Below are 567,398 nucleotides of genomic sequence, written 5' to 3'. Positions count from 1 at the left end.
AAATAAAGTAGGAGAGAAACTGTTTTGAGTAGGACAAAGAAGCAAGTGCAACAGTTAAGATGCAAGCAAGAAGCAACTCCACTGACTCCCTTAGACATCTTTTAAAGGCAGAATTTAACCCAATACCTGCATTTCAAGAAATACTTGCTAAAAGTGACATGTCTAGAGACAAAACTGTGCAGTCCTTATACACTTTGGTGGCTCCAAAGAAATCAGGAGTTTTACTCTAGCAGGTAACTCCTCTCCAGGGTTGGCAAGAATTGAATAATCTAGCCTAGTGGTTCTCAACCATTTTAGACTCACGGCATCCCTCATTAGGCTCAAGGCACCATTTGGAAAATGCCAAATCTTAGTTTTCATTCATTTTTTTCACTACAGAAAAATATTACAGAAATTCTTCTGTTGTGAAGAACTCAGAAAGACCACTAGAGGTCAAAAGGTGTTCAGCACTATGAGTTCCTATTTAAAATCTCTGGCTGCTTACAGATGAAAAAATAAAGAAAAACGAAAACAAGGCTTTACTTTAAACTCCATACACCCCTGCACCAAGCCCAGCACATGCCCAAAAGAGGCATGGTGTCAGTTGGACCCAGATCACCCAACTTCTGTATAGGTTGGATGCTTTGGTGGGGCTTTTTTGGCACTTTTATCTAATAGTTGATTGAATCAGCTATTGGATAAAAGAGCCAAAAAGCCCCACTGCAGCACCTGACCTATACAGATGTTGTGGAGCCAGGTTGAACTAATGCACTGCAGCTTCTGATAAGGTGTGTTTTGTTTTTCTTTTTTTCCACAGATGTCAGCAGCCTCTAGGTTTATTTTATGAATCATGTTTGTGCACCTCACAGTGATAACATTGTGTGGCACCCTGAGGCACTCTTGAAAGGATCTCAAGGCACCCCAGGGTGCCACAGCACCCTGGTTGATAACCACTGATTTAGCCCTTAGACCAGTGATTCCCAGCCTGGGTGCCATAGCACTCTGGGTGGGGTGTCATGAAATCCTTTTAAGGGTGCTGTGCAGTGCCATGCAATATTGGCACCACTAGGCATGCAAACACTTACAGAAGATTCACAAGATAAAACCGGATATTTGAAATAGGAATCCATAGTTTCAAAACCATTCTGACCTGCTATGGTCTTTCTGGGTCCTTCGTAATAGAAGAATTGCTCTTTTGCTTTTCCATAGTCAAAATACAAGTGAACACTAGCTGGGATTTGGCAGGGGAGGGGGTTGACTTTTAAAAGGTTGAGAACCACTGCCCTTAGAGTGTAGAATTGTCCCAGAAAAGACTTAATTGAAGGTTTTTTGCTCAAATTGTTTAAGACTAGACAGAGTCCTAGAATATTTGCTGCACTCAGGAGCTTCTCTGCATTCACAGGGAAATGGACTACCTGACCTAGAGGGTTTTTTCCATCTCTAATTTCTGTGATTGTGTGATTCATCCCTCTTATGTGAAAGAGTTTCATACATGAAACATCTAGTAGGAGGAAAAGATGATTCTAAATAATCTTTTCTCATTTCCTCCCTTCTTTGTCAGAGATTATAAGAGGTGAGGGATATTTTGGTTGTGACATTAGCTAGTCTGGGGAACAGAAAGGCAACCCAGGATTCAGCTTAACAGTAGAGTGAGAAGAGGCTATTTGCATTAGGTGGGATAGCACCTGGCAGGCTGGTGACACTTTCAGAGCATTCAGCAGTACGTTCTCTTCTGAGTCCCGGAGAAGGTGTTTACATGCCAAGATGGTAAACATCTCATAAATAGCATGCATGGAGGTAAACAAGTAAGCGGAGAGGGAGAAGGAGGGGCCATGGCTGAGGTTTATCAGCTAACTATTATGGACTCCTTCTTCATTCCACTGATTTAAACTGCTCTGATACAGAAGAGGGGATGAATGGTCTTGTGTGTAAAGTCTGAGCAGTCAAGGCAAGAGCCTAGTCCTGCTCTGTCATGTAACTTTATGCAAATGTTTTCATCTCTCCGTGCCTCAGTGCCTGATAACATTCCCTTGTCCATTGAGATTGTATTGGTACAGAAATTGTCTTGAGTTGTTTGTAGGTACTACACCCAGTGCAGTGGGGCCTTGATCTTGGCTGAAGCTTCTGGGTGCCATTGTCACATAACCCTGTGTAAGCAGGTTTATGCTCAGTTAAGCATATCCAGCTTAGATTGCACGTTCCAGGAAAAATAAATGGGCTTGGACGATAAGACAGCTGGGGATTGGGCAGCACTTTTTTTTTAAGTGCTTCCGTTTCCTTTGCCTTTCAGTATTTTGCTTTTATGTCATTATAAACAATAATATTTGAGCTTCAATAGTTTTGAGGCCACACCTGGAGTATTGTGTCCAGTTTTGGGCCCCCCACTGCAGAAAAGATGTGGACAGTCCAGCAGAGGGCAACAAAATGGCTAGGGGTCTAGGGCATGTGTCTTCTGAAGAGAGGCTGAGGGAACTGGGCTGATTTAGTCTGCAGAGGAGACAACTGAGGGGGGATCTGGTAGAAGTCTTCAACTCCCTGAGGGGGGATTCCAAAAAGGATGGAGCTGGACTTTTCTCAGTGATGACAGATGACAGAACAAGGAGCAATGGTCTCAAGGTGTAGCAAGGGCAGTTTAGGTTGGATATTAGGAAAAACTGTCTTACTAGGAGGGTAGTAAAGCACTGGAACAAGTTTCTGAGAGAGGTAACAGAATCTCCATCCTTGAAGGCTTAAAAGGCACGGCTCAACAAAACCCTAAATGGAATAATCTAGTTGGAGATGGTTCTGCAGGGGATTGAACTAGATGACCTCCTGAGGTCCCTTCCAACCCTAATTTTCTATGACTCTATGATTCATCTCCATGCCTCCTTCTTTTTCATGTCCTTGTGACAAAGTATTAAGCAGAATTTACAGATTAATTGGAATCTGGCACAAGCACTTCTGCTATGACCTCAAACTTGCAACCTCTGGGCTGTCACCTGTGTGTGTATTAGTGCCCACACCACCCAATCCCCCACTGCTGGGCAGTGAATTTAATAGCAGAGAATCTGTAACCATCAGCTATTCTGTGGCTCACTCCAGCTCATGTCCTGTGGCCTTTTACTGTTGGCTTCAATAGGAGCAAAGTCAGGCCCAAGATTTTGAGGACAGCCAGCATCCCTAGTGGACTAACTCCCGCTCATCTTATTTTCCTCTGATTCTTTCACCATCACTAGGTATAAACGTACTACAAATAGCTGGTGATTTTGTTGGTGAAGGCAAGAGCAGCCTTTTCTATCTGCATGTCACAGAATCAGACACACTTCCACTCATCTTTCATCACTCCGTTGGTTCTCTAGTGTTAATAGAAGTAAAAACCAGGCTCCTGACACTACTCATGGCAAATAAGAATTCTGTTGCCTGCAGACCTTTCTTCTCTTTGCAAACCAACCCTGATTTTGCCAGTAATTAATTTCCCATGAGCATTCACCAAATAGGTGGTTTCAGTATCCAACATTAGCAAACAATTCATTTCAACAGCACTCTGTTCAGTGATGTGATGTGATTGGTCACATCTAAGTCATGTGAAATTGTTCCTGTTCCCTGATTGGTTGACTTATTAGACAGGGCAGTGAACAAGTAATAAATGGCAGTTCACAAAGAATGTGCTTCCTGGGGTATATTTTCAGATGAATTAAGGTGATCATTTGAATGAAAATTGTGGATATTTTGGGGGATCCTGGGCAATTTCATAAATTCTCAGTAACCTCCAGATAATATGAACCTTGTGATACAGTGAAACTCACTCATTGCTCTTATCCATGTATTGCTTTTTTAAAGCAGTTCCACTAAGATCTTATTTTCATCAGTATAATGAATGGCTCTGCAGTTATGGCACATGTTGTTCAGTTCCTCACTCTGCCACTGACTATCCGTGTGACCCTAAACAAGTTACTTATTCCCTCTCTGTCACTAGCCCTATGCTGTGTTGTGAGGACAGTGGTACTCATCTGGCTTAAAGAAGTAAAGAAGCCAAAATGAGATAGATAGACTCAGAGATATACGGGGAGTAGATACGTTGAGTAAGAAGGTGCTGTTTTTTACACAGAGCTTAATCCTGTCGTAAATCCACACTTAAATGTCCCATTGATTTCACCATGAATTGTGGATCAGGCATTGTGATCTTTCTGACTAAGCTGGTGGTTTTCCATGCTACTTCTGCTTGTTAAAAGTATCTAGTCACTTGAGGGATATTTCTGGATAAACGTATTCTATAAGGACAGGAGGGGAAAAAAGAGAGACAAACTTTTTGTCTTTTCTGAAAGCAAAACAGAATGAACAACAAAAAGATGCCTCTATCTGAGGGAAAATGCTGGGCCTGATCCTGGACTTATCAGGAATGTTGTCAGTGACTTCAGGATTGGACATGATCCATATTGTACTTATCCTCAGTGATTGTTGAATGTAGACATCTGTTTGCTTTTAAAAGCTTTTATGCAATTCATTAGATTTTTTTTCTCTTTAATTTCATTGCCTGAAAATGTTGTGTATTTTGTCATGGGATGGAAGGAAGGAAGAAAAGCTACATAAACCAACTTTCTTTTATAGAAAGTCTTGCCATCTAGCTAAAAATGTTGTTACATGTTTTCTGAAACAAGCATCTCAGCTGTACTCTAAAGTTATTGTCAATGATACTCAATATATTGATGAGCTCCATATATTTGTTTCCAGCATTATAATTTACAAATAATTTTATTTACCTTCTAGATGGAACACTGTTTGGATTCTCTGATTCCAAAATAGAGTTTCCTTCCTTTTGTTCAACATAATGATTAAAACATTCTTGGAGAAAATACTGCTCTTTAATCTAAAAGGAAAGAAAGAGGCATAACAGCATACAATGCCTGGAAAAAATCAGACAAATTCAGACTAGAAGTAAAGTCTGGGGTTTTTTTAATCATGAGCAATTGACTATTGGAACAACTTTACCTAGGGACCTGGTGAATTTTCCATCAGTTGAAACCTTTAAATAGAGACTGGATATATTTCACAAAGAGATACTGTAGCTTAATCAGAAATTATGGACTTGATGTTGCAATTATTGGGTGATATTCTGTGGTTTGTATTATGCAGGAGATAAGACTACATGATCATAATGGCACCTTCTGGCCTTAAAAATCTATGCATCTACAAATCTACTGATTATCTGAGGTTTAAAAAGCAGCAGCTGCTTCTATGCAACCCCCAGTTCTCATAAGCATTCAGTATAATGGATCCATATTGTGCCAATGCATACTAATGTTAATATATATTTGTAGCACACAATGTAATGGCTTTGGAGACACCCGGGTGTCAGATTGAATCAAGTCACTCACACCATACCAGGACTTCTGTGCTGGCCATACTGGTTTCTGAGGAAGGCAAGCTATCATTCCGTTCAAATAATTATTTTTATCCCTTAGGGTTCTGAAAAACTAAATTGTGATGCATTGTAATGCATCCCTGTTTTAGAATCATACAGCCATAGAATTACAGGGATAGGAGGGACCTCACCGGTCTAATCCAGTCCCCCTCATAAATGCAGGATGTATTATTCCTATACTATCCTACACAAACACCTATCTACCCTACCCTTGAACACCTCCAAGAGATTTTCCTGAGTCCTCCTACAGACAGACAGAAACCATTAGATAAATCCCAATGTCCTGAGATGTACAGTTGGAATAACTAATGGCATAGCTTTATTTTAAGAGGTTGAAAAGATAGGGACTGAAGAATTTCAGTCCATTGTTACTTAATCAGCTGTGGGACAGTGTCCTGAAAAAACTGACCAGAGGACATATCTTATTGCACTAAGCACAGGCAGCCTCTACTAACATCAAAAGAAGTTTCATGAAAGTACCAATATGTAGGTGGGTTTAGTAGCAAAGATCCCATTGACTTGAAAAGGGCAGAGTTAAGCCCAGAATTTTCAAAGGTATATAGAGGCTTCTTTTTCCCTCCCATTCCAGTTTGCTTGTGGAAAAGCTTGTCTCACACTTACTTGTAATGTAGACCCCTCTACTCATATATGTGTGCAAACAAACTAGTGTGAGTCTGCAACTGCATGAGTATGTGCATAAAGTTTGTGGGATTGTGTGTGTGTGTGTGTGTGTGTGTGTGTATAAACTTAGTATGTGTCCATGTGAGTATGCAGGCTCTGTATATGTATGTAAACTTATATGTGCATATTCAAACTTCGAATGTATAAACTTTGTAAATTCTGTGTATGCACATCTGTGGGTATGCACAGCTTGTATATGTGTATGTGCAATTAAACTTTGTGTTGGTTTCTGGTCCTTTGATGCTAAGGAAGGTTCAGAGGCTGCGCCTACATTTTCCTGGTAAATATATTCATCAGGCTTATACAGGTTCACACAGAAAGTAGTACAAAGTGTCCCATGTTAACAGTAATATAATAATACAGGATTTGATCCTACAGGCCTTTATCTGAGTGGCCTTCATTCCTTCAGCTCCTGCCATTGAATGCAGTCCTGAGAAAAGGTGATAACCAGGCTTTGTCATTAAATAACCCATTTACTCTGGAGGTTGGGAGGTATGGGTTTGAAGGTTCAAATCTACAATCCTATTTCAGGACTGAAGGAGACCATTCCACTTTTTAACTTTTAACATAATATAGACATTTAAGCCCACATGAAGGGTGTGGATGTGTACATGTGTGGGTGTTCACATGTGTGTGTGAAAATGCCATATTCAATAACATTCCACCAAAATACACTGTAAGGTCCCGGCCCTGCAATCTCACACAAATTATCTTACTTGGGCGAATAGCTCTATAGCTAACTTTGTTTCATCTTTTAATCCTACAAGCCCATTTTACACCATTTGTTCTTCCTTGTGCAAGTAGAGCTAAAATGGACTTGTAGGATTGGTCCCAAACTTGCTGCAAGGCATGATCCCAAACCTACCTGAGTCAAAGACAATCTTTCTGTTGACTTCAATGGGCTTTGGAGCAGGCCCATGGTGTATTTGACACAAACAGGCTGCAAGCAGACACTGCATTTATCTCAGGATAAACCATTTTTTATGGAGGCAAAGTGCAATCATATGGGTGCCCATGTCTGTTGTCCCAGGATAAATCCTAAAAAAATCTTACTAGACAAGAAGTAGTAACAGTTTATCCCAGGATATTGAAAATACATCTACACAGTTATCCCAGGATTGCATTATGGAATCAGTGACGGAAAAGCAGTAGTGCTACTCACTAAATCGTGATTAGAAGCTTGATGGATATACATACCAATACCAAGATATTTTTATTTCTGAACAAATGCAGGCACAACTTATCCAGGACGAAATGCAACATCTGCTTCTAGCCACAGTGAGCCAAATCCACCTCTGGCCATAGTAAGTTCACCACTCTCATAATCAGGGGTATTGCGGTCTCTTATACACTTCCAGCTTTCTCTCTCCTCTCCAAAATTTGGGAATTCCTCTAGTGGGAGAATAACAAGAAAGTGTAGAAATGATTTGAAAGGATAAAGTCCCACCTTGCTTCCTCCAGCATCTTACCCTTTTATTCTTAGTCTTGATATTCTAACAGGGAGAAAATGTTGCTAAAGCCTCCCCTGAAGTGAGGAAGGCAAAGCGATCTTTGCAAACATTTACTCACCAGATGTCGGCTGAATGAGTGCACTAGAGAGGCACAGACGCCCCTAAGGAATCGCGAGGGCCACACTCCAGCGCTCAGAAGGAGCAGCTAGAGGATATCCCCTTAAATATAGGTGCTGGGGGAGCGGAGCTGGGAACCGCCGAGGCAGGTTTGCCAGGCGCGTTTGAATTGGATTGCCTCCGGCAATGTTGCAGGTTGCTAACGGGGACTTGTAGGCTGAGATTCAGAGCAGAAGGGATCACAGCAGAGTATCCTTCCTGAAGGAAGGAAGGAAGGATAAGAAGAATCAGATGGATGGATGGATGGAGACGGAGAGAGGGAGGGAGGGAGGGAGGAATGGGCACCCTTGGATGGGTGGGTGAGTGTTCATCCCTGCTCGTGCAAAGGGGGCTGGGGCACACGCGGGAAATCTGTGTGCCCTCGGTCGGACAGGCGCCTTCCCCCTGCCACGCGGCTAATTCACACGGGGAGGGGAGGGGAGGGGTGGGGGGCAGCCTCTGCTGCCGGGTCCCCGCGCGGGCGTGGCTGCCCCCTCCCAAGCTGGCCCCGGTTCTGGCCCGAAGTGACTTCCTTGGGCGGCTGGGGAGGGGTCCTGGGCTGGCCTGAGCGGAGCGGGGCTCCCCAGCGCTGCGGGGCCGGGGGCGCGGCGTGCGGGGCGGGATTCCACGCGTGGGGGGTGCCAGGGTGCGCAGGCGCGGTTGAGAGTCGAGGATGTGTGAAAGGGCGGGCTGCTGGGAGCATGGGCAGGGGTCCCGCGTGGGTGCGCGGCGTGCGCGAGTGAAGGGCTGCGGGTGTAGAAGCGTGCGGCGGACAGCGGGCCCTGAGCGGGGGGGGGGGGCAGGCGAGGGGAGTGAGAGCTGCTTCCACGCAGGGTGCGGCGCGGCACGTGGGAGCCGGGGCTCGCGTGGGAGCGAGGCGGGCGGGGGCAGGCAGGTGGGCACTGGGACTGGCCTCTACCCAGGCGCTCCCTCGCCCACGCGCGAGACTAGTCCCGCTAGATCGCCCGGATTCTGCCCCCCACGCCGGGCCAAAGCTTCCAGGGGACCCGGGGGATGCAGGCATGGCAGGAGTCCGGCGGAGCAGAGGGCCCATTCGCCCCGCCAGGCCTGCGTCGGACGGCAGCAATCACAGCAGCTGCCTCGGCCTGGGCCGCACCCTCAGGTCAGCCCTGTGCTCCAGCTCCCAGGTGGCTGGCAGTTCCCGGTAGGTCTGTCTGGAGGGCTGAGGCTTATACGTGCTTGTTACAGCGGCTCAGACCCAGATTCTGAGGCCGGGGGATCGTCAGTCGCTGGGAGGATGCAGTGGAGCCCAAAGAGAGAGACAGTTTAGCCACGAGGGTCAGGCACTCGCTGGCTGCCATGGGAAGACGATGCGGAGTGTTTCTTTATCCTGGAGATGGGGGTGATCTAGGGATTGGGGGCTATCAGGGCGCGCTGTTGGGCATCTTGGAGGCCTGGAAAATACGCCCAGGGCGGTGTGACTGTGGGGGACATGACTGACAAGCCCCTCCACAGGGGGAGGCTCCACGTCCAGGGGGCAGATAAGGTTACACTGAGCATGGGGGGGGGGGGAGGATTGTGGATGTGTGACAGTTACGTGGCTGCGTTTTTTGCCTGGATCTGATATGTTAAAAGTTTCTTTGGGTGGGTTTTGTTCTTCCCGCCCACCCCTGAATGGGAGGGTTGTGATTCACCCGCGATTTCGGTTTGCCTGCGGATCGAGCTGCTCCGCGACAGGTGAATCCAGCAGAGGGGCTCGTGCCACCCCGGTCCCCCCTTCCCCCCCCCACCTCAGGGGCCACAGGCTTCAGTGTGTGCTTTAATGTCAGCGCACATGGATGATGAGTGAGATAGCAGAGTTTGGGAAGGATGGAAGGGTAGGTAAGTGGGTAGGTGGGTGATTCTGCGCCTGTGGTCGTCTCCCGGGAAGCCGTACATGAGAACCAATGTACTGGTCCCCCTCCAGGCACGCCGCTCCCCCATCACACGAGACTCCGGACCATCTCCAGGAAGAGTTAAAGCACTCGGGCTCCTTTGTGTGAGCGCGGCAGCACGTGGCTGGGTCGGGAGCGGTCCGCCCACTGAGGAGGCGCTGCTCGGATCTCGGAGGGCTCAGACTCGAGCTCCCATTCCTGGGAGGGGGGAGGAGGCTGGGGGTGTGGAGGAAAGATGTCTGATGTCTTGTGTCGCGGAAAGTCATATTTCGTGCTCATTAGAACCCCCCTGAAAAACAACCCGTGGAAATTGATACATGGTGCTTAGCGGCTCGAGCTGCATTGCTGGGAGTTTGTTTTATGATTTTTAATCACAGCTGTTAAGCTGGTAAGAATAATAACAGAGCGATAAAATAATGTCTGTGTTTACCCCAAGAAAGGGAGCCGGTGCCTGCAACGGGCAATTTGCGGCGGGAGCGCCCGCTGCTTCCAGCCTCTCCGCAATGAATGAGTTAATGCTTATACCGCCGTTCGACGCCTTATATCGGTGCATTCGCATGGCAGCGTCCTGTTTGGGGGGGCTCCCCCTTTTTTTATTGCACATTTAACTTGATGCGAGATGGGGGCGTGATGGATGGAAAGACAGGCAGACGCGTTGGGAGGGAAGTAGCCGAGCGAGCCGGCGCTCGGGGGCGGCGGGCCCGCGACGCCCGGTTTCAGCACCCTGGACAGCTCCGGCCCGGCGCCGCCGCGCTCTCCATTGTGCGCGGGCGCGGAGCGAGCGCGGGCGGCCGCGGCCGGGGAAGCTGCGGGGCTCCCGCGCCTTTGGGAAGGGGTAGGAGGGTGGGAGGGTGGAAACACGGTTATTTATTTCCCGTAGCGCGCACACACTCACTATCCGGAGCGCACGTATTTATACATGTAGCGCCTGCACCAGGCTGGGCCCTGATGAAAGGAGTAATTATTAGATCTAGTTCAGATTACGATTCCATGACAAACTAGTGGTTTAAAATATAGACCCGTTGGGCCTGGGTCTGTGCATTGCTGGATGGTTTTGCTGGTATTCCTGTCTTCCCCGACCCTCTCCATAACCTTCCCTAAATGGAGAAGAAAAGTGTGAAATAAACAGGACATTGGTAGTAGCAGTAGTAGCATTATTAGTATTATTATTATTGGCAGCAGCAGCATTATTATTACTAGTGTGAACACACAGTATTATTACTGCTGTTACTATTACTATTATCCTTTGATTGCATCTCAGCTCCACGCGTTTTTAACTTTGTTTTCCAAATGAAGAACAGGCTCTGGGAGATTTGTCCATTTATTTTATAGAAATCAGAACCAACAAAGTTGCAGATCGGACTCTTTTTTTTTCCCCAAAGAAAGAACTTGGCATTTTTGACGTTAAGAAGCTGGACGAGTTCCCAAAAAAAATAAAATAAAATAAAATAAAAGAGTGGTCAATTTCTTTCCATGAAAAAAAGGATGGAGCAGTGAGATGAATTTGCGGGGGCGGGGGCTTTAAATAGTTCACATGGAAATGAGTATGATCGCTGGCTTTTCTGTTAGTCTCTCTTTTCTCCTTTTGGATCTATCTGGAGGGGAGGAGGCTTTTTTTCAAGGTGAACATACATTTAAATCAACCGTATTTTTCCTTCTCAGTCCTTCATGTTTGTCCAAAATGGGCTGGCTTCTCCCTCCCCCCCCCCCCCCCCCATACACCTCGATCCCCAGCCCGGGATGTGAACCCTCCTAGACAGACAAACCCCGTCTCTCTAAACTTTGGCAACAAAAATGAACTGTTTGTGGAGGCCTCCCTAGTGTAACCTACCGCTGCAGGCGTGTGTGCGCGTGTGAGAGAGACTATAATTCACACAACCCGCCCGCTCCTTGTCTTCACAGGTTCCCGCCGGAGTGCCAGCTCTGAGCCGGAGCTAAGAGCAACATCTCTACTCCCCAACCCTCCCCCCACGTCGAAACGGTCTTTGTTTACAAGGTAGATCATTTCTCGTCGAAAACCGAGCGCCTCGGATCCGGATCGCGGCTGTCCCCTTGTCTGGAAGACCCATAGGCGTACTCCGTCTCCGGTCCGAAGAGCCGGGCCGATCCGAGATGGGTCAGCACCTTGCTGTAAAATGGGGACTTAGATAAAGTTTCCCTTTCACACACACACCAGGGGCTCAGTTCGAGTTGAACGCATCTCACTAGAGTTAATAATGATGATAATGACGGTGCTGCTAATGATAATAATAGTAACAACAAAAATAGTAATAGTAACTGCAGCAACGACGATGACCCTCCCTTCCCTTCGGATCCGATCCTTTTTGCTTGGAGGGGCGAATGCCCAGCCCGGCTACATCAGTCTCCCCCCACTTGTGTTGAGCTGTGGATGCTAGGAGCTTTCTAATGCAGATTTCCCTTTTAACACCTTCTAAACAAAGGCAAATGAGGGCATCACATCGCTATATCAACAGACAATCATTAGCGGCAAATACAGAGAGAGAGAGAGAATTCTCCCTAGCAAAGTACAAGTCATTCAAAAGGGCAGTTCAACTAAGAGAAGAGGGTTGCAACGAAAATTTGGACCAGCACCGGTCTACAAACCCTTCCCCCGGGTAACAAAAGCAAAACAATAATGCTTTGGATTGTTTCCCTCCTCCTGCTAAAGTTTTCCAGTGCTGGCACCATTATTCTTCCTTCTTTCCTAGCCATGGGTTGTTCTGGTTTGGTTTGGTTTTGCTTTGTTTTTTTACGATCCTTTATTTTATTTGAACGCCAAAGCTAAGAAAATCCGACAGGGCGAGTGTTCAGCTGACTTCATTGGATTTGTTTCAAGAAATCACACAGCCCGGCGCACACACAAACCCAAGATCAAACCGCTGCTCAAGATCAAACCCCATGATCGACACAAGATCAGGTCGATGATTGGCTCTCGCACTCAAATAAATAGCAATCCGGTGGCTTCCCCTTAGGAAGCAGAGCGCGGCAGCTTTGTCCTCTGTGCTAGGAGGGACTTAAGATAGGGGGAGAAAAACGACTTGGGCGCCGGAGGCGAATGGTTAATCAAGGTGTGTTGAGGATTCAGCTGGAGAATGAAGCGAGGGACTGAGGAAAGGAGCAGTGAAGTCCTAGCCCCGAAAAGTCAACAGGGGGAAATGACCTCAGAGACTGGCTGAGGCAGGGGTGCCCGGGCAGTTTCTCAATGCAAGGCCTCTGCTGGCTGCTCGCCGGCCCGAGCCGAAGCCCGCTGAAATCAAGGCATAGCTAGCTTCCCATTAAGCAGCCTTTGGATCAGGGCGTCTGCACTGCCCAGAGCCACCCCGCTCCCTGCTGGCGGCCGAGCAGGGCCGCGGCGCGCATGGCCCGGGAGAAAATGTCTCGTGGCGGGTGGGTGCCATGGGCGAGACCCCCTGATCCTGGAGGCTGGGCTTGCACAGGAGCCCCTGCTCCACACAGGGGACCTGCAGGCTTCCCGCGTGCAAAGCGCTTGTCCTTTTAGGAGAAACGAGTTTGTCGCGGCCTCGGGAAAGGGGGCGCTTGCTGCCTGAGGCAAGGACGGGGGGTGCCAACCGGGTAGGACTGAGTAGGGGTGCGTGGGCCCTGTAGGCACATCCTCCTACCCACAGCACGCAGCTGCTACCCCAGTTATGCGGGTATCTGATGTGCGGGTCTCAAGCGCGATCTTCCATGTCCCCGGCAAGCCCTAATGCAGCGATCTCCGGAGAAGGGAGATCCATGCACATTGCGGGCGGAGATACACTGCTACACACGTAACCGCTGCCTGGTGTGTTGGCTTGTAGATAGATCAATGTAGGGAAGGCAGGCGGGAAGCAAGGGATAGGATGCTGTGGAGGTAGATGACTATGTTGCGGGAGGATCGGGCCCACATACATGTATTTTTCCAGGGCTCCAGGAGTGAAGGACCGGACCCGCGGAAAAGGCAGGCGTGTGTGTGAGTCCGCCACATAAGTCCCGGGAAGCCGAGCCGAGGCTGCCCGCGCCCCTTCCCACCACCTTCCCGGGGCCACGGCCCCCCCCCCCGTCCCCCCGCCCGCTTCCTCCCCGCCCCGGCGCCTCCTACGCGCGGGGACCGGGCCGGCGAGCGACGAGTAGCCTCTCTCAGTGATCAATGAGTGATCTTTATTTTTTTAACAAAAAAAATAGAGCCCACCGCTAATGTGCATCCGATTTGTACACCAGTGATAAAACACAGTAACAAGCCGAGAGCGGCGAGGGGCAAACGGTGGGGTTTGGGTTTTTTTCCCCTTTAAACTGTATTGATTTGATTTAATTTTTTCGTCTTTTTTCTCCCTCCTCTCCACACGCTAATAATTCATCCCCGCACGTTCCCGGCTCTCGTTTGGGCTTGAGATGGTTACTTTATTTTTCCAGATCTTCCTCCGATCCGTAGAGCAAGGGAGATCCTTCCTTGCCTCTCAGAGGGAAAAGGTGGGGGGAGGAAAACACCAAGTCTCCAGCCTTTTTTTTTCTCTTTTTTTTTTTTGCAATGGCTTCTTCATTCCCTGGGCTAAAGAAAAGCCCAGTTAATGAGATAATTAATTAACAGGGTCTAATATACTGGATTGGATACCCTTTTTCTGGCACGAGTGAGATTTAACCCGAAAAAAAAAATAAAAACAGAAGAGGAGATGCCAAGAAATCGGATTTGAATTCAAAGGGGGCAGAAGAAAAGGAGCGAGCTGCCCAGCTCCGGCTGGTTCTCGGACCCAGCCTTAGCCCCGCTGCACCGCATTTGCATTTAGCCCGCGGAGGAGCCCAGAGGAGCCGCGCTCCCGTAGGCATGCCCTGGGGTTAGCAGAGAGACGATGGTACAAAGCATCCCTTCTTTCTGTTTTCTTTTCATCCCGGAGCATTTCTGCAGGCAAAGGGAGCAGATCGCAGCGCGATTGTGTGTAAGATCTCCCTGCTAGATAAATACACATTGTGTCTGTAGTAGCGGGAAGCGGGGTGGTGTGCGTGATACACAGGCGCGCGCACACTCAAGGAGAGAAGAGTCACTTTGCGCCGCCGTTTAATGCAAATTCATGTGTCCTAAACGCATTTGCTGTGGGTAACCTTAACCCCGCTTTACAACTGCACATTTCCAAACGCATGAACACAGCCCTGTGGAAAAGCACGTGTCTGTGTGCGGCGTGGCCCCTAACTCACTCCGTGTGCGTGTGAGTGTATGCCTGGTTTGCAGGCGTGGCAGGGTTTTGTTTCAGCTGTCAGTGCGTGCAAAAGGGGGTGTGGGCAGCATACCTGCTTGGTTGTGCGCGTGTCACGATGATCCTGTGGGCTCAGGGTAATCATTGTATCGTTCACGTGTGTACAGGTGTGTGCGCGCTTTTCCGATTGTGTGTGTCAGCCTCTAAGTGCACGTGGGTGGTTTTGTTCAGGGCATATGCGTGTTTGGTGCAGTTATTTTTTCTGTGTGGAAGCCTGCCTGCCTACTAGCCTCGTTTTTGCACTGCGTAAATAAATGAGAAGGATAATAACTTTCTTATATCTGGTTGTGCTGGTGAGCGCGCTCCGTAATAATTCCAGGCTTGTTTGCCTGCGTGCTATTTATTTGTGTACAATGCTATTATGTGTATTACGTGTGTGCATGGCTAGCTGGAGGGCTGTGTGAGCAGCGTTGTGCGTGTGTATTCTCCATTATTTGGGGGCTGTGTATACACACACACACACACACACACACACACACACACACACACATATATGAGAGTTCTTAAAATACCGAAGTTCCAAACTCCCCGACTGCTTTCCCTTTAACCTTGGTATTAATTTAGGACAGATCTCTTCAAATGTCCCTGTAATGCATTCAGACGCTGTTGGAGGTTTATCTTTTTTGTACCGTGGGTTATATTTACACCCAAAACAAAATAATTACACTTTTGTTGGAGAGAGAAAGCTGGTGATTAGACTCCGGCTCTGTGCAGCAAACCCCTTTCTCAGTGGTACACCAGTACAATTTTTCACGGCTGGCTGAAATCAAACGCAGGAGGTAATGAATCCTGTGAGCAATTTAAATTTACAATTTGTAACGCAGCCACTCAGAAAGAGCCTATAGCCCAGCCAAGAGATTCTTGCTGGGTTTGTTTAATGTTAAAAACTGCACCTTCCCTTTACCAGGGGAAAGGAGGAGATTTTAATGATGAAAATCATGCAAAAATGTGTTGCATCTCTTGTGACGGAAAAATGTGGAGGGGGGGAGCGAAGAGTGCCACAACATTACCAATGGTTTCAAATCGCCTTCCCACCTCCCTCTTGCAAAGCTATTATTCCAGCGCCTGAACCAAAGCCACTTTTGCAAGAAGGAGCAAATTATTCCCATTCAAAATGGGGGAACCCATCTCTCGTGTTTTATATACATTTGATTTGAAACCATCCAGTTTAGGGTGGGCTTTTTTTCGTCCCAGGGAGCTGGCTACAGACAAACATTTCCCCCACCTCCACGACACAATTCACACGCATATTGGTTTAAAGTAACACTGTTCAGATCTACCATTGCTGAAGAACCCCTCCCCCCCACCAAAAATAGTTTGAAATATCAACAAAGTCGTCTGCGGAGCATCCTAACAGATAGATAATTAATTACAAAACACAAGGGGGAATATGCAAACTGCATATTACAAATTCTACAGGGCTTAACTGATTGGAAACAGATTATTATCTTGTTTGTCTTTTGTCTGTTTTACTTATCCCTCTGCCGTCTGTTGTGTTGTAATGTTGATACACTTTACTCTTGAAAGGGGATTTTTTTTATATAGTAAATTCCATCAACATCTTGTATAAGTGACACTGCTTCTCCATGCATTACCCTGTTAAGACACAATAGGTTTATTAGTTACATATAGGAGGATATTATGTTGCCTGAATTACCATCTGTTACCACTGTTAGGATAGGGTAATGTGCCTAATAGTTTTTTTTTCCCGTTTTTTTAATGTAGTATGACTTGGGAGATTTAGGGAAGAGAAAGCTGCCCCCTCCCCCCCCAAAGCTAATGGGGAAAAAGGGGTTGCTGAGGAAAGCACTTGAGCGGAGAGGGGGGGACGGATGGCAAAGCCACAGAAGCAAGTGGAGGTTGTTATCTGCTAGTTGCAGATGTTGATTGCCCAGTCTAGAGTGACTGCATATTTATTCTCCACATTACCAGTCAAAATAAATACCAGGTGACATCTAAGCAATGGACCCCGGGACCTGTAGAGGACACGTTTACTGCGCTGGGAGGATAACTTTCACCTGATAGGAGACGAAAGACACTCTCGTGTGTGTGTGTAAAGACTGTGCGAGACATGGACTGAGTGAAGTGTGTGTGCGCGGCTGTAAAGATTGCAGGTGTTGTGCTCTTCGTCGGACTTTAATCCACGTTTTATACGGGTTAATGTTTCTATAGGGCGCGATCTATGCAGGAATCCTCCCCCCTTCTCCCGTTCTCCGGCTTTTAGACCCACAATCCTGTTACCTGATCCTTTCTCACAGAGACAGGAGAGCACCAAAGGTCCCCAACAGCGGGCATATCCCTGGAGTGGCTGTGTAGACACCCTGGGTGTATATTCCTACCCACTCGATGCGCTGTAACCCGGAGCACGGGGTGGACCGTCTGGCATAGACCACGGGTACAGCCAGCTCTAAACGCGTGTCTGCGTGGATCTGTCTTGGTTGATTTGATTTATTTTGGTGTGTGTGGGGGGGGGAGGTCTTTCTCCTTGGAGGGGTGGGGGTTGTTTCTGCTCAGGACTGAGACTTGGTGTGGAAAGGACGAACTTTGATCCGCCAACAATGTCAGCTCTGTCCTGGCGGAGTCCAGGGAAGGGGGTGGGGACCGCCTGGATTCCCCCCGCCTTGCCCCGGCTCTTGCTGGGTCTCTCCCGCAAGGCGCCCCCTTTCCCCGTGCGGCTGCACCAGCCACGCACAGCCCCTCGCGGGCGAGTGGGAGCCTAGTGCCTTTCTGCCCGCTCTTAACGAGCAATAGAAACCAAGCCGGCTCCTTCCATTGTTCGCACAGTCCCTGGGTTTGTCCACCGGGATGACAAACCCGGGCTCGGGGGCACCGGCTTTGGGCTGCGAGGCTGCGGCACATCAAAGCCCGCAATTAAGATCCGTCCCCCCGTGGGCTCCGGGAGAGGTCTGGAGCCGAGGGGGGTCACTGGGAAGTGCTACCCAGTTCCCGGGCCCGCAGCGCCCAGCTGGCCCATAAAGGCAGCTAGCAGAGCTTCCCCCGGGGCTGCTGCGGCCACGTGTGGCCGCGAGATACTCCGGATTAACACGGGCGTACGTGGGGATGGCCGCTATGTGCGGGGGGCAGCTACAGAGCGAGGGGGTCTGGCGGTGCGACCTCGCAGAGCTGCTCGCACCAGGGTAGAGAATAGTGTATGTCCCCGAACTCCTCATCCGGCACCCAAGCATGTCTACCCATCGGTTATTTATCGCATGCTATACATTCAATACATCGCATGCTTTATTACATATGCGTGTCTGACATGTTAGAGCATCAGTGTTCATATAGTACGCATAAAGGAGTGCATAAACTATATAATACACAGTAGTCAATATATAATGCTCTTAAAATGTATGCAGATGACTGTCTTAAATACAATGCACTGCTTTATTACTCTAATACATAGATACTGTATTATATATAATACTGTATAATAGATAATGTACTGCATTATTACTCCAATGTACATAATACCGGATTCTATATAATGCCGCATAATATATGTGTTGTATTATAGTTAATGTGCCGCATTATATATATTTCGTTATAATATATATACACGCATATATATATATACACACGCATACTTCCACATACATATATGTAGATGTGTGTGTGTGTTTATAGACGTGTGTATGCGAAAAGCAAGATGCACATAGTTCCATTATAGGTCATAGTATATACAATTTATCATACATATATGCCTCGGTGTACGCGCGCGTTATATTTTATTGTTACACATATTTTACCTTGTGGTCACATATTCGGTTTGTCCCTGGAAGAACTATCCCAATTCCAGAGCCACAACGAGTCATTTCTTGCCGTCCCCCGAATTAAATATTTCTGCCTAACCAATGTGAAACACTTTCCCCAGATTTTTTCCCCGTATTCCCATCCAAGCCCCCCCCGTAATTTCAGGCGCTGCTGTTTGCTCTGGTGGAATGATCAGTTTGTGTATTGAACCAGGTTCATTAATGAGTATCGACTTGTATTTATCCTACCAGGAGCGCCTCTCCTCCACGCTAGGGAATTTCCCTATTGACATATTAACTCCTGCCGGGGTTTGAGCAAAAGCGTGTTTAAAGGGCCCGAAAAGGTGCCAAAATATTCGTAGTGCTCCGACCTGAAATATATAAATAAATAAATAAAAGAAGCGGGGGGGACAAAAACAAAGCAAAACTTGTGCTGATAAAATAATGTGCAGGAGTCTGTCACGACTAAAGATGGGGGGGAAAAACAATGAAGCCTAATATTATTATTTATAATTATCATCGTTGTTTTACTTTCTCTCTCAGCTCATTGTGGGAAGACAGCCTTAAAATCCAAACGATCTAATTTTCCTCATTTTTTTTTTCTTGCTTAGGTTTTTTTGTTTCTTGGTATTATGAGGTTTTTGTTTCGTTTTGTGCGTGTTTTGTTTCCTGCGGCTGTTTTATTGTTGCTGGGTTGAGTTTTTTTTTCTTTTACTATTAAAGAATATTAAATATTCTTTAATATTTAATTAAAGTGCCGGGGGCGGGGATTCTTGAGTTACTGCTCTCTCTACCTGAGCAAACGGATGCTCGTTCTGCATGCAGCTATAGCAAAATGCAAGACTCCAGCCTTTGGCATCGAGACTCCCAGGGTATATTTTTTTATGCATACCTCGCTTATTTAGGGCTTTTTAAAGCTCTACCACCCATCCTCGCCTCCCCCACCACCGCTGCCGAAAGAAAGAGTTCCTCTACAAAACAGTGCCTAAGTGTTCTCTTCATTGGCAGCCTTAATGCAATGACTAACTAAACATTTGGATACTTTTCCATTAACAATTACTTTGTGAGACACTTGTCAAGCCCTCCCATTCCGGAGAGGGGGGTTAGGGGTGGGGAGGACGAGGCGAACCTTATAACTTAATCTAGGCTGCCAGCATTGTCATGGCATCCTGCATTTCAAAACCAGGAGGGAGCCGGTCGCTCCCCCAGCACCTCGGCTACGGCGAAAATCAACTCTGCAAATCCACCGGCTCCTCCGTGCTTAACCAGCCTCGCTCTGCGGAGAGCCTGATGGCAAGACCTGCCTCGGAACTGCGCGGGGGAAATGTTTAAGTGCCCTCTTAATGCAACATTTGCAAATATTGCGCTAATTAGGTTAAACAACGGATGGCACGTGAAATGCACTGATCCACCTAGCGCTGCAAGCTCACCTGACTCTCTGCCATCCTAGCTATTGCTGCCCCTTCCTTTCTATCTATCTATCTATCTATCTATCCGCCACCACGCCTTCGAGTCTCTCCATCTCTGGCTGGATGTTCCCTAGCTGCTGCCATGCCTTCTCTCTACCTAGCGCAGCAGTTCAAAGTAAGAACAACTTTTTTTTAGCGTCCGTCTGTTCTTCTCTACCGTATTTATTTTAAACCGATTAATCCAGTCAAGCCATCACCTGGCGCACAAAAGTGCCTCGGTAATGCACAAGTCCGGGGGACCTGAAATCAAAGAGAAAAAGAATATACAACTGCACCGCAGCAGCACCAGCAGCTACAGCCAGGCTCTGGCTTTGGCAAGGGGGGCCCGAGCTGCCATCCCGCCTTCTTCTCGCGTTGACTCTGGTTTTAGAGACACCGGGAGGGAGTTGCTTAAAGTAAAGCTTTAAAAAGAGAAAAACACGTTTGAATTCCTCCCCCACCCCCCAACTTCCCCGAAAAGTCCGGAGAACAAAGGGGCAGGCTGCGCGCTGGGGGGTCGGGCACCTTCCTAGCCAGGAAGGACCAAGCCGGCTAAGTTTTCATCCCCACGCAGTGGCTGAACCAGCTCTTCCTGATGGGACCCTACCCCCCAGCAAGGCAGTGGCCTAAGCACCCCCCCGGTCTGGTCCCATTGGCATTTCTCCATTTATTTACTGCACTGGTGTAGTTCACTTGACTAACGGAGCAAGGATATTAACTGCTGATGCCAGGAGGCCGGTCGCTGCTTGTATTGGCTTTCTGTTGACACACTAAAGCTAACCAGAGCTTGTTTTCCAGGGGCACTGACCTCCCCGAGGTCTCACTGCCCCCAGATCCCCCTCCCCAAGCAAGAGAGAAATAAAATAGGAAGCCCCCCACCCCCCAAAATATAGATATAGATATAGGAAATCTCCACGCCGCCGCCCTGCAAACAACGTAAAGATAAATACTTACTTAGCCCCAGCACCAGGTAAAACCTACTACTCAACAATAGTGATGCCTTGTTTTTTTCCCTCTGTGCCAAGCACAAGGCTGGAGCCAATTTAGATATGCTATAAATTAAGAGGTTGCCATGGCCACCGCCTTCTCATTGGGCCCGGGCCGCCCTACGTTCTGCGAGACGTCACCAAATCTGAATAAGGATGCGCGAATTACTAAGCCGGGAGACAAAGCTGAAGATGGGAACAGCATGAAAGTGAAGAAAAGTCCCAGGCAGCCGGCGGCACGGAGGAACCGGGGGCTTCGCGATTTTTTCACGCAACCCTTCCGAGGCTGGCTGCTTCCACCGAGGCGCCGCTGATGCAGCTGCAGGCGCCGCGCAAGTCCCCAGCCGCCCGCCCAGGATATCTTTGCAACTTTGCTTGGCTTCCCCCCTTGAACCTGGTGGGAGAGGTGTGGGGGGGTGGGGGCACAGAGGCATCTGCCTGAGCGCCGGGGTCTGGAAAGTGCCTGCCACGCTTGTGCCCTGCGACCAAGACGCCAAGGAGAAGAGGAAAGAAGTTGCCAGTGCCGCTCTCCACTGGGGGGGGATTTTTGGTCCCTCTCGCGATCGTTTTAGGCGGGCCGTGCAGCGGGGTGGGGGTTGCATTCTGTTATTACCTTTTTTTGTCTCTCCTTCCTCGGGTGAGGTCATGATGGTGCATTGTGCAGGCTGTGAGAGGCCCATTTTGGACAGGTTCCTGCTGAACGTGTTGGACAGAGCATGGCACATTAAATGTGTCCAGTGCTGCGAATGCAAGTGCAACCTGACTGAGAAATGCTTCTCCCGGGAAGGCAAGCTTTACTGCAAAAATGACTTTTTCAGGTAAGTTCCTCGGGCCGGAGGCGAAGCCCTTTAATGCCGGGGAGGGAAAGGGGGGAGGGGGGAGCCCAGAGATGCAAGGCGTCATGTACATCCCGTGTGCCCCGTGCCTCTCCTAACTTAGCAAGGCGAGGGATGGAGGATCGGGTGCGGTGCGGTGCGGTGCCTGCCGACCGGTGGCGACTGCTCCTGCCCGCGCCGTAGCGCTCAGTGCCGGGAGCAGGCGGCTGTCGCCGGGCGAGGCTGTCCCCGAGCCGGCGCCGCGGCCGTGCCCGGGTCCCCGCGCTCCGCTGGCCGCCGCCGCCTCCCCCGCAGACCGGCTGCGCGGCGCGGCCGCGTCCGGAGCTGCCGGCACTGACCGTGCACACAGCCCGTGGCCAGCCGCGCGAGGGGACCGGCTCTTCGACATTTTGAGATGCGACCTGGCGTGGGGAAGGAGCAAACTTTTCTCAGCAGAACATGAATCCAGTGGCTTGGGAACAAACCAGCCCGGTTCTCCCTCGGCACCGATCCCCTCTCCAGGTGGCCTCTGTCCCCCAAAACAGCCTCCCCTCCCCGGCCTGCGGCCCGCCGGGCTGGCCGTGGCCGTAAAACGGAGCCAAGTCCCCTGCCAGGGCGAGGAACGAGGCTTTGGGCGCTAATTAGCCGCGAGTGCGCGGGGCAAACTTTTTCGCCTCTTTCTTCTTCTAAATCAACAAAGGGGCTCATTGAGAATGGAAAATGGCCCTAAATCTCGCCCGGCCTTTTGTTTTCTGGCTGTAAATGAGGTAAATGTGGCTATTTGTTTAGCTAAAGGCTGGAAAGCTCCGGGGATGATTAATATGGAAGGGGTGGGGGTGGGGGGAGGTGAGGGGCACTTTGCCTACTGCTGCAGGCCTTAATGAAGGTGAATTTGAATAGGTTAAGTGTCACAGTCGCCTTTACACATGTAAACTACTTTTAATGGCCCCCGCGCATTCAGGACCTCTCAGGCTGCAATTCCTTAAATGCCTTTAATGATTTTTGATAAGGTGCAGATGAGGCAATTATGCTCCGGGATAAGACGAAAAAATGACTTATGACTTCTAATGCTTTCACTACATCAACGTCAGGGAAAGGGAAGCTCTTGGAAGTTGGGGGCTAGGCAGGGAAAAAGGGGGAAACCAGCTTCCTCTCCCCATTAGACACCTTGTGCCCGCTGCCACCCTCCGGAGCCCACATCAGAGCCCCCCGCATCGAAATCACAGCCCCCCCCCTCCTATTTTGATCTTAATAACTGATCCTGAATCGCGGTCATTCCCTTCCTGCCGTGCAAAAAGTGCTCGTGTTTGCAACGGAGCCGGCAGAAAGACCGAGCCTAGAATCGCTTGAGGCAGCTGCTGTGATAATCCTTTCCCCGGGCAAAGGGGGATACTTTAACGTGTTAACGAGGTTCCCAGTCTCACTTTTTTAATGAAAAAATAACACCCTGGTTTTCCTCTGGAGCCTCTCCCGAGCCTCGGAAGCAAGGAGCAAAAGCTCCTGGTTAGCTCGAGACTCGCGGGGGGAGGCATGTGCGCTCGCCGTCGCGGGGGGAAGCGGGGCTGGGCGCTCAGCCTGCTCCCGGCTGTGCAGGGCATTCACACCCCGTCGTGCAGCCTTCTCGGGGGTCCAGCATCAAGAGGGGTCTTTCTTTTTTACGCTGAATTGGAGCAGGTCCTCCCGGCCTCGCGCGGATATTGGCTCACACACCTTTGCAGTAAGCGCAGCCAGCGCGGCAGCCGGCTCAGCCGCCGCGGCTCTCGCGGAGGAGCCGGCGCCTGGCTCCCTCCCCGCCGGCTCCTGAGCTTTACTGCACCGGCGACCCGGCCAAGAAAAACAGCCCCCCTCCCCGCTGCTGTTTCAAAGAGTTGAACAATCAGCTCCTCACCTGCCCTGAAATCCTGTAGGTGGTGGGGGGTGAGGATTGCCCTTACAAAATTTGCCCTTACAAAAAGAAAATGCCAAGTCCATTAGTAGTTGGACTAGTACCCGACTGCTGGAGTGCGGGCGGGGGGGTCATTTCTATGGAGTCAGATAAGGGCATGCAGCGCTGGCAGAGCATTTCCATGTCTATGCGACTCCTCTTTTAGGCTCCTGGAAACCTATGGCGGGCCCGGAGGAATGATTTTGCGCACCCACGTCCCTGGCATCCAAATCCAGGCTCTTTTGATTGTCCAAAGCCAGGCGATTGTTTGATTTGCTTCAATTCTTCCCCCTACCCCCCCCCCCCCACACACACACGCGCGCGCGCGCGCGCGCGCACACACGCATGCCTGCAGTAGCTGTGGCACGGAGGGGTCCTTAGCAGGGGCGGGGGTGGTCTCTCCCTCCGGTTTAGTCCCCATTCCTCTCTTAACCTTCTGTTTTTCTTCTCCCAGGAGGTTTGGTACCAAATGCGCCGGCTGCTCCCAAGGCATCTCCCCCAGCGACCTCGTAAGGAAAGCCCGAAACAAAGTCTTTCACCTGAACTGTTTTACGTGCATGGTTTGCAACAAACAGCTCTCGACCGGAGAGGAACTGTATATCATAGACGAAAACAAATTTGTTTGCAAAGAGGACTATTTGAACTCGCCCAGTTTAAAGGAAGGCAGCCTCAACTCAGGTATGGAGCCGGGTCAGCCGGGGAGCCGGGTCCAAACCGGCCTCCCACCCCCGAGCTGGCACACGACACCTCTGCTACCCCGCGGCAGGGGCACGAGCGCGCCGGGGAGGCGGAACCGTGCTTCTACCGCACTGGGACGATTCAGACTAGGCAAGGGGAACCGGGGGCCTGCCGCAGCTGGGCCGGGGTTGTGTTCTGCAGTGTTATGAAACTTGTGTCAGAGAGGAGCTGATGCCACGGTGCTAGGAAGGAAGGGAGGAAGGAAGGAAACCTCCAATATAGCTAGATCCTGCACACTGTGCTGCAGGGTCCCAGAAAATCCCAGTGCAAAGATTATCTGGTGAGCGAGGGCTGGAGGCCCTGATACAGCGCCGAAGGAAGTCGGGGAAATGCCCCAGGCCCGGGTGGCTGCAGCCGGCGGAGTTTGGGGGAAGGTTGCCCAAATCTAACAGGAAAAGTGGGAAACATCTGTGCCCCCCCCACACACACACACACACCCCGCCGGGGTGGTCACATGGCCGCAGCTGGCCGGCGAGCGTAACTGAGGAGGGTCGCCCCAGCAGCCCGCGGGGGCCCTGGGTATTTTAATGGACATCGCTTTTTCTCCCCGACTCTCCTAGCCTGTCTCCTGCCTCCTGGCCGCCGCCTCCCCAAAAGCATTTAGCAAACGGGAAGCGAGGGAGGAAAGAAAAGCAAGCACGCCTCTTCTCTGTGTCGATCTAGTTGTATTCTTCTTGGGGAGGGGGGGGCCGAGATCGGAAGCGAAGCATTTTCCCTTCCCGCCCCACCGTGCCAAACCAGCGCTGCGAGAGTCCCGGGATTCCCGGGGAATCCCGATCCCGTTGGATTCCCGGGGAAGAACCGCCGGGCCTCTCGGGTTTTGCGGAAGGGTGCGTGTGTGTGCGTGCATGCGTGTGCGTGCGCGTGTTATCTCGTTTCTAAGACAGAGAGCAAAGTCACAACAGATGCTTACAGCTCAATGCCTGTGCATGTATGCAAAGGGTGTGCGTACCTGTATGTGGCTCTACACTATACTATACTATACTATACTATACTATACTATACCCACTGTTGGCCTGATCCTCGCCTCCTTTTACCCAGAGGCAAACCTCCCATTTGACTTCCTTGGAAGCTGCCTCTGCGTCAGGACAGCAGGATCAGGCCCACTCTTACTGAGCCAGCCATGCCACCAGCCGCCTGTGCTCATCCCCTCCCGTGGGATCTCTCTCCGTTCAGCACCTGGGGCCGGATCCGGGCACGCGAGTCAGTTGGGCCGCTGCAGTGAGCGAGGCGAGTAGTCTGCCCTGTGGTTTCTGCACCAGGGGCCCGTGTTCGGGGTTGGGGATCACTGTGGGGCTGAGCCACGGCCTAGGCCTCCCTGACGGTGGCAACGAGTGGTTTATGGCGGCGGAGTCCTGCTCCCCGGCTCAGGCTGGGCTCGTGTCCGACAGGCAGATGCGGAGCTGGCGTGAAAGGAAGGGACGGCTTTACAGCAGGTTGGGCAGGCTGCGAATCTCCTGGCAGAACCAGGGCTGGATGCTGCTCTCGGCCCCTCCGGAGTGAATCCGGAGTCACTCCGCAGAAGCCACGGGCTTGCTTGACTGCCCGAGAGCAGAGGCCGGCTCCTCGCGGACTCGGGCGGCAGCTCCGGCGAGGCTGCCGCCGGCCCCCGGGGCGGCTGGCCCTGCTCTGCGGGGCGCGAATGAGCGGTGGTGCCGCGAGGCTCGGCCCAGAGCAGGGCCCTGGCGTCGGGCGGACCCGGCCGGCGGAGCAGCGCCTCTCTCCAGCCGCAGGAGGCAGCCAGGGCAGCGGGGGGTGGGCTCTCACCTCCCCCGGAGTCATCCCTCTCCTTCTGGGTCTCCCTTGCAGTGTCCTCCTGTACAGACAGAAGTTTGTCCCCGGATATCCAGGACCCCATGCAGGACGATCCCAAGGAAACAGACAACTCCACTTCCTCGGACAAAGAGACCACCAACAACGAGAACGAGGAGCAGAACTCGGGCACGAAAAGGAGGGGCCCGCGGACTACCATTAAAGCCAAGCAGCTGGAGACCCTCAAGGCTGCGTTTGCTGCTACCCCCAAACCTACCAGGCACATCCGGGAACAGCTGGCACAGGAGACGGGGCTCAACATGAGAGTTATCCAGGTACAGGAAGCCTCAGCTACAGCCCCCCTCCCCCTCCCTTCTCCCTCGCCAGCATCCTCCTCTGCTTGTAGGAGGGAATGGGCTCCCGGGGGTCAAAGCTAAGGCCACTTACAACCATTCCCTCCTCCTTCCCGCTCTTGTGTATCTCGCATCCATTGGCTTTTAGGTCTCAGCTCACAGCCAGCAACTTTTCCGCGGTGACGTCACAGCCGTGTGTTTGTTGCGTCACAGCTTGTCAGAGGTTGTGACGTTCGTCTGTGATTTCAGCCGGAGCAGTGGGCTCTGCGGAGGAGGGGGATATCTTGTCATTTAGAAATATCTATCTGTCTATCTATCCAGACCTGCCTGCCTGTCTCGCTTTATAGTTGTATAAAGAAAAGATCAGCAGCCCCTTTTACTCATTGCGCGCTGTCCCTCCCTAAGGCTTTACTAAAAAAGTCAGCAACCTTCTTAGGTGCAGCTTAGGCAAGGGGAAAGTGAGGCACGAGGGGGCGAAGGGACCTGCCGGAGATCAGGGAAGGCGGAGCGCAGACCTTGTGAGATTTAGGCCAGGTCTCCTCGCGGGGCCAAACACCACGTGCTGCCACCTGAGCCGGGAAGACAATTTCCTCTTGTTTTCATTGTAACAATAATAATCGGCCACTGTTGTTATTAATGACGGCGGCGCTGGGGGATTTCGGGCTGAAAGCTCTCTAGCCATAATTGTTTTCTTCAGCTGGAGAGTCCTCAGGAGAAAGCCCCGCTCCGTGCAGATGCTTTTAGTACCACATCAAAAGCCGGCTGGTTTCAGTGGAAGGACTTGCTTTCAGGTCCTCGGCCCCGGCTCCTGGTCAAACAAGCCGTGATGGGAGCCCAGAGAAGGGGGTGGGAGGTTAATCTTTCTCTTGGCAGTTTGATCCCATCTCCTTGGGCAGCGCCCCAGGGAAGCCCAAGGAAAACCTCCCACCGAGATCCCTGGGCCAGGGCAGGAGCCTGCAGCACTGCCCCGCGCTCAGGGACGCACCTGCAACGGGCTCCCGCCGCCTCCCCGAGCCCGGGGCCTGAGCGAGGCGGGGCCCGCAGCCCAGCGCGGGCGTCGGGGCAGTGTGCGGGGTGCAGGAGGCCGTGGGTTTGGACGGTAACCCCCCCCCCCTCCCGGTCCTTACAGCCTCTGCAGCCTCCTCCCTCCCCTGCTGGCAGCTCCACTCCCTGGACGCAGGGTCAGCTGTTCTCCGAGGTCCGCTCGGTGCAGCCCTGGAGCGTGCAGGCTGAGCCAGCTGTGGGGTGGGGAGTAGCCAGGCTGTTGCCTGAAAGCATTTCTTGGAGCGCTTCATAAATGATACCTTTAAGAAATCCCTGAGAGCAAAGGGGAGATAGAGAAAATGCTAGCCTCAACCCCTACAAGCTCCAAGCCTCGGGCCCTACAAGTCAAGCTAGGAGTGCCCCTCTCCTGAAGGATGGCCACAAGACAGTTAAGAAAGCCCATATCTTCCCTCTTCCTGGAAGCACAAACCAAGTCCTCCTTTGGGCGGAGACGAGACAGAAATGTCTGTTTCCCCGCAAGCGGGTCGAGGTCTCTGGCCATCCCCTTGCCGCGGGGGGGGCGGGATGGTGGCCTGCCACAGGGGCTCTGGCGCGGGAGGCAACGATGCTTTCGGCAGACGATCGTCCTGCCTGCCACCCCTGCGACCTGCCCCGGGAGGTGTCGGGATCTGCCTGGCTTCCCAGCCCCCTTTTTTCCCTAGGTATCTACCTGTTTTTCTGCCGCTGTCATATTCATCTAGCTGTCTGATCTGCCTGCCTGTGTCTGCCTGCCTATCTATAGCAATAGATTTAACAGTGTATAAGGAGGCTTTAGACTGCTAAACCTTGCTATTAAAACGGAGGGGGGGTGGTATATAGAGACACAGACAGCAAGGCAGGTTCCAGCCCCGTAACCGCTTTCAGCTGGAAAACCCCTTTCATGGGCCTTTATGAAGTCGTCTCCCAGGCTCTGAAGGGAGCAGGGAGGACATTTCATTATGATGAACCTCCCCAAGGGCTTGCAAAATCCTTCACTCTTGGCTGGGAGCTCACTCGCAACTTCTCTTTCTCTTTTCTTGCACACCCTTCCCCCCCCCCCAAAAAAAAAAAGAAAAAAAAAGCGGAGCTGCAGTGTTTTGTCTCCTGGGGCAAAGTTTTTTTCTTGTGCTTCTTTGGGGACTCTTCACTAACAGTGTCTTGTAAAAATAAAAGGTTGGTCCGAAAAGAAAGCAGCTCGCCTTGTCAGGGACAGGACACTGGGTCTCCGGGCAGCTGATCAGGGGAGCTGGGGCTGGAGGAGGGGAGCGCTGCTGCTTTCTCTTGCCCATCCCACGGGAAAAGTTTGATCCTCCCTGTGCCCCGATGTGAAGAGAGCTGGTCTCGGAGAGGGCAGCTGTAAGCCAGGCATTAAGGAGCCCACTGCCTGGTCTGTATAATGTCCATCCATCCATCCATCCCCTCCGTTTGTCTGTCCCTCGGCCCATCCAGCTAAAGCAAGTTCCTGCCTACCCCGCCCCCCCATACCATTGCTAGTGGGAGCAGCCGAGGCCTTCACGGACAGAGCGGGAGGCAGGGGCGGGCGGCGAGGAGAGGGACCGGCGGGGCAGGGGAGAGGGGAGCCCGGGAGCCCCCGGGAGCGCGCCGCCCCGCTGTCACGCCGCGCTGCCGCCCGCAGGTCTGGTTCCAGAACCGGCGCTCCAAGGAGCGGCGCATGAAGCAGCTGAGCGCGCTGGGGGCCCGGCGGCATGCCTTCTTCAGGAGTCCGCGGCGCATGCGCCCGCTGGGCGGCAGGCTGGACGAGTCGGAGATGCTGGGCTCTACCCCCTACACGTATTACGGAGGTAATGAGCGTTTTCTGGATCACTTCCCCACTCGGGGTAGCCAGACACTGGGACAAACGGAACAAACACCGGGCCCGCCGCCTTCCCGGCCCTCGTCCTGCCTGTCTCCCTTCCCCTCTTCCCTCCTGCTTCCTTCTCTTCCCCCCATAGACCTTGTCTTATCCCTTCCCTGGGTCTTTCCTTCCTTCTTCCTTCGTTCCCTGGCTCGCCCATGCGTGGCTCCTGCCCCGCGCCCCTTCCCACCCGCGCCGAGGGGGCCCTTGGGTGGCCGGGCAGGGCGTGGGGCCGGTGACAGCCCTGGCCCGCCGGCGGGCGGATCGGTTGCGGATCCGCTGACGCCCGGGCCCGGCCGGCAAGCCCCGGCGCCCGCGGCCTCCCGCCGCCCCGGAGCTCTCGGACATAGGACGAGGCGCCGGGGAGGGGTATCGCACCAGGCGTCTCGCCTTAACGACGCCTTTTCCTGCGTGTTGCGACCGCGGCGGTATGTAAGCGGGGCGCAGCCTGCCCCGGGCGCTGCCCGCCCGCGTGTCCCGCCAGCGGCGCCGCACCCCGGCCGGCCCCGCTCCGGCTGCGCGCGGGGCGGCCACGGGGGCCCGGGCCGGGGTCGGCTCGGGGCCGGCGCGAGCGGGCAAGGGGGAAGCCGGAGCTGCGGAGCCGGGCTCGGGACCCGCGGCGCAGGGCAAGGCGGCGGCGGCGGCGGCGGCGCAGGTGCAGCTGGGGCTTTGCTTCCCCCCTTCCCGGCGGCCTCTTCCTTCCCCGTCCCGTCTCCCTTCCCCCGTCGTCCGCCCCCGCGGCCGCCCGACCTCCCTCCCCCGCCCCCGTGCTCAGGCTCCCGCGCCCCGCCGCTCCGGCCAAGGTGCCGCTCGGTTGCCATGACTTTCCCACCCTTCCTGTGGCATCTGTTTGAAGGTCCCCGCCCCCCGGCCCTGAATGCCGCTCGGCTCCTCCAGATCCCTCCTAATCCGCCCTGCTAGAGATTCCGCCCGGGCCCGGCCAAGTTTGCACCCCTGCAGCAAGCAAGAAAGAGACATTGTGATGAAGCTGTCTGCTGGAACAGAAGCCGCGGCCCCATTCAAACCTCCGCTCCCCTCTTGTTCCTCGCAGGAACAAAGCCCCAGCTGCACTCTTTTGTACCTCTTTCAGACGGCATTTGTTCCAATTACCTCCAAACTCCTGGAGCATATGGAAGGTCACTGTCACACAGGCCGGGCCCCCGTGTGTTTGCTATTTGTTTTCTCTGCCTTAGACCCCCCCTCTCCGGCGGGGCCATGTGGCCCCTGGAAATCCGGCCCTTAATGACATGCAAACAAGGATGCAGACCGGCTGGGGGGGGGGGGTTGTCCCGCTCTGGGGGCAGCTGCCTGGAAGGGGGCTGGAGGCCGGAGGCTGGGGCTGGGTGTCTCCGGGCTGCTCGGCCGCCCTGCGACCTGGGAGCTTAAGGGCGCTGGGGGGAACCAGCTTTCCCTGCAAACCTCCCTACTGCCGCGGGGGGAGGGCAGGGCACCGGCGCTTGCTTGCTCCCGGTGGCGGCCCGGGGACAGCTTCCCTCCGGGGGTTGTTTGCAGTGACTCAAAACCAAGGGGGAACCGGAGTCTGCAGGTCGCCTGCAACGTCTCCTAGTGGGGGGATGGTTTGGGGGCGCAGCCCTGGCCCGCTTGTTCATCCCCGCCGCGCCCCCTTCCCCGGCCCAGATTTCCGCCCGGGCGCTATGGACCGGGTCGGGCCGGGTGCAGGTCTTCTCCGCGCCCCGAGGACTCGTCTCTTCCCGGGGTCTCTGCTGCGCTGCCCGGGGCTGGCTCCCCCCAGAATAAACTCGCTGCCCCTCGGCCAGCGGATCCGGATCTCTGCGGCCCCGGAGCTAAACTCCCGCCGGCTTCTGCCGCCTCCTCCGGACACCTCTGCGCGCTGCGGGACGCGGCGGGCTCGAGCCACCGGGCACGTCCGGGCACAGGGAGGGGCGCGCGCAAGCGTGCGTGCGAAGGGTGTTGCGCGTGCATACGTGTGCGCGGGGTCGGGTCGGATTCCCCCTTTTGCGCGTGCATTTAATGCCCGCCAGCGCTGGGCCCGCCGGTGCGCATCTGTGGCAGGTGTCTGGCTGTTTGCTGGCATTTGCGCGTTGCTGTGCGCTGCACGCACGGGCCCGCGGGGATTTGCGCGGCGCAGCTGGGCGCGCATGTGTTGGGCTGCGGTTGTGCGTGCGCTGCGCCCTTGGGTGCCGGCTCTCCCCGAAATGCTTGTGCAAGACGCGTGCGTGTTGCGTATAGATGTGTGCTCGCATGTGTACTCGTGTTGTGCACCTGTACGAGGGCCTGTGTGGGTGCTCGTGTGTGGTGGTGTACGCCCGGGTGCGTGTTGTGGTACACGTCTGTGAGTTCGCATGTGTTGTGGTGTACATCCCTGTGGGTGCTGTGGCATACGCCTGTGCGTTGTGGTATACACCCGTGTGGGTGTGTTGTGGTCCACGCGTGTGTGTGTGCTGGGCCACGTGTCTGCATGGGTGTGCACATGTGTGTGTTGTGGTGCTACGCTCCTGTATGCTCTGTGCGTGCGTGTGTTGTGGTACACGCCTGTATGGGGGTGTGTGGTGGTGCATGCCTGTGTTTTGTGTGTATGCGTGTTGTGGTACACGCCGGTGTTGTGTGCGTGATACACGGCTGCGCGGGGGGCGGTGTTTTGTCACATGCCTGTGTTTTGTGTGTATGCGTGTTGTGGTACACGCCGGTGTTGTGTGCGTGATTCACGCCTGCGCGGGGGAGGGGTGTTTTGTCACACGCCTGTGTTTCGTGTGTATGCGTGCTGTGCGCGGGGGGGGGGTGTTACGGTACACGCCTGTGTTGTGTGCGTTGCGGTTACACGGCTGCGCGGGGGGGGGTTGTGGTACACGCCTGTGCTGTGTCACGCGCCTGTGTTGCATGCGTTGCGGTTACGCGGCCGCGCAGCGGGGGGGTCGTGTCACACGCCTGTGTTGTGTGTGCTGCAGCACACGCCGTGCGGGGGGCGCGGGGGGCGCGCGAGTGTGGCGGGCGGCCCGGCTCACGCCTCTGCTCCTCCGCCCGCAGATTACCAGGGCGATTACTACGGGCCGGGCGGCAACTACGACTTCTTCCCGCACGGGCCGCCCTCGCAGGCGCAGTCCCCGGCGGACTCCAGCTACCTTCCCAACTCAGGACCCGGCTCCACGCCCCTGGGCCCCCTGGAGCCCCCTCTCCCCGGACACCACTCCTCAGAAAACCAAAGGTACACGGATATGATCTCGCACCCCGACACTCCGAGCCCCGAGCCGGGCATGACGGGCTCGCTGCACCCCATCCCCGGGGAGGTCTTCAGCGGCGGCCCCAGCCCGCCCTTCTCCATGTCCAGCAACAGCGGCTACAGCGGGCCCCTCTCGCACCCCACCCAGGAGCTGAGCGAGGCGGCGGTGTGGTAGAGCCCTGCGTGTCCGCGGGGGCACGGCCCCGGCCCCGGCCTCCCCCCTCCGGATACAGGCGCCAGGGAGCAGCTCCGCCCCCGCCCAGCCACACTGATACCAAAATCCGCCCTCCTCCTGAGTTTCTGATCATCTCCTCTCTAGCCTTCCCCGCGCCTGTAGGACCGCGGACCGTGGGGTCCGCCCTGGGCCTCGGATGTGACCCGTGTGGTACCTTTCTTCCTAGCCACGTCCAAGCAGGCCCTGGCTCCCCCACCGGGCCGGGCTTGACGGACCTCTCCAAGTCTCTGAAACAGCATCTCGTGGACCAAAGCTGAACTCGCCTGGGTCACAGGTTTCAACCGAACCCTCTAGATGGACTGAACTTCATTCTTCCCTTTGTTTTGGGGGGTGGGGGGGATTCTCTTTGTTTTCTCCCTTTTTTACAACTTTTGTAATGGATCGTCCAGAATCGCACCTCGGTTTTCTTTCATCTGAAACATCTCAAAAGGAAAAAAAAAACCGACTCTTTTTTTCTTTACTTAGAAGGTTTCTGTTGACTATGTTTTGTGGTGATGGTGGTGGGCCTGGGGAACTGGAAGAGGACAACTTCCACTGGTGACAAGGCGCGCCCTAGTGGTAAGTTCCGGCTCCGCTCTCAAGGACTGCGGGACTTGTCATGGTCAGAGGGGCTTAACTGGGGGTTGTTTTGTTTTTCATGCGGCGAAAAGATAACTAACACTACCAATAAAAAATCCAAGTCTGAATGTGTCTAGCAAACACCAAGTCAAATCCAAAAGTTTATTGGAGGCTACATGAATTTAAGGATGTATTATAGTTTTTGCTTCTAGTTTCTTTATTTTGTATAAAGAAAAACAAATAAAGTATGTTTTTGTGTTTACTGATTATTTATTGTACTTTAGTCATCTGAGGCTCCAACATTTTTATATTTTTAAGAGGGGGAGGGAAGGGGTATGGGAGGGAGGGGAACAGGAATCAGTTTGCCTAAAAAAATAATAAAAAAATAAAAATAAAAAAAGAAGTTGTTTTCCAAAAGCGTTGTGGATTTACTTTCACCACTGCCTCTTGCAGAAGGTGTTAGTGTGAATGGCTTTTGTTGTTCAATGTGAATAAAAAATCTTTTAGTTAACTAATGCTCATTCACCTTGTTCCTTTTTTTTTTTTTTTTTTGGAAAGAAAAACAGAATTAGCAACTCTGAATTAAAATTGCTATTACAGCTTTCTTTCTGGAATTGCTCTTTTGCATTGTTAGAAAAAACCCTCAGACACAAGACTTTTTGACTAAAGTATAGTGTGTATTTTTAAACTAGTATCATTATCATTAGCATTGTCATCATATATTTGAGATGCACTGCCTGTTCAACCATAATAACAATAACAAAAATGACATCAACATATTATATTATATTATATTATATTATATTATTCTAAAGTTCTAACTGTTTTTCCTTCTCTTGTTGAAATCAATGAGACTTTTGATTATCATCATCTCTGTTATTATTATTACTATCATTGTCATCATCATCATCATCATCATCATCATCAGCCCAGGCATTTTGCAAGAAATGCATGTTGTATTGGGGAATTAATCCTGCAGTCCTGATTTACCTGTAAATGAGTTCTTAATCACAAAATATTCCAGATCCTGTATTTCCCTTCAATCCATCAGTACAAATAAGACCTCCTCAAATAAGCCAGGGTTGCAGGAAAAGTTTGGTAGGCTTTGTTTGAACTCCCTGGGTTGTGGACATGATCCAAAACTCACTGAAGCTAATGGAAGGCCTTCACAGCAGGCTTTGGATCAGGCACTCTGAGATTCAAGGAGGGTCTGCTTCCCATTTGTTTTTGCCTCTTGAGGTTCATATTAACTTGAGGTCAGTGAGTATACAGCACAGGCAAAGAGTGATAATAGATGTTTTGATTATCTTTTCATCTTCTCTGGGGGGGAAAAAAAAACAACCCTACCCAGAAACCAGAGCTCTATAGGAATGATTTGCCAAATGAGCATGGCACTTGTCACAATAGCCCAAGAAAAGAGACGGAGTGAGACAATTTTAATTAGGCAGCCACATTTCTCTCCTAACACGGCAGCAACAGCACTAGAGTAAAAGAAAGCCAGTTCTGAGAGGGCTCTAATATATCCAGTAATGATGGAACTACAGGAATGGAGTTATATAGCTGCCTGGCATTGTGCTGGATAGAGAATCATTTGGGGTTTTTTAATAAAATTGTCTACAAGCTACAATGCTTAGTCTAAATGCATGTGTATATACAGACCCAGTCTCAGTTCCTCAGTCTGAATAGTTAAAGAATGTAGTTTAATTCTTTTTAATTGCTCTCTCATTATACACACAAACACACTCATCCTTACAAAATGACACACACCCCATTGCATAGGTGCGCTTATGTGATAAATATGTCCATACATAGACAAATATGTATGTGACATCCACAAATACAGACCACATAGACAAATACTGAAGTTTAGTCACTCATAATTTGGATACATCACTGAGCTGAGTTTGGTTGTTAGCATCAGTGCGGGCCACTTTCTGCTACCAAAGCAGTGTTCCAACTGTGTAGCCACATGTGATACTCATTGGAACAGTGGACAGTGGATGGATATACATTTCTAACTATCTTCCTTCATGTGTTATATGCGAGTGTCAGTGAAAAGGCACTTTCCTGGGGTTAGAGAGGCTGGTCCTGTCTTCAAGGGGCTTGAATGAGAAGATGTTCTGAACTGCTCACCCCAGGACATTTGAGAGGCTGGGATCGCCTGGAAAATGCCCCAGCAGTAGCACCAGAGTTGTTTTCACTGGTTCCTTCTTTCTGTTGTTAGCTTGGTATTTGTAACATGCACCCTCCCCACCCCCCTCAATGATTCTGTCCCACGGAGAGAGGGCAGGATGCACCATGCAGAGACTGAGGGCATTTTTATGTGGTTTCTGGACCTCTTCTGGCTTGGAGCAGAGAGTTTGTGCTGTTGGCCAGCTCCTCCCATAGGAAGCCCAGGAGGTGCTGAATAGCTAGAAGATGGCTAGGTCCTGGTGAATAAAAAGAGTGACTGAAAGAACGGATGAAGGGGCAGCTGTTGAGCAATGAGTAGCTGTAAACTGGTATGTCCAACATCCCTGGAATTGCTGGAGAAAGCAAGGTGCTATAGCTATTGGTAATAAATTCTGCAGATTTTGGGTGGAAAGGGGACAATGGGGTCTTGTGCAGGTATGTAACTAATTTGCATCTAATAGGAAATGTCTGTAAGTGCAAGCTCTTTCCTTCTACATGCAGACTTAAAGGCTCCAGTGTATGTCCTTTGTGTAGACCTGATGTTGCGAAGGCTTCTTCTCCTTACATTAGTGCAGATATCCCTCTCTCTGGAACAATACTGCTGCCATGAGATGATGACAGGGCTGGATAGTGAATGGCAACATTAAACTGTTTAAAGGCACCTCTCCCTTCTCTGTCCTGGGGACTAAGCATTCTTTTCTTCTCATATCAACCCAAAGTAATCATTTGTTATGGGCTCTGATCAATGCCCAGTGGAGTCACAGAAGGGTCTTCCACTTAGCGTAGTGGACTTTAGGCCATGGCTCTAAGGTGGACTTCGCACAACCACATTCCCTAAGGCCCAGAGGACTTTCCAGATTCCCCACCCTATAAGGTATTTCTTTTTCTGCTCCAGGAAGCACAGGACTTCTGCCCCACAGCTCACAGAGGGGAGAGGATATCATGGCTGCAGTACACAAAGCCAGAGTCAGCAGCTCCCAAACACACCAGCCTGAGGCTGAAGCACAAGGACAGGAGTCAGTTCTGCAACTGTAGTTGTTGCTTTAGTCTGTAGCTTTGGTTACTTCAATGGTTCTCAAGCCTTTTTGGGTCATGTGACCCTCTCTGAGTTTGGCTGTGAGAACCATGGTGTACCCCTATGATTTCATGTTCTGGAGAATCATAGACATTTGATATCACTTCAGCAGAACTGTAACCTCCTTAACAACCAGCTAAATATTTTGGGTTTTTTCCTTCCTTTTCCCTATTTACATGTTCCTTTGTTTGTCTTCTGTTTTCCCATTATCCCTTCTACATTCACCCTAGAAATTCACCACATACCAGAAGAATGTGAGTATCCCAATTTGAGAAATACTGACCTATTTAATCTGTTAAAACCACTTAATCTATTTTGGGTGACAATACACATAGAACTGATACAGATTTCACCTAGGAAGGAGAAGAAGAGGGAAGAAAAAAGTAGAGCAGCAGTTCTCAACCTTTTTAGATGCAAGGCACCCCTTAGAAAATGCTAGCTCTCAGCCGTCACTGTTATGGGGAAGAAATAGAGCAATTCTTCTGTTGTAAAAAACTCAGAGCACAACCAGTCAGAATGTTTTTGACACCATGGGCTCCTATTTGAAATCTCTGATTTTATCTTGTGATTCTATGTAGGTGTTCACACAACTATGCTCAAATTGTGCAGGACCCTTCCAAGGATCTCATGGCACCTCTGGGTGCTATGGTACCCCAGTTGAGAATCACTGAATTGGAGTAATGGAGATGAAAAAAATGTATTTTCAACCTTTTTACATATGACACCCCTTGATAGATTCAAATTACCCCTTGAAAAATGCCAGCTTTTAGCTTGTACTTCCTTTTTGACCATAGAAAAACAATAAAGCAATCCTTGCATTGCAAAGAACTTGGAAAGACCATAATAAGTCAGAATATTTTTGACACTATGGATTCCTATTTGAAATCTCAGGTTTTATTGTGTGAATCATGTGTAGGTATTTGCACACCTTGGAATGCTAATATTGTGCATCTTCCCCTGGCACCCTGAAAAAGATACCACAATATCCATCCCAGGTTGCTGTGGCACCTTAGTTGAGAATCATTGGTTTAGAGAAATTATATGGCCTTTTTCACCAGCATTATCTTAGTATGTAGCCCAAAATATGGATCAATCTGTCTGTCATATATTTTGTTTCTTTCTTATACTGTACAGGACAGTTCCTCCTATTTCTTCTCTCTTTCATCATCCTCTCTTTGCTCACTTCTCCTGCATCCATCTGATTGTCCATGCCTACATACCCCCTCCATTTACCTCTGTTTTCATGCTCCCCGCTTTTCATTCTAATCTGTAAGATGATTTCCAAGTTCTACAAGGCAGGAGCTGCTCCTTTTAACAAAACAAGGACATTCCTAAGACGGCTCACCCAGTCACAATTCTTTAAATGCCCTGAATCTGTGCATCTTATTTATCCTTCCTTGCACAGAGCTGTAATTCTTAATAAGACGTGGCAGTTAAACTATATTGATTCCAGCCAGTATCACTCACAGAGCCCTGCTGCCAAACAAGTGACGCTTCCCCCTTTCTCTCTTTTTTCTTTTTCCAGAGATATAAATAAATAAAGTCTGAGGCAAGCTGCAGCTCTGAACTAATATTTAAAATGCAAAATCATTGTGGAGTTTTTTTTCCTTGTCTTGCAGTAAAAAGATATAAACAGAATAAATTACCTTCCCTTGGTGGATTATGAGAGTACCTATCTCCTGACCTGAATTTTAAGTCCTAACTCAATTGTACCACCATGCACTAGTGATTTATGAAAACCCAGCCACTTCTCCGCATATTTTCTCTGTTCACCCAAGTGATGGAATTTATCCTTCCTATACCATTAAAGATATTAACAACTGGGTTACCTATCATTGCAAATGAGCCATACTAATGATGAACTTAAGCCTAAGGGATTCCCGTGGAATGAGATCGTGTTCTCTCACACAGTCTGCCTAACGCTTTGTTCTAAAATAGCACTTGTTGTTCTCAGGGGGCAGAGGTGGGCACCATTATCCCCATTTTACAGGTGCAAAAAGTGAGGCATGAGGCAGCAAAGAATGTTGGTTGGGACCGGAAGAGAATGGGCAGTAGAACTAGTGGACTGGTTGCCACTGTGTTACACTGGTGTAAGTATTGAAACCAATGGTCTAGTAGTGGTATAACAGTGGATGAAAGCCCTAGGTTCTACACCAGCAGTACAGCCATGGATGCTGGTATTTGACATCCACAACAGCAGGTAGTGCCAAGGAGACAAGCCACCATCTGTAATGGGCTAAACAGCATAGGGCTGGAGCCTCAGCACGGGTGAATCTGCACCAATGCTTTGATTTCAATGGAGAACCTTGTTAGACTTCAGTGATGCTGAATCAGGGTTAAATTAGGTCTATTCCTTTTTTTTTTTTTAAGGTCTCTTGTATTACTCAGATAATAGGATTTTTTTTATAAGGGGAATGAAGCAAGCTTAAGGAGTTGTTAAATAGCTTTTTTTTAGAGCCTTATTATGATGATTATACAACTGTGATGCAAAGGACATAGTAGGGTTATTAGGTGCTGTCAGAACTTGGTTGTTTTTAATAAAGGGAAACAAAGAAAGCACCACCCTGTCTAGCGCTTCTGGGTCAAAGTGGCAGCAGCTTCACTGCAGCTACTGGCTATGCCATTTGGCTCCTTCTTTCCATTTCTAGTTCACACTCCCCACCTGTAGCATTACATTTTTCCCGTGCCTATCCAGGATTCAGCAGGGCACCGATTCAGGGAAGCATTTCAGCAAATAGTTTTACTTTAAGCATGCATTTCAGGCCCATTGACTTCACTGGCTGAGAGCTAACCATGGGGCTAAACAACTTCTGAATAGGGATGCTTTCTTGAATTTCAAGCCTTAAGCGTTGATTTTTTTCCCACTGAGAACAGCCGAAGTTGTCTGACTTCACTGATGAACAATCAAGACCTAAGAGAAGCTGCACAATGCAGACCCAGGGACCTGGCTCCTCCTCTTGCTCCACTTCTGCCCAGAAGCCAAGCACTGAGGCCTGCCGCAATGGATCACTGAGAAGCCTTCCCATGAATGGTCTGCTACACAGCAGAACCAAGGCTTGTGCATTAATAAAGTTTCACTTTGGATCTATTCTGAGTGGTTCCCAGGCCAAAGCAGAGGGGTGAACCACACACAGTTCCTTCAGCTTTACAGCAACACTGATTTCAATAGATTTACTCCTAATGTAGTCTGTTGCCTGTCAGATGGCAATAAGCCTAGAGAAGTGTTCAGTCCCACAAAACAGTCCATACTCAAGGACACTGTGGTTCTGTTAACCCCAGTGCTAACCCCACTTGTGTGGGAGTTGGCAGGAAGAGAGAAAGAAATGGGAGGGAAGACAGAGAGAGAAAGAAAGAGAGAAAATAAGGCAGAAAGACAGGCAGCCACAGATGGTGATAGATAGATACATAGATACATAGAAGGAAGCAAGCAAGCAAGGAAGGGGGAATATTTTATTTTTTCTGGGCTTATCCTACAGGTGACACATTTAATTAGAGCTGCACAGTTATAATACTCACAAGAAAATAGGGTATCTCAGATTTCAGTCTTTTAAAATTTAATAGCTATATCTGCAGTGTAATGTATTAAAAAACAAATTTGTTGTCCCACTCAGAGAATCTCTAGCCAGAGGTAAGAAACCTACAACTCACAGGGTGGCTGTAGCCTAGGCAAAATATTTATGTGGTCCATACTCCTACCCACTGACTCTGGAGGCACCAGAGACCCTTCCTGCTCTCAGAATTTGCTCCTGCTTCTTTTTGGCAAGGGCATATTTTTCCCATTGCTGGCAATTCTCATTAAGAGCCCTTAGGTTCTGCTCGGTATTATCCCTCCGTCTTTTCCCTGGATAGCCTCCCAAGAGGCACTCAGATAACTTGTCTTCCATCACTCTCACATGCACTGCCCACTGAAACCACTGGGTTTGTACTACATCCATTACACTTAGTTCTTCATAGATCTCCCACTGTTCCTTGTAATAACTCCATATCCACTTATATGTCTCCTTCAACAGTTTCAAAATTTGCCACAATCCTTTATTTTTCAGCGGTATTCATTTGCCTTTCTTCCTCCTTACTAGGTGTCCAGGTCTCATACCTATGTAAAACAATAGGCATATATAATGATCTTTTAATACTGGTCTTCCTCAGTAGCTGCCTGGAGCTAAAAATTCTCTGTAGATAAAATTAAGACATTCCCTCTCTGTACCTATGCTTTATTTTCTTCCTTCCTCAAATTAATGGCAATTCATGTTTCTAAAATGCAGTCCACATAGTGCATTCAGATCCTCCAGGATCTCAGCTTCCTTTTTTTTTTTTAACCTGCCTTTTACCCCATGGTTACCAAGAAAACCTTCCAGCTGTGAGATGAGTGCAAACCCACAAAGCAACAGCTGCCTGAATCTGAAGAGTGCCTCATCCAACAGCTCTGAGGGAAGGAAACTTTTCCCTTCCCCATTCATTGCTTTGATATATCAGCTCCAAAGGCCACTGATGAAACCTCAGCTTATGCCACTGCTGGACTTTCTAGCAGGTTGAGTGGGAGTGAGAGTGCAGGTGACTGGGTTGTAGGAATCATCATAGCAGGGAAGGAAATACAAAGGATAGCCTAGAGGGGACTACATCATGGGAACACAAATAAATGAGGAAAGACTGAAGAACTGGGTGTCAAGACTTCATTTGTGCCAGGGCCTATTTCACTGTTATATGCCTAAGTCACACTTAACATAGCTGCCTAAGTCACACTTACATAGCTGCATAAGTGCAATTTTTGGCACGTAAGCAGAGTTTAGGTTATATTTCTATTTGTGTAGTTCAGCTCTGCAATTCCCTTCTGCACATGCTCAGAAGGCTGCACTCTGGCCATGCAGAAACAGGTTACCGAGAGAAGCAGGTATTATTTCTGTTGTGCAAGGCATTGGTAGGACCCCATTTAGGATACTGGGTACAGCTGTAGTCATGGATGTTAAAAACAGATTAACTAAAACTGATATATGTTCAAAGAAGGACCACTAAGAGAGCTAAGGGAATGGAGACTTTACCTCACGACAACAGATTAAAGGAGCTTGGTTTGAGCAAAAGGGAGATGGAGACAGAATAGGTTTACTTTCCACAAATGCATTCACTAAGTAAGTTTTAGGGGAGCAGAAGAGGTTTGCAGGGCTAAATAACAAGATCAGCACAAAACCAAATGGTTACAAACTGGCTATGGCCAAATTTCCTATCTCAATTTTGTAAATTAGAAGAAGATTTCTGCCTGTCAGAGCATGACTGTTTGGAATGATCTTCCAAGCAAAGTAGCAGAGACAGAGAACTTGGAAGTGCTTCAAGCCTGAACTGGATACAGTGATGGCAGAGATAATAAGCTAAGTGGCCAGCCCCATGTTAGGGTATAGAGATAATTCTTTTGCAGTGTGGCAGATGCCACAGGCTTCAGGGCTTTTGCTGAATGACCATCTTTAGGGGCCAGGAAAGATTTTTTTCCCCTCATGAAAGTTGTATTGGCTTCTGCAGGGTGAGGTTCTGCTTTCCTCTGAACCAAGGACATCAGCCATGGCTAGAGGTGAGCATTTTGTGCTGATGAGCTGATGCTCCTGCTGATACTTAACAACTTCACAAGTTCCTGCCTGGAGGATCTCATTCTTTCGCCCAGGGTCAGACCAATCCACAACCCAGGGTCAGGAAGGAATCTTTCCCTGTAAGTCAAACTGACAAGGACTGAAGGGATTTTTGCCTTTCTCTGTAGTGTAGAGGACAGACCTCTTCCTAGGAACATCTGAGCATGAATTAACCAATTATCTCTCTCCCATTGCAGGAGCAGGGATTGGCAATGTCCCCGTTGCTCCTGCTTTTATCAGTGTTGGATTGTAAGGTGTCCTTGACATTTCTGGTTTTGTGCCTTGTAGTTGTGATATGTGAAGGTTTGACATGTGTGAGTTTTAGGCAGGTTTGGACAAAGGGTTGCCTGCAAATACAGAGGACTAAACTTGATGGACCTACAGTCTGCTTCTAGCCTAACATTACTATATCCCATGCCTTTAAATCTCCCTGTCCTTAAAACAGTTTATAATCTGAATAACTAAAGACAGGAAGCAAAAAAAAGAGAGACGTGAGAATCAGACCAATAGGACTAGAATGCAGGTCTTCTAGCTATCAAACCCATATGCCAGCCTCTAGTCCACACTGCCTTTTGAATGCAATCCGCTTTGAAGAACTCAAATGAACAGAATTTTGATTAAGGTACTTGCTTTCCCATGAAACAGGAACAGCATGTAAGATCCTAACCCATGTGGATCTCCACTCAACTCTCTTTTCAGGAGCCTAGATGAGAGTTAGCAATTTTTGTTTTTGAAAGAAACTTTAATTTTTTTTCTTAAAACTTTGATGTTATTTTCTTTTCCCCCCCTTTTTTTTTGGAAAGGGAAGGACTGTGGAAGGTGGAAAGTAATCAGTTTTCAGACTTAAGATAAAAAATTGCTGGCGTAGGTTGTGTTGACTTCTTATAATTAATGGCGTGCCTTGTAATAGGATTCTCCAGCCTTCAGCGCTCCCTGGAAACACCTTTTTACATAAGATATTGCCCACAATGGAGCAGCAGAGTTTTGATTTATGGGGTTCCATCCTCCAGAAAACATCTCCTGGGGTTGCCCAGCCAGTAAAATTTATCAGGAAAAGAAAAAAGGGAGAGAAGAAAGGAAAGATCCTTCAGTGGGACTTGCAAACTATGTCCTCGAAGAAGGCAGCAGCACTCAGAAAGAGAGATCAGGGGAAGTATCTCCTCTTGTCATTCATCTGTTAAAAGACTGCTCTGGATAATCTCTGACCCTTTAACTCTAGGTAAAACCAGTGGAGAAATGGCAATGTTGTAAAAGATGAGATGCTAATACGAAATACACACTTGTTGGCTGAAAATAGGACTCCACTGTGCTAATCTTTGCAAGAGATTCACAGATTTTAAAGCCAAAAGTGTTGGTTAGGACCATGCAGTCTAGCTTCTGCAGAACACAGACCAGAGGACTTTTCTATATTGGGTCCTTAGTTATTGAATGGGCTGTAGCATCTCATTTAGAAAGACCTCCATTCTTAAAGGCTAGGCATGAGGGAGACTCCACCAAGACACCCAAAAAGAGACAGTTACTGCCCTGGATATCTACAACCTAACTGGATAAAGCAGACAACACAAAACATTATTATCCCCATTTTAGAGATGGGGACATTAACACAGAGATTGAGTAGCATAGCCAAGGGCACACAGCAAGTCTCTGGCAGAGCCACGGACAGAATCCTGGTATCCAGACCTAGTCCAGGGCCTTAAACACAAAGACATTTTTCCTCTTCCAGCACCAATGCAAAGGCACTGTGATCTAAGCAATTGCCATGGTCATTTAGATTCTCTCTCTTGGTTTCTAATTTAGGTTTTCCTACCATGGTGGACATGTGGGTGTTCTGTGCTATCTAATCACTTAACCAGTTAATTCCTGTCCTTCTGAATGATCCTAAGACCCCTTCATATACATGCAGCATGCAAAAATGCAACCACTTCTAAGATGAAGCACGGCACCATGGTCAATATCCAGAACAGCAGCAAGATCCATGTTCCAAGGGTCTGTGAGATGGGTGGGTGGAAGAAATGGAGAAACTATAACAAGGCTTAGAGGCAGCGGCAGACCAATGCAGGGCTGGGAGGGGGTCCCCGGGCACTGGCCGGGGGTTGGGCACCAGCCGGGCCCTTCTGAGTTCTTATCGCGCAACATGACTTTAAGTATTGCTATGAGAAGGGGGGGGGGGCACAAATGTAAGCATTGGCCCCCAAGTGCTGGTCACCCATGGTACATCACTGCTTGGAGGTATCACTTTATGATTTGAAGCTTAGGAGCAGGGTCTCAACTGTTGTGATTTGGTGTGGCTCCACTAGATCAATGACCCCACTAAATGAGTGACTGATTTGGGGGTTGGGGTGGTGCAGGTGCTAATGTGTGCAGCTGGCAACCCAGAAGTCATAACAGAAGCACTTATGGTGTGGATATGTCAGATTCCAATGAATCCTTGAATTCTGCTAAATATCTTGTCACCAGAACAAGAGCATGAGAAGGAAGTGACTTTATTGGACTGACCCAAATTCATACCAACTAATGATCTGGACCTATGTCTCTTATCAGAAAGAGTAATGAGAAAACAGAACAAGGGTAAGATAGGGAGGAAGGTGAGGAAAAATATGGATGAAAACTAATGAGAGAGAAAAACTGATAAAAATAAAGTAGAGAAGGGATATGTCCAAAAAGGCCGTCAAGATGAAGGGGGGTTATGATGGCATATGGCTTCTGGATCTCTTATTACAGAGGTGGTGAATGGTCTAACTGTAGTTGTAAGGGCAAGAGTCAAAACTGGAGCACAGTGTATTTGAAATGTTGTGTGTGCTACAGGGGTAGAAAATGTGTGCGAGTGTTTGTCAACAGGGAGGGAAGAGTTATAGACTAACTCATTCAGAAACAAAGAATTTGTCTCATTGTGTGTGAGCATATGTGCGTGTAGAGGGGTATGTTTAGAATAGTCCTGTGTATGCATGTCTGGAGTGCTTGTGTACATGATGTGTGTGATCTCTTTCTGTGTATACACACAGTCTACAGACATACTTCTCTCATCTACAGTGTACCTGTGTGTATTTGCAGGTATGGGAATGGTGTATGTGTAACCAGAGGAGGTGTACATGCATAGTAATTGCACATCCCTCTCTCTGTATATATGCTTAGTTCACTGAGTGTGTCAGTCTGTATCTACATGTATGCGGTGGTTAGCAGATGCATGTGTTTTTGGGCCTGCATGCGTAGACAAAAGAGAGTTGTGTGTGTGTGTATATGATTACAAAGGGCATTGTTCAAGGGTATGTACACGAGAGTGTGTGTGCATACTCTGTGTGTGTGTGTGTGTGTGTGTGTGTGTGTGTGTGGATGCACACACCAGGGCAGGAGGAGTGAGCCTATATTAAATACTGCTCATAAACACAACCAATAAATCACTGTAACAAGCAGATCTATATACGTTGTTCTCTCCTGATAGGAGACAGCACAGCAGGAATGCGAGAAGATTGTAATAATTAATAATAATTATAATAATAATGCATAAAGACAGTAGCAAAGTAATTAGTCTGAGAAGGAGTGCTCGCTAATTAATGCACGGAGCCATAGTCAAAACAATCTGACTAAGGATAAATATTAACAGTAATAAACAATCATATTCAGGCAAGCTGCACCTAGGGTGACATCAGTGGTAAAGCGAGTGTGATGCTAGGCTGGGAGTTGTGCCAAGCCTGGCAGGTATCTGGGGACAGAAATAAATTTAGAGGGAATAAACAGGCCTCTGAGCACCTGCCCTGGCTCAGGGTCAGGTGTGCTGTAGGACCCTTCCAAAGCCCTTCTCTGCCAGGTTAGGCCACAAAGATGTTCGCCTGGAACCAGACAAGGGCTGGAGGCCTGACAGCTCAAAAAATTATTTTGGTGCATCTCCCCGTTGGAGATCAGACTCAATGGAAGAAGCCTAGTTGGTCCAGAGGAAGCTTTGACTATTCCTGTCATACTAGGTCAGAAAAGCAATGATTCTGTGGGAGAGGCCCATGCCCAAGAGATCAAAGTCCCTTGCTGTTTGGGCCTCTTTTAACTTTTGGGTCTCAGTTTTCCACATCCTCAATAAGAGTAAGGATACTTGCTTTGTTGCTGGAATGAATGTCCTGTTTAATTCACCAATAGCTCTGTGCTGTGAATTCTACAGGTCCCTCCCAGAGGTGCTTGCTTTGCAGCGGTAGGTGCAGTGATCATTTCAAAGATCTTGACTACCTAACTCATACAAACAGGCCCACATAATAACTAGCTAGTGAGATATGTAGACTGTAAATAAAAATTATTATGTATGTGATGGCAGCTTTTAGAGGCCAGCTGAGAGCAGGGATTTGTGGTGTTCAGTGCTGTAGAAATCCGTAGAGGTAGTCACTGCCTCAAAGAGTTTGCAATCTAAACAGACGAGATAAGTAAAGTGTGGGAGGGGAAACCGAGGCAAAGAGAGGGGCTTAGAGAAGCTAGGAAGAGCATTCAGGCTTCCTGTCCTACCCGCTAAACTGAAATGCAATTCACAAGTTCCACGTGGCACCAAAGTTGTAGAGGATTCAGGCCACATCTGACTGAAAGTTCCCACTCCAGCTAAATTATTACTAATGCAGCCAACAACGTGCCAGGTAATCAACAAATTGGTTGAAGCCAGTGGAGCAATGCCAATTCACTGGAGCCGAGGATGCAGCCCTGGCTATCTTACAGTGCCAAATTGCTTAACAAAACAGGCTTGGGAATCATCCATGATCTTAACAGCAGAGGAGTAAATGGAGGTAACAGGTCAAGCTACTGAAAGTGACTGAGGAGAAGAAAATGGCCGGCTAGTTATTCATTTATCTCGTTGGGAACTTTAAGGCAGAGGCACAGCAGCAATCTGAAAATCTCTCTTCTCTGCTGGCAGCAGGCTCGTTTTCAGATAATATCCCATGCCGCTCACTATTTATGCAGTGCTGCTTCCCTGATGATTACCTGCCATGAGGGGAAAGTATTAATAGAAAAGGCCGGTTTAAAATATGAGCAAGGTGATGAAAAGAGCAAAACCGATAGGCCCATTTCTTTAGGGAAATGCAAAGGATCATGTGATGGCTAAGCAGCCTCCCAAGACTGAAGCATCAGCCCATGCAAGACCCTTGCTTGGGGCTTGCTTTGGAAAAGTGTTATCTAGAGCGCTGCTGGCTCACTCCTTCTTCAGTCCCCGGGGCTGGAATGGAAGGGTGGTTCTGACCACCTGTCCGCCTGCCTCCCCACCTCCTCCTACGTCTTGGTGCGACACGACGCTCCTCTGCTTTTCTGGGGCGTGTGAAGCCAGCATCTGCTGTCTCAGGTGGATGGGTGAAGCAATAAAGGAGGAGCCTCCCCCAGCTCCTACATGCAGGCTTCACAAACAGGAGGCTGCCAATAACAGCTGCAGCAGGACCCACGGTTTCACACACTGAACAATGGGGAAGCAGAGGCCTCACAAACAGGTGAAAGAAGCCGTGGAGCGAATGACTCATCCAGGGAAGACAAAGATCCGGGAGACAAAAACTCGCCCAGGAGAGGCAGGTTATTTTTATACCTTGGAAGGAGCCATCCTGGCAACAGCCATTCACTGCTAGGTGCTTGTAATGACCTACTCTTCCTCTCCCTGTGCCAGCTACGGTGTAAAATGGTTGCTGGTTGCTGCCCTGTTCCAATTAAAATTATAGACAGCTTTAAAGGCAGTTCTGGAGGGGACCCCAGTCAGATGACTCTGTAATGGGATAGGAGGCCTTTCATTGCTGCCTTAATCTCAGTTAGCGCTGGGCTTATCTCAGGTGCTGGTTGCTGAGTTTTAGAAGCCCGGTCTGGTCACAGAATCGTTTCGTGCTGGTGAAAAAGGAGTGCCCCAGCCAAGAACCGCACGGACGCCGCTCAGGTGAGGGAGGAACCATGGAGCCCAGAGATCAGCCAAGAAGAGGGGCAGAAATGAATGAACAGGAACATAGATGCCAGTCTCAGAGGGAAAAAACAAGGCAACCAAATGGAGGGAATTTAAGTGAACAGGGCAAATCAGGGGGGGGAGGGATGTGTGTGTAAGGAATTTAACAATGAAATAGGGTTTTTTTCATTGGAATAAACCAATTTGTCAAAACTGCAGCATTCCTGGGGAAGGAGCAGGTTCAGCTCGTCATGTTATTTCAAAAATCATTTGGGAAAACATGTTTTGACATCGGTAACGTGTTTCAATGGGCATTTGAAAAAGAAATGATCCAGTTTTCTGGTTCAGAACAATGTCGCATTTCAAAGCTTAAGCTGATTATAATACAAGATGTTTCAACAATCCAGAAGACAAGCTTTCACATGACCAAACCAATGTGCTTCCGGTCACCCCAAGCAGGAGAGTTTTTAGCTTTTTTGGTTCCCCCGCAGTTTCAAGAATTCAGCTTCTCATTCTGATTCAAGACAGGGCATTGCTTTAACAGCTAAGACATTGCTGTGAAATAGGAAACCATTTCCCTCCCAGCCCTAGCATTGGGTCCAGAGCTTCTGTCAACAGACCTGAAGGCTAAAGTCCTCTATCAGCTGTCTTTCAAGGAAAACAGCTGTCAGACTTCCTCACCAATTTGCTTTAATTGGGACCTAGAAAGACAACTTCTGAGGCCTTGTCTGCACCTCTGTCTGTTTGAGGAACTTGTCTGCCCCTAGCCATACCAGAGTGTTTGAGTACTTCACTGTTTTCACAGTACTTATCCTCATCACACCCTTGTGAGGCAAAGCAAGGCTACCATACCGAGGGAAATGGAGGCACTGAGATACAAGGGTCCAGTTCCACAGAGGAATATATATGTCCCTAATCCCAGTTCAGTTGCCTACCTCCTGTGGATTGGAATCAGTGAGATACTAGGCACCAAAATAGCAGTTAGACACACAAATACCTTTGCAGATCAGCCCCCCACAAAGTGAGCCAAGCCTGGCAGTGCCCATCATCACCAGGCCTAACTTTTAGGTGTCTTGCTGTGGGGGCAGAATTCATCAACCTGAGTACACAGGTGCTATCAGATCAGGATTCACAATGGCCAGCACGCTGAACATGGGACATTTAATTCAGTCAATGGAAAACACTGAGAAAAAAGAACATCTAAAAGACAGCGTCACCCCTGAATTAGGTGCTTATGGAAAGATGGATTCACAGCCTGAAATTGCATCCTGGACTCACCCCCTTGAGTATTGATGACTGTCTCACATAGGAAGGGGTAATGAGTGCCAGCCCATCAGAACATTTAACTAGAAAGTGAGAGATTTTGGTTCAAATCCACCTCTCTCAGGAGACTGCCTTAACCAGAAGCCTACAGCAAAGGCTGGGGTGGTGCATTTGGTTCATCCCTGCAGTTGATGGACCACTTTACCGGCAGGAATGCAAAAATCCTGGGATGAGGGGCAGGGAGGTGACAAAGAGACAGCATGGATCAGCAATCCAGCAATAAGGGATCCCTGGGTCTGATCCTTGTATTTTGTATTCAAGAGTTATTGGATAAAATGCATAAATGGTGTGAAGTTGGGGAGCCCCACTCATTCCTGGGGTTCTAAGCTAGGCTCCTGTTGGCCCCATGAGTTTTGCCCTCCTTTCTGCACAGAGGTCCACAAAGGGGATGGAGCACATCCTATTCCCCCCTTTTGCAACAGGGAGCATAAAATTTGCTTACTTATGAATGACTGAGAGACTGAATATGTACCCAAGAACTTCATATCCAAGCAAGTGCTGGGCAAAGTATTATTGTTCTTTACATAGGGATTAAAGCTAAAATAATGTCTAATTATTTCCTTGGAAAACCTAAAAGCTGGAGCTGAACTGCCACTGTCCACACATCCCCAAATTGCAGCTCTTCATTCTCCTACTTTACTTTTCCATACTGGGTAAATTTCTACCCTTGGATCTGTGCGAGGAGCTCAGCTCTGTTGCAATACATGGGACTTCCAGGAGGGAGAGCAGGAGGGGCTCTGCTGCCCCCTTGTGGACTAATGATTGAACTCATATTTTCTCCAGCAGACCCTTGCTCATGTAGGACTCCAAAAGAGTGTAGAAGGCAGGCTATATAGCTATTTGGGATGTGTGAGCCTAGTAGGGCCTCATGTAAGCTGATTGGGACTAATGTAGCAGTGAATCAGCAACCAAACTCCATGGGCCTCCTTTCCAGAGGTGCTGGACACCCACTCCAGTTAAAAGTCAATGGGACCAGCTGATGCCAAGAACTACTGGAGTTCAAGCCCTATGGCCCAGATCATCACAGGTATCCAGACAACTAACCCTCAGTGATTCCAGTGGGAGCTAGGTACCCAGTGCTGTAGCAAGGGGGCAGGGGGCAAACGGGGCAACTGCCCCGGGCACTGAAGGGAGAGGGGCTGAGTCATGAGCAGCTCATTTGGGGGTGGAGGGCACTGGCGCAAAAGAAGGGCAGCTCCCACCATTGCGTGCCTGCCCGGGCAAGCATGGGGGGGCATGTGCCTCTGGACCTCTGCGCAGGGTGAGGGTGGGCTGCCATTGCGGGCTTTGCCCCAGGCACCAAACTTGGTTGGTACAGCACTGTAGGTATCTAATTACTTCTGAGAATTGGGACCCAAGTGTCTTATGAGGAGGGCTGAGGAAACAGAAGCCCAGGGTGGATGATCCAGGAACATATTCAGGGTTACAGAAGCAGTGCAGTTGGGAGAGAAGGGTGCAGATGGAGAATGCACTTACGAGCGCTGGGAAAAAATCAAGGTGTCCAGGGCATTCCTTGAGAGCTGATGGGTCCCCATTCAATTCATAACACATTACTGAGGGATTTTTTCCACTGGTCTCTCTTTGAGCTTGTATCAGGCCTGAAGGTTTGAGTCTGTTTGGGTTTTTTTGTTTTAAAAGGATTTTTTCCCCCTTCTCTTTAGCCACAATTGTGAGCTGCACTGAAAAACACCCTACAAAGTTAGCTTAAACTCATAACTTGCAGGTTTTGTAATTTTTTTTCCTCTGCTTGATCCTGTAAAGAAATATGTTTTCCAACTTTTCCACAGCACTCATGACAGAAGTCCATTGTCTGAAAGTTAAAGCTACAATTGTCATGTCACCACCTCAGTCCAGGAGCTGGGGCTTTAAGGAAAGGACTATTGTGAGCCTCCCAATCAAACTGTGAGAGAAGGCAGCACGATCTATAGACACTTCCCGAAGGGTCTCAGAGACATGCATTGCCAGGTCTCAGGTCAAAACTGAAGAGGCAGGAGTGCTGAATCTTTAGCAGAAATACCTTTTCTCCCAAGTGCTCCTAATCATGAAAATGATCCCCAAACCAGGAAGGTTTCACTGGTATTATCACAAATAGCTGGTTATCTAAGACTTCAGCCTGAGATGATATTAAGAAGAATACACTATCTTTAACCTTTATTTATTTACTAGTTACACAAAGTGTGGCCATCCAATCAGGGAGCAGAAATGCGATCAGATGACTCAAATGATCAGTCACAGATCGCAGCTAACAATTGAAGTGAATACTGTGTAACTACACATCGGTTGTAAATTATCCAGCAAATACATTGCAGCAAATAACAGAAATCAGAGGTGACCGCAAACAGTTCAGAAAGAGAAAAGGGGTTAAAAACAGAGTGATGACAAGTCATAATCAATCACTAGTCTGGCTCCAGCAAGCCCCCTAATGTACTTTCCCAGACAGCTTTGGCTGCCACAATTCATAGAAAAGAAATGTTCCTCTACTAATTCCTCCTTCATTTTTACCCAGGAAGTGGGATTTCCATGACAAGCAGCCACTCCCAGCATTATTAAAGTATTTGTTCAGAGGCAGGGGGAGCTCAGCATTTGGATTCAAGAACCACAAGCCTGGTCCTTATTAGATAAACGTCTCTGAATTCTGTTAAGAGTTGCTACAGAGAGACCAGTAACACATTTTAGTAGTAGCTATATTGGATCTACTCCCCCACTTTCTCAAAGGAGCAGGGTCAGCATCTGCTGACCAAGGAGGTCATTTCAAACCCAGCTGGGTTTTCAGGGCCTGAAGCCCAGCCATGTGGATACCACTTCCCCCACACACAATGATGACAATGGAGTCCAGGTCCATGGTCAAGTGCCCTTCCTGCTGCAGCTGCTGAAGGTGACCACTGTAGAGTAAGGCCAGCGAGGCCGCACAGGCTGGATCCACCAGCATCCGCTCATCATCTAGGAAATACCAGCAGGAAGGAAGAAAGGAAGGAAGAAATCTGTCATCACCAAATGCACAATTTTTTTTTTTACACATGAGCTACAGAAGGATCTTATTTAGCTACATGCCAGTACTAGGTTGTTATCTTCTCAAGCAAATCCCGGGACGTCATTCTCCCCTTGTACTTGGCCCTGGTGAGGCCACAGCTGGAGTACTGCGTCCAGTTTTGGGCTCCACAATTCAAAAAAGATGTGGAGAAGCTTGAGAGAGTCCAGAGAAGAGCTACACGCATGATCAGAGGTCAGGAAAGCAGACCTTATGATGACAGGCTGAGCGCCATGGGGCTCTTTAGCCTGGAAAAGCATAGGCTCAGGGGCGATCTGATGACCACCTATAAGTTTATCGGGGTGACCACCTGGATCTGGGGGAACGTCTGTTCACCAGAATGCCCCAAGGGATGACGAGGTCGAACGGTCACAAACTCCTGCAAGACCGTTTCAGGCTGGACATAAGGAAGAATTTCTTTACTTTCCGAACCCCCAATGTCTGGAACAGCCTGCCATCGGAGGTGGATCAAGCACCTACAGTGAACGCCTTCAAGAGCAAATTGGATGCTTATCTTGCTGGGATCCTATGACCCCAGCTGACTTCCTGCCCTTTGGGCAGGGGGCTGGACTCGATGACCTCCCGAGGTCCCTGCCAGCCCTAATGTCTATGAAGTCTATGAAATCTATGAAATCTGGCTACTCACAGGAATAAAAAAAACCCCCAAAATAGCAATTTACTTTAAACTCCATACTGAGACCAGCACATGCCCAGCACATGCCCAGTCAATTAGTTAGACTCAGCTCTCCCAATGTCTATATAGATCAGACGCTTCAGTGGGGCTTTTATGGTGCTTTTATCTAATAGCTGATTGAATCAGCTATTAGATGAAAGCGCCAAAAAGGCCCACTGAAGCACCTGATTTATACAGATGCTGCAGGGCCAGGTCAAACTAACACGCTGCTTCTTCTGGTCAAGCACGTTTTTTCTTCTGTTTTTCAGCCCCGTGATGAGGCACTAGAGGGCAACATGATCACATGCGCAAAGTTATGCCTGTCTTACACTGACAAAACAGATCTGCTCCACCCCTAAACGTTCCACTAATATTGCCATTCATTGCCATTAAGTTTTGCTCCACTTTACTGTGGAAATCCTGTTGTTCCCTACTTCAGCCACAGTTGGCCCTGTTGACATAGGCAAAACAGATTCTGTGGTTAAAATACAACTGTGTTGAGCGGGGCTGACACAGTGTGTTGGGTTTGCTAGTCCATGTAATCACTGAATTAGATTTCTCCTTTCCCAGACCTATGGGAGAGAAAAATGTCAAATTCACCTACACCCCCATTCTGAGGAGCACCAGGAGAATCAAGAGACAACTTCTTTGTTCAAAAAAATGCACAGAGTAAATTGGGATGGGCAAAATGCAGCCCAGGGGCCACATGCAGCCCACCCAGCCATTCTATCTGGCCTGTGGGGCCCCTAAAAAAATTTAGAAAATTAATATTTATCTGCTATGTGCTAAATATTTATCTGCTATGCGCTGCCTGCTATGTGGCGCTCGATAGCTTTCCAAAACTCAGTAAGTGGCCCTCTACTCGAAATAATTCCCCACCCCTGGAGCAGTTGCTAGAGTAGAAGCTACTGAGATAGCAGTGAGCGTGAGGAACCCCCCTTTAGCCACTAGAGGGCAATATTAGCCTGCAGTAGTCAACCAGAGAAGCCCAACTGTGTATAGGGGCCTTCCTGGAAAGCCCTGCTCACCCAAGAACTGCTCTATAGCTTGCACTGCTTCTGCATCCTCCACCACCTGGGAGATGACCTGGCATTCGCTGGCACACTGCAGTGCACGTGATGACACCGTCTTGGCTCCCAAACACTTTGCCACGCTGAGGAGGAAAGAAAGGAAAGAGCACCCTATTAGTAGTGCCTAGAGCTGAACTGGTGTACTGCTGGTAGGCCTGTGCAGAGTGGCTAGTAGGGCTGTGCAAAGTTTTGGGTGGTGATTTGATCTGGAGGAGATTTGGCCCGATTCAGTGGCTGAATCCGTGAATCTGAATTGAATCAGGGGACCATTTAAAAGGTCCAAATCAATTTGGAAAAGACTTGGAGAGCTTTGGTGATTTGGGCAGTCCTCGCCTGCTGAGGCAAGGAGCTGCAGCCGGACTCCATGCTGGTAAGTAGGGAGCAGAGGAGGAGGGGCTGGAGGAGGTGGGAGGAGCCCATGGGGGGACCCCTGCCAGGCCCCATTCCCTGCCAGCTCCACCAGCCCTGCCAGCCCCCGCCTGCTCCCCCAGCCCCCTCCACATGGCTGCCCCGCCTGCCCCAGCTCCTGGTGCTTTAAAAAAATCCCCCACTCACCAGGTGCTGCCAGGCGGGGGGGCAATCCCCACTGCCCCCCACTGCCCCATGCTGCATGGGGGGGCTCTGCCTTCCGAGCCCCCAAAGTCTGGAACAGTCTGCCAGCGGAGGTGGTTCAAGCACCTACATTGAACACCTTCAAGAATAAATTGGATGCTTATCTTGCTGGGATCCTATGACCCCAGCTGACTTCCTGCCCTTTGGGTAGGGGGCTGGACTCGATGATCTCCCGAGGTCCCTTCCAGCCCTAATGTCTATGAAATCTATGAAATCTATGATCCCCCCTCCACCCATCCCCATACTCTCCCAGTCTCCCCCCATGGCTGCCCCGCCTGCCCCAGCTCTGGCCCTTTAAGGAAAAAAAAAAAGCAAAAACCCTGCACTCACCAGCTCCTGCAGCAGCCTCAGGTCTTCTGGGGGCTCATGATAGAGCCCCACACACTGCAGGGCAGTTGGTGGGCAGCAGGCATCACCCCACACCGGGCAACACCTGGTGAGTCCAGAGTTTTTTTTTAAAGGGCCAGGAGCTGGGGTGGGCAGGATAGCCATGGAGGGGCTGGGAAAGTGGGTGGGGGTCAGGGATTTGGGTGAAGGGTCATTGTGGGGGCTAAGGTTCCAGTTCATCCATGGGAAGTAACCAGGAAACCATGGTTTCATCTGCACATACATTTTGTTGGTCCTTTCCAAGGCCAGATATTCTTTATTGTTGTTGATCCTTTCTCAAAGTGATTGGAAATTTTTTCTGTTGCATCAGTAACTTCACATACTGTAATACGTGTTTTAGGGAAACTGTTCTCACCTCACGGTCTTCCAGATACCATTGTGTCTGACAATACTGCACAATTCACTTCTGAAGAATTTAAGAAGTTTACAGAGAGGAATCTTATCTGTCACACCACATCCGCACCTTTCCAGCTGTCATCAAATGGGCATGCCAAGCAGATGGTCCAGACTACTAAAAGTGCATTTAAGCAAATTGTTGATGGTGATCAGAACCAAGAATTAGTGAATTTCTTACCACATCAACATGTAACTCCATGCACTGCTACATGTCACAGTCCGGCAGACCTGCTAGTGAACCATCAGCGAAAAACTTGTTTGGATCGGCTTTACCCAGATCTGGTAGCCAAATACCAGACAAGGCAAGAAATCCAGTTCTCCTAGAAACCAGATCTTTCACATATAAAAACCCTTTGAACCAGATGAACCTGTGTACATCCAAAACTATGCGACTGGGATGCAGTGGATGCCTGCACCTGTCCTTGGTGCTACCAGGTCAGCATCATATGAGATCCGGACTCCAGGTGGAGAAACACTTCCCAGGCATATTGACCAAATGCGAGATTGAGTCTCAGACAATGTGAGTTCTGCAATACCAGAAGGTGCTGCGCTGCCAGTGAAACCAGTTCTGACAAGTCCATCATCTACTGTTTTAGACTCATCAACACTTCCAGTTGTTGAAACTACTCTAGAACAGCTGAAGGAGCCTATTGTTGTTGCCAGTAAAATGTCTGTTACCCCTGAAGTGGGCCGCACAAGACGGGTCACTGTCCAGCCCAAATACTTATGGAACTACATACCTAAGGGGGAGGGATGTAATGTATTGAGTGCCTGTTTTTTTGTTCTGTGCTCCATCAGCAGAAGGTGCTGCCCAAATTGAATGAGCTCCCTCACCTATTTGAGGAGTAAACAGAAGAATCCAGCCTCCAGAGCTGTCAAACCTCATGACAGGAGAGAGTGAGGTGTAGAGGGTCTTCCTCTAGACTCTGCCCCATTCAGAACCCCTTCTCTTGCCTTCCCCATTCAGGGCCCACCAGTTGTACATAACAGTCCCATTCCAACCCAGCTCACCTACCTGGTGATATCCGGCAGGGTGACCAGCTGCCCAGCCCGGACTGCTGCATTGAAGCTGTCAGCTCCTCTGGTTTCCACTGCAATGATGGGCACGTCCAGCCAGCCCACATCCTGCAGGCCGGCCACCACTCCAGCTAGCAGCCCTCCACCTCCTACCGACAGGACGATGGCCCCTGGCTTGGTGTCTAGAGAGTCCTTCAGCTCCCTAACAAGGCTAGCATGTCCCTTCCTGTGGGAACAGGATGACACCTAAGCAACCATGAGAAACCAACTCATGGACAGCCTCCAAACCAAGCCTCCCCACTTTGCTGGCTGAGGGCCAGAATCTGAAGATGTGTCCATGGAGGGATTGAGACTCCCTGTCTCAAGCTATTTTAGCTTCATTTGCAAAGGGAAGGTGGTCAAGGCACATGCTGCTGATCAGGTCACTCAGTAGCATGAGCCAAGCAAAGTCAGCAGAGGGCTGGGAACATGGATGTGTGGATGGAAGGATGGAGACAGAGACAAGCAGGGGGTGGAGGACAAGGGACAAGAATTCTATTTTCTGAAAACTGTCAAGTTTTTAGCATTTGTTTTTGTTCCAAAATAAACTGAAAATGAAACTGGTCACATCTCTCCCCATCTCTCCTGTCAGAGCTGTTTCACTTTCACACTGTATAAAAACTCAATATGAACTGGATACAAGACAGGCTATATCTATATTCTAGCAACTGAAGCTTTTGCCAGATGTGCTGGAGATCCAGGACTGAGCATTTACTCTGCTTGAGTCAGAGCAGGCACTAGCACCCAGGGCTCCCATATCCCCTAGCAGCAAACCAACCCTTGGGCTATCAGGTGTTCTGGCAGAGGCTTCTCTCACTCCTCAATTCAAGTGTCTTCAGAAAGCACATGTGTCCACAACAGGGTTGATTTTGATTAATAGGCATTTTCTGACAAGAAGAAAATAACTGAAAAACTCCAGCTAAGATCCAGCAACGGGGAGCACACTCTCCCAGTTTCCTGCTTAGGGCCATCCCTTGGAGGCAGCTGCAGGGTTTCTTGGCTTGTCTACACTTTATCTACCAATTTTCACATGTCACTGAGCTATTTCTGCCCACCTCTGCCCTGCTAGTCCTGCCATCTTTTTTGTGGATGGCATCCTTCTCCCAGCATCAGTGTTAGGAAATGACCTACCCAGTGTCCCCAGAGAAAGCAAGATGGAAGAAACCCCAGCCTCTGACTTCATGTTGCCATCCTACAGGAGGGTGGCGAAGCCATGTGAGAAGAGACCATGCAGGACCACAGGAGAGGATGTAAGTTGTGACTGGAAGGAAGCAACAGGCCCAGTGTCTCATTCCTGGATGAACTTCTGCCTCACCTATGGCTAGAGGAGGCTTCATCATCCCAAGGCAAGAGATGGGTGTTTGAAATAACCCCCAAGACAGCAGAGCCCTGCACACACACACATTTCGTTCCAATGAGTCCCTTCCCCCTCATGGCATACACTAAGCCAAAGAAACGCTCAGGCTCATACTTGGACATCTGCTTAAATGTCTTTCTGAACTGGGCCCTACAGGTTTCCCCACAGCTCAGGTTCTGATACAGCGAGGCAGAGACACGACCAGCCGTGGCTGCTGAGCACAAGGCAGAGACCAGCATGTCAGCCGCCTAGAGACCCCCATTCTTTGGGATCCATACCAACCCCCGCTCGCTCTACACCTGCTGTCTACAGTGCAGATAGCTGAGATCTGGTTATGATGAGGAGCTCCCCACTCTGGAATTGGGCTGCTGATGTGCAGCTGCTGGGGTAGGCAAACCCAGGCCTGGATGCACCCACTGCCCCAGAGTGCCTGGCACTGAGCCAGGCCTGCAGGCAGACACTGGGACTTTGTGAACCCAGGAACATCTCAGTATTTTCTGCCTCACCTTGCCAGTCCCTCCTTTGTGCTAGAGGCTGGCTTAATCCTGATCTCACACAGGGGTCAATCAGGAACAAGGCCCTATTTTGGTCCCATGGCTTCAAGGGAGCCACTGATGAAATAACTATGAGCAAGCCAGCGCAAGTCATGGGAATTACAGCCAATGCTCGAAAGGAAGAGAAGGGGAAACCTGCAAGGGAAACAGGGAACCGGGATGACCAGAACAGAGTGATTCCTCAGACATGGCCCCAGGGAGCAGGGAGGGCAGTGAGACCCCAGGGGTGAAGGGACATATGCCTGACCTCTCTCACCAGATCAAAGGATGGTCAAAGGGGTGGATGTTGCTCCAGCCTTCTGTCTCTGCTAGTGCCAAAGCTCTGTTGTTGGCATCGTCCCAGACCTGCCGATACAATGAAGCAGGGAAGACTTTATGAATATGCTGTCTTCACCAGCCGTTGCTCGCTCACCCAGGGAAGCCTAGCAGCCACACTGGGAACTCTACTGGGCCAGGTCTATCTTTCTGTGATGCCTACAACCAGCATCTAGCATGGCTGGGCCCTGATCATTGGAGACAGCTAGGCATGGGCACCCTGTCTTGCTTCCTGCAGAAACCAGCCAGGGATGATTCCATTATAACAAAAGGGCCAGATTCCCTGTGATGCTGAAGCAGCTCTGATTTGGGTAGTCTATAAGATGCAAACCTACACTGCCTTCATGCTGAAGTCAGTCAGGAGTCATACTGGTTCACCACATTATGCCGACAGAAAACCAGGGAAGGAGGAGAATCAGGTTCCAAGATGTTTTGAGCATGTGTGAAATCACAGGGACCAGAACTAATACATCAGGCCAGATCCTGCTCCTCTTTCCATCCCTGAAGACACATTATTCTTCTGATTTGCATTAGGTTGCCAGGGACAAACAAGGATGGGATTTGGCCCATCATGTTGCATTACTATATGCAATGTTGTCTCTGTACCACTTTAGAGTAAGTCCAATGCTGGGAAAAGTAGAAACATAGGGTGAGACAGGCCCCTAGGATGGTCCATTTCCAGAGGGCAATATCCAAGAATTGCACAGGTGCACAGCCCCAGCCTTCTTCAGCTGTTATTGTACCCACTACCATTCTGCTGGGGCTTGCTAAGCATGGTTTTTAACCCATGTTCCCAAGTACCTTGCCAAAAACTTCCACCTCTGCCCCATGCTCTTTCAGCTTCTGCGACACAGCCTCTGAGGTGCTACTGGGAACCACAATGGTGGCAGGGATCCCCAGCTTCTTGGCAGCATAGGCAGTGGCAAGCCCAGCATTCCCCCCTGCAGAAACAGGGAGGCAAGGGTTGGCGAACACCAGGGGAGGAGATAAAGGGACCACCAAGGGCCACAGGAGCGGCTAAAGATCAGATCCATGGACCTATAGGTCTTGGTCACATTCCCTGGAATGGACATTGTCCCAGGTCTCAGCATGCACATGCCTAGATGGGGGATATTTGGATCTGGGACGCAGGCCTGTCTCTACCATGAAGCAGGCTGTAGAGCACAGGTTGATGACCGTGGGGCATTGTGACCCCTTGGTACAGACCTCACAGCATCCATCTTGGCTTTTCCCCATGTGGGGATGGAAATGATCATGAGGAGACAGTCCCCGCAGCCAGAGGCATCAGGGAGCTGTGAGTGGCACCAGGGCACTAGATTGAGCCTCAAACAGAACTGGGATTGGACTGTTCAAATAAGGCAATGTTAATGTGCCAGCCTGGAAACGCGACTCCTATTCCTCTTCAGTGCATGCACCGCACAGACATGACCAGACACCCTTTCTCCCCAGGAGGTGGGGGAGAAGGGACATGGAGGGGGCAAGGCCTGAAGTCAATGGGGTGCTAGAGCCATGGGATCTGTAAGTTGACACACTACATATAATTACCCTTTGCTGTCTAGGGAGCTTTTCCTCATGGGGATTTATTTTCTCTCTAGTCTCTGGATGTTGTAATGACCCAGGTAACACTAAGGAGAGTATGGTAAGAACACACCAATCCAACCCAATCCCTCTGAACCACCAGAATAGCCTATGCTGAGTAACAGTGCAGCTAATAGGGATGTGAGTGTGAACTTCCTGCTTTCCATGCCACCGTATCTCTCATTTAGGCATGATCCCTCCTTCTTGATCCGGGACCTATATCTCATATTCCCAAACCTGCTGTTTTCTCTGTTTATTACTAGGGCCAGAAATGCTAAGTCACGGATCTAAGATGAGATACAAGGTGCTCCATATAGCTAGGAAGCCCGGCATCATCACACAGAGCTTCCCTGTGCCTGGGTGACTTTCTGAGGGCCAGATGTGAGTGTCTTCCGTCCTGCACTGGGATGCCCATATGCAGGCCATGGAAGGGTGGGCACTGAGGTACTTTTCTCCCTCTATTTTGAACAAATCTCCATCTGTGAGCAAGGAGCTCTGGGGCCATCTCCCCCAGGAGTCAGGTGACAGATGAGAAGGACCATGCCTTGCTGCACATCCCAAGAAAGAAGAATATCTTAAGTTGCATTTACCTGATGAACAAACAAAATGTTTGCAGCCCTTCTTGGCAGCCTGAAATTAGAGAGAGGGGAGTTTAGCATTCACATTACTCATCTCTCACATTTCAGCTATGTTCCAAACACAGGTCAGAAGGAAGTTGCACAGATTGTATTACACAGACAGTTCCTCACTTCCTCCAACTCCACAGTCACACTTTTATGCCACCTACACATGGGCTCTGCACCCCCAGACATACCCAAGAGCATCTTGTTCCACCTCACACATGCATGCACAAACACACAACTGCACTTTCCAGGGCTATGCAAACACTAATGCACTCAACTCCATTTTGCAAACACATACAAATCTATGCTGCACCCCACGCACATGTTATAGTATTTTTCCAACCAGACATATAGGTCCAAATTAATTTTGCATCACCTGCAGATGCAGTCTATGCTATTTCACAAGCAAACAAAAGCTCATTCAACACTCACTGTGTGTGCATGAACTCACCTCCCCCCCACCATACACTTTACTCCCCCAACTTAGCACACACAAATACACACGTATACTTCTGCTCTACATACTCATGGCATGCTACTTATGCCACCAAAGACTGCCAGAAAGCAGATGTCACTACAGGGATATTGGAACTTACTCTTCCCTATGTGATGCTCACCTCCTGACAGAAGTAGCCAATGCCTCGTATCTTGAAGGAGCCTGATGGTTGAACGTTCTCCATCTTCATGAACACCTTGGTGCCTGCAGCCTTTGACAGAGCCAGGCTCTGCAGCACAGGAGTAACCACATGGAACTTTCTCCCATCTCTCTCCACTGGTATTGCCATCAGTGCCACAGCAGACACCTACAGATGGACAAGATATATGCCAAGGCAATGAGAGAAGGCAGGAAAGACTAGAGGTCCTATGTTACTCTAGGTTACACCAGCATAGATCTCCCCTGACTGGAAGTTAATAGAGCTATCTTGAATTTGCACTGGCATTGGTGAAGGGATCCAGCCTACAGCTTTCACTGAACCAAACTCATAGAAGGGCACAGGGAAACCTAGCAGGCCCAAATTTGCTCTTTCGGCTTGGCCATGAAGTCAAACTGAGAGCAAGAGCAAAGTCTGGCTTAAAATCTCTCTACATGTCCAAAGCTTATTGCTAGCACCTTAGAGATAATGACTAAATTGCTGTGCTGTTCTGCTCTAGGTTACTCCATGCTGGGATGGTTCAAAATCCCCTTGAGAAAATTTCATCCCTGAATAAAAGAAGGGGTTTCTTCTGTGTCCAGCTGTGCTGGGGCTTTTGACATTGCCTTATTCTCAGAGTAGTTCAGTGCAGGTTCCTTCTGCTTTTCAGTTTCACTAAAAGGCAACTCTAATCTGCCTTTCCTTCAGTGCAAGTTCCAGCAGGCAGGGCCTCACCAAGGGCCAAGAGATTGTTGGGATATGGCTGCTGGTTGGGTTTGGGAGAGGAGCTCATGCTATGAAGTGCTGCTTATAGAGATCAAGCAAGCTTATGTCGTTAATGGAGGGGTGCATCTGGGCCCTTTTATACAGAGATCAAAAACATACTAACGGGAAACTGGATGGAAGGAGAAAATAATGGTGATCATTACAATGAACAAGAAGCTTCACAAGTCATGGCATCATACTGGTTGCTCTGCCTGTAAACTCAAGAGGAAATACCACCACCACCGATGGAAGACTATTTCTAACACTGGCTTCCGAATCAGTCCACCCACCCAGGGATCTCTTCCTCTCCAGGGGAAAGTCCGACAAACAGGTGGACCTGAAGGCTCTTCAGATTCAGACACTAGCAAACTCAGGAAGGAAATGAGTCCCACATCCAGGCTTCTCTTCCAGAAAGTATGCCTAGCTGCCAGGCCCCTCCATGTATTGCAGGTGGGGGTAATAGCTGGAGCATTTCCACTAGGCTAAAGTGTCTCAGCATCCTAAAGGGAAGCCTCTCTAGCACTGGGGTCTCAACTACTTTAGGCTTTCATGATTAAACCCAAATCCTTAGGCTTCTCCCAGACATCTTCATCCCAGACTCAGCTGAAAATGAAGTTCACAAAGCATGGGCCTGTTGCAGGGCTACTGTACAGTGCACTAGCTGTTCCAGAGGTCTGAATGTGCTGTCTCACAGACACCCCATGGCAGTAATATAAATAGGGGATGTGAAAGGCACAATGAACAAGACCCAGCCCCTTATAACTGCAGGAAAGGACTCAGCTTCTGTGATCAGTGCAGGCGATAAGGAATACACTTGGCAGGTACTGTCACCTGGGAATCCTAAAGCAGCCATGGATGCAGAGCAAACCTTGGAGACAGGTGATGGACTTATTGTATCCATACTAGGCACGGACACAGCCTCTGCAATGCCTCCTGGCATATCTTGCAGCACCTCTTGCCACAGCTCTGCCCAGCTTACTCCATGTTAGACACTGGCAGCCTGATTTTCATTTACTCTGCTCCTCTGCTGGGAATGGAAATGATGCAAGGAGAACAGCCTAAGCTACCTTTGTACTCCATATACTCAAGGGCTCCTGGTGTAAGTTAGAGCAAACTTTGAGCTGCTCTAACATACAGCACTTTCCAGGGCCTCAGTGGAAGCAAGCAGTAATACAGTACATTTCAGCCATATCCCCTACTTGCCCCTAATGTGCTTCCTATCCCATGGCCTGGAAATAGGGTTACTGTAAAGCCCTCATGCCAGTTCCATGCCAACTATTGCCATGCCTGCCTCTTAAGACATTTGTATGCTACCAGAGGAGCAGAAAGGGAATTGGCAAACTGGGATTTGACCCTTTGGCAAACCCCTACAGTGTTCCTGAAGAACTGGAAGTCCATCTGCCTGCCTGTCAGATCAAAGCTCTCACCAGAGCATCAAGGTGGTTTTAAATAAATCAGAATGTCATTTTTACTGGAAAACAGGGCCCCAGCTCCCACCTCCGCCTCTGGGACTTCCTTTCTACCCAAACCAAGGATTCTTTTTCCTGAGCTGCTCTCCATATTCTCCAGAAGGCAGATCTGAGAACACAGCATCACCCAGCAATAGAAAGAGGCTACAACCCATGCAGTCTCTAGATATTCAGAGTTCCCCAAATCAGAAGCTTTAACCAGGCGTCAAAGACTTGGCCACCTGAGGGCTGCAGAAACAGAGTAAAGATCACTCATTTCTCATTTACTGCCTCCAAGACTCCTGCCCCCACTTTCTACTGTGTTCCTCCACTCTCCGAAGCAAAGCTTTCTCTTATATCTCTCTCCAACTCCAGCTGCTAGGGAAACAGGACAGTCTCTTTCATGTGCAGGAGAGACCATCTTGGTTCAGGGAGGGTTGAAAATATTAGTCCCTGAAAGAACCAGGCTGCAGCAAAACAAGTGGCCTGGAGACACCCCCGGAAGCAAGCACGGGATTGGCTCCTGGACTTCAAGCACTCCAAGCCCTCTTTAGCTATGTCCCCAGCTGTCAGCAGGGTTACATAGTAGCAGTGACTGTCCCTGGGTTTTTATTCTGCCTGCAAGCTTCCTAGCAGGAATATTTACCTTGATTCACGCTGAGCTTTCTCCAGACCCCGAGGAGACAACTTCCCTGCACACAGAGATGGAAAGGAGTCGGTGATCCGGACCAGTGCACAACAGAACAAAGTTGAAGAATGGGAGGGCAGAAAGCAGAGTTAATGAGAAAATGAGAGCGATGTTAAAGAGACATTGTCAGATTAATGAGGCCACTGCTGCGCACAGAGTGATCCACCCACTGCAAACAGCACCCCAAATAACCAGGACTGGATGAGACTACAAGAAAATCTGTAACCTCGTAATATTGTAATATCTGTAAAATCTGTAATTTTGGGAGGATCTAGTTGGGGATGGTCCTGCTTGGAGCAGGGGGCTGGACTAGATGATCTCCTGAGGTCCTTTCTAACCCTCATTTTCTAAGACTCTGTGATTACAAAATATTTCCCTCTTCTCCCTGCACTCTCTTATTCCACCCCTTAGGCATCTAAGATTAGATGCATCTAGATTAGGCATCTAATCTAAGTGGATTTAGACATCTAAGTGAGATCCTATTCCACTCTGCTCAATGCCTGAAAAACTCTTAATGTAAAAGGTTGTGGAGTCCCTCTCCTCCCTCCTGCTTTGCATGTCTCAGTCTGAAGAGTCAAATGATGGGAAATTACAAAAACAGATGCATTCATGGATTTTCAGGGACTCAAGCAAGGTGGAATAGGATTGCATTTAGTCACCAAAATCCATTTAGATGCTGAATAGGTGGAATAGCATCTGGCCCCAGATCCTCCTAGGTTTTTAGGCACCTCATTCCCACAGGACCTAGCCCTCTTTGAAAGCAATGGGCATTAGGCACCTAAAGACTCTAGAGCAGTGGGGGCCAAACTTTTTGGCAGGAGTACCACAAATTAGCCACAACCCCTTCCTGAATACCACTCTACTCTGTTTCCCTTACCCTGTCAAATCAGGCGGGCTGCAGCTCTGCTTTCTGCCCTATACTCCCTGCCTGATTTGATGGGCTGCTTTCTGTTCCCTGCCCTATCTGCCACTGTGCTACCGGTCCCCCACCCCAGTCTGCCATGTGCCACACAAGAGGCTGTCTATGCCACATGAGCCACAGTTTGACCACCCTGCTTTAGAGGACCTGGTCACTTTTGAAACAAGACTTTGGCTTCTAAGTCACTTGGGTGCTTTCATAAATGTTTATGTTACCCTCACTATGGCTATAGTAGCTCACGTAGAGGCAGCCTAGAGAGCTCTACACTGGCAGGTTTGAATTCTGCTAGCAGTGTAGCTGTGACAGCACTGGGCTCAGGTACAAAACCATCCAAGAAGCTGGGTGAATAGGCATTATGCCTAAGCTGAGTACATGCTGTTGCTGCTACATGGCTAGCAGGACTCAAGCTGGCTAGTTTAAACTTGATGAAGTAGGTCTGGGCAGACTACAGCCCCTGCAGTGCAGATGTGCCTTAGCTTAGGTCTTTCATGTAGCAATGAGGAAAACCATCAGAAAATAGTATTTTAAACAAAGACAATTGCCCTGCAGCGTGGTCTGAGGTAAAGCTTGGAGCTTATTTTGTGAAACTGGCTGGACTTCAACTTGAAGGTTCCCCTGAGTGTCATGTGTAATTCATGTAAGCATCCATAATCCTTCCAAGGGATACCCTTGGTTTTCACAGATGTACTGCGATTCCTGCAAACTGAGATTTGTGAGAAAGTGAGCAAGTCCTTGGGCTTAGCTTGACTCTTGCAAGGCCATATTGTGACTCAACCTCTCAGCATCAGGAGATAAAATGTTCTGTGAGAACACAGACAGCCTGGCTTTGGACTACAGACAGAGCACTGCAACAGACAGAGGATTGCTCAGGGTGATACCTGGCCCTTCAGTGCCAGGGAGGCAGGAGATCTCCCTCCTCACCCACCCCTGAATCTCCTGCTGCTTTCCAGACATGCATAAAATACCCTATCTGCCTCAAGGTCTAATAACTTTAATTTCTTCTTTGCTGGGTCTCTCTCACTGCTTCTGTCCAGTTGTTGTTCTATTGCCATACCATGGGAGCATTTGGAAAGAAGGATGCACTTCCCAACATGTGCAGAAGCTCAGTGGGAGCCTCCCACTCAGACATCCCTGGAATGTTTGGCAGCAAGCCACGACAGAAAGATTTTACATCCAGATGTACTTAACCTTAAAACCAGTGTTGCGTGTGGCATGCATATGGACAAAACCCATTGGTATATGCCTGGCTGAAGAACTGCATGTACAAAATGGGCATGGGTACCCTGACACAAACTAGGGTGGTGTTGATGTATAGACATGGACATGTAAAAACGTATGTGCAGTTGCCACATGCATACGTTGCTAACAGAGAGCTGCCTGATGATATGCATGTCTCCATGAACAGATAACCTTTTAGCAAGTACATCATCAGCAAGTGCAATTTAAGCACTGAGTTTTAGAAATTTCACTCTATCCAAACACAGGGTCCAAAATCCACTAGCTGAACCCCAACAGCCTCTTTCCTGCCCCTAATAATGAGAGTCAAATTGAAGGGAGCAGCTCAATGGCTGCTGATACATGCCTCCCGCCAAGACCTGGGCACAGAGTTAGCTGACCAGAACTGTGGCAGACACCCCAAGCTGTATTGTCTGGGCACTGACTTTACAGGGGGATGTAAAGACCACTCTTCCAGCTACTAGCAAGGCAGCCCCATGTTGACTGATTATATGTCCCTAGTACTTTACCTCTTTGGTCTTGGGTCAAAACAGCTTCTAAGACAGGAAGTTTAAGCACCAAAGAGTTAATTTATTACCCTAAAATCAAAGCCAATGACCATGGGCTTTGCAAGCAGACCTGTGTTGCTCTGCTGCAGTCTACAGATCCTCATACTCCCTAGAGCTGAAGAACACACTTGGTACTGTAGTCTGTGCCACATCCATATATGTTACCTAAAACAGTGTTAGCGGCTAACACAGTTGTTGCCTTGAGAATTTCTAAGTGATCCACTTATGGCCCTTTTCCCCAGCAGGAGAATGCTTTCTTTCTCCATCTCCACTAATATGAGACCTAATAAGGTGATGTCCCACAAATCCTTCCCTTGCCCCAATAACCCTACCCAGCATGGGATCAGTGAAATACAGGATACAGTAAAGATAATGCAAAGGTGACCTTCGTGTCATGCCTTTACCACAAAGTTAGCCAACCTACAGGCCTTTAGAGAAATCTGTTTGCACGTGCTTGATGGAGACTTCTTAGAGTGTAGCATGGTGGTTCCTAGACTTTTTGCAGGGCAATGCCACTTCCAGACACCCAGCCCCACTTGTAGACTCTGTGCCTGGCCTCCTCTAGTGAACTTTTGAGGGGATCTGAGCCAGCTTATTGAAAGCTACTCACCACTGCCATCTGCCACTAAAAGTGCTATTCTGAATAGCTTTTAGTGCTGGCCTAATCCTGCCTCCACTGAAATCAATGGCAGCTTTACCACTGACTTCAATGGGATTTCAGTCAGGCCAGTGCTGAGAGCTTCAGAATAAGTAATCTCACCTTTAGTGGCTTGGCTGAGGTCTCTTAAGAAAGTGAACTCAGTTCAGACCTTAACCCTCCACTTCTTCTCTGGAGTCAAGTGGCATGGGTAGACTCAGAAAAAGAAAATTGTAAGAAGAATGTTTGCAGCTGCCTCCCACAGGATCCTAGCATTTTCTATAAAGGCAGCTCGCCCATAGCACTCTGGCACTCAGACAAATCAAAAAACTTCGAGCACAGAAATGAAAAGTGTGTGGTGGTCCAGCCTTTAGAAGACCCAAGGGCCTGACCTGCTCCCACTGAAGTCAGTTGTGACACCTCTGGACCAGCACAGGATCAGGGGCAAATATTGATTCAGACTCTTCAGCGCTGCATCCTTTAAATGATTATACAGTTTATCTGCTGAGTGCTGGCCCATACTTGTGTTTCCCTGCAGGAGGGGAAGTCCTGTTCTCTATCCAAGCTCCAGGGAGGTTTCCTGTCAAGATGTGTTCCTTTTCCCGCCAGGCACCAAGGGAGAGCAAGGGCTGGCACAGATAAATGCAAGAGCCCCTGAATCCCCTTCCCCCTCCAGAAAGCAGATCCAACACTGACTCACTCCTGCCTAGCATGAAACTGTCCTGCCATGCTGCCTGGGAATGGAGGTGTCCAGAAGTAAGCATCAGGGGACAGCTGACCACTGAAGAAGAAGCTAAGGAGACTGGCTATAAGAGGGAGGAGACCCCCAGTTCCCCAGGAGACCCTCCAGTCAGCACTAAGCAGCTCCCACACTGCACAAGAATTATCCCACTCACATGGCAGGTAAGAGCTACTGATCTCCCCCCGATAATGTGTTTGGCTAGCTCTATGAGCCAGCCCTTCCTGGGGTGAATTAAGAAACAGAAATTAGACAGCAGATCCGCCACCTTTGCCTTCTTTCTCCTCCTGAGCCCAGACAGCCCCACATATTCCAGCCTCTGCCTTGGCACATGGGATAGCTCCAAACCAGGGAACCCCTCTCACTGCTTTCACCCCTCCTCATGTCCTGCTTCTTGGAGACCAGGCTCTCCAAGAGTCAGGTGAAAGGACAAGGCCAAAGAGTGCTAGATCCCCATGGTTACAAACCCAGGCCCACTCCATGCACAGCAGTCACAGGCATATGCCTTCCATTTGATGAGCACTGTAGCTCTTAAGTTCCAGCTTCCCTAGTTTAGGGCTAGAGTGCATGTTGTTAAAGCTAAACATAGCTTAACAAAGCTAAACTCTGCTGGCTGGAAGAGTACGTCCAGGTGGCTGGCTTGCTATCCAGCCATGTCCTGGGTATCCAACTCAGGGGCATAATGAAGACTTGGAGGGTCTTAGTGCATGAGCATTTCAGTTCTGGAGAGCTGTACTCTAACTCCACTTTTTGTTCATGGCCAAACGGCTTCCTCCAAGCCTCTGAGGGACAACTAGAGAGAGCAAGGCAAGCTGACAGCATTCAGAGGATCCTGGAAATAGAGCAGCAGGAGGCACAGAGTCATGTTTCATAGTTACATAGTTTGTAGGGTCAGAAGGGACCTGAGCAGATCATCAAGTCCGACCCCCTGCCATGGCAGGAAAGAGTAGGGGGGACATGGGGAAAGAGTTCCAAGGGACATGGCCAGAATTTCTGTGTGTTGGGGACCCAGGATGGGAATAGCAAAGGGAGATGAAGCTCAGCACTGAGATGCATCAGCAGTTACTCTGTGTTGGGCAATAGCAGACACAGCTTCTGCATAGTAAAAGAGGAAGCCTGGATTTATGGTAAAAGCAGAACCTTGAGCTCTGGGTAGTCCAAGAAGTTCTTGGTCTTCATGTGTCCATATGTTTCCTGTGACCTTGTGCAAGTGATTCCATTTCCTTGGGCCACTGCTGTCCCAACCCACATACCCACTCTTTCCCTGAAGAAAAACAAAACTTTCCTATTGCCTATCTTTCCAGACCCTCTCTGTCACTGAAAACCACTGACTACAGCATATTATTGTTTGGCACCAAAGGGCTGTAAGGTGAACAGATATTCCTCATTCATCCCCTGCATAATCCTCAACCAGGGAGGCCCAATCCTGTCTCCAATGCTACCCATCATCAACGTGAAGCTGTTGGAGAAGCTAGGGAGATGCTCTCAGCTGCAGTTCTGGCCAGAAACAATATTCAATACTCATGCCATTCACAGCACCATCTCCTAGCTTGCCCAATGCCCAGCCAAATTCAGCACATAGCTAACATTAAACCCAGATAAGATAGGCACAATGCCAGGAGGAAGAGAGAGGCTCTGTGACAAATTTGTCTCCTGTGTCACATCCCTGCACCTGTGACTGGCCTGATGATTATAACCCAACCTTCTAGACAGAGATCCATATGCAGACCTTCAGATTAAGTGGGGCATAATCTTCACAAAAGGACTGAGTTCAATGTGTGGGGGGGCATAATCTTGATAAAGCTATTGAGTCAATGAGGACCATCTTGGTGAGTGGGGTGACACCATGGTATTCTTTCATTCCCATATTTGGCTTAGGTTTTTAATCAGATAATTTGTAAGATGTTATTCTGTAGGGAGATGAACAGTAAGTCAGAGATCAAGGGTGGATTCCTCTTTCACCCTGTGCTGAGGTTCCCATCTGCAGGTTTTATGGATCCTTTGACTCTTAGAACTTTGTCTCTGTTTTGGGAAAGATACAAAGTCTGTGTGGACTTTTAGGATTTTGGGGGGAGGGAGTGTTAAATGGCACTCAGTTTTACATAAGACTGCTTGTGTCTGTTAAGTATAATTAAGACAGAGTCTATCTAACTATAATTCATGGAATGTGTTATCTGCATTTTGTTCTCATATATAGTCTAGCTATATTTCTTTTTGCAGAAGTTTAATTCAGTGTGCTGTGTGATAAATTCATGGGAACTGTGTAGTTGCTGCTCTCTGCACTGGTTCCAGCTGAATGCAGAGTCCGGGGTACAGATTTGCTTCTGATACTCAGTACTTCACATGCTATTTGAGATGCCATCACCGTAACCACCCCTATTCTCAATGTACACTGAGCAATGATAATGATAGAGGGAACTGGGGTCCTGGACTGGGAGCCAGGACTGCCTCACTCTGTACTTCAGAGGTAACAGCATTTACTTCATTCACAGGACCCTGGGAGGTACTGGCTCTCATCATCAGAGCAACTGAGGACCCTAGGAGATGAAGGGAATGTTTGAAACTGGCCACTTATTTATTTTTATTGCCTTTTTCTTGATGCCTGATCTAAGACACACAAGGGGCCACCTCCCTCTAAGTTCTCTGTCCATCCTCAGCCTGATTTTTACCTAGTGGATGCCAGCGATGGGATGAGCTGCTCAAAGGGATTCAGTGCCAAATAGATCCATGGGGAAACTACGCACCAGCACATTATCAGTAATAATAAATAGGATTCCTGAAGCAAGTTTGCTTTGCACACTTCCATTCCCTGCTGCATCTGTGGAGCCTTTCCTGTTCTTTGTCACCTTCAGCCCCTAAGGTTAGGGACAGACATTCAAAAAGCCTGATCCTAAGTTGATTCAATCTTTGCAGGTTAGTCTAACCTGGCTAGGCTAAATCAGTTTTGTAACCAGACAGACATCCCAGAAATGCAGGCACAGGCCTGCAGTGGCTCAGGCTACGAGCTGGGAGGTGCTAAAGCCGCCGTCCCTTTGCTTCCACAGCGCTGGGCTGAAGGGGGCATGGCCAGGCCCCAGCAGGATTTCCCCCCTCTCTCCAGCAGCCCAGCAGGGAATATTTATCACCCCTAACTCAGTGTTAATCAACCCATTAAGAAAACAAAGCCTCTCTCCATTAACTAATGGAGCTCTTCTTAAACAGCTCTTCCAAGGAAGGACATTACACTACCCGCTGATTAGCTCCAAAAAGCCTGTCTGCCTCTGTCCTCTCCCAAAGCATGGACCACCAGCATGTGGTCTGCTAGTTAATGCTGAGGTGTGTGTGTAAGGCGGCGGGGAGGGGAGAATAATCCCTGCTTAGCAGGGAGAAGCCAGGCAGACTGCAAGTCTGTGCTGATCTGCAGCCAGGAAGCAGAGGGGAGGGGCCAACCCTGCTGTGCAGCAAAGAGCTCCACCCAACCCAGAGAGCATGCTGGGATGCTGGCAGTGTCTGATTTATGTTAAACCAGGAAGTGGTCTGGGACAGACGTAGCATAAACTGGTTTGAGCCAAATCAGTGAAGTCTGGTACTATATTCAACCAGGTTTATCTCAAACTGGTTTCGGCCATTTTCAAACAGGTGTATGTGCACTGAACATCTGTTCTGTTACAGGTTTAAACCAGTTTCTGATCACTTAAACCAGTTTATGTGTAACGTTTGTCCCTGGCCTGTCTTGAAATCTCTGCCATTTCTCTTCCCACTACAAGGGCTCACATAGCAGCCAATAGTCATCATGATGGCCAATGGAGTTGCTGTGATGCAATTGTACTGTTTCTTCCTTTCTTCCCCGCACAAAAACCTAGCCATAGCCCTCACCTCCTGCAAGAGGATGAGAGCACAACCTTGGTTACACTTCCAAGCCACTTGTCATCTTACAGAATGGAGGATGGGGGCTGTGAAACTGTAATAGGGGATCCCTGACCCCATTAGGTGGAATAAATGAAGAAAGGGGGGACTGGCACCTTTTAAGGGCAGGGCTCCTTCAGCTGAAAGGGGTGGAGCCTGGCACTATAAAAGCTCAGTTCCAGGGACAAGCTGGCAGTCAGGCCCTGGCACAGCTGAGGGAAGAAACTCCTTGCCAAGACCTGAAGAAGCTGAACTACGAACCGTGAGTAGGCTTAGGAGGGCTAGACCTGGGATAAATCCCAGTGGGAGTGAATAAAAGCCTGAGGAGGGCCTGGGGAAAGGGACCCCAGTGGGAACTGATTTGTTTGTATTTTTTTATGGTTTTGCAAAATAAATGCCTGGCCATGAGGCATGGGGTGGCTGGATGGGGTATTAGGAGACCACTGAGGACACATGTGGAGTGCAGTCAACTTTTTTTATTTATAGCTATTTTGATAACTTCTGGATAACTGATAAGGAGGCCACGTGGCCAGTAGGACTGATAAGGCAGGGCTGGTTGGGAATTGACTGATAAGGAGGGCCCAGGCACAGTGGGACTGGCTAATATGGTGAGACTGACTGATAAAGGGGGATTGCACCCCGATGGGACTGACTGATAAGAGGCGGGACTGACTGATAAGAGGGAGGGGAGCACACACCCAGTGAAACTGAGAGCTTAATCCATATTAATCATAAACATCAAGACATGGCAGGAAGGAATCACTAGGTCATCAAGAAATTGGGAGAGCAAGTAGGTAAGGACTGACTGCCAGGAGCAACAAAGCACTGCAGGACACCCCTTTGCCCTGCTACATGTGGTGCATTGGTCAGGAACAGTTGTATAGGTGAGAACTTAAGGGCCACAGGGATGAAGGAGCAATTCAGTAAGACCTTAAAAAAACATGTTGAAGATATGTATAGGACAGGCCCCAAACACTGGGATCAGATGTTGGCCCCACTAATGTTTGCTGTGATGGAAGATCCGCAGGCCTCAACAGGCTATTCCCTTTCTGAACTGGCTGCCACAGAGAATTGTAGACATCATTAAAGAAAACTAGGAAGAACAGAAAAACCTGACCCAGAATCCCATGCATAACATGCGTTGCAAAGAAGAGGGTTAACTGAGACTTGAGTTTGCAACACTACTACTTCACAACAGAGCAAAGACCAGAAAAGAAGCACATAAATGAGGACTTCTTTTCCAGGAAGAGTTAAAACAAGAAGTATCCAATGAACAGGCCCCAGCCCCAAGACAAGGATGAAGGAAGGGGAGCATGTAAGGGACCCTGGGCTGCATTAGGTGTTGTGAGTGAGGAAAAGGCACCTTCTAAGGCCTGGGGCTGCATAAGCTCAGTTCTGGGAATAACTGACAGGCAGGCCCTGGCACAGCTGAGTGAAAGAGCTTTTTGCCAAGACCTGAAGAATCTGGGCTACAGACTGTGACTAGGCTTAGGAGGGCTGGAGCTGGGATGAACCCCAGTGGAAGTTAATAGATGCCAGGGGAAAGGCATCCCAACAGGAACTGAGTTTTTTTGATGTTTTTTTATTGTTTTGCAAAGTGGTCACCTGGCCACAAGGATGTAGGTACGTGGGGGAGCTGGATGGGAAGGTGGAAGGCTAGTGAGGGCACCTATAGCAAGTGCAGTGAATGTTTGTTATTTAGACATATTTCATAGAATCAGAGAAAATTAGGGTTTGAAGGGAGAGCAACTCCTGCAAAACTGATAAGGGGCCCCTGCGGGCCTGGTGGGACTGACTGATAAGGAGGCTGCAGCCTAACTTGCGAAAATTAGAGAAACTGGCATAGAGTGTTGAGCCCAAGGAGCTGATTGGGCTGAAAACCAGTAGGACTGATAGTGGACAGAAGAGGGGTCACATTGCAGGGGACTAAGCAGAGGTGGCCCTATGATGTGATCACTGAAAGAGAGCACCTAAGGTTGCCCCTGGCTGAACCATGAGCCTACTCAATCATAAAGGCATGGCAGATGGGAACTTCAGGAGGGCAAGCTGACCACCAGAGGACACCCACGAGCCTGCAACAGGATCTAACTGAGAGTATCTACTTGCATATTTCTCCTGGCAAGTGATTTCCCCAGCTGGGCCAGTTCTAAAGGGAGTGAAGCTGAGTAAGGACCCAAAGAACTTGGACACCCCACAAAGGGGACATCACTCGCTTAGCAACAGTGTCTTTTTAAAGTGTGTGTGTGTCTTAAGGAGCCAGAATTAATCCCCCAGGAAATGCAATTCATGAGAGAGGTGCAGTGCACACAGGGTTCAGGGGAGGCACTTGCCCCTCCTTTCCCAGAACAGGTCATAGCCCAGGCTGAAAGTAAGAGTGAGACAGGAGGTCTCTGGGGCAAGCTGGTGGGAGCTGCTACTGGGCCTTGCTGCACTGCACTGCACTGCATCATGCTGGCCAGCTGGACTCTGTGCCCTGCAGTGAACCACTCCTTTCCTCCCTTCCCCTCCCCCACCCCCAAGGCTGCCCTTTCACTTTTACTTTCCTCCCCACCCTCCCTCTCCCTTTCCTTTTTAGGCAATGTGATGAAAGAGCAGCTTCTGCTAAGGTGGGAAACTTGTACATTTGATGTTTTTGTACAAAGCCCTCATTCAACAAATCTCTTTTGCATTGAAAGGCATCTAATGTCTAGACCTCACCCTTAAAGCCCTGAGCGGCATAAGAGGTCTTCAGAGTGAGAAGGAATATGACCCTTAGTCTCAGTGCCTCAAAATTGCTCCAGGGATAAGTACATTACAGACCAAGGGTGTTCAGACCCCATGGTGATGGAAGCTATAAAAGCATCTTTCTAAAGCAGTGGTTCTCAACCCAGGCAGCACTAGGCTCAAGCATCACATTTATTATGGTTATTCATGTTTATTTTTTCTAGTTCGTTTAAAACATATGTTTCCAGTCTCTTTTTTTGTGATGGTTTCTTGGGCCCTTCATAGCACATTCCTGGCATTGCTACTCCTAGATTATCCATGACCAAAGCTTATCCAACCTCCTCTTGAAAGCCTCCCGTGAAGGAGATTCCACAGCTTCCCTAGGCACTCTGTTCCACCGCCTCGCTGTTCTACTGCTGACACAGAGTGTCCTGATATCCAGTCTAAAACAGTCTCATATTCCCACAATATTCCCACCCTTTGGAGTGTGAAAAACGGGGGGGGAGGAAATACAATAGTCTTAGTTTATTTTGGACTTTCCTAGCATTTTGCAGAAAAAACAATTAGAACAACAGGGGTTTTTGTCCAATTGTAAGTTCATATCTGTTGAGGTACCTTTTCTCTGCGTGCTAAGGATGTCACAGACAATAGTAACTCAGATACAGTAGTCACTCTAACCTCCTCAAAGAGTTTACTTTCCAGATGGATGGACAAACAAGCAGACAGGAGGAGAAATGTTTAAGTAGGTCATGACAACCATGTACAACGTGCCAGCAAAGCATGCTATGGCCACCTTCTAGTGGCTGGTCTATATCAAGGATATAAAGCCCTGATGGCTGTTTGCTACTGGAAGTCCCCCCACAAGCCTGGGGGGATCTTTTGGTACTGGAGGTCTAACCAGTTTTTCTGCTGATAACTTCTGATAACATTCACAGGCATCTGGATATCTTTGGGATGCTACTTCTTACTCCTCTGAGGGGAAGTTTGGGCTTCTAGTCATAAGCGGTGGGGGGAAATATTATTGGGGGGGGGACCCCCTGCCCCTCCCTCCGCATAGGGCTGATGTGCACTGGTGCTCTATGCAGTGGCAGAGGAGTGGCTGCCTGCCAAGTGGTGCTGGGCACTGCAGGATGGTGGTGCTGTAGTGCTGCTGCTATTGCCAGCCGCCACAAAAAGGTTCAGCCCCAGCCTTCTGCTGCGTATGCTTCCAGTTCCCCCAGGGTGGTGGGTTTTGAGAGAGATGGAGAGTCAACAGGGACATGGCAAACTGGATTCATACACACCAACCACATGGTACTGAAAACAAGGACAGAAGAATGCAAAGAGATGATAGGACTTGAATACAATCCACTGACTGACTTGGAGTCAAACGGGAGTTTGACTCCATTTACATCAGGTACATTCAGACCCCGTTTACGTCAGCTTTGAGTTTGGTCCCTCGGGTTCCATTCTTCCAGTGCAGGTAACATGCTGATGCGATCCAGACTTAAGGTAGCAGCCTGTTTTCCAGCTCAGAGAAGAATCCTGCCCCATCCAAGACTCTTCCTAGCTACAACACATCAATTAGACCAACTTTACTTACCCAGGTCTGCCACTCCCTGAAACACTTCCCCTTTAGTCCCCCTGTTCCAGGCTGTCCTGCCCCATCCCTCTAGGGCTGCTTTCTCAGGTGATAGAAAACACCTGGCCCCTTCCCAGCCGGGTCTGATCATTGTTCAGATCTAACTCAACCTTTACGAGGCTTCAGAGCTAGCAGGGCACTGGATGGGGCAGCTCAGTCCCCTGCAATTCAAGGCAGATGCAGGCTATCATCATATCAATTCAAAGCTTTTCTCCACAGCCAGGAAGGGTAGAAACAATGTTTTTTTAAAAAGGAGCTGTGGCCTGCAGTACAAATCCCTGGCAAAGGCAGACTGTCACAGGCTCACACAAGACTCAGAGGCACTTACATGTCTTGTTTTCTTTCCTTAGTCCTCAGAATGATTTTTGAGAGGAACCTGCATGTAGCCACACCACTAAGGGAAAGCACTGCCCTCTCCAAAGTGGCTAACACCAAAGTCTACCTCAAGCTGGACAGTGCTCAGCCCTCTGGCTCATTTAAGATCCGGGGCATTGGCCACTTCTGTAAAACGGTATGGAGCCTGGGAACTGGAGGCCTGGGAAAAGGAGCATAGTCATGGAATAGCGGGGAAGGAGGAATGCATAGTACAACCAAGATGTGCTGTTGCTAGGTGGTGGCTGGATCCATTTGTAGCAGGCACAGAAAGGCATTCATATGTTGTAGGCAGTGTTGGCTCAGAAAGCCAGCTTCTAACCTGGGATGACTGAGGAAAACCTGCCCTGGATTTCTGTGCCCATCTAGGATGGAGTATGGAGATGGCCCCTGGGAGGAGAGAACTGGAAAGAACAAGAACAGAGTTGGCAGGGATACTCACTATGCTCACTGCCTCTTAGCAATGAGCAGAACTGGATGGAGTTTACCAGATGGTGGGATGGCAGCACACATCAGTCCCAAAACAGACACACAAGTCTACCCACCCAGCCACCTACCCCCAGAGGAAACTGGGGGTGGGGAATTGATGGGCCAGGACTGAGTGAGAGTCATGGAAATGGATATAGGAGGTGGCACGAATGCATGGGAGGTGGCATGGTGGCTCTGACAGCACTGTGGACCATAGTGAAGGTACCAAAAAGCAGAGAGGGCCTAGAGTATAATGCAGGGCACAATGACCTGGAATAAACAGCTCAAATGTAGAACCAGGAGAGGGGCCACTCTCACAGGGTCATCGGGGTCATTACCAGCTCCCACTCATTCCTCTTCCTTTATCTCCACAGAAGGCGAAGAGCGGCTGTACGCAGTTTGTATGCGCTTCAGGTGACATATGCCAATCTGGGACACTAGCTCTCTCAGGGTGGAGCAGTAGGTAGCTGATGTATCACACCAGAACCTCCTGGACTTGGCTTCTCCCCTTGTGCATATGTGTAAATAAGAGTCACAGGGGGCATCTACACATGTGTTTAGCTGTCTACACACTCAGCAGTAGTTTACATGTGTCTACACGCTCAGCAGTAAAGTGTCACCATCTACACATGTGGCACTTTTAGGCCAGGATAGATTAACTCCACCATATGATAGTATTGCCCAATACAAGTATTATCCTATGGTGGAGTTATTAGTGCACCACAATGCACATGTAGATGGTGACTGGGGCTGGCCGGGGCACAAGAGTGCTACAGCATGGGGGCTGCCTCCTGGCTGGCCTCGCACTGTATCATCCTCAGTTTCCTCATACCTGAGCCAGCCCCTCTGCAGCATGTTGAGCTGGGGCAGAGCAGCTCCAGACTGACAGGCTGACCCCTTGGACTCCCTGCCAGCTGGGGCTGCACCACTCTGCCTCAAGGTGCTGTACTCCCAGGCACACATATACACATTCCTGGCAGTGATTAAATTCTGATGCAAATTGCACCAGAATTTATTCAGTCATGCTACATGTAGGTGTACCCATAGAGATGTGCAGAAAGCCCTAAGTGTGTGACAAGCTGTGTCCTGCTGGCTGGTACTTGTAGTGGCATGATGATTGCAAAGAGCCACGTGGTGTGGATATATAGGCTGGGGGGAATATAGGCTGGAGAGTTTTATGCAGCTTTGGCCATGTGGGAGCTCAGCACTTAATTTCCTACTCTGTTCTGAACCCCCCCACCCATGTCCTTGCATGCAGGATTTGCCCTTCTGCTGGCAGAGTGCAGGATTCTCAGCCCAGCATAACTGGGAATGGAAATTTGGACAGGACTAGACTCACGGTGGCTGGGCCATACTGTCTGGTGTGACTTCACAGCAAATCATCTATTGCAAGTGATTTAGAAAAACTATGTAATTCCCTGTGAGCTCCTGGCTTCAGGGTGCTCAGTTCCAAAAAAGCCTGCTACTAACTTGACTGAAAGTTGACATTCACACAGGCTCTGATGGGAGAGGGCATGGCTACTGACTGGATTAATCATGACCTCCCCAGGGCACACCCATTACTATGCCCCTGCTAGGCAGACCCCAGGACAGGCTAGGGAAACTATGGGAGAGATGATCCCCAGGATAAGGGAGGGAGTGCTACAGATTCTGCTGAATAGGGAGGAGTTGTGACACTTGATGCTGCTGTTTTTAGGTGGTAATGCTGGCATGGCAGCTGCCTACTCAGCCAGGAATCTGGGTATCCCTGCTACCATCCTTGTTCCCAGATCCACCCCAGATTTCACCATCCAGCAGCTGAAGGATGAGGGAGCCACTGTTGAAATCGTGGGAGAGGTAGGTGTGTTTCTAGCAGAGGGAGTGTACAAGAAACCTGTCTGTCTGTGCTGGGAGGTTCCATATTTCTCAGTCTACCCAGAACCAGCGCACAGCTAGATCTGGAGCGCAGATCACGTTGTGGACTGTGAGGTACATTGCTCTGTACACGTGCCCCCATGAGTGGTCCCTGCTGAGGTCTCTGCTGTAGAGCAAAGAGACTAAGGGAGGGGGAGTTATGCCCACATCCATGCCAGTTGTTCACATCAAGTTGTGTAACTATCACCCACAGCCTTCAGGAATCCATGGGGAGAGACCCATTACTTCTCCAGTCCCCATCCTCCTAAATGGTAAAAGACAAACTGCGCTGATGTTTCTGCATGGACTGGTGTCAAATAAAATATCTGTCTGCTCTGTAGGCAGTGGATGAAACCACTGAAGAAGCCAAGGAGCTGGTGAAGAACAACCCTAAATGGGTCTATGTTCCCCCTTTTGATGACCCCCTCATCTGGTAAGTGACCTGTGGCACAAGAGGGGTGGCTGGTGGGAGCTGGAAGTACCACACCTTTAAGTCCCTGTTGGTTAATAACCTGCCTGGTGCCCTGGCTAGCTAGGGGCAGTAGAGCTAAATCTATCAGCCTGTTGCCCCAAAGGGGCCACTATGTGCCCATGATGGGGTGGAGTCTCTAACGAGATGATGCCAAGGCAAAAATGTGCCCTTTGTTGAAGCTGCATTAGCATGGTCACCATCGGTGTGCTAGGATGAAGCTCACAAGGAGGATTGCATGCATCTATTCACCACCCACTACTGAGGATGCAGGTTCCTCATAGTGCATCTTCAAATCAATGAGTCCACAGCAGACAGTGCTGCTAGCCTGGCTGGGGTACTTGCGTATTGGCCCCAAGCTGAGCTACAGAACATATCACTTGAGCTAAGAGTGGGAATTGAGATCCATGTCAGGGTTTGCTTAGCCCAGGGCTGTCCAGCTTCTCAGCAGCTGGGGGGCCATGTACCCCACAGACCGCAGCAGCATGGGCTACATCATCATTGGCTACAGCCACCCTGGGCCACTTGTTGCACATGTGCCCTTTCCCCACCCCCAACCTACTGCACTGCCTCACCCTCAGCACCCTGGCTGCAGGCTCCCTTGCTACATAGCACCATGTGGGCACTCCAGGCTGCTGGATCCCCCAGCCTCATGGACTGCCCTGCCCTGCCCTGGCCTGGCCCCTGTGCCCGGGGCAGAAAGTGGAAGTCAGAGGAGGGAAGGGGAGCCCAGAGTTCCCCAGTGCTGCTGCTACCAGAGTAATGGGGGGAGCGGCAGCTGGGTGAGAGCCTGAGGGGCAAAAATTAACCCCTTGTGGGCCACATGCAGCGTAGGAAACACCAGTTGGACAGCTCTGGTTTAGCCCATCATCTGACTGACATCAGCTAGGGGCCTGCCCTCAGCTTTCAGCTAATGACAGGCCACCAAGAACAGTGTGGCTCTCCAGTGCAGCCTGAGGCTAATATACCAGACTGGGCCAGAGCCTGCTTCTCCAGCTCTGCTGATAAGCGGAAGTTTCATCTAAGTCAGTGAGAAGATGCTGGGACAACTGCAGACTCAGGACCCACATTGTCTGAGGCCCCATGCACAGCTCAGTCTGGGCTGTTCATCCTGGTTCATCTCTACTCCTGACCTTTCTTTCCCCACAACACTGACTGCTCCTACTGTCTCCTTGCAGGGAGGGACACACATCCATGGTGAGGGAGATGAAGAAAAGCATGGACTCCAAGCCCGGGGCAGTGGCCCTATCTGTGGGAGGAGGGGGTATGCTGTGCGGAGTGATCCAGGGCCTCCGGGAGGTGGGCTGGAAGGATGTGCCCGTTATTGCCATGGAGACTAAAGGGGCACACAGCCTGAATGCAACCATGGCTGCTGGGAAGCTGGTGACACTGCCAGAAATCACCAGGTGAGTGGGCGCAGAGGGGAGGAATGTCGGTGGGGAAAGGGGAGCATTGTTCTGGGCCGGCAGCTTGTGACCCAGTATTTAAGAAGAGGGGCCATGGCAGCAGGACAGAAAAATCATCCAAGCCACAATGGGGAGATGCTCCTGGTCTGACGGAGTTTCTCCTCCACGTTCTCTATGCTGCAGCCCAGCTGCCTTGGATTCTATATGCGCTTTGTCTTTGATCATTCCCCATCGCACTGCACTCCCATGCCAGGGCATCTCTACCCAGGCATACATGCTCTCAAATGGCATAGTGATCCTATGGGGCCAAGAAGAGATGGGAGACAGTTCTCCATGCTGCTCTCCCCTCACTAAAGACAACTACTTTGTGATCTAGGAGGAAGCAGGAAACAGCTTATGCTGGTGGTGGGTATCTCATGCCAGCTGTCTGCTGCCCTTGCCATGGAGCAAAAGGGAGAAGGGGGAACCTGAGGAGAGAGAGAGACAAAAGGAAGTTGTTCTGATATGGGATTGTTCACTGCTGCCCCCTCACCATGTGACCATAGCACTGGAGACTGGACTTAGCACTGCCCTGAGGGTGCAGCATCAGCCAAGTCCCCAGCTCTGCCTAGAAGGTTGCTGGAGGCAGCAGGGACTTACTCCCCAGCTGGCTCTAAACCAGCTTCTTGCACACTTGCCCCATGATCCTTAAAAGGAGCTGGTAACAGATGTAACAGGGGCACTTCCTGGGGACTCTACTATCACTAAGAACTCTTTCTTCCTCCTCTCCCCTCCTGGCTGCAGTGTCGCTATGACCCTCGGGGTAAAGAGAGTGGCAGCTGAGGCACTGAGGCTGGCCCAAGAGCACCCTGTCTTCTCAGAAGTCATCACAGACCAAGAGGCCATTGTAGCTATTGAAAAGTTTGTGGGTATGTAACAGGCCTGTATGTGTGGGCATACACATATGCATGCACTCACACACACACAATGGGAGGTCTTTGCTGCTCATCAGCAATGTACACAGTGGCTAGCAGCGAGGCCAGTCATCGGAGGGTGTGCCCCCCAGTTATCTGCCTTGATGTGTACTAGCATTAGCCACCTTCTGTCCCATCCTGAAGCCAGCCTCACTGCACACACAGTGGCTGACTGCTTCAATACCTAGCCACCCCCATTAAATCTCCCTCCAGTGGATGATCTGGGGTAAAGGGCTCCTCCTCCCTCCTCTTCTTACCTACAATGCTACTGGTGTCGTAGTGCCAGGCCAAGCCAGTAGTGGTTCTTTCAGATCCTTTCAAGGGTGCTGTGGGGTGCCACATAGTGTTGGTACTGTTAGGTGTGCAGACATGATTCACAGAATAAACCCAGAGATTACTGCAAACAGGAATCCATAGTGTTCAAAATGTTCTGACTTGCTGTGAAATTTCTGGGTGTCCCCCTACAAGCACACACATGCAGGGGCATGAGTTTCCCTTGAGACAAATAGCAGCATCCCATATTTGTGCCACTACTATTTGGCCCTGGGCACGCCCTGCATGTGCAGTCCGGTGTGTGGCAAAGGAACCCAGATAGGGGAGAGGAAGTTGGGGCAGCACCTGTGGTGGCCCCAGCACCATTACCTGGGGCTCTGGGCATCTCTTGGGGCAGCAGCAGCACCAAACCAGCTGCATAGATCCTGGCCAGCAGCCAGAGCGTGGTTTTGGCTGGCCAGACTCTGGTTTTTGGAGGCTCATTCTGCTACCACATGTGCCGCACCACTTTTTTTACCAGAGGTTTGGGGTTTTTTTGGTACTAGGATCTCGTGGTGTCAAAAAAACACTGCTACACTGCAAATTAGCAGTACAGCGCATGGGTGCACATGTGCTGCATGAAGTTTGCAGCACCTCAAATGTGCCCTCTGAGTTCTTTGCAACAGAAGAATTGCTGTAATATTTTTTGATAGGCAAAAAACAAGTTAAAACTAAGAGCTGGCATTTTCCAAAGGATGCTTTGAGTTCAATTATGGGTGTCTTGAATCTAAAAAGGTTGAGAAACAGTGCCAGTGCCAGTGAGAACCTGCCTGACACTCAAGACTCGAGGGTGAAAGGAACAAGAGTGTCCCCTGCTAGTCATTATCCAGCAGCTGCCTACATGGTTTTGATGCTACTAAAAACCAGCAAGATCTGTGGCACCTTTGACAATGATCAAACAAGTCATTTTCTCCAGGTCTCACACCCAGGAAGAGTTCTCATGAACTCTTCACAGTCACACTAATGCTATTTGGGCCCATTCTGTCCATATGCCCATTCTCAGAAAGCTGCCTCAAGAGGGTGTGGTCTTACTTTGATCCAGACCAGAGTTTAAGCCTAAAACCTACTCTTTGAAGATGACAAGTGCAAGAAATCCAAGAACCAGCAACTTCTCCCCTTCCATGATAGGGGGTTCATCATGGGTCCTACCCAGGGGTTGGCCCAGCAGCTGGATCTGTGTCCCTCCCAACCTGGCATAGATATGGGGAAGAGCAGCAGGAGAAGGAACTTCCCCTACCTGCATTTGATGGGCAGCCACCCCTTGTGGAAGGCACCACCCCCACCACATGGACACCCCTGCAGGAGGACAAGCGTGTCAGAAGATTGTGCCCCGCTTCTGTGAACGTCTGTCTAGACTCTTGCCTCCAACCCCTTGCTCTGCGCAGATATAGGAACGGGGAGGGAGGGGAGCACCCAAGCTGCCCCTCAGGGTGGTAGATAACCTTTCCCGGTCTCTTTTCCCCCTGCTGCAGATGATGAGAAGATCCTGGTGGAGCCAGCCTGTGGGGCAACACTGAGTGCTGTCTACAGCAATGTGGTGCAGAAGCTACAGGCCAAAGGGAAGCTGGATGCCATGCTGAGCTCCCTTGTGATCATTGTGTGTGGTGGCAACAACATCAGCCTGACTGAGCTTCAGCACCTCAAAAAGAAGCTGAGCATCTAGAAGTTCAGTGTAGGCAGGGCTGTGGGTGCTTGGGGCAGAGCTTGGTGGTGCTGAAGTTTTATATGGGCCCTATTTTTAAGCATAATGATACTTTTGGCAGTCACTGCACTGGCAATGCTATAGGGCTCTAACTCATCACAACACCCTTCCCCCTGTGTCAGACAGCCTGAGGGCTCCAGATCTAGTACTTCAGGGCCTGGCTTCATGACTAGCTCAGAGGTCAGGAAGAAATGGCTCCCCCCTTCCCACCACCCACTGACATAGGTCTGTGGTGCATTATGAGTGGTGGTGCATTCCTGTCAATGGATGCCAGGGTAGCCCTGTTGTCCCAGGTGCCATGCAGACACATGGTGAAAGGTCATCTCTGTTTGCAAACTACACAGACAAAGATGAAAGACAATAAAGAAGCACAGAGAGGGGGGAGCATTTTGCTCAGTCACACAGCAGGATCAGGAATAGAGCCCAGCTCTCCCGAGTCCTACCCAGTGTTGTGACCTCTAGGCCATGCAGTCTGATTGACATACCTTCTGCAGCACTGGATGTCCTCTGCTGTTAGAGACATGTTCCTGGGGCCTGATGGCTCTAGCCCATAGCTGATACACCAGAACAATGTGATACCAATATAGATCAGGTAGTATGCTAGGGTTATTTGTGGTGTCTCTGGGCAATATGCCTTGGAGTTGTGCAGTATTGATTGTGTAGTTTTAAGAATAAGTTAGATAAGGACTTTTATGGGATGGTATAGATGGAAATGATCCTGCCTCAAGCAGGGGGTTGGACTAGATGACCACTGGAGGTCCCTTCCAACCTTACTTTTCTATGATTGATCAACCACTGGTGTATATTGAAGAGTGATAACAGGCACCTCCCTGCTTATTCTAGTGGGGTGACACCTGCCCTGATGAAAGCATATGATGGCATAAGATGCCATTAGTCTTTATGCCCTATTGATGGCACAGCCCATGTGTTTTGAAGAGGTGCCTGGTGCTGTCAGACTGTAACCCTTCTAGTGAGCACTAGACAGCAGTGGCAAGGGACAGGTTCAGAATTAGGGTTTTTACACAAATTTTTATCTTAGCTTGAGCCCACACCTAGAAATCTGGAAAAATAAGTGATCATGCTTCCCCACTCACAAGCAATGCTGAACTACAACAGGGGTTACTGAAGGGGGAAAATGGATAACCAGCTAACATTAAGAGCACACGCTGACCAACTATTGACAGTTTGTCACAGTCAGCACTATCAGAGCTCTCTCCCATTTCCACTCAGGGTAAACTCGGTAGCTAGTGCGGGTAGGAAAGCTGCTGGCCCCCAGGTATCCAGTGCCCTCTCAGGATGGCATAGTTACCTCCTGCAGCAAAGAACTCTTTTGCACTGCTGCAAAACAAGTCTAAAGGAGCTGTACTACCTAACCCAGCCAATGGGGGTTGCCACAGCTGTCTGGACACTTCTTTCATGGGTTTAGCATCATACAGTCTTGCCAGCCTGGTCTCTTAGCCAAGGGCACAGGCAACAAGCTGGTCAATCTGTCTGCATCTACCTTTTTCACTTATCACCCTAGTGCACACTGGGCAGGGAGGGGTTGGTGTGCTGGTGGTTTGAAGAGTGCCTCTGATAGCTTGTACCCAGGGCTTAGCTCTCTGTAACACATCCACTTTTTGAATATCTATAATAATAATAAAAGGCTTATTCTGTCTGTCCAGAGCACTCTGATGTTGTTTGATGGCAGCCAATCACAATGCTTACAGAAACAACCAATCAGAGTGCTCTGGACAGACACAATAAGCTTGTTTTTATTATAGATCGGAGACATTTCAAACAGATATGCAGGCAAGTCAGAGCTAGAAGGAAGCACCAGGACCCTCCACCACAGGCTTGGCTGGTATTGCCAAAGGGAAAAAAAACCCCAAAATGCTGAGGGGCCCAATCCTTATTGTTTTTCCCCTGGAGCCTGCCTGCCTCTCCTGCGGCCAGGGAGTGAGCTGCCAGCGGGCCATGAGCTGTAGGGAGTCAGGTGCTTCTCTCCACGGTGGTGGCAGCCCCCAACACCACCCAGGCAAGGTGCCAATGGGTGGGTGCTGTCCACGGGATACCAGCACCACAGAGGGAAGCACCAGGATCCCCTGCAGCTCAGGGGCTGTGCAACCCACTGGCAGCTCTCTCCCCAGCCACAGGAGATGCAGGCAGGCTCTGGGAGGAAAAAAAAAGATCAGGCCTCTCACCACTTTCTTTTTTCCCTCGGCAGAGCCTGCCCACACAAGCTACCGCTAGGTCACACAACCCAGGAGCTGCAGGGGAGCCCGGTGCTTCCCTCCATGACAGTGCTGTCCCCCAGGGCCACCTGGGCAGGGTGCTAGCTGCATGGGTGCAGCCCCAGCTCGCAGGCAGCACCTGCCAGATGCAACACCGCACGGGGATCTGAAAGCCTGGATGTGCTCAGGGAAGCTCGGGTTTGGCAGGCTTCCAGCACCCCATAAACTGTTCCCACTGCCTTCCTGCCTCCTGGGACCACCCAGGAATGAGCTGGCTGCCCCAGAAAGGTGGCAGAAGGGTAGCTGGGTGTGCTGGCACCTGGAGAAGGTGGTGGGGATGGTGCATAGGGCACTGGAAGCCCACCAAGCCCAAGCTTCCCCAAGCATGCCAGGCTTCCAGTGCCCCAGGCACCATCCCCACCACCTTCTCCAGATAGGGCCCTTGTACACCTAAGGAATACTGCTGTAATTTGTTCCATAGCAAACTAAAATAAATGGAAAGTGGTTTAGTTTGCTATGTAAAAAAGTCATTTACATTTAAATAAGTCACAAGGTCAGACTTTTGACAAAATATGTATTTATATTCCTTAGCCTGTGTCTCCAAATGTGCTATTTCTATTGTTTGAAAGTGAAATTTGTTCATATTCAGTTTAAGGCTGTTACGTCTTGCAATTTCCAGTACTCTCCTCCACCACTCCTGATGTTCATTTGGCCCTATTGCCCATAGGCAGAGGGAGAAAATATTATTTGTAGGGGCTGAGGACATACACACACATGCCTAGCAGGTAAGTCCGTAGAGGGGAAGGGATGGGGGGAGAGGGACAGGACATGGGGTCGCAGATCAAGGCCCCCACAGTGAGGGAGGGAGCAGGGCAGGGGCGGGGGTGAATGGGGCCCTGAGGCCAGGGCAGATCGTGAGATGGATGGAGCCCAGACAGCTCATCTAGGGGCATGGTGGGGGCTCCCAGGGGAGACATGTGCCTCTCCCCAAATTTGCAAGAAGAGCAGAGGCCGGATGCCTGCTGCGCACTGAGCTCTGTGTCCTGCTGCTGCTACCTCAGGAGCCGCACGTGATGACATGTGCCTGCCGCCACCGGGTAGGCAGGGGACATGGCACAGCCCAGTGGTGGTAGGCACATGGCATCACATGGCTATTGCTGAACCGTCTATCTCTAGTCCACTGACCAGACTGATTTTTAGGGTTCCCAGCTTCTTGTGTGACTTCCAAGGCCTTATTTCTTCCCTTTCATGGGCTGCTGAGCCTCCCTAGGCTCTCTGGAATCACTCCTCTGGGTGTGCAGGGTGCACCCCTCAAGGCACTGAAGGATTGCCCCTCTTGGGCAGCATAAGAATTATGTGACCCCCCTGCAGGTGCTATGGGATTGCTGCACCCCCCTACAGGAATTTTGGGACCACCCAAACCACCCCTCACAATGGCTGATGCCCTAAACCACTTGGATCGTCACTCAGTATCTGGTCCACCCCTGGGCACCAGACCGTCGTGGTTCCCCCCAGGCACCAGACCAGACTGAAACCACTGTGGCAGGCCAGTAGCGAGTGCTCCTGCACTGAGCCACCCACCTCACTGCACCTGACCACCTTCCAGGCTCTGAGTGCCTCCCTGGGGGCACCTCATGTCTGGCCAACCCCTCTCCTGGAGCACACCCGCTAGCTTGGGGGTAGAGCTGCCACCACCCAGGAATGAGCTTGATTCTGGCTCTGTGCCCCCTGGGAAACACAGTCCTAGTAGCCCTCACTTGATTCACTTGAAGAACTTGGGATACTTCCCTCAGTCGGAAGGACAAGTAGTGGTCTCCCTTAGTCAGCCGAACCAAGGGGACCCCACAGCATAATCTAGACCCACTCCCAATAAGTCTCCCACATTAGGTACAAAGGAGAACTTTATTGGTTACACGGAGTAGGGTTGAAATAGAGTACAGAGTTGAGTAGTATCAGAGAAATCCCATAGAGCAAACAGGGTGGCTGGAGTAGCCTTTGATCACGTATCTGAGTTACTGCAAGCTATATCTCTAGTTAGATCTCAGGGAGTTTACTCACAAGTATCATCCAGAGGCAGGCGGAGATTCCCTCTGGAGGCAGGCAGCTCCTTGATCATGAGTTCTGAGAGAGAGAGCAAGTTTCAGATGGTCCAGCTCCTCTCTCTCTCTGAGTTTTCCTCATGGCTGCTGCCCCCTCCTCCTGGGCAGTCCTTAACTTATATAGCCCATATGACCTCATTTACCTGGTCCGATGGAGACCAGCACCTGTTGGCTGTCAGCCAACCAATCTGAACTGCATCACTGGTTGCTAGGCAGACTTGCAGTCTCTAGCCCACCAGGGTGCCCAAGCCCCTCACTCAGGTATGTGATGCCAGTCATGTAGGCAGAGGGAGCAGGTTTCCCCCGTCCCTCGGGAATGTATCCAGCTCAGGTTACCTAAAGAGATAGGGTAAGGTGTGTATCCTCTGCTGGGCCCATCGTAATCAAATTCTCATGGAGCAGAGTTTTTGGGGAGAAACAGAGGTGGCCTTCTGCCACAACCACAACATCAAACACAAGCCCCTCTGTCTATAACAAAACTACTACCTCAGCCTGCGTCAAAATGAGCTGCTAGCCATTAGCTTTCCTACCTGTCTTCAGGCCTAGCACACTCCATTTAATTCTCAGTTACAGGCACCTCTGGAGAGCTCTTCCCTTTTCAGCCTCCATGGGCACAGTGCCTGCCCTGCCTCTGGAGCTACCTTCTCTCTCTCCCAGAGCCCTGTGCCCTTCTGGTCAGGTGACTTCTCTGGGATGCTGGCAAGTGCCTTCTAATTCATCTCATCAACTACTTTCTACGGCAGTGGTTTCCAAACTGTGGGTTGGGACCCCAAATGGGGTTACAGAAACAGCAGATGGGGTTGCAAGAAATAAAATCACTTTAATCCAGGGGTGGACAAAATATGGCCCATGGGCTGATTCATAGATCATTAGGGGCTGGAAGGGACCTTGTAGATCATCAGGTCCAGGCTCCCTGCGCTAGGCAGGAAAAGAGAGCTGGGGTTAAGTGACCCCAGCAAGGTGACTGTCTAGTCTCCTTTTGAAGATTTCCAGGGTAGGTGATTGCACCACCACTGGAGGGAGTTTATTCCACAGGCTGGATACGCTGACTATGAAGGAGTTTTTCCTGGAATGGAGCCTGAAGCATCCTTCCTGGAGTTTGTATCCATTGCTCCTGGTCTTCCCCAGGGGAGCCCTGGTGAACAGCTGTTCATCAAGTTTTTTATGTAATCCCCTGATGTAGCAATAAGCCACTACCAAGTCCCCTTTCAGTCTTCTCTTTCATAGGCTAAAGAAGCCCAAGTCTCTCAGCCTTTCCTCATATAGCTTGTCCTGCAAGTCCCTGATCATACAGGTGGCTTTTCTCTGGACCCTCTCAAGTCTTTGCACGTCCTTGTTGAAGTGCAGCACCCAGAACTGGATGCAGTACTTCAGCTGCGGTCTCACCATTGCAGAGTACAGTAGAAGTATCACTTCCTTAGTTTTGCATGGGATGCAACAGTAATTGCACACCAGCATGTTGTTTGCCCTGCTGGCCACCACATCGTATTGCTGGCTCACGTTCATGCGATGGTCGATCACTGCCCTGAGGTCCCTTTCAGCTGTGGTGCAAGTCAAATTGTCGCCACCAAGCCTGTATGTATGTTGGGGATTTTTTGTCCCCAGATGGAGCATCTTATACTTCTGAGTGTTGCACTTAATCTGGTTTTGGTCCTCCCAACTCTCCAGCCTGTCCAGGTCCACCTGTATCTGCAACCTATCTTCTGGCATGACCATGATCCCCCATAACTTGGTGCCATCTGCAAACTTGGCCCGTGAGTTTTTCACCCCCACATCCAAATCATTGATAAAGATGTTGAAAAGCGCCGGTCCAAACACGGACCCCTGAGGGACACCACTGGCCACTTCTTGCCAGGGTGACACAAATCCATTCATGAGAACTCTCTGGATCCTACCATATAGCCAGTTTTCCATCCACTGAACTGCTGAGCAATTAAGCCCACAATATTCCAAATTTTCCACAAGGCTTTTGTGGGATACTAGATCAAAAGCCTTTTGGAAGTCTACGTGTATAACGCTGACCTTCTCTCCCATGTCCAGGTGGTGAGAGACCTGCTCATAGAAGGAGATAAGATTGTTAAGACAAGACCTACCCACGATGAAGTCATGCTGGCTGTCGTTCAGAATCTTACCCTCAAGGAGCGTATCGCACATAGAGGGTAAGATTCTGAAATATTCTGATCCAGCTCGCCAGGCAATTTCATCAGGCTCAAGAGCACCCACCAACTGATTGTACCCTGCCCAGCCCGCTCACCTCACTCCCACCCTCGTGCCTGGAAGGGGCTGACCCAGCCAGTAAGCAAGCTTCCCAGCAGAGTGGCTGCTCCCACTGTGGTAGCTGCCAGGGGACCTGCTCGGCTTCCCTGGCCTCCAGCTCACTTAGGGCAGCAGGTAGCGAAACTGGGGGGCCGCGGTGGCAGGGGGAAGGGGGAGCTGCAGCTGGGCTAGGGCAGGGAGCATGAGGTGGGGCTGGCAGCAGCACAGAGCTTGTACCCAGGGGGGAATGTGGAGATCAGATGGGCAGGGTGTGGGTGTGAGGGAAGGTGCAGAGGGCTTTGGGGACCCCTCACACTCCCCCCATGGTGCACAGTCCCTGGCTGCCAGTTAAATAATTTTCATTATTCGATGGGATCAGCCAATTCCTGAGTTTGGCTTTTGCCATCTCTGACAATAGTTTACTTCTTGGAACAAGTGAAAGACATCTCTTAAGTTTCTATTCACCCCCTGGGAGTCTACACCCAACTATAATCCCCGACTCATTTCTCTGTGACTACTAAGGAGTGAATCTGATCTATAGTTTCTTTTATTCTCTAAATTATCTGTCCTTTGCAGTTCTTTTAGCCTCTTCCCTAAGGTGTGCGGCACTTATCACTACATCTTCTCTTAATCACATCTTGTGTTATGGGAAAGCACCCATTTCCCACCTTGTGATATTAATGCTTCAAATCAGGTTCCTTGTTGTCCTTCACCTTCTTTGTGTTCCTCTTCCGCTTACCAAGACCCATGCACCTGACAGCTGCAGAGGCCCAACACTAGCAGCACCATGAGTTCGTGTTCTGTCCTTTATCTTCCATATCAATGTGTCGGCATGCACTCTATTCATGCTGGGATGGTCCCTCAATTATACTCTTTTGCAGACACTTTCAATTCTTTTATGTGTTCCTTACAATAACACATTTCAGCTTCTAGTATTACATTTACCAGAATAGACATTGTACCCCATGTTTATTATGTAGGTCACAGAACTGCTATTCACATGCATTTTAATTAACCTATCTTGTGTTTTGGCCCCCTACTGAATTTAATTGTGCTTAACAGCTCCTCGTCTTCACTGAACCAATGGTATGCCCTTGTTGGCTATCCCTGCACACTTCAGCATCGTGGTTGAGTTGGCATATTCAGTTTCTGCATATTCATGGATGAATGCCAGGCACTTCCTACTCTCACATTGGTTGCCACATTGTTGGCGTTGCTTCCTGTCTCCATCCCTGCCCAATTTGCTTCCTGCCAACTTCCTTTTCCTTGCTGGGTTAGTAATAGCGCTTGGTTATATTTTATATGCCTTTTCCTAGGTCTTTAATTGGTATGTCTGTTTGTTCTGCAATGTCACATAACCATATTGACCTTCCTTGTATGAAATCCCTCTCTGTCGGTAACTGCTCAGAAACTCTTATTGTTACATCACAGGACAATCTCCTCTTTAATGAGAGAATTTGTGTGCACCATATTTACAGTGCTGCTTATTTTTTTTAAGTTTCAGGCCTGTAACAAACTTGTTTACTATGTCTTCTGTGTGCTTTTCTTCTGCATTCTCTTCCTGAACACAAACCTCCCATAGGTGGTATTTTTCCTTGCAATGCAAGGATCCTCAAACATCTCCATTACTCTTGTAAGACCAGGGGAGGGCAATTATTTTGGGCGAAGGGCTGCTTACTGAGTTTTGGCAAGCCATCAAGGGCAGCATGACAGACAGCCAGGGGCAGATAAATATTAATTTTCTAAATGTTTTAGGGGCCCTGCGGGCCAGATAGAATGACCTAGTGGGCCGCATCTGGCTTGTGAGCTGTATTTTGCCCACCCCTGTGTAAGACATTCCTCTTTCCCACTTTTCCCCATCTGAATGGAAGGCATTATATATTTCCAGTGTTTTGCTGCTTGCAGTTGTTAAGAGCAGAGCCATCTTCTGGCCTTCTTCTAATTAATTTCTCCAGTGGCTTTGATGTGCCATTTAAATTGCTGGCTGGACCTCTCTCAGGCATATTCAACATCCACTTAATGCTCAAGGCTTACAAGGTTCCCGTGCAGCCTCACAAACTCCACAGAAGTTATTTTGGTGTGACCACTGTCACTGGGGGTCATCCAGCATACTGTGCCTTCCATTTATAATATGCCTTTAAGGTGAGCCGTGAAGTAAAGGTAACGTAGCTGTGCACAGGAGCTCTGTGTGAAGAAAATTTGCACAGACTGGGAAAGTGGACAGATCATAATAGGATGCAATTCAACAAGGATAAATGCAAGGTGTTGCATTTATCCCTATTGAACTGCATCCTATTCTGGGGAGAATAGAATCTCCTGTGGCAAGAAACCCTTTTGTCTGGCCCCCACCTCAAACGTGAAGCTCCTCCATATGGCACAAGCCCCTTTTGCAGTATTTGCCCCCTTTTGGGGATGCTTTCTCTTTTCTACCTTTTCTTCCTTCCTCTCTTTATTATATTATTATTATTTTATATAATGTGTACTCATTGTGGGGGGCCAGCAGGGAATAGGGGACACACTGTTTACCAGGGCGCTCCTCGGGGTTACCAGAAATAATGGCCACAAACTGAAGGAGAATAGATTTAGATTGGACATATGGAGGAAATTCTTTATGGTGAGGGCTGCCAAAATATGGAATGGGCTTCCAAGGGAGGTGGTGCTTTCCCCTACCCTGGAGATGTTCAAGAGGAGATTAGACAGGCATCTGGCTGGGGTTACCTAACCCCGGCACTCTTTCCTGCCTGGAGCAGGGGGTCAGACCCCAATGATCTACCAGGTCCCTTCCGACTCTAGAAATCTATGAAATCTATGAAATCATACTATATTAAGTGAACTGTTTTACAAATGTCTAAGTCTACTGCATTTATCAGGTGGTTACCTTCATTGGCCAAGCTGACAGCCACAGAGATTGACATTGGATTGCTTTGAGAAGACCAAGCTCCAAGGAGCTATTTGCAGTTCAGAGCTTATGATACAGAGCAAATTCCAAGCCTATTATCCAGTCTGCTCTGGCAGAATGGCAGTATTAAACCAAATACAGTACTGTTGTGGTCTCTAGGTCTAGAAACTTTCAAGGATTTCATGGACATTAGGGCTGGAAGGGACCGCAGGAGGTCATCGAGTCCAGCCCCCTGCCCAAAGGGCAGGAAGTCAGCTGGGGTCATAGGATCCCAGCAAGATAAGCATCCAATTTACTCTTGAAGGTGTTCAATGTAGGTGCTTGAACCACCTCCGCTGGCAGACTGTTCCAGACATTGGGGGCTCGGACAGTAAAGAAATTCTTCCTTATGTCCAGCCTGAAACGGTCTTGCAGGAGTTTGTGACCATTCGACCTCGTCATCCCTTGGGGCGCTCTGGTGAACAGACGTTCCCCCAGATCCTGGTGGTCACCCCTGATAAACTTATAGGTGGCCATCAGATCACCCCTGAGCCTGCGCTTTTCCAGGCTAAAGAGTCCCATGGCTCTCAGCCTGTCATCGTAAGATCTGTTTTCCTGACCTCTGATCATGAAGGAAGTATTATGAAAGGGTTCGCCTGAGAGCAATTTATGGGATGGGAATTCTTTGGTAGGTCAGGAGGTACAGAGAGGCTTTGACTGAGCCCTACAGGATTTTTAATAGCAACCTTTAGCCCTTCCAACTTTCACTGTGTCCTGATCTGAGAACAGAGGGAGATAATTAAGTCAAAGGACAGAGAGTTTGACTGTTCAGAAAGCAAGTCTCTCTCACCCATGCAGCTGTGAGAACTTAGCCCTTATTGAGAACTTTGTACCTTAAAGCACTTTACACTACCTCCATTGAGTAATTAATCTCACACTAATGATCCAATTATTCCCAACAGCTAATTCTCTGCCTAGGACACACTTGAGCGGTACCAGTTCTACCTAGCAAAGGGAACACTGTACAGTCTGGTCACCAGAAGCATCAAACTTGTTTGGCTTGGCAGGCTGGGTCTGGACTGCAGGACTTCTTCCTGGCCAGACAACCCATCTTCAGCAACGGGACAGGTGGCCACAGCAGCATTAACTCCCATGTGATACCACGGCTCAGGCATTAACCCCCACAGCTGCCTTAGCTGGTCTGTCAATGTGAGGCCACCACACCCTGCCACCAGGGCAAGATGTCCCCAACATGGATCACAACAGAAATTTGGCAACAGGGTGATCAGGATCCGCAGGCTTAATGCAACCACTTAGCATGGACATTCTCGGGCACAATGAGTAGTGGCCACATTAACCACCCGGGCTGGTCTCACGCACAGAATTTCCAGGTCTGTGGGGCAGATGCAGAAGTGCATCTTCTGCATGGCGAGATGGGACCCATGGGTCATATGCTTGACACCCCCATCCCCTGCCCCAACTCCACCTATGTAACCAAGTCTAGAAAGTTAATGGCAATGATGTCGAAGGACTCCTAGGAAAGGCCCATTGGGCAGGGATTTGCTGGTGGGACTGGAGTTCAGAGGGGCTTTTCCCAAGCACCACAGGGCTCAGCGTACGGGAAGGCCTGATGAAAACCTGGCAGTCCATTTTATACCACTGCACCCTAATCTGAGAACAAGGGAGGGCTAATTAGACCAAAGGGCAGACAGTTTAACCTCTCTGAAGGGAATCCCTCTCTCAGGCAGCCATGCTGCTCCATACAGCCACGACTTAGCCCCAAGTGAGAACTTTATTCCTTTAAAGCACTTTACACACATTAACTAATTAATCCCAAACTAATTATCTCATTACTCCCAACCACCAGCTTGAGGGTCCTGGCTAAGAGGATTTTCTGGAGGGCACAATCGCTTTAGGACCATTAGAAACATTGGTTGTGGCTCAAGTTTGACTGTGCTATGTGGTGTGGTGGGCAGAAGATATGAAATAGCTGACTCCACACAATTCACGAACAGCACGTGGGTCCCATCACGCGTAGGACCTGCTTCTGGGATGTTCTCAGGCAGCTGTCAGCTTTCAAGAATCTCCATCTGCTACCACCTAATGAAGCCTGCAAAATGGGTTGGCCACTCTTCCAAAGTCCCAGGTTTCTCTGTGCGCAGCTATCCCAAAATGCATTGCAAACCAGCTCTCTTTCCCAGGCTGGGCCCAGAGGCTCTGGAGCAGACAGAGCTGGGGATGCTACTTTCACACATGTGCCAAAGTGTGAAAGCTGTAACAGCAGAATTTAGCAGAGGTTGAGCCTAATTAAGCTCACAGTAAGGAGCATCTTCAAGGCTTTTGCTTCTCAGGATATAACTGACAGGAGGTCCTGCACACCCCATCAGGGAGCCTGGGATACTTGCAGAGAGATCCAAGAGGACATCTTCCAAGACCTAGTTCCCCATGATGTCCTCATGGTTAAGCTGGGGAACTGTGGCCTTGATCATCATATGGTCCAATGGCTAGGCAACTGGCTAGGGGTCGGACCCAAAGAGTACTAATTGAAGAGAGCAAATCAACGTGCCACAGTGTGACCAGTGGAGTCCTTCAGGGCTCAGTACTTGGGCCGGTACTCTTTAATATCTTCATTAATGATCTGGATTCAGGAATCAGATGTGAACTCGCCAAGTTCACAGAAAATACCAAATTATGAGGGAGGGTGGTCACACTGCGAGACAGGCTGGGGATACAGGCTGACTTGGACACGCTGTCAAGGTGGGCTGATCAAACCCTGATGGTCTTCAATGCCGAGAAGTGTAAAGTGCTGCACCTCAGTGGGGAGAACCCTCAGCATACTTACAGGCTTGGCTGTGCTATGCTCGCTAACGCCACACCTGAAAGGGACTTAGGGGTCTTGATTGACCACAAGATGAATATGAGCCACCAATGTGATGCTGTGGCTGGCAAAGCTAACCAAACTCTGATGTGCATCTTCTGATGCATCTGAAGCAAAACCAGGGAAGTCATCCTCCCGCTTTACTTGGCCCTGGTGAGACCACAGCTGGAGTACTGCGTCCAGTATTGGGCCCCCACTTCAGGAAGGACGTGGAGGAGCTTGAGAGTCCAGAGGAGAGCCACTCATATGATCCAAGGCCTGGAGGGAAGGCCATACGAGGAGAGACTGAGGGACTTGAGACTCTTCAGTCTGAGAAAAGAAGGCTCAGAGGGGACTTGGTGGCAACCTACAATTACATAAGGGGGTACATCAGGCCCTGGAAGAACTGTTCACCAGAGCTCCACAAGGGATAACAAGATCTAACAGCCATAAACTTCAGGAAGGCTGATTTAGACTGGATATAAGAAAAAATGTTTTTTATGGTGCTTGTGTCCAGGGTCTGGAACAAACTCCCCCCGGAGATGGTGCAAGCACCCACTCTGGACTCCTTCAAAAAACAGGTGGATATATTGCTTCCTGAGGTCATTTTATCCCAGTTGACTTCCCACCTATGGCAGGGGGGCCGGACCTGATGATCTCTTGAGGTCCCTTCCAGCTCCTAATGTCTATGAAATCTATGAAATCTGAGACATGCACTTGCTCAACCTCAGTGATGGGCCTGAAACAAGTCACTGGATGAAACCACTACCTCAATTTGGGGCCAGATCCTAACAGTCCCTTGCAGCTTCCAAATCTCCAGGTCCCCATGGAGGGCATGAAGCAAACCCCCTTCTCTAAGAGCAGAGACAAGAAAGAGACAAGTCAAGTCTATTTTTATTAACCAAACATTCAGCTCCTTTGATTCCTGATCTCACAAGACAGGAACGCCTTTCCTTGCATTGATTACACACAGCCTGGCCTTGCAGTCAGTCGCAGAAATACATTCACCAGGCTAATCTGGAGCAAGCCACAGCTCATCCAAAGAGGCAAGCGATCCTCCAGGACCGGCCCCTGCCAGTGCCCGAGTCCTACTCCAGTGAGGGGCTTGCTCAATGGACCTCCCCCTTTTTAAAGAGGAACACTTTTGACCCAGCTGGCCTGGGGAACAGTCATGCCCCGTTTCCCTTGAACATGTGAAGTCACCTGCCCCAGGTATGTTCTCCCCACACAACTGGAATCCAATCCCAGGGAAATAAGAGCTGCAAGCAGAGCAAGGGCAGGAAGAAATCTCAGGGTCTGGGGACTCCTCAGTGGAACCCCTCTACATTATCCTACTGGATTGCCCTACACCCCAATCCCCTTAAGGCCTCACCTTTTGGACCAGTGGAGGATGCAACAAGGACAGCAGCAGCCTAGGGGATGTGGCCCCAGGCATGTCAGACAACAGCCAAAACAAAACAAGAGTAATCAGACTCCTTTCCGACACAGCCCACTTGTTTCTCAAGACAGTTTCCAAGCCCACTGCAAATGGAGTGAAGGGAAGAGATGTGACATGCCACGCACAATTCCACCCAGGAAGGGCAATCTGCCTTGGCACCCCAGAGACATGGTTAGGCTGGTGCAACCCAAAACCCCATCGTGGAAGACTAAGGGCTGCAGATCTCCAGTTGCCCCCACCAGTTGCTTTGAAGTTTACATTCAAGAGGGGGCAAATTACAAAGGGTGCCTGTAATGGGTCCAAAGAATGGACATACTCCTTCCTATGGGTCACTCCAAGAGTTTATGCCCCAGACCTGTCACTTCCTGGCACCAATAGAAGTGCAGAAGCCCCCGAGAGCACAGCTCCACCACAGCATGCAGCTCTTCCTGGGGCTGCCAGCCTCCTTCTGGGATTTGGTGTCAGCTCTGGACTTTGGGCACCAGCTTCCAAAGCAGGGGTATTAAGGAAGCAGCACTGACAGAACACCTTCAAGGCAGGGGAGGGAGGGTACAATGGGAAGCTGGACCTGCCTGGAAAACAGCAGTGCCACATTTCTGGAGGGAAGGAGAACCTGGTTTGCAAGGTAAAATAACGCTGCAGAAGAAAACCGAGGTACGCACCTCGGGACAGTCCAAGCCACAGCTTCAGTAAGAAGCAAAAGCATTGGTTACACCGGGCATGCCCACATGAGATGCTTACTGCGCAGTAGCCTAATAACACTGTACAGCAGTGTGCTAGTCAAAAACCATGCTAATATGCTACTGTGCAGTGTTATTAGGCTACTGCACAGTAAGCATCACAAAAAAAACCATGTGCTGGCACTACTGTGCAGTAGCGCAAGTTACTGTGCATTTACTTAGTACTTAAGTACTAAATTAAATTCACAGTAACTACTGCATATTAATGAACATGTAGATGCACCCAATGAGAACTACATCCACTTAAGCCAAGACTCAGTTTGATCCAGTAAGTGCACTGTACTCAACAGCATCCTGCTACCCTCCTACTCCCCCCATATCATCTTCCTCCCCCTGCAGAGTCAGACAGACAGATGGGACATGCTTCCCTTCTTCCTCCAGGGGAAGGAGCTGGAGATGGAGCGCACCCACTTTCCAAAGCACAGTGGCAAGGCCAAAGTTTGGCATACAAGACAGATGGGAAGATGGTGGGGTGTCAACCCCCATCCCCAAGCCACATAGCTGTGACCCTCGGGGGATCGGCCTCTGCTTCAGTCCCACCGAACCTTGATGGGTGGGAACTTCCAGAGGTCAGGGTGTCCCATGTGAAGCAGATTGCTATAGGGGGAGGTACTCCACTGGAAAGGAGGAACATCATCCCAGGTGGGTCCACTGGCAGCCATCAGGCTATAGTCCTTGGCCATCCTGTAAGAAGTGATCTAAGGAGAGAACACAGGAAGACAATAGCTTCATCTCTATAGTCAGGACAAGCACCACAAGGTAGACATCCTGCCAGCAGGACAGACACACCCAAGCCAGAACAATGCCTTGGAACACAAGGAGGCACACACACATGGTATGATTTATATTATACACACACAAACAGTATCAGATCCCCTGGGGAAGCATCAAACATCAGGAACTGAACCTATGACCTCACAATCAAAGCTCTCCTACCTGAAATCCAAGTCGTTCTAGCCAAGACTGCAACAAGTCCTTTGTAAGCACATCAGCACTGTCACTGAGCACATCCCACCCACCTGCTCCCACGCAGTCCACACCAAAGCCTGAGGACACGCAATGCGACTGGGTTAGCCTGACCCTGAACCCTTTTAGCCACCTGCAGATGCTCCATCTCAAACCTGCCTCCTGGCACACGCTCAGGGCTGGGCTAACCTGGTCCCACTACCTGACTGTCAGGCTTTGATGCATGTTGAGCAGTCATTGGGAATGTGCTCCATGTGGCCCAATCTCCACTGTAGCAAGACAGGGCAATATGGAACTATATGCAAGCTCTACCATGCCCAACAGCCTGGAGATCCATGACCAAGATGCCTTTCACAGCAGGAGCATGCAACGACTAAACCCAGAGCAGCACCTTAAAACATCCCCTTCCAGCACAGAGGAACCCAACTTGATCTCCCGCTGCTCTGGATCTGCAGCAGTGCCAAGCACCACGGGGACCACATGCTTGTCCTCACCTTCATGTCAGTGCCCCCGTGTGACCTCTGGCGCAGTGCAGCAAAGGGGTAGGTCCCATTGGCCGGGTTCAGGTCTGACCTGGCAGCAATGGAGTTCTCAGCATTCTGAGGGGGGTCACAGCCCCGGCAGCGGGACAGCGGGTCCTTCAGGAAGTTATTGAACCTGGGGCAGAGGAGACACAAAGATGCTGATCCTGGGTAGTGAAGGGGAGCTGTGTCCTACAGCAGCAGACACATTCTCCCAACAACAGGCTAGGCAGGTGGCTCACTGGCTCACAGGGCAGGGGAACAAGAAGCCACTGGGACAGGACGGAGTTGGAGTTACTGGGCTGATCTGAAGTCAACAGACAGACTCATTACCTTAAGGGAGTTGTTGAACTGGGTCTCATCGCCCTGGGCAGGCAGCTCTATAAATAAGGGGTCTAACATGCATCCTCACTCACTAGGAGATCAGGCAGGATGGTTAACTTAATGCAGGAAGCAGGAGGCCCTACAGGTAGAACTGCAGCTGGGACTTAGGTGAGTGGAATCAGCCTTGGGGTGATGAACAAAGAACCTGCCCTTGTACACACTGGAAATAAGCTACCAGCATCTGAACATCCCTGACCATAAAGGTGCTTACTGCTTGGGATAAAGAGCCAAATCCTGCTCATGGAACCCAGTTCTCACATAACATTTTTCTTTCTGGACATTACTTACAACACACAGGGAAGGGCTCCCCCTGCCTGCTTTAAAGGAACAGAGTATTGGGATTTTGCAACACTGCATTATCCCTGAATATCAAGACAAGATTATCACTATGACATCACAACACATCACCACTTCATAAAAGCCTCCCAGCTCCAAGAATCTCAAAATATTTTTAGTTTCATATATTTCATAGACATTAGGGCTGGAAGGGACCTTGTGAGATTGGATCCAGTCCCCTGCCCAAGGGGCAGAAAATCAGCTGGGGTTAGATGACGCCAGCAAGATAATCATCCAAATGCAACTTGAACATGTCCAGAGTAGGTGCTTGCACCACTTCTGGGGGGAGTCTGTTCCAGACTCTGCAGACTTAGACAGTAAAGAAGTTTTTCTTTATGTCCAGTCTAAAATAGTCTTTCAGCAGTGTGTGACCAGTGGACCTAGTATTCCCTAAAGGAGCCCTGGTGAACAGACATGCTCCCGGGTCCTGATGTACACTCCTGATGTACTTATAGGCTGCCACCAAGTCTCCTCTGAGCCTATGGATAAATTTCATAGACAACGCAGAGTTACAAAGGGCCAGCATGTGATGAGGCCTCATTAGCCAACCTCAACATTTGCGACTACCATATAGCAGAACACTAAGCACCTTCATTTTTCCCCCACTGCTTAGTTTGCCCTAAACTTACCCATCCTCCCTGGCTGCCTAGTCCAAAGGGGGAGGAGTGTGTGTGTACTGAGGTCCGTTCTTCCTATAGGTAGTGTGCCCTCCACAGATGAAATGCCGTTGCCCCACAGGGGAGCCCTCACCTCATGAGCCGGATCATGGAGTCCATGTCCTGGACAAGTGTCTGGTTTCGCCGGAAGATCTGGGCCCGGGGATTCTTGTCATAGGTGAACCAGTCACCGTATTTCTTCACCAGTTCCAGGTTGCCACTTACATTGAAGACCTCCTCAAAGTACCTGATGGAAGAGAGCAGGACACTGCCAACATCAGTGCCCACAGCAGGGGCTCTTCCTGACCTGCACACACCTTAAGGAACCCCAGCTCAGGATCAGAGCCAAGAGGCAGATCCTCCCTGACATGGAGGAGGACAGTAAAGCCTGTTTCCAGCCTCTCAGGACAACCCACATCCTCACAGGCCCCCTCCATGTTCACAGACAATGACAGTTGAGGGGAAGAGAGGTCCAATTTAAGAGATGAGCTGGGCTATGGCTGCTCCCAGCTGGAACTAGTCAGAGACACACAACAGGCCATTTTTGCAGCCATAGGAATGCCAGCCCCTGCTGGCATGGGGCAAGGATGAGAGAGGGCAAGGTGAATCCTATTCTTAAGCCCCATAATCCTATTAACATCAATGGCTTTAGACCAGTCAGAGCAGTGCCCAACTAAGGGCACCAGGGGTAAGGGCAGCAGGGACAAGGGGGCCTATTCACTCTGCTGACTCCTGTAGCCCAGGCTCCCTAAGCCAGGGAGGGTGGGATAAATGGAGGGAGAAGCATGTTCTTACGGCACATTGTAGCTGGCCCAGTATCCCTGCTGGTACAGCAATTCTGTCTTGTCAGCTGCAATCACCAGACCCCTGAGATGGAGAGAAGAAGGCTTGGCATGAGACAGGCCAGAACACACTGGGAAGTGGCTGTCATGCAGGGAAAGCAGGAGTGCCCCTTCCCCTCTCAAGATACTCAAAAATCCTGAATAAAAAAGGATCCTGTCAGTCTAACTGGGGGAGTCCAGAGTCTGCTCCAGGTATAAAGCTGCCACAGTTAAAAACAGCCACCAGCCATCCCCAGCAGCCTGCTGTCCTCTCAGCTCTCCTAGGTCTGATCAGGGCAGGGCCATCCTTTGGTGGGGTGGGGAGGAGGGAATTGGGGCGACTGCCCCAGGCCCTGTGCTTTGGGAGCCCCATAGAGCCAGGCAGGATGACCACGGCCCTGCCCCTCACACTGTTAAAGGGGCCTCACATAGGCTGATTTGCCCCAGCCCCCACACCCTGCTACGGTCATCTCTGGGTCAGGGCCAAGAATGGCCAAATGGAGCCAACACCCAGCTGGACAGGAAGAACAGGCTGTCTTTTGGGAAGTCAGCCAGTCAGCCAGAGCAGCCACTTCTCCTTAATCAGGAGCCCCTGTCTTCTCCGCATCTCAGCAACATCTCTGGCATGGGAGATGGGAAATTAAGCCTTGTCTTGGAACAACAGTGAAAGTCTCAGACACTTAAGGCTGGGCTGAACACAGAAGGGAGAACCTCCACACAGGGGCAGGAGCTGTAACAGCCCAGGCACTACTTCATTAATGCCCAGGGTCAGGCAGGGATGGGAGTGATTTTGTAGCGTCCTGCCCACAGCTTGCTACAGCTAGATGAGGGGTTTGAAAAAGAAAAATCACTTACGGGATCTGCTCCAGCACCATCAGCACCCCCTGCTGGATGCTGGCCTTGCCTGGGAGGAAAGCGTTATAGTCCACAATCATCCACTGGTTATTGTACCTGGGCAAAGGAGCAGAGAGGTCGCACCCCAAGATCAGTGTCCTTCAACCACAGCATTTGTTAGCAACAGTCCTTCTACATGGCTACTCAGGGCAACTAGCTTCTCTGCAGTGCAGACTGCAGGCATACCATGAAGAATAGCAATGTGGTTTGGAGGATCTCATCTGAGCTGCAACAGACAACTCTCAGGCTGCTGCCACAGACTGAGAGACACTGTAACCAGGAACCAGCTAAGCTCCACTGAAGTGTCACAAGGATTCCCTCCCCTGCTCTCGTTTCCGCCCCTCCCACCTGTTTCTTCCCCACCACTTCATCAACTTGATGCATCACTGGCCACTGGTTTTACAGCTGCAGAGAAATCAGAAACTGCAGGCTGCTCTGAGAGCAAGGCTGACTGCTCTGTGGCAAACAGAATGAATGCTGTTCTAGTGGCACACCCATAGCTACATAGGACCTCCCAAGTGTCTCTATACCTTACTGCACCACAGATCTCAGAGCTGCATGGCAATGACGGGGACTAAATTCAGATCCTTCCACTCCAAAACACAAGCCCTGATCATCTCCAGGAGAGGACAGTCTCCCTCAGCAACAGACATAACTAGTCTACACCTTTCCCCTACCCATTGCCTTGGCTATTCAGAGTATCACGGGGTGGAAGGAACCTGTGTTTAGCTAATGCAATCACTAGCACAAGTGCAGGTGTTATTCCTAAACCATCCCATGCTTATCCAGCCTCTTCTTGAAAACCTCCACAGCCGGCAGCTTGTTGCACTGATATTACTGCCCTTATGGTCAGGGAGTTTTTCCTGAAATTTGAGCTGAATCTCTTTGGCTTTAGCTGAAATCCACTGCCTCACATCCTGCCTTCTCTGGCAAGAGGGAACAATTTTTTTCTCCTCCTTCATGGCAGTTTTCAATATCATGCTGTAATATGCATAACAGTATTAGTAATACGCCCTTCCAGCAGTGGGCAATGGTGCAAGCAACCTAGCTGCTGGTTCACACCTGTTAAGTTTACTTTTCAATTACAGCAACACAGACATCATGTCGAGATGGCACCACAGTTCCTTAGCAACCTACAGTGCTACTATAGCTGTGTCATACCACGTGGCCATGGAGTGAGTTTTCAGGAAAGCTAGCACAAGACAGCTCATTCTAATCTAGCTAACAGCAGTGAAGCCACGTCAGCATGGACCAACACTGGCTAACTGTCTGAGTAAGATGCCAAGGTCTGTGGCAGGCTGGTACAGTGCATTGTCACTGCTGTGGGTACCCATATTGGCTACGTTATACAAGCCTGGGAATGCCCATGGGTTGTAGGCACACCTCTGACTGCTGTATAGATGTGCTCTGCGATGACCCATGACATTCTGCCATCACCATAGAGTGCCTACTACAAAATCCTGATATCAAAGCCAGCTTAAATCTCCCTGCTCAGCCGAAATAGAACACAGCATCTTAAACATCCCATGTAGAAGTAAAGATTTTGAAGGAGTGAGCCTGAGCCTAAGCCAGCTTACGTGCCACTGTTGAACTCCTGGAAGATGGCCGACCACTCAGCCCCTGTCCTGGCCAGTCGATTGGCCACTATATTTCGTAGCCACTCCAGGACGCTGTCTTTCGGATTGATGTACTTCCACAAGGCAGCATTGTTGTTCCCAATGGTGGTTTCTAGAGTCACCTACAGGAACCACAGTAATGAGGCCCTGATCAAAGCCAGCAAAGAGGGGAAGTGACCAGAGTCCAGGCCTGGGCTCTCAGTAACAGAGCAGGAATTTGGGGGTGGAATAGGCCAAGCTGGATCCACCCTGTCCCACTTCCCATGTAAAGACTGGGGGTGCATGGGAGTTAATATGGCAGGGAGACACCTAAGTACAACCCTGCACTGACAGGACCCTGGACTAGACACCAAGGCAGAGGCAGAGCCCTTGGTTCACTACCCTGGTGCTGAATATGCCTGTGCGAAATTTCACCAACTGTTTCGTTTCAGCACTGTTTCGACTCATTTCAAGCTTGAAACAGTGAAATAAAAAAAAAAGAGCTTTGAAACAGCCTTGAAACAAAACGAGACTAGTTGAAACATTTCAAAACGTTTTGAGTTTCGAAGCAGCCGACAGCCGAGTGGTGGGAGACAGGAGAACCAGGGCTGTGCTCCCAGGGGCTCTGCAGCCCCATGTGGCTCAGCCAAGCAGGGACTGCAACCTGGCTCTCCCAGCCTCCTGCCACCAGGCTGCGGGAAGCCATTCACAGCACAGGGGAAGGGAACTGAGCCCGGGTTCAGTTCCCCTCCCCAGCACTACGATCAGGCTGGGGAGGGGAACTCAGCCCAGCTGGGCTGAGTTGCCTTCCCCAGCATGATCACGATCCCCAACAGCCCTCCTGGGATTGCGGGCCCCCAATCTGCCTGCCGGAGGGGAGAGGCTGTTTCGAGCTTCCCCATTATAGCCTATGGGCAAAACGTAGAAACAGCGTCACTGTTCTGACTAAACAAAACAGAACAGTGGTTTCAAATGTAAATGAAATTTGAAATGAAACGCTGTTCTGTCGGACCTCAAAACGCAAGTCGAAATGGAACGGTGCTGTTTCACACAGCCCTAGTGCTGAACCCTGAAGCAGCAAGATGGGGGAAGGCAATGCACAGCCAGCAGGAGTCAGGGACAACGGGGCTGTGTCAAGAGAGGTACCACAGCTACTCACCAAGCCACTGCTCAAAATGTAGAAGTCATCTCCTGAGAAGATGGTGCCAGGATAGGATGAGAAAACCTGGACGTTCCCCGGAATCACAAAGTTGCCTGATGGACCAGATCACAGGAAGCCATCAGGGGCATGGGATCAGTAGCCCGACAGCCCCTCCCCCAGTGACAGACACTGTCAGAGGACTCCAGTTGCATACAGCAAACTCCACTCAGAGGTGACAGAATCCAGAGGGGCAGCAGGAGCTGAAATCTCCCCTCTTCCTGGGTCAGCCCAGTGGAACCCAACAGCAAGAGCTCTTCTCTCATTATGCATAAGCAGGAGAGAAATATGCTAGAAACGTGGGAAGCTTCCATGCTCGCACTACGCCAGCTGGCTCCTTCCCCTCTTGCCCTCCCCATATATATCCCATACGCACTCTGGGCCGAGGTGTGGAAGGGCAGCGTGTATCTCTTGATGATGCGCAGCATGGACTGGTAGGAATTCCAGGTGTCGTGGGACACAAAGAGATCTTTGTTTCCTGGCAACAGCTTGATGAGGGCAGAGCAAGATCCAGAGCCGAGGACACGTGCACTGGTGGTTTTGTTCAAGGCAGATTCAAGGTCTTCCAGATCACCCCCCAACTGGAACAAGCTGAGGATCCAGGGAGAAAAACAGACACCCAATATCACCAATGCCCAGGATGACTGGCTGCATGTTTAGGTTCCCTAGCTCAGTGGGAAGCCTGCCCTGGTTATCCCAGGCAGGCCCAGCCCTTAGAGGAACACAGGAACTCCTGCCACATGCACAGGGCTGGAAGGGGATCAACTTAACCGCCCCCCAGACTCACTCCCTGCTGTCACAGCTCAGCCCTCTTATCTAAGCACAGATAAAGTGCAAGCCCTATTGACAGGCTTAAAACTGCCTCCTCAGGCAAAGGCTGACATAGGGCACCAGGTAAGGAATGCCTGACTTTTGCCTCCATTGACTCGGGCCTTCTTCAACCCCATGAGCTAAACTAATCACATGAGGAAAACAGTGGGCAGCAATACCAGACCCAGCCACTGGAGAGTAACACACAGGGACACAAAGTGACACAGCTCAGTGGCACCATCCAAGGCTCAATTCTGAGACTCTAGGGGCCTTACAGGGAGAAATGCACTGTGTGTCCAAAGGGTTTAGAGAGTCTGAATGCAGTACTGAAGTATTTGAACAGCAACTGGAAGATCCCCACCCCCTCAACACAGCACTTCCCATCACTGAGGCACCACACAAATGCTACCTCAGCAGTTCTCAGGGGAGACCTCCTCCTCCTTTTGTTAGACATGTGGGGAAACTGGGGCACAGAGAGGCAGTGTGTCTAGGAAGGGTTCTGCAATCCAAAACCAGCCAGCAGCATAGGAAGCTCTGCTTCTGGCCTAATGGGAGCCAAGGCACACTGGCTGGTCAGCAATCTCTCTTGGGAGGACTCCACAGGTACATGGGATGGAGCAACAAGGCACCATTTCCAAGCATGACCCCTATGTCAAGCTGCGTGGTTGGGGAATATCTCGTGCACCCAGCATGAGTCCTGGAGTCTCAGCTCCTGGGGTCTACCCCCAGTGCCGTCACTGACTTCCTTGCTGAGCAAGACGCATCACCAATTCATGCCTCAGTTTCCCTCACAATGGGGATTATAATACATGCCTGAAGCTTATGGCCTTCCCTTCCTGCATGTGTACAGGACACAGCCTCAAGGCCCATATGGCAGCCAGGACAGCCACAGCTATTTGGCTCAGGCTGGCCAGACACCCATGTCCCCTTGCCACCACCAGGCAGAACTCCCCCTTGACTTCAGCTCATCTCTGTTCCTGACACAATTCAGAGCTGAAGGGGTTAAGAGGATTCATCCTTCTCCCATCGAACTTACAGGAAGCCAAAAGGGGTGATGGAGAATTGTTCACTGGGGAAGGCCACTCGTCCATAGTAACCATCCTCAAGGCCCTTGAGTTGCAGCAAAGCCAGGCGCACCTACCGAGGGAAGGAACAGGTCACATAAAACTCCTTCATGGGGTGGGACGGACCATGGGGAGGGCACAGGGCCAGGATCTCACAACAGGCAGTACAGGTCAGATCAAGAGAGTCCAGAATGGAAAAGGGAAGGACAACCTACTCTGACAAGTGGCTCTTGAAGGACATGATGATGCTCTTGGCAATTGTGTCTGAGGGTATGAACATATGTAACAGTTATACTAGTAGTAAATTACATGGGTATAAGATGTTCTATTGTTAATGTTAGACCTTCTACTAAAAGCAGCAGTAAGGGGAAGTAACACTCTCGTAACCTTAACCTCATTTCATTCAAGAATGAATTTGCAGCTCACTTAGTGCTATAGGAGCAGATGACAGATGTAACAGTTAAATCAGAATAGTTTATGTACATACCCGCCAGCAGCAAATCCCCCTCCCTTTTCCAAGAGGTTCAGTTACACCTGTGCCCAGCCTCAGTGACTGGAGATCACATGTGCTAGGGGCCTCCCCCTGAACACCAGCCAGAAAAGCCTGCTGAGCTCTGCAATCAGGCTAAGATCTTTCCTCTTTCTGAATCATCATGACCAGCAGGCCACATGCCAACAAAACAGAGCAAGCTGCTGAGCTTCAATGCCAAGTCAGGATGGCTCTAGTTTCCCTTCCAGCCCTGAAATTCAACCTTGTTTGTGTGTGAAACTGCCCAGTCAGCCCTCAGCATGTGAAGGTTTCTAGGAAGGGAAATAAAGGATTAACTTCTCCTGTAAGAGAAAAGAAACACAAAGGCCAGATCTGATCACCCCAGCTGCAATTAGCCAAGACACTTATTCACTTATTTGCTTGAAATCCCAGGTAAACCTGTAAGGGCCACAAGTAGTTGGGAGCTATGCTTGACAATCCATGGCCTTTCAGGACCAGATGGGAGAGTGAACGAATTTAGTATTTAGAAATCAGTTCCCTGATTTTCCCATGTCTGGGGCCTCCTGGATGAGGAATGATGTCTGAGACTCATGCCCTTCTCACAGGAAACCCTACCATTTTGTACAGTGCTCAGCATCCCTTGTTGATACATGCAGATTGAAAATACTGGGTCTCCTACCTGGTACCAATACTCAGAATCCTTTCCCTTCTCCATCTGCTCTTCCATCCAAGCCAGGTTGGCCTCTATGTAGCTCTTCAGCTTCTCACAGTAGTCGGTCTGATATTTAAAGGGGCCACAATAGCCCATCATGGTGTTAATCCAGTGCATATAGATGAGCTAGAGGGAGACAAAATGACAAGATGAGGGGTGGGGAGGGCAGGCTAGCCTCAAATCTGGTGTAAAGTGCTGATTCTCTATTGCCCCTCAATAATGCCAGAGCATTTGGCACTGGCTACGGACAGAGAGCTGGCTGCAGATCCAGAGATGGTGACTGGGGGCAGGAGGTAGCTGAGGGGGCAAAAACGCAACTCCGAACTGAGCTCAGATGTAAGCAAAACAAGTTTGGGAGCGTAGGTCTTTGGACATGTGTGTCTGTAACAGCCCAAACAAGAGGCCCGATCAGAGAATCTGCTGGGTGCAAGTCAGGACTGACACAGACCTGGAGCATTGGTGGAAGAGATGGGGGTGGGGGGAAAACGGTAGGCACACAACATTGTTGTATACAAAAAGAGCAGACACAAAACGCCCTGCCCTGCTCTGCAGTAAATCACTTGGCCCCAGGGTAAAATGACCCTTCATATAACATGCCATAACTTTATGGCATGAAAAGGTACTACCTGGAAGGCACTGTGTGTCCACTCAATTTCATACCTGGGTAGCTGTCTGCTCAATTCAAATCCCCTCTGTCGCAGTGCATTAGTATACCAGCCAGGTACAATAATAGAGTTTGCTGGGGGTTGCTAACATGAAGAGCTGGTGGTGTCTACTCCTCAGTAAGGAATAACTTTACTGCACAGTAAGGGCCAAGATAAATTTATCCATAGCAGGGCGGTCACAGAGATGACCCACAGACCTGCTTCATCTGGCCTGCAGATCTCCAGAAGGGTTGCGAATTCAGGGTTGGGGCCCACCATCAAATTCCTAGCTATGGAGCTGTACTGGGGATGCATGACAGCAATGGGGAGAAGTGGTAAGCAATAGCTATGTTAACCCCTGGACCACTACCACCACTGCTGTGTCCAGTTCTGGCCCATGAGGCTCCTTGTGGTCTTGATCTGGCCCAGAAGACAGAGATGTCACACCTGTCCTCCTGTAAGACCTAGGCTCAGCTGGGGGCTGCATATTAGAACTGCTGTGCAGCAGCAGAGCTAGAGGATGCCAGGCCTGGATAACCCTGGAGCAGAACAAACACCAGCGCAGCCAGGTCTTCCCTATCCCCACCCCCACCTTGGATTATCCTTTACCTGCTTGGACACAGCTGCTTCAGCCAACCCCGCAGCGTAGGCCTGCAGACTGTCATTGTACTTCTCATTGGTGGCCAGCTCCAGGAAGGACCACCTGCCCAAGAAAAGTGGGGATGCAATGATTGTGATGAAGACACAGCTCAAATTAGTGCAATGGAAAAACCTCGCAGATAGAAGACAATGCACTGCCTGGCCATGCGCCTGGAGAGCAGTCAGGAATCCAGCCGAGCTGTGTGTATTCTACTATCTTAAATGCCCTTCAGATAAGAGCTCAGACTCGGGACAAAGCAAACCTGCTCCCTTGGCCATGGTGAACACTTTGTGCTCACCTGCTGGACCTGGTCCCAGGAACTTTCCAGTGCAGTCACCCAGTGCAAGTTGGGGCCAGAACCAGGCTGGAGCCCTGGGCAGTGACTACTGGGATTTTTCCCCAAACGACCACAACCAGAGGAGGACAGGCAGAAGGACTGCATCCATTATAGGATCATTGTCTTTTCTCTGCACTGGCATTTCTCTGGCACTCAGTACTGTAGCCCCATGTAGAGGGCTCTGCTTTTGGACATACCTCAGCCAGCTGCCCTTGGGACTCCCTCCGGGAGGGCAGGCTGCAGACAGAGAAGCAGACCTTGACTCTGCACCATGGGGGCCAAGGCAGACACAGACAATAGATCTACTGACAAGGGCCCTGAACCAGACTCCTTGACACTGGTTTGCAATGTATTTCCAATGCCCAGCCAGGCTGCCTGTGGAAGTTGGCAGACAGGGGACACTCTGAAATTGGAGTTGCTCCAGGCCTTGAGAGAGCAGACAGCATGGCTCCAACCCAGGCCATCCTCCATGATAGAACAGCCACATTGTTTGCGGCCTCCCTGGGACCCCCTCTGCCTCTGGCTCCACATTACACCACAGAGACAGGAGATTATTCATGCTTGTCCACAGCAAAGATGCAGGGCAGCAGTCAAGGGCACCAGCTCCTCCAGGTGGCTAAACCTGAGCAGTCAAGATAGCTGAGTGTCCTGCTGCAGCTGCCTAACAGGCTCTCCTGCACAGGCAGGGGAAGAAGGGGTATTTATTTTTGTAAGGATCTGCAGGCCAGTGCCAGTCAGATCACTCTGGGATCAGAGTTACCCACAGGACAAGTACAGTAGAGAGGACCTGACAACCCAAGCTTCCTCACACACCCTGTCTTGTTAAGGTGACTTGCTTTTCTCCTGCAGAAAGCCCCTCCAGAGGTGATGCAAGAGGCTACAACTCTTTAGGATCAGTGGTCTTCTGCAGAGTCCACAATCGAGCACTTGAAACTGCTAAACACATACAACAACCTGAGAAGGTAAGTGAAACATGGCAAGTCTGTCATAAACACTATCTCCTTTCTTCCCACCAACCTAGATGCATCACCCTATATGTGCAAGGGATCTCCTGAACCTCAGCCTTGTCAGCACTGTCTAGGACATGCCAGCCCCATGACAAGGATGCTGAAATGAAATGCAGCTGCCCTTTTCCTTAATTTCACCTTGTGCCTACTGCCTGTTGAAACAGCAATGCCAGTGTCCTCCTATTTTGCATGGCTAGATGTTACAGAGGAGATGACATGCCATGACTCTCTACGAGAATTGCTGACTTACTTTAAAACGGGCTTTAAACTAGGCATATCTTGGGGTGAGAGATTTCACTGCTGTACACATCCTCTGGCCAAGATGACCGAAGGGAGGACTTTCAAGTAGGGGATATACAGATAAGTACCAATGGCCTGAGGCACTTGAAGTGGGACAGGAAACCTGACACGACTAGGGGTAAACTCAGGTGTCTTTATCAGAATGCCAGAAGCAGAGGCAACAAACAGGACAAACTGGCACTTCTTCTGGCAAACGAGGAATTCGACCTCACTGGGCTGACAGAGACCTGGTGGGACAATACATATGACTGGGCAGTGGACATTGAAGGCTAAAGGCTCTACAGGAAGGATCAGGTTGGGAAGAAGGGAGGAGGTGTGGCTTTCTATGTGAAAGAGCAGTACCCCTCTCTGCAAGTCATGTTTGACTGAAGGGTGAGGTCCCTTGAGACCCTCTGGGTCAAGATACAATGGGGCTCAGAAGAGGAGGACCTGATAGTAGGAATATACTATAGACCTCCCTACCAAGAAGACAACAGTGATCAAGTATTCTCCAGGGAAGTGACAGAGGCAGCCAGCACCAAAGACCTGATTGTCTTGGATGACTTCAACTACCTTGACATCTGCTGGGAAGACCACTCAGCCAGTTCCAGCACGTCAACCAACTTCCTGGCAGCTATTGATGACCTGCTCTTGACAGGCTGTGGAAGGACCAACTAGGGGTAAAGTCACCCTGGACTTAGTGCTGACCAAAGGGGAAGACATGGTAGGTGACCTGAAGATTGGAGGTGCTCTGGGTAATGGTGACTCAGCCAGTACAACAGAAGTCCTCGACTGCAGAAGGACAGACTTTGGTAAGTTCAGGAGTCTAGTTAGAAAGACCCTCCATGACCATCAACTGGATGACTTAGTTGTTCAGAATCGATGGAGCTTCCTTAAGGGGACAATTCTCACTGCCCAAAAAGAGGTCATCAAAAAGTGGGAAAGGGGCCAAGAGACCTGCTCAGCTTATCAGGGAACTCTTGACAAAGAAAAATGAAGCACAAGCAATGGAAAAATGGTTCAGCATCCAAAGAAGTACAATCACATGGTCAGGGTCTGCAGGTATAAGATGCAGAAAGCCCAGGCAGGCATGGAGATCAAGTTGGCATCCAAAATAAAGGACAACAAAAAACCTTTCTATAGGTACATAGGGAGCAAGAAAAAAAATCAAGTTCCATGTGGGACCCCTACTGAATTTGGGCGGGACAGACGGACAGCCCACAGTCGACCCCCACGAAAAGGCAGAGCTCATAAATGTTTACTTCACATCGGTATTCCTGAAATCAGATGGGAGCTGTTTCCCTGTCCAGAGGCCCAGGGAATATGGGGAAGACAACAGCCCACATGAAATCAGTCCCGACCAGATGAGGGTACTCTTAGAACATCTGGACGTGTTCAACTCTTCTGGGCGAGATGACCTGCATCCAAGAGTCCTTAAAGAACTGGCTGAGCTCACAGCAGGGCATCTGGCAAAGCTGTTCAAAGAGTCGTGGACCTTGGGAGTAGTCCTGACCGACTGGAAGAGAGCTAATATAGTACCCATCCTTAAGAAAGGAAAAAGGGATAAACCTGTAAACTACAGACTGGTCAGTCTAACCTTGGTCCTGGGAACAATCTTTGAAAACATTGTCAAGGAGGCCATCAACCACAAGCTTGGAACTGGTGAGGTATTAAGCAGCAACCAGCACAGCTCTGCCAAGGGCAGGTCATGCCTAACAAACCTGGTGCCCTTTTATGATCTGGTAACTAATCAGCTGGACAAGGGGCATGAGGTTGACATAATTTACCTAGACTTCAGCAAGGCCTTTGATACCATTTCCCATGAGATCCTTTCAATTAAGCTGGAGAGTACTGGCCTACACCTGTCTACAGTGAGGTGGGTTGGCTACCAGCTCAGAGACCAATCCCAGAGGGTTGTAATCGATGGGATGGCCTCATCCTGCAGGGCCATCACCAGTGGTGTCCCCCAGGGATCAGGACTTGGGCCTGTCCTCTTAAAATCTTTATCAATGACTTGGATGAAGAGGTGGAAAGTGCAATGATTAAGTTTGTGGATGACACCAAGCTGTGGAGAAATGCGGACACATCTGAGGATAGGGTAAGGATCCAAGACAACCTCAAAAGACTGGTTCTATGGGCTGAACACAATCAGATGAGGTTCAACAGGGACAAGTGCTGGGTCCTTCATCTAGGTAGGAAGAACCTTCACCATATCTATATGATCGGTGGTGGTCCACTGTCTGGGACTGTATCTAAGAGGGACCTGGGGTTGACAATCGACCAGAAGATGAATATGAGCCAACAGTGCGATGAAGCTGCCAGCAGGGCAAATAGGACTCTGGTGTGTATCAGCAGATATGCTGTGAACAGATCCAGAAAGGTGCTCCTCCCCCTCTATTCGGCATTGGTGAGGCCACAGCTGGAGGACTGTGTCCAGTTCTGGGCACTGCACTTCAGGACGGCTGTGGATAAACTTAAAACGGTGCAGAGAAGGGCCACCCAAATGATCAGGGGCCTGGAGGATAGGCCCTATGAGAGACTCTGGGAACTGGGTTTGTTTAGTCTGAGCAACAGAAGACCAAGAGGTGACTTGATAGCCGCCTACAAGTATGCCAAGGGTAAACACCGAGATCTAGGGGAGAAACTCTTCAGTAAGGTACCTCCAGGGAGGATGAGGATCAACAGGCACAAGTTAATTGAGGAAAGATTTAGGTTGGACATTAGGAAAAACTTATTTTTCGTAAGGGTAACTAAAATAAGGAACACATTTCGAGCAGGGATGGTGCAGTCTCCATCCTTGGAGGTGCTCAAGAGGAGGCTGGACAAGCATTTCATTGAGCTCACTTAAGCCCAGTAATCTCCTGCCCATGGCAGGGGACTGGACTTAATGATCTTACAGGTCCCTTCCAGTCCTTCAATTCTATGATTCTATGCCTCAAAATGCATAGTGCTTTCACTGAAGCAGCAGGTCCTAGAGCCATGTGATCTTGCAGGAATCTCAGAACACTACTTAAAGAGTTCCCAGACTTTCTGATAGGGAGAAAAGCATGACTACTTTGAAGCTCTGACACCAGAAGGCAACTTAAAAAGAACCAGAGAGTTATTCTAAGGTATCTCCTGATTTGTAAGCTGAACATGTGACTTCTGGCCCAGCTCTGCCACAAAAAGGAACTATACTTATGGGGGGTTTTTTCTTTAGATCTAAAATAAGGCATTTATCATTAAAAAAAAAAAAGGGAGACTGTTTTGCATACAAGTGTGAGGAGATGCATGACTGCCAACATCTTTGGCCAAACATAACCTTGTAGCTTTCCCAGGTTTTTGTTGCTCTGGACAAACTTCTGATTGCCCACCCCATTCGAGCTGAAAAAACCTGCAGTATTTGCTCCCTCTCCATCTAGAATGACAGCAAAGAGCAAAAGAACCTGATACTCAAGCCCTTCCCAACCTGCATCTTTGCTAAGCCTTCCCCACAGGTGGATGGTACCTCAGACTAAGTCAGATGAGTCCGTGTGGCTGGTTAGAGGATCCACATCCAGAAGCCCAAAGCAGGTATATGATTTCATTGGTGAACAAGTCACTTAACAGTCCTGGCCTGCTACCAACATCGTTTTCCTTTGGGATAATGGCACACACAATGACAAAAGGTTCCTGCAGAACAAAGGTTCGGAGTACCAACCTACAGGTTTGCCGCCATCCAAACCAGCCTATTGTCTTCAGGAAAAAAATTTATTTCAAGCTGCAGATAATAAGCAACCAGGTGATCGAGGTCTCAGCCTACCCAGGGCTTAATAACAGGCACTTGAGGGCAGCGTTCCCTCTAAGCTGTGCAGCGTGCACAGCCACACAGGTGTGTCTGGCAGTGCAGCATGAGAGCGCCTGAGCAGCCACACATACCACACGGCTTAGAGCAAAAGCTGCTTAAGGGTGCTCTGGATTCAAGCAAAATAAATGACTCTCCCAGCTAGGCTGGCTGTAAAGGAAACCACCACACACCACTAGAATGACCACTCCTTCACAGCCTGGTCTGCAGGACACCACAGCACTGAGCCCACAGCCACGTGCTGTGACAGAACACTGTGCAAAGAGCCCAGTGTACTTCTAGAGGGATCTGATTTGCCTTAGAGTTATATGGGAAATTTTTGCCAAAATAAAGGCCAGGGCAACATTCCCCAGCTGTGGGTCTGTATCTATCCATAGAGATCGAAGTGCCAAGAACAGGGCATTGGTTGGGTCTGTGTCCTTCCCCGTGACACAGCGGAGTCAGGATGTCAAATAAGCAGAACCAGAGTCCTATGAGCAACGCTCACACTCGGAGGGCAGCTGACTCCTGCCTGCAGCCAATTAGTTCAGATTTAAGTGAAGGGAAGAGAATAAGCAGCTGAAGTTTTAAAATAAGAAAAAATCTTGACAGCAGCAAAAATCCAGGTTTCAGTCCCTTTGGGCCAGTCTTGTTCCACAGTGCAATAATGCCTTCAGAGTAGGACCAATCTGTTATCATGCCCAAAATGCAAAGTGTTTGGGTGATAGCAGTGGGCTGGCTACAAGGTTTAGGCCACCACCCAACTGAGGCTCTCTGTACCCTTGCAAGGTAAATCACAGGGGTACGAAACCCCAGGAGGACAAACCACTTCGGAGTGTCCTTTATATGAGCTCAGCTTGCTTCTCGGCCTCTTCAAGGCTCAGATCAAGTGTAATGGCTTCTTAACCTGGCAGGGGAAATACCATGCATCTGTGTGTCCAAGAAGGCAGTTTTCCTGAACTGCCTTACAGGAGAACTGCTCCTGTGGCATGGTTCAGGACCCGCCGAGGTGCAGCGGCTTGAAGCCCGGTTTATGGAAATAGGAGTCTCCTCCCTAGCTTGCTCCAAGGGCCTCGTGGCTGATGGCAAGCAAAACTGGGGGGCATCTAAACCCCGTGCCTCCAGGCTTGGACCTGCAAGTAGGATGCCTGCCAAAGGTTTTGGAAACATCTGAAGCCGCAGGTGCGGGTGGAGGATGTTTGCTGGTAGTAGGACCACTTACAGCTCTGGACTCTTGGATTTGGAATTAGTTTTGGCTAATTTGGCCTCGGATACAAATTATACATTAAAAAAAATAAATAAATCCGAGCTCAGCCAAGAGGCAGAGTCAGGTGGCCGGCAGGCAGACCCGTGCCTGGGAGCTACACACTGAAACGAGCGCTCTGCATGTTGCAAGATCCCACCTTGCGAGCCCAGGAGCATTTATTCATGCCCAAGAGCGGCAGGTTTTGTTCTTCCCCTGATCCTACAGTCAGAGGAATGCACAGGCCTGTTGTTGAGAGGAGGGAGCCTGGGGACACAAGGCACAAGGGGCGGAAAATGGCTGGGGAAACGTGACTAGAAGCCGAGGGCAGGCGGGACCTGGCTGCCGGACAGGAGGCAAAGGGCAGGGGCAGGCCTGCAGCTAGAGCCCGTCCCCCCGGGGCTCGCACAGCTGTCAGCCCACCCCTGGCCAGGGCCGGGAGGGAGCCAGCCCCCCGGAGGCCGCCCGCGCCTACCCGACGTGCTGGATGTGGTCCGTGAGGTTGGCCCAAGCCACGGCCGCCGGCTCCCAGCCCTGCACGACCCGCAGCTCCCCGGCGGCGGCGTCCAGCAGCACGGAGCTAGTGCGGGGCCCCGGCTCCGCCCGGCACGGGCCGCCCGCCACCAGCGCCAGCGCCAGCGCCCGCAGCAGCGCCGCAGCCATGGCCCCAGCCCGGCCTGGCCCGCAGCCGTCACGTGACGGGCGGGGGAGGGGCGGGTTCCTGCTCTGGCGGGTTTCGTGTCGCGGAGCTGCGGGCCCCTGGGGGCGGCTGGCTGCAAACATCGGCCCGGCAACTGTCGGAAAGGCAAACACAACGTCGGGGGCTGTTAAGAAAGGAATCGTAACAACCGGCTCCAGACACGTGTAGCAGCAGGAGCGGGGTCGCGGGGGACGGCGGGCAGCCTGGAGGGGCCGGGTGAGGGGAGACGAAGTGAAGCGCGGTCCGCCCGGTTTAGAAAAGAGATCCTCGAGAGGGGAGGCGATTAGCATTTACAAAACACGAAATGCTGAAGAGGAAGTAAAGAGGGACTTGTCATTTAGTCTCTTTCACAATAGAGGAACTAGGGGTCACAAAATGAAACTGGTAGGCAGTAAGTTTAAAACTAACAAAAGGAAGTTCTTTTGCTCAGGCCCAACGCAGTAAATGCCAAGTCTTAGGTTCGTATATAGATCGTAGGCCCATCTGGCCCAGCCTCCTGTGTCACACGCTGGCAGGGAGCGGATGCTGAAAGGGGAGTGAACTAGACACCAAAATGGACGCGAGCCACCAATGTGATGCCATAACTGGCAGAGCTAACCAAACAGTTGTGTGCATCCACTGAGGCATCTCGAGTAAGGCAAAGGATGTCATCCTCCCGCTTTACTCGGCCCTGGTGAGCCCACCACTGGAGGACTGCATCCAGTTCTGGGCGCCACACTTCAAGAAGGACATGGAGAAGCGTGGGAGAGTCCAGAGGACGGCCACAAGAATGATTAGAGGCCTGGAGACCAAGACGTGTGAGGAGAGGCTGAGGGACTTGGGATTGTTCCCACATGCTGGGGGGCTGGACCCAATGATCTGTAAGGTCCCTTCCAGCCCCTAACAACTGTGAAACTAAACTATAACAACTAGGTATGGCCAGGGTTTTTTCCTCTGTTCCTGTCTCATTCGCAGCCTCCAGCATTTAAGGCCTAGGAGGTTCTGATTCAGAGGCAGGAGCCCTGACTCCTGTTCTCAATAGTTATGGATGCCCCTCTCCTCCAAGACTTTGTTCAGTCTCTTTTTTGAATCTGGGTAAACTGCCAGTTTCTACAGCATCTGGTGGCAGTGAGTTCCACACTTGAATGACATGCTGTGTGAAAAAACACTTCCTTTGAAGCTTACTACCTCCTCGTCTTATTCTGTGGCCTCTAGTTCTTGTATTTTTCCATCCCTTCTAAAATAGTGGTGTGGAGTGTGGAACCAGGCAGTCTGGCTCTGCGTCGGGAGCTTTATGAGCCCTGATAACATGGTGATACGATAAGCCCTGTGTAGCAGGCAAGCGAGTGTGCTGTGTGTCCCATGGTCCACTACTGTTTAGAATCAGAACTTTTTAGCTGTGTGTCCTAAGCCCTATAGTGCTTGTGGTGATTCTCCCTTTACTCAAACAGATGAGGCCTGATCATTTGGAGCAGAAAGATATACTATTATGTCCCAAGTGAGGCCCAGAAGTTCATGAAAGCTGTAGTATGAATGTGGTCAGTTACTTTCACTTGCAGGCAATAGATGAATGACAGCAGTATTAAAAGCTATCAGACTTTTGATGAGACTTATGATCTTATTAATTCTGTCTGTTGTGCTATTATTAATGGAAATAGATTTGAGAAAGAAATGGCTTGTCTACACATGGGCTCCCTGTGCAGATCCTTTTGCTCCACACAGACAACACTTGGTAAAGTTTAACATGATCCCCTGCCAAAGTATATTAAGCTAAATCCAGTTAATGCCCTCTAGTTCTGAACAAAAGCATTTTCAGAGGGCTTTCATGCAGTGTAGCAAATCCTGATGAAAGGTTTGTTTGGATTTATTCTCCCAGGTGTTCCCATGCAGAAAAGTGCAAAGAAAGAAAATAAATTCAGACCACCGCAGAGCAACACTGAAGTAGCATGGACAATTTCACTTGATTTGCAAGCCTCCAAATACAAAGGATCCTCAAACATTGCAGGATTGAACAGACGCCTTAAAATAAATGAAGAGCAAGTGGGAGGCAGCAAAGGAAAAGAGCCAAATTATCCCTGAGAAAGGGAATGAGTAAAATCCAGAGCATGGCAGCTGCAAAGCAGGAGACCCTTACATCACCAGGGGATTAAAAATGTATCATCAGATCCCTAGAATCATAGAAAGTTAGAAGGAACTTCAGAAGGTTATCTAATCCAACATCCTGCTCAAAGTAGGACCATCCCCACCTAGATCATCACAGCCAAAGCTTTGTCTAGCCTAGCCAGGTCTTAAAAACCTCCAAAGTTGGAGACTCCACGACCTCCTTGGGTAACCTGTTCCAGTGCTTTACTACCCTCCTGGTGAGAAAGTTTCTCCTAATATCTAACCTCAACTTCCCTTGCTGCAGTTTGAGATTGTTGGTCCTTGTTCTGCTACTGAGAGCAGTCCAGCTCCATCCTGTTTGGAACCCCCGTCAGGTAGTTAAAGGCTGCTGTTAAATTTCCCCTCCGTCTTCTCTTCTGCAGACTAAATAAGCCCAGTTCCCCCAGCTTTTCCTCATAAGCCATGTTCCCCAGCCACCCCCTAACTATTTTCATTGTCCTCCACTAGACTGTTTCCAATTCGTCTGCATCCTTTTTGTAATGGGGCATCCAAAACTGGACACAGTACTCCAGATGTGGCCTCACCACTACCGAATAGAGGGGAAGAATCACTTCCCCCAATCTGCTGGCAATGTTCCTACTAATGCAGCCGAGTATGCCATTAACCTTCTTTGCACACTGTTGGCTCATATTCAGTTTATTGTCCACTGTAACCCCCAGGTCCTTTTCTCCAGAACTGCTGCTCAGCCAGTCAGCCCCCAGCTTGTTCTGGTGCATGGGATTGTTCCATCCTAAGTCCAGAACTTTGCACTTGTCCTTATTGAACCTTATGAGATTTCTTTTAGTCCAGTCCTCCAATTTGTTAAATTCTCTCTGAATCCTAATCGTAGCCTCCAGCATATCTACTACTCCCTGCAGATTGGTGTAATTTACAAACTTGCTGAGGGTGTAGTCCACCCCATCTTCCAGATCATCAGTGAAGACATTGAACAAAACCGGCTCCAGGATTGACCCCGGTGCACTCCAGTTGATACCAGCTGCCAACTAGACATTGACCCATTGATTACCACCCTTTGAGCCTGATGGGTCAGCCAATTTTCTATCCACCTTATACTCCATTCATCCAACCTGTACTTCCTTAGCTTGCTTGCAAGAATGTTATGGGAGAATATATCAAAAACCTTGCTAAAGTCAAGGTATATCAGGTCCAGTGTTCTCCCGCATCCACCAAGCCAGTCATCTTGTCATAGAAGGCAAGCAAGTTGGTCAAGAATGACTTGCCCTTGGTAAATCCATGCTGACTCTTCCTAATCACCTTCTTCTCTTCCGAGTGCTTAGAAATGGATTCCTTGAGGACCTGGTTCATGATCTTTCTAGGGACTCAAGTGAGGCTGACCAGTCTGTAGTTCCCCAGATCATCATTCTTCCCTTTCTTAAGAATGGAGCTAGACTGTTCTCAGTGGTGACAGATGACAGAACAAGGAGCAAAGGTCTTAATCCATTTATTAAAGATGGACACTATATTTTCACTTATCCAATTGTTTGGGACCCCCCCCATTCATCACAGTTTTTCAAAGATAGTGGCCAGCAGCTCTGCAATCACATCAATGAACTCCCTTGGGCACATCATATCCAGCCCCATGGACTTGTACACACCCAGCTTTTCTAAATAGTCCCTAACTTGTCCTTTTGACATTATTACCTGTTCATCTCCCCAAATTGTACTGCCAGGTGCAGAATTCTGTGAGCTGACCTTACCTGTGAAGGCTGAGGTGAAAAAGACATTGAGTACTTCAGCGCTTTCTTCATCATCTGTCACTAGGTTGCCTCCCCCATTTATTAAAGGACCCACAATTTCCCCGATCATCCTCTTGTTGCTGACATAATTGTAGAAACCTTTCTTGTTACCCTTCATGTCCCATGCTAGCTGCAACCCGTATTGCACTTTGGCCTTCCTGATTTCATTCCTGCATACCTGAGCAATACTCTTATACTCTTCCCAAGTTGTTTGTCCAAGTTTCCACTTCTTGTAAGCTTCATTTTTGTGTTTTAGCTCATTGAAGAGTTCCCTGCTAAGCCAAGCTAGTTGCCTGCCATACTTGCTAGTCTTCCTGTGAATTGGGATGGTTCATTCCTGCGCCCTAAGTAAGGTTTTTTTAAAACACAACCCACTCTCCTGGACTCCCTTCCCTTTCAGACTAGGCAGAAACATGGACATGGAGTCATCTTCAGGAAAATCACCTAGCCATAACCTGGGTAAGTCATGCTCTGAGAAGCATCCACCTAGCAAATGAAGGGGGCTTGAAGTGGATTATCTCATGCCATGTGTGAGAAGCTTCTTGGGAAGTCCTAGCCCTCTGCTGGCAGAGCCTGACTGACTGAATCTCCATGGTACTTAGGGAGGGAAATCACACCTTCTTCCCCAGCATTTTTCAGGGGAACAAAGCAATGGGGAAAGTGCCCAAGTGAACTGTGGGAGAAGAAGGGCATAGTGGGAACCCAGCCAGGAAGCAGCTGCTTTGAAGAGTGAAAGAGTGGTATGACTACTCTCGTCTACCTTGGTAAAGGGTGCTTATGACACAGATCCAAGAGGAGGAAAAGCCACATTGCAAAGGAGGAAGGAGCCAGCCCTCCCACAAATGTCCTGGGACCTGCTAATGTGGCCTTGCTTGGAGACCAGCAGATTCCACATGCTTTAAGGACCTGGCCCCCTTATGGGAATCCCCAAGCCCCTAAAGCAAGCAAAACCAGGGAAGAGAAGTCAGTCCTAAGCAGAACTTTTGAATAAATAGGGTGGGCAGGGTGAATTGTGAATGTGATTGACTGGAAGAGATCCCAGCTGGACAGGTACCCAGTGTAACCACATGGATCAGGGCCAGTTCAGATGAAGCTGACAAACCAACAGCCACAAGATGCCCCATAGGCAGTGGAAATCAGACAGTGGTTACCTATACTCCTATGTGCCTGGAGTCCAAAGTGCTTCATTCTGATGGGACCTAGGGAGTTGTTATCTAGAAAACCAGTGGAAGGGAAAAGGGAGATGTCCTGAGTGTTCCCAGCAGCCCTGCAGAGTCGTTTGGGTGGAGGAAGGTAGCACATGGCTCACTGGGTGAGATCCTAACTCTGTTGAAATCAGTGGAAATTTTGCCTTTGACTTTGGTGGGGTCAAGACTTCACCCCAGGCTGGATCTTGGAGCTGAAGGACAGGTGGATGGTTTCAAAGTGTGCCTGATACTGCCTAAGCCAGTTCTGTCAGCTCTAATAAAAGCATAAAGCAGAGTGAGAAAGTTATCCGTGTTAGTCTGAAATCAGGCAGAAGCCAAGCTAGAGGTACACCTCATATGCTAACTGAATCAGAGATGCATAAGCTTTCATGAGCCACATCTCACTTCAGCAAATGCATAATGGGAAGGCTGTATCCCTTCTGGAGTGGAAGAGGCCATAGACCAGTGATTCCCAACAGTATGCCAGGACACACTAGTATACCACGAGCACAAGAAAAATGTGCCTCAAGTTCCCCCTGTGTGAGGAGGTAAATGCCCTCCTCCCCTGTCCAGCACCCTGTGCTTGCCCCAGCTACTCCAGCAGTGCCTGTAGCTGTTCCTCTAGGGAATTACACTGTTGCTGCTGCCTTCCCCTACTTCTAGGGATCCCCTGTGTCAATCCCCTCATACTCCCAGCATTGCGCTCTGCTGTGAGCAGGTATGGGTGGGGATGCAGAGATAGAGCCACATTTTCCAGCCTGACTTGACCCCTCCATTTCTCCCATCATCCAAGACCCAGCAGAAGTGGCCATGGGGGTGGTCACCAGCATTTGAGACCCCACGGGAACAGCCTCACCAGCAGCGGTAGCCCCTGCCCCCTGAGGTACAGACAAGGGATTGGGAGGGGAAGAGTCTAGAAAGAGCAGGGCATAGCAGGGTGAGGTCCTGTCCCTGTAGCCTTTCAGTGGCACCAGCTAGATCAGCAATTTCCAGCTTTTTTAGCCTCAAGGCCCCCCTCCATTTCTTTTCTGAATTTAGATGCATCTCAGTGATTTTCAACTGAGGTGCTGCAAAATTCAGAAAAGTTATGGAGAGGGACCTTGAGGCTAAAAAAGCTGGAAATTACTTTTCCAGGAATAGGAAGGTAGAAAACTGCTGGCAAAGAGACCAATCCTTTGTTTAAAGAAAGATCAAAAGTTTGGCAACACTGCCCTAGCCACTTTAGTCCAGCTGAGGGCACACGATGTACACCCTTTTGAGATGTCCTCCACGTAACTCCAAGGCCCCCTGCTGGATGAAGTCAGTATAAGGTTGGCCCCCAGATAAGTGAGGGAGGCCAGGACTCAGCTCCTGCAGGATCTGCACTGACTTCCAGCTGGTTAACCAGGGGAGGTTTCACAGTTTGGTTTTAAAGCCTATGGTGCCCTGTGTTCAGGTTGTCTAATTCCAGCTGTATAGCTGCAGTTCCTATAGACACTCAAGCTGTGCCACAATACAATGTGAGCAGCCCAAGGCAGGTACGTTGACATGAGTTGCCCATCACAATAAGCTGTGCAGTTCTTCATAATAGGTCTGATCCAAAGCTACTTATAGTTGGTAGAGAAACTCCCACTGGTTTCACTGAACTCCAGCTCAGGTCCAATGTGACCACTCTTATTCTTTTGTATTCGTGTGAATCATTGACAAAACAGTTAATCATATTGACCTTACAGTTGTTGTCCTTTTGATCCAGAGTTAACACCAAGTGGGCGCTTGTACACATGCAATTAATTTTCAGCAATAAACTCTGGTGCAGTTAATGCTGGAGTTTATTGCTCCTGGGCACCACGTTTGAATGTACACCTGGGACTGCAGCAAGTTGAGCTGGGTCAGAGCAGCCCCAGCTAGTTGGGGCATGGGAGGTCAGCCTGCCAGCCTGGTGCTGCTCCAACCCAACTCAATGTGCTGCAGAGGTGCTGGCTGGGGCATTAGGGTGCCTTAGTGCAGGGCTAGCCAGGAGGCAGCCCCCGCACTGTAGCACCCTCAAGCCCCAGCCAGCTGGGTCAACATCTGCATTTGTGTTGCTGCTCCCTAGAATACTCTGCAGTAGAATAGTACTTGTATTTACAAGTACTAACCTGTGCTGAAGTTCATTAGTTTATTGCAGCCTAATACGGCCACTTGTGTAGATGTTGAGACATTTACTATGCAGCTAATTAGGCAGCTCCGCAGTAGACATCTCGTGTAGATGTGCCCAGTAATATGAATAGAGGTGTTCCGGTCTAGAGTTAATATGTTAGGCTGTCTGTAGACTTGGAAAGGTTAATACTTCAAATGTCATCTTTGGCACCACAAGGTTTAGAACTATATTTTTAAATTTATAATTAGGGTTCAATTCTGGAGCACAAGATGCTGTCATCAGCCCTTAGCTCACTTGTTTGCTGTGAGCCTTGATAGACAGACCCACACAGCCATCAAGCCACACATCGTGCTTTCTCGTGGAAACTTCTATTGCATTGCATCCATTGTTTTTCTGTGGCTCTAAGATAAAGGCTGTGCTGACAGAAAGCATCCCTCTGCACTTTGAGCCCAGGGAGGACCCCTGAAAGAATGCTAGAGTTTATCCAGTTCATAGATTCATAAGCAGTGAGGCCAGCAAAGCCCCTTACACATGAATACACTTGTCAGAAGATTTCACTGTAATTCCTGCTCTGTTTGCAGCTTATGAAACAGACAGACTTGTTTTGTTTGCTCTCGTCACTCAGCTCCTTCAACCGTTCTTAGTCCATAGCACTGGGCAAAGTCCTAAGTGAGAAATTGGCACTGATCTTGTGCCTGCCTGGGCAGAGTGGGTTGGCAAAGGGTACTGCTAAAGCTCTCTTCCTCAGATGACCTTATTGTCACAACTGTCTCCTTTTAACAGCCCTCACATACAGGACTTGTCATGATGACCTGCATCCCTTGACTATGAAGGGCTGTCCATGGCCATGTAGCAGCGCCCCTGGCCACAAATGTGTGTCTCTAGCCATAAAAGCAGGCCCCAAGATCAAGTTAGGCAATGTGGCTTTTAAACTGCCATTGGCAACTGAAAAAGTGAAACTAGGAATAGCCTCAGCGGACATGTCCAGAGGAGCAGAAACTAGGGTGACCACCTTTTTAAAATGTAAAGGTGGGACACATGTCTAAGTCCTTCCCCAACCCGCCTACGGCAGCATGGCCAGAGCAGAGCTGAGTGAGGCAGGGGCAGATGCAGGCTTCCCTCCCTGCTCTCCTTGCCCCAGGAGCCCCTGCCAGCCGCATGCCCCCTGCCCACCTGGCAGCAGCGGGGGGCACAACTCCATGCTGGAAAGCTGCCAGCCTGCAAGGGGAAAACAAGATCCCTGCATGGTGCTGCAAATCTGGGACAAATGCTGTCCCAAAGTCATGACGCCTGGGACTGGAACTTGATGATCCCATTTTGGGACTATCCCACCCAATAAGGTATGGGTGGTCACCTAGCAGGAACGTGGGTTTCTCCAGGGACAAGTAGCAGTGGAACACCCATGCCACATGCACTCTGGCATGCAGCAGGTTGCCTGAGGTGGGGTAGGGGGGCTGGGGCCAGCAACTGTGCTGGCCCCAGAAGCCTGTCCTGGGGGCCTCTAGGAGCTGCAGCTGCAGCACTCCTGCAGCAGGAAGCCTGGCCAGCAGCTGAAGTGGACTCTGGCTGGCCAAGCTCCAGTTTTGGGCAGTGCACACTGCCGCTAGGTGTGCCGCCCTGCTTTTTTTTGGCATGGATCTTTTTGGATCTCCTGGGGTCAAAACCTCCCCCCATGCTGCAAAGTAGAATGCCTGCATGTTGTACGGTGTGTGGCACCGCAGACAGGTTTGCAGTACCACATACCACATGTTTGTGCTCGTCTGGACACACCCTGTGGGAACATTTTCTGACAAGTCATTGTGTAGACATAAGCTACAATGACTGGAGAATTTGTGACACAGTAACAAGATAACATGGCAGAAGGGTAAAAGATGAGAAACTGCCAAGGAAAGGAGTTTTTATCCAGACTCTCTGTTTTTACTAACCATTTAACTCTGACATACAATGAATACTTGGGGGAAAGGATATATTTGTTAAAATCACATCATTAGGCTGGTGTAATTAAGGAATCAATTAAGAAAAACCAAGGGGAAGCCATTTGATATCCCTGCTATTACTAAAGCTAACAAGCAAGCAGAAAATAAAAATTTTATTTTTCCCAAGAAGACAATACAAAAGACCAAACTTGTCTTAAAGAAGCGGGGGAGGGGGGGATAGTTTGCATTAGCTCTACTATTATTTTAACCATTAACAACAACTACAACAACAATAATAACACTAATACCAACAAGGGTGATGATGGTGGTGATTAAGCTCTTAGCACAGCTCCTTTGAAAATAGACTCCACCTTGTACAAGAATATAGCAAAAAAAAGTTCCCCTCCCAAAAAGACAGGACAGGCAAATAGTGGAAGGGGAACCAGAGGCACATTTAGGGAAATCAATTGCCCCATTCCTTAGCAGATCAGTGAGAAAGCCAGAATTCGAAACCCAGATTTCCCAGCCAGTGAACCAAGCACAAAAAAGATGTACATAAAGATGGGAGAAAAAGTGTTAGTTCCACAGGGGGCAGGGGTTACAAAAGATTTCTGGCACATATAAGTATATTTTGATGCCTGACGCATGGAGCAAACAGTGTTGCTTTGAAATCGTACCAGTGATGATGTCTGCTTGGACATCTCAGCTGGGCACTGGTACCCACATTTACAGCTCTGAGCCCTCAAGGATATTATGCACTGAAAAGATGCATTTTTCGTAGACACAACAGCACTGTGACCCTGACCCCATTGCTCTGGGGTGGCTGGGTTCACTGCTGTGCAGTAATAAACAAGTTTATTTTTTCTTAAAGGCATGTGATTTTAGTGGGCAATTTAACAGGGTGGGAAATTGACCCTTTAATCTTGTAAGGCTCTTATGTCGCTAACAGTTATGCTTCTGTTTTCTCATTATCAGCTCCCTCAGCTGAACTGAGCTGTCTCTTATCCGATCAGACCACTGTTCCATGAGCACTCTGGTAGGGTATGGGGTGGGAGAGAGGCAACATTAAAATCACAGCCAAGTGCAATGACTTTGCATCATGTTGAAAATATAAAAGAATCAATTCTGGAGGATGGTTTTCTTCCCAGCCTTGTAATGTGGCAGACTAGGGGGTGGAAGATGTTTTAGGTTTGGTTGCCAAGGGAGAAGGAATAGGGATGGCTGCAGTGTCTCCTGCTAGTGTATCCAGGAATGGATGCCTTTGTTGGAAGACCTTCCTCCTTCTCATGGGGAAGGAAAGGAAGAAGGTGATATTTGGGGTCTGTCAGCTTGAAAGTACCTCCTACTCCTCCCCACCTTATCCACTGAACAGGGGTAAAAAGCTGGCCAATTCTTGCTGCAGACCATTCTAAAGCAAAAGTATCCATATGACATGGGCAGACGAGGTTCTTTGGGTAAATCTGGTATCTTTTATTAAACCAACTAAAATAGGTGGAAAAATTCTTCTTTGCAAGTTTTGGGTACAAACACCCTTCTTCAAGCAGAAGGGGTGTCTGCAGTTGTTTTTCGCTCTTCCTGGAGGGGACAGAAGCCAGGAGCTAGCATGCAGGAATGCAGGTCAGTGAAAATGCAAATGTGGCAGTGAGAGTCAGAGGGGGTGAGAGATAATGGGTGAAAAACAGGTGGTGGAGTGGGGGAGGGAAATGGTGACTTACAGATAAAAGGTAGCTGGTAAATGGTAGAGAGGTTACCTGGAGTATCAGATGGTATGCAGATTATCATGTCCATTGGGCATGAGCACTCACACATACTCAGACCCAATGCTAAGAGCTGAGATTGAGAACTGGATCAAACAGCCAGGGTCAAGAAGCTTGGAGAAGCTTGTCCAAGAAGACAGTAGCTAGCACTTAAATAATATCTCTTGGACAACCTGCTTACTACTGCCCCAGGCAAGTGTAAGTGGGGGCCCTGCTGTCCTCAGCCATTTGGGAGGCATATAGGAGTGACCAGCCTGATGCAGCACAGCTGTAATCAGCCCAAGTCATGCTGTCTGTTATACCTTCTGATAGCCTCCTCTCATTGCGCCCCAACCCCACTTATTGTAAATGGTCCACTGGATAATGCCAGGGCAGACAACCTGCCACATGCCTGATGCCAGCATGATGAATGCAGCACAGAACCAGAATGGAACAGCACCAAAGAAACCACTGGAGATGTACACTAGTGCCTCTGGGGACAAGATCTTAGTTACTTAGTGGCTACTGGATAGACACCCGGGGGGTAGCATTATGTGTCTCACTAGCAGGTCTTGGAACAGATGTTTCTAAATCCACCTCAGACTGGGTGTGCATATGAATTGCCTTTGTGCAGCACCGAAGACAATAGCAGCAATGGTCTCTTATCAATGCCAAGTCCCTAAACTTGGTTCTAACTCTGTTGCTTTCCAGAGATAGTTTGAAACCCAGCTGCCCTGCCTGCCTGTCCCCCACACTCATTACAGGGGCTGTTTTCTTCTTACTTTGGCTTCTCGTTCAGTTCTGATTAATTAAAGCTTCAGAGACAAGCCTGGGATTGCACTGAACGGTCCTGCAAGGACCTGGCAGAGGCCTAACACCTTGTCCTCCAGGAACAGCACACTGGGGGCAAAGTGTGGGAGTGGGCACTGGAATGGGAAACCAGTTAGTGAAGACTCCCCAGCTGGTGACTGTGTTAGATGCACAAGTATCCTGTACATCACCATCACCAAGGTGACAGTCAAATCCTCAGGGCTGGGTGAGAGGAGCCACACTCAATAAGCTGGAAGAACTGAATGTGGCAGGGCTGTGTTGCTAACCTGGATGAGCTGGAAGTCAGAGCTTAGCCTGATGCCTGCGTGTTATCCAAAGGGGGCACTGGCTCTCTAAGTCAGGTTTGTTTATACGATCAGCCTGGAGGCACTTTAGGTCTATCTATGTGAAAGATTTATCTCTGTGACAGCCACTGGAATGTAGCTGAGCTGATACAAGCCCTTCACCAAGACAGGCGAAGCCCCTGTAAAATTGTGATTTATGCCCATAATTACCCTGCTTGAACCCAAACTGTCTAGCTATTGCCTAACTGCAGAAGACAGTGATATCATGTAATAGCAGGGACACTCCCTCCCAAGCCAGATTTCCAAGGGTAGGTATGGAGCTGCAGAAGCACAAGGTATGTGCAACAACTTGTCTTATTTACACATTAAATTGCTGTAGCCGAGCACGTAAAAGATCAGAAATGGCCCTTTGCAGTGCAGTGACCCAGTTGCACAATCCCATCACAGTAACTATGATGGCAAAAGGGCACATGCAGTAATCGACAGTTTGTGCCTAGCTTAACTATTTCAGGCAGGAAGATGAGGAGCTGATCTATGATCCCCAGGGCTGTGCCTATAGAAGCCCCTCACGTAGACACAGTTATGCTGGCAACACTGTGCTTTGGCCAGTAGAAATTGTTTGATCTGGAAGGGAGAGGCGGCTGAGGAACACAGGGGCGAGGGCAGGCACACAGAGGGCTCTGTAGGTTCCTATGTCAGTAATATTTTTGGCACCAGAAAGCTGTGTGCGCACTGGCAGCCACTACTAAGCCTTCCATGGCTCCCTCCACCCTCTTAAAGGAAACACCCTCCCTTTGGCTAACCCTCGTTTGGGGTGACCATCCATGCATGCAGTCTCTCAAGCACCTCTTGAGTATATTCCAATGAGACAAGGATTTCTTAGGGTGAACATTGGACCAACAATGTAGCTGGAATAAAATTAGAAAGGTTTTGAATGTTCATCCTGTGGAAGAATGTCTTACATGAAAAAGCTTGTCTAACTTTATCCCAAAGACATAGTTGGTCCGATCTGCTGCTCTGCTTTCTGCTCCCTATCCTATCTGCCTGGCCCCTCCCTGGTTTGCTGCATGCCCCGCACAGAGGCGGCCCCGGGCTCGTGCTCTGAGCCCGTTGCTTACAGAGGGGGCTCCCCTCTGCTCCCGCAGTCCCGCTTGAACGGCTCTGGCCCGGAGGTCTGCCCTCCCCTGCAAGAACACGAGTCAGCTCTGGCAAGATCAGCACCCGGAGACCTCCCCGTGCCTCAGTTTCCCAGTGAGAAGGGGACTAAAGCCTGCGGAAATCATTCACTAGACAAGGCGGCTGCAGCTTCTCCGCCCGGCCCCGTCTCCAGCCCACACCAGCCCGATCCTTAGTCCTTTGGCACCCTGCAGCCAAAGGGACGCGGTGCCTTTAAGAGGAAAGGCGCGCGGGCCCTTTAAGAAGAAGGGGGCGGTCGCCTGGACACTGAGCTCGGGACGAGCCGCGGCGGCGATCGCGGAGCCCCGCGCCGGTCCCCGCCTTCGGCCTCCGCGCCCGGCCCCGGGGCGCCGCTTCTCCCTCGCCGCCGCCGGCCGGAGCCTGCGACCGACGGAGCTGGCTCGGGGCAGCGGAGGTCAAGGGAGCCCGGGCGAAGGCGCCGACATGCCCTAATCCCGGGGATCGCAGCCCAGCGGCAGCGGCATGGGCGGGCGGCCCGGGCGCGCGGGGGCGCTGGGCGTGCTGGGCGCCCTGGGGGTGCTGCGCGGGGGCGCCCGGGCCTCGGGAGCCGCCGTGGGACCGTGGGGGGCCGCGAGCCTGGCGCCGCTCCCGCTGGGCATCCGGGCCGAGACTGTGGATGTAAGTAGCCGGGGTGGCCGGGTACAGAAACGGCGCCATGGACAGCGCCCCGCGGAGGGTCGCCCGTAGCACCTGAAGGAGCTCAGGCTGGGCTGAGTGGGTGTCGTGCCATAGGGTCCGCTGAGGAGACTCTCCAGGGCGTGTGTAGCAGGTACCCTTTGCTGTGGTGTTTGATCGCTCTCCTCCGTGGAGGCAGAATCAGCCCCTTGCTGGTACTGTTGGGTGCTCCCACCAGTAAGACTCGCGCTGGTTTTTAAAGCACAGCGGGGTCTGGAGCTGGAAAGGACAGCCGAGACTACACAGAACAGGGGAGAGATTTCACAGCCCCAAGACCCATCCAGCAGGTTGTATTTTGCCTGCCCCTCCCAGGGGTTGCAGTGGGAACGCCCATGGAGGCACTGGCTGCAGGTTATGTGTGTGACCTCCGTGTTAGCACAGGAAGTGAGCCCAGGACCTGGACCCACGGCAAGCACAAGAGCTTTGTCCCTCCTTTTACTTCCAAGTGGCTGGGGCCGTGGGGGGAGGTCTACCTGCTTGCCATGCTCCCCACACCCCAGAGAGAGGCCTGGACCAAAGGAGTAGCTTTTTCTGGGTTCTTGAGCCACACCCATCCTGCTGGACCCACTCTCCTCCAGCCTGAATGGCACCAGCCCCTCCCTGCTGATTCACCTGGCTGATTTCATAAGGCTGGCAGACGGACGGAGCCGCTGCCAGGAATCCCATCCGCTGGTTGAGAGTGCTGTAATAACAATGCGGCTGAATGGTGCATTGAGTGGCAATGTCCTGAAACGGGCTGCTGGGAGCAAGGCCACAGCTTCCCCACAGCAGGCTGTGGCTGGGCCATTAACAGTACAAGGGACCTCTGCGCCAGGGCTTGCAGATTCCCAGGTGGGTCTGGGAGGACGGGCCCTGCGCCTGGAGTCCCTCCCTCGGCCTAATTTTTTTTTCTCCTCAGTTGCTAACCCTAGGGGAAAAGTTTCCTGATACCACAGGGTTTTTTTCTTCTTGCTCAACAGACTTGTTTGCCACTGTCTTTTCTGTGTGATTTGCTGTTTTGCTGGGCAGGAAGTTGCTTTGAAACTGCTGGTACTGGAGGTGAAGCGTCTTCCTTGCAGCGAGGCAGTGGTTAAAGCTAAGCAGAGCTTTCTGTTTAGAGGTTGTCAGAGAGCTCTGAAAGCCACCTGTTTACTTGGACGGGCTTGAAATGTGCTGTCCTGAATTGAGACCCAGGGGAGGAGTAGAAGATCCAGTTTGAAGTATTTGGAGAGGAGGGTTCCCCAGATACAGCTCGCTAATATAACCACATGATACAAGAGCCACATTAGTAGTAACTTCTCATGCATGCATCCTGCTGAAAGCAGCTGTGACCTGCTGGGATGGACAATGCTGGTGGAGCACAAGGCGCTGGGTGTGGCGCCCAGCCCACTAGTTTACCTTGCCTGCGTAACGCTGGTGATTCTTCCCCCACCTGTGCGGGTATAATGAGTGTCTCTGGGGACACTCAGTGGGGACCACAAGGTCTGGTTTAAACATTACAGCTGATTTTCAGTTACATACTTAAAGTTGAGGTTCCACGTTGGGAGGGAGCAGAGCACGTGGTTTCGGTGGCAACCACTGTAGTAACTTTTGAGAGAGTTGAAGTGGCGGGAAGGAAGTCGGATTGCGATCAAGCTGAGGCGATGAGTTCCTTCTCATCCAGGTTAGCACTGAATGCTTTATGTGCCACTGAAAAGCCCACAGCCTGTTCTAGCTGCACCCCGCCCCCCCCGCCCTCACCCTGGGTTAGTGAGATGGTATCTTTCTATGCTGAACTGTGGCAGAAGACGTGCTCTGAACTTGCGCAGTCCAGGAAATCATCCATCACTTCACTCCAGCCGGCTTTTCATGAACCGCAGCCGAAACTTGGTGCACTGAGCAGTGAGTGCTTCCTTCTGGCCTTATGTAGGAGAAGGGAATTGGAAGTGATGCCAGGATCCAACAATACATAGGAGTTTCCTTGGGGAGTCTGAGGACTTTTTTTTCCTTGCAATTCCCTTACTAGGCTACCCAGTGGGTTCAACTTCTAACCGTCAATTTTCCAGCACTGGTCAGGGCTGATTACACAAAGCTGCTGCTCTGCTATGATATCTCAGTACAACTCCTTGTGATTTGTGATGTTGTATGGCTTAAAGGTCAAACCTTCAAGTTGAAGCCTGAGAGCCACAGATTCAAATCCCATATAGCCTAGCTACAGGATGGACTCATAGGTAGAATGGGACTTAGGCGACCTGTATTCTTTTTCCCGGCTTTGCCTGCTAGGGAACCTCGACAAATCATTTTGCCTCTTTATGTCTTGACTTCTCCCTGTGTATGATAGGAACATTGATTAACCTGGTTGAAAATCCTTTGATTCAGTTTGCCACTGAAAACCATTAATTTGTCAAAATTGAAAGTGTTCACAACACTGAACCTCATGACATGAAAACTTTGGTGGGAGAAAGGGATACATATTTTGGAGTTGTCAAAAAAAATCTGGTTCTTAAAGCTTGAATTTCTCCTCTTCCCCCAGACAAAAGCATTCTTCATTTAGAAATGTTTGTTGAGGTGGACTAAAGGATTTTGAAAAAGAAAAAATGGGTAAAATCCAAGGGGAGCCTCTAAAAATTACCCAAGCAAAATATTTTGATTTGATCCAAATCTGATGGTTATTTTATTTATTTTTTTAATTGTTGGTATCTAGAAGCTTTTCTGGTTCTTGGCCCTTTGGCTTGAACCCACTGCTATTTTGATACCTGTAATCGGGACAAGTTAATCACTTCCTGCCCAGTTCTTAGATACCCATTCCTCCTTCGAAAAAGCACTTTGAGTTTTGCTGATAAAGAGAGCAGGCTAACAGCTTCTGGTATTGTATTTGTCATTCTGAACTCTATGCTGCTCACTACCATTTCCCAGTGGAGACAAGGTCATCATGTGGACCCTGTTCTGGAAACCTTGTTTTCAGTACACTGATTTCAAGGAATCTTTATTTCAGCTATGACTCTTCAGGACAGAAGCAAGCCTCTAAAATACTGGATCAAACAAAAAGACAGACAAAAAAACTAGAACTCTTGGTTCCAAAATGATACCTTTTTATTAGACAAAAAAGGTGTCACTTTTTGGAACCAAGAGTTCTAGTTTTTTGTCTCTCTTTCTGTCTCAGACCAGCACAGCTATCAAGTACACCCCTGGATCAAACAAAACACGCATGATAGGCTGGCTAGTGATATGCAGAGACAACATTGTACAACAACCTGTCAGAAGCACAGCAACTTGGGAAGTGTTGGGTGTGCCCAGCTCAGTGGACCATTGATTGCATCTCCTGAGCAATTCTGAAATGGTATCAGCACCGAGGTGTTTAAGTTTACTGAAATGGGGAATAACTGGGCTGCAAGGTGAATGCCTTGTCATGTATACAGCCCTTATCTCTGCTATTGTGTCTAGCTGCCAGACTGCTGTAGGGCAGCTGTGCTTTGATTACACTGAATAAGTGCTGTGTCCATACTAACTGAGAGAGCCTGGGGCTTCTCTGCATGGCGGGGTTAATTAACAGAATAGTTATTTTGGAGGCGCTCCATCCTGGAATAATTAACATGCTTCAAAGCGGAGGAAGTGTTTTTTGAATTAAATCATTAGTCCAGAATAGTTTTTGCTTTCATGGAGAATATGGATGAATATTCCAAGGACATCAGGTACTGCCTCTAGCACAGCAGCTTTGCTGGAGGATTACTGGCCCACATTTGGCCATTGCAACTGGCATCCCATTTTAAGGTCCTCAAATGACTATACTTGCTGCCACCACTGTAAAGGTCAGATGCCATGGTGATGAGCACAACCCAAATACACAGCATTGCCTCCTCACCTTATGTCATCAGGAAGCTGACAAAGAGGTTGGGCAAGATTGCAAGGCCCATCCGAGGTATGGGGGAAGGAGGAATGTATGTTGATACCCTGGAGAGCAGCTTGAGGTGGGAATATGTTGGGTCCATTAAACTTTGCCCTGGTAGGGCTTTGGTCAGTATGCCCTGCCAGGCTGCGGCATTCATGCCTCTGTAGTTATGGCTCGTGGCTGGTTCAGAAGTCTGGATGGGAGGTGGAGGAGCCTTGCTGGGAACCTCCAGGTGTGGACAAGGGATACTGCAGGGGGAACTGCCAGAGTCCTAGCTGACAATAGCACCCTGAGGTCCAACTCCAGCCCCTGAGCCTGTGCTGCCTGAGGGAATAAGACCCCTCAGGCATGCTACAAAGGATCAGACACTGGATGATGGACCGTCATTCCCCTCTCTGCTTTCCCCTTGTCTGTTTAGGTTATAAGGTCTTTGAGGCAGGGCTGATTCTCTTCTCTTCTTTGGTGCTGTGGCTGGCATAGTAGGGCTCCACTTTGGGTTGGGCCCTGTAGTTGCTGTTGTAATACGAACAATACCTAGCTCTTGTGTATCACATGTTGGGTCACTGTCATTATCCCCATGTTACAGGTAGAAAAACTGAGGCACAGGGCAGTGAAGCGACTTGCTCAAAGCTGCTCAGCAGGTCCATGGTGAAGTTGAGAAGAGAAGTCTCTGTCTAGTGCTTTGCTCACTAAGCCCCACTGCCTTCTAATGATAACTCTGAGACTGGGCAACCCTTGGCTCAGCATGTGCCACTCAGCAGTGGGTCTCCTTTAGCTATTTGATTTCCCATTCGGATTGCCAAAGAGTGATCATGCCTGCCTGTTGGGGCAGTACTCTGACTCCTGGCCTTTCTTGTATTGGTGCCTAGAGCCGGCTTTCTCTAACCCATTGCCTGTCACTTAGTGCTGGGAGGTGCGGAAGCAGAACAGCTCGCAGTGGTGCTCCTTCATCCGCACCAACCCTGACTGCCAAATTGATGGTGGCTTCCTTGACTACCTGGATGGGGTCTTCTGTGTCTTCCCCTCAACGCTTCTACCGCTGGCCGTGACGCTCTATGTGAGGACTGGAGGGATGGGATTTTCACCCTGTGGGATGTTCTTGATGGGCGGTCAAATAGGGAAAGCCCAAGGGAGTGGGAGTGATGAATAGCTTGTTCAGGGAGATCTGGAGGGAGAAAGCTACTTGGAAGGGAGCAGGAAAGTGAGGACAAGTCATGATGCATTACACGGAGCCCCAGGAGAAGGACACTGCCAAGGATGGAGTGAGCAGAGTAACTTGGGTTGGGCTGAGGTCATACAGATGTGGTAGAGGGTGATTTGGGGGAGCAGGGTAAAGAGACTGGGGGCACAGGGCTCTTCATCCATCCCAGACCACTTGATTTGATTTCTAGTTTGGTAGGAAACTCTTTCCATAGTGGCTTCTTGGCTCTCAGTAATGACCATCCCCCTTCCCCTGCCCTGGTTTTGGGGAGATTGCCTAGAAGCCCTTGGGATCTCTTCTTAGCTCTTAGCACCCACTGCTAATTCACTGTTGGGTTATTACAGGCAATATGGCTGCTGTATCTCTTCATCATCCTCGGAGTGACGGCTGAGAAGTTGTGAGTATCTGTTCAGAGTGACCAGGAGCAAAGGGCATCAAAAAGACCCAGAGTCTTGACCTCTGTATTCATGGCCATTTCGGTTTCCCATGGTCTGGCCTGTGCCGCAAGGTTTTGGTGATGGGAGTAGTCTCTGTCATCACCTATGTGTTGGCATCCACATGTACATTAATGGATGTTGGTGGAGCTGAGCCTTTTACAGTCAAAGCACCTCCGCAAATATTGCAGGCTCCCAGTTGACACACAGCTGCCAGCAAAATGCCAGCCTGGATGCAGCCCAGCAGTTGAGTTGGCAACTGTGTGACTTGGGCACCTCTCCATGCCTTCTGCTGAGTCACCCCCTTGCATGATGAGAGCACTGATGAAAACAGCCGAGTGTGTCCCTGCTCTGCTGATATTAGCCATGGTGGCAACTGCATGCCAGGAAACATTGCAGGAGAGGACTGGGCTGTACAGTCAAACTGCCTGACCCTACATTGTGGGGCTGCTGCCAACCACTGCTTTGCCAGAGCTGGAAACACAGTGCATGGCAGCAGAAGGGGCTTTTCCTTCTGGTTTAGTTCCTATCCAAAGGATGGGAACTAAGCTGTGTCTAGATGAAGGCATTCTGCGAGCAGAGAGAGGTCAGTGAGGGGGCATGATCAATTTTACAATATATATCAGACCTCACAGAGGTGTCGGCTTTGGGAGAGGCCACAAATGAAATTATTTTGCTGGCCTAAGTCCAAGATTGGGTATTTAGGGACCAGGCTTCCACTCTTTGATCAGTGGCTGTTGGTTTACATTACAAAGCCAGTGCACAACTAGGAGGATGAAGGAGGGGGTGCAGGTCAGGGAAGAGGGGCACTGGCAAAGCTGTGTATGTTGGGAGGCTGAGACTGGAATAGCGGAGGACTGTGGGTCAGGATTGAAGCCCATTATGAAGAGAAGAGGAAACAGTTTGTCCACTGATCCCTGTTCTATACAATACACTCACTTCTGCCCATTCCTTGGCTCTGGGAATGGGGGATTATTACCTACTTGATTTTTTTTCCTTGTCCCCTCTCTCTCTCCAGCTTTTGCCCCAATCTGTCAGCCATCTCCACCAACTTGAGGCTGTCCCACAATGTAGCAGTATCCTTTCAGTGGATCCCTCTGCAAGGAGGCAGGGCTGGGAGAATGGGCAGTGCAGAAGGAACAGGAAGCTTCATCTGCACAAAGAGTGATGGGGGCAGGGAGTTGCATACCCGGAGCAGCACTGAAGCTGCAGGGGAGGCTGTGGGGGAAATGAAGGCAGCTTGATGTACTGGGATTGTTCTGAGGCTCCACATGGGCTGTTGTCATGGCCTGTGGATGCCCCAGGTGCCTAGCTGCCCTGTGATATTAAGAAGAGGGGAGGTATTCACTGTCTGTGGTGGGAACATGTGCAATGCTGCATCTAGTATGCTTCCACATGCTGTACCTTGCATGCTTCCACATGCTGTTTCACTGTTTCTAGTATGCTTCTGCAATGCTGCATCTTGTATGCTTCCACATCCTGTTTCACTTACTGTCATTGGAACTGAAACATTTGCTATCAGAGCCTGAAAAACATATCCCCTAGCCCAGGACTGAACCTACAAGTTAGGAGCTGGCATGAGAGACTGAGAGCAGGGAGGGGGCAGGGGCTGGATGGACTATGCCAATAGGTGGACAGACTGTTGCTGTTCCCCAGCTTTGGGAAGCTACAGCTAACAAGTGCCACAAAGGAGCTACTGGTAACTGTTGCTTAGAGGGAGCTTTCAAGAGCTTGTGGGGCTGGTCTGACTCTGCTCCCATCACCGTCAGAGGAGCTTTGCCATTGACTTGAGTGAGAGAGAAGCCAGGCTGGTGCTTTCAAAAACCTTGTCTGCTGTTGTAGATGCTGCTCTGAGCAGGGGATGGAGCCCCCTGGCTCTGTCTTGCTACAGCAGCATCACTCTCCAATCACTTCTCGACATACTTGTCATGCACTGGGACGCTTCTGAAGGATGGCAGCAGACTCATGACCATTTTGCAGTTGGGAAAACTCAGTCATGGGGAAGTGGGATGTCTCAAAGGTCACCTAGCAGGCCAGCAACAGCAGGGAAGGGAACCCCTGGCTCCTGATTACTGCACTAGACCAAAGTCCTGCCCACTAGTTCCCACAAGCTAGGCTGTCCCCATGAGGCTTGCTCATCAAGGTGGCAGGAGCAGGCGGTGTCCCTGTAGATGTGTGCCCAGGAGCCTCTGGGAGAGAGGTCAGGCCAACCTGGGCAACCGTTCCTTAACCTTTGTCTCCATGGCGTCACTTTCCTGGCCTTCGGGAACGGCGCTCCAGACGTCTTCAGTGCAGTGGTGGCCTTTTCTGACCCCAGGACTGCGGGGCTGGCAATTGGGGCCCTCTTTGGTATGAAATATTTCCAGACATACAGCACTGTCCCTCCTCTCCCAAGAAACCTCATGTGCTTGCTGGCCCCACTCTGTCTGTAAGGGGGTGGCTAGGCATGTCAGTACTTCTCCCCTGCTTATGGCTTTGTCCCCGCTGCGTTTCCCCTACGTCCATGTTGGGATGAGGGGTTCAGAATACCACTCATGTGCCAGGCTTTGAAGTGCAGCCTCCCCATCACTCCTGGCAGGTCTCTGTAGCTGCCTGCAATGGGATGTGTGCCCTGGCTTTTCTCTCCCCAGTGTCCCTTACTGCTAGAGAGGATGGCCTCCTTCAACCTCACTGTTGGGGCTGCTGTGTGCCTTGGCCAGCGGGTAGTGCTCTGTGACCAGGATGTCTTGCTAGGTCTTGCCAGAGTGCTGTGATATGGCTGGTCACCCCCTCCCCATCCCACCTCAGCCCACCCAGATTCACAGCACTCGCCCTCTGCTCTGTCTCAGGCCTGCCTCAGGGCTCCAGGTTCTCCTTCCTCCAACCTGTCCATGTGTGTCCAGGGGGGTGGGGAGCAGGGATGCCATCAGCTGAGGTCCAGGGTGTCAGATGAGGGAGCCACCTGCAAACCAACCACCAGCCCTGCCTGAGGGTGTCTGTCCACAGGTGCTGGTATCTTTGTGACCACCGTACTGGCTGGTGGGATTGCCCTGGTGAAGCCCTTCACAGCAGCCTCCCGGCCGTTCCTCAGGGATGCCATCTTCTACATGGTGGCTGTCTTTGTGACCTTCTTAGCACTTTACTTTGGGAGCATTTCCCTGCCTTGGGCTCTTGGTAAGTCACGTCAGCCAGCTGTGGAGGAGGAGCAGCAGGGACATGAGAGAGCCACTGGGAATAGCTTACCCTGGTGGGAGTGCTTGGAAAGGACTTCTGTAGGGGTAAATAATGGGGTTGTGGAAAGGCAACTGGGGGGGTACAGGGAAAGCTTGCAGGCAGAGCAGATGGATGGGAAAGCCAGAGAAGTCCCTTCCCCCTCTGTGTTGCTCCATGGTAGGCTACCTTGGGCTGTACATCTTCTACGTCTGCACCGTGGTGATCTGCACCTGGATCCACCGGAGACAGCGAAGGGAAGGGTCATCCACTTCCAGCTCCAGAGAACCAGGTAAGAGAGCTGCCGGGGGAGAGCTCCAGCCTCATGGGACTGGCCTGACACTGTTTACCCTCGCAGGTGACCTGTCCCCTTGTGATCTTTCTGTGGCCCCATTGCCCTTTTCTCTCTCCCTGTAGAGCTTGCGACAGAGTCTGAAAATGCAGGTTCCACCTCAAGCATGAATGGTGCGGATTTTGGTAGGTCTTGTCTTGCACATCAGGCTTAGGATGTGCACAGCTTCCTCACTGCATGGCATGAGGCAGGGTCTAGTGGGTGGAGAGCACAGCTGGGATTCTAGTTGTTCACTTGACTGCCATGGTCACAAATTTTGTTGGGAATCTGGAGGCACAATGGACATGGAGAACGAATTTTCCTTCTGTTTTGGAAGGACTTGGCACTGGGCTCCATTGATGGAGCCAGGTGAGGGACAGACACTTACCTGCATAGCCATTGGCTTGGAGAAGCAGACTCCCAGGACACTTTGTCTAGCCAGTCAGGAACGGTTCCCTGACTACACCAAGAACAGGGCACGGGCTAGGGAATGGCAGCTGAGAATGGCACTGGGGGACCTTAGGGGCCTCTGTAGACTGTGGACCCATGAAGCTAAAAAAAAACCACAGCAGCCGTATGCCCAACCCAATCTTTGCTCATCTCAAACAGGTGAAGAATATCGACCCCTGCTCCCACATGAGGAGAAAACACTCCACATCCTGACCAAATCCCTGAATACCCTGGATTACAGAAAGTGGAGGAGGAAGCCCTGTTACTGGAGACTCTTTGAAGTTTTTAAGGTAGCTTGGTTGCAGCCTTTTGCCATTCCTTTTTTTGTGATATGGGTAGCTGGGCTGTGTTCCTGGCTGCAAACTGAGGCAGGCAAGTAACATGGGAGACCAAGGGAGCAGAACAACCTGGTTGTGTCTTAAAAAGAATAGGCCCATCTAGATGGGGATGGGAAAAGTTCCTTCCTCTCTACCTACCAACCCTTTCCTGATACCAGGTGGAGAAATACCCGTGATCACAGTCCAAGGGCTCTCTGCATAACTGAGCAGGACCTGGCTCCAAGGCCAGCATCTCAAAAGGCAGGGAGATCCTAGAGCACAGAAGCTGAAGACCTTGCTGTGATGACAGGAGCAGGTCAAGGTGCATCAGACATCTCTGGAGTATTGTGGCATGGGAATGCTGCTAGAACAGGCTAGGAACACATGACTGTGAAGCTACTGGACCTGTAGGCAGGTCTTTTGGACCTGACCTTTGGTGTCACCAGCTCACAGCTAAGTGAGAGGCACCAGCTCACCACCTGCCTGGTCCTGCCTCGCCCTCTAGGGAGAAAATTTAGCTCTCCACATTCTCTAGCATCCAGACCAGGTCCAGGGCTGCCAGGAGTGGTTCAAACTGCTCGCCCCTCAAAGAACATGCCAAGCAGGAACAGGCCAGGACATAAACAGTGGCCAGACCTGTGAGATTGGACTACTGAAAGCACCCAGTGTCTATGGTGCAACACCTGAATAAATGGCCTGGCATGTTCAGAGATGGTTTGTGAGCACTCTGCCCCGTTTTGAGAACAGGCCGTTCCTGAGCTATTGGTGTAAGACACTGGCCGGGGTTTTGTGGGGATCATGTGTCTGACAACCTGGAGCAAAGTTGCAGAGTGTCATTGGTGAGCATGTGGCATTGGAAGGTGAGGGATCTGTAACTAGGAGGGAGGGTACATAATGTGTCTGTACAAGAGGGGGGAGTTGTAGGGGTGGCCGTTGTTGCAAGCCCGACCTCTACAGCCATCTGTTCCCAGATGCCGATCGAGTTTGTGCTGCTGCTCACTGTTCCTATCGTGGACCCTGACACGGAGGACCGGAACTGGAAGAGACCGCTCAACTGCCTGCATCTGATCACCAGTCCCCTGGTCTGCATCCTCACGCTGAAATCCGGTGCCTGTAAGAACCTGGTGTTCACCCGGTGCCCCCCTCTGGCTCCTACCTGTGCCCAGGCATCCTGCACCTGCAGAGCACAGCTTACTGGCTTTGCAGTGGGAGCTGCACTACACTGCTCCACCGGCCTCACAGGTGCCTGAGGTTCAGGTCATTACAGTTGCCGTTCCTAGGAGTGCAGCCATTTCAGGACAGATCCTCAGCCCCTGTACATACTTCCTCCTCACCAAAGCATGGGGGGGAAGAAGCTGGATAAGAGCAGCTCTGTAATGTCTGTGCCAAGGTCCTACTGAGCCTTCTGCTGCCATGGGTAAGAGGAACTGAGCACTGTGCAGGCTCCACCTGGGTGTGCTGGGAAAGCGGTGGCCCTATCTGCTTAGCAAACAGCAAGAAGAGTGTTTCTCCCTTGTCTTTTGTGGGCATGTAGCACTGCTGGCCACTGGCTGCTGCTCTCTCCCCTCCCCTTCAAGGGGGGCTGCATTTAATTCTGGGTGAAGTCCTTAGCTGGTGTCCCAACCCTCACCAGGGGAGAGGAAAGAAGGCATGCACTTCAGCATGTGCTCTGCTTTGGCTGTCCTCGCCAGCAGAGCTACCCCAGGGAGCCAGCGCAAGCTACATTAACTTGTACCAAGGCCTGTTAGGATCCTGCCTAGCTCCAAATTGGAGACCTTGAGCCCCCTCCGCATACCTTAGATAAAAAGCAAGCCCCACGATTGATCCCTGAGGCTTGCTGAGGGCTGTTGGTTTGTACCATGCCAGGCTTGACCTGACCTGAGGCTCTCTGTACTGACCATTCTCCCTTCTCAATCTCTCCCTCCTGCAGATGGACTGTACAAGATCCAGGGTGTCTTCCCCATCTGGGGTGTGGTGATCTTGATTGGGACTTTCCTGGCCCTTGTCGTCTTCTTCACAACAAAGAACAGGGAACCACCCAAGTACCACTGTGTAAAGACCTACTGTGACAAGTCCCCTCCCCTTCCCACCTAGTCCAGCCCTATGTGACCCTTCCCTACTCACCTCTCCCATCTGTCCGGTGCTGTCCCCTTCCCATCTGGTCCAGCTCTGGGAAGAGCTAGAGGCTAGTGATGATCAGATAGTTCTCATCAGCTGGGGTCCTGAGGCTGTACTGATGCCTCCAGCTGCCTTTGGGAAGAGGCTGGAGTCTGATTCCTAGCTTGGCCAACATTGAAGCATTGGGGAGGGTGGGTGGCCTTGCCAGGGCCCCTATTTTCCCCGGCTGTGGAGTTAGGGAGCTGGATCTCTCAGGTGCCCCAGACACATGATTACACTACGGTGCCCCTGCTCTCTCCCTGACAGCTCTTTGCCTTCCTGGGTTTCTTGGCCAGTGCCATGTGGATTAAAGCTGCTGCCACCGAGGTAGTCAACATCCTACGGACCCTGGGTGTGATCTTTCAGTTGAGCAACACTGTGCTGGGCCTGACACTGCTGGCCTGGGGGAACAGCATCGGTGGTGAGGGGATGTGTGTGTGTGTGCGCGCGCAGTCCAGATGTGGTAGAGCCCAAGTGCTTAGAAGGTGATACTGAGGAAGAGGACATTGTGGATCCTCCCTGGAGAACAGGGAACAGCTTGGCCCACCACTGGCAGTACCTTTTGTGACCCTTATTGCCACCAGTGGCCAAAGATTCAGACATCCTCACCACTGTCAGCTAGAGAACCTGCAGCTCTGTGCTGCCTGGCTCATGGCTCTGGTGCAGCGTGGGGAGGGCTCACTTCCTTAGGTAGGAACACTATCCACTTCGGTTCTCTCAATACCACTGCCCCTCCTTTCCTCATCTGGAAACAGCATGCAAGGCTGATTTCCAGTCATGTGCTGGGCCGCAGGTTAGAGAAATTGCACATTGCTGTAGGATACTGCTCTTGCTATGCTGCCCCTTTAACAATCAGTCTTATATGGCAACATGTTGAGCTGGAGGCTAGGACAAGCAAGCTACTTCCAGTGTCTTGCTGAGGATCTCCTGGGGGCTGCCACTATGATAGGGTTTGCCATCACAGTTGGCCAACGCACACTGCATCCAACCCGAGGAGATTCCTGTAGGATCCTGTTAGGCATGTAGATGTCCCCCTGTGAAACTGGCAGCTGAAAGGACTGTAGAGTCTCTCAGGAGCCCAGTTCCCAACCACAAAACCTTTCATTTTCCACAGCTGAGCCAGTTTTACCACCTGAGCTTTCCTGGGGCAAAAAGTCATGAGGTGGGAGGGAGTTACGTGTCCAGAGGGGCCACTCTAACATGTTCTTTGTCCTTTGCAGACACATTCTCAGACCTCACCATGGCACGGCAAGGATATCCCCGCATGGCTTTCTCTGCCTGCTTTGGGGGCATCATCTTCAGTATCCTTTTAAGCTTGATCTGCATTGGACAACCTCTTCATCTGAGGCAGAGCAGCCTTATAGATAGACTGGGTGGGGCTACAGGAATCTTGGTTTCTATGCCCAGCCCTGTCACAGACCTGAATGACTTTACCCAATTCATTTGCCCCTTGTCTCTTGCCTCTCTCTCCATACCATTTCTCCTGCTTTGAGATCCCTGGATGAAAGGTGGTAGAGAAGAGCTAAATGGTGTTATTAAACTTGAAGCTGAGGAATCTGTTGCTGATTCATTCTGTACCAAGCCCCAAGCCCCCCTGTAGACGTAGATCTTCACATCTCCCCGCTGAGGGCATATCAGCAGGGTCTGTTCAGGACTTTGTGTATAGAGGGTGCTTTTGTAGGGAGGATTGCAGGAGGTATTAGCCCTTTGTTTCCAGAACAAAGGCCAGATCAGAGAAGAGGATTCTGGATGGGATTAAGTTGTCTTGGCAGAATGGTGAGGAAAAACTTTAGTAGCCATGATTGTGACTTGGCCTTCATCACTGGGTGCATCTACACATGTGCTTTACTGCAGTTGACTGATTCACTCCACAATAAAGTATCATAATCTACACATGCTCATTTTAGGATGCAGCAAACTAATCAACTCTGGTGTAGGACAGTACTTATGTCAGGCAGTACTGCCTTACAGCAGAGTGCTTGCATGCATTCAAATGCACATGTAGACTAATCAGGGCTGGCTGGGGCATGAGGGTGCTACAGTGTGGGAGCTGCCTGTCCTCATGCCCCAGTCATCCCCTCTACTGCATGCCACCACCTGAAACCCAGGGCTGACCCCAGCCGCCCACACCAGGCCCCCTGCTTTGGGTCAGCTGCTCCCAGGCGTCTCTTCAAGTTTCTTCATGAAGACATGCCTTCAACCCAGGACCACCCCAGCTCAAATTGCTGCAGTCCTGGGCACACATGAAAATGTTATGGCTGGGAGCAGCTGACTCTGGCACAAATTGCACCAGAGTTTATTCAGGTGCATTAATATCATGTGTTAATGCACCCACCATATTGAAAGTTAGCCTTAGGGTCTGGCTTAGAACCTAGATCAGGGCAATTGGTGCCTATGCTGCATGCACTATCCTATACTGTTTCCATGGACATTTAGCAAAAGGATCATGTTCACCCTATGCTCTGACTTGCAACTCTAAGTAAGGCAGGAACACAGGAACATTACATTCAGGGACTTGAGCTACAATGCTACAACTGTAGGATCAGGAAAGCCCTCTTGTCCCAGGTAACCTGATAGGTGCTCAGATACCACATCAGAGCTGCCAGTTACTGCTGCCCAGAGAAAAGGAATGATCACCGTCCTCAGTAGCTGTAGGTCTGCTGTCATGATAATGAATGAGCAACATGTTCCTGGTTAGTAGCCTTGTCTCTGAGCCAGCAACTAGCTCTGCCACATCTAGGCCTTCCAGCAGTAGGACCAGTGTGACCAGCATCTTTCTCTTGCTCTTTAAACAGCTTGTATGAGGTAATCCCATTTTTTAGCTGTGAAAAGCCAGTTGTGCTTTGCCCCAGTTGCTCACCTTCATGGCTAGTTCTGTGTCCTGCAAGGTTTATTGTTCCTGAACTTGGCTGCAGATATTCTGGTTGGAGTGGGGTTGGGCTGCTTACTGCAGATGACAAGCAGCCAGTCTGTGGTAAAGGTAAGGCTGTCTGGAAGACTTCAATTGCATCGGTCTGTGGGGAAGAGGGAGACTTGTCTGGATTGTACTTTCCTCCTCTAAGCAGTATTAGATAGCATGGGGAGATGCGTCTCTGTTAAAGCTTCCACCATGACAGAGGGGGGGCAGTGAAAGGCTGTTTTCCCTCAGGGTGTGAAGTCAACATAAGTCTGTTTAACAAAAGCAGATGAAGTCACAGCTGAAATGGGAAGGGGAGGCTATTTCTTCAAGTTAAGCAGTGCCTGACATTTGATAGAGCCATCATAGTGGCCAGTGTGCAGAATCCCTTTTCATGGAGCCTGGCACAGCATCTGTTTCTGGCAGTTGGATGTGGCGTGGAAACATAGATCAGTGGTATAGTTTGTATTGTCAGCCTTTCACTAGATGGTACCACTTGCTTCTGGCCAACAGAATGGACAGGGACAGGGACAGGGACAGTGCTGTTTTTAATAAGCGATAAGAACTCACTAACTCTTGTCTTCCTTCTCAGCTGGAGCCAGATGGCCTTTTAATGTGGATCCTGGCTGGGGCACTGGGGCTTAGCTTAGTATTTTCCTTTGTGTCAGTGCCAGCACAGTGCTTCCACCTGGGCAAAGCATATGGCATCTGCCTCCTCCTCTACTACCTGGCTTTCCTCACCGTGGCTTTGCTGACAGAATTCAAGGTGATTGAGCTTACCACCCTCTGAAAGCAGTGCTGCGAGAGGATGTCCAGCCACTTGATACCACCTATGGTGAGGAGCTTGGGATGGGTTTCAGAGCTCGCAGGTCTCAGACCGAGTTGCTGGTCATGAAGGAGCAAGATCTGGAGGTGGGAAAGTCCAGTCCTCGTGCTGTCATTGCGGGATGCTCAACTGGCAGGTGACTTTCGATGTTCCCTGGCTGGACCCATTCAGTTCCTTCTCCAAATCACTGAAGGACACCCCACCCAAGGGGGACCCAGACCAAGTAACCCATCTTCCTTGTGAACACACCACCAAAACTAGCATTCATTTTTCTATCCTGAAGGCATTATGACAATCTGAATTTACTGCTAAGATGTAGCACACTTTGGATGTTAAGCTGGAAATGACCCTTCCACCCCAGGGAACTAGAAGCTGATTCAGCAGGGGAAAAACAATGCTGCTCAATCCACACATCCTCCAGCTCAGGGGCTGCCCAATCAAATGAGAACTGGGAGCCACATGTCAAGCCATCCCGCTGGCACTCCACGGTCAGTAGTAATTGTTCCCATTCATTTTTTATGGAAAGGGATTGGTCAGAATAGGAACCATTTTTAAAGAGACTGTTTTAAAAGGAAGGTTTTGAACAGGGATCATTTTAAGTGACTGCGGTCCTCAGAGGAATTTTGCAGCTGCACAGAAAGGACTTTTACACACAAGAAAATTCTGTTTTTATAGTTTTTTATTCCTTCCACTGATTTTATTTCCTCCCTTCCCTTTAATACCTCACCCCAGCTTCCCCTGTGGAGAATAAAGCAATCAGCATTCACTTCACAATCATGCGAACTTGTGAAATAACGGTCTCAGTGCAACTTTGAGCATCTTTGCACTACACAAAGGGTATGTTCTTAACTTGGGTTAAAACAGCAGCAAAGAAAGTAATGTGGAATTAGCCACTTGAGTTCCCATTCAGGATCCCCGGTATGTCACTGTGAATATTTTCTCTACGGGGAAATACTTGGTACTCTATTGGTTTACACACACAACCTTTTTGCCTTTGGAATCCCAGGCTCAGATGCTGTACGAAAAAGTCAGATAAACACAGGTCAGTGATTTTTACCTGGTGTCTAGTGCTAATACAACACAGAGCACAATGGATTCTTGGTCCATGAGAGAGGGGCCTTCTAGCAGTCACCGCAGTACAAATAATACTGAGTAAACATTGTTCATCCATTGTTGTTGTCTGGATTTGACTTAAACAGTCTACAGCAGTATTAAAATACACGAGAGCAGAGCATGCAACAGGGTGGTGCCAGAAACAGGGCAAAAGTCACACCACACAGCACTAATTACACTGAAACTGGCTTTAGTGCCAATGGGAAGAGAGCACTCCTCTTTTGATTAGTAAGAGATTCCTAAAATAGCAGCCATGTATGGAGAAGTCTGTCATTAAAAACAGCCCCCTCCCCTGCTTAGTGAAAATTGTACTGTCACAGGTTTTTTGCATCGGCACACAACTGCATACGCTAGTAATCTTGTGTAACAGCTGTGGCCGGAAGCCTGGCAAAATCAACCAGTCCAACCACAGGCAGCGCGAGCTGGAGAACAGAGGAAGCAGGGAGAAAATGTCTGAGCCCAGACAGAAGCACTTTTCCTAGGGGGAGAAGTCACAGCTGCTTCCACTGCTTGAAAATTAACTGCACAGTTAGAAACTGTCAGATCCCAAACGCTCAAAAAACCAGAAATTTTAAGAGTGATATTTCAGGACATTTTTTGAAGCCTCTGACTAGAGAGCCTAGAACCCATTTTAAAAAATGACTGAGGTGCTTGGTTTTCTCTCAGTCAACAGGATTCAGGGTTAGCAGTCATTTTTATAGATGTGACTTAACTGTGTTTGAAAACTATGTTAGTTGTCAAGGGACAGACTGAGGTCACAGTGGCAGAAAGAGATCTTGGAGTCGTCACTGATTCTAAAATGAACATGGGCCGCCAACGTGAGGACGCAGTCAGCAAAGCTAACCATACCTTGTCATGCATCCACAGGTGCATCACTAGCAGGTCCTAGCAGGTGATCCTCCCCCTCTATGCGGCACTGGTCAGGCCGCAGCTGGAGTACTGCGTCCGGTTCTGGGTGCCGCACTTCAAGAGGGATGTGGACAGCATGGAGAGGGTCCAGAGGAGGGCCACTCGCATGATCAGGGGGCAGCAGGGCAGGCCCTACGAGGAGAGGCTACAGGACCTGAACCTGTTCAGCCTCCACAAGAGAAGGCTGAGGCGGGGATCTGGTAGCCATCTATAAACTTACCGGGGGGACTAGAGGGGAATGGATGAGACCCTGTTCCCCCAAGTGCCTCCCAAAGTAACAAGGAATAATGGCCACAAGTTGACGGAGAGTAGGTTCAGGCTAGGCATCAGGAGGCGCTACTTCAGTCAGGGCAGCCAGGATCTGGAACCAGCTTCCAAGGGAAGTGGTGCTGGCTGCGATCTTAGGGGTCTTTAAAAGGAGGCTAGTTTTCATAGACATTAGGGGCTGGAAGGGACCTTGCAAGATCAAGTCCAGCACCCTTGCCATAGGCAAGAAGTCTGATGGGGTCCCAGCAAGATAAGCATCCAAAAGCTTTTTGAAAGAGTCCAGAGTAGGTGCTTGCACCACCTCTGGGTGGGGAGTCTGTTCCAGACACTGGACACTCAGGACCATTATAGAAGTTTTTCCTTATGTCTAGTCTAAATCTGCTTTCCGGAAGTTTGTGGCCGTTAGACCTTTTTATCCCTTGGGGAGCCCTTGTGAACAACTGTTCTCCCAGATCCTGGTGTACCACCCTTATGCAATTATAGGCTGCCACCAAGTGCCCCCTGAGCCTTCTCTTCTCCAGGCTGAAGAGTCCCAAGTCCCTCAGCTTCTCCTCATAAGGCTTACTCTCTTGACCCTTGATCACATGAATGGCTCTCCTTTGGACTCTCTCAAGCTTATCCACATCCCTCCTGAAGTGGGGGTCTGGGGTCATGAGAGCTTAAACTTACCAGGGGTCATATAAGCCCAGTATTCATTTCTGCCCAGGGCAGGGGCTTGAACTTAATGATCTGCTCAGGTCCCTTCCGACCCTACCAACTATGAACCTATGAGGTTGGGGGAGAAATCTTGGCAAGGGAGTACACAGGATGTAAGATTACAGGGCAAACTAAGGATTTTGAATGCTTCAGTAGTTAAAATTACTACAGCTTTTAGAATTAGATGTGTGGAGGGTTCAGGTGCTAGCATCTGCCATCTGATACAGTATGGAAGAGTCTCCTCCACCATCCTGCCACTCAGACTTGGTAATAATTCAACCACAGATCAATTCAGTTCTTCAGTGTAGGAAAGAGGAGTAGAGGCTGCTGTCATTACAAAGCAGAGGATGTTTTTATTAGTGTGCCAGGAAATCTATAGAACCATGTACAGACATGTCCATAAAACCATTTATAAACAAAATGCCATCATACAAAATCCTGCCATGCTTCCTCCCTTGTCCCTACAAAATGATTGTCTTCTTGGTTAAGAGGAAGTCTCTGTCTATGAAGGGTACGTGGAGGACAATTAGAAGGGGATGCCCCGTACTCAAACTTCCTTTTCCTTCCAGACTGTAAGTCATTTGGAAAAAGTAACCTTTTCGAACTTTGTAAGTTCAAATAATAATACAGTGCATAATTTGGGGGCAGGTCAGTTTTTCAGCAATAAGGTCGCGGAAAGCAGGAGTGGCAGTTTAGCTCCAAAACAGATCTCAGAGCATCACTTGTCTCATATTAAGGAGGCAAATCCATCTTTCATACAGCTCAAAGCTGTTAGCTCCTTTCCCACCCAGGAATGGAAAAAAACCTTGAGTGATCAATAAGAGAAGAGTGGATTTTCCCACACTGCCAGATTTGATTTTAACCTGTACTATTCTGGTACATTCCATCCTGCAAGAAACCGAGAAGGGGAAGCTATATACTTCCATAACATCCAAAAATGACTAATGGAGTGCAAAACACTGGCACTTGGGAGTCCATGTGTAGATGTGCTCAAGGATGTTCATTACTTAGTGGTCTGGGTGTGTTTGAATACTGGTCCCATTCTTCACAATTAAGCTCAGAAGGGCTCAGAAGTCATTGATAACCCTACAATCCACTGTACCCATACAGAAAGTGAAAATATTGAGCACCCAGATGAAAGAATTCAACAGCTGAACAAGGATAGATTGCATGCACTAGATACAGGTGAACTGACTACTGTATAGACCACCCACCCCTTACACTGATCAGAATGTTTCTGTCCTCTACACATGCAGGAAATTTTCAAAGGACATGTGCTTTAGTCAATAAGGCACAGTTGAAAATCCCATCATGTTTTTCAGTAGCAGTAAGAAAATGGCATCCAGATGTCCACTACAGCCAAGCTGTGGAAATCTATCACCCCCTTCCCAGTACACTCAACATGTTCTTTAGTTTAGGGCAGGGGTCTTCAGCCAACAAGCAACTGCATTTGGCCTGTGCAGAGCAGCATAATTAGGGGTAGATGACAGGCTCATCTCCCTTTGCTGACCAGTTCTAGTTTTTTTGCAATGCCACCTGCTCTCTCTCTTTCACACCCCCTTACTACAGCCACCACTTTTACCAAATTTGTTGCTTGAGGCAGTTGGTGACAGGGGCAAAGGGTGGAAGCTGCAGTAGCAGGTGTGAGAGCAAAAGTTCAGTCCTTGGCATACATACAGCAGGGAGGGTTGGGGCACAGGGGGTGGCAGCATTGGCTGGATCTTGCCTGGTAACCTGCCTCTGGAGCAGGCTACCTTAGTTTTGGCCCAGCTGCTCCTTAAAGTTTGCCGAGCCCTGACTTAGGGCAGTGGGTTGATGGGCAACAAACTCATTCACAGGGTAAAAGAAGAATCAACTTTGAAAACAAACTTATGCCCTTTGGTTTACCTAAAGGAAAGAGCCAGTCTTTTATCTGTGTGTGGCTTAATTTGGAGAAAGCAAAGATTAAGGTGATGGGCATGGCAGCTTCTAATACACATTTTGCCACTACATCCCATGCACAATACTTTCCAGAGATCCAAAAAGAGTGCTTTATTAGAAGTGACTATTCCCACTATGTGGGCAGAACAGCACACAGAGATTAAGGAAATTGCTCAGGGTCAAGAAGGAACTCAGTGACAGAGCTGGGAATAGAAGATACTTCTTTCAGCCAAGGAGACCTCGCCCAAGGAGTCTTCCTGTATGATACAGAAAGGCACACCACACATTTTCTCCACACTGCTCTGAACTAGGAGAGAGTAGGAACAGCAAAGGACCAGGTCTCTGTCCCCCAGTCAGTCAATGTTTGTCACCTTTGGGAATATTATTGCCAAGTGAGCCAGGGAAGAGTAAAGTGCCCATATGCGTGTTTTGTCACTACTCTGGTGCCATAAGAACCCCTCCATTTGCAAGGCCAAGAAGAGCGCAGGACCAGGCCCAGATCTTCCATTACAAAGCGAATGGTTGAACAGCCAGGGCTGAGAACCGCAGCGAGCGCTGTGGACCTCCCATCCCACCTCGTAAGACGGTGAGCGTTTTGGACTCTGGCAAATTGCTCCCAGCCCTGGCCAGCTCAGTCAGTACTGAACCCAGGAGCACACTACTCCAGGAAAGGTATCTCCAGAAGTTGCATCAAGTCTTGTAACTTTTAGTCATGCCCTGCAGACCTGCTGGAGTGCAATTCTGGTGCTCAGCCACCACAGAAGGGCCTGGATTAGCTGCCCATGATTGGGCTGTTATCAGGACTGCCTCAAGAGTGTCAGTAAGCACAGAGATTTAGACCTGGATTAGTTTTACATTTAAGTGCTAAACTTTTCATCCAGCCCATCTGGCTTTATACCAGGTGAGGAAAGAAATACAAACTTACTCCCTGATTTTCTGAGTCGAGAATTAATGATTCACTGAAAGAAAAAATATTTTTAACAAGGCAGGACTTGAATATTAGCAGGTGAGTTCAGCATTTTTTCCTTTTTCCAAAAGATTAAGTATCCCTTCCCTCTGGTTTCTTACTGGCATGATGAACTGTAGGCCTGTGCCTGGAAGATGGAGAGGTACCATGTCTGAATATTCTGTATTAGATGCTCACAACTGCAGTAATTTGAGCTTGCTGAAGAAGGTTAAACATGATTCTTGGGTTCCAGCAGTCCTAATCCAAGTCCTCTGGGTTTCTTTTTGTCCGTTATTTAAACTCATATAGCCTTCTAAGGGAAGGAACACTTAAACCCTAAACCCAACCAATATACTGAATAGATCTATATACATTATTTTAATACACTGTAAAACAATACTATATTGTTATTGCATAGAAGAATGGCTTGCATTAGCTCGGCCTAGATGACAGTCTGGGAGCGTTGTCTGAGGCCCAAAGGCTTCAGAGGGTTATTGGAGGAGGGCAAATCTTCCTGCTGCTGCTGATATTCTTCTCCGGAATGTTCTTCATACCATTCCTAATGGGGGAGAAGATTACAGGCACCAAGATCAGCCTTTTCCCCACACAACACCCTCCCCCCCACAGCATGAAACAAAAGAATACTGAGAAGATTCAAAAGGTTAAACACTTAATTTCAGGAGTTAATTGTATTTGTTGCGACAAACCTAGGGAGTTTGCCGCTTCACTTGAGTGGGATCCTTCCGGTGCGCTCTTCTCACTCAGCACATGGCTGAGGGTACCCCAGTAACCCGATTTATTCCTCTTGTCTGTAGTATCATTGACTCTACCAGGATCTGAAAAGGCTACTCAGTTCTAGAACTTGCTGGCCTTTTTGATGACGAGACATTTCTTCACTGAACTGGAAACCTTTTACAGGAGCGCATTCGTTTTAATTAAATTTCCATCAGGGAGAAAGAAGCCAAGCACCCCATTGTAGCCAAAAGGCTGCTGGCTGTTTGCCTGACACATGGGAGACTCCAGTTTGGAGTAAGGACTTGAACCTTTTCTTTTCTATCCCAGATGGGTGACCTCACCACCAGGTTATTGACCATAATGGAGGCTTTGCTTCAACAGCTGGATGTTGAGTAGTTTCATTTTATGTCAGAACCAAAATGTTAAAACCTCAAAACAGTTTCCACAAGTTGAATTCTAATTCTCCAGCCAGCCTCACTGAGTTGTCTGTGCCATACCTATATTTATCAGGCAAAATGTCACACTGCTCCTCCAAGGGAGGAGAAAGGCACCATGAACTACTGCAGTCAGTGAGCCCATCTGGTGGGGGGGAGAAGAAGGCCAAGAAGGATTCTGCTGCCCCTACTTGCTCACATGATGCAAGAGTACAGGGACACTGCTTACCAGACTGGCAGGGGAAGCCTCTCCATCAACATGCCTCAGCCTGAACACAGCAAACTTCTTCTTAGGGGGAGATGGAAGTTAAGCTTCCATAAGCTCTACGGGGATCCAAACCAGGCAATGGTATTTAGCATAGCAGATACTGAACTGTCAAAAATGACTACTCATTTGTGTTCCATGTATTTCCAATGCAAACAGAGATATTAAAAATGACTAGCAGAGACCTCCTACATTTGAAGGATCTCAGGACCTTGCTAAAAAATGAAGTGTTTCTAAAACTTATTCTTCAGGTGAACTGTCAAGTGGTGCTGCTGGCACCGGTAAATGTGTGCCATGTTCTACCTTAGAGATTTACTCATTTTAGTGGTGTATGCACAGTCATAAAGAACAGTTTGTGATGCATGTTGATATTTATACAAATGTGAGGTTATGAATATTATAAACAGATGCTTTATAAATTGTAACCACACAGCAGAGCGTTCTGCTGTACCTGTGTCTTCTGGGTAGAAGACTCTAATACTTTAAAGGATGATTAAGTATTCCAATTAAGATTATTCTGCTAACCAGAGACTTAAGGATTTTAAACACCTTGGCATTCCCTACCTGTATCTCTTCTTCATACATTTTTACACTTAAATCGCTTTTGGTTCTTGATCTCCGTCCCAGAAACAGCATTGATGGTTGCTACAAAAAAAAAAAGAAAGAGAAGACATGCAACAAAAAATAGAAATAAAAAAGTCAATGTTAGTGGGAAGATGTGAACCAACACCTCTAGGAGGAAACTCCATACCTCATTTTCCTTGACAAGCACTGTCAAAATGTACAGCTGGAGAGGTCTGTCATTTGGCCTATGGGCCTCCTAAAGGTGCCACTGAAATCTCAGGTAGAGCCCTCCTGGGGATGTATGTTGGTGGCCAGAGGTGAGTAATAGCTTCATTAACCTTCACTGCTCCTCAATGCCCCCTGCCTTGCTGCTGCCACTGGGTCCAGCTCCAACCCCCAAAAGCCCCACTGTCTGAATCCAACCCCCAAAAGGGCTAGGTGGATTTGACTCCCCTGCCCTAAACCATGTAATTTACTCAAAAATCCTCAATAGCTTAGACCCACTCAAGAAGAGAACAACAACTTAAGTCACTTTATGACTGTATTAGGTTAACTGATGAAGTATTTAAAAAAACCCCCTTAAAGTCACAAGTTTAGCTGTCACTTAAACTGTTACTAGAACTTTTCTTTCAAATGGACAAAGTTGAGATTAGACCAGTTTTTAGACTTTGTATCTTGAAAGCTGCCTCTCCCATGAGGCACAGTCTTCCAGGTCCAGTTCCAGAGTTTACCTACATGTACATGCACACAATTACTCAGCATTTAAGTGCTCAAGCCAATAAAAGGCACACTAAGCCAACTGATGTAAATATGAAGTTATCTATTATGGCCTCGTGTCCCCTCCTTAGGCAGGATGAAAGGAATTTGAGGTCGCTACTACGGAAAACAAATGTGATCTCTCTTTTCTGTACCAACATGAGGTAGATAGGATTCTTGCAGCCAAGAACAGATTTCCAGGTCAGTTAATTTGTATGCTTGATAATATCCCTTTAGTGTTAATGGAAGTAGTGGGAGAGGGGGATGGGTAAAGCTCAGCCGTGGTTTAAGAGAAATTTATACTGTTATGCCCTTGCATAAAGCTCCAGTATTGTCTGTTTCTCACTATACAATATTGCAAGGGCATCAAGACTCAGGGTCAAGATCTGGGCCTACAGACTGGCTTCACATGCCAGAACCAGCATGCGGAACTAGTCCAGTGTAGGATGGACACATGCAATGAGCACTCCTGACTGGCCACATGTAGTACATGGGCTAGAGCTAATGTGTGCAGTCTGTGGCACGCAGGTCAGTCCAGGGCATGCCACATGCTGGCCCAGTCTGAGAGAGACGGGCAACATCATGTGCCAGATGATAGGGCTCTGTGGGCCGGATCTAATCCATGGGTCATTATCTTTGACACCCCCACAATACAGGTAAAAAGAGATGGGTCAGCTCTGATGTTTTGATGGGTCAGTAGTTTTAGTGTAAGGAACTCATGAAAAATAAAATGCTCCTTCTAGTAAGACTCCAGGCCAGGACAAGTTTAACCAACATCTATTATGGATGGCGACTTGTTGTCATCAGCGTTCTTTGGAAGGCAGCAAGAATTTAGTCTACAAACAGAGTTCAACTATCTCATTGAACAGCACTGTCTGTGCACTGACCCAGAGTCCCTTCAGAAGATGCAGATGCTGACAAAAAGTCAAAGACATGTATAGAAAGATGCTCTCTGCATGATGGCAAAATAACTCCTGCACATCCCAGGACTGTAGCATTGGGTTCTGCGTTCCACAAGCAGAGGAGCCTTGTGGTTTGTATATCAACTTCTCCCCTTACCTCACATTTATCCATCTGCGTAATGATCTTCTGAAGCTGAGCAACTTCAGAAGTGGCACAATTTATTTTGTAAAGCTCAGTTATGGTGACCATTTCCTCTTTGAAGATCTCCTTCTCCAGGACAATGCCATTGTCTTCTAACAGGGAGGGAAAGACAGCAGTTGGCAATCACTGAGAAAGTCACTGTTTCAATAAGCAATAGCTATTATTCTAGAGTGTGAAGTTCAATAAAATGCACAGTTGGCTGTACAAGAACAAACAAGAGTCCTGGCAAGGAGATGCATTAGTATTCCAGAGGCATACACCAATACTCTTCAGACTGATAACTGACAAAAACGAGCCACATCTTCCCAATAGAAAAAAAAAAAAATGATTCAAGAGGCAGCAAGCATGTTAGGACAGGAAGAATTTTCTAGTTCCTAAGAAGTCTGGGGACTAATTTTTAAAAATTGACCTAAACCTTGTGACTTTTTTGTTTGGTCCACTGAAAATGCAAACTACTGTTTTTTCACATGCAGCTACCTGATATTTAAATACTGGCAAATACAGTTATTTCCCATCTACAGAATTGTGGATGCCAGAGATGCCATTTTAAAAAAAGGGGGGGGGGAAGGGAACAAGGCCTTTTCTGTTGCTTCTTTTTATTATGGGGACAAGGAGGGCTGAGGGCAACAACAGAGTCACATGCCAGACAGGCTGGGTACTGACCTTCAGAATCTTGGTTCTTTCTCATGTAGTTCATGCGGAACACAAAAGCCTCCAGAATGAAGGCTACAATGATAGTCATCACCACCTAAGAAGGAGGACAGAAACAGAAGATCAAAGAGTTATAGTTTCATAGTTTGTAGGGTCGGAAGGGACCTGAGCAGATCATCTAGTCCGACCCCCTGCCATGGCAGGAAAGAGTACTGGGGTCAAATGACCCCAGCTAGATGTTCATCTAACCTCCTCTTAAACACCCCCAGGGTAGGAGCCAGCACCACTTCTCTTGGAAGTTGGTTCCAGACCCTAGCCGCCCTGACTGTGAAGTAGCGCCTTCTGATATCTAACCTAAACCTACCCTCTGCCAGCTTGTGACCGTTATTCCTGGTCACTCCTGGCGGTGCTCGGGGGAACAGTGACTCCCCCAATGCCTGCTGCCTTGCACCAACAGCATCTCTCAACCCCAATTCAAACTAGGCAAGAGTTCAACCTGTGCAAAAATTCTTGGTGTTTTCCCCCCATGCCTTCAGCAGAGGGAGAGGGCAAGTCCTAATTCACAAGTCTGTGATATGCCCGAGTGACAGTCTGCCAGCAATCTGGAGACAGAAAGCTGCCCAATATGGAGGCACTATATGAATCCAACACCACCATGACCCTTGTCAACCCACAAATACTTTGCGTATCATCTTTGAAAATGCTTCTGCCACAGATTTTGCTGCATCATTACTGAAAGCCACCTGGATGGCTGCCTGTTTCTGGCACACTTTATATCAGAGGAGAGCTTCTCTAATATAGTCATAGACTCTATCACCACCATGTAGCAGAGTTGCCTTTTGAATTTAATGCCCTTTTGATGGAAAATAATCTCTGGACCTACCATGGTCACAATATAGAAGGTCATGAAGTAGAGGCGGCTCCAATGAGAGGTTTCTGATGTCACCCCTTCCTAGGAACAACAGGCAGAAGTTAGTGGCATGCAAGGAGAAAGGAAGGTGCTATTAACTGCTTGAGATCAGAGAGCAGTACACGCTCAAAAAACAAACCTAACCCATAATTTAGGAGGTAGAAGTGCAATCCTTGTATCTAATCTCAGGGCCTGGCTCTACAGTGCTTAAAGCCTCATCTGGCCACTGGGACTGAAGTGCCTTCCCTAGAGAAAAGAACAAAGATTCCTATATAGCACTTTGATAGTGGGTGCTACAGAAAAATATACTTTGCTAGTTAGCAATACATAGTCTGCTGCCTAGGACAAAAAGCCCTGGGGTACAGAAGTATTTGAAGAATGAGATTGTTAACAGTCTTTCAGTGAAGGCTGGCTGTAGGCCAGTCTGGTCTGTAGGCCAGTCTGGTCTGTATGACACATTCAAACTGGTTCTTTATATGAGCAACTGAGGTCACTCCTAAGCACACTGTATTGTGTAGCACTGGACAGATTGGCTACCTTTCTGCCAGGCTAAGCAAGGGCGCATACACCTCTGTGTATAACAGGAGAGGAGGGTGGGTGAAAAAAAGACTGTTCAGAAATGTCATGAGAACCACATGAAGTAAATGAGCAGCATTCAGCGATCTCCACCTTTCCCTAAAATACTCAGGATTCCTTTCTAGAAGTCATTGTCATACAAGAGTCAGAAAACCAGAGTCAGCCACTAACAATAAGCTTATTAGAAACCTGAGAGATGTTACCAGGGAGAACAGCTCCTAGCAGGCCACCTGCATTGCCATCTCCTTACCTAATCCATTTTGGCCAAATCTGGCCATTACTCATCACACTGAGACGAGGAGCTGCGCTGCAGATGATCTGGCACTGCAGCCCAAGGAAAAAAAGTGATGCCAGGAGCCTGGCATTAACTATACATTTGATACCCCAAGATCTACTTACCATAATAAAGTACCAGTCATTGACAACAGTCAACTCGAACAGTGTAACTGCATGAGAAAGGAGAAACCAAATAGGGCAGCCTGGATAAAATGCTTATTTCAAAAACACTTTTATGCCTCAGTTTCCCCTGTTAACTGCAATCACACATTCATTCTAAGGTACTTCATTTCAGTTTAGCCAGCGTAGGCTCAGTTATGTTGAGGTTAATCTGGAATCATACCACTGATGTCAACAGAAGGTTATACTGATCTAACCGACATCAGAGTTTGGCTTGTTTCTTAGTTAAGACACCAGCCTATACTAACCAATATCCAAATAAAATTTCACTCTCGTATTTAAAAATAGGAGTAAAAAAACAAAACATAACAAAACAAAACAAAACAATCACTCCATTAACAATTGTTTTTAATCAGAATAATAAGTTTTAGTAGTATCATCAGTGTTAGACTCAGCAGAGTAGTGAATAAATGATGTTCAGCATCTGGAAAACGGGTTCAAGACTGGCTTAGATCACAAGTCAAAACAAGTCTGTTGGCTTCATCCTGCCCTCTGGGAGATGAGGGATAATTTGGAAGTTGAACAGAACAATTTTTTCACTAGGATAAACCTGGGAGGATGCTGACGATTAGAAATGTCTTAAGACAGGGTGGGCAAAATACGGCCCACAGGCCAAATCTGGCCCACAAAGCCAGTCTATGTGGCCCATGGGACCCCTAAAAAAAATTTAGAAAATTAGTATCTTTGCCCTTGGTTCTTGTCAAAAATGACAAGAATCAAGGGCAGTGGGACCTAGGGGAAGCCCCGGTGGGCTCCCACAATAGCCTGGGACCATGCGGCTGCCCCACACCGAACCTCAGGTAAGGGGGAATGGCAGGGAAAGAGCCCGGGGAAAAGTGGCCCAGGAAAAAGCTGAGCGGGGGGGGGGGGGGGGACAGCCCCTCCCCTGTCCTGTGCCCCACACTGCAACAGCTCACAGCCCACCTGGGGCTGCCTGTGCCTGCTTCAGAGAGCACCATGCAGGCTGCAAGCAGCTGCAGCAGGGAGCGCCAGCCACGGGGTGGCGGAGGGGCCACTTTTCCCCAACCCCATGCTCAGCTTTTCCCCAGGCTCCTTCCCTGCGCAAAGGAAAGCAGCCCTTCCCTGCCCCGTGGCTGGTGCTCCCTGCTGTAGCTGCTCACAGCCCACGTGGGGCTGTCTGGAGCAGGCACAGGCAGCCCCAGGGAGGCTGCAAGTGGCTGCAGCGTGGGGCACTGGGCATGGGGCGGGTGAGGGGCTGCTTTTCCCCCCCTGCGCTCAGCACCACCTTGTAACCCAGCCCCACTGCCAGCCTAGGCCCTGCGTGGCTCTGGGCTCGCCTGTCAGTGCTGCATGTGGCGACAGCAGCTGTGGCCCCACCACTTGCTGCACCAAGCAGCATTTGCCACCGCTGCCTCTGAGCTGCCCAGCGTGCAAGCTCCAGGCAGGCAGCAGCACCCAACACTGCCTGGTGTGGCATGTGGCGGGGACCACAGCTGCTGCCACCGCACACAGTTCCAACGGGTGAGCCTGGAGCTGGCGCAGAGCCCAGGCTGGCAGAGCACCGTGTTACAAGCTGGTGCTGAGCGTGGGGAAAAGCGGTACCTCACTTGCCCTGTGGCTGGTGCCCCATGCTGCAGCCGCTTGCAGCCCATGTGGGGCTGCCTGTGCCTGCTCAGGACAGCCCTGTGTGAGCTGCGAGTGCCTGCAGCAGGGAGTGCTGGCCAGGGGGCAGGCGAGGGGCTGCTTTTCCTCGCGATCAGCACCAGCTTTTTCCCTGCTGGCAAACAGGGGGTAAAGATTGTGCACTGCTCCCTTACCTGTACCGCGGGGCTGGAGGGCACTGCGAGTGAGTGGGTGGGGAGCCAGTGGGAGCACAGGGCCCACACCAGTTCCTGGGGCCAGTGCTGGTGGGGCCCAGAGCAGGGTGGCAGGAGCACAGGGTCCCAGCCAGCAGGGGCTCTATGGAGCCAGGCCAGCTCCCCCCTCTCCCTGCTGTTGCAGCCCAGCCTGGCTCCGCAGACTCCTGCCAGCCTATGCCCCACTTTGGGCCCCACCAGTGCTGGCCCTGGGACATGGGACCAATGTCCCAATGTCTTGGGACCAAAGACACTGGTCCCAAGATGGTGACCAGGGGGCGGGGCACCTGTCAAGGGGTGGGGCAGCACATGCAGCCCTCAACAGCTTGCCAAAAGTGGGTAAGCAGCCCTCTGCCTGAAATAATTGCTCGTCCCTGTCTTAAGAGAACTCTGTTAGGTGGGAAGAGCAGTGGTTTCACAGATAAACTGGCACAAGGGAGTGTGCAGGGAGGGTTGCTGGAATTGGGAGGGGTGCTGTGGGTTAGAACTGACATGCATTGGTAGAACAGAGCTGGAAAGAAGCACAGGTAAGTTGTATGAAACCTTACATTTGCTACAAATTCAAGCAGTGTCATTCTGCATTAGACAGAAGTAGATGCAAGGGATGTGGTAAAATATAATCTTTCATAAAGCACCAAAAATATAAACGTTTCTTACCAAAGCTGTTCAAGACGTTGTCAAAGTTATTGAGATAATAGTAACCTTCTTCCACTACTGTCTTGTTGCCAACTGTGTGGTTCAACCACCGATAAAAATCTGCCACTGTACTCATGCTGATAAGACAAGCCAGAAGAAACAGTGAGAGGGGAGCTGAAAAAAGTATGCAGTTATGGGTGCTTATGGATACCAGCCCATTTCAAAAGCCTCATTACTTCGACCACTACTCTCTAAAACAGTACAACACCCCCCAAAAGTGACACTGCTGGCCGAGGCACTGCACAGTTAAATGCTATCTAGGCACTTTGTTATGACACCATTATGGAAAAGTCCAGCCCAGATACTTCAGGTAATGATTTAAGCACTCAGAAGTAATAGCAAATATAGTTATTTGTCCATCACTACCACTGTCTGACTCTAAATGAAGAGCAGAGCATTGTTTTTCAGTTGGAGATGTGAGCTTCCATGGATTTTCAAGGTATATCCTTTCAGCTGGGCACCCAAATTTGAAATCACCCACTCAGATATAAATAGACAGGCACTAGGCTCCTTCTTCCAGAGAAGACATTGATATGAGAAGCACTGCTTCTTACTATCAGTATTGCTACTTCAGAGGACAGTAGATGCTAGGTACTCACTTGCAGCAGTTTGGATACACAACCCCTGCAAAAAATTCCATGCCTACAATGGCAAAGCAGTAGTAGAAGATGAGCAGAGTTAACCCCAGGCTGGAGGAGACAAACAAAGAAATACTTTTGTTAGCATATTGCTGGGACAGAAGAAGAGTACATCTTCTCAGAAAGACTGTTCAGCAAATTTACTAAAACTGTTCTGAATAATTTAAACTTCCTTCCTGCTGACGTTGTTTGCAGCGTTTTGTCTACTTCAGTTTAAGTCTCAAGTCAGAGTGCATACCACTCCTCTTTGCAAAAATGAAGATCTAACAAGCTAAAAAATAATTATTTCCTTACAGAGTTTATTTCTTCCTATGAAGCAAACCTCTCTCTACTGAAGCACAAAATATTCTTCATGACATCATCATGACTTTGTTTTAACTTGGCTGGCAGTAATGATGCCAAAGCAGCTCCCCAAAACAAAGCTAGTCAGTGGCATATCTAGCTAGCTGTTCAGCAGAGAAATAGAACATTGTGATGATGCTGTTTCACAATGATGTTGCACACTAACAGCAGCTCCTTTTTTCTCCTGGGCTGAAAGAGCATTCTTTATCACTTTGCAATAACTGTAACAAGTTAGATGTCTTTCCTGTACTTAGTAGGGGTGTGCAAAGCAGGCACTATTCGATTCGGATTTGGCCCGATTTGGGGAACAGCAATTCAAATTACTGTCCCAATGCGATTAGGCCAATTCTGAATCTGAAGATTTGATTCTAATTTGGAGAATCAGTGATTCAGGCATAGACACAGCTTGATATGATTTTTCTATGTACCTCGAGGTACGAGGCGCGACTCATGAATGCTGAGATGGTGGGGCAGATGGAGCGTCCCACGGGAGCACGGGGCATTCCCTGCACACTTGGTGGTGGACCCGGAAGTGGACTGGAAGTACTTCTGATCCACTTCCGGGTCCACCGGCAAGCGGACCCTCCCTGCACCCGGCTCAGTGATTGGCCACAGGGGGACTCTGGGTGCCCTCCCGACTCAGGAGGCACCAGTCGTTGAGCGGGGGTGGGGTATGGTCCGGAAGTACTTCTGGCCCACTTCCAGTTCCGCTGCCAAGTGTGCGGGAGACCCTCCCATGCTCCTGTGGGACGCTCCATCTGCCACACCATCTCAGTATTCACGAGCAGTGCCTGGTACCTTGAGGTACGTGGAAAAAAAAGCCCAAACATATAAAGCCGTCTATGGCCAAATCATCAAATCTCTCCAAATCGAATCAGATGCTTCCAATTTGATTCAGAGTTATAAATGGGTTTTCCAATTTGGTTTGGAGATTTGGCCAAAAAAAAACAAAAAAAAAAATTGGGCTGAATCTCCTCCGAACAGAATCAGCAACCAAAGCTTCACACAGCCCTAGTTAGTACAGGAGGCAAGATCTGGCTACATTAGAACAGGGGAAGGGGGTGAAGAGACTGACTGCTCTCAAGATCAAGGCTATGTTATGGCATATGGCAGAGTCAGTACCTATGAGCTAGTGAACTGCTGCACAGAGTACCCTAGAAGGGTGGGGATGGGTTCCTGCCTGGACCCCAGCCACAGGATGTGTTACACTGGACATGCCAGACTCAGCATTAATAGAGGCTTCTTTGAGGTCCTGCCCTCCTCTGCCCCAGCCTGTGTGTGTTGTTTAGTACCTGGCCATACGGGGAAACAGCTCAAACATGGTGTCCAGGACATTTCTGTAGCGTTTCTTCAATTTGAAGAGTCTGAAACAGTAATGAAAACCTTGCAGTCATTTACACAATATTTCCATCCTGGTGTCCTCATGATCGTGTTATATTTAGGTGAACAGACAAACAGCTCGTAGCAGCAAAACAAGGTTGTGAGAGAGAGGCCTTTGGAATGCCAATTATACCATGCCAGACCATCTCCCACTCTCAGATTAGGCATCACAATAATCAAACTAGTACAGGCATACCTCATTTTATTGCGCTTCGCTTTATTGCGCTTCGCAGATATTGCGTTTTTTTTTACAAATTGAAGGTTTGTGGCAACCCTACGTCTAGCAAGTCTATCGGTGCCATTTTTCCAACAGCATTTGCTCACTTGCATTTTTTATCAATAAAGTATTTTTTAATTAAGGTATGTACATTGTTTTTTTTAGACATAATGCTATTGCACACTTAATAGACTACAGTATAGTGTAAACATAACTTTTATATTCACTGGGAAACCAAAAAATTCGTGTGACTCACTTTATTGCGATATTCGCTTTATTGTGGTGGTCTGGAACCGAACCCGCAATATCTCCGAGGTGTGCCTGTACACTGAATCCATACACTGTATACTGCAGTTTAGCTAGGGAAACACTGAAATCATTTGGCACTTGAAAAGTGATTATTTGCCTCAGATAGAACAAGAGGAGTGATACTGAGTCTTCGGACACATTAAAGGTGAACTGACAGGTAAGATCATGTAACCTGGATCCAGGCTATGTTTACTCATGTGAGACATTGGGGCCTATCTACATGAAAAGAGACTACTGGAGTAAGTAAAGACAGTGTATATGAATAATGGTGTTCAGGATTTGGCTTCTCAGGTCAGAAACCATATCTTGTCTATAGAGCATCATGACATCATATTCTTGCACTTTTAAATTACAAGATCCCAAATTATTAAAACACATATCGGAGTCCGCCTTGAAAAACTCTTCTGACAACAAAACATCTCAATTATTCCCCAGTCCAAGTGACAGAAGAAAGCTGCACTCTTCACACTGATTTCATTTTTGATGCTCACATTAACCATTACAAAAGAAACAGTTTGTCCTTCTATTGCAACTCCATTTAAGGATCTCAAAGTCCTATATAGGCCATCAGGACTCATAGTAGAGATAGTGTCTTTTATTAGACCAACAAGATTTTTGCAAAAAAAATTCTTTAAATTTACAAGGTTTGGGGCACAAACACCCTTCAGCCGGCACTGGAGAAAAGGCTGTAAAAGTTTTCCTGGGTAGAAAGGAAAGTTTATATATTTCATAGGATTTCACAGAGGAATCAACAGATGGAAAACTCCTTTGAGCAGTTAGTTCATAGCTCATAGCAGGAAGCAACTGTGACCACCTGAAACCTGAATCCTGCTCCTACCTTTGTTTCAAGGTAATTTGCATCATCACAGATCCTCACAGAAGGGGAGAGGCTCCAGACCAGCTATGAGCTGACTGCTCAGAGGAGTTTTCTATCTATTGACTCCTTTGTGAAATCCTATGAAATATGAACTTTCATTTCTACCCAGGAGAACTTTTACAATCTTTTCTCCAATGCCTGATGAAGGGTGTTCGTGCCCAAAAGCTTTTAAATAATTAAATAATTTTAACAACAATTAAACAATTTTTTTGGCAAAAATCTTGTTGGTCTAATAAAAGATATCATCTCTACTACAAATCCCAATGGCCTTTTCCTCTAGATCAATATGGCTACAACCTGGATACCTGAAGTCCTATATAAATATTTACAAATCTTCACAAGACTCTCGTTATGTGGATTTGATCAAACTATTTCATTAAGACATAGAGGTCAAAGGATTTGATCAAAACTTGCTGTAGATGTTGAAACTGGCGGAGTAGAACCCAGGCCAGTTAGTGTACTAGAAAACAGCTTCCCTTGACAACTGGCAGTTCTAGAAGTTAGTGTTCTGCACAGAGGAACTGCCAGACTAGAAAACATCAAAGCTACACCTGATTCAGTATACTGTATCTGATAACGGCCAGCACCAGGCATTTCAAAGCTGTAAGAACCCCACAGCAGGCAGGCAAAGGATAATCTTCCCTTATATTAGGTTATATCCCCTCGTCTCCAAGAAACTGACTTAAGCCTAGGGCATGAGGTTTCATATGCCTTCCAAAATTAATTTTAAATTTTGATAACTTGGGATATTGTATCATCTACAGAAATGTTAAGGTCCTTTGTGACATGGTCAAACTCCTGCAATTCTGCCTATTGTTTTCTGCCAATAAACAGATTGCACTAGAAGGACAATGACCTTGGCTGCCTCTGTTGCATTACATATTTTGCCCATTTGTTCTTTTTGCTCCTCTGTCTTACCTAAGCAGCTGAATGGGTCGCAGAACCACGATGAAGTAGAATGGCTCCATGTTAAATGCCAGTGTTAGGAGACCCAAAAAGGCAAACAGGGTGACTAAAAAATCAAAGCTGAAAAAGAAAGAGGGAGAAGAAAGAGCAAGGGAGTTACTAGTTTCCAAGGGAGAAGGCTGCTTGTGGTGCTTTGGCCAGGTAGAAGGGACTGGTGGAAAGGACACAGTAACCGCGAGCAAATTGGCTACTGAAAATGTAGTTTTCTATATCAATACATCCAACGTTGTTAAAATATATTTCACTGGCACCTCATAGTCCTACAATTTCAAACTCTCTCATTGGATTTGCCCATCTAATTAAGCTAATTCAAACTTTGCTGCTGGACCAGATTACCACTATGATGTTGAACAAGCACCGTGGTAGAGAAAAACTATAAGTTAAAAGACAATTCTGGCACCAGACAGTTAAACTGGCTATAAATACATTTAGGCTGGAAATTACAAGAATGTTCCTAGCCATTAGAGATCTATCTAGACCAGCCTCCAGTCATGGGGACAAAAACCCTAACTCCTTTTCAGAAGGAGCATGGCAAGTTTATGGAAGAGGTCATATGATACGGTGCCTGGAACAGTAGGGAACTGGATTGGATATCCCCAAGGAGGTCTCTTTTAATGCTCCGTCCTTAAGTAACATGGATTCTGTGCCACAAAACACAAGACCCTTGAGATTTATGCCCCAAGACCAGCCCCCATTCACTGTTTACTAGCTGCAAACTTACAAATTCCATCCGGAGGACAGATATTCAATGGGTCCCAGTCCAGTGGTTTTCAAAAGCAGCTCCACCCCATAGACTGTAAAACAGGACCATCATGCCTTTAATCAATCAGCCTCATAACCAAATCCAAACTAAAGGCTTGCTACATGAACTGCTGCATGAATATATGGGTTTGTTGATCATAGGTTTCTTAAACTCCCATTCTCCTCCTCCTGCTTATTCTCAGTGTAATGCTAAAGGACAATATTCTTCCTTCAGGTCACCAAATATCTCCCACTAGGTTTGTGACAATTTGTCTCTACTGCTGCTTCACAGAGTCCAACTTGATAGTGGGCTACACATTAAAAGAACAGGGCATCATTCCTTTGGGTAGGAGCAAACTAGTCAGTCACCTAGGGAAGCTTTATGGCAAAGGCTCATTCCTGGCTCCTTTCTCTGTTCTGCTGCAATGAAGCATATCCAGTAATATACAAATGAGTTCAGGGGGCCACAGAAACTCAAGTGGGAAATGACAACCTTTTGTAAAGCTCTGTGTGTGACAGCAGTTTTAGGATTGTATATTTCAGTGATCCAAAAACTTTTGCAACTACCCCAGGGCAGTGAGTCAGCATAGCAATACCTTAAATTAAATGACAGAAAGGCACTCTGCCTTCAACTCTTGTAAGAAGTATTGGGAACTGTAGCCAGATCTACCCACACAGTTAATGTAAGAGATTAGCAAAATGTTTATTGGGTTCTCTTTGAGTGTCACTTTTACCAACTCAGGGCTTTAGATTTAATTAATGGAATTATTCAAAGGCACCAGCAAAGAATAATCACCACCTACAGAGAGGGTGCACCCACTCAGATCAGCAATTAATTCCATAGCAGCATAATGCACTAGCACTAAGTTTAATTTGGGATGAAAAAGGAAAAGCGAGATGTGTATTTGAGTTTGGGGAAGGGGCAAGTTTGCAAAACTTAAAAAACAGAGCTGTATTTCTAGTTACATCTCACAGCAGAAGGGTTATAAGTTTTGCAAAAACTTTCCTCTTCACCACCAAAAAAATACCACCAGGTGGTAGACAAAGCCAAAAACTCCGTGAAAAATGGTTAAGGAAAATTAGACCTTCTAATCCCTTAAATGACTGAAATTAGAAGCAGAGAAACAAGTGTACCCTATGTTGTTATAGAAAAGTGAAATGCAGTTCCGGGTACAGCAACTTACTTGTGAGGAACACTATGTAACTCCATGGGACATCTCTGGGGAGGAAGTTCCCATCTGCAAGACACATCTTTTAGGAGGGTTGATCAAATTAATTAGAAATCGATGCAGGTCAAGAAAAGAGATAAATATTTCCTACCTTGTAGCATGAATGTCTCCACTAAAATCCAGATCCCATTCACTGCCACCACAGTATCTGGAAAAACAAAATGCCGCAGCAGTGTAAAAATTGCTAATAGGACATAAATTTTCTATATAGAGGGTACGTCTACACATTGCCGCATGGCAACATTGCTTAAAGCACAGGTGATTACTGTGCTGTGCGCATAGTGCACGGGTAGATTTTGCCACTATCTTGTTGTAGCGGCACACTATACCCAGGGAGTGCACTGCTACAGCGATGAAGCTGGCAAGCATGTGCAGACCCATGTGGTCACTATGTCACTGTAGCGCACTGTACAGCAACATAGGGCATTGCGTAGATGTGCCAAGAGTATGATCTAGAGTAGTGGTTTTCAAACTTCCTAAAGTCACAGAATCCTCTCATATCACTTCTTCTGTTATGGAATCCCTGACCCCTATCCTAAAGACTGACAATGAGCCAGGCAACCTGACCCAGCAATGGCAATGCACTGCCTCCCAGCCCACTCCACTGTTACCCTTGGTCTCCTTGAGGAACCCCAGATGACTTACCACAGAACCCCAGGTTGAACAACAGTTTGAAAGCCATTGATCTAGAGGTTAGGATATGGAATGAAGAGGGGTCAAAAGATCTGGGCTGTACTCCCAACTCAGCTAATAAACATCATTGAGTTCTATGCATAGAAGTTTTCTAGCCTGTAAAACATATGTAATACTTCATCTATTTCCATAAAATGCTTAGGGTTCTTTAGGAGAAAGAGTATTAGAGTTGCTGAATCTCAGTATTAGTATTAGAGTGTTAGAAAAAGTATTAGAGCTGCCAGTACAACATTCCCCCTGGTAAATTATCTCCTACTTCACCCTGATAATTCCTGTATATAATCTTCTTTCCACATCTGAAGGATTGCTTCAGACTATGTTGATATCTTGTCAGCAGTAGTATAGGGTGGATAGAATACCATCTCCAGCCTCTCCTAGACCTTTTTGTACCACATGTTACTAAGGGATCATACACAGAGAGTCCAAGATGTAGGCCTTCTCTCCATCCCTTCATTCTAGCAGCAGATTCAGCAAAAGTGGCATGTCTCTTACAGAAGAAAAGCAATTCAGAATGAAGAAAGATTAATGTAAACACCAGAACGAGGGGTGGAACATTCTATCCTCCACAGAAAAGCAGAGCAGCAGAATCAGTCTCTTGTGCAATGCAAGCTCACTAGCATTTTCCAAATGCAGTACAGCACTGGACTGCTGAGTGCCAAGTCACTCCCTTGCAGCAACATCCCTCAGCAACAGAATCCAAGCTGAAAGCCTGTAAACAAAAATGACTATGCACCTTCTCCACCAAAGCATTATTCACTAGTTGCCTTCCTTGGAAACTAGTCCCATAAGCAGACTAAGAAGTATTTCTTATGAGAATTCAGCCAGGGCAGGATTCAACACCTGATAATCAAAGCAGCTTTTGGGTTGGTTGCAAATTCATAACTGCAGTCCTCCCAGATGGCAAACAAACAGGAATGACTTGTTTTGTGGCTTCAATCAGAGACTGAGTACCATCGCACTTGGCACTGTACAAATGCATAACAAAGAGTCTCTGACCCAAAGAATGAAGAAAGCACAGCAGATGGAGTCAAAGGAATTGGACTTTCATACTCACACATGGCATACTGGAATGCTTGGGATTGCACCAGAATGTTAATGCCTGTATAAAGAAGGGAAACAAGTAGATTTTCTTCATAAAAACAGAAACATATCAAACGTGCCATCTCCTCCATGCCTAAGAGTATCCACTCCTTTAAATTTCTCCCTGGAAGCTAATTAAGCTTGTTTTCCATAATACTCCTTGGCATAGGAGCACAAAAGGCTCTAGTACCATTACCCACCTTTCACGTTTTGGGCCTCAATTTCAAATCTTGACCTGTAAAACTCATGTGACAGGGAACTGGCCATTCTTACCCTTCTGGTGTCCTGCCTTTGCCCACATCATTGAACTAGCACACAGTTCAAAACATATGGCTGTATGAGGAACTTAGACAGTAGCTGCCTAACCTACACCTGGTTCAATCCAGTGATTTGTGTTCCCCATTAACCTATGAAGTTTTAAAAGAAATCTACTTATTCAGTTTTTGGGGGTTTTTTTATTTACACACATACACTATATATATATATATGTGTGTGTGTGTGTGTGTGTGTGTGTGTGTGTGTGTGTGTGTGTGTGTGTGTGTGTGTGTGTGTGTGTGTGTGTGTGTGTGTGTAAGGCACAACTGGTCAGGTGTATGACAGTGGCATATGTAGGGGAAATTCCAAACAAAAATATTTTTGGGCTCTATTATAACTTCTCAGAGCAGGGATGTCAAACATATGACTCACAAGTCAGATCTAGCCTGTGGAGCCCCATAATCGGCTCCTGGTGCTGCATCAGACTACTGCTATGCGCAGTGCCCGGGATGTGCGCAGCTGGCAATACCTGCTCAGGCCTAGTCCTAGGCAGTCCCACCTGCAGTGCATGCTGCCTGCATTGGATCAGGCATGCGGGGGAGTCTGATTTAGCCCAGTGACCAGCCTTATGCCACTTATTTGGCCCGTGGGGCTAGATGAGCCTGACATCTCATCTTAGATCAGTTGTACATGCTCTGCAAACACTGTATTCACTCTGTGACTATAAAGACTGTTGGTTCCCCTGAGGCTACAAAATCTACCTTACAGATAGCTGCTGTTAAACATGAACCTCAGAGTGTCTGCAAGTCCCATCAATCAGGAAGCCTGAGCTGAACTCCTTGGCAAGCTGCGATACAAGATGACTCAAGCTTTGGGTGGGATCAAAACTTGGCAAATACTTTGTAGTAGACTATAAGACTTCCTTTAGTTTACAAGTTGTTTTTAGGTCAGTTCACCGAGAATATTTCTGGAACTCCGTTTCTAACAGGTCAGCATACTGTAGCCTTTGAGCACACTGGAAACTCATTACTCTGCCTGTCATGGCTACTTATCAGGAGCAGTTTGTCTGTTCCCTGTAGTAGCTTACAAAGAAAATGTTCTTTCAAAGGGCTTCCGTATGTATGCCACATTTAAAAATAGCAGGCTACCTTTAAAAATAAGGAAGGCTGTCCGTGGAAGGTCATCAAACCAGTGTTCACAATTTCGTTTTGCCTACAAGTGAAACAGACAGGATCAGCAGGTGTGCAGACAGAGCCCTCAATCTACAGAAATATTACATCCATAAGAAAACGGAGCAAGGGAAGGAGATATGTCCTTTACTGACATCTCTTCTCTCTCTTTCTACAGCATCTTTGTTTTCCTCCCAGCAGCCCTTTGGCTGCTTTCCATCTATCCCTCCATTTAACACTTACCTTCCATTTTAAGCCAACAACTTCATAGAAATTGTAAAAATCCTTTAGACTGCAAGAAAATGATAAAAAGATTAATCAGATCAAAAGTTCTGCGACTAGTTTTTGCAATCAAAGCAGTAACTGTTTACTATTTGCATACACTGACTGTATGCACATGGCACGTGATTGTGAGCATGGGAATGTTTTCAGCGACAGATTTTTTTCCAATGAAGCTCTTCTGAAATTTTAGCTTGTTACTGGCTCCCATGGCTGAAGATCAACATCCACCTCATCCATTGTTTGCATGAAGGTTTCCCAAGTGCAAGTACTCCTTATGAACTATTACAGCTACCACGTTTCTGCAACAGGCCTCAGAGAAACTGATGGTGAAACACTGGTCCCACTGACTTCTATAGAGGTTTGCCAAAGATCTCAGAAGGCCTTCCTTTCATAGAATAGAAATCATAGAACTTTAGGGTTGGAAGGGACCTCAGAAAATTATCTAGTCCAACTCCCTGCTCAAAGCAGGACCATCCCCAACTAGATCATCCCAGCCAAAGCTTTGTCTACCTGGGTTTTGAAAGCCTCCAAGGACAGAAAGTCCACCACCTCTCTGGGTAACGTATCTTGGTGCTTTACTACCCTCCTAGTGAGAAAATTCTTTCCAATATCTAATCTAAACCATCCTTGCTGCAACTTGAGACAGGTGCTCCTTGTCCTGTCATCTGTCACCACTAGGAACAGTCTAGCTCCATCCTCTTTCAAACCCCCATTCAGGTAGTTGAAGGCTGCTATCAAATCTCTCTCCTCAGTTGTCCCTCAGCCTCTCCTCAGCAGTCATGTGCCCCAGCCCCCTCGCCATTTTTGTTGCCCTCCACTAGACTCTCTCCAACTTGTCAACATCCTTTCTGTAGCGTGCGCGCGTGCGTGTGTGCGCGTGTTTGGAGGGGGGGGGGCAAAACTGAATATAGTACTCCAGATGTGGCCTCACCAGTGCTGAATAGAGGGGAATAATCACTTCCCTTGGCCTGCTAGCAACACAACTACAAATGCAGCCTAGTAGGACGTTAGCCTTCTTTACAACAAGGGCACACTGCTGGCTCATATTCAGCTTATCATCCACTGTAACCCCCAGGTCCTTTTCTGCAGAGCTGCTGCCCAGCAAGTCAGCCCCCAGCCCGTACTAGTGCATGGGATTGTTTCACCCCCAGCTGGAAGATCTTTGATACAAAGATTGTGCTTACTTGTATTCTTGCATGATACTGCAATGTAAATCAATAAATTAAAATATCACCAATATAAAGGGTCTGCATAAGCCTTACAACCAACTGACAGGGTGATCAATAACCTAATTATTATATTATAAAATGCCACTCAAGCCACAGGACTTAGGCCATCCAAGACAACCATCTTAACTTGTTATTTGTCAACTGCCTCCTCTCCTGCTTCATTTGTTTTTAAAATATTGTTTCAACTTTTGAATAAAAATAAAGCTGGAAGGGGGCCAGATTCTACTCTACCTATTAGGCACTTGAGTAGACTTGGAACAGTGCCCAACTGCAGTCTTACTGCACCCTGCTCAAGTCCCTGAAAAATCTATTAATGCATCATTTTTGGTAACAGACTCATCTAAGCCTTAAAACTATTTACAAAAAAGCACTGAGGAGGAGGACCACCCACGTTTGGTGTCAACAGTTTTTCAGGAACCCTAGCAGCCTGAAATAGGATCATACTTAAGCACAGGGAAGATCTGGCCCATAGGACTTTTTACTTATGAATGCATGTCATAAAAGGGACCATGTGAACAGTCTCCGGATTAGACTTAAAAGGACTTGGGTGCCTTAGAAGATGCAGACAGGCATCTAAACACCTTTAAGATGCGGACCCTTGGGACCCAACCCCTTTTACCAGACATCCAGACTCATTTCTTTCAGGAGCCTGGCTTCATGGAGAAATCAAATTCACCACACAAATGTCAACCTATGTTTTCACTTTCAGCTTGACACTGCCTCCCTGTTCCCCTTCAGGTTTTCTTGTTCCTATCATCCGAGTTCTTTCACCCCTTTATATTTTGCTTGGAGTTAACTGCAACCTGACAAGGATTCACCAGTAATTACACAAATATTAATGCAGAGCTCTATGATTTTTAGGGATTAAAGAGAGTTGAGCTTTAGTCAGTGAAACTCCAGCAGCTGATTATGTTTGCTAGGTGACTGGGAGCCTGAGGTTGCACTGCACATGCAAAAGCCCTCCACTCTTTGCAGGTTCCAAAGTCTAAGGCAGTTCCCAGTTTTCCCACTCCTCTATTCCAAGGGCCTCTGTTTTTCACCTCTGTTTAGTGGCCGCCACAAAAAAAGCACTATATATCTCTACAAAGACAGAAAGGAAAAATCACCCCTTTATGAGCAGAATGTAAAACAAAGCAAATCTCAGAACTCCTTTAAAGCACAGGTTCACCTCCAAACACCCCAAGATGTCAGAGGCTCCTCAACCCCAGGAGCTGCATTTAAGCCTTTGTTCTGGATGAATCTCCTTCAGGAAACCACACCAACCCCTCCAATGCATGGTTCCGGCACACAGTGCCAGGAATCCAGGACACAGCAGTATTTTCCTACCTGACTAAAGGTGTATTGCTTTGATTCAGTGCTCTGAAAGTGAGATAACGATCTCTGGCACACATCCGAGGCTTGTAAAATCGTAACAGCCCTTCCAAATGCGTGAATGAGATTCCAGATGGATTCTACAAAGAAAAGGTTGCCATAAGTGAATCAGGAAGGAGGAAGCTGAGGAGCACATAAGCTAGGGCGTGCAAGTATCACTTAGATTCATTTCTAGACAGGATTTAAGCATCAGGATAAGAAGTCACTATTACCACGGTTAGCAGGCACACTCAAGCTTTTATTTTAGTGTACTCAGATTAGCCCAGATCGGTAAATTCTCCTGGGATTAGGAACACTGGCCATCACAGGATCATTTTTTATCATGTTGTGTCCAGCCAAAAGTCCCAAGCACTATGTTTTTCATGGCTTGCTTTAGGAATTTTCTACAGTCTAATACAGGTACGTTTCCCACATTTAATCTTTTTACTCTTTGTTATCAGTGTCTTCACTGGGCTAAAAATCATTCTTTTTCCTTGCTGGTTACACCCTGCAAGATATCTGTATGCTTAACCCTCCCCTTCACTTGTCACTTAGCTCAAGTTTCTGATCACAGTAGGCTCTGTCATAAGCTCTTTTTAAACACTACAAATCCTCCAGTGCTTTTAAGGATGGTATCATCAACCTCTTTCCAGTGGTGTAGGATAGGTAATTCCTACAGAGAAAGACCCCATACCTGTTTGGTGAGCAGACGGTAAGCATACCGGATGGCTGTGCGTTTGTGCAGCAGCAGGGACTTGAACTTCTTCTTTTCAATATCACTGAATGTGTCGAACACGACAGCCAGAAGCTAGAGAGATGAGACAAGGTTTCATAGTTAGTAGGGTCAGAAGGGTCCTGAGCAGATCATCAAGTCTGATCCCCTTCCATGGCAGAAGAGTACCGGGGTCAAATGACCCCAGCAAGGTGTACATCTAGCCTTCTCTTAAAGACCCCCAGGGTAGGAGCCAGCACCACTTCTCTTGGAAGTTGGTTCCAGATCCTAGCCGCCCTGACCGTGAAGTAGCACCTCTTGATGTCTAATCTGAATTTACCCTCTGCCAGCTTGTGACTTATTTCTAGTCACTTCTGGCAGTGCTCGGGGGAAACAGGGACTCCCCCAGTGCCTGCTGGTCTCCTCTGACTAGTTTGTAACAGGCCACTAGATCCCACCCCCTCAGCCTTCTCTTGTGGAGGCTGGACAGGTTCAGGTCCCTTAACCTCTCCTCGTAAGGCCTGCCCTGCTGCCCCCTGATCATGCAAGTGGCCCTCCTCTGGACCCTCTCCATGTTGTCCACATCCCTCCTGAAGTGCTGCGCCCAGAACTGGATGCAGTACTCCAGCTGTGGCCTGACCAGTGCCACATGGGGGGGAGGATCACCTTCTAGGACCTGCCTGAGATGCATCTGTAGATGCATGACGAGGTGCGGTTTGCCTTCCTGACCTTCTGTCCTGGGGAAGGTCTTTGAAAAAGTTATCAAGAGCCACATTTATAAGAGCCCTGCAGGGGAAATGAGGTTGAGGGGTAACCAGCATGGGTTCGTGCAAGGCCGATCCTGCCCGACTAACCTGGTCTCTTTCTATGACCAGGTAACAAAGAGCTTAGATGGGAAGGAGGAAGTCGATGTCATCTTCTTGGACTTCCAGAAGGCCTTCAACACAGTGTCCTACCCAATTCTGGTGGGCAAGCTGAGGGACTGCAGCATTGACGAATGCACGGTCACATGGGTGGCAAACTGGCTCCAAGGGCGAACCCAGAAAGTGGTGGTGGACGGATCGATGTCAACCTGGGAGGGTGTGGGCAGCGGAGTCCCCTAAGGCTCGGTCATTAGCGACCTGGACGAGGGTGTGGAGTGCACCCTGTACAAGTTCGCTGATGACACCAAGCTGTGGGGTAAAGTGAATACACCGGCAGGCAGGGACCGCATCCAGGCAGACCTGGATAGGTTAGAGAAGTGGGCGGATCTGAACAGGATGCGGTTCAACAAGGACAAGTGCAGGATGCTGCACTTGGGGAGAGGAAACCAGCATTATGGTTAGAGGTTAGGGGCTGACCCTCTTGGCAGCACAGAGGCAGAGAGGGATCTTGGGGTCAGGATTGACTTCAGGATGAATATGAGTCGCCAATGTGATGAAGCAATAGGCAGAGCCAACTGCACCTGTCCTGCATCAACAGGGGCATCACTAACAGTGCCAGAGAGGTCTTGCTCCCCCTCTATGCGGCACTGGTCAGGCCACAGCTGTTGTACTATGTCCAGTTCTGGGTGCCGCACTTCAAGAAGGACGTGGAGAACCTGGAGAGGGCCCAGAGAAGGGCCAGTCATATGGTTGAGGGCCTCCATGGCCAGCCCTATGAGGAGAGGCTGAGGGACCTGAATCTATTCAATCTCCACCAGAGGAGACTGAGGGGGGATCTTGTGGCTTCCTACAACTTTATCAGGAGCCACCAGCAGGGATTCGGGGAAAGTCTGTTCACCAGGGACCCCCTTGGAGTCATCAGGAACAATGGCCACAAGCTGAGGGAGGATAGGTTTAAGTTAGATAGTGAAGTAGTTCTTCCTAATAAGGGTGGCCAGAGCCTGGAATAGGCTTCCCAGAGAGGTGGTGCTCTCATCTTCCCTGGAAATCTTCAAGAGGAGACTGGATAGGCACCTGGCTGAGGTCTTATGACCCCTGCCACCCCCAGTGCTCCTTCCTGCCCATGGACTAGATGATCTGCCTAGGTCCCTTCCCACCCATTGATTCTATGATGCTATGCATCCCCACACTGCCGGCCCATATTCATCTTGGCATCAATGACAACTCCAAGATCCTTTTCTGCCTCTGCACTGACAAGAAGGGAGTTCCCCAGCCTGTAGGTATGGTGCTAGTTCTTCCTCCACAGGTTCATCACCTTGCACTTGTCAGTGTTGAATCCCATCTTATTCTCGTCCACCCACCCCTGTAACCTGTCTAGGTCCGATTGAAGCCTATTCCTTCCTTCTAACGTGCCCACATCCCCCCACATCTTAGTGTCATCAGCAAATTTGAACAGGGTGCTACTTACCCCCTCATCCAAGTCGCTGATGAAGATGTTGAACAGTAAGGGCCCGAGCCCTACGGAACCCCACTGCCCACATCCCTCCAGGTCGAAAATGACCCGTCCACCACCACTCTCTGGGTGCGGACCTCCAGCCAGTTGATGACCCATTTGACTGTGTAGGTGTCGACACCACAGTACCCCAGTTTTTTTAATGAGAATGGGGTGAGAGATAATGTCGAAGGCCTTCCGAAGGTCCAGAAAGACTACGTCCACTGCTACCCCTGCATCTAAGAGGTAAGTCAAGCTTTGATCTTTATAACATGTCCTGCTAGGCATGCAGCAATAGACACCACAGAGACACACAGGCGCAAAAGCTGCTAGCAGAAGAAATTCTGCTGTGGCAGTGTGAGATCCAGGGGACTTGGGGATCTCTAAGCTAGCTGGACACCACAGAATTAATGGAACCAGAGTTACATTTTCCAATTGGTGCATAGGTAAAGCTACACAGCTCTTATAACTACTGAGTCATACAATGACTAACTCTACAAACCTGTGCATAATTTCAAATGACATGCGGAGTGCATGATCATTTCAAAGTAGCAGACTCAGGGGAGCAAGGTTTATTTTCTGCTTTTATACTTTCAATAGAAGCTGTCAAATAGGTCCCCAGACAAACCAAACCAAACCTCTACATAGGACTTTACATCAGGTGAGACTGGTTTAAGATATGAATGTCATCCGTACCCATCAGCAGACAAGGTTCTTTGGGTAAATGTGATATCTTGTATTAGATCAACTAAATAGTTGGAAAATGTTCTTTGCAAGCTTTCGGGTACATCTGCAAATTAACAGACTGATGGCATTCAAAGACTACAGAGTTACTGTTCCTATGTATTACAATTAATGTGTAGTACATAGGTATACAAGCACTCAGTAAAGAGGCCTAACAGTATAGTTGCTATACAGGGTTGCATACTAGGCCTGTGCGAAGCAGCAAGTATTCGATTCTGATGATTTTAGGGACAGTGATTTGAATTTGGCCAATTCGGATCTGGAGATTTAGCTGCCGAATCGGCTAGCGAAGCTTTGGACAGTCCTAACAGAGATATGTTCCCAGGTGTTGAGGAAGGGAGTGAGTGAGGCTGGGGCTAGGGAATGGCAACTTGATATCATCCCACACACAGATCCAAGGGTATGCGTCTCCAGGAACAGCCCAGCAGCCCTCCAGGGGATGTGGAGCAGCAAGAGGCATGGCACGCCCCACTCCCCTATACAAAAATTACAGAGATAATGCCAGAGCTGCTACACTTAAAATTTCATCAGCATTACTCAATTTAACCATTTCAACTTTAGAATTCTTTGCTAACTGTCCACCCATATTGACCAAGAATGCAAAATACTTGTACAACATGATACATTAAGATGAGGGAACCTAGTACTGCAGGCAGGTTATTAATAGGCAAGAGGTTGAAAAAAGGAAAGATACTGAAGGATATTGAGACAGTTTTTATGTATGATTACAAAAATAACTTCTTTATGACTGATAGTAATATTCACTTTGTCACAAGTATAACCTTTTTAAGCCCAGTAAGTCATTGTTAGCATGAATGAGTCCAACAAGTACCCTGCTATGAAAACAATGCAAAAAGTGAAGAATCCCACAGCAAGATTAAACTAGAGAAAAGGAGGTTGAGGGTTTTGGAAGATACTTACCAAATTCATTATGAAATAATGCTCAATGGAGAGATACACTATGAAGAAGACACAGGACCAGGGATTTCGGGCATAAGATGGCATCATCACATCAGGGAAACTGTCCCCAAAAGACATAAGACAATGCATCATCACGTAAAATATTTGTATTCATGCAGCTTTTCCACGTCATTAGATGGCTGCACTATGTACACAGAGACTCTGTTTAGATATAGACAACCCAATATCCTAAAAATTTTCTGCGGGATGCAGTCAGTGGCTTACCAAATATGCAGATTATAGACCTATATACTAACTGTACCTAAAAACTAACAGGCAGCAAAGATTTGCAACATATCTACTGCTTATTTAAAACAATAAGTGTTCAGGACTGCAGTTCTACAGAGCCCTTACTACAAAACTATGGAGGCTTGTATCATTATTAAACATCAGAACCCCCTTGGAAGATAGGCATCAGCTCACAAGTATCATTATCCTCATTTTCTAGATGGGAAAAGTTAGGCACAGGAATACGAAGCAACTTCCCCACAGCTGCACAGTATTATAGGAGCAGACCAAGGGGAAAAACTACAATTTTCTTCTTAGAACTATGCTTCAACAACAAGGTCATCCTTAAAAATTGGCTTCACTGGGCTTAAGGGTGAAAAATAGCAGTTCCTCAGAGATAAGGAGTGGGGAAAAGTGCGTAGTAGTGTCTTTAAATACAGGTTTCTCTCACAATAGCTTATTCTGTGCTGAGAAAAGACAGGATGCCACAGCTACAGACACAGAAATATTTTTTCTGCTGTGCAAAACTCATTTGGGGAGCAAAGTAAAGTCCCATTAAAAGCAGGCATACACTTACTTTGAAGTGGTCAGAAGGACAAAAAGATTCACAAGGCTGTTCTCTAAGGTACTGAAATACTGAAAGAGAATAAATTCACAACTAAATGCAGGCCAGTCGCATATTGGCATCAAGAAAGCTACACTTCCACAGTGAATCAACTTCCCTTCTAAGACTCACTGGATCTCTCTGACAGTGCTCTTGATGCGCAATTGCTGATTTTTTTTAAAGCCAAATGTAGTGAAATTCTATGTGAAGGATTAAACAATTAAATTCTGCCTGCACATTTTTATAGATTACTCAATTTCCTTACCATCCTGCTATCAGACTTGCTGAGTAGGAACTTATAACTGCAAGATTTTTAAGGGGAGTTTTCCAAGACTATTTGTTCACCTATATCTTTTGCTGCAATTCCAACCATCTGCCTCCCACAAGACAGCCAGAAGCCATGGTTTGCTTTGAACTGTAAAATACCAAGGGAGGAGAGAGCGATAAATGTAGCACCCCTTTGGAATTTCCTGACTGTTTTATTTACTGTTTCCCATGAGGTTTTACCCTTAGCTAACTGTGTAAAAAACCTGTAAGTCTAACCCCTTTTTTATTGCTAAAGTCAAGTAAGATCTGCCCTCCCAGAAAACATGATTCAGGAGCCAAAGTATACCTACATCCTAAAACAGACTGTTTGGATTTGTTCTTTAAAACTGATCAAATGGAATTTAAAATCTAAGACTGACAAATCTCTTGTTACTTACAGGATCCGAGTGGTTAGGAGAAAACAAATAAAAACCTAGAGAAAAATAGGAAGAGGAAAGGAGGGAGGGAAAATAAAAATGTCATTTAATTCCAAGCAACAAAAAAAGGGCATCCTCTAACTTCAAGCCACCTAGTTAAATGACAGTGCTTTTATTTCATATTTATATGCAGCATGTCAGGTGTACACCAGCTTTGATGTTATGCAAGTCTGATTCTTTATCACCTTGACATCTTGTAAAACCTATGCTAAATGCAGAGGATCAGATATTACTGCCAGTGTGAACAACAGGACTTTACTCAAATTATAAGGCCTGAAGTCACTGACACTGATGAATCTTGTAAAGAGAACCTTCAGAAGAGGAAAGTGGAAGTGAAGAAGTTCATTGGGGAAAAACTAAAAGACACCCTATACCAGGGGTGAACAATTATTTGGGCCCACGGGTGAGCTGTCACTGGCTGAGTCAGCTCCTCTCCCCCAACTGCTCACCAAAACTCCCTATGTGGAATGGGGCAGTGGTGTTCAGGAGCAGGATAGGCAGGAGACTGCAGGATCATGGGGTTGGATCACAGGGTGATGATAGCAAAGGGCTGGAGCCAGGGCAGACCCATGATCTTCTGCCCATGCCCCTGCAAGGGGCACCAGTTCCACAGGCAGGGGCATGCAGGGAGCAGATCACAGCTCTGCCCCAGGCCCTGGCCCCGCACTATCACTACCTCAAGATGCCTCTCAGGCCTGGACGCAGCTCCCCTGCAGCTCCATCCTTTTCACTCAGCCACATGTCCTGCCTACATGGGTCTCAGCTAGTCTCCGTGGAGACTCCAGGATTGTAGGGCGGTGACAGTGTTGGGCAGAGGCAGAGCCACGATCTGCTCCCTGCACATCCCTACCTACAGAACTGGGGCTTGCCACAGCCCTGGCCCCAGGCTGTCGCTGCCCAGCAATCATGGGGTGTCTTCACAGAGACCAGCCGAGAGCTGCACAGGCATGGCCTAGGGCCAGATGGATGGGGCTATGGGCAGGGGAGGAACTGCATCCAGGACCAGGATCCTGGGGTGGTGACACTGCAAGGTCAGGCCAAGACAAAGCGGCAATCCACTCCCTGCATGTCCACGCCCACAGAGCCCATGACTGTTGCAGCAGTGTGCAGGCAGCAGATCGTGGCTGTGCCCCAGGCCCCTCCTCCCTCCTCCTGTCTTGCTCCTGGACACCACTCCCCATGGCACCATCCCAGCCACCTGGCTGAGTGTCTTGCCTGCATGGGTCCCACCAGGGCAGATGGGCCAGGGCACTTGGGCAGTAGGGCCAGGTCCAGAGGCTGTGGCACCTGGAAGAAGCCACCACCACTGTCAGGGCTGCCAAGAAACAGTCCAATTGCTGTGCTGCCCCAGCTGCAGCCTGACTGCATGCCCAGTGGTGGCAGGACTGGCTGCATGCGATGTGGGGCTGGGCTGTGTCGCCCCCCCAAATGCCTGGGCACAGGGGGACTGAGGGACCTGCTGCAGGACAGAGAAAATCCCTTGGTGGCAGATCCAGTCCATGGGCCATATTTTGCACAGCCCTGCTCTATGCTCTTCTCTCCAACTTCACACATATCCCACAAGACCCCAGCTCAGAACAGAACAAGATTTGGCTCTGCAGGTTTTCTTCTTCTTGGATTATATTCCACCCCCTTTTTTCATTTTCATTTTTCTTTTCATCAGACAACGCATTCCATTTTTATTAGATTCATTCTCTCTTCCCTTTTGTGAGTCTCTACTTCCTTCTCATCTTCCTTTTCCCCCTGTTCTCCATCCCCAAAGCAGCAAAACAAGCATTAACTGCCTGCCCTTATCCCTGAAGATCTTCCATTTTCACAGCCATTCCCAGATGATGGTATGAAGAGTCAAGAAGCCTAACCATCTTTTGTCATTCTACCAGGTCCCTTGTTTTGACTGAAAACTTGGCATGCCAAATGCTTGGACAGACTGCCTGACCATAGACAGTGGCTGTTCTGCTAACAAGGCACTGACCATCTGAAATGCCACAAGTTTCCTTCCACCTTGTCATGCCAAATTCTTTTGTCGCGCACTAACTGTTGAAAATTACTGTAAGAAGGTGTTTAGCTTAATCCAACATGAAAGCAACTTACCCAAGATGCCAAAGATCACCATGAAGAAAAGCAAAAGGGCAAGGATGTCGATGAAAGGAGGGAGAGACTGAAAGATCTGTCGTAGATTCCTGAAAAGGAGGAAACATTTAATCCATGTGTCAACAGTGAACTACTGTATGCATGCAAGTGTCTGCATATATGCAGTAGAAAATGTATGGGGATCAATTCTGCATGGGCAGGGATATATACAGATGCTCCAGAACACTGTCTTCTCACCATCTCTGCTACTATGAGATGTACGTGCTCAGGGTTGGGCTGGACTGACCCCTCCAAAGCGTCTATCCCCAAAACTCTTCCAGCATGTTTGCATATCCCTAGAATCCATATATATCCTATCCAAGTTATGTTAGCTTCAAGAAGTGAGTATGTCAAACTCATTCCCAAGACCTGGCTCTCCCATGCAGCAGCACAATGTTATGTGGCTCCATAACATTAATTTTCCAAGACATTTCTTTTCTCTGAAGTTAGCTTTCCGGTACTGCAAATAAAACTATTTCCATTATGTTACTTTCTTTGGTAGCCTTTAGGCTCTCTAGTCACTTCTTATATAATCTCCCTAAATGAGCACAACATACAAGTTTTAGAGTACACAACATTCTCTATCACAGATGCAGTTCCCAGATCACTTCTCTGCAGTGCTACTAGTCCAAGGAATCCCCACAGTAAATATGAAATGCATAGGGACCACCTGGATTGACAATATTCACAGAAGCTGAGAATTTGGTTGGTCTCTGTGAAAAAGCCTGGTCCATACAAAAAGGAGTGAAATCGTTAAGCAAGCAGGAAAAAAAGGGAGGTGCAAAACAGAAAATGGCAGGAAGCCCTAGCATCCTGAAGTATGGGGGAGCAAATTAGAGGCTGAGCCCCCAACATAAGCTCAGTCCAGGCACCAGTCATGAGGCTTGCAAAAAAGCCCAACTTCCGCGTTTCTTCCTGCTTTTCTGCATTGCACTGCATTGCAAATGCCCAGCCCAATGCTGCCTGACTACCCACCCACTGGGGGACCCATGTGTTTTAACAGCACTGTGCGAGGAGCTGCCTCCGTTCCTGGTGTGTGGTCAAGCCCATGGAAGCCATTAACTGCATACTAGACTGCTTACTAACACACTAATGGCTTCTATGGGCTTAAACCCCTAATCAACCCTATGGAAGCCATTAATTGACGCATTATTAAGCAGTCTAGGATGCAGTTAATAGCTTCCATGGGCTTGATCAACCCTACTGAAGCCATTAATCCCATCCTAGACTGCTTAATAATGAGTCAATTAATGGCTTCCATGGGCTTAATTAGGAGATTAAGTCCATGGAAGCCATTAATTGATGCATTAGCAAGCCCCAGTTTGAGGCCGTCCATCTCCTGGGAGGGGTGGGACTTCTGGAGCCCCTCAGCCAATCAGAGGCATGGGGGGCACCATGCTCTGCCACAAAAATGGCACTGGGCACCATGCTTGGGCTGCAAAGTCAGATGGCAGCTGCCCTGATTTCTGTAGGTCCCTACAAACACATCTGTGAAAAAGAGAGTTCTTTTTACAGGCTGCGTGTAAAAGCAAAGCTTTAGCTGGATTTCTGTTTCATGTAGAACTAAGGACATAGCCAAGTAGGCAGGCAGCCAGGCACCTTCTAACTGCTCCACAGTAATGGCAATCCACTAAGAAGATGCACCGCAACGCTCTTGTTACTCGGATGTGTGAAGTCTGACGTACTAAGACCACTATGGCCTCTATAAACTGCACAAATAGGACAAAAGTCTGCAAGAGAGAATCAGAGGAGAAAACAACTATTATTACAAAGCAAAAAAACAAAACAAAAACCACAGTCACCCTTCCCCACTGCCAAGATAAGGGTCTTCTGCATGTTGGCTAGACTGTGCATTTAGCAACCAAAACAGAAAAATACAAAAGAGGAGTAATATCCAGGCCCAAATATAAAAAGTATGTCCCATATCATTCCCCTCTTATCTCCTGACAGCTGGACAACACAGCCACATTCACAGGGTCCTAAACATGCTTCCACAAGTCAGCACATTGCACTGCGGGATCCCAACCTCTTCCAGAATTTTGAAGTAGTGTTAACAAGAGAAAGATACTTTAAGGGTTTAATTCTAAGTGGGAAAGACCCCACAATTCTGTGATAGGAAACAGTTCATATACCATATTTACTTGACTAAGATGACCCTGATTTTAAGACAAACCCCAACTATTAGGATTCAATATATGGAAAATGTATATTTTTAAAATAATTTGAGGTATAGAATCTAATCACAAGATAGATGTTTGTCTTGAATTCATCTCCCTCCCACTGCTAAGCAAGGAAAATAGTGGCTGGGGGGGGAAGAAAGGGGGGAATGCAAGGGACCAAAACCACAGTTTTTGAAATAAACATACTTGTAACTTGCATATATGCAAACTACTATGTGTACTTACAGACTTAGTTCATCCAGAATTGATGCATTTCACTTTTTTGCAAACTGCCTTAAGTTTTAATAAAAGTTTTCCATAAAAAACACATCTGAGCAGCATATTTCTACCTACTTATACATAGTACAAACTATGCATATTAGTCCAAAACCTTAAAAAGGCTCCTGATTTATCATATAGTTCATTGGGCTGGGCTGGGCTCCAGCAAAGTTCACGGCACTTCTAGCCATAGTGACCCCACAGCCCAGCACTGCTCAGTACATACGTGTGCTCCAGATACCCTCCCACAAAGGATCCATGTGCTAATTAGCACCCCCATTCATGACTGGAACCAGGTGTTCTTGTCAGGAGTCCTGGGACCCTTCAAAAATGTATATGCAGATGAGGCATGGGGCTGCCCGATGTGACTAGGCCACAGAAAGCAGGGCCACACCAGTCACATGGAACAGGCTGAGAGAGGGAGCAACAGAGCCTTTCATCATACTACTATGTGGTTGGGATACAAAACTGACGCTATTTAACAGCCCAATACGTTATCAGCAACCAAAGAACCACACTGAGAAAGAGCACTGAACAGGGACAAGAGATAGGGAACTTACCTTTACCATGGTCCTTTTGTGTCTGATGTAGGTGTTGAAGCCTAACCATCTCATCTTCACAGACAGTTCAAAGACCACCACTACTAATGCAAACAGCTCCAGGGTTGCATGGACCTGTAAATCAGACAACCACTACATTTGACCCTATTTTCTACTAGTAACAACCACTTCACAAGCCTCAGTTTTGTTTTCAAGAAGCTTGTGACTTGGACAACAAGCCACAGCATTGTAGAGGTCAGGGTTTTGTTTGGTTTTTTATAGCATGGCAGGAAATCCTGAATGTTCACTAAATTTATGCAGTTTTTTTCAGTATACCATCCCCTAAGATTTAAACATTGGCAGCATAACATTTTTGGTACAACACCAATATCTTTAAAATGTCTGGCACCCCTTTTTAACAGCTTCTAATTAAAAAGCACTCTCACAATTTATTCCTAATCCTGACAAATCATTTTTAGAAATTCATTTTGAACTGTTTGAGTGCAGCAAATATTTTCTGCCAAATTACTTCAGTTTTTTTAAAAATCTCTCTCTCAGAAATAGCCTGTTTTGAAAAATTCTTAAACAGTACAAGAGGAAGACCCAAAGACAGAGGATATTTTTCAAAGATGCAGACATGTTTTGTTTTGAAAATACAATTATGGATAATTGATAAAAATCCTGGATGACTAAAAATAGAATCTTTAGCATAAATGGCAATAATAATTAGCTCTTAGATAGTGGACACAAGTACACAAGGACCAGATTTCCTGTGTGCAGGTACAATCCTTCACAAATTGAAGTAGACAAGCATCCATCTATATACATAATTAGGTAAAGACATAAATTCTGCAGTCTGCACCCATAATTTGTTTGTAGATGTGAACCCAAGCAAGGAAAGGTGAACCTTCGAAAACTTATGACTTATGTGTGCAAAGTATTTTAAAAGCCATTAATGAATTGTCAACACTGAGGGGCAAGGTAAATATACCCACTATAAAGAAGGAATCTACAATATCACAATCTAATGACTTGCTGAAGGCCATGGTAAGAATCAGTGTCTGAAATGAGACTGGTGCTACACTCCCCTCAATGCATCACAGAAGGAGGATTTAAACCATTTGTATTTTAAAGGGTTGCTAATGACTCTCTACCCAAATATACCATGGGCAGTATGACTAGAGAGATGGAACCTTTCTAAAACATCCCGCAAGTAAAAGTTCCCTTGACAATTTGATGGTATCTGAACAGTTCACAATGTTTATTCAGGATAGACAATGATCAACCACACTTTCTTCCTATAAAGGATTTTAAATAAAATTCTTAAATCAAAAAGATATGCCAACAAACAAGATGGAAAACAATTCTGTTGTGCAGGCACATATTTGCTGCAGAAGAAATATTGCTGCTGCTCCCCCTCAACTCCCAAAACAAAGCAGTTACTCCTTCTGGCACTGCTTTCTTCTTCTATGTCCAGCCACCCAGTTCATTCTGCCCTTGAAGTACGTACATAGATGCCAAGGCGGAGCATAGGGACGGCAGGGGCCTCGCACAGAGACAGCAGGAGGAGAAGCAGTGCTGTGGTCAGTTCCATTAGGTAGAAAAGGTGATTGTGTGCAAAGAGGTAGGCAGCCAGCGCTTTGGCATTTTCGGGGTGGGTGGAGAATTTATCATTGTCTTCCCCTTCCTATTAAGAAAAACAGCAGCATTAGTTATGTTTTGCACTAAAATAGTCCTGTCCATCTAAAGAGCATTAAGCATTTTAGGAGTGTTAAGTAACACCTGCAGTAGCTCTGTGATGCAAGTTGTATTATCCCATTTTACAGAGAGGTAAGCCTGATCCTTTATTTATTTGGGGCGGGGGGGAAGGGTGGAAGAAGTTAGGTGTCACTTGGAGAAGTCAGAGCCAGGACCAGAATTCACAGGCTTTGACTTCCAGGGGCATGCTAATTAGGAGGTGACATTGTGTATATGCTTGTAAACACCAGGCATGCACCTTATATGCACAATAAGTACACTTCAGTAGTATACTACACATCTGTGGTATGCCTGCTTTGAAAGCCAGCAGCCTGCAAATGAAGAACTGTATTGACGTAATTTTGGAAGACAGGCAAAAACTCAGTGAATAGAAGCCCTCTGGGATGGGGTTTTTTGTTTGTTTGTTTGTTTGTTTGTAACTACTTGCACATCTTCCCAGATGAAACTGCTCACTTCTCTGGGGCAAAACTTGAAAGAACGCTGACAAGTTCAGGGCCAACTGGTTAACAGTTGTGGCTTTTGAAGGCCAAGATAAATGCTGGGCCTGGCAAAAATCACTGTGGAGGAGCCATTATTTGGTAGAACACAAATATATTATGTCCAATTCATTCATAATAATTATGTAAGAAGTGGAATCCATGAAAAATTGAAAAGATCTATGCACTGATCTGTCATTCCAGCTTGCTTAGGCCTTTTAATTTACATCGAAAAAGTCAGTTACTACATTCCAGTTATTGGCTTGCAACTGATTAACTGCAGCGGCTTCATCATTTATGTAACCTCTAGGAATAAGATTATTCAGATTCCACACTGAGCTCCCTTCCCTCCCCTTGACTCTGACAGTTAAATATCTGATTCTTCCCTAACATGGCTTTTCCAAGAAACCAACTGCTCTGGTTGTCATAGGATTTTAAGATACTGAAGAGGGGTGGGTAAGTACTCATGGTCAGAAGGAGATAGTGAAGACAGTGAGAGAGGGTGGGGAAAAACCAATTACACTGCTTTAAGGAAGACTTGCCACCCATCAGGAAGCGTCACTTTTTCTGCTGCAACCATTTCTTCCGTCTACTCCTACCTTACAGTATGTAAAGCTAATTTATACCCTGTGGCATTCAAGGGGTAAACTACTGCAGTTTGGCTTTCACTTAATGCAAGATAGGGAAGACAGAAAAAATGCTTCAAAATGGGAGAACTGTTTCGTCCAGGGTGCTCAACCTCCAGCCTGAGGGCCAAATACAGCCCAGAGCCTTGGAATCTGCCCTACGGGGCTTCCCACAAGTTAGGAAATTTGGTGGAGGGGAAGCAGTGGCAGTTAACACTGCCATCCCTCTCCATTGCCAAAAAATCCCAAATCCAGCATAGCGGGTTGGAGCCAGGCTGCAACCCTCCTCTGCTAACTAAGTCAGGGCCAAGCCAAGCCCCCTTTCCCTGTACAACTGGATCAGGGTTGAGCTGCCCCCTTCAAAGACCTGCTATTGGATCTAATGATCTGATCTCACTTAACCACCTCGTGAGGAAATATAGTCAATTCCAAATAGCAAGAGTGACCTCGTGTTCTGTTCAGCTGTCTAACCAGTTTTGTAGCAAAAAAGAATGGTTAGGCCAGTGATCCAGATTGTAAACAAAACAAAGCAGTGAGCCCCATACAAATGATTGCTCGCTTAAAGATGGACCCAACTTCACACCAGTACGGAACTCTCTTACTCATGTTTCAGAAAACAAATTTGTAGCAGGAAAAGCAGCCCAAATTCTGCCTGTTGGTAACTAATCAATCCAAAACACTGTTGGACAGCTAAGCCCTCTTGTTCAGATAGCACAGCCGTGCCTGAAGGTGCTGTTAAACTTAAAATACCTCTCAAATTGTTTAGTCATGTCTCTTCCACTTCAACGACAGCATCAATAAAGCCACTGCTGTTGCCTTGATCAATAACATGCATATCTGAAGAACTAAACCTACTATATGCATTGCAATGAGACACTGTATTAACTCACTGTACAATCACAGCAACTTTCCAAGTTAAAAATGAGTTCACATTAAAAAACTTAGGAGTGTCCCAAGTAGCACTTTTGGCTTGGTATTGTCATCACTTTATTGATGAAGACTTATTGCACAAATTAAGTACTGAGGTCCAAGCCAGGTAAGCAGAAATGCTGTAAGCAGCAAAATGTTTAGCCTGTTGGGACAAGGAACAGGAAGCAAGGAGCACTTTGAATCACTCATTAGTGACTGAATGATGGACTGCACATCCACCTTCTCTTCACTGGAGGGAAAACTGCTGCACTGGAAAGTCTTTTCAAGGGGTGGAAAGAAATAGAAGAGATACAAAATAGTCAGGGACCCAAGAGATGCTTTTCACAGAAACAATTATATTTCAGCTACTACCTATATCTATGTCTCAGTTTCCTGTTCTGACTGTAAGGAGACAGTCCCTGGCAAAGAATCAAGATTCTAAAATTGCAATGGCACTGATATAGTTTTCTGTATTTAATAATCATCATGACTCAAAAGTTCATTTCACCAAATTATATACCAGCAGGCTACTCTCCTCCTCAAACATGGGGCAGATGCTTACATTGCAACACTAAGCAGGGCTCACCTGGAGGTAGATTGCTGCCTCTTGGTAGTTCATTTCCCAGTTGTGCCTGGCAGAACTTTGCCGAGAGCAGCAGTCCCCTGCTGCTGGGCTGGACACATCATTAACAATATCATAGTTGCCTCCATCTGTGTTGGTAGGACAGGGTGAGAGAGAGAGAGGAAAAGAGGGTCAATTTACAGCTGAGCAAGGCAAGTTTATTCAGGAAGAATGTACCAGCCGTTGGTCTGAAATACAAGCAGATCAGGTAGCGAGTGGACAGTCAAGAGACACTGGAGCAGAAATTGACAATTTATACAAAGTCAAATCAACACTTCACGTATAGCAGCTTTCAAAAGGAAGACCGTTACTAAGACCAGCTCCACCGTGCTCTGCGCACCTTATAACAGAACAAGTTATTCTGTTTTGGTAGAATCCAATTTTTATATGGTAAGGGTATCACCTGGAAAATGATACCAGGAGACACCACGCATACCTGAGATGGTGATAAGCGACTTGTATTATATGAGACAGATGCACACAGAAAAAAAATCTTTCAAAATACCTTTCTGTCAAAATGATCTAAATAGAACCACATTTCATTCTAGCTTTTAGGACTCAAGTTTTAATCCTACATGTATGTTACATCTCTGCAAAACAAAACCCTCTACTATTGGGGGGGGGGCAGCAAAATGCATCCTATGGGCCAGATTAGGACCATCAGGCGATTTCATCTGGCCCGTGGGCAGGTGCCTATCAATCACTGCATCTGGCCTGCCCCTGTTATGCTCACATGGGGCTGAGCCCTGCTCACTCCCATGGGGGCAGCATGTACTGTACTCCCACACTCGCCCATGGGACAGCTCTGACCCCAGCCCCACAGGTAGGGAAGTGGTGGCGGCAGACAGGAGGGAAGTGGTGGTGGCTGGCCAGCAGGCAGGAGAACAGGGGAGTGACAGGGGAAGAGCGGCAAGTGGGAGAAGTGGTGGCAGGAGCAGCAGCGGGGGGGAGGGGAGGGGAGTGGTGGTGTGTGGGAGTGAAACAGCAACTGGGCAGGAGCGTGGGGCCGTGCTGGTGCCATGGAGACAGTGCTGGCGAGGACCCAGGGTGGGGCAGCAGGAGCACGGACCCCAGACCACCAGGGGTGCAGGGTCTGTCCGCCTGGCTTCATCATGCAGGGCTCACATGTAGTTCCCAGGTTCTGTCTGAGCCACGCACCTCTGGGGGGAGCCCCACACGATGGAGCCGGTGGCCCAGCCCCACTCACTGCCACACACAGGTCATGGGAAATGGTGGGGAGCTCTGCAACTTGGAGCTGGACCGGCACTGCCCCTCTCCCTGCGAGCCCCATGACCTGCACCTCCAGCTTCATCATGTAGGGCTCCCCACAGCAACACAGGGCTCAGGCAGAGAGTCTACTAGGTCACAGCCTAACATTGTTACAAGTCCCATTTGGAAACAAACACACGCCATAGTAAAAGTCCTTTCCCTGAAGAGATTATAGTCTAAAATGACAAAAACAGAGGGCGGGAGAAAGAAAGGACTGTTATTCACAGAAGTGTAGGGCTGGAAGGGACCTCATGAGATCACTGGGTCCAGCCCCCCTGTTCTGGGCAGGAAAGACTGCTGAGGTCAAATAATGGTTGCAATCTCCCTCCACAATCACTTGCACTTGTTGCACTTCCACTTCCTCACCCTTGAGCAAAATCGTGACTCCAGTCACTTTGTTTACCTCTGACCCTGCCCACCTTCATTATACAGAGGGAGTATTCAGGCATAAAGGCCCAGATCAAAAAAGTTGCTTGGGTACCTACCTCCCATAGAAAGAAAGTTCGAATTTTTCCAAAAACGACAACTAGATGTAGACATCTATTTTTGTAGGTGCTCCATCAACACAGACAAACTCTTTTAAAGACTAGATGCTAAAAACAGAAACACTCGAAACATACCAGGCTTTTCTTCAAAAAGCAGAAAGTCTTAAAAGAATTGCCCTAGGTCATACAGAAAGCCTCTGGCCAGCAATTCTCAATGAAGGTGCTGCAAGATTCTGTGCAATATTAGCACTGTTAGATGTACAAACACCTACATGCAACTCACAAGATAAACCCCGAGTTTTCAAACAGGAATCTATAATATCCAAACCATTCTGACCTGTTGTGGGCTTTCTAAGTTCTTCACAGCAGGACTGCTCTGTTTTGTTTTGTTTTTTCAGCATCAAAAAAACAAATGAAAGCAAAGAGCTGGCATTTTCCAAGGGTGCCTTTAGTCTAATGAAATTGATAACTACTGCGTTAGCAGAACAAGAACAATCTCAGAGGACCAGAGTGTCAGTCTTAACCACATAACCATTGTTTTTCCCGGATAGTTTCCTGAGAGAGGTATGATAAAGGCCAGCCTGGAAGGAAATGGATTTCCAACATAAATAAGCTTTGTGCCATTATTTGAAAGTTGTTATGCAGAACTTCTTAATCTGCATGTTCTGAGAACTTATTTGGGGCAAGAGGAAGCTGTAATCGTGCTTTCATTTCCTCTCCAATACTTTCACAGTCTGCAAGTATACCACTACCAGAAGGTGAACTCCATCTCACTGCTACTCCAGACTGGATACAGACATTTTTCCTATTGTACATCACAGCCTGCTCGCAATGAAACTAGACACTGTTACATTAATATCCCTGTGTACATATATGTGTTCTAGCTGTGTTGCTCCTGCTAGCGAAGGTATGGTGGTGTGAGAGACCCTCAAATATGCCAGTGAACATGACCTTTGGTTTGGCCTCTGATCAGTGAGATAAAGCAAACAGGCAAAGAAGGAACCTATCTTGGAAGGGCTTGAAGGTCAGTCTCTTCAAACAGTCCCAAGACAATCCTTCCTTGTTACTCCACAGCCACAAACATCTTGCTTATTTTAGAGGTTCAGAGGAATTTTGGAGTAGCTGGAACACAGACACGGGCTGTGCGAAGCTTCAGTTGCCGATTCAATTTGGAGGAGATTCAGTTCAATTCAGTGGCCGAAACTCCAAAATCAGGGGACAAATTAAAAGGTCTGAATTGATTCAAAGCTCTCCAAATCAATTTGAAAGAGATTCGGAGAGCTTTGGTGATTCAGGCAGTCTTCGCCCACTGCAGCAGAGAGCTGGATCCAGACTCCATGCTAGTAAGTAGGGGGCGGGAGGGGACCATGGGGGAACCCCTGCCAGGCCCCATCACCTGCCTGCTCCCCCAGAGCCCCCCCGACCTCCACCCAATCCCCCCCACCCCAGCTCCCAGTTGTTTAAAAAAAAGCCACCACTCACCGGGTACTACCAGGTGAGGGGGCAGCCATGGGGGGGCTGGGAGGGCAGGTGGGGGCCAAGGGGTTTGTGCAGAGCCCCCCCCATGTGGTATGGGGCAGTAGAGAGCAATAGAGATTGCCCCCCCCCCCCCCGCCAAGCAGCAGCTGGTGAGTGGGGGATTTTTTTTTTCCCCTTCAAAAGAGCTGGGCGTTGGGGTGGGTGGGGCCTGTGTGTTTCAGAGATTTGGCCGACTCAATTCAGGACAGTGATTTGAATCACCAAATCAAACCACTGTCCCCCAAATAAGCTGAATCCGAATACAAAGCGAATACTATCTGCTTCTCACAGGCCTAACAGACACAGGACTGATGCACTGCAGGGGAAGAAGGAACAACCCTTTATCTCCTAGTAACAAATGGTTCAGCAGATGCATTTTCTTACTAATAGAAGCAGCACATATATTTATCTCCAACCAACACAATTATCATCAAAATACCTATGTACAACAGTCTTACTTTACTTTACAGCAAGGGTGGGCAAAACACAGTCCATGGGCCACATCTGGCCAGCCAACTGATTAGATCTGGCCCGCAGGCAGTCACCCACCAATTAACTGCATCAGGCCCTGCCTGTGGCTGCCTCTGCTGCACTCTGCTTGGGGAGAAGTCCTGCCCCAGGCAGAGTGTATTCTGCTCCCAGCCTCCCCCAACAGCAGGCACAGCTTCTGAGCAGGCCTCCTGCTCCTGCCACTGCCCAGGGAACTGTTGGGCTCCCTCAGCCTCCAGCAACTCAGGAAAGCAGCTGCCACCACTGGCAGCAACAGAGGCCCCTGCAAGAGGGCAGGTGATGGACAGACACAGGGAACTGAGCCTGGCATCACCAGCTCCCTTAGAAGCAACATTAGCAGGAGCCAGTGCAGGCTCAGCTGTGGCCCTGCTGTGCAGGTGTGGGACAGAGACTGCACAGCTGCAGCATTCAGGGAGCAGGGCTCTGCCTGCAGCTCACTCTGGTCTTGCTCACGCGGGGCAAGGGAGTGTGTGGATAGAGAGGGGAAAAGAGGGAGGGGACATGAAGGAGCCCCACACAAAAAAAAACCACTAAACAAGCCCTGGACTCATTGAGTACTGTCAGGAGGAAGGATGATCCCTACTGCCCCTCCACACCCCCAGCCCAGTTTGATGCAAGTACTAACAAATGACTGGAAAGCCTTTGAAGTATTAACACCAATTTAATTACTCTAGTTTAAAATAATTTTACCATTACTATAACCTGACAGCAACCCACAACATTTAAGAGAAGCAAAAAAAAACACAACAAAAACACCCTTAAAAGTTAACAAGTGTTTGTAGTTTTACAAACATTTTCTTTAACCCATACACTAATGTTCTTAGGAAAGATACCTTTCCTAGAATGGACTCACACCAATGTTCTTCGCAAGAAAAAGCACAAGTCATGCTAAGTTAAGTAAAAACCTTTCAGCAGCAAACATTCAGTCTAGAAAACGCTGATACAAAAGAGATGTCCCAAAGGGACTAAGCTTGAGAGTATGAAAACAACTTTCAGAACTGTGAGCCAGAAACAAAATTGTAATACCAATATGCTTTCTTTCTTCCCCAAACCAAATCAGTTTCTGTGCTAGTTGTACAGAGAACGGAAAGCTTGTAAGCAAAGGGTTCCATTTATTTATAGGACTACATTTATTGTACATGTTCATCCCAAAGGGGTACCAGAAGGTTGATCTAGGACCCCTAAGGCATCAGCATCATCTGACTAATAAATAATAATAAAAAAAAATAATAAGTAGTTTGGCAGCCATCCAGGTAGCTAATAGCCTTAGCTGGTCCCAAGATAACAATGACAGATGAATGCAACCCTCCACTCCACTTGGCTCATCCTGTAGAACATCCTTAATGGCATTTACCATTAGCATCAAGTTCAATCAGACAGCAAGATCTCTCCACAGGACTCTCACAATCTTCTAAGTGCATGGCAGGCAGCTCCTACCACTGGTCCTTCCTTTGCTTTGGGAAGCAGATGCACAGTATTTGGAGATGGTAGCAGGTGAAAAAAGAGAAAACAACCGGATAGTCTCTTCCCTCCTCTTAAAGTTACTACGCAATTTCAAGGCTCACTCAAGGGAAAGCCAAAGAATGAAAAGTTTACTTCTGACTTTTCACAAAACAAACCAAAAACCCAAACCCCACCAGAAAACATTTTGTCCCTACAAGGAACATAGGTAAGGCAGTTAAAAATCTGCCCTACATTTGTCAAAAGCAGGATGCTCTTGATTTTTCAGTTGTTTGAAGGTTGAGTTACTGGATACAGAGCCTCTGAGAAAGATTCTGGCTAAAGAGCCCTTGGTTCAGCCTTCTTTTATTTTGACACACAGCACAATCTGCTCAGTCCAGCAAGCACTACAGCTAATGGGAAAGGATTCACTACAGTGCTGACTGGTCAAGTAAAGAAATCCCAGCCCTTTTCTCCTCCCTTCCACACCCCCACTCCAGACACAACATTAAAGAGATATTGGTGGAGTCCACAGTACAAAGGGTGTGAAGCAGTAAACTGGCTGAGCCAGTCGCAGATGGTAATGTTTCCTCCACCCTGATGCAACTTATCCCAAACGTTCACTTTAAAAAAAAAAACAAAAAAAACAACACACACAGCTGGCCTGCTTACACAAGTCAACCAAAATGATACTGCAGGGATTCCAACATTTCCATTCACTGGAGCACAGCATGCGCCTGTGTAAATAGTTTCCATATGCCATCATAAAAGAAGAGAGGGATGCAAAAGTTTCCTGGACCGAAATAGCTCCCTTTATGAAAAAAGCTCCCTGATGCCATCAAGGAAAGGAAACATTCTCTGTGGGCTGACACGGTAAGCAAACCTCTGCTGCCGAGATCTGTGGGAAAGGTGCATTGTTTCCAGAACTGGATCAACACCAACAGAGTCATGCATAATCTATCAATAAAAGGACTTTCCTCTTAGGGGAAAAAACACTTTGAAGCAAGTCCCATGGAAATTCAGCTGGAAAAAACAGGCTTGTTAGAAATGAGGGTATCAGCCTTAAGAAGTAGGGAACACACCATAGGCTTAAGGACTGCAGTGAGATGGGGCTTAATTAGGTACAAATAGCCATTTTAAATCTCCATTTCATTTGAGGTTTGTTGCTAGTGCCTGCATTTCTACTTTTTGCCAATACATGCATTTCTTTAGCCTATGTTCCTCCATTAAGCTAGAATATTTCACTGCTGGGGTTAACTGCTGTCAGCTCAGTAATGTTTCACTAAGTGAGGGCAAAGATCCAACAGCTCCAAACAGGTGCTTAAGAAGGGAACCAATTCCAGAAGCGCACACTTTCTGCAAGGATTCAAAGACAGAGCCAGCCAAGCACTGGTGATCATGATGGAAGATGGAAAGAAATTGAGACATCCTCATCTTGCTCTGCTGATGGCTTTACATCAGCTGATGACTTGGTAAGGAGGGATGTGATTGTAGGAGGTAGACTTCATTTGTTTCTTTCAGAGAGAAACAAGAAATGGTCTTCCTTCTCCAGATGTCCTTACATGCTTGAGAGCCACATGCTACTCGATCCTATCGTTAAAAAAATAATATGGAACCACTGAGAGGAGACTGAAAAAGTATGGGACCTCACAACAGATCCACATTCTTCTTAAAATATGAATATTCCAGACTCTGGGACAGATGGGAATATGTTCTATAGACCTGAATAAAAATAATGTGATCCAAGCAAAGCAGAAGCGATGGTGGCTGATGGAGGGAAGGATCCTAAAGAACTGGTCTGGAGCACTTGATATCAGTATCACCACCTTGCAATTAATCAACACAGAGACTAGTCTCAGGATCACAATAGATTCACGTCTCCTGCACTCATCTGGCTAAACGACTGTGCCCTCTCTTCACAGACGCCAGGTAACGACAGTCTATAATCAGGGCTGTCCAACTTTTGAGTGCCAGTTGGACATTTTTGGTCTACATCTTTGTCGCGTCAGGGCTGGACCCACTCTGCAGGGAGAAAATCCTGAAAGCCACATGGAAAATGCAGCTGATTTGACATAGGTAAAGTAGGCCAATGAGAACAAAATCCACTGATGCTTTACCTGCTTTGAAGAGGCACAATTTAACTGACAGCCTATTTAAATATCTCGGGCTCCATTTTAAAGCTCCAATACTACAGAGACTGCTTTTGTCAACATCCTCTTTCCCACTCACTGTTTATTGTGACAGCTTTGTTTGACTGGCATCCTGTGGCTAAGAGGACTCCGCTTCAAACCAGGAGAAGCCAGTAGAAAAAGATGTCATCACTGAAGTGGCCATAGCTGTGAAATTCACTCCTATGAAGACAATGCAGATTACTAGCTTTATTTAGATGCATAGGATATGTCCATCTGTGCCCCCCACCCAAGTGATGGGCATTGAAAGACCACCCCCTCCCAGGGGAATAATGTGCCATTACATACCTCAAGCAAACATGGTTTCTTCAACTTTCCCATTTAATACAACTGACAAATATTTCTGAGATCTTGCTCTCTCTCTCTCTATACCTATATCTATCTAACAATAACCAAGATTATAAAACAGCCTAGACTTCTGCTTCAGCATTTAGTCCAGAATGTAGTTATTACCTCATAAACATGAGGCTCCCTCACGTTATCATCATGCAAACTACAGGGAGCTGAATATGCTTGAAAGCTGAACAGATGTCCCTCAGCATGTTAAGCCACTTGTATATATTATCACCTGTTTTTATCAGCCATGTTGCCTAGCTCATCTTATCAAATACAACCCAGTGAAACAGCATGTTTAACCTGATGAGTACAAAACTCATGCTACCATCTCTTGTGATATATATTTAAAAGCTGGTGAACTGACTTAGCGTGCCACAAATCAGAAATCTGGAAGTTATTTTCATTTGTGGAATAACAGTACTGCTAATATACTGGTGCTGCGAGAGGTAAATGGCAGTTTGATACATCTTATAGACTAACAGCATTTAATCAGTCTGTCCAGTAGCTTGTTATTTCAAATGTCAAACTAAGACAAATCCTATAAAAAAAACAAATAAACAAATAATAAACCTCACATTCCTCCCAAAGCCATATGGCATGTACAGGGCATTCTCTAAACTTAGATGTAAAATGCACCAGAAAGCAGGGATGAAGATAAAATTTCCCTCAGCGCAGCAACTGAAGAGGTGTGCTTACAGACCCCATTTTGCATCTGTAGTCTACAATCTTATCTTAGGCGCTGGACGAATGCTTATTAACAGAGAGTTCCATCTGCTACCTGTTCTCCAAGAGTCTCTTCTCCCTGTTTTATTCCGTCAAGTGGTTTTGCCTTGTGCATTTGTTTCCTACATTGCTCCTACTACAGGAAAGCCTGATCACTGCAGAATTTTCAAATACCTTTGATGTACAGTAAATACACAAGGCACCTGGATGCATTTTCTTTTTCTTCAGCTTAGTTTGTCTAAATACCCCTACTAGTCAAATTCCGGACTCTTTAGGATTCCAAGCAGTCAAGAGCACCATTGATTGAAAGTCAAGGATTCTTCACTATGGCTCAAAAGCCACCGAGTCAATTAATATTTTTAGGATAAGTATATGAAGACCATTTGTCAACTTACAAGTGCTACTTAGCATCCCATGAAAAATAAGTTACTTACCACCAATACCTTTTGTTTTCCAACTGCATTACTCCCAGAGCCACACCATGAGTCATGTACTCAGTAGCCTCTTCCACTAAACCTTTTTCACTTGGGCATGCAATGCCTACAGAGACGTGTTATGGAAGCAACAGCATAAAGGAGAATTTAAACTGTTACAAGCAGAGAAAGATTCAAATACTCTTAATAACTGAAAACTGTACCTGCTCCTTTTGCACTGATGTAGCTCAAGCCAAATATTAATATAAATTCAAAGGCTTTTTACTGGCTAAATACAGAGCCGCATTTGTTTCTACATGCTGGAATTCAAAAGAAAAGGCAATTTCAATTTCTTGTGCACAGTTAAAATGTCAAAAGCGCAACTAGTTTCACATCCTTTATTTTGCCCTTGACAAATCAACTTTTCTACTGCAAAGAGGATGAGCCAAAACCACAATAAAGACAAAAACTACTTTGCAGGAATTACTGAATGTGATTTTATCAATTCTTTTCACTACTTATGCTTATGTAATCTTGTTAATTGTCTGCCATAACTATGATAAGGGCATTGTATATACACACAGGTAATATTAGTTCATTACAGGAATTTAACTACTGACACACACACAGATTCCACAAAACCATGCAATATTAATTTCAAACAAAACAAAACAAAAGAAAAAGAATTGGCTTCAACTCTCCAGTTCTACTAACTAAACAAAGTATTGCCTTATGGTTTTGAACAGGAGAGACAAACTGCCCTTAGCAAACACTGCAAAAAGGTACTGTATCTTCTTGCATACACTGCACTCCCCTATTAAAAAAAAACAAACACACAAACTTATTTTCAAAAAGATGGGGGGAAAGGTCCAGAGCCTGCAGGTTTACTTTCAAATCTTCCCCTGGCAGAGGATTAAGCTGCAGAAACTGCTGTTACCATACTTCTTTTCATTATAACATTCCTAGTAGCTGAATTTTGGGAAAAGGTGCATGCTGTATGCCAGAAAATATGGTTAAAAACAAAACAAAACAAATAAAGCCTTGAAACTTTACAGGAAGAAATCTGAAAAACAGTATCTAAAGTCCTTGAACTACTGCATTTCCTTAACACACCCCAGTGTTAAGCCTAGACATTTAATTTCCAATATAAAAAAAAAAAAAAACCAGAAAGAAAGAGACAGGAAAGGAATGTGCCACTGTTTAAAAAAAACCTGAATGTGTACGATGATCATTTGCTAAATGAATCTCTCATTGTTTTTCCCCCAAAATGATGCCCACTGGATTTTCCCAGTAGTTTGGGAAGATGTTTGATAACACTACAATCTGGTGTTTTCTGAGCAGCAATGCTGCCAAGTGAGAAACCCAAGCTTGATTTCTAACTGCAACCACCAGTGATTGTCTGGGTGAGCAACAACATCAGTGGATGAAGAGCTCTGCTTATGCAGGGATTCAAAACAAGCTGATTGCACCACCGCTATTCACCAATACATTATCATCCCTGTTACTTTCAAAACAGGCTGGCCCCTGCAAAGTGGATACTAACTTAATTACTCCCATATACTAGCCTTTCCACAGTATATTGTCTGAAGGAAACCAGTTAGACATGTTTAATTTTCTTATGGTGACACAGCACAAAGTATATGTTCATCAAATTCTTCTTTTAGACTATTGAGACTACAGCCCTCGATGGTCAAAGTATGCCACTGGCAAGCCTACCAACTCATCTCAGCTGAACAGCCTTCAAGCCACCACTAGCTTTCCAAATGGTTCCTCCTTCCTTGTGGCTTTTTTGGAAGGGTGCATTCCTTGGAGTTTCAGAACAGCAGAGACTCCCTATGCCTGAAGAAGGGCGACTGCACCCAAATGCTTGCCAAGATCTTTTTTCCAACTACTCAGTTGGTCTAATAAAAGATACCACATCTACTCAAAGAACCTTGCCTGCTTTATGTCCTTAGACCAACATGCCTACAACCAAAAATCCAGCACACTAAGGAAGAGGATCAAGTCTAGAACAACTGCTGTTTCCCTGATAATTTCTTTTCACTAACACACACAAACGCACAAAAATCACATGTGGGAATAATTTACACCAGAAAGACACCAAAATAAGTTTTTCCCCACATCACCTCTTGGTGGGAACCACTTGTTCCTATGGGGCTCACTCTACAGGAAACATTTGCTGAAATCATGTTACAGATGCCTGAAGTATTAACAGCACTGAAAGTAGGGGGTCAACATGTGGCATCACTTTTATATCAGCAAAATGGTTCTCTGGCAACTACTTAAAAAGGGAACAACCACCCAAAAAAGAGTTAGAGAAGTAAACATGCATGTAACTGTGTGTGTGTTCCAACTGCTGATGAAAGAATAAAACTGGAAAATATTAAATTAACAAAATGTAATGGTAATTTCATGGCAGAATTTGAACTGAACACAGTGGGAACTATATATATATTGAATTCATTGCAAAACAACTTACAAAATGTGTAGTATACCTTCATGATGTTGAAAAACTCAGTTCTACTCACATTCTTCAGAAAAACCAATTGTGACCATCTAGTCTGCCCTTGCATGAATTAATTCCTGCTTCAAGTCCTAAACCTATAGTTTGGGTGAGAAACATCTTTCAGAAAAACATGCAATGTAGAATCTACTACAACGCTTCTTAAATTGTTCCAAGGGTTAATTTGGACACCTGAATTGGACATCGCAGCCCATTATGGGTGACACCAGTGGCAGGACTAGCACCTAGGCAGACAAAGTTCTTTGGGTAGATGTGATATCTTTTATTAGACCAACTAAATAGTTGGAAAAAAATTATTTGCGAGCTTTTGGCCACAAACACCCTTTGTCAGGCATAAGGAGACTGTCAGTGTTGTGTGTTCTCCAAGGTAGAAAAGCAGCTAATTTACAACATGCAGGTCTGTGAAAATGCAAATGAATGGAAGTTTAGAAGACAATGGGTAGAGATGGTAGGGGGAGGCAAGGTGCAGTGGGGAAGGGAGGGAAATGTGTAAAGGAATGCAAGTGTTCAGCTGGAGGCAGGTTACCTGGGGTATCAGATGTCAGGCAAATTATAAAGTGCCATAAATCCAATGTCTATATTAAGTCCATGATTTTTTGTATCCAGTAAATTTATGAAGTGAAGTTCATAGGCTTGTCTATGGAAGGTGTTTTGTAAGTTCCTTCTGAGGATTAGAACAAAGAGATTGGAGAGGGACTGATTGTTTTCTGAGAAGTATTTGGCAATATTGAAATGCACTCAGATTTCAGAACTATATGGATCACTTAGTATCAATGACAATTCCTCTTATTTACCACACCCTACAGATACAGATAAAATGATGACCAATGATCTTTGTATTATGTTTTCTTCCATGAAAAGAAATAGAATAAAAAAATTGGGGCCAGGAACAGATGTGTAGAAATGCACCTGCTCAGTGATCATTCCCAATTTACATTTGGAAACCTGTCAGTAGACCAGTTCTAACTGATTTATTACATCTCATGTTTTGTTTTTATTGTTTTGGTTTCTCAATAAAATATGGTTTGATACCAAGTCAAATACCTTACTTCAGTTTAATATACTTACCTTTAGTCAATAAAAAGTATCCTTTTCTTCTTTCTTTTGGTTTGCAACTTAGCTTGCCAAGACCTCTTTTCTAAAAACCAATATTAACTGGCATTAATTAGATTTGCAAGCTTTGTTGGAAATCCATATTAATGGTTCAAAGCACTCCTCAGCTAACTGTTTTAAAATTCCTGAGTGCAAGTTATTCAGATTTTAAAAGGTCTAGCTTTAGCAGAAGCTGCTTAAACTCCTCCTTGAGTTACCGTTGCAATGGAAAGGAATACATCGTTTGGCTACCTCCACCATCACCAGATACTGAACAGAAATATTTATGTAGTGTCCACTTTCACATTATTATTGCCAATTCTACCATCCAGTAATTGGTCTGGTAGTGTTACTTATTACTGTAGTAGCATTCCTTTTGTTCCTAAACTCCTTTACTGTGTCCTTAAGTCTACAGGTAAGAGATTGTTCCCTGTCCATTTTCTACAATGTCTAAAGCCTCTATTTTTTTTTGTTATAAAGCTTTCTTTTCTCCCCCCTAGCTGCTTTCTCTTCTCCTCCAAGCTATACCAGCTGTTTTAACCAATGTAGTCCTCTCAATTGTGTTTTTAGAAATGTAATAAAACATTCCTAAGCAGTTACCATTATCATTCACATTTTTCTGGTTAAATTTTCTACCCTAAATTATTTGGTTTGTTATTTCAGTTTTGTGAAGCCAGCTCTTTGCAATGGATGGAAATACAGAGGTCCTGCCACCTGGCTCATGTTTAAAAAGAGGGGAGTAGTATTTTACTTGAGCAGCCATTTCCCTTTATGCTGAAACTCTGCTTCTCAATTTCAGATACAGCATGCTGTGCACCAAGAGATGCAACTGGCTGGCTACACAAGTTGCCAGACTGCAGAAAGAACAGAACACTTTAGTGGCACAGTACAACTGCATGGGATACCACCCAGGCAGCTTGCAGTTAATTAATCTGTTCTCTCACCACCTGTTTTGCTGGTCTGACCAACACATTAAACAAGCTGCTCCTACCATGCAACAGTAAAGAGGTGACGAAGAAACACCAGGAGTGTTTTCCAATTTCTGTGATGATTCACTGATGCCAAGTGAACTAACTTGATTCAGCTGTTTCACATCCTACAAGCATTAATTGAAAAAGATAGCATTAACACCATGGATTGCCTTCCTCAAGGCATGTCTTGTGGGAGCATATGAACTGGAAGCTAAAACTGCTCTCCTCGTTCAGACAAAAAGCCCCAGCAACTTCAGTGTGACTGCTGAGATGAACAGAGCAATCAGGATTAGACCATGGCTCTATACTTCTAACTCCTCTTCAAGAAAACACAAGATTGATACCCTCAATGGACAGCTGAGAAGTCCAGGGAGGAAAGGGGGCTGTGCTTGTGTGGAAATTTCACTATCACTCCAGTCATCCACTATCACATTATTCTACTAAACACCTTGTTTATTTATGCAAATGTATGTGATGCCCTACCCAACAAAGCACTTGCCCCTCTTGGTTAGAAATAATGCAATATTTTCTCATGATCCACAACTTCTGTAGCCTGATGTCTGCAGCTGACAGATCAGAAATCTCATTAACCTTGAAGGACACACAGAAAGTTTATTTTGCCCTCTTCTCTTTTATCTGGTTATTGTTTAAATGGCAGCATTTTGGGATTGGGCCCTGAGGGTTTTCATTGCTCCAAGTTATGAACTACTGTACAGTCCCATTCTTGGTTTTATGGGCCTCTCCCTCATTTAACAAAGTGCCTGAACACACTTGTATGTCTCATGTCATCCTTTAGGTGAGTTAATGTTATCCCTCTGCATAAGCTCCCCACAACCTTCCCCAGTGTATTGTTGATGGTAAAAAACCATCTTCAAAAAAACAAATATTGTTAGAAGAGTACCACACATCCCCAGATTGGGAAAATATACATGCACGCCATATTAACTGCACAAAATAGTCAGTGTACCTCATGGTAACCAAGTGTCTACTATCTGCATGTACAGATACACTTTTGGATTTTTAATCTCTTTTTAAGCTAAAATAAAACAAGGTCATGAATAGGTTTCACCAGGCCAGCATGGCTGCAGTAAAGAATTTACAGAATGACTTTTTGTCCCCAAAGTTCTTGACACAGCCAATCTGACCTTCTTCTTACCTGTGAAATTATCTACCATCAACACAGTTATAAGGGGTTGAAAAAAATATTTTTTACTTGGGGGGTGGGAGGAGGAATGTCATGTGGAAGCATGAGCTTTCTATGAAAGTGTTTAGCAGTATACCGGAAGCCCAGAGTCATGCCACAGTTTGCTACTAAAATTAACAGAAAGAAAGCACTCATCCTGGAGTACTGGGCTTCTCACCAAACACAAAAGGACCCTGTACAATCATACTGTACTAAGAACAAGTGGAACCCCCTACAAAGTACAGATCTAAGGTCAGAGCCTATCAAAAACAATACAGAGACCCATCAAACTCATTCCACTTTTCCCAATTTAAGGACCAGATATTGTGTGTTCTGGCTCATAAATTCTATTCCTAGCAAATTTGAGATTAGAACCCCAAGGCAATAGGGAAAAGACAAATCAACAACAACTCTAACCACTGCACAGATGCTGCTTAGTTTATACAGCGCTTTGTACAGCACTCGGATGGGTAAAATGGGATTTCAACACAGGGGGGCTGACAGCAGCAGGCAAGATTCCTCAGTGAAGATACCAAGGGCAAAGGAAGTTCTGAGAAGCATCATATTGGTTATTACGAGCGAACTCAGCATGCTCAGCTTTTGTTCATTTTAATCTGCCAGTAAGCAAGCTTGGCCATAACCAACACCCTGCATCTACAATGCCCTAAAAATCTGCAGGAGCCACAAAAATGAGGAAAAAACGAACAAACTGATGTGTTCCCTGGGAAGCCATGAAAAACTAATCGTTATTTGGTTCCAACTGTTGTTCCGCTTTCTGAGCCAAATGTTCCCAAGTCAGCGGCAGTAGTTGAGGAGTGACCGGTTACAGATGAAAAGTTGTCATTTCAGGATTGCCATCTGATCGTTTCCTGGCTCTTTAAAAATCTTTTATAGTTCCAGAACCACCTGTTCGAATAATGGGAAAATAATCCTCTGATGCTGTTTGTCTATGCATCCCTCAACTAAACAGTCAGCCTGGAAAGAAGAATGCTTAGCTTGTTTTTCTGATCCAACACCAGAAAAAGTGAAAGATGTATTGAAGGAAGAGACACAAAATATGAAGGAAAACAGAAAGGGATGACAACAACCTTTCTACACAAAAGATGAGATAGGTAATTTCCAGATTCTTCAATCCCTCTCTGTAGTCTCCTTGATAATTTATGCTGTGCATATAAAACATATTGAATTTTATAACTCTGGCAATGCATCTACATATCCACTTTAATGCTCATTAGCCTATTTTAATGTGCATTAAAGCGTCACAAAAAATGCATGTTTGCTAATACTGTACACATTAAAATAGGCTAGTGCACCTTTTTCTAGTACCTCCCAAAGGAAGTACTAAATTTAATGCACATAAATGACCATGTAGACGCACCCCGGTTGGTGGAGTTAGGAAGAGAACAATTTTCTTTTACAATAGTGGAGCCCTGTATAATTCATAATGAGATCGCCTTCACCTTGTACATCCAAACTATGTAGAAAAAGTGGATTTGATTTCTGGGCCATTAAAAGTAGCGTAAAGGGGGGAACAGATAAGAGGAAATCATTTATGAAACTTTTATTGTATGAAGGAATCCAGTAGTGCAGCTGCTCCTTTTCAACAAAGCGTGCTATTGTGAAACCTACAATATGCGCATTAATGTAGAGAGAGCACCCTTAAGACTAAGAAAACAAAGCAGGCACAACCAGTTAAAGATAAATGCAAGACAAACCTTCACAGAGCTTGGCTTGGTTCACAATTACTGGTCATAAGGTACCATCCCCAGTGGTCTTGGGTCATTAATCTTTTAATACAGATGTCTTTCTATCATCTGGCCACCATAGGAAATGTAACAAGGAGTAGGTTTTTAAAGAAATCAGAATTAATCTCTTACTATAGCGAGCATGCATATTTATCTGACCTTAACCAAAGTACTCCTTTCTCAAGGTTTCAGCAAAAAGGAGACACAGGGAACTATATACAGTATTACAGGAGTGTAAGATACAATCCACAGGTCAGCTCTACCTCAAAAGCTCCTGGAAGGGCCACGAGTTCAGGGGTGGGCAAGCGAGGTAAAAGGCCAGCTGCTGAAATCCAGGTTTAAGGAGCCCTGTTGGGGATGCATTTCAGCTGGAGAAGGGAAGGGGGGAGGGGAAAAAAAGAGGATCAGCAGCTGCATTAACCTCCATACCACTCATCTCACATTAAGTGGTTCTAGGTCCAGCTGTGAGGAGCCCCACAGTTTAGACCCAGCCTGGAGACACACTGATATATTAGGAGCACAGAGTGTGGTAGAACTGTGCCTTTTCACAGACAAGAGGATACGAACATCTCCCAAAAGAATGCACATTGAATAGCGGTGTTCACCTCCCTCATCTAAGTTAAGAGGGCTCATCACACCAATAATCAGAGAAAGAAAAATGAACAGTGCTGAAGGAAAATTCACTAATACCCTAGCTTTCCAGGTACTGAATTTCTTGTGTAGAAATTTCTATCTTTCGGTGCTACTGGAAACAGTTTTCCCTCACTGGCAACCTGCTCTTATAAAATATCCATCATGTGGACCAGAGGACTATTATGGAAGCACTAGCAAAAGTCATAAAATACAGAGTTGCCACCTTGGGAACAGGATTTTCAGGGACAAGCAGCAGTTAGACACTAAATTACCCTTTGTGTTTTTGAAATCCTCCTCCTCAAATCAGCTGAAGAACAAGAAAAGATATGCATTGAAATAAAATAATGCATAGCACTACAAAAGAGAAGACCTTCATAAAGAGCAAATTAGGCCTCCTTCACTTTCTACAGGGTAGGAATATTTCATATTTTACAGATGTGAAAACTGAGGCACAGAGTGTTTAAATGACTTAGCTTAGGTCAGAGAGGGAGCTGACAGCAGAACTTGCATTAATACTTCTAAATTGTCAGTCCTGTGCATGATATCTGAAGCATCCTACAGAAGCTATTTAGATATCAGTGGTAAGAAAAAGCATGTTGTAAATTGCTTTCTAAAGAAAATTGAGCGGAAAACGCATGTTGGTTCTTAAACCCTACTGTCAAGGATCCTAAGATTTACCAGGTCAAATGCAAGCACCTTGCTTACACTTACTTTTTTTTCATTACTTAAAATCACACTCATTAGTTTCTCATATATGCAATCATCTGTGACACATGTCTGCAATGTCACCTTCCAATTCTCTCACTTTCACTTCCAGAATCAATACCTTCACTGCATAATAGGTTTCTTCAGTTGACCACAAAATTGACACAACACTCATTTACCTGCAAAGCTAGCAAATTCAAGGACTTCCTTGAGAGTGAAACCATTTCCTCTAGGAGCACAATATTAGTACAAAGACAGTTTGCTTATAGCTACAGTATTTTCAAAAAGCCAGCAACCTATTCCCTATTCATTCCCCCTAAGAGTATCAAAGGATATATTGCAATTTCACATTTTTCCACCCACTCCCTACACTAGAGAAGTGACATCAGTAAGAAAGAAAGAGATGTTTTCAAAGCCAACTCATTGTTCATATATGATGGCACTACTTACTATAAGAGAATCCTTTTCCTTTCACTGCTTGTACAAACACGTTCTTGAAAAAGACTATATACAAGAGATGTGTGCATTCCTTCAGGTGATATGCCAATTTTTGCCACCATTAGGTAGGAGTTAAACATCTCTATTCTGCTAAATGCAGAAATGTTCAATGACAGCCATTCCTTAGCCTGATCCTGGCCCAGTCTGGGAGCACTTGTGTACAAGGAGCTAGATGTTTAGATTATTCCCATTATAATACACCAGTTGATTTTGAAATGTCCTTACTCCATATAGAGACTTTGTTGTGTTCAAAGAAATTCACCATCCACCACACAAGCAACAGATTTGCTTACAGCCTCACCTCATTCTCCAACTCACTGAAGGAGTATCTGAAGTATAAAAAGCAGAGTACCTTAACAAAAAAGCTTCTTTATTCCCAGATGTTCCTGGCATAGGACCTAATTCCATTATTTTGAGAGCTGTGATGAACCCTCATAAAAGCTGTTATTGAAGCACAGCATCCTATGACTGGACTCTTCAATCTTGATACTGAAGGGCCATCACCCATGAGACTGCAAAACGTCAGTAGTGTCAACTTTATAGGTTCAGACCATCAAAACTACTTTGACTAGTCTGCAAAGACCAAGTTTGGAATGATTCAACAGAAGTGTGAATATATTGCAAAGATATGATTGCCTGAAAACAAGAAGTTATACTTAAAAAAACGTTTTGCATACACAGCGGTAGTTGCCACCCACACTTATGCTTTAGTAGGAAACACAGTTGTTTTCTCGTTCAAACCAAAGCATAAAAATGATTTTTCACTTGTCATAAGCCATTAGTGAGAAAAACTACAGAAATACAATGCAGTACCATTCCTTACATAACACTGCACTACATTCCCTGTCCTGAACACATGGGGACTCCACTTGTTGCAACTGAAATTTCCAGGTAGGAGGCAAAAGGCATATATTCTATAGGAACTAATTCATGGATTGTAGGCTATAATTCCCATCAGCTCAATGACAGGTACTGCCCTAGACATTCAAGGCTGTACATGTTGTACTTTGGTATGAAAAGGCCTTACACTGAGAAGGGATGGTAACATTTTTACAAACCAGATGAACCTGGTCTACTGGTTAGAGCAAGAAACCAAAAGTCAGGACACGTGGACTATTTTTTTTCCCCCACCATCAGTAATAACTCAGTCCGACTGGGCAAGGTCATGCCATTAGCATCACGATTCTCTCCACATATAAATAAATAAGTATTATTAACCTCATTTTATTAAGCGTTTATACAACACTTTGATGTCCTCTGATAAGATGTACTAGGAATGGCAACATCAAGGTAGTTTCTAATAACAATGAATTCAAATGATTATGGCATAATAGGCTATAGGAACCTTAAAAAGAAAGGCAGGCAGGCAGGCAGTCCCTGTATTCAGACTACCATCTACATACACCATGAAGAGCATGTGCTATTGTGACAAGCAGACTCTAAACTCTAGTCAGATCTGCAAGGTTCCACTCCTTGGGTGAAGCAGAAAACCAATACCCTAGAACGTTTCTCAGCCCATGGGTTGTGACCCAGAAGTGGGTCGCAAGAATAGATAAAAGGATTGCAAACAAACTTTAAAAAAAAAAAAAATGCATCAACAAACTTTAAAAATGGATTCTGCTTTAAAGGAGAAAACTGTGGCTTTTCCCTTACAGGCTGGCAGAGTTCCAGCATGCAAGGAGCATACATCACACACATCCCCCTCCACCCCACACACCCACCCCTGCTCCACACACTGGGGGCGAGGAGCAGTGCAAAGTGAGGGGCACTGGGTTGGGACTGGCCAATGTTCATAAATGAGTCCTGGCACAAAAAAAGGTTGAGAATCACCGCCCTAAAAGGTGTGATACTTTAGCATACGAATGTCAAACTAATTTAGCCCTACAGGCTAGATTGGGCTGCAGGACACTTTGTTGACTTACTTCCATCAGAGGAGCGAATGGTGTCTGCTCAGGAGACCACATGGGTCAAAACAACCATTGCTGCTGAAATAAGTGCCCAAATGGAACCCATATTTCCCAAGGCTCCTTGCTACATCCGTTCAGGGAGCTGAAGGAGTTAACACTGCTGCCACTCATCCCACCACTACAATCTGAGTTCCTTCAAGAGCCCAGATGGCCAAATAACACAGCTCTATGGATCATAATTTGATATCCCTACTCTAACACTGCATAAAACCCTCCTTTAATACCATCCATTATAAACCTTTAAAACACTCCTTGTTACTAAAGGGCCTTCTTCACCTATTGATTGCTTCAGTGGAGGGAGAAAACTTTCATTCTACAGAAATAGTTAGCTTGATTTTCCCATACTAAAAGTGTCAACAATGCATTTCAATTCCATAGCATTAAACAAAATGCTTAGATGCACAAATCAAGGTAGATGTCATGTACTTGGATTTTAAGAAGGCCTTTGATACAGTATCTCATTCTATTCTCACAGATAAACTGAACGGCTGTAAATGATTACATGGTGGGTGGCAAATTGGCTTGGGGATGGTCGCACTCAGAAAGTGGTAATGGATGGGTCAGTATCCACCTGGAAAGATGTGGGCAGTGGAGTCCCACAAGGCTTGGTCCTTGGACCGGTGCTGTTCAATGTCTTCATCAGTGACTTGGATGAGGGCGTAGAAAGCACTCTGTCCAAATTTGCAGATGATATCAAATTATGTGGTAAAGTTAACACATTAGAGGGTAGGGAACAAATCTAAGTGGACCTGGACAGGTTGGAAAAGTGGGTGGAGCAGAATAGGATGCAGTTCAACAAGGACAAATGCAAGGCGCTGCACCTAGAGAGAAGGAATCACCAGCACGCTTACAGGCTGGGGAGGACCTTCTCAGCAGGATAGCAGCAGAAAGGGATCTCAGAGTCATTGCTGGCACCAAAATGAACATGAGTTGTCAATGTGACAAAGCGATCAGTAACGCTAACCTCACTTTATTATGCATTGGCAGGTGCATGACAGACAGGTCCAGGGAGGTGATACTTCCCCTTTATGCGGCATTGGTCAGGCCATAGTTGGAATACCGCATCCAGTTTTGGGCGCTGCACTTCAAGAGGTATGCAGACAACCTCAAGAGGGTTCAGAGAAGGGCCACTTGTATGGTTAGGAGCTTGCAGATTGAGGGCCCTGGATCTCTTCAGCTTCTACAAGAGAAGGCTGAGAGGTGATCTTGTGGCCACCTACCAATTCATCAGGGAGCGGGGCAGCAAGGAACAAGAGATGCTCTGTTAACCAGGTCAGCCCTTGGAGTAACTAGAAACAACAGCCACAAACTGATGGAGAGCAGATTTAGGTTAGACATCAGGAAAAACTCTCTCATGGTAAGGGTTGCCAAAATCTGGAATGGGCTTCCAAGGGAGGTGATACTCTCCCCTACCTTGAGGGTCTTTAAGAGGAGGTATGCACTAAGGGTGTGCAAAACAGGCCCATTTCAATTTGGATTCAGCCCAAATCGGAGACAGTGATTTGATTTGCTGATTCTGATCACTGTCCCCAATTCGATTCGGCTGAATCCGAATCTCTGAATCAGCACTGAATCTTCAGAATCAGCGATTCGGACATAGACACAACTTTAAATGTTTTTTCTATATAGCTTGAGGTACCAGGTACAGCTTGTCAACACTGCGGTGCTGGGGCAGATGGAGCGTCCCACAGGAGCATGGTGCCCCACCTCTCTGTGCTCGGCAGTGAGCCCAGAAGTGGACCAGAAGCACTTCCAGTCCACTTCCAGGTCCACTAGGGAGCATGTTTGGGTGCCCCCCCCATGCCCGCCTGGCTTGGCAATCAGCCACAGACGGACCCTGGGTGCTCCCCCCAGACCTAGGAGCCACCAGTCACTGAACCGAGGGGGGCCCCCCAGCATGCTCTCCAGTGGACCCAGAAATCAACCAGAAGTGCTTCTGGTCTACTTCCAGGTCTGCTGCCAAGTGCACTGGTGAGCCCCTCTGCACTCCTGTGGGACCCTCCATGTGCCCCAGTATTGCAACATTGATGAGCCACCTGCTACCTAGAGGTATGTAGAAAAAACATTTAAAGTCATGTCCATGTCCGAATCACTGAATCTCTCCAAATCAATTCAGAGGGTTCCGATTCGATTCACAGAAATTAAAGGGTCCTCTGATTTGATTCTGATTTGGAGATTTGGCAGCCAAATCTCCACCAAATCGAATCACACCCTGAGCAGCTCCCCAGCCTTTGTAGCCCCACGCTTGGTGCTGAGCTGGCAGGTCTCCCTGCACCCCCATGCAGCTAGGCCCTGCCTGGGCTCCCGGAGACTTTGAAGCCAATTCTGACCTGGTTGGGCATGAGATACACCAGAAGAAAAAAAATCCCAAGATTTGAAGAGTTTTTGAGATGAGACTTGAGATGCAATGTCATGAGTCAAACTTAATTTTACTTAGAAATTGCAACTCTCTTGATAATTTTACAAGTTGGCATTACTGTAAAAGACACACAGCAGAACAGAAAGGTTTATACACCAAATCATCTGTTGCTTGACCACCCAAATTATCCAGTAAAGCCACAGAATGCTGGGGGACTAATACTAATACTGTGAATGATATCCAAACAGAAAGATATATTGCATTACCAGAAGCAGCTAACAGACAGCAGACTTGAAGAAAGAAGGCTAGCTTAATTAGCTTGCAAATAAAGAATTTTTTTCTGCAAGTATCTAGTTGGTCTAATAAAAGGTATCACCTCTACCACGAGTTCCGATTTCTTTTGCCTCTAGACGAACATAGCTACAACCTGGATACCTGACACATGGAAGATATTGAACTTTAGCCTATTTTTTAAATTAAATCTTCATAATTTTACAAGGAGGAAGTAAGTTTTACCACCTGAAACCTGAGACCCTGCTCCTGCCATTGTTTGAGATAAATTTGCATCATCATCACAGGGCCCAGCTCACCACAAAAGAAATTCTTGCTCAGAAGAGCATTCCATCTTTTTACTCTTCTGTGAAATATGAAACATCATAAGTTAGAAAGAAATATGACTCTACATCCAACTTTGAGGTAAACAGACAACTCCAACTTTTCTCTGAGCCTAATCTGCATATAATGAACCGTTCCAAACAGGAGATTTTACCACACCTGCAACTTTCCTATGAAATATGAACTTTTATTTCTTCCTAAGAGAACTTTTACAGTCTTTTCTCCTATGCCTGAAGAAGGGTGCTTGTGCCTGAAAGCTTGCAATTAAAGATATTTTTGCAAACATCTAATTGGTCTAATCAAGGATATCCCCTCTACCACGAGTTCCAATCTTTTCGCCTCTGAGCAGTGGTTCCTAAACTGACAGATTGCACACCACCAATTTAAAATGACACAACCTTAAGTACCACCAGAACATTTTTGTCATATAAAGTAATTATAATAAATCCATTAAAGCATACCACTGACAGGCTGTCAGAATACCAGTGGTGGTACACGTACCACAGGTTGGGAACTGCTGCTCTAGAGCAATATGGCTACAACTTAGATACCTAGTTTAATTAGTGGAACATCAAGACCATGAGAAAAAAGAAAGAGTCTGTTAACATCTGTGGAATGAAGAGATTAGAAGTACTTGGGTAGATCTGAATTAGCCATGAAGTCAAGTGACTCCCTCAGCACTGCTGCCACTCGAAATGCTGCTGCAGCTTTCAGGCAACTGGTTTTAAATTTAGGGGCAGGGAGCAGGAATCAAAGGGAGTTGTGACTTCATCAGTGCACCCCCTCCCCGTGGGTCTCCCCCGTGTGCGTGTGTGCATACACATACGCACTGCAGACTCAGGTCACAATGATATATACAGAAATGTGCATGTGCATATACACATACAGGACTCCTAGGAGAGATGATCTCTTTTATTAGACCAACAAGAATTTGGCAAAAAAAATGTCTTTAATTGCAAGCCTTCAGGCACACACACCCTTCATCAGGCATTGGAGAAGAGATTGTAGAAGTTCTCCTGGGTAGAAATGGAAGTTCATATTTCCTAGGATTTCACAGAGGAGTCAATAGATGGAAAACTCCTCAGGGCAGTCAGTTCATAGCTGGTCTGGAGCCTCTCCCCTCCTGTGAGGATCTGCGAGGATGCAAATTATCTTGAAAGCTTGCAATTAAAGACTTTTTTTTTGGCAACAATCTTGTTGGTCTAACACAAGATATCTCTGCTATAAGTCCTGATTGCCTTTACCTCTAGACCAATACAGCTACAACCTGGATACCTACAGACATACATATACACGCATAGTACACACACCCCTATGGGGATATAATCATCTGTACCCCGCGTGTGCAATGCCGCCGTTTACGTCTCTCGCTTTCACTTCCAGAACCAACACCGACGTCTCCTGACAACTTTATGGCATGCACCGCCCGGATGCACCACCGCCACCTGTCACTCAAGGCAGCGCAACCCTTCCTCGCGGGAAGCGGCGCCGCACTCCGGCACCCGCCGCCGGGCGTCTACGGGGAGGTCCCCATCTCCGCACGAACACGCTCAGGAAAGCGCCATCTCCAAGCCAAGGGCTCCGGACCCGCTCCGCGCGCACACGCAGATGCCGGGGCACAAGGTGCACCCGCCCCCGCCGGGACGAGACGGGATGTGAGCGCGGCGAGACCCGGCAGCTTACTGTGGTCAGGCGGCCCGTCCCCGGCTGGCGTGGCGCTGGGGGCCGCGGGGCCGCCGCCGTCCTCCAGGGTGAGGATGAGGGGCACGTCGTCGTCCGGGCTGCCGGCCATGCTCCCGCGGCCGCGCTCAGGGCTGCGGGCCCCGAGCGCTACCCGCGCAGGCCGCCGCCGCCGCCCGGGCCATGTTGAGGCAGGCACGGCGCAGGCCCGCCCGCCGCCAGGGGGCCCCCGCGCTCACGTGAGCCCAGGGGGCGACTTGCGCCCGCCGCCGCCTCGCGCCCCGCGCATGGCCCCAGCCCGGCCCCTCTCCGCCCGACGCCTAGCCTTAGCCCTGCCTGCCCCCCTGCAACACCCATTGGCTGCTGCCCGCAAGCCGCTGGCCGATAGGCTCTCGGAGACTACCGGCTCGCCAATCCCCGCGCTGCATCTACTCTGCTTGCGGAGGTAATGAATCTGGGTTCCTCCCCCGCCCCCCCCGATTGGCCTTCCATTGGCTGCAGGTCGCGCTCATCATAAGAAGCCGGCGTCTCCGATTGGCCAGGAAGCCCGGTCCCGCCTCCCTATGAAGAACGAGGCGAGCCGTTGGATGTGCCGTCTCCTAGCAACGCAGCGACGCTCATGGCGGCCGTGGCAGGGCGGGAGCGAAGGCAGATGCCGGAGGCCGCAGCGGAGGAGGAGGCCGGGTCGCGGCGGGGCACCATGGAGACGCGGCGCGTGATCGCAGTGCTGGACGAGACCATCGCGCGTGCGGAGCATATCAGCCTCCTGCCGCACGTAGTCGCCAACCTGCGCGACCTGGCCCGCGCGCTCGGGCCCGCGCTCAGCCGCGCCCTGGCGGAGCACGACGCGTTGTGCCGCGCGGGCGGCCCCGGCCGGAGCCTGCAGAGCTCGGGGCGCCGCATCACGCGGCTGCTGCAGGCGCAGCCCGGCGCCGCCCAGGCGGTGCGCAACGAGGTGTACGCCCGCGACCTCACGGACGAGCTGTTCGTGCAGGGCTTGACCGAGTTCCGCGGCTTCCTGCTGGAGCGGCTGCTGACCAGCCCGCGGGAGGAGGAGGCCCGCGCGCGGCTGGCGGCCGACGTGGCGCTGCGGGACCAGCACAACGCCGAGACCGTGGCGGCCCTGCGCGCGGATCTGGCCGCCGCCCTCCACAGCCGCGACGAGGAGGTGCGGGGCCGGCTCGGGCTCGGGCAGAGGAGTGGACCTCCCTCCCTTTTGGCCCCGGGTAAACGGCCCCCCAGGAGCAACAGAGCTCCCCGCAGAGCATCTCTGGGAGGCCTCCACCATCCCAGGGTGCTTTGCTTCCCACCCCGTGAGCACTTCGGGCTGGACGATAAACGGAGCAGCTCGGAGGCTGCTGTCCCAGGGCCCTAGATGCCACTTGCCGCAGACTTGCTGCTTGACCTGGGCCGGCCTCTGTTAAGGGACTGATGTTCAGTTTCTCCAGGGAGAGTCTCTGTTCTCTGCCAGGAGAAACCGGGAGCGTACACAAGTTTGTGAGTTTTTTTGGTTTTTTTCTTTTCCTGAGAGTCAAAGTGGCCTCTCTGGGAGAGGAATAACTTGGGGACAACCGGAGCGACATGGCTCCCAGGAGACAGCACTTCTTTACAGACAGCCAGTGTGTTTTGCTGCTTTTCCCTCCCCCTCCCAACCAAGCAGGGAGCAGAACATGCCCCCTGAGTGCTTCAGGCTGGACAAGCCTAGTGCTGAAGTGCTTGTGTGTTTTGCTCCTGGCTTGTTCCCTGCCTGAATTGCACTGCAGCACCTGAATTCAGGCAAGCATAGAAGCATATTTTCGTGGCTAGGAGGGTGGCAGCAGAAGCTGAAGGACTCTTCTATGCAGAGCATAAAGTCCCTGCCCCTACTTTTTCCTGACCCTGCTGATCCCTGCCTGCCTTCACCTAAGGAAAAAAGCCTGCAAAGTTCTCTCCTGGACTGTGCGGTCTAGGGCCCCCTGGCTGCCAGCATCATTACTGCAAGCTTTTTGCTTCTCTGAAAGTCTGTACAGGTCATTTTTTTCCAATCAGGAAAACAAACCTGGGAGAACGGGCAAGCAGCACACCGGGGCACTGCCAGGAAACTGGTTAACCACAAAGCTAATCCACCCATTGCCTCTCATAAAGGGGAGGTTGCTGGAGCTTACAAGGCCCCTGGCACATGTTATAGAATACAATTTCCTGCTGAATTGCACTCGCACAAAAAACGTAGACCATCCACACGTGAACTAGGGGTCACGAAATGAAATGAGCGGGTAGTAAGCTGAAAATGAACAAAAGGAAGTTCTTTGTCACATAGTGGGCATATATACACATGTGCATTTAATGCACAGTATATTAGGCACATTCGGGGGTGCATCTAGATGTGCGCACCCTTAATGCACCTAAAAATGGTGATTTTGGGCTATCCAGACCTAAATTTGATACCTATATAAAGCAGGTATCAAATTTATGCATTAATAGCTAAGTCGCATTAGCGAAAGCAAAGACACGCTAATGCACATTTAATGCGGTGTGTGTCCATCGACTTGGGAATATAGTCCCAAGTCGGTACGCACACCCACGTTAATGCGCCTTAGCAAGTGCATGTGTAGACACACACCTAAATTGCCTCAATGTATATTAAGCTAATGCGCATTCAGTTTAGGTGTGCATAAAAGCACATGTAGACATGCCCAGTGTGTAATTAAAGCATAGAACTCATTGCCACCATATGCGGAAGCTGACAGTTGAGCCAGATTCAAAAATGGACTGGACAAATTCTTAGAGAAAAGGGGCATCACTAGCTCTTCAGCACAAGAGTCAGGGTTACAGCCTCTGAATAAGAACTTCCTAGATCTTAAATTCTGGAGTGTGCAAATGGGAGAGGAACAGTGGCAAAAAAACTGGTCATACCCAGACAGACAAGGTGCTTTGGGTAAATATGATATATTTTATTAGACCAAGTAAATAGTTGGAAAAATTGTTCTTTACAAGCTTTTGGGTACAAACACCCTTCTTCAGGCACAGGGAGAGTCTGCTAGTGTTTGTGTACTCTCCTGGGTGGAATAGAAGCATAAGCCAATATGCAAAATGCAGGTCTGTGAAAATGCAAATGTGTGGTAGGGAAGATCAGGGATGGGAATTAAGAGGTGCTCGACAGGTATGGAGGGGGAGGGGGCAGGGAGGAGGGGAATGTTGACCTGGTGATAGAATAAATCTGGTAAAATGTAGAGAGTTACCTGGGATTATCAGATGGCAGGCTAAATATAGACATTGGATTTATGGCACATTATAACCTGCATGACATCTGATAACCTCTACGTTTTACCAGCTATAGTCTGTCACCAGGACAACTTTCCCCCCACCCCATACCTGTCTTACACCTCTTAACTCCTAGCCCTCTAATCTTTCCAGCCACATATTTGCATTTTCACAGACCTGCATTTTGCATATTGGCTTAAGCTTCTATTCTACCCAAGAGAGTACACAAACACCAGCAGACTCTCCCTGTGCCTGAAGAAGGGTGTTTGTGCCCAAAAGCTTGTAAAGAACAATTTCACAACTATTTACTTGGTCTAATAAAAGATATCACATTTACCCAAAGAACCCTGTCTGCCAATGTCCTTAGACCAACACAGCTGTAAAAGCACCCCTGTTCATACCCAATTCACTCATCCTTTCAATATCCACTGTCTGTCCCTGTGTGACATAGGAGACTGCACAAGATGGACATATGGTCTGATCCAGTAAATGGTAATTCTTATGTTCTTAGGTACAGACAAAGTTAGGCCAGCCACAAGTGCAAAGTAATTATCACACAGTTAACTTGTTAATTGCCCAATACATTTAGACTAACCACCCACACAAAGTAATTATAACATGATAAAAATGGCTATCCAGCTGTAAAGAGAGCCAACCAGCTATAAAGGCTGTGCTTGAAAATGTGTAACAACTCTATAGCTGGTTTATATCCAGCTTTAATTTGAACATGTAGTAGGGAGGGCCCTTAGAAATAGCCAGGAGATTTTAAACATAACCACAAAGACTTGTTAGGTATTTAATGTGTGGCTTTCAGATGTGGTTCTGGTTGGTTTTGATCATCTCTTCTTTGGCCAGTTAAATCATGCTGGAATCCAGCTGAGGAGTGCTTGGAGTCTAAAAAAGATTGGGAACCACTGAGTTAGACCAGTGGTTTTCAACCCTTTTTCATTTGTGGAACCCTAAAAAACTTTGAATAGAGGTATAGACCACTTTGGAAATTTCAAATGAAGGTGTGGACCCCTTTGAATCCTAAGTGTTGGTATTCACATACTTTTGATCATAGTAATCTTTTTTGGATCCCTTAGATGTAGTCTGCGGATCCACAGATTGAAAACTACTGAGTTAGATAAACATTTGTATATGGTGATAGAACAGGGCTGGACTAGATTGTCTTCCACCCTTACCTTTCTACGGTTTTGTCTCTCTCATGAGCACTACTGAATTAAGTCCCACACCCTTCCTTAAGTTATATAATTTCTTTATTTTACAACTGTAGAAAGAGAGGTGCAGCTAGATTAAGGATGGTACCTCTCATACTAGAGCTGGTGTAAGATTCATGAGAGCCCGGAGGACAGGCTAAAGGCCAGAACATTTCCTTCTCTCACACGCACATTATGCAACTTGCACCCTCAGTAACTTCACCAGGCTTCAGCGTGTATGGGCTGCAACTGTGTGTGCTTTCCTGCACTGCGCTTCCAGGGTACTTTGATGCTGCCCATTCAACAAAGGAGCCAGTGAGGGTGGGATTTTTGAAAACATTCAGTTTTAGTCTAGCACTACTCTCTTTGAAGTTGATAGGATTTCCATCATAATTAAGAAATGGGATGTTCAGAGTTCTGTTTGAATACATTGTAAGTACCCACTGCTATTGGGGTGATGGAAAAAGAAAAGGGACCTCACTAGGTTATCTGGTTCAATGCCCTGCTCAAGGCAGGAATGTGGTTCCTTCTCTACAGTACTGCCATCTGTGTAAGTAACGCTTCATTCTTCAGCAGATTTGATTTGTTGAGAACCCAGTCACTTCCCTAGTCCTGATGGTGCCCTTCCCCTGGTTTAGATTTACAAGAAGAATGCAGTGATCCGGGATCTCAAGACCCACTTGCACCATTTGGCAAAGTTCTCTGAAAATCACATCCTGCGCAGCAGGCAGGAAGCAGAGAAGCAGCAGAAAGGGGAACTGCGTACCTCACAGGCAAAGCGTGCCAGGCTCCAGCAGGATATACAGCAGCTGCGAGCGCAGCTCAATGCACTTGTCACCGAGAACCGCGAGTCAGAACTGGCTCTCAGAAAGGTACCAAGGGGGGAGTAGTTGGATAACAAGAAAAGCTATTAAACCACTGGGAGTTCTTAATCTTGTCTGCAAGTGTAACCACATGCCAGCTACCAGCCATTCCTGGCAGGATGCACCTGCCATTCTTCTGAACATCCCATCTCTGACCTAACAGTCCACTAATTTCCCTGGAGAGCACCCCCACAGCTGTACAGTGGCAGCCATCAATGAAGCCTCTCCACAGTAGCACCCTCAGCTCTCTGGAGGTCATAATACACTGGCTGTCCCCCCCATCACTGAAGAGACATTCTTGTGACACTGCTGCAAAAAGTCAATGAACCAGCTGGCATTCATAAAAGAATGGGTACTGCAAGGCTGGCAAAGCATATTTTGAGAAGCTGGGGAAGTAACAGGGGATCTTCAGAGCAAACAGAGTATTGGTTAGATAGTAGACAGTCTCCTTGTTTCTCTTATTGGTTGTGCAGTAATATCTGGGGGTTCCAGTTATGGAGGAAGACCCTGTACACACACTTCAGACTTTTTTTTCCCCAGTCACAAGCATCCCAAAACCTTGAAACATGATGCTTCCAAACATAGGGTTGGACTAGATGACTCTTGAGGTCCCTTCTGATCTTCTGACTTTGTGACCTTAGTGGCATTGTTCCTAATGGAAAGTAGCAACATTGTGCAAGAAACATCTATAGATTTAAAATGAATGACCCCTCTATTTTTTTTTAGCCAGTGCTGTCTCTAAATGGACAGTGACCAACTTGCAAGCAGAACTAAGATCTGTTTAAGAGATGTCTACTTTATATATCCTCTCTTGCTCTTTCAAAACACTGTGAAGTACAAGGTAAAAAAAGGCTTCATAGTATAGGGTCACACTCAAGTGAAAATTACCAAAGCAGTTTGGAATCCAACCAATCTATGAATCCAGCCTACAACAGCTTCCATTAGAATTGCTTTATTATCCAGCTTCTATTCAAGCTGAACATCACTTCTGTTTTCTATTATAAACTGCTCAACTCAATATATTATATATACTGAGAGAGCAGAGGGAAGAAGAAACAGTGGATTTACTCACCACTGCAGTCTCCTCTCCCTTCCTGAAAGAATGTACACTATCCCCCAAGAGCCAAGATTTTCACAGTTCTTAGGAACCCAAGGGTAAACAGCTAGGAATTGTTAGAATCCAGGCCACCTGAACAACGGGCAGGAGGCAACCATCATCATCTGCAAGCCATATGACTGACTCTTTGTGATGCTTGACAGGGTACACCATTCATTCTGAAGTATGGTCAGAGAAGAAGGGTTCTGGTAGTAAGGAATAAGTTCAGTGAGTGGATGAATTAACTTGATACAGTTCTATGACCTGTGTTGTAAAGAAGGTCAGATTACATGACTGAAAGTTCCTGTCTAGCTTTAAAATCTATGAGTAGTTCCATGGAGTATAAATAACAGGTGTGAGAAAAACAAAGCTTTGATAGATCTCTTTACAGCTAACTTGGATTTAGTCATATGCTTGCGGCGAGTCATTTTTGGTCTGTTTTCCAGTGGTGTGCTTTGACAGCACCTATCATTAGAGCATGTAGATGCTATAATGAAATCCTGGCTCCCTGCTATAGACTGAGCCTGCTCATTTCTGCCCAGGGAAATGATGTCTGTTTGCTTAAGTGCTGGAGTTAAAGGAAAAAGCACCCCATACTGAGGAATCTTTCCAAAAAGAACAGGCATTCTCTTCAAGCATATTAGCTCCCAGGATTCATACCTAAAGCCCCTTTGGTCCTGGAATGTTATAGCATGTTACAACTCTATATTCAGTTGCCTACAAATACTTTTCTTGTTATTTCAGAAGAAGTACAAAGTGGAGATGGAAATTGAAAACTGGATCCAAAAATATGATGCTGACATGGGAGAAAAACAGGTATCCTCACTAGTTAAGATGGGGTGGCCAATATATAGCATGGGCAGCCTGTGTGTGTGGCACGTGGCAGATCAGGAGGGGCCAGGCAGCACAGCAGCAGACAGAACAGAAAGCAAAGGAGCAAACCAGGCAGGGAGCACAAGGAAATCAGAAATCAGAGCAGTAGATCAGGCAGGGGAGGGAGATCAGTGGCATTTGGGGAAGGTATGGGGCTAAATGGTGGCATGCTTGTGTAGTAGGTTAGACCCAGACATTTGTGTTGTCTTTGAGATGTCTGGTCCAGGTGGATCCATCTCAACCTGTGCATAAGCCTCACTCAAGAATGCCAACAAAAGGTGTGCATGCACCTTGAATGAGGTTCATATGAACAAGCTATCTAAGAGGAACCACCATCAGGTGCGTCACATACAGGGTGTACGCGTGTGTATGCACACTCCCTGAGCGTGGTGGTACATCGTTCATGACAACAGTAAGGCAAATAGTTGTTCACTGTCCTACCTTTGTATTCAGCAGCTGCCTATTGCTGACTTTAAGAAGGGTTGTGCCAGCTTGAAAAATCCTACAAGCACGCTTTACACTTGATAACTGTTCTGCCAGTCTGTCAGATGAGTCCCTCTGCTGCCACTGAATAGGGTGTTCAGGTTTCCTTCAATCTTCAGCTCTGCTGGTTCCATCTTGTGTATGGATCAAGTTATGCAAGAAACAAGGATTTCTTAGGGCCCCTCTACACATATAGGTAAAAGGTGTTATGGGATCTAACATGCAATCCACACAATTGAGGCACAATTGTGGGATCATGCATTAGATCCCATTGAACCTTATCACCAGACAGGGCTCAGAGGCTGCAGTAGTGGCAGCAGTCCCCTGTGCTGCCCACACTAAAAGCCTCATACCCCAAAAAGGCTCCCAGTGGTGGCAGGCTCCACAGCCAGGGAGGCTTGCAGACAGCCAGCATTCTGCCTGCTGCGAGCCCTAGAGCTGACAACACTGCCACCACTACAAGCCTGGTCAGCTACGGGGCTGGCAGCAGGTGGTGTACCACTCTAGCTGCGAGCCCCTCAGTTGACGGAGTTCCCAGCCACAGGGGAGCACCTGGCCTCATGTTCAATTAATGGTATGATTAAAATAAGCTACAAAGTATTACATATTTTTTGTGGAATAACTTTGTAGCTAATTGCTTGTTTTATATCACACCACTAGTTGGTTGAACGTATAGCTGGGTCACAACTTAAGGCACAGTTACTTGGTTAATCACGCCTTAAGTGTACATGTAGCAGGGTCCTCAGAGGGATATTTGTTATTAGACCAACTATGTACTTGGGATAAAGTTAGACAAGCTTTTGAATGCAAGGCATTCTTCAGCAGGTCTTGCATTCAAAAGCTTATCTAACTTTACCCAACTATATGGTTGGTTTTGTAAAAGATATCGCCCTAAGAAATCCTTGCCTTTCACATAGTTTCTGGACCATCGCAGCCACAGCATCACACTTCCACTCTTGGATTAATCAGCTGTTTCTACCTCTCTTGCCAGTTTGTTAGATAAATAATTCAGAACCTGGAGACTGAAAGCAAATGTATCATTGCTCAGGTTTTCAGACATGAAGCATGACCACACTTCCAGAATCTACTAATTCCTCTGCTGTTTCTGATATTTTACCCTGATCAATACAGGTAGCTTAATTAAAAGCAAAGTGCACGCTTCTGGAGACAGACCAGGAAGAGTGCCACTGTCATAACAGTAAGTCCTTGTCAGCAGTGCAACAATGTATTAGGAAGCCAAACAAATTAGATACCAAGCTCTGCATGTTTCCAGCTGCCCTTGACGCCATCCTCATGCAGAAAGGGAGAACTGGATAATTTGGCGTGAATGCAGCTGGCACAAGTGCTGCTGGTTCTCCTCATCCTAATCTTTGACTATGTTATCTCTAAACAAGGCAGCAGGAGGCATCATAATAAGAATTATGCTGACATTTTCAAAGCAGCTAAAGGAGTTAGGCTTTCCAGAGCCCAGTGAAATTCACTGGATGTTGGGTGCCTGACTCTCCTTAGGTTCCCTTGAAAACTGCAGTTCACTGAGGGCACCAGCTAGCCCTTCACACATTTGTGATGGATAAAACCATCACTGCATACACTGCCTGGGATCTTTCTGGATAAAAGGTGCAACTTTCAAGTAAAATAGGGTGACATGGTACCTGCCATTGAGAAAGCTATACCTAATACTTGCCATTCCCTTAGATGGAGTATGAGGAAGTTGATGCTATCTATACCGAGGAGAAGGCCCAGCTGGCTCAGCTGAAGGAGATATATGCTGTACTTGAACAAGAGTATTCCCAGATCAAGGAGGAAAGGAGGATAGCCCAGGAGAAGAAGGAAAGAGCAGAGAGGGAGCTGGCTATCATGATCCGTGCAGCCATTCGCATCCAGGCCTTCTGGAAAGGCTACTTGGTCAGATCACTGTTAAAGTCAAAGAAGAAAAAGAAAGGAAAAGGCAAGAAGGCAAAGGTCAAAAAGTAAACTACAACTCCACCTTTTTCTCTTCCCTTCTCAGCATCCCAGACACTTCCCCATAGATTTCAACTACCCACCCCCCCAGTGTTATCATTTACGGTATAGTATCTATTTGATGGACAACCTGTCGAGTACAACAGCGTTTTTGTACACAAATTTGAGACTAGAAGCAATTCTATCATAAATAAGTTTCAACCAAAATTTTAGACTTCATTTCTGGCTAGAAGCATCACTGGTCTGAATTTAAAGTGAAAACTTGTGATTCTGACTGGATTCTGTCAGTTAATGGAAAAATTCTCAGTGGGCATTGAGTTTGTGCATAGGTCCTTAATGTCACTCAGTTTCTCTATCAGTTAGGGATAATTCTCATCCACACAAGGTGGGGATTGAGACAGTTCAATAACAGTCATTTCAGATCTTTGGATGGAAGATGGGCAAAACATTTTCCTTTGAATAAGACACCCTTTTTAAATTAATTAGTTCTCTCTAATAGCCTGTCTTAAATTCAAGTTAAAAAAATAGTAAAAGGCTTTTATATGCACTGAAGTTGTATCCTTGTAAATGTGTCTATATTTGCTGTGTTCATTTTTTCTTAAACTGAAAGTCAGAATGTGTGTACATCTTAAACTCAGAGACACTGTATATTCAAAAGAATGTGGTATTATCCATTTTGTCCTCACACTCTTAGCCATGGTATTGCAATGATTGGGCATATTTTTGATGATTAAAGCAACCAATTATGCTGCAACTCTGAAAAGCCCTTGGCTTTGTCTCATATGCACAGGCCAAACCAAACCCTGTTTGGGTCATGTCCGTGTTAGGCCTGAGGGCCCCAACAAATCCCAGTTTTAGACAAGGGTCAAATGTACAAACGGGAAGTGGCAGAACCCTTCTCACACTCTTCCACCAACTGTGATGTGCAGGCTAGAGACAAATGCATCCTGGTGTTTCACTCTTTGGGCAAGACTAGGGAAGGCAGCACTGATCCCTTCTGAGGACCAGATTGTAGATGATTTCCCTGCTCACTTTCTAGCCTTTTGTTCCAACCCTGGTTTTGGAGCCCCTAAAGTTGCAGGCCTCCTGTTCAGGAGAGCTGCTCCCACGGGATTCATATCCATCAAATGCTGTCTTCGGTTTCCTTGGAACCCACAAAAAAGGAGATACTGTTCTTTACCTGTGAGTCAAAGATTAGAGTGAATTGCTTCCAGATTCCAAGAACCAGCCCAAAGATCTCTAATGTACCTGGCATTGTAATCAAGGTTGAAACTGAGCCAGAGAAATGGGGTGTAGCAATGTCCACCCTCACCCTAAAAACTGCAAGAAACATGGCACATTTTTTTCTACTCCTTCATTTATTTACAAGCATTTAGCACAAAGCTGATACAACAGCATGCCACAATGCTCAATATAAATTAGCTCTTTCAACCTTCAGCTGTCTGCTTAGAGCCAGGGCTGGATCTAAACCCCACTGAGGCCATCAGGCCTTCCATTTGCAAGATGATGCCTTAAAAAGTAGGGCTGCGCCATTGATTTCAGGACACCCAGAAACCCTATTCCTTGTCCACTTGCATATTGGCCCTCTTTCCTTATCCTGCTTGAGCCAAGACAACCCCTCACTGGAACCTAACAGGAAAGATGAGGCATGATATCCTGCGGCTCCAAATCAGGTAAAAAAAGGAGGTTCTCCAACCTGCAGCCACAACACCAGGTTCACAGGTCCATGGAGACACATTGCTCATGTTGTTACATGCACTGTTGGTTGATAAGTGCATTTCCATATATACATATTTTAAAGCAGTAAATTCATTTCCAGGGTGGTTTGGGCTGGCATAAGGCTGTTGTCCTGGGTACCCTGGCAGAGGAAGTTCCTAACACACTCTTAGACCGAGCCCTTGGCAGAGAACCCTGGGAGGCTACAGAGGCTGTCAGGGAGCGCTGGTTTTGATGCTTGCCTGTATTCGGACCATCTGCAGGTAGCCAGAGCTGATCAGAAGGCCTGTATACTTGGGTAAGAGACTGAGAATGGCCCCGGTTGAGGGTGCCTTGACTGACAGAGTCCAGATCACTCTCAGGCCAATTCCAGAAGGAGCTTTTTCCTTCTGTCTCACAATGGCCTAGTCTCTGAGATTTTGCGGTCTTTGGGTGAACAGCTCGCAGAGGGGTCTCCTTGGAACAAGAGGTAAGGCTTGAGGAAAGGCTTGACTGGGTCCTGGGAACAGACGAAGGGGTCCACAGGAGGGAATGGAGTTTAGCTATATCTTCCTTCTTCATCCGCGGTGCTGCCCAGCCTTGCTCATCAGCCCTTGAGCCAAACAAAGATTCATCACAGTAGGATGGAGAGCGACTTTTCAACCTTCATTGAGAAAGAAAGGGGTGGGATAGGGGGAAGAATGCAATTACTACAAAGAGAATATAGAGTAGTGGCCATTGCATGCGGAGACCTAACGATCACTCAGAAGGTGCAATTAGCAAGTGAGGCACACTTGTCCTACTTATTTTCCATGGGATTCCTAAACTAGTTAGATACTTCTGAAAATTCCACCAAAAACCTTCTTTTTAAGGAAAGAAATATTAGGCAAAAAACCCCTTTGTAGTATATTTCTCATCCCTACACCTAAAAGCTTCACAAAGAGAGAGGAGTCGTTCCCATTTTACAGATGGGAAAACAGAAGCCTATCCAGATCAAGCAACTTGCCAAGCAAAAATGGCAAGTCAGGGGCAGAGACAGGAATGTATTCAGATCTCCTGTCCTCACACATGGCTGTGCAGTAAGTCAGATTAGAGAGCCAGAACCAGGAACCAGGATGAGCTCCCTTGCCCCCCAGCTATCCTCACTGGCATCCTCTTCATTCAAAATGTGGATGTAGATAACCTGGAAAGGGTTCAGAGGAGGGCTACTTGTATGGTTGAGGGCCTGCAGGTAAGACCCTATGAAGACAAACTGAGAGATCTGAATCTCTTCAACTTCTGCAAGAGAAGGCTGAGAGGCGATCTTGTGGCTGACTACAAACTCACTGGGGGGGGTCAGCGGGGAATAGGGGATACCAGGGTGCCCTTCGGGGTTACTAGAAACAACAGCCACAACTGAAGGGGAGTAGATTCAGATTGGACATCAGGAAGAAATTCTTTACGGTGAGGGCTGCCAAAATCTGGAATGGGCTTCCAAGGGAGATGGTGCTTTCCCTTTCCTTGGAGATGTTCAAGAGGAGGTTAAGACAAGCACCCGGCTGGGGTTACCTAACCCCAGCACTTTCCTGCCCAGAGCAGGGGGTGAGACTCGATCATCTAATAGGTCCCTTCCAGCCCTAGAAATCTATGAAAACCTGGCTCCCCAAACCCACACCGTCCTTCCCAATCCCATTCCTGCTCCCCGCATTTCTCCGAATACCCCACCATTTCCACGCTCGGCCTTACGGGCCAGGGTCCCAGATTCCACCCCAGCGCCCACCCAGCTCTGCCACATCCCGTCCTCTCCGTCTCGCCCCTCTCGGGGCTCATCCAGACTGCAAACACGGGTCATGCTCAACATGCCCCAGGCCCAGCGAGGCAGAGTGCCAGGCCCCGCCGCCCTGGATCACCCACCGGCCACCCGCGCAACAAGGGCAGGCGGCAAAGTAGTTATCGCGCAACAAACATGGACTGGACACACGTGCAAAGCAGCTGTCACGCAAGTCATGGCCCGGCCACGGCGGGGCCCGGCACCAACTCACCGGCCCGCACGGGGCAGCGCTCGCGGGGGAGCCGCCCAGGGCGGCTCGAAGGCGGGGGGGGCCGGGCGAGCCCCCGCGGGGCGGCCGAACAACGTCTCGTCCACGTAGGACGCCCTGGCCCTGGCCCTGGCCCAGGTCCTGGCCCTGGTCCTACCGCCGCCGCGGGCCGCGCGGGCGCCGCTCACCGCCAGCTCCGAGCCCACGGGCGCCACCATCTCCGCCGCGGTGGGCGCGGCCTATTCCCACGCAACGGCGCTGGTTGCGCCCGGGGGCGGGACCACACGGGACGCGCACGTGGTGCCGGCCGCTTCCGCTTCCGTTTCCGTTTCAGCCAGCCGTAGCTATGGCCCCGCCGCGCCGCCGGCCCCGGCGTCCGTCCGTTCGGGCCGCCCCGGGCAGCGGCAGCGAGGAGGAGGAGGGGGGCGAGTTCCACGTGGAGCCCGAGGACGAGGCGAGCGCGGGGCGGCCGGTGCGCGCGGGGGGTCGGGGGCTGCCCCGGGTGGTGGAGCAGGGGGGCTGAGACACCCCGCCCCCCGCCCGTCTGCCGCGGCCCGGGCACAGCCGTTTTGTCTCCTCCCGAGCAGGCACCCGCCAAGATGCTCCCGGCCTTCCCCACCGCCGACTGTGCCTCGGACGTGGAGCCGGACACAAGGGAGATGGTGCGAGCCCAGAACAGGAAGAAGAAGAAGTCGGGGGGCTTCCAGTCCATGGGTGAGTGGCCCCCAGTCGGGCAGGCAGCAGTTGCCCTGTGGTGCGCCAGGCGAAGGAGCTGGTGGTACCAGCCTGATTCAAGGCCTGTGCCTTGTTGTTGGCCTCTGGGCTGTTGTTTCTTATAGGGCTGCATTTTAGCATTTTTTGTTAACAGAGTGGGCAGGCCTGTAGCAGGGCGCAGTTCGAGCCTCCAGCATTGCCCGGCTCCACAGACCCATGAGGTTTGGTTCAGAGAAACCTGCGTAGTTCCTGCGTTCACCTGAGTCCAAACCATGTTCATGAGCTTTTATGTACAATTATCAGGCCTAGATGCCTCTTGTCAGCAGGAGCCAGGGTCACCATCTAGTCACAGGACTCCAGGCACTGGGGCTTGAAGAGAGAAGCCCAAGTATTACTGGGCTGGGTGCTGAAGTCACAGGAGCTGTCTGTACAGTGCTTTTGGTCTGCAGTGGGCACTTACGTGATCACATTTGTCTTCTAGGCTTAAGTTATCCTGTATTCAAAGGTATCATGAAAAAGGGATACAACGTGCCAACACCCATCCAGAGAAAGGTGAGTGACAGGTTCTCAGATGTACTGTATGTTCACTGGCTTCCTTAGGTTTCCTCCACAGATCGGTCCAACATCGCAGGTGGAGCAGGTTCCCCAGCACATCTGGAATAGTCATTCCATAGGGTGAGTCAGAACGGTATTTCTTGTTTTATTCTTCAGAGCATCCCAGTGATATTGGATGGGAAAGACGTGGTGGCAATGGCCCGGACGGGCAGCGGGAAGACGGCTTGTTTCCTTATCCCGATGTTTGAGAAGCTGAAGGCACATAGCGCGCAGACAGGAGCACGTGCCCTCATCCTTTCACCAACTCGCGAGCTTGCCTTACAGACCATGAAATTCACAAAAGAGGTATGGACCAGGAAAAGCAAGGAGCTCCTCCTGAGAGGGGGGGCTAGAATATCTAGGAGCCCTCACTGTCAGGGCTTGAGCACTTGTAGTGATACAGGGAGGCAATGCACTGCAGCCATGGATGAGGGAGGGCTTCTTGCATGACACTTAACCTTGTTGCCATGGGATATCATTGAAGGCAAGAGCGTAAGAAGATTGTATAAGTAGAGTAACAATGTTCACAGATACCATAGTGAGGTTGCCCTCATCCTTTTGCTTTACCTGTGTGTAGTTAAGGTGTTCTTGGTGTTTTGGCATTGTGTCTGCCCTTTGTATGAAAAGGCTGTTCTCAGTGTTTTTAAAAACAGTCAGGCGAATGGTGGCCTTCTACGATCAGATTACCAGATCGTTAGACGCAGGGGTAGCAGTGGACATACCCTTGCTGGACTTCCGGAAGGCTTTTGACACTGTCTCTCACCCTGTTCTCACTAAGAAACTGGGGGGCTGTGGTGTCGACGCCCACACAGTCAATCGGGTCGCCAACTGGCTGGAGGGCCGCACCCAGAGGGTGGTAGTGGGTGGGTCCTTCTCAATCTGGAAGGACATGGGCAGTGGGGTTCCGCAGGGCTCGGTCCTCGGGCCCGCACTGTTCATCTTCATCAGTGATTTGGACAAGGGGGTAAAAAGCACCCTGTTCAAATTTGCTGATGACACTAAGATGTGGGGGGATGTGGGCACACTAGAAGGAAGCATCATGCTACAATCAGGCCTGGACAGGTTACAAGGGTGGGTGGATGTGAATAGGATGGGATTCAACACAGACAAGTGCAAGGTGACGCACCTGGGGAGGAACAACTGGCACCATACCTACAGGTTGGGGAACTCCCCTCTTGTCAGCATGGAGGCAGAAAAGGATCTTGAAGTCATCATTGACTCCAAGATGAACATGGGCCAGCAGTGTGAGGATGCAGTCAGGAAGGCCAACCATACCTTGTCACGCATCCACAGATGCATCTCGAGCAGGTCCAAAGAGGTGATCCTCCCCCTCTATGCGGCACTGGTCAGGCTGCAGTTGGAGTACTGCGTCCAGTTCTGGGCGCCGCACTTCAAGAGGGATGTGGACAGCATGGAGAGGGTCCAGAGGAGGGCCACCCGCATGATCAGGGGGCAGCAGGGCAGTCCCCATGAGGAGAGGCTATGGGACCTGAACCTGTTCAGCCTCCAAAAGAGAAGGCTGAGGAGGGATCTAGTGGCCTGTTATAAACTAGTCAGGGGGGACCAGCAGGCATTGGGGGAGTCCCTGTTCCCCCGAGCACTGGCAGGAGTGACCAGGAATAACAGTCACAAGCTGGCAGAGGGCAGGTTTAGGCTAGATATCAGGAGGCGCTACTTCACGGTCAGGGTGGCTAGGATCTGGAACCAACTTCCAAGAGAAGTGGTGCAGGCTCCTACCCTGGGGTTTTTAAGAGGAGGTTGGATGAACACCTTGCTGGGGTCATATGACCCCAGTATTATTTCCTGCTATGGCAGGGGGTCAGACTAGATGATCTACTTGGGTCCCTTCCGACCCTAGAAACTATGAAACTATGAATACTTGTCTAGGATCGTTAAACAGGGATGATCCTGTCTGGAGCAGAGGATTGGACTGGCCAGCCTGAACATGAGGTCCCTTCTAGGGAACTTCTCTTTCAGTTGTATGGGCATGTAAGAACCTGAATAAGGTAGAACTAAATTTAAAAAAAAGAAAGTGGGAGCCACTTTTATGAGCAGGGTATTGGGCAACTATCTGAGATTAAGAGGGAATTTGTCCTTGTTGGCCAGATATTCTGTAATTGTCCATTCTCTGACCCCCTTGCAACATCCCTTTTGAAACATCAGGTGCTGGCTGCTTTCAGAGTTCACTCACTTAACAAGGATCCCGAAGGCCCATCTTTCCTTAGCCTTGCTGGTTAAGCAGGGCTTGGCTGCTGCTGCCATTTCTCTTGAGCACATCCTGGAGTTGCTGTGTGGGCATCCCATGAGTGACAGGGAGTATATTTGACCTCTGTGGCAGCCAAGGTTAAAGCCAGACCAGCCGGTGCTCTGAGAGAGCAGATGGATCTAAGAGTAAGAGGAACAAGACCAGAGGGAGACTATAGGCAGCTTGATTGCAGTTACAGTCAAGCCCCTGCACCCTGGGGACCTCAGCATTTGAAGATGTTTCATGGTCTTGGAGAGGAGTAGGAGCAATAGGTGGTTTGATATCGGACTGGGCTTTAATTCTCTTTTGCTTCTTGTCCTGCAGCTGGGCAAATTCACAGGCCTGAAGACTGCGCTGATTCTGGGAGGAGACAAGTAAGTCCATCATACTGCAACCGAACTAATAGCCCTGGTGAAACTGCCCAGGCACTGGTGTGGCCAAGAGATGCCTGCAAACACTTAACCCAATGTTTCTGCTAAGACTTACTCAAGCTGTAATAGAAACTTGTAAAAAGTTGGGCCTGGCTCAATTCTAGCAACGCATTGACCTGGGCTAAGGGTACAGTGTGTCTAGAGAACTAGCAGCTGGCTCTGAACTGGCATCTGATATCCCCTGCATGTAGGGTGAACTTCCCCCCCAGCCTTGATCTTATTTACATGTGTACAAACACACGAGGGTGAGAACCCCTGCAGGCTGGGGCAGGGGGAGTATTCTGCTGGGCAAAGTGTCACTTTCTCCTGAGCCTGTTCCTTCCAAGTGATCCCTGAAAGTCTGACTCCAGGCTTGCAGCAATCTGTCCTTAACCTGTACCATAGAACTGAGGATGCAAGGCTCCATGCAGTGTAGTACACAGCCTCCAAGTGATGCAGAGCTGGGTGCCCCTTTCTTGCCCAAGTGTGGAGTCCTGGGGCCGTGGTGCATTCTGCTGGCCATTATTATCCACCCCCTTCTTCCCACAGGATGGAAGAGCAGTTTGCAGCTCTGCATGAGAATCCCGACATGTAAGTTGGAGCAACAAGTGTGGGTACTGTGTTCTCTAGATGTGCTGGCAGGAAAGGGTGGCACAGGCTGGCATTGAACTCTGACTGGGACTTTCCCCAGTTTGGGAGTGCTGAGCTGTGAGAGACATGTCTGCCACCCACATGCACTTCTGTGACCTCCCTTGCTACTGCATCTTCCTCAGGAACTTACCTGGAGTGAGTGAGGCAAAGGGGAGACTCAGCTTGGGCTATTGCCATGTGTCCACCTGCCTCAGGGCTCTTGCCAGAAGTGTGGCCTTGACCTTGGCCCTTGAGAGTCCTAGTTACAGACTCTGAGCCCATTGTGGAAGGTGCACAACAGGCTCCAAGAGTCGGTGTGTCCTGGGCATGACTTCATTCAACCTGGTGTGGGCAGAGATGCGCAGTGGAAGCCAGAGAAGTTATGCACTCACTTTACAGGCCATCTGTCAGAGCTGCCCACTAGGCTACTAGCAGATAGTATTCGATTCAGTGATTCGATTTGGTGATTGGAATCACTACCCTGAATTGATTCGACCAAATCACCCAGGCCCATCCCCCACCCACTCTTCCAGCCCTGGCAATGGCTTCCCTACTGCCCCCCAGTTCCCGGTGGAGGGGAAGGGAGGAGGCCTGACTCGGCAGGTGCTGCCAGCTGGGGGGGTGATCCCCACTGCCCTGTGCTGAATGGGGGGGCTCTGCACAAGCCCCCGGACCTTCTCCCCCATGGCTGCTCCACCCACTGCAGTTCCGGCTCTTTAAGAAAAAAACAAACTGAGAACCCCCTCATACCTTCCTGCTGGTGGGCGGTGGGGGAGGAGAATCCCCATTGCCCCACACCACATGGGAGGCTCTGCACGAGACCCCTTAGGCTGCTGCAGGAGTGGTGAGTCCTGGGGTTTTTTCTTTTCTTTTATTCTTAAAGGGCCAGAGCTGGCCTGGGCAGGGCAGCTGGGGGAGCAAGGGGAGGGGTCAGGGGGCTCATGGCAAAGCCTCACATGCAGTGGGGGGAGCAGGGATCACCATCCCTGTCCAGCAGCACCTGGTGAGTAAGGGCTCTTTTTTTTTTTAAAGCACCAGGAGCTAGTGCAGGCGGGGCAGCTGTGTGTGGGGCTGGGGGAGCAGGCGGGGGCTGGGGGCTGGCAGGGATTCCCCCTCATGGTCGCCTTCCCCAGCCCCATACTTACCAGGTCCAAGTCTGGCTGCAACTCCGTGCTGCAGCTACCAGGGACTGTCTGAATCCTCAAAGCTCTCTGAATCGGTTTGAACCTTTTAATTGTCCCTTGATTCGATTATGAGATTTGGCCACTGCATTGGGCTTAATCTCCTCCGAATTGAATAGCCACCTGAAGCTTCGCACAGCTCTACTGCCTGCCATTCAGCACCTCTTAAACACAGCTTCCCATGCAGACTTCTGGGAAAGCCCTAGCTCTCCACGCCCAGGACTTCTCTTGGGAGGGACTTGGGGTCTGAATTTCCCCTTTATACTAGCGTGTGGGAGGGGGGTAATGGGGAAGATGTGGTTGGTCCTACTGCTACCAAAGCAAAGTCCCATGTTGAGAGACCTGTCTTTGTGACAGTTCCATCCCTCTGTCCACCATGAGAGCCAGGTTTTGGGGCATGGGTGATTCCCTGACACTTGCTGGCAAAGAATTGTGGGCTGGCTGGCTACCAGGTGTCCCAGCTGCACTCATGGGGGCTGTCTGTTCCAGAATCATTGCCACCCCCGGACGCTTGATGCACGTGGCTGTGGAAATGAACCTGAAGCTGCAGAGCGTAGAGTATGCGGTATTTGATGAAGCTGACAGGTCAGTTTCCTGCCATTCCAGCAAGGGAGAGATTTTTATTTCAGGCGTGTCTTGACTGTTAGTGGATTACTCCCAGGGTCACGATGGAGGGCGGTTGTGCTGGGACCATGCCTCACAGAAAACACGAGGTTGTGGCAGCCTCGGAGCAGCCAGTGAGGGGCAGAGGTGGCCAGTGAGGCAGTGCAGACAAGCCCAAGGGTCCTGGGAGAGCAGCCAGCAGCCTCACATGCAGACTCAGTCCAACTTAGAGGCAGATGTGTGGGGTTCATGGGTTCAGGACCTTAGGAACAGCCAAAGACTGGATTTTGAGGCTTGCCTCTGTGCCTGTGGTATGCAGGACCCTTGGGGTTCCTATGGTATGGTGCATCAGGTTCTCACTTTCCTGTTGTGTGGTTGTTGACATTGCGTTGCTCCCCTCCCCCAACCCAGACTGTTCGAGATGGGGTTTGCAGAGCAGTTGCAGGAGATCATCGCTCGGCTCCCTGAGAGCCGCCAGACTGTGCTCTTCTCTGCCACACTCCCCAAGCTGCTCGTGGAGTTTGCTCGGGCTGGTAAGGAGCAGCTCTGGGGGTAGGAGGGGAGGGCTGGGGCGGAGGCCACGGAACAGGCTCAGTGGTAGCAAAGCATGGGATTCCTGGAAGTGTTGCTCTCCTGCTGGCCAGGTCCAGCTAGGATCCTCAACATGCCACCTTCCTTGGTTCAGAGCACTTTGCTGAGGCCTTCTGTGGATCTGGTTTCAGCTGTGGTGGAAGTAAGGGACTGACCAAAGCCAGGCATACACAGACTTGTCCCACCATGCTCTGTCCTAGCCCCAGGCCTGCTGGAGCCAGCATGTAGCCCAGAGCCTGGTGCCTCAGCCCATTGCAGTCTCATACAAAGTCTGGTCTCTGCTAATCCCCACTTTCCTGCACCCTTTCATGGCTCTGCAACTCATCCTCTCCTTGTGCCCATTCTTCAGGTCTCACCGAGCCAGTGCTGATCCGTCTGGACGTAGAGAACAAGCTCAGCGAGCAGCTCAAGGTGTGAAATATTTGGGTTGGCAAGCATTGATCAGTCTCGGAGCTTGACTAGAAGAGTCCCTGTCTGACCCAGGCCTCAGTGCTTTGCTGTGGGCTGGCAAGGGAAGCAGGCTGAGGGGCAGTCTGGCCAAGAGCACCCTGGGTGCTTTCCAGACAGGCCAAAGCCCTAACCTCCTAGACGGCCAGCGTAGGGCATCAGTTGTACACCAGCAGCACCAAGAAGCCTCTGACTGGGACCCAGGCCCCTTGTGTCTGTCTCTGTAGAAGCCCAACCATGGAGATGGTCCCTGTCTGAGCCTGGGCAACTGGCTGTGCTAGGCCTGACATCTATCTGTGGCATGCCATGCAGCAGGGGCCTCATTCCCCCTCTCCCCTCACAGCTGGCCTTCTTCCATGTGCGTGCGGATGACAAGCCAGCCATGCTGCTGCACCTGCTAAGGAATGTGATGCGACCTCAGGACCAGACAGTTGTCTTCGTAGCCACCAAGCACCATGCTGAGTACCTCAAGGAGGCAAGTACAGCTTGGGGGCTGTTGTGCCTCACCCTGGGGTAGAAGATGCATCACAGGCTTGGTGCTGGCACCACTGTACGAACTGGGAGTAATTGGGCTGGGCCAGACACTTGTCTGTTGTGAGGGCACCCCAGGGGCAGCCGGGATGAAGCAGAAGAGGAATCTCCCCTGCCCAGAAAAAAGTGCTGTCACAGGTATTGCATTCTCAGTCAGGGCTGCATGGGTGACCCTGCCCCAATGGAGCTCCATTGAAGGCCCCATGGGGACAAGGATAAGCACCTAGCAGTGCTCACATGCACTTGGCCTGGGGAGATGCCTGTGTAAGCAGCTGTGTATGGTGGCTTTGGCTTTGGTGCTTGTTTTTGAGGCTTTCCCTCTCTTTGCCACAAGGGGGCAGCACCTCCCCAAGATTGGGACTGGGAATGGTGGCCAGAAAGGAACCTTCTGGGCCACGCGGTCCAGTCCTCTGTTTACAGGCACCCCAGAGCAGCTCCAGTGCCTGGGGGAGGCATGCAGGGGCAGGGGGCTGAAATATATGGGCTTACAGGATAGGCACAGGGGTCTAGTTAGAGCTTTGACACCTGCCATGTGGCCTTTGGCCCGTGCCTCCGGCTTCCCCTGCTTTGGTTTCTGTGCCTGTGCCACAAGAGGGGGAACTTGCCATCTCCCAGGGCTCATGTGCAGCAAGCAGTACTGCAAGCTGGATGACTGAGCAAGCTACATGAGGAGTCTACCCAGCTCCCCCTCCACAAGCTTGTGCTCATGTGCCCAGCAGATCCCAGAGCCATCCCCACCTGGTGGGAGTACCAGGGCTGCAAGAGAAGCAGGGTGTGAACCCAGGCTTCCGCTCCAACACACAAGGCACTTCAGGTCCCCTGGTTCTCCCCTTATGCTCCTAGGAGTCCCTTCCACAGAGCCAGATTCCACACGTCTGTGCAGTCTCCCTGGGATCCATCAAGTCCCCATCCCCTGGTGCTCTGCCATGGCAGCTCACACAGCCCCTGGCTCCAGCCTGTGCCCACCCCAGATATGGCTAAATCACCTGTGACCTCCCTGCCCACAGCTGGACTCCTCCTCACCTGGGGAAATGAGTGCAGCAAGTCACAGGTGGACCTGGAGCCCTTTTTCCCCTTAAAGGGCCAGTGGGGAGCTGTATTGCTACCAGGGCCCTCTAGAGTCATGTCAGCCTAGAGGTTGTATGTGGTGGTGGGAGCAGCCACCAGGGGTGGGAGAGGACTGTGGGGCAGGGACTTTGGCTGCTGCTGCTCAGCCAGCCTCACTTTGGGTGGGGCAGGGCTGGGCTGCGAAAGGGGGCAACTGGGGAGGCTGCCTGGAGGGGAGTGGGTCCCTGGGCTTGGTGGAGATCTAGGTCTGATTTCTGCATGTCCCCTCCATCCCCCTCCAGCTGTTGATGGGCCAGGGTGTGAACTGCACCTACATCTACAGCTCCCTGGACCAGACTGCCCGCAAGATCAATATTGCCAAGTTTTCACACGGCAAGTGCCCGGTGCTGCTCGTCACAGATGTCGCAGCCCGTGGCCTCGACATTCCCATGCTGGACAATGTCATCAACTACAGCTTCCCTGCCAAAGCCAAGCTCTTCCTGCATCGTGTTGGTGGGTCCCAGGGCTGGGCAGTGCGGGCGTACCCTAGCCAGCTGGCTGTCCTGCTCTATCACCCCAAGAGCCCTCACTGTGGGTGACTCCAGTCAATGGAGCTGTTAATGCAGCCTGAACTGTAGGGTCCTGCAAGCAGCTGGGCCAGGCACTGGATGTGTAGGGGAGAGGCATTCACTGTGGTGGCAGGGCCACACAGCACTAGGTCCCCCATTGGCACATGACTATAAGCTGAGACTTGCCATCAGCAAGGGGTCAGAGGTGAGTCTCCTAGGAGCTCCCAGCTCGCTCCTCAGCATCTCCCCTGCTCCTGGCTGAGGCTGGCACAGAGGGCAGAGTCCACGTGCTTGGCTGCCCTGAAGGCTCTGCTTCCCGCGATTGGTGCCATGTTCTGCCCCAGCCCTGCAGCCTAAGCTGGAAACCAGCAGGAGTAATTCACAGCATATAGCTCTGGTTTAACACCTCACTGCCCCTTCTGCCCGTCAGGCCGTGTGGCCCGTGCCGGCCGGAGCGGCACTGCCTACTCCCTGGTGGCACCGGATGAGACCCCATATGTCTTTGACTTGCACCTGTTCCTGGGAAGCCCGCTGACCCTTGCCAGCCCTCATGACAAGCCCTCAGGTAAGGTGCAGTTGTGTGCTGGCCCCGGGTGCCTACAGGGGTGGGAGGAGGAGGCCCCTGCCTGGAGCTGGCTGTGTATGGTGGCAGGGGTGGGGTGTACTGAACCCAGCCAGCCTGCTGCTCTCATGGTCTGGCCAGGCAAAACAGCTGCAGTGTTGTGGGGGGGCGGGAAGGGGGAGTGCACTCAGACTTCATTCTGGGTACACTGTGTTCTTATTCACGGAAGTTTGAGGCCACCGTGGAGACTCCAGAGGTAGTAATGGATGCCAGTGGGGTGGTGACTTGAAATCCAGCCCTGTTGCAACATGGTTCTGTTCTGCTCCATAACCAGGCTTGCCTTCTGGGTGCCAGGCAGGGATCCAGGTCTCCTGGCCCCAGGTTTCAGTCTGGTAAGGTCCCATCTGTAGTGCGGTGAAATGTAATGGCTGCCCTCCCCATATAAGAACTAATATAGACCAGATCCTGTCTTCCCCACCCACCTCGCAATGCTGAACAGGGACCCTTTTGTCTTTGCTGTGCTTCCTGGGAGCCGTCTGCCCACACTGGCATAGTTAGGCTCAGGCTGGTTTCTGTCCCAAGTGTGGGTGTGGGAGGGGCTGAGATTTGTAGCAGGGATTCATGCCAAGGCCACGTTCAGAGTGCAGGAGCAGGATGTGGCCAGGAGAGGATCAGTTCTGGGTGGGTTCTTAGATGAGTTCCTCCTCTCCATGAACCCAGAGGTTCACAGCAGTCCCCTGCGTGATCTCTGCTTCCCCAGCCAAGTAGTTACACGGGGAGGGTTGAGTGCTGGCTTGGAACGGAGGTGGGGGAAGGCAGCAGCAGCTCTGACATGCTTTGGTTCCCCAGATGCGGGCGGGGTGTTTGGCCGGGTGCCCCAGAGTGTGGTGGACGACGAGGAGTGCCTGCTGCTCACTGACCACGAGAGCTCGCTGGACCTGCAGAGCCTGCGCAGGGTGGCAGAGAACGCCCACAAGCAGTACCTCAAGTCCCGGCCCAGTCCCTCCCCAGAGTCCATCAAGAGGGCGAAGGAGCTGGACTTCTCCCAGCTGGGCATCCACCCACTCTTCAGTGAGTGCCCACCCAGCGTGCATGGGACCTGCAAGCACTGTCACCACTAGTGCCCTACCCACGCCTTCGTGTAGGAGCACTGGAGTCTCTTGGGGGAAGCTCCCATGGCCAGTGCCACTCTCCTCATTGCGCTTCTCCTCCTGGGAGAGGCTTGGCCTGCATAGCTGGAGGCTTTCCCAACAGCCAGTGCTTCTGTGCTGTTCTCAGCAGCACGCTTTACTGGCTGAGAGCATGCTGCCTTGTCCCCTCTGGTGCTTCTCCTGTCTTAGGCAGGAGCCTGCATACACAATTTTGCTCTGCTGTAGTTAGGTGATAGTGTGTGTATGTCCCTCTCTGCTGACCCCTCCAAGGTTCTCGCTTCGAGGAGGATGAGCTGGAGAGGCTGAAGCTGGTGGACAGCATCAAAACCTACCGATCGAAAGCGGTGAGTGAGGGCCCCATCTGTGTCCCCACCCCTACCTCATTCCTGCAGCCTGGTTTGCAGAGGCCTGGCAGCTTGGCCTGTTGGCAGAGAAGCTGCCAAGAGCTCTGCAGGCTGGGCCTCTCCCCAGTGCAGTGCTTCCTGGTCCTGCTGGACTGAATCTTGGCTAGTCTCCCCTACACATGCACGCTCCTTTGAATGGGCCTGGATAATAAGGAGGCTTACTGGAGACTCCACTAAGGCATGGGTAGGGTGCCACTTGGTCATATACCCACATTCCAGTCCGAGTGCCATGCAAGACCATGGTGAGGAGGGGTCCCTGTCCCTCTGTTGGAGGTCCTACAATGAGCACAGATGCTGCCAGTTTCCCAAGACCTCCTGCAGCAGCATTATTACAGGGCCCCTGAACAGCCACTTCAGCTGTTCTGGCTGTAGCCCAGGTAACTGGGGCTGCATGATCAGCTGCCCCTAGCTGGTGTTCCAGGCCCGGCAGACCACTGGGCATTTTGAGGTGTTGCTGTGAGTGGACCCCCTGTCACTCGCAGGTCATGTGTCTCACCCTAGACCATCTTTGAGATCAACGCCACCAGCAAGACAGTGGCCAGTGACGTGATGCGAGCCAAGCGCAGCCATGACCATGCCCGCATTGACAAGTACCAGCAGGGGCAACAAGAGAAACAGGCTGCAGCTGCTCTGCAGGCCCATGCCCAGAGCCCACCTGCCACAGTGCCTGAGGAGGAGAACGGACGTCTCCAGGTACAGGACACAGGTGTATGTGCCCCCGGCACTGGGCATTGCTGGCTTTCTCCTTTCCTCAGGTGCAGCCTGTCTCTGCTCCCACATGCCCAACCTGCCACAGGCCTTGCACTGTGCAGAATAGAGCTGGGACATTTTGGGGGGTGGGCCTTGGAGGAGTGGGTCATCTGAACCTGCTTAAAAGTAAAAGGTCTGACTGTTCAAATCCCTGGAAGGACAGTCCATTTACTCCAGTGTCATGTGCCTTACACTGGAAACCAAGAGTGGCAGGTGGACAATGGAACCCTCTGAACCAGAGTAATTTTGCCCAGTGTGGTGAAAAGTTACCTCTGAAACATTCAGACCTAGACCTCTACTGCTGGGGTAGGTTGTGTCTGTTCGTGCCCACCCTGAGGTAGCTGCGCAAGGCCAATGAGCTATTCTGCTCCTTTTCCAGCTGGTGGCACGGCCCTGTAATGTTAGCTGCCTGCTGCATATATTTATTTTATTCCAGTATGGTTCTTTTCCATCCATTTCTAATCCTGGTATACGTTGCATTGGCTCCCAGGACCCATGAAAACTACAGTGAGGTACTCAATCATTGGTCTGTACCCCAAGAGAAATGGGCAAAGCTCTTGGGGCTGGCATAGTTATGTACCAGGGGTGGCATTGCCCAACTGCTTCTGATGAAGTGGGGGCCAACCTTTTTGGCAGGTATGCCACAAATTAAGCCCTCTACCCTCCCTAAGTGCCACTTTGATCCCCTTTCCCTGCCCAGTCTGCTCTGCTTTGTGCTCCCTGCTCTATCTGGCAGTGGTCTGCCTGTCATGCCCCTCCTCATCCTGTGGTCTGCCGCAGTTGCATACAGAGACTGCTCATGCCACTTGTAACACGTGCCTCAGGGTGGCCATGCCTGCTCTAGTGCATCAGTGGCCCAGATGGACCTGGCAGGGGAGAGGGGGGAGGATAGGGTACCTGTATGGTCACTACCCACATCCTGACAGCTCTGCTGTGCTTGGCTTTCCCAGGATGTATTCTCCTCTGTGGTGGGCAGGAAGCGGAGGCAGCGCCAGACGGGGGACACTGTCCCAAAAAAGAAGCAGCGGGAGGCATTGCAGGACAAAGAATTCTACATCCCCTACAGGCCCAAGGACTTTGAAAGCGAGAGAGGGTGAGCTGAGGGGTGGGGACTGGGCTGCAATCTGGAGGCTGGGCAGCAGGGGGTACCCTGGCTCCTGGACCCAGGGTGACATCTAGGTCCTTTCCCACGTAGGCTGAGTGTCACTGGGGAGGGCAGTGTCTTTGAACAGCAGGCTGCCGGCGCTGTGTTGGACCTCATGGGCGATGAGACCCACAACATGAACAAGAGCAAACAGCTGCTTAAGTGGTGAGTGCTTCCCTTCACTGACTACGAGGACAGCTGCTCTCACGCACAGTGCCCCTTGCCCCTACCCTGAGTACTCTGTGAAGCAGGCTGCAGTTCCCCTTCCTGCCCTCCTATGCTTGCTTTGAGGGCTGGGGGTAAGGTGAACTGCAGGGGGGATGAGTCCCAGACTGGCCCCAAGATCCTAGCCCTCTACCCCCTTCCAACCCCATCTGGATGGTGACTCAGGGTGCTAAGATTTCCCTATGGCATGGGGGGCAGAGAGCCCCTCACTCCAGGGCCTCCAGCATGGCTCCACTTAGAGGGCGGTGAGCATGTGCACTGAGCCCCTCCTGTTTCAGGGACCGCAAGAAGAAACGGTTTGTGGGGCAGACAGGCCAGGGGGACAAGAAGAAGATCCGCACTGAGAGTGGCAGGCTCATTGGCAGCTCCTACAAGAGCAACCTGTATCCTTCAAGGCTGGGACAGGACCTGTGGGGTGTGGAGATTGCTGGCAGCAGGCCAGAGGTCGGAAAGGGAGCCAGCTGTAGCGGGTAATGAGACACGATGAGGCCAGACCTGCATTGCTACCCTTTCTGTCTGAGGCAGCAGATCATGTCTGAGTGCGGGGGCCAGCGATGAGGGACTGGAGGAGTCCATGGGCACTAGGCAAAGCCAGGGGTTGTTCCAGTTTGCAGTGGGGGGAGGGAGGGGAGGGATCACTGCCCTGCATCTCTCCCTAGTGGACCCTGTTTGGCACTGTGGCTTAGTGGCCTCAGGAATAATCGTGGATGGGGGTGGGGAAGGTAGGGACCAGGGTTGTGATGGTGGGGTGGGGAGAGGTCCCACCCCCCTGCAGAGGGCAGTTCCCAGCTGTCCCCTTAGCCTGCTGCCCCAGCTACGAGAAGTGGAAACAGAGATACAAAATTGATGAGAGAGACTCGGAGGAGGAGGGGGAGAGCCAACGCAGAGGCGGCAGGCGTGGAAGAAGGCAAGGTGAGTGTCTGGGATGGGGGGCACCAACCCTTGCCAACTGTCCTGTCACTGTGGTCCTACAGTGTGGGGTACAGTGTGGGGAGGGGAGGCAGGTGCTGGTGCATGCCCTTCTGGTATGCTCAATTTATACAATGTGTTGTCAGAGGCAGAGGCCCCACAGCAGTGTCCAGTCCTTTTGGCCACTTGGTTCTTGGCCCAGCATCCAGCACCAGGTCTCTGCATCTGCAGGGACTGGAGACCCAGGCCCCCAAGAGCTCTGTGTAGCACGACTCTATCTTCTGCAGGCACCAGGCACCCACAGCCCTCCCCAGGTAGGGACGGAGCCCCGCGGGGGAAGGTGCGCTCAGAGCTGAGGAGCAAGCAGCAGATCTTGAAGCAGAGGAGGAAGGCAACCAAACAGCGCTTCCTGCAAGCAGGCGGACTCCGGCGGCTCAAGGCCAAGAACCAGCAGAGGGTGCAGGAACTGCGGCGCACGGCTTTTGGGCGGGGGGCAGGTGCTAAGAAGGGCAAGATGAGGAAGCGGCTGTAGGGGCTGGGCTGGGGAAGGGTCTGGGCACACAAGGCTCGGTCTGCTGGGCTGTTCTGAGCCAGGAGCTGATATCCAGCTCATGTGCCCTATCTCTGCTCCCCTCCCCCAGCCACATGTGCAGTACAGACTCTGGGCTGAGAGGAAATTAAACATCACGGTGGTTGAATTTTAATTTCTTGACTGTTCATCTTGAATGCAGCTCATCAGAGCAGACAATGACCATGGGTGCAATGACCTGGGCTGTATTCTGGCCTGGAGAAAAGAACAGCTGCCCTTTTAATCTGTTCAGTGACCCCTGAAAGCCTGTAGCCAAGGGAGAGCTGGACACAGCAGGCCCAGGCAACCTTGGTTGCCAACCTGTAGCATCTCTTATTTCATTGTGGCAGCATCTCAGGGGTGACTGTAAAAAGGCACTTGGGAATGGCATGTGACAACTGCCAGCAGGTAGGCAGCTCTGGTACCACCTGGTGCTGCCAGAGGCAGCAGTGTGTTTGCACCTCCAGTGCTTGAGTGGGGAAGGCAAGGCAGTACCTTGCTGAACGCGTGTAGGCAATAACTCTAATCCTCCCTTTCTTCCCTGGCCCTAGTTCTGAGAGGGCTTACTTGCAGCTCAGTCCCCTGCTTCCTAGTTGTGTAAGCTAGAGCCCAGCTATGCTCCAGAGATTTGGAAATGAACAGGGCCCAGGCCTCAACCTTCCTGTTACCAAAATCAGACCTTGCCCAGATAGCTCAATGTGAGATGAAGCTGAGGGTAATTGCATTAACGGACAACATATTAGCCTTCCCCTCCACAGGAAGTACTAAGCCCTGTCTGGAGCCTTGTTAAACTTCAAACCAAACTCCCTATTGCCCTTCTGCAGTTCTGGTGCCAAGCTCACTTGCTGACCTTAAAAGCCCCATTTCTTTTGGGGAGCAAAGGTAACCGGAGGGAGAGAAGTTACATTTCTTTCCTGGGGTGACTGGAAACTTGTCACTTAATCTGAAATCATTTCAGAAGCTCTGGCTGTATTCTAGTGAGAGGTTTTTTAGTTCCAAAGTCAAATGGAGGAAGGGAACTTCTCTCATAGTTGCCTCCCCTTTCTGGTTCAGCCAGGTTGAGAATAAAAAAAAGCAGCAGTTGAGAAACAGCACAAATCTCTTAGATTCTTGGGAAACCCAGACTGGCATGAAAGCCTCCACAAAAGTTTCGCTTTGCATTCTGCTTGGAAGCAAAGCCTCCTGTTTGGCTTCCTTATTAAGGGCAGGGAATGCCCTTACATTTAAAGTTTCACTGACCCTTTTCAGTACCCACAGGAAGTTTAACTGTAATCCAGCCTTCCCCTTGGCTCTCACACACCACCAGGCACCCACACTATAATTCTAGCCCTCAAGTGTTGAAGTTTCCATTAAAGAGAGCTAAGTTAAGATCAACATGTGACTGAAAACATGCCTTGTAAAAAAGCCACCTTTTAATGAAAAGCCTCAGGCATGCAGTAAGTAAAAGAGCTAGGAATCCAGCGTGGACACTCTGTAGAGAAGCAGTAGGAAGTAACAGGTGCTTCTTCCTCTGTTCTAAAGATATATCTTCTATGCCAGTGGTTCTCATTCTTTTTTGTACCAGGACCCATTTGTAAACATCAAGGGCTAGTCCTGATCTACTGACCCTTACTCCTGACCTGCTGCCCCCATCCCAAGCCCCCTAGTGTGTGAGGGAGCAGGGGTATGGAGGGGAGGCCCAAAGCAGTCCCTTGCAGGCTGGGAGTTTACCAACCTGCAAGGGAAAAACCATGATTTCTCATGTTTTTCTCCTTTAAAGGAGAATCTGTTTTTAAAGTTTGTTCACAACCCTTTCATATATTCTTGCAACCCACTTTTGTGTCATGACCCATAGCTTGAAAAACCTAGAATGCTGCTCTATGCTATGCAGAGTCCATGGGGAGCTGTCCAGATAGGCAGCTCTCCCAAATGAAGGAGAAATCTGTAGCCAGTGCAAACTGAGATTCCTATCTTAAATGATAGTTTGAGATCTTTCACGAAAAATCCAGCCTTGCGTACAAGTCAAGGTTGCAGGAGAAATGTGGTCTTCTAGCTTTCTGAGTCACCCCCATGCGCTGAGGGAACTTCACTTGCTTAAGGTTGCTCCCTGGGGCCTGACATTTCCTTTCTGCCCAGTATAGTCAGACAGGTCTGCAGCTGATCAGAGCCTTTCTTTTTTTTATATAGTCTTTAAATCTTTCCCTGTTGTATCTGGAACCCAGGCACAACAGACATTTTCCCCCTACCTCAATGAACTAGTGCTTTTTTCTCTGCTGCCAGCACATCACCAGCAAAAATTGGCTTTGCTTTCTGATATGGTCTTGTTAACATGAGGCTGCAGTATCAATGCAGAAAAGGGATCATTCCAATAAAGTGAGACTTGGGCTCTAATTCATCTTTCCTTCATGGCTACAGCTGCTTTGTACATCAGATGTACTGAAGCTTGGAAGACTCTTAAGTTGCAGGAGGTTAACAAGACAGCAGTAGGCAGAGGTACTGGAGGACAGGGTCTGAGGTATACAGTGAGCCCTGGCCTGAGTGTGTCAGGATTCACCTGAGCATCTCACAGGTATCTGGGGTCCTGGCCCTGGCAGTCCAGCAGGTAGATGGGCTACCAGTCTAGCCAAATGGGCATCATGGTCCCAGGAAGTTTATGGTCCCTGCCAAGGTTTGGTCCAGGGAGAGGGAGTGGCAATTCTAGGGACCTGGAACCTCTTGCCATCACATGAGGCCTTGGCCCAGCCACAGGGCTGCCAGCAAACCTGCAACAGAGATGGCAAATTGATGATGATGATGCCCAGAAGAAGCTTTGAAGGGCTCTGCTTCCTGCCCCACTAAGCAGGCAGGCCTGGTTAGGGCCTTCAAATGCTACAGAAACAACAGTTATTCCAAGGGGTCTCATGGGTCATGCCCCACCACAATATCGATAGGGGTCAACTACATTTCAAACATGGGCCTTGACTTGCAGTCACGTCCTTTGCCACTGAACTGGACCCCCAATGTTAAAAGCAGAAAGAATCCCTGTTACTGCAGCATATGTGCCTGACCATTGATGGGATTCTGGCTGTAGAGCCAGGTTCATGACCACAGATGATAGTCCACAGACAGTGATCACCTGTGGTATAACAGGGTTAACACACTGGGCAGAGTGTGTTCTAGGTATCCTGCTGTAGGGGGGACAGGAGTGTTACAACCCTGGCTATGGAATCTGGGTGCTTTAGCTCAAGGTGGCTGTGTCTACATGAGACACTTTACTGCGCAGTAAATTTGGTGGCGGCAGCAGTCCCTCAGAGTCGAGGATGATGTCCATCGTGCTTGATGGGTCCTCAGGTTACTAAGGAGCCCAGTTCTGGATACACACGTTCTTTGGCCGTGGGGGCATGTTGCATGGGGGAATGAGATCCACAGCCCCAGGTTGGTCTCCTCCTTCTGTCGCCGCCATTCCACCTCAGAATCGAGTCATTGGGCCTCAAAATGGTGCGTGCCTTGGTAGACCAGGTGCTGCCACACCGAACAGTCAGCAGCTTGCTCCTCCCGACCAGTCGTGTCGATGCCTCCGTGCTTGAGGGTGACCTTGAGTGCGTCTTTGTACCATTTCTTTTGGCTGCTCTTTGAGCGTTGGCCAACAGAGAGCTGGGAAAAGAGAATCTGGCAAGGGAGGCGGTTCTTGGACATCCGGCCACAGTGGCCCATCCATTGGAGTTGATTTCTCAAGAGCAAGGCTTCAATGCTGGTGGAAGCAGCTTAATGGAGGGTGCTCGTGCTGGTCTGGCGGTCCTCCCATTTCATCCCCAGGATTTGATGCAGTAAACTAATTACTACGCAGTAAAGCGTCACCATCTACACAAGCACATTTGCTGTGTAGTGAATTAGTCTACTGCACAGTTAGTACCTGTAAATACAGGTAGTAAACTAACTAACTGCACAGTTACAAATTTACTCTCAGTCAGTCTGAACACTAGGGGACCACAGGGGACCGGGAACTCTGCTTGTCCTGGCGCTGCTCAGCTCTTGGATCCCCATGGGAGCTCTGGGGAGGACTGGAGAGCTCTGCTTTCCCAGGCAGCCGGCCTCAGGCTGGCCGGTGATTTCCCACGGGGGGGGAGGGGGGCACGGTGCTGGCTGGGAGCTGTGTGGCTTTTGGGGCAGTTCCCAGCCAGCTTGCCAGCCCCCAGCAGTGAAGCTTCTCTGGGCATGGGGCTTGTCCTCGTGCAGAGCTCTCCTGGTCGTCTGTACATATCAGGCTAGCGACCTGCTCCCTGCCAACGCCCAGGCTAGCACCCCAGGGGAATCAGGGCCAGAGCAGGGTAGGAGCATCCTGTACTGGGCTGGTCCTATTGGGAGCAGATTTCCTCCCAGCAGGGAGCATGAGATGTAGATGTGCTCCCAGGGAAGGCTTATTGCACAATATTTTACTCTGTAGTAAGCCTTTACAGCATTAATAGGACATGTAGATGCACCTGGTAAGTGTATTACGCTCTGGAGGGCTCCAGGTTGGTCCCACAATGGTGGCCAAACTAGTGGTTGTCCCACTGGCTCAGTGTTGTGGTTGACTACAGTTTTCATAATGCAGGCTTTGTCTGCAGCAGGATATTGGGGGAAGCTCCCACCCTTTCACTAGCAGGTGCAGTCTTTAACCCAACTGAGGAAGGCTAAATGCCTCTGGGGCAGGTCTGGGGTGATTTGGAGGCTGCAAAGCCAGCAGCATCCTGAGACTTAGCCAGGCAGCACAGCAGGGCTGCCTTCATAGCACAACAGGGCAAGGTGTGTTCACTACAGCAAGCAGGGATGCAGCGAGGGAGCAATGGACATCAGGGTTGGCCTGAGATAGACCCAACACCAAACTCACCACAGAGGCGGCCATGGCAGGAAGACTGACAGGTGGCTTAGGTCGTAGCAGGGGGCAAGGTCTGAGGGGTGGGCAAGGAGCCGCCCTTGCGGAGGTCAGCAAGGATGTCAGACAGGTCAGTCATGCAGAGTAGGACCTGATGGAAACGGCAAGGTCACCGCAGGAAGGAGCCCTGCCTGGACAGATCCCAGTGGGCTGCTTCTCAGGAGCCATCTTCCATGTTACGTCATGCCCCTCATTACTGTAGGGAATGATGTGTCCTCACTAGGGAAGGCATGAGTGTAGGGGAGCCCCGGCTATTCCCACCATAGGGTATGATCTCAGGAACAGGCCAGAAGTGCCAAGTATGGGGAGGAAGTCCCCAGCAAGGGGAGCAAAAGTGCTGGGAAGTCCTGGCTAGTCCAGAACTGGTCTCTCCCAGCAAGAAGCGGGGTAAGGAGTTTTGTGTGGCAGCCTCAGCCCCTCTCCTTGCTTCGTCTGGGATGGTGTGGAAGCTCTGGCGGCAGGCCACAGGCCATGCTCCAGCCTGCAGAGCGAGCATCTCTGCACAGTAACAACGCTGTGCACTGGGGAACCTCTCAGCATTTGAACTCGGGCCTGGTGGGCTGTAGGAAAAGGCTGACCGTGGCTCTGACCATGTCAAGCTGAGCTTCTGTGTCCTCCAGGGGTATGTCCACCTGCAGCTTCATCTGCTTCGTCGCCATCTGGAAGAGGTTGAGCACGGCCATTTTGATCTGCCCCAGCTCAAGGGTCTTCTTGGCAGCTGTGGTTTGGATCTCAGTCCACTTGGACTCCTGCAGTGAGGCAGGCCCAGAGAGTTACCTATTCCTTGGCCCCAGGCCGTGCATTCTCCCTCCCAGCTTGCATCCTGCAAGCCTCCTGCCTTGGCGCACAGCCTGAGTCTCTGATCCCTGCTCCAGCACCCTGGATGCAACCTGTCAGCCCCTTCTACCTGTGGGCTGCTTGGTCAAGTCCTTGCTCATTAACTAAGCATCCTAACCCCGAGAGCCAGAGGCATTGACCTATTTCACACATGGCAAGAGCAATACATGAGGAGGTAGAGCTGCCAGCTTGGGAGCTGCTGCATGCCAGTGGCAGAGCTGAAAGCAGAACCTGGAAACCCAGGCTCCTGCCACACTGCTAGCCATAGCCCAGTGAGCACCATCACCCTGCTGCAGACTTGCCCCCTAGCCCCGCTAGCTGTTCCAGTACCAGGTGAAGCCTACACAGTATGGCCGTTCCATCTAGGCCCTGGTGCCACCTGGGATCCAGGGCAGCCCCTGGTGTCCTGCGCTAGGTGCTACTTTTCCCTCCCGCCAGCCCTGAGTTCAAATCCTGGAGGGTCCCCAGTGCTCAGCCTCATTCCAATCCCCACAAAGCTCTTTCTGCTCTGTTCCTGGCAGGTGATAGAGCCCCCCGCCAATAATCAAATAGGGCTCAGCAGACCCTCCTGCTTCTCATCTGCCTTCCCATCCCATGGTCTGCAGAGGGGGGGACTTCCTAAAAGATGACCTAAGCCCTGTCCTTGTCCTTTGAGCTCCCAGGAGGGATGGATTTTTGGTAGCTCTGGGAGTTTCTGTGGCACCCTCTGAAGCTTTTTGCAGCGTAACACATGGGCTTACAACAGCACCAGCAAGAAGCAGCTGAGCCACTGTCCATAGCAGTGCTTGCCTTGCTCATGCTAGCCCCCACCCCCCCCCCAGCACTCTCCTACCAGAGGCTACCACACCAGCTGTACAGGCCACCCCCGCTGCTATGCTCCAGCCTGCTGGCTGCGCACATGGCACTGCTGCCCACATGGGTGAGGCTGGCGCCAGGCCCAGCTACCCACATGCCTCCATAGAGACCCGCACACTGCCTGTTTAAGGAACATGAGGGAGGACAGGAGCTGGTGGGGACAGACCCCTTGCCCTGTGGGTGACAGTAAGCACCCAGCTGGGGAGGGAGGCAGCAAAGGCGGAGAGGCATTGGTATGTCCCCTCCCTGGGGCACCATCACCCAAGGACACTTGTCTCTCCTTGGGTGGGCTCCTGGAGTAGGCAGTGCCACCAAGGAGAAGACATTGGGGCTGACAGCTAAGAAGAATCCCTGGTCATGGGCAACAATACTGAGCAACCTGGGACAAATAGGTAAGGCCTCCCTAATACAGGGACTCCTGGGAAACCAACCCACAGCCCACGTTCAAAGGCCCCGCAGTGGAGTACGCACAATTTCCCAGCCTACTGACCATGGTCCTGGGGATACCAGCATGGGCCCCAGTCGTCACGGCCTCCCCACCTACCAACTGGTGCACCTGGACCTGGGCCTGCTCCAGCTGGGTCTGCAGTTCAGCCAGCCGGTTGTTGCACTGCAGGACCTTGTTGTTGCTCTCCTCCAGGTACTGCTGGAGCCTGGCATGTTCCTCCTCCACTTGCTCTCGACTCCCCAGTTCCCGCTGCACCAGCACTGCCTGTGTGGCCACCAGTGTCCTAACCCGGTCAATCATTTCCTTGATCTCCTGGAACTGAACCAAGCAGGGCAGGGAGGATAGGGATGATGCAGGAGTGGGGGACAGAGACAGGAGGTAACAGGAGGCAGAAGATTACAGTCCTGCAGCCTGGGACCTGTCACATTCACAGGTATCTTAAAAGCACAGGGTATGGGATTTTAATCTGTGCAATTATCCCACTGTCACCCACAGTAAGATCTCCAGCAGTGGGGGAGTGATGTGGGCTTCCCACACCTCCTGATCCTTCTCTTTCTTGCAAAGGAACTGGATCCTGCTTGCCCCACTGCCTCTCCACCCAGCCCCTCCTCCTGCACTTCATGCCAGGTCCTGTGCCACTGGTAAGCAGCACATGCAAGTCACAGGGAGGCACCACACCCCGGCCACGCCAAGGGAATGGGCAGAGCCTGCTGCCTCCTGCCTTACTCTTCCAGGACTGAGTCAGGGCTCATGCCCCTGGACCAGCAGGCCAATAGTCAGTTGAGAGGAATCCCTGGCCAGGGGCCACAATACTAAGCAGGCTGGGGCAAAAGGGTCAGGCCTCCCCAGCATGGGGACCCTGGGGAACCAACCCGGGGCCCAGATTCAAAGGCCCCCCCCAGTGAAGCACTCATGAGGGAGAGGTGAGGGGCTGGGAAAGGCTCAGCTGGGGATGGTGCAGAGCAGGGGGCAGAGACCTGGGGCTCTTCTAGGCTTGTGGATCAGGGGCCTTGCAGTGGGCCCCACTGCACCCTGCAGGGAAGGGTCCAGCGTACCTGCTCTGTTTTCTCTATCACCGTCTGCAGGTAGCTCCGGAAGATGTCATTAGCCTCCAGACGCCGCTGCAGCCTGTCCCTCTCCCTGAGCAGCTGGGCAATCTCCTGGCGCAGACGTATGGCTTCCACATTGCTCTGTGCTGCCTGCAGCTGCTCCCTACTCGCCTTGTGCAGTGCCCGGTGCCGCTTGGCATCATTCTCCTGCCACCCGGCCCAGAGAGGAGAAGGGTCATGCCCAAGGGCCAGGGCCCCACCACACACAGCTGGCTCATGTTTACTGCCACCACGCAAGAAGGCTGCAGGCTAGCAGGGGGCCAGCTCTGATGAGGATAACAGCCATGACTAGTACCCAGCTGGGGAGCTGCTCCCTTAGATCCAGCTGGTGCTTGTCAGTCCCAGACCTACCCAGCTCAATCTGCATGTCTTCTACGCAGTCAAAGCAAAACCAGACCCTCCAGCCTACAAATGCCAGGAGTGTGAAACCAGACTGCAGCTCAGAGCAGGGTTCAAAGCGGGTCTTTGCTACACATACCACACCTAAGGGAAGAGGTCATACACAGCATCTGAGAGACTGGGTCCCAATGGGATGGGATTTGATCAGCTCCTCAACTGGAGTTTCCTTTGGCCAGATGATTCCTTACCAGCCAAACCTGTCTTCAGTACAGGAAAACTGCACCTCTCCACCGCCCTGTTATGCTACCCCATGGCCTGTTCCGTGCCCCCTTCATCTCCTCCACAGCATGCTCACCTTCAGGAACTTGTCAAATTTGAAGAAAGCCTCCTTGAGTTGCTCCTCCTTATGCTCCAGCTCCTCTCGGCGCTGCTGCAAGCTCTCCATCTTCACCTGGAACTCCTTGGGGCAGAGCAATGCCATCAGGGAGGGAGAAGCCTGTGCTGGGCTCCCTGATTTGCAGCAACTAAAGGTCTGAGAGGAGGCTCTGTACATGGAAACACAGCAGTTCAAGGCTGCCTCCAATGCAATGTGGAAGCACCAGCAGGCCCATTTTAGTGCTGAAGGATCCATTCAGCACACTGCAGAGCAAAGATAACATACAGTGCCAGAGTGTAAGCCTCTGCCCCCCTTTAGTGAAGGGTCCACTTAGGAGGTACAAACCTACTACTGCTTGTAATGGAAGCTACCTCTTTGGTGTAAGCAGCAAAAGATCATGCTTTAAACATTGATAATACCCAGTTTCAGCCCTGCTGTCAACCCAGGCAGGATCAGCCAGACCAGCCTAGGGAACTGAGCACTTAAATGGCTCCTCTGTGTCAAGTCCATACAGTTTAGTAAGTCCAGTCCCCTTTGCCTAATGCCCTTCTAACTCCATGCCTATGGTTACAGTGCTGTGTGTACCTCCACCAGCCCGCTCAGTCCCAGTCATCTTCAATCACTCTTAGAGGTCACAGGTGAATTTATGATCTGGCAGTTGCACCCGGGGACTGCAGGCAGATCACTGAGAACATCTGGTTTGGTGGGAGGGGGGAAATCAGTGCCCCAAAAAGTACAAATCGGAAAAAAGTATTCCATTTTAGCTCAGTCCACATTCCGTTTCTTTCAGTTTCCCCTCAGCAAAACGAAACCCCAAGCAATTTCTTTTTGAATCATTCCACTTGGTATAATGTGTTTCATTTTGGGCTGTTCTCATTTTTAATTACATTTATCTGAGTTCCTACATGAAATGCCATTTTGAAACAAAGCCCGCGTAGACGTTCGACTTTGGACATCTTCACTTTTCTGAATGCTTATCTCCATTTTCTCCGAAATTTGTTGAATTCAACCAGATTTTGTGAATAGTTTTGATCTTTCCCAAAACAGCACTGGAAAAAATTGCCGGTTCAAGCTCCAGGCACCATCGCCTTAATTATGGTAGTGCCTAGGAACTCCAGCCAGACTTACTGCAAGGGGACTGTACATAAATAGAACAAAGTTGCCATGCCATTTTTGGCTACGCCGACATATTTTGCCTTCAACAGAGTGAGTGATGAAAGCAGGATAGATGGTGAGGGGCTGGGTAATAAAAACCCCTGCAGTTGGGACCTAGCATTTGATAAGACACAGCATTGTGGGATGTCATCTGAGATGCTTATGGAAACCTCCATCTTGACAGTCAGGAGCCAGTAGTCCTCCCATCTCGGGGGTGCCTTCTCCTCTGCGGCTGATGCCTCTCACAAATCCACCTTCTACCTCTTACAATCATCTGAAAGTGTTCCCCACCTCATCTCTTTCTCAGCCCTCCTCTCCTGCAGGTTCTGAGAGCTTCTGGCATTAAATATAGCTCACTTATGTAATTCGCCAAAATTAACATTTGTTTTACTCTTTGCTATTTAGTTCTCTACCTACAGTGCCACCTCCAAAACATTTTATGATATTATCTTTAGGCTTATATGTGGACTCACTCTACTGCTGGGGCACACTATATTAATGCTGTCAGGGCACAGTTTGTGAAACATGCAGTGCAAGACTACGCAGATCATCATAAGGGTTTTTACTCCAAAGGAATGCAAAGGGCTTAACAAACCAGAGATGCAAATCACTTCCTCTGCCAGCAAAGAAATGCAACCATCTGTAGGGTGGAGCTCAACAGCTACTTAACAGCCCAGAGCAATTTGTGACAGAAGTGAGACAAGAAGTGGAAACCACAAAGGTAATCCTTGGTAGACAGAATGGAACTGTCCAGATTTAAAGCAGCCCGGGTTAGTTTTAACGAACCTCCACTGGTCCTAGCCTGGTGGCTCTGTGGATGCCTCAGCTTCAGGAGGTCTCCACATTGACCACATTGGGCTACCTCTCACCTGCCCTTGAGGCCTCAGCAAATCCCCTCCCCATCCTGCCACACAACGCACACACCAGTCTCAAGAATTTCCTCCAATCTCAAATTCCTCAGATGAGGTTCTGATGGCCCTGCACCATGGCCCACCAGGAAGGGAGGGCCCGGAGAACTCACCACTTCAATGTTCAGCTGAAAAGGAGACCTCTGCTCCTGCATTTACCTCTCTCTGGGCCAGTAGGGCCTGCTCCACCTCTTCCATTTCCCTCTTCTTCTCCAAAAGGCGAGCCGCAGAAGTCAAATAGTCATCCTCTCTTTCAGGCATTTTCCTGCAATGGAGGAACAGGAGAGAGGTGTTGCCAGCTTCAGCCCTGGGGGATCTCCATGTACTGTACTTCAATCTCCACTGCCACCCACAGAACCATGCCCAAGATGCCAGAATTGGTATGGGGCCCAGTGAGATCTGAGGTCACTAGGTCCATTCTCCATGGACTTCCTTGATCTGGGCCAGGTCATGGCAGCTTCACAAACTAATGCTTCTTCTTGATGGCCTCCATCCTACACTTTAGAGTTAAAGCCTTCATTTAAAGGAACACATGGTCAGCTTGGCATCTAGTCTTCTTTAGGGCTGGCACTCGGCATGCACCCACTTGGCTATTCTGCCAAAGGGAAGCCAAGACCAACAGAACTTCTAGGCATGGCCCAATCCCATGGAAAGAGAAAATCCAGCATGTACAATAGAGCCCAGCAAAACCACACGTGTGCATCCTCAGCACTTGCACAGTGCCTTGTGAAAGCATTCAGATGGGCAGAGACTGGAGAACAACTCCCTTGTTTCCAGTTGTATTTCTGATCAATCCCAAAGGCCAAGGAGTAGTTTCTGCACCAGCACCTACATTGCTGGCCCACCCAACAGTTGGTCTGATTTTACAGTCCCATTGTCCAGTTTTTAAATTGTTGTTCCCTCTCCTCCATGTTTCCGTGTTAGGAGTATGCACAATTAATATGGGGAAAGAGGTAGCCAGTTGTGTTAGTCTATACTGTAAGGTACCACCTTACCTTGCCTTCTTCCTGACTTCAGACTATCTCATTCAGAGAAGAATACGCTTTTTTTAGGCTACAGCCTACTTTGGCAGATGTTATGAATGGACATCAGTCATATATAACACAATGAACAAAGGGAACAACACAAAGTTAAAATTGTGGGGGAAACTCTTTCCTAAAACCTTTAAATTACAATAATTTTAAGTGTCACTGATATAATAAGATGTCAAACTTTTCAGAAAGAAGTAGGATCACTAAAATAAACAAGTTTCCAGCAGTTGCAGTGGCCAAGAATATGAACAGAGAATAGATTTCATAGATTTCATAGACGTTAGGGCTGGAAGGGACCTCAGAAGATCATTAAGTCCAGCCCCCTGCCCGAAGGGCAGGAAGTCAGCTGGGGTCATAGAATAACTCTGCTCATTGCTGTCTGCTTAAGTTTGCCAGGAGCCTGCAATGATTTCTGTGTGGCACACAAGCTGATTTCACTCATTGCATTTGGGTGTGAAATGATAACTTAAATGGCAAGATGATTAATGATTTTTCCCCTGATCAAAGTGTAACCCACTGGTGGGTGTGCACAAATGGATACAAACTGGTTAGGGACAAATTTAAGTTCAGCAGTCAATACATGGGTTTAAATATTTACAGTCTGCATGTTAGAGTCTCCAGGGAACTATCTCCGTGCAGTTAATGTCAGGGGATCCCGGGCTTCAAGGCTTCTGCTGGTCACCTGTAGGGGCCAGGAATGAATAGTTTCCCTCATAAATGCTTTATTTGCTTTGCGGGGTATGAGGACTGCTTTCCTTTCAAACACTGAACATTGGCCATGGCTAAAGGAGGGAACATGGACTGGGATATGTCAATTCTTTTGATACTCAGACATGTCTCAAGTTCCTGGCTGGAAAGTCTTGCTCATCCATTCCAGGTCAAACCAATCACCAGATGTAGGGACAGGAACGAATTTCTCTCCCGGGTCCAGCTGGCAAGGACTCTGGAGCTGTTTGCCCACCTCTGTAGTATGGGACATTGTTTGCTTCCTAGGATCTTTCCTGGGCATTGCAGTGGCAGGGCATTGGCAGTGCCTTGATTTCGCCTACTGTTATCTTGTACCTTATAGGATGTTTCTAGTTTTGTTTCCATTGTGTGCTTTAAGGCTGTGGTGTGTGAGGGGTTAGAGTAAATGATTTTTAGGATTATCTGGGTAAATGGCTACCTGCAAGCACAGAGGACTAGATTCAGTGACCCAGGAGACCCCTTCCAGCCCTAAGATCCATTACAGGTTCAATCTGGAAACAACAGGGGTCTATAACACCTGCTAGGGAACTACAGCAGTGCATGCTTTTGGTTAAGTGTGGTGGGGGGGAGGAGGAACAGCTGTATTACTGCAGTCGGCCCAATCTAATGAGGCTGGAATCTAGGCAAACAGAGCTTGGGAGAGGTCCAAAGGGCTCCATCCTCACCCTCTGCCTCCAGTCTCAGTGGGAGTAGGCTCAGGTGCCGTATGTCACCCAGGGGTCCTGCTTATGGCTGGCTAGGGTTTGGAAATCCCAGGTCAGCCCTGGTTTTCCTTTCCCCCTGTTTCACAGCTCGCTCGCTCTCTGCCATTCTGTCAACCCAATCTCAGTACTTGCAGGTACAACAGCAATAAGTGACATTTTAAAAAAGCGCTTATTGCTTGGGTAACAGGTTAAAAAGTAAATAGGCCTCTGTATGTACACAATTCAGGATTTAGTTTTTACCTCTTGTTCTCCAACTCTGTGGCTACAAGCTGCCTCCAAAGGCCTGATAGAAAATCAATTCAGCTGTGAGACTTTATTGATATGACCAGCTAGGCAAATATTGCCAAAGCATACAAAAAGAAACTTATTGTATATGGGTACTACCCATGCAGAACAGGGGTTACGTGGTGTTTCAGATTTGATTCAACCTACATTGGCCAGTACTGAGCTCACCATGTCTGGGGAAGCTGGTTACAGCACAGCTGCTTCAACAGAGGGGACTATAAGATCATTTAGTCTCATCTCCTGTACAGCACAGGCCATTACATTCCCCCAGTTATCCCTGCCCTAAGCCCCATAACTTGCATTTGGCTAAATCATCTCTTGCAGGAAGGCGGTCAGCATGGATCTGAAGACATCAAATGGTGGAGAATCTACCACTTCCTTCCAGTGGTCCAATGGTGAATCATCCTCACTGTCAAAAATAGGCACTTTAGTTCTCATTTGAATGCAGCTGGCTTTAACTTCCAGCCATTGGCTCTTTTCAGGTCTTGCTCTGCTAGATTAGTAGCTGGTATTTTCTCCCCTGTGAGAATACTCCGGCAACATCTTCAAATCACTGTTTGATCTTCAATTCAGATAAGCTAAACAGAACAAGCTGCCTAAGGACTTGAACGTCAGATACATTGACACTGATGTAATCAGCTTTCATACCAATGTGAAGAGGACCAGGGCTGAGGTGGGGGGGGAAGTAGACACATGATCTACAATCTTACACTGCTGTCACTTGAATCCAGTATAGAATTACCCTTAGGAAAAAATCAGGGGTAAAACTATACTGATGTAAGTTAGACTGGTGTAGGCGTCTTGTGTCCACAGTTTATCCCAGGGTAGCTTGTTTGCTTGAGGTAAAAAGGATTCCATCCTGCGTTCTGCCATTAAACTGCTGTCTGTGTGAAGGCAGGCAAGCCCCTTCAGCTCCCTTTGCTTCAATTTCTCAAGCTGTTAAATGGGAAAAATGGGATCCCTTTATTTTGACAGAATGCTTTGAAACCTATCCTGGCAAATGCCACATATTAGTATGACTTAGGGAACTGTATAAAACAGTACTTGGTGTGACCTAGGAGTCACAGGCAGACAACAAATAGGATCAGTAGATTCCTCAATCTCACTTTCAACTTTTTTTTTTTTCTTCACAAGCCTCCAGGCACAGCTGACTTCACAGCACAAATAAAGGCTCTGTCTCAGTGTGGTCATACATGTACCGCTTTCTCTCCACAGCAAGAAATTCACTTCACATGAAGGCAAACTTGCTTCGCCCCTCTGCCCTTCACCAGTTTTTATTTCCTCTGTATTCTCCATCCCAGTGAAACCCCAGAGTCACTGAATTCAGTGTCTGGGGTCAGCAATGAGGGCTACTTGGGGAAAATCCAGCAAACCAGTGTCTTATCAGAGCTCGTCAACTTGGCAAAATGGGAACATGTATGACCACACTGAGACAGAGCTGTTATCTGTGCTGTGAAGTCAGCTGTGCCTGGAGGCTTGTAAAAAAAAAAAGAAAAAAAAAGTTTAAAGTGAGATTGAGGAACCTATCGGATCCTATTTGTTGCCTGCCCGTGACTCCTGGCTCATACCGAGTAGTGTTTTATACAGTTCCCTAAGTCATACTAATATGTGGCATTTGCCAGGATAGGTTTCAAAGCACTCTGTCAAAATAAAGGGATCCCTCTGGGCATGAGGATGAGGACAGCCCTGGGGCCAGGGAGCTGAGACAATCAGAGTCCACACCAGCTCCCATTTCAAAACGGCTGGTTTCTGGCTCTAATTGCAGTGACACCCTGAAATCTTGCACAAATCAGAATTACCTTTCAGGGAACAGCTTTACCGAGGCCCTGTAAAGCTGGGCCTGGCAGAGCCGCGGCACTGATCAGCACGCAGCTAGAACAAGCAGGGGCTGCTGTGAATCACTCCAGGGAGCATCTGCTAATTTTTCTCTTGCTGGCAAAGCCCCATGAATTACCCAACCTCCAACTACCCAAATAAATACACCCCCTCCTATTGCGAGGCAGCAGGAGGCCTCATTTTCCTCTGGAGCTGAGCCAGCGCGCCCTCTGATGTAACCTGTGCTTGGGGCCAGGCCTCCCTGCCCCGCTACACACGTGGTGGCGATGGCACTCGCGCTCCCAGCAGCTGTACGGGGGTGGCGTGGGGGTTGAACTGGCTGACACCCAGCTGGTTTTATCCAAGCCAGTCTGAGCCCCAGAGCCCGCCCGAGGGCTGCAGAGACTCCGGCAGGGAGAGGATCTTACTCACGGCAGCAGCAGCAGCTTGTCCCGGAAAGCTGCCCGCACGTATTCGTCCAGCTCCGAGGCCATGTCGGCGGCGCGAGCAGCCCCCGCAAGGCGCAGGGCAGGGGCAGCCCCCGGTGCCCAGCGCCGGGCAAGGCAAAGCAGGGCCGGCCCCGGGAGCGGCGCCAGCCTCCGCCCGGCCGTTGCTAAGGAGACGGCCAGCACAACGTTCTGTTGCCATGGTCACGCGTTCGGGATCCCGGCGCCCTTGCGGCTTTCCCCGCGCTCCGCCAGAGCCCGCGCGGCTCATTTGCAAGCGAGGGGCAGCGGTGGAAAGCCCCGCGTCGCCCCCATTTCCTGCCAGCCCTGGGGGCGCGCCGCTACTTCCCCTTTGCGCCTCCTGGTTTGCTGATCGTAGCGCCCGTGCTCAAACTTGGTCCGCAGCTGCCAGGTACAACACTCCCCATCCCTCCCCAGTGCGCTTCATGGACCCATGTGGGCAAACTGGTGTGGATGCTGCAAGGTTCGGAGCAGCTCCAAGGACTAACCGTGGCAAGGCACATGCAGACAATAGCGAGGCCCTGGTCTTCCAGCTAGCTTGATTTGAGAAGACCTGGCTACCAGGGCTGAAACCACAAGTGTCAGCCAAAGCCTGCTGGCACAGTCAGGACCTGGTCCAGCCACGTTCATACCCCTCTACCTGTATTATCTGAACAATTCCCTAGAGTGGGATGTCCCCCCTCGCCAGGGAGGTATAGGGCAAGCTTATAATGGCCATTCTACAGAGGAGAACTGAGGCACAGAGAAGCAAGGCCAGATTTTTAAAGTTATTTCAAAATGGGTTCATTGATTTCAATGAGAGTTAGGTGCTTTCATGCCTTTAAAAATCTGGGCCTCACTACCATGCCAAGGGTCACACTAAAGTGGGCAATGAACTCACCTCTTCCAAACCCCATGTTAGGCTCTTACCAATAAGCATCCTTCTACCCCTAATGACACTGATTCATTCTTGGCTTTGCTATTTGCATGTGCCTAGGAGCCTAGTTACAGACAGGGACCCCTTAGTCATTCAACACAGGTGTAGGGTTGCATATGCAGAGCACAGCTAGCCAAGGGTTAAAGACCTTTCACTGCACCCTGAACCATGCTTTCCATGTGCATTGTCACATACTGCTGATTCTTCAGCTCTTGTTTTCTTCCCTAGCACAGTTGGATGCAAAGAACCAGCAGGATATGGATAACCTTCAGAGGGTCCAGAGGAGGGCTACTCATATGGTTAAGGGCCTGCAGGTAAGATCCTACAAGGAGAGAATGAGGGACCCGAGTCTCTTCAGCCTCAGCAAAAGAAGGCTAAGAGGGGATCTTGCGGCCATCTACATATTTATCCGGGGGGCGGGAGGAGGCAGCAAGGAATAGGAGACACCACTCTGTTTACCAGGGTACCCCTTGGGGTTACTAGGAACAACAGCCATAAACTGACTGAGAGCAGATTTAGATTAGACATTGGGGGGGAAAATTATTTACAGCGAGGGCTGCCAAAATTTAGAATGGGCTTCCGAAAGAGGTGGCACTCTCCTCTACCTTGGAGGTCTTTAAGAGGAGCCTAGACAAGCACCTAGCTGGGGTCATCTGATCCCAGTGCTCTTTCCTGCTGATCCCAGGCCAGGGGGTCAGACTTGATAACCTACTAAGGTCGCTTCCGACCCTAAAAATCTATGCTATCTAAACAATGTTTACCTGCCCCAACCATCCACAGGCTCCCATCCAATAGATTAGCTCTGTTGAAAAGACACTACCCAGTTAAAAAACATGCATCTTTCTCCTTGTCTATGGGGGGCATCTGATTGTACTGGAAGGGGCAACTCCAAAACTTTCATGTGCCTCTTTGTGGGAAGCATTGATTGCTCCTCTTGACCTCTGCTGCTGCTATAGGAGCTCATGGGGCTTCCAAAACAATCAGCTCCTTTGAAGCATTGAGCTTCATGCCAAGAAGTCCATCTGGATCTAGTGGCTGCTTTTGAAATTCTAGTCATTTAAGTACAACGACCCAGACTGTTCTGCCACCCTCACTTTCACCTTGTCTGCGCATCTTTCATTTAAAATAGGGGAAAATACCTATGGAAATTGGCTAATTTTTAATAAAGCCCCAACAATTACGGAGGGCAGAGCCATCCCAAGGATAGTTAGCTCCTTTTGGCTATTGACTAGATTTCAAGTAGATGGTGGCACTGATTATCTTCAGAGCAGGTAGAATAGGAGTGCGGCACCACTGCAGAATCCTGAAGGGAAAAGTTGCATCCTGATGGATCTCACCCAGAAAGGAGGGGTAAATGATTCCGCATTATTCAGCTCTGACTCTGGCCCTCTGACTCTTGGAAAGGAATAATATGAAGCATGAGAGAGGGAATGAAGAAAGAAGCATCCTGAGCCCTTAGTCATAATTAATTATCATGTTAATTGCTGTGAGCCCACCCTCATCTCTGTAAAACACACTCTGCCAGTCACTTCCAACCAAAATATCCAATTTCTCTTGATGCCTATTCAGAGGCTTTTCTGTTTCCTTCCTCATTCCTGCTGACAGCAAGATACCTGTGCATACATAACTTTAATCCTTTATAACCCAATTGTTATACCAACTGAGGACACCTGAGCCATGGGTTAGTGAGGATTTAGTTAGGGAGCTTCTGGAGGGGTTGGACGTATTCAAGTCAGCCGGTCTGGATGATCTCCGCCCTAGAGTTCTAAAGGAACTGGCCGAGGTCATTGCAAGTCCCCCGGCATGGCTTTATGAGTACTCGTGGTGCTCTAGTGAGATACCGGAGAACTGGAAGAGGGCCAACGTGGTCTCCATCTTCAAAAAAGGCAGGAAGGAGGACCCGGGAAACTATAGGCCGGTTAGTCTTACCTCGATCCTAGGCAAGCTGTTCGAGAAAATTATGCTGGCACACATCCAGGAGGGGCCAGCAGGGGACTGCATGCTTGGGGCAACCAACACGGGTTCATCAGTGGCAGGTCCTGTCAGACCAACCTGGTAGCCTTTTATGATCAGATCACCAGATCATTAGATGCAGGGGTAGCAGTGGATATAATCTTCCTGGACTTCCGGAAGGCTTTTGACACTGTCTCTCACCCTGTTCTCACTAAGAAACTGGGGGGCTGTGGTGTAGACACCCACACAGTCAATTGGGTCGCCAACTGGCTGGAGGGCCGCACCCAGAGGGTGGTAGTGGGTGGGTCCTTCTCAGCCTGGAAGGACGTGGGCAGTGGGGTTCCGCAGGGCTCGGTCCTCGGGCCCGCACTGTTCAACATCTTCATCAGCGACTTGGACGAGGGGGTAAAAAGCACCCTGTTCAGATTTGCTGATGACACTAAGATGTGGGGGGACGTGGGCACACTGGAAGGAAGCAACAGGCTACAATCAGACCTAGACAGGTTACAAGGGTGGGCGGATGAGAATAGGATGGGTTTCAACACAGAGAAGTGCAAGGTGATGTACCTGGGGAGGCACAACCGGCACCATACCTACAGGTTGGGGAACTCCCCTCTTGTCAGCACGGAGGCAGAAAAGGATCTTGGAGTCATAATTGACTTCAAGATGAACATGGGCCGGCAGTGCAGAGAGGCAGTCGGGAAGGCCAACCGTACCTTGTCATGCATCCACAGATGCATCTCAAGCAGGTCCAAAGAGGTGATCCTCCCCCTCTATGTGGCACTGGTCAGGCCGCAGCTGGAGTACTGCGTCCAGTTCTGGGCACCGCACTTCAAGAGGGATGTGGACAGCATGGAGAGGGTCCAGAGGAGGGCCACTCGCATGATCAGGGGGCAACAGGGCAGGCCCTATGAGAGGCTACGGGACCTGAACCTGTTCAGCCTCCACAAGAGAAGGCTGAGGAGGGATCTTGTGGCCTGTTATAAACTAGTCAGGGGGGATCAGCAGGCATTGGGGGGTCCCTGTTCCCCTGAGCACCGCCAGGAGTGACCAGGAATAACAGTCACAAGCTGGCAGAGGGTAGGTTTAGGTTAGATATCAGGAGACACTACTTCACAGTCAGGGCAGCTAGGATCTGGAACCAACTTCCAAGAGAAGTGGTGCAGGCTCCTACCCTGGGGGTGTTTAAGAGGAGGTTGGATAAACATCTTGCTGGGGTCGTTTGACCCCAGTACTCTTTCCTGCCATGGCAGGGGGTCGGACTAGATGATCTGCTCAGGTCCCTTCTGACTCTAAAAACTATGAAACTATGATATTCCATTATTGTAATATCACACCATGGCAGCAAGCTGTGATGCAACTGTTGCAACATCATTAGAAGCTAGGCCACTGACAGTCAATGAAACCCCATACAAAACTGAGGGTCAACATGTCAGTAAAGACTAGGTGTGCATGCTTTAGTTCAGTCACAAAAAGCAGTCAGGAGTTTTCTATCACATAGCTAGTGAAAGTACAGTGTGTGCCTTACCAGTGGGTATCCTGGGCTGCTGCTTCCAAAGAGAGAATTCAGAGTCATTTCAAGGTATAATAAACAGAACACCAGTTTATCACTGTTTTGCAGCAAAGCACATAATTGTACCTAAGTTCACTCCTGCTGCCTTTGTTTCTTGGTCAGGCCTGGTCTCAACTCTCTTCCATGTTCCCTGACAGGAGGATGAAATCCTGGCAGACCCAAGCGGGAAACCCAGAATAAGGGCATTTAATGACATCCACTGCCCACCTGGACTCCACAGCAGTTGTTCCACTGAAGCTGTACAGAAGATTTGCTGCATGTCAGAGTTTGTAGTAAATCAAAAGCTCTCCAGAATATAATCCCCTACTAGGATTGTGGCTATAATTGATCTTCAGGCAGTGTTAACTCCCCCTTAGTACAATTTATGATAGCTGTCATGTAGTTAAGGAAGTGATAAAGGGCTGCCAGGGGTCATATAGGGCTTTTGCAGTGACTGAAGGGGCAGTCTCTTGAGCAGGACCTATAAGCAGAGAGGCTGATTTGTAGGGTTGCATGCCCACTGCCTCTTGTGGTAGAGAAGAGATGGGGTGAACCACACTTAAGCAGGCAAAATGGCAGAGCCATCCCTAGGGGTGTGCAGGACCCAGGGCATATCAGCTTGGGTGGGACTGGGGGCTGGCAAGTGGCCGGAGTGTAGAGCAGGGGGGTGAGTGGAGGTGGTGAGTGGCTGGAGCACGGAGCCAGCAGCATGTTGTGGCCACCGCGGGGGTTGTTCGGGGCACAGGGCAGTTGCCCTGATTCACGTGCCTGCTCCCCCCACCCTGGGATTGCCCTGTAAATGGGACCGGAAACGTTTTTGGTGAGGCTGGTGGGGTCTCTCTGGCTCCCTGACTGATTCACGTAGATGCTTAGTGGCATCACACATGCTCTCTGAAGGTCCTAGCTTGGAATGGATCTGGGAAGTATACTACAGGTTTCCCTCGCTTTATGCGGGTTCTGTATGCGCAAATTCACTCTTATACAATGACCCTTTTAATACCAAAAAGTCATCATATATGAGGTAAATTCACTCTTACGGGATCTGTGTGGTGGAAGTGCACAGTCAGCTGTTTTGTGCAGTGCATTGAGGGACTGATGTGCACCAAAATATAATCTCCTGTGTGGATCTGTGCTTTTTTAATATATATATATATGAACATTTTTTGTGTTCCAAGCCAAACCAGTCAAATCAATTCCAAATCTGTGAGTCACTCAAGAACCATAAGTGGCCCTACTACCGGCAAACATCCTTCACCCCCAGCTGGGGCTTCAGATGTTTCCATTGCCTGGAAGCTTAGGGTTCAGTTGCCCCTGAGTTTCACTTGCCCTCGGCCGTAAGGGCACAGGAGCACAGATAAATATAGTTTCCTGTGTGGATCTGTGCCCCTTGCTCATCTGTGACACGTGTTTCTGTAGGTGCCACCCCCATTATGATAGCGCCCTGTGCTTGTGTGTACTGTCTGCTGTTGGTGAGTACCAAAATTGTCTTGTAAAAGTGGTAGAAGTGGGTCTGGGGGGTCAGAACTGTCAAGGTCTTGGAACATATCCCTATTTGTTACATTGTAGAGCGGGTTCCCTTCATGTGAATTCAAGTTATGCGCCATTTTCCAGGAACGTATGTATACCATAAAGCGAGAGAAACCTGTACACATTTGCAGCCTCTAAAGGTCCCTCAACTTTTCCTCCCTGATGGGACACTCCACCAGGTCAGCCTCCAAGGTTTTGTGCTCCAAGGGCTTCCTGCAGCAACCCATGTGAGATGGACCTGGTAAGGGTGAGAGAGTGCATTCAGCTCTTCTAGGCTTTCCAGAGGTCCCAGCAAGGCTTTGCAGTGGGTTTCCTGGGCAGGGTGTGCTCTGCCCGTGAGACATCTGAGAACTTCTCTGGGATGACAGGTCCCTGGGACAGTTGGGCATCCAGCTGCGGTCCCAATGTATTGCTCTGACTTGTCTATATATTCATTGACTCAAAACTCACTGAAGATCCTTTTATTGATCCCTGTGGATTTCGAAGCAGGCCTTTGCTAGGCAGGTGCTCTGGTGAGCTGCCCATCCAGCCAGCTCTCCTTTCCAGCACACCTTTCATGAATGACTTCCTGGTCTCCCTCCTCTCAGCTTGCAAACCTGATACATGGGAAAAGAAGAACCTAAGTGCTGACACCTGGATGGAGACACATGACTTGATTCCCCCCCTCCATCCCCTGGTGTACCCTAGCACCATCCCCTCCCCTCCAACATCCGTACTCCCCAGGAACACCAAGGCAAACAGCTGCAGGATCCAGGTGTGGAGTCCACCTGGCACTGCTTAGCTGTTCCCCTCCAAGTGCAACAGATGGCAGATCTGGGGAGAGGAGCGATTCTCCGGTGAGGATCAGGTACTCAGGTGATGTGCATGGCAGCAGGAAGGCTGCAGAAACCGCACTCTGCATGCTAGGGGAGGTGGGAGCCCCTGCCTCCACCTTGGGCCCAATCCTGCTCTCAGTTACACCTGGTTGAAGCCTGTGTTAATTCTCTTCTCCTACCAGGTGTAACTGAGAGCAGTTGGCACCGGGCTGATTGCCCGGATGGGCGCCGGAGCTGCTCCTGCCCCCGGCTCAGGAGGCGTCAAATCACCCTGTGCTTTCTCTGGCCCCTTCCGTACCGGGGGCTTTGCAGGCACGAGCCAGAACCTCACATCCACCCCGGGGTGGGATCCTCATGCCCATGTCACGAGACAGAGAGGGAAATTGAGGCACGAAGCGGTGCGGTGACTTAACCCCAGGGTGCCCAGGGGCAGGGTGGGCAGCAGACCCAGATCCCCAGGCTTTAGTCACAAGACTCTTCCCTCTCCGCAAGAAAAGGCCTGGGTTCCTGTCCTCCGGGACAGCGAAATCTAGTGCGGAGAAGGAAGAGTCTTGTGACTAAAGCAAAGCCCCCGGTACGGAAGGGGCCCGAGAAAGCACAGGGTGATTTGACGCCTCCTGAGCCGGGGGCAGGAGCAGCTCCGGCGCCCGTCCGGGCGATCAGCCCGGTGCCAGCTGCCCTCCGCCTGCGCGCCGGCGGCCGGCTCCGGGCAGCAGCGCCGAGCGCCCGCAGGCGCCGCCCAGGCTCGGGGCAGGTGCCGGCGGCGCACGGGGCGGGGCCGCGGCTCCGCCCGCCGCCTTCCCCGGCCACCCTGGGGCTGCCGCCGCGGCGGTGGGAGCTTGGCGGGCGCGCCCGGTGCCTGCGGCTGCCCCGGCCCGAGCGCGCAGGAGGAGCCGGGGTCCCCGGCCCGGCCCGGCAGGGGCTCGGAGGCGGGTCCGCGCCCGGCAGGTGCGGGCGAGGCGAGGCGGCGCCCCCCGGCCCGGCTGCGGGCGGGCATGGCCAGGAACACGGCGCTGCACTTCCGAGTGGTGGAGGGGAAGCACCTGCCCGCCAAGGACGTGTGAGTTGGGCGCGCGGGCCGGGGGCGGCGCTGCCCGCCGGGCGCGTCTGGCCGCGGAGCCGCCGGGCCGCTCCCCCCTTCCCGGGGGTCCCCGGGCGCTGCGCGCGCACGTGCCGCTCTTGGGACCGGCTCCCTCTGCAGCACCGGCCGCCTTCGCGGGTCCCGGGCAGGCACCGGCCGGCGGGGGCAGCTGGAGTTTGGACTTCCCCGGCGGATCCCGGGCTGCCCCCGAGCCCCTGGTGCCATCCTCGGGGGACCTGGGGCCAGCAGGGGGCTGTGAGCACCACTCCCGGCACTGGGGGCCGTGGCCTCAGCCCGCCTCCCACCACCAGCTACACTGAATGCATCTCGTCTTCCAGAGTCTGCAGTCCTGGCCCTTTGTGGGGCTGTTGGGAAAGGAGTAAAATACACCCCAGCTCCCGCCCCTCCATCTACACATGTCTGTTTGTGTCTTCCAGAGATCGTGGGCCTTAACTAACTGGCCCAGCACGGTAGTGGGGGCTAAGTTTGTAAGATCCAGCTGATAATTTATTGATTTATTTGTTTTGGTGGGCCCCAGGAGGAAAAGGGTAGGAGTGAGGTGGGGGTCACAGGCTCAAAATGTGAAAAGAAGTTCTCCAGAGGGGGACACGGAGCAGAGCCACTGGTCCTCAAAGGCATCCAAGGAGCCGGTGGATGCTGCCCACTGGGGTTTTGCCCAGAAACATGCATGGACAAGTGAGAAGAAAGCAGCCCCGCAGTGTCTGGGCACCTTTCTGGCCAGAGCCTCTTTCCTGGCCAAGTACAGGACCCACTTGGCCAGGGCCAGGAGGAGGTTGACCAGGGTGTCCCGAGTCTTGGTGGGGCTGTGGATGGGATGACCAAAAACAAAAAGGTGGGGGGTGAAATTCAACCAGAGTTTCTGGAGGTGGAGATGGAGGGGCTGCAGCCTGGTGTACTCAAGGGTCATGTGCGCCAGCATCTCCCTCTGCCTGCATCCATCTACACCTGGGGATGAAGGTTTACACTTCCCTTGCTCAGAAGATTTCAAATGCTGGTGGAGATTGACTGTTGGCTACAAACTGAGTTAAGGCTGCCCACCAGACTTATTCTCCTCTTTTTTTAAATTCATTTAGCTCAGGCGTGACTGTTCTATTTGATCCTGGTTCTTTTGTGGCTGTTTACGCTGGAGTTAAAGGACTGCAGGGCTGCCAAATGCCACCTCTTGGATTTTTGAGCTCCTGTGTTTTCTTCCAGCCCCAGCTCTTGGAGGCAGGTGATTGTGCAAGAGGGGCAGCTTTTATTTTATTTGTTTTTTTAAAAAAAGCACTTTCTAGACATGAGGGAAGTAGAGGAAAACTCAAAAAAATAAATAAAATTACTGGGAGCTCTCAGAGGCAAATTAAAAAAAATATACACTGGGGTTGTTGGTTTGGTCATGTTTGACTCCCTTGGTTTGGAGGGTGAAGTCATGATTTTTGCATCCTTCCATTGGTGGTGATGAATTTTTCTCCTGTTGCGCATGGATGCAAATAACCAGTGAATGGGCCCAGCCAGTGTAAGATCAGTTGCTATGGAGTAAACCTGGTAGGAGAAGAGAATTAACACAGGCTGATATTTACAGAACCTCCCAACCTAAACTAGGGTTTTATACCCACCATCACGGTATCTCGGCACCTTCCCTGTAAATTTGGTAGCCATAGGCAAGTGCCTATTGGACTTCATAGATTTTTTGGCATTTTGCCCCTTTTAGAGATCCGATCTCTATTTGGTTGGTTTTAGAGAGATTGATTTTTAGGATTCCAGCTAGTGTCAGGATTGCAAGAGTCATTCAGAGGTGGAAAGAACCTTTTTTGAAAAGGTTTCGTAGCATTAGTATAGAAGAATCATAGTCAGCAAGAGCTTCCAAGGGTCACCTAGACCAGTGGTTATCATCCTTTTTACACTTAAGGCACCCTTCAGTAGACTTATGGCACCCTGCAAAAATGCCAGCTCTTGGCTTTCGCTCATTTTTTGAGTAAGGGGACATAATAGAGCAATTCTTCTGTTGCAAAGACCTCAGAAAGACCACAGTAGAGCCAAATGTTTTTGACACCATGGATTCCTGTTTGAAATCCCTTGTGAATCATGTCTGCATGCCCATCAGTGCTAACACTGTGTGGCACCCCATGGCACCCTTTAAAGGATCTCACGGTACCCCAGGGTGCAATGGAGCCCTGGCTGAGAATCACTAGCCTAGACAAGGGTGTCAAAGATCTGGCCCGTGGGTCTTGGACTGACCCCATATGCTGCATGCAGTGCTCTGAGCCCACAAACCATCCGTGCATAAAGGAACCAGCATGCAGGCTTGGTCCAGCATGGTGCTGCATGCAGCAGGTGTCCCATGTTGGCCTGTATGCTGTATGCAGTCTGAGCCTTGGATTGGGGCCAGCACAGGCTGCATGGGCATACTGGGCTGGACCTGGTGCATGCTGCATGAGCTGCCCATGAGCTGGACCAATCCTAAGTGCTGGGTCTGGTGCATGGGGCCAGGCTGTGTATCCAGTCTAGCCTGCAGACCAGCCACACAACCCTCACCCACCCCACAGGACTGAATGTGTTTGGTACCTCTACTCTAAACCGACCCCCTGTGCAGATGCACTGTTCCTAAACAATTCAGGACAGGTGGCGTTGTCGTAAGAGGGTCAGAACCTGGATTTATCTAGCCTTTGACATATTGTTCCATAGCTGGATCCCTTTGACCAAGAGTGCTTTGTCTTCAGCCCTCACATTAGTTTTGAGCTCTGTTATCCCAGAGGAATACAGCTGTGCAGCTGGGTCCCAAAAAGAACAAGGATCCTGCTTTCCTCTCACTTACTCTGGTGTGTGTCAAGAGTAACTGCCTTGTGTTCAGTGGAGTAACTCAACAGAGTAGGACAGCATAGTGCAAAACAGATGTAATGCTGAGAAGCCCAAGGTAACGAAGAATTAAGAGCTAAATATTTGGCACCAAATAAGGAGGGGGAAAGGTTGAAAGAACTGGGTTTGTTTAGTCTAGATAAGAGAAGAGTGAGGAAGACATGATAACAGCCTTCAACTATGTTGAAATTTCATGCAAAGAAGGTTCTATATTACTCCCAGTGTCCACTGGTGGTAGCAAAAGTAGTCCTGGATTTGAACTGTAGCAAGGGGCATTTAGTTTGGAGATTAAGGAAAGCTAGTACAGAGAATTAGGCACTGGAATAGATGCCCTAGGGAAGCTGTGGCATTTCCATCATTGAAGGTATTTTCAGAGGAGGTTAGACTAACATCCACTGGGATTGATTTAGGGATAGTTGATTCTATCCTGGGTGACAGAGAGAACCTATATAACCTCTCCTTTCTGGCACTTTTTCGCTATAAGTAAATTCTGAATTCTTAACCATTTTAGGTAGCAAACATCTGAGTTACAAGGGACAAATCTACTTTGACAGGAAAGGACTTTTTAAGGGTGAGATCAGCTGCTTGGTTGAAATAAAGTTAGACAAGCTTTTGAATCGGGTCTGAGGAGGGAAGCAAGCACAGCAAAAGAGAGGAAATAAATTCTTCTTCATTAGTAGGGATGTTATCAAGTAACCAGCACTTCAAAGCACAGTGAAAGGAACCTAAATTATGAGTACGAGCTAGTCATATTTATCTGTACATGCAAATTGCTTCTGTACATATGAACCTCCTTTGATTGCTCTCTACTAAGTGTTAAGATACATAAAGTAGTTTGTTACCAAAGAATTAGGTAAATATTATGCAAATAATGCTATCATTAGTAAGTAAACACTTTATCTGCAATGAGCTTACTGCAAACGATCGAAAACCACAAGTCAGTAGCCCTCCACTTCTCACTCAAATTAAAAAAAAACCTCAGGTGGCCTACTAAGATTACAAGTTCTAAAAATGAATGAATCTTAAGTTCCTTGATGTGTCTTCTGATTTTTTTTGATCATTTAGTGTGTGTGTGTGTGTGTGTGTGTGTGTGTTTAAAATGAAATTGATCCTTTCATGTAAAAAATGTGAAAATCCTTGGATCTTTTGAATGTATTCTAACTACTTCCTTTCCTTGCAGTAGCATGACATGGATAGTGCTCTCCCATTCTCTTGCCTGATCCATTGCAAGTTAAAGGGTGTTTTTGATGTTTCTGGCATTGTACCTGGTAGTTTTGTGTAAGGGTTTGTTCCCAAAGTTTTGAAGAGCAGATCAGACAAATGCTTATCTAGGATGTCTTAGACCAGTAGTCTCCAAAGTGGGGTGTGTGCAAGACGATTCATTGGGGTGCAGGAAGAAAATATTAGAACTTCTATTTATATTTATATAAATATACATATATTGGGGGTGCATGCTCAGAAATTTTTTACTGATAGGGATGCGCGATCAAAAAAGTTTGAAGATCACTGTCTTAGACAAGGGTGAACCTCCCTTGGGCAGGTTGTCCCTCCTAGCTCTGCTTTCCTATGATTCCATGGAACTAGATATTGTAGCTTTGTTGGCTTTGCTAGTTTAGCAAATTCATAATACTTTGGACCAGTCAAAAGTAACACTTCTCAGCAGATAAAATCTGGGGCTGCAAACAGTCTTCTTGCTGTTGTGGCTAGTGCCACAATTCACTAGCAACCTATTAGTGGCCTTTTTGGGGAATACCTTATGACCCACACTGTACCTCCTAATAAAGACCAGTTGCTTCTATGAAGTTAATTTTTTCTGCATCCAAAGCAGTGTGTTGGAGTTTGTTTTAAACACTCTGGAATAAAGTAATCCACATATTAGCCTCTCACGTTGGCTGGCTTTACTGTGGTCAGTGGACCTCTGCTGATGCATAGGAGCTGGATATGTAATTCTGTGGTCCTTTCTGGGTGGTCCTAGGTCTTCCTTATCCATGTTGTGTCTAAAGTTCCTTTGCCATAGATGTGCCAACTGCCAAGGTCAATGTGAGCTGGAGTGAAAAGCCTCTGACAGGTCCCCCTCTGTGCCTGGGATGTGCGGGATCTGAGCCAGGCTTAATTATACTGGTGCAAGTGGGGAAGTACATATTTTTTATGTGCATTTTTTTTTCTCCAGGTCCCAAGTCTCGGCTGCTAAGTGTTACTTAGGCTGGGCTTAGTCACCTGCCTTGCCTATGCTAGCCAGAGGAGGAGGCTCTTTGATCAGAACTGTGCTGGAGTTGCAGTTATCATGAACTACCTCCATGTAGTGATGGGTCTCATCACTGAGGCCTGGTCTATTCTGCAAAGATCACACCCTCTAGCTGGCTTAGGTGTCTTGGCCAACCCTATCTGCTTAGCTTCTGCTGTTCAGGGTTAGGGTGTAGTTGAGCCAGCAGAAAAAATACCCTTCTTTTGTCTTTCACCATTACTCCAGTAAGAGGCTCTGCTGCCATGCTGTACTGACCTCGTTGAGGCGGCAGCAGCCCCTTAAGTACAGCAGCCCCTAGAGGAACCAGCAGTGGCCCCCCTCCTGGAATTGGATCGGCATAGAGATTTGTTCAGACCCGGGGTGTTGTGAGGCTTCTTGCAGGCTAGAGGTCCAGACCTGAAGATGAGCTTGCAAGACTGGGGCTTACATTCTTCCTTGGATGTCTGATGCAAAACACATGTGCCTGAGGACAAAGAGGAGATTTTGCTATTTCAGTTCCATGCAAATCTCTCCCAAAAGGTATAGTGAGTATACCCAGATTTTATGGCACATGCCTTTCCAAAACCAGCAAGAAAAAGAAATATTAGCTCTTGTTTAAAACTCTCCATGACTTATGCCTCTCTTAGTAACATGACTGCAAATTCTCAAGAGTTCTTCATGCTTAGATAATTACCCTTCCCTAGAGGGGCTTGAACCCTGGGCTTTTTGATGCTGACAGCATAGACCTCTGTGATTTGAGCTGAAGAAGTCACAAAATGAACGTGCAAGCAGGAGTGGGCTCGATGTGGGTCTGCGACAAGAAGGACATGACAGTATCCTAATATGGGCACTGTAAGCTGTCCGATTGATCTAGTCTTATAGTGAGACGTTCAAGGCTTTTTTCTTCTTCACGTAATAAAGGAGAGAAAAATCACTGTTGACGTGGGAGCCTGGCTGTGGCTTTAACTGGAGCAAATCTACCTCACCGCAAGGAGTACTGGCTTGTTCTCATATGTTTACACAGGAAATAGCTCTGAGTAGATTATTACTGTGCTACTGGGCACCGTTTTAGGTAACTCCCTTGTCTGAGCTCCTTGTTTCTTTCTTCTCTCTCTCTCTCTTCTTTTTTTTTTTTTTTTTTTTAGCTGCAACATTGTGGTTGCTCAGGAAACTGCCTTGCCCTCAATGTCAAGAAAGGGTTAAGTCCAGGTAGGCCCCAGGCAGTTGAGAGAGACTCATCATGTCATGGTGACATGGTGTGTGTCCCGGCATCATGACACTGGGAGGTGGGTTGCTACAGAAACTCTGTGGGCTGGTGTAGTGGCAGAGCCTGGGGATGCTTGGATAAAACCCTTTTCCAGGGAGATTTTCACATGGTGACACAAAGAGCCAATATGCACCTTCACCTCTGGGGTAAGAGCAGGTTATCTGGTGTTGTATGCAGAGGGAAAGGGAAAAATAGTCCTGTCTGATGGGCTTGTTGGTGGAAAAGGCAGCAGAGACATATATACATGGACACTGGCAGATCTCCAGCTTTCATCCTAAAGGCCTCCAAGTGCTGTATGTTCTAGAGCCATGCAGCTATGTCTGGGTGGTTGGGCAGCTGCCTGGATATAAAACAACATAGTTTGATGGGAGGACGGTAAAATGGTAGTTGAGGGAACTCTGACTCTTGCAAGAAGTGCTGTGAGACTTTCAACAGGGCTGCATATGGGTCAAATTCTGCTCCCATTGAAGTCAGTGCTACTGGCATAAGCCAGTTCTGGTTGCTTGGAATCCAGCTGTCATTGCCCGTGTAGAGCAACGTTTCATCTGCTGGAAAGGACAGAGCTGCCCTGCTAGGGCTGAGGCTCCTGTAACCAGGATTTGAACCACTGCCAGCCAGCAATCTTGGCATATAAACCATGCACTGAATGTGTACAGTGCCTAGCTCAGTACAGTCCTGGTCCATGGTTGGTGCTCATGCCAGACAGCTAATAAATATGGTATTGAGACTTTCCCCTTGTTATAGAAACTGTGAGCTTAACCCCTGAGGTGCAAGAACCCAGCATATTCCAGAAGGAATAGGAAAGTCGCTCTGGGGGGTGATGGGAGCAAGGAGATACCATGGCTTGAATGGACCTATTTGGACAGCATTGTTTGCTCTGGTTAATGTGCTGTAGCATGTGGGGCCCTGGACCTGTGCATTAGAATTCATTGGCTGCTTGCCCATTCGGAGAGCTCAGAGGAGGCTTATTTCCAGAGTCATTATAGGTGTCAGGCTGGCCCTGCAGGTAGCATTTCACCTCTGAGGGCATGTTATGCAGTTAACCCTGGGCTCCTATCCAGGTTGTAGCCCAAACCTCTCCCTATTGTTCATGTGCATGCCAGCCTTTAGCTGTGTTTGGAGGCTAAATCTGAATTCCAGGTGAAATTATACAATTTAGGGGTCAGCTGTAGCTGGGTCTGATTAACTTCAGGCTGTAACTCGCTCATTTTGTAATGAGCCAAATTTAAATCACTCAAGCAGTGACAGTCCTCCACTGCCGTCCTACAATTCCTCCTGAAAGGGAGACTAGTCCAGCCATGATGGGTTGGGAAGGGATCCTAGAAGATCTCAGCACAAAGGAGCAAGTTTATATCCCCAGGCAGAGAGGGGTGAGCACAGAAACACCAGGACACACTAACACAGCGAGGGCACTATTTCCATGGATCTTTATCTCTGAAAGGTAGCAGGTTTATCCTGTGCTTCTCAGCCTTTCTTACTTCCTCAACTCAATACAGTATTTTTGACTGGTCTTGTGTCTTTAATCCTAAATACCACCCCTTTCAAGATCCTCCAGTGGATATGATACCTACACAGCCTCCTCCATGCCTATGTGTGGAATGCAGCCACCTCTGGGGTGGGCCTGGGTTGCAGCTTGGAGCAATGCAGCAAATCTTTGCTTGTCTCAACATGTGTCCCTCCAGAGGATAGCTTGGGGACAGTGGGGGTGCTGGGTCCTGTGGAAACTATAAGGGGAACTTGACTCTGGCAGCATGTAACTAATGTGCAAAGAGATGTAGTTACCCATGTTAGCCTGAAGTCAGGTAGAAGACAGGGTAGATTTGCACCAAAGTAGCCTACTTTTGTTAGTCTCTAAAAGGTGTGAATTTATCCTGCCTTCAGCATACCTGTGACAAACCTGTCCTGAAAAGCAAACCCCTGAGACTCTGGGCTAATGATCTGAATGTGAATCACTGGCCCATGTACAGAGGTCAAGAAGCTTGCATTAGGTTTGGCTTGCATAGGTGGCTCATCCTGAGCAAGCAGCAGAGGCTCATGGTGTAGAATCAAGGCTGCGGGTTTGATCCCTGCTTTTGATGATCCCCTGGTGGCCCTTCCAGTCCAGGGCAAACCCTGCCCAGTCCTGCTCAGTGGCTGTGCCCTGGTTCCTTTGAGTTATCGTCTCCATCCAGCATAGCCTGCTGCCAGACTCCAGACTTCCAGTCCTCTCCCAGCTGGTCTCACTGAGGAGGGAAACTTCCTGCCTTCCATCAAGCAGAAATCCTAGCCCTCGCTCTCCAGGGTTCGTTACTCGGAGGGGAACTGCCTGCTGCTAACAGGTCACTCCCTGGGTCAATATCCCTTGGCAGATTTGGTAAAGCAGAGGTTATCCCTGATCCTGTCAGAACAGTGCCTCCAAGCAAGTCTGGGGAACCCCACCACACCAGTTTGTCCAGGGGGGCTGAGAGAAGGCACATTGAGAAGCTGCCTGAGCCCTTGGCAAACACCCTTACCCCACTCCCACCATCAACAGCTTCCCTTTCAGGACCAAATGGTCCGTTACAGTTCTGTCATCATGGACTTGGTCCTGGTTCAGCAGCCCTCAAGCACTATGAGATGTTCTCCCTGTGGGATTCCTGCAGACACCAGGGGGCTGGACCGAAGCCTGTGGTGGTTCCCTCAGGTGGGCACTGTCTTCAATAGAAGTTGTTGCTCCCTGCAATCCTTCCCTACACGGGCCTTTGCCTCTTTCCTCTGTGCTGCCCCCCCATTACCAATATAAACCGCTGCTTCCCAAAGAGTAATTTCTCCCTGTAAGAAATAGCATGTAGGCTTGGCATGTAGGGTTAAAGCAGAGGGGTCAAGGTGCCCAGGTGGAGCAGATGGGCCCAGCGGTGCAGCTAGGGTTGAGGGGTTTGTCACTGGAAGGTGTATGTGGAGATGAGCATTGGGGGGGAGGGGTGGGGGTGGGAAGGGGAAGGGAGCCTGCCTGAAGGCGGTTTGCTCAGGGGCGTGGGGGGATACCATTGATTCAGTGATCACTTCACCCATCAGATGTCCTGTTATAGGAGGTAGCTGTTCCAACTTGCTCTTCTCAGGGGGCATCCTATGGGTGCAGCCTCTCCTCTACCTGGGCAAGAGTGCCTGACTCCATACACCATAGTGACTGGTGCTGCACACCGCAAAGCCACTCAGCCTCTGTCACCAGGTGAAGTCCTGCCAGAGCCTTCCCCAAGCTCCTACAGTGCTCGCCTCCAGTGCATCAGAGCCCTATGGGAGGACCTGCCTCCCACCAGTGCTCCAGGTAATACTGCATGTTTGCCTTCCCTCCCAAGGTCTGGTTCCAGTGACCCCTACTGCATCGTCAAAGTCGACAACGAGGTTGTAGCCAGGTGAGTGCCTGTCTCCAGCTGGGAGTGGACCTGGGGCTGGGCTGGGCAGGAGCTGGGAGGGTTCCCTGGCAGGGGTCAGCTGTTGGGTGTAGCAGAGACCAAAGTGCACAGCAAAGTGCCCCTGTCTGGCTCATATTGTGTCTGCAGGCCAAGTTCCTGTGGAGTTTCCAGGATGTGACACAGACTAAAATTGGTGCCACTGGGGCCATCACCACCAGCCTTCCAGCCTGGTCCCTGCAAGCATGCCTCATAGCCAGTCCAGTCCCATCACAATACAAAGAGCTGCTGTATTAGGCCTGGAACTGAAGTCCTCACCACTCCTGGAACTGCCCAGCCAGCTTTGTGGTGCCAGTAGGGCCTTTAGCCAGCTGGACTGGGTGAAGACATGCTGTGCCCGGAGACTGAAACCACGTGCTAAACCTACCATGCCAGGCAGCAGTACTCTCAAACACCATGTGCTGCCCTGCCTTCTAGATGGGGAGTAGGGGGTCCATGTCCATGTGGCACTGCAAGCAGGGTAATTAGTGTGGGGTGGGCTAATTTGCACATGATTAGCCCACCTGAATCACTGCATGGGTATAGCTATCCTGCCTCCAAATGCAGCATGCATGGAACAGCATTGTGTTTGAGGCCTGCTACCTCCTGACATGGTAAGTTTGCTGTGTAGACATGCTTATTTTAAGAGACTACATCCCAGCCTTGCATGCTATAGAACCAGGCTTCAAAAAGGGACTTTCATGTGTTGCTGCCAGGCAATCAAACCATGTGGTAAACCACCCAAGCAGGAAGGATGTAGAAACATGGCCCTGAGGCAAGTGCAGCAGAGAATTGGGGATCTCCATGCACAAGAAAACGGAACTTTTTGCTTGTTGGACCCATGCGAGGGGGTTTAAAGCCTGGGGGAGGCAGTGCGATCAGTCTCTACTTTGGGGACAGAATTGATGTAGGGTTGCATTCCCCCAACCTTTCCAGACCTCTAGGCAGGGGCAGAGTTAATGTGTCTCTTGCAGGTGAATGTTTTGTGAAGGTAGCCTTCTGGTTAAATCTCTCCAGCCTTTTCTCCTTTTATACAAACTTCCTTACTACAAAATACTGTCTTGGCACTAACGACTTGAACACTGGCACCTCTCTGGCACTGGGGTTTTGTCAGTGCTCGCTGTGTCCCATCAGGGACGAGGCTTCTCACCAGCTGGTTCACTCCCTTTGTGCCCTTGGAAAGTGTCTTGTTGTCCTGGCTTGCAACCCCACTTGGGCAAGAGAAGAGGGCAGGACAGGAGTGGGGACAACAAGGGTAGGACAGAAGGGAAGTGGAGCACAGGACTGAACCCAGGAGCTCAGGGGTCTCATCCCAGCTCTGTTACTGATTCTCTGTTTGACTTCAGACCAGTCACTGAAGCAACTGCTAACTTTAGGTCATTTGCTTTGGGCTCCTAGTTTGAGGTATCAGGGAGTTTCCTACTGAGAAGTGGGACCCTGTTCCAGCTGAAGGTGCTGAGTGCTGGGGGTCACTGTACCTCTGGCAGTCAGGCCCTGGGCCCACATCTAAAATCCTCTGCCCCTTCTGAAAATGAGCGACTTCATCGCACTGTGCTTCTGTCTCTCTGTGACTTGGGGCAACAATGCTGACCTCCTAGCATGGGGTGTGAGGTGCTTTTCATTAGGATATACAAGGAGCCTGGGGGTTCTCGGGTGGAAGGTGCTGGTGCCAATGGGGGCTCCATATTGGTCACTTGACAAGTAGGTGCCTCTGTCTCTACTGCCCCTGAGCCATCCTCAACTGGGAGAGTTGTAGAGCATCACACTTCACTGAGGAATCTGCGTGAGGTCCAGTCCGCTTCACCAGCCCTTGCCATAACTCCACCTGCCCCAGGCTGGCTTCCCAGAGCGTGCGTTGCTGCCACCCCACTACCTGGATGGGCACTCTTGCCCTTCGGTTCTTCTGTCCCATTCCCTGAGCCACCCTTGCAGCTCTCCCCATTGCCAGCTGCCATAGATGGCAGGGTACGAAGGGCATCTGGGCTGTCACCACGGTGCAGCCACCTACCTGTGTTGCTATGTTGCATCTTTAATGCCACATCACCATGCCACATCACTTCTGGATGCCAAGTTCGGGGGCGGGGTGGGAATTGAGCAGTGCTGGGCCACTGTGCAAGGCTCTTGTGTGGATCCCCAGGCTGGCTTAGGACACTGATCAATTCAACTTGCTCCTACTGAACCTGAACGCAGTGGTCCTGCATCTAAATGCAGCCATAGGCAGAGGGGACACTGGTGCAGGTCGGGGTGGGAAAGCATTGCCTGGGCTGGGTTCGTTTCCCCACCCCTGCAGTTCCCAGCACCCCAAGCCCCTGGCAGTGCAGAAAAGCTGTTCTGGAGCTGTCTAGTGATGAAGTGGTTACTATGGAGAAGTCCATAAATTATTCCCCCTTCTGGAGAGTCAGCGGCGTCTCCCGTTTCTAGCCAGCTGCCTGGGGGCTTGCTTAGGAGAGTGATGGGGGTGGGGAGAGAGGCCTGGCATAGAGGCCTGGGGCAGGTGGGGTGGACATGCCTGTGAGTGGACCCCATATGTTCATCCAGTGCCCCTTTCTCACACAGTCCCATCATTCTGTGCTGCCCCTCTCCTTCGCTCTTCTGTTTCTATCCCTCCCTCCCTTCCTTCCTCTGGAATTCATTTCCACATGCACTCCCACCTGGCACAGCCTTTATTGGGAACCCTCCAGTTGTCCTGCCCCTGAAGCCCCAGGTGCAATCAAGGGCAACCCTGTCATCCTTTGTACCATGGTGATAGCCAAGCACTTGAGATGAGCTAACCATGACACTTAAATCAGATGCCTCCGGTGAAGTTTGAGCCTAGATTTTTTTCTCTGCTGTGTCTGAATCCAAACAGTTGGAGCTCATTAGTTCTAGGCCCAATGCTGAGGTCATTCTTGCCCGCCCCACTGGCAGCAACATGCTCTGGTGTGGATGCTGTGGGCCTTCTCGGAAGCCCTCCTTTCCCAGGGACTCCCAGCTCCCCCTCTCCCCGTAGCTCTTTTTTGTTTGCAAGGGAGAAATTTTCAGGCTGGAGGTCAGCACCAGCTGCAAAAGCTAAGGAGGGTGGTGGTGGGGGGAATCTTCCTGCCTGCCATGCCTAAAAACACCTCTGGCACATCCTTTCTGCTGCATGTGGTGCCTGGCTCCTCATTCATCCCCCAAGCCTGCCCCTTATGAAGAGCAAGGTTCCTGGCATGTGTGGTTATCAAGCAAGGATGCCAAGGTGGCCCAGTTGGGAGAAGCCAGCCCCTCCATCTCCTCCTACCCTGGAGGTCTATATTCCCCGAAAGAGCTTGAGTCCTTGGCCTCGGGTGTCTCCCCAGGAAGAAAAGGGGAGAAAAAGCAGAAGTTCTGGATGCAAAATGAAGGCAGGAGGGAGCTTGGGGAATCCCTCTGAAGGTCATCCAAAGGATGCTGTATCCGTGCTGGCTGAGATGCCAGTGCTGTGTGCCCCAGGGTTGGAGACCCAGGAGTAGGGAAGTCCAGAGCTCTAATCTCTGACTTGCTGGTCCCTTCATCCCTCTGGAGCAAATTAATTCCTGGGGTTGTTCCATTGATCACTGTGTCTGCAGTTGATCCTCTGTGCCTCAGTTTCCCCCTGTCTAAAACAGGGCTAACAATGGTTTCCAGTCTCCTGTCCACAGAAGGGATTGGGAGGGCTGATTGGCTTATCTCTGCCTGGCACTTAAATGCTGCAAACTGCTTCAGCGTGCTTTATTCCCCATTTTATGGGGTGTGAGGAGCCTAGAACCTGTTGCCATGTCCAAATGATCTGGCTTCCTTTCCCTCTCGCCCCATGCACAGTGATGAAGGCACCAGAGCAGCCAGGCTTGGAGGTTTTCTTACCTGGCAAGGGAAACACCATGTATCTGGGTCAAAGAAGGCAGTTTTCCTTAAGTGTTCCCAGGGGTAACTGTTCTTCTGGCATGGTTTAGTACCTGTTGATGTGATGGGGCTTAATGCCCGTTTTATGGAAATGGGAGGCTCCTCCCTAGCTTGCTCCTGCAGCCAATGGCTGAGGGCAGGTGAAACTTGGGGGTATCTGAACCCCAAGCCTCTGAGCTTGGGCCTGCATGTAGGATGCCTGCCAAAAGATGTTGGAAATATCTGAAGCCCCTGGTGGGGTGGGGGATGTCTGCTGGTTGTAGGGCCACTTATGATTCTGGACTGACTTGATTTGGCTGATTTGGCTTGGAACATGAACAATTCCTTTAAAAAGAAAAAAAAATCTGGGCTTTGCTGTCACTGGTTCAATCCCAGTCCTCCCATCTCTGCTCAAATATTTGCTCTTGAGAATGTTAATGACATTCAAATGGGTTTGAAGAGAGATTGAGCTGAGAGGAGTTATCTCATGCTGAGTAAACTATTAACTAGAGGGGTTTGATGGGCTGTGGGGCTGGCACAGGGACAGCGTGGGGATCTTGGGATTAATTCACAAGCCTGTCTAAGCTTCACTTCCCTAGCAGCAGTGAAATAGTAATACAATCAGTGCCCCCACTTCCAGCTCCATGTGCTACATGCACTGCTTGGCTCATGTCAGTGTCCCCTCATGGCTACCCCAGATGACAAGCAGGAGCTGAGCAATACCTTTCCATGGGGCATGGAGCTGGGAGCTGACTGCCCCCTTCCCAACCTTCAGGTTCACTTGAGCCAGGTTTTGCAAGCTGAGTGCCTGTGGTCCCTAGCAGATGGGCCAGGTCTGGGATGCTGCCTGTAGGGGAGCATGAGATAGTGTTGTACAACCCTAACTCTGCACTTGGCAATAATTGCATGCTTCAGAGGGGTGTGTGTATGCTGCTAAAGATGTGTGCACATGCATGTACTTATATGCCTGCATGTTGAAGACACATACACGATGCATGCTTACTGCCAGGGACATGGGTGCATGTGTGTGCTGTTGGGGACGCACATGCACATTTGTTGCTGAGACATGGATGTGCACGTGTGTGCCTGCTGTCAGACGTGTGTGTGTGTGTGTGTGTACTTGCATGCGTGTACTGCAAGGGAAGGTATGTTCCGCTGGACGGGACATGTCCGTGGCCATGTTTTGGCATTTGCATGCTTGGAGTGTTGGCTGGGCACAGGAATTAGCAGCAGGATTCCCATGTGGTGGGAGGGCTGGGAGATTGTCTATAGATCTTTGCTGTGCTCTGGGTTTAGTTGGCTGCATCTACTGGAGTAGGTAGCATCACATCTGGGTCCCTAACATATGGTTTGATCCCTTGGAGCTGCAGGTTGGGTGATAGCTCTACCAGGCCTGAGGTTTGGCCTGCCCTTCTCCCTTGCCCCACTGCACCTGATCGAAGCCTCTGTATCTCCTTCCCATACCCTTGGGCTGAAGGTACTGGAGCAACTCTGCAAGTGCCCTTGGCATTGAACACCTCTCCCTCTCCCTCCCACTCTGTGCTTGCAGGACTGCGACTGTGTGGAAGAACCTGAACCCCTTCTGGGGTGAAGAGTACACCCTGCACCTGCCCCTGGGCTTCCACAGCCTCACTTTCTATGTGCTGGATGAGGACACCATCGGGTAAGGGGGAGGTGGAGGGGAGCTCAGAGCATGGACAGCACCTGGCACGGGCTCTATTTGGAGCACTAGAGTGGGTGGGAGGAGGGAGGGGTTTGCTGAGCAGAGGCTGCTTGGAGCCAATAGATCTGCAGGCTCCTGCTCTCTGTGCCTCTCCCCATTGCCTTCCTGAGCCAGAAGCAAACAGGCAGCAGGATTGTTCATTGATTTCCTTTCCCTAATGCCCTGGCAAATGCCCCCTCCTGACCCCTATGGCTCCCCTGCAGCCTTCCAGGGTGCCCTGGGTTGGGAGGCCCGGATGAGAGCGCTGAAGGCCCTGTGTTGCTAGGAAGGATGTTCCAGCCTGCACGTCTCCATAGCAACGAGATGAGGAGCATTGCACTGTCCCTTTCATAAGGGCATGGGACTTGGGAAGGGCCTCTATGGTGACAGTAGACAGCACTGGCTGGGAGCCAGAGAGAACCACAGTGTTTGCCTATATCTCACAGCAGCCAGAAAAGCCCCCCACGCCCCACGAAGATGCACACAATTTGCATTCACTACATTCAATTCCTCTCCTTTCCCTGCCATGGGGGAAGATCCCAGGTCAGGAAACACTTCACGTCATCTCTGCATGGAGCTCGCCTGGGACTAGGAAGCCCTCACGACCCTCAGGGGAGAGGGGTCAGATCTGAGGAGCGGCCACACCGGGGCCGGGCGTGCCAGGAGCTCCGAGCATTGGTGCTGGCTGCCCCGCGCCCTTTCCAAGCACGGGGCGTAAACTGCAGCCAACACAGATCTCATTCAGCGAATCGGACCCTGGGCTGGCAGAACCGGGTCTGGCTGGGACTGGGAAGTCCTGGCATACCCTCGGCAGAGCTTTCTTAGCAGCTCTCTGGCCATTTATTGACACATCACAGTCTTTTCCTCTGGAGCTGAGGGACTGGACAAAAGGGGTCTGTGTAGCAAGGAGGTGAGGCAGTATTAACTCTGAGCTCCTGGCTGCTGGAGTTACCAGAGCTAGGTCCTTCAGTGTGTGTGGTAAATCCACAAATGAGTGGGTATATGTGGACGTGTGATTGTCCACTTAAATCCTCCTGGGTTCTGTAACATGGACACAGTACTTCGTTAGCTCCAAAGGGGGCAAAGCCATCCCTGGTTATGGGCAGTCTTGTTGCTGCAGTGATGGGCTCCATGTTCTCAGCGCCTCAGTGAGGAAGAGGCTCGGCCTGTTGGGGAACTGGGCAGAGAAGATGCCACGCTTAGCAGTGTGGGGGGGGATCAGTGCCTCCCTGGCTCAAGGTAAGCTGGTATCTCCAGGCGGGGAGAGGTGAGCGGCCTGCGGAAGTGGTTGGTCGACTAGATAGCATGTCCTATGTCCATGCAGGGAGATTTAATTTTGGGGTCTCATAGCTCATCCTTGGCTCTGGTTCCTTGCAGACATGATGATGTCATTGGCAAGATATCACTCAGTAAAGAACAGATTTCTTCTCACCCACGAGGTAAGTGCTGGGGAGGAGGGATGCAGGGTTGTATCTCACCATCACAGTGACTGGTTCATAGCAGGCGTGAAAGACAACAAATGCCAACGCAGTAGCCTCCCTGTAACCCAGAGACCTAGCTTAAAATGTTAGACTTTTCCAGAGAGCAGAGACTGTGAGTCCTCCTGGGATTAATGCTCGTGGCCCCGTGGAGAACTCTTCTAGCAGCGCTGTGTCCCCTATTGCCCTGCATGGAGTGAGAAGGTGTGTCATGCCCTGGCTAAGAAGGGGCCACCTGCTCACATCCTTGATCCACCCAGACATTCACAATCCTATCCTGCATCTTGTGGTTTCTGGTATCATAGCTCCAGCTCCTGGAGCCATGTAATTAGGGGGCACTCTCAGGTTTTCATTTAAAAAATAAAAGAGTGTTTCTGACCTTTATGATGGTGGAGAAAAGCCTGGAAAAGTGACTACAGGATCCTCTCTAGGCTCAGAAAGCAGATAAAGAGAGACCCTCATGTATTACTGTGCTTGTTAGTCTTGTGATTCAAGGGATACCCAACCTGTGGTGTCTGAGTGCTTGGTGTTGCTGATGCCACTGCTCAGCCCTCTCCTCGGGCAGGTGGTAGGATCGGCAAGAATGGCATGTGACTGTCAGCGCCATTCGAATTCCATGCTGTGTTATGCCCTCCTGGCACCCAGCACCCTGGGGTGTGGTGGGCCAGAGGGTACTGACCCAACCTTCTCCACCCTTGTAGGCATCGACAGCTGGATCAACCTGACGCGAGTTGACCCCAATGAAGAGGTGCAGGGGGAGATCCGTTTGGAGCTGTGGGTGCTGGAGGAGCCCCACAGGAGAGTGCTACACTGCCACGTGATTGAGGCCAGGTAGGAGCACATGGCTCCATGCACTCCATCCCTGGACAACCCCTCTTTGTAGCCTCTTCTCAGTGCCATCTCCCCTTCCCTCTCTCCTAGCCCTGTTGAGGAGATTCCCCCTTCTAGGAAGGAGCCACAGATCCTTGAGACTAACTCAGCCAGTCGGTTACCCTCCAGGCAGGGAAAGCAGTGTAAGAGGCCAACTTGGGGAATCAGTTATTTTCCTGGAAGTGATGCCAACACTCTTCCCCCTGCCCTGGATAGGACTGTGCCACCTCAGGAGATGCCTGCTGTGTCTTGACTTCAACCCAGGGCCAGGCAGCTGGAGAACTAGACTAGCTGAGTGCTACCCCTTCGTTCTGTGCTCATGCTCCCTCCTCACGCTCACAGCTTCATGGGGTTGGGGCAGAGGAAGCAAACAGGAGAGAAGCCATTGCATTTTGTAGGCAGAAGCAGGTGGGCAGCCGAGCCCATCTTGATCCTGTGTTCAAGCAAAGCCACTTGTGTTTTCCAGGTTGCTCCCTTCCCCTGATCGCTGTAGCACCTGGTGTTGGCTGCAGTTGCTGACCCCTGTGCTATTCAGTCCACATTTGATACAGCACAAAAACTGTGACTAAATTTCCTCCATTCCCTACCCATCTGGCGTGGTATCTGTAGCAAGAGGGAAGAATTGCAGATCCTTTCTAGCCCTGGCTTCCCATCTGCCTAGAGGCTTCAATGGAGACTAGGCCTTATTGTGCTAGATGTGAGACAGAGCCTGTCCCAAAGGGCTCACAGCCTAGATGGAGAAGAGGGACAGAGGAAGGGTCAGTTTATCCCCATTTTACAGGTGGAAAACTGAGGCAGGGCAAGATTAAGTGATGCAGCCAAAGTCACACAGGAGCCAGTGACCTTGTTGGGAAATGAATCAACCTTTCCTCTCTAGACGCTGAAGAAGATAAACAGGCACCTTTCAAGGGTAGGGACAGAAAGCGTTAATCATTTTATTTTCTTTTTATTTCATTATTTTTGTTCAAGTCCCTTTGCCGTTCCATTTTCACTGCTAAGCTGGCGAGAGCTTCTCACCAGAGCTGTGAGCTCCCAGGGGTGGCTGGGAGGTGTGAGAGCTTGCCCAGGAGTGTGAAGAGATGAGGTGTTGGGAAGAGAGAAAAGGCAGCTCTGTGAATGTTTCAGATAATGACCCCCCACCCTTTCCTGGCACAGTATGAGGAGGTTTAAACTTTAGAGCTCTACAAACTGGGGGAGGGACTGGGCATCGTGTGGGCAGGAGTTACATAAGCTCCCCAGCACAGCTGTACCCATGCTTCTCGTCCAGCACCTGCCGCTCCGCTGTTGTTATTCCAGGTCTGGGATTCCCATACAGCCAACTCTGCCCATGCCTCTCAGTCCCAGCTCACAGCCCAGCCCACCTGCGGTCCCAGCTCCGCTGATTCACTTCAGTCCTGCCTTGCCTACTAGTGCAGACCTGAGTTTCCCATTTAATCCGTGTCCCAGCTCTGGGCTCCATGTGCTACATGCATGCTTGGCTCATGTCAGTGTCCCCTCATGGCTATCCCAGATAACAAGCAGGAGCTGAGCAATACCTTTCCATGGGGCATGGAGCTGGGAGCTGACTGCCCCCTCCTCCCTCCCCCTCAGCTTCACTTGAACTGCAGCTCCAGGCTTCATGTGCTCCATGTGCTTCCCATACAATGAGCTCTGCCAGTACCCCTGATCCCACACTTCACTGCTCCAGCCTGAAGCCCCTTCCCATAAAGCTCTGCTGTTCCAGTGCTGGGTGCCCACACCCAGCCCTGTTGGTGCCCCTCAGTCCTGCCCCACAGTCCTCCTAACTACCTCACCATTCTAGGCCCTTTCCCAGGACAGGGGATGCTGGTCTGGGCAACACTTCTTTGGATGTGGTTGGATGTTTGATGCTTCTCAGGTTGAGACACCCTGCCACACACACATACTCACTGACTCAGGTACATGCATGTACACACCAACCCATCATGTCATGTGACTGTTCGAAGCTGGGTAGTGATGGCGCTCAGCAGTCCTGGGGGGAAAGGATCAGTGCCCTTAACCCACAAATCTCTTTGCACAAGAATTGATAAAGTGCCTCAGTAGCTTCATGGCCCCATTTCCAGGCTGTGAGGTGATGCCATCCTACTGATTCTTTATAGCTTTCATTTCCAGCCCTCTTTCCATTGCCTGCAGTTCCTTCCCAGAGCATGGACACCACTTGGCTCTTGCTCTTTGTCTCCTCTTAAGTCTCAAAGCACTTTCAGAGAAATCAGGTCTCATCATCCCCACTTGCTGATGGGAAAAGCTGAGACACTGAGTGGTGAAGGGGTTTGTCCTGGGTCGTGGCAGCTGATCCAGGACTAGAACCGAGGTGTCCTGAGTTCTGCTGCAGTCTTAGCTCTTCTTGCCCTAGGAGGATGGAGTCTCAGTGTGGGGAGTAAATAGCAGGGTGGGGTCCCAGATGAAGGAGATGTAATCTTGTGGCTCTGGCACAACCATGCTTACTGCTATGGGAGGGTGGGGTACCAGCCCCGATGCACATACACACACACACAGACAGGAGGCTGTCAGAGAGCAGCGATGTGCACACACACAACAGACAGGAGGCTGTCAGAGAGCAGTGCCAAGCAAAGAAAGCATCCTGTTGCCCTAGCAACCATAGTGGGCTCCTAGGCAACCAAGTGGCCATGAGGATGCGTCTGTGCAGGATGGGAGTGGGCAGGAGCCAGGAGAGAGGGGGTGTTGTTGTGAACAGCTGCCAGGAGCCTGACCCCCCTCTCCCCCAGGGAACGCGCTCTGAGGAGACAGGGGTGGTAGCAGTAGGGTAGAGGGTCCCTGAAACAGTTCCTCATAGAAATGGGTGTCCATGTGCTACCTCCTTATGGGAAGTATCGCTCTTTCATGAGAAGTCTGGAACTGGGGGCTCACAGAGGGATAGACGTTGGTTCCTACTGCCTAGTAGTGAAAGCACCAGGCAAGCCCTGCCACTGCCACCTGCATCCCTATGGGGCTTTGATCCTATGCCCTGTTCTCAGCACCCCCAGCACCCCTATCTCCTGTTGTGGTGGAGAGGGTGAGGGTCCTTGCTTGGGCTGGAACTGGCAGCTGCAGTGAGTACTAGGCTGGACAGTCCCTTTTGCTGCCTTGTGACTGACCACTGTGCACACACAACAGAGGGGGAGCATAAGCATCAGGACAGGAGCTGGAGGCTAACCGCATTAGCAGAAGGAGGTTGGCTGAGCGACCTTGGCCCTGGTGGGTAAAGGATGCAGGGATGGGGAAGGAAAACAGGCAAAATATGTGGGAAGGCAGGTAAAGGCCCAGAGAGGGAGCTCTGAGGTCTGAGCTGTGGTCCCTTTCTAGGCTCAGGTTGTTTCCCCTTTCCCAGTTGTTCCTTCAGTTCTCCCTGCTTTCACCCCATAGGAGCAGTGCTTTGGGAGCAGCCTGGGGCATGCAGCTCCTTTGTGCATCCTTGTTCTTACTGCCCAGAGCCCGTGCTGCCCTACATCCCTTGTCTGATGGGTGATGGGGCAACATGGGTCTGCTCCCTCCTCCCCCTTGGTTCAGGGGCAGCCTGTTTTCCTGAACCCCATGAATGGCAGCAGCTTGCTCACATCCTCTGCACGGACCATGTGTCCCTGGAAGTGTGAGCATAAGGACAGGATTTTGTCTTTGAACTACAATGTCATCCCTCTGGGTCTAGCCTCCGTACGGAGGGCTATGGTTCTAGAGTAGTACAAATGCAGAACAAGCTGTCAGTCTTTGTCCTCCCAGAGTGCCCTGCTGAGCTGGGCAGCCTAGGTCAACTCCAGAGACACCCCCAAATACTCATGACCTCTACCTTGGCACCAGACACTCACCTCCATCCTTCTCCTATTCCCTCTTTCCCCAGGGATCTGGCTCCCCGGGATATCTCCGGCACCTCAGACCCCTTTGCACGAGTGTCCTGCAATGGCCAGACCTTGGAGACAGCTGTGAGTAGAAGGGTCTCCCTCTGAATCTGATTTTCTGACTAGGCTGCATGTGTGGGCTGCAAAGGTTCTCTGATCTGCAGTGACTGAGCAGCAAGGAGAGGGGTCCTGGGTGGATCCTAAGCATCCCTATGTTCCCTTGGAGCTCCTGGATGTGATGCATGAGCGGGAACTGTGAGAGCAGTTCCCCAGTGGTGAGTGGTATGTATCTCGCACTCATCCACATGGTGCTTGAGCTCTGAACATAAGCAGCTATGGAGGGAGCAGGACATGTGACATGGCGTGAGCTGTGCCCTTGGGTGACATCTAAGCAAAGGGAACAAGATTTCACAACTGACCTCCCTGAATGCAAGAGCTGAAGGGACCAGCCCCCTTCCCCCCAACCCCTTTCACCTCACTTCATATCTCATGGAGAGAAGAGACCTTTTGAGGTATCTGTAGGTCAGGGCAGAAGCTGGGCTGCCAGGGATTGTGGGAAATGCCTCAGGGTCAGAGCCAGCCAGCAGTGATGAGGTGAGAGACTGTCATTGTGGATGCCTAGAGGTACCCTGGGCTCTAGCCTTGCTCCACGATGCATTCAAAACTGTTCACCCCTGTAACAGGTCTCAGGAACTGCATGGTTTGGCCTGTCACTGAAGAATGCTGCAGTACTGGTTTGTGAAGCATATCGTTTCCTGCAGGATGCTGCTGCTGGCTCCCGTCACTCCTTGTGGTTGGCCCAGGGCTGTGGCTCAGCTGGGATTAGGGCCTGATGTTACACCACCCAACTGTTTGCCAAACAGCCTTTGGGTTTTTTCCAAACGTTGCACTTGGCTTCCATAACCCTCCATCCTGCCAGGATGAGCTTGGGCAGCAGGGCTCAGGGACACCTGTAGAGACCTCTGCAGTCACCTGTAATGTCTGACCTTGGCACTGGAGGAGGGAAGAGGCAAAGAGCTGCCTTGAGTGACCATCCCCTCCCTGCTCCCCAGCTCCTTCAGTGTCAACTGGTAGACTGGATTGCTCTGCTTCAGGGGATCCGCTGAGGGAAGTGGCACCAGGGCTATGAAGCCTGCACAGCCCAACCTGTCCCGGGCTGGAGGACTTGTGGTACCGTACCTCAGCATGCTTCCTGCAGGTCCTTAATCCAACCCCCTCTAGTATATAGCCCAGATGCCATGGTGATGGCAGCTCAGAGGCAGGGGAAGTGGGCCTTGAAGGAGGTGGACAGGGCTGACTAGCTATGCAGTGCCTGCCTCTAGCTGAACTCCCTTTTAGCATCTCCCCCTGGAGATGGGACAGGGCTGAAACCTGACCGATCTCCTGTCACAGTCATTATGAACCGAAGGTGCTCAGCACACTGTGAAATGAGGCCTTTGCAGTTGCTGTTGGACAGACGGCAGCCTCAGGAGTTCTCCCTGTGAAAAGCCCCCTGTGAGTCTATGTGCCTGGGGTCCTGAAACACACAGCAGGGGAGCAAGCAGTGCTGAGATCAGAGGAGCTGGGCAGAGCAGGGCCCTCCATGCACGAACCAGGGGCTGATGGGGCTGCCTGTGCTGAGAGAGTTAAATTTCCCTCCTGCCTGCTGTGTAAACCAGGGAGGACTCTGCTTTCAACAGAGGCAGAGGCCATTCCTGCCACCCCTCTCTTCATCTGTCTGGGGCATTTGAGGACTGATGGAGAGGTGCACACGACAGGAGCAGGAGGTTCTTCCAGGACCTGCTTTGCCTTCCAGCCTGTTTCTTTGGTTTTTTTAATTACTCTTACCTGCTCTGTCCCCCTGCAGATCATTAAGAAGACTCGGTTCCCCCACTGGGATGAGGTGCTGGAGTTTGACCTGGAGGAGAGGGAGCTGGAGAAGGAGACCAGAGGCCCCCTTCTGAGCATGGAGGTGTGGGATTGGGACATGGTGGGGAAGAATGACTTCCTGGGACAGGTGAGCAGCCCTGGCAATGGCCTTGGGATGCAGGAGGGGAGGCAGCCAGCATGCTCCCAACAGGGTTAGGGGGTGATGAGGGGCATGGGAGAGAGGAGGCCAATAACTTGAAGGGCTAAAGCCTCCACTTTCAGACATGTGAGGAGCAGGAGTCCCTGTCCCACCAGGGCAGTGCTGCTCATGGTCAGGGCAGGATCCTCACAGAGGGAGGAAATGCCCACCTGTAATGGCATCCTGTGAGCCTAGCTCTGGGTCGGCTCTCAAAGGGCCAGTTTCATGCACTTTAAGGCCAGTTTACTCTGCCAGAAAAATCAGGGCCCCAGAGAAGCCAGCACAGACATAGGCTAATGGTTGTGAATCACTGCACGTGTGCTCTCCAGGGAACATAATGTTGTGTCCTGGCAGCAGACAGCACAAGCCAGCAGCAGGGACCAGACTCTGTTGCCCAGTTCACCTGACCCCCACATTGCTGCCTGAAGGAGGAAGGGAGCCCACATGATTACCATTTTGTTGGGGTGTCTCAGCCCAGCCAGACTGGCACTAGCCTCCTGCCAGGGAAACAGCCTGGGGAGACGGGAACTGGCAGAGAGAGATTCCCGTCTTTGTGAACTGAGGGGATTTTGCAGGGGGTCTCTGGAGGTGTCTTGAAACGGGGTGCCTTTTACTAACTGGCTCCACAGACAGGCTGTTGCAGGTACTGGTGAAAGGACAGCTCCTGGTACTCTGGAGAGGGAGGTTTATGTTGTTAGAGCTGATGGGCCCAGGGGACTAGTCACAGCATTACTCCCCACCCCACCCCTCACCCCCCACTTTGTGTTTGAGACTGTAACCCCAGGCTTGGTTACAACAGAAGGTAAGAGGTAGCAGGGGTCTTGGGTCTGAAGTCCCCCCAGGGCTGTAGTTGTTCTGATGGTGGCTGGTGCTCTGAGGGGCCTGCGAGAATCGACTGCAACCTAGCTCACTGTGCAGGGCACAAGTGGGAGGATGCATGTCTGGGCCCTGCTCTGTATCTTCTTTGATATGCCCATAACCACAGCTCCTCTTCATGGACAGCCATGTGCCCCTCTGGGGAACAGTTTGCCCTATTCTAGTGCTACAGAGGGAGCCTACGTATGTTTGTGGTGCAGAAGAAGCATTCAGCCTCCTGTCCCAGGGCTGGAGCATGCTGGCTCTGCAGGGTTCAACAGGTGGACATGGGAGTCAGTGCATGACACTAGAACAGCCCTGAGAATGGCAGCAAACTGGGCACGAGGATGAACGAAACTGGCAGCTACTCAGAGGGCCTGTGTGTCCCCTGGGTTGGGGGACCTGCAGGACGGGTTGGCTAGGGTTACAGTGTGAACTGTCGTTGCTGTGCTGCTGTGTTGTTCCCTGTGAGTTCCTGTTTCTTTACTGTCCCCCCTCTCTCTGCCCACACAGGTTGAGTTCTCTCTGGACACCCTTCAGAAATCCCCTGTCAAAGGCTGGTTCAGGCTCCTGCCCTTCCCCAGTGCTGAGGAGGATGCTGGGTAAACAATCAAAACAGTGAGCCTAGGGTGCCACCTTTAGCACCTGAAGGAAAGAGCAGAGAGAGAAAGCACGGGCTAGGGTCCTGGCTCTGGTTAAGGTGGAGCAGGGGTCGGCACTTGGGACTCCTGGGTTCTTTGCTCAGGTCTGGGAGGGGACGTGTGGTTCAGGAGCAGAGCACTGCAGTCATCAGTTGTCTCCCGGATCCTGTTCCCAGCTGCCCTCCATCCTGTGTTCTCATCTTGGGTGAATCATGTCTCTGTCCTGTGCCTCAGTTTCCACAACTGTAGAGCATGGCTTTCTGACACTGCCTGCCCTCAGAGGAGTCATTTATCTCCAGAGCTTTTGTCACCTTCCCATGCATGTTTAATGGGCACTGAAGAGGTGAAGGAGCTGCCTTTGCATTTGAATAGTGTGTGAGTTTTGCTTCCTCCCCCAGTCTCTGGGGTCTGTTAATGCAAAACGACCCTTGCCCCTTTTGCTCCTGACCTAGCAGGAGCCAGCCAGACTGCTTAGCTGTTTTCAGATAAGCCCATGCTGGGTTGGGGCTTTGAGCCTGGAGTGGAGCAGACCCAGGAGCTATCAGGCAGCGGCTCTGATCTTCTGGCACATACTGAAATGCTCCAGTGCTGAGTGAACTCTGAGGAGCTACTTCATTTTACTGCCATTCATCTTGCCTTAAAATAGGAAAGTTAGAGACTCGGAGGGATGGATGGATAGATGGCTGGATGGAAAAGTCACTGAGTGTCTCTGTTGCTTCTGTAACTAATGCCAGTGTGACTCACCAAAACAGGGTCCTTGCTGAAAGGAGGGAGTGGGGGAAAGGGACAATATACCTCCCTTGGGGGAAGCACACCAGTGCCCCGGTGTTGTGCTGTAGCTGGGACACTGATATCAAGAGGCACAGCATGACCAAGGGGAAACTCCCTTGCCATGGGGCGGGGGCCAAGCTCTGCCAGAAGATTCTTGACTTTGGTTTTATGCTTCAGCCTTGAAGGTATTTGGGTATGAGAGGTAGGGCATAGTCTTGGCTGGAGATGAGCTGCTTACTGGCCTGGTTCAAGTACGTGGGTGATGTCCCTTGTGCCATTGCAGAGGGAAGCTGGGTGCCCTGAGGCTGAAAGTTCAACTGGCTGAGGACCGGATCCTGCCCTCTATGTACTACCAGCCCCTCATCGAGCTCCTGGTGGAATCCATCCTGTGCCCGGCTGAGGTGGGTCCCAGGTGCCTCCCTTGTTTGGTGTCATCATGCAGCTATGTCTCTCTGAGCCACGTGCTAATAAAACGAGCAGGGGAGATGAACAGCAGAGGCAGGAAGCGGGCATGGTGGCAGGGCGCAGAGCAGTAGGTGCAGGGGATGGGGACCTTGGAAGTTTCTTACTGCTGCAGTATCTGTGCACCAGCAGAAGCTACTGGGTGCCCGTGTCACAGTGCCCCTGCCCAGCAGCTTAGCAGGACTCTCACAGTGCCTGTAAGGAGCTGGGGAAGTGCCCATGAGGTGAAGTGCTGCCTGCCCACCCACCTGAAGCAGAACACAGGCATCCCACGCTGAGAGAGCCCCCATACCTCATAGGATCATAGGAAAGCAGGGCTGGAAGAGATGGTCATCTAGTCAAGCCGCCTGCTCAAGGCAGGAAGCCTGCCTAGGCTCCCTGGGAACTCTCCCAGCTTCCTCCCAGGTCCTTGGACCTTATTGTCTGCCCCTGTTTCAGAGGTCTGATCTAGCACCCACCAGCATCACAGGCAATGTTTCCAGGGGATGCAGGGCAGTTGTTGGTCTCCACTCTTCAGCCTGGAGCAGGCTCTGAGATATCCCTTTTGAGGAGATAGCAGCCTCACAGGAGCAGGAAGTCAGCAGTGACCCGAATGGCATGGGCCTAACCTTGCTCTCTGCCCAGCCCAACCCAATCCTAATCATGTCATGCTCATCCCCATGTATCTCCTCTGCATCTCTTTTCCCACAGACCCACCCACAGGTCTCCTGTATTATACTGAACCTGGGATGTGGGTCAGAACCAACCCCCTAAAACCAATATCCTGTGGACCCGATATACCCCCTTTAAAGCATCCTCACTCCAGAGTGCTCTGCAGTGGGGTATCCAGATGACAAAAGGTTAACCCCAAGGAGAAATGAGGATTAAAACCAGAAAGCAGCTCTTCCCCCTTGCCCTGGCTGCATGTATGGGCATAGGGAAGTGCAAAGCCTTTAGAGTGATAATTGCAGACAGATAAATCTCCAGCTAACAGGCTGCCTGTCCTCCCCTCCTCTCATACTCAATAAATATATCCATGCACTGCAGAGGGGTCCTTGCCTTGGGAACGAGGGTCCATTTAAAGCCCTGCCTAGCTGGAAGTGTGGGGCAGTTGGGGAATGGGAGTGGGTCAGGTCCATACAGATCTATGGCTTGTCCCTAGGTAGTGTCATGGGGTTGGATCCAGGGCTGGCTGTGGGTGTGGGGTGCACCAGTCATCTCTTGATGACAGGTTACTTGCTCTGGATTCTGCAGAATAAAGACCTAGGAGTTATAGTGGGCAATAAGCTGGATATGAGCCAACGGTATGCCTTTGTTACCAAGGAGGCTAATGGCATATTGGGCTGCATTTGTAGGAGTGTTGCCAGCAGGTCAAGGAAAGTGATTATTCCCCTCTATTCAGCACTGGTGAGGCCACATCTGGAGTCCTGTGTCTAGTTTTGGGCCCCCCCACTACAGAAAGGATGTGGATAAATTGGAGACAATCCAGTGAAAGGCAAAAAAAAAATGGTTAGGGAGCTAGGGTACTGACTTCTGAGGAAAGGCTGAAGGAAGTGGGCTTATTTAGTACACAGAAGAGAAGACTGAGGGGGGATTTGATGATAGCATCCTCCAATTACCTGAAGGGTGGTTTCATAGAGGATGGAGCAAGACTGTTCTCAAGGGTATCAGATGACAGAACAAGGAGCAATGGTCTCAAGTTGCAACAAGGGAAGTTTAGGTTGGATATTAGGAAAAACTTTCTCACTAGGAGGGTGGTAAAGCACTGGAATGGGTTACCTAAAGAGGTGGTGGAATCTCCATTCTTGGAGGTTTCTAAGACCCAGCTGGACAAAGCCCTGGCTGAAATGATCTAGTAGGAGATTGTCCTGCTTTGAGCAAGGGGTTGGACTAGACGACCTCCTGAGGTCCCTTCCAACCCTAATTTTCTGTGATTCTATGAACCTGGAGGCACAAGCTGTAGTTGCTTCCAGCCCAGGGCTCCCCAGACTCCTGCCCTCCATGGGTCCAGTTGCTGACAGGAGATGCTTCGCTAGGGCTGAAATGAGGTGCAAAACCTCAGGCCTGAGGAACAGCCCCAAGCCAAACCTCCTAATAGTTCCTACCCCCACCCACTCCTAGGGGCAGCACGGTGCAGGGGTGGCAGTGACCACTCTCCGTGGCAGGACTCGGCCGCTGCTGCCCATTCTGCAGCTCCCGCTCCTGGCTGCCCAGCTGCCAAGTTGCCCCGTGCGGGGGGTTCAGGCGCCCTCTGCTGGTTCAGCCTTGAGTTGCAGAAGCCTAGGAGCAGGTGCTGCTTCCAAATAAGATGGTGAGACCTTTGCTGCAGTGAGTGGCACAGCTGGAGAAGGGGCAGAGGAGATGGAGGATCAGTGCCAGCCCTTCCTGAGGTGGGGCAGAGAGGGTGGGTGGCTTCCCCAAGGCAGCACAGAGCCAGCCCTTTCCAGGGTGGGGGTGTGCCCATCCAGCACTGCTGCCCTGCTGTGTTGCAGGAGGAGCACGTCACTCCATTGGCCATCCTGGAGGAGATCAGCTCTGTGGAAAGCCGCCAGGATGTGGCCATGAAGCTGGTGAAGATCTTCCTGGGACAAGGCCTGGCTGTGCCCTTTCTGGACTACCTCAACCTGCGGGAGGTGACCAGGACCTGTAAGTGCTGGCCTCTGGGCCTCCCGAGAGCTCTTGGATCCCAGGCCCTGACTGAAGGGGACCCAAAGGAAACCACAACCCTGCTAAGCAGGCCTGACTTTGTGGTGTGTGATGGGGTCCCTTGATCCCTGACCCTGAGCACTGGGCATCACTTCTCTTAGGAAGCAGAGGGATGGGGTCAGTGTTAGTAGAACTGAAGTCAGCCTTGAACTCATTGTGGCGCCTTCCCTGCTCGGTGCATCCTTGTGCGCTTCCTGGTCACTCTCCTCTTGCTGCTGCTCGGAACACAAGCCTGTTGCAAATCAGAGCAAGCCCTGCCAGTGACACTACCTCTTGGATCCAAGTATATGGGCCCCAGGGTTGGGTGGGGAGAGGAGAATCTCCTACCCTTTTCAAGCCACAAATAGCCCTTTGCTTCACACTGGGACCTGGTCAATCAGGTCTCCCATCCTCACCCATCATTGATTGCTTTCCTCAGCTCTACTAGTGCTTCTTGTTTGGGCCTAAGGTACTCTTCTTGTGTTTCCATAGAGGCCTCTAGACTCTGTGGTGAGTGGTGGGGACAGGAGAATGGGCCATGGGACCTAAGCACTGAGCACATTTGATGCAGAATTCAGGGTAGATGTGCACCTTATAGACTAACTACATCAGATATAAAAGAAAGCATAACCCCAACCTTGGCACTGTTTGACAGATGGAGATGGTTTGAAGACAGTTCTGGTCTTCCTCTGGGAGTCTGTGGGGCAAAGAAGGCTTTGCTGGGCCAGCATTGTGGAAGCCAGCCCAGGTGCATCTTCTCTCCTCCTGAGGAAGAGCTGGTGTGATGCCAGTGTGATGCCAAGCTGGGTGTCTGGGGCACTGGGTTGGGAGCCAGGATGCTGGGGTTCAATTCCTCCTTCTGCCACTGATCTACTGTGTGACCTTAGGCAAGTCAGTTTTCCCCTCCTCTGTCTTGTATCATGACATGATAGGGTCTGTACCCTACAGAGGCTCGTTCCTTATGTGTCTGTACAGTACCAGGCACGGTGGAATCCCAGTGTCAAGATCTAGACTAAAAAATACGAGTGACAAGGCCCTCTCCCCTCGGGTGTGTATAATCTAGTTCAGAAGATCATGATTGGCCTGCCTTTGTAGTGGGCTGAACTGGGCTCTGGATCCAGGCACCCTGTCTGTGGTTCAGATCTGAATTCTGTATCCAGCCAGTTGTAATCTGTCCCTAACACTTGGTGTGCATTTGCCAAGGGAACCTCCTATCACCTCAGCACCCATTGATAGCAGTGTGTGGGTGGTGCCAGTGAGCCTGGTGCCAGCTGGTGTCAGTACCTAGGTGGTGACAGGCACCAGACCATAGCAGGAGCTATCTCTAGGGTTGTGCAGCCGGGCAGGGTGGTCATAGTGATCAGGGTGCTCTCTTGGCTGCCTGCCTGATCCTGCAGGATGAAGCCCATGGGCAGTGCCCTGTCCACTTGTGTCTGCCTGAGACTTGGTACATGGTAGGGATGAGCATGGATGTCATTAAGTCCTCGTTCTCACTCATGCCTTTCCTGCCCTTGAAGTAGGTCTGAAGGGAAGCTCCTGGTGGCTTTAAGGTAGCTGTGGGCAAAATATGGCCCGTGGGCCAGAGCTAGCCCACCAAGGGATTTTGTCCAGCCCACAGTGGGGCCCTCAGCCCCACCTGGTCCAGGCATGGGGGAGAGAAAACCAGGCCATGGCTTCTGCAGCCAGACCCACTGCCCCCCGGTGTGCAGCAGGGCTGGGACAGCATGGCAGATGGGCTCGCTTCCTGGCAGCCCTCACAGCAGTGGCTCTTTCTGGCTGTCACTGCCAGTCTCTGCCACTGCTGGATCTGAGCCTGTTGCCTGGGACCCCAGCTTGTCCACCCTATACCTGCTGCCGGGTATACTGGATGGAGCAGGGCGTGAGCAGATGGACAGGGTTGCAGGCAGGCAGGAGATAGCATCTGGGAACCAGCTAGGCGGGTGGGGCCAGGGCCAGGGCTGGGGCTGGAGCTGGAATCAAGATCATAGGACAGTGAAAGTGTGGGGCAGAACCAAGATCCACTACCCACATGTCCTGGCGACGGGTGCTGGTTCTGCGGGCAGTGGTGTGTGAGAAGCAGATTGTGGCTCAGTCCTGGGCCCCAGCTTCATGCTGTCACCACCCCACGATCCTGATCCTGGCCCTGGCCCTGGCACTGCCTGCCTGTCCTGCTCCCAGACGCCACACCCCACTTGCCCATGGCCTCATCCCACGTGCTCAGCTGCACAGTCCTGCCTGTGGAACCAGTGCCTGTCACAGGGAATTGCAGGCAGTGGATCATGGCTGTGCCCCAGGCCACAGCCCCACATTGTCACTATCCAGTGATCCTGATCCCAGCCCTGCCCACAGCCCTACCCACACATCTGGCTCCTGAATGCCATTCTCTGCCCGCAGCCCCATCCCAACCTCCAGGCTGAGTGCCAGGCAGAGCCACCTGGGGAGTTTTGGTGAGCTATTGCAGGTGGAGGGGGTGGGGAAGGTGGTGCTGACCTGGTCTGCAACAGCTCACCAAAACTCCCCAAGTGGCCTTCCAGCCCAACTAATTGCCCATCCCTGCTTTAAGGTGTCTTTGTATTCCAGGGCCTGCCCAACCTCCCGTGTAAATCAGAGCTGCCTCAGGGTTGCTCTAACTTACCCTTCTCCTCATATGTGCTGGAGCCTTTCCAGTCTCCTCTGAAGACCCATCTGCTGCCCTTTGCTTGCTCCTTTCAGTATCTTTCTCTCTCTCCCCCTCTACCACTGGCCTACAGGCTGAAACCAGTGACAGTTTGCCTCAAGGTACCTTTGCCTTTGCCCATTGCCGCTGGAACAGTGCCTGGGGAGGCTTAGTCTTGCAGCGCATTGTGGGATGGAGTGGGCGCACAAGGCACTGTGGTGCTCAATGCCATGGGAGCAGTCAATCCAGTGTGTTCAATGATGCCCAGGTTGCTGCTGGTCTGGAAACCCATCTTGTGCTCTTTTCTTCCAGCTGACCCAAACACACTCTTCCGCTCCAACTCGCTGGCTTCCAAATCCATGGAGCAGTTCATGAAGGTGAGTAGACAAGAGAGTGTCCCAGCAAGTTCTGGGAAATCTGGTGTTGTCAGTAATAACCCATCTGTGCCATCTCATTGAGCTAAGAGTTTTCTAGGAGTTTATGACTGTTGCTCTTGGTTTTCCCCTGGGGCACTTCGGTGAAAAGGATTTGGTGAATAGTTGTTCACCTAGCCCCTGATGCTCTCCCCTGATATATTTATAAGCTGCCACCAATCCCCTCAAAGTTTTCTCTTTTCTAGGCTGCATAGTCCCATATCTGTCAGCCTTTCCTCATATGGCTTGCTCTTCAGGCCTCTAACAATACAAGCGGCTCTTCTCTGGACTCTCTCAAATTTCTCCCATTTCATTCTGGCTTCTCTTCAGCCTTCCTTCCTTTTTCTCTTCACTTCCTGGTCTCCCCTGTCCTTGCTTCCCTCTCATTTCTCTCTCGTCACTGGACCCTTCTTGTTCCCCGCAGGTGGTTGGGATGCCGTACCTCAATGAGGTCCTCAAGCCAATCATAAACCGCATCTTTGAGGAGAAGAAGTATGTTGAGTTGGATCCCTGTAAGATTGAGATGAACCGTACCAGGTGAGTGCAGGGGCTGCAGAGGTCTGCGCATGTCTAAACTTGGAGTAACTTCAAGTTTACTCCAGGTTTAGGTGGGTATGGTGCACTGGCTCCAAATCTGTGCAGCTGTGGCCAGGAGCAAGGTCTGCCTGTAGGATCATCTGTTCAGAGGGAAATGCGCCAAAGAGCCAGTTGCAGCGGCTTCTCCATAATCACTTTGCTACCCAGAGGGAAATCCCAGTGCACCCTTTTCCAAACATCTACACTCTCCCAAACCCCTGGAGAGGCAAACTTCTGAGGTGGTCTTGCATATCCAATGACTTGGGTCCAGATGAGGGGATCACCATCTGAGTTTCCTTCAGAGAGGTTCCTACTGGCTGAGGACGGTTTGGATGCTGACTTGCCTGCTCTGGCAACTGTAGAAAGGTGGGATCAGTCTTGAAGGCAGGCAGCTCCTCATTGCACTATCAGGTGTATCCACCTTGAGAGGTGTGTTCTGTGCATAACCTGAGATCCATCTGGGGTAGGTGGAAAATGAGCTTTTTAACTGGCTCTGTTCTGAGGAAAGCCTACATTGGCATTGGAGGTAGAAGGGAGCACTTTTGTCTCTGTGCTGAGATGGGAGCAGGTCCACCAGCCTGAGACCTGCTAAGCACCAAACTGAACCTGAAAATAATACAAACCAGGGAGGGGAACCCTGTGCTGGGCTGTGCTGTGATTGGGGTTCTCATGGGGATAGGATGTGGGGTTAGAAGGACTGCTGCACAAGGCATTTGGACATGCTGACCCTCCCATGTTAGAATAACCTGTGGGGAGCACGGTCATGCCAAGATAGCTGGAAGCAGGATGGTTTCTGTAGGCTGGAGGTGTCTGATTGGACTTTCTTCCATCTGCCTCAAAGGAACCATGAATCTAAGACAGTGAAGGGTGAGGAGATCACTGGAGGCAAAGTCAGAAGGGGTCAGAGGAGCAGGTACGCAGATGTCTCGGAGAGGAGAAGGGAAGAGATGGGTGCGGGATGTGTCTCAGGGCAGACATGGGCATGGGATCAAGATCCTGCATGCCCCAATTAGATGTGACAAATTAGTAAAACAGTGACACATGGAACCCAGCATAATTCACAGTTATTTTTTCCCACTTAACTGTGCTAATTTAAGCAGAGAAAAGTGAGTCTGGCAAGTGATTTATACCTCTAAAAATAACCCAGTGGCATGCTAATGGCCTCTGCAGGCTGGATCTGCAGACTGTGGAGCCAGGGAGCCTCAGGGTTTGGGAAGCAGGCACCTGTCACCCCCAGCAGGGATGAACCCTGGATTCTGAACCCTGGGGTTGCAAATCTAGGATCATTCTCTGTCTACCTTCTGCTTGCCCCAGACTGAGATGGGGAGAGGGAGAGCAAGGAGAAAAATTAATCCCATCTCCATCGCCTTTGGAATACACTCCCCTTCTCCAGCATGGCTGCCCAGGGAACTTGGGAGGGCCCTTCTGTGGCCTGGAGCTAAGCTCCACTGAGATGATGGGTCCCAGTTTTGAGCGGAGTAGTTTTCATGCCTGAGTGTTGACTGCTTGAGTGAACTCAGCAGCCAACGCTCAGGCATGAAAACTACTCCGCTCTCTTCCAGTGGGGAAGGCTGTTCGAAGTAGGACAGAGCAATATATGCTGTGGTGTGTTGTTATGCCAGGATGCTGCTGTGCATGGGGGCAAATGGGCCATCAGGTATCTCTTCTCTTCTTGGTCACTGCTTCGACTCCCTCACCGTCACTACCACCTGCCTGGTGGCAAGGGATGGGCAGGTTGGTCTCAGCATGGTCACTAGAGAGTATGCATCAACAATTATAGTCACTGCTAATTGATCTCCATGTTGTTCAACTCAGCAGAAAAGTGCCAGTTTGAATGGGCCTTCTACACTGAGTCCCCTTCCTCCCCAGAGATGTTGCCTCCTCCTAGCCTTGAGGAGGCACCAGGCAAAACAGCCTATCCTGCTCCTATCCACACTGCACCTGTTCTGCAGATGATCCATAGGCTCTGCAGGTGATCCATGCTGCCTGTCAGCCCAGTCTTGATTTCACTTGGTGAAAGACTAGGTTAGGGACTATTTAGAAAAACTGGACATGTACAAGTCAATGAGGACAGATGCGATTCATCCAAGGATGCTGAGAGAGTTGGCTGATATGATTTCTTGAAGGGCACTGTGAAGATGAGTCAGGCCCAGCAAACCTCTCTAGTTGGAAGCCAGTATTTGTGGGTGAACAGAGGATCACTATGACCAGAATTGCAATTTGTACCTTGCATGGGCTGGAGTTTACTCGGAGAGTTCAGTTCTGCACTGTCATGGGGTCATTTTCAAGGTGGTTTCGCAGTCTTTGGGCCTGCTCAGTGCCAAATTCTGGCTGCTAGTGAGTCCTGCTTTTCAGATCTAAGGCTGTGTGTATTCTTCATCCCCCAGATCCACCTTCCCCATGGGACTGTATTCCAGAATCTAACCCCTGAGTCACCTGGATTTCAAGTGTCCAAGCACCCCATGTTCCACTGAGAGAGGCCATGAGTACTCATTACTCCAGAAAATGTGGTTATAAGTTCCCAGCCCTTACTGATCCAAACCGACCCCTCATCTGGAGCCTGGCACAATACCTCTGACATGGACAAACTGCCCCATACATCCTAATTGGGCATTGAATCTGAAATCTGCAATTCCAATGACAACTTGTTAATTATTTCACAATGATTTGTTTTTGCCAAAGAATCTAACCCACACTTCCAGCTGACCTCTTCTCCCCCTGCTTTCCTCTACACTGATGCCACATCTCCACTCCCTGCTGGATAGCAGTGCTCTGTCAATGCAGACATCCGCAATGCAAAGAAACTAAGGGATAGCAGAAAATATTTGGAACAGCCCAGAAGCTACTATGCTGATTGCATTAGCAAGGTCATTGTCTCTTTGTTCAAAATGTTCCGTGTAAAAGAATGGGCCCAAATTTGAGACTGAAATCTTCAGTGTACCACAGGAGTTTACTGTGGGAACTTGGCTTGGAAAACTAGGCAATCCACCCACCCTGAAGTAGGGGAAGGCTTTGTTTATTAGCTCAATAAAGCAAGAGAGACCATGCAGTGAAGGCTGTTAATGGGTTTACCGTGCATCACTCTGGGTTTCCTTTCAGGCGGATATCCTTCAAGGGTTCACTGTCTGAGGCCCAGGTACGGGAGAGCAGCCTGGAGCTCCTGAAGGGATATCTGAGCGACATCATGGAGTCCATCATTGGCTCGGTGGAGAAATGTCCACCAATCATGAGGGTGGCCTTCAAGCAGCTACACAAACGGGTCGAGGACCAGTTTCCAGAGGCTGAGCACGAGGTCTGGCAGCTGTGGAGGGGGTGGTGTGAGTAGGGTGGAAGGGGCAGGGATGGGGTTACAAGAGTCTTAATCTATAGGCCTTCTCATGGCTTTATAGCCAACCATCAAGGATTGGACAACTCATAGTGAATGGCACCTTTCATCTGTGTAGCCCATCACCCAGGGTATCTTTGTCTCCTTCTAGCCCAGTGATTCTCAACCACAGGTTGGGGCACCAGGTCCTTTGAAGGGTGTCACAAGGTGTGAGAAGATAGTGAGATGTGAGGAGATAAGCAGATGACTTAAGCAAATAAGCCCGGCTTGCCTCTGCCTAGATAATCTCCCACCCCTACTGCCTATCCCCTGTTTAAGGAGATAAACACTTTAACATATAAATTAGTTTTTGAAATTGGGTGCCACTAAATTCACAAAGGTTATGGAGGGTGTCTTGTGTCCAGTGAGGTTGAGAACCACTGCTCTGGTAATGGTCTACATAAGAGGGTACTGCCCTGCTGCTGCTACCTCCACTGGGGAGAGGTCAGTTGTTCAAGTGGTAGAAGCCTGTGCTTTGGGATTAGAGATCCCAGCTTTGGTCGCTGGTGGTGGCCAGCCAGGGGGTTGTTACACCAGGATCTCATAGCACTTTGTTTAATTATCAGTGAATTAGGGCTCATTGCCTTCCCTCTCAAGTGCATCAGGGAATCAGTGGCAGACAAGGTTCTTTGCGTGAATCTGGTATCTTTTATTAGACCAACTTAAATAGTTGGAAAAAAATCATTAAGCAAGCTTTTGGGTTCAAAAACCCTCCGTCAGGCTCAGCAAGTTTCAGCAGTTGGTGTGTGCTCTTCCTGGATGGAACGAAAAGTAAAGAAGCCAGAGGCTGGGCTGGGCTGGGCTGGTCTGCATCGGGGAATCAGTGGCAGAGCTGTGAAGAGCACCCAGGAATCCTATATCCCGTAATCCTCCTGATACTCTTGATAGCTTGGTTCTGGTGCCTTCTACCTCGCTCCAGTGCCCCACAGATTGTCTGGCCCAGCCTTCCTTCATTGCTGATACCCAATGAAATCAGAGCATGGGCTGCTGCAGGTGACTTACTGGGCCCATCTACAGATGCAAATGCTGTGGGGTGGGTTTACTCTACAGTAAATTACTAGAGTAAATCCACCTCAAGCAGACATCTGTATGTGCAGGAATGCAGGAGCAGATTTGCTGCTCCTGGCAACAGTCTGCTGCCACCCCCTCCAGCCCTGCACTGGCCCCCTGCAGCAGCCAGGGGGTGCTCTAGGCTGTCAGTGGAGCCAGAGGGAGCCCAGGGCCTGGCAGGGAGCACAGGGCCAGGAGATAGCTGTCTCCTGGCAGGGACTGGGGGATTGCTGCCTGCTGCTGGGGTGGGCTCTGCCACCAGAGCTTAAGTGAGGGCAATGTCCCCCCTGCCCTGGCAGCAGGGAGCTCCCAGCCCCAACTCCCCAGACAGGGGCAGAGGAGGCTTGGAAAGAGCTGCAGGGGAAGGGCAGGTCCTGTGATTGCGGAGCTGGAGCTAGAACAATTTCTCAGCCTATTCCCAGCCCCAGCTCTGTGATTATAGAGCTGGGGTTGGGAACAAGCTCCCAGCCTGTTCCCAGCCCCAGCTCTGCAATTATGATCAGGGAGCTGGGGCTGGGAGCTCCCTGCTGCCAGGGTGGAGGGACATTGTTCAGTGGGGGAGTCCACTCCAGCAGTAGGCAGCTCCTGGGGCCAGGGAGCAATCTCCTGCCCCCTGCTGCTTGGCTGACCAGGAGCAAGTTTGCTCCTGTTTGGCTGTCTATACATGCTGTACTACACAGTAACTTATTGTGAGTAAATTTGCTACTTGTATTTCCAGGGAGCAAATTTACTTATGATAAGAGCAAATTACTGTGCAGTAAGCATCTGCATGTATAGACAGTGATGCTTACTGCACAGTAATTTGCACTAATCCTGAACAAAGCATCTCATGTAGGTGCACCCACTGCCTGCTTTAGCATGTTCCCTCTTGCCTCCAAGCAGCAGCTACTCCTGGATGGCTCTCAGGGGATTCTTTTTACTGCCCATTGGCTTGGGAACTGGTAGGTGTGACTGGAGCTGGGTCTGGGGAAGGGATTGGGAGCAAATTTGGGTGGAATCGTGAAGGAATTTGGAGAACACACGCATATTCCCAGTGCCCCCCACCAATCCTCAACTGGAGGCAACCCTCCAGTGGCAGGTCTGAAAAGGGGACTGATGCCCCACTGAGCCTATGTGAGCATGGGGGAAGGGGCCCCGTTCCCTTAATGGTGACAGCAAATCCCTGGAGACATAAATTCCCATTCCCTCAGGATATGAAGTACATCGCCATCAGTGGCTTTCTGTTCCTCCGCTTCTTTGCTCCTGCCATCTTGACTCCAAAGCTGTTCAACCTCCGGGACCAACATGCTGACCCCCGGACCAGCCGCACACTTCTGCTCCTGGCCAAGGTACATGCTCGGGGAAGGAGGGAGGATGGGTATCCTGCTTTTTTTTATCACCATGGCATGTCTCTGTAATGTGTGTTGGGGATCCTGGGCCTTTGGATCACATCCTCTCCTCAGAAGTCCACCGAAAGAGCTAGAGGTGCCAAGAAGCCATGCTCTCGGCTTGTGTAAATGTGCATTGAGTTCAGTGGAGCTATGCTGTTGGCTGAGGAACTGCCTCAGACGTCCATTACCTATACCTAATTATAGTGAGTAAACACCATCACAGAGAGGAGGTGCCCAGTACTAATGGGCAGTGGTGAAGAGGAGGCCACAAGTGGTTGGAAGCAGAAGTGTGACAAATTCAAATGAAAATCAAGCACATTTTTTGTTACAGCAAGGCACCAAGCTACCAAGGCAAGTGGTAGCTTCTCCACTGATGGACCCAGGACTGGGTGTCTTTTTGGAAGATGTCCCTTAGCCAAACACAAGCTAATGGGCTCAGTGATGGGGCAGCTGAGTGATCTTCTATGGCCTGTGTTATAGGGAAAGTCACACTGGACCTGATGGTCCCTTCTCACCTTAAAATCTATTAGAACAAGTGCTGCTTGTATCACAAGAGGTCATCTGACCTGCCCCTGCAGAACAAGCAGCATCTGCTTGTGATCGGTTGTGCAGATGTGTAATGTCCATAAAAAATAAAGGAAATAGCATAGTGTTGGTTGAGTTGTACCCTGGAGTATTGATACAGATACTGGGCAGAATTTAGTGTTGGCCTCAAATCAGTGTTGGGGAGGGAGGGGTTGGGAGTGGCAGGGGTATATATGAGGGAACCATTTACTGGAGCATCTTGGTTGGACCACCCCTGGCAGCCTTTTCTGTAGCATCCTAGGTCTGTTTGTTCTGGAAAATCATCTGTGCTGGGCTGGGCTCCCCAGACTGTTCTGTATCCATCCTAGATATGGAACCGGGTGGTGTAATGTACTGAGAGCCTGATGACTGTTGGGGATGGCTGATTAGAGGACCTGTGTGAGAGAGCCCCTGGATGTGCTGTTGTATAGCGTGCTTCAGTTAGATACAGCAGCAAGGTGGGAAGTGATTCAGATCTCTGGGCCACTTCCTCCACTAAGATCAGTGCAGCCCCTGATGTTACTAAGGCCACGTTGGGATCCAACCTATTGGTTTTAATCAATAGGTCGCATCCCGGTGCTCAGATCAAGAGTAGTCCTATGCTTGCCTGGCAAGGGAAACACCGTGACCACTGAGGCGGTCTTCCTAGTCACACCCGGGGAAGACCACTCTCCTGGCACAGGGATAGTACCTGCCAAAGTAACGTATAGTAAACCTCTCAGCTGCTGGAGTGGGAAGGTCTTGGCTTTATGCCCACTTTATGGAAAGGCGAGACTCCTCCCTAGCTTGGTCCTGTGGCCTTATGGCTGAGGACAAGCAGAACTTGGGGGCATCCAAACGCTGAGCCTCCAGGCTTGGGCCTGCAAATAGGATGTCTGCCAAAGGATTTGGAAACATCTGAAGCCCCAGGTGGGGGTGGAGGATTTTTGCCGGTAGTGAGGCCACTTATGGTTCTGGGCCAACTCATGGATTTGGAATTTGATTTGGCAAATTTGGCTTGGAATATGGAAATTAAAAAAAAAATGGTTTTAACCGCCTCCTGTGAGTGGAATAGGGAAGTGCTGTGTCGGGGGCAGGGGGACTGATACAGAAGGAGAACCCATTCTTGTCGTCCAGCATGGTCAGTCTGATCTCCAGTCAAGAGCCTCCCCCCCATGTCTCTCCTCTGAGAGCATCCCTGCTGCTGGAGGGCTGCCAAACCTCCTTGCTGTGTGGCCTGATTGGCTTGGCCCCTGGAGTAGAGCCACAGGCTTGGGCAGTGGTCTGAGGGTCACCTCTAGGATCTTGAATGTCACCCCCCTGCATCCTGTGAACCCTTTAGTAGACCCACCCAGTACTCTCTTTCATGCTTTGAGTCTCTGGGCTTGGTTGCGATTGGCAGCTCCTCTGTGCTGGCACTCACAAGGAATGACTAACCCAGGCTGGAGGCTGGCACCCATCCCACTTCTCCATGTACCAGACTGGGGCAGGCCATGAGGGTAGGGGGGAATAGGATGCAGGGACTTAAACTAACTGGTAAGGAATGAATGTGTGGCATCACATGTGCTGAAAGCGAGGTGTAGGGATAGAAGGAGAGAATGGTTAACGTGTGGGGAAGGTGTGAGAGGAGAATGGGGAGGAGGTATCTTTTGCCCTTCCCTTTGTCCCTGAGGCCTGCCCAAACCATCCCCAGCCAGGGAACATGCAGCCGTTTGTTTTGCTTTGGAAACTTTATCATGCTGCTGCTGTGGGCCACAGTCAAGGAAAGTCTCCTCTAAATAAAATGTGTATTGATTTATTTATGCTCCTTGGGCGTTACCCAAGTGTGATCCCCTTTCCAGAGCGGTCCCTGTTGCACAGTTCACAACCATAACATTCAGGCCACAGAAGAGCAATGGTCTGTTGGGCTTGACTTTACAGGAAGGCTTTTGGCGTAGGATTGTGATTTCAGAAAAAGGCAGGTCAGACATCGGTTGGGGAAGGATAAGGAAAAGTGAATCCTACATCTGTTGGACAAGATGCCTGGAGCCCTGTGATTCTGATGCGACATTCTCCCTACTAACAGAGGCACCTTGTGTAGCAAACAGGTTCTCCTGCAGCCACACAGACCCCCAACAGAGAGGAGGGAATAGAGTTGGGGATGCTGCAGGGAGAGGGCCCAGCCCCACACTGTGACCCTCTCCCCCTTCTTCTCTTCTGCCAGGCAGTGCAGAGCATTGGCAACCTGGGCCTACAACTGGGGCATGGCAAAGAGCAGTGGATGGCTCCGCTGCACCCTTTCATCATTCCCTGCGTCAGCCATGTCAAGGACTTTCTGGACAAGCTCATTGATGTGGACAGCGAAAACGGTGAATCCTCTTGTGCCCGGGGACTCGTGGGGGTCCTCTAAGCAGCTGCAAATATCAGAATTGTCCTAAAGCATCTCCAGGGCTCAGGTGACATTAACACCAGGGGCTTTGGTCTGGACATGTGGGACTGAGGATGGTGGCAGGATCCCCTGGGTGACACTGTCCCTTTACAGCGGGCATCTGTTTCCTGATATACAACTTGCACATTCAACATCTCCAAGTCCCAGTGGTGGTAAAATCCTATCACTCAAGTTTTTCCTAGAGGCTGGGGCATAGTGGGGTAGGTACAATTTCACTGACAGAGCTGAGCAAAGAGCTGATGTGTTTCTTGTGTGGCCCCAGCTCTCATGAGGATGTAACAACAAGCTATCCTGAGCCTCAGCACCAGCTTGGTGCTCAGATCCCCCTTGGATCCATCTGGGCCCCTAGTGACTCCAGACTTGTCCCATCTTTTAGAAGGGTCAGAAGTGGGTCCATCCTTGTAGCCCCAATACTGCCCTTCAGTGGCCTGTCACTCCACTGCAGTAAAGGAGAAACTCAGTGATGGAGACAAGACCCCCTCACCCCATTTCTGAATCTGAGAGGTAGGGCAAGTGGTCTGTGCCTCACACCAGAGGATATAGCTTGGGTGTGGGTATGTGCAAGGAGTTGCTTCTGGGAATCTCCAACATGGACAGCCAGACTGGACAGCCACTCTCCTATTCCAGCACAGGAACCTAATGCTGTTGCTATCACAGCAGGGCCTGGTGTCAGCAGGATCTGCTCAAGCATGTTTGGGCCTCAGAGGGGAAGAGCAAGGGAGAAGCTTGGTGAGGAAACCTGGACAGAGCAGGGATGTCCATTATGGTGCTGCAGTGTTCCCATTCCTGATAGCCAGAGGCTTCTGGCTAGAGGATCTTGCCCCTTCACCCAGGGTCAGGCTGATTGCTGTGAGGTCAGGAAGGAATTTTACCCCATGGTCATGTTGGGGGTTTTGGCCTTCCTCTGTAGTTGGTGGTTTGGTCCTCTACCTGGGATCTCTTGAACATCCAGGGAGGCAGGACAGTGCTGCGAGTGGTGACCCCACACTCAAATCAGCTGCCCCCACCAGAGTGGGGGCTGGGCTTGGTCTTGGAGCCTGAGCAGATCCAGATGGCTTCTAGCCACATCCCAAACCACACACTGGCTGCAGCATGCATGTCAGGGCTGTTCCTGTCTCTGCCCACAGCCAGGCAGCTCCCTCTGTCACCTGCTGTTGGGTTATAAGATCTCATCATAACGCAGCCTGAAGGGCTGCACCAGGGCACTAGGAAGCTTGAGATCTTTCTATGATGAGGGGTGACAGTATAATAGGAATGGGGACAGCTCCCAGGCAGTGCCAGCTTTGCCTTTCCGTTTTAGGGTATGTAGTGCCCTTTTCTGGCCGAGCCCAGTGGCTGCACAGCTGGAGCAGCTGATTAGGGCTTCTGCAAGTTTTTCTGGTGTTTCTCTTACCTGTGGAGCAAGTGGCTCTAGCTCCATTGGTAACTGACCCCCTTGCTTCTCTGCTTGCCCCAATCAGCGCAGAGCCTAGGTGAAGAAAAGTGGGATAACGGGTGGTTTTGCACCCAGCTTTCTGCACACACTTGAAAACAGAGCAGCAAAAGTACCTGAGAGCAACTCCTGAAGGAGCCAGCCCAGTTCCAAAGGACATGGAGTTGGGAGAGTCACAGTCGGGTGAGATGGGCACAGCCAGGGTGGTCTGGTTCTGCTCAGAGCTAGGAGCCAGGGACAGATTGCACACATGAAAATGTAGACATTTCCAGAGGGCTGGGATTGGTAGGAAAATAGCAGCTCCTTCTGGAGAGCTCTCTGCCAAGTAAGCACACTGGGTTTGGGGCCTTTTCTGCCTGGCTTTGTGGGTGCCCTCAGCAGACCTCACCTTCTAGCCCTAGCTTCTGTCACGCTGGCACCAAATGCTACCCCTTTCTGAGTCCCACAAGTGGCCTGAGTGCCTGAGCTGTGCTGTGTGGGATGGCAGGCACTGGGCTGGAGCGACCAGTGGAGGCTGGGGGTGGGCATGCTGGTTGGGTAACTGCTCCCCCTCCTCCCCACAGCAGGTGAGGCTCAGCCCCGGATGCTCTTCCACCCATCAGCCACTATCAAGGAGGGCTACCTGCACAAGCGCAAGGCTGAGGGCCTGCACCTGGTCACTCGCTTCACCTTCAAGAAGCGCTACTTTTGGCTGAGCAGTGAAACTCTCTCCTACTCCAAGTCCCCTGAGTGGCAGGTAGGGCCCTGCCCTACTCCCCTAGTGCCCTTGGGCTCAGGGACCCCTGACAGGATGGGGCCTCTGGAGCTGCTGATCACCAGAGCTGCGGTCAGTATGGGGAGGGTAATGCTGGCCAGGGGCAGGCACAACAATGATGGGTGCTCTGTTCTGGGCTCCCCACAGCTTCCCTCAGTCCCACCTTGAAACCCCCTTGTTCCCATCCCTGGGCTCCCCCCAGCTCTGCCTTCCAGTCCCCGCCTGTTGCCCTCTGCTACCCCTGCACTGACCTCTCCCAGCTCTGCTGATGCGTGAGGAGGGGCTGAGGCCTGTATAGAGACCCCTCCTCCCACCTCCCCTGCTCGCCCCAAGGCACCATCTCATGGTGGGGACTGGGGGGTGGTTTAATCTTGCAGGTCCGCTCCTCCATCCCCATCCAGCGGATCTGTGCTGTGGAGAGGGTGGACGAAAATGCCTTCCAGCAGCCACACATGATGCAGATCATCACGCAGGATGCTGAGGGGCAGCTCCACACCATGTACATCCAGTGCAAGGTGAGCACGCACAACCAGGGGGCGGTGGCAGTGTGGCCCCTAGGGCTAACCTGTGTGCCCTGTCCTGGACGTGTCCTCCTCTGTGGCTCCTGGCTTGGGGGGCTTAGTGTGTTAGCTCAGCCTGCAGGGGTTCGTACTTTATCTCTGCCATGCCTGGGTTTGATCCCTGGAGGATGACCAAGATACCAGAACCCCAGGGCGACCGTGTGTGTAGCAGGGGACAAGTCAGTGCTGCCGGCCAGTGTGCTGGAGAGCCAGCAACAAGTATAATGGAGAGCGCTGCCTGCTTCCTCTGTTCACAGGTAGGGCTGGATGGCCACTGGCTTTGCCCATGTGCATAAAAGAAAGGGGAGGCCAGGCAGGAACATAAGGGTGGGGATCCCAGTGGCCCCTGCATGCTGCCAGCCATGGTTGCAGTTCCCAGGTGCCATGGCTGAGGGAAAGCTGGTATCCTGGCCTCATAGGCAGAGGCTGCCTAGTTGCATGTTCCAAGAGCATTGTGCTCTGGTGCACAGGGAGCTCTGGGTCTCAGTCTAGGTAAATCTCCTTTGCAGCACCCCACTGGTGTGGGCCTTGCTTTTCAGGCTGACCCAGCCCTGCATCTCCCCTGCTTTGTGCTGCCTGTGGGTGACCCCATCCCTGAGAGATGCAAATTGCTTGTGCTTCTGGACCAGCATTCACCCTCCTGCCAGAGCACAGCAGGCAAGGTGCTCCCAGGCCCCTCACCCCTGGGCTGTGATTGCAGCCAAGAGCCTGGAGCGGGAGCACTTGGTAGTGGTGATGAGGGCTGGGAGCACCAGTCTCCAAGGGGCATCACACTGGTGCCAAATTAACCCCCATGCCCAGTGAACGCAGGGGTCCAGAATGCAGGGGACCCAGGCACAGCCTAAACAGCCTGTGGGCCTTCAATGAGCTATGTAGTGATGGCAGTGGCTCTGGGGGATGGGAGACAGCTGGGCCTCTCAGTTCACCCAACCCTGCCCCAGCCTGCCACTGACTTCAAGTGCTGTCTGAGCTGCTGGATCCTGCTGTACTGGTAGCTACAGGCCACACACGGTGGGCATACTGCTGCTGGTGCCACGCCGCAGGGTGGGTGGGACCAGGTGCTGATGCTACCCTGTCCCCACAGAACGTAAACGAGCTCAATCAGTGGCTGTCCGCCATTCGCAAAGCCAGCATCTACAACGAGCATATGCTGCCCTCCTGCCACCCTGGCGCCTTCCGAGGCAGCCGCTGGACCTGCTGCCTGCAGGCTGACCGCACAGGTACTCCTCACCTTTCACCAGTGTCCTGCCTGGCAAATTCTGGGTGGGGTCCTGGTCAGAGGGAGAGGCAGCATTGGGGATGAGATTGCCTGCTGAGTCCCAGGAGAACCCGTGATGCTGCCATTTCTCAGTGTGGGACGTGGGTGGTGGTGGGGGAAGCGAGGCCAAGGGACTCCTGTCCCATCCCTCCCAGCTCCTGTCTGGTGCTCTCTGTTGACAGATCTCGAAGTGCTTTGCTAAGGAGACTGGAGTCATTGTCCCATTTCACAGACGGGGAAACTGAGGCACAGGCAGGGGAAGTAACTTGTCCAAGATCACCCCCAAGCCAGGGGTAGAGCTGGGACCAGAACTGGGGCTCCCATGTCCCAGATCAGTCTGTTAGGTCCCACTGCTGGCAGGGAGCAGACACCTCAACTTAGTGCCCCCTCCCCTTCCTTGGTGGCTGAGGCACAGTGAGAGGCCCTGGAAGGAGGCACAGCCATCCCCGTCTGGCTGGAAGGCTGGGTCTCCCAAGCCCGCTGCCACAGCACTGAGGCCTGATTTACAGTCAGGCTTCAGCTCTTCACCATTGAGGCCCCTGCAGGCTGAGGCCCCTACCCCCACACCCAACTTGGCAGCCCATCCTGCCTCCCCTTGGCCGCAGGATGTGCTGGACCAGTCCCCCACCTTGTCTTGCCTCCAGTACATGGCTGCAGCCGGACTCACTCTGCTGTGACCCTTGGGGACTGGAGTGACCCCCTCGACCCAGATGCCGAGGCCCAGATGGTGTATGGGCAGCTCTTGCTGGCGAGAGACAAGCTCAGGTGCATGTGACTACTGGTGGGGGACAGGAGGGACCGTGGCATGGGAGGGAAGGGAGGTGGCCATGGGTGCGTGCTGAGGAGGGGAGCATCACTTCACAGCTGGCATGGGGTAGGAGTGTGTCACAAACACAGCTGCCCCAGTGGGCTGGGAGGGGGACTATGCTGTGGCCAGGGAGGGCAGTTAGCTTTGTAGAGGCACCAGCCTCAGGCCCTGCTCCGTGGGACGGGGGCTCTAGCTCTGCCTTCTAGCCAGGTTTCAGGGAGCAGGGGAGGGTCTGATGGATTCAAGGGCACACCTTTGGGCGCACAGTGGGTCCTGCTGGCCTTTCAGTGTTGTTCCTGGTCACTCCTCTGCTCCATGGTCATTGGTTTTCTCTCCATGTGGGCACATTCATCTGTCCTCACCCTCCAGCCCAGCTGTGGCAAGGGGCTCTGGCTCTGGCTCTGGCTCCCCCGGCCCTGCTTCGCAGAGGGGTTTGATTGCACAGATTGCCAGCCCTGTCCCTCGCGGCAAAGGCACCAGTGTTGCTTGGCATCAGGCCTTGCTCAAACAGGCACCCCTCTTTCCTGCCTCCTGCAGGGGCGATGCTGTCCCCAGGCCAACACACACTTGAAGGCCTTAAAGGGAGTCACCATCAGGACTTCATTGCTGCAGAGACCGGGGTGAAAAAGCAGGGGTGGCCCGTCTTTAGGTCTGTGGTTGATATTACCACATGCCACCACGAGGGGTCTTCCTTTCACCAGCTGTCGCACTTGCTGCCTTTAAAGAAGCCTGTGGCCTGCAGTCCAAAGCGGGTCCCTTGGCAATTCATTCCCTGCATGACCAGACACTGCTTCTGCCTGTCCTCAGGGGTCTGAGGCATTGCCTGCACCCCAGGAGCCAAAGCACTCACTGCAAGGAGGGAGGTGGAGACTGAAATCCACGTGGCCTGATTCAGGAACATGAACTGCTCCAGCTACCAGACCCTCAGCCAGTCTGGCGCAGGGGCATCTCTTACTGGGGTGGTTCAGCTGTGTATAATCCATTAGGTATTTACTGGAACAGGAATGGGGTGCTGGTTCTCCCACTGCCCAGGGAAGTGTCCTGATCCATGGGCCGTGGGTCTGTCTGGGTTGAGAAACTGTCTCGGTCGGGAAACAGCGAACCGGGATGTGGTGCTGTGGGGCTGGCCAGACCCTTTCATCCAGGGGCCTTCAGAGAGGGGCCCTGAGCACTCCCTTCTCTCCCTGGTTCAATAACTGTCTTGTAACACCTGCCCACCCTGTCTGGGCCAGACCGTTGCACAGACGGGAGCGGTCCCTGCCCCTGAGAGTTCACACTCGCCTTCTCCTCTCCCCAGGGAGAAGTACCTGGAGTTCTCCGAAGCAAGGCTGGCACTGGAGCAGGAGGGCAGCTATACCCAGGAAGGTATGGACCTGCTGCTCCACACAGCAGCCAAGGGGGTTTGGCAGGAAGGTGCCAGAGGCACAACATTGTGCCAAGCCATGAAGTGGGAGCAGGCAAGAGCCTCAGCCCCTCTGGGGTCTTCAGGTGGTGCCAGCCTGGGAAGCAGACAGCTCATGGTGCATTAGGCCCTGGGCCCAGGCAATCCAGCTTACTCCTGCCACAGGCCAAGGACCTGGTAGGCCAGCCGGGCCAACAGCAGTCATCCCACAGTCTCATAGAGCCCTGACTGCAGTGTCAGCCTGGAGGAGGGATGCTGCCTCTGAGCTCATGCACAGGCGAGCAGGTAGGGCAGAAGGGCCTTTCCCTCTCTTAAAGCTTTCCCTGGGTTCACATGGATGGCAAGCAAATGGGGGTAACCAGGTGACAGAGAAGATAGTGCCTGTCTCCCACTGTCTTTTGCTGCTCCCTGGGTTCATGGCCACTCTGAACCGCAGTCAGATCCCGGGGTGAGCAGGTGCTGCCTTTGTGCTGTGAATGCTCTCACCCTCCAGCAGGGAACTAGCACTCTGCTCCTCCTTGCCACGCTTGGGGGTGGGGGTCCAGTGAGTCTCCCCCCCCCCCTTCCCATCAGCACGTGGGGCTCCCTCTCCTGCATGTACCAATTCTTCGCTCCTGCTCAGGGATGGGCAGAGAGCACTGCAGGGATGTCCCTTGCAAAGTCTGTAGGGACCCCAAGCAGGAGCTTCCTGCCCTTGCTGGCCTTTCCTCATACAAACAGGCTCTCCACCCTCCATTGCCAGTCATTTTGTTGCAGATGCCAAGTGGAGCAAGTGGCCAGGGTGGGGCAGAAATCCTCTGCTCAGGCCTGGTGACATGTGCCTGGTGGGAGCTGGGTGTGGTGGGCAGCAGAATGATGGGCCTTCGGGTGCTTTCCTGCACTGGTCTGCTCTGCCCTGCCCAGGTGCTCAGAGCTGGCTGCATCATCTCCCTTTCTCCTGCAGACCATGAACGCTCTTTCCAGGACCGCAGGATGGCTGCCACTGCCCGCCTGCTGGATGTCATCCAGGACCTGGAGCGCGCCCACAGTGCCTTTGAGCGCCGGGAGAAGGAAGAGGCGGCCACTGAGTCATACTAGGCCTAGGCAGCCTCTGTCCCCTGCCCTGTGCCACTCCTGGAGCCTGGGCCTCCATCAGACTGCACCTGCCTAGCAGCAGCATGTGAGAGCCAACCCTGGTACCAGCTCTGTCCACCCATCAGGCCTGGCATTGTGGTCTAGAGTGTGTGTAACTGAGGCAGGTCCTTGCCCTGCATTGAAGCCTTGGGGCCAACATCTGGCTCAGGACAGGAGCAATAGGGTCACAGCAGAAGACAACACCAACACTGGCTGGAGGTGGCCCAGTGCTCCTTGCTCTCCCACCTCTGCATCCTGAGACAGTGCCCACATCTGCCATCAGATGGTACGAGGAGCACTCTGTGTGCCCAGACCCTGAACAGGGGCAGGCAGCTGCCTGCTTCCCATGGGACAGAAAAGCAAAAATCCACATGTCCCAGCCATGTCTGCCAGTGCCCTGGAAATAATCTGCTCATCTGTTCCTCAGCCCTCACTGTGCCATTATTCCTGGGTCGGTACACAACTCTGCTAAGCCGCATCTTCACAGCCTCAGGCCATGCGTCTGTCCCTGGGAACTCCAGACTGGCACCTGAAGAGATGTGGGGACACTGGTCTCTGGGTGGCAAGCTGAGGAGAGCAGTGGTACCAGGGTTTGAATTACATTTTGACTCTTGTTGCGGGGGGGTCTGTGGTGGTGGCAGCCGGAAGCCGGAAAGAGCCACTGCCTGCAGCACGGAGCAGGCTGGGGGGCTCCTCTCTTATGGAGGAGCTTTCGTCTCTTATGTGGGGGCTTGCCCCCCTGCCACCCGAGCTCCCCTGTAATTCAAACCCTGGTGATACCACAGAGAACAATGTCCTCGTGTGGCCTGGTGACATGGTAACTGGCTTTGATGCAACGTAGAGACTCCGAGCTGCCTGACAGAGAGCAGTGCAGTGCTTTGTGTTACAGATGCACCCAGTCTCAGATGCCTATCGCCTCTAAGTGAACCCTGTCTTAAAGCAGAATATGGCTTCTTCCGGGTGGTCCTTGCCCCAGGAGAGGAAGTCACCAGTTCCCAGGGATGCTTCCCTCCTCTGTTTTGTTATCACTGTGGCTTCAGCTGTGTGTGTGGCAGGTGGGAGGGAGGGACTGGATCTCGTCTTCACTGGTACTTTGCTGTGGAGCTCAGCTATACCAAGGCATTGAGACGAGGTTGTGTGGGAGACGGGGGGGAGGCCTGGGGGGTGGGTCTGCACCTCATTTCAGCTGAAAGAACCATCCTCTGGAGCTCCAGCCACTTCCAGACTCAGAGCCACAGGGACGTGCCACTCAGCCTCTGGTGATTGCTACGTTATGTGTTGAGCCTCCAGACACACTGAGCTGTGGGCTGGCTGTGCAACCAGTGCAGAGGAGAGGGGGGACCCCTCAGGAGAAGATGGAAGGAGTCCCAGCAAGTCTGTACGTCAGAGCCCTCCGGGGCGATGAGAGCTGAGGCAGCCCCTTGCAGTGCCCAGCGGGGGAGACTAAGGGGACAGCTGCCATGGACCCTACTTTCCCTGCTAGCCCACTGAGGTCGAAGTCTAAGCCCTGGTGCCCCCTGGCCTTAAGTCTCACCCCCTCTCCAGGGCTGCTCAGTCTCAGCTGAGATTATCCATAGAAGAGAGTAGATGGAGTCCACCTGCATCAGGAGGAGAGTTACCGGGGTTAGGAAGGTTGAACAAGAACCATCTAGAGAAGGCACGTCCTCAGTGTACTCTGTGCTATCAGCCCATGGCTCAGCAGAGCACTGGTGTCCTGGGCTTTTCTCATACCCTGCCCTGACCCAAGTGGGAGAACTGAGATGGATCCTCTGTGGACCACAGACCAGGTCTAGAAGCTGGAACCGCCCTCCACCACCTCTCAGGACATCTCATCCGGAGCCCAGGAGTGAGGTCTGGAACCTGCCTAGATCCAAGTAGCTGGTGATGCCCTCCAGGGTAGGGAGCAAGGAAATGCCCCCTATGAGGGTAGGGTAAGAACCAGGATGTCCAACCACATTGACTCAGGGTACAGCAGCGGAGAGACCATGCAGCAAAGGAGATCGTGATGGTGTGAGAAGGTGGTGACTGTGACTGGAACATGAGCCTCCAAACCAGCCTCTAGCTTCAGGGCAGATGCAGGTAAAGCCCAGCCCTGCTGAGCAGGCCAGAAGAGGGACTGGGAGGAGGGAGATCTCATCTCCTCTCCCCATGGCAAAGCCCTGCCTGCAAAGGTGTCAGCTGCCCAGCTCAGCTTGCCACACTCAGGGCTAGTGATGTCACCTGGGTAGATATCCCAGCCTGCCCATGTCATCCTGAGCAGGGTCAGCTTGATGCTGTTGGTGGTTAAATACCATCTGCCAGGTGGAGAGGCTGTGAGCACACAGGGCAGGACACCGTGCAGAATGGTCATGCCACAGGCAAGAGCAATCCTGGAAGGCCAGGTGTGGTCTCCTGGATTTTAACTCAACAGTGTCCCCATGCAGCTCGCTGTTGTGTGCGTCTCTTGATGTCTTACACACACAGCCTGTGCTTAAAGACTTCTGTTTAGGCTGCGAGCTCAAAAGTGAGGGCCTGCCAGCATTCAGGTTGTCTGTACAGCCTTCATTCTGCCCCTTGTGTGTGTGCATGTGTATGCGTGTGTGTGTATGTGTGTGATGCAGGTACTAATTACATGATTACATAGCTTACTTTGCACCCCACCCCTGCCACATTCAGCGTATGGAGCGATGGTGCACACAGAATGAGCTGCTTGCTGATGTTTTCACTTAACTTTGTTCAGCATGTGGCTCCAGGCCTTTGTCATAGCACCTTGCTTTGAAATCAGGTATTTGTTGTCTCCTGGGCCGTTCCACGGCTCTGTTGTTTGAGAGTTTCTAAGAAGCCCTGTTTGATGAGGCTGTCTTGTTATCAGTCCCATTTTACAGATGGGGGAAACTAAATGCCAAGACAGAGAGAGATGAAGCACAGAAATGCTCAAGAAGCTCGAGTGGCTGGTTTGAGATGCCAAAGACCTTATTTTTTAGCGTGCTTAGCAACATATAGGGCTCCATGTGTTACAGCCCATCTCCCTTTGCTTCACAGCAGCTATGGATGTTGTGCACTTCTTCAGATCAGCCCCCAGGGATTCCTCCCAAAAATGAGGAACATGGAGTTGGTGAACATCCATGGAAAGGCTGGTTTTAAATGATTTGCCGTGGTTACACATGAACTCAGTGACAGAAGCAGGAACAAAACCCAATTCCCCAGGGCAGCATTAACTGCTGTAATGGAGAGATGATTTGTTGCTTCCTGCCACTGCCATGCCCTGCCTCATGCATTACACACCTTTCACCTTCAGCAGGAGCCTGTGACAAGTTGCCTTCACTTTGAGTCCTCTATAAAGCACCAGCCCCTGCACAGAATGGGACAGGGCTCCCATAGGTAAAACAGTACATGATCATGTCACTTTAATATCGTGTACACACGGGAGCTACCTTCAGGCTGCGCGGGTAACCAACATCCCCTAAGTTCTGTGCGCTTCACTATGCAACCTGCATAACGCTCACTTCAGAGAGGGTTTTGGGGTGTAATTTCCAGTTTGTTTTTTTGAATGCATTTGAGTTTCCATCCTGCAGCATCATATTAGCACTCACACAGGGCATCGGCAGGTTTGGAGTCAGATCCACTGCATGGGCCTCTGCCACTTGAAGTTCTGGAATAACTTCTAGCAATAGTAGGTTGTCATCCTCTGCATAGACCTGTACTTCTGGGGGAAGGCCCACTTTGTCAGTGGGTTTTACTGAGACATGCAGATGGCAGAGGAGGGGGCAAAACTCAGAGATCTTGTTTTCTATTCCAGGCTCCGGCAGGACATGAACTGTTGTGGGTACAAATTTTTCTGTCTGTTCCCTTCAAGTATGCCCTGTTCAGTCTTTTCCTTCCTGCCTGCCCCCTGACGCTGTCTCTTCCCCCTGCTTTGCTCCATGTCCAAGTCCCATTTTCCTCACTTAGCCCATCCCAGCCTTCCTAGACAAGGTCCAATCTCCTTGCCCAGTCTTGACTTAACCCTTCCCCTCACCAGTTCCTTCACCTCTCTCCTACCAGGCTCCTGCCCCATCCCAGAAGGTCTGGCTGGTTTTACCCTCAAATCAGACAGCTACTTTTGCCCAGAACCATGGTCCCAGTGGGGGGCATCACTGCGAGCACAGAGGAAACAGACTCTCTGTGTTCAGTTCAGGTGCCTGGACCCAGACCCAGCTTGCACTGGTCCTGCTAACGCCTGCCTGGAGCATGGCAGGGTGAGTTGAATGTTAAGGGAATTTAGCTGCCAAAAGCAAGTAAGTCTGTACTGAACATGTGCAGGGCAGTTCTTCTAAGAGTTGCACCCCATTTTGAAGCCCTGCTCCAGAACAACTGGCAAAGTGTAAGCCACCAGCGTTTTGGAATGGACTAAACAATACTTCCTGTCTGCCCCTTTTCAGCTGTGGTTGATATTTTCCAATAAAGTCCAGCCAGAGGGAAAAAAAATCCAGAGCATGGAAAATTTCAGCTCCAGCAATTAGCCTGGCAAAGTTATAAACACCTGACCACAGCCATATAATGTCAGGTGACCAATGACCTTAGCAATAGGGTTTTTGCATAGACTGGTCTGAGCTGTGGGCATCACAGGGCTGCTTGGCCCTGAACAGGAAGCATGTTGGAGTCTTTGAAGTTTATCACCACAAACCACTCTGAGCCTTGTCCACCCTGGCTGCCCAAAGCAAGCGGCCCTGTGACTGTCAGGGGTTGTCAGCCTGTGCCCAGAAGCTCGAAGTACAATGCACTCCTCTATTGGTAAAAAGGGCCAACATAACAAATGTCATTTACATGAGCTGCCTGCCCTTAATCCTCTAATGATATTGGGGAATCACCATAACTGCCATGAAATTGGACTGGGGATCAGGGACTGCCGGAAAGGCCAGGAGGGGACTAGGATCCAAGATTTTGCGGAAGATTCCCAAGCATCCTGGACTCACCTTTGCTGAGGACTTTGCTCAAGAGACAATGCAGAGGCCTCCATAGTACAGCTGCTTTAGACTGTGCCATAAGATAAGGCCCAGGGGACAGAGGCTGAGCAGAATGGGACCTGATGCCAGCCCAGCGCCCCTGCTCAGCAAGATTGTGAAGCTGAGTGAAGAGCAGCACCCAGGGTCCCTCAACAGCCTCTTGGGATCAGACACCCACCTATGAAGAAACACCTGGGCTGCTGCTGCTTGCTGCTCCAAACCGTGAGTGAGGTTTTGCAGGTGAGTCAAAGGGACATCACTGCCAGTCCAGGCTTCCCAGGGGGTGGAAGGGAGTGAGATGGACAGCTGCCAGGGAGAGCCCCTGCCTGTGAATCTTCTTACAGATCTGTTCTCTTGCGTGTCCCATGTTTGGACTGTGCCCCTTTCCCATAATAAAGTTTTTCTGTTTGTACGCAGTCTGGGCATGCATGTGAGTGGGGACTCAAGCTGATTCAGTTGTTTGCCAACCATTGTTCAGCCAAAAAGTCTCAGCTGTGTTTGAGGAGAGGGCGATGGGGACCATGGTTGACCCACCTGAGCTCTGGTGTCTTTAAGAAGCTCTACTTGGACCCTGCCTTTTAAGCAGAAACTTGGCAGCCAGTGGTCTTGGTGATGGGGATGAGTCTTTTGCCAGCCCCTGAAGAGCTGTCCAGGCTTGTCCACATCACAAGGCTTTGGAGAGTCACAGCCTGCACCTGCTCAGGGACTCACAGAGTTAGCAGCTAATATTCTACCCACACCAGTGGCAGGCTGCTACTTGGGGCAAAACAGGACTTCCCTTGCCATCATAGCACTGGGCCCCAGAAATGAGAGTGGGGAGTCATTCTCACCTGTGCACTCAGCCCCTGGATCCTGTGTGACACCAGGCAAATACTTTGAACCAAACTACCCACAGATGGTCACTGTGATGCCCAGGGGGTCTGGTTCACAGAAGTGCTTAGGGCAAGTGAACTGAATGGGAACCAGCTTTGGAGCAAGGAGGCTAGCTAACTACCCATTTTCTGAGAAAGCAGGTCCCAGGTGTCTCCACTTGGACACCCCACATAAGTGGAAAATTCTGATCTTTATATACTGGGGTCTCAGCTCCTGACCTCTACAACTGGGATATAGCTTTAGATGGGGGTGTCTGTTCCCTGGCAGTAAAGCATCCAGAGGCTGTAGCCATGAGCTCCACTGAGCAGTGTGAGAAGAAAAGAGTAATCTGGCCTCAGCATGGGGTTTGAACAATGTGCAGTGACTAAGCTCCTGGGCCCCATGCTTATCTGCGTGTGTTTCAGCCCTAACCCATTGCTCTGTGAGTATGCACAGTCTATCTTGTGTGCTGAGATCCCCCACCTGAAAGGCAGTGGCAGACCCTGCTAGCCAGGCTTGGGGCATGCTGGCTGGCTGCATCTGTGCAGATGAGATGTTGACTTTGCAGCACTAAGCGCATTCCCCTTGGCACTGGCAGTAGCAGCTGCAAGCCTCTGCTCCTCAGGGGAATGGGCCAAACCCAGCAGCACAGCAGCAGTAAATAGCTCATCATCAATCATGGCTCAGCCCAGGTTACCTGTACAGCCCCTTTGTGAGGGATGCATGGCCTGGGGGAAGGCAGGAGGGGACTCCCTCTGCTTCTTAGCCCCCTTTATGAGGGGAAGCGCGTTCCCTCCTGCTCCTGCCATGCTGAGGTTGCATGGCCTGAAGACACCCTGGTAAAGGGGCAGCCATTCATTTGCATGCTGAATAGCCCAGTGTTGTGTCCCTTGGTGCCCTAGACAGGGCTATGATGAATGGAGCCGGCGTTTAGGAAACACTTTTGTACCCAAAAAGCTCCCCAGGCACAGATGAGAGAGAGAGAGAGAGAGTTGTAATCCCAGTGCAAATGGCCAGAGATCTCAGCCTTGTATTTCCCTGAACTGAGCAGCAAATTAACACTAGTGTCTTTTGTGCCTGCTGGGGTGCCAGGTATGGCCTGTACTGCAGCTCCCTTGGAAGTACTTGTCTTCTGTTGGCACCTGCTCTTGCTTGCTGCCAGAGATCTGTGTCCAGGCCACAGAGGCAGAGAACAACTAAGCAGCACAGCATGGATGGGAGAAAGGTCGTCGGCTACATGCTTTGCACTGTTGCTCCCTGTGAGGCTTGGGGGCATCACCAGGGCCCCCAGGCAGGGGACACAGGTTCTGCCTAGACCCCACATGCACACTGATCACCCCCATTGGTGCTCCGTGTGCATGGGCAGCAGGGGACAGATGCTGGGTGGCACCAGGAAGCTGGGGCTGGGCGTGCGTGAGAAAGAGCAGAAGACACGTTTGAGGGGTTGTTTGTGTTCCTGTGTGGGCAGGGCAGGCGGGTGGGTGTTGTCCCTTTGTGTGTGTGAAGGCGAGGGTGTGTTGTTCCTGTGTGGGGAAGGGTATGTTTGTGTGAGAGAAGGGAAGATGGGGGTCATGCATCCTGTGTTTAGGCAGGGCTGGAGAGTGTCATGGGGGAGGCAGCTGTTCTTGGGCAGGGAGGTGTTGAGGTGGGGGGGAAGGAGCCCTTGCTGTGGGTGGGTGGGAGCAGGAGGGATGTGCAGGAGGCTGTGCCTCCCCAGGCTGAGGGTAAGGGGTGCTGTGCATGTGGGGAGGGAAATGTGCTTTGGGGAGGGTGGAGTCATGTGGGTCTGTGCATGCTGCTGTGTGCCCCTGCCCAAGCCAACAGCAGCGCACTCGGTGTCCTGGTGAGCTCTGTCCTGCTCCCACGCGAGTGCAGTCTGGGGGGAGCCCAGCTCTGCCACGCAGCTCCAAACCAAGCTAGTTGCTAGGTAGAAGACAGAAGATTTATGTCCTGGGACATAAATCCTCCTAGGGACACACACGCGGCTGTCCTTTCTGGGCAATTAGCCCGGCGTTAGCAGCAGCCCCTCTCTGGGACCACGGCTCAGCACAGCACGGAGGATGGATTTCTCGGATCTAACCCAGGCATCCTGCACCCTGGCAATGACACAGGGACTTGGGGAGGCAGAGGGTCAGTGCCTCCAAACCACAGACCAGGGTCAGATATGGCCAGTGCAGAAAAGCCCACGTGGGGTAGGAGCTCTCCCCCCTTCCCAGCAAGCTCTGGCCACAGGAATCATCTTGTGAGCTCTTCCCCCCCTTCAACTGTCTGCCTCCCTGGAAGCCTGGCCACCCATCCTGGAAACACTGCTCCAGGCCCTGAGACACCTGCTCATGCTATGATCACTGTGCTTCCCTGGGTAGCTGCCCATAAGATGCTACTTACAGCTTTAATGAGCACCAGCTGGGTTGCTGAGCAAGAGACAATCCAGCAAGTCCTGCAGACAGGCAGGCATGGCTGGCAGGAGCCTGGTTCTGCAGCATCAAGCCCTCAGGTCAGAACCTGCCAACCCTGACCACTTCCAGACTTGGCTACAGGGAGGAATGGAGATTAATGCCAACCCCAGCAAACTGCTAGGCCCCTGGTGCTGCTGGGCACAGGTAAGGCGTGGATTGAACATGGGATTCAGCCCTTCTTCAGGAGTGATCGGGACCTGGGTCTCTGAACTCCCAGCAATGGGAGGGATTATTGGCAGGCTGTTCCTGGCTGATTCACTTTGCACCCCTTAATTCTAGGGGTGCGGATAGATATGGGGATGGTGTGGAAAGGCTGCCCTTTCTGCCATCATGAATAATACAACACCAGTACTGCCTACCTGGATCCATTGCAGGTAACATACTGCTGCTGTTTGACCTGGAGAGTGTTTGCTGCCATCCCCCTGGGAGAGATTCTGTGTGACCCATTGCTTAGCACTGGATGCTGTGGTCAGGACTGAGGCTCACTGGTTTAAGGGGATGAATGCTCCCAGTTAAAGTCACACTGATACCAGTTTAACTGCACCCAGTTTGGGGCCTGTTCTTGTTACTTCAGTCTAAAAATCCCACCTTTGCCAGCACAAAAACCAGTGTATGAACCCAATGGTATGCCTGTACCACAGTGGGGAATACAGACACACCTAGGCTAGCTTTCAGTGAGCCAGTGCAGGCAGTGGAAGAAGCCCAGGCACAGTGGCACAGAGCTCAATGGGGGTAGGACTTACCTATGCAGTCATCTGGCAGTCACCTTGCACAGAGCTCTGTGCTGCTGCGGGCAGACTGCTCCAAGCATCTGAGCAAGCTATATCAAGCAGTATAGGCAGATATGAAGAGGCATTGACTGTCCCAGGGGGTGCATCTACATGTGCATTAATGCACTTTAGTGAATGCACAGTAAATCTAGTACTTTGCTAATACTCCATTGTGAGGCACTGTACTAGGAAAATGCGCATTAGCCTGGCTTAATGCACATTAACTAAAGTGAACACTTTTTACGTGATGTTTAATGTGCATTAGCCTATTTTAGCATGCATTAAGTAAAAAGTATGTTTTTTATGTGATGCTTTAATGCACTTTAAAATAGGCTACTGCACGTTAAAGTGCACATGCAGACATGCCCAGGAGGGAGCTTAAATGAAGCAAAGCCTGGGAAACCAGGAAAGTGACTTGCCAGAGATGGCACAGTATATTAGTGGCAGAGTCAGGAACTAACCCAGATCTGAGTCCCAAGCCAGCACCCTGGGCACTGGCCTGACAAGAAGATGGTGTGCTCTGCTGAATGACACTTCTTGGTTCCAATGAAGTCTTACAGGGCTAATGCAGAAGGAATTCAGGTCAGAGAGAGGGAATTAAATGCTCCTTTCTCCCTTCCTTCATACCCTCATTCATGCTTGCAACGGACCTTTGAACCAGCATGGCAGTGCAGAACTGAGATGATCCCTTAGCCTCCAAGACAATGAACACGCTGTATCAGGCACTTCTGGATTGCACATTTATTTAATAAGTTGTAAAGACACCAACACATGCCGAGCATGAAAGAGGCGATTCAAACAAAGGAAATTACAAAGCCCTTAAGGATGCCCAGAGAGGCCCCGTACAGAGACCAAGCCATCTTCAGGAGTTAGATCCCAAAGAGCCACCTGGAGCCCACAGCTCCCAGCATGCCTTGTTCCCCTTTGATCCCAGGAGCATAAGCTCAGAGTGTGAGATGCTGGGAACCGGGGTCTCCACAGACCACCTCTCAGTGTCCAAGACACCCAGCTACAATCTCCTCCATTTTGATTAAACCAGGCAGCTGTCGCTCTCCCACTGGGTTCCCCAAGTAGATGCTCCCTGCATTAATTGGCTCTCCTGGCTAGGGAGAACCAGTAGGCCAGGCCGGGTGCATTTGCAGAGCAGTTCCCATGCAGACTCCCCAAGTGGAGCGAGGCCCTTTGTAAAGCCATTTGCCTGCTATTGCTGCAAAGGTGGGGACAGCGACCCCCCCCCCCCCCCACCAGGCGAGAGGGACGTTTTCTGGGTACTGGGGAGGCGCTGATGACCCACAGAGGCTGCCCTGAGGCATGAAGGGATGCTACACTCAAGCCCTACTTCCCTCCTTGTCCACTACTGACCCCCTTCCCTTGACCTGCCAGCCTCCATATAACAAAAAGGCTATCGGAAGACCCATCTGCTCACATGGAGCGATGGAGGTGCAGGGGCTGTTGGGTGCGTTGCAAGCTCCTGGTCCAGCATTTGGCCTGTGCACTAGGCAGAAGTTGCGCTGATAGGCTCCCCTGACACCAGGTGCCACCTCCTGGCACAAACACTTAGCTAGATGAGACCGCATGCAGGACATGGACCAATGAGCTTTCCCGCTTAGGGGCAGGGACTGGTGGGTCAAGAAGAAAGACTCTCCCTACCACACTGCTACCCCAGGCTTGGCCCCATCATCATCAAGGAGGAGTAAAGCAGTCTGCAGACACACACACCTTTTGTGCCCTCACATCTCTGCCCCATTTCTCTCTCTCCCCACACCCCCCACACGCTCTTTCTCACCCCCCTACATTTCCCCTTCTCAGATCCTGCCTAGCTCCTCTCACCACCCTCCCCTCCATTCCTTCTCCACTTAATTCTATCACCAGCATGGGCCTTATCCCAGCCTCCCACCCGCCAAGCTGTACTGACCAGTGGTGCTGGGCTGTGAGCCCCAGGGAGCCCTCAGTGGCATGCACCAGCCTTGGAAGAGCTGTGGAGCTGAGACTATAGGGGCTGGCTGTGCCCAAGACATCAGATCAGGCTCTGGGGCAGGCTGACCACCCCCTCATGACCCAGGAACACCAGGGGTTGGGGGTGGGAGCTATTTGGGGCTGGCTTCTTCCCCTCCAGCAGTAACAAAGCAGATGCTCTCCTGGGTGGCAAGGACAACATGTACCCTTTCATGGTACCTTCTCTTATTGCCCTGACAGGTTGCTGGGCCAGTGGCACTCAGGGGATATGTGTATGCGCGCGTGTGCATGCATGCATGCATCCACTTTGTGTGCACACGGTGTGATTATATCAGAGGGATATCTCCATATGCAAAGTGTGCACTGCAGTGTTCGCTGTGGGGAGGGGTGTTTGGGATGGTATTTGCACTTGCAGTATGTATGAAGAAGTGCATGTGTGTGTGCATATACATGTGGCAGACGTGGAGGAGCAGTTATATATGAATGTCAGAGGATGTATGGTGCTTGTGTGCACAATATATGTGCAGGGATGTATGCATGTGTGTCTGTTCACAGTGCCTAAGTGGTTTTGCCTGTGTGGTGTGCATATGTTCATATGTGTTTCTACATGCACTGATGCATGTGGTCAGAGCATCTGTGTGCATACATGGTATGTGCATGTGTATTCCACCAGCTGCTCTCTGTCCCCAGGATAGGCCTTTTTCTATGTTCCCCCAAAGCCGCACTGTCCCAGCTGAGTTCTGAATAGGAGGCTTGGTGCGTACTTGGGTTCTGCAGGCCTGTCAGACAGAGGGTACCATGGGGCGGGAGCTGTTAAGCATCCCCAGACATTGCCAGAGCACAGGACAGTGCTGGCTTGACTGCCTCTCCAGCATGACACTGTGTGCATGACCCATGTTTCCCTGCAGAACCCTGCATCCACCTGGAAGGGGCACCTGTCACCGGTCACAGCTGCCACTGAGGGCATGAACTGGTTGCTGCAAGGTCAGGAGCACATAATCCTCACAGTCACCATGGCATTGCTTTGGTACCACATTGCAGCCTCAGATTTCCCTCTAAGGGAGTGGAGACTCACAGCCAGCTCAGAGTGTCCAAGACAGCCACTATGACAACCACAAACAGAGGTCAGGCAGCACCAAAAGGTGGCCTGTCCCTGAGCTGAGGGACATTTGGCTTGGGAGTGTGCTCTAGGCAAGGAAGGGCCCAGTGCCTTCTGGGGACAAGGGAAAGTGGAAATTTCTGTGGAGAGATTGGGAATGCAAAACTGGAGTGGGGGGGGCAGGGCATGGACAGACATACACATACCCTGAACACATACCCTGATGTAACTCACGTCACTTGTATACCCTGTAAATGACTCTGGGATCAGGAGTCGATAGAAGGGCAGCTATCATAGAATAACTCAAACAGTAGGAACTATTACAGCACCTTGCAATTCAAGCCCCTGCGTAGTAGCCTATCTGCCTTGAGCAAAGAGCTATCCCAGGACAGGCCCAAACAGATGACACATACATAAGTGTCACTTATACCAGGAAAGATTTACCCCCAATTCTTTCAGAGATAATTCTCCAGCAGTGGAATGCAAGTTACACTGCTGTAAATGTGCCATCTCTCCCATCCAGATAGCAGTAACAGATATGACGGCACGTGTGTGAGACCAGGTGATAAATAGGATGTGTTTGTGCCTGGGAGAGGATATGCAAGACACAGTGAGTATACCAGCAAGACCATGCATGAAGGCAGTCAAGGGAAGAAGCAGGCAGTGTATGTGAGGTGCTGTGTCTGGGTGTGTACATGCTGCAACTGCTTTTTACAGTCAACAGGCTGTGTGAGAGCAGGTTGTGTGCATGTATTGGTGTTTGCCTGACAGGGAGGAGACTTGCAGAGCACAGCCTGGCTTGCAAATAAGAGCCCTCTGCTGCCTCTGGCATCCCAGGGAAACCTGTGTGTGTCTCTAGGGCTGCAGCCCACAGACAGCTCCCTCCTGCTGGGAAGGGGTGGAGGTGCCCCCAGGTGGGAACACCGAGCAGGGCACTTGGTTATCAACCCAGGAGCAGAGAAAGATGGGAGCTTCCAGCTTCCTTTAAGCCCCTGTCTAGATGCAGAAGCCTGACACTAGATATTGGCTCAGCCCTAGCCCCCTCAGAGAGCCCTTTGTTAGACCCCAGTGCCTGGCACTGGTGGGAGAGGCAGGGGGCTGCCTCTGTTAACAGCCACCAGTACAGCCCTGCCAGAAGAAGGACAAAGCAAGGAAACAGGGCCTCTGCTTGTGCTCGTGTCCTTCAGGACAGCTTTTCCTCTGGCCCTGCCTCACCGCTCCCTCACCCTCCTTCACATCCCTCTCCTGCAGATGCATGTCCAAGCACCATCGCATGCACACACACACACACACCCATCCAGAAAGAGCTAAAGAGGCACTGCGCTCTGCTTCTGCCCAAATGCCACAGGGACACCCTCCCCTCCACTCCCAGATGCCATCCCCTTCTCCCCCCACCTCCCTCTAGCTGTTTGTGTAGGCTCCAGCCCAGCGGGGCAGCTTGGCCACGCAAGACATGGAACCTTGTGTACGGACTGCAGGCAAGTGCATGTGGGGGAGCCACGTGGGTGTACCTGTGGCCATCAGCCAATCAAAAGGAACAGGGAATTTTAAAGGGCTGTCACCAGCCTGTCTGCACAGCAAAGGTCATGCTCCTTCCTCATTACAGCTCTAGAATGGCAGCAGGTCCATAATAACACTTAGTACTACTTACATGCCACTTTTAATATGGGAGCTCAAAGCACTTAAATAGGGAGGGTAGATTCATCCCCCCTTTTGCAGCATGGAAAACTGGCACAGTGAGGTGAAGCAACTCACCCAGCGAGTCCACGGCTAAGCCAGGGCTAGACTCCAGGGCCCTTGACCAACTCTCCCCTGCATGAATCACAGCCTCACCCACCATTAAACAATCATCACCATATTGGCACCATGCCATCTGTCACAGTGTATGTGCTCCTCTGGGCATCCCTTTAAATCTTCAGCAGTAAAAACCAAAAGGGCCAGTGAATACATCTGTCACTCACCAATGACAGAAGTTGGGCTGGCTGTTGATTGCTGTTCTGCTGCCCTCTCTCAAAGAGGAAGGGAACTGCTTCTGCCTGGTGTCTGTGAAGGGCTGTTAGGTGTTTAGCATGTGGTACACAGGGCTTGGCTGCCTGGTGTACACACAGTGCAGAGTGCAATTACTATGACCCTGCCAGTTTGTGTCAGCTCTGTTGATTTCAGAAACTTCAGTACACAAGGGAATGGAGGGGGTACTGAGCAGAGGACTAGGAGATCCAACAGTGGGCCAGACTGAGTTCAGTCCAATAAAGCATAATCCCTTCCAAATCAACCACTGCAGGAGCAGAAACAATCAGCCTTCCTTTCTCCATCTGTGCCCAGCGGTTCAGTTGGATGAAGTTCCAACTCCCTGCCAAATTCCCAAGTCCAGGTCCCTATCCCCACTTTGTCCTTCAATGATCACAGGGGGGCGGGGGGAACAAAATGAGTGATGGGAAATTATGCCAGGGGGCACAGCAAGGGGCTCACCCAGACAATGATGGCACAGACCAGACATGACAGATGGTGGCAGTGGTGGTGCAGGAGAGACCTGAAGGTGCCCTGTTGATTGTGTATATGTGTTCTATTATATATAATATAATGTACAGGATAATCTTAGAGATATATACGATGCGTGTGTGTGCGCGCGCACGTGTTTGTGTGTGTGTGCGCGTGTACAGTCAAGGCAGAGGGTGTCCTTTAACAGGAAAAGTCTCACAGATCACAAGAGTATTATAAAAATAATAACCACCCCACTTTTGGTCACTCACGTGACTCCTGCCTTCAGCCTGCTGCTCCTTGATCAGGAGGCTCTGGGAGGGGAGGGCACAGTATTGGTTATATAGAGGCAGAGGGGCAGAGAGCGCTGGCTGGAGGATGACGAGCAGTTCTGGGGTGCTCCTCAGCCCCTCTCTTTCCTCCCCAGCATTGTGGTATGGAGGTTGATCAAGGTTGAGGCAGCAGAAGCAGAGGGAGAGCTCTTGGAAGGTGAGGCAGGCTCTCAGTCGTGATGGTGGACGGATACACAGACACACGCACGCACACGCAGGCAGGCAGGGGGTTGTGCTGCCACAGAGCACGCTGGCAAGGGATGGGGCAGGGCAGGCCATCCTGCTCAGTCCTTCAGGTTGGCCTCTGAGACCCCCTGTGCCATGAGCTCAGCCAGGACATTGTCCAGGTAGTTGGGGTCAGGGTAGCCGTGCCCGGTGAGGTTGGACCCAAACTCTGTCTTGTGGTGGATCTCGTTCCAGACCACAGTGTCGGACTCGCCTGTTGTGTTGGACGTGCCAATAGTGAAGATAAGCCGCCGGTCCCAGGCCACAATGAGGAGCTTCAGCACCTGCAGAGATGGGGGAAGGTGACATAACTGTAGGGCTGAGGCCTGCCTCAGCCTGCCAACACAAGCCAAGCACGTCCTGGCTTGGCAGGATTTGCTCAGAACCCAGCTATTCTCCCTCAGGGCCCAGCCGGTCCTCTCCCAGCAGGTGTTTTTTCTTTCCCCTGCCTGGCCATGGCACCACAGGAAACATCATAGGGGGTTGCTCCCTGCTTGGTAGGGGCAGGTCTTCCTCAGGACATTTCTAGTGCTGGAGAAGCATCTGTGCCACATCACAGCAGGTTTGACCCAGAAGAACAAGTACCTCTGCTAGGGAATGGTACCAGGACATGAGCTCACACTGAGCATCCTCTGGAGCAGTGGACTCCAAATACACTGCTTCCTTACACGGGAGCATGGATACAACCCCTGCCTCAAGTCCTCTCCTTGACATGGAGCCGAGGCCCCTGCCCTGAGCTCTCTCTTTGCCTGGCACATTCTCAGAGTCCTCTAGGCCAAGAGCCAGGTAAAGACTGTGTTACCGATGTGCCAAATGGCCAGATCCTGCACAGCCCTGATGTGATTTCTGTGAAGGGGCCTTGACACCTTGCAAGACCAAGCCTGAAGTTGAGGGCAAGAGGTCTGACACTCTGCCCCCTGGAAAGACCAGCCCAGGCAGGGGCTACTGAGGGGCTTCCATGACAGGAGCCTTCCCAGCATCCACATTGCACATGTGAGTTATATAGCCCCATGTGCCAGCTGTTGGGTTCAGGGAGGCATTGTGAGGTTTCCACAGTGGCCCTACCATCCCCTTTACCTGCTGCACAACAAGAACCATGTGCACTACAGCAGCTGTCAATCTCCACATAATAATTCCCCATGCACCTCCTGAAGAGCAGGCTGGCTCTACATGAGGCAGCCATGCTGAAGGGGGAGGGAGCCACCCTCTGTAGAAGCCCACTCACCTTCCTGCCTTTCTCAATGTCGGGAAGGTAGCAGTGCCGTGGGAAGCCTCGTGCCGTGAACTTCTTCCCGGGGTTTGGGTGCTCTGGGCCCTGGCAGGGAACAAAGCAAGTCCTGCCATTTATACCACATCAAACCCAAAGGCAGGCCACCCATTCACCACCCCTCATGCATGCTGCTTATGGGCACCAGCCACCAGAAGAGGCCAGGAGTGAGATTCATTAGCCAGCTATGACTTTGGGGCACAATGAGGACAGAAAGGCTGAGTAAGATCCTAGAACAGAGCCACTGAATGGGAGTCTCCCTGGCACAGATTAGGCATACAGGAGATGGGGTCTGCCACAGACCCATTGGTACGTCTACTGGATGTTGAGTCTGAGGTATCACCCTGGCGGCCACTGGCAGAAACCCTGACCTCTCATCAGTTGGTTTCATGGTTAAGAGCAATGAATTATGTTCAGCCCTATGGAGAATCTGCATAGAAGAGGGCAGTTCCCTGCTGGTCTGGCCTAGCCTCTTCTACAGAGGACGTTCCAATGGGAAACCCAGGAAAGCAGCGGTTCCTGGGCAGCTTACCTGGATCCCAGTGGGGATGTCATAGACAATGCGGATGGTTTTGCAGTCTGTGTAGCCCGGCAGTGAGTGGGGGATGATGTGGAACTCCATCTTCCCAGGGGGCTGGGTCCCAGTCTTCTCCCCATAGATAGCCTTACAGGTTGGGCACTGCAGGCTGCCATCCTGGGATGCACAGAGGAGGTGGTGAGAGCAAGCGGGGAGAAACATTACCCACCCAGACAGAGACCTTCCCTGCCTCAGAAGGGACACCTGGAACATGCCTTTGGGCCCAGAGAACAGTTGCTCACACATACCCCATCCCAGCTGTGGAAACAGACAACAGAGTCACTACCCAGTGTGGATACCTCCATGGCAGCAGTTGCACTTCCCGGGATGCCAACTTCCCCCCATGGGGGCTGTTCATAGCTCAGGGCCAAACTTAGCCAGAGTGTGACCTTGTTGAGCTGGTGTGAGTTTGGTGGGCTGTGCCAGGAATGGTTTGACCCACTATCTCCACTGCAGGCCCAGTTCTGACTGGGAGAGAGGGTTGGGGTCGGTGGGTGCAGTGACCAGGGAGGGGGAAGATCTGGAAATCCAGCTGGGCCTCAGATGGCCCCTTCATGTCACAATCATGTCCACTACCCATCAGGCCTCAGTCAGGGCAGGGTAGTGGCTCTGGTCCTCTGTGGCACTCACCTTGTTGCCATTGTTGTACATGGCGACCAGGCAGAGCAGGTGATACATGTGCCCACACTTGCCCAGTTTGCCCACCAGCTCTGGCTTCACTCCCTTGTGACTGAGGACGCCCTCGTAGCCGGATGAAGTGACCAGCCTCTCCATGCAGATGGTGCAGTCCTGCCAGGCAGACAGGATGGTGATCAATGCACAGAAGAAGCTCCAACCAGCCCATGGGCTTCACAGAGGCAGGCTGGGCCCAGTGCTTTTCCCCTGCCCCTGCCCTCAACCCTCTGGCCTTACCCTGCCGGCAGTTTTGCATCAGCTCCCTCTGACCTGAGGGGCACCAGGCAGCTGATTTCAGGCTGCAATGGCTTCCCAGCCTCTGGGGACAGTTCCTTGGTCTGGCAAATCTGCCACCCACCTAGCCTGTCTCCCTCAATATCTATCTGCTTCTCCCAGTGCCCTTCCTCTCTTCACTCATCCTCTCCCAATCCAGCTTTCTCTTTCCCTTTGGCCTCTCTCCATACACCTTCCCCTCCCTCCAATTCCTGTTGTTCCAGCTGCACTACCTCTGCTTGCTTTGGGGTCACTACACAGGGGAGCAAACAAAATAACTAACACCCAGCTGGTCCTGGTTACCTGAGTGAGCCTGACTGCTAGATGCCTAACTATTTTCAGCGGTCCCAGTTGCCTGCAGGGGTGCAGATGCCTGCTTAGGCTTATAAGCATGCTTCCCTGGCTAGTCTTGGGTTGCTGACTTCTTGTTCTTGCCTGTTGGTTCGTAGGCTTCACCCTGCCTTCTGAACTCTTGTTCCAGACTTTACTCCAGACCAGGTAGCTGGCTCCTGGCTTGCGGCTTTAGTTTGGCAACTGTCCATGTTCTGGTCCCGGATGATTACAGCTGCCTGCTGTGGACCCCCAAGCTAGTGACTCCAGTCTGGATCCCTGCCTTCTGTTCCTATGCCCCATGCTTGCGGTTCTATCCAGAGTGATCAGCTGTGTCTTGGGCCCTTACAGACCTTGACCTCCTGACCTGCCTGCTCCTGATCCCCTAATTCCTTCGGGGTCAAGGAGCAGCCCACATCCTAGCTCTACCCCTGGAAAGAAGTGAGAGGCTCAAGTACTTGGCCCTGTGGGACTGTCAGGTGAAAGAGTTCCCCTACCACCTGTCTCCCTCCAACCCTGGTGTCACGCAAGAATGTGGCAGACAGGAGTGAAAACATCCCTCACTGAGGCTCACAGCAAGCCCACACTGCAAATCCTTGCACACTACCCAGATTAACCTTAACTCTGCCCTATCAGGAATGCAAACGTTATGTTTTCCCATTATATCAAGCATCTAACAGGGACAGTGGCAGGATGGGCAGCATTAGGAAGGTGTGTGCATGACAGGAAGGCTGGTGCTCAGTATGGGGGTGCTAGAAGACTGTCACTTCTTGGCGGCAGTTAAGGGTATAGAGTATAGCAGTGGTGCATGGGGGAGGTATGTGGGAAAGGGTACAGTATGGTGGGGTCCTTATTGATGCAGCTTCATGCCAGGAGTGCTATGAGTGTAGCTGCCTTCCCTGAGCTTTAGATTGACCCAGGTAGTCATAAGCACTTAGGCTGTCCTCAGATGAGTTGGGTCCAGGTTACCTTAGGAAACTATAGAAAACCCAAGTGCCACCACCAGTCCTGAGGGCCCTCAATGTGAGCTGGGACCAGGCACTCACCTCATCGGGTGGGTTCTTCACCTTCTGGATGTAACGGCGCACCACATCTTCAGGGTTCTTGCCTGCCATGGGGAGAAACAGACAGTTGGGTCACATCTGGAAAGAGCTAGTCTCAGTCTGACTCCAGGCTGGGCTGGCCTCTGTCAGGGGGGCAGCAAAAGAGGAGGCCAGGATGGGTGGAGAGAGAACAGGTCTGCCTCATGCCCCTGAGCTGGAAGGAAGAGATGGGATCCTACAGGTCAGGGATGCGGGATGTCAACCCACCTCTGTGGGATCAGCTGGGATGTCCTTTATTAACTCTCCCCATCAGCTCTACAGGGTCCACTGCTGGGCAGTGACCACAGTGACTCCAGGACGGGGTCCCAGTGACTCAGGAGGGGGTCCCAGTCCCAGCCCTGCCTGCTAGGTAGAAGTCAGACATTCTCTCTTTGTGCCAGTGGGTTTTATCTCTGGAGAGAATTATTATTCAATTCCCCACCCAGGCTAATACAGAACTGTGCTCCTAGTAGCTGCATATAGATTACAGCTATGGGGCTGGGATCCTCCAGGACAAGCACTGCAGTGACAGATGTAGCCTGAATAAGATGTGGGTCACGTAGTGTAAATTTAAACAAGCTGCTGCTTCCCATCCCCCATCCTCCCAGCAGCATCACTCAAGTAGACTAAAACCAAGCAACAATTTCTTAAAAGCTGCTTTTTTCCCCTGCATGTGACTAGCCTCCTGAAACACTTCCTCCCACCAGCTTCCTGGGGCTACTCAGAATCTCCATGAGGTCAGTGGCATTCAGCATATATGGCTGGTTACCTAGATCACATGGTACAGATGACGTAACCCTAAGAAACAGGAACAATAGCCAGCAGTCCATTGTGGGGAGTAGATTCTCTTGGAGATCAGGGCATGTATGGGGGAGGTGGTCCACTGCTTGCTGTTGTTGGTCTACTGAGCCTTTGATCCCAGTGGCAGGGGTCAGTTCATCTTGGTGTCCTGGTGCACTTTGCCATGGACCACAGTGTGAATCCAAAGGGCAAATGCCCTGTAACCCATGCACTGGGGGGACTAGAATTGGGACTTCACAGACAACTGCTCTGGGAAGCAGTTCAAGAAGCAGTGCCTATGCCTCGGTTTCTCTCTGTAAATTGGGGGTAATATTCCTTCTTCCCTCCCACCCCTTTCTCTACCTTGTCTATTCTGATTGACTCAGTACATGTCTGCCTGGCAGCCATGCTGCTGGGGCTACTGGGATGCTACCTCCCTGCCATGTTGGGGGTGGGTCAATCCACAGCCCCTTTGCTGTGATCTGAGTGTAAGGACATTCTTTACAGATTTTAAGGCCAGAAGGACAATTATATGCTCTGGCCTCCTGGATAGCAGCAGCCACTGAATTTCACCCAACAGTTCTGTGCTGAGCCCAATAACTCATGCATAGCTAACATCTCCTCCAGAAAGGCAGCTAGTGGGTGTTTGGAGATAGCTCATGATGAAGAATTCACCACTTCCTGTGGAAGCTTGTCCTAATGGCCAATCAACCTGGATGTTACAAAGAGATATGCCTTGCTTCTAGCTAGGAAATGTCTGGCTTCAGCTTCCAGCCATTGGTTTTTGTTCTGTTTTTTTCTGCTAGACTAAGCAGCTTGTTAGTACCTGGCCTTTGCCCCCCAGAACAGCGCTGGTGCACTCTGATCACGTCAATAAACTAAGTGGACAGAGCTCTTTAAGTCTTTCACTGTGGGACATTTTCTTTAAATTATTTTCCTTCTGAAAGAACAACAGTGCTGGGGGAAATCATTGTAAAGAGATCCTATCAGGGCCTGGTTTGGGGTGCTGCTGTGTCCCCCAGCCAGTTCCCTGACCATAGCCTGCACTTTAAAAAAGCAGTTGGGCACTATGCTCCTTAAAAAGTCAGGGCCAAGGCTAGCGGTCTCTCTGGGAAATCAATGGGAACAAAAGGGAAACAGCAGTTGGGCATCTAAACCCCTTAATATTTGACAGTGTCAAACTACATGAGGGCCCTTGGATCCCATGGAGCCTTTTCTGCACATAGCATCCCACATCCTTTGCTGCCTCATCCCAGATAGTTGTTTCATGAGGAGTCTCCCAGGTGGCACTATGGCTACATGGCTCCAGGGCTGGAAAGGAAATTTTCCTGGCCACTGCCCTGGTCTGGGATGGGAGACCCAAGCAAGTAGGTGCAGTGGTTGGTTAACATCTGCATTCAAATCCCACTGAAGCCTGCTAATGCCTCTGGGGTTCTTGGAGGGCTGCTGTCTCTATTAAAAGGCCCTCATGTAGTTGGACACTGTCTCTCAGATACAGCTGCGGGTAAGGAGAGGCTTGTTAGCAGGGCTATGCGAGGAGGATCAGCTGGGCTGGAATAACAGGGGCAAGCTGTGGGGCCAGAGTGACATGCTTCTGCAGAGGAGGGTGGAGAAAGCAACCAGGTCTGGCTCCAGTTCTCAGCCCTGGGCTGTCACGAGCTTTGCCCTTCAGCCAGGCTTTGCTACAAGCTCCTGGCTGGGTCCCACCCTGTGGAGCCCCAGGGTTGCCTGAGGGCAGGTCAGCCACTGCTTGGGGCCATGTGGAGCAGGGAGGCTGCCTCTTACTCTTTTTGAGGTGTTTCTTCTTGGTTTTCCTGCAGATGCCATTGATCCCAGGCACTGGCTTGATGTCACTCTTGCTCACTGGCGGAGGGTGCAGGATGGGCTTTGGGGCTCGGGTCAGGCACACAGGCAGCCCGGCAGCACACATCAAAATGCCTGTCATCCCTAGGCCATGGCGAGAGAAGCCCAGAGTCAGACAGGGTGAAAACAAATACACTTACAGGGGCACTGCGATTGCCTCCTGAGTTGGCTTTAGCCACACGATCTCATCACACTCCATGTGTAGTGGGGGTACCTCCAGCAGTGAAGCGCAGACTCCCAGGCCTGAAGGGCACACTGGGCTCAGTATGACTTTCAGCCAGAGAGCCTGCACTTCACTGCTGGGGGTACCACCCCTTGGATGGCATGTGATGAGGAGATTGTACCAGCCGTAGCTAAGCCCCCCTCTCTGTTTCCATCCAACTTCACCCACCCCACTCCCACTGGCTCACCCACTCATCCAGTTGGCTTATCTACCTGAACATCTACCAGAGCCAATCATCATGCTAAATAGACCCCACCTTACTGGGTGATGTGATGTCTTGCCACTCTTACCTGCCAGTGCAGGGTGAACTGGTCCAGTCCCATTCAGGTTCTTGACTGGGAGGGCAGGAACCCTGAGGCGGAGACAAAGGAAGCTCAGAAGAGGGGTTTATCATTTTGGGGGAGATTCATGGAAGACCTTTGTGTAGAGAGCTAACTGAGGGTGTCTCCCCCATCACCCACCCTCAGTTACACTACTGCCAACCCACAGCCCCTCAGCACAGTTCCTGCTGCGTTGAAAGGCTTTGCCACAATGCAGCCTGTGCCTCAGTTTCCTTTCTTCACACTCCCTGCATGTAAGCCCTGTGGATGGAAAGGCCCCACTACATGACAACCCCACTGAGGGGTACCCGCCTGCTGATACCTACTTATCTTCTACTGGCCACAGAACACTCTGCTCCACAGGCCTGATGCCCCAGCCACTAGACATGTTTCTCACTCTCTCCATCCCCTTCCTGCTGCCTGTGCCAGGTTCATAGTTCAGGCAAGGCGGGGTAGCTCAGGCTGGAGTCCTGAGAGCATCAGGCTAACAGACTGTGGCAGGCCAGGCATGGATCTGAGTGAGGCACAGCAGGAGCTCAGTTGGGCATGATGGAGCTGGCAGCAGCTGGGAGCAGAGAGTCTGACCTCCTGGTGTGTACTAAGTGCTTTCCCAGGTACTTGTTCAGTCAAGCCCTGTGCTTGAGCATGTTCAATAGTGCTTAGGCCTTGAGGCTGGGCTAGAAGTCAGCGAGCCTAGTTCTGGTCCCTGAGGTGTCAGCAGGTTAAAGAGCTCCCTGGGCAGGGGATCCCCCATACTACCTGTGGCCTTGTCATACTGTCATGCACAAGGGAAGAGGAGAGGGGGCATGTTCCCTTGCTCAGAGGCTGTCGTAACCAGCAACAGCAGGACACAAGGCAGAAACATGTGCCCAGACCTCTGGGACTAAGCTAGGAGGGGAACTTGGGGTCAGCAAAGGTGGGGGAGGCCAGAGCTGGAGAAGTACGTGAGCATTGGCCAGGCTGAATGGAGGATGGGGGCTGGAAGTGTTTGGGGTGCTGCACAGCTGGACAGAGACTTTGGCAAAGCTGGGAGGTGACAGAACCCAGCCAGTGAAAGAGGGACTGGGCAGTAACTCAGAATTGGGGTGCACTGACAGAGCTGTGTGGAAGGGTCAACTGTCTGGTTCAGTGCTCTGAGCATGAGACCTACTATCTCAGTGCCACTGCCCACTCATATTGCAGGGTCCATCCTACCCTGGCATCCACTGGTACAGGGCATTTGAATGCAGCTCTCAGTTCCTTCTGCTAGGATCCACAGGCGTGTGAGGTGAACAGTCCCTGTTCCTTGCTGCCCAGGGTGAGCACAGGCAACCAGAGGGGCACATGCTCAGTCTGGAATGGCAAGGGCTTGCCCTGCTGCTGCTGCAGAGCACTGCAGTGTTGGAAGAGAGTGAATGCTGCACTGGCTCCCTGCCACCCTGTACTCATGGCTCTCCAGCCATCACCATCAGAGATGCAGGGAGCTGAAAGAAGCCCATGAGTCTGCAGTGATCCTAGCCACGACACACATGCACATGCTCTGCATGCACACACATATGTGCATACACACACATAAACACCTCACAGACAGAAACACAAACATGATTTAGGAACATACAGACTCACAAACACACACATACATAATCTCTCTGGGCATGAACTGACATATGCTTTCATAGCAGAGACACATCTAAAGACACACATGCATGCACTGAGAACAGAGGCAAAAGGTTACATACAAAGCTCTTCCTCCCCTGCCCCCTACACAGAGAGTACTGGTACATATACACATACACTCCCATGGCATATGCACACTTGCGTGACACACATGCACTATCAGACGAAATCAGAGACTGTGAAACAGTGACGGTGAAGCTCTATCACCTGTACTGCTTACATACGAGCAAGCCAAGATGGACAATACACTGCAGGGATGGAACCTCTTCCCAGATGGCAACTAGATGAAAAGGCTCTTTCCCAGCACTAGTTCCTTGTTGCTGAGGCTGGTCTAGAGAGATGGGTTTGAACCAAACCCCACAACACACAGAGAACTGAACTCTTTACATAGGAGAGGGCATTTGAATCCAGGTTCAGATCCCAATTTGTCACCAGTGCACATATGAATACACACACCCACACACACATGGAGTGGGTGACCGGCGCAGAGCAAAAATATCCACTCATAGCCATGAGGCAGCCCTTCCCACCCTCTTTCACGCTGTCTATACCTGGGGTCCCAAACCCCTGACTGTTGGATTTGTGCTATCAGAAAACATAGCCCTTTGCACCTCATCTAGTCTGTCTAATCCAGAGTTGCCCAACCTTTTGCCCCATGGGCTAGATGGGCAGTATCAAAACCATCTGTGGGATAAATCTGGCCAGCAGGCTTGATCCAGTACATGGGGCCAGTACAGCAGGGGCCCTATCTGGCCATGGAGGGGTATGCAGCCTGACCCTGATCCATCTGCCTGGAAGCTGTGCCTGTAGCATGGGGAGTGGGTTGCCATGATCCAGACATGAGGCAGAGTGGCCCCAATCAGAAGATGGAGGACAGAGGTGGAGCATCCCAGTTCTGATCTGGACAGGTAGGGTGGGTTGCAGTGTGGCAGGCAGCAGCTCAGCCTGATCCAGATGGGCAGGGTCTGGGCCTGGCCCTCATCCCACTTTGCAGCAGCGGCCCAGGTGGGGCTGGATCCAGCTGCATGGAGGTTTCACCACTCCCCTGCCACCAAATCTTCTGACCTGTGGGAATCCCCACGGGCTGTTTACCATGGTTCTGCAGGCTGGATTTGGCCTACTGGACAGAGGTTGAGCACTCCTGGTCTAATCTACCCTTTCCTACCTGTCTCAGGCATTTCCAAGGCAACTTCAACTGCAGTACCTAAGCACCACACATAGTTGAAACAATTTCTGACCCTAAGGATCTTTCCTTCCCTCTTCATCTTCCTTTGGCTGCCAGTTGCTTCTGCCAGTGTTTTTAGGGACTTTGTTGCCTAGATGCTCTTTATGGAAGAGGTTTCAGACTGGTTGGGATTCCATCTGGTCCTATCCACTAATGATGCCAGCTCCACCTGCTTCTCCCTCGTACTGAGTCCGAGCCGGAGTTTCTTTCGGTGCAATAAAGCACAGCTGCCTCACGCTCAGGGGCAGCACCATACCATCCTTTCCAAAGGCTGCAAGTTAGCACCACTCCTTTGAATCCCTAGCTCAGGGGTGGGGAGAGAACCCAGGCAATTGGCATCACATGGGCATGTTTGCTGTGTTGGCCTTTATTCCTTAGGAGATGCTGTCCCAACTGCTGCTTACAGGGGAGGGTTAAGTGCAAGCCCAGGAAGAGAATGATGCGGCAACTCATCCTGAAGGGATGGGAAATGGTCCCTTTTCTGAGAGCCTCTGTCTTTTCAGTGTAGATACTGTTCCTCACCCCACAGCAACTTATGCACCCTGATGTGGTGAGTGGTGGTAGCAGGAGCCCTAGGCACTGCATCAGTGGGATGATTTGTGGTCTGGTATCATCAGCTGAAAGCCCAGTGAAAGTTTAGTTAAGTTCCTCAAAGCACTGGCCACACCCAGCCTGCACCACTTCTTAGCTTACTTAGGAGAAGGATGCTCTTCATTTACACAATCATTTCATCCAGGTTACAGGGATCTTGGGATGTGACGGCAGACTGGCTCTAGAAGCATGACTGCTGAATGGTGCCACCAGTCGACCCAGCTTTAAGATGGTATCTGGACAGTAAGGCTGGGGAGCCTGAGGTGGTCAGGTGTGCTGTTGGTTACAGAAGCAGGCATGTCTTAACCATGTTAGCCAGGTGTGGTTCAATCTTGATTTGCTTAATGGGGCATCTTGGTGCCCATGGATAATGCAGTGGTGGAGGAGGAGATAGAGGGATGGGTACCATTTGTACCCTATGGTGACTCATAAACTCCTTGAAGGCTTTCCTCTACATGGAGCAGGGAAAATATTGAGCCTTGCAGTAGCCTGTGCCATAAGTCTCTGAGGGTGGATGTAGAGGGGTCCATCCTACTCTTCTAGGATCTGACAGGAATGAGCCTGCAGCTGTTCAGCTTATGCTGCCTGGGTCCCTTATGCTTGAGATCTGAACTGTCTGAGCAATGGCATCAAAAGTCACTGAGATTTTAGCAGCACCAGCCCAGGGGGGGTCCCCCTTGGCTGAGGCCACAGGGAGAATGGCCACCAGCCCCTGCCTGGCTGTCTCTGATCCAAAACCTGACTCAGAGGATCCCATGATACTACACAGTGAGAGGTGCTGCTGCGTCACCACACCTTAGTCTTCCCAATAACCCCTGGGAGAGCAACGTGGGAAGCCAGGCAGCAGCTGGTGAGGCTGCTGGTATCTGGGGTCAGCCTCCCGGAGTACTGCACTCCTTACAGAAGCTGCTCCTCCCTTTCCAGAATGAGGCCTGCCAGGGATAGGGGTCAGCTCCACAGTTGCTGGGCCGCATGTTTTGCAGCACTTCCTAGGCTCCTGCTTGGCTTCACTGACCCAAATTCCAGTGACCAAATGCTGCTCTCATTTCTACTCTTCCATGCATCTGGCCCACTTGGGAGTCTCATACAGGAAGTTCCCTGGGAGGTGGCACACAACTGTCCTTGCTCCCATCCCACAGGAGGTAGACTGTGAGCCACAGATGGTGAGGCCCATATAGTTATAGACAGATGAAGGCCTAGTAGGATTCTGGATTTTGCCTGCATGCAAATAGGAGTTAGGCACCCAAGCACTCCCCCCGGCACCTGTGGGCAGCAGTAGGCACCTAAAACACCTTTAAAACACCCCCTTAATGATTCACCTAGTGAGTAAATGTCAAGACTAGCAACTGAACACCACTGCCCAGACCCTTCTCTTCACTTGCTGCATGCCCATCTCTGACAGCTACTGTCACAGAAATGATGAGAGGGACCTTTATTCCCATAGGATCTTAGCACCAGATCTGGGTTCAGGTCTGAAGGTGCGGCTCAAATACTTCTAATAAACCAAGTAAGGACCATGCAGCCCAGACATCCCAACTTGAGAGGAAGTCTGCATGCTGTGACCCCTACCTCTCCCACGCCAAGCTCAGGAGCACTGCAACCAGTGACTGCCATGACCTAGAAGAGGTTAACTCTGATGCTATCCTGGGAGTACATGAGAAGCTTTGCTGTCCTGCTGGCTCCTGCCAGCCTGGCCTCTGCTCACAGCTCTGAGCTGGGGAATGTAAACAGCAAGCGAGTCCAACACAATCCTGCTGACCTCCTATTATAAATAAAACAAAACAGCTGCCATGCAACTCGGGGAATTTCCATGGTGTGTTTCCACTGCCCTTCCCCTTGGGATCGCACAGTCCATGAGGGGAAGGCTCCTGTGAGGGGGGAGTAAGTCGAGGGGGGAGTAAGTAGGGGTGGGAAGGCATTCGCCTTCTCTGGACAGAGGGGAGTTTTTCAAGCACCACAAAGCTCAGTTGTAGCAATCTGCTCAGCGCACGTTTCCTGCACTGCAGAAACCAGCACAGCTATTCAACCTGGCGAGCCAATATCCGTGGGGTTAGCAGGCCCTGGTTGTTACTAAGTTACACGCTGTGGCGGCTCAAAACATCAGGGCTACACTAGATTTGCCATGTTTTTGAAAGACCGCTGTCACTTGAGCACCGAGGGAATTGTGCTTGCCAAACGCGAAGGCTGGAAGGGGCAGTGGAGCAGCAGAGGCCGTGCCATGGACCCAGGTGGTGACATTTTCCTAATGCAGAAGCATCAGCCAGGTTTTCCAGAATGACACGTTGGACCAGCCCCAAATTTCCCAATTATTTTTTCTTAAATGGAAAATTGGGGGTTGGAGCAAACAAGGCTGTTCATGAAAAGTGTCTGCTTTCTCTGAAAATGCTCCGTCTCTTGTCAGGAAGCCAAACACCTGAGTGCCGAACTGTTTGGATTCGGAAATGAGATGACAGGGCCTCATGGATAATACAGCTCAGGTTCTTCATGTGCCTCAGTGGGGCACGCTCCCTGGCCTGTCTGCATCTCCCACAATGCACCAGGGCCAGGGACTCCCATCATGCGATTCCTGGGACACGTAGGAATCCCACGCTGCATCGCGGCCATTATAGTATGACCTCGAAGCTAACACTAGAGAGAGAGCAGGAGGCATCTGAAGTACCAGTCCCATGAGGGGCTACACAGCAATATTACCTGAAAATATTTCAGTATTTGAGTTGATGGAGTTTATGGCCCAATCCCCCCCCCACCCAAAAAAGAAAGAACACCCACAAGATTTTTCTCCCCCAGTCAATCACACGGTAAATTGGGGTACCCAAACAAAAGGGGCCTGATCCCAAGATGTTTCAGGCTCACTGCGAAGGTAACTCAAGCTGCGCCCTGATCGACCTGAAAGGCCCACCAACTCTTGCCCTGCACGCTGGATCCTTTGCGCTGTTTTAAAGGAAATGCATGAGTTGCTTAGTGAACGCAACTCCGCAGGGAGTGGGAATACTGGAAGCAGGGCTTTTCTTTCCTGTGCAGTGGTTTTCATTCGATTTTATAACTGGGAAGGTAAATGATTATTTGTGTTTGTTTGGACTGACATATTCCTCAGAAGCCATCTAGATACAGTCGCTGCCAGTGAAGCGGACCTGAACCAGGAGGCGATGCTGTCTGCACCCGGGGGCCCAGGCATCACGGCCTGGGGAAGTCACCGAGGTTCGCTCTGTTCAGGCAGTTTTTGAGTGGGAACCTGGGAGCAAGCCCCTCAGGTTCTGGGGCATGGCGGGAAAATGAGGTTTGATTGCCCCATACCCACTTGCTCCACAAAGCCCCAGAACAGCTGGGCCTGGATGTAGGCAACTGCCTTTTCCAAAGTCTCGTGGTAGATTCAGCCCAGTCTTCTCTCCCTGCCTCCCTCCAACTCCATTGCAATGATAGATGCCAGCAGCATCAGCCCCTGTGGTAAACATATGCTGGAGAGTGGAGCCTGGGCCATCTGCTCTTTACCTCATCCTGAGGAGACATTTCATAATCCCAGCAGGAAGGAGCAGCGGCAGGGAGATTCAGATGGGCTGACTCCTTCTTTGCTCTCCTGTGCAATGGGCCAAAGCTGCTCTCCCTTCCCCTACTGCAGGCGTCAGAGATAGGAGCAGGGTCCCCTTTGCCCCTGTAGTCTGCAAGGGGCTTTGCAGATGGTCCCTCCTTGCCATCCAGCTCTGTTATGCTGGTACATGAGCTCTCTTGATTCCCTCCCACCCTGATCTGCAGCATTCCTTGCTGATTCAGCCCCAGGCCCAGTGCCACTGTGTTAATGTCCCTCAGTCCTGGCCAAAAGATGTCCTTGCACTTCCTCCCCCGCATGGCACACACCGGTCTGCCAATGCATTAGCTATGCCAACCCTGTTCCTTCCCCGCTCTGCCAGAGAACCCCAGTCTCATCCTGCCATGCACCTCTTACGCTCACAAATGTGCCAATACACACAGTCCTTACACCTTAGTACAACACACCTCCAGTCCCTGCCCAGTACACAGCTCTGCCAATGCCCCTTCTTTCACAACCATCCCCACTCACACATCCTGGCTCTGCCAGGCTTTTCTCCTTCAAAATCTACTGCAGCATTTCTCCTTGGACAGACGGAGCCATGCTGTTCATATCCAGGGCTGGACTGAAAACTCCCACCAATCATAGCATAGGACACTCAAATGTCAGGGGAATCCAAATCTACAGCAGCCAGCCACCTTTCTCTTTTACTCCTGTCCTCAGGCCCATGCTGCCAGCTATCAGACCTACTTTCCAGTTATGTCCCTTGATGTGCCATCCTCACTGCCTCTCCCCCTGGCGGATCTGGTCCTTCTCCTTCTTTCTAAGCAGTAGCCTCCTATTGCATTAGCTAGACAAGCTGTCCCTCCTTTCCAGCTGCTTTTCTAGCCCCCAAGGACTCCTCTTGCCTGTGAAAAGCCTGGACACTCAGGAACAGCTGGAGTCAAGCAGGAAAGACCTACCACCTGCTCTCACAACGGTCCACCAGCAATTGCACCATGAACCACAGTACGGGAGTGTCTGCTCTAGAATAAGGAAGGCCTGTACGGCCCAACCTAAGGTGAATACAGAAGGAGAAGAGCAACTAGGCTGGACTACCTTTCTCTACCATGGAAAAACAGCCCCCACCAGGGCTTGTTGACTTTCACTGTTAGAGTTGGTTTTTTGCACGATACTGCTGCTGACACATACACACACACACATGCACACGCGCGTGTGCATTCACCATGCACATGGGCAGGTCTAGGATCTTGAAAAACAGCATGCAGCTGGTGTGGCACATCTTCACACATAACACAATACAATTTTTTTCTCCTGTTAAAGAGAAACTAGGAGCCTTACTAATATGCTAGGGGCCTCGCAATATATTATACAGTTTAAGATCAAAGCAAAAATAAATATAACTTTATTGGAATGTTCACTAATTTGCTGGAAAATGTATTTAATTTAAAAACACAAGAAACTAGGCAAAAGATAGTCAAAATAATAAAAAGATTCTGTTCCATTAGCCCTGAAGTCATTACTGTTAAGTGTACATCTCTCATGCAGATTTGCAAAACAAAATCTAGAGTGTCTTGATAATCTCTCCAGTGCTTCAGTCAGTCATTTGTACACCTGAATTAATATTACCACACCTAAACTAAGATTTTTAGCTAGAGCTAATAAAGCAGTTTGTGAAACAGAAGAGAGACATTACCAGGAATGACTAACAGACATCAAAATTGCAGGAAATAAGATAGTTTGAATAGTAGAATATCAAGGGATATTAAAAAGGAGGGATTTTCACTAACACCTAGGGAATGAAGAGAGAGTATCAGGAATCAAGTAGATGATAATGAACTATAAAGTCAATTGACCACCCTCAGTACTCCTGAATAGAAATGTGCTGCCCTTTCCAGGCAGTTGGTTTTAACGTTTGGATGGAGCAGGAATCAAAGAGGAGTGCAACTGCACTGCTGCACCCCCAACTCCGCTGCTGCATGCACACACACAGGCACACAGAGATTGGCCCTCAATCCTCCAGACACCATGGTTTGTATAAACAGCTTGGACTGGACAAAGTTACTATAGCAGCAAGAAGCCAGTTCAGTGCTAGAGCTAGCATTCTTGAACTCAGCAGCTGTCCAGCAGGTATAAATTAGGCCTGTTGTGACTTCATCCACAGAATGAAAACAGTAATGATATAGGCCTGATTCTACCTCCAGTGAGGTCAATGGTGAGTGACAGCAGGTGGAACCAAACACTGTTGAGAAACTCAGACGCTGCACGGGTAGCCAGCCCTTGACCTGACATCACTGTCAGGGCACAAAGGCATCATGACCTGCATTTCTGGGCTCTAGTGAGTTTGCAGCAGGAAGCTCATGTTATTGAAAACCAAATGTTTGCTAATGTCCTGTGCACAATCCTGGGAGTTGCTGAGCACCCCTCAGCTCCCACTGACAGTAGTAGGCATCATCCAGTGCCTTGTGCTACATGTCACCATTCATACCAGTGCTTATGGGTGGAAAATGACACCTTCTCAATCCAGTTATGTTCTACATCCACTTGTTCTTGGGTGAAAATCAGAGCTCGGTGGGTATGGGAAGCCCCCAGCACCAACCAGGGAGGAGCTCTCCATGTTTACTACTGGCAACAGCCAATAGGTTTCTTGTTCTAGTGCCTCAGGGCACTTGCATGGCTTGCTGGCAACTGAACTAACACCCTCCATTCATCTTACTGTGTGCACAGGCAGGGGGGGTGGACGAGCTAGAAGCTTCAGTCTGAACTACCTGGCCAGGCATACCAGCAAATGCCAGCAGCCTTGGTTTCCTCCTCTTGGTTTTCTGACTTTGCTGATCAGCCAGACTGGGTTTGTATTTCTGTAAGGTAGCTGGACCGCAAGGATGTTCAATAACTGTCCAGAAACTTTGTTACAACAGACTTGCCCTATGGGACTTCACCCTGCTTCACAAGGTGAACACTGGCTAAGCTTAAACCCCTGAGAACTTGGTTAGAAAGTGTTAAGATGCACACCACATGCATGCAGCTTCCTCTCATGTATACCTGTGGAAATCTCCATTACTTCCACAGCAATTACATCAGTGAGAGGAGCGTCTCTGCTCTCCCACAGATTTTCTGTGACTTTGGACAAGACCCTGACTCTGTTGACGCCTCCATTCCCCATCCATAGCATGACCCTCCTGTACGTGGGAGATGCTTAAGTAAAACTGTAATGGCTATATGTGAGTACGACAGGCAGACAGGTTGATAAGTACTTCCTGTAGAATGGGTGAGGTTCTCTACAGCTCTTGGGGTTGGCTAATTGTTGTTAGGAGAGAGCTGAAGTCAGGTCCAGACTGGGCACGGTTGAAAAATCCATCCAATCCACCTATCTCTGAACAGATCTGCTTCTGCCCATGTCAGTGCAGAAATACAGCAGTGATCATCTATACACTGACATGTACAAGCGAGGGCTCACGTGTGTAGTCCCTGAGGTCCATCCCCTCAATGAATGGGTCTGGAGCAGTTAATGTGTTAGCGGGGGCTCTTTAGGCACTAGAGAAAAGGACAAGCATACATACATATATACAAATACAGGTTTCCCTTGATTTATGCGGTACATGCATTCCTGGAAAACGGTGCATAACTTGAATTCACATAGAGGGAACGCACTTTACAAAGTAACAAACAGGGATACGTTCCAAGACCTCGACTGTACAGGCCCCGGGACCCATTGTTACCACTTTTACAAGACCAGTTTGGTACTCACCAAGAGCAGACAGTGCACTCAAGCACAGGGTTCACCTGCACTTCATTGATGGACCAGGCAGAGGGGTAGGAGAGAAGCTAGTGGGATGCTTAGAAGCCATAATGGGGATGGCAACTACAGAAACACATGTCACAAATGACTGAGGAGCACAGATCCACACAGGAGACCATATTTTGGTGTACGTCACTCCCACAATGCACCACACAAAGCAGCTGACTGCAGACTTCCACCACACCAATCACATGAAAGTAAATTTACCTCGCATATAATAAATTTTTGGTATAAAAATTGCGTAAGAGCAAATTGCACATACAGAACCCACATAAAGTGAGGGAACCTGAAGTATACTTCTGCTTAATGGCAAACACCTCACATATTGTACCAAAAGTTAACTCTTCAATGGCTGGCATTTTCCAGACTGACAGCTAAATGAATGCTTTGGTGCCAGCAATTAAATATATGGACCCCCCCACTTTCCCTCAGTGCCCAAGGGGATAACATTAACCTCAGTGAACCCTCAGCCTTATCCCAAATTAACTCCTGGAGGGACTGGATGCCATGATGGTTAAGAGGCCTCCTCTTACCACCTCCTCTGGCTCAGGCCATGGTATATCTCATAATGCTCCTCAGTCTCACAGTGTGAAAAGTTCCAGTCCTTCTGCCTCTTTTCTAATAGGAAAGGGTCTGTTCTGTCTGTTTCAAGTCCAGCCCATCTGTTTGCCTGCCAGCTGGCATCTGCCACCTGAAACTGGCAGGGCTGAGGATATGGAACTGCTGGAGAAAAAAATGCCAGTGATGGGAACCTCTTAGAACGGAGGTAGACAATCTGCAGCATGGGTGCCATAAGTGGCACAGGCACTCTGTGTATGGCACACAGCAAACCATGGGGGAGGCAGGCAGCAAAGCAACAGATAGCACAGGGAACAGAAAGCAGAGCAGCAGACTGGACAGGAAGCACATACCAGGGAAAAGAAGGCCGAGCAGCAGATCATTCAAGGGAAGGAAATCAGAGTGGCACTCAAGGAGGGCCTGGGGCTTAATCTGGAAAAGTTGGCCCCCACTGCCTTAGAACATCTGGCCCAGGCACTGGTGTCTCTAGAGGGCACTGTGGTCCTTCAGGGACAGATAGGGCACAAATAATATAACAGTCCTCTCCCCTACTTACCAGTAGCCCCTGGTTTGCTAGTGCAGGCCCATTCCCAAATGGGGACAGGTAGAACTGGCCAATGTACAGGAGATAAGACATGTGGAGGCCTGAAACCGAGCCCCAAAGCCCACAGCTCTGATGCACTTAACCTCAGTGAGACCTCACAGAGGTGAGACAAACCACTACAGTTAAAGACAAGGCTCCTATTCATTTTGATGGGAACTGGCTCTGAGCCAGAAAGAGCAAATTCCAATGGTGCTGACAGTCTGGGGCCAAATGTCCATGGACTTCCATGGGAGGAGGTGCCAGCTCTAGAAAACACCACTGTGGCATTTCCCACCTCTCCTTGTGCCCTTGCTGCCAGATCACTCACCCAGCTGCAAGCTCGATCTTATGGCTGTGACCAAGGCCAGGGGTTGTTCTGTGCCATTCCAGAGATGTCAAGCAAGGGAAAGCTGCTTGGTGCGTGTGCCTCTGTGCTACATGAACAGGCTCAAGTGGTTCCCAGATCGGGCAGGTTTATAGAGGACCTTAATCCCCTTCTGTACATGGCACATCCCTGCCAGTGACATCACAGCTTGTATAAAGTGTGGGGGAGGTCTGAAAAGAGCCACCAGCTGCCGTGGCCATCTGAATAAGAGATTATGGGAGATTACAGCGTCCTTGCTGGATTTAAGGTGGAGACAGCTGTTGAGGCAGAGCTCTCTCCCTCCACAGAGAGGGACGATGAGTTTGCTCCCTCCTTGCCCAAGTGTGTGGGTACCAGGTTGAGGGGGAGATTACACTTTAGCCTCCAGGTCTCCCTGCTTAGTTCCAGTGTAGTTAAAAGGTCAAGAAATAGCTTGTTTAACAGAAATCTTGGTGGTGTGGACATCCTTCATTTGTAGTCTCCAGCTGGAGAATCACAGAATCGTAGACAAGTAGGGTTTGGAGGGACCTCTGGAGGTCATCTACTCCAATCTACCACCTCAGGTAGGATCATCCCTATCCAGCAGAGCTTCAGCAGTTTTCACTGGTACTAGTGCCCCCTAGTAATTTGGTTCTGTCCTTTGAGCATAAAGCCTTTCAGGTGCCCATTGTTGGGACCTTCCCTCCTGAGAAAACCCAAAGGACTTTGCAATCTGACCAACAATTCTGTGCACACATAGCTGGCTTCCATGGCCAATTTATTCCATATGACAACATGGCCCTGACCCTAAGTCCCCCGTTAGAGATGCCTGTGTTAGAAGCATTATAACTGTCCAGCTGCAGCCACTGTTAAGGCTCCCTGGGTGGCTTTGACAGCACCCACTTCTGCCAAGGCTGCCCCTACCCTTGCCAATTGGGAGGCAGGGCTGGGAGGTAGCTGCCTTGGAGGCAAGACAGCTTCCCACAACAAACCCCTACCCTTGTCTGGAAGCCAAGGTCTGACCCCCATACCCTTTGCCAGCCCAGAGCTGGCACCTGGGGGAGTCTTGAGTTTCCCCTGGCTGTTGTAGCAGGGCAGAGCAGGGCAGGAGTAGACCTACACCAAACTGCTTCTGTCAGGAGCAAATTTGCTCCTGATGGGCACACATGTAGACATGCTCCCAGGCAAAGCTTACTGCACCTTATTTGACTGTGCAGTAAGCTTAAAGCACATTAGTACCAGATATAGATGTGCCCACTATGTAGCATTTTTCACTGCTGAGTGCTCCTTTATGTGTGGCTCACCAGCAGAGCCCTAATTTATCCATTATTTGCTTTACAAGGAGTAGGAAATGGGTATACAACTTGATATTTTATAAAACAATCATACAATTAAAGACTGTACTGAAAGGAACATGCATGTCTTATTATTATGTGCTGCAAACTCTTTGGAGCAGGGTTTACATTTTCCATGACGTCTGAACAATAACTGTCTAAAAACTTTGTTACCACAGACTTGAAGTTGCCCCATGGGACTTCATGCTGCTTCAAAATGTGAACACTGGCTAATCTTAAGCCCCTGCAAACCAGGTTAGAAAAGGTTAAGGTGCATATTACCTCCATGCAGCTTCCTGCCACAGTAGAGAAAGTAGCAAAGCAACCAGAATAATTGGGCTGGCACTCCCTTTTCAATCTGCTTAGTTTGTTGTGCCAGTCCAGGGCAGCTGTGTATTTGTGTGGGGCCATGTTTCTCTTCATGAAGGCTTGAATGAAGAGGCAGCATAACTCAAAGGGAGCATAGATGGTGGGAGGAGGGCATTGGAGGGGAAAGAACCTCTCCCCTCGAATCCTCAAGTTCTAATACAAAGTGGACACTTGCAGCCAGTTCCCTCAGCTCCCCGTCACCTCAAAAAGCAACACCTCCCCCCACCTGTGGGGAGCTGGTAGGGGGACTCAGAGCACTTCTCCTCTAGCCGACTGCTTCACCGCTATGCCCACATCACCTCTTCGTGCAAGTTTGCCAGACTCCCTGCAATGAGTGTGCTGGGTCTCAGCCCAGTTCCTGTGGGCAGGTGCTCTGATCACAAAACCCACTCTCACAGCTGGCACTAATGGGTGCCTGGCTGGCAAGTGCCAGCTGAGAGGCTGTAGCTTAACTGAGCCATCAGCTCAGTTCCCTCCCTCTCCTAGAGGCAGAGGTCCCCTAAGTTATGGCTTAGCCAAGCAGCTGCAGTGCATGCACTGTGAGTCAAAGCCTTCAAGTCTGCAGGGCTTTCCCACCAGCCCCTATCCTCATCAGGTACTTGCTTCACCTCCCCTGGAAGGAGCAAGTTGGCTCTGAGGGCTCCTACCTGTCCATGTGGGGCTTAGGGGGGCAGCACGGCATCTGTGGATCAGAGCAGAGTAGGGCTTTGATCAACTTCCACTGCTGCAGAAATGAAAGCACAGTGTCATCAGGGGAAGGAAGCTTGCACCAGGTGGTGGCCTCAGCCCAGGGCACAGATGGCTTAGCAAATCAGCCCCTGCCACGCTGGGCTGAACTGTGCCAGTCTGCTTGTATGTCAGATGTGACAAGAACACAACTCCATGCCTAGCTAGCCCTGGTTGTTATTATTGATACTCAGACAGCATCAAGAGACCTGATGGTGCTAGGTGCTGTACAACACAGTGGGACACATCCCCTGCCAGGAAAAGCTAGCTAATTCTGTTCAAAACCAAGTAAGGAGATGAAGTGACTTACCCAAGGCTGCAAAGCAAATCAGTGGCACAACCAAGAGTAGAACCCAGTGTCATACACTCTCCCCAAACCACCTGCCTCTCTTTAATCGGTCCCTCCGCATCCGAGTCTCCCTGGCCCATTTCGTGGTGGATCCTACATTCTAAGCTATCCTGCTGCCTCAAGCCTCTCCCTGCTTCTGTTAAGGACAGGTAATGAGGGAGGACCATACTGCCACCATCCTCTAGACTTCACCAGCCTGCTCTTTCCACTAATCCCAAGCCCACCTTTCTGTAGAATGAGACAGGAGCCAAAACCTTGGTCTGGCTGGTCTAACACTGGAGTAGCATCTTACAGGGAGAGCAGTTTCCTGGATTAACACGGGACCAGGCACATTAGAATTTAAGTAGTTACATGAGTCTGGTGGAACTGAGCCTAACTGCAACATTTTGCCCGATCAGCGAGTTTTGCTCACGGGGCGGGGCATTGCTGGGTAGGACACACCTGTATACTAGCTGAAAGCTAGAGCCAAGGGAACCTGTACAGCTGGGTGCAGCATCCAGCAATGGAATAACTTCTCTAGGATACATGGACAGCAATGTGTAAGCCCTTCACAAACCTATCAGGGATACCACAGAACTGCATGAGATTCTTAGACTGCAGTAACAGACTGCAGCTGGGTGAGGGTTCAAGACTGGAACAGCAGAAGATGCTGCAGAAAAGAAATCAGAGACAGCGGCAGAGCTACATGAAAGGGCCCAGGACTAATCAAGAAGGGGGGGCTCTAGATCAGTCTTGGAGAACTGGAGCATGTGTGTGTAGGATATGGACTGAGATTAGCAGAAGGGCTGTGTCTTGTGAGTGCAGAGAGGTCTGTGTGTGAGTGGATGCAATCGCCCAGGCACTGCCTGTGTGTGCATGCATGCATATGCATCTGTGTGTGTTCTCATACACATGTGTCTTAGAGAAAGAGAAACAAGTATCAGGAAACAAGTATCAGGGACAGGATATGAGTACAGGTCTTATATTGTATGCAGCAGGTAAGTCTATATAGTGAAGTATTTATATATGTGTGCTTGATATTCCTGTGAGAAAGTCTATGTGTTCACAGGGATAAGTACATATATGAGATAATCCCCATACCACTGAGAGTTCATGGATGCAACATGCTTAGGCATGGCAGTTTGTATATAAGATCCCCATGACAGTATGTACATGTGCATACATTGGATATGTGTCTGTACTATCTGTGGCATTGTATATAGGTTAGTGTGCATTAACAAGCACATGGAAAAGGATGAGATCCCTGTACATTGTATGAATGTACATGCGTGTGCACATATGTATGGATGCAGTGGCTTTTATGTGTGTGAGATCCCCAGGACAGAGCACATGGGTGCATGTGGGAGCCAGTTATATGTGAGAGCCCCATGGCAAATAAGTGCATGCAAACACATAGGAGATGGGTATTTGCATGTGAGATGCCCATGGCTGTGTATGTATACAGGTGCATGAAGTCCTGTAACAGGGTCTATGTATACACCTACCTGGAAACTTCATCTCTGACACCTCCCAGCTGACTAGATCCTGCAGCAAAAGAGGGCTCAGAACTGCCTCATGACATGGCTGTCAGCAGCCCCTTCAATTCCATTCAAGAAGCCCAGCTGCAAAGGCATGACTGAAAAGAAGCAGGGTTCCCACGGGCTAAGGTAGGCACATGAGGCAGGCCAGGTGGCTGCAGGAAGCTGGTTTCTCTGTTTTCAGTGCAGAAAGTGGATGTGTGGGAAGGGAAGTGCATTTTCTCACGTCAGCTTGTGAACTTGTGGGTGTATCAGGGGACCACAAGCAGACAGTGCTGTGAGTTCACATCCCTCCCCACCTAACCACAGCTGAAAGGCGGGCCTCAGCCAGTTCATCGTTTCCTACGCTGCCAAGCAGCTGTGGCCAGGCAACCGAAGCAGCAAGAGGCAGAGATCAAAAGCAGATGAGAAACTTGAGAGAACATTCTGTAAGCAGCTGCCTTAAGAGCAGGGCCTTGTGATCTTTCAGAGCTCCCACTAGCCAAAGCATAAGCGAGGGGAATCTACCTAAGAAAGTGCCAGGGAAAAGGCTGGTTTTGCTCATTCACATGTAGGCCCACAGGTAGGCTACTCTGTAGACCAGCAGGTGGGGATGCAGACTGCCTGCAGCTAGAAGGAGCAGAGCCCAGCTAGACAATGCCCATTGAGCCCAGTAGCTGGTTGTGGAGAAGGGGCAGTAGTTGGCAAGGGACTAAAAGGAGGGACACACCAAGGACATGATAATAGGCTCTGTGACTGGCTTTTTATTCAAGCTCAAGTCCCATCAATAGCATGTAGAGTGAAAGCTCAGGTGGCACAGCCCTTTCTATAAACTCTGTCCATAGAGTGCCCTTTGTCTTTAAACCTCAAGCCTCAAGGCCAAATGCAGCCCTGCCGTAAGCAGACGCAAGTCTGATGAGGCCAATGGTATCACGCTCAGTGGAAGTCCCAACAGCTAATAGGAGAAACCAACTCCTTCAATGTGCTTGGTGCTGGCATCTTATATGTATTTTCCAGAGTGGCATTCTCCATGCATTACATTTTGAAAACTGATGCTGACATAGTCTGTGCATGACTATTCCATGCTAGGGCTGGACATGGGTAAGAGTCCAGTTGTGAAGCAAGGTTGACTGAATGCTTTTGAGTCCTCCAAGTGTCAAGCATGGCATCTATAGAAGTACCTGGCTCTGGAAGCATTTGGGTAATCAGCTTGTGATGATAGGAGTGATAATTTAAATACACTCCTGAATTCAGTAGAGTAGGGAACTGGGTGATGATCCCTCAGTGAAGGAGTAGCTGGTAGGTAGTTAAGTAGAGAAAGGGCGACTCTACACGTTCATTTAAGCACAACTAAATTTAATGAACAACTAAATTTAATGCACATTAAGTTAATACATAATAAGTGATATTTGGCAGGTGCCTACATATGCTCCTACTGGCTTGGCAGACCCGGCACCAAAGTTAGTGGCAGGTCACGTCTACATGTGCATTAATGTGCTTTACCTAATTGAGCCTACATTTGATATCTGCATTTGTAGGTATCAAATTTAGGCGTGATTAGCCTAATTTTGCCATTTGTGATGGCACGTGTAGACGTGCGCCTGTAATGCATATTAAATCAAGCTAATGCACATTATCGCATCTCATGTTGACGCGCCCCAAAGGGTCTTGCCTAATGCTTCACACAATCAAAGCTGTTTAGTTCTTCTCATTCACGCCTGACTGTCTTTACTGAACCCAGTAATCACTATATGTCTAAGGCAGAGAGGTAAAGTGCCCGTGGACAGGGTTGTCAGCACTGTGTATCAAGCTATGCTGAGACAGCAACAAAGAAGAGGTGTTGAATAGGAAGCCATTAGACTAATGACAGATGATACAAAAGTGCTGGGATCCTATGATCCCTGCTGACTTCCTGCCCCTGGGGCAGGGGGCTGGACTTGATGATCTTCCAAGGTCCCTTCCAGCCCTAATGTCTATGAAATCCATGAAATCTATGAAGTCAGCAGAGGAGGAATAAATGCAGGGTTGGGTCTTACTAGGATGTGAGAGGAAAAAAGCAGAAAGGGATACCTCAGAACCCCAATCTCTACCACTGTCACAACCATGTTCAGGGACCCAGTCACAACATGGCTGTCCCTTGAGCCAGTCATAGCCCAATTCACTTTTGCAATATAGACAAAAATTGGGTCACTAATGAAGTCAAGTAAGGGGGCTAAAGGTGGGCCATCTGTGTGTTGCTCTGGGCCACCTGTGTGAATTTCCTGCTGCTGTAGAAAAGTATGCAAGTGATTTGCATTAATGCTGGCTCTCTCTCTAGTGTCTTTGCTGAATAAACTTTTCTACTGGAAACACTTTACAATCACTGCTGTGAGATACTCCTCAAGCAGGGCTAGAGGGAAATTCCACACTTCCGCCCAGCTCAGACTGTCAGTATGGACTATCAGGCTGCATCCACCAAAGTGCTAGGGGCTCTCAGGCTGAGAACACAGAAGAGGGGTGTGATCAAAGAGGGGACAGTGACACATCTTTTTTCAGCCAAGTTGCACATGGTTCTGTGAGCTGAATCCTGGTCTGTTGCAGGGCTGATGCTGCTTTCAATGGGAGGTACACCTGTTTAACCTGGAGTAGAGTTTTGGCCTTTGTGGCCTTCCCACCCTGCGGTTTCCTAGCCTCTAATCCAGAGGTGGGCAAAATATGGCTCAGGGGCCAGATCCGGCTCGCCAGTCCATTCTATCACGCCTGCGGGGTCTCTAAAGATTTAGAAAATTAATAGTTCTTTGCTCTTAGCTGCCTGTCAAAGATTACATGAGCCAGGGGCAGTAGGACCCAGAGGAAGCTGGTGGCAGGACCCAGCAGCAAAGCCTGCTCAGCCCTGCCCCCCCAACCAGAAACTGCCTAGCAGAGGAGGTCCCTGCCTGGGACCAACGGGCTGTTCCTGTTTCCTTGAGCCAGAGAGGGAAATGTGGCCCTCAACAGCTTGCCAAAACTCAGTAAGCGGCCCTCCACTGAAAATAATTGCCCACCCCTGCTCCAACCTGATCCTCACTTGCATCACCTAGTCAGGATGGGGTGCAGCATTCTGGTAAGTCAGCTGTTACTCACATCGCAAATCCATGTGTAAGCCACCTTCTCAGTGACATACTGACTACCATCTCTTGAGAGCAGAAGAGATGAAGTGATTTGACGTGCTAGGCGTGGGACCTGAAGGGTGACAAAGCCTCAGAAGATTTCCTCACTGTAAAACAGGTGTTTCCAAATTCAAAGCAGAAGAGAAAATGACAAATACTGAGCTTCCACCACAGCTGTGGTGCTGAATGAGACAGAACTTCAAACTGAATTTGCAGAAACTTCTTGCTCACGTCCTTCTTCATATACTCTTGGGATGGGGCCAGGCTGCAGAATTTAGATACAGACCCAGAGTTCAAATGCATCAAAATTGGGGACGATCTTTGATCAGAGAATTGGCCTGTAAAAGGGATTGATCCTAGTTTGAGTAGCCCCACACCTTCCCCTACATTTGGGTGTGCATTGTTTGGTTGTCAACCCTGTCTCTGCTTGCTAAGTGCTCCATCTCAAGTAACAGCAGACTGCCTAGAATTGGGGAAACTGGGCCCGTAAGAGGCAGCCTCAGATGTTCATGCTGGTTTCTTTTCTGGATCACAAGAAAATAGGGCTGGAAAGATCATCTCTCTCTGCTCCCACAGACCTTTCCTGACTGCTCCACAGTTTCATTACTCAGTGATCTTGTGTTGTCTTGATTGTTGGCCAGCCTTGAGTAAGTGACCCCCCTCCTTTATATCCTTGCTCCAATATATGCACAGAGCTATTCCATAACCACTCTCCCTCCAACCCTGGCTGTCATGCTGGACTTTTCAACCCATTTATCTTTATTATTTTTCTTTGCATCCTTTCATTTATCTCTATTCATTTTACAATGAGCTGCCTAGCCATGCCTATAGTGGACCACATCCTCCGAGGCTGTAACAAGCTTAGTCAATGGAGTGATTCGGATTACACCAGTTGAGAAACAGTGTTCCAAAGAAGCCACTAACAGGGCTGTGGGCACCACAGCCATCCCCTCTTTGAATAGCAGCACTCTCAATACTCTTTCTTTTTCATCTGGTCATACCCTGCAAACCTGGCTTAATCGCTCCCCTGCTTACCATCACCTTCCAGGTCTCTTTCTGTACCAATACTGCTTGGCTGCACTCACTCAGATCCTATCGTTTTCTCCTTGTTTGTGTAATAGTGAAGGTGAGAAGCCCCAGCAGAAGTCAGGGCCCTGCTGTGCCAGATGCTGTACATGCACAGAGTAAATTGGTCCCTGCCTTGGAGAGTTTGCAGCTTTAATGGACAAAGGAGTGGAACAGAGAGAGAGGGAGAGCTCATACAACTTGCTTCAGATCACAGAGCAGGCCTGTCTGGGTTGGGTATAGAACTTGTGCTCCTACCGCAGGACTCTGACCACTTAGCCACACTACTCCAAGCCTCTTGAAAGTGTTAGGTTGTTTGGTATCAAAGTTCTTTTGTTCAGCCCTCACTGCTTCCCCACTTGTGTTGCTTCTTGTGCTGCCTCTACTCATGCTTTTGCAATGCCTCCATCAGTGATACAGCAATAGACGATTTACTCCATGCACTGGATCATTTATAAAGATATTAAACAGCAGCTGACCCAGCACCGACCTCTGAGGGAACTCACTTAATACTGCTGGCAAAGCTGATTTGTGGCTGATTAATGGGGGGTTGGTTGTTTGCTATTTGCAGACCAATTTGTCCATCATGCATTGCAGGGCTTGTTTGTTTCCAGATTGTAGCACTTGGAATTCTCAAAGAGAATCACATGTGGGGCCATCTTAATTCAAACAGAAATAAACATTGTCTGGGACATTTCCTATGTCCACCATATTTGTGGCTGGATAGCAGGAAACTCTCAGGGCTTGTTCAGAGCAATCTACACTGTCTATCACTCACCTGCATGGTTTACTTAATAATGCCCAGGTTATTAGCTTAATTTCTCCATATAACCTGTTTCTCTTCTTCTCTCTCTTCTACCCTTTAAAAAGGAATTTTGTACTCATGAAAACTACCAAGTTGAGAAAATAAAGGTCTTCTTTTCTGCTCAGAAAAGGTGCAGCACCATGAAAACTCCTTCCCCAAGTCCTTTTTTATGTGCCTCTACTCCAAGCTGGGAAGATGACCCGCAAAGATAAGACAGGATTTCCAGGTGCCACTTCCAGCCTCTTAAGCCCTCTCCTCTACATCCCCCTTCCCTGTTTGAAGGCTGGTCCTCACTCACCTCTGAGAAGGCAGTTCTGATACTACCTGGCAGAAGCCGAGAAGGTATTTGCTGTTCAGCGAGTATCACCCTACTGCATCCTGCTACTTAAAGTTTATAGGCCAGACCCTCAGGTGGTATGAATTGGCAGAGCTGCATTAAGTCAAGAAAGCTAAACTTGAACCCCAAAAAGCTTTCTCTGTAGGATCATCTGATCCAATGCAAAAAGGTTTTGGGGTGAAGTGATCTAATATAAACCACTTCAGTGCCCAGGAACTTGTGCCAGGCCTGGAATTACTGGGTGGGACAGCTAGACTCCTCAAACCAACAGAGCAGCCTCTCTCTTTCTCTGCCTCTGTAATTTTCCACTGTGTGCCGCCCCTGCTTCTGTCCCGGGAGGCTCCTTAGCTACAGCACCAGCTTGTTTACAGCTCCTGGGTGCTGAGGGGTGGTCTTGTGACTTGGACCGCCCCAAGTTATGGCTTTGGATGAAAGGAATTGTATAGGTATCCAGCTGGGTTTATTTCCTGATGGTGATTCGACAGGTTATTCTTGGTGGCTGAAGAAAAGATACCGAGGTGTGTCTGAGAGTGCTGGGATTGAAAAGGGGAACTAAAGAGATGGGGAGGAGGGGAGGAGAAAGACCTGCCTCAAGAAAGAGCATTGTGGGTAATACATGAACAAGAGAGGAAATGGAGAGATGGGAAAGTCCTTGAGGGGCGAAGGGGACAAGAGGCTCGTGGGGCACGTGCTGCAGAACCAAGGCAGCATGCACGGTATGAGGGCACGGCGCAGTTAGCCCCAGAGATGGACCTAATGGGACTCTCTTCTGGGAGGCTGGAAGACAAACTTGGTCCTAATTTAGACCCTCTGCCAGCTCCCTCGCCCCATGTTTGTATAGCTGACGGGCCTGATGTGTGTGTGTGGGGGGGAGCTAGATCCTCAGCTAGCGTATGTCAGTATAGTGCCACCTCCTTCAAAGGCACCCCCTTGGCACCAGCAGAGGATATGGCCCTAGGCTACTTTGTTCCAAGGGAAAGACCTGAGGCAGACTAAGAAGCAGACTCCGGTTAGATGCAACAGCCCAAAAAGCTTCTCAGAGCGTAGGTCAGACACCCATTAACTCACCTTAACCACCCTCACTTGTCTGTGCCCTGAAAAGCAAGGGCCACATCCTCAGCTGGGGTAAATCTGCATGGATCAGCTAAGGACCTGCATGCTGCAGGGGCAGCAGGGTGATCAGTCCAGTCACATCTCAGCTCTGGTCCTCCTCCTCCAGCAGGCATAACACACAGATGATTTGAGAGACTGAAGCAATTGCAGTCTGCCTACCCCTGCCTGCCTGCCTGCCTGCCTATCTACCTACCCACCTCCGGTCGTTCTCAGCACACAAGCATCTGGGGACATATTTTTATTTAACCTCTCAGCAGTGTGATGGTCCTGAGCATTCAAGATTAAGGATGCGGGAAACCAAGCCAGGTGGGTGGCTGTGTGGGATGGAGAAGGAAAGCAAGGAACAAAGAGACCCAGAGAGGGAGGGAGACAGGGGGAGACAGTGCGAGCCAGGAGCGGAGGCTTTAATGATTATGGGAGAATCCGCTGGTGTTTTACGCGTGCTGCACCTGGGCCGGGTTACCATGGCAACAAGCAGCAGCGACCTTCAGCACTCGGGAACCTCAGCTACTGCCAGCTCGGTCCCCCACCATCGCCACCCGGGGACAGAAATAGACACCACCTCCGAGGTCCCCTTTAAGTCATGGCAGATCCAGCGGGTATTTTTAGCAGAAGGTGTCACTGGGATGATCTCTTGGAGGACCTGCGTATGCTCCCTCCATGGAAGGGCCTGGCCCATGACAGCCTCCTGGGAACAAAGGCTCGTTGTCTTACGGTGCTGAGCCCCTGTCACCTGCTATTGCTCCGGGCCTGTCTCTGCTGCCTGTTGGTTCCATGGACAGCAGTGCTTCACGTGGCCACGCCGGGGGGCTGGCTTCATTCCTCAGCCCTGCCTGGCACTGCCCAGCTCAACTGGAGCTGCCGTCCCTTCAGGGAAGCAACTTTGAAGGGACCCCAGGCAGCCCACTTCACTAAGGGGTGGGTACTATGCCAATGGACCTAGAACAGGGGTGGGCAAAATGGCAGATCCGGCTGGCAGCTGGACTCCATTTCCCAGCACCTTGCCCACTCTGCTGTGGCTGGTTTCCATTGAAACCACAGCAGCCATGACAGCATGGGGCCAGGGTTTCCATGGAGACCGGCCCCAGCAGCACTGGCAGAGCATGTGGCTGGGCAGGATGCTGCTTCAGGGCAGAGGCTGGGATCTTGTGGTGGTGACAGCATGATCCAGAGCAGGGGCAGTCCCAGACCCAGAGTACCCATGCACCCTGCCAGCACTGCTAGGGCTGGTCTCCATGGAAACCCTGACCCTGCATTGTCCCAGCCCTACTGCTGGTGGGGTGACACAGCCAGGGGCTGCTGGGAAACAGAGTCTGCCGCAGGCCCAATCCGGCTCACGGGCTGGACTTTACTCACCCCAGCCTACAAGTCAGGGAGTAGTTTGAAGGAAGTGTTGCTTCCTTGTCTCCAGCAATGGTGCACGGTGCGTCTGTACATTCCACCCTCGCTCAGCTCACGCAGAGTTCAGGGACACCCCATGCACTCCACCCTGCCAAGCTATTCTCTTCCCTTCCCTTCCAACTCTGAGCCCAGGCATTCCCATCTCTCCTTTTACTGGGCTGCTATTGTTTCAATTTGGAAAGCCTTCCCATGAGCTCATCCTGGCTTTCTCTGCTGGAAGTACAGTAGGTGTGTATCACCATGTGTTGCTTAGCACAAGCCCCCAGACACGTGGTGCAGAGCTAGTTAGGTACATCAAACTGTCAGCAATGAACACACCCAAACAACAATGCTGAGCTTTCCTCCCAGGAATTAGCAAGTGATAATGACCCCCTTTTTGGATTGGATAGAAACTTGCAAAGACTGCACATAATTGTACAAAGTCATGTCTATAAAAGACCTTAGCCACCACACAGAACTCCCCTCTCAGCCTGGCTGATAAGCCCCGCAAGAAAAACCCTATGCCATGTCCAGAAATGGCCTTTAGGCCCTGAGTGGGGCTGGGCTTCATCAATGGAGCAGTATGGGGGACACCCATAACATGGAGGCAGAATGCCACCTACCATTTCCAGTTACAGAGATATCAGGCTTGCATACCAGTCACCAAGCAATGTCACGGACACCAGATATCTCATTTTCTTCTTGCCTTTACTGGTTTTACATTATTTTTAATCCACTCCCTTCAGTGAGGTTACATCCATGTTAAACAGGAGTCAGTGAGAAGAGAATCAGATCCCAAAGCTACAAAAACAGAGACTGAATCTGAACCCAAGGACCCAAGGAAGCATATCCCTTGCAAACCTGAGGTGGGGGCAGCAGTGTAGAAGAGACCAAAATACAAACGTACACAGGCTAGGTATCCACTGGTGTGGTCATTATGGCTGAGGCGGGCTGCTTGAAGAGCCTATAATGTGACCTCTTGGATCTGCATTTGCCCTCTAGCAACTATCTTTGCCACCACTAAAACCATGAGAAGCATGCAACCTTACCCTGGTGGAATGGACGCCCTGGTACTGAGAATTGCGACCCGCTGGGTGCCAGGCCTGTTCAGGTTGTTTTGCCCAGGAAGATGGGTGCCAGTGGGTGCACTCTGGCTCCGGGAGAAGGTGGTCACTTGTGTGCCACTAGGGGACCGGACCTGCTCCATCTTAGCTGTCCCTCCAGTCGGCATGGCGCCTGCAGACCACAATGCCGTCCCGTTGAATGTGTTGCTCTGCCTGACGGCCAGAGTTCCATTGCTGTTGCCTGAATACACTTTCCTTCGCTGCGAGGCCAAGATGGCGTTGGAGGCTGCCCTGGTGCTGTTGACTAGCAGGCACTGCTGGCAGGAACAGGGCTGCCCTGAATTGGTGCCCACAGGCCAGGACTGGGACTTTGGGATGGAGCCCATGGTGAGTGGGTAGGCCAGGTCCATGCGGCGCCGGAGCCGGCGCTTCCGCTGAGTCTGCCGGTTCATCTGCGACATGCTGTTGAAATAGATCAGGTAGCAGAAGCCCAGTGAGGAGAGATCCAGCCAGGGGTGTTGCTTCTCATAGGCATTCTGGATTGTGATGCAAATATCCATGTCATAGGGCGTCCAGGAGTTATTGTCATTCTCCCATTCCCACACAATCCCTTTGCCAGGGGCCGAGGATGGGTCATAGAAGTTTCTCCTCACTGGCCGCATGGTCCCTATGGGAAAGGAGAACAAAAGGTGGGGGGTGAGTTGCTTTAGTAGGGATGCAAAATACAGGGCATGTCACCACTAGGCTTCACCAGGCCTTCTCTCTGGGAGAAGTGATTTCAAGCCCAACTTTCCTAACTCCTTGTTAGAGAACCTTGCTTCAACCATCAGTGGGAAGTTACACCCCAGGTTTTTTAAACACAGCAGGGCCAGATCTTAAGCACTGGAAATCAGCATAGATTTCAGTGGAACAAAATCATTTTGGACCTACTGAGGTTCTGGCCCAGCATAAGTATAGGAAAAAAATTTCACATAAATTAGTATTAAACTGCAACATTCAGCCTGATTGTCCTCTCAACCCGAGGTAAGCCAGCAACAGCTCCACTGAAGTCAATGGGGTTACAGTGGTGTAAGGGAGAAAAGTATCAGGGCCCACTGTATCCACATTACTTAAGACAGGCCAGATTCACCACTGCCTTATTCCAGTTTTATGCCCTGGTGCTTCCAGTAAGAACAGTGGAGTAGGTTTGTAGCAGTTCATTTAAGGCCAGCCCAAGGGCTCAGGTGTGCAGTTCTGAAGAGAGAATGGTTGGACAAGCTTTGTCCACATCAGCTTGCTTCACCCCTGCATGGGAGGGACTACCCATGGGATGATGAAGGCGTCCAGCCTCCATGCTCCAATCAGCACTTGGCTTCCCTGGGAAGATTGCCAAGCAGCAGGCCAGGTCCGTGTCAGGAAGTGACAATGACTTGAGTGATGCAAACCCCTGTCCCCTAGGAAATGGGCTGAACAGCTTGCTCTACATACTGAGCACCATCAAAAGGACTCATCAAAAGCTGGTGACCCAGTTGTGAAAGGCTCTGTATCCCATTATCAAACCCCAGAACCAGCACAGTCCCCTATGTGGCCTATCAGCCTTTTGTTTAAAAGCCCTATTAATATCAAATCATACTGCATTACATTCTTTTTTTTTAAATTTCAGTGTTGTCCGCAGCCAGGCCTGCTCTTGTATACCCATCATCTCCTTCTGCCATTCTAACATCCTCACACCCACCCCAGAAGGCACACTCCCACCCCACTGTCCCTTTCTCACACATACACACCTGCATGCACACTTCTAACCACCAATCATCTTAGAGGCCTCTTCTTAGACTTGATGAATTCTGGGCTCCAAACTCTGGAGAAAATGTCTAGCGGGGTCTCCATAGGGGAGAGCAACCATGCATGTGTGACTCCTTAGCTTTAGTCTCCACTGAAATGGAGAACAGGTGTCATTCTCTGCTAATGCAAAGTCCTTTGTGATGTAACAGTGTTGCATGCAAGCACAAAGAGGAAACAATTAGATAGCTGCATACACCACCAACTCTGCGGTTTCTGCTGGGATTTATATGTTCCACAGGAAGCAATGGAAACACCTTAAATCACACAAGGGGTGTCAGCCTGGCCCAGCCTCGACAAATATTCTGCCCTCCTCAGGCTGGAGTTTGGAATCAACAGCAAGGCATTCTGGGAACGTAATGAACTGAAAAAGACAAGAGATGGCCCTTAGGGGAGAAAGGTGACATCTGAGATAGTGGGAATATAAATTAACACCAGGCTCTGCTGGCTAACCTTTGCTGACAGCAAGGAAATGCTATTCCAGTTCCCAGGATTTCGATTCTGCAGGTATCTTTTCCAGTAGTGATTAAGTTTTCATCCCAAGAGCCCCCGCAAGCCAGACCTTCTGGATAAGTATGGTAATTAGGGGACTGTCACCCTGGCACTGAGTGCATGTACTCCTGTCTCAAACATTGCAATGCTGCCAAGGAAGCCAGAGCTCCCTTCTCTGTTGGCGGGGAGGGAGCTGAGCAGAGATGGCAACAAACTGGCAGCAAACTATTCCCCTGCAGCAAGACAATATTTCAAGGAAACACAGGTAGGCCGTGACTCAATGCCACTACCCATCAAAATCAAAGGGAATTTCTCCACTGGCTTCACCTGAGGCCCCAGTGACCAGGCCATGCTAGCCAATGGCAGCTGTTCTGTGTCATTTCTTCTCAGAAAAGGAATGGGCTTGAGAACCAAAGGGTGTCCTGATTGTCCTGCACCAGGACAAAAGTAACTGCCACAAACTACTCAGACTTACTGCACCCCAGGGAGGGGGAGGAAGGCCAGCAAAAAGCCTGAGTGAGCTGTCAGTAGCAGCAGAATCTGGTTACAGGAATAAGACTAAAACCACATCCTCAGCAGGATTTAAACTATCTGGTAAAGCTGGGGACAATTACTGGTATCATTTGCAGACAAACTCCTAGTGTAGAAACGAATTATTCCAGTACACCATGACTTGCATTGGTGCAGATTACTCTCGTTTCAACCCTACCCATGCATCACTGCTGCTCCAGAACAGACATGGCTTTCAGTGGAAGGGAATTACAGCCACCAGATCAATGGTTCTTAGGTCTTTTTCCAGCCACATTTTCTGCTTTCATTTTCCCTTCCCCCTCCTCCAACGGGGGAACAAAGAGGGGAAGAGAGAAATCAAGAGAGCTGGCAGTGGGATGGTAGAAAATAAGCGTGAGGAAAAAAAGATAAATGGCTGCTCTGTCATGAAATGAAAACACGTGCGGGAACAGTGATGGATGATAAGGTGCGGAGGTAAAGACCGGCAACGGGAAGCTGTTGCCCTACTCTGTACAGTGCAATGTATTTGTATAGGGCATTGCCTGCACAACAGGATCACAGAGGTTCTGAACCTGACTGCAGTTCTACAGGGAGGCAGAGGTAAACTCTGCAGATTATCACTCAGCTGGCAACCGGAGATACAACTGAGGAATAGTTACAAAAAGTAGGTCTCATCATGGAGGAGTGGTGCTGTACTTGGTCCGAGAATCAGAGAATCAAAGAAAGGCCAGGCTGGAAGGGACCTCTGGAGGTCACATCTAGTCCAATCCCTTGCTCAAGGCAGGATCTTCCCCATCCAAACAACCTTATACAAGTCCTTGTTTAATTTATTCCTAAAAAATACACAGTCAACCCTGTCACACATCTACAAAGCACATTGCCCAAAGACACCAAGGGTGCCCTAACCTGCCATAGGTAAAGCAGGGAGATGAGGGCTGGCAGTGTCCCGCTGCTGCAAGGGTTGCTAAAATGTACTCGAGAGAACCAACAAGAGAGCCATGCCCCGCCCGACTGCAGAGGGGCGCAGTGGGGATCGTTAGCTGCAGGGGAATACAGGAGCCTTTAGATGAGATTGAAGAGAGCTTGGGAAGAGAGTCCATCTTTAGCCATCTTCAGCACAGAGCCAAGCATGAATTAAAACCCTAGGTTCAAATGGGCCCTAGTTCATGGGACAGACTGGTCCCAGACCCTGCTGTAATTACCAAGCACTGAGCAGAGTCTGACTGATCAGAACACTTTGCCTCTTGGATATTCCTATACCTCTTGACCCATATACTGAGCTCTGCACTGGGAATCTGCTTTACTCTTTGGCTTTCCAGGTTTATAAAAAGAAGCAGGCAGTGTTCATTCTGATATAGGTATTGCATTGCTCTGGCCAGCCTGAGGTGGGCCTGTTCAAAGGGATGAGAGTGGTTAAGAAACAGAATTGCTAGAGGTTCTTACCCAGAGCACATAAAACAACAGTGGCCAGCCCAGCAGCCCCCCTGGCTTAACGCACCTGCAGCAGATACAGTCATCATGAAGGGTAAGCACAACAAAAGGGAGGAGATGAGGTCAAGGAGGCAGCCTCACTGCCTGGAAGGTGAAGGTTTGGCAGACACTGGTCCGACCAGCTAGCAGCTGGTTAAATTTGAAGGCTGGGTAAGGACCTAGAGACAGATCAGCCAAGCTCCTAGAAGAAAGGGAAGTTGGGGGACACTGGGATGGGTTCGGCAAAGATGTCGTATTTTGAAAGCAGAAGTGATGGGAAAAGGCTGGGAGCTAAGGGAAGGGGAGACTGGAATTGGAAAAAGAGTCTGACAGAGCGCGAGACCAGGATAAAGTAGAGATGAGGTAGAGATTAGAATGCAGAGTGAAGAAGGAAGCTGAAACTGGAAGCCAGGGTGGAGGGAAATGTAAGGATCGGTCGGGAACCCTGGAAGGGGCAACTGGAGCTTGCTGGGCATGGAGAATGGGACTTGGACTGTGATGAGGTGGAGCACACAGAGATACGGGGGAAGCTGAGTGGAGGAGCCAGGCTGCATGTGGAGAGACAGGAGTGGAACAGGAACAAGCTAGTGGCAAAAGGCAGCAGCAGTTGTAGGCAACCATCAATCCTCTGGATCACGGTGTATGCATAAGAGGTCTAGTCAGGTGCCTGGTGAATCTGCTTGTACAGAGTCCAGCAACCATCATACCAAGACCTTCAGTGCATATGCCTAGACAAGAGTATGGAAGAGTGGAGGCTCCCCTAGACCTACCATCCTGCCTTTTGACCAGTGAGACAGAACCCAGTCCAGACGTTCAGAACCCAGGCCAGACCGAGTCCAAATGTTCAGTGGCCTTGATGGTTGTAGCTTCTGGCAGAAAACAACAAAGAGCTGCTGCTGACCAGCTAATGCCTCAGCCAGGGTTCTGTCACGGTGATGTCCCTTAGCCCTTCTCCAACCAAGGAGTAGCCACAAGGCAGTGGGGGCTAGTTGAGGCACCCTATACTTGTCTTGCTCAGGAGATTGCAACACTGTGGTGTTTTATAGGAGCTACCCCACCACAAGTAGCCCCACCAGGTCCTCCAGCTGGATGCAGGTTACAGTCATATCTAGGACCGGGCAGCAACAGTAAAGAGTCTGTAAAGAGCATGCTCCTCTGCAGCCAGGCATAGCACTCAAGGCCCTGCTTCCTGCTTCTCCTCCTATCCTTTCTTGTCCTTGTCCTTGTGGACTACAAAGACCTGCAGGCAGGGCCTGTCCTCACATTTATCTGCATGGTGCCTAGCAGACTCCAGATCCTTAGGGCCTTCCATAGTGACATTAATGCCAGTAGGCTGCTGTTCATCCCCATTCAACAGCTGTCCCTGGCTTTTAGCAGCATTGCCTGTATCTAAGGTTTTCAGTCCAAGGTGTGCAGCTCAGGGCAAACTTGTACCAGTGCAATATACAATGGTGCCTCTAAGTGCTATTGCCTGGCCATACATTTTATGGTTGCACCAAGTCGATAGATTCCCCTAACTCCATCCTTCTGTACTTGGGACAACAGGCCATGGCCTGGAAGAGTCCTAGTACAATTGCAGTTGTAATCTGTGATCTGTAGATGCACCAATATGGTCTGCTCTCTGGATACAAGCTGATACTCTGAGGGCAAGCAAGGTGACCAGGTGTTGATTCACTCTCTGCCTTGGATTCCTCACTTCAGCCCAGATCCTGAGCCATATCCCTGGATGCCAACCAGCCAAGGACAGCTCTTTTATCTCTGAAGCTGACTTGAAGAAACATGGTGGCTGTTCTTATTTCCATTAGCATGCAAAGGCTCCCAAGGAGCCATCTGACACCTGTGAATAGATGAAGCACAGAAGACTCCAGCCACCTCCCTTCCCTTCTCTGGGTACATGAGAGATTCAGGACAGGACAGCAGAGGGGACAGTATGGGACCTTCTGCTGGGATGCTGCTGCCCCTTTCTGAACTCTTTATATTACCAGAGTAGAATGGGAGCAAGGACCTGGACTTTAGCACAGAGGCAGTTCTGAGTGTGGAGGTCATCTTATCCAGAACCCATCATGTCTCCTAATCATAGATGGAGGGCAAAAATATTATTTAGGGGGGCTGAGTGCATGCATCAGCATGAGAACTACAACCCCCATTGTGCTCTGCACGGTGGTCTGCATGTGTGATTAACCTCTTCTTCCTCCGCCTCACAGAGTTGAGCATGTGTGGGCACTGACCTAGCTGTACGCCAAGCAGTGCTATGGTGCTGCTGCTGTTGCCAGCCACTGCAAAATTAGTTTGGGGGGGATAAGCCTCACCAAGGGCCAGCCTTCCACTGTCTATGTTCCTAATAAACAAGAATTGTCCCTGTCTTTCCAAGCTGGCCAGGGCACGTTGTGCTGCTTCATCTGGGAGGACCCAGCATTACTTCAAGGCACCATGGGAATACGACTGGTCTGTGCTGTGTCTTGGTTGGAGGATACCCCCAGCCTATGACCTGAACTGGGAAGAGGTTAGCTGAGTTCATGAAGCTCAGTACTCCAGCTAATTAGTACTGCCTTTTAACACAGCTAATTCACCCCCTCTACAGTGCTGACCAGGGGCAGCTATGCAAAGCAGAGCCAAAAGTAGTGCAGGCTACTCCCAGAGGTCTCTGCAGTGACTGTTCCAGCTTTTGCTCCCTGAAATTGGTTGCTTTGCCTTTGGGATGCTACGTGGGTGGCTTAGTGCAGCACAACGAATAGATAGTCTTAGATGAGGAAGTCAAGATTCCAGAGAAGCTGCCAGGGAAGATTAAGATAGCAAAAAAGAACAACCCACACCATTCCCTGCTCGGAAAACTGTCAAAAAAAAAAGAAAAAGAAGCTATTGAGATTTGTAACAATCCTAAATGATCAGAGCCCCTTTCTTCACAGCTCACTCCAGTCAGGACACAGCCAGCAGTGCAGCACCCCCTTGGGACAAATCATCAATACTGACCCAGCAGGATGAAGTCCACTCACTGCCACTTCCACTCAAACCCTGGCATTTTCAGGGAGCACTCCCACCCACATATCAGCAACTCGAACCAGCCTGTTTAGCTTGTAGGCTGTGATCATGCTGCCCAAAGGAGCAATGCTGTCCCCTCTTGTTTCTGTTAGATGGGCTAGATGCTCTCGGCATGCTTTGAAACCGAGGGCAGTACTGTAAGCTTTTCTTCCCATGTTGCCAGTCCCTGGATTGGTTTAGAGGTGTCCTCTACATGCCCACCCAGCTAGGACTACACCTCAGACTTGCTGGGATAGAGTCATCAGCAGAGCGTGCGGTTTTATCTGTTCCTTTCCTTGACTGACAAAAGCCTTAATGTAGATGCAGTTTTGCCTGCACAAAAGTGCTGTTGCCAAGCTAGTTACCTGAGCACAATAACCTGCTTCAGTCAATGCCAGACACTGGGCCCTTGTGCTGTTTTACATTTTGTCTATAAACAAGGTGGATGCAGCTTTACCCACCAGACTTTACCATAGATTAGCTTTAAACCTGGAGGGTCCCTCTGGTTTTCTAGCCATTACAACTTCCCTTCAAGATCTTGTCATGATCAATCTCAGCCTAGGGGTTCTTTGCAGAAGAAAAGGATGGTCCAGTGTTCAGGGCAGTGGCTAGGCTTTGAGAAATGGGAGAGGGAGACACTACCTCAGACTTCTCTGTTACCCCAGGACAAGTCACTTAATCTTACTTTAAAGAGGTTTGATGGGGGTGGGGAATGACATGATTTGGGTTTACACAATATTAAATGGTGAAGAGAAAGCAAAGACGGATATATTACACACTCTCTCCCATAATACAAGAACTAGAGGTCACAATGAAATGAGTAGGTAGTAAATTTAAAACTAACAAAAGGAAGTTCTTTTTTACATAGTGTGTAATACAAGTATGGAACTCACTGCCACCAGATGCTGTGGAAGTGGCACTTTAGCCAGATTCAAAAAAGGGATCGGACAAATTTTTGGAGGAAAGGTGCATCCATAGCTATTGAGCATGGAAGTTAGGGATGCAGCCTCAATCAAAACGTCCTAAACCCTAAATGCTGGGGGCTACAAGTGAGAGAGGAACAGAGGAAAAACCCTGGTCATACCCCATTCATTCTTTCTTTCAGCATCCACCCTCTACCCCTGTGTAACATATGAGACTGACCCAGTAAATGGCAGTTCTTATGTTTTGATATTAATTTCTCTGGATCCTGGTTCCCTATCTGTAAAAATGGGGTTGATAGAAGCAGGTTGTGAAACTAGGAACAGAGACCCTAAAAACTTATTAAGACAGACACTACATTCCTGAGTGCTAGAAATTGGGCAGAGACCCTGCAAACTCATTCTATACAACAGCCATAAGGAGGTGACATTTGCTGCTCAGAAGCAGTAAGGGTTGAACCCACAACCATGAGGTAACAGATATGAGTAGCTATAAACTCCCTCCAGATGCACGTTTTTGACCAAACCTCTTCTTGGCTCTGGCAGAAGGGTTCAACGTTGGCAGCATGTCTGCCTCTAAAACCACTCTGAATGCTCTGTAGCAATAATAAAATCTGCTTTGTAAGCAAGTATGATCAGAAAAAAAACCATACCCCAGCTCCAGACCCTCTAAACTCTGCCTGTATAAACTGCAGCGGGAGCAGAGGACAAGGACTGGGTTATGAAACAAGCCTGTCATTTTTCTTGCCAATAGGTCCCAAACAGTCCCTGAGCAGTTTGATTTTTTGTTACACTGGTGTGAATCTGCAGTAATATTACTGTTGTGGGGCCAGACCATCCACTATCCTGCAGATCAGGGTTGTGAAGCCAGGCCTGCAGAGCGAGGACAAGAGTGGTTCTGACACATTTTTACTCCTTTTAATTCCTGGGGCTCAATCCAGGCTTCAACACAGTCTAGAACAGCCTTAGGGTGGCTTTAAATGCTTCTTCCAGTGATGATGGCCCCTAAAGGGTTGTTGGGATTGCTGAAATGCATGCCCTTCTGGGTAGATTCTTTGCACATGCCCTATGCTGCTGGTTGGGACAGGAGGTGCTAAGGCTACATGTGCTAAGGCTCCTGGAGATGCCCCACACTAGGTGAATGCTTAGCTATACCAGTTTCCCAGTGCATCCACATGCTGGGGTGGCACTGGGGTTGTTACCCACAAGGACCTGTTAGGTTCTAGTGCAACACAGCAATTCATTGAATGCAAACTTAGCACAGCCTATATTCATACTATGAGTCAGGTAGCATTCCCTCTAAAATGTGTGGTGTGCGTGGCCACACAGGCACACTCATGCTGCGCTGCCAGGCATGCCTGCTTGGCCGTGGACACCACACAGCTTAGAGGGAATGCTGCAGTCAGGTGCAGACTGGCCAACAGCAGGGATAGTGCATGGCTAGACACAAATCCAAAGCACATTTCTATACTTTTTATACATCTGAACTGCTTATATCAAGCCTGTATTACTGTCCAGTCATGATCAATCACATTGGGTGCCATGACCTTACGGTTTGCTGATGAATTAACTTACTTAATTTCAAAATTCTTGGTTCAGAGGTGATATCTTTTATTAAACCAACTTTTTTGCCACTTTTTAGTTGGTCTAATAAAAGATATCACCTGTGAACCAAGAGTTTTGTGCTTCTCTTTTTCTCGGATCAACACGGCTACAAAATAGATCCCTTACTTAATTACAGCATTTTTATGTATCTTCCCAAGTATGTACCAGGTGTTTGCTGTACTGTCCTACGTACTTTTCTTGTCTACTACTACCTCAGATCCACCACAGATATGGACATTTAAACTCTTACTGCTCTTAGTCTCCTTTATGGCCTACAGCCAGTCCACTGGGGTAAATGCACAGTTACTTCACAGACTCTGTTCTCATTTAAACTCTAGTAAATCTGGAGTGACACAGACCAGCCCGGTTCTCATCCCAGGTACATTGATGCAAATCGAGAGTGAGTCGTGCCATTGGGCCACACTTGCTCTCAGTTCCACTGCAGTGAACATGCTGGCTTTGTCGGGACAGATTCTCATCTCAGGGAGGTCTCCTGCCACACTATATTAACTCCACTGACATTAGCGTGATTACTCTGAATTTACATTGGTGCTACTTGGATCACGAGCTTGGCCCCTGCACAAACTGGAATTTCCCCTTTTCCTGCTGTTTTGCAGAACTCAAAGGCCTCTGTGGCTGGGAGGTGGGAGAGGAGGGCAATAAAAGTGGTGCCCCCGTGGAGGCAGCCGTGACCTCCCATGGAATCTGCTTGCAAGTTGGGGACAAGGGATGGGAAGTGTTCTCTGCGCCAGGATGACATCAGTGGAGAAGAGCAGGGCAGAGGGTAGAGGTTGCTCCCTCCTCAGTGCCTGTGCAAACCCACACAGGAAAGGCCCAGGCAAAATGAACTGTCACAAGACTTCCTGCCCTTCTGAGGGGAAAACATGGAGAGAACAATTATTGAATTGGACAGGCTGGATGACGGTAAAAACAGAGCCGTGTGGTTGGAGCTTAATCCAAAAGGGGTGCCTCGGGCCTCCCGACTGTGCCTCTTCAGTTGAGCCAGATGCCTGTGACCAGCATGGCAGGACACCCCAAGGACAGCCCTTCAGTCCTCTGCAAAGTAGGTGACTTGGCAGCATCTTAGACCCACTTTACACAGTTCTGAGAGACTTCCCAGCTCTTTTGCTGCTTGGGTTTTCCCAGAATGAATTGACCAGGCAGCACAGCAGCGCAGGACACCCCAGCACAGCTCCCAAACTCAACCATGCTGGCTGCAGGTGACAGATGACCACCTGACTACCAGAGCCTGGCTGTCCTGAGAAGGCAAGACTTTGGGACTCTCAGCTCACATCCGTTGCACAGTGGCTAGAGTCTGTGGATGGATAAGAAAGCCTCATGCTTCATAAATGTGGGGCTGATTCTTTCTCTCCCCCCGGTAAATCTGTGTCCCTCCTGGTCAAGATGGGACAATACTATAAAGAAGCCAATCTGTGAAAAGACAAGGAATGAAATGCAGGCTCTCAGCTCCTTCCTTGCCCTACCATTGGCTGTGACCCAGGGTGAAGGGCTGTTAGTAAGTGGGGCATGACAGTCAATCTTTGGGAGACTATATGGGAATTTGGGGACACCAAGCTTCTCACTTCAAGCAGCCTACTGCAATCCCCATCTTGGCTTTAGCAATTATCTGACAGCTCTTCAGTGGCCTATAATTAACAAGATGGTAGGTCTCAGACCAACTCTCAGTGAGCAGATCTCTGTATCCAGAAACCTCCGTAACTATGGACACTCATTGATCTCTTCTGTTGAGACAACAGGATGGAGGATGAGGCTGCTTGAAGGTGGGCTGAGCTACATGGGTGGGCCGGCATGTCTCCTCAGTCTGTGAGACCATCAGGCCAGCCTCTCTCATATTCCAGAAACGTGACCCACTCTATTAGGGAGCTGCTGATTAAGCAAGGGACTTTCCTAGTTGTTCTGATTCCTCCCTGGGAACTCTCTGCTTTGTGGAGCTGAACAATGCTACTGCACTGGGTGGGAGGTGGGCAGCTCAGAACCTGACTGGAGAGAGAAATAAAGCAGCACAGAATGGGAGATGGAGAAAGAGAAAGAAAGTGTGTGAGGAATGGGGGAGCTGACTCTACCTGACAAGCCTATTAGCCAGGTGCACACTGTGGCACACTGCGTCTTCAAAAAACCTAGACCTGATCACTCCAGATCCAGGTTTTACTTTGGTCTCCCCACTCTGCCAGAGTTCCCAGCCCCATACAATCACACAGCCTATTTCACTGCTTTGAACCCAGGAGGAGGAAATACCGAGGCTGGACTCTTGGCCTGTATGTAAGTCCATGGTGCAGAGAGGGAGGGTTTGTGCAATGATGGACAAAATACATCCCTCAGCATCTGCAGGATGGAATGAGGAGCATGGGGAGAAGGCCTGGGTAGGAGGTGCAGGAAGGATACACTGTGGGATGCATGGGGAGATGGGGTCTCAATGTAACACAAAGGGACATGCGGAAGGAGGAATCTCAATGAAAAGTGTGGTCCTAAGGGTCTCCCAGCTGCTCAGGATGGGATCTGTTAGCAGAGGATTCCTGAGGCTTGGGAATGGGTTTTTCCCAGCTCTGCCCTAGTTCATGCAAGCAAAAACCTATGGAGCAGCACATGCAGATCCCAGCTTCAGTCACACTGCTGTGACATGGCATGCCTGCCTGGACGCACCAACATCCTGACATCATCATGATACAGACAACACAATTAGCTCTCTCCAACAGGAGAGCAGTAACGGGTTGGTGGCAGCCCTAGGGGAAGCTGTCAGGATGCAGCACATGAAGATGCCGGCTGTAATCCATGCAGTGCAAACCCACTGGAGCTGGCTTTAAGCGTGTGGGTGAGAGGAACTCCAGCCCCATCAAATTATAGATCCCCCTTCTCCCCCCGACATTGTTGCACAGGCCTGGGGACGCCATCTTCAGAGGCAGCAGCAAGCTGTACTGGTGCAGAATCTTACCAAGCTTTCTGTGCAGGGCTCCTGAACACGCCTGGCTGCAGAGGGACAGACCAAGAACAAAAAACAGAGACACTCTATTCTCTTGTTTTTAACCTTCCTTTGGTCCTGTCTCCATTTACAAGGCTGACAGTGCAAACTTAACAGCAGCCTCTGTGTGCAATCAATAATTATGTTTGAAGTGTTATGTTAGCTATGCATCCCTCCCTGGGGACTCATAAAGCTAAACAGCCATACATTAGTGGTTGCTGCGGTGTTTACTTTCAACAAAGCTGGCTTGGTGACCATCCTGGCTCCTTTCTCTGCAAAATGACTGCAGAAGCTTCAGCAGGGACTGCCAGCAAGGCACACACAACTTGGGCTGAGCGCGTGCATGCCGGTCACAGAGAGAGAGAGGGGGTGTGATTCTGTTATCTTGGCACAAGCAAAACAGCCAGGGATGCTGATGCCACAGCAGAAACCAGGCAGGATTATAGACCTGGCCCACCTTCTCTGGACGTGTCTATAGTGAGGTGCTCAAGAGGGAGCACTGGGCAGAGGCACCACACAACTAGAAATCACTGGGCAGAGGCAGTGACTGGTGCCAGCTGAGACCCTGGTAACTTACAGCACACAGGAGTCAGTAGATCAGGACCCCATGCCACATGCTGACAAGGAGCTCGCCCAGAAGCTGGTCAAAAGATTCTGGAAAGACTGGGTCATGCCAGCCCTGAAAGAGTCCTCCCCATGGTCTGCACTGGGACAGGACTTGGGCAGGTTTATTAAGGTGTGCATGGATCCTTGGGGAATGGGACCTATGCCCAGATGAAGCACTTCTTTTGGCTGTGGATCTTGCTACGTCAATTCACGGAGCTTCCAGTGCCCAGGATGGTTCCAGCCTGCCCTGCACCCTCTTGTACTCTCTTTCCTTTGCCTCTCTAGGAATAGTAAGGTGTCACCCTGCTGAATGGAGCAGGCTTTGTAAGCCAGAGGACAGGCCTGCTTTGTGCAGAGTTCAGTGCATTTGAGAAGAAGCAAAGGCTGCGGCAGCAGCATTCCCAGCTGTCAGGCTTCCCTGGACATGCTTTCTCCCCAGCCTAAAGATGCCAAGAGAACTCAACAGACTTAGGGCCTACAGATGCCAGAGGCCCTGACATAATCACTTGGTATTGTCTTGTACAGGTCTGTCCATTGGGAGATCTTGGTTCAGGTTCTGCCTTTGACACGGACAGACTGCTTAGTGCTTTGTGTCACCTGGCCAAGCCACTGTGGGCTAAGCCAAAACTCAGCAAGGGTAATGGAATGATCCCCATTGACTTCAGTGGCCTTCCCACCAAGGGTTTGGTTTACAAAGGTATTTAGCCCCTGAAAAGGCAGTGTGATGGGGCTGCTGAAACCTGCATGGGAAGAGAAGAGCTGAAGCTTGTGTGAACTCCAGGGACTGGGTTTTGTATGTCAGAGGTGCTTGATCATTTCTGGCTTTGCCTCCAGGGACTACAAAGGTTGTGAGCCAGAACAGGACATCAGTGCAGGCTGAACCGCTGAGGTGACAGCATCTCACAGGCTTCTGAACCGGGGCTGGGCAGCTCCCAGAGGGAAAAGGAGCCAGCACTACACTGAGGGCCTGGAAGCTGAACATGTACTGCAGTTCCAGCTGGAGAGACAGACAACATGGGCTACTGCTGCCACAGGATGCAGTTAGGAAGTGGTCCAATGTGTCTGCAGGTATAGAAAGATGAGAGAGGAGTACATGGCTGGTCCTCACAGCAGCGAAGGTCCTCGACCAGGACCCAGAAGAGAAGGGTGGGCATGGATCTCTCTCCCTAAGTCTGACTGACCTGCAGTGACTTGGTTGGCATACAGAGTGAGTGCCAGCTGCAGCAAAAAGGACTGCTGGGTGTAGAGGTATACCAATATATCAGTGTCATATCAAACAGCACCAATAAAAGGAAAATTTTTCCTATCAGCCTTTTTTGGCTGATAAATGTACCAATAAATATACATTATCACCATCACTGTGGGGGGTCACAATCTGTCCCCCCCATACCCTTTCCCCTCCCCAGACTTACCTGCAGGATGCTGCTCTCCACACTGTTGAGCTGCATTCCTGTAAATCGGTTATTGGATCAGTATCAGCTGATATATCTGATGAATAATCGGCTATCTTTATCAGTCATAAAAATCTTTATCAGTGCACCCCTAGTTGGGTGTTACTGCCTGTTGAAGGGACTGTACAAGCAGCCCATGGTTTATGCCAGAGGTAGACCTGCCACTTGTGCTCCAGGCAGGTAGGCACCCAGCATGACTAACATCTGCAGCCAGCATATCCCATGAGGTGCCTCTCTGTACGCCTAAGTGCCCAAGACCTTTCTACACCCAGCCACGAGCCCAGGGAACTTTAATCCTTAGTTTCTTCCCTGTGACACTCAAGTGATATTTTTCTTTTATTTAGTTTATAAACAGAGATTGAAACAGCAGAGAATGCTAAAGATCAGGACTGGAGGCAGGCTTGATAGCAGAGCCAGGGGAGAACACAAGGCCAGGAAGGCAGATTTGTATTCAGGTGCATTGGCACAGCTGTATAGAGAGGAAGTCTAAGAAGGTCTCTGTGCCAGGACTCAGGTGCAGAGAGATGCATAGAACTGGAATGTCATATCGTAGTGTTTGTGCCCAGCACAACGGGCCCTGGTCTTAGCTGGGGTGCTGAGGTGCTATTGGAATATAAAGAATTCAGAGTGCCTCTGCCGTCTTCTTCCTTGGGCTGATTTTGAGCTACCCAAGTGACATAATGCCAGACACAGGTAGAAAAGCAAATTATAGTGCCTTGCCAAAGGAAGGGCAAGGGGTGGGTGACACAGAAAACACATTTGCTCAGGAAGTCAATGGCGCAAACTGGCATCCCTCTGAACTGCAACTGGGCCTAGGAGCTGGCACAGCAGATACCTATAACACAGCAAGGATTCAGTCATAGTTATGGTATGCATCACCCGCACTCCTCCCAGGGGAGTGCTGCCTGTGTGTCTGGAGGAGCTGGGAAGGACCTATCAGAACTGGAGCCCCTTCCCATGAAAGGCTTTCCAAACAGAGGAGGGATGAGGTATCAAACTGTATTAAACTGAATACCCTGGTATTCCAGGCTGGAAGGAGCGCCCAGGAAAGGGTGGGAGGTAACTGCTCCTTGCTACTGAATAGGCTTAACATTTACTTGTGTCACTGTTAGTCTCTGCCACTAAACTGTATTGTGTCTGCAGCCAGATATTAAACCCAACCAATCCTGCCACCACTGTGGGCACATCCTGCATGATGCTGCTTCCCTGACTGCTGGGGCCTCTCATGGGCTGAGGGTGACAGCTCTATCCAGCGGGGCTGTCAGCCCAGCCATGCCGGTTCCCTGATGCTGTTCGCCAAGTCAGCACGTTTCAAAGGCACTTCCTCCCTTCACTTCGTAATCAACAAAAGATGTTGTTTCTGGGATGCTGCCTCAGCAGTGGCAACCCTCCAGCACCCTGTCCTACTGTAGTACAGAGAGGCCCCAGACTTACAGTCCATGAAGGAAAACAATGGTCCCAAGCATCCCTGCCCCTTGCAGAGCAGACCACTGTACCTTCTGACAAGCAGAAGCAACCTCCTTCTCCCACCTCCGTTGCTTCACTCTTTCATGCCAATGCTCAGATATGGAGGTGACTGATGTTGGTATAAAACCTACAGGCAGATGCATACTGAAGTCAGCAGAGTTACATCAGGCAAAAAGTTTGACCCACAGAAATGAAGGATAGACAGGATCTACGGTATTATCTAATCTCTCCCAGCCAGTGCAGAGTTGTTCCATACAGCACATTTTCCATTGCTTAATCCAATCTAGTTTTGTGTGTGCCAAATGATGGGATTCCCTTCATTTTCCTTTGGGAGGTGAACACATTTTCCAGTCAGGAAGGCCTTCCTGACAGCTGTCCTGGCAAGACACCTATGGCAGACTGGTGAAGGAAAGGAAATCACAGTCAGGAGACATGGATCCTCTTCCAGATTCTGGCACCGATGGGCAGGTGACCTTGGGCAAGTCACTTTCCCTCTGTGCCTTATGTCCCCAGTCCTACTTGTCCTGCCCTGAAGAGCAAACCTGAGTGTAACAGGAAGCCAAAGGCTCCTGTTACTAAGGAGGAAATTGCATGTGGCAAAGCCTGGCAATAGCCAGGGAGCAGGGGAAACTACACATTAGAAATAAAGAAACACAGGTGTGCCGAAGAGGGCAAGGGCCAAGCTCAGGGGAGCTTAAAAGCTGGTACCTGGAAAAAGGAAGGGAAAGGGCTGGTACTCCACAGGGGAGAGCTCTCAGCAGCAGGGAGCTGCCTGAGGGACAGAGCTGGCAGGTATGAAACACCTGAAGCAGAGGGCAGTAAGAGCCCAGGTGACAGGCTGGTGCATGTTTGTGTCCTGGAAAAGGGAGGGCCTTGTTAAAGTGACTGCCTTTTTCTATTTCTTTTTTGTTTGTTTGTTTGTTCACCTTAAGCAGGGCAGGCTTTTTTGTAAAAGCAGCAGCTTTCCTTTACGTTCCAGTCTGAACTGTTGGACTGGATGTAGCAGAGATGAGGAGGCCGTGGGGAGCCAGGGAGCATGGTAGTGGGCCCTGCCAGGGCAGGGGCATGAGACACAGAGGACCAACGGCCTGAACCAGAGAGAGGTTTGAGAAGGGGGAAGGGCCAAAGCCAAAAGGGCCAGAGCCCACAGCCCAGGAGGGACAAACCTAGGTGGGCTGGAGACTGGAGGGTCAAAGCCTGGACCAAGGAGTGCAACAGAGGCAGCTGGAAGCTGATAAGGCCAACCAGAGCCCAAGATGTGTGAGACAAGGACTGAGGCCCAGAAGCTGGGGGTCCAGAACAGTAGACCTTGGGCTAAGGGACTCAGCTAAAGGAAAGGGGCCAAAGCCCCAAAAGAACGTTTGTGGCCGGAGGGCCGAGCAGTGCAGAGGTGTGCCAGGTCCCACTACAGTGATACCTTCAACTACCTGCAAGGAATGGACATAGCTGCAGGGAAGAAAGGACGCCACAAATCTAATCCTTCAGGTTGGTGGGGCCTGAGGAAACAGGCCTGAGGACAAAGGGAGAGCCTCCCTTCCTTAATTTTCTTCACCAACAAAGGCATGGCAGGAAAGTCAGTGGGTTGTGATTGAGGAGAAATGAATGAAGTTGGATAGGACAGAGGGGGTCAACAAGGGGCATCACGGCAGCCCTCAGGCTCCATCTGATCACACCAAGTATGTCTGGGTAGCCTCTAGTATGATGGGTCCTGATGTTGGCTGCAACCTGTAGGAGCTACTAGAAAATAATAACAACATAGCCTTTTTGAGACTCCAGCCTGCAACTCTTAGTTAAGCCTCCCTGGCTCAATCTGAGACACCTTAGGCAAGGGGTGCTCAACCCCTGGCCCTTGGTGCCACATCACAAGCTGCAGCCCTGCACACTAGATCAGGTGCACAGGGCAGTGCAAGTCTGCATCCCAACATGCAGGGCCAGACAAAGATAGTGCATGGTCTTGGGGCCTGATATTGGCCCACAGGACTGGGCAGAGGTGGCATGGGGCCCCAGAGCCTGATCCCAGCACTCAGATCTGGGCAGAGATAGCACAGGGCCAAATTTTGGTGTGCAGGAGCCAACCAAGACCACACAACACCTGATCCAGGTATGTGGGGTCCAATCCAACCCACAGATTGGCCCCACACAACTTGTTTGGCCTACACCAATCATTTGGCCCACAGGACCAAAAGGTTGAGCACCACTGCCTTAGACAAGCTATCCTGCCTAAATTTTGACATTCTTCAGCTTGATATTGGGTCTTCTCATGCCCCACCAGCCTTCTCACAAACTCTTCTCATGCTCCACCAGCCCCTGCTGGCCTTTTCTGAGCTCTTTTCAGTTGGCCAACCTGCTCCTGCAACGAAGTGGTGGAGTTAGAGCTGGATCCAGAAGCTGTTTGCTTCATTGCATCGAACCCATGTGTGAAACAGCACACACCTATTTGCAGCCACGTCACACTGCAACTTGGTACTTAATGTGCTGTCTACAATCACTCCTCGGCCTCATTGCCATCACTGCCTCCCTGCTGGCTCTCCTCTCCCATCCATTACCTAGGTTTCAGTTTATTCCTCTCCAGATGCATTAGCTGCACATTCACAATGAATCATCTTCTTTTCTGTCCACATTGCTGACCTCTCTAGGTCCCTTGGAATCATTTGTCTTTCTTCTGCTCTTTACAGTTGCTTGTTGTTTCACATCACCTGCCAGTGCCATGAATACGCCCTTTGGATTTTCTTCCAGCTCGTTAATAAATCAGATGCGGCCTTGCTATCGATCCTTGTGGTGCACCACCAGACCCCTCTCAACCCTAGTCCAATTCATTGCTCAGCTCAGAGCAGTTTGGCACCTCAGCCCATGCTCCTCCCTGCCAAGGCACCAATCACAGGCCACTTGCCTCTTCTTTCTGGTTCTTGCCTCCCTGTTCACTGCTTGTCTTATGGTCCCTGGTCCCTTTTAGCATGATCACCCCCCGCAGCAGGACAGGTAGTGTAGGCACCAAAATGAAATGGATCAAATGAGTAACCTTTCTGGCCTCCTTATTGTGTGTCCCTGTGTCTTCTACATCTTTCCCATGCAGGGATTGTCCAGTCATTCCCCCAGAGTTGGTCTGGTTTAGCCTTTGTTTTTTTGCAGTAACCTCACATGCCATTCAGGACCCTCCACCTTTCTCCAGTGCAGAATCCAGCTGTCACTCCATGTTCACGCGGCCATCAGTCTCTTCAGGCTTTCTGTCCTTCTAGTGCCTTGGGACCTCCAGCAGCCATTGCACAGCAGCTTTTGCTTTTCACAGGAATGAAAGGGGCCTCCTGGCTCCTCCAGTCTAGTCCTCCACTGTCTCAGGTGACCAGGGCAGAGAATCCCCTTCACCAACTCTCCAAGCTCCAACTTCAATCTAGTTGTTTGCCAAAACTAACCCACGCTCCATTCTCCCCACTAAAATCTGTTGCAGAATATCACTGATATTATAGTTAGGGTCTGCTTCAAACTGCCCTCTAAATTTATACCTGGACGATTCATACCCACTTGTTCCTGGGACAACACTGCCACTTAACTCAAACAGTTTTCCACTCTGCTGTACTGATGAAGAACAGTCCTGCCCTTCTCCTCCTTGGTGTCTCCGGGCTAAACAAGACCAGAGCGTTTAGATTCCTCTTATATGACAGGCTCTATACCCACCTCATCTGCTGCCATTTTCTCTCCACTTCCCCAAGCTCCATGGGAAGCTGAACTCATAACCACTAGCACAGGAAGCCAGAGCAAACCCCTGTGTCATCAGGATGGTGCGTCACACTGGGCTGTCTTTTTGCTTGTTGCAGTCTGTCCATGCCTGTATGGCAGTAGCATAAGTAGGGTGGAGCAAGTGGCACACTTGGGAAGGTGCCAAACTATCAGCCACTGCCACTGCCAGCCCAGTGCTGCCACTGGCCACAGTGACCTGGCCATTGACACTGCCCAGCGTACCACTGCTGCCAGGGTGCAAAACTGCCATATGGTCACTTGTCCCAAGGACAGATAGTTTCATAGTTTCATAGTTTCATAGTAGCTAGAGTCGGAAGGGACCTAGGTAGATCATCTAGTCCGACCCCCTGCCTTAGCAGGAAAGAGCACCGGGGTCAGATGACCCCGGCAAGGTGCTCATCTAACTTCCTTTTAAAAATCCCCAGGCTAGGAGCCTGCACCACTTCCCCTGGAAGCTGGTTCCAGGCCCTAGCTGCCCTGACCGTGAAGTAGCGCCTCCTAATATCTAATCTAAACTTACCCTCCGCCAGTTTGTGACCGTTATTCCTGGTCACTCCTGGCAGCGCACGGGGGAACAGGGACTCCCCCAATACCTGCTGATCCCCCCTGACCAGTTTGTAGCAGGCCACAAGGTCCCCCCTTAACCTTCTCTTGTGGAGGCTAAACAGGTTCAGGTCCCGTAGCCTCTCCTCATAAGGCCTGCCCTGCTGACCCCTGATCATACGAGTGGCCCTCCTCTGAACTCTTTCCATATTGTCCACGTCCCTCTTGAAGTGTGGCGCCCAGAACTGGACGCAGTACTCCAGCTGCGGCCTGACCAGTGCCGCATAGAGGGGGAGGATCACCTCCCTGGACCTGCTCGAGATGCATCTGTGGATGCATGACAGGGTACGGTTGGCCTTCTTGACTGCCTCGCTACACTGCCGGCCCATGTTCATCGTGGAGTCAATGACGACTCCAAGATCCTTTTCCGTCTCCGTGCTGGCAAGAGGGGAGTTCCCCAACCTGTAAGTGTGGTGCCGGTTCTTCCTCCCCACATGCAACACCTTGCACTTATCAGTGTTAAACCCCATCCTATTCTCATCCGCCCACTGTTGCAACCTGTCAAGGTCAGCTTGTAGCCTATTGCACCCTTCTAGTGCACCCACATCCCCCCACATCTTAGTGTCATCAGCAAACTTGAACAGGGTGCTTTCTACCCCGTCATCCAAGTCGCTGATGAAGATGTTGAACAGTGCGGGCCCGAGGACCGAGCCCTGCGGAACCCCACTGCCCACGTCCTTCCAGGTCGAGAAGAACCCATCCACCACCACCCTCTGGGTGCGGCCCTCCAACCAGTTGGCGACCCATTTGACCGTGTGGGCATCGACACCACAGTCTCCCAGCTTTTTGATGAGGACAGGGTGAGAGACAGATGTCTCCACAGCTTCCTGCCAGCTCCCAGGCTGATCCCATGATGTCCTCTGGTTCATCAGCCCAGCCACAAAATACAAGAAGGGGGGCCTGCAGCTAGACTGACAGCCATGATGAAGCATCTGTCTGATTCTCACAATGGCTAAGCTGCCAACAAGGAGGCCAGCTGGGGTGGCTGGGTATCTACCACTCAGATTCTGCCTCCTATGGGTTCAGTGGCCTAACTTTAGTCTCCAGTTTCTGACAGCCTGCAGCTCCCACCTCCCCCATCCATGTCCTCATTCTGCCAGACAGCTCACTCCCCCTTCTATTCAGTGTGGTTGGTTGCTCGCTCCATCTATGCCCAGATACCCCCTTCACATTGCAAGCCCTCTGTCCATCATCTCAGTGAAGGAACAGAACAATTTCCCTCTCCTCTTTACTGCCTGAGGAGCAATCTTCAATTCTTCAGCTGTACAGACATGGCACGTGGCACTGGTTGAAACTCTCTCATCTTCCTCTGCTTTCTCACTCACTCTCTCCTCTTCCTCCCCACCATCTCCTTCATCCTCCACTCTCTCCATCTCTCCTTCCTCCTACCCTGCAATCCACATCCATCCTTTTCTTTCCTCTGCCCTAAATTCTTCTGCTCTGTTTTCCTACCCAACCAGAACAACAGACACATTGGTTGAATGATGCACCCACTTGCCCCCACTAAATGACAAGTCAGCAGAAGTGGAAAGGTTACAGAAAGGCCAGTCTGCTAGAATCCCGGTGGATGCAACCTGCTCTTGCTGCAGTAATGAAAATGATGCCAGTTTATTATGACTTGCCTCTCATTGTAATTGCTTTTATATATTTATAAGAAGAAGAAACCAAATGCATGCGCATCTGCCCTTACTGCCATGGCACCCATGGACTTGACTGCCACAAGGCCTGTAGTGGGTTAGTCAGCATCTCCCTCATTGCACCTGTTCACTCCAATGGGAATTCAACGCTGGCAGATGGTGTCAAAATCCCAGTCCCAGAGGGAGCCATTCTGCTTCTCCTCTCAACAGCTGCCCCTACAGTCCATCTTGCCTTGGATGTCCTGCCCCCTGGGGCAAAAAGGACTTCAGACTTTTATAGAGTATTTGGTCTTTCTCTGCAGACCAGGGCACCACTGTGCTAGTGGCTCCAAAGGATGTTATTTCATGCTGTAAGTTCTTTGGGACAGGGATCACAGAGCCCTGGTCAGCAGTTCATTCCTGCCTGGAAGGCATTTGCTAATGGAATGAGGGGGTGGGTCATAGCTCAGTTCTGACCAGACAGACCCCTGCTGCTCAGAAAGCCCCAGGTGTCACGCCATCCCTAGGACTCAAGCCCTCCAGACATGCCCCAGCCACAGACCAGCATCCTCCAGAGGGTGCTCCAGCTCCCGGGACTCCAGTATGAGGGGTTTAGCTCAACCTTCTGGGTTATGGCTGCAGTGCATAGGCTCAACCTCTTCTCCTGGCACCACAGAATGATGCTGGGTGCTTAGACACCATTTTCCAGGAGGCCTCTTGGCAACAACACCTCCAAGAATGATCTTGCCTGCCAAAGGCAAGGTCAACCTAAGTAACAGTGCCTTCTCAAGGCAAGGGGCTGGGGCCATTTTCCAGAACAGCTATAGTGACTGGGTGCCAGATATTTATCCATCTATCCCCACCAAACAAAAACCCGACTAGTCATCCTGGGCCGGGGATTGATGTTTGAAAGAGCTACATGTTACTGCATTGCACTCATTTACTTGTTCCTTCAGTCCACCTCTGGTGACAGAGAGAAGCCAGTGGCCCATTGCACAACTGGCTGCAGAATCCAGATCAAGATTTAGGGAGACCCTATGCAGTGACAATAGGCCATTACAGTCTGTCCATGTTGGGTAGTCTCAGGAGACCATTGCCTTTCTGCTCTAAGGGTCATTCCCCAGCAACACTGATGAGACATTCTCTGGGACTTTTCCCTTCTGCTGGCTGAGTCTGATTTGGCAGCAGCCTAAGTATTATGTGGTGAGTGCAGACCCCTCTGGACCTATTGCACTCAACATACCTCTGCCAACAGGGCATTAACTTGTTTTAAGGGACTGTGGACTAGAGGCAGCTCCCAAGGAGCAGGCAGGGCAAAATAGGCATCAGTCTAGCCAGCACTGAATTGGCATGGCCAAGCCTCAAATAGACCGTACTATACATCACGAACTCAGGCGTAACCCAGCCCTCTGTATAGCAGACTGCAGCACACGCTGCAGTGCATGTCATTATAGGGTAGGCCGCACTTCTGTATTGCTAAGAAGTTGTCCCAGCCACAGAGAAAGTAGTCATTTTGTTCTCTGAGCTGCTAGAGCCTGTTATATATAAGACATGCACTGCACACTCTCTTGCGCTCTCTCTCATTTCTCTCTCTCTCGTGGAGACTTTATTTTAATCTTGAGGCCGATCTAAAATAAAAGCCACTCAGACTGAAAGTCTCTGGCTGCTCTTTGTGTCTGGAAAAAACATAAATGAAACTAAGGTGGGGAAAGCCAGAGAAAGTGAATTCATCTTAGAGACGAGAGGGAGTTTTCCATCAACGTCAATAGAGGGGAAGCTCCAAGAGCACAGTATGAAAACCCAAACGGAACAGACTGCTGATTGATGGGACAACAAACCACCTAATAATACCAATAATTTACATTAGAATAGTACCTAAAGACCCCATTTTACTGGGCTCTGCACAGACACATAGGGAGAGACAGTCTCTGCCCTAAAGAGCTTGCTGTATAAACAGGCAAAAGGTAGAATGGGAAACATGGCACACAGGTATGGGGACTTGCCCAAGGTCATGAAGCAGGGCAGTAGCAGAACAAGGTTTGCAAGTCCCAGGCACTACCCTGCCTCTCACGTTGCTACCTAGAGTGGTCCTTCCATTAGAAAGATTAGATCCTTTTTGAGCCCAAGTTAAAAGGCAAGCTAAGAAATTGTTTTCCAGAAAATTACCTGTACCCTATTAACCAACACTGGAACAGCAGAGCCCCTCAGCACATGGTTCAGAAAGCAAAAGGAGGAATAATGTATTTTCTCCTTTGAATCTTTTTCAGCCTGGTTTAGAAACCAGGGTTGCACGCAGATGTTGTTATTACATAATGGAGGGCTTTGATTATTCTCTTTCACTTATTAAGCATTGGCTACATGCCTGGTGCTGTACACGACTGAAGACTATTTCTGCCCCAGGGAGCTTACAGTCAGAGTCCACTGCTGCTAAGGCAAGATGCATTAGGGGCCATGAAAGAAGGGGATGAAATAATGCTACATTCTCATGTGGCCTGGCTTTGTTCAGCCCTTCAGAGCTGGGCAGAAAATGACCCTTGAGGAAAATTTATTAAACAATTTAAAAACATTTTTTTTTAAATAAAACATTTCTCCTGAAATCCTTCCATATTTTGAATGAAATCAGGAAATTAAAAAAAGACATTTCCCATAGAAAATTCATTTACAACCAAAAAGCCATTTTCTGTCAAAATTTTCCATCTGGGATAAGGCTGGGAGAGAGGAGGTGTGAGCCTGCTGTGCTGGCCTGTGCCTGAGGGTGCTATTGGTCCGGGTATGCTACCCTAGCAGCGTTCCCTGCAGAAGCCCAAGGCACCTCCCAGTCGTGCAGGCTCCAGTAACCCATCACCCCGTCTCTCTAAGGCACTCATTCTCTTTTCCCATCAATTCTGTCCTTCTCACATCCCCCTCTTTTCCCCATCCAGGCCCTTAGTTCTCTGCTTTACCCACCCCATTCCTGCAGCCCTCCCCTGACCCCCAACCTGTCCCTCACTCTCTCCAGCCCCTGCCCACGAGAGAAGAGCAGCCCAAATAAACTAGCAAAGATTAGCCTGTAACACACTTACTGTTTATTTGGGCTGCTGTCCCCCCCACACACGGGGAGCTAACTACGTGGGTCACACGTCAGCCCTCCCAGTGATGCATCACTCAGCATTCAAAGGGACTGTTCCTCAAGACTCTGTTACACTATTTGCCCAGCCCTATTAATTACTATAATGATGATTATTAATCATCTAGCTTCAGAGCAGCAGCAGCACAGCAAGAGAAAGGGAATTGAATCATGCACCAGAGTATCTGCCAAGGCAGCAATTCTGTTCACTGGCACGAAGAAGGCCCCAGGTGGTGGACGGCTCTCAGTGCACAGCTCACATCATCCCATGCATGGGGAAGTCTGCACTGCTGTGACAGTCTCTGTTGCCTGGCTGCGGTGCTCCTAGCTGGGGACTAAGGCGCTTGTCGCTGGAATTCTGCAGGTGGTGATGCAGACAGCAGCGTTCCTGCTCACTGCTGAATAGCGCATGAAAGTAACAGTGATGGTCCATTATAGTCACTATATTATATTGAAAACCAGGATCCCAGAATCTCCAGCACCGAGATACAACTGCAAGCCCCTGCTATAGCACAGCTCAGGGCCTGAGAGCCCAACAGTACCAAGACAACAGCCTGCCCTATTTGGAAATAACACTGTCATAGACTGTACATATCACTGGCCTGCTTGGAAATCCACGAGCCCAGTCTTTAAGCTTGATTTCTAATGCTAAGTATAATTTCTTTATCTGCACTTGCAGCTAAAACCATTCTCACGCACATGTCAGCTGCAGCTGACATGCTGCAAACATGTGAAATATTCCTAGATCTTAACTCAAAGCATCCTTAGCAAAGGCACCCATAACATATCCTGGGCTTCAGTATTGCAGAGAAAGAGCCAACAGGCAGTTGTAACATGGCTGCCTAAAGATAAAAGATGTAATTAGTTAGCTGTGCTAGTCTGAAGTCAAGCACAGCATCTGATGAAGTAAGCTTCAGCTCATGAAAGCTTGTGTGTGTGTGTGCGCACGTGTGTACATGTGTACACACACACACACCCCTACTTTGGTTTGTCTATAAGGTGCACACCTGCTGGAACTTCTACTTGCCTATAGATACACAGGATAGAAATTCATGACTAAAGTACTGAATCAATTTTCCCCAAATCTCAGCTGTCTTTCTGCCTTCTCCATCTAGGACTATAAAACAAACAGCAGTTGGCATCAAGTGGAGTGTCCCAGGGGTCAGTCCTGGGGCAAGTTTTGTTCAGTATCTTCATCAACGATGTGGAAGATAGAGATGGGACAGAGTGCATCCTCAGCAAGTTTGCAGATGACACCAAGCTGGTGGGAGAGTAGGAGATATGCTGGAGGGTAGGGCTAGGATTCAGAGTGACCTAAACTATATGGAGAACAAAGCCTTGGCTGGGATGATCTAGTTGGGGATAATCCTGCTCTGAGCAGGGCTTTGGACTAGATGACCTCCTGAGTTCCCTTCCAACCCTAATTCTTCTATGATTCTATTCTTTTCTATGAATATATTTTTTAGAATTGCAGTAATAACACAGAAGGGCTGTCCCCTTCAGGGAGTGATGACTCTGCCCACCTGAGTTACCAGGAAACCCATGGAAATGGGGAGAGAGAGAAAATCCACCTGATTTGGAGGCCAGCTAGATAAAAAGTTAAGCTCATGTGGTTGGAGCTCCTAAGCCACATGAAGTATATACGCTGTAGGACCCTGGACAAGCTGTGGGCAAGCAGCATAGCATTGTGTCATGGGTGCAACTAGTCAGATGGAAAATAGAACCTCTTCTTTAAGTACTAGAGCAGAAAGCACCATTCAGAAACTCTTGATGCACCACATTAAAAACAAGGCTGATCTCCTCTGCTATTTCAAATCTAGAGCAAAAGAAAGAGGTGCATGACTATTCCACATGCCTGGATTGATACCCACTTGCAGATATAATGTAAACAGACTGTCAACCAAAGATTGTCACTTGAAGGTTGAATTGGCTTGTTTTAAAGGATACTGAAGAAATTAAAACTGAAGCACCCAGACAAGAACATACCAACCACAAATTCTGCCTCTTATTGACAGTGTCAACAAAGAGTCTGCAACTCAAACTGTCCTTCCAAAGAGGAGAAAAATCAGATATGGAGGTTATTATTCTCCAACCTAAAAGCAGCACTTTCACTGATATATATCCTTGAAGCAGACAAGGGCTTTTTACTATGGCAAGTCATTTTCCAAAAGATCAAAGAAGCATTGAACAACAACAATGACACCCAGATTCCACCATCAAAAAACTTTACAGTACGTCCTGCTAAAACTGAATCCTGTTTGATGCAGCCTAATGGCAGTTACCCAGTTGTGCAACCAACATTTTGGAGCACTGATTCAAAGTTTATGATCCTACTCCATGTGCAGTATAGACATGTACGCTATTGATGAGCATCAGGCTGTGCACTGACTGGGAAGGTATATGACTCCATACACACATACTTTGGGTGAAAGTAAGACATGACATCATGACATTTTAGCCAGCAAAAAACCATGGGGGACAGGGATGAAGAGAAGGAGGGCCCTTTCCTGTTTTAAACCAGTAGTTCAGTGGTTAGGTTGCTTACCCAGGAAAAAGAAAACCTAGATCCTAGGCCACCCTCACCTAAAATGGGTCTTGGAACTTATGCCTCCCTACTGTATGGGGAACAGGACCACACGTTATGTTAAGTGCCAGAAATGATGGTTAGGCCACTGTGTAACTGCCTTTTGGGTATGTAAAGTGAAACAGAATTCTGTCCACAGTAACCAGAATCAAGCAAGTTCTGTTTTAAATTCAGTCATGACATTGCTGAGACACAGTAATTACCCTAACAATAACATCTGCTCAAATAGTCTGAGAAATAATAAGCCTTAAAGTCACAGCTCTTCATTTCCAGTCATCCCCTAAGAAATATCAGCAAGCAACCTCCACTGAGGAAGAAGCTTGAGATAACTCTTAAGAGAGCCTAGGCCAACTCAAGGGTGGTTCCAAAAGTAATAATATCAAAATCAAGGATGATATACTCAAGAAACAAGTAGGAGCTAAATAACACCAAATGTCCTGGAAGAACTAAGACAAGACATCACAGTCTCAAAAAATTTTAATAATGAGCATTGTAGAATTAAGCACAGACAAAAAACATCCTTCACCACCCACCAAAGGAGATCATTCAAGGAATCTCTAGGAGACCCATATATTCCAAACCTAGAATAGATCATCACTTTCTGCAAAAAAAATCTGGGATAGTCCAGTTTGGCTTAAAGATGTTGAACAAGGGGTCGAACAACAGGAAAATCTAACCATAATAGCAACGGTCAAGCAAGTTCCTAAGAAAGCAAAGAACTGTAACTTGCCTGGGCTGGAAGGCATTCCCTGTTTGGCTTTAATAATACTGTACACCAGGGGTTTTCAACCTTTTTGGGTCAGTGTACCCCTGGGGACCAGTCAAAAAGGAAGGAGTCCCCCAGCAACCAGTTGACAAGCTGGAAGGGGGGAGTGTTCCTCAAGGCCGATCGGCAAGTGCCGGCGGTGCAGCAGCAGTGGAAGTGTTGTCGGCAGCACCCACTGCCAAGTACCCCCTGAGGCCATCCCAAGTACCCCCAGGGGTACACATACCCCCTGTTGAAAACCCCTGCTGTACACCATTGTACACATGCCTGTGCAACCTTTCCAGGCAATCCATTTCGTGATTTCTTCTGAAAGGACAGAGCTTATTATGAAAAACAAAAGGATGAGTCATCAAGTAACTTCCACCAACCAACCAACTGCGTGTCTCCCAACTGACAGCAAGAGGATCTCAGAACAGGAACTGCATGCACAGTCTCCCAAGCTAGTCACCACATGCTGCATGCCAGTGGGTGCTAACAGACCCTGGGAAACCTGCTGGTATGACCTGGGGTGAGCAGTGCAACAGCTAAATCAAGGGTTACTGAAGGACAGGTGAAGCCAGCCCAGTCTGGGGGTTTGTCTCCAGGTTAGAAACAAACCCAACTTCTTGATTTTTGCCTTTAGTAGGAGTCCTGTATTCTGTCTTGGAGGTGTTACAAAAAGCTATACCGTTCACTAGCAGGTGCTTGAGGATGGACTTCCTATTGTATCTGCCTTTCAGTAGCAAGTCTGTCTCACTGATCTCTCTTCCTGTACCTGGATTTCACTGACTCACTTTCTGTTCCTGTTTTCTCATCAGACCAATTCTATCCACTCCTCTGCTCACTGTCTCCTCAGCAGAGCAGGATCCTGGCTTCCTTCTGCCCGCTGAGATCCCTCCTCATCCCAGCCGGCTCAACCTGTTTTGATTAAAAATAAGTGATGTGTAGTGTGCTACATACGCCTGGTAGCCAGCCAGCCCTGGGTAAGTACTAAATAGGCAGAGCAAGGATCTAAGCCTCCCTCTGCTGGTCCCATCAGCAAATGTGGCCAGTGCTGGGCGGTAACCCTCCTACCATCAAGCATACTCTTCTGCCATCCCAGGTATGCCCAGATTTTCCACTCCCAGTCTGAATCAGTGCCTGACTGCTGGAGTCAGTCCCACTGTTACTTCCAGCATCTGGTGGTGTCAGGAGGGACTGCCCAAGGCTGCAGCAATAAAGGCAATGGGCTGACAAGAAGGACAGTCAAACACCGGTTCAAAGTGCAGACTGCCACAATCACTACAAAAGAGTCCCACTCTCTCTGTATTTCCTGGGGCAGCTGCCCATGGGACCGTGGGCTCCCCTGTGATGTGAGGGCTCCAATGTCAATTCTTGTGAGTAGTCTCTGATGGCTGAGGATCTCCATTGTCTGGGAAAGGCAAGGGAAGTGTGTCTCATTCAAGCAGCCAGTGGGATGCACATGTAATTAATAGAGGTTTACTTAGCAGTGGCGGCTGAGTCCAGAAATCAATAGCTTCCCAGCTCTGTCTACAGAGATAGATTATACCCCTTCACCGCCTAAATATAGAACACTGTAATAAGAGGATGTAAAATCAAGCATGTGTACAGAGTTCATGCCAGACAGTACAGAAGCTCAGTGTCAATTCTTCTCCTTGTGGTTTTACCCAGATCCCATTCAGGCAGCACAAAATCCAGTGCTGGTTCTTCTTTGGGAACGGGGAGAGGATGTGCTCAATTCCCATTCCAGGTCACACAGAGATCCAGGTCTGGTTCTTAGACTACAGGAGGACACGGGAATCCTGCCCTGGTTGTTCTTGTCCCCAGGGCTACTCCTAGACCCCATGCGCAGTAGACACGGGACCCCTGGATCTCAGGGGATTCGACCGAATCTTCCATCATATGTTAGGAATATGCAGCTCTTGTTTATTCCAAAGCAATCAGCAAACTCTCCACTGCTTCACCTGCCTGTCTCAGCACAGGTTTTCCTACCCAGAAGTGTCCACTGAAAATAGCCCAGACTGCACTGCCATGAACAACAGGAAGGGATTCTGGATAAACATTTCCTCCCAAGGCAGAACACAGAGTCCAGTCCAGGTGCAGGGCGCTGAAGAACCTGCCATGGCCAAAGCTGGACATAAGGTTGGCTGATGGTCAGCAGAGAGGCTTCCAGATGGCACCATAAACCCTGAATCAGCTTGACTCTGGCATCCTTAAGGGCAGGCAGTGCAAGTGAAGCCACTGCCAAGCCAGTGAGTGGTTAGAGATGAACTCTGCCCCAAAGCTGATGAGAAAGGAAAGATGGCGGACTTCCAGGTTTGGCTCTTTCTGTCCATGCCTTTCACATGTGAGTTGAGATCAGTGCTTTGTGTGCGTCTGTACTCCATAAGCCATCGTTTCCATCTGATTGTCTTTTGATTTTCACTGGCCCACAAGCAAGAGACTACTAGGCAGCGAACTGTCAGAAGCCAGATGATCCAGGCCAACTGTCAAGCAACTAGGGTAAGCCAAGAAAAAAGCACAGAGCCCTTCCAAAACAGGACGGGATTGAGTCACTGGAGCAAGGTCATCCTGCCCTCAGTACAAAGACAGAGAGTCTCTGGCAGGGGAACCCAGACATCACAAACAGGACCATCCCTCCTCTGCCAATTAAGGCCTGGATGGAGAATGCTCTGGATGGGCATACAGGACCCAAGTGTTTCACACACAAGGCACCACTGACTCACCAGTCAGGCACGGGACAGTTTCTACCCCCATTCAAGGGGGTATCACAGGAACCCCTTGGGATCACAGGAAGTGACAGCACCTCCAGTCCTAGTGTTCCCTCAAAGAGACAGTGCCCCTTCTGCCCCAGCCCCTGCCCACTCTTTGTAATTCATGGGAACAACATCACCCTCCAGTGACAGCACACCTGCCAGTTCCTGAAATGACCACACAACACAGAACCAGGATCGTAATGGACAAGAGAGCTCCCCTCCATACACTCCCACCAGTCTCTAAAATCCATACCACTGAAGTCATAATGGGTACAGACAGCAGGGCAGCTCCCAGCTGTAATGCAGAACCTGGTGTGCAAAGCGTTGTTGCCCCAGAGCAAACAGACGTTCACTGTTGGTTCCAGGGGGAGGGGAACCTAGATTCCCTCCACCACTGCGTGATGTTTTCAGAACAGGACAGGGAAAAGCAGTGGAGGGCTCCCCAGCCAGTGCAGGATGGGTGAACTAGAGCATTGCCCACCTCACCACCTCATGGGGGCTTCAGTCCACCCGCCCCATCCTCCAGGAGGGGCTGAAAAAAACCCAGACTGAACTCCCCCCTGCTTCCTTTCCCTCCTCCCAGTCTGAAAGCAGGGACAGGTTGGGAGCTCTGCAGACACAAGTTACAGAAGACTCTACATTTTGAAATGTCTTTATCTGACACCTCCTGCAATGAGGGGTCAGATTTTCACCCAATTGCTCATTTTTTTAAGCTGTTTGCAGGCATGCGCTTGTGTTTTGTTACAGCTATAAACTGTTTTCTGTGGCCAGGTCAGGCAAAAATTGTCACTTCTGGTAATGACACACTGGAGTGAGAGCAGCGGCAAGGAGGAGGGGGTGGTGAGTGGCGACCGCCCACAGGCGCTGCCAAGCGTTGGCAGCGCCTTTTCATAGGGGGTGCACCGCCACACTCAGAGGATGCACATGCACACACACGCACCTGCTACGCATCGCCAATGCAGCTATGGGTTCACCTTGCTCTAAGACCTTTGGTTCAGTAAGGGGAGAAAGACCTCTGAAAAGATCTTAGAGATAAAAGTTCATTCTAGACTTCTTATTTTCCTCTGTATTGGAGGTAGTGGGGGCACCAAGGTATACAGTTTGCCTAGGGTGCCAATTACCCTTGGACTGGCCCTGATTTGAGCACCACATTTTAAGAAGGATTTGGACAATGTTGGAGATGTTCTAAAGTAGAGAAATGAAGATAATCTTGGCTTTAGAAAACAAGCCACAGGAGAAAAGCCTGAAGGTGCAGAGAACATTTAGTCTGAAGAGAAAAGGTCATATCTGGGTGGTCTTATAACAGCTGCCAAATATTTAAAAAGTTGCCATAAAAGGGTGGCAAACAAGTTTTGTCCCTGGTCTCTGAGGGTAGGACAAGAAGCAATGGGTTTAATGAGAAAGAAAGCAGATTCACTCAAATCTCAGGAATAACTTCCTAAATATCAGAGTGGCTAGACATTGGAACAAGCTGCCTCATGAAGCTGCAGAACTGCCTTCCCTGGAAGTTTTCAAGAAAAGGATGAATAAGCAGGTCTCTGGGTGGGTTAGGTACAGAAAACCTGCCTCCATGCAGGGGGTTGGACTATATGGCCCTTGAGGCCCCATGCTACACTCACAGAACCTCCAAAGCGCCACCATGGCTGATGGGCTGTAGACAATGCCTCCGGGGAAGGAAGGACGACAAGCATTTCCTATAGAGTAATCCTAAAACTTTCTGTGCTAAGGACTCACTGCCATCATCACACTGTGACCACGAGGGAGTAGGCACAGTAATGTAGGCATTGGCTATGCAGAAGGTTGGCCCCTTAAATTCCCTGCACTTTCTCCTCTCAGTCTGAGGGGAGACTTTCCCCATAAAGGCCTGTTTCCTTTTATAATCTGCCGTGACCTGATGGAGTGAGCCATGTGCCCCAGCATCTGAGTGCAGGACTTGAAGCCAGGAGCTTTTGAGTCTAATTCCAGCTCTGACACTGACTGTTTCCGAGGTCTTGGGGGAGTCACTTCCCTGGGCCTGCAACTCCATTTTCCCACTAGTACAGTCATGGGGGAGAAATAAAAAGGAGTGGGAGAATTACTTCCAGGGGCCAAATTCTGCTGGCAGAAATTGTTGGAGCTCCAGGCAATGACACCAGCAGAGACTCTACTGTAGTGTTTGCAAAGTGCTTTGGAGACAAGTGCTGTAGACTAGGTTACTTGCATTCATTCATTTTAATCAATAATAACTGGATTTGTAAATGACTCCTTCTTGGACCTGTGGATTCATCCTAGATCTCTCATCTTTAATACTCAGCTCTCTGGATACTAGTGATGACATTTTCAGTGTCCATCACTGCCTTTGACCTAGACTGGGGATGGGGGGAAACAGACACTGTGCCTTTTTTTGTTGTTTCTGATGGACCAAAAAAAATGCTTGAAAGACTCTCCTCTTCTTTGATGCTCCCTAGAAATATTGGGAATATCAAATCTTTTTTTCCCCTTCCTTTTCTTAGCAGACTGTTTCCTTTTGGAGTTCACCATGTTGACACTGAGCAAGAAGCATGACCTAGCAATGTCAACACAGCACTGAGCTAGGCACTCCTAAGTACTCACCCCAGCTGTCTGTTCTGCTGGTGGGTGAGTTGTGGATTTTTACTCTGAAAGGGAAGCATCCCCAGGAGACAAGGCAAGAGTTTCAGGAACTGCCGGTCACTCTGAGTGATTCAACTTAAGATGATTTCTAGAGGCCTGGTTTTCAGATAGTGGACAGTTAGCATTTTCTGAAAACCAGGCCCCATCTCAGGACTTCTCAAGCAGGTCTGTCAAACAGCGGAGTCCCCACCACAAGGCCGTAGTCACTGCTGAAAACTTTGTGACTTTAACCAAAGGTCCCTTCTCACAATTGTGTCCCAGGCATTTGAATAAAACAGATGTGCACAAAAATAAAAACAACAAAACCACAGAGAGTTTTTCAGACAGATTGAACGAAAATCTCTTTCCCATCTTGATGACTCAACTTTCATTCTTTTGGTAAGAAGGAGCTCACAAGCCAACTAGTTTCCCAGCCATCTACCGAGTCCTCCAGGAAAGAAGACACCTGAAATTCTGAGGCAATTAACAGGCAACAGAGGGGACAAATTGACTGTGGTAGAGCCTGGATTGTTCATACTGAATGGCTCAGAGGCAGCTCAATGCACAGTGAGTTGCTGAATTAAGGACTAGCAGCTCAGATGTTTGCTGCACCTTATCCTTCACCAGGCACCACTTCTCCAATGATCAGCTGGGGTTCACCAGTGGTCCCATAAGCCTGACCAGAAAAGCATGCTTTGAAATAGAAGCTGCAGAACCACAGCTGCTAATCCCCCTGGCTAGTTTGTAAATCCTTTATCATCACAGGGGGATAAGGACTCAGTTCTACCATCCATCATTTCAGGCCTTCTTATCTGTCAGAAGGAAGCAAACATGAGCACAAATGCAATTTTCCTGGCTTGTCGGGGCATTTTCAAAGCAGCTGTTCACTGCTTAGTCCCCTATAGTATCCAAACCTCTGGGACTTGGACCTGGATCTTCCACACTCATAGGCTAATAAGCCACAGCACCAGACTGAATGTCAGACCACCTCAGCCTTGGCCCTCCCACGAGGTTCCCAATGTGGGACCAGGTGACCTAGGTGGAACAGTAAGAGCCACAGGCCCCTGATAGGAGGGCTATAAAACCCTTCCACTTCTTGGAAAGCCTGAATCACTAAAACACTGTTAGGTGTTTGACTTCCCGGTCTTAATTAACCAGTACCTTGATCATGACCTTATCTTGACAACCTGGCAACTGCATGGATACCTGGCTTTGACCTCAGCTACCTGGCTTCTGGTAAACCCCTGATTCTGGTCCTATTGTCCTAGGCCTGCTTGTTGTCCCTGGTTTCCTGTTCCCTGGGTCCTGCTTCCTGAAATTCCTAGCTTCATCCTTGTTCCCACTTTCTGTCTGTTGACCCTTCTGCTGTAGACTGCCTTGCTCATTCCTGGCGTAGCCTGGGGACCACCTATGTCCCAGTTGTAAGCCTGACATGTAGAGTGCAAATAAACTGACCAACAGTTACACCCCACTTGGGACTGGGGCTTAGAAGGACTTCAAAACTAACCTTTACTTACTCGATGCCCCTGGGTCTCTCTCCAAGGGTAAATACCATGTGATGTTATCTAAGGGTACAATGCCACATGATGCTATCTTACTACAGGCACATCTCTCAGTGAACAGCCTACACAAATATACTCTATGTAGCAGAAGCATAGGTGACTGGTAGGAGGTGCACGGCACGTGCCCCCCCTGACAACCAACACTGATGCTTTCAGCAGGGCTGGTGCCCCTCCTGACAGGGCTGCCACCATCAGCGGCTTCTGCAGGTGCTCCCGCAGATTCAGGATGCCCAGTCACTCATAATCAGAAGCAAATACAGGCAGAAGGCCTCCTGCATGGGTTGTATGGGATCTGTAAGGGCTGAAAGGCTTTGGAAGCCAGGCCCTGGATCATATTTCTGTGATATGAGACACACGCATGATAGATCTGTCATAGCTGTGCCTTTCATCTGATACCTCCAGATGGTATAGACCAAAGAAGAATCTAGCTGCTTTGCCCTCACGTTGTAGGTGCCCTAATGGTATTTTCTCCTTGTTTCTATATTGCATAAACTTATATAGGGAGTTTTATGCATTACCAGGTCCCTCTCCAGGTGAAGCAGAATCTGATGACACCACTAGGGTTATATAAAGGACAAGCAGGTACTCTCCAGTCTTTCTTTCTGCAGTTCTCCTAACGCTATTCCATTCGTCAGCCTCCACACAACTAGGCTGATGCTCTTGTCTGACCGGCAGTAACCAGTCACATTCAGGCCTGTACACACACACAGACATCCTACCTGTCCTAGGTCCCCCATGCAGTTCTGCCAATGTCTCTCATGCCAGCCTCAAGTCTTCAAGAGTCCAGGTTTCCCTGCCCCTCCCAGTGAAGCAAGAGTCGCTCTAACCCTCCTCTGAGGCCCTTTTCGAAAAAAGAAGGCTAAATCCCCTGGGACTTAGGCCATGGACAGGTTGTCCAAGTCATGCCATATTTTCCAATGCATGAATTGCACCTGTGTAAAAGATGCATAGCCCCCACATAGTTACAAATTGATTGGAAAAAAGATTTTTAACATAAAGCTGATAGAATTGTGGTCAACGCTGGGTATGGTGATCTTGGCTTTTTTTAATTGTGTAGCTAGCTTCTGTGTATGTGACACACCTTCAGTTCAGACTCTCTTTTTCAGAGGAAAACAACTGCATCATGTACACTGGAAAATACAGTACTCACTTATGCCTGAAGACAGGGTCGCCATCCAGGCATCATAAGGAGAGCCACAGTTAAGCCCCATCTACCTCTCCCAAGTGCTAAAAGCCTGAACTACTGTAATTCTGCTTTTACATACTGCTGCTCCAGGACAAGAAGAGATGGAAGCCCCATCAACCCAGCCCTGTCATGGGCTGCCACATGTCTCTGCGGGTCCCTGAATCCCTGTCCTCATTACTCTATCAGGCAGCATGGATGATAATGAGCCTTTCTCTCTCTGTAACCTGCAAACAGATCAATGGCCACAGTAGACAGAAGGATACTTGGGCTTGGTTGTTTCTGCATGATGGGATCCCATGTCTTTGATGTTCCTAGCTTCTTGCCTCTTGCCCTGACTCATCTCCAGTTCTTTCCCTGGAAACCTGGCTCTTGTGGGCAGGAGGACTCCATCCAGGAAGGGTGGGGACATCATGATGGACCATTTTGCTGAGTTGCAGAACAGCATTGTTCACAGGATCATAGGACAAGCCACAACAGCTACCAGATCAGTGCTCTAGCAGAATCTAGAAGTACCCTTCTAAAAGAACCAAACCCAGTGCAGGTGGGGGAGGTCCCACTGCCATGCTGTGCTAGGCAGGCTTCCAACTTTCCCTGCTTCTGTACTGCAGTACCTATTTTTGAGGGCTGTGTTGCATTACACTCAACAGCAATGGAGGATCTGTGCATGCACCCCCAGAAAAGCCAGCAGAGCTGGTGGCCATACCTGAATGCAGGTTCCAACACTCAGAAGCATGAGCACATTAAGACAAAGGTAGAACCTATGTCAACCTAGCTGCCCTTCCCTACATCGATTGCAGCTGTTCCTGGAACAGAACTGCTCTTCCAGACCAAGGATCCAAGCAGAGACAGCTGCTCTGGAGTCCCAGGCCAGATGGTAGTGGGCTCTAAAATAGCAGCACCAAAACTTTACCCAGCAGCCCCGCAGCCCTAGCCATGTACAAACAGACAATTTGGAGTATCTCCTGGATTCAGGATCATGGGTGATGAGGGGTAACAAGGCTGCCACCAAAACTCTAACTGGAGCCACCACTTGAGAGAGCAGTCCCCAGAGTGTAGCAGCCAGAGCTCCCCTACTCCTCAGAGTCACACAGCAAAGGAGCACAGCTTTGGCAATGAGCTAGGGTCACCAGCATCCTGGAATTTCTAAAGAATATGGCAGCTTACCCGGAGCGTGCGAGAGTGCAGTGGGGGATTCTGCCTTGTCAAAGGCAGGTCTCTCACCGGCACATGAAGATGAAGACCCACCCTGGCTGTGGAAAACAGAGAAACTGGGTGATCTAGCTGATTTCAAAGATATTTGCTTGCCTCTCTCTGAGGGCTCCATGGCTACCTCCTGCTGCACACGAAAAGACTGGCATGCAGGTGCCACACAGATCTACTGAGATCCCCCAGGACCAATATAAGTGATAGATGGGAATCTACCCTCTTTCATAGTGCAGTTGATAGATCACACTGTGTACACAGGTTGCTGCCTTGCAAGCCAGCTCTGCAAGGGGATCTGGGGTTGGATTCCTCATCAGTCCCCTCCCATGCACCTGTCATGTTATGTTCTGACAGATTGTCATGGTCTCACACATCAGTGCCCTGTGCACATGAGATACCAGGGGACCCAGACAGACTGCAACTTCCTCCATGGCACCCTGGGGTGGGACAGCATCCAAAGTCCTGGAAGATCAGAAAGGCTGGGGAGTCTAGGGGCACAGCAGCAGGGAGCATGGGTACAGGTCTGAGGCTGGTTGGGAATGAGATGGACATACAACAGCTGTGACAGTGCTGACATGCTGCTAATGTGTGCCCAGCACACTGGCATAATGCAGGTTAAAGGGAACAGAGCAAGAGGCTGTGTTAGGGCAGCAGAAATAACTACCCCCCCACCCAGCTGCCTTCTATTACCTGTGTAGGCATGGCTGCCCTCACAGTATTCCTTAACTATTCAACAGCTCATAGCTCCTCTGTGGCTAGCTGTGCCCCAGCCTGAAACCTTGCCCAAATCAGACCCCTTCTTCCTACTTTTGAACCCCTAACTCCTGGCTTGTGACCCCCACCCCATAACTCTGGACCTAACCCCTGGATCCTGGCATTCTCTCTGGTATCAAGCCCCAGGCCCACAACAAGCTGGGTGTGTGGCTAAAGGTTTGAAGCATGTGTTATGACTGAATTAGGGCCTGGAGAACATGGCTATCATCTTGGTGATCCCAAAACCACACTAGTGTAGTTGGGGGTCAGTGCCAGTTATGTCCAGTAGAAAAGCTGGCTAGGGATAAAGGGTGGAAAAGCAAAAACATGCTACTGGCTTGGACCACCCACAGTCAACAAAGGAAGGGCACAGAAGTCCTGGCAGGCATTTTTGACCACGTAGAGCAGATTGGCCTGTGCAGCCATGTGCCACTGGGATTGCCCCAAGCTCACAAGTATGTTCCAGCTCACTTGGGGAAACTACTGTGCAATGTGGTCCTTTGGGCCAAGCAGAGCCCAGGACACTGATTCACTGATTGCACATGTCAGCCAGTTCAAGATTGTACAAGCACCTCAGAGCTGAAAGGTTCAGGGGTCAACTTCCCACCCTGCCCATCCCTTCCCTAAGTGCTGCAATACTAGATGGGAGTTACAGGCTCTGCAGATGTGTCCCCCACTTGCTCTCGCACTTCCCCAGCAGAGGAGTCTGGACTCCATTGCCCTTGCTGTCCCAGCCTTTGACTGCACTGAACCTAATGAGGAACATGTGGCTTCAAAGAGACCCTGATCTGTTTGGCAAAGAACACTACAAACAAAGAGGGTTAAAGGTGAGCGCTAGTCTGCAGCTGAGCAAACAGACAGCCTCCCCACACACACACTGCAGCAGATAGGCTGGCTTTCACCATCAGATATGGGGTGGGAAGATGGAAGTGCTGCAACCATGCAGGGGGATTCCCAGCTTCTAGAGGACTCTCCCCTGCATCTTCAAATACCAGACACACTGGGAATCTACTGATCTGGAAAGTGCAGGGAAAGGAGCCTGGGAAATGGGATGGCATGTGTCCTGCCAACCCTATGCATGCTAAGCCAAGCATGCGACACAAGAACCCTGCAACAGGTGGGACATGGTGACAGCATGAATTCCAGGTCCGAGGATAGTCAGGGCAGCACTCACAGGAGTCAAGATTTGTTCCTGAAATTGGAAGAGGTGAAATGGTGCCCCTGAAGGCAGTTGGAGCACAGCAAAGGAGACCCACTGGGGTAGCACAGCTACCGCTAGGGTCACTCAGGGACCGAGTAGGGAAGGGCAGCTGCATCATCCCACCAGGGAAACACCTCCAGAGATGCACTAATTTGCCAATGCCTGGTGCCACCCTGCCCACTTTTGTGACCCGTCCTGTATGGCTGTGGTGTTTGGGCCTTGCATACTGCACACCTGCTTCTCTCTAGGGAGTCTGTCCAGTGCTAGGGACCTAGTGTCACAAGGTGACAGGGCTCCATGTGCTGTGTCCCTGCATCTTCTGTGACCTCCCTTAGCTCTGGGGATCCTGTCATTTGTGATGAGGGCGGTGTTCACTTGGGACCCCATAAGAGCATAAGATCCTATGATGCTTTTGTATGCGAGCACCATTGCTGGTATTTTCTCTGGGTGTGAACAAGATCTCCCTGTTATCTATGCATGTGTGTGTATGTGCATGTGTTCAATGTTGTGTGCAAGTGTATATCTCCCACCCACATATACACACACAATGCGTGAGTGAGGCGTAAGATCAGGACAGCTGCCGCTTTGCCCTGTCCTGCTCCTCACCTCCAGCCCTGGCTGTCTGGCTGGCGCTGGGTCCCACAAGCTTGTGACTACTCTGTAACCAGGCCAAGTGCCACAGATGTATTTCTTCCCTTTCGTGCAAACAGGCAGCTGTGGGAAAGCAGGTGCAGCGCAGAGCATCAGCAGCTCCCCTGGCCAGAGTGTTAACCACAGGCGTGTGGGGAGCCCTCAGCCCAGGGCAGGCGACTGGTGCAGGATGGGGGGCAGCAGGGGGAGAAGGGATTCTCAGATAGTGCTTGCATTTCTTCCTGGCACATTCCCAAGCCTTTGATCTTTAAAGCTACAGTTCTCCTCCTTTCCTCTGCCCCTTGCATCCTGGTCTTTCCCACCCCATACATCCCACCATCCCCCTCCCTACCTTTACTCTTTCCCCAACTGCAGCATGTAGGAACTGGGTCATATCCCTTTAAATAGCAGTGAGCTTCCTAATGGAACTCACTATGTTGTATGACCCAATTCCTGGACCCTACAGTCATCTTCCCTTCCCTTTCCCCACCCCTGGCTTCAGCAGTAAGGTGGGGGACTTACCTGCTGTGATGCCAGCTCTTGGGTGTTAACCACACAAGTTCAGTGATCCCAGAGCCAGAGCCAGATGCATTCCCAGCACTTTCAGCACCTGCTTGCCTCAACACCACCAAGTGTAAAGGGTGGGGCAGAAACTGAGCCCTTGCTCACAATGGGCCTGGCCTGCACTGGGCTTCTCTGGCAGGGCAGTATTGCTAAGAGATGCACACGGGGTGGGAGCAGCAGCTGGCCCAGTCCCTGGTACAAATGGGTAAAGCAGTTAAGAAGAATCTGCCCCCCCAAAAAACAGCTCTGTTACATCCTCACACAAAGAAGTTTTGTTTCCCCTTCTCTGGGCTTGAGGCTGCCCTGGGCTAACAAGAATATCCCCTCACATGCATACAACACCACCTCTCTGGACACCAGCTTATCTATCTTTTCTGGAGGATCAGGGTTTTAGCCTGGGCCAGCTCCTCTGCTGACCCAGGTTACCGTAGCTTCTCTCACTTGGTGCTTTGCAGCAGGAGCCAAGGTAAACTGGGGCATCCCTTCCCTTGCTGACACTCCTGAATGGGAGCTTGGACCAACTAAAGCACCAGACCAAAGGCAGAGACTCCACACCAGGTTTTGCTATGAGCCCTGGGCCTGGTGGGAGCCGGACTCTGCGCTGCGTGTTTGCTCCCTGTTTGCTCCGCAGTGCAGAGGTGATCAGTAAAGTTCCACTATGGAGCCTCTGGGCCTCAATCCAGGCATCTCCTAGCTACCTAGGACACAACACACACCATCCTGAGCTTTGCGGGCCTCTGGAGTTTTCCGGTGAGATAAATAGGAATTGTTGGTTGGGGTAAACCAACAACCACAACAACTTACCACACCAAAGGCCTCCAGGGCCACAGAGAGGTCTGGTGACTGGAGCTAGCCCTGGCTCTAGGTCTGCCTGCGGGACAGAGTGAGTAATGCTGTGACCACCAGATAGGCCTTGGCACTCCTGTGCCCAAGAACTAGCCAACAGCCAAGTGCTCCATTCCCAGCTGAGCCTGGGGCTGGAACCTGGATGCAAGAACAGCAGCAGAACTGCCACCAGTATGGGAGGAGCAGCTCCTGACCACAGAAGGGACCTCACAAGATCATGTAGTCCAGCCCCCTGCTCAAGGCACGACCGTCCCTGACCAAACCACCCCAGCCAAGTGTCTGTCCACCCTGCTCTCAGAAACTTTCAAGAATGCAGATTCCAGTTTTCCAGGTAGCTTGTTCTAATGCTTGATCAGTCTCGTAGTCAGAAAGTTCCTCCCAATCGCCAACCTAAATTTCCCCTGCTGAAGTATACGGTGGCCTCTCTGTTGCTAACAAATAGCACTTGGTCTCTGCTGAACTAAACAGGCAAGGAGAAGTCCCAGAGGACAGCAGACCCTCAGCCCTTGCCTCCATCAGTACCCAGCTGCTTTCCAAGGTTGCAGACACCTCCCGTTTCAGCTGGAGCACGGCAGGTAGCAGTTGCTCATCAGGTTGCTTTCTTGTTGGATGTTGTGCAGTGCTGTGTGTTACAAGCCTCTCTGCTGGTGCAGGACATGGGACTAACGCTATGAGTGGGAAGAGCTATCAACCATATGCAGCTTTCCAGATGTGCTGCAAACCCCAGCTGTGTGTCCAAGCATGTGGAGAAAAGGCAGGGGCAATAGGAAATAAAGGGTCCTGTGATTCAAGTATCTAGGTCAGTGATTTCCCAACCTCTACTGGCCCCTGAGCAACAATACTGATCAAGTAATACACTGCAGGCAACATGATGTCTCTTCCCTGTCAGCCACTCTTCTACCTTCATAATTCTCTGTACCCATGAGCAATCTCAGAGCGACTCATGGGTAACATGCTGCCCACAAGCCCTAGTTTGTGAATCACTGTGCTAGGTGCTGCAGGCAAACAGACTAAGAGTCTGGTGAGTTTGTAATCTAACTGGACCAAAGAAAGGGTGACCATACTCAGAAGTCACATGGCAACCTGAGGGGACAGATTTCTGAGTCAGAGCAAACCCACATCGCCAGAGTCCCAGCCCAGAGCCTTGACAGCAGGACTGCCCTTCCTTGCTAGGTGTACATGAGACATATAATTATTCCAATTGCAGGAAACTCCGACTTTTAACCATTTTTATTGTATCAACTTGGAACAAAAAGTTGGAAACCAAAAATTTCCCAAGGACTGGAAACATTAGAAAGCCGCTTCCCCAGATTTTCTCTGTATATATTTGTATCCGAGCCCAAATCAGCCGAAACTAGATGCCCAGCTCACAAGCCAGCCACGTACTGACAGGGCAAGGCAGTTTGTCCAAGTAACAGGCAGGCAGCGTATGGCAGCCACCCTGTGGGGCCCAGGGTATTCCCACAGAGCTTTTCCATTCCTGCAAATCAGCATTTTTTCAAAACAAACCTTTTTCTCACTGATGATTGGCAGTTTGGGGCCATCTCCTGGAATCTATCTGAATCAGCGTTGATTGGTGGTACTGGGTTTCAGTCTAACATTGCTAATTTTACAGTGAAATACAGAACACGTAGAACACGGGGTGGGCACCTGTCACATTATTTTATGAATCCACATCAATCGGTCACTCAGTACACATGCATATCCATCTTAGGTGACAACACATGTGCAGTTTAGAGACTGTGTACGTTTGTGTCAGATGTGTGTATTCATGAATGGTCCAATCCACCATTCATGAGTGGGTGTCAGATTAGGGCAGGCCAATGCTGAGCTGTGCTGCGTGGGAGGATCAGGGTGATGGATCTTGCAGGTGATTGGCTCTGCCATGCAATTGATTTGAGTGGGTTTATTATAAAAGGGGCTGGTAACATGGGGGTGGCCAGACTGAACCAGCACACTGGTGCATCTCAGACAGTGGGCAGCACCAGATGCAGCAGAGGAAGTTCCTCCTAATTGCCAACCTCAATTTCCCCTGCTGAAGCATATGGTGGCCTCTCTGGTGCAAGCAAATAATGCGTGTTGTCTGCTGTGCTAAACAGGCAAGGGAAAGTCCCAGAGGGCAAGAGACCCTCACCCCTTGCCTCTATCAGAACTCAGTCCTTCAAATGCCTCCATCCTCTGCATCCTACCAGGCTCCTGCCTTCAGTGTTACCTTGTGACAGTGAGTTCCTCACGTGCAGAACATGCTGGTTTAATAAGTATTCCCACTGATCAACTGTAAACCGGGGTAGTTGCATGCTGCTGAGAGTGGGCTTATTAGGTTATCTTACTAGCAGATTTAGCTGTATTAGAGCTCAGAGTGAATTAGTTACAGTAAAAGCTTTGTTATCTGGCATGAGTGGGGTAAGGAGGGTGCTGGCTATCTAACAATTCTGGTTAATTGAGGGTTATACGGAAGATAATGACATACTTGTACTGCAAATATTTGATGAACATGCACATGCCAGATAGACACAGCAAAGATAGATTCCGGTTGCTAAAGTAAGGATTTGTATTGGGGGATATTGGAAATTTTGGCTAATAGAGTATTTCGGTTAGTAAAATGCCGGTTAACACAGCTTTTACTGTATTAATTTCTATGCCAATTAAGGATATTTGTCGTCACTGTGGTTTTGATCCCTGTATAGAGCCTAGAATGTGTCCAGGCTGTGTATGAAACATATAAATATAGAAAGATGCTATTGGTACTTTTGTTATGTATTGGTATTGTGGAAATGCCTAGATCTCCCAATCACGGACAGGGACCCCATGCTGTTAAGACACTATGTATGCCTGTCATCCTACAAATGAACTGCACATGGCAGATCCACGCAGCACCAACACTGCGAGCAGAAAATCCTGCAGAACATCTGACAACATAAAAATCAAAAAGATTCAAGAGTGGAAGTTGGAGCCTAGACACAGTAACATATGTGTTTTCAGCTCCCTCAGAGCTCTGGCATGTGGTTTATAGTAATCATATGGATGCTGCTGACTGCTCCTGGCACACCCAGCTGGAACGCACCTGCTGTGCTGCTGAAGATACAGGTGCATCCAAGTGAGCTCCCACCCAACCTGCTTCCAAATGCTCCAGCAAGAGCCAGGTACATCAGGTGTAACCAGATATTCTGGAAGCATCCAGCAATAATGGGGTCACTAGTCTTCCAGGATAGGTCTGGACAGAATATGCCCACTTGAGTGCTAGACACTGTCTGCACTCCCCTACATTCCCAGGGGACACTGATGGATGTGCCTAGTTGTGCGAACATTGACACAGGGCCAGGCCCTTGCTGTCATGCACTGACCCTCGCTGTCAAGGCCAGGAAGCTGTTAGTAGAAGAGTGTCCACAGTGCAAGGGAGCAGCAACCAAACGGGCATGGGAAGGAGGAGGGGACAAGGAGAGGAATTAGCTACTCTAAAGGGTGATCACAGCAATGAAACAACCAAAGACACTACAGTATTTCCCCATCCCAGCCAGGGCAGACACTCACAGCTCTGTGCAAAGGGTTAAATGCAACACCAGCCCAAGCAAATTAACCAAAAAGAGTCCCATGTCATCATCCTTAACCCTAGTCTTGGCCATGGTAGAGACAGGATCATGGGCAAGGGATGTTCCCAACCCAGCCTAAAGAGGGGCCTGTAGCCAGGGGCCTGCATGCAACTAGGGGTGGGGAGGACAATCCAGTGCATCATTGACTAAGGCACGTTTTGGGAGTGCGGAGAAGAGTCTATGAGAGCAACTCTGTATTACATGCCAACTCTTCATGCTGGTAATACCCTCCAATGCCAGACACGAACTGAGACTGTCCTTGGATGCGAACAGACCCTTCTCCCCGAACCCTGCCAGCCCAGAAGATCATGTGCCATCTCCAGGTTGCAGATGTCCCTGTGAATGCCCTGCTTGCTTGTCTGGTGCATCCCTCATCCAGACCTAACTTCCCCTGCATATAACCCCATGCAGAACCAGTGACACGTGATACTTCCTAGTTATCTCACCCGTCCTTTCCCTAAAGGCCCTTCCTGGTGGGTGTATAGCCGAGCCCGCATCTTACAGAGCTGGGTAGAAACTGAGGTGAGGAAGGGACTTGCCCTAGACCACAGGAAAAGTCTGTGGCAGAGCCAGGAAGTAAAACCCTGTCTCTGTTCCTTTGGACAGGGCTGGCTCTAGAGGACGCATAGCAGCCAGAGGGCAGGACCGTACCATATGGAAGGAACTGATTCCACCTCATTTTAGCTCCCTCAATTGACCCTGAGGTCTCCCTTATTTTGGGTTTTGCCCCTCAGTAAGACCTGGATTTTGCTGCATCCCCGCTAAGGATCTGAACCCCGATGGCCAATCCTTCCTATACCTGCCTCCTTGCTGCGGGCAGCCTGCCCACCTCTTTCACCCCAACCTTCCCTCTGTTTGAGAACACCATGCATTTCATGCTGTGGTCATGCCTGTAGCCAGTGCCAGAGCTCAGGACAGCCCCCACCACGCCCTGGGGGCCCATTCTCACCCATGCCCGTGGGCTGGGAGTCCTACCACCAAACCTCAGCCCACACCTGGCATCCACAGGGCCTCACAGGATACAAAATACCATCCAAGTGCTAAAGAAAGGAAAGGAAAAATGAAAAGCAGGAGAAAGGAAGGCAGGGAAAACCTCTCCTAGTAACCTCAAAGGAAGAAGACAGGAAAGGAGATCATGTGAGACTATTATACAGTGGAAAGGAGACTTGTTGGGTGCTCAGATATGTGACTGGAGGTATGGATATTTCAACAATTTTCCATTCACTAAAAGGGCCAGGGCCTACATTGTGTGTAAGGTGCCCATGGTAACTGCCTTTGTTCATGCTGTTACCTCACAGTATGGGGGTAAATTAAACCATGGTAACCTGCCCCTTTCCTTGAAGGCTGTTACAGCAAGTTAGTTCACATGTCCCACAGAGTAAGAGTGTGCACACAGGCAGGAAAAATAGAAATTTTTCCTATCTCCACACTGTGAAGCAGACAACAGAAGTGTGCATGGCAGGCAGAGACAGACAGATCAAAAGAGCGACCGAGATGCATATCAGGTGACTAGGCAGCCAGACAGAGAGGTGTTGTGTCTGTTTTTCGGACACCCGCATCTCTGAATATGCCCGAGTGCCGTGGGGGAAGGGGAATGCATGCTCAGGTGCGACTGTTCCTTACAGACCCTGGGCACAGACTAGAGGACCCCTGGTGTCCCTGTGAGCTACTCTGTCTCCACATCTGAGGCCAGCAGAAGGATGTTTGAGGAAGTCTCCTAGCTGGGTTTTGCTCCTGCACAGGGGTGATTTCCGCAAGAGACCACACCTAAGTCAGGGTCATCCTCATGGATGTCTTTGGCCAACAAGTCAGCAAGAATGCTAAGCCTACACAGAGTTAGCAACGGTCCTGCCAAGCCATAACACCCAACTCCAGTGGCAGCTTCGCCCCCCCTGCCCCTCCTGAGACACCTAAGCACACATGGGTCCTTCTCTCAGACACCTCCAACCCGAACACGCAACCTTCACCAAGCTCTTTCCTACCTGTGTCCTGGCGGAACTGGTGCATGGACTGCAAGTCGATGATGTAGGGGGCCAGCTGGGCATCCACCTGCCCCAGCACCACGCTGCCACGGGCATCCTCCTTCAGCACGTTCTCGATGTGGTGGCAGACAGCAGCCGTGTAGGGCCGCCAGCGCCCATGTTCATTCAACCATTCCCACACCACCACGCGGGCCAGGTTCTGGGGTGGGAAGCCCAGCCCATTCACCGAGATCAGCGCCCCTGAGTTTTGCCGGGACATGGTGAGGGCGCAGCAGAGCAGGGAGCCAGGGAAACCAGAGGGGTGTCGGGAGAGCAGCTGGGGGGATCTCAGCAAAAGAACATCTTCCCAGGTCCTGTCCCCTTTACTGAAGAGGCTGGGGGGAGGGTGGGAGGAGGGGGCACCTCCAAACTTGCCTGGATCAACTCTCAACCTCTGGCTTCCCAGTCCTTCAGAAAACAGTGTCCTGAGGAACCCGTAGCGTTATTCTTGTGATGTGCTGTGCCCTGGGGAAACGGCTGCTGCTGCAAGCATGGGGGACCGGTGTGCTGCTGCCTGCAGACACAGACACTGTCTAGTCTCTCAGCTGCACGTGGAATCAGGTTAAAGCAAGCACCTTATCTGCTCCCCAATCCTGCAGCCCCACAAAGACCTTGCACGGCTGGTTGGAGCAGTGGGGAAGATGATCCAGGCCTCTCTTCCTCACACACACGTACACACTCTGGTCTCCAGCCAAGGGAAAACTCTCAGGGGCAATGGAGTACCCCCACCCTGGGAACATCCATTTTCTCCTTCTGCCTCTCTCTTCTTCCCTCCCTACCACTGGTTACACCCAGCCCTGTCTGCTCTCACCATAGCCCAGCAGCCCCGCTGCAGGCTCTGGACTTCAGCAGCATGAGTAATGAGGGCCTCTGCAGAGGCCGGAGCAGCCAGCCAAGCCCGTGCATCTCAGGAGGCTCCTGCCTCTGTCCCCTCGGCAGGGCTGTGTGGGGCCAGAGCAATCCATAACAGGGGCAATCAAAGTCCAGCTGCTCTGCCTGCACCCCCCCTCCCTGCCTGATGCCAACAGGTTCCCTGGCTCAGACACAAGAGGCCACACAGACCCCTCACTCCAGTAGGCCACTTCCTCTCCTGCAGGCCAGGCTGCTGGGATGGGATCAGAGCTCCATCCCCTCAGGACACAGCTGGCTCTGGCTGCAAGCAACGCCACCTAAGTCTATCCCCAGGGCAGGCATAGCCCCCTGGGCAAAGCTGTGCATCCCATGGCTGGCGTGTGTGGCATCAGCGTCCTTCTCTGGACAGGGCTGCAGGGAGGACGGGGTAAGGAAGGGCTCTCAAGGAGCTGCAACTGCAGCAGGGACCCCCTCTGTCTCCGCACGTCCTGCTCCTCCGTCTATGTCATGGGTGGCTCCGCAGCACCGGTCTGGTCCCCGTCTTGGTCGCGTGGGGAGGATTCAGTCTGCTGGCTTCCAGAGGACAAAAGAGGGGGGTACCAGCTGAAAGGGGAGAGCATTCATCAGTGGCCAGACTCCTTGTGGAGGACATCAGACACCCACTACCCACATCAGTGCTCTGTGCCCCACTTCTGTCTGAGCCTGCACTGTCCTACCTAGGGACTCAGCCAGGCTCCCTGTGCCATTTCCTTCCCTCTGCCCTCCTTGTCCATCTCACCCATCTGCCCGGGCATTCACACTGCACCAGCTACTTCTGGTACCCCCAACCTGCCTCTGTATCACCACTCGCTGGAGACTGCCCCCCAGCCACCAGCACAGTGGGCACATGGGAACAGGGGGACATATGAATGAAGAATGTGTGCCCCGAGCCCCTTGCTGACCTGCCAGTGGGCGGGCTGGCACGCGGTGCCCCCATGCTTATCCGGCGGGGTCACGATGCAGCGGAGCAGCGCGCCCCTCGCACCGACTCGCCCACACTCCCTGCACCCAATGCGGCCCGCTGGAGCGAGGGAACGGAGCTCTGTGCCAGCGCCAGCCCAGCTCTGATTTATGACCCACACTGCAGGCACAGCTCCCTGCCTGCCGGCGCTCACCATGGCATCTCCCACCTGTCTAGGGGGTCGTGGTCCCCAAATGAGGTCACAGGCAGTGCCCACGGCAGCTCCCCAGCCCCAGGCCCCCCAGAGCTCCTGCAGGGAGGTGGAGACCGGGGGGCAGGGGGTGCGGCGCCCCCAGCGACTGCGCTGCACCGCCAGGGCCTCCGCGGCCCATGCCAGGGTGCGAGGGCGCAGGGCACCCAGCAAGGCCCCCAGCCTGCGGGCTCTGAGCGGCTGGGCCCCAGCCCCTGCCCCCGCGGGCCCGGGGCGACCCCGGCGCTGGAGCCCCCGGACAAGCTGCCGCCGGGTGCCCGCGTCGAGGCAGCGGTGCCACGGCTGAGCCGCCTCCCCCAGGAGCCCGCTCCTCGCCTGCCCACCAGGCTCCTCCGCTGCCGCCTCGGGGCGGGCAGGGCCCGCGGCCCCCGAGCATCCCGCGGCGGCCCCGGGCCGGCGGCACCTACCTGGCTCGGCTCCGGCGGCGGCGGCGGCGGCGGTCGCGGCGCTGCTCCGCGCGGGGCGGGGCGGGCCGGGGCGGGGGAGGGGCCGCGGCGCGGGCAGCGAGTGCGCGCACCGCCCCGCGCGCCCCCGCCCCGCGCGCGTACGCGGCCGGGGCCCGACAGCTCGGCCGCGCGGTGCGCCCCCGCCGCGGCCACGGGGGCCTGCCTGGCTCCGGCGCCACGTGCACGCGGGCAGGGAAACTGAGGCACGGGCCCGCACTGCCAGCCCCTCAGGACGAGGAGCCTCCCACGCCGAAGTCGTGAAGGTGGCCTGGGCCTGGCGCCCTGCTCTGGAGGCATCCTCCTGAGAAGCGCGCGCAGGCCGGCAGCGCTGGCGCGGGTTTCTCCCTGGGCCTGGGCTAGTGACCGGTCTCCTCTCTGCTCTGCATTTCCTCTCCGGGGTTTCCTCGTGCTCCCCCAGAAGTCCGCACCCAAGCTCCACGCTGTCTGCAGCAGGACGAGAAACCTACTTCAGGGGACCGGGCGGGGGTCTCCCACAGTCGCCTGGCTCCCTCAGCTGGGGCTTTGGGGGGGGGAAGTCCAGATTCCACAAAGCAGGAGTCCCCAGGGGTACAAGCAATCCTAATCCCTAACAACAGTAATGGTCCGTGATTTCCAGGCCGAACAGGAGGGAGAGAGAAAAGAAGGACTCTGGAAATAGTCCTACACATGCTGAAGAAAAGCATAAAAACCAGCCACAAGCTTGTCACTGCTTTGATGGTACGGTAGCCACTGCAGATATTTCTACGCTGCGTGCCCAGGGCTGCCCTGCCAACCCACCCACCCGCTCCTGCTCTCACACACCAAGCCTGGAGATGCAGCAGTTCAACCACGCTGCTGGTGCTGCCCAGGGTTGCTTGAGTCAGCAGGCTGGAGAGCAGACATGGGCCCATGTTCCCAGAGTGGCTGCACTGTTGCATTCCCAGGTTTGACACGTGTGAGAGGGGGCCAGTGGGCATTGCTCTACTCAGCTCTGCTGGGACTGCAACGCAGTCATACCCTTAACGTGCCAAGGAGGATGTGAGGGCAGTGGCAGAGTGGCTAAGGCTCCACAGGGCTACCTTTGACCCAGCAGTCAGGGTGCACCCGCCAGCAGGCTAAGGGAGCCCTTGACAACCCAATTTGATGCCAGCGCCAGTATCCTTTATGGTAGATAACGTCATGCCTTAGCCACGCCGTGCTAGTTCAGTGAACTGCATGGGTTTGGGACAGGGCTTGGATATTCTGAGGGCTGCATGGGCGCACAGTGAGTGCAGCCCTTGTGGTATGACTAGATGAGTCAGAGGGTGGGAGGGAAACAGAAAGAGGGAAAGTGCCTTCCCAAGCCACCCAGCCAAGCAAGGATTAGAACCCAGGTCTGCAGTTCCAGCCCAGTGCCCTGCTGTGGGAATGGTAATGATGATATTCACAACAGCTGATGAACTGAGCCTTTTGCTTATGAGGCTTATGCTACACATCAATGATTTGGTTAGTTTATAAGGTGCAGATGTAACCTGCCTTCTGCCAAACTGCAGAGTAACATGCCTAACTACCCCTCTGATATTCACGTTGACCCACTATGGCTTAAGGCCTTGTTTGAACACCCAAATGTCTATGTACCAGCCAATTCTCCAGCATCAGGGCTGGGTGTGAGCTTTGGGTCACAATGTGGATTTGGTCTCATTTCAGCCTGCCAACTCTTTGGCTCCAACAGAGCCACTAACACCCACCTGCCACAAGGTGATGGCCACTGCAACTCATAGAAGCCAAACCAGCTACAGCAGATTTGTGCCCATCCATCCCAACTCAAGGGCTGTAGAAGGGGAGAGGCTGGGGGAATGCAGAGGACACGTCAAGCAGAGGAAATCCCTTGTCCAAGGGCTGGGAACTACTGCATCAAAAGGAAATAGAGGGGATCTAGTGTCCAGCCAGGAGCTTGCACTGCCATGCTGCTTGAAAGGCAGCCCAGCCATTGAGCTCAAGGTAGCAGCCTCTCGCCCTTCCAATGCATAGATCAGTCAGGAGGGAAGCAGCCTCTGCTTCCTCCCACTCAGGGAAGCACTTGTTGTTGCAATGAGGAGGGGAAGGACCTTGTCACTTTCCCACTCAGCAGAGGCTTCGGGCCACAGCTGGGCCCCGTGGACGTGGGTGTCTGTCCAGAGCAGCACCACTTTACTCCATGGAGATGCCCAGGGCAGCCGTGGTGGAAGGACATAGGGAGCAGGGCCAGCCACTGCCTGGAGTTAACCACCTGTGGCTTTGCAGTGCCACCTGCTGGGCAACCCCAGAGCAGCATTAACTAAGATCTTGGGGGAGGCCATGGGGATGTTGAACTCAGAGTCAAGCATCGCGACCTGGCAACCCAGTCTTGGCTTGGAAGCAGGCTTGCTGCAGGCAGCCCCAGCTGAGTTTGTGGCCTTCCTTTCAGATGCCCACATGGCAATGCAAAGGTTATATAGATCAGTGGTTCTCAACCTCATTTGACTCAAGGTACCACTCAGAAATTGCCGGCTCTTAGTTTTTGCTCATGTTTTGACTATGGAAACATAATAGAGCCATTCTTCTGTTGTCAAGAACTCAGAAAGACCACAGCAGGGCAGAATGTTGTTAACACTGTGGATTTCTATTTCTCTGAGTTTGCTGCCTGAACCATTTTTGCACACCTCACAGTGCTAACATAGTGTGGCACCCTGCAGCATCCTTGAAAGGGTCACAAGGCACCCCATTGTGCCAAGGCACCCTGGTTAAGAATCACTGGTATAGCTGTGCTATAGGGCTTCACCTAACCCTGAGGAAGGACATGCATAAACAGAGACCGGAGGGGATCACAAAGAGAGAGAAATGGTTGAGGCAGAGGTGGGGACTGATGTCAACGTGAATGGGTTAAGGATGACATAAAGGGGGTTGTGTGTGCAGTTTGCTGCTTCTCTGGGACTGAGAAATCCTGTCTACAAGCACTGTCATTTTTATTTCTGCTTGATTGTTTAGATTCCACATCCAGATTTTCTCTAGGCCAGGAGGCTCTTTGGTGGCAGAAAAGCAATGCAATGAGGCTGTTTCTAGCATTGTCTTCATCTTGCCTACAACACTGGCTGGCAGCTCTGCGTTAAGACAACAATTGGTATCAACATTCATGCTTCCGGGTTTCAATCTGAGGGGGTCAGGAAGGATTTTTTTCCTAATGCCCTGGATGTATGTTATACTTTTTTTATGTGTTTGGTGGCTTGGTTTGCTTCTTCAGATGCAACCAAGATTGGTCACAGCTGAATATGGGACACTGGGGGGATGCAACAGTCCTGTGAAGTGATATTTAGGGAGAAGGGAGAATCCTGAGTCTGCAGCATGGGCCATGGCCCCTTGCTAGATCACTGGGGTATATCTCAATTTCCTGGCATTGCAGCGGGCTTGAATAGTGATGGCATGCCAGTCTCTCTCATTTTTTGCCTGTGTCTCACAGGTTAATCTCCCAAGATGCTTTACTGTAACTGTCTGGAATTGATGTAGGACTTTGGGTGAGACTTGCTGGTTAGTGACATGCAGGAGGTGAGTTCTCTTGGCCCTTTCTGGCCTTGAACACTATGAAAGTGGAGGCATTGAGAGGGGAGAGACTTCAAGATAGATTTGGAATGGCCCCTATTTAATCCAAAGGCCTAGTGAAAGTCCTGAGTAAAGGACTCAGCACAATGACCCTTTCCATGGAGGGGTCAGGAGCTCATGCTAGACAGCCTTTCTACCTCCCACTGCTCCAGCAAAGCCAGGAGACCTGGTGGGTGTGCCCCACAGCATGGAGCTGGAAAACAAGCAGAAACAAAAACCCAGCTCACAAAACAAATAAACAAGACCTTGTTTTTATCCATCCAGAGAGAGCAAAGGAAAAGGGAAAGAACCCGATGTTAAAGAAAGTTTTCATTTCTTCTCTAATGAAGGTTATGTGGTTCCTTAGGATGTATAAAAAGGAAGAAAGAAAGTGCCCTTGAAGTGCATCCTTTGGGCTGGATCTTGGGAGGCATTGTGCCATCAAATCCTGCTGATATCACTGACATCATGGTCACTTTAGTAGTGAATTTGGCCCCTAGAGTCTTCTTGTAGCTTCTTAGGCTTGTCCTCCTGCTCTGACCTCCATACCCTCCTCTTCCTGCAGGCCTGGCCTGGAGAGTTTGTAACATCCCCTATTTGTCTTTTCTGCCTCTGTAAGAAAGGAAGATCTCCCATCCTTTCTATCTCCCAGCAGGGGTGTGGTAAGCTGGTCATAGTCTGCTGCCTCCTGCTGGCTCATGTCTCTGTGAAGCACCTGGGCATGGTGTGGATTCCATCTTGTAGGCCTGAGGGGCTCCAGCCTGAAGTCTCTTGAGGCTTGTGCACATCTGGAGTGAATTCCACAGGGGTGGCATTGCTGCCTGGCCAGCTCGGACCCTGTAGGCTGGAAGGAAGGGGTCTAACACCTGTGGGGTGCATAACTAACCTCAGGGCTAGGTGTAGAGTGGGGCATGGAAACAAGGAATGAAATCTTTGTGGTTTGGGAGCTCAGCCAGGGGCCTAAATCACTGCAGGCTGTGAATCTGGGTGGGCTGGGGACACTCACCCATGTGGACTCATAGGGTTGAAAGGGAACTCAAGGGTCATCTGGTCTAACTTCCTGCCCAAATGCAAGAATGCTGAATCCTCCCTCTTTAGTGCTTATCCAGCCTGCTCTTGAAAACTTCCAGGGAAGGAGATTCCACAGCTTCCCTTGGCAATCTGTTCCACTGCCTCGCTGTTCTAACAGTAAGGGAGCTTTTCTTGAGATCTAATCATGCCCTGCTTCCAATCATGTTTTATGTCTTGCTCTTAATGGCACGGAAGAACAGCTGTTTTCTTCTTCTTTATGATGATACTTGAAAGACTGCTGTCATGTCCCTCCATAATGGTCTTTTCTCCAAGCTAAACTTGACTAGTTCTCCCAACCTTTACTCATACATCTTGCCTTCCAAGCCCTTTATCATTTTTGTCATCCATCTCTGGATTCATTCTGACTTCTCCACATCCTTCTTAAAATTTGGAGCCCAGAGCTACACACAGCACTGTAGATAAAACCTAAGCAGTCAGAACAGAGTTCACACACACCAGTAGACACACATGCAGAGAATTTTCCGAGAGGTTGGAGGCTCTCACAGGCCAGCAGCAGGAAAGAAAGAAAGCCTGTACCCTGCACATGCAAAGGGGTTCCAAGGCCAGGTTACAAGAGATGTTGCTGACCCCTGCTTGGTGGTGGGGAGGGAAGGGTCTCAGACTCTTGGAAGAGTTGACTTGACTTATACTCCATGCTGCTTCCTCATCTGCACTGTCTGTCCAGATACCCACCCCTAGCTGTCATCTTCTCCCTGCCCCCAAACACCAACTTTCTCTTACATGGGGAAAATTGTCTATAGCAGTGGTTCTCAACCATGGGCTGGATCCATCCCAGGGCTAAAAGAGCAGAGGGAGGTGCAGTTTACTAACAGAGCTGTGCATGGATGACAACAGGAAAAGCAAGGGTATCTTTAGGCCGTGACTGGGTTGTGTTGGCACAGCTGGAAGAGGCAGCATCATTAGTGGCAAGCACCAGAAGAAACCAGCTATTACCTGACAAAACTTCCCTCATTTTAGCAGGTCAGTGGATGTCAGGGGAAAGGGGAAGACTCTCCAGGGTGAGTCACCCAAGCAGAGGTCTACAGAGCTGGAACTGAGCTGCAGCAAGGGTGTTATCCACTAGAGGGCAGCTGGAACCAGGCGATGGACAGACCCAGGGGAACAAGGAAAAAGGACCATTAATGAGCTATTCAGTAGGGAAGAGGGATGTAGACATATCTCCAGCAGGTAGTGTGGGGCAAAAGCTAAGGATGGAGGCAGCCCAATGCCTGGACTTCTGTGCACATTCCAGGCAGTCTAGATACAACCCAAGGAAAGCCTTGTCCAGCAATTCTGTTTGTAGGTGTCCATTTCCTGTGCCGTCTGCCTTTCATTGAGATAGTCTGGCATGGACATGGGAGGGAAACAGAAGTCCCTCACTCCCATCATGGTTGTTCCAATTTGATGCATTCAAGGGCTTGGGTGTAATGAGTTGAGAAGTCTCCTCTCCATTTCTAATGGGGGTATGCTTCATCAAAGCATCATTGATCCTGGGGAATGTGACTTTAAGGGCTGAGCTTCCTAGACAGAAATTCTGGGCTGGGTGATACAAAGTCCTTGTTATTCTGTACAGCTAAATGGACCAGATATAAGTTAAAACAGAACTCTTGAAGAACCTCAAGCATCCAGTGATTACTGAATGCCACATTGTACCAGACCTAAAAAAGACATGAGAAAGTGTTCTATATAGTAGACTGGAGTAAACTCCACAGCTATGATCAGGTCAATTATGATCACATTAATCTGAAAAAGTAACACCTCTGGCCTCACAGAAAATGTGGACTGTAAGTGCCAGCACTACTGCTGAGGATGAGACTTTGCAGAGAATCATTAAACCAGTTAGCACAAAGTGTCTGGGATGGCATATTCACAGCTTCTATTATCAAAAGAAGCTCTCAGTCTTAGATAAGATTTTGTTTAAAGGCAGCAGGATTTCTAAGCATAAAATTATGTTAAATATAGATATATTGTTAGTTGGGGGTGGAAACATCTAAGGAAATGGCCAGAAACTGAACAGTGACATTGTGGAATATAGCATAGCTCAGAAATACAAGCCAAGACAATGCTGGTGGCACAGGAAAAATTTTGCTAAGAAGTAGGTGTACATTTTTTTAATGTTGGCTAGAAAGAACTCTGTACTTGTCCTAAACTTTTCTCCTCACTGCTCTAAGGTAGCTTTGCTAGATGAAACTACATCTACATAAGTGATCGTGCATGTCAAATGCATTTTTTTCTAGACAGGATATACCTAACCTAGTAAATCTGACAGTGGATCACAGTTTAGTGGGCATGAGTTTAAGAGTTTGCAGTGAAGAATGGATTAGGTACATTACTGCTGATCCCCAACACCACCAGCCCAACTTCTTGGTACAAAATAGTGTCAAAATAATGAGGTATCTGCTGAACAAGGCAGCAGAGTCACACTCTGATCCGTATTTATCACCGTTACATCACAGAACAGGGCCAGTGAAGCACAGACTATTGTCTGCTGACATTTTATTCAAAAGGAAACTGAGAACAAGCATGTCTATCCAGTTAGAAATTAGTGTGAGAGTTACCAAAGATTCACAGAAGTCTAAAGAGACAGGTAAAGTCAAAAAAACAAAAATATGGCATCTGGTGTCACGAGAGCTGCCTTCGCTTCATGAATGTGACACTGCATTTCTGGGACAGAAAACAAACATCACAAACCTCTGTGGTGTCACAAAAAGGTGGCTCATTGTTGGATGTGGTTGTCACCCCATACGGGGACATACTCCAACGGTTCGGGTGACACCTTCTCCAAATCCCAGAAACATGGGAAACAAGCCAAATTGCTTGAAAGAGTCTCAGGCAGGCACAACACCAGCTGGTTGAGATGACAAAGCCCCAGGACATGAAACAACCAGAACAAATGGACTTGCTGCCTCCTAATAGCTGTGGTGCTGCTATGCCAGGGCAGCCCTGCCAGTCCTAGTGACAGCAGAGGGTATTGGGAAGGCAATCTAACCTTGTCTATGGGCTTCTAAATTTTGGCTTAAAAGGGAAGGTTCTATAAAGAGCTTAGCTCCCAGGCAGAGAGTTGGGGAGAAGTGCTGGGGAGCTCTGCAATACTGCATAACTAGTTGGAGTGAGACTGAGAATCAAGCAGACCTCTTGGAAACACCTGAAGTGCTGAGCAATCACTGAACACCATGCCCAGCATCCCAGCTTATCCTGACCGTCAACCTCGTTAGCTATCTCCATCCAGGCACTACATTTAGACACTTCCCTTGCACGTACACCTTTGCTGTCCTCAGCCTCAGATGCAAATGTGACAAAGCAGCTGATTTGGCTGCTTGAGTGGCTGGCCTCTTAAACCCTTTGGAGGTGGGAAGCCAAGCATGCTGGAGCTCTTATCTGTTCTATCTGTCTCTGCTATTGGGGGTAGGTAGAACAGCCACTTAGAGTGCCCCTGGGGAGGACAGGCAGCCATTTAGATCATGCAAATAGAACTAACCTTTGATTTCTATATTAAAGGCACAGCTAGTGCCTGCTACTTCATGCAGAACCATCCTGCTCTCTGCTTTTGGCACCTCTTGTAGGCTGGTTAAACTGTGCATGTCTATACTGGCTTTGTGTGACTCTTGAGACTGCCCACACACTCTCCATGCTACAGACCCAGAGCTGAGGGGTGAAGATACTCCAGGGACCATCTCCTCCCTCAAGTCATCCCCAGATCACCCCTCTGACTAGAGCAGAAGTGGAGCTTATTTTGGGGGGGCACCACCAAGACTTGTGGAGGGCCTATGTTGATGCACCCACTGTTATTCAAAGCACCTTGCCTCTAATTGCAGCTGTAGGAGTTATGGGACCTAGTCAGTTTGGTGGCTGCTAAGAGCATATCACAAACAGGTGAGATGGGCTAAGACAGGGCCCAGCAATATCTGGCCCTGGGCTGGATACCTGTGAAGAAGTGGAAGTAGCCCATGAAGGTCTGACCCATCCCAGGGTGACACAGGAGATCAAGAGGCATGAAACTGTGCTGTGTTTCCAATCCCCTCTGCAGCTTTCCCCACCCTGCCCCCCAGGCCTCAAAACTGGCCCTCCCTATTAGTACTGAGGACACAGATTGGTGCTGAGGGCAAACGTAGGTGACTTGGGTGCTTGGAGGTGTTGGGGAGGAATATGCAGCATAAAGACTGGGTACCAGTAGTTCACCCAGCTCATTTGGAAATAGGCACCCATTCCTACAAGGCCCCAGATCCCTTCCCCCATCCAGGAAGCAGGAGAGACTTGGCTAGCAGAAGCCTGCTGTACTCCCCACAGTGTTGACATTGGGGTTTTGTGTGTTTATCTCTCTGCCGTTGTGTGCGTCTGATGGGAGGAGAGTTGGGCGTCTGGGACTCTGGCAGTGCTTGCTTGTCTGTTTGCTTTCTTAAATAAAGCAGAGCTTGCCACTGGCAAGTTCTCGTAGGCGAGAATCCCAGCTGCAGCCAGGTAGACATGGAACTGAGCAGCAGCTCTGTGCTGTGAAGAGCTGGTTCTGGTGCAGGAAGCTGTATCTAGCATTTTGACATTTTCCAAGGGAAGGACTCGGTTTAAATTCACACTCTGCCTTGAGTGACTTCACCTTCCTTGCTCAAGTCTAAAATGTTGGCACACAGTTACCAGCTGGGAGTCCATGCATCTGAGTTAAAGCCTGTCCTAGCAAACAAATACAACACAAAAGCTACAACAGCAACAACAAAGCTATGCCCCAACCAGATGGTGCCTACAATAATACAGTGTTCCAGTGCCCCTGATTCAGAGCGAGCATCCCCAACTCCTAAATCTCCAGCGCCATTGCCCCATGCACGCTGGGGTCCTTGAATGCATCCCATCCAGCACCAGTCAGCACTAGCTCTACTTATCGTCTCACAGCTGACAGGGATATATGGCCTTGGTTGGTATGGTCACAAGCCAAAGGGACAAGCAGGCAAATCAAGGTCTCAGTGCTAGCACCAAAGTGAATCAGACTGGACACATCTACACGTGCAATTAATGTGTGTGGATAAACTCCAGAGCTTATTGTTCCGGATTTTATTTATGAACAGCGCAGGGAGCCCTTTCGGAGCAGCCCAGCCTGGCAGGGAACCCAAATGGTCAGTCTGCTAGGCCAGTGCTGCTCTGACTGGGTTCCATGTGCTACAGAGGGGCAGAAGGAGGCACCAGGGTATCTCAGCACAGGGGGCTGCCTGCCAGCTAGCCCCACACTGAAGTACCCTATGCCTCAGCCAGTTGGGGTAGCATCTACATGTGCACTGCTGTGCACAAACCCCACCCCACCTCCAGTTTAGGAGTTTGTTAGTTTTGTGCGCCCCAACAGGGGTGCACATGTAGTACTGAGATGTTTATTGCAGTTAATTAGTCAACTGCACAGTAAATGCCTCATGTAGACATGCCCACTGACATTTGCATGCATCTTTGATGGGCTGGGAACTCTGAAATCTACAGCACATTTCAGGAGTGACTGGAGCAGTAGGAGATTGTTACCCTCTGAGGACCAGCCATGAAGACAAACGAGAGATGTGCTTTTCCACAGCAGAGGAATGATGGGAATGGTCAGGAATCTTCTAGGTTCCAGGCTTGAGGAGGGAGTGAATGCTTGGCTACTCCTGTTTCTCTCAACTTTCTCATTGCTGGAAGAGCAATGGAAAGAGAAGTCATGCTCTGAGCAGTGAGCTCAGTCATTTTATGAGGAGACTCCATGCTTAGCCCAGTTGACTCCAGGAGCTGGGAGGGGATGGGGCCTGCTCAGTGTACATGAAGTCCTTGCAGAATTTAACAGCTGAATGCTAAAAAGCCTGTGCAAACTGAGGCTCTTAAAGAGTTTGCCAACTGTGGGTGGATTCTTCAAGTTGGTGGGGGCAAAACATCCCAGACATCTGATAGATGATGAGTCCCTGCCCCAATGAGTGGAGGCACAGGAGTTACTCAGTGGAGAGGTTCTAAAGATAGTTTTGACATGGGGAAAACAATATTGTTTTTATTCTTGGAAATGGCAGCATCCTGCCTGGGAAACTCCAGCCCAGGGCATTAGAGCTTGCCAAAGATACAAGCAGCTGAAAGCAGGGTCCTAATCATGGGGCTATTTTAACTATAAGTAGTCTCAATTATCTCTGACATTAGTACCACCAGAGGGGCTGCTTCTGTTCTGCTTCCCCCTTGGATTTAGCTGCTTGATCCTGAAGCAGCTGCAATGGCTGAAAGCCATGAACTCCCTAGCAGCACTGTACAGGTCTCACTGGGCTCATCTCTCCTGGGTCAGTGATGGGTCTTGTGGAATACAGAGCTGAGGGTACTCCACACACCTGCACCAGCCATCCTGCTCCAAACCTGGAAGTACCCCCATAAAGCTACTCTGAACACAACCACTGTCAGCTACTTTCAGACCTGCTGAACACTGGCTGCATCTACTTGAATGGCAGACTGCATAGTCATTTAGTACTTGTATAACCAGGTACTAAATGACTGTGTAGTAACTGGCATTACTGCGCAGTAGCATCCCCATGCGTTTTTTTTCTGACGGTACTGCACAGCTACTGCGCAGTAGCTCATTACTGCTGCTCAGTAGCGTTGCATCATGGTTAGTGCTCCCCAACACTACTGCACAGTGGCATCCTGTGTAGATGCGGCCACTGAGAAGTGAAATGGGCACTTGGGATGAGTCCAGGGCTGCCTTCTGACTTTAGAGCACAACCACAGATGTGGGCAAGTGGGACATGTCCAGCCCCACCCCCCACAAGACCTGCTGACATAATACAGGCAAACCCTTTGGGTCCATGTATTTTCTTCCAAGGTCCCCAGACCAACCTGCTGGAGAAACTCGCCTTGGAAATTTAATAAAAGAATGAGTAGAATAGAATCTCTTGGCATAATTTCATTGACCTCAGTGGATTTGCATCTGAAGGAAATGTGGTTTTCTGGCTCTAGTCTACATCATCATTAGATGCCAGTTTCTAGCTGGGATTTTGGCTGTGCAAGTTGTCCTGCCTTTATTTTTGCCATAGAAGAGATGTTAACCCAGGAGTCATGGCCAACTCCTCAACAATAATGGAGATATCCAGAAAAACCTATTCACTCTTAGACCAGTGAGGCAGTGGAATAGACCACCTAGGAAAGCTGTAGACTCTCCATTGGAGGTGTTCGAGAAGAGGTTGAACAAGCATGGGTCCTGGGCTTCACATGTTTCTCAGCTTCACTGGTTGCCACATGGAGCCAGGAATGATTTTTCCCTTCCTTCTGCTACATGTGTTGATGGAGGGAGTGCGTGGGTTGCCTTCCTTGGAAGCATTGGGTGTTGGCTGCAGCCCAAGCTGGAGATTTTGACTGGGGTGTGCCACTGCTCCTGCTGAGACTTAAACCCACAATTTCCTGGCTAAAGTGTCTTGCCCCTCCACTCAGGATCAGACCAATTGTCATACTTGAGATCAGGAATTAATTTTACCCCACGGTCAGATTGTTTCAGATCATGTGGCAGTTTGTCTTCACCTGTAGTGGGGAGTGTGACCCTCTACACAGGATCTCTTGAGCATATATTGACAACATTTCATAGAAGCTGGATGTTGGCTGCCATTGTCCCCCTGTTTTACCTTGTGGTGGGATAGGGTGCTATGCCTTGTGGTTGACTGTAGTTTTGCTGATAGATTTGATAGATTAAATCAGTGGTGCCCAACATTCGTGGCCTATGTGCTGGATGAGCAGAACCAGGTCTGGTCATGGGCAAGATCCAGTCCATTAGTCTGACCCGGCACACTGTGCTTGCCCAGTCGGAGCCCAGTTCAGCAACAAAGAAACAGCTCAGCTGGGACCTGATGCAGTCACTCAGCCTGGATGGAACCGAATGCAGCCACGTGGGAATGGCATGGCCAAAGGCTTATCCAGCTTCATGGGGCTTGGAAATTTGGTGGTGAGGGAGTGATGACAGTATTAATTCCCCCCACTTCTCCACTGCCAAATTTGTGGACCGCTGCAGAGACCCACATGGGCCAGATGTGCTAGACCTGGTCTATGGTGCAGGTCGCTGAGCACCCCTGGGTTAGGCAATGGATTTGTATAGGATGATTTGGATCGGGGTGATACTGCCTCAGGCAGGGAGTTGGACTAGATGACTCTGCAGATCCCGTCCAGCCCTACTTCTCTATGACTCTGTGATTCTACCTGGGAGAGGTGCTGAGATCAGGCACATTTCCAGTGCTCAGTGCAACCAATGAGCTGACAACAGCCCGTGTTTCAAAACCCATGTTAGCTCTATCTACTATGCTCCACCCACATCACTTGTAGGTGGAGCTTATATGTTATGGGCAGCGCTTGGAAGAGCATGACTTTGACTTTTTCTCAGCGTGACCACTTGAAAAGACTGTGGCTTCGTCCCCTCCTCCTGTCTCCCCACTTCTTTGCTGACAGGAGTGGAGAAGGCTCCATGTATTTCATTGGTGCCAGACACTTTCTTTCATCTAGTCATAGTCTCCAGCACAGTGCCCCATGTGCTGCTGGACTTGTGGGGGGTGGTACTAGCTGCTCAAGGGCCGATCCTTTATGCTGTTTTATAAAAGCTCCTGTGACTTGCTGTTCTGGAGAGTTTGGTGGTGCAGCATGTGCATAGCATGGGGGTTCTGGGAAGGCAGCCCTCAGCACACCTGACTCTGCCCTGCCTCCTGTCCCATTCACTACATGGCCCCTCTCTCATGGCTGTAGAGACCTCTAACTCTTCCAGAATTACTGGAGGAGATCATGATCATGTAAGATGGGCAAATGCCGTCCAAGGGACTGGTTCCGCCATCCAAGGGACTCGTTCCACAGTCCCAGGCACTACCAGGAGGAGGCACCAGTAAGAGCGGGGCCGTTGAGCTGGCTGCTCCAGCACACGCAAAGGGCACTGTAGGGAGCAAGGCAGGGCTGCCAAGGAAGCTCGCAGTCACTTCAGAAGGAACTATTTGATGTCCTCATGGTCACGTGGTGTGGACCGCCAGTCTCTGTGGGCCACCTGCGGGTGGCGGGTGGCGGCCGGCGGTGAACGTGGACCCCGCACCCCTGATGGGGTGTGGGGATGGGTCCAATGTTTAAAATACCCCCGAAGGGGTGGGTCCCGCTGGTCGCTGCCGCCATTGTTGCGTTCACTGCTGGGGCAAGGGACGACCAGCACCAGAAGACATCAGTTAAAACAGTCTGGATCGGATAACTCGTTGGCATCCGGCGCTCAATGTTGTTGGCGGTTGTCTAAAACGCTAAAAGCTTAAAAGCATAAAAAGCTAAAAGCCTAAAACCGGGATGGACAGTGAAGCAGGAGCACTGGCTGTGGAGGAGCTCTTCATGACTCCAGTCTCATCCTTTACCAGGAGGAGGTGCCATAAGGAGTGGAGTAACAGCTCTTGTGTGGTACTGCAGCTGCTCCTGTCTCAGGCTGGGCTAGTTCTGCTGCATCCAGCTGGCATGCAGCACCTTCCCTTGGGGGCTGGGAAACGAACCCAAGCTCAGGAGCACAACCGAGTTAGACAACCAGCCTGTTTTAGCCAAAGCCACCAAGAACTTTTTGTTTTAAGGACCTGGCAGTGCTTCCAGCCCCGGTTCCCAGGGACAGCTCATAACCACATTTTTCCATGAGTTGGAGTAGAGTTCTCTGGCTGCAGAGAGCTTTTTCCCCTCAATCCCTTTTTTCACTCATTAGTATGATCCACAGTTCCTGATTGCTCTCAGTACCCTGCTCCACAAATAGAAACATGATCTATTTCACGCTCTGGCCACATGCTGTGTATTGGGCAGGTACTTCATGTCTTTGACTGTATGAAAAAAGTAAATAGACTCCTGTGATGTTTCAAATGCGGGATTCAGATGCAACGGTGAGCCACACTCTCTCCTGGTATAAATGAAGGGAGCTGTAGCAATACACAGCAACAGAGAGGTTAGCCCAGTATTGTTCCCTGGAGATGCTCATTAAGAAGCCCACCACGGTTTTCGCAAAGGTCAGGGTGTGAACCCCTAACCTCCTAGCTACATCCCAACATGGGGAATTATATTCTGCCTTCATACCCTCCACACCTTCCTTCAGCTAGTTCTGGGGCTTATTTCCACAGCTAGTTTTAACCAAGTGTGCCATTTCTTTGTGCTGTTCAGAGCTGCTGCGTTCCAGTTAGAACTGGCTGCAGTTTTATGCACAAAACCTCCAGCACTGCAGTGAGGGAAGCTCTGGGGTGCCAGCAATGCTGCATAAATGTGTCTTTGTTATGGCAAAGGAGATACAGGCATACCTCAGAGATATTGCGGGTTCGGTTCCAGACCACCGCAATAAAGCAAATATCGCAATAAAGCGAGTCACATGAATTTTTTGGTTTCCCAGTGCATATAAAAGTTATGTTTACACTTTACTGTAGTCTATTAAGTGTGCAATAGCATTATGTCTAAAAAAACAATGTACATACCTTAATTAAAAAATATTGATAAAAAATGCGAAGTGAGCAAATGCTGTTGGAAAAATGGCGCCGATAGACTTGCTCGATGCAGGGTTGCCACAAACCTTCAATTTGTAAAAACCGCAATATCTGCAAAGTGCAATAAAGCGAAGTGCAATAAAACGAGGTATGCCTGTACTATGGATCTGATCCACCCTATTTATTTGCACTGTGATCATCATGTGGAGAGCCTTGAGCTGTGATCAAGGCCCCATTGCATTGAGCATTCAAATTCTGTACTGTAGATGGCTGGAAGAGGCTGTTTCCACAGCCAGAAATTGCTGAGGCGGGGGGGAGGGGTGGTATTCTGGTCACGTACCTTTTTCTGCAGCTATAATTCCAGCTTGGTGCCTGTGCTGGAGGTAATGGGAATAGTACAGAGTTGGCTGTGCCTGGGGCCTTGGGCTGGCTCTAAAACACAGGGCTCCTCAACCTGGAGGTGGTAGCGGCCACTACAGCAGCAGTGAGGCAAGTGGCTACAGGCTAGGCAGCTGCTTACTGTAGTAGAGGCCTTCTGGCTTGCCATTGGTGGCCATGTCCACCAGGGCCCAAGGACCCCAGATTCCAGGGAAAACCATGCTCACTGGTAGCTCTGCCCTCAAATTTCCCGGCCTGCCAGTAGCGCAGTCGGCTGGCTAGAGCAGGTCCACGGGCTGGATATGGCTCATGGGCTATACATTTGACAGCCCAGCCACAAAGGATTCCCTTCAGAGATACTTCAGCTGATTTTAAGGCTGCATTACCCTGCTACATTCATGCAAACCAAACATTTACAGGCCAGGATCTGTCTTCTGACCATCCTTTGACAGCCTTTAGGCTTAGCTTGGCAATTGCCCACATCCTGGTCCCTTACAGATATAGCTGCCTACTCTGAACTAGTGGCTCCAGTCTAGATCCCTGCCATCTGTTCCTGACTACCCCCTGGCTTATGGTTCTACCCAGGCTTGCTGCCTATGCCCCAGTCCTTTACACAGCTTGGCTTCCTAATCTGCCTGCCTCTAGTTAGGACCCTTGCTTTCCTGACCCTGTCTATCCTGATCCCTTGGTTTATGACCCTTTAGTGTCTAGCCTATGTCTGGGTCATACCTCTGTCTGAGTCAGGTTTGGCATACCTGGGAGTTTCCTGGAATAGTATCGGATGCTTTAGGGGATGCCAGGCACTCACAGAGGTGTGAGTACATAGCCCCAGAATGGAAGAGCAGAGGGTGCTGGTGGAGATCAACACAGAGGTGGCTGGGCAGGATCCAGACCACAGGGCTGCAATGCTCCTTAGGACTGAGGGATGTCAGTAGATCTTTCCCTGTCTTCTCATCACTCTCAGGAGAACAGACTTGTGCCTAACGAAAAAGCTCCCCCTAGGAATGGTGGCAGGCAGGGAAAGTCTGTCTTCATCTGTAAGGCAGGACAACAGACAACATTTCACTGTGGTAAGGCACAAGAAACCCATGCTCCTAGGAGAGGGTTAATGAGCTACAGGGACCCCAGCTAGTATCATCTGTGCTAGCTAAAAACAGGGAGTACAGCTCAGGTGAGGCTGAAAGAGAAGAGCAGGTTGGTGGATCCATGGGGGTGAGAGGAGGCTGGTGGTGCCAGGAGCTAACTGGAGGCCTTGCACCTGACATGCTGCTGTGGTATCTTGTTACTGGGAGCCTAAAGGTGAATGTCAAAGCCCAGCCACTCCAGCTGAACTCAGGCTGGAGGGAAGGGGCTGAGAGCTGACTCCAGCAGGGCTCAAGTTTCTTCTGGTTTATGTTGGACTCTGACTTGGGATTTCCCTCACACTGGAAGAAGCTGAGCTCTCTGTGACTTGTCTGGAGGGGCAGGCTGCAGCCAAGGCTGAAGACTTCAGGGGTAACTGAAGCAGAGCTCAGCCATGCCATAAGGGGACATTGGGACAACACCTTTGCCATATCAGCATTATACCAGGTTCTTCTGGTAACAACCACTGCCTTGGAAGCCAGTGAGAGCATGGGTGTTTTGTATATTCCTGCTGCTTTTTGTGCGGCTTCTGCCTCCCCCAGAGGGGCACACACATAGGAGCACCCTGGGCACAGGGAAGGTTCTGTCTGGCCTCATGTGAATGGGACTTTGAAGAGCAGCTTAAGCTGGTGAGAAACCTCTATAATATGGGCCATGGCATGGGCAGGTGACAGCCTGCCTTCTCTTGTCCCTCAGAGTCATTCTAAGAACTGTGACAAGTTTGAAGAGCCAGTCCCACCAACATTAAATACTCACTAGCATAAATGTGATACATTTCAATAGCAAATTTAATAATGAGTATGAGATGAAATATAAATGACCAAATAGCACAGGTAAGGCATATCAAGAAGATGATTAGAATATATTGAATATGCATTCATATAAAGAAATAATAATCATTATGTTTGAGAGCATTTCAAATTAATTTAAGTCCTCAAGTCTTTAAAAGCCTCTAGCAGGGTGCACCTACATAAGACGCTAACTGCGCAGTAGCCTAATAATACTGTATAGTAACCTGCTGGGCAAAAACCATGCTAATACACTACCATGCAGGCTACTGCACAGTTAACGTCCAAAAAAACCTATACACTGGTACTACTGTGCAGTAGCGCGAGTTGCTACACATTGATTTAGTACTTGGTTATCCAAGTACTAAACTTAATGCACAGTAACTATGGCACATTAATGAATGCGTAGATCCACCCACAGGTGGCTAGCTCATTAGGGAAAAGGACTTCTTCCTCATGTTTAAAATTAAGTTTTAAAAGAGCGCAGATCTTGGTTTATTTGCAGATGGACAGTTCAAGGCTGAAGAGCAAAGATTTTGAAGTGAACCCAGATTTTTCCACTCTGTTGCATGGTTGAATATCAAAAAGGTTACTATATATGGCCAACATTTTTAAAAAAAGGTTCCTAGTAGGTTGTACTCTAATTAATATTCATATGCCTATTTATATCCCCTGTTTAAGCTCTAGCTTGTCCTAAATCAGATCTAACTGATATATGACTACTAAATACACTCCAAGTTACCTTTAGCCTACTTCTTTTGACCTGCCTTGCACTTTCTAAAATTGTTCTCACCTCTAACATTCTCCCGCTTGCTCACTTCTTTGCCTCTTCTTCTCTTACCCAAATTTTGATCAAGCAATTGCAAGCAAAAGCTTTACTATATTGCTATTAAGATCCAACTAGTCTGCAGTTCCTAAGCAATACTGCAGCTGCTTCAAATGTGAGTTGCTCCACTGTAATCAATAGATCTCTGTTTGTGTCAAATGAGGATCTGACCCATCAAAGTTCCTCTTGGTTTGTAAGGGGGTTCAGATCAGAAAGGGCTCGGACCACTGAACTGTGCAGTCTGCTCTTACATGTAGCTCTCCCCACCCAACCTAGTGTGTCTTCTATAACTCTGTTGGATGAGATGGTCCCTTATCCCAGTTGACACTATGCCAGATGAGATCACTGCTTCACTGGCAGTCACAGGAGAGGCACAAAGCCCTCTGTTCAGACTGAGGGAAGCTTGCCATACCCAGCAACCACAGTAGGGGAAGCTATGCCAACTAGCCCGGCACAATGTGGCCTTCATTCCTTTCCGGTGCTGGTGGAGTCGGCAGCCTTTGTCCCATGACTCAGCATTCCAAGCCCAGGGGCAGGAATGGTGCTATGCCTGGAGCTGGCAGGGCACAGAAGGGCTCTTTGCATTGGTGGTGCAGGGTAGGTCCAGGAGGCATGAAAAAGAATCAGGAGCTAGTGACCAAGCTCATCAAGTAAGTCCTGGATCTCCATAACATCAGCTGAAACCTGGGCGTAACCAAGTCAAAATTGTTCACAGCTTGGCTCAAAACCAGCCCAACCACAAGGAACGGATAATCAGTTGGAGAGTTGGGACTCCTGGAGCTGGTTGCAGAAGAGCATGAATGCTGACTTCGCACACGTGCTCAGGAGGACTCTGTACAAATGCTGTCTGCCTGTTGCTGAGGGCTGTGATGCCAAGTGCAAACGCCCTGTTAGCAGCAGCCCCAGGATAGGGGATGGGGATGGGAGTGGAGATGTCAAGGATCAGACATCAGATTGTTTCTCTTTCCCATCAGTTTCATGCAGAACAACTTAGACCTCTGAAAAGCAAATGGAAACCAGATGGCCTTTATTGCTGACCAGTCAGAGACTGAAGCAAAACATCTCATGTTTTCCAAATGAATTCCAGGCTCACGGAGAAGCTGCAAGCAATGTTCCTCCTTGTAGTGGCTAATTATTGTGAGCTGGCTACTGCCAAAGTCCAACCCCAGAAGCAGAGTCCCTGGGCTAGCCAGAGCAGTGCAGGCCAATGTTATACCCAAGGTAATATTCCAGAACAGAATGGAGCTGATACCAGTATCTGAGCATTGCAATGCAGAAGTCATGATCTTCATCTGCTGTGCTCCAGTGTTGGAGGTTCCCAGGCACTGGCCTGTGCTCTAGCAGGGGGATGTGGTCATGTCTCGGTGCTAAAGGTTTCAGCACAATTATGGCTGATGGCTGTGTAGTCAATGTAGGGCTAGGGCCTGGGGCCAGGGAGAGTGGTTAAACTTCCCTTCCCCCAAGTACGGAGCTGCTCTGCCCTGCCTTCCCCAGCTTACTTAGTGCTAGTAGTCTACAAATCCCAGAGTGACCTAGAAGCAGGAAGAGGAAATTATAAACAAACCTGTAGAGTCCTGTCGCTGTGAGTATGGACTGCAAATCCCAGAGAATTCAGGAGTAGCAGGAAGAGGAAGTGAACACATAGCCCATGCTGACTACATGCCAGAGAGCCATGATCTAGTGCCCCCTCGCTTCTGGTTTGAGCCACCTGCTAGCTGCATATTCCTGTTGTATTTGTACACTGCATTTCATTTATATGCTTGACTCCTGAATGAAGCAACAGAATTGGGTTCACTGTGGATGGACTGTTGGGCCTGCTTCTTACCACATATTAGCTCCACAGGGACTTTCCCCTCAGAGTAGAAAATCATAGAATCATAGAAAGCTAGGGTTGGAAGGGACCTCACGAGTTCATCTAATCCATCTAGTCCAACCCCTGCTCAAAGCAGGACCATCCCCAACTAGATCATCCCACCCAAAGCTTTGTCTAGTTGGGTTTTGAAAACCTCCAAGGATGGAGCTTCCACCACCTGTCTGGGTAACCTGTTCTTGCTGCAACTTGAGACCGTTGCTCCTTGTTCTGTCATCTGCCACCACTGAGAACAGTCTTGCTCCATCCTCTTTTGAACCCCCCTTTCAGGTAGTTGAAGGCTACTATTAAATCCCCTCTCAGTCTTCTCTTTTCTAGATTAAATAAGCCCAGTTCCCTCAGTCTTTCCTCAGAAGTCATGTCCTTCAGCCTCCTCACCATTCTTGTTGCCCTCTGCTGGACTCTCTCCAATTTATCCACATCCTTTCTGTAGTGGGGGGCCCAAATCTGAAGGCAGTACTCCAGATGTGGCCTAGCCAGTGCTAAATAGAGGGGAATATTCACTTCCCTTGACCTACTGACAACACACCTACCAATGCAGCCCAGTATGCCATTAGCTTTCTTGGCAAGAAGGGCACACTGTTGGCTCATATCCAGCTTACTATCCACTGTAACCCCCAGTTCCTTTTCTGCAGAGCTGCTGCCCAGCCAGTCAGCCCCAAGGCTGTACTAGTGCATGGGATTGTTCTGTTCCAAGTGCAGGACTTTGAACTTGTCCTTCTTGAACCTCATGAAATTCCTTTTGGCCCAATCCTCCAATTTGTCTAAGTCATTCTGAATCCTAGCCCTACCCTTCAGCATATGTACTACTCCCCCCAGCTTTGTGTCATCTGCAAACTTGTTGAGGTTGCACTTTATGCCATCTTCCAGGTTGTTGAGGAAGACATTGAACAAAACTGCCCCAGGACCAGCCCCTGGGGCACTCCACTTGATACTGGCTGCCAAATAGACATTAAGCCATTGTTTACTACACTCTGAGCCCGATGCTGCAGCCAGTTTTCTATCCACCTTACAGTCCATTCATCTAGCCCATAATTCCTCAGCTTGTCCATGAGTATTCTGTGGGAGACCATATCAAAAGTCTTGATAAAATCAAGGTACACCACATCCACCAGGCTCCCCACATCCACAGAGCCAGTCACCTCATTATAGAAGGCAATCAGGTTGGTAAGGCATGACTGGCCTTTGGTGAATCCATACAGACTGCTCCTAATCACCATCTTCTTCTCCAAGTGCTTAGAAATGTATTTCTTGAGGACGTGCTCCATGATTTTTCCAGGAACTGAGATGACTGGTCTGTAGTTTCCTGGATTCTCCTTGTTCCCTTTCTTAAATATGGACACTATGTTTGCCCTTTTCCAATCATCCAAGACCCCCCCGATTGCCATGAGTTTTCAAAGGCAATGGCCAATGGCTCTGGAATCACATCAGCCAACTTCCTCAGCACCCTTGGATGCATCCCATCTGGCCCCATGGACTTGTATATGTCCAGCTTTTCTAAATAGTCCCTAACCTGTTATGTCACCACTGTTGGCTGCTCACCTCCTCCCCAAACAGTGCTTCCCAGTGCAGTAGTCTGGGAGCTGACCTTGCCTGTGAAGACTGAGGCAAAAAAGGCATTGAGCACATCAGCCTTTTCTGTATCTTCTGTCACAAGGTTACCTCCCCCATTCAGTAAGGGACCCTCACTTTTCCTGATCCTCCTCTTGCTACCAACATACTTGTAGAAACCCTTTTTGTTACCCTTCATAGAACAAAAAAGAACACCATTAAATGCCCCCCTGCACCCAAACCCCTCAGAGCTGCAGCTGATTCATCTTGAAACCAACTCGTCATGAAATTTAGCATTAGAAAGTGCATAACACTTGCACTGTGCCCTACTTCCCCTAAGCCCAGGTTTTCAACTACCAGTCCAGCCAGCGGCTGTGTCGTGAGCTTTATACCAAGGGGAGAAATTAGCTTCCAATTTGTGACCAGCCAAAAGTGTTTCTTCCTTAAAAAAAAACAGAGCCCCAGGGAGGGGGAAAGGTAATCTCACTCTTTTGCCTTAACATTACAGCAAATACATTCTGACAATCCATAGGCCAGAAGCTGCGTCCCATTTATTAGACATCAATACTCCGCCTATTTCTTGCAGTGTCTTCCTGTTCCCTGCCTGTCTGTACAATTAATAAATTGTACCAGTGAATCCATAGGACCAGAGGGTGAGAAAGGGCCTCCCAAGCCATTGAGTCCAGTCTCTTGTATTCACAGGCAATTATTATCCAAAGGAATCCCAAAATTGCTACTTCACACCTTCACTCACAATGACAAACCTAGTACCCAAAATACCAAGTACACTATGATGTGCCACAAGTAAAAACAAAACCAAAACCATTGCCAGTACCATGTCATTGCAGTGACAGGGAAGTAGTTAGCAATTATATGCTCAAAAGATCCAATTAAAGAACCATGCCCCATACTACAGAGCAATGTAAAATCCCTACATTCTCTGACAATCACACCTAGGGAAAAAATTCCTTCCTGACCCTAATTTTGGCTATTGGTCTGACCCTGAATGGAAGAGCAAGATCCTCAACCAGGGACCCTGAGGCTTCTGGTGCCTGCAAGAGCATTTGCACTCTTCAGCCAAAAGCCCCAACCTAAGTGATGATCAATGTCCCAGTGCCTCAGAGGAAGTGAAATTCCTTCCCAGGATCCAGTATTATTCATGAAGGGGAACAAATTCCTTCCTGACAACCAGCAAAGCCTTGAAGCATGAATCACCAGCTGTCTTCCACACAACAGAGCCGCCTTTGTACCCCAACCTGGGGACCACAATTACATAATTCCACACTACACAGATTGGTGAGTCAGACCTCCCTGTCCTATTAGACCCCTCCCATAAATGCATCCAGTTCAGTCTTAAAGAGATTCAGATTTCTTGCCCTCACCAGTTTTCCAGTTTATAGCCATTAAACCTCAGGTGATGTTTTTCAGGCTAAACACTCTTCTTCCTTAATATTCACCCCACCTATGAACTTGTACAGAGTGATCTTATCATTTCTCCGCCCCCTTTTTGCTAAACAAGGCAAGCCAAGCTCTTTTAAGCTGCTCCCATAAGAAAAGGTCTTCACTCCCTTAACTGCCTTAGTCACCCTTCTTTGAACTCATTCCGGTTTCAGTTCATCTTTTATAACCATTGGGGATCAGAACGGCACACAGTATTCTAAATAAAGTCTTCCAATGCCATATACAGTGGCATTAGCTCCTCTTTGTCTTTACTGCACATACCTGCCAAATACACCCTGGGAGTGTGTTGGTGTTTTCCACAGCTATGTCACAGTGGCACCAGCTCATGATCATCCTACAATCACCTGTACACCCAGGTCCCTCTTCCTCAGATGGCTCTAGTTGATGCACCCTCACCTTATACCTGAAGTTCTTGTCTTTGGTCCCTATATGTACATGGCTTCATGTGTGCAAACTATATGTGCATGACTTTGCACCTCATACTGTTAAGTTTCATTTCATTTCCCATGTTTCATTCCACAAGATTATTCAGCTTTTCCTGTGTCCTTTTCTGCAGTGGTCAGGCCCCCCAGCTTAGTGCCATCCAGAAATTTCTTGAGAATATTTCTAACTTTAGTACCAAGGTTGCTTATGAAAATATTAAACAAGATAGGCCTATTAGTAATTGCCCTCCAGTCAGATAACTTCACTCTCAGCATGACCGGCTGGAGTCTCCCTTTGAGCCAGCTACTTAGTCTCACAAGCATAGCACTGGTCCTCATCCTCTCTGGTTTAGCCAATAATTTCCCATGAGATGCAGTATCAAAGGCTTCACTTAAGTCTAGATAAACTAAGTCTATTGAATTACCCTTATCCAAGAAGTCTCTTATCTTATCTGAGAATGCTATTACATTAGGCTGACGTTATCATCCTCTGATAAACCCATATCACATTTCATCCCATTTTCAGTTTCCTTCCATGACTTTAACTATCCTTTACCTTAGTATCAGTTCTAAGATCTTACCTGCTGTTGCAGTCCAACCAACAGGCTTGTAATTACATGGATGACTCTTTGCCTCCTTGTTTTTGAAAAGGGGCACTACATTTGCTATTTTCCAGTTGACAGGTTCTGCTATGATTTTTGCTAGACGAATTGTCATTTTGTGTGCCCAATCCTTCAGTTGATCTGGACCCCCCAGTTTTGTGACAGCAAGCATCCTAAGTTTGGCATCCATCCCAAGTCTGGTAATTTCTGTTTCATAAGCTCCTTTCCAGGTGGCATACCACTCTTGTCCTCTTCACTCTGAAGGCTAAGTCAAAGTGTTTAATTTTGGGGCCAGACCTAGGTTGTCCATAGCAGTGGGTGGGATGGATTAAGCTGTCCAATCACTTCCAGAAAGGTGCTTTTAAGTGGTTAAGGGGCATTCAATGGCATCTGGGTATTCTGGAAAATTCCTTCCTTCCTGAATAAAATAGCATGTGCCCTGGGTCGTTTCTCATATGTCCCTCATTTCCAGGGGAATTTCAAGTTCGTTCCATGTCTTCCATAGCTATTTGGTGCCCCTTTGTCAAATACCTTCCATCAGAGGCTTGGAGGAGCTCACAGAAGAGTTCTTCACACCTGAGAAGAGAACCCTTCGTATCTGAAGCTCCCTAACTGAATAACCATTTTGTATTACCCATATTGTCTCCCATGTCAGCTTCAAGAGGTTCATACAAAATGTGTTCCAGATGGGATCTGGAAATCTACTCCTGGCTCTTCTTCCTGATCTGGGCGAATGAACTGGCTGGAGTAGCGTGGTACCAGACAACCCTTCTCCTTCTGAGGATCTGGCACCATGGTCTCCCCTGGGTGGGACCTATACCAGACCAGTTGCATGCACATCAGTTCCCTGTCAGCGGCTTTGCTAAAAGACCTGGCCTCTTGCTAAAAGACAGGCCTCTGGAGCTGAAGCCTTTGGGATCCCTTCCTGAAGTCCCTGCCTAAAACAGCAAACAGCTGTAGTTTCTCTAATGCAAACTCTACTCAAGGGATGCTCCCAGACAGAGATAACAGGAGCCCTGAGAAGTGCAGGAATCTCATGCCTCTATCCATCATTGAGAACTGCCATGGAGACATTTCTCAGGACATTTTTTGAACTTGAAATTCTTCATTTTTAGAGAAGGGGGAGAAGAGGAAGAGAATTGCTGAGTAGTTTCTCTCCCAGGGACAAGCATTTAAAAAAACCCAAAACTGAGCGAGTTTGTTTGTGTACATCCCTAAATAGATGCATTTGCATTTTGTGATGGGAATTCTATAAATGGCTCCTGGAGCTAGAAGGGAAACAAAGCTCCAGGGGCTTGGGCCCTCTGCAGTTAGTCCTGAACCTTCTCTTGCTTTGTCTCTGCTGTCTTATCCTGCAAACCACCCTATTTATTACTACTGGAGTTCTCCTTCCTGGTTATCCCCTCACCATCTTCAGTACTTACTGCTTGCTTAAAGCTCCGTCTTCTGGAATCCTGGAATAGGAGACCCTTGTCTGGGCGAGGGTTAAGTGAGTTTCTAGTCCTTGTAAAGACAAAGCAGAGTGTGATGTAAAGCCTCAAACCCCAGCAGTTAAAGAGGCCACAGGTAGCTTTTGAAAACAGATCAGGCTTTCAGGACTTCTTGGGCCCTAACTCCCCAGTCTGCAACATGGTGAGGTGGAAGAGCTTAATTCTGCTCCCGGAGCAATGCCAGCTGAGACCAAGGCTCCATTTTTCTAGGCATCACACACACAAGAGGGTCCTTGCCTCATGAGCCAATGACTTTGAGGCAGAGGAAGGCTCTTGATTACTAGACGGGGAGCTGAGACCCAGGCAGGAGGCTTGATCTCTCATTGTACCTCATAAGGAGCTTCTACCAGGAGGAACATGCAGGCACCAAAATATCATCTGCTGCAGAGTGTGGGCTGGTATAAAGGCTAAGTCAGCTGGCACAGACTGCTCAGCTGGAGCCAGGAGATACTCTGCAACATCTGTGTACACCTGAGCCTGGCCATGAACCCTAATGCTGCTCTGAGTTATGCTCAGTTTCAGTGCACTCCCTCCAGTCCCCAGGGCTCTTTTGGCCACAAGGGATGACTAGAGCACTGCCTGATGCTTGTTGCGTTTTTTGTGCTGTTCCATAAATCCTAAGTGAAAGGGCTGCCTTGCCTCAAACCACTGCCAAGTGCTGTGACTGCTTCTTGTGGGTTGTCCCTGAGTGGAGGGGTCCAGCCTAGAGGAATTGTGTTGGCCTTTCTGTGTTCTTCCTCTATACCAGCCTGCCTGGAGCTGCATGCTAAAGGGCATATCTCTTCTGCTTAAAGCTCAGCCCTCCTGCCTCGATCTGTGGTACCATGCAAGACAGCCAGGTAGTGGCCAATGTCTCTAATGTGGCCCTCAGTTTTCCTTCCATTTAATTTGCTTGGCATTCCCACTGCCTGGAGCATCTCCCCACCTATTCAGCAGTAGGGCCTGCTGGCCATCATCCCCTCCCTGTCCTGGAGCTGGCCCCAGCTGCTTGCCTGGAGAGCTTTCTCAGGACATGCTTTCTCAGGACTCCTTACGTAGCTGCTACAATGCTCCCAGCTTCCTCACTCCTTCCCTGCCAGCTCAGAGGGGCCCCCAGTCTGTTGCAATTCCCATGAGGCCTATCAGTAGCTGTCCAGCAAACAGCCCTGGCCCAGTGGCTGCCAATTTCTGTCTTCATAAAGAACAGCCAAACCCATAATAAGATGCTTGGTGCTTCAAAATGCCTTGCTACAGCCTGGGCTAGCTCTACCATGTCATTATCCAGCTCTGAATACAGTCACCCCAGCTATCGTGCTAGAGCCCTGGAGAGGAGGCAAGGGCTGGGGGGAAGGGTTATGATCTTCTCTACATGAAACAGAAATAAGTCAACACACACGAGGCGTCTTTGTTCCAAGCCATTTATGGAGTTATGCTGCTCTCCTCTCCTCCTGCTGAGGAGGAAGAAGTGAATGAGTTGGACTGGTCGCTTCTTGGCCTGGTCTCTGGTGGTTCAGCCTGTGGCACTTGCCTCTAAGGCATTCAATGAAGCTGGGCATCTTGTGCTGCTTTGCAGGGCACAGACTCTAGGAGATTCATGAGAGGACATGACAGGGTTGGGTTGGGACCCCAGTACAGCACAGTACAGCAAGGAGATACCTTACAGGCAGGGGGTTTGTCAGCATGGGCTGTCTTGGGATACAACAGAGGCTGACGCTAGCAGGCAGAGTACTGTGGTAAGACTGAAAGCTAAGGGAAAGCAATACACTGGCAGTATGGCCCACCATGGTACTTTTGATGGTTCAGTAGTCAATTCATTTTGCTTAGTTTTCAGTTCAGTGTTGAACCCAAAACTAGGCAAAAGAAGTCTAGAGCCTTCCCATGGCTGCAACTGGGGGCAGGGGGTAGGAATAGAAAGGTTCCCTCTGCTCTGGGGATGGGGCTCATGCCAGCTCTGGGATGGCAGGACCCATTATGTTGGCCAGGGCTGCCACTCAGGGCTCCTGCTGAGCTGGGTGGATTGTTTCCTGTTTTAGAGAGCTGCAGCAGCTGGGGACAGGAGGAAGGGGTGCCATCTGTGACGGGGAGGTGGGGATGAGAAGGACATTGGATGTGCTGGTAGCTTTGGGGCACATGTGAGCAGCCAGGGCTAACAGGGCAAGTACCCAGCTCAACACTGGACAGGGTGGGAAGGAACCAGTGCCCCTGTTTTACGGCTAAAGCAGTTACCTTGTGTTGATGAGTCTTGTGAATAGTCTTATGATCCATGTTGTATCATAAGGGAAGCTGTCTTCTCAGTCCAGTAACAAATCTATGGGCACCAACCACCGCTACAGCTAACTTCCTCTGACTTTAAACAGACATAAATTAAGACTCTAATTTCTGTGTAGGGAGATGAAGTGCCAGGAGCAACCGTTCTCTTTGTGGTTGGAGGGATGCATGTTGTCTCCAGTCCATGGTACCTTCCTATAATTTTAGCTCCCCGCATTTGCAGTCCCTGCCAAGCGTGTGCACACACTCTCACACACCTTCCTCACAGAGAAGAAAGTCTGCAGTTCAGCCCTGGGACTTACAGGAAATATCTGCAAACCCACAATGCTGGGCTGTGTCAGTTGGTTTGAACTGGAGGAGAAATCTCAAAAGACCCCAGGACTTGATTTTGCTTCTAACTAATGATGACTCTTTACCTGGACCATAAAACTCAACCCATGGACATCTGATTTATTCAAGTATCAGTGGAGCTAGACCTGGAGGATGCTAGTGAAGGCCATAGAGAAACCACATCTCACAAGATTTGTCCTGGAGAGATTCAGATCAGGCTCCACACTGAACCTCTTCTGAGTGTATGTCTCTGAATCAGGATGGGTCAGAGAGGCCTAGGTAGTGATGGCAAGCACTGAGGAACACCACTGCTGGCTTCCCACACGCTGTCCTCTTAATGGCACTTGGCCCCGATGGTGAAAAGAGAGTTTGTGCTCCCTTGCCTGTTCATTCCTTGGCATCTCTGCTGAGCTGGCACAGAGATGTTTGTGAAGTCAACACCTGGCTATTAGTAACTGGACAGATACCTGCATATATGAACAGTCCCCAGCTGCAAAAGTAGCTGAGCCCAACCCCTTACCCATTCTGAGGTCACTGACATGTGAGCCACACAGGCACCATACTTCTCTGCTTGTCAAAATGGTTATCATCTTACATGCTCAGGGCAGTGTGAAAGGCAAGGGAGGGAGGGAAACAGGCCTTGTTCTTTGCCATCCTGGTCCACAGTTGATCTCAGACTTAAAGGAGAAAGTCCTTGTGATTTGTTAAATCCATGAGCATCACTGTCCTACAAAAGGCAACAACCCCTACAATAGTCCCGAGTGATTCCCATAATTTTTCTCATGATTAGGTCTAATCCTCCTTTGCCGGTGCAGCAGATCCTGTTCTAACTCACATTGCCTTACTGTGCCCTTGAACTACCTCGCCACCCTGTTTGGGTCCATATTTGATCCCCACATGCTGATAAAGCATGGAATAATGGGGCTACAGAACAAGTGAGAATCAAGCCCTGTAGTCACTTACACCTGGGGTCAGCCAGGTGAAGCTGCCAGGAACTTTGCCAGGCCTTGACCAAAGCTGAAGGACCACACAAGGTGCAAGGTGGGGTAGAACTGAACCCATTTGTGGTGATTTATGGGAGGATTCCTTTGTTCCATGCAGTCTCTCAGCCCCTGAGAGGTAATTGGACAGGCAGCAGCAGAGGGTGGGAAAGCAAGAAGGTCTTCTTCCTTAGGTCATCTGAGCTGGAGACACATGGCCACTTCCCAAAAATGGTCCCTGGAGGCCTTGCTGTCTCCCTCCATCACAGACACTGTCACAGCAGGACCTTCTGGGCACCTGTGGCCTCAGCCTAGGTCACAAAAATCCTTGGAAACCTCTACTGAGTTCAGGTTAGAGCAACACACTCTGTGATATGGCTGCTGCCAGCCCCAACAAGAGAGGGGAAGGGAGGGGACGGTCCAGGGAAGCAGGAGACATGGAAGGAAGAAGGTACTTTTTGGAGGGGACAAAGTTCATGAGAAGGACTTCTTGGAGGGAGCCCATGCAGGGCACAGACCATGGGCCACACTGAAGTTTTGAGGTGCAGGATGGAGTCATTCTCTACATGACTCTCCAGGTTGGGCTCTTGGCTCAGAGCGCTACATCTCTCTCCCACCCTGCCTTCCCTGCACAGCACTGGAAGGGGTTGTATGTCCTCCTGGAGCATCACAGGGTCCCAAGACTCAGCTCTGAACATGTGACATTCCTAGTCCTACCTCAGATCATCCCTCTGATCGCCCCAATCAACAGGCTGGCCCAGCTGGTGAATCTACCTCCCACTGCACCTCACATGAGTGGTCATTCCTTAAGAAGACAATCCTCCAAGCCCAAAGGGTGACAGTCCCCACACAGATCAAAGTGGGCAAGAGCGCTCAAAAGCCCCCATGGCTCACCAAAAGCATCCACCCAGGAATGTCTCAAAGCCAAAAAGGAGGCATACACCCAATGGAAGGGAGGGGCCATCACCAGGGAGGACTATACCTCCATTGCTTGAGATTGTAGGGGGGCTGTTAGGAAGGCTAAGGCAGAGATGGGAATGGGACTAGCCACCCAGATCAAGGATAACAAGAAGTCTTTTTTTAAATACATAGGAGGTAAAAAGAAGGTACCAAGTAATGTGGGGCCCCTGCAGGACATGCTTGGTAATCTGGTGGTAGCACCAGGAGACAAAGCTAATCTCTTTAACAGATTCTTTTCTTCCATTTTTATGAGCAGGAACAGGGGCATCCCCCACTCTGGGAATCTGGACAGACCCAGGGTCAGGGAACTTCTGGTGGGACTAGACGTGTTCAAATCAGCAGGTCCTGACAATCTCCACCCCAGAGTGCTGAGGGAATTAGCTGAGGTCATTGCGGTGCCCCTGGCACTCGTGGTGCTCTGGTGAGGTGCCAGAGGACTGGAAAAGGGCCAATGTGATCCCCATTTTCAAAAAAGGGAGGAAAGAGGACCCAGGAAACTATGGGCCCATTAGTCTTATCTTGGTCCTGGAGAAGCTGTTTGAGAAAATCATCCAGAAGCACATCTGCAAGGGACCAGCAGGGGAAATTATGCTTAGGGACAATCAACATGGGTTCATTAGAGGCAGGTCCTGTCAGACCAACCTGGTGGCCTTCTACAACCAGGTCACAAAAGCCTTGGATGTAGGTGTTGTGGTAGACGTAGTCTTTCTGGACTTTAGGAAGGCCTTCAACATTATCTCTCACCCCATCCTCATTAAAAAATTAGGCGGCTGTGGTGTTGATGCCTACACAGTCAGATGGGTGGTAAATTGGCTGGAGGGCCACACCCAGAGAGTGGTGGTGGATGGGTCATTTTCGACCTGGAGGGATGTGGGCAGTGGGGTCCCCCAGGGATCAGTCCTGGGGCCTGAACTGTTCAATATTTTCATCGGCGACTTGGACAAGGGGGTGAAAAGCACCTTGTTCAAGTTCATGGATGACACTAAGATGTGGGGAGAAGTGAGCATGCTAGAAGAGAGGGACAGGCTACAACTAGATCTGGACAGGTTACAGAGGTGGGCAGATGACAATAGGATGGGTTTCAATATGGACAAGTGCAAGGTGTTGCACCTGAGGAGGAAGAACCAGCACCATACCTACAGGCTAGGGAACCCCCTTCTCATCAGCGAAGAGGCAGAAAAAGATCTTGGAGTCATCATTGATGCCAAGATGAATGTGGGCCGGCAGTGTGGGGACATGGTGAGGAAGGCTAACTGTAACTTGTCATGCATCCACAGATGCATCATGAGCAGGTTCAAGGAGGTGATCCTCCCCCTCTATGCAGCACTCATCAGGCCGCAGTTGGAGTACTGAGTCCAGTTCTGGGCGCCGCACTTCAAGAGGGATGTGGCCAGCATGGAGAGGGTCCAGAGGAGGGCCACTCACATGATCAGGGGGCAGCATGGCAGGCCCTACGAGAAGAGGCTATGGGACCTGAACCTGTTCAGCCGCCACAAAAGAAGGCTGAGGGGGGACCTGGTGGCCACATACAAACTTGCCAAGGGGGATCAGCAGGCAATGGGAGAGTCCCTGTTCCCCCAAGCACTACTGGGAGTAACAAGGAATAACGGCCATAAGCCAACTGAGAGTAGATTCAAGCTAGACATCAGGAGGCGCTGTGCTGCACCTCGTCTGGCCCATCTGCAGCTGGAAGGCAGGAGTCAGATGCTCTCCCTTGACTGCACTCTGTAAATTTTCCCATGGGGGCCAAAGACTCCTATGGCTCTGCTCCAAACCCTGTTCTATGCCGAGCGCAGCCTGGGATGACTCCACCTAGTCCTGGAGATTCTCTCCCTTGGAGGGCTCAGGGCTCCATCACACCTGCAGCGCCCCTGGGGAGCTCAAGCACATCCCATGGCCACCTGCCAAGGATGAGGAACAGAGCAGGTGAAACCTGGACAGGAATTTCAGCAGTCTCGGAGACAGGAATACATCTCTTCCAACAAGGGCTGCACATGAGTGTCCCATGGCGGGGAGCTCCCCCAGTGCTCCCCACCCGCAGAGCAGGCAGCTGCAGCTGGGGATCCTATTAGTATCCAGCTTCACCCAGATCCATCCCATGGACCCAAACTCAGGGCTTTGGGGGAAGGAGAGGGCACAGGCTTTGGATACTCCACAGAGAAGCCAGTGAACCTGTGCTTTGGACGTTCAGAGAAGCGAGACTATAGCCCCCATGCCTGGGCACAATATAGACACTACCTTCAGCTATAGGTCAGTTTGGGAAGTTAGAGAGCTCCTATCCCCAAATGGCTCTGCATGACCCAGGGCAACAGGACCCAAATGCTCTGTACAAAGCTCTAGGCATACCAAGAGTAGAGGAAGAGAGTCCTGGGGAGTGGAGGGCTCCAGCCTGCTGGGTTAGGCAAAATATTGCTCAGATGATGTCTCCCTGTGGCACTATTTCTGCCTTCTCCTCAGGCTGGGGCTTAAGTGAGGTATAGAGGGGGATGTTCATCTCTATTGCTTAGTCTGTACATGCAGTACCTCCCAGCTGTCCTTGCTGCGGCAGGTTGTCTACCTGCCTGGTGCCCTCAATGACCTTACTCTTTTGGGGCAGATAAATATTGTGACCTGTGGCCTGGTGCAGTGTGGACAAGAGAAGACCAGCTCCACTGTGAGACTCCTTTAGCTCTGGGGCAAGTACTGGGACCTTGAACTAGCTAATTCTCCCCCTCCTGTAACTTGGAGGATTTTTATGGGCATGGCGTTCAGCACAGTATGAAGTCTTAGGTGACCTGGGATTTCTTATAATATCTCATTTGACTTCCTCCCACCAGCTTGTCCCCCTTCTCTCAGGGGTTTCCATCCTCTTCAGCAGTGTTCCCCCGCAGGTCTCTGCAAACTGCCTTTGCTTCTTCTTCCCTGCCTGTGCTCTGCGCTTCTTTTCAGATATCCTTCCAACTCTCTGTAATTGTGGAGATTCTTGTTGCCAGCAGCCTCTGGGGCCTAGGCACCAACTGGCACCTTTCCACTCCCGTCACTCTGCCAGTCTCTGGCAATCAAATTTGGGTGAGTGAGCACAGCCCACACAAACCAGCACACGCTTGATCTGGAAGTCCTAGGTGAGCCCCACAGCACTGACATACCATCTGCTGGCTGGCAAAGGCCCCACTGCCAATGCTTTTGCAGTGAGACTGGTAATAATCTCCCAAACTCCCTTCCACTCTAAATTCCTTGCATGAGCTCATCACAGAGTAAAAGCACCCTTAGGAAAGCCACAAGGCAGCACACAGTGGCAGCTGCCCCAAGATGGAGGAAGTCACTCTGCTTGGGGTCACGTCAGCTCATGCTGCCTTTCAAAAACTGGAATAGCCCTGAGTGCTGCATGGAAGCTGTTCCTGCCACCTCCTCCCTTTGCACTTTCACTGTGTGAACACAGAGAGGGGGAAGGGCTCTCCGCAGCTCAGCTGCGAGCCGGGAGACTGAGTGCAAAGAACATATCACAAAGGCCACATACCGCCAGCCCCTGTGGCTTTAGTGGCTGGTGGTACAGGGTTCACGCGCTAACCAGTGGGAATGGGACTTGAGGTTCCTTCCACCTCTAAGGCATCATTGGCATTACCCCAAAATGAAACCACTGTGAGTAAAGAGAAGCAGGTCTCATTGGAGCGGCAGGTTGGGGGTGGGATTGGTATAGCTTCTGGCACACTGGCAGAGTGACCCAGATCCTACTCACACAGTGTGGCCCACTGCAGGGTTCAGCCTTTGGCTCCACAGCACTGACCTTTTCCACTTCAGCTAACATAAATCCACCAGTTGGTCTTTATAGCAGGTTGTTTTCCTCTAGGTTCATTGATCACTAGAAGGGATATGACACACACCTTTCAAGCGTGTTGTAGTCATACCTCCTGGTTCCCTACTCTCCTCTCTCCCCCCCAAAAATGACCTTTTATCCCTGACTCCAGTCACCCAGCTCCAGTCAGCCCAGTTTCCTGTCTGTGTCGGTGAGGCTGGAGTTGGCATCATGGGACAAAGCCAGTACACCAGGCAATTTGCCATGTCCCATTAATAGGAGAGACTGCAGTCAGGATAAAGACTTAATGGCTGTTGCGGAGAAGGTTATTACACCTCGTAGCTTCATAATCCACATGGTTATCATGGTCCTCACTGGTTTCTCTCTCAGGATTAGCCTCTGTGTCTGAGAAGGCCAAGTGGCACTAGAGTAGCTGGGCAATGGCATCTGCAGTAGGTAAGCTAGGCTCAGCTGGGGCTCCTCCCTGCAGGAGAAGCTGGGTACCTTCTGGTGCAGCTGTCCAGCCTGACTGCATGCACTGCATGGGGGTGATAGATTCACCCAGTACCCCAGATTGTCCCTGCAGGCGTGCACATGCCTGCACACATGTGAATGTGCACACAGCATACTGGGAGCTCAGGCCGTCTCTGGTGCAGCGTGCTGGAAATGCACAGGGAGGCCCCACGTGTGCTTGTGAAGGGTGCAGCCGCAGGCCCCAAGCCCGCTGTAGGGAGCTCAGAACTCCTTTGCGTGAAGGGAATTGCCCTGCTGTGTGCAGCCAGACACAGGCCCCAGCACGCCTGTGCTGGGAAACAACCTCAGCGCGCTGCAGTCTGAATCCCAGAGCCCTGTGAGGGGCCGGGCAGGCTTGAACGCCCTCCGTTCCACATCCGGGCATGCTGCCCTCTGCACCCCCATGCAGCAGTTGGGAAGGAGGGGGAGCCTGCAGTAAGGGGCATGCTGGAACAGCAGTTAGGGATCATGGAGATAGTCTTCTCCCCTTCTAGAGGGAAAAGCTGAGCTGTGCGATCTGCACAGGGCTGCACACTGCCACATGCTTCCTGTGACTTCTGCCAAGGGGTAGAGGAGGACCTCTTTGGTTTACTGGCAGGGCTGCTGCCTGCATCCTGCCAAGCTCCCAGCCCTAGGGGAGGGGGCTGGGCAGGCTGGGAGAGTATCAACTTGTGAGATTGCCAGTCACCATATCAGGAGTCTGAAACCCAGGCAAGGCAAGAACTTAAATCTATGGGGCTAGCTGCCCATCTGGGTGGAAGGCACTCACTGTGGGCACCAAACAAACCACTGGGTTTCAGCCCTCGTGGACTGAAGGGAGAGAGGGACTTCTCCACAGCCAGTGCAGGCAAAGAGCCAAGCTATAGGCTGGCATGCCCTGGGGGGAGCACATTCCTTGGCCAACCCCACTGAGTGCAGTGACCAAGGCTTATGAGGGCCCAGGCATGAAACCTGCTGAGCAGAATCCCTGTGGCTTGGATAACCAGGGTTGTGGTGCCACTTATAGTAAGTGTTATGGGCTCCAGAAGACACTGGAGAGCTGGACTCAACTGGGCCACTGATTTCCTCTGCATCTTTGTGCAAGTGACTCACTCCCCTTCCCCTGCTTCAGTCATCCCCTGTGCATGATGGGGCCAACACCTGACATCAGGGTGCTGGGACAGAGTGCTAGACAAGCTTCAGGCTTGCCATGGCACATCCCCTTACTCATCAGGAACAGTGCCACATCTGGGCTGCTTATAGTAGAAGCTCCCAAATCAGGCACCTGGAACCGAGCCTCAAGAGATGGATGGACTAGTCCCTGGGCAGCCAAGGTGTGGGGCCCAGAAGTCTTGGATGAAATGGCATGGGAAACTGAGGATCCATCTAGCTGCCCGTGCACCACCAGGGACTTGCTCCCTGAAGCTGAGCTCAGGCATGTGGGAAGAGATGAACTCCAGCCTACCCCCAAACTCCAAAATGGTTTGTCACCTTCGTCTGCAGCACAAACTGCAATGAGAGAGCCCAAGGAAAACACTCTTGGCCAGGGCCTGATTTCTCTCACCCACACGTTGTAGGAAGAGCTCTTGCCAGCCAGAATGGGAACCTTCCTTCAGTGAGGCAAATCCCTGCTAGCTCTTTGTCTGGCCCTATGCCTGGTCTCCCTAGGCCCTATTACAGGACAGTTATGAATCTTTGCCCTGAGCAGAGCTAGGGCAGAGTGAGAATGAGAGCATGGGGTAAGGCAAATGACTGCAGCCCAGGACTTATTGATGGGGAGCTGAAGCCATTGAGTAGGGGACAGAAATCCTTTCTCTGTGATCCTCCTGTAACAATGGGCAGGGTGGAGCTCAGGGGCCTCATTCATCGGGAAAGGACCCCTTTGCCTGGCTTGGACCCTCATCCTGCCACGGGGCTTGAAGGGGGAAGGCGAGTCCTGTTGACCCCATTCTGTAGCTACCACTGTCCCAAGAAAGCAAGACGCATCTCCATCTGCAGCCTGCCTCTCTGCATTTGGCACCCTGCCCCAACTCCAGGAGTGAAGTGTGTTTAATTACAGGCTCTTGCCTGAAAACACAGCAAACAATAGACAATTACAGTACAAATCCCATCCTTGGGGAGGTGCGCTGAGAACTCAGATCCTTTAACTGTAATGACACAGGGCTCCACCCTGGGAGCTAAGGAGGAGCTCCTGCAGCTCCTATCTTTGCCATCCCTTTTATGTAGACAAGACATTAGTAGAGGCACAGACAGACACACATTTTCTCTAGCTCTTTCCCTCACACTTTTGGCTGAGGTTGGGTGGAGAACACACGTTGTTTCTCAGTTGCATTCTGTGATGTTCTTTGCATCAGGAATGAGGAAATGCCTTTTTTCTTCTGACAGATTAACCCCCAGCCACCCTGCCAAGACCATGACAGAGGAGAGTGGCCTGGCGCTAAGTCCACAAAGAAGCCATTAGCATGGGGAGCTCTAAGCAACACTACCACCTCTTACCTCAACCTCACGATTCAGCCTCACTGATGTTGATTATAAATTATACATGGGACTGCATGGGGCAGAGGTGAAGGAGGGCTGTCAGGAGGGGCAGGAGCAGCTGTGCAGTTCTGTAGGTGAGGGCTAGGTGCTTCTGCAGCTGGTGAGCAAGCAGTGCTGGGGCACTGGGGAAAAGGGGTCTCTGGAACCATCCTACATGGCTCTTTAAACTCCCCCATTTCTCAGTGCCATTGACGTGGGCCTGCCTCATCTGCCTTCCATCTCTGCCTTTGAACAGAAGTATATCAAGGCCTTTGATTTACAGCCAAAAGTGATCTACAAGTGCTTGCCCTCAATCTACAAGTGCTTGCCCTCAGGTAAAGGCAGAACAAGGGCTAATGACCAGAGGATGAAGCTATTCAAATGCAGAATTAAAAAAAGTACAGCCCACACATTCAAAACTGGACTAGTTAACCACTGGGACAGCCCACCAAAGGCAGATGGTATATTTTCCATCACTGGAAGGCTTTGAATCAAGATGCCTTCTTAACATATCTGCCATATTCAACCAGAAAGTGTGAGGCTAGCATAGGCATCTTTGGGTGACGTTGTTCTTTCTATCCAGACTAGATTATCATAAATAATCCTTTCTAACCCTAAAACCTATGGATCCCTGAACAAATACCCAGCCTTTCTTGGCCTTAAATCTGTTGTCTATGGAACAGCACCATAGAAGGGTCTGAACAGTGTTTGTTCATTACCTGCTGCTCTGAATCCAGCTGGGAGAGCATAAGATGCCATTTTTTCATGGCATCTGCAAAAACAGGGGATTTTTCTTGCTCAGATATAAGCTGTGGACTTAGAGCAAGTTTTTCTTTATATTTAGAACACCTTATCTTCTCTTGAGGCTCACAAAGCTGTTACTGCCCAGTAGTGGGACCTGGAGGAAGAGTGCTATTTTTCATAAGGAGACTGAATGTTACTGACTTCCCCTCTAATGTGGTTTGTGCATCCTAGGATCATAGAAAATTAGGGTTGGAAGGGACATCAGGAGGTCATCTAGTCCAACCCCCTGCTCAAAGCAGGACCATCCCCAACTGCATCGTCCTAGTCAAGGCTTTGTCTAGCCGAGTCTTAAAAACCTCTACGGATGGAGGATGATATCACTTTAGAAATAAGCCTGCCTCTTGCCTCCAGATACCAAGAGATTCCATGTGCTTTTCTGGAGTCCTGACACTTGTCTGAATACACACCAGCCACCCCCAGTAACTATACTTGCCCCTGGTAAATTATTACTTGCCACAGATGCCTCTTAAGACAGTCACATGGTTTACTGTAATGACTTTATGCCAAGTTAGGGTAACTGGTGGAGATATACATCTGTATCCATTCATGAGCTCCATTTGGTACCCTGTGTTGAAGACAGGTCTCTTTTTACCTGAGAGCAGCCTATTGCAGTGTGTTAAAGACAGCTGCCCTGTCTGTGAAGAGCACTTGGGCCCTGCTGAACAAGCCGTAGGCCCATTGTTGAAATGAGTCTCCAGTGCTGGCTTACCCCCAGGGAGCAATGGCTTTCCTATACAAGGAGCTGTATGGGGGCAAGCAAGCCTGCCAGACAGGCTGGAGTGCACTGGTGGATTGCCAAACAATGAGATAAATTTGCCTTGGCTATGCCTGTGTTCTTACCCTTTCTGCCTGCTGCTCACAGTCTGGGAAGGCAGGTATAAGTGACCTGAGCAGCAAGGTACTGATTTCAAGGTCTAGGCTGCCTGGGTAGCAGTACCCTTCCCCCCAAGGAAGAACATGAGACAAGGGAGCTGAACCTGGGTGTATGCCCTAGAGCCTAGAGGTAGGCTTGGTGAGTACATTTTCCCAGACCCTGCTGGGTTGGAAGCACAGGGAACCCAGTGACAAGGTCCATTTACAACAGACTGCTGCCCATGAAGAGAAATAAGGGTTAAGGCTACACCATGCATTGCTCAGCAGCTCCAGTTTGAGACTTCAGGCCTATTGTGCCAGGTTGCAGAATAAAAAGATGGCTCCTGCTCCATACAGCCAACAAGCTACACAACTGGAAGTCCCTGGGATGCAAGCCCAACTCCTAGGTGTCTCCTGCATGTATACATGCTCCCTTAAACAGGCTCTGGATTCTGGGGGAAATACTGCCTTCTAGGAAAACGATCTGCAAAGGGCTCCTTTGAGCAAGGATGAGCCTGCAGGGCACTCTCCTCAGAGAGCTCTCCAGGAGAGGATGTTTTCTACCATGGGGCCAGTAGCTCTGCCCTGACAAAGAACAGGGATGAGAAATAATTTTCCATTGTTATGCAATATAGGTGCAGGTGTCTCAGCTGCCCAGCTGTCATGCTGTGGGCCAGTTCCCCTGGTCTCCCATTCTCCTGAGTGTCTGTCTCACAGAAGCATATTTGGGCAAATCCTGTCATGCAAGAAAGTCGATGCTTCCACAGGAGTATGCACAATGCCCGTGGACTGACCAGGTATTGACAGAAAGATAGAGAAGAGCTTCTAAATCCATCCAAGATTAGGATTTCTCTGACTTCAGCCCTTCTGCCTGCCACATGTTTCCCTGAGCTGTGTCTTCTGCAGTCTCTCCCTATTCAGGATTCCTCCAAAGAGCAGATGTAATAAGAAATGATGAGACTGTCAACACCTCTGCTCACAGCTGAAGATGTTCATGTGTGAGGGGGTGGTAAGAGTGACTCCCTCAGCCAGTCCAACCTCCCTGCATTTTGAATTTGGCAGTTTCAGGCATCAGGAACCATTGTCTGAGAAGTCACGTGGCAGAAGACAGATAGGTTCTGTGTCATCTTCCTGCAGTGGCTCAAAGGGATTATGGATGACTTTGGGGTAGGACCAAGTAGAAGGAGGAGCCAGGCAAAGCCATGAGTACATGATGACAGGGAAGGCTCCAGCCAAGACACTGAGATCAGATGCAGATCTGAGCTGGATGTTCTCTGAAACCCAAGTGCTGCTTGCTTGTGGAGTCTGGTTTAGACCCTCATAGTGGTGGAGAGTGGGGCACAAGGCTGATATTTGGACAGTGAGTCTGGGGCCATATCTAAAGCTAAGAGGAGTTTGGAACTGGGGATGCTTGTCCAGGTCCAGTAATAGCAAAGGAAACTGTACAGATCATGACTGGCTTGAGCCTGTTTCTTGAAGTATAAGAATTCTCTTGTTTCTAGAGCTCTGACAGTGAACGAGAGAGTGTAACAGAATAGAAATGGTTTGAGGACTAGAAAAATCCTCCCCCACTCACACACACTATACATGCATATTCATACCCCCATCTTCCATACACAGACACATTCACACATGTACCCACAGACCACACACCTGTGTGCCTCCCACATATACCACACACACAGACCACACATGCCTGCACCCCTTCACACCCCACGCACACATGCAACATACATGTATGCCCTGTCACACAGCCCACCCCATACGCCTACACCCCCATGCCTGTACACAGGCAAAATACACATATAGCCTCCCAAACCATGTTCACACATACATCCCTGGGCTCCATGTTCTTGCACACAGACAACATGCCTCTGTGCATCTTCACATACAAACAGGCTGCAAACAGCTAACCTTCATCACATACATCTCCATATCCTGCTATCAGCCAACATATGCATACTTCCCACATACATACACACCATGCAGATACACACAGCCCACACACACTCCCAACCCCAGCTAGGATCCAGCTGACACTGTGCGTGTGTGAGGACTGCACAACAGCTCCCCCAGGCATGACCTTGGCTTCTCTTGTTCATGTGACTGGTTTTAGGCTGGGTGGGAGGGTTTCTTCCCCTCCCCACAGCTACTTTTCCTAGTGGCTGCATTCAAAGCATTTCCTGCCAAATGACTCCTCTCTTCAACCCAAGCCATAAAATTGACAGAAAAGAATGGACTTAACCCTGCTCTCACACCAGCTCAGTCCCACTCCTTCCACTTCCACCTGCACCCTGGGGAAGGCAAAGTCCAGGCAAACTCGCTGGCATAAATCAGCAAGTTTCCATCCTGGCGAGTGGAGCAATGTTGATTTACCTGAGGTAGGGATCCAGCCCATACTGTCTCCCCACCCCACTCCACTCCACTCCCTTCCTTAGAAGTATACCACATTTCCTTTTGGCTCAGATTCCCATCTCAGTTACACCAGGGAGTAAATCGGCTCCACTGAAGCCAACTGGTAAATTATGCTCTCTGTGGGGTGCTGGAGCTGGGAAGCAGAAAGAAAGAGTGAGCTCTGTATATGATCTAAGTGGCTTACTCCCCTCCCCAACACCCCCTCCTCCCCAGCTCCTTTCCCTTACTGATTAACAAGGCTGGGAATAGGAAATCAGTCCACATCTTGAACATGAAGAAGAGAAGGAGAAAGGGGTGGGGGGAGGTGGGAAGGTGGAGAGAGAGAGATGGGGCTTCTTTTGAAAAGTCTCTTCGATTGTTTGGGTTCCTTAATCCAGTGAAGAGAAGGGGGCAGGACTTTGAGCTGCCCTTAATCATGTAACCCAGGCGGTACTCCAAGAGGTACCCCCTCTCCAATTGAAGGGATCGAAGCAGGTGCACAAGCGCTGTGGGAGGTGTAGGGACTCTCCTCCCCCTATAAAGCAGAGCCAGACCACCAATGGGGACTTAACCATATATCTTTTAATACTGGGAACATAACAGGCATAAATCAGAGGGTATAGTGGACACTACAATGCCCCAAGGGGGCAGGATTCAACAAAAGTTAGACACTTACAGTCACTGACAAAAAAACAAAACAAAACAGGGTTAACAAAATATAAAACACAGACAGCAGAACAAACAAATACAGGTTGGTGAAATATAAAAAAGGCACAAAATGCAAAATGTCAAATGACAAGGAAATATAGGGCCTTGGTACCTGGAGGGGGAGGAAGGGGGGAAAACACAATGGCCCTTTTCCACTGCAAGAAGATTTGCTTCTTGTTAGCACACTCACCCTAAGTCACCACAGCTGGGACTCAAGCCTAGATCTCCCATGTGGTAGGCAGGACCACTGCCACACAGCTACCACTGATGGCACTGCTGTAGCCTGCTAGGGGTCTTGACCTTCCTGGGAGCCCCAGCCTCACGTAGCGCTGCCTGACCTCAGATTGGAGGAGCTGGAAGCAGAGCTGGGAACCTCAGGTCACTGCTCAGATCTTTGCTGGAGCTGGGGAGCCTCTCCTGTTGGCCGCAGCCTCTCGCAGGGGATCCTGGAGCCCAGCGGGGAGCCTCTCCTGCCGGCCGCATGCCGCGCCGCTGAGGGTCCCCGCTGCCTGCAGGTCCTGCTCTTTCAGGGTCTTCTGGGGCATTGCTCCTGCCCCACTGGCTCAGCTCTTGCCAGCTCTGTGAAGCTCCTTCCTTGTTGTCCCTCCCTAGTCTCTCCTGAGCCCATGCTGCCCCTTTTACCCCCCTCCAGGTGGCCCAAGGGGCCAATCAGGGGACATGGGGGGTGAGTCTCTGGGGCCTGATTGGTGCAGAAAGGGCATCCCGAGTCCTCCAATCATCTTTTACCCCTTCAAAACCCCTGGGTCAAATCATTACCAGATTGGTGAGGAAAGGGGATCCTGAGTCCTCCAGTCATCTTTTACCCCTTCAAAACCCCTGGGCCAGGTCACTGCCAGCCAGCCCGTCACAATCGCTTTTTCCTTTGCCAAACATCCAGCGGTGGGAGCAACGCTGGGCAGAGGCAGCTTTGAAAGACAGAGAGAGAGAGAGAGAACTGCTTGCTTGCAACACCCTCCCCCCTCCCCCCCCCCTCCCTTCCAGCCCCACTCAGTGGCCCAGAGACCACTCCAGAGCCCTGGAAGGTGAGAGGCTCTGGCACTGTCCCCTCTCCCCTCCTGTGAGATTGCAGAGCAGAACAATGATTTCTTTCCTCCTTTTTTTTTTAATTTTTCTGTTGATGTCTCTCTAATCTCTTCTTTCCTGGAGCTCCCCCCAGCTGCTGCAGGAGCCTCAGCCAAGTTAATGCAGAAAGAGAGAGAGAGAGAGAGAGACTTAACTCCAGTTCTTTTGCAGGGCGGCAGGGGAAGGATTGTCAGCGCTGATCCCCGTCCCTCCACCCCCGAACACTCAGCCTCCTCCTTCGTGAGCCTGCCTCAACCTGGGATTTATTGTGACCGTGCCTGGCACTGGGCCACTAAGCTCTTTGAGACTCCCTCTGCCAAGGGGGCTTTTCCGTGGCTTTTTTCTCAATGAGAGATCCTTGAGCTTTGCTCCTTGGCAAGAGGAGGGGGACGCGTGGGAGCACGTCGGGGGGAGCGAACGAGTTCAAAAAAAGAATAAAGGGCTCCGTGGTGGCTGGGAGAGGTGGGCAGAAGCCCTGTCACCAGGACTGGCCCCACAGATACAATGAGGGCGCAGAGGCCCAGCTGGATGAGATGTCTCCGAGCGGCTCTGTGGCTCTGCTGCCTGCTGCCCGAGGTGAGCTGTACCTGGAACCTGGCTGGACTCCAATACACCAACCGAAGGTAAAGAGCGAGCACACACGTCTTGGCATGGGTGAGCCCCGGTGCTGGAGCCCCCCAGCACTGTCAGGCAGCCTGTGCATGACTGTGGACTAGTGGGTATGGGGCTGACCTGGATTCTGGGGCTGCTTAGGGGACCTTGCTCAAATGTCTGTGCTTCTCCTGGCCAGGAGAAGCCTGGCTGTGATAGTGCTGTGATAGTGCCTGGGATCTGTTGATTCCCAGAGCCAGTTACCCGCAGCAGGGCCCTCTAACCAGCTGCCAGGTTTTCTGCTAGGTGGTATGTGAAAATGACAGCAGGGAGAGTTGACAGAAACCTGGCTTGTTAATGCCCTTTGAGGGAGCTGCATGGTTCAGCAGGCTGGAACTGGATGGGGTGGGCCTTTCTTCCCTAGATAATTGGCTCTGAGTGGTAGGAGTTGGTGGGAGTGGACTAAGGGGCAGGTGAGCACATTTCCCCTGTAGAAGCTGCATAGCTGCAGGCCCACAAAGCATCTCCTGTCTCTGATCTACCTGGCCTGTGCATGGGAAGGACCCGGTGGTTCTGAAAAGCATCTGGCCTTTTGGGTGTTTACTGGAAACTTTTGGCGCTGGCAATTCCTCCAGCACCGGATTCCCACTGTCTCCTGGCTCCAGCAGGGTCTGGGACACTATGGGGAAACGCTTTCTCATTTCCCTTTCCTATCTTGGTCCAACCCAGGAAGCACAGATAAGCACAGCACTTTTTAAAGGACCCGTGTTAGACCACATCTGAAGTACCCAACCTGCCGCCAGGCTGGGGGTGGTCCTAGGGAAGGAGGTGTAATGGGCCGTAGATGGGACACGGGATCTCGGTTGGTCCCAGGGCTGGGGTGGTCTGGTTCAGAAACTCCCTTCTCCTGTCTCTTGCGAGCTGCAGGAGTGGTGCTGCTTAACAGGGCCAAGGCTGCTGGTGGCAGAGTGAGGCAGACCTCAACTAGCAAGGCCCCCAGAGGTTTCTGCTGGGAGCATCTGCAGACAAAACCAGGCTGTGGTGAAGACACTCTGGCTTATCACAGCCAGCAGGTGCTTCTCCAATCCAGCCAGTGTCCAGGAAACTCCGGGGAGCGATTGAATCAGTGGCCACAGGTGCTGCATCCCAAGGGCCCATGGGGAAACGAAACACCAGGAAAGGAAATGCACTAGATTTCCTCCCCATCTAGGACTGGCCAGGGCCATGAGAGAGACCCCTGCCCACCCTACCATGGCCCCTCACCTCCTCTTTCACTGCCCGAGATCTTTACCTCACTGTCTGCTTTGGAGTTTTGCCTGCCATGGCAGTGGGGCTGGCCATGCTGGGGAGGGAGAGGGCCTTGGCAATCCCCTAGAGCAGCAGTCCTCAAGCACTTCTGGGTCATGGACCCCATACCATGTCCACGATCCTGGTGCTAAGTACCCATGCAGTTCTGTGCTGCAGGTGTCACTCCAGGTACCACATCGATTTTCCAACAACCTGGCAGTGATTGTAGTGCTGCTCTGTGGTTTTTCTCTTTCTTCCTTTTCCTCCCATTCTCCTCAGCTTTCCGAGCCTTCTTATGACAGCTCGCCTGCCCCAGGGTGGGAGAGAGGTGCTCTCCTGGGACACACTGGTGAAGGGCATGAGGGCTTGGAGACTGAAGATGGATCTAGGCAATGCTTGACTGAGAGGCTCAAACACACCTCCTGAGGCAGCTCATCGAGAGGGAGTGAGATCACCAGACGCAGACCCATCCTGCTGGTGGTCTAGATGCCTGGGGAGCTCCCATCCCCTGAGGTGAAGCCCCTCACCCAACTCTTCTGCTTTCCCAATGGAGCTGTTGGCGCCTGGGTTGCTTTCCTCTTCCACCCTGGTTTCTTTCCTCATTCCCATGGGTTGTTGCCCTGCCTTATCTGAGGCAGGTCAGGGTGTTCTGCCTTGCTGCTCTGTCAGAGTTGACTGTAATTTTACTAATAGATTAGGCAATGGGTTTTTATGAGATGGTTTGGATAGGGATGATCCTGCCTCTGGTTGGGGGTTGGACTAGATGATCTCTGAAGGCACTTCCAGTTCTACTTTTCTATGATTCATAGCAGGTACTCCTTGCCAGATCCCTGCTCAGGCCTCATAACTATATAGATGAGACCCATGCTAAAGGTTTCCCACCCCTCCACCTCCGGGAATGTTTGCAGGTTTCCTGTTTAACGATTAACCCCTCAGCAGGTTCATCCCTCATAGCTCTGGGCTGGGCTGACCCCAGATGGATCAGTGCTAGATGCTGGAGTGGCGGAGGCAGTACCTTCTAGCAGGCAGAGCAAGACGCCAAAAGGCAGCAAATCCAGATCCCAGTGTCATCCCTGCCTCTGACTTGCAGAAAGAGGTATTTCTTCACTTTGTGAGCCAGTTTCCTCATCTGTCAAATGGGCATGATGATCCCCATACAGAGGGCATGGAGCTATCAGAGAAAAGACGCTGTTCATGTGTTGTATTTGTCACCCAGTCAGCAAACCCATTGTCAGAAGGGAAGAGATAACCAGTCCCTCACATTGGGATGGCAGAGAGAAACCCTTAATGCAAAGGTGGCTCGATGCTGGTGGCTGAGCTGTGGTATGAGGGGCTGGATTGTCCAAAACCCTCCCCCTTGTTCAGAGGTGCTCGCTTAGGGACCAGGCAGCACGGGTGTGCTGAGGTACCTGCTCTGCCGGGCACTCAAGCCTGGGTGCTGCTTGGGCATTTCCTGAGAGCCGGGGCTTCTCTCTGACTAAGTCGGCACTGCCTGCCCCTGGCACAGGACTGGCTCCCCTGGGTCAGCCTGATGCTGGAGGAAAACCTTTGCCTTCTGCTGCCAGTGGGACAGCCCAGCAGGGCTATGGTGACCTGTGCTTTCCCTGAAGCCCCACGTACCATCTCATCCTCTCCCAACCATGCTGCCATTCCCTCTGGTTCCCAACCTAGCAAATTCCACTGCTCTATTCCTTACACTGGCCTTTACTCCCCTTGCCCGCGCTCCCAGAGCGTCACGCTCCATGCTTGGTGTAGAAATTCCAGCCTGGCACTTCCATTCCCTGCAGTGCCTCCTGTTGGACAAGTCAGGGACTTATCTCCCCTTTAGCAGCATGCCTGTGGTGCCCATCTCAGCTCCAACTGCTTTCATCTCCCGTGCTGCCCTGCCTTCTCACTCCCACTATGCTGGCACTGTGGACCCTATTGCACGGGCACAGCACAAACATGTAGTAAGACGTATTCCTTGTGCTGGCAGTAGAGAAGTGAGATGAAGGGTCAGAGGGCAAGCAGATGTACACAGAAGTGCAATGACGTCCCCAAGGGCAGTTCCTCCCTGCTTCTGTCACGCAGTATGGCCTTTTCCTCTGATTTCACTCACATTAACCCAGGGAGGGAGCTGGCCCCTTCCCTCTGAAATATCTCCTTTCCCTCTGATCCTTTCCACACTGCACAAGTCCCCCACAGCCTCCCAGACAATGATCTTCCCCCTCCTCCTCTTTTTTCCCCCTTTGATCAACTCCCTATTGGAAGAGTAAACCATGGTCCCCCACTCTCCAGCCCCTGAATTCTTTATCCTCCTCTCAGCGCAGCTCATTTTCAAAGGGCCTTCACCTCAGAGAGCAGACAGCATTTTGCAGGTCACAAAGCAGCGTGATCAATCATTCCCTCCCAGCCCTCTGCTCAGCCAGCCTGCCCCCTCCGCTGGCCTTGTCTTGTTAGGATAACCCAGTATTTCTGAGGGCTGGTCAGACACTGGGGTCTCTGCTCCAGGGAGCATCAGAACGACTTGTCGTTCCTGACTGGAACAAAAAAGGCCAAATTCTGGAATCTGCCTGCAAAATGAAAGAATTCCACACGGTTTCAGTTCAGTGGCATTTTTGCTCACTTCATTCCCTTTTTTTAATTGGATAGGCTGTTGCATATATTGTTCAATTAAATTTGGCAATTACACTTGTTAATTAGATACTTAAATCTCAGAATTCATTCAATATATTTAAGTATCTTCTGAGTCTCATGTAGTATGAGAGTTCAACCAAAAGGAATCAACCTGCAGAAGTCAAAACAAAACATCCTTATCTTATGGAAATAAAGGATTTGGGTTTTAGCAAAACAAAATCAGGAGGCTGAACCTATTCATTTAGGCTTTTTCTCCTCCAAAAGCTCTGCTGAAATTGTCCCTCTGACTTTTGATGAAGCTGTATTTCTGACAGAAAACTGCTTCTCTGACAAAACTTTTTTTATATCCAGATCTAATATTTCTTTCCTGCTGGCCCATCGTGGTCCTTTTGTGCTGGGAGCTGTACAAACCCACATTAAGGCATGTTTCCACACACCAGAGGCTTGTGCGGCTCCCAAGTTTGGTTTGGGATGTGAGTGGGCATGGGCTGTGGCTGGGTCCGAGACCTGAGTGCAAGCAGGCATGGCTGCTGGATAGCCTAAAATGGCAGGCCTGAGATGGGTGCAGGCAGGATCTTGGATGACTCAGCTCCCAGCAGTGCGATGCTGTGGCAGCAGCACCAAGGTGTCAGAGTAGAGCAGGGGGAATAGGGCTGTGCTGCAGGGTAGCAATAGGAGCTGCAGAAGGAGTATTCACTTGCTGGAAGCAGAGGCAAGGGGTTTGGGTAGCCCTAGGCCAGGCTGGAGCAGGAGACCACAGAGCCTGGGTTAGCCAGTGGAGAGGTTAAGAAAACAACACCGTGCCCCACCTGCTCTCCGCTGGGCCTTGCCTGGCTGGCCAGTCATCCTCACCTTCTCCCCATGCTGGAGTCACACACATGCCTGTCAGCTCCTGGACATAGCTCAGTTCTCACCCAAGGGGGGTAAAATGTCCCCCCTGGAGCTTTGCACAAGTTGTTCATTCACCAGCTGGGTGTGGGGAGGTTGGCTAATTTGTGTGTGGGAAGCGGGAGGCAGGTCCTCAGAGCAGCAGGGCTGGCTGCGGGTGACTCCTGGACTCAGCAACCCAGGAGTTAATAAATGGGGGGCAGGGACTGCCCCACTAAGGAGGGCTCAAGTTAGAGGAGCTCAGCAGATGGACACTGAGCTCTTCAAAACCTGTCCCCACTGCTCTTTTACATCTGGGCTCCATGAACCCCAGAGGCAGCCTCAGCACTCAGTCTGCCCAAAGAGCTCACCTGGCACAAATGACAGATTTAGGGGCAGCCCCGAGGAGCTGCAGATTAACCAGACAGGTCAGGGCATCAGGCACTGCAAAGAGCTAGCTGGGACAGGGGGCAGAGTCTAGTACTGTGGGCCAGGCAGCTGCCCAACATACCTGGGGCACTCTCATTGGGCCTGCAGGGAGACCAGAGCCTTGATCACTGTGTCTCTTCTTCAACAGGCCCCTGTACCTCCTGGCTTGGTCAGAGGGAAGTGGGTGCTGTCATGGGGTATTGACTTTTCCACGACCACCTGTGCCATGCCCTGAAAAGCCATTGGAGGCAAAGGGCTGTAGCTGTCCTGATGACTATTCCCCACAGTGCCGGCTGTTCAGACCCAGCCTGGCTGGTGCGTGACACTTTTCATCCAAGCCTCACAAAACACTTTACAAAAAGGAAAGTGTCACCAATGCCCCAGTGTTACAGGAGGGAAAACTGAGGCATAAGGAGGAAATGGGATTATCCCAAGGCTGCCACAATGCATCCATAGCAGAGCTGCCCTTTGTGGCAGTCTCCTGCAGACTGCTGCCTGACACAAGACAGGGAAGCCCCTTTGCCTACAGTAGGTTTCTGGGGGTGAAAAAGGCTCTGAGAGTCCTGAGAGCACTTGTGTTAGGGAAGGGTGAGCCACCCCTCTTGTGTACGTTGCTACCAACTTATGCCAGCAGAGAGTGCTCTAGGGAGAGGGGTATGTGACACTGCTGTGCCAGCTGGGGCCCAAAACCAGCTCCCAGAGGAAACATGGCAGGAGCCCGAGTGTCTTCCTGCAGGGAAAGGGATCAGGGAGCTCCCAGCTCCACTGTGCACTGCAACAGCTTTTGCAGGGAATGGTTCAGGTGCTAACCTGCTCTGATCCAGGTGCCCTCTAGGTAGAGCTGCTGCAGGGAGTTAGGGAGCCCAGCAGGGAAGGCTGCAGGGGACAGGGTGGGATGCCAGCTGGCAGAGGAAGGGGTGCCCAACTGCAGCCATTTAGTGGGTTTGTGCAGGAGAAGAAGTTTACAGGAGCTGATTAAAGCCGGGACAGAAAAGTCTGGTGAGACAAGCCGGAGCGTTGCCCCAGTGTGTGCAAGGGGGGGGGCTGGGAGCCAGAGAGCCAGCAGCTTTGTTCCATTTGGCCCTATGGGCCCTGGCATCTGCTCCTTGCCTCTGTGGGAAGGCCTAATGGGGAGGAATCCCAGGCGGGGGCCTGCGGCTGCCCTGTGCTGAGCTCTGACATTCCATGGCCTGGTCTGGCAGCACAAGCTTCCTTGCCACACTGACAGCCCTGATAGCTAGGCCTGCCTGGTCCTCACCATTCACCCTGCACACTGCCCAGCCTAGGGAGGAGGGGCTGCTGGGGGCACCAAGTCATGCTCACAGCTGAATGGAGCTCAGCCTGCTGTGCATGCCCAGGAGCTCTGCAGATGAAAGGCCAGTCTGCTGGATTAAGAGAGAGAAGGCATCACATAAAGGGCCTTTGTGGTGGGGCGGGGGCGTGCACAGAGAGAGGGGCCTGGGACCTGCTCCAGGAGGGACGGAGGGACTGAAATGCCCTAGCCAACAGTTTCTGGGAATGCACAAGGAATGTGAGGGCCAGGATGCCAGGGCAAGTGACCTTACAGCCTGCACCACAGTGACCTTGCTCTGGCCTAAGGCTGGGTGCCAAGTTGACATCCTGAGGCCAAGGCCACTGTGTGCTCTCCGGGTATGTGCAGTGCTGCAAACCCCTGCACCCCACCAAGGAAGGAAGAGGGCCCCAGGCTGAGAACCATCAGGCTTTCCATTCAGCCAGACAAAGCCCCAGGCACAATGGCATGGCGTGTGGAAAGCAGCATGGCGGTGATCCTCAAAGACGAGCACTCCAGGAATCAAGTGCTACAACCCCCAATCAGCCCCTGCTTTTTTCCCATCAGCATTAGGGCTCACGTCCAGCCTCAGTGTGAAGAACTTGGTGCCCTGACTTCACTATGTCCAGTAGAAGCCAGGGTAGATTTGCACCTTATAGACTAACTAAAGTAAATATCTGTATCTATATACCACAAGCTTTTGTGGACTCAGGCTCACTTCATCAGATGCTATCTGTCCACTCTGTGCAGTCACAGACAGAGGGGCTGGGTTCTCCGACTCCTCCATGCCCAGCCCCAACCCAACACACATTGTCCTGACCCTACCCTTGGGTAGCCAAAACAATCGCTGCTGCATCATTGTTCAGGCTACTGTTGAACCAGCACATTTCTGGGGGGTGGGTAGTATCTCTAGTTAGCCAGCCCCAGGTACTCGCAGAAAGAGGCTCTGCAAAGAGCAGCACAATACTGCAGTTCAGCCCACCTTCGGCCACAGGGCTAGTGACTGAGTTTGACCCCTGCCTTGGGGCTTGTGACTCCTGCCGGGGCCTTTGTCTTTCCAGTTTCCTTCAGTCTCATCTATTTTCAGTGGCCTACCATGGGCAGATGGTGTCTCGGCTGGGCTCAGCCTGGAGGTTGTGTCTCCACACTGAGCTCAGCTCTCAGCTGGTGCTCTCGCGGGGCTGGCTTCCCATGTAGGCAGTGCGTGTTTGGGCTGTCGCCATCCTGGCTCCGTGCTGAGGTTAGCTCATCTTGGGATCCCGGCTCGAGGCTGGGGGCCAGGCTGTGCTGCAATGGGGGGGGCTGGAGTAGAGGCAATGGGCTGTTTCCCCCCACCCTACGCACTCCCGGCAGACCTGAGTGGAGCCCCTGCGGGCCCCTCCAGCAGCATCTGGATCCGGTTTGTGCTGGCTTTTCCTTTCATTCATTAACAACCCCCACTGCCTCCTGCAGCCCTTTGTGATGCCTCCAGCTTGCAAGAAGCAAAGCTGGAGTTAGAGCTAATATACCTGCAGAGTCAGGCTAGGGCATGCAGCCCCCGGCAGGAGCCTGTTCCAGCTGGCACAAGCATAGGGATGGCATCTCACACCACTCCCACTGTAGGCACCACAGCTCCCTGCCCCTCTTCTTCAGTAGCAGGCAGGTTAAATGCACAGTGGTTCTGCTTGGGTGCCTGGCTCAGTCATCCCTTGAGCCAGGCCACCCTCAGGCAATGCTAGAGCAGGACATGGAATGAGGAAAGGTCCCTCACCCTGCGGCTTTGTGCTATGAATGAGATTTACCAGGGCAGAGCCTAGAGACCATTGCAGACTGGGCCCTGATTGTGCTGGGAGCTGCACCAACCCAGAGCGGCTGGTCTCTGCACCAAAAAGCTTGCAATCAAAGCAGAGGGGACAGAGGTGGGGCAGAAGGAAGATGTACAGCACACACACAACATGAGCGGTGCTGCTGTACCCACTCTGCACCCCACTGGCAGTTCAACGCATGCCTGTTCCATCTGAAACCTAGTGACAGCAATATGGGGGCAGGGAGAGGGGGATTCTGCTGCGAAGGCTCCTTCTTACCCCCACAGGGGTTTACACCCTGGGCCAGCTTCCCCAGCTGCTGTAAATTTGTGTGATTCCACCAAGGCCATCATTGAGTTGCGCCAGCTGAAAGCCCAGGCTCCTGTGTGTCTCAATACAACGACCTGGCTTTCCTGATATGGCAGCATCACAATGAGCCTCGCACGGCTTGATGTTCTTTGAAGCATGGGATGAGATGTGTATCTCAGTGTTCATCTTCTTTTAACAAAATGCATGTTTCTAGCCTCTGTGGCAGTGGAACACACAAGCCCTCAGCAAAGCCAGAGTGCTCCACACACAGCCTGCAAAGGGGAAAAAAATAGGATGGTTGTTATTAAAAGAAAACCCTCATGAATTTTAAGCCAATTTCCCAATGTTTCTCCTCTTTGGAGGCCTGCCTTGCGGTGCCTGGACGTTTGGCACTGGGATGCTATGTGAGGATTAAGCTGCTGCTTAGAAGTCTTCCTGCAGACACGGCTAATGAGCCTCATTGCACTGGATTAAGGCCTTGTTCATTAATGTCTGCAAAGCCCTTAGAGATGCTTAGATGAAAGGCACATTACTATCCTCTGATCTCCCCCATTTGTCGGGGGCTCTTTGTACTGTGGGCCACATTGGCCTTGGTGCTGCCTCTGAAACCTGCCTCACTGTCTCTCATTCTGGAGGGCAGAATGGGAGGAAAGGGCCAGGGAGAGCAGGGCTGCATAGCCCCAAGGACAGCAGGAGGAAGCTGTCATTTATGCTGCCAACACGTCCCTCAGGGTGGCTGCCAAAGGCAAGGGAGGAGGTGCTGCCTTTTGTGCCGCTTGCCCTGGATTTTCGCAGCATCTTGGCACTGGGTTCCCCAGCCCAGGTGTCTGTGTAATGGTGATACCCTGGGAAAATTCCCCCTGTGCACTGGAGCTCAACACTTGGTGCTCCCTCCTGGGCTGGGCTGGGCTGGGCTGCGCTCTCTGGGGAAAGCCCTGGAGTTCCCACCAGCCTGTGCACTCCCAGGGGTTGTCCATGCCGTGAGAGCCCGAGCACCAAACTGAAGCCAACAGGAGCCAAATGGCTGTGTGGTGCCTCAGGATGTGGCCCAGGAAGAAGCTGTGTGAAGGAGGATGGACTGCCCCATCACACTGACCTCCTTTGGTGCCATCAAACAGCCACTCAGCTACGCTTGGCAGGGCACTGCATATGCCCGGAGGAGAGGGAGCCCCTTAGGGACAGGGCAAGGGGGCCAGCTGTACTCTGGCAGAGGCAGTAGCAGCAAGGAAGGTTTGGCAGCTACTGTCAGACCCCTGGGGCCGATGCTTCCGGAGGTGAGTGCACACGAGTGGCTGTGACTGCAGAACCAAGACACGAATCTGGCCCCTTGCACAGTTCTGGCTAGCAAGCCTGTGGCTCTCCCTGTCCTGAAAGGCCCCCATTCAGAGACAGACAGGGTGTCCCAGAACAAGAAACCCAAACTGCACATGTTTTGGCTGCAGCGAGAGGCTCACGTTACCCAATTGTTCACAGGTTGTAAGAGGGCAGTATTAGCTTGGTCCCATCTGGGTTGTGTGTTTGAATGAAAGGGGAGGGGCAGTGCTGGGGCACATGACCCAGGGGTCTCCGTGAGTGTTTCCTTTTTAAATCCGTCTATTCAGGGGTTTATGACTCTGGCATGGGAAACAGAAGCCCCTGGAAAGTGAGGCTTGGCACCAAGCTCTCCACATTTCTACTTACAGTCTTTCTCTAAAATGGTTCATCCAGTCTCGTTTTATAGTGAGTTTTCGGGTCCTGCTGCCCTACCCCTCTGTCGTGCGCAGCCAGGGAGCAGGGTGGGAGTCTGGCTGTGTCTGCTTGTAGGAGGATATTAATCAGACTGCTGGGGGCAATGGCTTTCCTGATGCAGGTGGCCTGAGGGGCCAAGGATACCAAAAGGCAGTCTCTGGACCCTAGGAGCACTCCTGTTTGTGCCAAGGACACATGCCTCCATAGGCAAAAGGATGGGTGTAGGCACCTGCTTGAGCCTATGTAAAGGCCAGCATGGCTTTTGGCCCAGAGGAAGAGGCTACTGGTGTTACTACAGCCTCTGCTTTCATGGCGATCTCCCATTGACTGTAAGCCATAGAAGCGCATGCTTTCACACAGGTCCCATAGGTGACTGGCGGAGGGGCTCCTCATAGTATTGCGAACATCATCTCACCTGAGAGGACCCATGCTCTTTCCACTCTGATATCAGGCAACCATAACCAGATGGTTTAGAGAAAACTATGCACTGCCTTACCACGACCAGGCAGCTCAGGACTTTGACACCTGGCAATGGGGCCTTTCACCCTTGAGTGCGGATGAGGCTGAGGGTGAAGCCCACATGGCAGGTGTCTGGGAACAGCGTGGAGCAAGCTACCACTGATGCAGACATGCTGCAGGGTGTTCACTGGTGCTGAGAAGCAGCCAGGGATTCGGTGACTCCTGCACAATGAGCTACTGGTTGCCTGGTCCAGTTCCCAGCACAGCAGGCAGCCGATGTGCCTCATCCCCAGCCATCCGCCAGGTGGGAACGGAGCTCACTGCACTGTACGAGGGCTCTCCAGATACCTCAGCTGCTGGAGAACCTCCTAGTACCACGTCAAGTGACATGACTGATTTCTGTCCTGCATGGCTCATTCTTTCTCTCCCAGGGGAGAACAGAGCATGCAGGGCACAGTCTCAGGGAGAGATAGTTGGTTTTGATGTTTAATGCCCATGTTGCTCTGTGCTCACGTTAGAGAAGGCCACTCAGAGAGGCTGCTGGGCATACAGAGCCTGGAGGTGAGCAGTCTGGGTTGGCCCTTAGACCTAGAGGAGCATGTTCCACAGAGAGGGGCCCTTTAGCCTGCCCACTGGCGGCCATGGCAAATATGCCACAGCAGCTGAACAGCTTTTGGCCCCCAGGAGCAGGACTGAGGCACCACACATGCCCTGCTTGTGCCCTTGCCACACCTCACCAGTAGTGAGAGGGATTCAGCTGGTGGCATGGGGAGTGGGGAAGGGCTGGAGCTGGGTTCCAATCCTGGCTCAGCTATTGGCCTCTGGGTGCCAGAGGGCAAGTCCCTTCCTCATTCTGTGCCTCAGTTTCCCTGGACCCTGCATCTGTTCTATTGTAACAGGGTGGTCTGTCCCCTGAAGAAGAGGCAGCCAGCCCTGCTGAGTAGTTGCAGGTGTGGGGAGACTGCTGAAAATGGAATGGCTCAGTGGGAGCTTCAAAACCCTAGGACAGCAAACTATGAAGGAGCAGCTGTGAGACCGAGGCACTTGGTGGCTCAACAGCTGGGTACATGGAGGGGCCAGATTACCATGCAAGGCCAGAGCCACAAGGGCCCATCCCACTGACCAGGACAAATGGGTTTTATTTTGCTGGCATGGACTCAGGGAGCAGAAGCCCACCTGAAAGAAACCCACAGGTGAGGAAAACTGCTTCTCTGACAAAATGTTTTTTTTACCCAGCTCTAATATTTCTTTCCTGCCAGCCCATCATGACCCTTTTGTGCTGGGAGCTGTACAAACCCACATTAAGGCATGTTTCCACACACCAGAGGCTTGTGCGGCTCCCAAGTTTGGTTTGGGATGTGAGTGGGCATGGGCTGTGGCTGGGTCCGAGACCTGAGTGCAAGCAGGCATGGCTGCTGGATAGCCTAAAATGGCAGGCCTGAGATGGGTGCAGGCAGGATCTTGGATGACTCAGCTCCCAGCAGTGCGATGCTGTGGCAGCAGCACCAAGGTGTCAGAGTAGAGCAGGGGGAATAGGGCTGTGCTGCAGGGTAGCAATAGGAGCTGCAGAAGGAGTATTCACTTGCTGGAAGCAGAGGCAAGGGGTTTGGGTAGCCCTAGGCCAGGCTGGAGCAGGAGGCCATTTGGACTGCAAGCTCTATGGGGCAGAAAACAGACTCTCCCTGTGGGTCTGTACAGCACCTAGCACAATGGGGTTGCACTGTTGGTTGGAACCTCAAGGGGGTGATGGCATTAGTGTGGGAAGAGAGGCTACCCTTTCTGCAAAACACTACTAGCATCCCTGTGCTTTGCCAGGATATCACGTGAGCACTTGTTCACGTGGTTGGTGGCAAGAGCTTCATCATGAGCCAGATGGCTTGCCTCCTGGGGTCCCTGCAGCTCTTTCATAGATTTCATAGACGTTAGGGCTGGAAGGGACCTCACAAGATCATTGGGTCCAGCCCTCTACCCAAGGGGCAGGAAGTCAGCTAGGGTCAAATGATCCTAGCAAGATAAGCATCCAAATGTTTCTTGAAAGTGTCCAGAGTAGGTGCTTACACCACCTCTGGGGGGAGTCTCTTACAGGCCCTGGGGACTTGGACAGTGAAGAAGTTTTTCCTTATGTCCAGTCTGAAATGGTCTTCCAGGAGTAACAAGAAGTGATATGAATTGTATTGCTATTATCAATATCAATAGCATTGTTATCATTACTGTTATCAATCTAATAATTACTGTTCCTTTTAATATTAATATCATTGTTGTTATAGTTATTATTGTTTGATAATAAGATCAACATCATTATTACTACCAATATCAATATGGCTCTACCAAGGTCTCCAGAAGCTGTCTGGGGTTTCCATGAGTCATGAAACCACCAGCCCATGTAGCTGGGGCTGCTGGATGTGCCTCACCCTCAACCACCCATCAGGTGGGATCAGGAAAAGTAAATGATGTCCCCTGTGTTGGTCTCTTTCAGGAACTGGTGCTCATACACAGTCACCCGGACAGTGTCCTGCCACGTCCAGAATGGCACCTTCCTCCAGAGGGTGTTCCAGACCTGCCGCTGGCCCATGGGCTGCAGCGGAGGCAGGTGAGCGTGACTCCATTGCTGCCACCTTTCAGCTTCCCCCCCACAGGCTGCCCTTGTCCCTTATGCTGGAACAGAGCTAGAGCACAGCTGCCTTGGGGATGGTGGGGAGGCAATAAGATGCTTTCCTTCTTTCTACACCCCTCTGTGCTTTTCAATTGCTGTGGACCCCTCAGTACTGGAATGGGAACAAGGAACTGGTATCATGTCCCTTCTGACCTGGTCTGCCAGCCTGGTCCCAGGGGGATGGTGCTACCCTGGACCTACTGGGCCATTCAGCCTTCATCTGCCTTCAGACATAGTGCCCACTGTACTTATGAAACCCAGCTGGGCAATGCCCCCCTTCCTGTGATTCTGCCCCATGCAGCCCCCAGTCATCTCCTCAGGCTGGGGGGTGCCAACCTTCCCCACTCATCTTATCCTTGGACTGCCACCCCAGGCTGCTCTGTAGTGGGATGCTCTCAAACACCAGCTGGGCCCAGCAGAAGGGCATTGCCTTGATCCCTAAGCATGTGGGATAGAGTGGAGACAGGTTTTCCTGTACCTCAGGGATGGGCAAAATGTGGCCTGGGGGCTGGATGTGGCCAGCCCATGGGACCCCTAAAAAATTTAGAAAATTAATATTTATCTGCCCTGGGCTGCCTGTCATGCAGCCCTCAATGGCTTGCCAAAACTCAGTAAGTGGCCCTCTGCCCAAAATAATTGCCCGCCCCTGCTCTATCTGAAGGGCCAGAGATGGTGAAGATGTGACACCAGCCTGGGGATCTCTGGTCTGGCCCTGTGTGGGTGATGGATGGCAGCACTGAGCTAATCCCAGCCCCTTCTAGTCCCCAAAACTAAGGTCCGTTGTGTTTTGCAGCTATAGAACCATCGTGAGGCCGATGTACAAGGTAGCCTACAAAACGTTCACGGCTCTAGAGTGGAGATGCTGCCCAGGCCACACAGGTGCCAACTGCGAAGAAGGTAGGCAGGGTTGGAGGGACGGGTCTCTGAGGAGTGTCTGAGCTACACTTGCGGGCAGGGCCACTGCTGGGAGCTCAGGGTTGTCTCAGCCTGGGAGAGCTGAAACCGAGAAGGGGAACAGTCTCTGCCAGCACAAGAGAGGGACTCCCAGGGTGGGATAATGGAGCCAGAACCCTTCTGGTGTGGGAGGAGGGGCTCTGGAGGAAGATATACAGGGCATTTCATTCTCTTTTTGGGGCAAAGGGGACTTGGAGGCAGCACTGGCATAAATCCTGGCCCCTAGTTAGCCCTGTCACCTGTCCCATCTATGCTGTGCTCAGCGCCAGGTGCTGAGAGGCTAGTTGCTGCTTGCCACAGCCAGAGGTAGGGTGCTGTCTTGGCAAACAGCCATGGCCAGGGGGGACCTTCCTGAGATGAGCTGTTGATTTTGGCTGTAAATTGTACTGAGGTCCTGGAGCACTGCGTGTAGCTACAGGAGGAGGAAATATGAGTACCATGGGCTGGTGGATGATGTGGCAGTGCTGGCTATGGGTGGGTCAGAAAAGCCACTGGACATTGTCTCAAGTACCCACACCCACAGGGCAGGCACCAGGCACTTTCCAGCCCGGGGCAGAGAGGACTCTGAGAGTCAATGTTGGCGATAGACCCCTTTCATTGGAGGCTAGGGGACAAGTCTCACCATCTCTGATCCTCAAGCCAGCAATGGGATGTAGGGCAGGGAGAGGAGCTCATTCTTCCTTCATACCAGCAAGGTTGGTTTCTGTCCACCTTTTTCCCTGTGGTGGGGCTGTCCATGGGCCATGGGGATGTGCGGGCTCCACTTGTTTGTTACACACAATACCTCACCTTTAGCCCAGTGTATCTTACCCTGGTGGACCTTTCTGGATCCCCAACTTGGCCCACCCAGTCTATGGTCCCCTGGGGGCTCTGCCTGGGGGGAGGTGTCATGATTGCCATGGGGAACAGCATGGGTGCCCAAGCCTCTTCTGGCTGTACTGCCTATGGTAGAGCAAGGGCCCTGGCAGGGGGTCTGGCTTGGTGATTCATGCAGCCCCATCTCTGCCACACCCAGGCCTGCACACCCCTGTCTGTTATTGCCCTAGCTTTTGTAGTGCTGACGCAGGGACTGAGTTCAGGTCACTGTTGGTTGACACCGAGGAAGCTGACACAAGCCTCCTGGTTTCCTGCTGGGCTGCAGCTGAGTGGCTGGCTCCCACTGAGCACTCTGCACTGTCATGCTGTTGGGCCTGGCAGGCTGCTTCAAAGAGATCAAGGGATGCTGGGGCCTGACTGCCTGTGACTTCCCTTCCCATATCAGGCCTGCCATTAACTCAGTCACGCTGCTTAGCTCCTGCCTTCCCTTCCCAACTCCTTGCTGCTTATGAAGTGGGAGCTCAGTTGAGTCTGCCTGTCTGTCCATCCCAGTGCCTCTCCCTCGCTCTCTGTCTGTGCCACTGGGAGAGAGCAGTCACATCACTTCATCAGGACACCTTCTCCTCAGCTGCCTTGACAGTGTGCAAAGTTCACCTCGTAACCCCTGAGACCCCATTAATCTCACTGTGTGCCTGTGGCCCTCATGACCCAAAAGCTTATGGTCACTGTGAACCAAAGCCTTAGCAGGACTTCTGGAGACAAGGAAGCTAGCAGTGGGCATGGTGTTGGCGGCTGGCAGTGGGTGGCTTATAATGGACCAACCTACGCTGAGCCTTCAGATCTGCGTCAGCTCTGGGTGTCTCTGACCAAGCTCGTTCTCGCTATCAGCTGTGGGTCTGGAGTTGGGCCAGGCTTGCTCTTCCTGCTGCCTCTCACTCCCTGCTCTTTCATGGCTCAGTTGCAATCCCGCCATTGGCTTCAGGTGGAATCCTTCATGCATGAGACCCAGCAGTATCAGCAGCACTTGAGATTTCCCAGTGTCAAAGGCTGGCATGTCTGGGCCCACCTTTGGGACTGTGGATCAGGGGTAGATAAGCTTGAGGATGACTGGTTGACTGAACACCTTAGGGACAGATTCGATAAAGGCCCCCAGGCCCTGTGATGCCATCTCCAAAATGGCAGCCCTGGCTGGAGGAGGAAGGAGAGTGCAGCCAAGGAAATGAAAAGACAGATGGAAATCTGAAGGGCTGGGAGGGGAAGAGTGAGGCACCGTCTGAGGAGACTGGATGGTTTAAATCTGGTGGAGCCTTGCTCAAAGCACACACCCTCCCTCTGCCCCAAGGCAGGTGAAAGGCCTGCAAGGCGAGAGCCGCACATTTTGTCTCTACAGTACTTCCACACTGGATCTGAGCCAGGTCTGCCCTACAGAGAGAGCTCCATATCGAATGAGATATCGGGACAGTGTATGTCTGGTTTTGGAAGGTTTTGTGACAGTGGGGGTCAGACTTTTTTGGGCATGGGACCCCAGTTTGCGGTTCTGAGTGTTTGAAAATGTTGTATTTATTGGGAAACACCCAGGAGCCCCAGACCCAGCCCAGAAGCCTGTGGTGCAAAGTGCTGTACAAACACAAAGCAAAAAGACAGGCCTTGCCTCAGAGAGCTGAGTCTAGGGCTCCAAGTAAGACTCTGCAGGGGCACCATACTCCTTCCTAGGCAAACCACATCACAAAGACACTGAACTAACTGGATGCAGATCCCTTACCCAAAGCCTTTCACCAGCTGATGCCTCACTGCAATATATTGTGTGTAATGCAGAAAGACCTTTGCCAAATCACTTGGAAATAGGAGTCTGATGGGGGCTGGCTAGGTAGGGGAGCTGATTGGAAAATAGGGGCCAGAAGGGGGAGAGCAGATATTTTTCTGGAAAATATTTTGGGTTGAAAATATTGGGAAATATATTTTGGGTTGGGTCTGATCAGCCCTTGTGAGTGGAAGGGAAAATGAAGGTGAGGTATAACTTCTGTACTCCCCCTGCAACCTGCAAAGAGACCGAGGAAAGGCACTTTTGCTGGGCCAGTCCCTTGGCCTCACCCCATGCCTTAGCAAGAGGTTCCACAGTGCGGAAGCAAAGCATGCATGGTGGCGAGGGAGGAAGGAGATGGCCTTTGAATGGGTGGCAGACAGCCAGTGAGTCAGAAATGAACCATAATAAAAAAATGGCCACCTGATCTGAAATCCCATTATGCTGAAACTCTAACCTGCACAAAGGCACTTAATATATTAAGCCTGGCAATTCTCGACCAGTTTGTCATAGCAAAGGGCTGCTGGGATTCAGGAGGGGAAAGGGAAAGGAAGGGCAGAAGAAAGAAAGAGAAATGGAGAAGATGAAGGAGTAAACACAAAAGGAAGTGGAAAGAAGGAAGAAGGGAAAAACAGGAGGAGAGAAAACTATCAGAAGAGATGAAGAAAAGGGAGGAAGCAAGGCAGGAGGGCTGCGGCTATAGTGAGCACCATCCTTCTCTCCGGTGCCTGGCTGGTAGTTGTCTGAGGCTGGGGGGTCTGCACCCCCAAGTGCTGTTCTGTCCCCGCCCTGGTTTGGCAGCTTAGCACTGCAGCGCTAGTCCTGCAGAAAGTGCTTCCACCCCCACCAGGATGTGGTGAAGGCACTGACACAGGGAAGCCATCAATTCTTCCTGTTTATTGAATCCTTCCTGGTCTGGCACTCCACTGATCCTTCCCCGCTGCTTTCCAAATGCCTGCCCTCTAGGCATCTTCTCTTCACTTCAAGAGCCTTGGCCCATTAGCTGCCAAAGAGGTGCCCATAGGACACCTGACAGAAGTATTCTGGGTAGGCAGCAACCCCGTCCTTTGAACTCCTGCCAGAAGCTGGGACTGCATCAGGCCAGGGGTGATTTATATGGCTGTTCTGGCTTTGCTGGGGGAGGGTGTGGGTGTGGGCAGGAGACAGCCTCCCCCCACAGACCTTCACTTGGTCCCCCCACATGCATCTGTCAGCCCCATGCTCATGTTTGCAGGCAGCTGAGAGGCAACACCACAAGCCCAGGATCCACATGCGTGGGGCTGGAGCTTGAGTGGAAGAGGTGCCCAGAGTGCTCACCTTAGAGCAGCCTATGGGGCACTGACAGATCCCTGCCTGAAACCAAGGGTTGGAGTACCCTTGACCTCTCAGCCAGGAGCCTAAAGGCCTTAAGTCCCAGGCCTGGAGTATGGATGGGGAAGGCTGTAGCAGGTGTGCCTGGCTACCTTTCCTGCCATCCGCAAGTGATGCCCTCAGGTGCAGTCTCCCCTCCTTGCCTGATCTTGAATCACTTTCAGGTGTTCAAGGCACCTGCACATGTGCAGCGAGGCTACTCTGATGCACTGTAATTATAGCACATGGGTAATCACCACGCTCCAGCAGACTCCAGCATCACATGTATCAGTGTCCCTGCACTGAAGAATGGCAGTAGGGGTGCTTTAACCAAAACGAGCTTTGGTTAAAGCTTCCATATTGCCATTTTTCAGTGCAGGGATGCTTGCTGTTACATGTGACATTGTGGGTGCTTTAATTAGAGTGGCTCCCCTGCACCCCACACTCCTGGAGCATGTGTATAAACACCCTAGATGTGCACTGCCTCCGAGCCAACTCACGGATAGGGACACAGCTTCCCCCTCTGCTGAATGCAGCCACCTTTGAGGTGGGATATGGCACTCTTAAAGTTGCCAGTGTCCCAGGGTCTCACTAGAGCCGCAGCTCTTCAGCAGTGCTGACCTGATTCACAGAAGTGCCCAGAAATCTTTAATGGAGACTGCAACAAGGGGAGGGAGCAGCCTACCTACCTGTGCTTGTGCCTCAAGGGGAAGAGAAGATGGAGGAGCTGCCTGAAAGCACCACTGGGAACCATACTCCCATGGGCTGCCAAGGGGCAGGAGGACCAGGCAGCAAGGGAGCCTGGGTGAAGAAACAGGGAAGACCTGTGTTAGACATGGGAAGGGAGACCATCAGGAACACAAAGCACACAGGATTTGCCACCTCAGGACAAGGCAGGCTCCATCCAGACTGGCCAGTAGTTGCAACTGCTGTGGCAGCTACAAGAAACCACCTATTGGACAGTTATGGATTACACATTGGCAGCCTTTCTTCCTGACCCCATGCCCAGGAGCAGGAATGGTCACATTGCCTCTAGCTCTGTGTGCATGCAGTGCAGGCGATAAGCTCTAAGGCCAAAACTTATGTATCAGAGCAATTTATCTCCCCAAGAGCTTCCTGGACACTACTGTTCCCTATCACGATGCTGCTGTGCCAGTAGGACTGTGTGCAGGGTGCCACATGGGGGCCATGTAATAACTAAAGGGAGGGAGAGGAAGGGTCTGGGGACAACCTCTCTCTTAAGAGGTAGGTCAGCTTGTGGAAATAAAAAGGCAAACTAGGGGGACAGGAGCGGGCTCTATCTCAGTGCTGTCCTGACCCAATGACCTCAGGTGTGCAGAACAAACTCCATCCTGGCCCGGCATGCCAGTTTGCAAGTTTATCCAACATTGCCTGTGCATTTTAGAGAGCCTGCAAAATTCAGCTTTAAACAGCAAGTATGGTGCCAGCACAACCCTGGTGCAGGCTCGGCAGTGATGGAAAAACCCCAATGGACCCACACAGCAGGGACCACACAGGGCATGAGCGCTGGAAACTCGTCCCTATCTCTGCTTTGCTTTACTGTTTTTTTCTGGTCCTGGCTCCATCTCAAGGCAGCCAGCACTGAACAAACAGCCCCCACCTAGCGCCGCCCCCTTCCCTGCACTGGAAGCAAATATTTACATTGGGCTTGTAAACTGCTTGCTAGAGTGGGGTAGGGGGTGAGGAGGGGAGTGCCCTGGAGGGCAGCTGCATGTGTCCAGCCTTGGGAAACTCATTATCCATGGTTGGGCCTGGGAGAGGGTGTCCATGACCTGACTCGACCCCAGAGCTGGGGGAGAGGAGCCGTGGTGTCACTGCTTCCCGCCAGCTCCCTGCTCACCTCCCCTCCCGCAGCTAGCCAGGTAGGGGTAGATGGGAAGGCACAGTCTTTTGGGACCACGGGGTGCCACACTGGTTGACTGGCCTCTGGGGAAGAGTCAGGGAGCTTCCGTCCCTGGTTTCATGAGTTTGGATAAGATGGGGACTTTTAACCCTTGGCATGCTAAATATAGCTCCATTTTAAATATAAAGGCATTTGGTTCCAGAGATGGGAAAGAACTAGGAATTTGGGGAAGGGAACTAAGCACCTTTAATCCCTAGATTTGCCCCCTTTGCCCCAGCCACAATGGAAAGGCCTCAGAGCCAGTGAGTGCCCAGGATCATGGAGGGCATCCCAGCTGGACAGAAGGCCCACAGCTAAAGAAGGCAGGTCAGGGCAAGCCTGTGAGGGAGTGACTACAGGGAAGATCCGGAGCCAAGAGCTGCCCCAGATACAGACTGGGCTGCCCCTGATTGTCTCAGCCTCTGCCTGCCCTTGCTGTCCGGGGCCCTCCACAGAACAAGGAGGGAAGTGCATGGGAGGAGGGAGAGGAGTTGCAAACAGGCCTGAGATCTGACTGAACACACTAGTGCTGCAGCTGAGGTTGACATGACACTACTGCAACCCAAAGGGTGCCTGGTGCCCATATTACTGGGTCCCTTCCAAACTTTGGGGCTGGTGGGGCAGAGAGTACTGTCTTCAGCCCATTTTCTCCAATTGAAGAGATTCTGTTGCCTCCTGTCTGTTTGGGATTACAGGGATCATGGACATTTGTACCCTGCTGGAGAGGTTGTGCCAGGTCTGCTTGACCTAGCTGCAGGGCCTCACTCATGGGGCACCATGCTTTAGGGAGCATTAAATACTGTAGGGGTGGAGGGATGGATAGCTCTGCCAACTGGACGGGTGGATGGCTGGACAGATGAATGGAGGGACAGGTTTGATAGTGTACCGAGTCTTCTTTCTTCCCTCTCTCTGTACGTCTTCCCCCTATCTGATACTTTCTCTTCATCTCTTCCCTGCCTTCTTCTCCTCCCCATCACAGTCCCTTCTTTCTCCCAGACCCATGTGGCATCTGTTGTTTCCAAAGACTGTCTGTGAGACAGTTTTGGGAGGGACAGCAGAGAAGGGGTAGTAGAAGCCACTGGTCTCTCCATATCTCACTACTTCCCAAGCAGGCCTGTGCTGCACAGCCACTTGCCAGAAACAGGGATGCCCCCTTGCTCAGGTCTGGTAGTGCTGCCCAGAGAGCAGAGCTGCCTCTGATGTCCCTTTGCTGCAGAGTGTGGGAGGGATTGGGACTGCACTGTCCCAACAAACCACACTCCTAGGGTTCAAAATTCAAATTATACTTTGACTCTTAGGGAGGGGGTCTGCAAAAAAAAAAAGTGGGCTGCCCATCACGATGCCCTAATAAAATCAGAGACCCATCCAGGTTATGATTTTCAAATCTGACAGAGGGGCTCTCGGTTCTTATGGCGGGGCTCACCCTCCCAGCTCTCCTGTAATTCCAACCCTGCGCACTCCTGCACCACCTGAAATGCCCCCTCATTTCACAGGGCTTTGTTTGTCTGGGCAGGTACAACCACTGCTGAGGCTCATGGACCTGCGTGTGCCAAGTGGCTGGCTGGGCCAGGCTGTGTGAGGCAGAGATCTGTGAGGGAGGAGAGACAGGGATAAAACTCTGGCTTCCTGCCAGCTCAACCACTGAATTGCTGAGTGACCACTTAGGGGAAAAGCAGCTGATCAAACTGGCTGCCCAACTTAAAACAGCCAGGCCCTGCCTTCCAAAGGGTTGAGCCCCTGCTGCTCCAAACAGGCCATTGAGAGCTGGGGTTGCTTAACACCCTCTTTGAAAAATCAGAGCTCTATATAGTCCTATGCTGGGCACTGAAAATAGAGCCTTCAGGGTCTGTGGTTGAACCTATGAGGCTTAATTGCTCTGTGCCTCAGTTTCCCTATCTGCCAAGTGGGCTGGTGATATGGAGCTCCCCTTCTCTGTGAGAGTGGAGTGGGGAATGTGTATAGACAGGGTGACAGCAGAGGAAGGGCTTAGCATGGCTGCTGCTGCTAGGGAGTGCATTCTTTTCCCTTATCCACAGCCCAACAGAGCAGCTCGTGAACCAGCAGGCTGGTTCTTCCCCAACAGGAGCAGAAGGAAAAGGCAGTGTTATATTCTGCCTCAGACATCCCCATCCTGGCTTTGCCCTTCCCCTGAGACAGAGCAGACAGGGCCCAGCTTTGCTTTCACATGCTGGCTGGACTATGATGCTGGCAGTGAGGGGGGCACCAGGGAGAAGAATTTGCTCTGGGAGTCACTTGGCAGTCCTGGGGTCTTGTCTGCATAAAGTCCCTTCCTCAGCAGCCATGGTGAGGAACAGCGAGCCACACAGCACTCAGTTCCCCACAGTGGGAGCTAGCAGTGCTGTTAGGGAGGAAGATGCTTGCCTGCTAGAGGAGCTCATCTCGGTCCTGACCTGTCCTAGTGTTTAGCCCTGATCCCAGCTATCAACATCCCAATCAGCACCCTCATCACACCAGAGCAGCCCAAAAGAGAGAGGCAGAGAGACCTGGCTGGCGAGGGCACAGCATACTCTCATTCCAGCTGGGAGTAGCTGTCAGTGAAGTCTATGATTTTCCTTATCTCTGGAGCTGGCACTGACCCAGCTGTGTGGGGGACTGGGCATTTACTGCTGGAACTGAAGCTGCTCTCCAGTGCAAACAAGTGCTAACACCCTTCCTATGGGAATGGCCAGTAGTCCCCACTGGCCTGGGCTGTAGCAGAGCTGGGAGGCTTCAGGCCCCACTGTCTGGCCTCTGAGCCAGTCAGGCTGGCATGGAGACACTGCTGTGTGGCTGGCTCAGTGCTGTGGGCTCTCTTCGAGGCTGCTGTGGTCCAGGCTGGAATTTCCTCTGTGCGCTCAGGCCTGGGAACGGAGCCAGCATGTGGGCAGCATGGCTGCAAAGGACAAGCAGGCAAAGAGTGATGGTGCCTTTTCAGAGTTTGCAGCCACCCTTGAAAGCCGGCAGGCCTAGGTCGAACAGGCAGCCCTTCAGTTTGTCACTGGATCCCAAGCCTGGGATTCAGCACCCTGGTTACAGTGTCATTGTGGGGGGCACCAAAGAGCCCCATCTGCTGAACAAAGGGGAGGGCTCCCTCCTTCCCAAGGGACCACAGCTGAGAGTGCTCCATGCCAGCAGCTGCTGTGCCTTTTGGCTCAGAGGAGCTGCTCCCTTCCCCTCTCCAGCTGTGGGTGCTGCCCCTCTGCGAGGAAGGCTGGTATGGACCCCTAGTGCAGACATCCCCATAGCACTTCAGGGCACAGCGATGCTTGAGGGGCACAGGGGTTTTCCCAAGGTGGGATGTAGATGTTGTATTTCCTGCCCCCAGCCCCAGGCTCTTACTACTGGGCAGCACTGCCTCCACGTCACTGACACAGCTGCCCCGCTACTGCTGCCCAAGTTCCCTCCTTCTGCACACTGAGCACTCGCATGGTGTGTGCCATGCTCCGCGCCAGCCCCGCTCAGCGCAGCCCACCCACTGGCCCTTGCCACAGTCCCTCCCATTGGCTGGGGCCTGTCGCCCGCCACACACAGCACTGGCGGCCATCCCTTCGCTGCAGGCTCCGTGTTTGCTTTTCCCCCTTGGTCGAGAGCTATTTACAACATCTATAAATCTGCTGGAAATTAGGAAAACCCTATAAGTGTCTCACATCTGGGACTGGAAAAAGCCTACATGGGCCAAACACCACAGCACAGACAGGATTGGCAGAAGGCAGGGTGTCACAGACCAACTGGCCCTTTCAGTGGGAGTCAGCCCAGCCGGGCCTATGATGGATCTGCTGCTCCCCGCAGGAGCTGATCCTGATCAGCTGGGGACCAGATGGCCTGGGCCTCTTATTAGATGCAGCTGGGAAGGAGAAGAGTGATCCATGAGGAGGTTGAGGGAGCCCTGCTAGAGAGTGATTTGTTTTTTGTGGTTGGCCTTCACGAGAGGAAGGAGAGTGTTGTAGCAGAAGTAGGGCAGAACGGAGGCCAGAGAGAGAGGCTGGAGGGCCAGAATGTGAGGTTGAGGCCGGCCTCCATGGTGGTGGGCAGCAGGGAAGGAAGCAGCCCCCTGTGTTTGGAGCTTGCTTTGGGGGTTGTTCCTTAAAGTAACTTTTAGTGTTGGGTGTTGTCAGAGCCTCCCTGAGTACATCTGAATTTTGATGCAAGGGACTGGGGATCCCTGGAGATGCAGTGGATAGGGGAGGGTTCCTATAGCAGACTATAAGGAGCAGCTGTGGAAGTTAGCCTTCCCATGGGGGTTATGGAGAGGAGGGAAAGTTAGGCAGCCTACACATGGGTGTGTACTAGCTGTCTGCTACAGGAAGTGACAGAAGGGCTGGGTCTGAAGGTGCCTGGGTATCTGCTGGAGTGGGAGAGTCCCCCAGGAGTGGTGGCTGGTAGCTGTTGGCCAACATATTGCAGGGCTTTGTGATGGAAGCTGGGATCACTATGCTGTTCTACATCTGGGGAAGCTGTCACAGCCTCTTCCACTCCTGTCCTGCTATCAGTGGTCCTTTATCCTTCAGTCTCTTGTTCCACCGTTATCACCACACCCTTTTCCAGTCCAGTCCTCTGTTTTCCCAGCCCACCCCTCACTGCTTTCCTGCTCCTTCCCTAATAATCAGCCCTGGGCTTGTTGTGAGCCACGTCCCATGAGCAAAGCATGGTTCAGCTTCATTTTGTCTGGATGAAATTTGAGCGGAAATTTATTTTGGATGGAGCCAGGTGTGGGCTGCAGAGAGGTGTTAGCAGCAGATATCTGGGCCATGTGTCTGGAGGACTATGAAGTGGTGATATTGTCTCCACGTTAAAAAGCTGGAAAGTTGTGGACTCTCCGTCTTTGGAGGTTGGACAGGCATTGGTCAAGGATAATCTAGGTGTTGCTATGTCTATGTTCTATTATAGGTATTCCACATGCTTCTGGGTATTGCTGATTGCCCCATGGGGCTGGGAGGAATTTTTCCCCTTCCTGATGCTCCATGTGTTGGGGGTTTTCTTAAACCTTCCTTGGACACATTGGGTGTTAGCTGCAACCAAGGATAAGGATTGTGACGGGTGTGTCATTGTTCCTGCTGAGACTTAAACCCACAGGTTCCTGGCTAGAAGATCTTGCTCCTGTCCTCAGGATCAGACTGATCATGTTTGGAGTCAGAATGGTACAAACTATGTGGGTTTGTGCCCTTCTCTGCAGCAAGGGTTGCAGTTTTCTTCCTTGGATCTCTCAAGCATGTCTTAACTACCTTTGCTGCAGCAGCATGCTGGCCACAGTAGTCCCCCTGCTTTATCTATGGCAGATTTATTAGTGTGTTATATATATCCTGTGGCATTGTCAGAGTTAACCGTGTCATTTTGCTAATAGGTTACCATTAGACAATGGATTTGTATAGGATGGTTCGGATAGCACTACTCCTGCTTCAGGCGGGGGGACAGGGGGTGCTAAACTAAGGGGGGTAGGGGGGTAATTTCCAGTCCCACTTCTCTGTGACTTTTATAAGAAGCCTCCTCCATAGGGGGAGCATGGTGGTGGCCAGGCATGGGTGACATGGGGAGAAAGGTGCAGCTCTTTGGTTCAATCCACTTGAGTGGCTTTGGCTCGGGAAGGAAGTGCAAGTGGGATTGTTAGCATCAATTTAACACTTGTGAGGGGGGGCAAGCATCTGGTTGTGATAACGTACTGACTGCTGTCAGGTGGTAGAGTGGCAGTGGACTCTAACTGAACTGCTGCAATGTGGCACTGTCCCAGATGGCGTCTGATGCTGAAAGAAAGGAATGAGATATCTCTTTACCAACCCTCTGAACCATGAGCCTTCCTCCTCGAGGGCAGGGGTTGAGCAGAGTTAAGTTTAGGCCTTAATGCAGTGGTGGGCAAAGCATGGCCCATAAGTCGGATCCGGTCTGCCAAGGGATCTTGTTTGGCCTGTAGTGGGTCCCTTGGTCCCACCAAGCCCAGGTGCCATGACACCCTGGGTCCTGCCACCCCTGGGCACACAGTGGGGCTGGGGTGGTACAGAGGCTGGACTTGCTTCTCAGCAACCTCTGCAGCAGTGACTCCTTCCAGCTGCTGCTGCCAGTCTCTGCCACCACCAAACTCAGCCTTGCTGCCCGGCTGCCCTGGCCCAGCTGCCCCACACCCACAGCTGGGAGCTTTGGATGGAGTAGGCACATGGGGTCTCCATGGAGACCAGTCGGGACCAACGTGGGCAGGACGTACTCAACTGGGCAGGTGCAATGTGGCAGTGGGCAGGCAGGGAGCAGCATCCAAAAACAGGACGGGTGGGTGGGGCCGGGTCCAAGGCAGGGGTCCAGACAGTGCCTCCACATCCTTGCAATGGGTGCCAGTTCTGCAGGCAGGGGCATGCAAGGAGCAGATCGTGGCTCTGCCCCGGGTCCGGCCCCTGGGTCTGTGCTGTCAGCCCTGTGATCCTGATCCCAGCCTTGGCCCTGATCCCACCCACCCATCCTACTCTCAGTTTCCGCTTCCCACCCATCCATTGCCCCATCCCATCTGTGCAGCCAAGCGTGGGGCAGAGACACTTAGGGAGTTTTGGTCAGCTGTTGTAGGCAGGGAGGGGAGCAGGAAGGGGAATGTTGACCTGGCCCATGACAGCTCACCAAAACACCCTAAGTGGCCCTCTGGCTCAAATAATTGCCTACTCCTGCTTTACTGGATGTTACCGCTGGCTAATGGATTGAGGATGGGGGTCAGTGAATTTCTTAGACAGGAAGGACATTTTGGCTAATACAAAGGGACAAAAAATCACAAGTCAGCTTGCCCTCTGAATCATGAGATTGGCTCTGTTTATTTGCCTGCTGGTTTTTAAGCTTAGGATGTCAGGATTTTTCCACAGCCAGGAGGGCTGGACATTTCTCTTTTTCAAAATGAAAACTGAGATTTGCCTGAAATCATGAGACTTGGAGCTAGGGCTTTGAGAGAGACCTCTGGATCACAGTACCTAAATTAAATTGTAACTGCAGAATGCATCATTGGGGCTGATCCCCATATTGGTGCGAGGAGCACTCAAGAGCTGGTGGAGCGTGGAAACCAACCCTTTCCTAGCCCCTGGAGGAGGCACCCTCCATAGTGGTGGAGTGGGGCAGTCTGTGGGAAGGGCTGCCTGTGTGGGGCTGCCTTTGTCTGCATTTGCTCTGTAGTCTCTGGAGTTGGCAGGTCCAGCACCCTTTGTACCAGCATGATGAGCATTTCGAAAGGTGAGCATTGTTATGCTGCTGCTGTAGGTTCTGATAGCCAGAGCACAGACCAAGGAATCCAGGCTTCTGGGTTTTGTTCCCGGCTCTGGGATGGTAGCTACAGTGTGTGTGGGGTGAAGGGAGATGGGGGTCAGGACTCCTGGGTTCTGAGCATGGTCCTGTGAAGGCAGTGTAGTCTAGTGGCTAGAGCAGAGGAAGGGCTTTTGAGTTTCCATTCCAGCCAGCCCAGGGGAAAGCTCATATATACATCCCAGGTTCTTTGGAGCTGTCCTGCAGCAGGGGGTCCCAATAGTGAACCTCTTGGGATTTTCCTGGATCCCTCCTCTTGGTTAAATGGGCAGCTCTGGTATCTCACTGTGAGCTCTTGCCCTGTGCTAAATGCAGAAGGTGAATCAGGGGCTCCATGATCCTTAAGCAGCTGCTCAAGAAGGGGGGCCCTTCCCGCAGGCATCACTTTGGGCCAGTTCCTTCTGTAGGAGGAGACTGCATGACTCTGAGGGTGAGGAGCCCTCCGGCACAGATCAGATGACAGGGAGGCCTGAAATGTTGCTGCCACAGCAAAACAAACATCCTTGATCAAAAGCTATTTGCAAATGAATGACACATGGGGCTCCCTTTGATTTGAGCATGTGGGCCTTCCCCAGCAAACCCAAGCTTTCTTGTGGCATTTGAAAGAGTGTGTAGGGGGAGGGCAGGACTGGCTGGGTGCCCAAGCACTGGGGGAAGCCAGCTGGGCTTGTGTCCTGCAGACTCGGAGCCATCCAGCCAGGGCAGATCCAGCCCAGTGGCCTGTGCTTGTCATTGTTGGGCACAGAACAGTGTACTGAGAAAACAGTGCCTCTATGGCAAGGCTTTTGCCCTAAAGGCTCATGGTGCTATGCATGTAAATGGCATTTAGCACCTCAGGCTTGATCATCTGCAGATCTACAAGGCAGGAGTGCTCAGAGGACGGGCAAAAACCTGAAGTGAGAGGTGAATCCAGACAACAGACCTGGTGGAATGATGCCTTTCCTAGTTCATCAGCAAACAGGTGCCCTGCTTGCCCTGCTACAAATGCCCCTGCAACTGGGCCCCTTGCAATGGTCATAACATCGTTCAGCCCCTGGTCAAGTCCAACAAAACAAGTCTTTGTCTCAGTGGCTTCCTGTGGCAGAGAGTTCCCCAGTGCATGGTCCGTGCATGCCGTGCAGGGGGGCTGCATGCTATCGGGTGCTGCATGGCTGAGGTGGAGACTCCTGGAGTGGGTGTGGGCATAGCGCAGAGATACTGATGTGAGCTTTGAAGTGCCCCGGTGTGGCTGTGCAAAAGCAGCATCGTGTGCATGAGCAGAGAAGCAGGCTGTAATACACTGCTGTCTTGCGTCAGAGGATGTGCAATGCAGGGGACGATGCGTGGAGGGGCAGTGGGATGCTGAGGACTGTGCACACAAATAGCAGTGCTGTTGTTTCCAGCCCTATGGCAATCTCTGGCTAGTGCCCTGTGCTTCCCATGAGTGCTCGTTCATAAAATCTTCCATCCTGTTCCACAGGGTTGGTTTTTTTTTTTAGCTGAACAAAAGTTCAGTGACGCCCTTCCAAGAAACATAGTTCATGGACAGCAGGAAGGAAATGACACTTCTTATCTAGCCCTCTGTCCCTACAGGAAGCCATCTATCTGTCCCAGCTCCCTGGCCTGTTCAGAGACTGCCTTCAGCTCCCTGCTTGGGAAGGGAATTTGATTGTGACCTGAGGTCCCAGAGATAGGGCAACAAAAGGGAGAGAAGGCCCAAACCTATGCAGCTGCTGCCCTTTTCCCAGGCTGCGTGTGATGGGAGAGAACCATTGGGACTGGTGGGTGAGGCCAGTCTGGAGGTCCCCTACCTGTCCTGTGTCAGGATTTGAGTAAGGGTCCCCTCTGGACCCACAGTTGACCTGCTGATCAGGATCAGGAGAGGGCATGTGCTGTCTGTGCCTTTTGATCCACTGCAAATTGTAGGCCATTCTTGATGTCCATGGGTTTGTTCTGCAAGTTACTGATGGGACCCATGTCACCCTCATGGATGCCCACTGCCCTCTTCGAAGGCCTGTGGTGCAATGACCCCTCTGGTCTGAGTTTGCTGCCTCCTATGCACACACATGCAGCCCTATTGTAATGGGGTGCTGAAGCCCCATAAGAGTCAAGGCAGAGGGAGATACAGGAGGATGTAAAAGTCAGGTCAGTTTTACCTTGAGGGGTTTAAGGGAGAGGTCGAAGGGCAAGTGCTTGTTCCTGCTGTTCTTTTACTGTCTAAGTTCTCCTTGACTGGGCAGCTGTTAACAAGGGTGTGGGGAGAAGAGTCCTAAGGAGGGGTGGTAGGTGCCTACCATCTGTGGGCTGTAGGTTATAGCCGTGTTGGTTTAAGAACATAGGCAGGCAAGGCTCTTTGAATAAATCCGATATCTTTTATTAGACCAACTCAAATAGTTGGAAAAATTTTTCTTAGCAAGTTTTCAGGTTTAAATACCCTTTGTCAGGCTGAGGAAGCATCTGCAGTTGGTGTGTGCTCTTCTTAGATGGAATAAATAGTAAAGAAGCCAGAAGCTGGCATGCATGCAAGAAAGGCAGTCAGTGAAGATGCTGAATCCCACATCAAGAACCTGGATCTGTGCCATGCAGTCCAGACCCAAAGGGAAGGGGGAACACTCTTGTGATGGCAGCAACTTCCCTTCCCCTTCCTGTTCAACACAGATGCTGGGGCATTGCCAGATGCCTCTCCTTTGGGATGGATGCAGCATTAGGCCCCTGGGTTGCCTTTGCAAAGCCCCTGTAGATGTGGACAGCCTGGGGTGAGTGTCTCTGGAGGCTCTGATATTTCTCTTCCCCCCCAAGTTTTTTATTGCCATTGAGACTTCCTAATGCACCAGTACCTGGAAAGATTTTCTGGGCCCCAGGGAGGAGGGGGAATACAGCCTCCGCCCCACTCAGGCTTAGCTTGCATCATGCAGGCAATGCCAAAGCTGACAGGCCTAGAGAGCTCCTGAGACAGGACCAGAGGCTTGGGATTCAAGCCTTCCTCTAGAGGTAAAATCCCTTGGACAGTCTCCCAGGTTAAGAAAATTTGATCAGAGTGGGTAGCACTGGATATGACAGCGACCAAGTTGCCATGTGGCTAACACTTTCCCTTTGCAGAGACCATCAGCTATGCAGACCCTCAGGAAGCCAGCCGACCCAGCATCCCCCTCCGCAGGAACTCCCTCCGGCCAGCAACTTATTCAGGTGGGTTTCAAGGAAAGGATTTGCTTCTCTGATTACCTGCAGCTTGTGCTACTTGAAAAATCATAGGCAGACAAGGTTCTTTGGCTAAATGTGATATCTTTTGTTAGACCAACTAAACAGCTGGAAAAATGTTCTTTGCAAGCTTTCAGGAATAAACACTCTTTTGTGCCTGAACACTTGTAAAGAACAATTTTTCCAACTATTTAGTTGGTCTAACAAAAGATACCACATTTACCCAAAGAATCTTTTCTGCCTACGTCCTTAGATGAGCACAGCTATAACAAGCACCCTTGAAAAATCACGATGATGGTTTTCTCTCTCTCCTGCCCTGATTTGATGCATTTCAGGGAAAACCAAAATGGAAGGGACAGAGAGAAAGAGAAAGAGGTTTCGAAAACTAAACTGTTTTGATAGGGCTCTAGTGCTTTGTGACGCATTTCTTCTCCCCAGTTGGACAAAGGTCATTTTAGAATCAGGTGTCTGATCCAGTCTGGAATTTTAGTATTTGTATTCTGCAGTTGTTACTCAGTACAGATAATCCTGTTGGAAAGTGACAGCACTTCTGCTTCTAGGCTCCTCCGCACCAGAAAAAAAGAGAAAATTAATACATTTCTCTTTTATTTTATAAAGAGCCAAAAAACCCAGCCCCAAGCAGAGTTCTCTCCTCTTACTGGAGGACGAGTTGGAACCTCCATGAAGTTTACTCAGGGCCAGGACTTGCTGCTGATCCACTATAATTATTCTGTGCATCTGCTCTAGCCTACAGGAAGTGGAAGCCAAACTACTATAATTTAGCAGCTGTTTCTTTGCAGGGTAAGTGTCCCAGTTTAGGGTCCACTTATAATGGGATAGGAAAAGACACATGAAACAATTACAACCGATCAGCTGATCTGCTCACAAGCAGTCAGCTCCTGCTCCCCTTTTAAATCTATGTCACTGTTTGATCTGTCCACAGATAGAGATAGATGGAGGAGTAGGCATGGCAGTATGAAGATGGATGGACGGATACGATTTTTCTGTTCACAAAGAGCAATCAGATCCTTTTGACCAGAATGACATTTAGTGATTGATTTCTCCCCTAAGAGCTGGATGTGAGCAAAAACACAAAGTGGCTGCCTGTGCATGTGTATGTGTGTGCGTAAGGGAACTTGTCTCCACATAGAGATGTAGTCCGTGGAATATTCAGAGCAAGGGAACACAAGAAGGGCAACAAATTTGTGTGGAGGTGTCAGCTGATTTTTGCAGTGTCTGTCCTGCTCCAGCCATAGGCTGAGGTCCCACTCTGGGGTGGAAACCTGGGCTCACTTGAGTCAGTGGGTGCAAACAGAAGAGCAGCTCCCTATTGCAACTTGCAGCTCTTTACAGAAAGTAGTACTATGAGTTGCAACAATCCCCCAGACCCAACAGAATTTCACTGCTGGGTCCTGGAGTTGGGGATTCCAGCTGCTTGCTCCAAGCTTGCAGCCAAGTCTCTGTAGCAATGCCATTCCCCACACCCAGCTCTAAGGCTGTTTTCAGAATGGGAGGGGGGAAAGGGAGCAGAGGGAACTTGCTCTCCAATCACCCATCCCACCCTCCAGTGCCAGCTGAAAAAAACCCAGACCAAACTCCCTCCACTTCCTTTCCCCCTCCCATTCTGAAAACAGTGACAGGCTGGGGACTCTGCAGACACAAGTTACAGAATGCACCTTGTTTTGAAGCCTGTTCTTCTGAGGTTTCACGGGATCGGGCACTTTTAAAGAAGTCTGTAGCTGTGCACTTCTGTTTGATTATGGCTGTAGACTCTTTCTGAGGCCAAATGACATAAAAATTGTCACTTCTGTCTGTGCCCGTAGATACTTTTCCATTCACTTCCCTGAAGCCACGTTACTGATACTTGCCTGCTCCCAGGTCTTCTTATGTGTTCCCTGTCTCAGGGCTTTGCCCACACTGACGATCTTGGCAGGGAATGATGTCTGTGAATCCAATACTTTTCCTGGTGTTGTGTGGGCAGCAGAAGGGAAGGGCTTGCCAGGGCTGCTCCAGCCAAGGGGTTAGATTGGATTGCTGGTGCCACGAGATAAGCCCTGTGCTGTGGGAACCAGCCTTGTGTGGGCAGCGTAGTGACTTGCCACAGACTGCCAAGGATATGTAGGACTGAGTTCCCACTTGACCTAAAGCCCGCTCTGCTCTGGAAGTGCTCAGGAGACCTAGCTGGGAGCGTGTGACCTTATGCTTCAGGGCTTCAGTGCAGTCAAAGATCAGGCCCTCTTTCATGGCGCCCACAGCCAAGTGGATTGTAACAGGGGTCTCCCCTTGCAGTGTGTATTGCCACCTTCCCAGGCACGCTGCCAAGATACCCTCTTGGCAGAAGGCAAAGGAAGGTGGTGGCATCTCTGCCTTCTAAGTATGTCACTGCTTGGGAAAGTCTGGTGTGGCATGACAGCTCCAAGACCAAGGGCTGCTGTGGGCAAGGGTTGCGGGAAAGAGAAATGTAACTGGACAGGGCAGAAATTCTCGTTACTTCTGGCTTCGCTCTGGGTTTGACCTGTCTCTGTTCAACTGGCCTCGTCTGCCTCCAAACTGGGCTGAGGTGCCTTGCTTCTCACGTGTGTGTCCAGCATTTACCCAGGATCCACCAAGGCAGACCTTGGGCTTTACTTAGCCCATATCCCAGAAGCAGAGCAAGCAAGGAAGAGTGGTGGATCCTGGAGATGAGGGTAGGGGCAGGGGATGTACTCACCATGGCAGAGGGTAAATTAAAACAGGTGCTCAGTGAGCAGCCACAGCCTTCCTCTCTGACTGATTGAAAATTGGCAACTGGTTGTCATGGATACACCCTGGCTTAAATAAAGAGGGAAAGAGGGAGGAAATGCTTGAGACTCCACAATAGCTATATTGGAATCCACTGGGACATTTGGGCTAGGGACAGACATTACACACAAACCAGTTCAAGTGATCAGAAACTGGTTTATACCTGTAACAGAACAGATGTCCAGTGCACATAAACCAGTCTGAAAATGGCTGAAACCCGTTTGAGATAAACCTGGTGCCCTCGCTCGGGCGATATGTATTTCCCTACTGGCTTTTTTTGTCATCTTTTTTGGATTCACAATCCTAAACATTTACTAATAAAAGTCAATCAGACTTAACTGATTTGGATCAAACCAGTTCGTGCACTGTCTATCCCAGACCCCTTGTTGGTTTAAGGTAAACCAAACACCCCAGCATCCCAGCATGCTCTCTGAACTGGGCGGAGCTCTCTGCTCCACAGCAGAGCTGGCCCCTCCCTCCCCTCCCAGCCAGAGCTCCTTCAGCAACTTGCAGGTATGGAGCAAATGCCTGGCTTCTCCCTGCCAACGTGGAGTTATTCCCCCCTCCCCTCTGCCTTACTCAGACACCTCAGCATTAGCTAGCAGACCACACACTGGCTACGGTTTCTGCTGTGGGAGAGGACAGAGGCAGACAGGCTTTTTGGAGCTAGTCAACAGGTAGCTTAATGTTCTTCCCTGGAAGAGCTGTTTAAAAAGAGCTCCACTAGTTAATGGAGAGAGGCTTTGTTTTCTTAATGGGCTGATTAAGGCTGAGTTAGGCATGATAAACATTCCCTGCTGGGCTGTTTAGGACGTGGGAGAATAATCAGAGCAGCACCTAACCACAACCCCCTCAGCTCAGCCCTGTGGAAGTAAAAGGAGGGCTGTTCAAGCACCCCCCAGCTTCTAGCCTGAGCCACTGCAGGCATGTGCCTGCATTTCTGGGATGTCTGCCTGGTTACAAAACTGATTTAGCCTATCCTGGGTAGACTAACCTGCAAAGATTGAATCAACTTGGGCTCAGGCTTTTGAATATCTGTCCCTAGCCTTGGACTCAGCTTGCTGCCTCCATTCCCAAGACTTCCTGCTCTGGCTCTCTGCACAGCCCTTGCCGCCCCCCCCCACCCAGATGGGTGAGGGCAGGCTTTTTGTGATCACTGGAAGTGGCCCTGAGGCCCACCAACTCCTTCCATCCAGGCCAGCCCTACAGGCCAGCAGCATTTGCTTAGCACCAAGTGTACCCAGAGTCAGGTGAAGGCAGGGGCCTGTGTTTTTTCCTCTGTCATGTCTCCTCTGACTCTGGTAGAGTAGTGACGGGAGGTTTTGATAAAGGCAAAGCCAGATCAGATTTGCTGGTATAATTGCAAGAAACAGGCCCAGACCTGGAGTCGTCTTCTTCTCTCCCTGCCCCCCCCCCCCCAAAAAAAATTTTTAAAAAAATCTTGGTATCCTTGGACATAGGGGAGCTTAAACTAGAGCCAATGTCTGGGGATGTCTCCCATCACATACCAAGGAAGTTAGCAGAAAACATTAAGGGAGCTGGAAAAAACTTCCCCACCTTGAGTTCCTGTGAATATGTGAAGGAGGTGGGGTGGTAGATGGCTGAATAGGCCCCATGTCAGGAACCAGCCAAGCTCCTTTTTTGCTCTGGATCAACCTTTCCTGGAACAGAGCCTCAGAGCTATCTGTCAGTGTTACATGCCTGATGCTTCATGTGGTAGAGCTGTGTTCATCCCTGTCTTACAGATGGGGAGATTGAGGCACAGGGTAGTTTGGCAACTTACCCAAGGCCACACAGGAGGTCTTAATCAGAGCACCCAGAAAATATCACCTAGTCCTGCATCCCAATTCAGAGGCTTTCTGCACTGTATAATAAGTGGATAGGATACTGTTAAATAGATGCGGGGAGCTAGCAAAAGGGCCTTTTTCCCTTGTACAGAAGCCACCAGCATCTGACAGCAGCAGTGTTTATATGGCCAGGCCATGTATACAACATACAATGCAGCTATTGGGACATAGCTGTGTCTGTGTGGTCTCCTCATCTTCCTAACATGCAGACAGGAGAGCACCCCATGTCCCTTCTACTCAGCGCTGGTGCCAGTATGCTCACTTGGTAGCCTCCTCTGTCTCATGCCCTCCCTGCTCTGGCCCCGTTAGTCACTGATGTTGTCTTTACAGTAACTCGGCTCTTTCTCCCCTTCAGTAGTTCAGTGTCCTAGAAGCTGTTGCTGAGTGTCCCCAGATAGGATTAGGCAAGTCCCCCTGCCTTGTCTCCAGAGAAGAAACCTGGGATCAAAGTTTATGCAGGTAGAAATGTTCCTTGCCACTGTGCAAGACCTAGAAAGTGCCTCTGGAGGTCTCATTCTGAGGACATCCAGCCGCATGGATGTAGCCACTGTCTCCCCTCACACTGTGAAGTCAACCTAGATCACAGGCTTGATCCTGGTGGCCAGCCCCAGCCCTTTTGCAGCCACTTACCCCAGTGGTGCGGATCAGAATGGCAGCACTTGATATCTGCTTTGCACTGGTGTTTAGTTAGCACGCAAGGGGCAGGTCTGGAGAAGCAGGCGTAAAGATTTCACTAGTCCACTTGCTCCAAAAGAAGGAGACTTCACTGGGTCAGAGGTCAGGTCAGCATGGAAAAGTCCGAGACAGTGGCCATTTAAAGCCAGACAGGATAAACTGTCAGAGGGACAAGTCCTGTCCCAGATGAATGAGACTTGAGCTGTTCTTTCCAGATGTCTCAAGGGACAGTATTGATGGGTTCAGCACAGAGTCCTGGCTGGAAAAAGTGTCCGAACCTTTGAGGCCTGAAGGAAACAATAAGGGACAGTTTCCCAGGGCTGGGATGATCTCCCCAAGGACTGAATGTGGAAAAGACCCTAAAATAGGAGATGCAGAAATGAAGAGGAGACTTTTAAGAAGTCTGAGCTGGCCAAGGAACAACCCTAGCTGTGGCTTAATGCTTGTCAGCAAGGATTGTTAGGGCTAGAAGCAAGTAACCCCTCTTGCTGTTGCAAAACTCCCAGGCTGTTTTTGACACTGAAAAATATAAGCAAGTATTTCTTCAGGGGTAGAAGGCTGAGATCTCTTCCACATCCAAGAAAGCCTCTTTTCCTTCCCTTCCTTTCCCACCCATCCCTGCCCAATCTTGGGTATATTACTGAGGCAGTTAAGCCTGCATCTGAGTTTTCTCCTGTTCTAACAGCAACTTAATTGAAAGCAAAGCTAGCTGACAGGAACATGACAGATTTGACAGAGCAGACTGGATTAAATATATTTTCATCCTGCCATTGAATTGCAGCCATCTCTGGGGTAGAGTGTAGCATCTGTTGTAATGGAGCACAGCAATGCTACACAGTACAACGGTTCATTGCAGGAACTAAAAGAAACTACTGAAACAGGTTGAAAACATCTTTCTCCACAAGTAGTTCTCCATGGTTCCCTTTAAAGATACCTCAAAGAAGACTCTGTAGGTGTCTGTCCTGGGTCCTGTGCTAGTCAATATTTTTCATTAATGATTCAGATAAGACCGATTCCTCTGATCAAATTTGCTGTTTCCACCATGCTAGGGAGGTGGTTGGAATTACTTGGGTGACTCCAAATGATCTTGACAAGTTGGATTGATGGCCTGAAAATCAGCAGGATGACATGCAGTAGAGACAAGTGCAAAGTGCTGCCTCTGAGGAAGGAGAAATCAAAACGCACAAAAATAAAATAAGGACTATGTGGCAAAGCAGCGGTGCTGTAGCAAAGGATCTGGGAGTTAGGGTAGAGTTGAAAATCTGAAGGTGTTGCAAAAAAAGGCAGATCTTATGCTGGGATACATTAGCAGAAGTATTGTTTGTAAAACATGGGAGGCAAATACTCTTCTCTAGTCAGCACTGATGGGTCTTATCTGGAGTGGTGTTTGGTTTTGAGCGCTCTGCTTTGACAAAGATGCAGACAAATTGGATGGAGTCCAGAGAAGAGGAACAAGGAGGATAAGAGGTTTAGAAAACATGACCTATGAGGAAAGGTTGAAAGAACTAGTTTTGTTTAGTCTAAAAAAAAGAGACGACTGAAGGAAGACACGCTAATAGTCCTCTAATGCAGAAAAGGCCATTAAAGGGAACAAAGTTCAGTTGTTCTCCGTGGCCACTGGGGAAGGGCAAGAAGAAAGTAGCTTAGTTTTCAGCAAAGACAATTTAAATTTGATATTAGGCAAGTCTTTCGAAGAGTTAAGATGGTGAAGCACTTTGGAACAAGCGGCCTAGGGAGAGGAGGGAATCTCCTTCGCTGGAGGTTTAAAAAGAGGCTGGATCAACATTTGTCAGGGATGGTCTGGCCACAGGGGGCTGACCTAGATGTTCTACTGAGATCATTTCCAGCCCAACAGTTTTGGGATTCTATTAAATAGTCTATGGGGCATTAAAGAGGCAGAATATAAATCTCCCAATCAGAATCTGGCTGGGATGTCTACATTAACATTGCAGTGCTGGGTGCAAAATGCTGCGGGGTTTGGAGAGCCCCAAATTTGACACTGCCTGCCCTGGAAAAGATACTCCTGGGCAGCACCACTGAGCAATAACTGCACAAGAAGTAGGGATGATTAGCTGTTGCACAGCTGAGAACGCACGGTGCACTGGGAGATGATACCACAGCCTCATGTCTAGCAAACGGCAAGGAACAGGCAGACCTCTGGTCCATCACCCTGCTGTTTCTTGGGAGGAGATCCCAGCTTTTTCTGCAGGGGAAACCCAGGAATATTAATAGCTATCATGACTATCCTCCCAGTCCAGCCCTCTTCTTAAGTGTTTGCTCTGCTCTCATCACCTCTTGTGCTGCATAAGCCTCTTGGAGAAGAAACTGTTCTTGTTGGATCTCAGTTGATCTTTCACAACAGTGAAAGAAAGATAAAAGGTTTAGTTTAGTGAAGCATCTGCATGGTCAGCTGCTTTTCAAACCCTCCTGGATTTGAAATACAGTGGAATGAAGCTTTCGGGCAAGAGAGAGAAATGTGCATGGTAGCTGATCTGTTTGTCCATCTGCCAGTCGCCTTGTATACCTGTCTCATGTCTCTGCAAGATCACTGTCATCCCAGTACCTGGCAGGCTCCCAGTACCTCTTACTTTGGCTGGATTGGAAGCACTGAGCCAGCAGCCCAGCATTCAAGCACTTTCTAATTGTGCTGGGCCCCCAGAACGCAGAGGTGTGAAGGAAAGGAAAAATAAAGACTTAGCGCAGGAAATTACCTGATGCTTTAGATCCTCAATAAAAGCCCCTTTCAAAACTGTCTTTCAAGTTTATCTTTGATCCTACCTCTGCTCATCCCTGATCCTGAACCAACTGGAAGTTATAACTTCTCTCTCTAATCATTTGTCTTAGGCCTGAAAAAGCCTTTTCCCTCGACCTCCGGCCCCCAATGTCGATACAACTGCAAGGCTCTCCAAGCAACCAGCATTCCCAAAAGCATATTGCTGAATGTTATTCGGCTGGTGTCCAGGGGATATGTGATTGCAAGAGTGGGCCTAACTCACAACAGGTGGCAGGTGGAGTAGAAAAGGGATTAGGGAACATCTAAAAATGTTGTTCTCCTGACATTGGCCTAAAACAAAGTTGTTTAACAGAAGGAGCTAGAAAGGGACACCCCAAAAATGAAAAGGGACTTGAGCAAAAGGGAGACGTGTTTGAGCAGCGGAGGTGCATTGTAAGAACAGGGCTGCATTGGGAAGGAGCAGAGGCAGAAAGAGGCTCGAGCAGAGACCTCATTGCCTTGCCTCTTAGTCAGAGACCAGGGACCCAGTGAGCTGAACCATCAGAGGGCTCCCTAGTTCTGGGCTTGCCTTGGCTGTTCCTGGAAGGGAAGGTGAAGGAGATGAAACACCCAACAGCCCTGATGTTTTATGCCAATACCAGCCACTTTGCAATGGGAGAGGCTTCCCTGTCTGCCCTCCAGGATCCTCTTGACAGCTGGGATTGAGGCAAGCAAAGCTGGAGAGCTTTTCTCTTCAGTATGAGGGGCAGTTCCAGCCTGCTGGTGTGTTCTGGTCTCCCCTGTGCAGATGCACTCTCCTGTGCGCTGGCTTGGGGCTGACAGGAGGATTGAATGGTCCTGCCTGACTGGGACATCCTCCATCCTGCATCAGAATGTATTGCTTTAGGTCACAGTGCAACAGCTGTTATCTTGGCTGGCACAGCAGGACTGACTTTGCCCACAAGATGAATATGAGTCACCAATGCGCTGCTGTGGCTGGCAAAGCAAACCAAACTCTGGCATGCATCTACTGATGCATCTCAAGTAAAACCAGGGATGTCATCCTCCTGCTTTACTGGGCCTTGGTGAGGCCGCAGCTGTAGTACTGCATCCAGTTCTGGGGCCCCCACTTCAGGAGGGATGTGGAAAAGCTTGAGAGAGTCCAGAGGAGAGCCACTTGGATGATCCAAGGCCTGGAGGGAAGGCCATATGGGGAGAGGCTGAGGGATTTGGGACTGCTCAGTCTGAGAAGAGAAGGTTCAGGGAGGACTTGAGGGCAGCCTACAATTACGTAAGAGGGGTACATCAGGACCTGGGAGAACAGCTGTTCGCCAGAGCTCCCCAAGGGATAACAAGGTCTGATGGCCATAAACTCCAGGAAGGCCAATTTAGACTGGATATAAGAAAAAAGTTCTTTACGGTGTGTATGTCCAGGGTCTGGAACAGACTCCTCCCAGAGGTGGTGCAAGCACCTCCTCTGGACACTTTCAAAAAACATCTGGTTACTTTTCTTGCTGGGGTGGCTTGATCCCAGCTGACTTCTTGCCTATGGTGGGGGGCTGAACTTGATGATCTCACAAGGTCCCTTCCAGCCCCTAACGTCTATGAAACCTATGAATGCACTGGGCATCTCCTCAGTGAAGAGCATGGGCTGCTGCAGCTTGAGATCAAACTACCTGGGGGGCTTGCAGCACACCCCTATCCTCTGCAGCCTGGCAGCTCCCTGTGGAAATGTAACCCCAGAGCCCTGGCTCAGCCTCCTGAGATCCATCTCCACACCCCACATATGCTCCCTCTCCATTGAACCTTGGCCTGAAGATATCTGTGTACTCCCTTGACTCTCTGTCTCCTTGTTTGATTCCTCAGGGTGTTTAAACTGCAGCAAAGTGATGGAGATGACGGCACGTCTCAACACCCTGGAAGCTAAGGTCAGCATCTACCTGGTTTTGCTCAGCTCTCAGACTTGGCCCCTACTTCCTGGGTGGGGAGAGGGGTGTCACAGGGCCTAGGATCAGGGGAAGCGAATGCATCCTTCAAAGTTGTCTGTCCTTGGGATCACAGGTAGAGCACTGTTGGCTATTTGCACAAGCTAATGCTTTACCCCTGAGTCACTGGGAAATGTCCCTGCCTTGTTTCCCCTTGGCCAGGGAGTCAGGGACCCCTGCAGCAGCAATGGGTATGTCAGGGGCACTTCTGGTAACTCTCTCACTCGCAGATGGCGTTGCTGTCAGCAGCTGAGCTGGCAACCTCCCCAGCACCCAGCAAACACCTCTTAACCAAAGGGCCTGCCCATTCAGACTCCGTCCAGCTCTGGGGGTCTCCAGCTACCCACGGCAGCCCAGGGGATGAAGGTATGAGAGGTAAGCAATTGTGGAGAGAGGCGGGGTGTGAGGGATCATTTTAAGGAATCACCTGGCATTTTTCTACAGCTCCTTAATCTCAGGCATTTCAGTTAACATTGCACTGCTGATCTGCAGCTTCTTTCAGGGTTGAACCCTGCAGTTGTTTAACAGCTCAGGGCTTTCCCATTAGTTATAGACCTGACCCTACAAAATGTACCTAAGCAAAGCTCCCAGGTTTGCCTGACTAAGAACAGGATTGGGCCCTTGATGCTTCTGGGGGTTGGGTCTCAGAGTCCTGTCTCTAATGGGGTGATTGTGGGGGAGAAGGGGGTTGGATTGCCCTAAAGCCCCAAACTCTTCTCTCCACTAGCATACTGCTCTACAGCTCCTCCTCCCACTTGCCTTTTACCCTTAACTTTCCTTTCTCTTCTAGAGCCTCTCAGCTCATTCAAGAGCAAGCTCCTTCCCTGTTAGTTTTGACCCCCTAGGAAAATCCCAACTCAGGTTGATACATTCCACCTCCCAAACACTCCACTTTATTCTAGCCACATGTGACATTCCTCCTGGCTTTGGTTGCTGCAGGCTGTTAAACAGCTGTTATGTTCTACCCCAGAGTCAGCTGCAGTTTAGCAGTGTTGCATTAACAAGGCACTCTGCAGTGAAAAAGTAGAAAATGCACAGCAATTCATTAATCAATTCTTACTATTCCTATTATTGTAGTGTTAGAATGATTTACAATAACATCTATAAGAGCCTCCATCAAAGACTGGGAGCCTGTTGTGTTAGCTGTTTGCACATAAAAGCCAGTCCTTTCTCCATAGTGCTTGGAATCTGAGTCTTGGGAATGTGTAGCATTAAGAGGGTCAAACATGATCCCTGGGGAAAGACCAGTGCCAGGAACGAAGGAGAATCCAATCAAAGGGAGAATGCTGTTTGCTTGAGTGCACACAGAGACTGTCCCAACAGTCTGCCTCAGACGGGGATCCCTCCTGCTGACATAGAGACTCTGGGGGTCTTTAGAGAACAGGTGGAAGGGCTGCCTACCCCACCTCCAAGAGAAGGGACTCAGCCCCAAGCTCTGCTCTTCCATCTCAGTTGCAGCCTGTGCCCCTTCCTGGCCCCCACCCGGCAGGGGCTACACCAGGCCACTGGAGTTAAATTGAGTGCAGCTGGGGATTGGGTTGGCTAGGGCTTTGGCTTCAGCTGTATGCAGCAGGGAAGATTTATCAGGCCTTCCCGTGCTCTGACAGCCCATGTGTTTCTGGTATGAGGGCAGGGTGACAGCAGGGTGGTGGCAATAAATTTATAGCTCTGTGGCAAAACCCCCCCTTCTCCGCCCGCACCCGCTACAGCATCCTGAGGCAGAATAAGCTGCAGGCAGAAGTGGAACAGCTGTCAGAGCGGGGTGTGAAGGGAACAGCAGTGAATAGGCCTAACCTGGCTCCCAGTACAGATCATGAAAATGCTTCCATTGGTGTCATGGGGATTCAGCAACAGGCCCTCATGAGCTGGGAGGAAGCTGCAAAGGTCCCATGCCCTGTTCTGCAATGATCCCATGCTCCAGGTTTCTGGAGCCTGCATGGCCTGCCTTGCAGAGGGGCATTTGTGAGGGTCAGGGCTTGTGATGACCATGGTCTAATGGGGACGTGTCCCAGCTTCTACTGCTTTGAGTTCCACGTGCCCTGACGAAGCGAGCATGATTGGGCTTGGTGACTCCAGGTGCCTCAGCCAGACCAGCTGGTTCGGGGGGCCTCCTGCTCCAGCATGCAGTGAAAAGGCAGAAGCAGAAGTCCTCCCACCTTCCCCCCAGGCTGCAACCAGGCTAGACGGATTCCAAATGGCCCAGCAGAATCCAGCTCAGCATTACCAGTGCTTCCTGCTGAGATCAGTTGGCAAGTCGATTTGGAACAAGGCAACTGGCACATTGGGCTACTGGTTCCTGGTAGATCCTGTCAGAGGTCAAATGATTGATTCTTACAGAGATTTTTCCATCCCCTCCTTCCCACAATGTAGCTGGGATTCTGTTGAAAAGCATCTCCCAGATAAAGGAGCTACCTGGACCTCAGCTCTGCTGAGACACAGAGCTGCATGTCGCTGCATTCCCACTGCACTGGGTGGCAGTGTGCTGTCTCCTCTCGGAAATGCAACAGGACACCATCCAGTGCTGATCTGGGACCCACACACCAAATTCAGGGCCCAGATGGCACTTTCCCAGCACACTTTGGGATTCTGCTCCCCTGGCCCTGTGGACGTGCTAGTGTCCACATGGTTACTGAACAAGTGCAGTAGGCTGCACTCCAGCTGGGCAGGTAGGCGAGTCTGTGCACACGTGTTGATCAAGCAGGAGTCACAAAATTCTACCGTGCAAGAAAACCCTGATTAGTGGGTGCTGGAGACTGGAGGAGAAGTAAGGCCCTCCCATGTCTTATCCCTAGGACTAGAGTTGTTAGGGCACTCATCCAGCAAGCAGCAAACTTAGGTCCTAATCCTCCTTATCCAGAGAGGGTTTGAACTCATCTCATCTGGGAAGTCAGCACAGTGCCATAGAATGGGTGTTATTCAGTCCTCACTCCAGTCCTCCTCTGAAGCTGAGACTGCTTCTTCTGCGCAGAGGTCCAGCTTCAAGAAGAGGGCAGAAGAGGGGCCTGTATAATGCCTAACCTGTGTCCTGATAATTAGAGCACTGTGCTGGAAAGTCAGAGAGAAGCAGGGGAGGTTTAGGTTGTATATTAGGAAAAACTTTCTCACCGGGAGTGTGGTGAAGTACTGGGACAGGTTACCTAGAGAGGTGGTGGAGTCCCTATCCTTTGAGGTTTTTTAAGGTCCAGCTCAACAAAACTCTGGCGTGGAATGATCCAGTTGGGGATGGTCCTGCTTTGACCAGAGGGTAGGACTAGATGACTTCCTGAGGTCCCTTCCAACCCTCATTTGCCATGATTCTATGATTTAATGAAGTAGGATTCTGTGCTGTTGCCTTTCACCAAGCAGGTTCAAAAACCATGCGCTCTTGGTAACCCCTGTGGACTGCAGGAGAAAAAGGTGGCAGCCAGCTGAGTGTGGCTTTCAGGCCTGATATCAGATGCTTGATGCTCTGTCCTTTTCTTCCTTCCAGGGTCCCCGCAAGCAGGAGAGAGGCTGGCAGGAGTAATTCCCAGCCAGGACAGTAAGTGGCATTTTCTTTCCCAGCCTAAGGATGGGTCTGGAAGAAAGTCCAGTCCCTTTCTTTACTTTCAGGAGTTGAGGCCAAGCCTCGGGTGGAAGCTGGAGTGAAGCTGGCTGAGGGTAGGATTACTCTAGAGCCTGCAGCCAGTGCAGCAGATGGGCAGTGTTACTCTGAAAGAAGGGCTGGGCCCTCCTAAGTCATCTCAGCAGCTAGAGGCCTAATTGAATGGGCCACAGAAACGACGCTGTAGAGAGGTCCCTTCAGGACAGGGTGGAGACGGCTGGAGCTTCTTTGTGAAAGAGCAGGCCCTTTAGCAGCATCCAGGCCAGGTACTGAGCATTTCTTTTCCCATTGGCTCCTGTCCTGTGTAGGCTCAGACACCTCCATCACCATTGTCTGATGCACAGGGAAGGTCTGGGGTGTCTCAGGAGACCTCTCTGAGGGGTTGGATAAAGGTTGTGAAGTCTGAGGTAGTCCATCCTTTGCTCCTGGCCCTGAGGTAGCGTGTCTGAGGCTGCTCTGAGAGTGCTGATACCTGACAGGGCATTTTCTTCTGCTCTTTCTGTTTCAGGGAAAACAGGGTCACAAGGACCCCCTGGCCCTTCAGGTCCCAAGGGAGACACTGGGAGCCAGGGGCCTTCTGGGGTGCCTGGAATCAGGGGTCCTGCTGGTCCACCAGGTAAGTCTTAAGTAACAGGCCCAGCATGAGGCCTTGCTGTGACCTCTGGTCCAGTAGTGATGATTCCAGGAGCTGGGGACCACCAGGGCCTTGATGCCCAGCAGGCATGAGGGCCTTAGAGCTGCCATCTCTGTCTCTCAGAGCTCAGCCCCTGACATTGGTAGTATTTACATGCAAGCTCTTTATTCTCACAGGCATATGCTTCTGTGCCAGAGATCGGTGTTTCTCTGATGGCAGGTACCTGCCTGACTGTTGCTGAACAAAGTAGGTGTGGGGGCAGATCTGAACCCCACTGTGCCCACACCTTGGGCCTGATACATAGGCCAACAGAACTAGTCTCCTTGGTGTCAGTGGGCTTTGGATTTGACCTTTGAGTAGCTCATCAAAGGATCCTGCACCAAGGATGATGCTGGCTTCAAGTGCTGTGTTCATTCCATACAGAGAGCTGGGTGGTGCATTTGTGTTGGGTTGTAGGGATGGCCAAGGCCATTCTCTCTACCAATAGTCAGGTCCAGCTGCCCTAAAGAAACACCCCTCCACCCCCACCATTGAATAACCTACCCAAGAGGGAAGTCTCTACCTGACCCTGTCTTTGTCTGACCCTGTCGCTCTACCTGACCCTGTCTCATGCCTTGAGAAAGAGGGTTTGTGTCCCTGTCAAATAAATGTTTATCTCCTTTGCATCAATGCCTAACCTTTTCTTAATCCTGCTAAACTCACAGCCCCTGCCATACCTGTGATATCTGGGAGAAGGGAATTCCACAGGCCTAATCATGCATTATAATAGGAAGGAGTTTCTATGGTCAGTTCTGAATTTCTGCCTGCCAGCTTCACTGTGTCCCCTTGCCCTTGGAGTATGAAAAGTTGGCTAGGAATGTTTGATCTGCCTTCTACATCACAGTTAGCATGCCTTTGTCACCCTGTGGTTAAAGCTGCTATGTCTGAATTGTCATGGTACAGTGGTTTGTATAGCCGACAGTTCCCCGGGCAATGATGTGGCCAATGCCATGGCCCTCTGCCTGTTATCCCCCACATGGAACAACCAGCTGCTCCTTTACAGCTGGGTTAACTGGAGATAGCCTTCAACGTGAGTCCAGACTAGGGCTCAAGCTCACACTTCTTCATCCACGCTTCTGCCCATTCTCATCACTTATTATTGAATCCTGCTCTCTTCTGAAGAGGGAGTAGCTAGTGCTGGACAGTGTCCTAAGCTTACCATGAGCTATCCTAGGTATACTGCAGCTGTGGTCTCAATTAATATAGAAGCCATTATTATTGTAGTATTCCCCTTCTGACCCTCCAGCCTATCCATTTTGCTTCTTAACTTATTTGCTTCTCTGGACCACAGCTGAACATTGAGCTGAGCTTTCCATTAGCTGTCTGTAGTGTCCCCAGAGTTTTATCCTGGGCTAATACAATAAATGTGGAGCACAGTGAGATCTGTGCACAGTTCAGATGATTCCTGCCAATCTGCACTGGCTCTGAATTTCATTTCCTGCTCGGCTTCCCATTCCCTGAGCTTAGTCCCTCTGGATTACCTCTTAGCTTTCTCTAGCATCATCTATGTTGGTTCATTCACAAGATATTGCCAATTCAATGTATGACTTCTTTCTCGGATATCCCTGATGAATGTTAGTTGTTAAACCAGGATGGTTGAATGGAGGGAATTCTCAACCGGGACTCTAGATACCTGAGTTCACTTCCCAGCTATGCCACTGCACTGCTCACTGACCTTGGGCAAGTCATTTCCCCCTCTGTGCTTTGTTTCTCCCATCTGTAACAATGGGATAATGATACGAACCTCCCTTGTACAGAGACCGGTGGACAAAGAGCCAGGCAGGGTGGCATCAGGCAGTGCTATCCCAGTACAGAACCAAGTCAGGGCAGTGACTATGAGGATGAACTTGGGGTGGGGCCTTCCCAGCTCCAAGGGCTGCTGGGTGGGCACCACAGGGCCTGGGGTTTCCCAGCCATGGTGTGTGGGGGAGGCAAGTGCCCTGTGCCTATGGGGCCAAGCAGGAGGTGGGGTTAAAGCAGCAAGCTGCAGCCAGGCCCGCTCCCTCCTGCCTGTGGTTGCTTTTGGCAGCGCAGCCCCAAGCCCCATTGGAGCTGTATAATATTTATTAAGCTTGGAAGGCATCCAGTGCCTTGCTGCCTCTGGCCATTTGGAGTTAAATGTTAACAGTCATCTCCACAAAATTCCCCCAGCCCCAATACCTCCCTGCACACTCCCCATGCAGCACACACTCCCTGCTCCCTTCCAGCCTTGGCTTCACTCACACTCCCAGCCTTTGTTCTTGACCTCCCAGCACCCACAGGGATCCTGCTCCAGCCAAGGGCTGGCTGCCTCCCCATCGCACAGGACGCTCCCTGTCTTCAGCAGCAATCCATCCAAGGCCCAGGGCTGGCTGCCAGGGCCTCAGTGCTGGGGCTATGGGGAAGTGGGGACTAGATCCCAACTGGTGATCAGCATTAGTTGGAGCCCACTTCAGGGATTGTACTGGAAGGCCCCTGGCACTGGGGAGACCGCTCCCTTGTGATGCACTGAAACCATATACCCCTCAGCATGGCAAGGCAGGGTGGGAGAGCAGCACGGGTGGGTTGTGGGGGATACTGCTGAGCCTGTGGCTGCACCACTGTTGTGCAAGGAGTTCACCATGGTTGTGCAAGGGGTTTCTTCTGTCCCTTTGCTGGGAGTCCCCATCCTAGTGAGGGGAGGGTGCAGCCTGGTTGAGTTGGTCACACACTGAGGCCATGGAAGTAATGACCCTCACCCTTTCTCCACCCCTCCATGAGGTGGTGGGACCCAGCTGACTCCTGGCAAGGGGGCAGTAGGTGGAGCCCCTGGGAAGTCCCCTACTAAATATGAGACGAAGCTGCTCAGCCCAGGCTGCAAGTCCTACCCATGATATGAGACAGCACATACCCCCCAGGGCCAGAGCCTGCTGTACAGCACCCTCGCTAGTTGCGAGCAGGAAGTGAGGGCAAGATCTGTCCCTGGCACACTGCAGTGACATGGGAAGGAAGGCACCGCCTGCAGAGCAGGGGCTCAGATCCTTCCAGCCCCACCTTGCAGCCCAGGCCGGGGTCTTCCACAGCAGGCTGATCACCCGCGGCAGCCGGGAGGCAGCATCACCGGGGCCAGCTGGGCCCACGTGGGGCTGGTGTGTTAATGTTGCTGGCGAACATGATCCCCGTCGCTGTCCACCAGTCAACAGTTAAACACCCGTTTGGGTACCAGTACAAAGGCCTCAGCCTGCTTGGTTACCGTGGTAACCAAGCCTGGAAATGTGCTTGACTACAGGTGCAGATAGGCCCCGTGATTGCTATGGAGGAATTTACCTCACGCTTGCATCTAGAGTACTCTAAATTTACTCTGTGCTAAGAAGTGGGCACAGCACGTCACCAGCTCTGCTAAGCACTTGGCCACTAGCTGAGGGAAGCCCTGGCCCAGGATGAAATTGGGCAGGGACGTGTGTCCTAGGTAGAAATACCCCCGTGTAGTCAGGTTACACAATTTTAAGGGGTAAATGTACTGTGTGTTCCAGTGATTGACTATGTCAGAGCACCACGCTTCGTGTATCTGCTCCACTCCTGCTAGGTAGCCAAGTCAGTTCACTGTGTGTGCTGTATGCCCACAGCCTAGGATGCATGAAATTGGGAGAATAAGAACAAAGATATTGGGGATTTCAGAAATCAAGAGACAATGCAGAACAGCTGTAGTCAGACCCCTCCAAACGCTGTTTCTCAAAGCAGGCACGGGTCAAGATCTCTGACTCTCTGAAGCAGTCTTTCTTAGCCAAGAGAAGGGAGCTGACCTCCTCAGTCCTGAGAGGTGAATGGTCATTGCTTTCCCTGCCTTTGACAAACCAGATGCATGCAAAGGGAGAGGCTATAAAGGTGAGGGAACAGGGAGTTTTGCTGAAGGTAGTGAGTCAGTCATGAACAGAGGCTGTGAGCTGGCAGGCCAGCCATGACCGCTGTCACCCAGAACTCTGGCTTCCCTTCCTCCCTTGAGGACATCACCTGGTTGGTCTGGTCAGGTCCCACTCCTTGGTGGTCCTTCTCAGGCAGGACAGAGCTGGAAAGGCTTGCTCATCCTGACTTGCCAGTGCTGTGTGGTGCGGTTGGCCTCAGGATCAGGTGAAAGGCTGAAAGGGAAAGGAAACAGGAGGATGGGAGGGTGGAGGTGTGAAGCAGCACCCATGAGGGCAGAGTAGGTTCCCCCTTGTCTGGGATGGAGTCCCCCTGACAATATGGTGATGATCATGTGTTGCTGCTTCCCCTATTTACCAGACACAACCTTTATACAGTCCTTGGGTGGTATCAGGAGGTTTTTGTTTGGGCTAGTTCAGTCTGTCCCTTTCCATTCAGTACCTTCCTCAATGGTATGCCTTGTCCCAGAAGGGGACACATTGCAGAAATTCCCTGGAGCAATCCATGCAGGCTGCTGCTGGAGAAAGGACTGGCTGCAAGGTCTGTGGTCCCTACTGCCATGACCTGGCCCAGAGCCTTGTGAGAGCTCTCAGGGAGGGTGACCTGTAGGGACATTAGCATGCCCACACCAGGTGTGCTGGGGACAGGCAGACAGAGTTCCCCAACCAGAGCCAAGGCATATGGGGGACCCCTATTACCTAGGCAGCTTCAGCTGTCCCCATATATCATGGGCACACAAGCAGTGTGTCATGAGGATGCCCCGTGGGGCAGGTGGGTATGACATGGGTGCCTGCTGCCCATTTGGCAACCCCAAGCTCCTCCCCAGTGACTATACTAAGGAATTACCCATGCCTTTCCCGCAGGCAGGGTCTGTAGCTCCCAGCCCTCCAAGCCCATATGGAGTCCTCAGCATGGTGCCTGGGTTATGCCTGACAGGGTCCCCTGCAGAACAGCTGTGCCCAGGTGATGTCTGCAGCTGCAGGGAGATTTTCCTTTGCTCAGCACTTTGTTCTTTTGTTCCAGGCCCTCCTGGTCCCCCAGGCTCGCCAGGACGGGATGGTGTGAGGGGCATCCCTGGAGAGAAGGGGTTACCAGGACTTCCAGGCCCCCCAGGTCCTCCAGGCCCCCCAGTTCCAGTGGGGCCAGTTATACCCCAGATCCCAGACCCAAGTAAGTAGCAAATAGCAGGACCCTGATTTGGTCAAAGAGGGAGGGGGGCATCAAACCATGTGGGTAAGAGTTACTGAATGATAGAGCATAAAGTATCTGTTAAATGACTATTAAACACGGCTGTCAGATTTATCTAAGAAAGTTATTAGATTTGAATTTATTTACAATGTATTGAGTTTATTTAAATTTCAAGTTTTAAATTCATAAATGCATTAAATATATTTATTGAATTATTATTAACGCAGTAGTTTTCAAGCTTCCTAAAGCCATGGAGGCCTTTCATATCACTGTTTCTGCTGCAGAACCCCTATCCCTATCCTCTGTGGGCCTTGTGAGCTGCCATGGAGCCACACAATCCAGCCTAGCAATGGCAGTGCATGCTTCCCAGCCTGCTCTGCCATTACTCCCTGGAGAAACCCTGATGGCCTGTCACAAAACTGCAGCCTTCCACAGTCTGAAAACCTCTGTATTCAAGTATTAAATTATTAAATTATCTATTAAAATAGGGCCCAAAGGTTACAGTAGACTAAGATGAATATGAGTTATCAGTATGCATTTGTTGCAAACAAACAGACAGCCAGAAGCCAGTGGGCTCCACACTTCAAGGATGTGGGCAGTCTGGAAAGAGTCTAGCACAGAAAAACAAAAACTACTAGGGGCTTGGGACGCAAGACTTATGAGGAAAGGCTCAAGATTGAAAGAGGGGTTGGATAACAGTTTTCAAATACCTGAAGGGTGATGAAAGAGAGGATGGAAATGGGCTTTTCTCCATGACTGTAGGGGACAGGACTAGGAACAATGGCCTCAAACTTCAACAGGGGAAACTGAGATTAGAGATTAGGAGGAACTTTCTGACCATAAGGGTAGTCAAGCATCAGGACAGGCTGCCTAGAGAAATTGTGGAATCTCCATCCTTGGAAATTTTCAAGAGCAGGTTGGACAGACATTTGGCTGGGGTGGTTTGATCGGGGATGGTCCTCCCTTCAGCAGGAGGCTGAACTAAATAGCCTTGTGGTCCCTTCCAGCCCTACTCTCCTATGATCCTATGACAGAGCAGGTGCAAGGGGCTGCTCTGAGAGGTTCAGTAGGGGGAGCTTCTCCTCCTAGTCCGAGCTGACCCCAGGGCCCCAGCACAGTGTGATGGGGTGCTGTGCTGCTGGGAGTGGCATGTGGATTCAGTAGGGCCATTCAGCCTTCTGAGTCAGTGCCAGTCCCAGTACCGTGGTGCAGCAGCAGGAGGTGCTGTGGTACAGCAGATGGTGTGAGTGACCCAGCTCCCCACACTAGGTAGTGCTACCTCAGCATGGCACCAGAGGCCACTGTGCTCCCAGCCCTGTTAGTGCAAGATGTGGCCCATCTGACATCCATGGGGCTGGGGAGCTGGGCTCTCTTCTCAGCCCTGGTGCTGAGGGCCTCAAGCAAGTTACTTCCCATGGAGACAAGCTGACAGGGCCACAAATGCAGCAGTTCAGTGACATGCAGCTGGGCTTAGCAGCCACTCTGCCCTGTCCCAGCCACCTCAGGGTCCCCAAACCCACACAGACGTTCTGGCTTCTGCTTGGGTGCCCCTTCCATGGATGCTGAAAGAGAGACAGAGCTGTAGAAGAAGTGAACAGAGCAGGCTCTTGTGACAACTCCAGTTGGGTGCCTGCATGTGTCTCAAAGTAATGCAGCCTGCCCTGTTCCTGCTGGGAGCACAGATTCTCAATTTTGTCTGAGCTGGCTCCCCCACCACCCTCCATCTTCCCCCGCCACCCTCAGCTGGTAGCCTGACACCTTCCCATCAAGAGCATAACCTAGGGTTACAATTCCAAGGACCCTATTGGCAGATGGTTCAAGCAGCTCTCCTCCTACTGCCAGCACCTAATATCCAAGTGCTTCTAACCCTAACTCAGGATATAGGCATGGATACCACCAAGCCATTTCTGTGGCATCCCCAGCTGAGCTGGGCCTGGGTACTGCTGGCCTGTGCCTGTGCCTTAGCCTCACTGCCCCCACAGATAACAACACCCAATGCTTAGCTAGCAGGTGGCTGCCACAGATCTCAGAGTGCTTTAATCAAAGAACTTGGGATCATTGCTCTCATTTCACAGATGGGGAAACAGAGAGGGGAAGAAACTTGCCTGAGGTCACCCAGCAATCCAGTGCCAGAGCTAAGACTAGAACCAATATTTTCTATGCCCTAAGCCAGTGCTCTGCTCAGTAGGCCACTTCTTTCCTTAAATGAGTGCGTGCAGGTAATCACGTGGCCTGGCAGGAAGGGTCCATGGGATACACTGGCTAAGAACAGGCAGCTTTTCCCCCTAGAGGGACTGGCCCTGTTGGGGGTCAGAGTCTGTCAGAGGAAGGCACCAGGTGAGGTTACACCCACTCAGCATGGTGTCTCACACCCAAGGCCAAAATGTGTCAGCCAGGCACATGTCTGACTATGCATACATGTGTATGATGAACCACATGCGGCCTCTCGTGCCTGTATGTTTCTGCCCCTAGCAGTGTGCCCCTGCTCTACCCTACCCAGCTGGATCTATGGCTGGGCGGCATTCAGCAAAGCAGGTTCCAATGCTCAGCCTATTTTGCTATGAACTCTGGGACATGGGGGCTCATTGCCTCACTGGGCAGCTGGCCTGTTCCCTGATCCCTCCTTACTCTTTCCCAGGGGACCCGCTTCTGTCAAACACCTTCACTGAGGCTGGCAGCATCAGCATTGTGGGGCCGGCTGGACCCCCTGGGCCTTTGGGGCCAATGGGTAAGTCCCCATAAGGCAACCCCTGGTTCAGGTTGGCTAAGTGACCACCCCTGGGGAAAATCTCCTGCTGGGCATCCACATTCCCACTGGTGTGTTGGGAAAGGGCATCGCCGAGGGCAGGCTCAGCACGATGGATGCCAAGCTGTATGGATCCACATCTTTGCAGGAAAGTCTCAGGCTGAAGAGTAGACGTGCTCAACCCTCATGTGATGGCTGTGGGTCATTCAACTACCCCTTAGTGTGTCAGCACCATTAATAGCATCTCCCCTGAGTAGGAGGTATCTGTCCAATAAGCCTGTCTGAGCCCTTGCTCAGGGATGTGGCTGTGCCCATTGGATGCAACCCACAGTGTCATTAGCAGTGAACAGCAAGGTCCCTGCCTTGACTTCATGAAGATTGCTCCCCAGCCAGGCCCATAGGGCATGGGGACTTGCCATCCTTGAGGGTCAGGATACTGAGCAATGAGGGAGGGAGGTACAAAATTGAACAGGCCAGTAGCTGTTGGTGGGGACCCAGTCCATATTGTAGTGGGCTCACTTGACTGGTCCCCACTGTGCTGTGTCCTGCCTCCCCTCCAGGACCAGGCACCACAGAAGAGCTAACATGTATGTCCTCTATTCTTTCAGGCCCCCCAGGCCCAATTGGGTTACCAGGCCCTGCTGGGCGTGATGTAAGTGCTGGGGCTGCATGGGAAAGGGAGGGCACAGAGTGCTGCTTATAGGCCTGGGAGGAGGAGAGGGGCTTTTCCATCCCGCTCTTACTGGAGTGGTTACCTGTCTTGTTTCTCCAGGCAACCAAGGCTTTCCTTTCCTCTTGGCATGAGCTGGACTGTGCCAGTCAGCTGCCCTTCCCCCAGGCCCTGGCTGCCATGTCACAGGCTGGGAAGTGCCAGAGGTGATGACTGTGATGATGTTTCTATGCAGGGGTTACCCGGAGCACCAGGTGCTGATGGAGCTGCTGGCCTCCCAGGGGAAAAAGGAGACCGAGTGAGTGACCCTCAGAGCCAGCCAGGTCCCTTCACAGCTTTGGTGGCTCTTGACCAGGGGTGTGCATGTGTGGGAGCAGATGAGGCTAAGAGGAGGGGTGTTTGGGGTGTCCTGGCTTTGCAATTCAATGCATAGACCCTAGCATCCCTCAGGCACCATGAAGTGGAACGAAACAGATATGGGGAATGAAGCCAGCCACCTTCCTGCATCCCAGCCCCTTCCTGTGCCATTGCCAGAGGCCTAAGATCAGGGCACCAGTGAAAAGAGGAGATGCCCCACGCCTGAGTGGCTCTCCAGCTTTATGCCTGTCTGAAGGGAGACAACCCAGGGTCCCTTATTCCCACACCAGGGCTTCTGTCCAGGGATCTGTGTGAGATTACTTTGGTGGGTCTCAGCCTGGTCCCATGTAGGCCAGGACCTATTGCTGCCCCAGAGATGCCCTTTCCCTTGCAGCCTTAGCAGAGAGGCCATGGAGACAGCTTCCCTCAGCCCGACAGGAGTCCTCTCACACAGGTGGGAGACACAGAGGCAGGGTACAGTGCTGGGGGATACTGCCCCCATGGCTGGCAGTACTGTACATCTGCAGGGGATCAGTGGGTGGCTTGGGTCTTTAGCGTGGTCAGTGCCACCTATATCCCCCAGCAGCATCAGACATGGATGCTGTCCCTTCTCAGTGATTCCCTTCCCTGGTTGGGCAGTTTGGGCAACAGCAATACCACTTCATGGACAGAAGAGAGAGAACAGTAGGGGTGGTCCCCTGGGGACAATAGGGTCAATGACTTCTACCCTCTCATGAGGGACCCAGTGCTTTAGAAACAGCTCCATGAAGGGGTGGGGCCCAGATCAGCAGCCTGTCGCTCTGTGCCCGGGGTCCAGCCAGTAGCCTGGCCACAGCAAAAGGCAGCAGGGCACTGAAGAGTGTGTGGCCAGAGCCCCTGGGGCCAGCACACCAGGGCATAGCCAGTGACTAGCTTTCTTCCCTTGCTCAGGGCCCTCAAGGATTTCCTGGAAGCAGAGGCCTGGATGGAGACCGAGTAAGTTGTAGGCTTTGCTTCTCATACCCTGGGGCTCTCCCTTCCAACTCCACTGACTCCATATGGAGGGAACCTCTCACCCCAAAGCCCCATAGCCCTTGCCCTGCATGTCCCTCGTGCCCTGGGCCCCATGCCAGGAGGGGTCTATCTTTATAGTTCCTCTTTACCACTGCCACCCAATGCCAGGTGGGGCTCTCCACACCCCTGCCCCTTAACTCCACAACTGGAGGGGGGGCCTATGACCCTCTCATCCCCTCTGCCCCCCACCAGCTGCACCCTGGGGAAAGGCATTGAAGGCCTGTGCCCAGGGAGCCCATATGTACCTGTGACTGGCTGCAGGGGTCTGTCCTAGAGCCTTGGCTCAGCCAAGGGTTCGTGCCCCCATTTCTGTGGGAAGGGGCCTGGTTGGGGTCTCCCCTGCCCTAGGGATGAGCCGTAGTGGGCTAGAGGCCTGGCTTCTTCCTCATGCCCTGGGGAATCCTGTCCTGCTGTGTCCTCTTTCCTGCCCTCCTGTCCCATGCTCTGGGTGAGGGACCTGCCCTGGGGATCCCATTCCTGTACCTTTCTCATTCTTGGGCACCCTGTGTCTCACCCACCAAGGCCATTCCCATCATTATCTGGCATCTTTTTCCTTTCTTTGTTCCAGGGGGAGCCAGGCCCAAAAGGCGAGCCAGGGGAGAAGGGCACCTGGGTAAGCAACAGGCAGGGACTGCTCACTCACCCCAGGCTGTCCTACATGCAGCAGTCAGCCCTGAGCAACCACCTCTCCAAGGGACCCCAGGGCTTGGCACTCTAGCCTCCTACCTGCTCCCACCTCACTCTCCAACCTCCCTATGCCAGCCCCTGGGAAGCAGGGCGCAAAGCCTCAGAAGTAGTACTGGTGCTGGGACCCTGTGGCTGTCACCACTTGAGGCCAATGGAGCCAATTATAATGGGGTGCCAGTGCCCTATACCAGGAGGGGAAGGGAATCCAGGACTTCATCCTCCCCCCAGGCTGGTGGAAGAGACATGGATCACAGAGGGTGATTGGACTTTTTCACCCCAGAGCACCAGGGTGTTCAGACACCCTCCCAGCTGAGCAGGCTACTTGGAGCCCAGGGAACAGTCCCTGCCACCCCATGAAGTACTCTCCTGATCTGGCCACACTGGGGAGAACCTGTTACCTCCTCACAATGGAATCCCATGGCCTGTCCCTGCTGGGCTGTCCCTTGTCCCTCCCCTTGAAGGCCCAGCTGGCCACTCAGACCATGGCTCCCTGTCTGAGCTGTCACCCCCGATATACAGACATGCAGCCTGCTGAACAATTCTCCCTGATGCTGTGGGCAAGGACGTGAGTGGGCACAAGGTCAGTGACTGCCATTCAGAGCAGCCAATTAGGGCATGAGCTGCCAAGGTCTGGGTATAAAAGACTGGGCAGGATGACCCATTTGGTGATATGGTGCCAATGGTGAGGATGATGGGGATGTGCCTCTGAAGGGGGACAGACTACTGGGACCCATCAGGCTGCCACCAGGATGACACTGGTGGGCAGGGGATTGAGTGAGGGTGTGGTGATGGGCAGACATGGGGGCTTGTGTGATGGCCTTCCCATGCCATCCTAGGGTGGCGGGGCCAGACAGGGAAACATGGTGGCAACCCTTGCTCCCAGAATCCTGACCTGTACTCAGAGGCATCCTTCCTCCATCCCACCTGTCTTTCTTTCTGTCTCTCTCTCGCTCCATTCCCTCCTCACCCCATCATGTCACCTGCCCTGGGGTCTTTCATTCATCTCCCCCCAGGGCCCACTCCTCAGCCATCCTGCTCTTGGGGCAGTGTCTGGTTGGAGGCACTGACACCTCTCACTTCTGTTCTGGCACAAAAAATCATGTGGGTAGGGGTGGAGGTGGACTTAGGGACATGGCTTAGGTTCTGAAACTCCACCAGGCCACTATAAGTGGTTGCCACAAGGAATTGCCCTGCCAGCAGGTGTCCCATAGCCTTGGGACCCAGCAGCTATATGGCATGCAGCACTATGCAGCATGGTTGGACTGACCAGTAAAAGTGGGAGGTGCCAATACATCCATCCCCCCTCATCCTGGTGGTGGTTAGTGATCGATACAGCTGTGGGAACCTGTTTTGAGCCACTTCTCTCCATCTATGGAGCCCAGCTGCCTGCAGTCTGCAGTAACCCCACTACTAACCCAACCTGGGCATGACCCCTCTCCATGCACCCTGCCCTTCATGCATACAGCCCTGGCAAGATTGGGAATCAGACTGGCACTTCCTATCCCAACCTGACCATTAGCTTTCTGGTAGAGCTGACAGACTTCAGCTTCATGGTGCTGGACAGTTCATGACAGGCACCCTGGGAGAACAGAGAGAGTAGACAATCGCATCTTGTTGTGCATCCGTAGGTGCTTCACAAACAGGTCCAGGGAAGTGATTCTCCCCCTCTATGCGGCACTGGTCAAACCACAGCTGGAGTACTGTGTCCAGTTCTGGATGCCACAGTTCAAGCGGGATGCGGACAACCTGGAGAGAGTCCAAAGAAGGGCCACTTGCCTGATTAGAGGCCTGCAGGGAAGGCCCTGCAAGGAAAGGCTAAGGGACCTTAACCTCTTCAGCATCTCCAAGAGAAGGCTGAGAGGGGACCTTGTGGCGGCGTACAAATTCATAAGGGGAGAGCAACATGAAGTAGGCAATGATCTGTTCACCAGGGCAGCCCCTGGAATGACAAGGAACAATGGCCATAAGCTATTGGAGAGAAGGTTTAGGCTGGACATTAGGAGAAAGTTCTTCACAGTCAGGGTTGCCAGAATCTAGAATGGGCTCCCAAGGGAGGTGGTGCTCACCCCATCCTTGGGGGTCTTCAAGAGGAGACTGGACAGGCACCCGACTGGGATCATATGACCCCAGGGTTGGTGACTCTTTTCTTGCCTGCCAGGGGCAGGGGGTCAGACTAGATGGCCCGCTGAGGTCCCTTCCGACTCTATGAATCTCTGACTGTTCTAGTAGAGGGGGAGGCTCCAGTGAAGGCTGGCCCATGGTCACTCTCTAGGAGACCCTGGGGACACACACAGCCTGAAATCCAGACAAGCATTCCAGTGGGACCAGGCCAGTTGCCTTCCAATAACCTTGACTCAGGGTGGCCATGGGACATGAGTAGCTGCCACAGATCAAAGGAGGTGTCAGAAAGTGGCATGCAAGAGCCCCCATTCTCACCTGTCGTAGGGAGACCTGGGGAGCCTGACCATACATTGACGGTGTTGTCACACTCTCCCACATACACACAGAGCCCTTTGCTCTGGCATTCGGGGCATTCTGAATCTGCATTCAAGGGCCCGTCCTTGGCTGGCTGAAGTCCTCACTGCACCAGCCTCTTGCAAGGCTGGTTGATATCATCCTCACCACCTCTACACTCCTGTACAACATGGGCTGCCCTTTGTATTGGGCAAAGGGGACAAGCCATTTTCTGTCCCCAGAGGTCTCAGTGATAGAGGTGTCACCCCAGTTGTGATAAGCGTGCATGCTGTTTCCCGCAGACTCTGCCATTCTCATCATCTTCCCTGCTAACCCCAGCCCAAGATTGACTGCCCACCTCACCAGGTTCCTGTGTAGCTGCTTACTAGCCTAGCAGGTCTGCTGTAAGCAGTTGGTATAAAATGGGTATAACATACTGCCTGGCTGTAGAATGGTTTTAGCCACTCTATAGGCAGGGCCTGAGGACTCCAACAAGAAATTCCTTGCCCTTCCTGGTGCCCACAGAGCTTCAGGGTCCTGATGAGCCAACAGGTGCCAGCAGCACCCCACCTTGTCTCACTAACAGATCCTGGCTGCATGCCACATCCTCCCCTGTCCTCCTCCCTTCCTGCCTGTGTCCACACCCTCTCCCCACCTGTGATGCTGTGTATGAGGGGGTCCTGTACTAGCCACATGCATGGCCCTGGCTAGTGCCTGCCCCCCCATCCCCACCCTGTGTCCTGCTTGCCCTGTAATGGGGAGGGAAGAAGAATGGCTGATCTGGGGAGCATGACAGGGGGAGATAAGCCTTCACAGGGCCTTACTATCCTGGGACTATCCCCTTTTGTTGTGGGGTCTGACAAAGCCAGGGAGAGTCAGAGTCTAGGCCCAGCCTGATTTTACTTCCTGCAGGAGGTCTGAGCTCAGTGAGGCTGCGGCATCATCTTGAGGGGCAATTTTTACTTCCACCACAGCCCCTCTGAAGCACCAGTCTGAGGCCACGGCAACACCGTAGCCAAGGTGGGAGAATGCCCATGGACAAGCACTGCCTACAACAGCCCTTGTCCCCTTGCAGCCCCGGGCTGGAGACTGGACTTGATAATTTTACAGGTCCCTTACAGGCCTATGAGCTGTGGGGGGAGGGGTGCAGGGGAGCCCTCTGTAGAGCAACTCCATGGGCATTGCTGAGAGGTGTAGGGTTGTGCCATTACTTTCTTGGAGGCACAGCTCAGATTCTTTCCCTACCAGGCAGTGGAGGTAGCACGGAGCAGAAAGCAGGAAGATTTGCACCTTATAGACTAACCAAGATAGATAGATAAATATAGCACAAGCTTTTGTGAGATGAAGCTCTGTTCATCAGATGCTGTGAGAGGATGTACAGAGAGCAAAGTATAAGGTGAGAGCAATGCTGAGTGTCAGGGTAAATAGGCCCATCCAGGAGCCCCTGCGAGAATCTGCACTTAGGAGGCCTCATGCAGGCCGCTGGGCAGCTCAGAGGGGAAGCTTCACAGCTGAATCCCTTTTGTATTAAAAAGGCCACTGTGAGGGATGGGTAGCTCCCAGCTGGAGAGGGAGACTGAGACCCGAAAGGTGCCAGGGGGCGAAATGGCAGATTTGAGGCTCATAAATCCTGTGTGCTGGCCTGGCTGTGTTCCCCTGCATGGGGGGGGGACAAACCTAGGAATTCTTACCTGCTTGGGGGGGTGCACTCTGGAGGCAGCCATGTGTGGCCCAGTGGCAACCCCTGTAGGCTGCCCTGAGCTCTGCAGGCCCCATTATCCCATCTGAGGAACTGAAACCAAGGGCAGTAGTTGGGGCGATCTGAAGGGTGGAGGCTCGGGGCTCAGAAGCTGGAGGAGGCTGGAGCAGAGACAGGGTGGAGCGGCTGGGACAGGACCCAGCCAGGCCCATGCTGCTGCTGAATGTGGGGTGCATGCTCCGGACTGGCCTGGCTCCTCCTTCCCCACCAGCATGAGCTGTGCCTGGTGGATGCTGGACAGTGCCCCCTCCCCTCTCTCCCTGAGGTGTTGTGTGTGCATGCCTGTTAATGTGGGCCAAGTGGGGGGGGCTTTGTTAACAAAGTGCCCCCTGGAGAGGACGGACCACCCCTCTCTGGGTCCCCCACCCTTTTCCTGGAGGCTGTGGGGTCAGAGGGCTGACCCAGGCCAGCGGGCCACCATGCCCTGGCCCCACGGGCGTACCCTTCACGGCTGTATCTGTCTCTTTCATCCACAGGGGGAGGGGTTACACCAGCTCCGAGAGGCTTTGAAGATTTTAGCTGAGAGGGTTTTAATCTTGGAAACAATGATTGGGCTTTATGGTGAGTAGAGACAGACAGAAGGACAGAATCCCAGGCTGCAGGTGTGGGGCTGGAGCCGGCTAGGGGCAGCTCATGCAGAGGTCTGGAAGGGCCCCCACGCTGCCCCCAAGCAAACAGTGCTCCAGGCTTCCCTCCCTATCCTGCTCAGCCCCAGGGGAGGGGAGGGGAGGGTGGGGGCCTGCGGTCAGACAGAGGCTGGGGCTGCTTGGCCCCATGGCCTGTGAGCCCCTGGCTCCTGAGTCGATCTCTCCCCCTGGGCAGTCTGACCTGTTTGCTTATGGCAGCTGGTGGGTTTCCAGCCCTACTGCATCTGTCCTGGGGACTGGCCAGGTGTGTGGGTAGGGAGGCGGGGGGAAGCTGTTCTCTGCAGTGACATCATCCCAGTTCAGTAGGTCATAGGTCAACCATGTGAAACCAGGCTCTGATGACATCACAGCAGCCTTTCTCCTGCTGATGTCATAGAGCTGCCAGAGGAACCCCCACCCCCAATCCATCCCCCCACCCTTCTCCCTCCGACCTGGGGAAGGGTCTAGGGAACCAGGACACCCAAAAAATGCCCAAGAGATGATATACCTCCCCCTGCCCCGCCTCAGGCACTGACTTCACAGGAGGGGGGCAGGTAAACCAGTGGGGAGCAGGGCAGGGAGACAGCTGCTTGGATTCATCCAGACCCAGGGGCCAGATTCAGCCCTGCAGGGCTTGAGTGCAGCTCCCAATGGAGAGAAGGGGCCTGCTCTGGACATGCAAGAGACTGCCTTTGGTAGGAGCCACTTGTGGTTGGAGGGCACCCTCTGGTGGCAACAGGGGAAAAGGATGGTCAATTCCAGATTTCCCATTCCCTTATGATGACTGGTGTTGGTATTATGGCAGCTGCTGGGGACCCAATCGGGGATCAGGCCTTCCTGGGGTAGAGTGCTGTACACACTCAGAATGAAGAAGACTTCAAGGGGTCTTCGCTCCATGCAGATCTCAATAACTTCCCCTGAGCAGCAGGAAAGGGAAGTGCCTCTGACTCGGTACTGCAAAAACCTGCTTGGACTTGGCCCCCAAGCCAAGTGTCCTGCACTCATAAATGGGGTGATTTCACAGGAGCTGCCTCCTGCCATGCTAGCATCCTTTGGTTTGTGTCGGACTTTCCCGCACCCAACAGCACTTTGAGCAGTGAGTTGGAGCAAGCAGAGGGAGGGGAGCTGAAGGGAGCCCGTCTGATTAAGAGAGACTTGAACAGAGACACTGTTCTGCTCAGGACTGCAAAGGAGGCAGCTCACCAGCAAGAGGAGGCAGGCTGAGCAGATGACTCTAGGAGCATTAGAGAGGGACCCAGAGTGATTCCCCAATCCTGTTCAGTGGGGATGGAGTCAGAGTTGAGGAGAGAAGGTTTCCCTCTACCCCATCTGGTATTTGAGTTCAGTGGGTGCTGGGTGCCAGGCTCTGTCTGCCCTCCCAGAGAGCTCTCTGGCCTCAGCCCCCAGCCCTGAGTTGTGTGTGCACTGTCATGGGCTGTGCCTCATCCTGATTCCCTGAAATCCCAGCAAGCAAGGAGATGGGACAGCACCTGCTTCCTGCTCACTGACCAGCCCTGTGCCCATCCTCCACAGGGCCCTGAGCATCAGTTGCCACGTTAGCTCAGCACAACCTGGATCCTGTCTCTGTGTCCTTTACAACCCTTGTTCCCCACATCACGTCCCCTGCCTCACACCTCTCCAAGCTGGTGTCCTGGTTCCCCAGCTCAGCCCACAGTGATGGATCCTCCCTATCTTTCCCTTCCCCCGTCGAGGGTGAATGAATTCGCACTCTGTGCTCTTCTCAATCTCCACTAGGCCATTAGCTTACAAACCTTCCTACAGCAGCAGGCCCAGCTGGAGCTCCTGGCTAGAAGGGTCACCTTGCTGGAAGCCATCATCTGGCCAGGTAACAAGAGGCTCAACTTTTCCTACTCTCTGTTCTTCCTCAGCATGATTCATTAACCGTGTGAGCTGGGCTCGCTGAGTCAGTGGGCCACTTGGAGCCGGCCTGTGTTGGGGACCCCCGTTGTATCCGCGGGTTCCCCCTTTTGCATGCCAAGTCTGTGGATGACAACTCCTCTGTGTTTTGCAAGCCCTTTGGAGCCAGATGGTTGGGATTCCAGTTAGGTGCTGATACAACCCTTCCTGTCTCGTAACTGCCAGCTGTGGTGGGGGCTGAGGTAGAGGACACAGAGCATGGACTGGGGCATCCTTAGCATGGGCAGGTTTGTGTAGGAATCTCTTCCATCCCTGCATAGGGGCCTCGTCCTCTCATGGTGATCAGACCAGTCTGTGGCATCAACCATTCCTGACTTGCTTGGGAGGGAGGGAGTTGCCTTCCTGTCTCCTGGAGAGAGCCTGTGACAGATGGATCTAGAGAGGGGACATGGGATGCGCTGGTCACAGCCTTGTGTGATGTGTGTTACATGCCTGGGGCCAGGGAGACTGGGAAATCGCAGGTGGAGAGAATTTATGTGGTGATGGCAAATGGCAGACCCCACAGTGTCAGGAGCTTCCTGAATCCCAACATGACCTGTCTGGAAGGGACCTCCAGAGGTCACCCCTTTGCTCAAAGCAAGCTTGTCCCTGTTTAAATTATCACAAATAAGTGCTTATCTATCCTGCACTTCCAGTGGGGCGGATTTTAAGTGATCTGTTGCTTAATGACCCTCAAAGTTAGCAAGTTCTGAGAGCAGGGCTGGTTCCTGCCAAATCTCGCCAACCCCCCAGGAGTTCTGTAGGAGCAGGATGCAACCTCCCACCCTCATTAACAACCCCCTCTCTGTGCTCTTTGCAAAGACAGTGCACCAGATACCGTTCTAAATGGCAGCTGTGGGCTGAGCCCAGCTGCATGGACAGCCCTCAGTGACAGGCGTGAAGGCTAGAGCCTGGGCACTTGCTACCTAGATCAGGAAACCCCCTTCATGTCTTGGGGACTTGAAGGGCTCAAGGCTTTCTTTGGTCTCCTGCTATAGGAATGTTCTTTGTTGGTCTCCTATCCTCTACCCACCAGCAGCAACCACATGGGAGGGTTGCCCTTGACTCCTTTATCTCAGCACAGGCATAAATCACCTGGCTGGGGAGAAGGGGGGGTGGGGGGTGCAATAAACCAGCTGATCCTTACACTCTCACTGAACACACATGATGCAAGGCAGCATCAGCTCAGAGGTGGCCTCTGACAGCCAGGAAGTGGAAGTGAGGGGCAATATGAAATTGCCTGGCCTGAGTGCAAGGCCAAGGGGAAAAGATGTGAACAAAGCATATGAACAGTGGGAAGGGAATTGGATTGTAAAACTGTTTGTAGTCTTAGAGGGCCCTGAGCAAGTTAGGAATGCAGAGCTGTCCTCACTTAGCCTGGGAGCCCTGAGTGCTGATCATTATTGGACTTGGCATTCAGAAGTGAGCAACAGAGGGAAAGTAATTGGTCTGATGGTCTGTGGCCCTGCTTTGTGATGGATAAGGAAGAATCAAGGGCATTTTCCTCCCCTGACTGCTTTTCTCTTAGCAGTATGAGGACTGGAGAGATTTTAAGACCAGAAGGCACCATTAGAGTGCCTTCTGTGAAATACAGGCCAGAGTAGTCTGCTGCCAGGGGGAGTTTACTTCCATTCAGTGTATGTGAGCATTATAGAGCAGGGTAACTTAGGCTTGAACCAGAGCTGTAGTTTTTAGCCATTTCCCATGATCTCAATTAGCAGTAAGGGTCACCATCCCACACCCAGTCTGTCACAATCCCTCTCATGAGAATTGTAATCCCTATGTCTCCTTAGGTGACATGTATGTACATTTTGAGCTTTTTGTACCTGTATTTAAAGGCAGGTGTGACAGGCTGTTGAATCCTTAATAAGCTCAGTTTTGTTCCATAAGAATCTAGAAATTCAGACCAGCAACTGTAAGAGTCAGATTCAAATCTCCTCACTTTTCACTTCCTTGGTCCCTGTGATATCAGAACATTACCCATTCTCCAGAGGCAAGCAGGTCACCAGGACCTAAATTCCCATAGTAGGGTACATGACGGACCAGCCCCTCCCTGTGGCCTTCCCGACCCATCGGACTGAATCACACGAGCCTACTGGTCTCACCCAGGCAGGGCTGTGCAATGCCCACCAACTGTTCAGCCAAGCCTGGGCCTGTTGTGAATGTGCCCAGCTGTCCCTTAGACCAGGGCAGGCCTCAACTTCAGGCTTGGGGAATCTTTCGATCTGATTCCAAACTCTGTAGGTCCTTGACATCTGCTCTCAACAACCAGCAAAACCTGGGCAACTAGCAGCAGACCAGGTTGTGTCTTCCAGTGCCAGATGGAAGCAGGTGCGCTGGCATTGCACCAGGGCTGATAAGCTGCTTGGTGGTAGCTGTACACAGAACCACCCCGCCTTGCCAAGATAACACCCTGCGATCTCCCAGCATCTTCCTGGGTGTGCCTTGAGGTGGGGAAGCCCCAGGGTTTGACTCTGCTTTTCTTCCCTTCACTGCTAGAACCAGACCCAGGGTCAGGAGCTGGCCCCTTCTCCACTAGCACCCCCAGCTTCTTCCGAGGCAAGCGCAGCGGACTAGCGGCCTACCGGATCATCTCCCGCCAGCTGTCCCAGAAGGGCCAAGATGAGAGGCAGTGAAGAGGCGCGGCCCTGGCCGGCGGAGCACAAGAGGGAGCCATTGCCCCCAGCACCACGGCCTCTCTGTGAGCCTGCCTCCCCCCATCCCTCCACGTCACTCTGGACTGTCACATGAGGAAGCACATGAGGGGCCATCCCAGGATCCTGAGCCGGCCAACGTGATCGGGGCCCCCCCTGGGCTACAGCCAGGGAGTGTGCTTGGGAGCAATGGCAGCACCACTCTGTATTTATTTGTTCTTCATTTTTCAAGAGGCCTGTATCCAGCACTATATGTGTACGAATGCGCCCCTATTCTGCTGCATCCCGATGTCTCCAGAGCCCCGCGCCCACTCCCGCACTCCCCTCCCTGTCCTGAAGGGGGGACTTGTGATCTTTGGTGCTAACCTCTGGGGCAGATGTCTCTAAATGACTCTGCACTTGGGGGGTGACCTTGGTGCTTTGGCCTATAGTTTGTTGCTGCTTCCTTGTCTCCTGGGGCCAGGAGGAAGGCAATCCCATTCCCACCTTGCCCCTGAGCCCCTGGATGGTTTGCACTGCCCCTTCTCCAGGCCTCCTAGCTCTGCTTCCACTACGTTGGTGGCTAGAGGGATCGCTGCCTTGCTCCCCCCATTAGGACCTAAGGCAGGGGTGGGTAAAATGTGGCCCGGGGGCTGGATGTGGCCCACCAGGCCATTCTATCCGGCCCATGGGCCCCCTAAAAATTTAGAAAATTAATATTAATCTGCCCTGGGCTGCCTGTCATGCGGCCCTCGATGGCTTACCAAAACTCAGTGAGCAGCCTTCTGCCCAAAATAATTCCCTGCCCCTGCCCTAAGGCAATCATTTCTCTCCCCTGAAGCCTGGTTTGTGCTGGTGACTGCAAGCTTGGAGCAGCTACGCTGAATTTACCCCCTTTTCTGCCAGCCAGGGCCTGCCCCTCTGGTTGGGACTCTGCAGCCCACCAAGGCAGTGTCTGATCACCACGGGTGGCCCAACCTGTCCCAGCAGGAGGCCAGCGCTACCCACTGAAAACCAAAACAGCAATGCAATGCTGGAGTGGAGCTCAGCCGCCTGCCTGTCACTTTCGTGTCCGTGCCTCAGGCATGGAGAGAGCTGTGGGACTCTCCATGCCTTTGCCTCTCCCAAGCTACATGGGTCCATGATTTTGACCTAGTCCCCAGGCCCCCTTGGCTGCCCCAGTCATGGAGGTACGATGGTGACAAACCATGCTGTGCCCCCTGTACCCTGTGACATACTGGCTCACACCTGCCACTACCCAAAGTTTTCGCCCAGGGGCTCAAACTGCCACATTTCTTTCCTGCATTGTGGTACAGTCTTGCTTCATCCAGCCAGAGGCAGAGCAGGTGAAGGTCTAACGTGACCGCCCATGAGGCAGCATCCCCAGCCCAAGTTGAAGGATCTCCCATCTAGGAGTGAAAGCATCACCAAGGGGATAGTTGCCCAGGCTGGAAAGGGGCATGAGGGGCCTTGGCTCCCTTCCTGCCCTGCCTCATTGATGGATAGGGGAACTTCGCCTCTGCATCCAGCATCTGGAGAGCAGGGCAAGGAAGAAGGTGGAAGGGGGGCACAACCCCATCCACAGCCCAGCCCCACTTCCAACTCCCAGCACCACCCCACAGGCCCTCAACACTCCTCACTGATCCAGCTGGCTGCAGAAGGGAAGCAGGGCTTGCAACAAACAGAGGAGCCAGGAGTAGGGGCAGCTCAAGTTATTAATGGGCTAGTCCATACAAATCTGACAACCAGTAATGCCTGCTACCTCTCCCCTCCCCCTACCCAACCTTGTGAACAAAGGAGCTGAGTGCACAAGCAGCTGGGGAGAGCCCCTGCTATTGTATCACATATGCTTGTAACCCTGGCCACTCTGGGAACCAGTCATGTATTATGGTCATTAAAACATCTCACTGATGCCTGCTAGCCCAGGGGTCTGTTTGCATTCACACAGAGTAGAGCTGAGAGCCAGGGGTGGGAGGCCAGGAGCTCTGAGCACCTTGCAACCCAGGGGAGTCAAACTCACCCCATGCTTCAGGCCAGATCTAGACTGCAAGGCTCATTGCAAGCCAGTCTGCAAATGAAAAAAGGTCAAAAACCACTGATCCAGAGAGTCTTGCTCTCTCACTTGCTTCCCCCCACTCCCTCCTCCAGGCACAAGCCACTGCCAATGCCCTCCAGCATGCAGCAGGCCAGTATATTGTAAAGGATCAGTCCATCAGCATCTAGAGAAAATATGCCAGCTCAGGGAGGACACTGGCAGAGCCTGATGGAGCATGATGAGAAACAGCCAGAGCAAGCAGGCTCTTTGGAGCTTGTGGAAACTTTATTGCTCCTGGAAACAGCGGTGAGGTTTAGCTGGATGGCTCCACAGATTGGCTTGACATGGGTGGAGTTCCCATCACATCCAAGTGCGTGCCCTGAGGCAGGGTTTGCTGACTCAGAACAGGAATGTCACCCCAGATGGGGGTGGCTTGAAGACTCCACAGAGTAAAGGCACCGTGGACCGTGGAACCAGGGGGATGCTTTCCCTCAGCTCGCCCTCCCCACATGTTGCCTGGGCCTAGTGCCAGCTTGTGGCAGCTGCGGTTACAGAGGTTTTGGATTCTCAGAATTTCAGGTTATATTTCACTGTGGGACTTCCAGGAACAATAAGACAGCCGTCTTGGGGCCACACGTGGCAATTTAAACCACACGATTGCTCACGGTAGGTGAGACTTTGGAGAACCCATGCATAGATCTCACCTGTGTTCCAGCCTCCCTTACAAATAGCACTAGGATGAAAGCAATATTTCTGTGGTCTCACAACTCTGGAGTTCAGCTCTGCCCTTCACCCTCTTGACCCAAAATGCATCTACACTTCACTCTAGTGGATCACTGGTTAGCAAACACATTTTCCCTGCTTGCATGGCCTTCCTTGAACACTTGCTCCGGGACTGGGCTGAGCCCCAGATCTGCCTTGGAACAAGTTTCAGGAACATCCAAACATGCCTCAGCCAGCATGTGCTCACTTGGGTCAATGGGCAATCAAGTTCCAGCATCACTCAACAAGGCCCAGTGAGGAAGGTGTATGACAGAAAACAAGAGGATGGAGCATGGAGGGACAGTGGGGAGAGGAGGCAAGGGGCTGCTGAAGACTCCACCATATGGTGACACCCTGGCACAATCTGAGTAGTATCTCAGCCTTGCAACCAATCTGCTACTCAATGCCCTGACCCTGATGCCCTGCCACATCCCTCCCCACCATGCAAGCTCTTGCTTCCCATCCTCTCACTGAGCTATGCCCCATTGAGGCCTGCAAATGACCCTTCCAGAGGTCCGTGGTTTGGAGTGGAGGGGTCCTTATACCAAAGGGGTCAGTACTTCCACTCATGGGCTCTGCCTCCCTCCTCCCCCATTGTCTCAGTGGTCTGGAACCCCATTGCCTCTCATGGGTAATGTTTCATTCTGTCATTTGTGACCCTTATTCCATGGTGTGATGGTGAGCTGTGGCTTGCTCCCCGGGAAGTGGAGGCTCATGATGAGCCATCCTGTTCTCTGACATCACCGTGGCCTCATCCCCAACTTGGCCTCCAACAAGTAGTGAGACAGCCCCTTCCACGCGGCCCATGGCTGCCAGTGCCACCACTGCCTCCTCCGTCTGGAAGCCCATTCTCTCCAGCTGCTGCAGCCTGGGACAAGAAGGGGTGAGAGGAAGAGGGGAGTCAGCATGGGAATCCTTGTGAGAGTTCCCACCCCAGGAGGGGCTGGTTGACTTGGACAGGCCTTGGGTTTGTGGTGAGATGCCCAGACTGCCCACAGAACCTGCCCATGCCAGCAAGACACACAAGGGAACAGGCAGCAGACCCCTCCCCTTCATGTACTTTATGGGCTATATTTCCCCATGTGGTATGCCAGTCTGTCAGTCACAAGGTAAGGACCAAGGACAGGCTGGCAACAGAAGAATTTCACTCTCCATCTCTTTAATAGTGGGAGCCATGGGGTATGGTGTACCCCTTAGCCTTGTACAGCCAGGGGGGAGTAGGGTGGCCCAGGCAACCCACGCCATGTGCTCAAGCCCAATGAGGAAACCACAGACCAGGCCCACCCTCCCCCTGGGGTCCAGCTTAGAAGCCACATAAATAAATTGTCATCCATCACAAGGGGGTGCCTCCCCTCCATCTTTGTCCCTTCAGACCCATCCCCTTACCGGAGGGAGGAGACAGAGGATTTGGAAAGCTTCACTTCACCCATGGCAGCCTCGAGGCCGGTGTCCTGCAGAGAGGCCTGGATCCCAGCTTGCAACATCTGTTCATCCAGCAGAGACTCTCCCAGTGATGCCTGGGGATGCTGGATGGGGACAGCCCATGGGGGAGGCAGCCTGTAGAGGTCTAGGAAGTGAGACAAGGGGACAGAGGTGTGCAGCAGCCTGGAGTCCTGCCAGACCCTGGGCCATTCAGTAGCCCAAGGAGGACCAGGGGCTGCAGTTGAGGACTGATCCAAAGGGCTCCCTGGGTAAAGCTGCCAGGCTGGGGAGACAGAGGGTCCTGGAAAGCTGAAAAAGAAAAAAGATGGTCTTATAGGGGAATTAAAGCAAAGTGGGGCAGCCCACAAAGAAGGGAGGCAGGATAGGTGTGGTGTGGTCTCACCCACAAAGTGCACCCCTAGCTCTAAAGGGCAGGAGAAGGGGATCTGACCACCTGACTCAGGTGGAGCAGGTCAGTGTGGGACGTGTAGCAGCCAGACCCTACGGCACTGAGCCAAGAGACTCCCCATGCCTGGGAGCTCAGGTTCCCAGCGAATCCCCCACCCCTTCCTGCCTACCATGGCCCCCCCTGCCCAGCCAGGCAAGCTTCTTGCCATTCAGTCCCAGGTCAGAGGGGCTGCTAGTGAGTGAACCCAAGGCCAGTCTTCCCCGCCAGCCTACCTGGGAACAGGAGATCTGACATAGTACTCCATGGTACTCTGGAGCAAGCCCATAGAATAACTTACCACCAGGTACTACAGTAACCATGGGGCACTGGGCCAGGCTGCGGCAGGGGGAAGAGACAGGGGTTGTGAGCAGACAGCCTCTCCCTGGGAGCAGGGTGAATCCCAACCAGTGCTGGGCTGCCTCCCTTACCTGTCTCTGCTGCTGCCCAAGTTGCTCATGGGAAGGATCCCCTGACCTGGGGACAGGATGAAGCGGACGAAGCCCCTTCGTGCCAGAACCCGGCAAACCACAGCATCTTGCAGTGCTTCCAGGTGCCTCTCTGACAGCTCCAGCCATGAGAAGGCTCCAGACCAATCTGCCAGTAGTTCCTTGGGTCAAGGAAAATGCTCCCTGCCTTACCACCCAGGGCCAGGATTCCCTCATTTTATGGCTAGTCAGGAGCCAGCGAACCCCAGGGCCGGGCCAGAAGCACCTCAGTGTTCCCTGCTGTGCGCTCATCTTCAATGCAGGGGGCCAAGCACCTTACCCTGCCATAGGGCATTCAGGTCCCAGCATGCATCATACTACCACAATACACAATGCAGTCTCTTCAGGCCACACTTCTGCCATTGAGGACCTGCTCCCACTTCAGTCAAGTGAGAGGAAGCCCTCAGGTTCTTAATAACAGTACTCGGGGTCTCCACAACATAAGGCAGGGGACAGCCCCCGAAGGATTTGGAGAGGGGGATGCTGAAGCCATGCACTGGGCACCAGGCACTCCAGGCAGTAACAAGTGGCTCTTGGGGTAATGGTCAGGCAGGATTTTTCCCTGGGGCTGGAATCACAGGCCTCTTTTCCTTCCCTCAGGAACTCACCCCAGAAGCCAACAGGTCCCACTGCTCATAGGACATCCTGTGAGACCTGCACCCTTGCCTCCACTGCTGCTTCAGGGTCCTATCAGTAGCAGGAGTGAGGGGACACCGTGAACTCCCTAACCATAAGACAGAGGATACAGGCCAGCCCTACCACAGCACCACTCAGGTGCAAAAGCCATGGTGATCCAGGGAGAAGAAGCTGGCTTACCACCAGAAGCAGCAAAGGCAGTGCTGCCATAGGCACCTGTCCCCAGCCCCTCACTTGTGTCCTCCATGCCTGGTGTCGCCCCAACATGGCCAGGTGGACTGGAGTATAACTGCAGGCAGGGCCTGGGTGAGATGCCCAGAGTCCCACCAGGATGAGGTAGACCAGGGCAGAGGCAAAGGCACTGAGCAGGGCAGCGTGGAGGTAGCGCAGGGTGCCCTGGTACCGCTCCTGAGGCCAGGCCAGCAGCGGAAAGAGTAGGAGGTTGAGAAGTAGGAGGGACAGGTCTGTATGGCACAGGCAGTAGGTCACCAGGCGATACACTGGGGAGGAAAGCAAAGGGCAGCATGTTAACACAGGCATCTAGGCACCCTCCAGCTCACAGCATTCGCTGTTAGCAATTGTGACCTAGAGCTGAGCCAACCAGTTCTGTCCCCTTCCCTCTCCCCCAAGAACAGCATGTGATACCTGGTGTAAAGCCCCTTATAGCCTATCCCAGGCCATTTCCTAAGCATGTGCATACTTGGTATGCGTTTCTACCTGCTGTCATCCGACAGGGAGCTCACAGTCTTCCTAGCCCTTGGCCTCCCTGTTGGGGCTGCTCACACAGGGCCAAGCATCAGTTAAAATAGTGGCACGGCTATTAGGAATGGGAAAGAGGCCATGGACCAGGAAGCATCTACCTAGTTGGAAGGCCACCACAGCGAGCCTAGTAAGCCCAGGTAGAGAAGAAAGGGGCAGGGAGAACTCAACACCCCCTGGCAACAAAGCTTCCCACCCCATAACCCCATCCTGTTCTCCATCCGCTTGTCTCATTCACTCCAATCTCTCCCCAGTACAACTCTCCAGTCCCTCACAATCTCCTCTCTTCCCAGTAGGATTCTCATTCTGATCTTCCTCAGCCAGTTGCCAGGGATAAGTTAAATGTCCCGGCTGATCAAGATCTGGAGATCTGGATCCATTCTAGGCTATGACAAACAAGGGAGGTTGGTGGGGAGGAGGAAGCTAGAGCTGGTACCCACCTTGGAAGTGTTGGAGCAGCAGGGCTGGTTTCAAGGAGAGACTCTCGCAAACCCCCACCAGCCACAAGAAGCAGAGAAGCAACATTAAGGTAACAGAGGCAAAAGGTGGGGGCTGCAGCCCCCACCTCAATGCAAGGGGTCTTCTGATCAGCATCACATTGACGGAGCAGAGGCATTTATGCCATGGTCATCCTTAGAGAGACTCTGGGCTTCAGAGGCCTCTGTAAGGCAAGCAGAGCAGTCCCAGGCTTCAGAGATCTCAGTACTCTGGAATCAGCTGTGAGGAGGAGGGAATTCATCCTCTAACATGCAGACTCACCAAACCAGTGCAGCAAGGAGGCCTATACCAGGTCTCTGCCCAGTGAGACTAGGTCAGTCCCTGCCAGGCTGTACCCTTGGGTTCAATACACAGAGGGGCAGAGGGGCCTGCCTGCAGCCCAAAACACCTGGAAGCAGGGAACCTCGGCTCTGCTCTGGTACCACTGCTCTGTACCAAGAGACTGTACTTCCTCAGCCCTTTGCCCCAGCACATGACCCTGGCATGCAATGCCTATTTCCAAGGTCCCAGAAATTTGATCCCAGGTCCTGATCAGTGGGGGAATTACAGGCAGGCTGCATGTGCCCCGAAGCCCCATGCCATTCTGTATGGAGCAGAGGGGCAGGATCACCACCCCTGCTCCTGCTATATCCCTAGTGCCAGGACTGGCAGTGGGCTGGCATCAGCTCAGGGCAGTGCTCAGAGGCACTTGGAGCTGTGAGACAGAAAGCTCAGACAAAAGTCACTGCTGCTAGCAAGTGGTGACCACAGGACAGCCCTGTCACAGGCAGCTCAGCCTCCCCCTCCTGCCCCTGCCAGACGCTGACACAAGCAGGGCACTGGCTGCCTTGGAGCCCTGCCTCTCGTGCCAGCTGTGCAGCTGGGGGGCCGCTGGCCTCATCACCTGCACCAGTGGTGCAACCAGACCCTCCCAGGGTCTCTCCTTCCCTTGGGCCTGATTCATCCCATCTCCTGGAGGCTTGTGGGCAACCCTGTTTTTCGCAGGGCACAGATGAAAGGGGCCAGGCTCAGCCCCAGGAGCCTGCAGGCCGATGCATGCAGGTACCCAGGGGCACAAAGGTGCTCACCCCGGAGGCAGCAGGTCCCACGTCCCTGTACCCGGGGAGGTGCTGCAAGCCCCAATTCCCGCCGCAGCTGCAAGCCCTGGGATTCCCTTCCCCTGCCAGCTCCCCCCTGCACGGCTCGTGCCTCCATCCCACCCCGGGCAGCGCCAGGCTGCAGGGCCAGCCGGGGCAGAGAGACCTGTCCTGTTACCGCTGGGCTCCAGGCTGCAGGGACCAGGCTCAGCCATGTCACCGGCTCTCAGCGCGGCTAGGGAACGTCACCAAAGTGGCAGCTCCATGGTGGAAGGAGGCCCCGGCTGCAGCTGCGGAGCGGAAGCGTTCAAACCCTGCTGCTCGGGGGGGGGGGCAGAACCCGCCGCTCCCAGGCCCGGGGTGCCCAAGCGTGGGGACTCCTGCATCACCCGGGGCACTGGTGCTGCCCACGAGCCAGCAGTTCGGCGGGCTGTACGCCTGGCCTGATCCAGCCCGGCAAGGCCCGTGCTGCACGTGTGTACAGTCAGTGCGAATGAGGCACTTGCTGGAAGGGGGTGATGTGAAATAAAGCACAGACTCCGTCCCGTGGTGATCTGCCAGGGGCCGGGCAGGCAGAGGGGTTCTGTCCCCAGGATTTGCTGGCAGCACTTGGGTGCTCGCAGACCCTCACCACACAGTTCCTCCCATGTGCCTCCCTTTTGGCAGCGCCCCTCACAGTCAAGAGTCCCAGTCGGGTGCCCTGGCCAGTGGGGGGGCCCTTCTGGTTTAGCAACATTTTGCTCTGTCTTTGCACTAGGGCAAATAACACGAGGGGCCTGGCAGTGAGGGGTCAGAACAGCCCCTCGGTGCAGCACAGCTCCATCTGGTAATCCCCCTCCTTGAGCAGTCATTCCTCTAGCACTAGGGTAGGGGCAGACATGAGGCTGCAGTGTCCACTCCCAAGTCTTGCCCAAAGTCAGATGAAGTCACTTCCCCCCACCTCCCCACCTTGAGTGACTTGTCCCCACTACAGCCACAGGACAGGACAAGAGAGCTCTGCAGATGCTGCTCCAAGTTCCCATTGAATCCAGTGCAGTCACACCAGCTCTATCTTCATGGACACATCAGTAGCAATCCTAAAAGATGAGAAGGAAAAAACAGGGAATGTTTCATGTAGCGTTGTCTCTCATTAGGACACCTTACAGAGTTATCCTGGCCATCCTATAAGGAACCCAGGCATGGAAACTACGCTCAAGAAACCCTTACAAATTGCAGCGGCTCACTGATGATTGCAAGATCTTAGCCCTCAGATCCTCAGAGGATTCTCAAGATAGCAGGACCACAGACTTGAACTGGTCTATCTATAGGATGATTGCAAATCTGAGCAGACTCAGCATTGAGGCAGGATACCCGTAGGTGAACCAAAATATGAAGAGACTGTAGCAGGCTGGTAGCATCAAGTAGATTGAAATTTGCTGGTGGTTTATCCGTCTTCTGCCGGCTTTAGGACCCTGGTTTGTACAGTGCTGGTCACTCCTGGGATTGGAGTCAGAGTGCTCAGCTCTTTCAAAATTAATATTACTATGCTTTACAAATACACATTCCTGAGAAACAATAATGCACACCCTCTCACTGCATCTGGCTCCCTGAGTCTGAGGATCTCCAAACACTTTCAAGCTGCACAGGTGTTACTGTTCCCTTTTGACAGACAGGCACACTGAGGCATGGAGTGGTTAAGGCCAGTATTTGCAATCACGTGTTAATTTTGCATGCCTCAGAGTTTGGTTGCTCAATCTGAAACACCTAGAGCCTACAAACCAGTGGTACTAGAGTGCTATTCAAGTCAATGGGAGCTCTCAGCTCCATCAATGCCTCTGAAATCAAGCTGTTGGGGTCCCATAGTAGTGACCCTGTAGCTGGTGATGCTTTCTGAAAGTGCTGACTTTAGGAGGTAGCTGGGAAGAAAATACATAGCAGAGAATACAAACATAGTGATTTAGCTGCAAGCCCTATTTTCAAAACACTGGATTATGCTTCTTCTTTTTCTACTAGCCTGAGTCTGAGAACTGGGTTTTATATATTATTATTGTATCAAGTAGTAAAAAACACAATCAATAGCTTTACTGAAATCAGCATTTATGATGGGGAGCCCAGGGGGGACTAATGGCCCAATGATTAAAGGTCCTTAGTTGAGAGGAAGGGGTTTTTGCTGTTGGGCCAGCAATTAGCAGCCACTTATGGTTTGCTCCTGTTCTAGCCAGAACTCTTACCCCTGAGTCCAGGTTATCAAAGGTACTCAGGCCTGGATTTTTTGTGATATCTTTTACTGGATTAACTATAGTGATTGATCTGGGAGAGTTGGTTTGGGGGAGAAGTCAGGCAAACATTTGGGCATCCAGTGCCCTTCTTTGGGTCTGGAAGGAGGTAAATACAGACTGAGCCAAGCAGCAGAGAGAAGACTCGATGTAAATACAAACAGTCTGCTTGGAGGGATGAAGGATGGTTGTGGAGGACTAGAAATGAGGAGATATGTAGGCATCTGAAGATGCAGGTGAGCACCTAGTGAGATTTTTTTTCCAGAGTTCTTAAATCAGGTGCCTAGGTCCTTGGTCCCACTATAAATGTATTGCTGTAGTTAAAGGAATGGTGGGGGGATTGCTCAGTCTTTTAGCAAGGCTCTTTATGTGCTTGGGTGGGAAAAGGAATACAGCTTCACTAGGATCTTGGCCTCCAAGCTGCTTAGCTGGACTTCTGTGATCCCTCCATGAGCTTTAATGCTTTGTTCAAGGCAATGGCAGAGTAGTCCAGGTTGCTTGTGGCAAAGGTATGAGTTCAAGACTTGCTCTAAGCTAGTGCTCCCAGTTGCTGCAGCCTGGTGGTTTTGGTTGAGAGTCAAAGTGGGTTGGGCATGAAGTTTACAATGTTGCTGCCTTGTGTACCTACATCATGCTGGCCACCTGGACTCAGTATCTTTGATTAGCTTGTTCAATGCATAAGCAGGATTCAACAACTGATTGTAAACAAAGATCACCTGGAGCTTGTGGTCATTTGTTTCTTTTCCAGTCAGCCAAGGAATAACTTCTCGGTGGAGTACATGTCTTCTCTGAATGGAGAGAAGTGGAGATGTAATATGGTACATTGGTCTTATTTCAAACTGAGTAGCTTTGGGAATCAGTATGAATGTGGAAATAATTATTTGCATTGTAGTAGCTGTAGAAGCCGTTTATTTAGAGCGGGTGGGAAAAAACTCCAGCATGGTTGCATTTTTACTACCAAGTATAGGAGTTAGGGTGGCCATCCTAGAGGACATTGTGTTTTTCTGCTACTCTGTCATCTATTGATACAGAACTGGATGCCTTTATGTCCTCTATTTTTCTCTTCAAGGGAAAAATAGAGGATGTAAAGGCATCTGGTTTCCTATCAATAGAGGACAGAGAACAACCAGATGATCCTCTATGATGGCCACCCTAATAGGAGTACAAAGGTATTCTAGGCCTTGCCATCCCAGGCCTCTGCCTAGTTTCTGCCAGGGGCTCACAGGGTCCACATGGGAAAGAGAGTATTCTGCCAAATGCCAGCCTCTATCTACCAGCCAAGGCCCATCCTCCCAAGCTCTAGAAATTAGATGCAGTGAGTTCACAGCTGCTTGGTTTGTGGCCCACTGTGTACAAGCTTTTTCCAAGTATTTAAATCAGCTTTTTGAAGAATTTGCATGTGATTTGTGCATGCCCATAATATAACCTTTACCTTGAGCAGTACCCAGGGGTTTAGTATATGGAGCTGCACAGAACTTGGCAGCTCTGCCTGGGCCTTGACGGGGATTGGAGGAGTGCATGTGTTGGGTGTGGGGAACCTGGAGCACCCAGTGGTGTGGAAGTATCTGGGTTGAAGGTGGCAGCAGTTGTCAGAGAGGTTGGCTGGGGGAGTTGTGTTGTGGAGGTGAGAGGGGAAAGGAGCTGGGTTTCTTTGGCTGCCTCAGGACAGCAAACTGAGGGTAGAGGTCCAGGAAACAAAGGAAGGCAAGGTTTGCAGTGGCTGCTGGGGAAACAGTTGAGTGAGCCATGTTTGTGAAGATGCTTGGGGGAAAAGCCAGAGACCAGCATGGAGAAGGGGGTAGGGTAAAGGGACTTTGGGGTACCTCGGGAATCTGTGGGAGAACAGAAGGCTTGGAGGGGCGGGTGGACGTGTTTGCGAGAAGGAGGCCAGCAGGCTGCTTAGTAAAGAAGCCTGAGGCTGGTATTGAGCATCCCCATGCTCCTATCCTTGCATCTGTAGGACTGCTCCTTCCCTGCTCAGTTCTAGCAGGGAAGTAGGGAGCTGCAGTTACATTTGAACTACAATCGTTGGGCCTCTAAGATAAATCTTCACTGAGGTGGCTGGAGCCATTTGCAATACTCCATCCTTTCAGGCCCTTGACAGCCTCAGGGAAGAATCACTGTTTCAGGGACCAGGCATCACTTCAAAGTTTGGGATGGGATGGTGGTGCAGCACCCAGGCAATGGTGGTTACTCAGAGTCAGTGACCTACAATTCTTTTTTGCTTCCTGCCGTGTTTTCCACACTGGATGCATCTACATGAAATACTAAAAGTGCAGTAGACTGATTCTATTGTGCATTAGTGCATTACAGTGAAAACTGCTAATGCAGAGTCGAATTAGTCTTCTGAGCATTGGCATCACTTAATTGACAAGCACTGGTGATACTGTGCAGTAGTGCTTATTACTGTGTATTTAGTGCCTGTTATAATGGGTACTAAACTTAATGTGCAGTAATTACGGCGCATTGATACATGTGTAGACATGCCCACTGTTGTTTAACATCCCCGAGTTCCTTGTGTTCTTCTTCCTTTACCATTAGCCAGGCTTTTGCACAGGTGACCAGAGCTTGTGCAGTGTTCTACAGATGGGCCAAGCTATTCTTCTTGCATAATAATAGAATCAAAGAGGTAGTTAGCCATGTTAGTCTGAAATCATGCAGAAGGCAGGGTACATTTTCACCTTGTGAATGATCTAAGTAATAACTAAATTATTTAACTGACCACTGTTGCTGTAATAGCTGAGACATTGTAGCTAAGTGGTTGAAGAGTCTTGATGCATCTCCAAAGGCATGAGGTCACGCAGGTACCTGGTCATTCAGGCTGAAGAATCAAAGGCAGCCAGACATGTTACTAACCATATCACTCCCATGTGTGCCACTGGCTACAGAAGCTAACATGCTTTTAGACTTGGGTGGATGTTTGACATTTTTTACTATTGTGGCAACTGGTGGTTGGATGCAGATGACATGAGACTTCTGGAGGAGAATGAATGAGTAACTAAGATTGTCCAGCAAACATTTTTCCAGCTTACCTGTCTATGATTTTTAGGATCCGTTTCCCTCATCCGAGGCAGGAAAATTTGATTCACCTGACTGTGAGCTAGAAGGGGAATCAACAATCATGTGGAAGTGAGAGTTAATAAGACCTTCCAAATACCTTGTTCTGTTGTCCCCAAGGGGCCTACTTGGAATCTTCTTTCATTAAAAGACATTTCCCATATTTGGCAGTAACTGATGGCAAGCTATTTCCCTTCAGGATTTTTTTTTGTTGCCAAGCAGGGAATTATATTAACAATTCTAAACCTTTATTCATGCATCTTAAATACCTTGGAGGCAGTTAGAGGTCAGCACTAGTCCTATTATCATTAGGTATAAATTGCCTTGTAACTGTAACTGTGACAATTCAGGAATCACATATGAGAATTCCCCAAACCTCCTGACAACAGGAGTCGGTGCAGTGTAGTAGATGTATTCAGACTTCACAGACAGGATCTTCTGGTTTCTCATTAAAGTTGCTTTCCCATTCTGTGCCTCAGTTCCCCCCTTTGAAAAAAATAATTCACTTGACCACGCCTGGCTGTCCTGAGGACAGATAACTGACATTTCATACAAACATTAAGTATTAGAAATACCAAGAAATGACTAAGTATTATTATTGTTACCGTTTCATCCATTAACTTACTGCAACCTAAATTACATGACAAAACTCTGCTAGAGGAAGAATGCTTGAGATATCAACTTCTTACTGTTTTAAAGACAAGCTCCAGAGAAGCAATTCCCTACTTGATAGCAGAGGTTCCTTGAGGTAGGCTTAGGCCCTCCAAATTTGAATTGGAAACTAAATAGTTCACATTAAGCTGCACCTGTTAGGTTCTTCAAGTCAGTGTAAATTTAGAGTGCTTTGGCTAAAGTTACTGTGGTTACCTGAGCTTTTGATCCCAAACCTGGATCAATAAGAACTTGCATCAGGGCTGAAACTGAGCCCTAAAGCCGCTTCTCCATGGCCTTGTTCCTTTGCGTTCCTCATTTATGCTGGCACTTTGTACCTGGATTGCACATACATATAGGACAATGCAAAGGGAAGGCAAAAATCCACTGGCAGCAGTGTTTGCCTCTGTTAGCATGTCAGCTTTTTTAAACAAATCAGTCCACGGTTCTGAGTGGGAATTCATCTCCTGTCTAACACATGGGTGGGTCAGCAAGCTCTTTTCTGAGGATAGTGAATTATCTACAGAATTTAAGTTTTAGTTTAATAAAAACTGGTTTCTCTCCTTTCAGGTTGTGAAGAAAATCCCTTGAAGATATAGAGTGGCAGTGATTAGGATAATCAAATATCTAGGCATGGGGGACATGCTGATCTTAACATTTGCCACTAGAGAATCTACTTTCTACTACTTGCGGTTTTTAAAGTATCCAGCTTATAAGCATTGAACAGAAATGCCAACCTGAGATGCACAGTAAGAACTGGGAATGATGTGGATTTTGAGGTGTGGGAGACAAAAGTTTGGGTGCCCCTATTCTGTACATATTTAAGTCTATACTGTTGACATCTTTGCCAGAGAGGATGGAAAGTCAGCAAAATGGTTTACTTTTAGTCTAATTATGCAACTACCTGGCAGAAAGGTTTTTATATGGGACAAATCTGGAAGAGTGAAGAGAGTATAGGTTTGGCCCCAAAGATTAAGAGTGTTGCACTCTAGGTAACCTGTAAAGTTGTAACAGTCACCTGTCCTGGACAATGTAAAATTGTTCTGCCCTGAGTCACAGATCCCTGGATTTCTTTTAAAGTCTGTGTAACATCAGTATTTTGGCAATGCAGCACCACAATACGTGGCAAAGGTCTTTATTAACCCATTGCATTAAAACACCTTGGCACTGTGATTCTCGGTCTTAACAGCGTGCCAGCAAACAGCGACTCCATGATGGTATCATGCTGACATCTGACACACAAGGACATCCGGGTGAGCCTGGGCGATTGCATTTCACCAGCGTGTCAGCGGACAACTTGCATGTGATAACCTCATGCCACCGTGCCAGAATTGTGCCTGCTGCTATTGCCCACAAGAATGCAACGCCAGATCCCAACGCTGCAGCTGGTGCCCTTGTGCCAGTGCCGGGCAGCTCCGAGCCATGACATCATGCAGCGCTGCTGGTTTGCACAGTGACGTCAGGCTCTGTCTGACGAGGTTTTAAAGCAGCTGACGTCGTCTGCACGGCTGGTATTTGGGCAGGTAGCAAATCCGAGGGCAGGGCTCGCTCCTTACCCACCGCGCGCCCCCCGAGGGCACATCCCAGCAAGGTCACTCGACCTCCCCCTGGCCTGAAACGACTGCAAGGCCAGAAGCGCCCCAGCCCCGCCTCTGAGGCCTGCTCTGCGCTTCCCGGCTGGGGCAACTATTGTGCCACGGTCCCTAACTCTGATGGACTGAACCATTCCACACCCTCCGGAGGGGGAGCCGGCAGACATAAATCGCGAAGACACCTCCCGTTCCCTTTTCCGGGCGCCTGACTGGGCTGGGCCGGACGGCTCCTCACGGGCAGGGCGGGACGAGCCAGGCCCGGCGCCGCGGAAGCAGGCTCCTGGTTTCCCTCCCTCCCCCATCCCGAAGTGGTAGCACCCGAGGTGGGAAAGGCTGCGCATGCGCAGTGCGGGCGGCAGAGCCCGGACGGACGTTGAGAGAACGAGGAGGAAGGAGAGAAAATGGCGTCGACGGGTGAGCGCCGGGGCTGGGCCGGGGCGGCGGGACCGGGTCAGGGCCAGGCCAGGAGAACCCAGGCCAGGCCCGGAGAGCGCCCGCACGGCGGAGCGGTCCCGCTGCCGGCGGGGCGGGGCGGGGCGAGGCCGGGCGCGGGACGGAGGCCGCGGCCCCGCCCGAGCGCCCCCCGCCCCCCCCGCCCCGGTACCAGCCCCCTCCCCCTCCCCCTCCCCCCGGCGCCGGGGGGCAGTTCTGGAAGGTTCCGCGGCGCGGGGGGGGCGGACTGGGGCCACGGGGCGGGCGGGAGGTCGACCGGCCCCATTGTTTAACGTGCGGCGGGCCCGGCCCGGCCACGCGGCCCCCGGAGGGACAGGCTGTGCCGCGGCCGCGCCCTCCTGTGTGGGGGTGACCGGGCCGGGCGGGCTCAGAGTCGCTCCGGGGTCGGGGCGCGCCCCCTCCCTTCCCCCCGGCGGCCGTCGCGCCTGGGCTCGGGTCACCTGACCGCCCCCCGCGGCCCCCCCGTCCCCCCGCGGTTCCAGGCCTGTGCCCGCTGTTTGGATGTCTCGGGCGGCGCCTGCGCCGGGAGCCGCCAGGGCCCGCGGGCGAGGGCTCCCACCCGGGCCGGGGGAAGGGAACCGTCGGCCCCGTGAGGTTTTGTCTCGCTGGAACCGAGAGCTCTGGGCAGGGCTGCGCTGGGCACCGAGCTCCAGGCAGGTGCAGGTGGTAAGAACAATCCCAGCATCTCAGCCTGTGGAAGTGCAGGGGGAAATGCTGCTCTGGTCCCGACGACCCGGTCATGCTCTTTGTGCAACTTCATTGGGGAGGGTCCAGGAGTTGCTCCGGTTACAGCTTATCTCTTGCTGCCTCTGTGGCGCTCTTTAAATCATCTCTGCATTAACATCCCTTTGTGTAATTTTTAGGACTGTTAGGACCGCACTACTTTGGCAGCTTCCCTTTGCAGGTTCAGGCTTTAGTAATATCTACTAATTCATCCTGGCTGGCTGTTACATTTTCATTGGACAAAAAGAAAATGTCTAAAAAGTTATGTATTGAAATGAGGTTTACAAAGCTGCTTTTTCCTTCCTGCCTTAAAATTGTCTTAAATGTGTTCTGATCCTTACTCCTTTTCCAATACAGGGGAGCAATTGGTATTAAATAGTTAAAATTTCAACATTTGAATACAGTTGATTTTTTTTTTCTCTTGTAAGAGATGGGATATACTTATACAAATAATTACAGTTCCATTTAAGCAAAAATACAGGCTGAATAACTGTTAGTCTGATGTGATTACATGACAAAAATCTTGTTGTGCAAAGTACACCTTTGAAAATAGAGTTGGCATGTGAGCAACCTTTAATCAGTGTATGATGTTGCTGGGATCACAGAATAAGTAGGATTAAGTGTTTGGTTACATTAAGTACTAGACTGATTTTTGAGTTTTTATTGAAATTCACATACTAAAATGGAGGAACTTTGTTTCCCCTCCCTCCACCCCCTCTTCGGCCATGAAATTCATTCAGCATTTCAGTTTCAAGCAGACTGCCTGGGCTTTCCTAAGCAAATATGTCTTAGACAACTTGAACTTCAGCAGTCAACAGGAATGGTGTGGATGAGAAGATGGAGACTGATGTACATGCTAGGATTCAGTATTTTTTTAAGTGTGTTTGTAAATCTGCTTTGGACTTGAATGGATCAGGTCATTACAAGTTTTATCCATACAAGCTGTCTAAACACTGCTAAAAATGCCTTTCAGTGATGTTGCCTGGAACTTGTAGATGTGTAGTCATAGCAGTGGACGGGTAAATAGATAACTGATTTTTGCCAAAGAAAAGTATTTGCTTGCTTCAAGCAAGCACCTGGTTATCTTTGACTAGCTATACATGTAACCAGGTTACGCTTGTCACACGGCCTCATGACACAATATAGTTCAGTTATATAGTAGTAGATTAATTCTGCCCCTGTACCTTAATACAGTTGTGTACCTGGCACCTTTTGATAACATTTGGGAGCTTGATTAACTGCCTAGCTGCACTAACCACTAAGGGAGTGTTATGACTCTGTCCCCTAATATGGTTTAAGTACTAATTCAATAGATTTTTGGCACTACAAGTGCCATTCTGGGACCTGCTAACTACAAAAATAAAACAAAAACCCAACATATTTTCTTTATTCACCAAAGGTTCTTGTTGCCTCATGACTCATCAGAAAGCCTTAATCTACTGCACTAGTTCACCTTTAACCTTGAGTCTTGCACTTTATAAAATTAAATACTGTAAAGGTGCTTACAGTAGAGACTCCACATGCTGTTAGAACGCTTTTTTTTACAAATATATTAAGTATTTAGTGGGATTTTTTTCCTCCCTGTATTCATCATGGAACTTCCTAGCAGATATTTTTTCTTTTTGTGGAGGAAATCAATGAAGTGTGAGAGAAGAAAATACAAAATGATGTCAGCCTTGTAAATGGACACAAGTTTTATAAAGTAGGTCAGGCTACCTTGACTATCATGTTAAACAAGTGTTAAAGCTAAACCCAACAAGGTTGGATTTTCCCAGAACGAAAAGGACTTTAAAGGAAAGTGTCACTGATTAACACTACCTTAACCCATAAAAGAAATTGTCAGATCTTTTTAAAGGTCTTTTTTTCTACTTAATAAATGAAAATGTTCTTTCTGTGGAGGTGCTATTGTAGCATACCATCATTATATTGATAAGCCTCATATAACAGAACAGGAAAGAAGATTCAGGTTCTGTTGGAAATAAAAGCTTCAGAGAAGGTTTGTCTAAGTGGTGATTTTTTGTTTGTTTGTTTGTTTTGACAAGTCCACATATTTTAGTAAATTGAAAGGGGGAATTAATAAAGGTAGACATGTAATGTAGTATGCTTATTTAGCTAAATTTTGAAGTCCAAAGAGGTAAAAAAGCAAACTAACAAAAACATAATACCTTGGAGGCTGCCAAAAGGAAGTGTAAGAAAATAAGGAAAAATGAGTATTATTACTGAAGGGGGTTGTACAATAGATTCTGAAATCTACTATATAGAGAGTGGCTGTAATGCCCTCTCTGTTTCTAAGGCCTGGTTCATTACTGTCAGGGTACCTGGTGAAGGTGAGATCAGAACAGTTTCTAGTCTGTCTAGTTGCACCTCTCCCACTGTCTTTGAGATAAACCTGAGATGGCAGAATTGGTGAGTGCTCAGTCTCATCTTAGCATACAACTGTTGACCATACTTTCCATGGTGTTCAGCTACAAGGGCTAGTCTCAGAAGCATTGGGTGTGTTCAGTAAAAACACAGGAGGGCAGCAGAGGACATTCTGAAGCTGTGGAGAAGAGGAGGTAGGGGTGGTGAGGCTTATGAACAAGATGAAGGACTGGCTATTGGAGAAATGGATTGAAATAGATGAGTGGTCCTGGGGAAGATGATGGATTGCTAGGAATCGGAGGTAGCTGAGAATAAGAAGGGAAGGACATGAATGAGAGTCAATAACAAGATATAGGAAGGGGAATGTAGAACACCGAAAAATGGAGGAAGCCATATAAGTGAGGAGAGAAGGAAATGGTGATATTTTAAAAAAACAATTTTTTTAAAATACTAATTTGTTAGACCTCTAAGGGTCTTCAAACTAACAGCATTTTTGGTTGTGGTTTATCTCAGATGGTTAACATTTGGGGGAGACTTCCCTGCTACCCTTTCTAATACAACAGTTTTATATCCTTCATTTCAATATGAAATACTGTGTACGCTAGTCAAAAGTTGTATACAGGTAATTACATCTGCATCCCCCCCCCCCCCCAAAAAAAAAAATTTGGCCAATGCTTGAGCTCCCAAAAGCACTCCCAGGCTGAAGTAGGAGGGACACAGACACCTGTATAATTCAGTCTGCATATGACATGGTAGGATGGACAAAAATGATAGCTGTGTTGTTGAAGGTCTTTGACCTCAAGAAATAAGAACCTCTGGTATACAGTACAATTCTGTTTATATAAAAATTAAAAAAAAACACCTCTGGGTTTTTTTCTGGATACATGTACACTTCTAATTACAAGAAGCTAGAAAGATGAAGGAATTAAAGCAGATAAATAACTAAATTCTAGGGGTGTACCAATAGAGATTTTGGGGACTGAGACATGCAGCTGGTAAATCTGTTGTGGACAGGGAAGGGGGAGGAAAGGTGCAGTGAGGAAGTGGGGCTGGGTCAGATGCTGCCCAGCTCGGGCAGGGCATGGGATGGAGCCACTGCTTGTCCAGGGATCAGCTCCCACTGCTGTGTGCACCCCCGGGGGGGGGGGGGGTTGGCCCTGGATCTGCACAGGGGGTGGGGAGGTCATGGGGTAGTTTGCAGCTGCAGGCTAGGGCTGGGGCTGTGCGAGGCTCTTCCTAGTGTGTGGGGGCTGCGCTCAGAACTACGCTTCCAGCACATGGGTAGCAGTGGCACTAGGAGGAGGGCTATGGGAGGGCTGCAGTCACCCCAAATTTTGCTGTAGCCCCTTCCCAGCACCACTGCCTGTCCTGAGCATAGCTCCCATGTGTTGTGAGCACAGTCCCAGCCCATAGCTGCAGCCCACCCCACCCTGCACTCCCCAGACAGCCATGGCTCCATCCTTTGACCTGCTCCAGCTGGACAGCACCTGCCACACTTCCTCCTTCACTACAGGGGCCTTGATCTTCCCTGCCACACCCCTCCCTTCCCCCCCTTCCTCATCCACTACAACAGACTTACCAGCTGCATGCTGCCTGGCTGTGCTCCTCCTGCCTGCATGCTGTGCTGCAGCTGCTCTCATGCACAGGTGTTTATCTGCCAGATTACCAGCCACATCAGGGCAATTTCCAGTACAGTCAATTTTCTTTATATTGGTGCCGATCTGCTATCGGACCAATGCATCAGTGCACTTCTACTAAATTCTTCGGAGTTTCCAACCAGATTCCTTGAATTCTTAGACTTTTGTTTTCTTGGTTAGGTTAACTAACCCTGTTGTACTGTCAAAGTACCAGAATTTTTGCAATTTTTGTGTTACAACATTTAGTCCCAAACTTTTCAACTAAGTTAAATCTAATGGCTTGAGTAGGTATGGTAAACCTAGGGGACACACAATTTGAACAATTCGTGTCTTTTTGTATTCTTTTATGCACGCTGTACTGAATCTGGGAAGCATTTGGAAGTGGTAATTAGTTTGGCAAGTGTGGGACTTTTCCTGTTACCATTTGCCTTGGATGCATTTGTAAAGTATTTTCAGTTCTCTTTCAAACAAGTGTTCATTTGAAGCTGTGATCCATAATCATCTCAAATATAGCTTTGTAATTACCATATGGGTATGTATTTCCCATCCCTATAAAAAGGGTATATAAATACATATAATGACTTGCCTATATTTTCTAAATTTCAGTTTCTCTAGATCAGAGCATTGACTTTGATCTGGGCTCTAGAGAGAAAAATCTGGACATATACTGCCAGTTGAATGTCTTGAAATTTGTTTGTAGGGAACCTGTTAACACAATTTTCCAGTAATTCACTTTAGGCCATTAAAGTCAAAATACAAGGAGCAGACGGTGCGTTTTAACTTTGCCATTTTGAATGGTCTCCTAAACCTATTTTCATGTGTCAAATAGATAGAATGTTTCTTTTCTTTAAGAAACAAAATCCCCACTACTATGCTACCACTCTTGCCAGTTGGCAGTTACATTAAGGTGGGATCTTCTAAAAACTGCTGCAGCAAAGTTTAGGTAATAAAGGAGGAAGTTCTTCTTTTGAACCCAAATGCTAAAAACCATATTTACCTAAAGTACATATTAAACTCTGATTTCAGATAGTTTGTAGTGGCTTTCCTTTTCCAAGCAGCTAGAAGGAATTCTGGCAATTTACACTCTTTATTAATGTTCCATTGACATTTTTTTTCTTCTCCTTCAGATTATAGTACATATAGCCAAGCTGCAGCCCAGCAGGGGTAAGTAAAATTGTGATCTTGTTATTTATGTTTTTAAAAGAGCTTAAGCTATCTTCCTCTTTAAAGAAGTGTATAATCAGTGTGTTGTATTTCTCAACTCACACATGTGAGTTGATCCCAGTGCATTCTTTAAATTGGATAATGTAATGTAAAATTCTGAGAACTGTAACAAGAATGCTTTAGGAATACTGAAAGTGTCTTTTGCATAAAGTAATGTATTAAGAGTGGCTGCATGTATGTAAAGTAGCTGCATTTATAAATTTCATTACATTCATTTTACAGCTACAGCGCATATGCAGCTCAACCAGCTCAAGGATATGCACAGACCACCCAGGTAAATTAAAAGAATTTTCTAACTGCTACAGAGTCCAGTGTCTTTTAGTAAATTGGGAGTGTTGAAGATGTGGCCCATGGATCAGAACCAGCCTGCAGAGCTCTGTTGTCTGGTCCCTGGTGCTGCCTCTGTGTCTGAGATGACCCTCAGGGTGCCAGAGGGACCCAGCCCATAGGGCTTGATGCACAACCCCCATAATACTTGCAGGCCTTCCACCCCCTGGCTCATAGTCCTGGGAAGAAGGGGTGGTGGTGCATCATGTATTGAATCTGGTGTGAGGAAGGAAGCAGGGGAGTCCATAGGCCTGCCAGATGAGTTTCATACCCCTGCAATAAACTAATCAGAAACTTACAGGGCATAAAACAACCAGTGAAATATGCTTTCTAATGTCAAAATACATCTTCAAAAATTTTCCTGATGTTAGTTCAGTTTCAACCTCAAAATCATTCTCTGAACCTGTTTCTTGTTAAATGTTTCTAGCTTAAGATTGCTTTATCTGAGAGAATCAAGACAAGATTATTATTGGTTTATGTTTGACAGTTTCTCCTGTTTGTGGATGTTTGAGATGGCAATGCAGAAGAGAGAGACCTGTTAAAGTAGGATAATTTATATTTGCAAAATGGTAACAGTTAGTGGATAAAGTAAGAAAAAAGAACAGGCTGTAGGTGAAGGTATTGTTCCTAGAACTATTACATTTTCAGTAGGCTAAGATTTCAAGTTGAGGGTATTCTTTAAAAGGCAGTTTAAAGTGTTTAAAGGAATGTGTCTGTAGACGCTTTCCAAAGCAATTTTAAAGGTAAACAAAGTTTCCTTTTAAAAATACAGTTTATAAATTTACAAATCTTTTTCTGTTGACATCACTTTCCAGGGAGGGGCATACCACACCCGATCCACCAAGGTAGTTCAGTACCTATTTCCCATTGATTTCACGAGGTGTTAGGGAACTAAATTCCTTTCTGAATTTGGGCCTGACGCTTGTCTTCACTACATTGTTAGCTCAAAATAGAACTCAAATATTGCCCTAGCTCATCACCTATCCACGCTTGCCAATTACTGCTTCATGTTAAATGGTATTTTTAGCTTTTAGTTAGTTGGACCATGGCACAGGTCTGGATTTGCTTAAAACCCAGGCTAGTACAGGTTTCCCGGGCTTTATGCAGGTTCTGTATGTGTGAATTCAGTCTTATGCAATGACCCTTTTATGCTAGAAATTTGTTACATGCAAGGTAAGTTCGCTCTTACGTGATCTGTGTGCTGGAAGCTTGCAGTCAGCTGGTTTGTGCAGTGTATTGTGGGAGTGACAGCTTAGGTGGAGGAAGACAAAATTATGTCGGGGGCTGAGCTGGGTGGTGGTGCTCAGACTGAGCTGGCTAGCCCTGTCACTGCAGTGCCCTGGGAGCCATAAAGCTGCCTGGCAGCAATTTCTGTGGCCACCACTCAAGGCAGCTGGTGCCCGTACTTCTGCAGCTGCCCTGAGAGCGGTACCACACTACATCAGTACAGTTGTGAGGTCAGTACAGTGGAAGTCTTGGAACATATCCCTATTTGTTACATTGTAAAGTGGGTTCCCTTGATGTGAATTTGAGTTATGTGCCATTTTCCAGGAATGCATGTATAGGATGAAGTGAGGGAAACCTGTAATATAATAGGGATACAGCCATTTAGTTTTAATTCCTAAGATGCTGGTCCTGTCATTCGGTGATAATTAATTAAATCTCTTTGTAGCTGGAGTGGTGTACTGTAGCCATTATGATTAGTTTACTTCGGTAGTGGAGTAACAAGCCCTTGAGGCTTGTTTACACTCATAGTTTATTTGGTTTAAGATAAAGCTTGGTAGCTATTTCTGAACAGATCCATGTGACTGCTGTTTTTTTAGAATAAGCATACCTGCATATGGAGTCACTCAGAAATAGCTGTTTCTGAATAACTTTGTATGTAGACAAGCCCTTTAGTGGTTTTGAAAATACTGTTTTTGATATAGCAGAGAGTCCAGAGAGTCAGTTAACTGGAAGGTTTTTTGTTAACAAACCAATCAAGTCACTGTTCAGTTTGCTTGTAGGCGAGTCCTCTGTGTGTTGTTTATTTACTAATGCTTTGAGGTTTTAAAACAGTACCATATCATACCTTGATTTCTTGGCTCTTTTAAAATATGTGCTGTACAGTACAGTAACTAAAGTATTGCTTTCAGCACTTCATGCTATAATATTTGATTATCTAGAAAAATTAATTCATTAGAATGATGGTGATGCTAATTATTCTGGATAGTCAAAGTACTGTTGTATCAAAGTATGGACGTGGACACATGTCTGGGGAAGTTCTGGCCTCTGTATGAAAATACACGAAACCAATTTATTAGTATATTGAAAACCTAAATAATGTTACACTCAGTGCTGAAGCAGTTTTGAAGTGACCCAGATTTTATTTCGCAACGTTGGTATTAGAAGTATAGTTTAATCCTGCTGTAAATGCTTATTTTCCTGTATAACTTTAAACACGTGAATATTCCTATCATAATCAATGGGATTATTCATGTGAATAGTTTTATGATCCCATTAAAGTGCTTGAGAGAGCAGGACCTTAAATTTCCATGTTCTGCTTTACATAAAGAGTGGTTATAAGGAGGATGGAGATGAACTGTTCTCTGTAGCCACAGAGGATGGGAGAAAGAGCAGTTGGTCTTAAACAGCAGCACAGGAAAACTTAGGTTAGATATTAAGATGAGCTTTATTCTGAGAGTGGCTAAGCATTGGAACAGGTTACTCCGGGGGTTCTCAGACTTTGTGATACCACGAGCCGAGGTGGTAGATGGTGGGGTATGGGGAGCTTGCACTTGGCAGCCACCACCCCTGTTCTAGCACTCTGTGCTGCTGCCATGTGCACCCCCGGGAAGTTGTTTGCAACTCCCCAGAAGGTTGCAACTCGGTTTGAGAATCCCTGGGTTATTCCAAGAAGCTGTGGAATATTCATGCTTGGAAGTTTTTGTTTCTAAGAGCAGGTCAAACAGACACCCAACAGGGATAGGATCATGCCCAACAAAAGTATTTTAAGCAGGGGTTTGCAGTAGATGACCTCCTGAAAGTAGGCTTTCCCACTCTACTTCTTCTGTGATTTTGTGTGAATTTGCTAAATACAAATGAATCTGCTAGTCATGGCACTTAAAGACAGTATTTATAAATTAATTATACATGTTAATCTAAAACTGCTGGGACTTTGCAAAGTCTCAACTTGACTTAAAAATTAAAAAATAAAAATGTTGGGTGACTTAAGGCACTTCATACTGCTCCATGTTTTAGTTGGTCTTGTTTTAAGTTTTGTCTGTATACATCTCTGTAATAAAACGGTGATCTCAGCACTTGATTAAATTCATGTAATCTTTGGAGCAGACCTATGGGCAACAGAGTTATGGAACTTATGGACAACCTACTGATGTCAACTACACACAGGCTCAGACAACTGCAACATATGGGCAGACTGCGTATGCAACTTCTTATGGGCAGCCTCCAACTGGTAAGAGCTATGCTACTGTTGCAAAACTTTTATTTTACTGGGGAAATCTTAAAAGTCTTGCCTTATCTGTATTGGAACTTTCTGGCCTGCGCAGGTATTGAATAGATTTGGGTAACTGTGATGTGGATACAGTGTTCTTTTGATAACCTTTTTATTTATGGAGCTGTTGTTTAAAATTGTTCCAAGATGTGGGTGGGGTGAATACCAGGAGTAAATGTACCCATTTATTTTGTCATGGAATATTTGGATGCTGGTTCATGCTGTGGAACTAGATATAACTACAGAATGTTCTTTATGGAACGGGGGAAAAAGAAGTTGATAACTGAAAATGTGTACTCTGGGCATCTTTTGCCCTCATATGGAGAACCTTTCTAAACTCTTCAGTTACTTGAAATTCAAATTAGTTAAAGTGACTGTTTTCCTGTTCTGATAGTATACCCTCTACTTTTTGTCTTGTGCTTTCCACAGTAGAAGGGACCAGTACAGGTTTGACTATCCTGCTCAATCTTGCATGGAAAATGTTGTTTCATTCTGTCTAACCTTCTGATGTTAACCCTTTAGGTGTTTTCATTTGTTTTAGCCTAAAAGCTGGTAACATTACAATAAATGTACAGTGCTATTCAAAATTTGCTAGTGTTCCTTGTCTATATAATGAGTATCTTTCATAAACTCCTCTGAGTGACATGCTTTATGAATAAAGCTGTACCATGATGCTTCGGGTGAATATGTCTTGTATTTACCATTTCCTAAAGGGTAAACAGCATGATTAGACATGTTCAGATGTATCGACCACCACCTTTGCATGTTCCATGTTATGTCTCTGGGTTTCTGATTCAGATGCATACCTCACATCTTCATAAATGCTCTGTAAATGATTTGACTTGTGCTCTTTAACTGGAGCTCATTCATAAAAATGTCTTGATGTTTTGAGAAAAATAACTCCCCTGGAGAAACTGGATGCATCATTAAACTGTATTCTGCTATATTTGGTTTGAACCAGGCAAGAGTCCATGAACATAATTTGGTTCTACTTTAGCTAAGTCACATTCTGTCTGGGGTTTTACATGGGTCATCTTTTCTTCATTAAAAATAAACATAATTGAAGTGGAAGGTCCTTAAGGGTTCCTTAGTAATATTGATACAAGAACAGACGAAGCATACCTGTGGTAATATCTGGCCATATAATCTACTGGTGGATTTTCACAAAGAAAAGTGTGGAGAAAAAAATTACCCCATAACGCCCGTATTCGAGTAATTACCTAATGGCTCTGTTGTTGCATGTGGAGGAGGAATCTTATTGATAGCAATCTTATTTTCTGAAGAATGGGAACCAGTAGCGTTTGACTGTAGTAATTGCAGTTTCTCTAGGAGTATTTAATTGTTCTGTCCTCTAAAGTAGTTTAAGGTTAGAAATTAATAGGGACAGGGACAGTAATCATGAAAGAGAAGATCATGTAGCAGGTTAAAGTATGATTTTTACCTTGATCTGTGTGGTATGCATTCTTGTCCTTATCCATGGCAGAGCTGCTTATATGCTGCGCCAAATTCCTTTTCCATATGTTTTTTTTCCAAACTACACCATTCCTCCTTAGGAGTGTGTGCTGTGCAGATGTAAAGTGGTAGAGCAAGAAAGGAGCCTACTTCAAAGCCTGTTAAACTTTTACTCTTGGCTTTGTTTACCAGTGAGGTTCTGTCTAGTTTTTCATATTAAAACTTGCAGTGCTGTTGAGGACATAAACTTTAATACCTTAAAAAGGATCAATGGTAGACTTAACAATTTTCATAATTAAATTTTAGTTTAACATTCTCTAGGAACTAACTGGCTTTTTATTTTGAGCACCGCATTGTATAGCTGAGTAAGTGCAACAATTTTTTAGTTTAATTAAAGTGGCTGTAAGTTGCTAAGGCAGTTAAAGCCTCTGAAGGAAAACCTACCACAGCCCAGAAATAGCTTGGTGTCGAGGCCTACAGAAGTAGCAGAGCCAGTTCTTCTACTACTTTGGCCCAGAATAAGGCTGCTTTAACCTGCCTTGGGCTTCCATTGAAGCTTATGCAGTCTTCCCTCTGCTACATAGCTGTCTGTTGACACCTGTTTGCACCTTGGCACATAACTGAGGTAATGCAATTAAACTTTTTTCTGTATTGTCATTCCATTTTTGATAGCATAAAGAACGGGGGCGGGGGTTATGACCATGTTTGAAACGCTTAGAGAGCAGATTAATAAGCAAAATCATAGCTAGTTCCTTAATAATCTTGGTAAATACACATGAATTGATGTGCACCAAAAATAAACAAATAGATCTGTCATGAAATATTTGACACATTAATAGAAATGCTCCTATTGTTTAGAATGAATGTATAGAATTTAAAAAAGTCAAAGACAAATCTTTAATGACCAAATGACTGCCATTAAGTAATCCTATCCTCTTGGTCACTGTTAACATTTCAACAGTAAATTTACCTGTGGTTAGGTTCATATCCTACTACAATGTAGAGTAACTCATTATACAAAAATAGAATGGAGGGTGAACAAAATGTTCTACATCTTGATTCTTACTGGTGATAAATCAACTAGGCAACAGGCACTGCCAGCATACAAATGCCATGGTAGCTTGTTACACTGTTTAGAGACAGTTGTTTGAAAACTGCTATCAGCTGAAAAGAAATCAGTTATTTCAGAATAAAATCATTATTTTTGTTGAATTGAATTTGAGGACCAAATCTTGCACGCTTCTTCTCATACAGAATTCATCTAGCCTTTGGTAAGAGTTTTGCTTCCATCTTTTGAGGGGAAACTGAACCAGTTAAGGAATAACCTGAACTGGATTTTCTGAATTAGACTGTCGGTGTTCTTAAATTGAGTGATATAGTAAGGAAAAAAAGGTAAAAGAGCCTCTGAATATTTTAGGGTAAGTGAGGGTTAAATGATTTAAATTTCCCCAAGAAATGGAACTTATATGTTTAAAAATGCAGTTCTCATTGCTTTTTCTAAACTTGGCTATTGCTCTGGTGATGATAAAACTTATACCGATGAGATCCTATATCGTTTTACTTTTACCGATGCAGATTTAAATATTAATAGTACTTCTACAAGCAGTGTGCCAAGGCTGGATTTCACAACTGTTAAAATGAATGGTTCTTTCATATTGCTGGAGTGAAATACTGTGCTGGTCTTTAACATTCTGAAAGCTGTGCTGTCTGCTTTTGGTTTGAGGTGCAGTATTGTCATCAGTTGTACCAAGAAAAGACAGTCAGATATAACCCCCTGCCCTGCAACAGGTTCCACATATATGTAGCCTTAGGACCAGCGTTCTTTGTTTTTGTTGCAGATTTCACCTTTGGTCATTAGGAATTGCAGTGAGTGCCAAGGGCTTAGTTGAAATTAGAGTTCTTCTAACTTTAGAGTACTGCCAGTGCATATGAAATCTTGTAGCTCACCTAAACTATCATAAAGGCAATTCCATTTTTGTTAAATTGGTTGAATGTGTACAACACTAAAAATGTGTTTTATTTTTACATCCTTAAATGCCACCCTCTTAAATTTTTTTCCTCACACTTACGCTCTAGAACAGAGATTGGTTGTTCACAGGCCACCTAGACAAAAATGAATGATGAGAATATTATGAAAATCAAATGTTATTGCTATTTGCTTCAGTTCTTTTCCTAGAGGAAGGGAGAATACATACTCACTCTTTGGCATTTCTAGTTTGACTGAATTCTGACACAACTGCCATTCAGAATGCTGGGATCCATGTGGAAGAATTGAACTTGAGTTGGGTACTACAGTAATACTCAGAATGCTGAACTGAAGTTGGTTTTATACCTTGGTTTTACAGCTCCTCTGAAATGTGCTGTGAGGTAGCTTCCTTTTTCAATTCTTTCTCTTTAAATCCTATGTCATGAGCTCGGTAGGCAAGGACTTTGTCGCAGGTCACTCGTGTAGCGCAGCAAGCAGTGGAAGCACCTTTATGCATTCTGAAAACTCTTGAGCATGAAAGAAAGTTAGATGCTAACTTGTAATTTTTTCTGTATTGGAGATAATTTCCCCTCTGAAAATGAAGGAGTTAGAAACAAGGGACTGGGGTGGGGAACACTATATGTAATTACAAGGAAGAATACATCACAAGTATTTTAAGTACAATAAAATAAGTTTCTTCTTTACTTGTTAATTTTTAACTGAGGCACAGTAGGCCTGAGATAATGGTCTGCTGTTAGCTAGTAGTGGAAATCAATCAACTTTTCTGTAAGAGCTTAAAACCCTTTATAGTTTTGGAATCAATCAGCTCTTGGTAACCAAATTATTTTTTAAACTGTAGGATTTGGCATATTAAATGTTTAGGTTAAAATTACATTATTTAAAAAGTTGTTGTTTAATACAACTATTTTTTTGAAGAATTAGAATGAAATGACAAAACAGGGTCAGCTCTATCATATGACCAGTCTGAGCTGGAAAAATCAATAAAATAACATTGCTTTGATGTACACACTCAGTGTGTAAGAGATGGAATATTTCTTTAAAATAACTTTCAAATATTTATTTATATTGATCAAACAAAGGTATATTAAATTGTTGAAGTCTTTCCATAGCTTAAATGGAAGTGGATTAAAGAAGGAGAAACAGTCTGATTTCTTATGTTTCATTTGTGAGGTACCCCTTCTCTCTAAAGTAGTAAATGCAGAACAAAAGCATGCACTCCTTTCCCTTGCAAGCATATGTAATTTTTTACATGAATAGTACTTTAAAAGATGACCTATGAAGGACTTGCTTAAAAGCTAGGGTTCTGCCTTTTTTAAGAAAGTCTGAAAGGGTGAAACCGATTCAAAGTTGTATAACTGCTTAGAGATTTTTGTTGTTTTTTTTTTCAGGAGGAGAGAGAAAGGGGTCATATATTTTATTTTGTTTACTTTAGAGTAAACTCAGTAATGTCACCTGCTCTTCCCTGTTTTGGAAAACTTTCCGCATGTTTCAGCTTTTGTTTGGGGTTTTTTTTTTTTAATTGGTCATTAAAATTAAGTAACTGAAGTGGTATTTTGATATGGACTGAAGTAACTCATTACTCCTTTCATTCTGTTGATACGTGTGATCTCCTGCCATTACTTCTCTAGCCTTCAGCCAGAGCTGAAAGAATAGGCTGGAATTTGCAGTCTTAAAGCAAAGAAAGAGAAGAAAAAATGGTAAAAACCAATGCTTGGAAGCAAAAGAAAAAGGCCCTCACATGCCAGAAAGAAGAAAAGAGGAGGACAAACTAAATTTTTCAGATTGTGTATTGCTCATTTTAAATTAAATTAAAATCAATGACTTTGTAAGCTCCAAATAAGAATCATGAGCAACAGTAAAACTGTTTGAAATGTGAAAGCTATAACTCAACTGTCAGTCTGACCAAACTACTATTTATCTAGGTTATACTACCCCAACTGCCCCTCCAGCTTATAGTCAGCCTGTCCAGGGATATGGCACAGCTGCCTATGATACTACAACAGCTACCGTTACCACCACCCAGGCTTCTTATGCAGCACAGTCCCCGTATGGCACCCAGCCTGCCTACCCAACCTATGGGCAGCAGCCAGCAACATCTGCACCTGCGAGGTAATGTTGTCTGTCTTTTTAAATAAGGTTAATTTTCTTACCTATTGTTAAGAGCCCTTTTTTGATCGATTAAAGAGCAGCACCAGATATATTTGGGTCCACTGCTCTTTCTTTCCATTTTTGATTTTGAGTATTGCTGTGTGTTTTATCCTATTTTGTTAGGGCCTAGGGTTTTTCTCTCCAGTGTGATGAATCAGTGATATTGCCAGTTGTGGCAGGAACTACTAGTGATGAACAAAACAGTTCAGTTGGCCAGAAATATAGTACAGAAAATTTAACTTTTGTCTAGTCACTGAGTTAGGGGGTTACTTAAAATAGTGTTACCTAACATGCCCTTGTGCCTGGATTTTGGAACAGGTGTACATGGATGACTTCAGATGTAGATCGTATAAACCATCTCTGGCCTATGCTTATACCAAACCTTTTACTTAATTGATTATTCAGTATATAAAAGAGGTTTATTGGAAGGAGGGAAGGTGGGACTGGCATTTAAAAATGGGGTTTAGGGCAGTGATTACAAATAGTTTAGTCATGTATAGACATTAAACTATTTTGTTTAGTAAGTACTTCAGGTTTTGATGCAAAAGCCAAAAGTGTTGTCTACCCAAGGCAACCTTTAGGTCAAATTTATCAAGTAGAGTTTAGAGTTCTCAAACAGTATTAGTGTTCTGAAGGGATTATCTGCATCCTTATTGCAAGATGAACTGTGGCAGAGATGTGCTTTTGATACAAGATAACTCATTATTGCTCAACTTTTCTTTTAGACCCCAGGATGGCAGCAAGCCAGTGGAGACTAGCCAACCTCAGTCAAGTACAGCAGGCTACAGCCAGCCCAGCCTAGGATACGGACAGAGTAACTACAGTTATCCTCAGGTGCCTGGCAGTTATCCTATGCAGCCAGTCACCGCACCTCCATCCTATCCTCCTACAAGGTAACTGCTCCAGAAAACTAAATTTATTAATGCTGGATTTAGAGCATAAAACATGGGCAAATCCTTGTGCTGCTGTTTTTTTTGTCAGTTTGGGTTTTTTTAAGGAACTTTCCTAGTTTGCAGAAATGTAAAATGCATTGTGCTTTAATTGCTTGCTCTTTAAAACTCTTCTTGACACACTTGCAAGAGATTGCCCCCTTTGGCCAGTTTTTTACTTTCTGGGTCAAAGAGGGAGGATAAACAATTGTGATGGAGTTAAGTCCCTGTTGAAGGAGGCATATCTTTAAAGGCAGGCATGCCATAACATTTAAAGGTGAATATTTCTGTAATGTGAAAGGTACCTATTAACCTGTAACATGTTGTTGCCTAATATTTTGAGTCTTGAAGAAGGAATGGTTCAGGTTCTGATCCCTTCGCTCCTTTGCAGTGTTAGCTTTTGATATTCTTTTTTTTTTTTTTTGTAAAAGAAGAAGAATTATCAGTTGAAGTGTTGATCCACAAATGTAAAACAACCTTTCTTTTTTAATTACTTGGTGAGTTAGAAAAAACTGAAACCCTGATAGCAAGTTTGGTTTATTTTGTTGGAAACATTCATGAAATAACAAGTAATTATTCTTCTTGTGTTTAAAAGTTGGTGAAATAAACTACAGATTGAAATTTAATCCAGCATACATCTATAATCTCCTGTGGTGCTAAAATCCTGTACTGGCAATGTCTGTTTTCAGACATTTACCTGAATCTATTTGTTCATATATTTTGCTAGGAAAACACCCTTCATCTTTACCCACTCTTCCCACCCCCAGTGATTTATATTTACCTCTTTCTAGTGCTGTTAAGAACAAGGGACCATACTAAAAAAACTTCAGCAGCCTGGCTCGGATGCTTATTTCTTTTGTAGTACTTGTAGATCAGCACCTGTAAACTGACTGCTTTTTAAAGAACTTGTAATAATGCAGGCTACTTAAGACTTGCATTGTTGTCTAGTTAGGCACTTCTGCAGCCCATTCTGTAGGGGATTTGATTTAGATGTTTTCTAAAATCACTTGTATCTTTCAGCTATTCATCTACACAGCCAAGTAGCTATGATCAGAGCACTTACTCACAGCAGAGTTCCTATGGGCAGCCAAGTACCTATGGTCAACAGACAAGCTATGGTCAGCAAAGCAGTTATGGGCAACAACCACCCACTAGTTATCCACCTCCAACTGGATCCTACAGCCAGGCCCCAAGCCAATATAGCCAACAGAGTAGCAGCTATGGCCAACAGAGTGAGTTTGCTTAACATCTTTTGTTACTACAGGACTTGTATCTTGCTTTATACTTGCACAGTACAAATGAAACATACTGGTAAATTCCTGAAAGAGGCTTTGTATGTGTTCAGTGTTAGAACCCAGATGTGATGTATATTAAATAAGACCCTTGCAAGCATATTGATGGTAATACATTTAATCTGTTGCATTTGTTTGGCTTTCCCAATTTTGCTGCAGTTGTGATGCCCTGCCCCTGACACTTCTGGAGCATGGAAGTGAGCAACTCGTTAATGTGTGTAGAAACACAGATTTATATGAATGGTTAAAATGAGCAAAGCTACTTTGTGACCAGTAGTTCTGTCAGCAGATAATTCTGTAGATGCTTGACTGCCTGGGAGTAGCTTCAGGCTTGATTCTGTAAATGTAGTGCAGTGCACCTTTCTTGAAATGAATCACTGCATTAAGATCCACATATAACAGTTGTTCCTCAGTATTGCTAGGATTCTTGGTACTGAAGGCATGCGTGTATAAGGAATGGGCCGTTCAGAATAAGATTGCTGCCATCTGAATATCTTCAATACTAATTTTCCACAGGTTCATTCCGTCAGGACCATCCCAGCAGCATGAATGTATACGGACAAGAATCTGGAGGTTACTCAGGCCCAGGAGAAAATCGGAACATGAGCGGCCCTGATAACCGGGGCCGGGGACGAGGGGGATTTGATCGTGGAGGCATGAGCAGAGGTGGGCGGGGAGGAGGACGCGGTGGAATGGGGTAAGAGCAAATCTTTTCTCTCTTTACCTAATTCTGTTTTACCCATAGGATTGGAAGTGGAAAGAGGGGACTGAAAGATTGAAATGTACAACCACATTTCCATGGAGAACACTTATCCATAGCAGGCTTGCTTCTAGTCCATGGAGATGTCATCCTAGGGGAAGTAGGGGCAGGAGCTATTTTTTTTTCCTGCAGCTGGTTGGGTTTTGGGGAATTAAGGGTGTAGCTAAATACTGAACTTTCAGCTCCCTTCGTGGTTATCAAGAGGTAAAATCCTCTGGGGTTTAACAATAACTGGATAAAACACACACAAACCTTCCAAGAGATCCAAGATTCACTTTCTTTGCCTCATTACTGGGATCTTGATGTTTCAGGTATGTACATAATGGAAGCCTAATGTCAGGTATTATAATGTCTGTCTGTTTGTACTAGAAGTAGCACTTGGAGCTACTATCATAACTGAATGTGTGGGTCAGATTATTGCCGTTGCAGCCATGACTCTAGAATGGCCAGAGTAAGTAGAGCTTGGTTGTGGAGAGTGAAGGAAAAGCCAAGAGCACAAAGATCTGACTTGACTTCCCCAATGGAGCTCTCGGGTGGTCTAAAATCAGTTTGGTCATTTTAACTAATGGCATAATCTTGTTTAGTAAGCCTATTTATTCAGGTCCGTACTTGATATCTCCCTGTCTCTGGTGTCTGTTTTAATAAAGGTGAGGATGATGAACTAATATCAAAAGCTGATATAAGGAAGGGTGTAGCTTTGTGTGTGTTCTGTCCCTCTGTAACATAGTTTAAAGCTATGCAGACTGTCATCACTACCAGTTGGATATGGGGAAGTGGGAAGTATAAAACATCAGGGCGATCTTGCTAAAACATTAGTTTTATTTATCTGGCTGGGGCAGTCCTACAGCCATTCATAATGTGCTTTTTTATAACTGTTGGATTAATTGAAGAAGTTACTGTCATTCTGCATAGCTTACCTAAAATGTATCCAGACAGCTTGAAATCTTTATTGGAGAAATGCAGCCACTTGATTTTTTTTTTTTTTTTTTTTTTAATGTAATTGTAAGGATTTATATTAATATTGCAACACATCTGACTTCATAATTGGCTTGGATGGAAGAGTTCCATTGTTCTATATAAAGATTTCAGCCATAATGTATTTCTCTAATGTGTTTAAAGTAGATGTAGACACTTGAAATTACTATCATCACATTTTAAAACTTCTAGCCATCTCAGTACTTTACATTTGCAAAAGATTCACAAATTTTTTCTCTCTAATTTTACCCCTGTAATCAGAGATTAAATGGCTTTTTGTAGTGATTTCCAGTGGAGTAGAATTTTTGAGGGGCCTCTGCTTTATGAATGTAGATTTTTCTACTGTCCGTAGAAACGGTGGCCTTTCCATGAAGCAGTAGGTTCAGCACCAAGGGGGCAGGGTAGGGGAACTCGGCCCTTTTTATCATGCTGTGGTGATGGATTTCAGTGTCTCCTGCAGGTAAGGAGCTCAATGTTATTAACATGCCCTTTTTCATTGACTCAATTATTTTATATTTTCATTGGCTGTTAAACATGGAAACTTTTTAACATGCTTTGTCGCATTTATATGCTACAGGTTACAAAGTGAGAGCCTTGTATACACTTCAATACTTAAAAAGTACCCGTACTCAGTACTCAGCCGGCAGCATAATGAAAAGTGGGACTAGACACGGTGTCCATATGGAGAGGAAAAATATACATAGAATATTTTTAATCAAATGTATTCATTGTATAAATGGAATCCTTCTGTAACTTTGGTAACTGCATACTTGTTGTTTGGTAATAAAAGCAGAGGAGGTATACTACTTTAGAATTGTGTAACATTAAAAAGTGTAAAACATGTGTTTAAAGAGAGAGACATTACATATATGGTGTGTACTTTTAAGAAAAAAAGGAAGCAAAGCTGCATGCAACAGCTTGGAACTGTGTATTTAAAACCTTTTAGGTATTAAAGGTGCAATATTTGCTAGAAAATAGATGGTGCGCTCCCTCCTCGATTCCCTCCTACCAAACAAACCCATCCTCTCAAAAAACAAAATCCATTTCAGGTGGCATTTTCCTAGCTAGCCAGCAGTTGTAAACTAAGAGCCTAAAGCTTTTGCATTAAAAGCTACAGGCTGTGATTCTACATTGGCCTGTGTTAAGATCTTAAATCCTGTTTTGGTTTGGTTTTTTTTTTTTTTTTGTGTCCACAAAGCTGCACCCCCAGGCCTATGAGCCCTGATATATTTGTAAGTTCTTTTTCCACAGAGACTGTTAAATTCAGTAGTGACCTGAATGTGTATACCTTTATACTAAGGTTTTAATGGAAATGTCATCTGAACTGTGTTCTTCTAGGTATTGCTTATGGTTGTTTCCTGCCTTTATCTGTTAATGTTAGGGATATGGGGCTCAGTTTGCTGTCGTGCTGCCAGAGGCTGAGGGTGCACCTTTATGTACACAGAAAGGGGAGGGAGTTGACCAGTAGATGATGTTAATTATTTTTCTTTAAAAAAATAAAATAAAATCTAGGCATAATTTAAAAGTTCTAAATGTTTTCTTTTTCCCAAGTATTGCACTGATTAATACCAATACAAGTAATGAAAGGGTTCCACAGCAAAAGTGGTGTCTAAAGCCAGACAAACAAGGTTGTGTATGTAAAGGAAATTTGAGCAAGCTGCCCTGAAGAAAGGCATAGTGACGAGATGAGAGAGAGAGAGACAGATGCATTGTTTGGAGATGTTTAGCCAGTGCCATTCTTCCCAGTGAGCCCCAGAGGCTCAGAGCGGTACTGGCTTTTTAAAGGGAAAGGCCTTCATTTCTTCGTTTATCCCCCCAGCAGCGCTGGAGAGCGAGGTGGCTTCAATAAGCCTGGTGGTAAGTTTTTGAGCATTACAATGGATAGTGTTAAAAAAAAAAAAATTTCAGTCAGTTTTTAGAAAAAATATAATTTTTATTAGTTTCATAAGTGGTAAAAAATGACATGTGCAACAAGACTTTAATGGGTACTGCCGGCAATGCCTAGGGGTATAAGGTTTAACCTATGGTTACAGAACAAAGGGTAACGAAGTATTGAGAAACTACTTCTGTAATTTGGGGAGAATAGATTTGTTTGGATTTAATAAAAAAAAAAAAAAAGTAATTTTTTTTTATAAACTTAACACTGATTGGCCCAATAAAGTGTTAAAAAAGCGTAATAGTGGTTAATGGTTTAAAAGGCTGCTAAAATCATAGCAAACTGATCACAGAGTTTAAAGGTGCATTGCTAACATTTTTGCAATGCAGGTCAATTTGAGTTTAACAAACACCATCAAATGGTGGTTGTAAGTAGATAGTTTTGTGTGTGTCAGTTTTTCAGGCTGCAAGACTTGCACTAACAACATTTTATCTGATTTTTTTCCTGACTGGCAGGACCCATGGAAGAAGGACCAGATCTTGATTTAGGTAACTTTTTTTGCATAACTGTTCAGAGTGCCTTCCCACTTAACCTTATCCCCATGTAGCCATCCTTCAGATAACTTGTCCACAAAAAAATTCTCCACCTTATTTCTTACCCATCTGTATTAAATGCCCAAGAATACTCATCCTGTGTAATTCAGTGTCTTTATGAAAATTTCATTTGCTGTTGCCTTTTTGATTAATCAAGCAGCCAGCTAGCTGACTTAAATTTGCAAGCATTCATTAGATCCTTATTCCTTTGTTCAGGAAATGAGGTTCTGTTTTTGAGCAGTTAATGTCTGCTATATCTGAATAGCCAGGGATTAACTTTAAGCAATATAAAAACAAATCTAGTATCTGCCAGTGTAGTGATCACTTCTTTTCTTTTTAAAAAACTTGTCTTCCTTTCTGTGCTCTTCTGCCCCATAGCTTGTGAATTTGTAATCTGTTCTTTCCTATCACGTGCATACAAAGGCACATTTTTACAGTTGCTGTGTCTCAGAATCACCTTATAGTTTTAACTGGTTATAAAGGACCTACTGCAGCAAGGAAATAGGTGTCTAGGCTAAATGGTGGTATGCAGTTACACAAAGGATGTAAAATCCTGGTATGCACTTGCAGATGGTATCAGGTTTTAACACAGATGTTTTTTCTTCAGTAACTAGCAAAAATTTCTCACATCATACCAATATGGTCACTAACCATCCTGTTTTAGCTGTGGTTCACCTGACATATATCAGTGTTATAATGCAACCCATTTAAGATGTCCATGGAGAATGTAGATGCCTGTTTAAGTAATGTGAATGAAACTACCTTTTACTAAATCCAATTGATTTAATTACTGAGAGGGTTTAAATGAGTTTAAACATACCTGCTAATTCACTCGGGAACAACAAACACTCCTGCTTTTCATCCCTGATGTTTGTTTGTTCCATTGTTACCTACTGTTTGTTCTCAGCTGTTTTCACCTCATTAAGGTGTTACCACACCATTACTTATAGGGCTTTGCTGCTGGTAGCACATTTGAAATGGGCAGGACCTCACCAGTTTCTGGAAGGAAACATGAGCTAGAAGGAATGAGCACCTTCCATATTGGGCACTTGTTTTGATTGACAGATATGGTTTAGACTGTATCATGACAGGAAACCAGACCAAAAATCCTCTTGGGTTGGAGGTAAATGGGAAATAAAGCTGAACAAACAAAATGTATGTCTTTATAAGTATACCTGCTGCCTTGTGTTTTGACACCTGGGTTAATTTGATTTCCTTAGGCCCGTCTGTAGACCCTGATGAAGACTCGGACAACAGTTCAGTGTATGTACAGGGACTGAATGACAATGTGACCCTGGAAGAGCTGGCAGACTTCTTCAAACAATGTGGTGTTGTCAAGGTGAGTGACAGCATGTATGTCAAGGACAAGTGTGGAATGAGCAGTAAATCATGTTCCGCACTTTATTCACGGGGCTGAACTCTCAACCTTTTCCATAGATGTCTTCATCATTTACCTACCCCATTTATCTGGAAACCTCTTCCCATTTAACCCTGGAAAAGAGAGAGGATTGCTTTAACTACCCATATTGAGAATCCCTGAAATAAGCTGCAGGTCATCTGAAGAGCCTTTTATGACTTGTCATTCAGTTTTATATTGTAGTTCTAACTGCTGCAGTATTGGAATCCACTTAGAATGGAATTGTTTCCATGTTGGTATTCTTTTCTGAAACATTGGAATATTAGCAGAACTAGGAATAATGGAAGGAGTACAAAATAATGGAAGGAGTCTGTTTTTTAGTCCTAGATAATTACTGGGTGTAAATCAAAGGTTGTAGTTGTGGATTCATCTTAATTCAGTTTTGTCCAATTGCATCTGGCATTATCAGGTACATAAGTTGGTAACCAGATCCTATTCTAAACATGGTTCTTAAATGTATTCAAATTGTAATGGTTCAGATGTTTTTGTGCTCTAAAGGGTCCCTCTGGTGTCAGCTCCCCTTTCTTCAGTCTTGGGGGTTGGGTCATAAGAACAAGATTTGCTTGGTGAGCTTTGTTGACTTAAATTGAATGGGGGAAATGCAGGAAAGACCTTGCCATTCAGCTTAGTATCTAACTTCAAATTAAAGTGAGATTCTGATTTTCTATTAGATGAACAAGAGGACCGGGCAGCCAATGATAAATCTTTATATTGATAAAGAAACTGGAAAACCAAAAGGAGATGCCACTGTGTCCTATGATGACCCTTCAACTGCTAAAGCAGCTATAGAGTGGTTTGATGGTAAGTGATAGGAAAAAAAAAACCAGATGAGAGTAGTTTTGTTTATGATTTTATAGCTAAACTCTCTGGTAATTTGGACTAGGAAAGTGGGTGTTTGCCCTAAGCAGAGGGAAGGTGATAACAAGGTATTAAAAGCAAGATCTGGTTTTCCTTCCAAGATTTTATCTGGGAGACTTTCATATCACATAAAAGAGACTGCTCAGTGCTCTTATTTCCCAGCTAGCATGGGCTCCCTCTTCTAATGTCTGATACTCTCCTCTCTAGAGGTTTTAATCTTGGTTTTTCAGGTCAAGTGGGGACTCTTTCCACCCAAAGACCTCTTGGTATAAGGAAACTTTTCCCTGTGATCACTGACCCTACTTCTCCACAGAATGTTGTGCCAATTTACTCAAGCTTAGTTTCCTTTTTTAATAGTGGAAGTGTGCAAACACAAAAATGAATTTGTATTTTTGAACCTGTATTTTTTTCCTTAGGAAAAGATTTCCAGGGGAACAAACTCAAAGTTACTCTCACAAGGAAGAAGCCACCAATGAATAGTATGAGAGGTGGGATGCCCCAACGTGAACAACGTGGAATGCCTCCCCCACTCCGTGGAGGTAATGTACTGGATCTGGATGAGCTGCAAAGCCGTTGACCCCCTAGCATGCTGCTCCAAGGGTGTAGCCTACTCTGGTCTACATTCTGGGCTGCAGAGATCATCAGTATGTGTTAGAATGAATTAATTCTTTCTGTCAGGTCCAGGAGGTCCTGGTGGTCCTAGTGGTCCAATGGGCCGTATGGGAGGCAGAGGCGGAGACAGGGGTGGCTTTTCCTCAAGGGGACCACGGGGTTCTAGAGGAAACAGCTCTGGTGGGAATGTCCAGCATCGAGCTGGAGACTGGCAGTGCCCCAATCCGTAAGTATATCTGAACTCCCTTGTGCATCTGATTTGTGTCATCTTTTTCTCCTCTATTCTTGCATGTTGAACCTGACCTCACTCCCTCGCTTGCAAGTTACCTGGCATGCTGCTCGGTGTTGCCTTCATCACCTGCAGAATAGCCTAACCTTGTTGTGCTGTCATAACCAGAAACAAATGTGCCTATCCTGAATTGGAACCCCATTGTTCTGTACAAAACAGCAAAAAGACAGGCCTTTGCCCCAAGAACTTACTTGGAATGTCCCAGAGTATTCTTAGTCAAGTCATTTAGGGTAATGTACGTTGCCAGTGGACAAGAATGGCAATGCATCTGAGAGTGGAAAGAGATGCCTATTATGCAGAACTGGTGTGTATATGAAGTAGTCCTCAAGACCTGCAAGATGGAGAAATGCAGGCTGATTGACTTTATCAGTGCCATACAATGTCTGCATGTTAAGAATCTGTTTTTAAGTTTTACTAACTGATGGCTCCATCTAGGGGATGTGGAAACCAGAACTTTGCTTGGAGAACAGAGTGTAATCAGTGCAAGGCTCCTAAACCAGAAGGCTTTCTTCCACCACCCTTTCCACCTCCAGGTATGTATATGCCCCAGTTGTTACTGATAATCTGCTGATTCTGGGAGGCAGTTGTCAAGATGGTGTGCTTCTGCTTTAGCTTTCTGACTAACATGGCTTATGTGCTGTTCTCAAGGAGTGTCTGTTTTTAGTCCTAGATAATTACTGGGTGTAAATCAAAGCCCATTTTGAGCTGCAGAGGCAGCGTGCCACTCACTGCTCTCCCTTAGATCTTCTTCTCTTTTCTTTTAAACTCCTTCCTTTTGTGCCTGCCTGCAGCAGTTCAGTTCTCCAAAGCATCATCATCAACTTGTGTTGCTCCCAGATGGAGTAATTTCTCTTCACCTTGCTGTCTGTATCTCTGAACTCCTTAATGGATCTTGAAAGAGTAGCATAACATTTTTAGTGGGTGTTCAAGAATACCTGTAGTGCCTCCAGTCTTGCATTAGACCCCTGGGGTTACCTTCATGTTGTGGAGTGGCTTAATCCTTTTATACTTTGTTCATTTGGCCTGAGCCAAAGGATTGATGTCTTTGTCAGAGGCTGGCTGTGTGGAGAAACTGGACCTTTTAACCCATAATTTAGGCCAGCCTTTTTGTGGTTCCCCAACAGCCACCAGACCCTGTGCTGCCCATGTTTCTAAAGTTCAATGTACTACCTGTCTACTTGAGTTCATCTGGAAGGCTGTTAGGGTCTCTTTAAAGTCCAGGAACAAGCTTTCTGTTGAAAGGCTTGGTTTTCTATCCAGAGAAGGGAAGTGCTCAGTCTATAAGGCTGTTTTCAAACTAGTGTGGTGATTTTTTTTTTTTTCTTTTTTTCCTGCCAGGTGGAGATCGTGGCAGAGGTGGCCCTGGCGGTATGAGAGGAGGAAGAGGAGGCCTCATGGATCGTGGTGGTCCTGGAGGAATGTTCAGAGGTGGACGTGGTGGAGATAGAGGTGGTTTTAGAGGAGGCCGGGGTATGGATCGAGGTGGATTTGGAGGTGGTGGTGGAGGAGGTGGCCGGCGAGGAGGACCTGGAGGCCCACCTGGACCTCTCATGGAGCAAATGGGAGGTGGCGGCAGAGGCGGCAGGCGTGGAGGACCAGGAAAAATGGACAAGTAAGTATGGAATAAACTGGAGTCTCTTAAATGGACCTGGCAGTAGGATGCTTAGATCTGAGATCAAACCTCTACTGAGTGAAAGGAAGAATAAACCAGGATCTGATTTGATGAAAGACAAGGGAGGAATGGAACTTAAAGTCAATTTCTCTCGATTAGAGACTTGGTGAGCATGGGAGGACAAGGGGTCAGCAGTACAGGGTGGTTCTTGTTCTCTTATGCTAGAAGCATGCCTTTCTCCTTTAATGTAAAGGGAACATCAGTCAGGAGTGTGGGAGTGTTTGTTCCAGAAGCTAAAACTGATCTAGCCTCTTCCTTTGCAGGGGTGAGCATCGTCAGGAGCGCAGAGACCGGCCCTACTAGAGGCAAAAACCCTGCAGAGCTGCATTTACTACCAGATTTATTTTTTAAACCAGAAAATGTTTTAAATTTATAATTCCATATTTATAATGTTGGTCACAACATTATGATTATTCCTTGTCTGTACTTTAGTATTTTTCACCATTTGTGGAGAAACATTAAAACAAGGTTAAATGGTAGTGTGCTGAGTTATTTTTTTTTCCTTTTAAAAAATGGTTGTTTAACTAAAACTAAACCAATGAGAAACCATTGTTGTGAGCATGCTCGGTATCATTGTGTGGAAAACCAGGAGGGACGAGGAGAACTAACTGTAACAATGTTAATGGTTGTGATGTTTTTTTTAAAATAAAATTCCAAATGTTTATAAATGTAACACTTCTCAGACTCTATTCAGAACATCCCCACCTGGAATTAGGAGTCTTGCAGTGTCTGTAGAAGAGTTAGGGGCTTTCACCAAGATGATGTCTAACTACTGACTTGCAGTCCATTTGATACTGAGTTATAATGTATGGAGGTGGGTGGATTGAAATATACTGCAAGATGGCTTGAACCTGCACTAAAAGAAGTTCGGAAAGAAAGCCCAGACATCTTCAGACAAAAACTATAAAAGTTTGTCTTGTTGCATTCAGAGGATAAAATTGACTAATCGCTACAAGTAAACTCAACATTGCATCTTAGCTGTAAGTAAAAATGTATTGCTGGGGTACTTCAGTGACTAGTCTTTAAGTAGCTTATCCATAAATTCTGTCTGGTGGTAGTTTTGTTTGATTTACAGTGGGCTTGCACGCACCCTTGGTATGTGAATGGCTGGGGAGACAGCACCCAGGAGGGGAACATTTCATGAAAAGGCAGCTACTACATTGAAATTGAGAACTGTGTGGGTTTGACTGGTTAAAGACATTACCTTGAGTAATAAGTTGTCTTAAAGTAGTGCAGACAGTGTTTTGGATGCTTCAGCCAAGTTGTCGCATTGAAAACGCAGGTGGCCTTTCTA

The 567,398-nt window shown here is 49.8% G+C and overlaps 15 protein-coding genes across 31 annotated transcripts; 8 read left to right on the top strand and 7 right to left on the bottom strand.

Moving 5' to 3' along the window:
* The first annotated feature begins 21,619 nt into the window (after positions 1–21,619).
* On the top strand, positions 21,620–33,607 carry LHX5 (LIM homeobox 5). Its single transcript, XM_090062623.1, has 5 exons — positions 21,620–21,792; positions 24,168–24,391; positions 26,261–26,538; positions 29,216–29,381; positions 32,441–33,607. Exons 1-5 carry the CDS (start codon positions 21,620–21,622, stop codon positions 32,806–32,808), a joined length of 1,209 nt encoding a protein of 402 aa, XP_089918749.1. The 3' UTR covers positions 32,809–33,607.
* An 18,021-nt stretch (positions 33,608–51,628) lies between these two features.
* Positions 51,629–64,748, bottom strand: SDSL (serine dehydratase like). Its single transcript, XM_090063512.1, has 8 exons — positions 64,630–64,748; positions 61,756–61,941; positions 61,106–61,145; positions 59,739–59,878; positions 58,879–58,967; positions 56,671–56,898; positions 54,219–54,343; positions 51,629–52,429 (listed from the first exon to the last, which is right to left on the bottom strand). The coding sequence occupies exons 2-8, from the start codon at positions 61,921–61,923 to the stop codon at positions 52,236–52,238; spliced, it is 984 nt and encodes a 327-aa protein (XP_089919638.1). The 5' UTR covers positions 61,924–61,941; positions 64,630–64,748; the 3' UTR covers positions 51,629–52,235.
* An 8,090-nt stretch (positions 64,749–72,838) lies between these two features.
* Positions 72,839–86,611, top strand: SDS (serine dehydratase). Its single transcript, XM_090062620.1, has 8 exons — positions 72,839–72,897; positions 77,310–77,470; positions 78,174–78,213; positions 79,496–79,635; positions 80,034–80,125; positions 81,340–81,567; positions 82,351–82,475; positions 84,305–86,611. The coding sequence occupies exons 2-8, from the start codon at positions 77,318–77,320 to the stop codon at positions 84,493–84,495; spliced, it is 969 nt and encodes a 322-aa protein (XP_089918746.1). The 5' UTR covers positions 72,839–72,897; positions 77,310–77,317; the 3' UTR covers positions 84,496–86,611.
* Positions 86,612–97,713: 11,102 nt separating this feature from the next.
* On the bottom strand, positions 97,714–118,220 carry PLBD2 (phospholipase B domain containing 2). The gene is made up of 12 exons (XM_090062407.1): positions 117,890–118,220; positions 110,716–110,809; positions 109,430–109,588; positions 108,233–108,333; positions 106,763–106,977; positions 106,348–106,442; positions 105,171–105,331; positions 103,555–103,650; positions 102,674–102,745; positions 101,973–102,125; positions 100,476–100,638; positions 97,714–99,713 (listed from the first exon to the last, which is right to left on the bottom strand). Exons 1-12 carry the CDS (start codon positions 118,195–118,197, stop codon positions 99,546–99,548), a joined length of 1,785 nt encoding a protein of 594 aa, XP_089918533.1. The 5' UTR covers positions 118,198–118,220; the 3' UTR covers positions 97,714–99,545.
* Positions 118,221–131,285: 13,065 nt separating this feature from the next.
* On the top strand, positions 131,286–148,359 carry SLC8B1 (solute carrier family 8 member B1). Its single transcript, XM_090062425.1, has 15 exons — positions 131,286–131,880; positions 136,689–136,841; positions 137,330–137,382; positions 138,438–138,496; positions 139,664–139,768; positions 140,405–140,572; positions 140,793–140,900; positions 141,026–141,085; positions 141,549–141,679; positions 142,678–142,819; positions 143,637–143,758; positions 144,131–144,284; positions 145,084–145,164; positions 146,779–146,843; positions 147,352–148,359. Exons 1-15 carry the CDS (start codon positions 131,725–131,727, stop codon positions 147,547–147,549), a joined length of 1,755 nt encoding a protein of 584 aa, XP_089918551.1. The 5' UTR covers positions 131,286–131,724; the 3' UTR covers positions 147,550–148,359.
* A 2,541-nt stretch (positions 148,360–150,900) lies between these two features.
* Positions 150,901–216,141, bottom strand: TPCN1 (two pore segment channel 1). Its single transcript, XM_090062424.1, has 27 exons — positions 215,860–216,141; positions 190,966–191,090; positions 188,121–188,297; positions 186,632–186,745; positions 185,233–185,363; positions 183,595–183,683; positions 181,465–181,499; positions 180,734–180,792; positions 179,890–179,989; positions 175,852–175,965; positions 175,134–175,258; positions 172,540–172,588; positions 172,276–172,339; positions 170,847–170,891; positions 169,191–169,247; positions 169,055–169,108; positions 167,851–167,923; positions 167,082–167,189; positions 164,673–164,744; positions 163,000–163,089; positions 162,362–162,477; positions 159,831–159,877; positions 158,829–158,897; positions 157,958–158,042; positions 157,250–157,386; positions 155,435–155,515; positions 150,901–153,995 (listed from the first exon to the last, which is right to left on the bottom strand). Exons 1-27 carry the CDS (start codon positions 215,966–215,968, stop codon positions 153,879–153,881), a joined length of 2,442 nt encoding a protein of 813 aa, XP_089918550.1. The 5' UTR covers positions 215,969–216,141; the 3' UTR covers positions 150,901–153,878.
* A 132-nt stretch (positions 216,142–216,273) lies between these two features.
* DRC10 (dynein regulatory complex subunit 10) lies at positions 216,274–226,458 on the top strand. 2 transcript variants are annotated; one of them, XM_090062427.1, is made up of 4 exons: positions 216,274–217,024; positions 220,934–221,167; positions 223,002–223,070; positions 225,306–226,458. In XM_090062427.1, the coding sequence occupies exons 1-4, from the start codon at positions 216,476–216,478 to the stop codon at positions 225,582–225,584; spliced, it is 1,131 nt and encodes a 376-aa protein (XP_089918553.1). In that variant the 5' UTR covers positions 216,274–216,475; the 3' UTR covers positions 225,585–226,458. The 2 variants fall into 2 exon arrangements, with proteins under 2 accessions (XP_089918553.1, XP_089918552.1); XM_090062426.1 differs by having other exon boundaries at positions 222,999–223,070.
* A 468-nt stretch (positions 226,459–226,926) lies between these two features.
* RITA1 (RBPJ interacting and tubulin associated 1) lies at positions 226,927–229,556 on the bottom strand. Its single transcript, XM_090062429.1, has 2 exons — positions 229,289–229,556; positions 226,927–227,931 (listed from the first exon to the last, which is right to left on the bottom strand). The coding sequence occupies exons 1-2, from the start codon at positions 229,501–229,503 to the stop codon at positions 227,382–227,384; spliced, it is 765 nt and encodes a 254-aa protein (XP_089918555.1). The 5' UTR covers positions 229,504–229,556; the 3' UTR covers positions 226,927–227,381.
* A 29-nt stretch (positions 229,557–229,585) lies between these two features.
* DDX54 (DEAD-box helicase 54) lies at positions 229,586–244,674 on the top strand. Of its 2 annotated transcripts, none has more exons than XM_090062422.1 (20): positions 229,586–229,739; positions 229,873–229,999; positions 230,481–230,551; positions 230,711–230,899; positions 233,163–233,212; positions 233,798–233,839; positions 235,549–235,644; positions 236,074–236,195; positions 236,603–236,664; positions 237,044–237,175; positions 238,581–238,791; positions 239,278–239,412; positions 240,259–240,480; positions 240,831–240,904; positions 241,466–241,657; positions 242,665–242,807; positions 242,910–243,023; positions 243,362–243,466; positions 243,898–243,995; positions 244,280–244,674. In XM_090062422.1, the coding sequence occupies exons 1-20, from the start codon at positions 229,632–229,634 to the stop codon at positions 244,522–244,524; spliced, it is 2,538 nt and encodes an 845-aa protein (XP_089918548.1). In that variant the 5' UTR covers positions 229,586–229,631; the 3' UTR covers positions 244,525–244,674. The 2 variants fall into 2 exon arrangements, with proteins under 2 accessions (XP_089918548.1, XP_089918547.1); XM_090062421.1 differs by having other exon boundaries at positions 229,615–229,757.
* A 2,393-nt stretch (positions 244,675–247,067) lies between these two features.
* CFAP73 (cilia and flagella associated protein 73) lies at positions 247,068–260,627 on the bottom strand. Its single transcript, XM_090062428.1, has 8 exons — positions 260,475–260,627; positions 255,620–255,725; positions 253,377–253,481; positions 252,629–252,829; positions 251,670–251,891; positions 250,024–250,182; positions 249,389–249,524; positions 247,068–248,431 (listed from the first exon to the last, which is right to left on the bottom strand). The coding sequence occupies exons 1-7, from the start codon at positions 260,534–260,536 to the stop codon at positions 249,426–249,428; spliced, it is 954 nt and encodes a 317-aa protein (XP_089918554.1). The 5' UTR covers positions 260,537–260,627; the 3' UTR covers positions 247,068–248,431; positions 249,389–249,425.
* Positions 260,628–268,088: 7,461 nt separating this feature from the next.
* Positions 268,089–322,398, top strand: RASAL1 (RAS protein activator like 1). 2 transcript variants are annotated; one of them, XM_090063110.1, is made up of 21 exons: positions 268,089–268,332; positions 278,015–278,071; positions 283,515–283,628; positions 285,045–285,106; positions 285,847–285,976; positions 289,866–289,947; positions 291,710–291,859; positions 293,279–293,367; positions 294,461–294,578; positions 297,111–297,264; positions 300,272–300,336; positions 300,797–300,909; positions 304,048–304,240; positions 306,553–306,690; positions 309,479–309,623; positions 311,702–311,871; positions 312,267–312,404; positions 313,534–313,669; positions 314,352–314,472; positions 315,813–315,880; positions 316,861–322,398. In XM_090063110.1, exons 1-21 carry the CDS (start codon positions 268,268–268,270, stop codon positions 316,992–316,994), a joined length of 2,442 nt encoding a protein of 813 aa, XP_089919236.1. In that variant the 5' UTR covers positions 268,089–268,267; the 3' UTR covers positions 316,995–322,398. The 2 variants fall into 2 exon arrangements, with proteins under 2 accessions (XP_089919236.1, XP_089919235.1); XM_090063109.1 differs by having other exon boundaries at positions 311,699–311,871.
* Positions 322,399–326,798: 4,400 nt separating this feature from the next.
* On the bottom strand, positions 326,799–415,219 carry DTX1 (deltex E3 ubiquitin ligase 1). The gene is made up of 10 exons (XM_090062858.1): positions 415,112–415,219; positions 412,603–414,096; positions 364,982–365,663; positions 339,523–339,584; positions 338,932–339,093; positions 336,331–336,392; positions 334,637–334,795; positions 333,962–334,123; positions 333,388–333,477; positions 326,799–332,446 (listed from the first exon to the last, which is right to left on the bottom strand). Exons 2-10 carry the CDS (start codon positions 412,859–412,861, stop codon positions 332,222–332,224), a joined length of 1,863 nt encoding a protein of 620 aa, XP_089918984.1. The 5' UTR covers positions 412,862–414,096; positions 415,112–415,219; the 3' UTR covers positions 326,799–332,221.
* Positions 415,220–457,790: 42,571 nt separating this feature from the next.
* EMID1 (EMI domain containing 1) lies at positions 457,791–525,270 on the top strand. 9 transcript variants are annotated; one of them, XM_090062737.1, is made up of 17 exons: positions 457,791–457,809; positions 458,021–458,472; positions 471,687–471,800; positions 472,657–472,760; positions 489,026–489,112; positions 499,007–499,068; positions 499,356–499,500; positions 502,595–502,645; positions 503,217–503,324; positions 508,284–508,430; positions 511,087–511,176; positions 511,803–511,846; positions 512,100–512,162; positions 513,152–513,196; positions 513,843–513,887; positions 520,556–520,646; positions 523,217–525,270. In XM_090062737.1, the coding sequence occupies exons 2-17, from the start codon at positions 458,354–458,356 to the stop codon at positions 523,351–523,353; spliced, it is 1,452 nt and encodes a 483-aa protein (XP_089918863.1). In that variant the 5' UTR covers positions 457,791–457,809; positions 458,021–458,353; the 3' UTR covers positions 523,354–525,270. The 9 variants fall into 9 exon arrangements, 8 of the variants coding, with proteins under 8 accessions (XP_089918863.1, XP_089918868.1, XP_089918867.1 ...); XR_016444167.1 differs by lacking the exon at positions 457,791–457,809 and adding an exon at positions 518,651–518,735 and having other exon boundaries at positions 457,816–458,472; positions 523,217–523,264; XM_090062742.1 differs by lacking the exon at positions 457,791–457,809 and adding an exon at positions 518,651–518,735 and having other exon boundaries at positions 457,816–458,472; positions 520,586–520,646; positions 523,217–523,352.
* A 154-nt stretch (positions 525,271–525,424) lies between these two features.
* On the bottom strand, positions 525,425–531,785 carry RHBDD3 (rhomboid domain containing 3). 4 transcript variants are annotated; one of them, XM_090062746.1, is made up of 6 exons: positions 531,650–531,785; positions 530,338–530,614; positions 529,249–529,638; positions 528,446–528,611; positions 527,534–527,878; positions 525,425–527,015 (listed from the first exon to the last, which is right to left on the bottom strand). In XM_090062746.1, exons 2-6 carry the CDS (start codon positions 530,489–530,491, stop codon positions 526,808–526,810), a joined length of 1,263 nt encoding a protein of 420 aa, XP_089918872.1. In that variant the 5' UTR covers positions 530,492–530,614; positions 531,650–531,785; the 3' UTR covers positions 525,425–526,807. The 4 variants fall into 4 exon arrangements, with proteins under 4 accessions (XP_089918872.1, XP_089918871.1, XP_089918873.1 ...); XM_090062745.1 differs by having other exon boundaries at positions 530,338–530,558; positions 531,650–531,781; XM_090062747.1 differs by having other exon boundaries at positions 530,338–530,558; positions 531,638–531,656.
* A 7,552-nt stretch (positions 531,786–539,337) lies between these two features.
* Positions 539,338–566,777, top strand: EWSR1 (EWS RNA binding protein 1). Of its 3 annotated transcripts, none has more exons than XM_090062061.1 (17): positions 539,340–539,440; positions 545,328–545,364; positions 545,647–545,698; positions 549,082–549,205; positions 554,606–554,792; positions 555,557–555,724; positions 556,781–556,992; positions 557,569–557,749; positions 560,607–560,644; positions 561,179–561,211; positions 562,477–562,595; positions 563,345–563,474; positions 563,948–564,070; positions 564,210–564,369; positions 564,868–564,965; positions 565,771–566,044; positions 566,368–566,777. In XM_090062061.1, exons 1-17 carry the CDS (start codon positions 539,428–539,430, stop codon positions 566,405–566,407), a joined length of 1,989 nt encoding a protein of 662 aa, XP_089918187.1. In that variant the 5' UTR covers positions 539,340–539,427; the 3' UTR covers positions 566,408–566,777. The 3 variants fall into 3 exon arrangements, with proteins under 3 accessions (XP_089918189.1, XP_089918187.1, XP_089918188.1); XM_090062062.1 differs by having other exon boundaries at positions 539,341–539,440; positions 560,610–560,644; XM_090062063.1 differs by lacking the exons at positions 560,607–560,644; positions 561,179–561,211; positions 562,477–562,595; ... (4 more) ...; positions 565,771–566,044; positions 566,368–566,777 and adding an exon at positions 559,365–559,638 and having other exon boundaries at positions 539,338–539,440.
* Positions 566,778–567,398: the final 621 nt, after the last annotated feature.

Source organism: Crocodylus siamensis, chromosome 9 (genome assembly GCF_052110815.1).
Source record: "Crocodylus siamensis isolate JL-2025a chromosome 9, ASM5211081v1, whole genome shotgun sequence".
NCBI lineage: Eukaryota > Metazoa > Chordata > Crocodylia > Crocodylidae > Crocodylus > Crocodylus siamensis.
Note: the sequence above shows the minus strand (reverse complement) of the source record. Positions and strands in the feature narration are given on the sequence as shown.

Excerpts from the sequence above, each read along its gene's own strand:
- LHX5 (XM_090062623.1), top strand. The coding sequence starts at position 21,620 with ATGATGGTGCATTGTGCAGGCTGTGAGAGGCCCATTTTGGACAGGTTC. Across the intron at positions 21,793-24,167 it reads TGCAAAAATGACTTTTTCAG|GAGGTTTGGTACCAAATGCG; the intron begins GTAAGTTCCTCG and ends TTCTTCTCCCAG. Across the intron at positions 26,539-29,215 it reads TCAACATGAGAGTTATCCAG|GTCTGGTTCCAGAACCGGCG; the intron begins GTACAGGAAGCC and ends TGCCGCCCGCAG.
- SDSL (XM_090063512.1), bottom strand. The coding sequence starts at position 61,923 with ATGGCAATACCAGTGGAGAGAGATGGGAGAAAGTTCCATGTGGTTACT. Across the intron at positions 58,968-59,738 it reads AGGTGGAAGTTTTTGGCAAG|GTCTGGGACGATGCCAACAA; the intron begins GTACTTGGGAAC and ends TTGTATCGGCAG. Across the intron at positions 54,344-56,670 it reads ACCCTGCCGGATATCACCAG|CGTGGCAAAGTGTTTGGGAG; the intron begins GTAGGTGAGCTG and ends TTTCCTCCTCAG.
- SDS (XM_090062620.1), top strand. The coding sequence starts at position 77,318 with ATGATTTTTGAGAGGAACCTGCATGTAGCCACACCACTAAGGGAAAGC. Across the intron at positions 78,214-79,495 it reads GCAGTTTGTATGCGCTTCAG|GTGGTAATGCTGGCATGGCA; the intron begins GTGACATATGCC and ends TGCTGTTTTTAG. Across the intron at positions 82,476-84,304 it reads AGCTATTGAAAAGTTTGTGG|ATGATGAGAAGATCCTGGTG; the intron begins GTATGTAACAGG and ends CCCCTGCTGCAG.
- PLBD2 (XM_090062407.1), bottom strand. The coding sequence starts at position 118,197 with ATGTTTGCAGCCAGCCGCCCCCAGGGGCCCGCAGCTCCGCGACACGAA. Across the intron at positions 109,589-110,715 it reads AAGCAGCTGTGTCCAAGCAG|CTCATCTATATGCACTGGAT; the intron begins GTAAAGGATAAT and ends GTCTCCCTCTAG. Across the intron at positions 106,978-108,232 it reads ATCACCCCTTTTGGCTTCCT|CTTGTTCCAGTTGGGGGGTG; the intron begins GTAAGTTCGATG and ends CTGGATCCTCAG.
- SLC8B1 (XM_090062425.1), top strand. The coding sequence starts at position 131,725 with ATGGGCGGGCGGCCCGGGCGCGCGGGGGCGCTGGGCGTGCTGGGCGCC. Across the intron at positions 136,842-137,329 it reads CGCTGGCCGTGACGCTCTAT|GCAATATGGCTGCTGTATCT; the intron begins GTGAGGACTGGA and ends GGGTTATTACAG. Across the intron at positions 142,820-143,636 it reads CACGCTGAAATCCGGTGCCT|ATGGACTGTACAAGATCCAG; the intron begins GTAAGAACCTGG and ends TCCCTCCTGCAG.
- TPCN1 (XM_090062424.1), bottom strand. The coding sequence starts at position 215,968 with ATGGCCGGCAGCCCGGACGACGACGTGCCCCTCATCCTCACCCTGGAG. Across the intron at positions 180,793-181,464 it reads CTCCTAACCACTCGGATCCT|TATTTCAGTACCTTAGAGAA; the intron begins GTAAGTAACAAG and ends ATTCTCTTTCAG. Across the intron at positions 157,387-157,957 it reads AAAGAACCAAGATTCTGAAG|AAGACAATGGCATTGTCCTG; the intron begins GTCAGTACCCAG and ends CCTCCCTGTTAG.
- DRC10 (XM_090062426.1), top strand. The coding sequence starts at position 216,476 with ATGGCGGCCGTGGCAGGGCGGGAGCGAAGGCAGATGCCGGAGGCCGCA. Across the intron at positions 221,168-222,998 it reads CAGAACTGGCTCTCAGAAAG|AAGAAGTACAAAGTGGAGAT; the intron begins GTACCAAGGGGG and ends TTGTTATTTCAG. Across the intron at positions 223,071-225,305 it reads CTGACATGGGAGAAAAACAG|ATGGAGTATGAGGAAGTTGA; the intron begins GTATCCTCACTA and ends CCATTCCCTTAG.
- RITA1 (XM_090062429.1), bottom strand. The coding sequence starts at position 229,503 with ATGGTGGCGCCCGTGGGCTCGGAGCTGGCGGTGAGCGGCGCCCGCGCG. Across the intron at positions 227,932-229,288 it reads GCGCTGCCCCGTGCGGGCCG|GTTGAAAAGTCGCTCTCCAT; the intron begins GTGAGTTGGTGC and ends TTCTCAATGAAG.
- DDX54 (XM_090062421.1), top strand. The coding sequence starts at position 229,632 with ATGGCCCCGCCGCGCCGCCGGCCCCGGCGTCCGTCCGTTCGGGCCGCC. Across the intron at positions 230,900-233,162 it reads CCATGAAATTCACAAAAGAG|CTGGGCAAATTCACAGGCCT; the intron begins GTATGGACCAGG and ends CTTGTCCTGCAG. Across the intron at positions 240,481-240,830 it reads GGGCATCCACCCACTCTTCA|GTTCTCGCTTCGAGGAGGAT; the intron begins GTGAGTGCCCAC and ends GACCCCTCCAAG.
- CFAP73 (XM_090062428.1), bottom strand. The coding sequence starts at position 260,536 with ATGGCCTCGGAGCTGGACGAATACGTGCGGGCAGCTTTCCGGGACAAG. Across the intron at positions 255,726-260,474 it reads GACAAGCTGCTGCTGCTGCC|GAAAATGCCTGAAAGAGAGG; the intron begins GTGAGTAAGATC and ends CCTCCATTGCAG. Across the intron at positions 250,183-251,669 it reads AGGTCCAGGTGCACCAGTTG|GAGTCCAAGTGGACTGAGAT; the intron begins GTAGGTGGGGAG and ends GCCTCACTGCAG.
- RASAL1 (XM_090063109.1), top strand. The coding sequence starts at position 268,268 with ATGGCCAGGAACACGGCGCTGCACTTCCGAGTGGTGGAGGGGAAGCAC. Across the intron at positions 278,072-283,514 it reads GACAACGAGGTTGTAGCCAG|GACTGCGACTGTGTGGAAGA; the intron begins GTGAGTGCCTGT and ends CTGTGCTTGCAG. Across the intron at positions 315,881-316,860 it reads GGGCAGCTATACCCAGGAAG|ACCATGAACGCTCTTTCCAG; the intron begins GTATGGACCTGC and ends TTTCTCCTGCAG.
- DTX1 (XM_090062858.1), bottom strand. The coding sequence starts at position 412,861 with ATGTCCCGGCAAAACTCAGGGGCGCTGATCTCGGTGAATGGGCTGGGC. Across the intron at positions 333,478-333,961 it reads ACATCCCCACTGGGATCCAG|GGCCCAGAGCACCCAAACCC; the intron begins GTAAGCTGCCCA and ends GTTCCCTGCCAG. Across the intron at positions 332,447-333,387 it reads ACATTGAGAAAGGCAGGAAG|GTGCTGAAGCTCCTCATTGT; the intron begins GTGAGTGGGCTT and ends CCATCTCTGCAG.
- EMID1 (XM_090062737.1), top strand. The coding sequence starts at position 458,354 with ATGAGGGCGCAGAGGCCCAGCTGGATGAGATGTCTCCGAGCGGCTCTG. Across the intron at positions 503,325-508,283 it reads GGGTCCTGCTGGTCCACCAG|GCCCTCCTGGTCCCCCAGGC; the intron begins GTAAGTCTTAAG and ends CTTTTGTTCCAG. Across the intron at positions 512,163-513,151 it reads CAGGGGAAAAAGGAGACCGA|GGCCCTCAAGGATTTCCTGG; the intron begins GTGAGTGACCCT and ends TCCCTTGCTCAG.
- RHBDD3 (XM_090062746.1), bottom strand. The coding sequence starts at position 530,491 with ATGCTGATCAGAAGACCCCTTGCATTGAGGTGGGGGCTGCAGCCCCCA. Across the intron at positions 529,639-530,337 it reads GCTGCTCCAACACTTCCAAG|TGTATCGCCTGGTGACCTAC; the intron begins GTGGGTACCAGC and ends TTTCCTCCCCAG. Across the intron at positions 528,612-529,248 it reads TGCTGTGGTAGGGCTGGCCT|ATTGGTCTGGAGCCTTCTCA; the intron begins GTATCCTCTGTC and ends AACTACTGGCAG.
- EWSR1 (XM_090062061.1), top strand. Across the intron at positions 564,966-565,770 it reads ACCACCCTTTCCACCTCCAG|GTGGAGATCGTGGCAGAGGT; the intron begins GTATGTATATGC and ends TTTTCCTGCCAG. Across the intron at positions 566,045-566,367 it reads GGACCAGGAAAAATGGACAA|GGGTGAGCATCGTCAGGAGC; the intron begins GTAAGTATGGAA and ends CTTCCTTTGCAG.